This window comes from Aotus nancymaae, unplaced genomic scaffold, assembly GCF_030222135.1.
Source record: "Aotus nancymaae isolate 86718 unplaced genomic scaffold, 86718_ANA_hifiasm-v0.15.2.pri h1tg000010l, whole genome shotgun sequence".
Taxonomy (NCBI): domain Eukaryota; kingdom Metazoa; phylum Chordata; class Mammalia; order Primates; family Aotidae; genus Aotus; species Aotus nancymaae.
This window is the reverse complement of record NW_026988421.1, coordinates 48,206,741-48,783,456: the sequence shown is the minus strand read 5'-3', so window position 1 is coordinate 48,783,456 and position 576,716 is coordinate 48,206,741. Positions and strand designations below refer to the sequence as shown.

Sequence of the window (576,716 nt, the reverse complement as noted above, 5' to 3'; positions counted from 1 at the left end):
ATATTCATAATTTAACAGTAATATTTATTTCTACTTAATTAGGATGGGATATGTGATTGTTCAGACAGAAACAGAACATGGTATGTTTTGATTGTGTCTGTGAGGTCATTCACCTGTTGCTTACCTCTCACACTGATTGGCTTCTTTTTTTAAACCTACTGACCTTTCTATTTTTAAAGTGAAGAGGGATGTATACATTTGGGTTTGAAAATTTAGAAAATAAGCTTCTAATAAAGAAGTGTCAGAGGTAGTTCTGGGTGCCCATATTACATTTATAACCTTAGCTGTTTAGGTATATTTCTTTCTTAGCATTAGGATTAATAAAGTACTCTTAGGCAACAAAGACACTGAGTTAACAAGGTAAGAAAGTATTGCACAGGCAAATAGGAGATGGGCAAAGAGTACTCTATGCAGAATGAACAGGATAGATCAGGCAAGAAATTAGGAGAGACAGCTTGTTCCAGGTTTATATGGAAAACTGCAGAAAAATAATTATCAACACAATGTAATGGTTGAGATCATATTACTGAAGTTCTTGAATGTAGAGACACTATGTATTTTGGCTTGGGGAACTACACTATTAAAACTGTGCCTTATGCATATTAGCTTTGAATAAAAGTTTGCATTAAAATGAAGTGCAAGAGAAATTTGCAGCCCATTTATGAGACTAAAATTTTTAAGAGTTGTTTCCAGGAGATCTTGATAAAATATTGTCTCTGCAAATTACCCAAATACAAACTGAATTTAATTTACTTGAGACATATGTAAAAATAGTAATTTTCCTCTTCAATTAAAAAAGGAAAGAAGTCACAGCCTTTTTTTTGGAAAAAATTAGTATCATTATGTATGGATGGATGGATGTAGTAAATTTCTGTTTAGCTACTCAAATAACCAAGAAGAATAGTTAGAACCCATCTTTCTAAATAATCATATAATTACTAAGTTACAGAGAAGGCCTGCTGGACTGTAGCAAGTTCTCACAAAATCAGAAGGGAAAAAGGAATGAAATGTCAATATAAAATAAAATAATAAAATAGGAAGCAGAAAAGGGTACTAATTAAGAGATAGAAAGCCCTTTAAAAGCCAGTGTGTTACAAAGGAAGTCTTTAATTTATCTTGAGTTGAGTTCTGTATATGATGAAAGCAAGTGGTCCAGTTTCAATCTTCTGTATATGGCTAGACAGCTATCCCAGAAACATTTATTAAATAAGGAATTCTTTCCCTATTGTTTGTCATTGTTGACTTTGTTGAAGATCAGACGATTGTAGGTGTGTAGCTTTATTTCTGGCTATCTAAGTTGTTCCTCTGTGTGTCTTTTTTTGTTCCAGTACCATGTTGTTTTGGTTACTATAGCCTTGTAGTATACTTTGAAGTTTGGTAGTGACATGCCTCTGGCTTTGTCCTTTGCTTCTGATTATTTTAGTTACTTGGGCTCTTTCTTGCTCCTATATGATTTTTTTAAGTAGCTGGGATTAGAGTCACACACCACCATGCCTGGCAGTCCTATATGATTTTAAAATAGTTTTTTCCAATTCTGTGAAAAATGGTTTTGATAGTTCAATAAAAATAGCATTGAATCTGTAAATTGCCTTTAACAACATTGATTTTAACAATACTGATTCTTCCTATCCATGACCATGGAATGTTTTTCCATTTGTTTGTATCATCTCTGATTTCTTTCAGCAGTGTTTTGTAATTCTCATTGTAGAGATGTTTTGTCTCCCTGGTTAGCTATATTCCTAGGTATTTTATTCTTTATGTGACTATGGCAAATGGGATTGCATTCTTGATTTGGCTTCCAGTTTGGACGTCATTGGTGTATAGAAATGCTACTGACTTTTGTACATTGATTTAGTATCCTGAAACTTTACTGAATTTATCAGTTCTAGTAGCCTTTGGGTAGAGATTATGGCATTTTTTAAGTATGGAATCACATCATCTGGGAAGAGAAATAGTTTGACTTCCTCTCTTCCCATTTAGATGCATTGTATTTCTTTGTCTTGCCTGTTGCTCTGGCTAGGACTTCTAGTACTATGCTATACAGGAGGAGTGAGAGCTGGCATCCTTGTCTTGTTCCAGTTCTCAGTGGGAGTGCTTCCAGCTGTTGGCCATTCATTATGTATCAGCTGTGAATTTGTCATTGACAGATGTTAATATTTTGACGTATGTTCCTTTGATGCTTAATTCATTGAGGGTTTTTAACCTTTTTGAAAGCCTGTGTCTACTGAGATTATCATGTGTTTTTTTTTTTTTAGTTCTGTTTATGTCATGAATCACATTTATTGAATTACCTATGTTGTAACAACCTTGACTCCCATAAATAAAGCCTATATGATCATGGTGAACTGCTGGATTTGCTTTGCTAGTATTTGGTTGAGAAATTTTGCACCTATATTCAATAGGAATACTGACCTGTAGTTTTCTTTGTTCATTGTGTGTCTGACAGGTTTTGGTATTAGAATGATGCTGGCCTCATAGAATGACTTAGGGAGAACTCCTTTCTCTTTGATTTTTTGTAATAATTTCAGTATGATTGGTATCAGCTCTTCATGATACAGCTAGTAGAATTTGGCTTTGAATCTGCCTGGTTCAGGGCTTTTTCTGGTTAATAAGAATTTTCTCTGTGATTCAATTTCAGAACTTATTGGTCTGTTCAAGAGCTCACTTTTTCCGAGTTCAATCTTGAGAGGTGGTATATTTCCAGGAATTTACATATTTCTTCTAGGTTTTCTAGTTTGGGTGTACAGAGGTGTTTAGAATAGTCTCTTGGGATTTTTTGGGGGGAGTATTTCTGTGAGGTTAGTGATACTATTAGATTGTCAATTCTGATGGCATTTATTTTGATCTTTTTTTCTTTATTAATTCATCTGGAAGTCTATTACTCTTACTATTTCAAAGAGCAAACTTACGGTCTCATTGATCTTTTAAGTGAATTTTTACATCATAATTTTGTTTCAGCTCTGATTGTGATTATTTCTTTTCTTATGGTAGCTTTGGGTTGGTTTCCTCTTGTTTTTCTAGTTCATCTATGTGTGATGTTAGGTTTTAATTTGAAATTTTTCTAATATCTTGATGTAGTCATCCGGTGTTATAAAAATTCTGCTTAACACTGCTTTAGTTGTGGCCCAAAGATTCTGGTACATTGTATCTCTGTTTTCTTTAGTTTCAACAGTTTTTTTTTTTAAATTTCTGCTTTAATTTCATTCTTTACTAAAAGTTACTTTGGAGCAGGCTTTTAAATTTCCATGTAACTGTACGGTGTGAAGCTATCTTCTTGATATTGATTTATATTTTTATGTATATATACATATATATATAAATATTTATATTTTATTGTGCTATGGTTCAAAAGCATGACTGCTATAATTTCAGGTTTTTTGAATTTGGTGAGAATTGCTTCATGGCCAAGTATATGGCCAATCTGAGTACATGCCATGTGCAGATAAAAAGAATGTGTATTCTGTTGTTGAGTGGGGTGTTCCATAGATGTCTAATTGGTCTATTTGGCCACGTGTCAAGTTTAGGTCCCAAATATCTTTGTTAATTTTCTTCCATAGAGTCTGACACTGTCAGTTTGATGCTGAAGTCTCCCACTGTCATTGTGTGACTATATAAGTCACTGCATAGATCTGTAAGACTTTGTTTCATGAATCTGGGTGCTCCAATATTGGGTGCATATACACTCAAGATAGTGTAGTCTTCTTGTTAAATTGAACCCTTTATCATTATGTAATGTCCTTCTTTCTTCTTTTCGATCATTGTTGGTTTAAAGTCTGTTTTGTATGAAATAAAAATAGCAACCCCTGCTCTTTTTCGTTTTCCATTTTTTATAGCTTTTCTCCATAGCTTTGTTTTGAGCCTATCAGTGTCACTGCATGTGAGATGGGTCTTTTGAAGACAGCATATAGTTGGATCTTGCTTCTGCATCCAACTTACCATCTGTGTCTTTTAAGTGGGTATATCGCCTATTTCCATAAAAGGTTAATATCGATATGTGCAGATTTGATTCTGTCATCATATTTTTAGCTGGATGTTATATAGTCTTGATTTTATAGTTGCTTTATATTGTAGTGGGCTATGTACTTACATGTGTTTTTGTGGTAGCATGTGCTGTTCTTTATTTCTATGTTTAGCACTCTGTTACAGAGCTCTAGTAAGGGAGGTCTGGCGGTAACAATTTACCTTAGCATTTGCTTATCTACAAATCATTTTCCTTCTCCTTAACTTATCAAGCTTAGTTTGGTTGAATATGAAATTCTTGGTTGAATTTTTTTTCTTTAAGGATTTTGAATATAGGCCCCAGATCACCTTTAGCCTGTAAGATTTCTGCTGAAAGGTCTGCTGTTAGCCAGATGGTGTTCCCTTGTATATGACCTGCCCCTTTTCTCTAGCTGCCTTTAAGAGTTTTTTCTTTCTCACAAATTTTGGAGAACTCAATGAGTATGTTTTGGGAATGATCATCTTGTATACTAAATGTGGGTGTTCTCTGAATTTCATGAATTTGTAATCTGTGGGTATTTTCTGCTAGAGATGTCAACATTTCTGGGGATGTTGGGGAAATTTTCATGGATAATATCCACAAATATGTTTTCCAAGTTGCTGGCTTTCTCTCCACATCTTTCAGGAATGCCAATGAGCATAGGTTTGGTGTCTTCATATAATCCCATATTTCTCAGATTTTTTTTTCATTGTTTATATATATATTTTTATTTTTGACTGCCTATATTGATTTGAAGCAGTTTTGAGTTCTGAGATTCTTTCCTCAGCTTGATATAGTCTGTTATTAATGTTTCCAAATACATAATGAGCTTCCAGAAGGTCAGTTTGTTTCTTTCTTAAAATGGAAATGTCATCTTTCAACTCTTTGACCTTTTACTGTGCCCCTTGGATTGGTTTCAATCTTTTCCGGTATCTTGATAAGCTTCCTTGCCATCCAGATTCTGAATTTTATGTCAGTCATTTCAGCAATTTCAGCTTTGTTAAGAATCATTCCTGAGGAGCTAGTGTGGTCATCTGGAGGAAAAAAGACACACTGTCTTCTATAGTTGCCAGAGTTCTTGTGCTGATCCTTTCTCATCTGTGTGGATTGATGTTCTTTTAATCTTTAAAGCTGCTATTTTTTAATTGAGCTTTTTGCTTTTACATTATTTGGTGCCCTTGAGGATTTGACTGTGGTATAGGTTGGGTTTAGTTGATTGGCTTCATTTCTGGATGCCTTCAGTGGACCAATGCTCAGCTCAGCACTCCTGGGCAATGTGCTTGACCCCTAGTAAGCTGGAAACAGGCCTGCACCTTTTTATTCTGACTTTTTGAGGTTGAGCATCTGCAGCACTGGTGGGGCCATCATGTTCCCAGTCTGCTGACATTTCAGTGGGGGCTGCTAGTAAATGTGTTCTAGTGGGGTAATGGAGGTCCCAGCTTGTGTGTGCATTGCTGGGGTGCTGAGGAGTTCACATGTGCATGTACACCAGCAAGGTGGAAGGGGGAGGCTGCTGGTGATTACATGCCAGCAAGGAAAGGCTGTGGGCAAGTGTGCACCAGAAGGAGGAGACTGTGTATGGATGTCCACTGGCAGGGGTCCATTAGCAAAAGCTCTCTAATGATTAGGTGAGATTTGCTGGTGAAAGAACTATAGATGTCAGTGGCGCCTAGCAAGTGCTTCAGTTGGGCAGCTGAGTCTGCACAATAAGTGGGTGCCTCTACCTCCCAGGTAGAGGCCCTGGGAGATGCCAGCAGACATTGGGGTGCTCAGATAAGACTCACTATGTCCTACTGCTAAGGCAGCCCTTCTGTGTCCAGATTTGGCAGCCAACAAAAGCTAGAGCTGCCTAGAGAAATACTGCACACCTTCAGGTTTGGGCGCCCATGGCCATGCTCCATTGCTGCCATGACCATGCCAAACCCTCCAGGCTCCGTGCAGGCTGGAGTTCTGTCTCTGTGAACTTTCCATTCAGTTCTCCCTGCCAACTCAGACGTCTGTCAGGGTCATGGGGTCTCCAACAGCTAAGATCCTGGAGATTCATGGTAAGAGTTTGCCACTCCATGCCTACTTCCCTCACCTCTTTCCTATAAGCAACTCAGGGCCAGGAACAAATCTTGGCACTCAACAATATTGTGCAGGATTTCCAGTTTTCTCTCCTTTTAAGCCCAGGGTCTGTGTCTTCCCTATCTTCACTCTTAATGCCTTCTTTCTGAAGATCTGTTCTGTGTGTGGTGTGTTAGTCTACTTGATGGTCTAGTGATTTCAGGTGGGAGAAGCTGCTCCTGGCTACATCTAGTTGACCATATTGCTTGAGTTTTCGTATTGTTTTAGTTATGTTTCTGAAGGGTGACATTTTAATTATGAGAATATCCCATTTAACTTTTTTAAGATTAATGCATTTTTTTGTGTCATAATTGGTGTTAACTTCACAGATAGTTTTCACTCCCATTGTTAGTTACATTCTTAAGGTATTATAATAATATTTCTTGCTATCTTCTAGAATATTTCTTTTGATAAAAGGCCTAATTGCTTGACATGTATTGAGCATATCAATTTGACAAAGCTGCTCCCTGCTGACATAAACTGACAGTTTCTCCAGCCAGGTGGTCTTCGAAGAGTAGCAGAGTTACAATAAAGTATGGCTAACCAAATTCAAATTTACAAATATTTTATAACATTTGATATGATGATACAAAGCATGGGAATTTTTCATGTAAGAATAAGTAAGTCTACCTATTTTGCTTTCTTTTCACTTTATCTCTCTATTCTGTAGCCAAAGATAAATCTTTAAGAAAGGTAAACAAATGTATGTCTGCTTATGCAACCATAAAGAGATGCCTATCTGAGCACTGGAAAATCAATGAGTTGAGAGTTAACTCTGATAGCGATGCTACCTTCATACGTTCAACAACTGAATAATTACTGAGTGCCTCCATTCTATCTAGATACTAAAAATATCCAACATTTTGTGCAGAGAAATACACAGACACACAGACACACACACACACGTATGCATATAAACATATATATACATATATGTATATACATACCCCACACACACATATATACATACACAATCTGTGTTAAGTAATTTGCTTGAATTATGCATCATCTAATTCAGCCTTCTTCTATAGTTTATATTAGATTCAACCATAATTTTATAAGAGAATAAAGTGAGATACAGAGATTATAGCTTGATCACATATGTGCCAGAAATGGGATTAAAGTTCAGGCTGCTTGGCCCTAAAGTTCACTTCCTTACATGGTATGGCGGACTCAGACCAGGCTTCTCAGGAGGTGACATGCTAGCTAAGTATGAAGTGACAATCTGAAGTATAATAGAAAAAATTGTAGACAAACAGATAGGATGACACACAATACGACATACAAAAATATGGTGTGTTTTCAGAACTGAAAAATTCTTGAGAAGCTATAATAATATAGAGATAGCAAGAGAGCTTGCAGGAAGTACAGCTCTAATAGTAGCCAGGAGCTCAGCTTATGATATGGAAAAATGTTTGTCATCCAGCCTGTTTGTCTAGAATTTTTCACTCCAATCTTTTTTCTTTTTTTCAGATGGCCTTGAGCTAACGTCTATTAAGTTGAAGGAAAAAGTGGAATAGGCAACAAATAAAATAAAATGAACTTTCAGTGTCTAAACTATGTCTACAGAGATGTTTGGCTTGGGATCTTTAACATAGAAATGATCAAAGCAAAATAATCAGAAGAAGCCTACTAAGATCTGAGGGGTTTTTATGTATAAATAAAACAAATCTTCATCCCTAAATTCTGTGATTCCTTCATTTCTAAATCAACTCATAGGTCCCTATACTCATGCTAGCAGAAAATTATCTGCAGATAATTCCTTACATCCTGTATGAACACTTTAACACCTAAATAGATGTAGCTATTCTTGCATTAGACTGTGGCGGTTTCTGTTAAAACAGTCCCCAAATGAAAGTAGTTAAACAAATAAATAAATATTTATTTATTTTTTGAAGTAAAGGGTAGACTTTAATGTTTATTTACAGTATGCTGCAAGATATGAAATTTTACATAGACATAAGAAACTTAGTCAGAGGACAAGCATCATACAGTATTTAGAAGAAGTCATCTCTATTGGGTTCCTATTTTGTTGCTCTCCCATTCCAAATATGCAGTTTGTATTTTGTGGTCCATTAAGGCTCCCACCTTCAAATCTGTTTTTCAGCCAAAAGGCAGTGATTAATAAAAAGGAAGAACATACTCTTTTTCTTAAGTGGTTATAATTTGTATATTGATATATAATTTCTAAACATATTCCATTGGTTACAACATAGTCACAGAGCCACCTTACTGTAAAGAAGGCTTGAACAGCCTCTTTTTTAATTATCTGGGGTTTTTTTGGAGAAGGAGTCTAACTTTGTCATCTAGGCTAGAGTCCAGTGGCGCAATCTCAGCTCACTGCAACCTTCGCCTCCAAGGTTCAAGTGATTCTCCTGCCTCAGTCTCCCAAGTAGTGGGATTACAGGTGCCTACCACCATGCTCGGCTAATTTTTGTATTTTTAGTAGAGGCAGGCTTTCACCATGTTGGTCAGCCTGGTCTCAAACTCCTGACCTCAGGTCGTCTGTCAAGAGATCAAGACTAGCTTGGCCAACATGGTGCAATCCCGTCTCTACTAAAAATTCAAAATTAGGTGGGCATGTTGGTGCACCTTTGTAATCCCAGCTACTCAGGAGGCTAACACATGAGAATCACTTGAACCAGGAGGCAGAGATTGCAGTGAACTGAGATCTTGCCATTGTACTCCAGCCTGGGTGGCAGAGTGAGATTCTGTCTCAAAACAATTATAGTAATAATAATATTTATATTAAATTTCAAGGTATAACCTAATTTTATGCTATGTACACATATGTGTTATATACCGATGTACTTTATATATCTATATCTATATATACATGTATATATGTAATGAAAATAAGTTAATTTTAGGAGCATTCCAATACATTGGGGGAAAAATCCTACACTCAAAAGAAGAAATCAATAATTCAGGAAATAAAAGTAATACAGGAATAACAAATAAATTTAAGGACTGATTGATTCTTTGACATGGCCATGGAAATAGATATGTCATAAACTATATTAACATAAAAAGTTGAAAGTTGGAGGAAAGCCAATAAAGCAAAAAAATAAAAAATAAAGTAGTAAAAATAACCACATATATATAGAAAATTGGCATATTCTTTGCTCAACTCTATGTAGAAAATCAGAGTTCAAGTGACAATGATTTCTAAGTTATGATAATTAACAACTGATCTCAAAAGAGGTAGAAAGAGTACTGATTATTATAAAATAAATTAAAACAATAAAAATGATAATTCTGAATCTCCTGTCCAATTAGATTGCCATCCCAAGCCCTAATTTGTTGAAATGATAAACAGCAGATACAGCTTTAATAGAAATCATATGATGCATATATAAAGCTAAAGCTGTTTAATGATGAGGGAACCATACTTAAATGATCTTTTTATGTAAAATTGGAATACATATCTAGAATAGTTGTGTAATGCTATTCTTTTTATGTAAAATTGGAATACATATCTAGAATAGTTGTGTAATGCTATTCTTAATAAACATCCATTAACTTTGTTACTTGTATGCATGTTTTCCTGAGGTGATTGTTTTGGTAATTTGATTTATCTTGTACATCTATCTTTCTTTTTCCCTAATTACCCCTATAGTTACAGAAATATTATACACTGTTCAATTCTTTCTGCTTAATAGTTCTCTACTAAATCATAGCTAAAGAAGAAATTATTTCCGTATTACAAGTAGCGTTAAAAGGTCCCTTGTCAATACATTTATATAAAGTAGATATTTCATTAGAAAACATATTTATCTCACTGGCAGTTTCAGTATCATTCACATTGTTCAATAGCTAAGTATTATTTACTGAATTTTTTACTACTTGATTTTCACAGTGATTAGTATCAAATAATTTAGACCTGAGAGAGACTTCGACATCATTTAATACGAGCTTATCCCTAGGGGAAATTACCTGCAAAGTATTTCTGACCAAATTATTTCCATTTAATTTAATTCCATCAATGTAAAATACAATACCCAATGCAGCCATTTCTATCATTGAATCCCTGCAATTATTCATTCCGCATTGTTTCTGGTTCTGCTTTATAGAGGAAGAATTCATTTATGATAAATTTAATTCTGTCCAAAAACAATTGTGCACCTCCTAAGGTTCATTACCTCAGGGATTACTCCTTTTGGTTTCTTAAAATGCTCTGTTGCTCCATTCTGCTCCCTGTCAGTGGGTCCCATCTTGCTTTGCGATAGAAAGATCAGGAAAGTAATACAACTTGTAGTCTTGTTAGTAGCAACAAAGCCAACTCTTAAAAGCCCTTAAGAGAATGAGGTTCTCTATTTATAAGCAAAGCACGTTTTTATGTGATGAATCTGAGTCATAGGCTATGGACTCATAAGTACTTGGTTTATAGATGTTTGTCTTAGAAAATGCTCCTGAGCTACCTGAGAAATTATTCACATGCAAGCTATCCAGAGTTACCTTAATAGACTTGTTAGTCCTTTCCTTTTTGAGCCTTTCCTTTTTTTAATGCACAACCCATTCCTAAATTCCTGAGTTGTTATGAATTGGAGTGTACTGATTCATTCAACTGTTGGTAATTTGTAGCATTGTTCTCTGTATTTTGATGGTTTTCTCAATACTTTTTGAACCGTGAGAAATATTACTTAATCCATGATGAAACATTTTATATCAACTAAGCATATACTACATTAAGATACATATTTTCTTTACAATACAAATTATATTATTTAAAATATTGAATACAATATATACATTTTAAATACAATCAAAGAATTACCCTATTTTATTATAATAAACTTCTTCCAAAGAGCTATAACGCAAGCCAACATAACCAGTATTTGCAATTTCAGCTCCCAGGCAAAGTTCACCATCTACCAGGCAAATGGACTCCTATAGACCTCTCAGTTCACTATTAGTTTTAGATTCCAATACTAGCTTCACCACTTATTAGGGAGATGGCATGGAAAAATTAATTCCATAAAATGTTTATTAAGAATATGCATTGTGTGGATTAATGTGAATATTAAATATACCATATATTAAAATGTCTAAAACAGCACTTGATTGAAATAAGTGCACAATATATGATAGTTTTATAATAGTTCATCATTATCCTGTTTAAGTAAACCAAACATCTTCCTTCTCCTCCTCTTCCTCCTCTACAACTATCTTTATCTTCTTCTTCTCCTCCACCTCCTCCTTTTTTAAGTGTTTAACCATAAATTCATCTACTTTTTAATTATTTTAGTTTTCTTATATTTAAATATCGTTCTTAGATTTTATCTGCTTACACTTATTTTGTATTTGGTAATCCGTATTATAACAGTGATAACTTCAATTTTTTACATGATACATAATATTTATGCATACTTATAAGGTATGCATACTTATATATGATATTTGTTACATGCATAGACTATAAAATCATCAAGTCAGAGTATTCGGGGTATCTATCACCTCAAAGGTATTCATCATTTCTATGTGTTGGGAACATTTCAAATTCCCTCTTATAGCTATTTTGAAATATGCAATACATTGTTGTTAACTATAATCATCCTACTATGATATTGAACATTGGAAATTAATTATTCTAACAACATGTTTGTACCCACTAAAATAATGTCTCTTTATCACCTCCTCCACCCACGCACCTTTCGCAGCCTCTCATATTTATCATTCACCTCTTTATCTTCATGAGATTAACTTTTTTATCTCCCACATTTAAGTGGGATGTCTAAATATATTGCTAGGCTTGGGAAGCTTTCAGGAATTATTTCATTTAATAACTTTTCTGTTCCTTCCATCTTTGCTTTGCTTTTTGGGACACTAAAACCTGCAACATTTGGTCACTTTATGGTGCAACATATGTCTTGTAGGCTATGTTCATCCCTTTTCCTCCCCTTTTTTCTTTTATTTTGTGTGACTGGGTTATTTCAAACGGTCTGCCTTCAAATTCTGATATTTTCTTTTCTGCTTGATTTAGTCTATTATTAATGTCTTTGAGTATATTTTGTATTTTATTCAATGAATTCTTCAGTTCCAAAAGTTTGGTTTGATTCCTTTTTGTGCTATCTATCTCTTTGGTAATTTTTCAATAACCTGAATTGTTTTTCTCATTTGTTTGTATTGTTTGTCTTTGCTCTCTTGTATCTCACTAAGCTTTTTAAATGCAATGATTTTGAATTCTTGTTCTGAGATTTCATGAGGTTTATTTTCTCTGAACCTTATAAATTTTCCTTATGCTGAAAAATTACTGTGTTCCTTTGAAGGTATCATTTTTCCTTGCTTTTTAATTTTTTCTTGTGTCCTTATGTTGATGTATGCATATCTGTTCTAACAGTCGCTTCTTTCAATTTTCCAAATCTGCTTTCATTGTGAAGGCTTTGTTCCCTGAGGCTGTATGTATGGTGTTGGCTGGTTAGGGCCCTTTGGCTTTGAGTCCATGTGTGTGAAGTAATGTAGTCTCTGCATGATTTTTTCAGCTGTAAAGAGCATCACGGTGTCTGTGATGTATTCAATGCCTTAGGTTATGGTTATTAGTGGAGGCTATGGTGAAGTTTTCCTGGGGATGAGGATGCCAGATGGGCCAGTCATTGGGTCCCAATGATGGCAGCAGCAGGTTGAGTGTGACTTTCCGTGTGCCATATGGTGGCGTATCCTGGCACAGTTGTAATAGAGTTAAGTGGGTCAATTCTTGGAATGTAAGGAGGCTTGCTTGGGTGCCAGTAGTGACAGTTTTGGGCCAAGTAGGTGAGTGGGTCCCTGGACCCTTGGGCAGTGGGTATGGCATGAGAGTTGGCAGTAACAGTGGTGGGACAAACCTCTGGCTTCCATGCAATTCAAACTGATGTTAGTGGTGGCTGCAACAAGAGGATCAGGCCAGTATGCAGGCCCACATGTGGTACATTTGGGTTGGTTCCAGCTCTGGTGGCATTGTAAGATTGGGTGGGCCCATCCTTAGGGATCCAGGAGGATTTCTCATGTGCCAATGATGCTAGACAAGGCCGGCCATTCCCAATCCCCCAGACAGCATGTGTGGGCACCAGCATTGGGGAGCAAAGTTGGGACAGCTAGATCAGTCCTCAGGCCTCCTTGCAGATGCTAGCTGTATTAGTCATGGGCATGGTAATCCTAGGCCCCTGGTGGAATATTCAGGTTGGGAATGCAGTGGCTGTTCTTTTTTTCCTGCGCCTAGGAAGAGTGGGGTAGTTTTTAGTGACAGTAGCCATAGACATAGGCATAGGGTACTTTGGTCCCAGGTGGCAGCAAAGTAGCCTGTCCTCGGGGTGCTTGTAAATTTGTGGTGGCTATACTGCTGGGAGCAGCAGAGTCATTGCCAGTGGCTTGTTCTTTGGCCTGAGTGGCAGCAGCCAGCAGTGCTGGCAGCCATAGAAGGATGATGTCAATGGGACTCCAGGAATGTGGAGATTCAGAGGCTGCTGGGCCCCAGGGCAGGATGCAGTCTGGCGAGGGGGCTGGACATTAAAATGGAGACCTTGTCTAGTGGCTTAGTGTTAATTAATACTCAGTTTGTGAGAAATAGAATTAATTTTTCAATTGCCACTTGAAAAATTAATTACAATTAACTGGTTTGCAGTGTACAGTCTTTGATCCTCTCATTAATGGCAAGAAGTAAGAATTCTAATTAAGAATTCTAACATCCTATCTTACTTTGAGAACCCTTTAATGGCTGACTGTTCTGGATGCTATATATTTTTTCTCTAAATTGTACCTGAAATATAAATACTTTTTTATTTAGTTCATTTATTTATTCTTTCATTTTAGTATAGGAAGATAGAATAAACCAGATTGCATTTTCAACATTCTGTTCAAAATGTCTTTAGCTAAGCCAGCAACATTATTAGGTACAGGTAACCTTCCCTATTTATGGGTTCCACATCCATAGATTGAATCAAACATGCCAAAAAAATATATTGGAAAGAAAAGTGGATGGTTGTGTCTGCACTGAACATGTAAAAATATTTTCCTTATTCCCTAAACCATATAGTATAATAGTTATTTACATAGCATTTAAATTGTGTTAGGTATTATAAGCAACCTAAAAATAATTTCAAGTATACGGAGGATATGCACAGATTATGCAAAATCACTATACTGTTTTATATAAGGGACTTTAGCATCAGCAGGTTTTGGTATCCACATGGTAGGAGATACCTTGAACCAATCTCCCATGGATACCAATGAACTACTGTACTTTTTCTTATTTTCTACATCACCACAAATGAATCTCTTTCACTACTTGACAAGGCCTCCCTTTTTTCTAGAATTCCATGGTTATTTTCTACATTTTACTTCAGACCTTTACCAACAGCCTCCTTAAGGTTCATTATGCTTCCCTAAGGCTGAGTCCAGTGATCAGCACTCTATGTTTTGCATTTTGTTTTGGCAGCAAACTTCTTTCAGGTACCAAATTCTCTTCTATTTATCAGAGCAAAGCAAACCACTCCGAAGTTTTGCGTCATATATCAATAAGTATTTTATTGTGCTCAAACATTTGGGACTTAGAAGTGCAGACAGAGCACAAAGGGGATGTTCTCATCTTTGGTCCATGATGGCTGAAGACTCAGCTGAAAAGACTCAATGAGCCCACCATGAACTGGACACCTTGGGGCTAGAATCAAGTGAACATCTCTTCACACATGTGTAAGGCAACTGTGCTGAAAGAACACAAATGCTGGGCACAGTTGGGAGTTGGCCAGAGTACCTTTGAGTGTTCTTTCCTTTGTGTGACTTGGAATTCCTCACAGCATGGTAGTCTGAGGTTTAGTCCAACTTCTTACATGAAGGTTAAAGGCTCTGAGAGTTGGTGTACAGTAAACAAAGTGAAAGCTTCCTGGCATTTTATTACCTAGCCTAGAAAACACATAGCATCACTTTCATCATATTGTATTGCATCAATCACAAACCAGCACAGATGGAAGGGTAGGAATACAGATCCCTCTCAATGGGAGGAATATTGAAGAATGTACAGGCATATTTTAAAATTACTAGATTTGTAATACTGAGTTCTTAATCATCTATGAAGTAGAGCCTCTTTTTATATGTTCATTGCCATCTGTGTTTTTTCTTTTGTAAAATACCTCCTCAAGTTTTGCCTATCTTAGTGGGTTGTATGCCATTTCTTTGCTGACTTGTTTTGTTTTATGTTAAAATTTGATCTAACACACTGCTATTCATTTATCACACAGAATATATGTATATTTTAAACTATCCAGACTAGTTAGTTATTCTTATGAGAAGTTTGGTCTGTCTAAACTTAGTCAAAAATTATTCAAGGTCAAGGTTAAACTCCCTGTTTTTTCTCTCTGGAAGTGTTCAGGGGGTTCTTTTTATGCTTAGTATTCTGTAATTTCTCAAATCTTTAATTGAGTAGGAGTTTTTGTCTTGATCATTTGAGGGACACATTCATTTGGAAAACATATGCACTTTAGTTTTAGCAATTTTATGTATTTTGTTAGGATTTTTATTTATATTTTCTGTTTTCCAAACAACACTTTTAGTGTTACATTGAACTCTCTGAATTAATCTTTCATTTATATTTTTTATAATTTTCTTTTTTTCACATATTTGCTTGCTTTTATGTAACTATAACATAAACATTTGATTACTACATTATCATTCTATTCAGCCATTTTATTCTATCATTAAAAATTTTACCAAAAAACTTGTAGGCTTTTTCAAGTCTTCTTTTTTTTCAGTGTCACTCTAGCAGCTACCTTTCCTATTGGGGCTTCCATCTTCATGTTTGGAGCTCAGTTCAGTGTATATTGTACAATAATTTTGTGTGGAATGGCTCAAGATGGAAGGGCATTTCTAGGGTTTTCGTTGATTTGACTACCAGAATAAAACCAAGAAAAATGGAGATTTATTTCATAAATAAAGCATAAGGCACGGAGTTTTGGAATCTTTGTGACTTTTAATGTAGGTATGTATAGGTATTTGCTGTGTCTGTCTGTGATTCCTGAAAATTGAGTTTGAGGTACTCTTTAACAATATTGTTTTCTATTACTGTTTTTGAAATGTTTTAATGTAATTTTTATAATTTCTGGAGAGTTTTTCTGTTTGTTTTTTTTTCTTAACACCCAATTCTTGCTTTATAGATTGAATATGCATTCAGATGTTTCTGTGTATACAGTTTAGTTTAGAGACTTTCTCCACCAAGTTTTTTTCTTTTTTTGTGAAGAGAAAAAACGATAGCTGACAACTCTGTATTCACTACAAGCATTTTATTATTTCAGCTTCACTAACGATGAGGGCTACCAACTGCCAGAAATTAGAAGACTTTACACTTCTTTTTATCCAGCCAGGTATGCAGAAATTCTAGCATTTTAGTATGTATTTGTGTGTGTATATATGTGTGTGTGTGTATACATATATATATATGCCTTTATATCTTCTCTATCTAGTTATATTTACTTATTTTTATTTTTTATTTTTTCCAATTTTAATTTCAATGATACATGTGCAGGATGTGCAGGTTTTTTACATAGGTAAACGTGTGCCATGGTGGTTTGTGCAGGCTCAAATTTAAATTTTAATTCCTACTCTCCTTATTGGCTAGCTAATTGCTGAGAAGACACTCCGGGTTTTTTTTTACTTCATCCTTGTTGATTGTATTCTACTTAACATATATTCTGGGCTAAGCATTTCTCTGGACTGCTTTACTGGGTATCACTATTTCTACCAGATATTTAGTGAAATATTACTCTATTGATGTTTCCCTTCCATTCTCTTCTGAGTTGAAGATTTATACTACTTTTATATATTTACTTTCATTTTAGTGGAATCTTGGAATAGAGGCACAGTCATTTATTCAGTCTTTAATCTGTACTGAGACTCAAAGTACTTTTTGACTGAGAAGCCCAAGAGTCCCTGGGTGAGATTGGGAAAACGACATTCTCTTTTCACTGATTTATAAAATCTTGGCAACAAGAATAAAGTATATGATGGAATACAGAGTAGGGATGTAAACATTTTGAGAACAGTATGGAGTGAACATATTCTGATAGCTTCCTGTCTCACCCCTGAGATTTGAATTGCATCTCTTCATAGTGGTAGCTTTGATATAAAGTACTGTCCTCACCAAATTGGCATAGTTGACATATGATATAATATAATAGAAAAAAAAACTAAGTTTATGCTTGATATAGCTTACATGAACACTTTTGAATTCATTCTATTAATGAAATCTATCCAAGTGACAGAGATAGGTATTGAAATCTTTGAACTCTTTTAGAACTTACATAATCATGATTAAATGATGGCTAAAATGAGGATCTAAATCTATTGTATCATTACTTTACAATCAGAAATAAATGATAAAAGTAAAACATTTTATTAACTTGTTATTAAGGTAATAGAAGAGAAATATGTATGATGGAGAAGAATGAATTGATTTGGACTGGTAAGGAAATGTGATTGTAAGAGAAATTTACACACCTAATTAGTATGCAGGAAGGTGTGGAATGCAGAAAGGCCTGAGATAAAATTAATGGCTTAAAAAATTCCAAGAGCAGAAACAGCCATGCACCATTATATTCAAAAACAAAATAAGCACATGCTGAAACATTTCTTATCTTAATGTAAGGAAAAACTTGATGTGCCAGGAATAGTAAAACATAAGAAACCATATTCTCAACTGATGGAAATGAAATATTTTGATTTACCAAATCTCATAGAACTTTTCATAAGAAAAATAAACATATTTTCTTCAGAAATATGTACTTGGAGCCAAATTGGTATCACTTAATATTATTAAATATTTTAACTATGAGGTGTTTGTAGGATGTGACTTTGATCCTGAGTGTATCATTGATGATTAATTCTCACTACAGTGTGATGAGGGCAACAACATGTTTGAAAATTTAACCTTAAATTTTTGCTAATTGCAGTAGTAGAAAAATATTTATACACTCCTAAATAAATTTTGAGAAATCAAAGCAGTGATACAAAATAAGTGAGTACATATAAGATGTTGATTGCAAACAAAAGAAAGATGACTGCCTGAGAGAATATAATTTGTCAGGGTATTTTATTTGCAGGACATAAAAAACAAATACAAAAAAAGCTCAGTGGTCATAAGCTAAAATGAAAAGCATTGACTCATTTGTTTTTTTAGTTATGTTATTAACTAGCTATGTGACTTTGGACAAGTCACTTACTTTATCTTTACTTCAATTTCCTTATATGCAAAGTTGGACAATAATATCTATCTCACAGACTTCTTGTGAGTATTAGATTCATTAATCTTATAAAGTACATGAAAGAATGCTTAGCACATAGTATTTTCTATATGAGTATTATTTATTATCAATAGTATTTTTATTAATTATCTAGATTTAGAGCTACCCTCAGGCTCTACTGAATCTAGTATGTAAGAAATTTCTCATTGTAACTTTCTCTTTTCTGTTTTGCACAAATTTCTTGCAGGATTACCTGAAGAAATATTCTTGGTATTGTTCCACATCAAGATGTCCACTAGTAGCAGTGAGCTTACATCTTGCTAGCTAAGCTACTTTTTCAGGAATGAACACTATTTTACCCAATAATTTCAACAAAATGTCTAGTTAAGTTTCTCATTAGACTAGGTTGGATCGTGAGCATATTACAAAATAAACCATATGATTAATGGGGTAGCATCTTTATTTTGGACAGGTTGAGACATATTATGACCACTACCCATGATGATTATTAGGTCAATTGCTCTCACATGTTGTAAACTAGAAGTGAAAGAGAGGTATAGCTTCAGAAACATTAAAATGATGCTACAGAAGAAAAAGAAAATGCTGAGGGCTCTATAATCACAGATATTTATGTTATAAGAAATCAATACAGATTAAAAATTTGGTAAGAGAATGATTTACTAATAATCCTGATCTTTAGCCACCTTTCTCTGCAGTAAATTTCATGTGATGCTGTGGTGGGGATCATCAAGCTACATTTTCCAAGTTCCTTCAAGTGAGATCCTGCTAGGTTCTGCTATTGGGAGGTACTAGAGAAACACAGAAAAGCAAGAGAATGGAAAAATAGATCTCCTTTTCCTGTTTATTTGCTGTCCGTGCCAATATTCTCTGAAGAACTGAAGAACATCCCCTTGCCCTAGGAGCAGTAATTGTTTCAGTTTACCAGTTTTTTCGGAGCCCCAGAAAGTCTTCTTCAGAGGTAATAGCAGCAGTTGGAACATAGCTCTCACTCATAGCCTCAGCCCAGCAAGGCTTTTACTCTGAGTTTACAAATTTTGATAACTCCAGTCTCTTCCTTTTGTTCATCTAAGCTTCTCAGGAGGTCCCTAAGTGGCCTGGAGATGGTGGTGATAGCTTCATTTTGTAGTTGTTTTCTTTGGTTTCAACAGTGTTGTTATTTTTTTCCTCCATTTCCTATGTGGTCAATTTTTTTTTTCTTTTTTTTTTTTGAGATGGAGTTTCGCTCTTGTTACCCAGGCTGGAGTGCAGTGGCGCGATCTTGGCTCACTGCAACCTCCGCCTCCTGGGTTCAAGCAATTCTCCTGTGTGGTCAATTTTTTTTTTTTTTTTTTTTTTTTTTTGAGACGGAGTCTTGCTCTGTCGCCAGGCTGGAGTGCAGTGACACAATCTCGGCTCACTGCAACCTCTGCCTCCTGGGTTCAAGCGATTCTTCCGCCTCAGCCTCCTGAGTAGCTGGGACCACAGGCGCGTGTCACCACGCCCGGCTAATTTTTGCATTTTTAGTAGAGATGGGGTTTCACCATGGCCAGGATGGTCTCGATCTCTTGACCTCGTGATCCACCCACCTCGGCCTCCCAAAGTGCTGGGATTACAGGTGTGAGCCACCGCTCCTGGCCCTGCATATTTTCTTTTAGGTTTGGTAATATATATTTTGCCTCAGTGGCTTTATATCCCTTTTTGTTGCCCAAATTAGGTTTTATATCCAAAACATCCAATATTACCCATAATTTCTTCTGATATCCATTGTCCTGTGATTTCTCCTGGAAAGTGAATTATTTCTCTCTCCAATTCACTCTGTGAAGTCATACAGATCTATCTACATAGAACTCCTGTGGTCCAATTTATTCCCTATGTGAAACAAGGCAATTTTTCATCTGGGAATATGTTTCTTCATATGCAAATCAGAGAAAACACTTACCACACAACATTGTTTAGAGCATTGAAAGAAATATGATATCTGGCACACAGAATTTCCCTGGGTATGAATTGAACAATGTCAGTTTTTCTCCCATTTAATGTGGAAACTGACTCTGTAAATAAATAAAAATGGATAACAAAAATGCATAAAAGAATAAAAAATCAATAAAAATAATTATAAAATGTATACATATTAAAACATTATCAAGAGTCCTATGCAAATTGAGTGTTTCAAAAATAATAAGGATTGTAACTTTTATGTTGTGGTTAATGCAAGAGGCATCATCAAGGAGAATCACATGTATAGAGAGAAGTAGTAATAGTAGTGTTTATGTTGGAGCCAGATGAAACTGCTTATAGGAGCACATAGTGCTCATCTCTTCCCAACTTTGAACTTAATGAAATCATGTTTGTAGGCCAAAATTGGTCATAGAGGAAATATTCAACACCACTAAATTAAGCAAACTAAAAATACAGCAGCTTTTCTTAGTGAACTGGTCATTAAATACATACTAAACCACCACTAGGTAGTATGGGCCCTCACAAATGGCAAAATAAAAATGGAACAGCTCAGTTTCTATTGTTATTCTTTATTTCTGAAGAGAATGAGCTCAACTTTTAACAGCAGAGAAAAAAATAAGTTTTGAGAGAATTTGACTTTCAAATATGTGAGGCTATTTTAAGGGATGACATATGTGTTCTAAATTTATCTTAGCCAAGAAAAAAAAAGTGTTGGTTGGCTACAAATGAAAATCAATAAAATTCTCCCATGGATTACTAATCAGTCTAAACCAAGGGTCAGTTTTGTTTTTGTAAAGGGTCATATTGTAAAAATGTTGGTCTTTGTCAGGTAGTTTCTGTCTCAACTAACAAACTCTGCTTCATTAGTGTAAAAGTAGCCATAGATGAAGAATGTAAATGTAAATGAATAAATATAGCTGTGTTCTAACAAAATTTTATTTGTATACTGAAATTTAAATTTAATATAATTTTAGCATGTCATGAGAAGTTATTCTTTGTGTTTTTTTAAATAATTAAAAAAATGTATAATCTACATTTAGTTTGCTTGCTATGCTAAATAAAGTAGGGGGCCAGATTTGGCTTGAGGAGGTGGTTAGCTAAGTCTTCGTGTAAACAATTTATATTAATATTCCTTTGAAGTGATCAACTTGGTTATAAACATGGTAAGCTGGCAAGTGAGTTGTAAGATAAGGCCTGTTAGGGGACTACATTAGCTAAGGTTCTCCAGAGAAATGGAACTATAACTGACATAGATAACTTAGATGGATGTTGACATAGAAATAGATGAGATAAAGGTACAGATGATAGAGATAGATATAGATGAGACAGAGCTACAGATACAGATGAGAAAGACAGAGAAAGAGCTAGAGATAAAGAGCTAGAGCTAGAGATAGAGATAGAAACAGAGACAGAGACAGAGACGGAGACAGAGATAGAGATAGAGATAGAGGAACAGAATTCTTGTGAGGAATTGTCTCACAAGGATGTCAAGGCTGAGAAGTTCCACAATCTTCTGCCTGCAAGTTGGAGGCCCAGGAAAGTCAGTGATATAGTTTAACATAAGCCCAAAAGCCTGAGAACCAGATGTTCCGATATCAGTGGACCAGAGAAGATGGATGTCCCAGCTCAAGAAGACAGATTAAATTCACCCTTCCTCTGCCTTTTGTTTCTATCTGGGCTCTGAATAGATTGAAGGATGCCCAGAGGTATTGGTGAGGATGATCTTTTTACTCAGTCTACCTATTCAACTGCTAATTTCTCTGGAAACACAGACATACTCAGAAATAATATTTTACAAACTATGTGGGCAACCCTTAGCCCAGTAAAACTGACACATGAAATTAATCATCACAGGGAGTTATGGGAAAATTTATGTCTTTCTTAATTTAAATAGACACATGAAGGAATTATTTTCTTTCTCTATGCTTTTTCCTTCTTCTTTCTCTCCCTCCCTCTCACCCTCCCTTCTCTCCTTTCTCTTTTTAACTAAAGGACATTTTATAAGCATATGAAACCAGAGAATTGCTGTAGCCATATGGGTACAATGAGGTGAGAAAAAGGAAAGTTTTTGCATCCTGTAGATCTGCCCCATCTATGGTCTTTGTGTTAACTGAGATGACAAATCTGTTACTATCTAGTAAGATCTACCACTACTCTTATGTAAAAACATTTTAAAAGATAAAATTAAAAATATAAAATTTTGTCCTTTTAGAGGGGAATAAGTTGACTTCCATAAGCTCAGATGTGAATTTTATAGTGATTCTGGCCAAATATTTCAGATAATTTTAGAAAATTATCTAAAAATACTCAATCTAGTGTTAATTATTAGACATTTTTTTCAAATGTTATTAATATTATCGTGTTAGATGAACAAAGTATAATCACTAGGAATGAGTTTCATTTCTTTAAGAAAGAAAGATATCATGATCCTCTAATAATACATTAAATACCCACTAGAGTCATGTCTTTGGCAATGTATTTTACTATATTCTTTTGGATAAGAAGGAGCAATATGGACTAAGTAATGGAATAATTTGGTAAATTATTTAATGGTTAATAAATATGCTGAAGAGAGAGATCCAAGATGGCTGATCATTAGCAGCTTGGGCACCTAGCTCCCAGTGAAAGCGCAGAGAACGAGAGGACGCCACACTTTCAGACGAATATTTGTTGCTCACAGACCAAGAGATTCCCAGCGGAGGAGCCCTACGGGTCGCCAGGGTGACTCCTGTGGCCAGTGCGGCGGTTTAGCTGGCGCCTTAGAGCGGCAGTTCTTGGTGCAGAGTCTGGAGATTCCCAGGCAGAAAAGCACCATCAATCTTAACAACACCACTGTTTTGGCCGGCGCAGTGGATTGCTCAGATTTCGGCGCTGGGAATCAAAAAGTTGGGCGTCCGCTCAGAGACCTAGTTAGAAAGTCGGTAATTACAAAGACCACAGAGGGATAAATATATAATGAAGGGAAGAAAGCAGCCTAAAAAGGCAGAGAATACTCAAAATCACAGTGCCTCTCCCTCTACAGGGGATCGCAATTCCTCATCAGTAACGGAACAAGGCTTAATGGAGAACGAGTGTGTTCCAATAACAGAAGCAGGTTTCAAAATGTGGGTGATAAGAAACTTCCGTGAATTAAAAGAACTTTTTCTAACCCAATGCAAAGAAACTAAGAACCTTGAAAAAAAGTTTGACGAAATGCTAACGAGAATGGACAATTTAGAGAGGAACATAAGTGAACTGATGGAGCTGAAAAACACAACACGAGAACTTCGCGAAGTATGCACAAGTTTAAACAGTCGAATTGATCAAGCAGAAGAAAGGATATCAGAAGTCGAGGACCAGCTCAGTGAAATGAAACAAGAAGACAAGATTGGAGAAAAAAGGATGAAAAGGAATGAGCAAAGCCTCCAGGAAATATGGGACTATGTGAAAAGACCTAATTTACGTTTGATAGGTGTACCTGAATGTAATGAAGAGAATGAATCCAAGTTGGAAAATACTCTTCAGGATATCATTCAGGAAAACTTTCCCAACCTAGCAAGGCAGGGTAATATTCAACTCCAGGTAATACAGAGAACACCACAAAGATATTCTTCAAGAAGACCAACCCCAAGGCACATAATCGCCAGATTTATTAGGGTTGAAATGAAGGAGAAAATACTAAGGGCAGCCAGAGAGAAAGGTCAGGTTACCCATAAAAAGGGAAACCTATCAGACTTACAGCAGATCTCTCAGCAGAAACCCTACAAGCTAGAAAAGAGTGGGGACCAATATTTAACATTCTTAAAGAAAAGAACTCTCAACCCAGAATTTCCTATCCAGCCAAACCAAGCTTTATGAGCGAAGGAAAAATTAAATCTTTTGCGAACAAACAAGTACTTAGAGACTTCACCACCACCAGGCCTGCTTTACAAGAGCTTCTGAAAGAAGCACTATACATATGAAGGAACAACCAATATCAACCTTTCCAAAAATATATCAAAAAAGCAAGAACATTAACACAATGAAAAATTTACATCAACTAATGGGCAAAACAGCCAGCTAGCATCAAATACTAGTATTAAACTTATATATATTCTAATTGGATAAAAAGCCAAAACCCATCGTTATGCTGCATCCAGACTCATCTTACATGCAACAATACACAAAGACTCAAAACAAAGAGAAGGAGGAAGATTTACCAACCAAACAGAGAGTAAAAATAAACAAATAAACAAAAAGCAGGAGATGCAATTCTCGCCTCTGATAAAGTAGACTTTAAAGCAACAAAGATCAAAAGAGGCAAAGAAGGACATTACATAATGGCAAAAGGATCAATGTAACAAGAAGAGCTAACGATTCTATAGATCAACGAGACAGAAAATTAACAAGGACATTCAGGACTTGAACTCAGACCCAGAACAAGTAAACTTAATAAACATTTATAGAACTCTCCACTTCAAATACACAAAACATACATCACCACCTCACACCTAGTCCAAAAGTGACTACATAATTGGAAGTAAATCACTCCTCAGTAATCGCATAGCATTTCATAGGTTTAAATGAAATATTGGTTGGCTGTTTGTTTGTTATTTTCTTCCCTTATTTCTTCCTGACTACATTATTAAGTATAATTATCGGCATAGAAGAGGTTTTCAAAACTCATTACTAAATTGCATTCTAGCCTGTGCAAGAAAGCAATACTCCCATTCTCTCTCTCTCTTTCTCTTCCTTTTTCCTCCTCTTCTTCATTCTTTTTTTCTTTCTTTCAAAAATAAATAAATAAATAAATAAATATGCTTACCTATTACTAACAAAATGATTTTAAACTGAAAAATTCATTTTTGTTTATATTCTGGTAACATTTTCATCAGTGTCTTAGATATGTTCATCTGTCAAACACATGAAAAATGAAACAGAACTCTAAGGATTAGCTAATAAGTTGAATGATAAAATAAAAACCTATATAGATGTCTGTGCATATAATCATAAAACAGCTTTCAGTCAATAAAACTAAATAGGAAAGACCCTTTAATATTACATATTTAACAATAAACTACACACATATAATAACAATTCTAGATGAGAGAGAGATGTTTTAAAGAGCAAGGTTTGCTTGTTGTATTAAACAACAAGCAGTGTTTAGCTAGCTAGGCTATAAACTAAGGGTTAGCAAATTATGGCCCACAATCCATATCCAGTAAATACACTGGTTTTGTAAATAAAGTTTCATTGCAGTATGGATATATTCATTTGTATATTGTCTATAAATGCTTCCTCACTGCAATAGCAGAGTTGAATATTTGTATAGTGACTATACGGCCCACAAAACCTAAAATCTTAGCCTCTTGCCCTTTACAGTAAAGGTTTATTAATCCTGCCTATAACCAATTTAGCAGAATAATTTGGCTACAAGGAAAATAATGATTTTCTCTTATAAGTTTAATGTCTGGACAAGGTTAATGATAGCTATGTTTTTCTCCAGGTAGAGTATCCTGGAAGTGCAGTTTTTATGCATATTTTAACAGGAAGACATTAAAGAGTGTTCAAATATAGGATGTCCGAATGACATAGTGGTTCAAAATAATGTTGTCAAGTGTGGCTAACAAAACTAGGACCATGTTTTTCCTAAAAATACGGAGGAAAATGGCAAGGTAGGATAATTTTGGCACATAAACTGCATCACATTTTTGAGAGTCTGTCATCTGAAGATATGGTTTAGTCTAATCTTAATTTATCACAAATGTAAATTCAGAAATTATGAAAGTTACAGCAAGACATAATTTGACTCCAAATCAGCAAGTACTTTCAAATATTCAGAAATATCTGGAAGTGAAAAGGACTTCCTCTGTAGACAGCAAGTTTCTTATCCCAGAGCCCTGTAGATAGGCCATCTGTGCAGGTTATAATCAGGAGATTCACGAATGTGATAATGATGACATAGCCACATTAACAATTAGGCTTTCAGTCATACAGATTAAAGTAAACGTGTATTCTATCGTGCAAACATTTAGGTGATTGAGAATAAAATTGATCTTGGGCTACAAGTAGGTACAAAATATTCCCAGTTAGATTTTACATGTATACATTTTTAAACTATTAATTTTTAAAACATAAAGTAATGACTCTCTTTTTTTTTTTTTTGATGGAGTCTTACTTTGTCGCTAAGGCTGGTGTTCAGTGGTGTGATCTCAGCTCCAAGGTTCAAGTGATTCTCCTACCTCAGCCTCCTGAGTAGCTGGGACCACAGGCATGTGCTAGCACATTGGCTAATTTTTGTATTTTTAATACTGTCAGAGTTTCATCATGTTGGCCAGGCAGGTCTCGAACTCCTGACCTCAAGTGATCCACCTGCCTCAGCCTCCAAAAGTGCTGGGATTACAGGAGTGGGCCACCACGCCTGGCCGATGTTCCCATTTTTGATACACTAATTTTAAAGTAAACGTTCCCCTTCATTACTTGAAGATTTATGTCAGATGTTTTTCAACTCCTAATTTCAGCTCCTCAATGCAAATTTGGTTCACATTAATGATGGTTATCTGTTCTTGGCACATAGAAAATGTAAATATAGGACTTTTACTGAATTCTATTTTTTTTAAAGTTCTGAGGAAAAAGCTATTGCATCCACATGTATGTGTAAAATGAAATGTAGACCTAAGAACTACTGTGAATAAACAGCTTGACTTTTAATAAAAGAGTAAATTGAATTTATGTTTGGGCTAAGAATCTGGGAATTCTTGAGTACTGCTCGCTAGGAACACTATTATGTCAAAAATAACAAAAAGGCTTATTTGACATGATTTGCTGATCACTAAGCCCACTGAGGGAAGCCCTCCAAAGTTTATGTGAGAAGTAGTCAGTTTGTTTTTGTCTTACTGGTACAGAAGAAATGCTTTTTATTGCCCATGGTTTCCAAGGATGGCACTGAGCTCCACAAAGCAACCACTGGGGAATAGCTGGTAAATAGCATGAATCTGTTGTCATAAAACAAGCACACTGTTTTAAAAACATATTTAAAGTAATTTATGAGTTGGATGTTTCCTGATAGGTATACTTTTCAATTTAGGCATTTAAAAAGAAAAAGTCTGCTGTGTACCTTTATTTTCATTTTTGCTTTGGTTTTTTGATGTCTATAGAAATGAGAAGTTTCTCTACTTCTTTCCCAGAAATTTATCTCCAATGCTGACATGAGCACAAAGACCTTATGTACTGTGCTGGGAAATATTTTGTGTCTTAAGAATAAAAATTTTCATTAGAGTTAGTCGATGCATCACAGATATTATACTTCCTGACAAGAGGAACACTGAAGCACAGACACTGTGTTGGGCTATGGTTCTCAACGGAAAAATAAAGCTTTTCAAAATGTTAGTCACTGCCATGCTGGATGTTTTTAAAGTCATTTTTACAACCTGTTTTGATAGATTCTAAGAACCAGTATTACATTATATTTTTCTATGGTTTATTGTTAAAATCTTATTCATAAAATTAACTATCATGCATGGAAGTAGTATATAGCAACATCATAAACCAGAAAGTAATTTATATTTAACCCACATAACAATACTTCAAAGTAGAATTATCTCATATTGTAGAGGAAACACAGGCTCAGATAGGGTATAAATTGCACATATCACAAAATTAATAAGTGATTGAGCTTGAATACAAACAAGATCTGCCTATTTACAAAAATCAATAATTTTTCCTCTATGTTGTCATATGCCTTTGGTTTTTAAGTGAAATGCACTCACCTTCACATTTTAAAATATACCACAAATGTACCTATAAAGTAAGTGAACATGACTATTGAATGGGATCATAATTATTAAAAAGTTTGCCTTCGACATTTAAAACAAAGACAGTCTACTGACCTTCGGGGAATTGAATTACATGCACAAAAGGGACATGTGTCATCTACCTGGGCTCAGTGGGGGCTTTCAAATGGATTCTTTGTCAATAGGTCTTACACATATTTCTGTTTCTTTAAGCTTTCCTTTATAACTTCCAAACCTGCTTCTGATGGTGATGAATTTCTTTCAAAACCTAACCCTACATATGGTGTCAGCTTTAGGGAAAATTGCAAGTTGCTAGCTAACAAAGTAGCTAATATTTTAATGAAATGCCTTATTATTAAGCTAAATGCCAAACACTATTCATTACATGTATTAATCAGTTTAGTTATCACAATTTTATGAAGTAGATATGACCATCATTTCTATTTCTCAGTTGAAGAAACTAAGACACAGAAAAGTTAAATACTTTACCCAAAGTCATGTTGCTTGTGAAGAAGTTGCAATTCATCTTGGCTATCTTGACCTACAGTCTGTGTGCTGGATGACTATTTTAGACTGTTATGTGTGCATGCAGAGTTCAGTGCCTGTCTGATCCCACTCTCTGCTACCTTTCTGTCCCCTAGTGACGTCATCCTATTCCCTACTTCTCAAAACTACTCCTCTTCTTGGGCACTTTTTCATATTCCAGAACTAATCATTCTGTTTCTCTTTCTTCCTGCTAATCATGCCAAAGGCAAAGTTAGCAGGGTAGCTGAAATAAAGAAATTCAAACTAAAAAATGGCATGCTCAATTTATAAAATTTTCCAGAGTTAAATAGGTAAAATGAAAGCTGTAGTTTCTTCTTTGAAGAAAACAATGTTAATTTTACTTAAATGCACGATAAATATAATTTTGACATATACTTGCAATCTGTATGAGTAATATGATATCCTCTCATGCCTCACATTCTCACACTCTTATACCACTAATGATCTCTGCATCTATCCCCAGTCAGCTACCACCTCTTTTCCTCATCTGTGTTATGTTAGATCTGAAAATTAAATTTTAAAAGTAGTTCCTAAGTTTTAAACATTTTTAAATTTTTTTCCCAGAAGGACATGATGAGTTACCTGATTGTCAGCAAATGCATTAGGTATTAAGAACAACAATCCTAATGGCAATAGCTAATATTTTTTGGCAGACCCAAGTTTCAGTATCTTTTTGCAACTGTGTGACAGCAATATCATATTAATTCTTATTACAAACCTATGAAGTGGCTATTCACTCCATTATAATTTTATAAGGAAAAAAACAATGTCCTTAGAGAGTCTAAAGAACTTGGCTCTGGATTTGAACTCCAACCTAGCTATCTCTATAACTTGACCTTTAAACATTATACCACCTTATATGTCAAACTTACCTTGAAAACCAACAACCAAACCAAATAAATAAGACAATAAGAACAACCTATAATAAAAAGCCTTCTCAGCTAGATGCAGTGACTCATACCTGTAATCCCAGAGTTTTGGGAGGCCTAGAGGGGAGGATGGTGTGAGCCCAGGGGTTTGAGACCAACCTGGGCAACACAGCGAAACCCCGTGTCTACAAAAAAAATACAAAAATTATATAGGTGGACATGGTGGTGCTCACCTGTAGTCCAAGCTACTCAGGAGGCTAAGGTGGAAGAATTTCTTGAGTCCCGGAGGTGAAGGCTACAGCGAGTCAAGACAGTGCCACTGCACTCCCGCCTCAGCAACAGGGAGAAATGCTTTCTGAAAATAAAAGAAAAAGAAAATGACTTCTCATTATCTAATTAAATATATTCTATAATAATAAAAAAATACCATTGAATGAATGAGGAAGAAATTTAGATCAATATCTTTGAAGTCAACTTGTTTATTTCCAATCAAGAAATAGCAGCAGATTATACCTCTGTGGTATTCATAAAATATATCTTTGCTTTTGTTCCAAATATGTATTTTAAATGTTTGATATATGGGGACATATCACAGTGTATACTATCAAATTACTTCAAGTGAGTTATATATAGAAGAGGAAAATCAAAATAGGAAAATTATCTTGCAATAGCCTTAAATCTCTCAGTTGATATTAAAAATCCTAAATTCTGGCAGCTAGGGTAACAGTAAACTTTTTCCATACCCCCAAGTGTTTTCATTATTTATATATTTGGAAATGAATTTATCATCTATTAGTCATATTATTTGAAATGTTAAAGTATAATTTTATTTGTTTCAGATAAAAGCCTCGTCCTTTAAAAACATACGTTTGGATGAATAAACAAAGCAAGCTTGCTATGACTTTCATATAAACTACTTTATCATCCATTATTGCTCCATTGAGTTAGTGAGATCAAGGTTTTGATAGAATGAGAACATTCATACAGCAAATTGCAGACATATTTGAAGGTTTTTAAAAATGATGTTGGCTTCGTTTAGGCCTGGGGGAGATGTTGCAGGGCAAGTGTAAAGGACAGAGTCACAGAAAGACTCCTGAGAACTAGAAAGAAGTCAGTGAGTCCCAGCATCTGAAGGGCAAGGAAGGGTCAATGTACTTCTGCATAAATTTGGTAAAACATCAAGCAAGCACTCAATTGTTTTCCAACACAATACTATGCTAATTGGAGTGGCAGAATTGTATGGTAGAAAGAACATACAAATCACAAATATATTCACAACACTGTGCCAAGTACAATGAGAGTTACAGTGACATAAAGACATGCATTATCAGACATTATAGTCAGATTGAGGATTTAATATATTAATCATGTACAGAGATCTATTCTGTGTGTTGAATGCAAGGAAATGTGTGCTAAGTATTTTTGTGGATTCTCTCAGATAAAACTGACCTCAGAGCTCTGAGTTAAGTAACTTCATATTTACTAAATAAGAAAACTGAAGTACAAATGAGGAAATTGAGGTATAGGGAGATAAAGCAACTTGTCCAAAAATAAACAGCTGCCATGCAGAACACCTGGGATTCAAATATAGGACTGAGCGAAGAATTTTCTTATTAATTGCATAATTAAATACATACATCTAACCCAGGAATATATTCTTCGTTGGTTCTATAACCCAATATTACAGAAAATAATTATAAAATTTGATTTTCTGTTTGAGTATAAAACTTACTTCACAAAATTATAATTCTGTTGTTTAAAAATTGAATGTTGAATTATTATCTAATAGTAATATCTGTTTTAAAGTCACATATTGGTAAATATTGCCTTAATAATGATTATGAGTCAGGAACTCTTTTCAGAACATGCGATATCAATGAATCCTTTCAAATAGTTAATGTGGTAAGTGTAGACCAAATGAACCTATAATTAGCTAAGCATCAGATGATTTGAGTACTGTATCTATATTTGCATGGCCAGTGAGTAAAGAAGTTGAGTCTTAATCCCAGTAATATGATTACATTGATCTCATTTGTATGTGTGATTCCAGAATCACTGTGGGAAAATGTGAACGTGTATTTAGACAATGCATGGTTCCCAACAACAACTAGAGTCTTCTCTTGCTCTGGGAGTTAAGAAAATACATTACGATAACTTGGTAATATTGTTATGTGAAAAGTGTAAAGAGAATAACTCACAAGAAAAGTATTAACAAGTTTTCCGAAGCAAGTTTCTCTTGTGGCTTCCAGATTAATGTGCTTGCATATTTTAAGTAGTGCTTTTCCACAGACTTTCTGTGTAAGCAGAAATTGGCTTAATTTAAGGAGGTACGAAGGACGGTAGAGTATTTTGTGTTCGCTACAGAGGTTGGGTGCCATTTGTTAGTGCAGTAAAATTTTGTAAACCTGCTCTGACAATCTTTGAAATTCATTTATAACAACGACACTGGATACTTTGCCATCTGCTGTAAATGTTTCCTAGGAGATTTAGTTACTCAAGTTCCCTACTTTTTGTAGTTTATTTCCATTCTATGACTGTTTATCTTTTGAAATATTTTCAACAATTCAATCTGTTTAATTTGTCTGTTTCTAAGAAAACATTGGCTAGATGACAAATTTAACAGTTTAATCCAACAGGCCTTGAGTGGTATATATTTCCATGTGCTACTAAAGACATCAATAAATTAACTCCAGCTCTTAAACATTAAAAAAAAAAAGAAAAAGAAGGAAGGGAGGGGAATCTTGATAGCCACTTTGGTAATGAAGCAAAGTGAGAGAAAATATCATCCTGGAGCTCAAGGGTAGGCATTTTAGTACAGTTAATGGCAAAAGAAGTGAGAACGGACCACCTGCTCATCCACATGGTGAGATATGGACAAATACCTCTTCTTGAGAATGGATGAGTAGATAAATGAATGAATAAATCAATGAGCAAATAAAGTCCTATCTGTGGATAACCAAACTGGAAACCTACAGTCGGTTTACAAGCCTCTTGAGGGTTTGGTCATAACTTCAATATCTCACTGAGATCTAACCCTTTATGTGGACTTAGTTCATTTACTTTCCCATTTGTTGTTCAGGGTCCTTCGTACCCTGCTCAAAGGCTGAATTCTTAAAAATATACTACCACCACTAAAAAAGAACAAAAGGAAATTTTTGGAAGTGAGTAAATATGTTTAGTACCTTGGTTGTGATTATGTTACCAGTGTATGTGCACATGTCCAAGCTCATCAAGGTGAATATATTAAAGGTGTACAATTTTTATATCAATTATACTTCAATGTGATCTCTAAAAAATAATTTAAAACTAAATAGCAACAACAACATACTTTGGAAACAATAGAAGTTTTTGTCTCTGTTCTAAATGTTAATTTTAAAGGTTCGATTAGCAATTTATTTTTTAGTGTCGAAACATGATTTTTTTCAAAACACAAACATTATAATACATAGCTAGTTAAAATCTACACATTTGCCTTCATAAAGGCAGAGGCCCTCATGCAACAATCACCTTTAGAAATAGAAGTCCCTGTAAAACCACAATGCATGCCCTTTTTGACTGTTTATGCATTAACAGCATTTTGTTTTTAGCCTTGGAAATATATCATAAATAGATCTCATGACTGTGTTTGCATTGGTCCCTTAGAAATGACTTAAATATAAGCAAACCATATTACTTAAACAATGTTTAAGCTATGCTGTAGCACTGTATTACTGCTTTGAGAAATTCATGTAGTTCAACAAAATACTGTAGCAGTAATTCATGTTCATGGAAAAATCGATCAAAGGTTTTGACAAGTTCAAGGCAGAAAAGGAAATAAAAGTCAAGCATTGTATTGCAAGTTCCCTATTCTAAATTTTATTTCTTGCAAATAGGCTTCTGAGGTACCACAGCTTCAGCAGTCATCTTACATGTGCCTTCATTGTCTGTTCTTTCAATGACATTCAGACATTTCTTTCTTTCTCCCTCCCATTGTGTCTGAGTCCCTCACACTGTTGAACTAACTTGTGCCTCTCTCGCCTCATCCTTCTCTTTTTAATACCCTGATCCAGCAGCAATGGATGGTGGGATACAGTTTATTCAACCCTCAAGGCAGTTAGAGTTCCACTTGAGTTAACGTAGCATCTGTTATAACAAAGTTAAAATTACAGAAAGTACACGATGTTATTCTATTCCCTTTAGCTGAAGGACAACAGAGGTGGATTTTCATATTTCCTTGTAAAGTACTATTTCAGAGAAAGCATATTTTGGTATCCACTAATCCCAACTAAACTGACTTGGTTCCTAATGTTGGTTTTTGCCATTAGCCTTGCAGCTTTGATGGGTTGTTTATTTTCTTTAAGCCCATCAACCCTTCAGTTAGTCCTCATTCTGCCAACTTGTTGGTGAAATTTAAAAGGCCTCCTAGTAGCTCCAATAGTTACAGTATAATAGAAAGAAGCAAATACTCCTTTTAAATAAATTCTATGAGAGTAAAAACACTTGGAATCAAAAGTGAGTTTGGACAATATTTACCAAGTGGTAATTAGACATACTCAGACTTTTAAACTAAAAATATACCATAAGAGTATTGCACATTCCTACTAAGGTCCCAAGGATTATTGAAAAGTAGAAAGAAGAAAAAAAAAAAATAGTGGGAACTTCTTTTAGTTAAAATGCACATCTTATCAGAATTACCATAATAATAGTAATTGTGACCTTTAGCTTGAATTCCTTTTCTGGAAATATAAAGTCTTAGGGAATTGTGATATAAGTCCCAAGGCTAAAATATGTGTCCACTCATCATTCTGAATTTTATTTAATAATAGTCTTCCTAAATAGACTATTATTCTTATGAAAGAGAAGGAGCAAGTTGGAAAGCTTAAGAAAACTCCAAAGAGCAGACATTTCTAATTAGGAAGCTATAGAAGAAAAGGCTTATGACTATCCAAAGCACTCCAGCATATTATGTATTATATGGAATATGTTTCTCTCTTTCCCCAATTATTACAAAAGATAGAACAAGTTTAATGGTATTAAAATAAGAAAAAATACTCTTAGTTTGATTAAATAGGCCTTCAAAGGGTTCTCTGACAGATACACTCATGAAATCATGGGACAACTCTGCAAACTTAATCTATGTGAAATTAAAAAACGAAACCATGTAGAAACATAAGATGCTAAGGGAAACTCAAGGATTTTCTAGTATTTCTTTGCATAACTGCTTCTTTTTTTTTTTTCCCCAAACTTTACCTTCTCTAACAACAAACCATGATGTAACAGACTCAAGGGCTAGACAGTCCAATGGCAAGAACGTTGACAAATGTAGTTGTATAAGAAATAATGAGTCATATTTTGAATGACAAAAATGGTTAATATCTTATTTCCTTTTTTATATTGGCAATTTTTCTATGTTTTAGAGGAATTGAGGATTAGAAGGTTGATTTAAGATAGTATGATTTGTAAGAGTATAGGCAAATATAACTCAATTCATTAAATACTTACTGAATCTGCAAAACATCATGAAGGATATGGAAAATTGTTGCAATATGAATCTTATCCTGAAGGAGCTTAATCTTCTCTCAGTATGAAGTTTAAGAGATTACCAAAAAATGATCTTCTTGTTAGAACAGATTATAATTGATTTTGCTCCTAAATCCAATGTAATAATGGGACATTTAGTGAGATAAAATGTGAAATAAAACTTAGAACTTATTTGATATAAAGCTTTACTGGGAAAATCTATTGACAGCAGATATTATGCAGTATTTAAATCTACCTATCATCAATTAGAAAGTATTAAGATCTCATTATCATGTGCTTATGCTATCCAGTGCATTTTCATTTAACTCTTGAACAATACGGTGGTTAGGGTGCTGCCCCTGTGTAGTCAAAAATCACTGTATCACTATTGACTTTGCAAAAACTTAAATACTGCTAATATAATAATAGCTTACTGCTGATCAGAAGCCTTTCCAATAACATAAACAATTAATTAACATACTTTGTGTTTGTTATATTTATTATACACTGCATTCTCACAATAAAATAAGCTAGAGAAAAATGTTATTAAGAGAATTGTAAGACATTCACTATTCGCTAATTGGAAATGGATCATCTAGAATATCCTTGCAGATACACTCAATAATATTTGCTGCATATCTGGGCACTCCATGGCCTAGTCAAGTCAACACATAAAATTCACTATTATAAGTTTATTCCTTGTCAATGTGGCACCCATATGTATCTTTTAAAACCATATTTAATTTTCAAATAAAGATAATAACAAGGTCATAATTATGCCTGACAGGATGCAACTATCTTGTATACAACCAGAAATTGCACTAATCCCTTCCCAGAAAGAGGAAGCAAAGTCCTTGAGTAATGTTCACTCTTCTTGATATCCCCTAACCTAAATACTTTGATGTAAAATTAGCAGTACTTAAATACTATGAAACAAAGTCAATACATCTCATATATGATAAAGTCATGAAAACAGGAAGCAACAATCTTGCTATTGAGTCACTATAGATAAGGAATAGTGAACTCTGTCACTCTTATTTATACTCCTTGATTCCTGGAGCTACAAATTCTGCTATGGTAAATACAGCACTATATATTGAATGCTGATTCAGAACATAAACAAACTTCTGGAGAATTTGTCCCAGTTCCACAAGGTATTTCCAGTTAGCTGGTGTTGCAACAGAGTTTTTAATAGGATATTACACCATTTTATCAATCCAATTGCTTCAGGGTCATGGAGAATATGGTAAGACCATTGCTGACATCTATTGCTATGAAGTGAGTTATCCGATTACAAGCAATGTTGTGTGGTATACTCTAATAGTGTATAAGGTATTTGTAAGTCTGTCATGATAGTTTGGGAAGAAGCACTGCATGCAGGGAAGGTAATTCATATTCATAGTAAGTGCCTATTCCTATAAGAACAAAATGCTGCTACTTCCATGATGAAATTTGTCCAATGTAATCAGCCTGCCCCTAGGCAGCCAGCTGATTACCCCAGGGAATGGTACCATATTGGGGACTCAATATTGTCCTCTGCTACTGGTAGACTGAGAAAACAACTCAGCCTCTGTGAACAGAAGTTCATATTGCTGATTCCATGTGTAACCTCCATCTCTACGATTATGGCAACTTTGTTCATGGGCAATAACAGAAGCGACTAGGGAAAGAGGCTGAATGGTTTCAACCAAACAGGTTGTCCTATACTAACCACTTGATTAGCAAAATATTCCTTTGCTGATGCTACCTTTTGGTGAATATTCACATGGTACTCAATATTACATTGTTTGCTCATTCACAGAGGTCTCTCTACATACCTGTTCCCTAAATTTTCTTGTCACCAACTTTTCTATCATGATTCTTCCCAGTTGACCATCCAGTCAAACCATTGGCAAGGGTCATGAAGTAGAATATAATCACTAGTCTGGCCATTTCTCTTTCCAAGCAGAGTAACCAACCAGATGAATTTCTCAAAGTTCTTTCCAGTGAGAGAATTTCTCTTCACTACTGTCCTAAAAGGTTGTACCAGAAAAGGAGTGTAGTGTACAAGCGTCTACTTTTGAGTGGCAGATATGTAGAGTACACTACCACATAGTGCAGAATCATCTGTAAATTAAATCCAAGTTTTCTTTTCCTCTGTCAACTGATTTTAGGGTACTTCATATGAAGTCATAGGTATAAGCTTGGAGAGAGAAGGAAGAGTAGCAGGCATAGGAATTATAAGAATTTAGGCTACATTGCGTAACTTAGTGTGACTTCAGGGCCTGTTTGGGCCCAAACATTTATATATCACTTCTACTTAATAATGAGGTACACACTTAATTTTATGACTTGGTGAGTCACACAATGCCCAGTTGGTAATAGGCAGCTTAGGTCACATGGTAACTTGGTGGCCCATGATTAAGTGTTCAATCTCTACTAAGTCAAAGTAGCAGGCCAATGGCTGTTTCTCAGAATGGTAGTAAATTATCCATAGAGGATGAAAGGGCTTTGCTCCAAAATCTTAAAAGGTTGTACTGTGATTTACCTGCAGGGCCTTCCAAATGCTCCAAACATCTCTGATACTTCAAGCATCATTGTATCTGCTAAATTAAATGGCCCAAGTGGCAGAAAAGCTTGCACAACAGCCTGGACCTACTGTGGAACTTTGTCTCGTTCTGAGCCTCATCCAAAACCAGCAGTTTTTAGTGACACCTGGTAAATAAGTTGGTGTAACACACCCAAATGACAAATACATTATCTTTATCTTTAGCATCCAAAAAGGCACATTAGCCATTGTGCTTCTTTTTTGCTCGTAGGAGGGGCCAGGTGCAGTTTATCCTTCACCTTAAGAGGAATATCTTGACATAGCCCATATCACCTGTACCCTAGAAATTTCACTGAGGTAGAAGCCTCCTGAATATTTTTCACATTTATTTCCCATCCTCTGACACACAAATGTCTTACCAGTAAGTCTAGAATTGTGGCTAATTTCTGGTTTCTAAGTCCAATCAACATAATGTAATATACCAGTATAATATTTTGTGGAATAATATAATATACCAGTATGATATCTTGTGGAAGTGAAAGACAATCAAGATGCTTGAAAACTATATTATGACATAGTGATGGAGAGTTGACCTTAAGGTGTATTGCTGGTCTTGTCCCCTGAAAGCAAAATATTTCAAGTGGTTATAATTGACAAGAGTGGATAAAAATTTATTTGCAAGATCAATACCTACATACCAAGATCAGGAGATGTGTTAGTTTGCTCAAGCAATAAAACCACATTTGGTAAGCAGCAGCAATTAAACTCATTACTTGGTTAAGCTTTCAAAAATTCACTGTCATTCTCCAAATATTTTTATTTTCTGCACAGGACAAATAGATATATAATGGGGATCACAACCCCTACATCTTTCAAATCCTTGATGGTAGCACTAATCTAAACAATTCCAAATAAATTGCAGTTTTTCTTTGTATTTATGTTCATTTTTGTTTTTCTTATTTCCTAGGCAGTTCTAGTGCCTTCCACTTTGCCCTTTTTATCATAATATCGTCAGACCACAGGTAAAAAAACCAATATGGAGTTTCAGTCAACTGCTGAATATATGTATTCCAATTATGCATTTCAGAACTGGATATGTAACCAAAGGATGGGTTTGGGGAGCCACTGGATCCATTATAAAATAAACGTGAGTTAAACTTCCTTTGTTCACCTGACCTCCATAAGCCCCTACTCTGACTGTGGACCATAGTGACTGTTTGGGTCTCCTGAATTAGTGACAGTTCAGAGCCAGTGTCCAATAGTCCCTGAAAGGTCTGATTACTTTCTTTTTCTAAATGTAGTGTTACTCTGGAGGAAGGCCACAGGTTTATTGAGGAAGACCTGGAGAAAGATTAACAGTATAAATTTTTTAGCTGCATATCTGGGTTTCTTCTAAGAAGACCAACCTACCCTTCATTTATGAAATTCTGAGTCTGTAAACTGGCTCAAGGCTGAAAATTGATTGATAGATTATGACTCTCCCTCCATGTGATTCAGGTTAGATTTTTGTGCACTTGACCTACCACTTTTCTGCTTACATAGATCAAGTAGCAATTTTGTAGGAGTCCTAACTATTTCACTTGTAGGAACACCATAATCAACTAGCTGAGACCATAGGTCTGCAAAAGTCAGATTATTATGACTGTTGCTTTGACTCTGCTGTTCAAGCTCACCTTGCCTTTGTGGTTGAGCACCACAACTTGGCACCCACTGCCCTCAGGATACAGTTACTTCCACTGCATTTAGGTTTCCAATTCAGTGAGTGAAATTCCCATGATAAGGTAGGCCTACAGACAAGTGTGACTACAGAACTTTTCAAGAATGCTAGAGTTCTCCTCACAAACATATTATTTATAGTCATGGTGAAAGGTATGTCTTCTGGCCACTTCCAGAGAGGGTGAATGTATCTTAAATCACAAATCCACTCTGAACATTCCCATCTTCTTAAGCTTTTCAACCCCCTTTTCTACATTAAACCAAGTCAGATCTAGCATTTCCAAATTGCTGTATACAATTTGTGAATCCCATTTTGACCTACATTTCAGCCAACCAACCAAACCGTGAGTTCTTCCTATCTCTCCAAGCTGCCACATTAAATTCAGGATCTCTGCTTAGAGAGCCTTTATCAATAAATTCAGCCAGACCTAACATCATATTCCTTCCACCACTATCCCACACTTTCACTATCCATTCCCCACACATATTCACCACTTACTATATGTACAAATTAGAAAACTCAAGTAGTTATCTTTGAGTGTAGTGTACCTCCTGGGTCACATTTTGTACCTCCCCTGTAGGGGATTGCTGTGATGTGAGTCTAGTTATAATTCTAGAAGGAAAGAGGGTGGTGAGGGTGAGTCCTGAGGAAAATCAGCATGATCTTGTGTAACAACTGCCTCAGGAGAAGCCATTACAGTTAATCTTCTCTGACAGGAGTGGTGAGGCATCTTCCCATTTAATAGAGTAATGAGGAAAGGCCTACCTCAGTGAGAAGAGGCAGACTAAAAGGCCTAGTGAACCCTTGGTTTTAGCAAAAAGTATCTGTATTTTTTCTTCAGTGCTTTAGATAAAAACAAATTTACTTTGAGTTGACCAAGGAAAAGATCACTGAAACGCATTTTGGCTATCCTTACTTCTATGTCTTGAAAATCTATAGGTGTATGTTGTTTCCCAGTGTGTCCTTTTCAAGATCTTCTTACTGATCTTGGAGTAATATTCACAAAGTCTTTCATAGTGAGATGGACAGTGGAATTTTTAGTTCCTTATTTGACAGTATTGAATGCCAGAGCATGTTTGAATGAGAGGTCAAAAAGAGCCTGTACGGGCAGAAAACTTCCACTTCTGTCCTGTTGGGTTCCTTTTTGGGTCCAAGAATTATACTGACATAAGAAAATTTAAGGCTCAGGAACCCTCATAAAGAAATGAAGATTGGAAGAAGCAGAGTAGTTACTTATATTCTAAATTGGACAAGGAATACTAAACAGTGAAAACATGACTAAATTACATGGAAGTTTAAAAGATAAGTTATTCTAGCAAAGTCTGCACTGAATTCTCTTAGTTTCAGCTTCTTGTCCTTGAGGATAAGGATGCTACATATGTCAAGTATAGAGAAGGTTTTTTTTTTGTTTGTTTTGTTTTTAACACAGTAATTTCATCTTCTGCTTTTAAGAAATAGCACAAGGATCAAAGAGTTCTTACACCGGCTATTTTTCAAGTGCCTTTTCTTAAATAGTCAATATTCCAGAATAGCATAATATTTAATCCTCTCAATCCAAATACTTTGTTGAAATGATTATCTTTCATGCTAGGTATCAAATTTTAGGGTTAGACATTCAGAGTTATTGAATTCAGGCAAGATGGCTGGTTAGGAGGAGCTCAAGATTGCAGGTCCGAGTGAAAGCGCAGAGGGTGAGTGGACACCACATTTCCAGACGGATTTTTACTGCCCACAGACCAGGAGATTCCCAGGTGGAGGAGCCCCACAGGTCACCGGCGTGGCTGTTTTGCCTGCGCCCCGGCGCAGCGGTTCCCAGTGCAGAGTAAACGAGACCGTGTCCCCTCTTAGCCAGCAAGGGGAGCTGAAACAGGGAGCCAGGCCAGGAGATTCCCAAGCAGAAAAGCACCACGAATCTCAGAGCCACGGTTTCAGCCAGTGCAGCGGCTCCCGGTGCAGAGTAAACGAGACTGTGTCCCCTCTTAGCCAGCAAGGGGAGCTGAAACAGGGAGCCAGGCCAGGAGATTCCCAGGCAGAAAAGCGCCACAAATCTCAGAGCCACGGTTCCAGCCAGCGCAGCGGCTCCCGGTGCAGAGTAAACGAGACTGTGTCCCCTCTTAGCCAGCAAGGGGAGCTGAAACCGGGAGCCAGACCAGGAGATTCCCGGGCAAAAAAAGTGCCATGAATCTCAGAGCCACGGTTTCAGCCGGCACAGTGGGTCACCCCTTGGGAAATCACACAGATCCCGGAGCCTATTCAACAGGCGACCAGGTCACCTGGTAGAGAGCTGACAGATCAACTAAAAAACAAAAAGCTCTGAGGCAGGGAGCCAGGTGGCCCGGCTGGTCCCACCCCCACAAAAACAAAACCCAAAACAAAAAAACAGCAATTGGAAACGCTCTGGGTTGGGACTTTCACAGCAAGCACAACTGAACCTGGGACAGTCCAGCTCTCTGGGGGAGGGGCGTCTGCCATTACGGAGGCAGCCTGCAGTAGCTGAGGCAACCTGTCGTCGCCAAGGCAACCTGCCATTACAGAAAGAGTCGTCACTACAGAGGCAGGCCACCGTTCCTGAGGCAGTTCTAATTACACCCATATAAACAGGACTGCAGGGAAGTTCACACGGCAGCTGGGTGGAGCCCACAGCAGCTCAGCGAAGCCTCAGCAGGCTGAGAGTGACTAGGCTGCCTCCTTGTGGGCAGGGCAGCCCTGAAGAAGGAGAAGGAAAAAAAAAATGGCAGCAGCACAGCAGAAACTCATAAAGCCCTAACTCCCTGGGACAGAACACCTGGGGGGAAAAAAAGGGGGTTTATGAGTTCTGCTGCTACAGACTTAAACTTACCAAAATCAGAAAGTCAACAACTACAAAGCCGACAGGTGGATAAATCCACAAAGATGGGAAGAAACCAGAGCAAAAAGGATGAAAACACCTGAAACCAGAACGCCTCCCCTCCTACAAGGGATCACAACCCCTCACCAGCAAGGGACCAAGACTGGATGGAGAATGAGTGTGATGAAATGACAGAATCAGCCTTCAGAAAGTGGATAATAAGAAACTTCCGTGAGCTAAAAAAACATGTTCTAACCCAATGCAAAGAAACTAAGAACCTTGAAAAAAGATTTGACGAAATGCTAACAAGAATGGACAACTTAGAGAGGAATATCAGTGAATTGATGGAGCTGAAAAACACAACACGAGAACTTCGCAAAGCATGCACAAGTTTCAACAGCTGAATTGAGTAAGCAGAAGAAAGGACATCAGAGGTCGAAGATCAACTCAATGAAATAAAACGAGAAGGCAAGATTAGAGAAAACAGGGTAAAAAGGAATGAACAAAGTCAACAAGAAATATGGGACTATGTGAAAAGACTTAATCTACGTTTGATAGGTGTACCTGAATGTGACAAAGAGAATGAATCCAAGCTGGAAAATACTCTTCAGGATATTATCCAGGAAAACTTCCCCAATCTAGCAAGGCAGGCCAATATTCAAGTCCAGGAAATACAGAGAACACCACAAAGATATTCCTCTAGAAGAGCAACCCCAAGGCACATAATTGTTAGATTCACCAGGGTTGAAATGAAGGAGAAAATGCTAAGGGCAGCCAGAGAGAAAGGTCGGGTTACCCACAAAGGGAAGCCCATCAGACTCACAGCAGATCTCTCAGCAGAAACCCTACAAGCCAGAAGAGCGTGGGGGCCGATATTCAACATCCTTAAAGAAAAGAACTTTCAACCCAGAATTTCATATCCAGCCAAACTAAGCTTCATAAGTGAAGGAAAAATAAAATCCTTTGTGAACAAGCAAGTACTCAGAGATTTCATCACCACCAGACCTGCTTTACAAGAGCTCCTGAAAGAGGCACTACAAATAGAAAAAAACAACCAGTACCAGCCACTCCAAAAACATACCAAATGGTAAAGAGCATCAACACAATGAAGAATCTGCATCAACCAATGGGCAAAACAGCCGGCTAGTATCAAAATGGCAGTAGCAAATTCACACATAACAATATTATCCCTAAACGTAAATGGACTAAATGCCCCAATCAAAAGACACAGACTGGCAAATTGGATAAAATACCAAAACCCATCAGTGTGCTGTATCCAGGAAACCCATCTCACATGCAAGGATACACAAAGGCTCAAAATAAAAGGATGGAGGAAGATTTACCAAGCAAATGGAGAGCAAAAAAAAGCAGGAGTTGCAATTCTCATCTCTGATAAAATAGACTTTAAAGCAACAAAGATCAAAAGAGACAAAGAAGGACATTACATAATGGTAAAAGGATCAATGTATCAAGAAGAGCTAATGATCCTAAATATATATGCACCTAATACAGGAGCACCCAGATACATAAGGCAAGTTCTTAATGACTTACAAAGAGACCTAGACTCCCAGACAATAATAGTGGGAGACTTTAACACACCATTGTCAATATTAGACAGATCAACGAGACAGAAAATTAACAAGGACATCCAGGACTTGAACTCAGACCTGGACCAAGCAAACCTAATAGACATTTACAGAACTCTCCACCCCAAATTGACAGAATATACATTCTTCTCAGCACCACATCACACCTACTCTAAAATTGACCACATAATTGGAAGTAAACCACTCCTCAGCAAATGCAAAAGAACGGAAACCATAACAAACAGTCTCTCAGACCACAGTGCAATCAAGTTAGAACTCAGAATTCAGAAACCAACCCAGAACCACACAGCTTCATGGAGACTGAACAACTTTCTCTTGAATGATGACTGGATAAACACTGAAATGAAGGCAGAAATAAAGATGTTCTTCAAAACCAACGAGAACGAAGACACCACATACCAGAATCTCTGAGACACATTTAAAGCAGTCTCTAGAGGAAAATATATAGCATTAAGTGCCCACATGAGAAACAAGGAGAGATCTAAAATTGACACCCTATCATCAAAAGTGAAAGGGCTAGAGGAACAAGATCAAAAAATCTCAAAACCTAGCAGAAGACAAGAAATAACTAAGATCAGAGCAGATATGAAGGAGATAGAGACACGAAAAACCCTTCAAAAAATCAATAAATCCAGGAGCTGGTTTTTTGAAAAGATCAACAAAATAGACAGACCACTAGCCAGATGAATAAAAAAGAAAAGAGAGAATAACCAAATAGATGCAATAAAAAATGATAAAGGGAATATCACCACAGATTCCACAGAAATTCAAATCATCATCAGAGATTATTACAAACAACTCTATGCACATAAACTAGAAAACCTGGAAGAAATGGATAAATTCCTGGACACTCGTACCCTCCCAAGCCTAAACCAGGAAGAAGTCGAAACCCTGAATAGACCAATAACAAGGTCTGAAGTCGAGGCAGCAATTAAGAGCCTACCACCCAAAAAAAGCCCAGGTCCAGATGGGTTCACAGCCGAATTCTACCAGACATACAAAGAGGAACTGGTACCATTCTTTCTGAAACTATTCCAAATAATCCAAAAAGAGGGAATCCTTCCCAAATCATTTTATGAGACCCACATCATCCTGATACCAAAACCCGGCAGAGACTCGAAAAGAAAAGAAAACTATAGGCCAATATCCACGATGAACATAGATGCAAAAATCTTCAATAAAATACTGGCAAGCCGATTGCAACAACACATCAAAAAGCTTATCCACCATGATCAAGTAGGATTTATCCTGGGGATGCAAGGCTGGTTCAACATACGCAAGTCTATAAATGTAATTCACCACATAAACAGAACCAAAGACAAAAATCACATGATTATCTCAATTGATGCAGAGAAGGCCTTCGACAAAATTCAACAGCACTTTATGCTAAAAACCCTCAATAAACTAGGTATTGATGGAATGTATCTCAAAATAATAAAAGCTATTTATGACAAACCAACAGCCAATATCATACTGAATGGGCAAAAACTGGAAGCATTCCCTTTGAAATCTGGCACTAGACAAGAATGCCCTCTCTCACCACTCCTATTCAATATAGTACTGGAAGTCCTAGCCAGAGAAATCAGGCAAGAAAAAGAAATAAAGGGTATTCAATTAGGAAAGGAGGAAGTCAAACTGTCTCTATTTGCAGACTACATGATTGTATACCTAGAACACCCCATCGTCTCAGCCCAAAGTCTCCTGAAACTGATAAGCAACTTCAGCAAAGTCTCAGGATACAAAATCAATGTGCAAAAATCACAAGCATTCCTATACACCAATAACAGACTTAAAGAGAGCCAAATCAAGAACGAACTGCCATTCACAATTGCTACAAAGAGAATAAAATACCTAGGAATACAACTAACAAGGAACGTAAAGGACCTCTTCAAGGAGAACTACAAACCACTGCTCAACGAAATAAGAGAGGACACAAACAGATGGAGAAACATTCCATGTTCATGGTTAGGAAGAATCAATATCGTGAAAATGGCCATACTGCCCAAAGTAATTTACAGATTCAACACTATCCCCATCAAGCTACCAATGACCTTCCTCACAGAACTGGAAAAGACCACCTTAAACTTCATATGGAACCAAAAGAGAGCCCGCATAGCCAAGTCAATTCTAAGCAAAAAGAACAAAGCGGGAGGCATCACACTACTGGACATCAAACTATACTACAAGGCTACAGTAATCAAAACAGCATGGTACTGGTATCAAAACAGAGATATAGACCAATGGAACAGAACAGAGGCCTCGGAGGCAACACAACAAATCTACAACCATCTGATCTTTGACAAACCTCACAAAAACAAGCAATCAGGAAAGGATTCCCTGTTTAATAAGTGGTGTTGGGAAAACTGGCTAGCCATATGCAGAAAGCAGAAACTGGACCCCTTCCTGACACCTTACACTAAAATTGACTCCAGATGGATTAAAGACCTAAACATAAGACCTAACAACATAAAAACCCTAGAAGAAAACCTAGACAAAACCATTCAGGACATAGGCGTAGGCAAAGACTTCATGACCAAAACACCAAAATCATTGGCAACAAAAGTCAAAATAGACAAATGGGACCTAATCAAACTCCACAGCTTCTGCACGGCAAAAGAAACAATCATTAGAGTGAATCAGCAACCAACAGAATGGGAAAAAAATTTTGCAGCTTACCCATCTGACAAAGGGCCGATATCCAGAATTTACAACAAACTAAAACAGTTTTATAAGAAAAAAACAAACAAGCCCATTCAAAAGTGGGCAAAGGATATAAACAGATACTTTACAAAAGAAGACATACATGAGGCCAACAAACACAGGAAAAAATGCTCATCATCACTGGTCATTAGAGAAATGCAAATCAAAACCACATTGAGATACCATCTCATGCCAGTTAGAATGGCAATCATTAAAAAATCTGGAGACAGCCGGGCGTGGTGGCTCACGCCTGTAATCCCAGCACTTTGGGGGGCCGAGGTGGGTGGATCACGAGGTCAAGAGATCGAGACCATCCTGGCCAACATGGTGAAACCCTGTCTCTACTAAAAATACAAAAAATTAGCTGGGCATGGTGGTGCGTGCCTGTAATCCCAGCTACTCAGGAGGCTGAGGCAGGAGAATTGCCTGGACCCAGGAGGCGGAGGTTGCAGTGAGCTGAGATCGCGCCATTGCACTCTAGCCTGGGTAACAAGAGCGAAACTCCATCTCAAAAAAAAAAAAAAAAAAAAAAAATCTGGAGACAACAGATGCTGGAGAGGATGTGGAGAAATAGGAACACTTGTACACTGTTGGTGGGAATGTAAATTAGTCCAACCATTGTGGAAGACTGTGGCAATTCCTCAAGGACCTAGAAATAGAAATTCCATTTGACCCAGCAATCCCATTACTGGGTATATATCCAAAGGAGTATAAATCGCCCTACTATAAGGACACATGCACACGAATGTTCATTGCAGCACAGTTTACAGTAGCAAAGACCTGGAACCAACCCAAATGCCCATTGATGATAGACTGGACAGGGAAAATGTGGCAAATATACACCATGGAGTATTATGCAGTCATCAAAAACGATGAGTTCGCATCCTTTGTAGGGACATGGATGAACCTGGAAGCCGTCATTCTCAGCAAACTGACACAGGAACACAAAATCAAACACCGCATGTTTCCACTCATAGACGGGTGTTGAACAATGAGAACACGTGGACACAGGGAGGGGAGCACTATACACTGGGGCCTGTTGGGGGGAAATAGGGGAGGGACAGTCGGGGGTGGGGAGTTGGGGAGGGATGGCATGGGGAGAAATGGCACATATGGGTGAAGGGGAGGAAGGCAGCAAATCACACTGCCACATATGCACCTATGCAACAATCTTGCATGTTCTCCACATGTACCCCAAAACCTAAAATGCAATTTAAAAAAAAAATTCAGAGTTATTGATGTAAAGCTAAAATTATCAAGTAACTTTTCCACATTATTATACATAAGTAGGGTGATCATAAAATTTGTCTAGATATGAGATTCTTTAAAGGAGAAAATAGGAGGGACAGTTGCTTAGTTAGTCAGGACATTAAGACAATGTTAGTAAATGAAAACTGCACAGAACAAAGTCAATATAAGGGTACCATTTAGAGAAGCAACTGTCTTCTCTTTGTCTATCTCTTCTACTGTCCTAATACTTGTGGAATGTTGAGAACTATTTTGAGTGACATCTTAATCTGAACTCTATTTGTAACCTAGTAGCTTTTCTCCCTCTCATTATTTGTGGTTTTTTCCCTCAGGTAGGCATATCATAGCACCCTAACAACCATTCACGGATGGCACCCATCAGCACTTTCAGCGTTCTCTCTTTGTTTGATTGGAAAACAGATGCATTTTCTATCAGAGTAAGCTTGTTTGTTTATACTTGGTGAAAAGAAACATACTGAACACAGAAAGACTTGGTTGAATATTTTCTTGAGAAAAATTTGGTAGCATTTTTTTTTTATTTAGAACAGGCTAGAAATGGAATACTCTTAGGATTTCTTTAAGAAGATATTTATATTTTCAAGTATCTGAAATTCTGTCACCATCCTCCCAGAAGCAAATCTCAGGAATTTCCTTTTTGTTTGTTTAAATAGTTAATAATATATAAATTTTGATCTCAGCCTCTCTGGAGACAGAATCAGGAAATGGCTGATTCAAAAATTACATTGATCTTACATCCAAATGTATTTTCAATGATAAAATTGATTTTTCTATTCCCTGTAAATACACTAGTCAGCCAAAAGAGAGGTATTGCTATGTTAGTAGTTAATTCTTACAGTCTGGATGAATTGTTCAAATATCAGTTTATCAATAAAAAATATCATATTTATTTGTGCATTTTGTTTAATGAATACCCCACTTCTTTTGCTGCAGTTTTAAAGATAAAATAAATGAACCTTATCAGAGTCTCTATGGTGAGAGAAGAATTACACTCACATACAGTAGCTGTAGTCCAGAGTTCACTCCATTAGATTTGAAAGTAGACATTACAATATTCTAACCTCCTTTCAAATTTAGGGAATTAAATATCTAGAGGATCGGAAGTCAATTAACATTTCATTGATTGCTGGCAACAACTATACCTTGAATAACTATCTGAAACATATTTAGAGTAAATAATTCTGAATACATTCATTTCATTTTAAATAAAAAAAACCTCTCATGGAAATCTTCTGATGAAGTTTGATGAGATCAAATGGCTGGATAGAAATGGGAAAGGGTTTGATGAAAAGATGCCTTGGAAAATGCATGGTGATTGTACATGATTACCTCTGCAAAAAAGAAAGTGAAATACCTGCATTTACCCAAGTTAGAAGTGGGAAGAAACATCTCAGAGATATGTAGCCCTAACCTTGAATAAAATAACTACTGTCTCTTTTACCTGTATGGCATGTGAAATGGAAATTTGGAGTGTCTGGGTATCTGGAACAGGGGTGAGGAAACAGAATCTCCATCTGGCATATTTCCCAAATAATATGTCAAACCATCTTTGATTCAGAAAAGGTCACTTGGAGGGACAACAAATCTAGAAGTTCATTTCTTTTCTACTAGTTCATTGTATCACTAGGATGAGGGAGATGGTTGCTTATTTTGTATCCAGTCCATTTGATCACCACTGTTTTAGCTGTGCCACCTAAAGGGCTTCCTCACACCCACCTCTGCACTGTCTGCCACTCAAATCTATTTTTCACATTGCAGGTCAGAATTATTTCTCTAAAATATATGTCAGATCATGTCACTTTCCTGCTTCAAAGCATTTAGTGGCCTCTGATCACCTATGAGTTTTGAACTACCTGAATCTTGGGCTGAACTACCTCATCTACAAACCTGTCATGCCAACTCCATGTGGATTCCTGAGTCCTCAGTGGCTTTTCTTTCTCTGATTTGGTAACACTGCAGTCATCTTAAGCATGTTCCAGAAATCCACATATGTGCCATTTTACTTACTCATTTCCTCACTAAATCATTTATATGTTCCCTCAATATGCAAAGAGAAGTACTAGAATAAGGAAAGAACAGTGAACAACACACTTACAGACTCTGTCCTCAGGGAACTAAGTGATTGACCAGGACCTCTCCCTCTGACTGGATTAAATGCTTCTTTTCTGGGTTCCCACAGCATCCTTTGAATACCTCTGTCTAAACCAAGCTTTTCTAACCTGTGGCCCATGAATTTGAATGCAGCTCAACACAAATTTGTAAACCTTCTTAAAACATTGAGACTGCTTTTTTAATTTTTTTTTTTTTTTTTAGCTCATCAGCTATCGTGTTAGTGTATTTTATGTATGGCACAAGACGATTCTTCCAGTGTGACCCAGGGAAGCCAAACGATTGGACAACCCTAGTTTAAATGCTCATTAAAATACAGCAAAATATGCTGTTTATTCTCCTGTAATCCCAATGTACCATGAGCTCCCTTAGGTGGGTGTCTAAATTATTTGCATCTACATCCCCAACACATGTCATGGTTCTACAAATTCTATTGCATTTAGAAGAGAAGTGCCTATACAGTGTTTTGAAGCTATATATAATGATAATTGCCATCTACATAATAAGCATGAGTTATAAAACCACAGCTAGTAGGATTTCACATAAAAGACAGAATTAATATATAATATAAAAAAAAAAACCTTACTGAAGAATAGAAGTGTAAAATAAACTTGTGAAGAAAAAAAAAACTGTGGTAAGAAAATCTGTCATACACACAAAAAATGAAATAAAATCAGAGAGAAATAACATGAAATGTAGACAACATTAAGGAAATGGAGAGGAAATAATTGGAATGTAAACCACAAGGAGAATCTAGTTATTAAGTGAACCAACTCAAAGTATGAAGATGAAGTATTACGGGATGGATGAATGCTGATGAGAAACGGTGATGTGTCATCAGTCAGTGAGAGAAAAATGATGATAATTTACTACAGAACATTAAGAATGAGAATTGCTTAAATGAAAATATGAAGATGAGTTTGGCTGAGGAATATAAAAGAGGAAGATATTGAAAAGGAAGAGCACCTTTCATTTATATATTTAAGTAAATTCTGGGCAAAAGTTAGTCAAGAGGATCTGTGATAAAAAGAAACAGAATGGCTAGTACAACATATTGTTTGGGTTCTGAAATGATAGAAAGTTATTTAGAGTAAGATTGGAGAGGAATGACGTTCATATCAGCATAAATAAGGATTGGATTTTATGCAAGAAGAAATGTTGGAGCATCTTGTGGATCAAAGCTACTCAGGTACTACAGGAGAAGGGAAGGGTAGCACTAAGATATCAGATAGGAGGAAAAAGTGTGAAACCAGTTAGAAATGGAGAAGAAGGTGGGCACACAGGAGGCAGTTAATCCAAGGCCAAGGAGAAATGTGCAGAAATGGCTGCTGAGTCAAGTGACTTGACGAACTGGCAAATCCAGGCTTCTGGGAAGTCTCAATTTAGTACATCTCATCTGGCTGCAGGGAAAATGAAAACTGTATGATCTGCCTGCTTTTCATTGATGGTTGGCTTTTGAGTTTTATGATCACTATTGGATAAAGAGATAAAGATGAGATCTTTATAGGCAAGAAAACATTTTCTAGTGTCAAGGCAAAATACATCTGAATAGATAAGAAAGGGACTAAAAGAATAATCAATAATAGATTTTTAGAGGGAATTTTCCATAAAATAATGGATGGGAAAACTAATATCAAGGTTAGAACTTTAATTTATGGCAAACAATAACTTAACAGTTGTAGAACTGGTGTAAAGACTTGCGATCCTTAACTAGTACCAGAAACTTATTTTTTTCCTTTTAGAGACAGGTTCTCACTCTGTCATCCAGGCTGGAGTGCAATGGCATAATCATAGCTCATTACAGCCTTGATCTCCTGGGCTTAAGAGATTCTTCAACCTCAGCCTCCCAAGTAGCTGGGACTACAGGCACATGCCACCATTCCTGACTAATTTTTATATTTTTTATAGAGTTAGGGTCTTGCTATGTTGCCTAGGCTGGTCTCAAACTTCTGAGCTCAAGCTATCCTTCTGCATCAGCCTTCCAAAGTGCTAGGATTACAAACATAAGCCACCGTGCCCAGCCCAGAAACATTTAAAAAGTAATTATGGAGAAACAAGAATAGGTAATTGAATCACACTCAAAAAGTAATATCGTAAGTGTTCAAATATATAAATATATATAATTACCAACACTATAAATGTTCCTAAATGTTCCAAAAACTTTCTCACTCATTTGTGTGAGGATATTGGTTAATTCCAGTTGAAAAAAAAAGCTGTCAAACTAATAGAAAATGGCTTTGTCCATCTTCCTGCTGTCATTGATTCAGAAATCTATGAGGAAAAGGCTAGAAAAATTATCAATGAAGCTGAGAATGTCACCTGAATTAGAGAGTTAGAGATGCAGATAAGAGTGTGAAAACAACTAGCAACAATTAGGAGAGGAAGTGGAGCAAGATGACCAAACTGGAAGCCTTCACTCATCAGTCTCCCTATAGAAACAACAAACTGAACAATAGCACCTTCATAAGAACTCAAAATCCAAAAAAACAGCACCTTCATAAGAACCAAAAATCAGTTTAGCTACTAGCTTGGCCACAGTGGGCTAAGGCAACTAGTGGAAACTTGGGATCTTTGATTCCAGACCTTGGCTCTTGGACAGCATTTCTAGACCTGCCCTGAGTGAAAAGGGAGCCCACTGCCCTGAAGGGAGAATCCCAGGCCTGGTAGCATTTATTACAATCTGACTGAAGAGCCCTTGGGCTTTGAGTGAACACTGGTGGTATCTAGGCAGTACTCACCCTGGGCCTGGGGCAATGTTGGCCATGGAGAGAGACTCCTCTGCTTTTGAAAAGGGGAGGAAAGAGTGGGAAGAATTTTGTCTGTGGCTTGGATGCCAGCTGAGCTACAGGTAGAATATAGCACCAGTTAGATTCCTAGGGTTTCCAATTCCAGGCCTTGGCTATCAGACAGCATCTCTAGACTCACCTGGGGCTAGGGGGACCTGGCCACTCTGAAGGGAAGCACAGAAACTTGGCTGGTTTTGCCAAATGCTGATTGAAGAGCCCTGGTGTCTTAAGTAAACATAGGAGGTAGCCAGGCAGTGATTACTATGGGCCTTTTGTGAGACCCAGTACCATTCTGCCTTCAGGTCTTTGTACCAGAGTGTTGCTCATGTCACACCTCCCCTAGCTCCAGGCAGCTCAGCACAGAGAGAGACTCGTTTGTTTAGGAAAAAATAAGGGAAGAGAATAAGAGTCAGCCTGGTAATCCAGAGGATTCTTCTAGATCTTATCCTTGACTATCAAGGCAGTACCTCTGTGAGTCTCCAAGGGCCATCGCATTACTAGGCTTGGAGTGATCCTTAATGCTGATATGGCTGTAAAGACCAGAAACTTAGATTACAACACCCAAGTCCCTTTGAATACCTGGAAAACCTTTCCAAGAAGGATGGGTACAAACAAGCCCAGATTACAGAGACCACAATAAATACATAACTTTTCAATGTCCAGACACAAAAATCATCCACAAACATCAAGACCATCTAGGAAAACATGACCTCCCCAAATGAACTAAGGCACCAGGAACCTATCCTGGGGAGACAGAGATATGTCATCTGTCTGACAGATAACTCAAAATAGCTGTTTTGAAGCAACTCAAGAAAATTCATAACACAGAGAAAGAATTCAAAATTCTATCAGATAAATTTAACAAGGAGATTGAAATAATTTAGAAGAATCAAGTAGAAAGTAGGAAGGAGTTAACAATGCAGTTGACACACTGAGGAATGAATCAGTCACTCAGCAGCAGAATTGATCAAGCAGAAGAAAGAATTAGTGAGCTTGAAGACAGGCTATTTGAAAATACACAGTCAGTGGAAACAAAAGAATAAAGAAAAATCAAGAAGCATGCGGTAATATCTAAAAATAAGCTCAAAAGGGCAAATCCAAGCATTATTGGCCTTTAAAAGGAGATAAATAGGGGTAGAAAATTTATTCGAATAGATAAGAACAGAGAACTTCCCAAATCTACAGAAAAAATCAATATTCAAGTACAAGAAGGTTACAGAATATTAAGCAGATTTAACCCAAAGAAGACTACCTCAACATTTAATAATCAAACTCCCAAAGATCCATAATAAAGAAAAGATCCTAAAAGCAGCAAAAGAAAGAAACAAATAACATAAAATGAAGCTACAATATATCTGGCAGCAGACTTTTCAGTGGAAACCTTACTAGGAGAAAAAGGTATGGCATATTTAAAGTTTTGAAGGAAAAAAATAAACTTGTATCCTAGAATAAGATGTTCAGTGAAAATATTCTTTAAATGTGAAGGAGAAAATAAAGACTTCCGAGACAAATGAAAGATAATGTATTTCATCAACACCAGACCTGTCCTACAAGAAATGCTAAAGGATATATTTAAATCTGAAAGAAAAGGACTTTAATGACTAATACAAATCATTTGAAGGTGCAAAACTCACTGATAAGTGTAAACACACAGGAAAACACAGAATAGTATAGCCCTGTAATGGTGGTGTATAAACTATTTACATCTTGAGTACAAAGATTAAAGATGAACCTATCAAAAACATGAACTACAACAACTTTTCAAGGCGTAGACAGTACAATAAAATATAAATAGAAACAACAAAAAGTTAAAAAGTGGGGAAACAAAGTTAGAATATAAAATTTGTATTAGTTTTCTTTTTCATTTTTTGTTTATGCAGTCATTTTTGTCATCAATTTAAAATAATGGGCGGTAAGATATTTGCAAGCCTCATGGTAACCTCAAATAAAAAAATATATATAGCAGATACAGAAACAATAAAAAGCAAGAAATTAAAACACATCACCAGAGAAAAACACCTTCACTGAAAGAAAGACAGGAAAATAGTGAAATGAGCCTGGCACAGAAATACAAACTTTTCATATCGTCACTTATCTGTGGGAGGTAAAATTAATACAATTGAACTCATGGAGATAGAGAGTAGAATGTTCGTTACCAGAGACTGGGAAGGGTTTCTGAGAGGGAGAAGGGAAAGGGAATGAGTACAAAAATATAGTTAGATAGAATGAACAAATGCAGTATTTGATAGCATAACAGGGTGACTACAGTGAATAATGATTTATTGCACATTTTAAAGTAACTAAAAGAGCATAATTAGATTGTAACACAAAGGAAAGATAAATGTTTGAAGTGATTGTTACCCCATTTACCCTGATGTGACAATTACATATTGTATGCCTTTATCAAACTATCTCATGTACCCCATAAATATATACAGCTACTATGTACCCACAGAACTTAAAAGTAAAAAAAAATCTTTAAAAATTAAAAACAAGAAAAATCATTTGATTTTAATAAAATGATGCTATGTAAAAGAAGCAATGATATCATGTGACAACAATGACGTATACAATACAGCTTCAAGACAAAGTGACAACTGTAGTAAAGAATGAATGTGCCTCTGAAGGAGAACTGAACAATTCTCTCAATCAACTAACTAAAAACTAATAATACTAATTTCTGCTTTAACAAAACCTACCTTTTTAATTTGCCTATTAATCTTGAAATACCCCTGAGAACAAATACATTTGATATATCTAGAATTTAAAAACAAAAATCATAGCATCTTTTTTTGTACACAATCTGGTATAATTCTCCTTTTAAAAACAACTTCTGTTCTGACAATCAGCTTTCAGGTCTTAGTTCAGGGGAAGTCACATCATCATATTGAAAGCAAAGGTCAGACATCCGTGAAACATTATATTAAAAGCCAAGAAGCTGAGGCAGAAAAATTATTTCTGCTTCATCTCAATATAAATTGCAGATCAAACAGTGATCTGGATTGACAATGGCCATGCAATCTATAATGAACTGCATTCTATTTAACATCTAAAATGTCATACCGGGCCTTGCGTATGGCTTTAATTTTCAACTGCCCCAGCCTTGTTCTTGGTATTTGTAGCTTCCAAATGTGTTTCTTCACCTTCAGATGATAGGATTTTATACATAGAATGAACACATAAAATTTCTGTTACATTCTTTGTCGCCAATAATTGCTTATTTGCGTGTTCATCTAGTTTTAAAAATATATTTACTTTGCGAATCAACAATAAGAAATATAATATTAGCTAAATTGTTTTAGCAAATGGTAACCTATGAAAATATTGTTAACATTCTGTGCAACAGGAAATATTTGAAAATGGGAACTTGAAACTCATTTTCTGAACAACATCAAGAATTAATAGCTATAACTATAATAATTAGCATACATTTCATGTCTACTCTATTGCATATTTTACATTGAGGGCTGATAAGCCTCATAATGTGGTTGTTAATGATGTTCTCAACTTTGTTAGTTTCTGCAAAAAAGCAGGATACTATGAAGATAAACTAAAACCACCTCTACAGAAGTTCACTTTGAAAAACCAAACTTACAAAAGGAGAATGTTTTACTGTCCTTCACATCAGATTTTCCCAAACTAATTTCCAATACATGTTTGCCTAAAAGTAATGTTGAGGTTAAAAAAACAAATAAACAAACAAAAACAAATACAAAGAAACATTTTTCTTGCAGTGCCTATTCATGTAAAGGAAAGCAAACCAAAGGAAATAAAATCACCATGCACAAGCAATAAAAATGGAAGCAAAAGTGCAGGAGACTAAATCAGGCAATACATGAAAAGTGAAAGAATGGGCTTTGGAGGTACACTTGTGTTTGAAAATCAAGCTTGGCCACTTACTAGTTTTGCTTACTTGGAAAAATTTACTTTCTAAGCCCCAGTTTTCTCATCTGTAAAATAGGTGTGATAATGCTTACCCCAGAAAACTGCTAAGACATATATTATTTAATGCCTAAAGCAGATAATATGATGTAGAATCAGTAACATGTATTTTTTTTTACTATTAAAGCCATTTTTAGATGAGCTGGATTTGCTCTCATGCAATCAGCTAAATAAACATTTTTTTCCATTCACTCTATCACATAATCTTATAGTTTTTTGGGCAATTTTTTTGGTCTGGGTAATAGCCAAATATTTAATAACATGTTCAACATGGGCACTAACTAGTCAACCAACAGGACTGTAATGCCGGGGACTCCCTCCTACACCAGGCACTGAGACATTAGTTGCAAAATAGTGGTTAGGGTACAGGGTATCCAGAATATCTCAGAGAAGTTCCTGGTGTGGATAGTAGAGCACTTTTCAGCCACTACAGAAGACTGCATTTTTTTTTTTTATAGTAACCAATATTGCTATCAGTAACACAAAAGAAATGAATATCAATCTTGTTCTCAGAGGTGAACAATCATTCCCCCCTTTATTTTTTGTCGTTTTCAAAAGCCTCATTTGGTATATGAATAAAATTTTAACATCTATGTTGATTTAATGTTCAAGATTGAATGTGGCTAATAAACCTGATATGGAAAAATTGAAGATGAAGGAGCCGCTCAGTTGCATATTTCTGCCTACACTCTGCCTCCTTCCTGCATCCTCCTTCTCCACTCCCTGTCTTGCTTCTGGCACTGTTTGGGTTGAACCAAAGGAGGGAAGGGAAGGTGAGGAGTGTAAAGGGCTTATGAGAGTATAACTTTGTATTCTGGTACTAGTGCTATGTGTCCTTTAGGCCCCCTCTCGGCACTGTTCCATGTGACAGGCCAAAATGTAAACTCATAGGGACCACGTTTGATTTCCCTCTCAATTTCTATTTCAATATGTTTCACAATAGCTCTATTTTGAGGGGACATGATGCCTTGACAGTCATCCTTTTGGCTGGGGTCACTTTGAATATGTTTTAACCCTCACAGCTTTCTTCTGTCCCATCAGGAACTTTGCACTTTTACTCCTCCAACTTGGAAGTGTAAAGATTACCACTGTCCCTTCTTCTCAATCAGCCACCAAGGGGCAACTCCATCCAGCCTCATACCTTTTAATTTTTCAAGGCAAGAGTCAGGCACTAACCTGTAATTTCTACAAGCTCCAGAGGACTCATATCAGATTTACCAAATAGCTCTTCTGAAGCTGTTTTCTGTGGGGTGTGGAGGGACCTGAAAACTTCCCTTTCACTCTAATCTTGTCCAACTATTTTACTTACCTAATGATGTAATATATAGACTGTTTTGTATACCCTGTTTTGAATTCCTTTGCATGTACTATTTGCATAATCAGACACTTCTCTTTAGACTACATGAAAATTTGCTTTTAGCTTTTGGGCCCCAATTAAAATTGAAACATGTAGAAAAAATATTCCTCTGACTATGCTGTATTTTTGAATAAGAAAAAGGAATACTTAGCTTTTGAAGCCTACTTCTGTCAATTCGTCCATCTGATCCCCTGTCCATTTCTGTGCCTTTGATGGAGAGACATTGTGATCATTTGGAGGAGAAGATGCACTCTGCCATTTTTGGTTTTCAGCATTTTTTCACTGATTCTTTCTTATCTTCATGAGTTTGTCTAGTTTCGGTCTTTGAGGCTGCTGACCTTTGGATGGGGTGTTTGTGGGGGCCTTTTATGTTGGTGATGGTGGTGCTGTTGTTGTCACTTTCTACTTTCAGTAGTCAGTCAGGTCCCTCTTCTGTAGGGCTGCTACAGTTTGCTGAGGGTTCACTTCAGGCCCTATTTATCTGATTTGCTCCTGTGCCTGGAGATATTACTCAAGGAGGATGGAGAACAGCAAAGATGGGTGCCTTTTCCTTCTTCTGGGACCTCTGACCTCAAGGGGCACCAACCTGATGCCACTAGGATCACTCCTGAATAGGGTGTCTGGCAGGCCCTGTTGGAGGATCTCACCCAGTTGGGTGGCACGGGGAACAGGATCTTTGTCCCTTGGTGGAGGGGATGTGTTTTACTGGGGGGAAACCCACTCATCTGGGCTGCCTGGATTCCTCAGAACTACCAGGAGGAGAAGTTAAATCTGCTGGTCCACAGAGACTGCAGCCACCACTTCTGCTAGGGGCTCAGGCTCAGGGAGATCCAAATTCTGTCCCTGAGTCTCTGGCTGCAGTTATTGGAGATCCTGCAGGGAAGCCCCACCCAATGAAGAAGGATGGGTTAGGTTTAAACCTACAGAGGCACTCTGGCTGTAGACTGCCACAGCTGGTGTGTTGAGCTGTGGGCACAGGTCTTGGGACGAAGCCCTCCAGTCTTTCCAGCTCCAGCAGAAGAAAAATGCAGCATGGAGCAATAGAAATGGGTGCTGCCCTTCCCCCGCACAGGGAGCTTAGCTTGTTAGGCAGTTGCCAGTATGAGTGCTGGCTGCTGCCCCTCCCACAAGGAACTCAAATGGCTTAGACAGCAGACAGCTGCAACTGGTATTGGTCTCCTCTTCCACAGGGAGTTCTGTAGGCTTAAGGAGATTCCAGCTAAGGGGCTGTAAGAATCTGCACATTCCAATGTTGGGACGCTAGGTCCTGGTGGCATTATTTTTAAGTGGGATCTTCTGATCCATGGGTTGCACAGTTCTGTGGAAAAAAGTTTCCTAAACTAGGTAGCACACTCACTCACTGCCTCCCTTGGCTGGAGGGAGGGGGTTCCCCTTCCCCTTGTGGCTCTCAGGTGGGCCCCTGCAACACACTGTTCTTCCTTCTTTCCGTGAGTCACTCCAGCTTTCTAGTCAATTTTGATGAGAGAACTTGGACAGTTTGGTTGCTGATGAAGGAATCATACCCTTTTTTTCCCCATGGGAGCCTCCTAATGACACTACTTATAGTCCCCTATCTTGGCCCTGCCCCTTCCTTACACTTATCCAAAAATTAACTCAAGATGTATTAAAGACCTAAATGTAAAACCCAAAACCATAAAAACCCTAGAAGAAAATCTAGGCAATAGCATTCACAACATAGGCATGGGAAAAGACTTCATACAAAAAAGCCAAAAGCAATTGCAACAAAAGCCAAAATTGACAAATGGGATCAAATTAAACTAAAGAACTTCTGCACAGCAAAGGAAACTATCATCAGAATGAACAGGCAACCTACCAAATGGGAGAACATTTTTGCAATCTATCTATCTGAGAAAGGTCTAATATCCAGAATTTATAAGGAACTTAAAAATATTTATGAGAAAAAAATCAAACAACCCCACCAAAAAGTGGGTGAAGGATATCAACAGCCACTTCTCAAAAGAAGACATTTACATGGTTAACAAAAATATGTAAAAAGCTCAACATCACTGATCATCAGAGAAATGACAATCAAAACCACAATGAGATACCATCTCATGCCAGTCAGAGGGCAATTATTAAAGTCAGGAAACAATAGATGCTGGCAAGGCTGTGGAGAAATAGGAATGCTTTTACACTGCTGATGGGAATGTAAATTAGTTCAACCATTGTGGAAGACAGTGTGGTGATTCTTTAAGGATCTAGAATCAGAATTACCATTTGACCCAGCAGTCCTATTACTGGGTATATACCCAAAGAACTATAAATCATTCTGCTATAAAGACACATGCACATGTATGTTTATTGCAGCACCATTTGCAATAGCAAAGACATGGAACCAATCCAAATGCCCACCAATGATAGACTGGCTAAAGAAAATGTGGTGCACATGCACCATGGAATACTATGCAGCCATAAAAAGCAATGAGATCACATCCTTTCCAGGGACATGGATGAAGCCGGAAGCCATCATCCTCAGCAAACACAGGAATAGAAAACCAAACACTGCATGTTCTCACTCGTAAGTGGGAGTTGAACATTGAGAACACATGAACACAGAGAGGGGAACAACACACACCAGGGCTTGTTAGTGGATGGGGTTGAAGGGATGGAACTTAGAGGATGGGTCAATATGTGCAGCAAACAACATGACACACACATATATACCTAGGTAACAAACCTGCAGTTTCTACACATGTACCCCTTTTTTTAAGAGGAAATTAAAAAAAAAGGAATACTACTTTTTCTTTTTCGTTTAGCTATGAGAAAATCATCCTTCTCTCCTTCTCAAAATTCTACTCCTTTATTATATCTGACCTCTATGAATCATCTTTAAACATCAGGAAACAAAATAGGCTCCAACAGTCTTAACTGGATTTGCCTTTTGTGGTGATTTGAGGGAGAGTATTAGGCTGTGGTTTTCAAACTTAGGAAGCCTATTCCCTAGGAAGCAGCTAATTTGTTTTTGGTGCAACATGAAGAGTATAACCATTCAGGAGAGGCTCTGCTGCCTGTCCTTTGAAATTGTCATTGTACCTCCTGTATTCCTTTCCTTCTTTTTAACTGATGTGAACCACATTCTTGATGTAACCCCTTTATTCTATGTAGTCTATTTATCTGGATGGCTTACCTAAACTTTCACCTGTTCTTTGGCTTTCCCTCTTGTGTGATGATGATGCCCCAGATGGTCAAAAAACGACAATGTGTTCAACGTTGGTTATCTCTCTTAAATTTTTTTCAGGCAGTTTTTTTCCTTCATTTTTCTTTTTCTTTATTGTATTGTGAATTAATATTAAAGCAAGAATTCTAAAATTGCTAAACAATATAAGTAATATAAATTACTTTTATATTTATTGAATTTCTTTATGGACTGAAACAGCCCACAAAGTCGCTGCATAGTGATGGACTACAAAATTGTATGTTTAGTATACAAAAAGTTAAAGTTTATTAATAATTGAAAATATATCTTCTAGGAATTCCTAACCTTCAAAATTAGGAAAACAGAATATTACATTTAGCTGACTGTAATACAAAATTGCTGACTAGTGATGGATTACAAAATGGCATGTTTAGTATACAAAAAGTTAATTAAAAATTGAAAATATATCTTCTAAGAATTTCTAATGTAAAACATTAGGAAAAATGAATATTACATTTAACTTTAAAATAGAGGAAAAAAAAGAATTCTGAAAACAAGTAAACTCCAAAATAAAAATCCTAAAACATTCTAGATGATTTTATGTTTTTAACTTTTGTTTACAATATTTATCTTTTCACAAAGGAACATCAGTCTCTAAAGAAGACAAAATACACACACTCATACAAACAAGGTAACATACACAAACTATAGTCATCATCCATGAACCACTGCACCCCTCAGGTGTACAACCTTTCAACTAATTTTAAAGTCTAGTGGCTAAAATTCATATCTATGTAAAAACAAACTTATAAACCCATAGGCTCTATATGTACAAATAGATAGAAGGGAAAAAAGAAGAAAAAAATAAAACCTCAAAATTGGAAGTTCTTTATAGTCTTTCTAATTACCAAAATAAATAAAACAAGTATAGATAAATAGGTCTTTCTTTTATCAGAGGCATTAATGAGACTGCATGTATAAATACAAATTCTAAGTTTAGCAGAAAACTAAGAATAAACTTCCCTGGCAGAGTAAAATAATGAAATTGAGTTTTGAAGAACATAAAGAAATTAATGAAGTCAGAAAAAATAAATATCTTGGTAGATATTAAGGGATGCATGGCTAAGTGTCTAACTTGAATACAGGCACCAAGCTACGTCATATGGCATCTCCACCACATCATGGGTACATCTCCTGCTGTATTTAAATTCTTCATTAAAAGCTTCAGGTACAGAAATACCTCTGGGTCCTTCAGAGTTAAATCAAAGTGAGGGAGGAGAGGCAAAGGTTAAAAAGGAATTGCATGACTGGCAAATGGTTTGGTTGGTTTTGATTATGGGAAGGGAAAATCCAAGACAATAGGCTGAGTTCCATGTAGGGATAAAGTCTCAGCAGAGGAAACAGGATAACCATAGCAATTACAAGATAAAGTCAGTTTTCTGGATAATGAACAGAAATAACCATAAAAATGAAGCCCACAAAAAATTCATATGAAAAAATTAATATTATTAGACTTATCTCAAATCACAAAATTGAGAGATTTAGTATTTTATTAATATCAGTCTTACATTTTTAATCTAGATGAATATAGGTAACTCTCAACATAATAAATTCATAACAAGAATACCATGTTGTATCTTATTATAATTTACTTAATTCTCTACAATAAATTATTTTAATTTTCTTTTCTTTTTCCTTTCTTTCTTTTCATTTATTTATTTTTTTTTTTGAGACAAGGCATAATTCTGTCACCCAGGCTGGAGTACAGTGACACGATCATATCTCAATGCAACCTCAACCTAGGCCCAAGGATCCTCCCACTTCAGCCTCTCCAGTGCCACGATGCCTGAATAATTTTTGTATTTTTTGCAAAGACAGGATCTCACTAAATTGCCCAGGCTAGTCTCAAACTCCGGGCCTCAAGCAGTCCTCTCACTGTGGCCTCACAAAGTGCTGGAATTACAGGAATGGGCCATCACACCTGGTCTAACTTCCTCAATTTATCAATACAACATGAATAAGCTACCAGTGAGTATGCTCTAAAATATTCAAGAAAAAAAAAACTTAAAAATTTAAAAAACACATGAATATATTTTGGAGACATTTTCTTTAATAAATTCTCAGTTCCTTTCAGTTTTCTTCTAAATATATTTTCAGAAATGTTTGTGTTGAAAACACAAGAAAACACAGGGTAACAGATTACCCCCAACACCCTCCAGAAGGAACACAGCCCCGACAACCTATTTTAGATTTCTGACCTCAGAACTATAGGAAAATAAAATCTGCATTAAGTCACTGTGTCTGTGGTAATTCGTTATAATGGCAATAGGAAATGAATATAATATCCACTGAAAAATATCTAGAAACAATGAACAATTCATTTCCAATGAGTTTACTAGCCTCTTATATTCGGGAATCTGAACATAATTTTCTGTCAGAAGAAATCAAGCCGGTGTCCTTGGAGAAACAGCTGACTGAGGTATGGGTTAAAAAGTGCAAGATATTCCTAGAACATCTTATAGAACAAGATAGCAAAAGTGATATGAGATGACTAGTGTCATGTTAAAAAAAGTCCGAAAGACAATTTTGAAGAGTTTCTTCCTGGAAACAGTTGAGATAATTTGACCATCAATAGAATAGTAACTGCAATTGATTGAAACTTATCAAACATATTTAAATTTATGAGTACATAATGATATCAAAACACCAACACCAACCAACCAAACAAAGCAAACCAAAACAAAAATAATCAATGGTCACAATTAGAGAATAAAAGGTAACTAACTCATGATATTAAATACTGGATAATAAACTAAAAGAATCAAAGGTTTTACCTCTCCTTACTATAAAAACTGTACCTCAATTCAAATAAATAATTGATAAGAAAAAAAATTTTATACGATTATGCCAACTACTTCTTTATGAGAAATGATAGAGTATCGCAATAATCCAACTTCCAGCAACATACTGGCTCCTAGATATATCAATGGCTGTCAACAACCCATAAACAGAGACAACCAGATGTTATGTGTTTTCTGATGGAAATGTATACCATTTAAGTAATATTCTTGCCAAAAAACTGACCCATATCTTTAAAAATATTTCTTTCAGAAACTTAGGAGACAATCAAATGTGAAGCACTTATGTAAGATTACATGTAATACACAAATTCTGAGATCTCTATTGACAAGTTACTTGAAATTAAGTAACTTTTTTCAGATATTAGATTATTTCTATGTCTATTTAAAACATTCTTGTCTTTTAGAGATACATGGTACATACAGGTCATTATGAAATAAATGATAAAAATGGCAGAGATTTGCTTTAAAATGAATTAGTACAGAAGTACAGATGAATTAAGATTGCCCCTGAGCTGACAATTCCTAAGGTAGATGAAACAACTTTTTTATGAGTCTGAAGTTTTTAAAATTATAATTATTTTTTAAAAATATTTTTTTGGAGAGATCCAAGATGGCTGATGATTAGCAGCTTGGGCACGTACCTCCCAGTGAAAGCGCAAAGAACGAGAGGACGCCACACTTTCAGACGAATATTAGTTGCTCACGGACCAGGAGATTCCCAGTGGAGGAGCTCCACGGGTCGCCAGGGCGACTCTTGTGGCCGGCGTGGCGGTTTTGCTGGTGCCTTAGCACGCCAGTTCTTGGTGCAGAGTCCAGAGATTCCGGGCAGAAAAGCACCATCAATCTTAACACCGCTGTTTTGGCCGGCTCAGTGGATTGCTCAGATTTCGGCGCAGGGAATCAACAAGTTGGACGTCAGAGACCCAGTTAGAATGTCGGTAATTATAAAGACGACAGACGGACAAATATATAATGAAGGGAAGAAACCAGCGTAAAAAGGTAGAGAATACTCAAAATCAGAATGCCTCTCCCTCTACAGGGGATTGCAATTCCTCATCAGTAACGGAACAAGGCTTAATAGATTACACGTGTGTTCCAATAACAGCAGCAGGTTTCAAAACGTGGGTGATAAGAAACTTCTGTGAATTAAAAGAACTTGTTCTAACCCAATGCAAAGAAACTAAGAACCTTGAAAAAAGGTTTGATGAAATGTTAACGAGAATGGACAATTTAGAGAAGAATATAAGTGAATTGATGGAGCTGAAAAACACAACACGAGAACTTCGCGAAGCATGCACAAGTTTAAACAGTCGAATTGATCAAGCAGAAAAAAGAATATCAGACTTCGAAGACCAACTTAATGAAATAAAACGAGAAGTCAAGATTAGAGAAAAAAGGATAAAAAAGAATGAGCAAAGTCTCCAAGAAATACGGGACTATGTGAAAAGACCTAATCTACATTTGATAGGTGTACCTGAATGTGACGAAGAGAATGAATCCAAGTTGGAAAATACTCTTCAGGAGATTATTCAGGAAAACTTTCCCAACCTAGTAAGACAGGACAATATTCAACTCCAGGTAATACAAAGAACACCACAAAGATATTCCTCAAGAAGACCAACCCCAAGGCACATAATTGTCAGATTCACTAGGGTCGAAATAAAGGAGAAAATACTAAGAGCAGCTAGAGAGAAAGGTCAGGTTACCCACAAAGGGAAGCCTATCAGACCTACAGCAGATCTCTCAGCAGAAACCCTACAAGCCAGAAAAGAGTGGGGGCCAATATTCAACATCCTTAAAGAAAAGAACCTTCAACCCAGAATTTCATATCCAGCCAAACTGAGCTTCAAAAGCGAAGGAAAAATAAAATGTTTTGCAAACAAGTAAGTACTTAGAGATTTTACCATCACCAGGCGTGCTTTGCAGAAGCTTCTGAAAGAAGCACTACACATATAAATGAACAACCAGTATCAGCCTTTCCAAAAATATATCCAGCTAGCATCAAATGGCAGTATTAAACTCATATATATTATTAACTGGATAAAAAGCCAAAACCCATCAGTACGCTCTATCCAGACCCATCTCACATGCAACAATACACAAAGACTCAAAGGGACAGAGGAATATTTACCAACCAAACGTAGAGCAAACATAAATAAATAAATAAAAAGCAGGAGTTGCAATTCTCACTTCTGATAAAATAGACTTTAAAGCAACAAAGATCAAAAGAGGCAAAGAAGGACATTACATAATGGTAAAGGATTAATGCAACAAGAAGAGCTAACGATTCTATATATACACACACCCAATACAGGAGCACCCAGATACATAAGACAAGTTCTTAATGACTTATAAAGAGACTTAGCCTCCCACACAATAATAGTGGGAGACTGTAACATCACATTGTCAATATTAGACTGATCAACGAGATAGAAAATTAATAAGGATATCCAGGACTTGAACTCAGACCCAGAACAAGTAAACTTAATAAACATTTATAGAACTCTCCACTTCAAATACACAAAACATACATTCTTATCAGTACCATATCACACCTATTCCAAAAGTGACTACATAATTGGAAGTAAATCACTCCTCAATAATTGCATAGCATTTCATAGGTTTAAATGAAATATTGGTTTATTATTTTCTTTCCTTATTCCTTCCTGTTTCCATTGTTAAGCACAATTATTGGCAGAAAAGAGGTTTTCAATTCCCATTTTTAGACTGCATTCTAGCCTGGGCAATAAAGCAATATTCTTGTTCTCTCTTCCTCTTTCTCTTCCTTTTCCTCTTTCCCTTCCTCTTCTTTATTCTTTTTTTCTTTTCTTTCTTTTTTTCTTTCTCTTTCTTTCTTCCTTTTTCTTAAAAAAATAAATAAATAAATAAAGTTGTGTTCTTTCTGAAGCTTTAAAGAAAAATACATGTTCTTTCTTCTTCCAGCTTCTAGAGGCTGCCTGCACTCCTTGGCTCATGATTCCATATTCCATGTGCAATGCCAATATAGCATCTTCAAGTATTTGACCTCTGCTTTCATCTTTACATTTTCCCTCCTACTATGACCTTCCTGCACTTCTTTTATAAGAACCCTTACAATTACATTAGACTTACATGGATAATCCAGAATAATCTCTCATTTCAAGTTCCTTAATGTTATCACACATGAAAAATCCCTTTTGCCATGTAAGGAAATATTCACAAGCTCTGGGTTAAGACTTGAACATTTTTGGGAAGCCATTATTCTGTCTATGGTATATTTACTTTACTACAAATAATGAACTACTGTTAGTGTAATTTCAACTTCTATTGGGAAGAGAATTGGAGAATAATTATGTCAGGGTTGTTTTAAAAAAGATGTTTCACAAAGAATATTAAAGTACTCCAAGAAGCTCACTTATGCTTAAGGTTACTCTCTTAAGTAAAGACTGACCAAGCACCATTGGATTACAAAGAAAACCAAAACCTCTATGTAAAGGTAATTTAATTAATTATATGCATAAATAAATTATACATATTATATATATATATATGCTTTCATATAAAGCCATATGCCTTTACGCTCTCACTCCATTACAAGCATACATATATTAAACGGTGAGGAAAGTTGGTTAACAGATATAATTTTCTTTAAACGTATTTTCCGCTTAATGTGTTAAAAAGTCAAGTTTTTAAAAAATAGCATGTCATATCTATACAATAGTTAGAGTATAGTTCACCTGCCAATTTTATTGAACTTTAAATCCAGAAAGATAATCTCAGCCATATTAATAAATTAATTGTTTTAGACACATAAAACAAAGTGTCTTTTTATGTTTATTCCTTTAGGCAAAGTAAATGTTAGCAGCAGAAAATAAGGTGAATGGCAAATCAATATAACACAGCTTAGAGAAGAACTGCAAAGCTACAATTCAGGCAGATAATATTTTAGTGAAATGCCTTAATTCCTTCCTGCAGTTAAAACCTACCATTTCTAAAATCATACTGCTGGCCTCTAATTGATAAGAGTTCAAAGAATACTAGAGAAAAGGAACATTTATTTTGATTTATAAATCTAACACATGTAATTAATAACCTATTGGGTACTGTGCTCACTACCTTGGTGACAGGATCATTCATACACCAAGCTTCAGTGATGTGCAATTTACCCATGTAACAAAACTGTACATGTACCACCAAAACTAATAAAAGCAGGAAAAAAAAATAGCTGGCACTGAGTTTTCTTTTTTCTTTTCTTTCTTTTCTTTCTTTTTTTTTTTTTTTGAGACAGTTATACTCTCTCACCCAAGCTGGAGTACAGTGGCACGATCTCAGCTCACTGCAACCTCTACCTCCCAGTTCAGGTGATTCTCCTGTCTCAGCCTCCAGAGTAGCTGGGATTACAGGTGCTCACCACAACATCTGGATAATTTTTTTTTGTATGTTTTGCCATGTTGGCCAGTGTGGTCTCGAACTCCTGACCTCAGGTGATCCACCCACCTCGGCCTCCCAAAGTGCTGGGATTTCAGGCGTGAGCTGCAGCGCCCAGCCTGACACTGAGTTTTCTATTAGTAAATAGATAAACAAAGAAATCATTTAAATCAAACTGTTATAACCATTCTATTTTACTTTTAAGGAATATGATTAAACTTCCTGTATGCTATGTCTTCCACTTGTGATTTAACAGAATGATTTGAAGTCATGACACATAAATTGGACTCTTCCTGTCATTTATTAAACACAGGTAGTGTTAAGCAGGTTGCAACTTCTCTAAGACACAGTTCCCTCTAAGAAAGCAAATGAACTCATGGCTACCCCCATCTCTAAAAGCAAATGAACCCATGGCCACCCTCATGCTTGAAATTATAGAAAACTGGAAAAGAATAGTGTGAGGAGAAAGATTATGTTAAATCAATTAAAGAAAACCACTGGAAAGACTAAAAATTAATAGGAAAGTGATACCTATATATTAAAACTGCACTGCTACAGTTTGGATTTAATAACCTGGTAGATGAAATCATATTTGAAAAATCTCCAGTATCTATATGGAATTTAGAGGTTTAAATATACTTTTTTCATGCATTTCTAAAGTTGATAGCCACATAAGCTTGTTAAATACATACTAAAAAAAAGTACAATTTACTTTTTCTACAGGTGAGGAAACAAAACTATATTACACATTTTTCATTTAGTTCATTTTAAGCACAAATTTATTTGGCAACTTTTATATTCTCAGCAATGTGCTGGATGTTATGTATTCAGTAGTAAGCAAAAGAGTCAAGATATTTGCCTTCACTGGATTATTTTACATTCTAGAGTGAGACATGGGCAAAACAAATGTATGTAGACAAATAAATATATATAGTTATAATTTGCAAAAAGTGTTATGAATGAAAGATCTCAGCTATATTACTCAGGGTTCTCCATAGTACAATATTATATATATGTATGTATACACACATACGTGAACACACACACATTCATGGGGGAGAGCGAGAGATTATCAGGAAATGACTGATACAGTTATGCAGGCTGAGAAGTCCCAAAATCTGCCCTCTATAAGCTGTAGACCCAGGAGAGAAAGCCAGTAGCACAGCTTCTGTCCAAGTACAAGTGAGGATGATGTCTCAACTCTTAAACAATCAGGCGGAGAATAAATTCTCCCTTATCTCATCTTTTGGTCTATTCAGGCCTGCAACAGATTGGAAATAAAGCACACTCACATTGGAGAAGACAATCTGCTCCATTCAGTCTACTGATTCAAATGTTAATCTCATCCAGAATTACCCTCACAGCCATACCCAGAATGTTTAACCAAAAATCTGGGCATCATGTAGCCCATTCAGGTAGACATATAAAATTAACCAACACATAGATGCTTTAAAAATAGCTAGATAGGCCCTTTTCTGAAGGTCTTGAGACTGGAAAGATAAAAGGAACCAGTCAAGTGAGAAATGAGAAGAGTTTACCGGCAGGGGGAATATGATGTTTGAACCTCCTATTTGCTAGTACAGCTCAGCACTATTAGTGGCATTGTATGTCTGTGTTTGTGTAGGGAGAGTGTGTTGGGGAGTCTTCCAGGTCTCTTATCACAGATCTCACTTCCTCAGAGCATGACCTTCTAGGTATCTTTACTGTGAAGCTTTATGTAAGACTATAAAGTAGAAGGGATTGAGGGGGCGAAAAGAGAAACTGCCCGTGTTTAATACTTCTGAGTAAATGCAGAAGATCTCAGGTATAGGAAACTTACTGTCCAGTCTTAATGCTCTGTACATGGATTTTCTTGGCCAAATTATGGAAGGTGAAGAGACAAGGGCCACATCAGTAACATGTTCCATATACGATGGCTCAATTTTATCTTGCAATGTGACACTCAGTAAGTTACTTTATATCATGGCAAGAAGGTGGTAACTCTGTGGGGTTTCCTGGGATGCAGAATTTCCTCTCTCTCTCATTATATTTAGTTACCTATTTTATTTTTGTTTGTTTCTTAAAATTGTATTCTGTATCAAGAAAATCTATTAGACTTTTCGTAAAATCACTGAAAACATGTATGAGTGCTTTGAAGTTTCAAAGCCTGTCTCATTTACTACATAACAGTTTGCCCCCCGGAGGAAAGATTATTTTGTGTGAAAATGAGAGAAACAGAAAAATGAAGCACTGAAAAAAATGTTCCATTCTTATGCCATTCAAGTACCAATATTTCCACAAGTGTTTGATTTCAAAGGAAATTCTGTCTAAGGAAGCAAAGATAAATTTAGTAAATTGATTATATACTTCTAGTAGGCCTCATTTCCAATTGTAGCTAAATATAAGATGGTGAAATTATAAGCACAGCAACATTTTATATACTACTGAGTACAATTTTAGGATTTGAAACTCCACTGTGACAAATCTAAGATTGATTTTATGGTAATAGAAGATGGAACACATGCCCCATAATCACTGCATATGAAGTTAGTTTTGCTTACAGACTCTCAAGTCTGGTGACTGAAAAATGGATGTGAAAATTCCAGAATAAGAGCCTAGCCCACAATGTAATCAGAAGTGTTACTGTCATTAAGAAGTAGTCCTAACACAAACCTAGAAGTTAAAAGAATCCAGGCTTTCATGCTTACCCCTTTCCTGAGAAATTCTGCATTTCAGTATAGGCTTGACACTAGGAGTTTGAGACCAGCCTGGGTAACATGGCAAAACCTTGTATCTACAAAAAATACAAAACTTAGCTGGATGTGGTGGCATACACCTGTAGTCTCAGCTACTTAAGAGGCTGAGGCAGGAGGATCCCTTGACCCAGGAGGTGGAGGTTGCACTGAGCCAAGATTGCACCACTGCAAAAAAAGGAAAATAAAAAGAATCAGCTTTAGCATCACCCATGTTTTGGCTCTGAAAATATTCCATGCAATTAGTTTAAAAAAGAACCTATGATAGTTAATTTTAGATGTCCATTTGGAGGGTGCATTTGGATGGGATAAACATTTATTTATTCATTCATTTTTATATTTTTCTATTTCAACTATTTAGACACATGGGGTATGCATGCAGGCTTGCTATATAGGTATATTGCATCCAGATGGTGAATACAGTAAACTAGGTAGTTTTTCAACCTCTATCTCCCTCCTTCCTTCATCCCATCGGTAGTTAGCAGTGTCTATTATTCCCATGTTTATGCCCATGTGTGCTCATTGTTTAACTCTCACTTATAAATAAAAATAGGTACTATTTAGTTTTCTTTTCCTGTGTTAATTCTCTTAGAATTATGGCCACCAGCTCTATTCATTTAATGAAAAGGATATGATTTCATTCTTTTTATGGCTGCACAGTGTTCTATGGTATATATGTACCACATTTTCTTTATCCAATACACTATTGATGAGCACCTAGGTTAATTCCATGCCTTTGCTACTATGAATAGTGCAGTGATAAAATATGAATATATGTATCTTATTGGTATAATGATTTAGTTTTCTAGTTTTCTTTGAGTTTACAGCTATTAGTGGGATTGCTCGGTTGAATGATAGTTATGGTTTAAGTTCTATGAGAAATCTCCACCCTGTCTTCCATAGAGGCTGAACTAATTCATATTTCCAATTTTCATCAACAGTGTATAAGCATGCCATTTTCTCCCCAGCCTCACCAGCATCTATTGTCTTTTTATGCAATGGCAACAAAAGCCACATAGACAAATGAGATTTAATTAAAATTCAGAGATTCTGTACAGCAAAAGAAACAATCAATTAGAGTGAACCGGCAACCAACAGAACGGGAAAAAAATTTTACAATCTACCCATCAGATAAAAGGCTAATATCCAGAATCTACAAAGAACTAAAACAGATTTACAAGAAAAAAACAAACAAACCCATCCAAAAATGGGTGACAGATATGAACAGACACTTTTCAAAAGAAGATATATGAAGCTACAAACATATGAAAAAATGCTCATCATCACTGGTCATTACAGAAATGCAAATCAAAACCACATTGAGATACCATCTCATGCAAGTTAGAATGGTGATCATTAAAACATCTGGAGACAACAGATGCTGGAGAGGATGTGGAGAAATGGGAACACTTTTACACTGTTACTGGATGTGTAAATTAGTTCAAGCATTGTGGAACACAGTGTGGTGATTCCTCAAGGATCTAGAAATAGAAATTCCATTTGACCCAGCAATCCCATTACTGGGTATATACCCAAAGGATTACAAATCGTTCTATTATAAGGACACATGCACATGTATATTCGTTGCAGTGCTGTTGATGATAGCAAAGACCTGAAACCAACCAAAATACCCATCAATGATAGACTGGACAAAGAAAATGTGGCACATATACACCATGGAATACTATGCAGCTTTAAAAAACAATGAGTTCGTGTTCTTTGTAGGGACATGGATGTACCTGGAAACCATCATTCTCAGCAAACTGACACAAGAACAGAAAATCAAACACAGCATGTTCTCACTCATAGGCGGGTGTTGAACAATGAGAACACATGGACACAGAGAGGGGAGCATCACACACTGGGAACCTTTGGGAGAAGCAAGGGGAGGGACAGTGGGAGGGAGGGTGGGGAGGGATAACATGCAGAGAAATGTCAGGTGATGCGGGGAGGGAGGCAGCAAACCACTTTGCCATGAATGTATCTATGCAACAATCTTGCATGATCTGCACATGTACCCCAGAATCTAAAGTACAATTATATATATATATATATATAAAACTTTAAGTTCTGAAGTATATGTGCCATGTGCAGAACATCAAAATTTACTGTATAAGTACATCCATGCCATGGTGGTTTGCTCCATCTATTATCCCCTCATCTACATTAGGTATTTCTCCTAATTCTATCCCTCCCCTATGCCCCCACCCCCTGATAGGCCCCAGTGTGTGATGTTCCCCTCCCTGTGTCCATGTGTTCTTATTATTAAATACCCACTTATGAGTGAGAACATGCGGTATTTGGTTTTCTGTTCTTGTGTCAGTTAGCTGAGAATGATGGTTTCCAGATTCATCCATGTCCCTGCAAAAAACATGAACTCATCCTTTCTCATGGCTGCACAGTATTCCATGGTGTATATGCGCCACATTTTCCTTGTCCAGTCTATCATCGATGGGCATTTGGGTTGGTTCCAGGTCTTTGCTATTGTGAATAGTGCCACAATAAACATATATGTGCATGTGACTTTATAAAAGAATGATTTATAATCCTTTGGGTATGTACTGCGTAATGGGATTCCTGAGTCAAATGGTATTTCTGGTTCTAGAACCTTGAGAAATGGCCACACTGTCTTCCACAATGATTGAACTAATTTATACTCCCACTAACAGTGTAAAGCATTCCTATTTCTCTACATTCTCTCCAGCATCTGTTGTCTCCTGATTTTTTTAAATCATTCACCATTCTAACTGGCGTGAAGTGGTATCTCAATGTGGTTTTGATTTGCATTTCTCTAATGACCAGTGATAATCGGCTTTCTTTATATGTTTGCTGGCTACATAGATGTCTTCTTTTGAGAAGCGTCTGTTGATATCCTTCACCCACTTTTTGATGGGGTTGTTTTTTTCTTGTAAATTTCTTTAAGTTCTTTGTAGATTCTGGATATTAGCCTTTCGTCAGATGGGTATGTTGCAAAAATTTTTTCCCATTCTGTTGGTTGCTGATTCACTCTGATCGTTGTTTCTTCTGCTGTGCAGAAGCTCTTAAGTTTAATTAGATGCCACTTGTCTATTTTGCTTTTGTTGTCATTGCTTTTGGTAAGAGAGTGGGAGAAAAAGTAAACAACCTGGAAAACATATTTGAGAAAATAATTCAAGGAGACTTCCCTAATCTGGACAGAGAGCTAGACATCTATATGCAAGAAATCCAGAGAACCTTTGCAAGATACTATACAAAACGAACATCATCAAGGCATATGGTCACTGGAATATCCAAGGTCAATGCCATAGAAAAATTGTTAAACGAAGCTAGGGAAACAGACTAGATCACATACAAAGGGAGTCCCATGAGGCTAAAAGTGGCTAACTCAGAAACCTTACAGTCCAGGAAAAATTGAGTGCTTATTTTCAGTATTCTTAAAGAAAAGAAATTTCAACCCAAAATTTCATATCCTGCCAAACTAAGCTTCATAGAAAGTGAAATGAAAATCTTTTCTAGAAAAGCAAGTGCTAAAGATTTTCACCACCACAAGTCCAGTATTGCAAGACATCCTTAAGGAAGTTCTAAACATGGAATCAAAACAATAACCACTATCACAAAAACAAATCTAGGTATATAGTCTGAAGACCCTGTAAAAGCCACTACACAATAGAAACCGCAAAGCAGCAAACTAACACCTTTATGACAGGATCAAAATCTCACATAGCAATCTTACCTTATATGTGAACAATCTAAATGCCCTACTTAAAAGCCACAGAGTGGCAAGTTGAATAAAAAAAACAAAACCCATCTAATTGCTGTTTTCAAGACACCCATCTCACAGGTAATGACACCCATGGGCTGAAAATAAAGGGTTAGAGAAAGATTTACCATGCAAATGAAAAGCGATAAGAGCTGGAGTCACTATTTTCGTATCAGATAAAAATTTTAACCAACTACAGTTAAAAAAAACAAACAAAAAAAGGACAATAGCATTACATAATGACAATGGTTTCAACTGAATAAGAAGACTTAACTAACATAAATATTTATGCACCCAATGTTGGAATACCCAGATTCATAAAACAAGTACTTCTAGACTTATGAAAATAATTAGGTAGCCATACAATAATAATCAGGGACTTCAACACCCTGCTGACAGAATTAGATAGATTACTGAGGCAGAAACTACCAAAACTTTCTAGACTTAAACTTGAAACTTGATAAATTGGACCTAACAGACATGTACAGAATGTCCCGCCTCTCAACCACATTATACACATTCTTATCATCTGCACACAGAACCTACTCCAAGATCAACCACATGCTTGGCAATAAATCAAGTCTCAATAAATTTAAAACATAAAAATCATACCAGCTATACTCTAGAACCACAGTGGAATAAAAATAGTAATCAATACTAAGATAGCTCAAAACCACACAATAATGTGGAAATTAAACAACGTGCTTCTAAATTACTTTTAAGTCAACAACAACAATAACATCAAGGCAGAAATAAAAAAATATTTAAGATAAATGTAAACAGTGACACAACATACCAAAATCTGTGGGATGCAGAGGAGCAGTGTTAGGAGGAATGTTTATAGCACTAATGCCAACCTCAAAAAGTTAGAAAGATATCACATTAACAATCTAACATCAAACCTAGAAGAACTAGAAAAACAAGAACTCACCCCTAAGCTAGGAGAAAAAAAGCAATAATTAATATCAGAGCAAAACTGATTTTATCCATACCAAGTGTCAATGAAAATCCATACAAAGGTCAATGAAACCAAAAGCTGTATTTTTTAAAGGATAAACAAGATTGATAGACCTCTAGCTAGGTTAACAAAGAAAACAGAGAAGATCCAAATAAGCACAATCAGAAATGACAAAGGTGACATTACAGCTGATCCTACAGAAATACAAAAGCTTCTCAGAGACTATTATAAACACCTCTATTCACATAAACTAGAAAAACTAGAGAAAATGAATAGATCTTGGAAATGTGCAATCTCCCAAGATTAAATCAGGAAGAAATTGAACCAATGAACAGACCAATAACAAGCTCTGAAATTGAATTAGTAATAAAACCTCCACCAGTCAAAAAAAGCACCAGACCAGAAAGATTATAGCTGAATTCTGTTAGACATACAAAGAAGAGCTGGTACAAATTCTACTAAAACTATTACCCAAAAATCAAGATGGAGGGACTCCTCCCTAACTCATTCTACAAAGCTATCATCATCCTGATACAAAAACCAGGCAAAGACCCAAACAACAACAGAAACTATAGGCCAATATCCCTAATGAACATAGAAGTAAAAATCCTTAAAATATTAGCCAACCATATGAAACTGCACATTAAAAAGTTAATTTGCTGTAATCAAGTAGGCTTCATTCTTGGGATGCAAGGTTGGTTTAATATACAAAAATCAATAAATGTGATTCAGCACATGAACAGAATTAAAAATGAAAAACGCATGATTATATCAATAGATGAGAAAAAGTTTTTAATAAAATTCAACATGTATTCATTATATACACTTTCAAGAAACAAAGTATTGAAAAAACATATCTCAACATAATAAGAGCCATTTATGGGTTCACAGCCAGCACCATACTGAATGGGCAAAACCTGAAAACATTCCTCTGTAGAAATGGAAAAAGAGAAGGATGCTCACTCTCACTACTCCTATTCAACATAATACTTGAAGTTCCAGCCACAGCAGTCAGGCAGGAGAAAAAGAAGTCAAGCTATCGGTTTTTGAGGATGATATGATTCTATATCGAGAAAACACTAAAAACTACACCAAAAGAGCCCTGGAAGTGATAAATGACTTCAGTAAAGTTTCATTATACAAAAATAATGTAAGAAAATCAGGGCTATTTATGTATACCAATAATATTCGAATTGAGAGCCAAATCAAGAACACAATTCTATTTTAAATAGTCACAAAAAATACCTATAGATATATCTAAACAATCTGAAAAAGCTCTACAAGGAGAAGTACAAAACACTGCTGTAAGAAATCACAGATGAAACAAACAAATGGAAAAACAGTCCATGCTCAGGAATAATAAATAATATCATTAAATTGGCAATATTGTCCAAAGCATTCTACATATTCAACACTATTCCTCAACCTACCAATGTCTTTGTATCAGTTTGTTCTCACACTAATAATAAAGACATACCCAAGACTGGGTAATTTATAAAGGAAAGGAAACAGTTCAGCATGGCTGAGGAGACCTCAGGAAACTTACAGTCATGGCAGAAGTGGAAGCAAACATGTCCTTCTTCACATGGTGGCAGCAAGAAGTGCCAAGCAAAAGTGAGAAAACTCCTTAAAAAACCGTCAGATTTTGTGAGAACTCACCATTGAAAGAGCAGCATGAAGATAACTGTGCCCATGATTAAATTACCTCCCAGTAGGTCCCTCCCATGACACGTGAGGATTATGGGGGATACAAATCAAGACGAGATTTGGGTAGGAACACAGCCAAACCATATCACTCATTTTACACAGAATTAGAAAAAAAATGCCAAAATTCATATTGAACCAATCAGGAACCCAAATAGCCAAAGCAGTTCTAACAAATAAAGAACAAAGTTGGAGGCAACACATTAAGCAATTTCATGCTATACTATAAGACTAAAGTAACCAAAACAGCATAGTACTGGTACAAAAACAGAGATCAATGCAACAGAACAGAGTCCAGAAATAAAGCTACACACCTACAGCCACCTGATCTTTGAGAAACTCAACAAAAATAAGCAATGAGGAAAGAACTCCCTATTCAATAAATGATGCTTTGATAGCTGGCTAGCCATATACAGAAGAATTAAACTGGACCACTACATTCCACTATATATAAAAATTAACTCAAAATAGATTGAAGATTTAAATATTAAGACTTCAAACTGTAAGAACCCTGGGGAAAAAAACCTAGAAAACATCATTCTAGATATCAGCATTGGGAAACAATTTATGGCTAAGTCTTCAAAAGCAATTGCAACAAAAATAAAAATAGACAAACCAAAAAGCTTTTCACAGCAAAAGAAATTATCAACACAGTAAACAGACAACATACAGAATGGGCGAAAATATAATATGTTTGAAAATGTTTCTGCTTTTTCATTTTTTTGGAAGAATTTTTAAAATATTAGTAGTAATTTTTCTTTAAATGTTGACAAAATATTCCAAAATGGTGAAATCATGTTTCTATTAAAAGTACAAAAATTATCTGGGCATAGTGATGCAGGCCTGTAGCCACAGCTGCTTGGGAGACCTAAGGCAGGAGAACCACTTGAACCCTGGAGGTGGAGGTTACGGTGAGCCGTGATCACGCCCGTGAACTTCAGCCTGGGTGACAGAGCAAGACTTTGTCTAGACTAGACTTTGTCTCAAAAATAAACAAAAAACAAAAGTGGACAAAGGGCATGAACAGACGCTTCTCAAAAGAAGACATGCAAGCAGCCAATAAGCATATGAAAAACTTCTCCATATCACTAAGCATCAGAGAAATGCAAATCAAAACCACAGTGAGATACAATGACACATCAACTCATACCAGACAGAATAGCTATTATTAAACAGTCAAAAACAACAGATGTTGGGGAGGCTACAGAGAAAACGAAACACTATATACTGCTGTTAGGAATGTAAAATAGTTCAGCCACTGTGGAAAGCAGTTTCAAGATTTGTCAAATAACTTAAAGCAGAATTACTGTTTGACTCGAAAGAAAACAAATTGTTATGCCAGGAAGGCACATGTACTTGCATGTTTATTGTAGCATTATTCTCAATAGCCAACACATGGGATCAACCTAGGTACCCAGCAATGGTAGATTGGATAAAAAAATAAAAAAGAATGAAATCATGCTCTTTGCAGCAACATGGATGCAGTTGGAGGCAATTATCCTAAGTGATTTAGTGCAGAAACAGAAAACCGAACACTGCATGTTTTCACTTATAAGTGAGAGCTAAACATTGGGTATTCATGGACCTAAAGAGAGCAACAATAGATACTGACAACTACTAGATGAGGAAGGAAGGGATTGGAACAAGCATCGAAAAACTAACTCTTGGGTACTATGCTTAGTTTCTGGGTGATAGGATCATTCATATCCTCAGCTTCAAGTAAAATACTGAGGTAACAAACTTTCACACGTATCCTCTGAATCTAAAATAAAAGCTGGAAAAGAAGAAGATCTCAAATAAACAACTAACTTTACACCTTAAATAATTAGGGGAAAAAAAGGACAAATTAAGACCAAAGTTAGCCAAAGGAAGGAAATAATAAACAATAGAGTAGAAATAAATAAAATGGAGAACAGAAACCAGAAACACTTGATGAATCTGTTATTTTAAAAAGATAAACAATATCAAAAAACCCTTAGCTAGACTAGCTAAAATAAAAACAGAGAAGGGTCAAATAAATAAAATCAGAAATTGAAGAGGAGACATTACAACTAATACAGAAATGATAATTATTACAAGAGGCTACTATGAAAAATTATATGCCAACAAATTAGATAAGCTAGAAGAAATGGAAAAATATCAAGAATCATGCAACCTACCGAGATTGAATCATGAAAAATAGAAAATCTGAACACTTATAAGTAGAAAATAGTTTGAATTAGTATTCAAAACCCTTTCAACAAATAAAAGCTGAGGACTACATGACTTCTCTGGAATATTTTGTCAACATTTAAAGAAAAATTAATACTAATATTTTTAAAATTCTTCCAAAAAAAGGAAAAAGCAGAAACATTTTCAAACACATTATATGAGGCTACCACTGTCTTGATCCCAAGCCAAATACAGTATACAAAAACTACAGAACATTATCTTTGATGAACATAGATGCAGAAACCATCAGAAAATATTAGCAAATCAAGTTTAACAGCAAATAAAATGATTATACACCACAGTCAAATGGGAATTTATTCCTGTGATGCAAAGAGAGTTCAAAATAAAAAATAATAATTGCGGTATACTATAATTAACAAAATAAAAGATAAAAACCATATAATCATCAATAGATGTAAGAAAAGCACATGACAAATTTAACACCCTTTCTTAATTAAACACCCTCTTTTAATTAAAAAAAATCTTTCCACAAGCTTGGTATAGAAAAAATGTACCTCAACATAATAAAAGCCACATATGAAAATCCTACAGTAACATCATCTTCAATGGTACAAAACATACAGCTCTTCCTCTAAGAACAGGAATAAGACAAGGATGCCCTCTATCACCATTTCTATTTAACATAGTACTGGGAAGTCCTAGAAAGAGAAATGTGGCAAGAAAAATAAATTTTAAAAACCCAAATCAGAAAGTAAAAATAAAATTCTCTCTGTTCACAGATGACATAATCATATATGAAGAAATTCCTAATGATTCCATAAAAAATTGTTAGAACTAATAAACAAATTCAGCAAAGCTACAGTAAAAACATAACATACAAAAATGAGTGGTGTTTCTTTACACCAACTAAACAATTTGAAAAGAAAATTCAGAAAACAATTCCATTTATAATAGCATCAAGATTTATACAATCCTTTGGAATAAACTTAACCAAGGAGGTAAAAGACTTGTACACTGAAAACTACAAAATTGGCTAAAAGAAGTTATAGAAGACTCAAGTAAATGAAAAGACATCTCATGTTCATAGATGGGAAAACCTAATCTAGTTAATATTTTCATATAACCCAAAGTGTTCTACAGATTGAACGTTATCCCAATAAAAATCTCAACATTTTTTTCTTCAGAAATAAAGAAAACAATTCTATAATTCATATACAACCAGAAAAGTCTCTGAATAATCAAAAAATATATATTGAGAAAGAACTAAGCTGAAGTCCTCACACTTTGCAGCTTCAAAATCTATTACAAAACTAAAGTAACCAAATCAATGTGAAACTGGCATAAGGACAGAAATTTAGACCAATGGAACAGAATAGAGTTCCTAGAAGTAAACCCACGTATATACAATCAAATGATTACTGACAAAGGTGCCAAAACTACACAATGAAGAAATGATAGCCTCTTTAACAAATGGTGTTGGAAAAACTGGATATCCAAATGCAAAACAAAAGTGGACCTCTATCTTACAAAATACACAAAAGTCAAATAAATGGATTAAAGACTTAAATGGAAGACCTGGAACGTTAAAATTCCTAGAAGAAAATGTAAGGGAAAATCTTTATAACATTGGTTATTATAACACCAAAAACACAAGTAACTAAAGCAAAAATAGACAAGAGGGACTAAATTAAACTTAAAAGATTTCTGCACTGATAAGAAAACAGTCAACAGAGTGAAAAGCCAATGTATGGAATGCATATATCTGATACAGGGGTAAATACCAAAATATATGAGGTGCTCCAATAACCCAAAACAAAAACAAATGATCCAATTAAAAATGGGTAAAGAATTTCAATAGACACTTCTCCAATCAGTATATGAAAAGATGCTCATTACCACTAATCATCATGGAAATGTAAATAAAACCATAATAATTTATCTCCTCATACCTTAACAGGTAAGGTCATTACAAAAATTAAATAGGAAAGGAGAAAAAAGCATAAAATAACAAGTGTTGATGAGGATGTAGAGAAATTAGAAGTTTGTTGGTGGGAATTCATACTGGTCCAGCTGCTATAGAAAACACTATGGAATTTCTTCAAAGAAATTAAAAAGTAGAGCTGCCATGATTTAGCCTTTATATTTCCAGGTATTTATCCAAAAGAATTGAAGTCAGAATGTTTAATGGATACCTGCACTTTAATGTTCATTGCAGCATTATTTACAATAGCCAAGAGTTGAAAAGAATCTCAATGTCCATGATAGATGAATGGATTAAACAAATGATACACAGTGGTATATTACCTACTTTAAAAAAACTAAGAATCTTTTCATATGCCATCATATGAACATTGACACATTATACTAAGTGAAATAAAGTGGTTACAAAAGATAAATATTTCATGACTCCATTTATGTAAGGTAAGTAAAGTCTCAAACTCTTAGAAAGTGAAATTGTGATTGCCTAGGGTTAGGGGGAGAGGGGAAATGAGGATTTGCTGTTCAATGGCTATACAGCTTTAGTCACAAAAGATGAAAAATTTCTAGAGAACTGCTATACAACCATGTTTATATAATTAACAATTATGGACTGCCCATGTAAACATTTAAAAAGGGAGATTTCATGTTACATATTTTACCACAATTAATAACACATTTAAAAATGTTCTAAATCCATGAAAAACTAAATATGACTATCTAATATTGTTTACAACTACATAATAAGAGCCACTGTAATAGAGTATATAGAGAGTGGTATGGGAAAATAGAGAAGCAGTATTTAGCTAATGTCCAATGGCCGTCAGGATCACCAGGAAAGGACTTTCAGAAGAACTGATATCAAATTGAGGGATGAAAAATGGGTGGTAACTTTTCACATAAGCATGCAGGTTTAGATGACATGATATTTCAGTCAAAAGAAAGACCACATGAGAAATGCTAAGAGCAATCGAAAGCAAGTTTTACTTTAGGGTATGGGGATATAGGTAGAGAAAAATGGGAAAATGAGGAGGAGAAAATAAAAAGGAAAATATTTTTAAAAGTCATAAACAGTCATTATCATGTAGGGACTAATGAAATGTTTAGAGAGTTTGGTCTCTCAAGCATTCACCTAATAGACTGTAAGTTTTACATCTTTTTAAATCACACTCTGTACCATATTCTCCCCATCAGTACAGTGTGTTGTACACAATAAATATTTAATAAATATGCATGGAAATACTTAAAGCAATGGAAATATACAATCAGATTTACATTTTAGAAAGCTCTACTTAACTTTGGGAAAGGGATTACAAAAAATTCTCAAAATATAACCCTGAACAGTCTTCCAATTTGCATCTGAAGAGCAACCATGGTGTCATATATACTCATGAAGCATACTATATACCTGTTAAGGATAGTATACATAGCTATGCCTCTAGCAAAGTGTGTGTGTATAAATGTTTATGATATTAGCATGGCCAATATTTTAATGACACATTTATAAATTTTCTTTATTGACAGTTTTATTCTGAATTCCAAAATGTGTTTGTTTAACACACTTTATATAAGTTTAACACTCAGTATATCCCTAGTGATTTCTTACATAAAAAGGCTACGTGCTAATGGTACATCAACAAGGCAGAGTATATCAGTTAAATGAAATATCCTTTAGACTGAGAACAGAAGTTCCAATAAAGGCACAGACTGCATTAACAGTTGGATAAGCATTAACCATGACACATTTGTCCTTGATGTTTAACGATAATAGCCGCTGGGTAGGTTTCTCTCAACATGTGAACATATTTGGAAAACCAAGAGTGTGTGACCAGCTGCTCACAGGTAAAAGCTCTGTTGAGCCTTTCATTTTTTGGCAGTTCAACCTCTTTGACTCATGCCCTACACATGCCATTGCTTGAAAAAATGTATAGAATCTCCTATTGTTTTACACCAATTCTGTTGACTTGCTGCTGTTTCCTACTACTGCACAGCTGTGTCACAGGGATTGCATGCTGCCTCAGAAGCTACAACTATAAGCTTAATAGCAAACCACTTTTAAATAGCGCATCAGTTATGACTTTCAGAGAGACTGTTTAAGACCCAGAAGATACGTGACTGAAAGGGATAACAAATTTTCATCAGAGCCTTTTATTTTATAAATTAGAAAATACAAGTTTATAAAACTTAAATTCATTACCAAAACCAAAAATTGGTTAGCTACACAAGTGAAGCTGGTGTCTTTTCGAATATATAATATTGTTATTAGAATAGTCCATTGACAACAGAAATCTTTCTTTCCTTTCCTTTTCTTTTTTCTTCATTCACGTCTCTTTTCGTCTTCTTTCCTTCTTCTTTCATTTTATTTAGGCAATCACTTAACTTGTTAATTCATTTATTTATAATTTTACTTTCCAAGTACCTATTATGTTCTAGGATCACTGCTAGTTTCTAATGATATAAAAATGTTATAATGACAACTATAAAAACAAACTTTCAGAAAGAAGGTGGTGTTGATTCAGTGTTTTTCTGTTGCTCCTCTCTAAATATATACTCTGCAAATTATTTAATAGACAACAACAAAAGGATTCTAAAAGGCAAATATAATTTTAAAATATAATACCTGGAAGAATTTTAACAAGTAGAGGATTTTGTGATGTATCTTTGATTTAAAATATTAACAAAGGAGAATAATTATCTTTGTATATTTCAGTAAAAATTCCTACTTATTTAAAATCACCAAAAGAACTGAGAAAAATGCCAGAAAAAAGTTACTACTTTTAAATGACACAGTACATTGTGACAATGAAATAATGAAACCAATGCTGAAATCACCATTATTTTTAAAATTTTAATTACCTGAAAAAATAAAATAATTATTGGTTTTGGACATAGGGTATTAATATGATATAGAGAGACATGAATGGAGGAAAAGGGAACAAATGTCTTGTTTTTTAATGTATTTTCTTCAATGAAAATAAAAAGTTGCCTAAGGATTTATGACATTTCCTCATAAACATTTTTAAACAAAAAATTTCAAATGGATTAGTAACCTCTATGGCAACACTGCAATATTATAAAATAGATGGATTTGAGTAAAATGGGGAATAATTCCCAGATTGTCTTTGTTCTTTTAGTTACTTTTCCAAGCCACTCACTTTGTGCACCTATGAAATACTGGTATTCTTGCGCGAATCTTGATAGCTTTTGAGTGGCAAAACCAAATCAAATTTGTGTGTAATCTGAGCTATGAATAATAGGTAACTCTTCTTAATTGGAAAGTGAAGAATTTATATAGATAAGGTGAAATGATCTTCCTTGAAAATTAGACTGAGGCAATAGAAAAAACCCAAACGTGATTATAAGTGCAACAAATACATACAAATAAGTTTGCGACTTTAAAATAATCCTTTAGCTTTCAGTTACTTCTCATGGTGTTTTGGTTTATTACTGACATAAAAAGGAAGAAGGTGTAGGGCTAGATGGTGATAAGAAAAAAATCCAAAAAGTTTGATGCACATTTGCTCCAATGAGAAACCCTTTCTCATGAGGGCATTGCAATTTAGTTCTGATGGTCCATGTCCAAATTGCATGGATGCTAAGCATTGTTAGAGAAATGACAGACTAAAATAGGGAATTGAACAGTGTGTAAGTCAGAATCTATCCATCTGGAACTAGCAAGCCAAGGCAAGGATTACCTTATGATCTGCAATTCAAATGCTAAACATGAAGATCTCTCCTAAAACAAAATGCAGTATCTTAATCTGAAAATTCCAGCAAAGTAAAGCAGTAGCTAACATCATCAGTGGCTCCTAGAATCATAGTTCACAGAAGAGTAGTAACAGCTTTCTAAGCTAAATGTTAAGCTTCTGGAATGGTATTTCTTAATTATTATTTTACTGAAACTCTGAATTAGAGATTTAAGTTTATTGACAAAGTTGACATTGAAAAATAAATAGGAAACTGTGGAAGGTAAAGATTGTAAATTATAGTAAACATTAATGCAATTCAAACAGATAGTGTATTGGAAAACTAGTCTAATCCTTTTTGTACACCTTTTAGCATTTACTAACTTCTTACATGATAACATATTCCCAAATGATTCCTGCAGTTATTAATGTTCTGGCCAAAATAGGACTTCTAAAAGATAATGATGAAAACAGAAACAAAAATATTAATAACGTCCACTATGTGCCAAATATAAGTTGAGACATTTTCAAAAGTTAACTTTTATGGGTTCTCATAAGAAATATTCTGGGCTGGGTGAAGTGGCTCATGCCTGTAATCCCAGCACTTTGGGAAGCCAAGGTAGGCAGATTACCTGAGGTCAGGAGTTCAAGACCAGCCTGGCCAACATAGTGAAACCTCGTTTCAACTAAAAATACAAAAAACTGCCGGGCGTGGTGGTGGGCACCTGTAATCCCAGCTACTCAGGAGGCTGAGGCAGGAGAAATGCTTGAAACCAGGAGGCAGAGATTGCAGTGAGCCAAGATCACACCATTGCACTCCAGCCTGCGCAACAAGAATAAAACTTTGTCTCAAACAAACAAATAAATAAATAAAATATTCTCATTATTACTATCATTATGTAATAAATAAAATTGAATTACTAAGTAAATTGTCCAAGGTTACAAATGTACTAGGTACTTGAACTGATACTGAACTTCAATCTCTTATTCCAAAAACCATGCTCTTTGCTTTTTGCCATGAATTGTGGTGTAAGAAATCTGACAATAAGCATCTTTAGGGGACAACTTATTTCTTCTGACAAAAAAAAAAAAATTGCCTCTCTTAGCTAAGGTTGGCCTTTGGTCATTCTCTGTCTCAGCCAAAGTTCCTACAAAACACATTTAGAAAATATGGTTGAAGACAGAAAATACTGAATACACTGGTAATTGGAGTGCTGTGACGAAGGGTATTTCAAAAACTATTTGTACTAAAACCTTGGGTCTCACTCCAATTGGCACATGTAATAGAGCAGACTTTGGTGCAACACAGATTTGTCTCAGATTTAGATTTGCCACTTTCCAGTTCTGTTGCTTTAGTAAGTTAGCTTTTTCAAGCCTATGTTTTCTTTCTGTTGATTTGGAATAATAAAAGTCAATTCTAAGAGTTTCTTTTTGGCATTTAGTTGCCAAAAAGAAACTCTTAGAATATGCATTTTAAAAAAACCTAATATAATGCCTTTGGATTGATAAATTTTTATTTTGGCCATGCAATCCATAAGATGTTAGGTTAAAGGAGAAATTGATCCTTTTCTGAACATCAAAATATGCATCTCAGTTTTGTAATTGCTGTTGCCCTTTTTCAAAGCACTAAGATAATTAGCTCTTGAAATCTGCAAAACAGTTTTGTTTACATTTTTATGAAGAAAAAAATCACCTAATTGTTTCACAGCAAAATATCTAGCTTTGTCAATATAATCTTACTGAGAATAAAGTATTTAAACTTTGTTCCTACTTCCTTTTAAACAAGGTGAGGTTATTCTGTCAAATTATGTTATTTGAATATACATTTTTTTCTAGAAGTCTAACTGTTCCATGTGTATATGTGTATCTCAGATATTTATGTGGATAAAGAAGAGCTTGACATTCAGTCTCACCAATTCCAGACAATTCCTGGGTACACTTGGGGATGATGATGTTTCAGTATTTCATGCAGTAGGGATGTTAATTAAATCTTCTCTGAAAATTATTGGCAGCCAAGCATATAGAAATGAAAATGCAAATTAAAACTTTTAAAAAGACAGAAAAAGAATCATAATTTATATCTTCCAATCTAATTAAATATAATCTCTAAAACAAAGTTCCAGCAGGCCTTTTAGCAGAAATTGACAAGTCCTTCCTAAAAATATATATGGAAACGCAAATTATTCATAACAGCCAAGGCATTTTGTCAATGGAAAAGTTGGAAAACTCTTATTTCCCAATTTCCTAATGTACTATAAAAGTGCAATAATCAAAACAATGAACATGGTGCTGCTGAAAGAATAGGAATATTGATCAGTGAAACAGAGTTGATATGACAGATAACAAAATACATTTATGGCCAATTGATCTTTTAAAATTTATTTTTATTGATACATAATAATTGTATATATTTATGGGGTTGTAATATTCTGATACATGTGTAATAATAAAATCAGGATATTTAGGATATTTGTCACCTAAAACATTTGACATTTCTTTGTGTTGGGAACAAACGTTGTCTAGAAGAGATCTGAAATTGCAATAAATTATATGGCCCATTGATTTTTGACAAAAGAGGTCAAGGCAATTAAGTGAGGAAAAAGTAGTCTTCCCATAAGTGTGCTGCAAAAATTGAATATCCACATACAATATGATGAAGTTAGACTTTTATCTCTTACCATACACAAATATTACCTGAACCTGGCTCAAAGATATTAAATGTCAGAGCTAAAAACTAAAAAAAAAATTTTGAGAAGAAATCACAGAAAAAGCATTCCATAACTTCTATTTGGTAAAATGTTCTTAATAGCCTAAAACACATTTAAGAAAATGAAAAAACAAATCACAGACTAGGAAAAACATTTTGCAAATTATGCATCTTATTAAAACATATTTATATGTAGAGTAGAAATAACTCTTACAACTTAATATGAAGAAAACAACCTAATTTTTGCAAAATGGGCAAAGTACCTGAATGGACATTTTATTCAAGAGGATACGCAAATGATAACAAACACAGGAAAATATGGACAATATACTCATGGAGGGAAATGCACAATAAAACCTCAATGAGATACCACCTGAGACGTACTAGAATAGTTATAATCAAAATTATTGAACACACCATGTAAACATGTGGACAAATGGAAACTCATATAATGTAGTTAGGAATGTAAAATGGCAGCACCACTTTAGAAAATACCCTGGCACTTCCTTCAAAAGTCAAAACATGTATTTATCTTGTGACTCAGTTATCCCGTTTCTAGGTATCTACTCAAGGGAAATGTTAACATGTGTTCACACTTTTTTTTTCTTGTTCAGACAGGCACTTGCTCTGTCACCCAGGCTGGAAGGCAGTGCATAATCATTGCTCACTGCAGCCTTGAATTACTGAGCTCAAGCAAACCTGCATCAGCTTCCCAAGTAGCTTGGACTACAGGTGCATGCCAGCACACCCAGCTAAGTGTTGTATTTTTTGTAAAACAGGGTCTTGCTATGTTGCTCAAGCTGTTCTTGAACTCCTGACCTCAAGTGATCCTCTGGTCTCAGCCTCCCAAAGAGCTGGGATTACAGGATTACAGGCATCAGTCATTGCTCCCAGCCCACACAAAAACTTTTAAGATGTATACTACAACATAGATGATCCACAGAAACACTGTGCTAAGATAAAGAAGCAAGATGCAAAAACCTACATATTGTATACAACCTTAATATGTGGCAGAAGCTACTCTATAGAGACAAAAATTGTATCACTGTTTGTCTGGACCTGGGAGGAAGAACTGCAATTCACTGCAAAGAGACAAAATACATCTCTCCAGGGTGATGGAAATGTCTTAAGACTTATTGCATAATTCTATAAATGTAATAAATCACTGAATTTTATACTTCTAATCAATACATTTTTGGCATGTAATTTCTACTTGAATAAAACTATTTTAAAATGTAGGTAAAATAATGGGGATTCCTTATTCCCAAAGCAACACTGAAAACACACAATAAAATCAGTGGAAATATTCACTGGTTTATAAAAGCAAAAGTATTTTGCCCATCAAGAGTCTGAGTCTCTAATAAATACTTTGATTAACTGTTTTACTGTCTAGAGGTTTTGATAGAATATACAACTTGCTTTAATGCATTCAAACACCTAGACCAAAGAAATATTTATCAAGTTTGTTTTTTAATTAAAATTTTCATCATCTTTTAATGCTAGTTTTGGAACAATGTTTTTTAAAAGTTACTATTACCAAAAGTATCTTTTAAAAAAATTCAGCAGGCTAAATTATGTAAGTTTTAAGACTGCTTGGAGAATATTTAAGTAATATGGAAAAAAAATCCATCAGTTAATGGATGTGATATAAATGTAGAAATATTCCTACATTTAGGAAGGTAGAAGAAACATTTTTGACATTTATATCACGTGGTACATGGAATATTTTACTACATACATTTAAGGTGTACAACCTGATGTTTTGCTATACATACACAAAGTGAAATGATTTCTACAGGTCCATTTTTAGGCATCCTTTGAAATCATTATAGCATATGTGCTTTAAGCCATTATTGCTTAAGCCTCTAAATTAATAAATATCATAATGAAATTACATTTTAGCTACCTGTGAATAAATGAGACATTGAAAGCAAAAAATCAGAGATTCTACTGAGGAAAAAGGCTAGTGTTAGAAGTCAAGGAGAAAATTAAGTGAATTTAAAGATATTACTTTTTAAAAGATATTACTTCATATACATGTGAAGATATATGTAGAGATGGGTACACAGAGAGGGAGGAAACATGTATATATTAACATACACACATATTTATATATAATGTTTTATTCATTGGGTTTCCATGACTCATTTAGATGATCTTGCCTCAAAGAAGTGAGTATCTGGAAATACAACTTTGAATCCTAAAACAGTGCTGAGAGAGACGAACACAGCAAACAGAAGTTTCTATGCAATAGAAATAGATTCCAAAGTATATGTCGGATTTGATGTTTTATTAAGCACTGGAGGTGTTTTGCCTATAGACAATTGCAAAGATGTATCTTATATTTGCTTAATGTTCTATGAATCTTGGATGAATTTGCCTCCATCATCACTTCAGGTATTCCAATAATATAGTTGACATTCTATTTAAGTGCTAATGTAAGTACTATTTTCAGAGCCATTTCACATGTGCTAAACAATAAAAGCTGCTGTATTGGACAACACATAAAGAAGTAAGACTTTTTATTTGGTTTACAGTCATTTTCACAAGAATATTAGGCTAGATCTCTTCAAATCAGAGCCAAGTGGAGGGTGAAACAGGTTGGCAAATTTATGCAGTATGATGTTTAAAGTCCTGTTTTCCAACTTCACCTTGCATTAGATGTTAACAGTGATGTCATTGATATATTTGGAAAGTACCCTATTCAAAAGGCAGTATCTTCATAGGAATTTTTGATAAATAGATCAAAGGGATCTAACCTGTCACACACAAAATCAATCCCTGATACTTTAATCAAAATGTGAATTTTAGCAACAGTCATTTATTATCTCCACTGTATCATAAATATAGAACATATAGACAGTGTTAAAACACAGATACATCAAGCAGAAAGAACTCTTAATAGTCAAGCAAGATGATTCTTTATGGAATGCATAGGAAAAGCATTTTTCATTAAATTAGAAGTATGCATACAATACAAATTGCAATGAAAAGCATTAAAACATTGGTTTGTGAATAACTGCTGATTTGAGAATTAGTGTATTCTGCAAAAATTCTCCCAAGAATTTTCTGTATTACACATCTCCATTTATTTCCTTTAATGCTTCTACACATTCTGGCCTATATTTAATCTATATTGTGTCTTCTATGTTCTAATCCCTTTACTAAACATCTTTCACAAAGAAAACTAAAAAAACACCATGTTGCTATCAATCATTTCCATTCATCTTACTTGACGTCTCAGTATGATGTGGCATGGTGATTTATCTTTTCAGATACCCTCATGTCTACCTTCTACTGCACACTATGATTGGTTGCTTTTTTCTCTTGTCACTGTAGGTACTGCTCTGTTATTAGAAGCTCATCCTTTTTCTACAAATCCACAATATGTCAGTTACTCAACTATACTGATTCTGGCATTCTTTTCTTTTTTACTCTATAGTCAGCGTAGGGAATGCCATTGATCGCCACCGTTTCAATTGCCTATATATTTATGATGATCAAATATTTATTTCCAGTTCTCACATTTTTCCAAGCCTTAAAACCTACTTGTCCAATTCAAGACACATTCAAATGTCTTTTAAAAATATACACTTGAGGGCCGGGCGCGGTGGCTCACACCTGTAATCCCAGCACTTTGGGAGGTCGAGACGGGTGGATCACGAGGTCAAGAGATCGAGACCATCCTGGTCAACATGGTGAAACCGCGTCTCTACTAAAAATACAAAAAATTAGCTGGGCATGGTGGCGTATGCCTGTAATCCCAGCTACTCAGGAGGTTGAGGCAGGAGAATTGCCTGAACCCAGGAGGTGGAGGTTGCAGTGAGCCGAGATCGCGCCATTGCACTCCAGCCTAGGTAATAAGAGTGAAACTTCATCTCAAAAAAAAAAAATATATATATATATATATATATATATTTTTTTTTTATCTATTTTTTTTATATATATATATATATATACACTTGAATAGCTAAAACACTTCTAACAAGTAGGTCAACAAAAACAAGTTAAAGATCTTCCTCTGTCATTTGTTAATTGTCTTCCAGGAGTTACTATTTAAATAAATTGTATCACAGTTCATCCAGTTGCACCAGCAGAAAGTGAAGTAACATATTTTACACATAGTTTAGTAATTCCAACATATCCATATCCAATGAATGATAAAATCTATGAATTATTTCACCTAAATATATTGAGCTATTTGTTTATTTGTATCTCCTGTGCCAAATTATCTATTATAGAATCAAAAAATGTTTTCACCTTTTACTAAGACCACTGAATAACGTTTTCCAAACTTTTCTTTTTCTACCCGTGAGGCTTAACTTTGCCATACTATGATCTGACTTGCCATCTAATTATGAGGAAACTTTCAATAGATCTCTATTATCTTTATATAAAACCAACATCCTTAGAATGGCCTACTGCAGCCTTGCATAAATTGTCCCTAATACAATATGCATAGAACAAACTATTATTACTATCAACTATTAACAAAAAATAACTTTTATCCTCAATAAGCTTATAGGAAAAGGAGAGATATCACTCAAATAATTCTACAAGCAGATGTAAAATGCAACTGTGACTAGATAAAAAGTCTGTAGAGCTTTGTGAGCCTACAGTAAGGAGGCTTGATATAGGCATATAGGTGGTGAAGGAAGATTTGACTGTGTCTGAAAAATCTGAGCAGAAATCTAAAGATAAATTAGGAGTTAATTAGGTCAAAGAAAAAGACTGCAACACTGGCATACATCATCACATTCAATGCATGTAGGAGGTTATTTAGATCCTTTACAAACAAAAAGACTATATATTCGTATTATACTATTCATTTATAATCGTTCAGGCTTATTTTACAACCCATAATATGGAGTTGACTGTTGGGTGTACAATGGGAAAGCTTGAATATTCTGCTTTTAGGTTCAGTGTTCTATAAATCATTGTTAAGTGGCTCACTGAAATCTCAACAATGACTATGGATTTATCTATTTCCCCTTGCAGTTGTTTTCAATTCATGTATTTTGATGGTCTCATATTAGGTGTTTAAAAACATTTATGATTAGGTTCACATGATTAATTGATGCTTTATCATTATAGCACTTTCTTATTTCTGGTGATAGCCTTTTGCCTAAAAAAATATATATTTTCTTATACATATATATATATATATATATATATATGCCCTAGAATAGCCACTCCAGCATTCATCTAATTAATATTACTATGGTATATTTTTTTCCATGCTTTTACTTTATCTGTTTATTTCTTTATATTTCATGTACTTCTTAACATAATTGTTTTGCTGTTGTATCCAATCTAATAATCTCCGTCTTTTAATGGTATATTTAAGGAATTGACATTTAATGGTGATCATGCACATGCTTAGGCTTACACTTATCATTTTGCTATTTGTTTTCTATTCCCCTCATTTTTTTATTTTGTTCCTCTTCACTTTTTCTGTCTTCTTTTGGATTAGCTGATTGTTTATATTCTATTTTATCTCCTTTATTGATTTGTTAGCTACAATTATTTTAGAAGTTTATAACAGTTTTCTATTTCTGTGTAACAAATTATCACAATTTAGAATCTTAAAAACACATTTATTATCTCACAGTTTTTCTATAAGTCAAGATTTTAAGACAGTTTCACTGGGTCAAGGTTTTGTATTCTGCTCAAGGTCTCACAAGTTTTCAATCAAGATGTTAACTGGGTAGCATTATTTTTTATTGGTTTGTAGAAACTTAACCTACTCAGGGCTGTTTGATTGAGGGCCCCACCTGCTCACTGGCTATTAGCTAAGGTCTATTTACAGGTCCTAAAGGCCACTCACAGTTTCTTGCCATGCGGTACTTACCACAAGCAATTTGCAACATCCTTGTATGCTTCTTCCAGGCCAGAAGGAGAATCCCTCTTTCATGTGTGTGTGCAGTCGGCTAAGCTTCTGCTATATATGGAAATGGAGGTATGAGAGTAGCATGCTATCCCCCTCTGCCTAATAAGCAACCTAATCAATAGAATGACATCCCCATCGCCTCTATTGTATTCTATTAGTCACAATTTCTCTGTACTAGAAAGAAAAAACATCACACAAGGAAATGACTCATTGGTAGCCATTCTAAAACGTGTTGGCACCATTGCTTCAGAGTCCAATACATATACAGCTTTAACTCATCAGTTCACCTTCAAATGATACACAACTTCAGAGAAACTATACAAGCATACGATTTACTTTTATTTCTTCTCTCCCACACTTTGTGCTACATTTTACTTTTATGTATGCTATAAATCTCACATCACAATTTTTTTTGCTTTAAAGATAGGGTCTCATTCTATGACCCAGGCTGAAGTACAGTGATATGATCAACTCATCACAGCCTTGAACTGGGCTCAAGTGATCTTCCCACCTCAGCTTCCTAAGTAGACAGGACCACATTTCACTCCTTTGTATACATTCATATTTGAAGCTAATGTCATTTTTTTCTGCCTGAAAAACTTCTTTCACGTTTCTTGTAGTGTGGATCTCATGCTGAAAATTTCCTTCCACTTTTCTGTGTTTAAGAATGCTTTTAGTTAGCCTTCATTTTTGAAAGGTGTTTCCTGGAAATAGAAATCAAGGCTGACTTTTTTGATTCTTAAGTATTTGAAAGATGTTACTCTAATGTCTTGCTAGTATTGTTCCAACAAGAAATTTCCCATAATCCTTATCTTGTTTCTCTGTATGTAACATGTGCCCCAATACCTCTAATTACTTTTATAATTTTTTCTTTATCAATGTTTTTGAGTTATGCAATTATGGCATAACTTGATGTCATTTTCTTAATCTTTCTTGTGTTTGGGATTTGTGAAGCTTCTTCAATATATGAATTCATATTTTTTATCACATTTCAAATTTTTTGGTGTTTATTACTTATGTTTTCTTGTCCTCTCTCTTTGCCTCTCTCTCAGACTCCACTTTCAAGTATATTATTAGGCTGTTAGAAGTCTTACAGCTCACCATTGATTTGTTCATGTAACTTTATTTTCATTTTTTAATATTCTGTGATTCATTTTGTGTAGTTTCTCTCGAGCTATGTTTCACTTTCATTCCGCAATGTTTAATATACTATTAATACCATCTAATTCCACCTATCACATTGTAGTTTTCATCTCTACCAGTCTGGTTTAGGTCTTTATTACAAGCTTCATGTCTCTAACTTTTTTTGACAGCTTTTATGACAGCAGTTTCAATTGTACATTTAGTGGTTTTCTGTATAGAATTGTGCAAACTTCACCATAGCCTAATTGTAGAACATTTTATTTACCCCTTTAAAAGAAACACCATATCCATTTGCCATCCCTCTCAAAACTCTCTCAAGCTCTTATCCCCACCAATCCCCAGCCCTGGACAAGCACTATAGAAATTTATTTTGTTTCTATAGATTTGTCAAATCTAGACATTTCACATAAATAAAATAATATATTATGTGGTCTTTTGTAACTAGCTTCTTTCACTATGTTTTCAAGGTTCATTCATATTTTAGCATGTAGTAAACATTATTTAGTATGTAGTAACCATTATTTAGCATGTAATAAAGTTCTCTTTATTACTGATTAATACTTCATTGAAAGTATGCGTTTTCACTCACCAGCTAATGGACTTTTGGGCTGTTTCTTTCAGGTTTTGTGAATAATGCTGCCGTGGAAGTTTGTGTAATTTTGTGTGCTCATGTTTTTATTTGTCTTGTATATATAAATAGGCACGAAATTGTGACTCATATGGTAATCCTATGTTGAAAGCGTATGAACCATTTTACATTCCCACCATCAACATGAGAATTCCACTTTCTTCATATCCTTACCACCACTTATCTTTTTCATTATAGTTCTGATTATCTTTTTGAAGATAAGGGATATAGTTACAATAACTGTTTTAATGTCCTTGTCTGTTGATTCTAATATTACTTCAGTTCTGATCAGCAATTTGTTTTTCTGCTCCTTATGTATTTACTTTTTTTTTCTTTTTGCAAACTTGGTAATTTTTCATTGCATGCCATATGTAAATTATACCTTACTGGTTGGTGAACATTTTTCTACTTCTGTAGATACTGCTGAAGTTTGGTCTTGTCATCTGTCATGATTTGTTAAGTTTGATCCATTTGGGTCTCACTTTTAAGAGTTAATGGCACTAGAGCACTGATCAGCTAGGACTAATTACTGCCTACTAAATAATTACTAAATAACTACTAAATCAAAACTTTTTTGAGGGTACTCTGTCCAATGTCCTATGGATTATAACGTTTTCCAGCCTGGTTAGTGGAAATAGTGACTATTTCTGACCCTCTGTGATGTCTAGATATATATTTTTTTGAGACAGTCTCGCACTGTCGCCCTGACTGGAGTGCAGTGACGCAATCTCTGCTCACTGCAACCTCCGCCTCCCAGGTTCAAGCGATTCTCCTGCCTCAGCCTCCCGAGTAGCTGGGATTAAAGGCGCCCGCCAGGAAGCCCAGCTGATTTTTTGTATTTTTAGTAGAGACGGGGGTTTCACCATGTTGACCAGGCTGGTCTTGAACTCCTGACCTCGTGATTCACTCGCCTCGGCCTTCCAAAGTGCTGGGATTACAGGCGTGAGCCACCGCGCCCGGCCATTTCCAGATACTTAAAAAAATCTTTTGGCTAGTTTCTTGAGACACATACTGCTCAGGACTCAGCTGAATGAATACTCAAGAAAACTGCGGAACTCCGAGTTCTCTCTGAGCAGTTTTCTTTCTCCTACACTCTGCAAAGAACGTTACCTACCTTGGTCTCCCCAGAATATCAGTTTTATTTTGCCAACGCAGACAATCCGCTGGGCTCTGCTTGAGTTCGCAGTCCGGCATCGCATCTATAAAATATTAATATCCCTGAAAGCAGCATGTTTTTGAGCTCAGATCATCTCCCGGATCACTATTCTTCGTTACCGATTCCCAGCGTCTTAGAAACAGCCTCGCTGTTTGAGTTTTTTTTTCTGAAGCAGTAGATATTTTAAATAAAGTGTCAATGCTGTGTGTTTCCCCGAAAACGCAAACTCAAGGAGATGCCTTCCCTTTTCCCCGTAGAGTGACAAGAACTTTGGGAGGCCCGCGGCGGAGGTGAACGCCCACTTCTCGTCACTGGCACCGCTTACGGTCTAGCACGCAGGCGCAGAACCCAAAACTACGCCTGCGTCAAGCACCGCCCCGCGCCAGTTGGCGAATCCGCGCCTGCCGATTAGAGCGCACAATGGTCCTTGATGCACGCCCACTGACCCCCGCAACCAATCGCCTTCCCCGGCGCGAAGTCGACTGTGAATTCAAAGTAAACCTAGGGATTGTGGGAAGGTAGCTGAACGCGGCACCAGGAAAGATGGAGGCGGCAGAAACTGAGGTGAAAACTGCAGTCCTAGAGTAAGTGTCTGCGGCCAAGTGGCAGCTTGGGGCGGGCCTGGGAGGACCTTGTGGGCTCCCCTGTATAACAATTGGTGCCCTCAGTCCTGTTGGGGTTCGACCCTGTCGTGAAGTGATCTTCATTGCAGCCCGGTCTTAGGTTCCCGAGGTGACTGTTGCCTGCTCCAGGAGTACGGCGGTTAAGGGACCGTTCGCCGCTCCCCACATATGCATACTCCACAGAGTGTGCTCTAGAAGGAGACGGTTTCATTTCTGTCTTCTTGTCCCAAACAACACTTTCCCAATTGCTTCTCGTATCTCCATTCTTGCCCTCTCGTAGACTGCTCCAGTCCCTAACAATGAAAAATCCTAGAATAGACCAAGGCATCCAGCCCTCTGCCCTGAGTCCTTTCTCAGCTTTTTCAAGACCCTGCCCCAAGGCTAGTGCTCAGTGCCAGGAGGGATTCCAAGGCCCAGCATTCTTCCCCTTCCTTGCATATCTCCCTGGCTTCCTTCACATTTTAACTCAAATGGTTTCCATTCAGTGAGACACTCCCTATATAAAATATCAGCGCTTTCCTCAAACTCCTTATCCTCTAGCCCTGCTTGTTTTCTTTTTGTCACGTATTACCACCGTATGCCCTCCATGCATACCATTACTGGTTGCAGGCTGTAGGCCCTTAAGGCCTTTGCCTTAAGGTCAAGGCAAGACTCTCAATACTGATATACACATCCACATATGTTTGTGTACACACACGTAGTATAGAATTAGCACCACAGGAAAATGCGATTTCCTGTATTTCCTTGCCCCTCCAGGGTCCTGACTGAGGTGGCAGGCATCCTGGAACCTGTAGGCCTCCGGGAGGAGGCAGAACTGTCAACTAAGATCCTGGTTGAGTTTGTGGTGGTATGTACAAGATGGGAGCCAGCCTTTCAGAAGCCTGGGTCTGGTCCTGGCTCCTCTTATTGAAATACACGACAGCATTGGTAGAGAGCAGAGTTTAAGGAAACGTATAAAGAGGTAAGGATGTTCCCTGTCTCTACCCTCCCTTTGAGCAGGACTCCCAGAAGAAAGACAAGCTGCTCTGCAGCCAGCTTCAGGTGGTGGACTTCCTGCAGAACTTTTTGGCTAAGGAGGACACTGCCCCGGGTCTGGATCCCTTGGCTTCTGAAGACACGAGCCGTGAGTAGGCAGGGGATAGGAGTAGCAGCTGGCCTGAGTGGGGAAGATAGGAGGATTTCAGTTATGTCTCCCATTTGGCTGATGGGAAGAAGGAGGCCCAGTGCTGCAAGGAGGCAGTCTAGCAGACCACCCTCACTTGTGTTCTCATTCCTGGTGGCTCATTCAGGACAGAAGGCAATTGCAGCCAAAGAACAATGGAAAGAGCTGAAGGCCACCTATAGAGAGCACGTGGAGGCCATCAAAATTGCACTCACCAAGGCCCTGACTCAGATGGAGGAAGCCCAAAAGAAACGGACACAACTCCAAGAAGCATTTGAGCAGCTCCAGGCCAAGGTACACCCAAGGGCCTTGAGTAGGAGAAGGGAAGGGCAGCTAGGTAGGAAGAGGGAAAGAGTGAGCAAGCTGAGTTGTGCCAGCTTGCAATCTTTCAAAATTCCAAACAAAAATAAACTTCTTCTGTTCTCTCTCCCTTGCTTATCTGCAGAAACAAATGGCCATGGAGAAACGCAGAGCAGCCCAGAAGCAGTGGCAGCTACAACAGGTAGGTTGATCCACGTAGGAGAGTATCCCTTCCCACCATCATGCTATTGCATGGACAGTGTCCCCTACCTAGAAAACCTTCATTTTTGTTTCTCCTTTGAGGCACTGTAATATAAATACCAACATGGGCTTGAATCTCAGTATCACCACTTACCACTGGGTGACCTTGGGCAGGTCAGCTAACTTGTATTTCTTTATCTGAAATAGAGACAATAATAGCATCTACTCTATAGGGTTATTAAAGGGCTTAAAATAGTATCTGGCACATAGCAAGTTAAATAAGTGTTAGCATCACCTTCGTGCCCCTTCCCCCAAAGAATGCCTCACCCTAGAACAGCTCATTCTGATCTTTCTTTTTCTCTAGCCCCCTACTCCACCCTGAAGTGAATAGAGTCCCTCTTTTCATCAGTGAGTCTCAGCCCTGAGCTGGGTGTAGGCTGGAGGGGTTAGAGAGATGGTTCTAAAACCTCAATATCTGATATATAATGTCTGCACACTCACTCCTGGCAGGAGAAACGTCTGCAGCATCTGGCAGAGGTTTCTGCACAGGTGAGGGAGCGTAAGATAGGAACTCAGAAGGAGCTTGAGGGGGTGTTTCAGAAACTTGGAAACCTGAAGCAGCAAGCAGGACAGGAGCGGGACAAGCTACAGAGGTAAGGCTGGGGGCATTGGCTGCAGATTCAGAATGGTTCAGCTGAGATTCCTTCCCTTCACACTTACCTCCTCTTTGCAGGCACCAGACCTTCCTCCAGCTTCTGTATACCCTGCAGGGTAAGTTGCTGTTACCTGGAGCTGCCGCTGAGGCAGAGAATATTCCAGATGATAAACCCCAGCAGCTGACTCGACTCGAGGAGCAGAGTATAGGAGACACCATGGGGAGAGACCTTGATGTGTCCTCCAAGGTAAATGAGAGATGGAACAAGTGGGCGTGGGCAGGCAGGTGGAGAGAGAAGCTGGGAGATTGGCCTTATCCACTGTCTATCCTGTGTTTCTCCAAGGCTGATGGTCTGCAACCTGCTCGAGATTCAAATTTGCCATGGCTCCCTGAAGGACAACAGCATGGAGAAAGATCCTAGAACAGGTCAGACCCCAACTTGGGCCTTGGTGTATTTGGACTGCGAGTGTGGAAGGAGGGGAAAGCCTGGTTTACCTCTCTCTGCATCTGAGCTCTGCTACCCGTGGAGCAGATGGGTGGTGAGAACAGGAAAGAGCTTATGTTACAATTTTAACACCTCTTTCCCATGCTCAGCCCACCCAGAGCTAACTCCTATCTTCTTCTTCCCCAGTCCTCAGTCCTCTGACCCTCCCCCAACACACACACACAACCATCATTGCAAGAAAGACTGTAAACTCCTGAGTTCAGCCTGATTTCTGACTACAACCCAGGAGGGACAAGCTCTGGCATCTGTGGATTAAAAGCCCTGGATCTCTCTCAGTTGCATATTTGTTTCTTCATCTTCATATGCTGGCAGGCAGAACTGTTAATACAGATACTAAGAAGCCAATAACATGACAGGAGCTGGGACTGGTTTGAACAAAGGGTGTGCAGATGGGGAGGGGGTACTGACCTTGTGCCTCAGGAGTTGCTTCCTTCTATGATGCAGACATGCTGAATTTAATTCAAGGAGGAGGAGATTATTTTAGGCCGGTGGTTATATGCAGGGAAGATAATTTATTCACTAATCCAGATTGTATTCATGGATCCAAATGTTTGTTGAGTCCTTTCTTTGTGCTAAGGTTCTTTCTGTGAACCAGATCTATAACAGTGAGCTCATCTGACCCTTTTAAGATGTATAGCCTAGTGTTAACATTCTTGGTATCTTTTTGTGCCTTATCTAAAACATTTCTTGATCACTGTTTTCAGGTGTTCATTTATTAGTCTTTTCAAAGAATCAGAGATTGACTTTTGTCATCCACTGTTATATGTTTTGTTTCATTGACCTCTAGTAATACCTTGATCATTTCCTACCTTTTTCAGATGGATTAGATGTACCTTTTCTGTGAACTCTTATTTTTATCAGATGATCAACTCATGTATTTGGATCTTTATTTGGTTTCTGAAATAAATATGTAAGGCTATACATTTCTTCTGACTTTATTTTCACAATCATTCAAAACATTTTCTATTTTCTGTTATAATTATTTCATTGATTCATAAATTTCATTGAAAAATAATTTGGTCTTCTATATGTTTGTGGGAGGATAATCTAAGTTTATTTTAATTTGATCAGAGAATGTAATTTACATAACAAACTTTGAAATTTGGTGAGTGAATTATAGCCTTGATGTGGTAGTCTTTTTTAATGTTTCACATGAGTTTAGAAAGAATGCATTTTAAATTGTGTGTAGTATTTCCTATTAGATTATGTCTGTATTTTTTTTTTCAATTTATATCTTCTATATTTTGTGGTCTGAGTATCACCTGAGAGAGATGTGGGACAGTCTTCAACTAGGATAGTGGATTTGTTCATTTCTCTTTACAGTTCCATTTGCTTACTTACTTTGCTTTTTACTATTAAGTATTTAGCTTTATAATATTGAAATATTTTATATATAAATACTTTGCTTTATACTATTAAAATATTTACATATTTTTACTTATAATTTTATATTTATATCTTTCTTCTGAACTGAACTTTTACCTTTGTATGGTAGCCTACTTCATCTCTAGGCTACTGTGTTTAGCCTTGAAGTCTAATAGTTTTAATATTAAAACTATATTAATATATTAATATAACTTTGCCAATTGTTCTGGTTACTCTTTACTTGACATCTTTTCGCTTGAATTTCCATCCTTATTTAGTTTCAACCTTTCTTTATATTTACCACTTGTATACAGCATTTAAAATGTTATTTTTTAGAAATTCAGTTTCATGTTTGTCTTTATGATTTTGTAGTTGTGTCAATTTTTTATTTTCTCTCTATTGGTTTTTTACTTATCCCTTTCATGTCTTTTAAGTTTTATTTTTTATTGTTTTATTCTCATGCTTTTTTTGTTGTTGTTTGTTTGTTTAGAAGGTCTTGTCTGCTAGTTTAGCTTTCATAGTTAACAATGTCTCAAGTTAAAGAATTAATTAAAGAATCTTGATCTTTTTTTAATAAATGAAGCCTAAATAGCTGTAACCATTGATAGATTATCCTGTGCTATAGCTGGCCTGGAGCCAGAACCTGAGCAACGCCATTTTATAAGACAAAGCTGTGTCTCCAAAAATGAGTTGTAATAACTGCCCCATTCTCCTTGCAATAACTGCTGACTTGGTTTCTGTAAATAAGACTGCTAGTCTGCTCAGGATAATGTCCACCAGGTGAAGTTGTTTACCTTTCTCATCAGTAACTGATAGAATTGCTGGCCTTTGCTTATCAGAATGCACAGCCCAAGCTAATCTCATCTTGGCCCCTGTGAACTAAGATCTGTAATTTCCACCGGTACCCAAACCATATGTAAACTAATGTTTATCTTGACTTTTGTCGGTACCCAATATGTAAACTAATGTTTGTCTTGACTTTTGTGAATCATTTATGTAGCAATTAAAGTGACAATAAGCCCCCAGCCCTCGGAATGTCCAGAGGCCCCCACCCCTGTCCCTGCCCAGGAGATGATTTACAGAATCCACCAGCCCTCGGAATGTCTGGGGCCCATTGACCCCCCTCCCCGCTCCTCAACCCCACTCCCAAGGTGGTCTTTCGGGTATAAAAAGCCTTGACACTCTCCCCTCATGGCCGCGGGTTAGAGAGACCTGAGTCCTCCGCGGTCGCCGGCAATAAAGACCCTGCAATTTGGCATACTTTTGTCTTGGTGAATTAGTTTAATCTCGCATCCCAATACTACAATCCCACTCTAAACTATTAAGGTATTTTTGTCCAGTTTATTACTTCTAGCCTGTTTGTGTTCTCAAAAATTAATTTTTAAAATTATTTTATATGGTCAGTGCTTTACTTATATTTACTAAATTTACTATTTTTGCCCACATTATTTTTACCTTTCAGAGCTTTTATGTGAAATACTTTTTCCACCTGAAATAAATGTGTCAGAATTTTCCTTAGAGTTTGTAGACTGTATAATGCTTTAATTTTTCTTACTATGAAAATATTTTTATTTCGTCCTAATTCTTAAGAAATGTTTTATTATGTAGAGAATGCTTGGTAGGCAATTTGACTTAATACATTGAAGATTAACTCATTGATTTTTGGTCATCTGGTTTTGGTCCTTGTTGATGAGAAGTCAGCTGTCAGTTTAAAAGCCCTTCCTATGAACTTTTTTACCCACTGGGTGCTTATAAAACCTTCTATACTTAGTGCTCTATCATTTTACTATATTGTGAATAGTTTGGGATTCTGGTTTACTTATTTATTCATTCATTCTGCTTGCAGTTAGTTGGGCTTTGTATCTTAAACTGCCACTTTTTCAGCAATTCTGGAGTATTTTCAACTTTATCTGTTTCAAAAACACTCTTACCTCTTTTGTATTAGCTTCTTCTAAGATACCAATTAGACATCAATTAAATTTTCTTACATTTTTCTTCATGTCATATAAACTTTCTTTTGTATTTACCATTGCTCTTTCTCTTTAGAGTGCATTCTATATTTTCCTAAGTCTAGTTTAATTTTATATAGCCAAGCTATTGTTTTTTCATCAATTTCTTGAATCTTTGATTTTTGAATCTTTGATTTTTATTTCAATAAGTTGTATTAGATCCCAGTTTACTACTTTTTTTTGATATTTTCTTCTGGCTTGTATTTTAAGCTCTTTACATTTTTAAGTTTTTTGACTACATACTAGATATATATATGAGCTTATTTTTTTTTTTTTACCTTAAACATAATATATGGACACTTTATCATTTTTTTGGAAATGTTCGTAATTTGTAATTTTATTGACCTATCTTTCATACTCCCTGTTTAATATAATTCATGTAGTTTCACTTTCAGCTGCCTAATGTTTTTTATATCTGTGTGCTACCCCATTTTTCATTTCTGTTGTTTATTTTCTCTCTTTCTTATTAGTATTTCCCAGAGGCTTTTTTTCTACTTTTTATGTCTTTAAAAAGCACAAGTGTCGGCATTGTTTTCTTTAGTGTTGCTTTTCATACATTCTTTTAAATTGTTTTATCTTTATTATTCCCTTCTGCTTTATTTTTTAATATTCATATGGTTTTTAAAAATTAATATTTGATAATATGTATGTATTCTTTCACATATTCCAACAAATACATTTACATATTTAAATTTTTATTTGAACACCACTCTGAGACTATCTCATATATTTTAATACATAGGCCATTCATTATTTCTAAATAGATTGTAATTTTAGTATTGATTTTATTTTAAATCAAGGAGGTTTCCTTTGCTGCTTTTGCCTCTCAAACATACTTGGAATAGTGTTTAGTTCCTCTATGGATTTAAGATAATTTTCTTTGTTATTTTTAATGCACCAAATTTTACTGCTTACAGTAAATTTTACTGTTATTTCTTTTATTCCATTTGCTTAAAATGGTACAACATCTGTGAATATTGTTACTTAAAATGTATTAGTAACAATATACTGTTACTTCTTTTATTCCATTTGCGTCAAATGGTATGACACCTCTGAATATTGTTACTTAAAATATATTAGTAACATAGTATTTGTATATGTGTAGTCATTATGTATGTTCTTATAGGGAAGAGATTTTATTATTTTTGTTCATCACTAAACCCATAAGTTCAAGGAAAACCCTGATAGAGGGGAGATCTGCAAACATTGATGAAAATGTAAATGGTTGACAAAAATGAAAAAGGAACACAATGCATATGTAAGGTATTCCAGATTTTTTTTTTTTTTTTTTTTTTTTTGAGACGGAGTTTCGCTCTTGTTACCCAGACTGGAGTGCAATGGCGCAATCTCGGCTCACCGCAACCTCCGCCTCCTGGGTTCAGGCAATTCTCCTGCCTCAGCCTCCTGGGTAGCTGGGATTACAGGCACGCGCCACCATGCCCAGCTAATTTTTTTGTATTAGTAGAGACGGGGTTTCACGGTATTCCAGATTTTTAAGTGTGACTTGGAAGTTTGTATGAGATTTCACAGAGGTAAATCCAACAAAGCATTTTACTTATATATTATGACTTCTATTACATCTACCTCTTCTGAAATATCATTTTTTTCTGACAGGGTTCTAAACATTAAAAATAATTTAACACTTTGCATTCAGTATTTCTGACCATTTCTATCCAACCAATTGCTAGGATCAGTTTCTAAAAAACATCGTGAGAGAGAAAACTTGTTCAGAGTACCATCCTACAATTCTTTATTAAGGTCGTCTATATTTATGTGACTTGTTCCTATCAGGTAAATATTTTTATTATCCCAGATAGTGTCACCAAAGCTAGTACTGCTCATTCTGTCTGTACAGTTTTGAAATTTATTAAACTAAAGTTTCCTTTCTAATACTCTCCCCTGCCATAACAAGATGGACATTTTCTGCTGCTCATTATTTCTTGTAGTGCTAAACTTGTACTTTTTGCAGCAGTGGTGATCAGTGAGGGTTTTGAAAATCTCTAGATATAAGTGGTTTACTTCCCTATGCTACCAGTACATAGTAATACAATATTAGGTGTATATATTCTATTGATGTAATATTTTTATGAACTTGTTTTTCCAAAGGGTAATAAAATATCTACAAACTATACTAGTGATAACATCTGAGAAGTTTCTGCTAACTTTGAAAATGCTGTAACTATTTTCAGACAGTGTTAATTTTCTCCCATTGTGGAGCCTTTCTGAGGTTAATACACCTCATTCCTGCCTTACAGTTAGAACATTGGGCTCTGAGGAACTTCCTATTTGAATTTGTAATTCATTAATTAAGAAACATGCCTGACTGATACAATTTGCTCTTGAAACCCTGAATATCCTAGATTGTTTTGAGACCCTTTTAAAACTGTCATAGGTTCATTATGTCCTTAAATTTATAACTGTTAACGAAATTGTGAAAAAGCAAAAAACCTTAATCTTCATAGAGCTCTGAAATATACAAAGACTAGATTTTTGGATGCCGTATTCATATGCATTACTAAATTTTAAATTGTCAGATGGACTTTAGGAAGCACACTACCCAAAGTGTGTGTAATTCATTTCATCATGCATTATAAAGTAATTATACTCAAATGTAGAAGCTGATTGTTTAAGTGGGTAGATTACTATATACCTAAAATCGTGTTTGGTGATTGATACCGGAAGAGGAAATTCAGGATCATGCTTTCAGAAGGTGAAGGACTATTAGAAGCATAGGTTATCACTAAAATGTTTAAAATAAATAAACCATAAAAAATATAATTTAGTGCATAAATAATTTGTTCTGTTCATATGTACTATAAAAAAATAACGAAGTCAAATAATAATTTGTTTTCTGGAAAAATGATTTGTTTAAAACATTCTTTAGGTTCTCCAGGTTATCCAGTATATGAAATTGTATTGTAAAACTGGGTCTAATCCAGTTAAACAGTAAATGTCAATTTTATTAGTCTAGTTAAAAAGCAGTGATATTAAATATTCATCTTTATCGTGTAACTAATCATCGAACAATAATTTATTTTTTATATGAGCATTTGAGGAAAAACAGAAGCCTGTCCACAGTCTCCATATGTATGAGGGTTAGATAAAAGTCATTTGAAATAATTTATTTACAGAAGTATAGCATTATCTCTGGTTGTTTCATTCTGTTACTTTATAAAGATAATAGACTGTGGGGGAAGATACATGGGTTTCTAGCTTGAAAATTCTGCTGTTAATAATTGCAAAGCAAAACTTTGTTTCAGTATTTGTTTTCAAAAGAGAAATAAGAGGAAAAGGAAAGAAATGATAAATTTGGTAGAGAAATTCAATCATAAAAATATAGAACGTGTGTGTATGTGGTAGGTGTTTATACCTACATACATAACATAGTCAGGGAGAATGGAAATAAGATGGAAGAAGTAAGTGACTACTTGAAGGATATTAAGATTTTTTTCAGATTCAGACCCTGCCATTAACCAGTTGCTCTCCTAATTCCTGTGTACAGGGACATAACATCTTTGCATCCACAAATGAACATATACGAGTACCTTCAACATTAAATATAGTTACTTAGTAAATGTTCATTGAATAGTATTAGGGAATATTTTCCAAAGAGCTGCCTTTTTATCTTAGCTTCAAATAGATGAAATTATCCAGAGGCAGATTTCATCAAACATTTATTAAATGTCAGCTATGGCTGAACATAAGTTCCAAGAAGTTTTTAAAAAGAAAACTAAATAGTTCTGCCTTCTCTGAGTTTAAATTTGGAGACAGGAAAGAAAAAATTTATGAAAAATAATTCTCTTAAAACATTGTTTATTATTTCAAAGACTAAGAAACAGGATGTTTTGGCAGCACCAAGAATAATCTATAATACTAGGCAGAGGAAACATAAGTGAAATAAAAGAAGTGAGAGACTGATAGAATCAGGAATGCAAGTGGCCAGAGTTTGGAGCAGTGGATGGAATGGGGGAAATGGGAATAGTGAGTTCACAAGGGCTTTTTATCTTTACTCTGATGGCTATAGGGATTCAAAGTCTTCACCCTGAAGCCATGGAAACCTGTTGAAGTTTTCTTTCCTACTTTGTCAAATAATCTCCAAGAGCAATTTAGTATATTGAAGGAGAGCTATCAAGGAAGACACACCATCAATGAGCACATTTATGAGTTCTGGGCAGAATACACATTTAGAAAGCAGTACAAATGCTTCCATCTCCCAAAGTAAACACATTTCCCTGAGTAACCATTTCCTATTATTGGGACTTGCTATAATGACAGCAGCTGAAGAGCTGAAATCCATTAGTGCAATTAGATACACTAAAGCAACATTGGAGTGGCATGAGAATGGAGCTTCTATTTCTCAATGCCTAAATGCCTCTACTTAAAAATAAGTCACTACTTAAAAATACAGTTATCATAATTATGTACAGTTGCGGAGTCTATCCACCAAAGTAGTTAAATAACACTAGTATTCCTGGATGGTCACAGTTAGCAATCAAAATAAGAACACACCTACTGGAAAGTGATGAACCACCCATCCCACAGTTCAGTGCTTTTAGGTATTTTAGTCACTGAAGACTCATGACTTCCTGAGAACATTGGAAAACATTTTCAGCAATGTAAAATCACTTGTACCTGAGTAACAGCCTCTATCAAGGCTTCAGACACTAACAATTAAAAATAGGGAAAAAAACTCATCCATGATGAATTTGTATTAAATGTTTATATTAGCAAAGAATAATACAAAATGTTTATATTAAAGAATAGTTATCTATTTCACATCAGTTAGCAAAATCATAGTTTTTCAGCAATACTCTATGGCTACCATAATAACTTTAAAAATTATGTTCAACAGTATTCAGAGATTCCTGGAATTTAAAGAGAAGTACTGTACATTATTGCCTGTGTCATCTTTGGCACTAGCAGCAGGGTGTTCTAATTCTTTTGAGGAAGTGATAGTAAAAATTGTATTTAATTTATAAAAAGTTTTGTTGGTATTATAAGAAGAGGTTTTCTCTTTTACCCACTTCACTCCTGTGTCTACACCTATCTCAAGAATTTTCAGGAATTAATTAACTAGCTAAATCTAACTCTTGCTGTGTGGTGGTGGTGGTGGTGTGGTGGTGACATGAAAAAGTAGGAATAGTGAAAAAAAAGAATAGGTAATTCTAACAATTATTCCATACTATATATATTTTGTATAGGAGACAAACTGAACCATGAGTTTCCATGCCCCTTGAGGCATACCTTTTGTTTTATATTTAAATAATGAAATGATTTGGGTCTTTTCATTGCGTTTTTTTGTATTTCTAGAAAACTTAGTCTCCAATGAGAAAGGTGTTATTTAAGGAAAACGTCTTTATTAAAGTACTTTTCAATAAAGTAATACTTCCTGTTAAAAATATTATTTAATTTTTATCTTGTAAATGTAGGTTATAAAGCTGTTTGATGACCTGGTTTGGTTTATCTAGCTAGGTATTTTGAAGTGTCAAATATATTAAAAATATATATGCATTTACATATATTCTAAACTGTTAAGTCAGGCATCCTTCTCTTCATAATTTAATTTATTTTGCTTTTTTTTTAAGGAGTCATTTATTTCAATTATAAAGACATCTGGAAGCTACAGGAAGCTCATCTAACTTTGTTCCAATTCTGATTGCTATCAGCAGTTTGCTATTTTTTACCTGAGTTTCCTGTTTATTTGTAAAGAATCGAAATGACAGCCTGGTTCACTTTTCAATTTTGTATTAGGAGCATTCACATTTCGTGCTGTCTTTGAATTCAACAGATGTTTGTCTTTTGGTTGTTTATCTTAGTTGAATAATATTAAAGTTTTGTGAGGAGAACAGTGTACTTGTTTTATTCCATCTCAGTTGAAGTCTATATAAGATTTGTTATGTGATTATATGAAATTATATGAAGGTCACTGTAATCAAAATGTGTTATCTTGGAAGATGGTACCACTAAGCTTTCAGTTCTTAAAATTTGATATGCAATAGAGCCAATTGGAAGCGGTTCTTTAAATGCAAGTTTCAGTCATCTCTGGGAGATTGCAACTCTCAATTCCTGGTTTAGATTTTCAAAAGTTAACAAATACCTCAGGTGATTCTGATGTAGTGGATTTAGGGACCATTTTGTGAGAAACCCTATAGTATTTCTCATGAAGACTTTAGCATATTATCAACTCACTAGATGATACTTAAAATTATGCAACAACTGACATGTACATTCTTAAAAGGATTGGACATCCAGAAATGAGTTTAAAGTACTGTTATACTAGGAAGAGGTGTGTGTGATAAAGTGATGGGAGCATTGTGTTCTGGCCTAAGCAAAGTCAAAAAAGATGTGCACCCTCACATGGAAAGATGATGCTGAAAACATAGTAATGGAAGAGTGAAAACAAACCTCTGCCTTAGAGTGTTTTGGCAAAGTAATATTTTTGTTAAACTCATACATACTCACACGTACACACACACATGCCCGAAAAGCAGATGGGGTTAGATAAAGTGAGTATAAAATCTTGTTTTGTTCCCACAGTAAATAAACTCAGAAAATAGAAATCCTCATCTATAAAGATAAATTGCCCAATTTTCTGGCTATTCACCAAGCACAGAGCTCCTTTGGCCTTAGATGAAGCCATATGACTGGATTAGAGCTAAGAGAATGTGGGAAAAAATGATATACACCACTTTCAACTCCAGCTCATGAAATCCTCCCACACCCAATCTTCCATTCTTTTTCTGTCTACTGACTAAATGGAGAGGACACTGAGCAGCATCAGGAAGGTAAAGTCACAAAATGGAGAGAGAGCATGGGTCCTTGTCACTTGGAAGAAAATGGCATAAGTAAGAATAATTGTGTTGAACTAATCTGAGTGAGGCAAGGGAAACAAAGAAACAATCTTACATGATTATATGAAGTCACTGAAATATTGAGGTTGTGATATCAGAGAGCTTAAACCTTGTGAACATGATTCTGATTTCCCTAACCCAATATTTCAGGAAAATCTCTTTAACTATTGTTGATAATAATTAAACAGTTGTTGAACTAGAAAAAAGCTATTCTTGGAAGGATCTTTATCTTCATTATAAAAAAAAATTGTAGGCACACACAAGGAATTTCCACTTCAAGAGAGACTTTTGTCAAAGGCAGAGAGGCTAGTTGCATTAAATTCTCCATTTTCCACACCAAAAATGCAAAAATGTGTTACCATACAGTGCTTTACTCATTCCTTCAATCTCAAATATTCTGTACTTAAACCCTAAGACATATCTGATTTGAAAAATTTATTGCTGACCTATTTATAGTTTATATGGTTAGTCAAAATATTTTTACATTTTTAGGAAGACTGAACAGTTGGAATAATTTTGAAAGATATCCAATGTTTATCAACTCTCTTAACATTAATCTTACCATGACTGATTAATTCTTCCTCTGCTGATCCCTGACCAAATAAAGATTTTGTGTGGTAGGTTTATAATATGCTCAGCTTCAACCTGTATGTAAATCAATAAAACTTCTAATTGTCACTTCTGAGTTTGGAATATTTTGTTCTTGCACTTTATTTGGGAAACCTGTTTGCTCAGTTGCTGCATTTTTCCTGCTGTGAGTCATTTAATTATGCACATTTATATTAGTATTTGTGCTACCCCATTTTTCTTTTCATATCACTTACCTGTTTGTCAGTTTCCTACAGCCTGAAGAACCTATGAGAAGTTGAGTGAACCACCATTATAAATGGTCTAAAATTTGTTTTAAAAAAAATATTTGCCGTATTATGATTCAGTGTTGTTATTTTAGATTCTACTCTTGAAGGTTTCATGTTTGAAATGTAAAGTTTATTTTAAAGACTCAGTGATTTTCTTTTATCTGCTTTCAAATTTCTAGAAGCCACATCTCATTTTTTATATTTTAATATATACTTTGTAATTACTTCCTCTAGCCTCCTTCTGCCCTTCACCCTTACCCAGCCAAACATATACACATGGGGATAAGAACTGTCTGTATAGGATGGTGAGATTTGGGGATTATTTTTTTACATAAACTCATTGTTCTCGAAGACTCTGTTTACCTATAGACAATATTTTTTAATATTATCTTTTAGGAAAGTCGAACAAAGAAATCTCAAACAAATGTACTTTTATGTTAAAAATGTGATAAATAACAAAAGTGAAGATGTTGATTTTCAACAGTATGATGTTTCAGTGTAATCTCTGAGAGATAATTGAGTTGCCATAGCAATAACTGTTAGAAGTACAAATGCAGGAATACCTTTTGATAAGAAATACTTTGATTGCTTCTTTTTTTAACTGATACTCTGTCATATTCATTATTTTCATTAGTTATTTTTATAACAATTTAATGGTGTTGCATATATGTATTAGCAATCACAAAATGTTTTATAGATAGGGAAACTCACAACTTTATAATGTTTATCTTAAAAATACAAAATATATTTTAGCACTTTGACAAATCATTAAAAAAACACAATGTATTTAGCATATCTCAGGATATGCTGTATTCAGCATATCTCAGGATATCTGAATATCTCACCATATCTCAGGATAAAAAGTCAAGATTTCCACTACACCTGAGCATACAATCCATTTAGCACTCACCAAATTTTATTGTATTATTTACATTTCTAATTTAGTGTTAAAACTTCATCTTCTTTTTCCATTTATTATTACTACCAAATACAGCAGCTATTGCATAATAGGTATCCCAAAGTTATTTCTTTGCAATGAATGATGGTGTGTGTTCTTAAACTTTTAAACCTATATTTCAGTGGCTTGGACTGCATTCATCAGGATGCATTCAATACTGGAAACGCCTAAGGACGGATGCAGCTTTCACAGTGATCTCCAAATGAGTAAGGGTGTCTCATTCCTAACAACGACGTGTCATTCTAAAACATGCATTTTTTTTTTATTGCAGAAAGATATATATGTAAATATATTTATATATTTGAATGAAATATTACCAAAACTTACATTTTAACTATTTTTAAGTGCACAGTGCAGTGGCATTAAGTGCATTCACCTTGTTTTAGAGCCATCATCACAATCCATCCCTAGAACTATTATCTTTACAAGCTGAAACTTCATACACATTAAACATAACACATCATTCCTTTCTCCTCTAGGCACTGGTAACTACCATCTAATTTCTAGAAATTTGACTGTTCTAGGTACCTCATAAAAGTAGAATCATACAATGCTTGTTTTTTTGTGCCTAAATTATTTCATTTAGCATTATATCCTCAAGGTTCATCCATGTTGTAGCATGTCACATAATTTCCACATTTTTAAGGTTGAAAATAATATATTGTAAGTATATACCATATTTGGTTTAGCCTTTCATCAACGTTTTGGTGATGCTACACCTATGGATATACAAATATCTGTGTGCGTCTCTGTTTTGAATTATTTTGAGTATATGCTCTGAAGTGACATTGCTGGATCATATGGAAACTCCAAATTTAATACTATTTTCTACAGTGAAGGTACCATTTTTAGATTCCCACCAGAAATGTACAATAGTTTCAATAAAGCCACATTCTCATTAACACTCGTTATTTTTTGTTATTTTAATAACATTAAGCCTAATAGATGTAATGTTTCTCCATCTGTTTGTGTCCTCTCTTATTTCGTTGAGCAGTGGTTTGTAGTTCTCCTTGAACAGGTCCTTTACATTCCTTGTTAGTTGTATTCCTAGGTATTTTATTCTCTTTGTAGCAATTGTGAATGGCAGTTCGTTCTTGATTTGGCTCTCTTTAAGTCTGTTATTGGTGTATAGGAATGCTTGTGATTTTTGCACATTGATTTTGTATTCTGAGACTTTGCTGAAGTTGCTTATCAGTTTCAGGAGATTTTGGGCTGAGACGATGGGGTCTTCTAGGTATACAATCATGTTGTCTGCAAATAGAGACAATTTGACTTCCTCCTTTCCTAATTGAATACCCTTTATTTCCTTTTCTTGCCTGATTGCTCTGGCTAGAACTTCCAGTACTATATTGAATAGGAGTGGTGAGAGAGGGCATCCTTGTCTAGTGCCTGATTTCAAAGGGAATGCTTCCAGTTTTTGCCCATTCAGTATGATATTGGCTGTTGGTTTGTCGTAAATAGCTTTTATTATTTTGAGATACAGAACAGAGGCGTCGGAGGTGACACAACATATCTACAACCACCCGATCTTTGACAAACCTGAAAAAAACAAGCAATGGGGAAAGGATTCCCTGTTCAATAAGTGGTGTTGGGAAAACTGGCTAGCCATATACAGAAAGCAGAAACTTGACCCCTTCCTGACACCTTACACTAAAATTGACTCCAGATGGATTAAAGACTTAAACATAAGACCTAACACCATAAAAACCCTAGAAGAAAACCTAGGCAAAACCATTCAGGACATAGGCGTAGGCAAGGACTTTATGACCAAAACACCAAAAGCATTGGCAACAAAAGCCAAAATAGACAAATGGGACCTGATCAAACTCCACAGCTTCTGCACGGCGAAAGAAACAGTCAGTAGAGTGAATCGACAACCAACAGAATGGGAAAAAATTTTTGCAGCCTACCTGTCTGACAAAGGGCTGATATCCAGAATTTACAACGAGCTAAAAAAGATTTACAAGAAAAAAACAAACAAGCCCATTCAAAAATGGGCGAAGGATATGAACAGGTACTTTACAAAAGAAGACATACATGAGGCCAACAAACATATGAAAAAATGCTCATTATCACTAGTCATTAGGGAAATGCAAATCAAAACTATGTTGAGATACCATCTCACGCCAGTTAGAATGGCGATCATTAAAAAATCTGGAGACAACAGATGCTGGAGAGGATGTGGATAAATAGGAACACTTTTACACTGTTGGTGGGAGTGTAAATTAGTTCAACCATTGTGGAAAACAGTGTGGCGATTCCTCAAGGACCTAGAAATAGAAATTCCATTTGACCCAGCAATCCCATTACTGGGTATATATCCAAAGGATTATAAATCGTTCTACTATAAGGACACATGCACACGAATGTTCATTGCAGCACAGTTTACAATAGCAAAGACCTGGAACCAACCCAAATGCCCATCGATGATAGACTGGACAGGAAAAATGTGGCACATATACACCATGGAATATTATGCAGCCATCAAAAACGATGAGTTCGCGTCCTTTGTAGGGACGTGGATGAACCTGGAAACCATCATTCTCAGCAAACTGACACAAGAACAGAAAATCAAACACCACATGTTCTCACTCATAGGTGGGTGTTGAACAATGAGAACACATGGACACAGGGAGGGGAGCACTATACACTGGGGTCTGTTGGGGGGGGAGAGGGGAGGACAGAGGGGGGTGGGGAGTTGGGGAGGGATAGCATGGGGAGAAATGCCAGATATAGGTGAAGGGGAGGAAGGCAGCAAATCACACTGCCATGTATGCACCTATGCAACAACCTTGCATGTTTTTCACATGTACCCCAAAACCTAAAATGCAATTAAAAAAAAAAAAAAAAAAAAGCCTAGTAGATGTTATGTGATACCTCATTGTGGTTTCAATTTGCATTTCCCTTTCCATTAGTGATATTCATTTCCTTAAAAAAAAGTCTATCCAAGTCCTTTGCTAATATCTTAATTGGATTTGTTTCGGTTTTTCAGTTGTAGGATTTCTATATATATATACTGAATATTAATATTTTATTAAATATATGATAGCAAATACTTTCTCCCCTTCTATGAGTTATCTCTTGATTTCATTAATCATGTCATTAATACACAAAATTTTAAAATTTTGAAGACGTTCAATATATCTCTCTTTTTTTGTCGTTGGCTTACTTTTAATACCCAATAAGTCTTTTCAAAATCAAATGCAATAAAGTTTCCCTCTATGTATTCTTCCAAAAGTATCCTGTTTTATTTCTTAAAGTTAGGTCTTTGATCCATTTCTGAGTTAATTTTTGCATATGGTGTAAGGTAAGTGTTAATTATTTTGCATGTAAATATTCACTTCTACTACTACCAGGTGTTGGCAAATCCTTTCCTCACTGAATGGCTTTAATGCTCTTGTCAAAAATAAGACAAGAGCAGTAAATTGGCCATATATGCAAAGGTTTTTTTGTTTTTTTTTCCCCCTAGGGTATGTATTTTTTTTTTTCGCTGATTAAGATGTCTGTTTTTAGTATCACACTCTTCTGAGTGTAGCTTTTTTTTTTTTTTTTTTTGTTAATAGGGTCTTACTCTGTCACCCAGACTGGAATGCAGTTGCAAGATCTTGGCTTACTGCAACCTGAACATCCTGGGCTCAAGCAGTCCTCCTGCCTCAGCCTCCCAAGTAGTTGAACTACCGGCACATGCAACCACATCCAACTCTTTATTATTATTATTTTGTAGAGACAAGATCTCACTGTGTTGCCCAAGCTGATCTTGAACTCTTAGCCTCAAGCAATCCTCCCACCTCAACTTCCCAAAGTGCTAGGGTTACAGGCATGAGCCTGAACTTGATTACTGTACCTTTGTAGTAATTTTTAAAATAAGGAAGTTATGTGTCCTTTGATTTTTTTTTTCTTCTTTTTCAAGACTTTTGTCTATTTTGGGGTACATGGAGATTTCATACAAATTTAAGATGAATTTTTCTGCTGTTTTCTTTTAATGCAATTGTGGTATTGGTAGGGATTGTGTTGAATATGTAGATTACTTTGTGTAGTTTGATATCCTAAAAGTATTATCTTCCAGTCCATATACATGGGATGTCTTTCCACTGGTATCTTTAATTTCTTTTAGCAGGTTTTTGTAGTTTTCAGTGTACCAGTCATTTGCCTTTTTGGTTAAGCTTATTCCTAAGTATTTTATTCTTGATGCTATTGCAAATGGAATTGTTTTCTTAATTTCTTTTTTAAATTACGCATTGTTACTGTGTGGAAATACCACTGTTTGGTGAATTTGATTTTTGTATCCTGCAACTTTACTGAATCCATTTTATTAGTTCCAATGTTTTGTTTTTTTTCCTTTGTGAAATTTCTCAGGTTCTCTACTTATGAGATCATGTCACCTGTGATCAAAGATAATTATATTTCTTCTTTTTCAATTTGAAAGGCTCTTAGTTATTTTTCTTGCCTAAATTTCTCTGGCTAGGTCTTTCAATATTTTGTTTAATAGAAACAGTGGGCATACTTGCCTTTTCCGTGATATCTTAGAGGAAAAGCTGTTTGTCTTTTAACCTTGAGGATGATGTTAACTAATGCTTTTGATATATGCCATTTATTGTGTTGAGGCAGCCTTCTTCAATTTTTAGTTTGTTGAGTGTTTTTATTATGAAAGTGTGTTGTATTGAATTCTGTCAATAAGTGAAAAATAATTCTTTCTTCATCAATTGAGATAACCATGTGGGTTTCTTTCCTTCGTTCTGTTAATGTATATTTCATTGATTGATTTTGTTTTTTGAACTGTCCTGCACTTTACAAGTAAATTTCATTTAATCTTGTTAATAATCCTCTTAATATGCTCTTGAATTTGATTTGCTAGTATTTTGTTGTGGATTTTTTTCATCAATATTTATAAGGGATATTGGTCTGTAATTTTCTATTTTCTTTTAATGTCTTTGTCTGCCTTTGATATCTTGGTACTGCTAGCCTCATAAAATAAGTTAGAGAGTGTTCCCACATCTTCGATTTTTTTGGAGATGTTTGAGAACCCCTCAAATGTTAATGTTAATTCTTTTTTTTATCGTGCTTTAGTTTCTGGGGTACATGTGCAGATCATGCAGGATTGTTGCATAGGTACACACATGGCAATGTGGTTTGCTGCCTCCATCCCCTGTCACCTACATCTGGCATTTCTCCCCATGTTAATTCTTTAAATGTTTGATATAATTCACTAGTGAAGCCATTTGATCCTGGAATTTTTTTTGTTGGGAAATTTTGCTTATTGATTCAATTAACCTATAAGTTATATATCTATTCAGTTTTACTAGTTCTTTATGATTCAATCTTATAGCTTGTGTGTGTGTTACAATGTTTAAGTGAGGGAAATAAGGTCCTAGACTTTCTTAGCCAACCATCTTGTTGACATCACTCTCTCTTGAATTACTTTTACCTTTGTGTTATTAACAAAACTGCTACCTCTTCGTATTCTCTAATTAGCTTTCGTCAGGTAAATTTATTCACTTGTGTTCCCTTTCCTTAGCATCCTGTGACCACATTCTATTACAGTGTCTGATTAACCAGAGCTACTCAATTATAGAAGTGTGTCACAAGACCCAGTACTCTGCTTAACTGCATCACAGGAAGAAAGTTGTCATCCAAGAAAACATCCATTAGCAAGTAAGCATTCAGTAGCGAGTCAGATAGTCCTATTTTATTCTACTTCTTTAAGTATTCTGTCTTTTTACTTTATTTTTATCTTGCAAAGTCAGTAATTATAAAAATAATCTATACTTTTGTTTCTTAGTACGTAAGTTATTATTTGTTTAAGACCTACTACATGGTGCTGTCCTGTGTAATCTGGTGAGTACAAACAGAATTTTATACCTTTTTCCATGAATGGTGCATAACGTCACCTGTTAAAAGCCATGTACACTTTTATGTGTACAGTTTGAAAAATAATATTTGAATGTTAACATTGAGGGTAGTCTTGGCTTATGTCTTACTTAAACACTTTCCCCAACTGACCACTTTCTCCAGCTGCCACCACTGGGAGCACAAATCACACACACACACACACACACACACACACATTTTCATCAAGCCTTTTGTTTACCACTACATTTTTCTTTGGTTAAAATCTAAAGTTTATTTGTTTTTCTTACAATCAAGGACTCCTAAGGATGCAAAGGAAATTTTCAAATATATATGCCTTGCAAGCTATCCAATATAAATTCATGACAATGGAACACAACAGTTTGTGCAATAAGAACTGATTTTTCTTGTTTTCCAGCCAAGGAATCTCTTCCATGTTTTCAACATTGAGTGTGTATGATTGCACCATTAAAATTAATGATTAAAATACGCACAGCTCTCTTGCCATGAATAAAGTCAGCATTTTATGTTGAAGTCGGCATATTTTAGTGCGGAGTGTGGCAAATTGGCTTTTGAGAAACATGGACTCGTGTTCTAAGTCTGGTAATAACCGACACTAATATATTTGGGACTCAATCAGTTCAACTATGAGAGAGTTGAAATAAATTATTTCTAAAAGCCCTTATATATATAACTCTATATGATTCTATAATGAATTAGTTATTAAATTTTGAATCTATGTATCATAATATAAAGAGAACAAGAAATAACTTAGAAGCATATCTGCCTGAAGGATTTTGAATTAAGTTACCAGAAATCCTCTACAGAAATAGCAAAGGATGGCCTAGGATAAAATATTAAAACTTAAGACAACCGAATTAGACTCTTAAACAAATGTGTGTATACCCAAGTGTTTCAGAAAATGGTACAGGTTGTCTGCAAACTTGACCCCGAAGGTAAAATAGATCACATATCTGGCTATTTTCCTGGAGGGAATTGCTGGCAGGAAGGATCTTTGGAGTGTAGCATTACATGACGTAGCTCAGATATCCTTTGATTTAGTCCTAGGAGAACATGGTACAAGTTTTTAGTAAAAAGAGATATAAGAACCTTAAAAAACCCACCTTTGCTAAAATGTGTAAAACAGGAAAGGAAAAGAGCAGTGAAGAGCAACTTCAACCTCAATAGGGAAGGAGGCTCTTCTCTATTTCGGCAATCATGACATGAGAAGTAAAGCACAAAATACACCTGAAATGATTTCAAAAAGCAAACAAAATTCTATAAATACTCAGTTTACTTAAGATAAAAAGATAATACTATTGACTGCCTAAAAACTTTCTTTTTATTAATATCCTCTCTTATTGGTTTATAATTTATACATAACTGAAAATTGTAATACTTTATAAATGTCTGATGTGCTTGGCTACTTATAAGTAGCATATGACATTTCCATATGCTATTCAAATATACAATGCTATTATCTTTCATTTCTTCAAAAATTTCTCTATTTCACATTTTCATACATAGGGTAGTTAATTTATGTTACTTTCTCTGCTTATGAGTGTTAAGAAAAAAGCAGTACTGAAGAATAATGAAAACATTGAAAAGTCTATTTAAATTTGAGTAAAATAATTCAAAAATAGGTGAAAGGTTATGAATTTTGCAAAAAGTATTTTACGTAACATTACAAATGTGAATAAAAACAAGGAGTTTTTTTGCCAAGATTCTCAGTATTCAATTCAGGATATAACTTCTCATTTTTTTTCTGTGCAATATAAGAGAGGGATTCGCTGAAAAATCAATGATTAATTTGTTTTGGCACATACAAGATACAGATATATAATTGTGTGACATCAGAAGATGAAAGGGTGTGGACAGAACAGTCCACGAGCAGAAATTTTTAATGTTATTGAAGTTAAGCTACTGTAAATTCAGATTAGAGTGTTATAATTTTAAGATGTTAAATTTAATTCCTACAGTAAATAAAATACTTATAGTCTATACACAAAAGGAAGTGAGAAGGAAATTAAAGCATTTAGTACAAAAATCAACTAAAGGAAAAAAAAGGCAGTAATGCAGGAAATGAGAGACAAAAATTATGCCATGTAGAAAACAAATAGAAAGATGACAAGAATAAGTTCCTATATTAGCAATTGCTTTAAGTTAAAAGGAACTTAACATTCCAGTCAAAAATAAAGATTGAAAAGATTGATTAAACAAAAAACAAAAATCCATGCTCCAACTTCATGTTATCTACAAAAGACCTCCTTTAGATTCAAAGACACAAGTAATTGAAAGTAAAATGGTGGGGAAATATATTCCATGTAGGTAGTAACTAAAAGAGAGTAGGGTGCCTATACTAATATCAGAAAAATTGGTCTTTCAATCAAAAAAGTATACAAAAGAAAAAGGATATTATATATTATTAAGTACAAGAATAATACAGCAAGATGATATAACAATTACAAACATTTATGCACTTAATAGCAGATTATCAAAATATGTGAAACAAAAACAGGCAAAACTGAAAACAATAGACATTTCTACAATAATAGCTGGGACCTTCAATATCTTGCTTTCAGTAGTGGATAAAAGAACCAGACAAGATAAATAAGGGAATGCTGTACCGAAACAACATAATAAATTAACGAGATCTAGGAGACATTCAAAGACCTGCACCTGACAACCACAGAATATGCATTCTTGATTGTACATGGAACATTTTACAGGATAGGCCATTAATCAGCCTGCTATTAAATCTCAATAGATTTTCAAAGATATATATCATGCAGAGTATCTACTCTGAGTACAAAAATGTGAAGTTAGAAATCAATGACAGAGACAAAACTAGAAAATTCACAAATTTGTGGAAAGGAAACCACAGTTTTAACCAATGAGTCAAATAATAAATCAAAAGATAAGTCATAAAATACTTAGAGACAAAGGAAAGTTAAAACCCAACATTAAAAAAAATCATAAGGGATGAAGCAAAATCATTGCTAAGGAATAAATTTAGAGCTATAAATGCTTACATTAAAAAACAAGAAAGTTTACAAATCGACAACCTAACTTTACAATTTAGGAAACTAGAAAAAGAAGAACAAACTAAAATCAAATACTAGCAGAAGGAAGGATATAAAAATCGGAGAAGTTATAAACAAAATGAAGAATGGGGAAAACATGGAGAAAATTACAAAGTGGGTTGTTTGAAGTCACTATATGAAAAAGACACCTGCATGCATATGTTTATTGTAGCACAATTCACAATTGCAAATATATGGAGTCATCCTAAGTGATTAACCGATGAGTGGATGAAAGAAATGTGATGTTTATATACACCATGGAAGACTACTTAGCAACAAAAATTAACAAAGTAATATCTCTTGCAGCAACTTGGAAGGGACTAGAGGCCATTATTCTAAGTGAAGTAACTCAGGAATCGAAAAAACAGATATTGTATGTTCTCACTTATTAGTGGGAGCTAAGCTATGGGTAATGCAAAGGCATACAGAGGTGTATAGTGGACACTGGAGACTCAGAATGGGGGAGAATAGGAGTTAGTAGGAGATGAAAAACTGTCTATTGTGTACGATGTACACTACTCAGGTGATGAATACACAAAAATCTTAGACTTCATTCATGTAATTAATTCTTGTAATGGAAAACCACTTGTACCCCTAAAGCTATTGAGTTTTTTTAAAGTGGATTATTTGATTTTTTTTTTCTTTTTAAACAGAATCTGACCCAGGCTGGTGTGCAATAATGTGATCATGGCTAACTGTAGCCTTGACCTCCTAAGCTCAAGTCATCCTACCTCCTCAGCCCCCTAAGTAGCAGGAATACAGACATGTGCCACCATTACTGCCTAATTTTATTCTATTTTTGTGTAGAGATGGGGTCTCATTATGTTGCCCAGGCTGATCTCAAACTCTTAGTCTCAAGTGATCCTTCCACCTCAGACTCCCAAAGTGCTGAGATATCAAGCATGAGCCACTGCATCTGGCCTTTGTTATTTCGAAAGTAAACAAAACTGACAAAACTTTAGCTAAATTGACAGAAAAAGAACACTCAAATTAGCAAAATCAGAATTTAAAGTGAGAACATTATTTTTAATTCTACAATAACAAAACAATTGTAGTGTGGTTCAGTGAACAACTATATACCAATAAATTAGATTACCCTAAATGAAGTGGAAAAATTTCTAAAAACACCAAACTAAATCATGAAAATATGATTTATATAGAAAATCTGAATATGTCTGTAATTATGTCAGTAATCAAAAATCTTTCAATGAAGATAATTATTGGATGTGATGGCTTCAGTGATTAATTCTAGCAAACATTTACAAGTAAAGTAGTACAAATCCTTCTCAAACTCTTCCAAAAAAATTAAAGATCTAGGAATACTTCCTTACTCAATCTCTGAGGCCAGCATTGCTCTGATATTAAAGCCAGACACCAAGACACTTTAAGAAAACAGAATAGAACCAATCTAAATGCCCATCGATGATAGACTGGACAGGGAAAATGTGGCACATATACACCATGGAATATTATGCAGCCATCGAAAACGATGAGTTCGTGTCCTTTGTAGGGACATGGATGACACTGGAAACCATCATTCTCAGCGAACTGACACAAGAACAGAAAATCAACCACATGTTCTCACTCATAGGCGGGTGTTGAACAATGAGAACACATGGACACAGGGAGGGGAGCACTACACACTGGGGTCTGTTGGGGGGAAATAGGAGAGGGGACAGCGGGGGGTGAGGAGTGGGGGAGAGATAGCATGGGAAGAAACGCCACATACAGGTGAAGGGGAGGAAGGCAGCAAATCACACTACCACATGTGTACCTATGCAACAATCTTGCATGTTCTTCACATGTACCTCAAAACCTAAAATACAATTAAAAAAAAAACAATAGACCAATGTCCTTTATCAACATTAATGCAAAGTTTCTAAACAAAATATTAACAAATGGAATTCGGCAGCATTATTAAAAGAATTATACACCATAACCAATTGGAAATTATTTCTGGAATGCAAGGATGGTTTAACATTAAAATCAATGCAATAAACTCCTTTAGCAGAATGAGGGGTAAAATGATACCAGCATGATCACATTTATTGATGGAGAAAAAGCATTGAATAGAATCCAGCACTCTTTCATGATAAAATTACTCAACAAATGATGACTATAAAAAATTATTGCAACATAATGCAGGCCATATATGAAAACACATAATGAACATTATATTGAACATTGAATGACTGAAAGTTGTTCCTCTAAGATCAGGAATAAGGCAAGGAATCCTACTCTTAATAGGTCTACTCAACAAAGAATTAAAAGACCTAGCTAGAGCAATTAGGCAATAAAACAATAAATGTCATCCAAATTTAAAAGTAAGATATAAAATTATCTCTGTTTGCAGCTTGGATGATGTAATATGTACAAAATCCTGGAGATTATAGAAAAGTACTTAGAGCTTATAAACAAAATTGTAATATAGCAGAATACAAAATAAGCACACAAAAATTAGTTATATTTACACACACCAACATAAGAAAAAACTAATTTACAATAGCATAAGGTTAAAATACTTCAGAATTGGCTTAAAAAAATGAAGTAAAATAATCATAAAATAAAAACTAAAAAATATTGCTGAAACAATTGAAAGAAGACATCAATATATGGGAAATTATTCCATGTTCATGGATTGGAAGATCTAATATTTTCAAGACGTCAGTATTACCAAAAGGAATCATATTCGTATCATCCTTTTTAAAATCACAGTGCCTTTCTTTTTACAGAAATAGAAAAATCTATCCTAAAATTCGTATGAAATCTTAATGGACTCTCAATAGAAAAAGCAGTCTTGAAAAAGAACAGAGTCAAAGAACTCACACTTCCTTTGTTAAAAAAATTACTACAAAGCTACAGTAATCAAAAGACTTTTGCTGGCATAGAGACAGACATTTTAACCAATAGAAGAGACTAGAGACTAGAAAAATGAAGCATTGTATATATGTTTAATAATTTTCAACAAGTGTGTCAAGACCATACTATGAGGGAAAGGACAATCTTTTAAAAAAATATATTACTAGGATAATTTGATATCTATATGCTACAGAATGAAGCTGGAACTTTACCTTGCATCATATAAAAAATTAACTAAATATGAATCAAAGACCTAAATGTTGAAGCTAAGACTATAAAACTCTTAGAAGACAACATAAGGAAAAAGCTCCATGAATTGAGATTTGACATTTTTTTTTCAGAAGACACCGAAAGCAAAGACAACAAAAGAAAAATATAAACAAGTTGAAATTTATTTTAAAAAATCAATCTTAACAACTATCCATACACAAAATTACCTTCACAACAGCTAAGGAAAACAGGTAAGAGATCACAGAACCTGCTGGTAGCACAACAGTAAGAAAAGAAAAATTGTAGTTACATAGGAAAAACAGTTTTACATTATTTACATCACCCCTCTCAATCTCAGGTGGCACAGTGTGGAGAGAGATACCATTCCTTTGGAAGGAAATAGAAAAGTGAGCACAGGACTTTGCTTGGACACCAACATCAGGTCCCTTACAGTAAAAGCTAGGAATTAGTAGACTTCCAGAACCCAGGCTCCAGGTTAGTACCCATAGATTAAGCCTCTAGGTTTGCCCTGGCACCAGGCTTCAAGGCTGCACCACTGCCAGCTGACTTCAGAGGTCCTGCACTCCAGACAGCACTCAGTGGCAAATGAGACTCAGTGAACCTTGGGCTTCTTGTGTGCCCCAGTGCCAAGTTGGTCAGAGCAGGTCCTGGGCTTTAGATCTATGCTAGGTATCCTGCTTAGAATCTCTGGATGGGCTGACTGTTGTAGGGTTTTCCCAGACAGAACCAATCTGTGAAGACCAGAATAAATACCTACTCCTTCAAATGTGGAGACATTGATTCATGGCCACAGGGATCAGGAATAATCAGGGAAACATAAAATCACCAAAGGGAGAAAATAAAATATCAATGACTGACTCTAAAGAAATGGATATATATCTGACAAAAAAAATTTTAAATAGATATTTTAAGGAAGCTCAGAGAACTTCAAGAAGAGAAACAATTCAATCAAATGAAGAAAACAATAAGTAACTAGAATAATAAATTTAATGGAGAGAGCGGAAAAAATAAAAATAGATAAAATAGAAATCCTGGAGCTGAAAGATACAATGAACGAAATGAAAAATGCAATAAAAAAACATGAAGAGCAAAATAGGTTAAGCAGAAGAGTCTGTGAACCCAAAGACAAGTTATTTGAAAATACACAGAGGAGAAAGAAAAAAGAATGAAAAGTAATGAAGAAATTAAAAGATTTATGGGACAACATCAAAAGAGAATTATTTTTAGTAATAGGAGTTTGAAAAAAAAGAGAAAGACAGAGGAGTAGAAATCTTATTTTATTTGAGGAAACAGAAGCAAGAAACTTTCCAAACCTGGAGGAAGATGAAAGTATCCATGTAGACAAAAGTGAAAGGTCTCTAATCAGATCTAATCTAAATAAGACTATTTCAAGATATTATATCTAACTGTCAAAAATTACAAATAGAGGACTCTGAAAGCAGCAATAGAAAAGAAGCAAATAACAAAAAGAAGTTCCAATATAGCCAGTAGCAAAATTATCAGCAAAAACCTTACAGTCCAGGAAAGCATAGTGTGATATACTAAGTTTTGAGGGGAAAAATACTTCCAACCAAAAGCCCAAAAGTATTATTTAGAACAAAACTGTCTGTCAGAAATGAATGAGAAATAATTACTTTACCAAAGAAAAGCTGAGGACTTTATCACCACCAGACCTGTCTTACAAGAAATACTAAGGGGAATTATTAATATAGAAAATAATTACTATACCCAAAAGAGAAAACTCCTTGATAATTAAGGAGTTAGAGAGGATGGTTCTGTAAGGATAAATGTCAGAGAGTTGTGCTACTTCCAGATTTCAGAGTCTGCTGAAGTGTTACAGAAAAGCTGGGATATTTAATATGGAAGGCAAGTACATCTACCATTTATATATCTTCCTGGAAATAGGATTATTTCTTAATATGCTTTAGATCAAAATTTGCTTGTTTCATATTTCATATATTTTCCTAAAGTACTAGAGGTGAAATTAAGTAAACTCAGATGATTTCATAGCATTGATTGTCTTTGGTAAATCCCTCTGAAGAATTTTTGCACAAATAATTTATTTCGAAGGTGATTATAGGAACTTTTGGATTTGAGTTTGAAATAAGAATGGAAAGGAAGAAAGCCAATACTGTGTAACACACAGTATTTAATCAGTATGTTACAGTTGTAGGAAATCAGGTACACACCCACTGTGATTTCTGGCTGATGACATACAACACATTTCAGAGTTGTTCAGAGTAGTAAGAAAGCTGGGATGAATATTCAGCATTTTCCAGTTAGCATCATATTTTGTATATATATCTGTATCTATATCTATCTATCTATATATGTGTGTGTATGTGTGTGTGTGTGTGTATATATATATCAGAGTTAGGAACAAGATAAATTTGTGCCAAAAAAAATTGAGAGGGATACCAACAGTTTTTTCTACAGCCTATCTCTTGCATTCTTCAAATCCATCTGTATCTCACATTATGTTTCTCATGTCTTTTCACTGATTTTGCAATATCACAGCAAGTCACAATTTTACATACATATTTACATGAAGGGAGTTTGTGGTATAAGATATAGTGAGCAGAGCATTTTTTTTCTGATTACTTAAAAATTTTTTATTTTGAAATAATAATTGTAAATATATATGCAATTTCAAGAAATCCCATATAATCTTCACACAATTTTTCCCAACTGCAATTAACCTTATATATGTAATTAGTAATCATTTTCCCCCTTTAAACCACAAAGTTTAGATTTTCCTCAACTCTGTCAACATATCCGGTGATTTAGATTTCTTGCTCAGCAGAATAAAAAAGATATTAAACCCTGAGGTGTATTAACACCAAGGTACTGTGCTGTTTTCAGCTCCTTCGTATATCTATACTGTTTCTTTACTTTCAACGCTTTCTACTCTAGCTGTAGGAAGAGGAAATAAAGTTATATTGAAATGTTACCAAGTAGACCTTCTGACTTATAAAACATGCACTGAGTTAAAAGGCTTGCCTAAGCTTCTTAATTTTTTCTTTTAGGACTACTTTGATTTATACTAACCTTTGGCTTAAAATCCTATAAGCGCTAGAGATACTGTAAAAGCTAATGCAGGCTCTTTTACCATACCAGCTATGGTCTGAATGCTTAGTCCCTCAAAATTTATGTTAAAACTTAATCCTTAATGCAAAAGTATTAAGTGGTAGGGCCTTTATGAGTTAATTAGGTCATGAGGGTGCTGCCCTCATGAATGGGATTAGTACCTTATACAAGGGCTCAAGGGAGCCTGTTTGGCACTGTTGACCTTCCACTATGTGAAAGCACAACAACAAAGTTCTGTCTTGAAGTAGAGAGCAAGCTCTCAGCAAATGCCAAATCACCTAGCACCTTGATATTGGATTTCCAAGGCTCCAGAACTCTGAGAAATAAATTTCTATTATTTATAAATTGTCCAGTTAAACATATTTTATCATAGCAGCACAGACAGACTAAAACAGAAAATAGTTCTGAGAAATGGGGTGCTGCTATAATGTATCTAGAAATGTGGAAGTGGCTTTGGAACTGAGTAATGGCAGGGGATGGAAAAGTTTGGAGATGCATGCTAGATTAAGCCTATATTGCCATAAATGAAATGTTAAGGATGATTCTGGTGAAGAAGGCTCAGAAAAGGAGAGCTATAGAAACAGCCTCAATCTTCTTAGAGATTACTGAAGTGTTTGTAAAAAGAATGTTTGTAGAAATATGGATGGTAAAGGCCATTCAGATGAAGTCTCAGATCAAAATAAGGTATGTTATTAGAAACAGGAGGAAAGGTCATCCTTGCTATTAAGCAATGAAGAACTTGAAAGAATTATGTTTATGTTCTAGTGTTTCATGGAAAGAAGAACATCTGAGCCATGAAATAAAATATTTGGCAGAAGAAAGTTCTATGCAAAGTCTTGAAGGTGTGGCTTGGCTTCTCTTAAATGCTTATAGTGAAATGTGACAAGAGAAAATGAAGTAAAGGCAGACTATATAATTAAAACAGAAGTAGAATTTAAAAATTTGGAAAATTCTCAGACTAGTTATGTAATAGGGAATGGAAAAGCCTGTTCAGTCGAGAACACCAGGATGTGGTGATGCAATCATTTGGGATTAGTGGATTAATATGTATAGGCAGAATCAAAGTGCTATTCATCAAGATATTGCAAAAATGACTCCCAAGGTATTTTGGAGATTGTCAGTGCTGCTCTCTCTATCGCAGGTCCAGAGTGTTAAGATCTAGGGAACAGAACTATGTCAAAAGAGGAGCCTTGTGTACTAGAGGGATCATGGCACTGCTGTCCAGTGCTGCCTCAAGTTTCTGCTCCCCATATTCTGGTGCAGCACTCCTTTGCCCAGGTATGACTCAAGTGGACCCAGGTACCTTGATCTTGAAATTCCCAGCCACCAGATATGCGAGGAATAAATGTCTATTATTTATAAATTATTATTATGTTTACTGTTATAAATGTCTATTATATATTATATTTAATTATTTACTTTATAAATGATTATTTATAAATTACCCAGCCTAAGATATTTTATCACAGCAGCACAAATGGCCACCCTAAGACAATGCTTTTTCTCAGTTTACTGTAGATGTATCTTAGAAATTTACTGTTACAACATGTCATGAGTTAATACCTGGGGACTTATCATTGTCCAGGCAATGATAATTCTGTTAGCATGTTGTTGAAAGAGGCCAAATCCTCCACCTAAAAATCTGCTTTTTAGGACCATGTGTGACACCAACTGTCTTAGTTTAGGTCCCAACAAAAGAGACCGTGATACATAAATTTGAGTTCAAGTAGTTTATTTTGGGGGCAATCTCAAATAACACTGTAAAAAAAATGGGTATTTTGGACAGGGTATAAATACACATGAGCATGCCTCCTCCATGGGGTAACTGATTCTAAAACCTTTCTGAAACTCAGTGGAAACAGTGTATAACAGAATTCTTCTATTTGAAGCATAAGGAAACTGGATCATCTTTGGTTGCTTTCAAGGGCATCATCATTTTAGCAACTTGAAACTGCTTTGCACATATGCCAAGAAGACTTCCTTGGGCTGAAAGAGCCATCATTCTGAATCATAGAACTGCAGGTTCTTGCATTAAGAAAAAATTGATATGTATAGAAAAGGTATGAGTACATATGGGCATATGATTATTTTTGGTACTATCACACCACTTTTTAGACAAATTAATAAAAACTCAATGGGATGAAAAGTCATTTATTTTAAATAAAACTAAGAAAAGGGTTATACTTTATTTTACATCCTTTATGCATTCCAATGCATTAACCAGCACGATACTTTTGAGGTAGATTGAGATTTCTAACATCACTAAAGGAAACAATAATGTTAAGTTTACCAAGCACAAGTAGCTGAGTATAGATTTTCACCAAAATTTGTTTGAAACCAATGGCTAGAGTACCTCAGATGGGACCCAGGCTATTGTTCAGGCTATTGTTCATTATGTGGTATTAAATTATGCAATTATCAGTCTCTTTTGTGAAAACTCTAAACTTCACAAATAACTAGGTAAAAACAATTGTTTTATGTTCAATTTCGTAGATGGAAAATCTTCAGTCATTTAATCTTAGCTGGTGACTGGCAATACAAGGAAATGGATCCCGGTTAAAAAAAAAGATTTAGTCTCTACAACTCAGTGTTTAGTCTACTTTTTCTCTGAAGTTAAAGATCTTTCTAGGGGAAAAACCCACAAGAAATATCAAAGGCAAGTGAATATGAAAGGATATGTGTATTTGGTATCAACTTTCTGAGTGATAACCAAAATGCTCTTATTTGAACAATTTTCCTGCATGTGTTTTCTAATTTGGAGAGCTAAATATCTAGGGATTTTCTCCTTATAAAATAATAACATTATCATCATCACCATCATCTCAGAAAGATGCTTAATTAAGTGATGAAAAGTGGTGAAGAGAGTGGTTGGCCCATATGTAATTGAGTCTGCAGCTTAAGAACCAACCTTTTATATTACTTGAATTTCATATATATTTGTTTCACGTTAAACTTAAGAAGTACGTTTATAGTGTTTATAGTTTAGGCCAGTGATTCATATCACCAAGTTACTTTTGTTTTACTTTACTTAAATACATTAAAGATACCAGCAATAAATTAATTTGTTCTTAGAGCAAAGTTAGTACTTAATGAGTTTATGTTTTGTTCTTACCACTTGGAATACAATGATGAAACCAAATCCAGTGACTCATGAGACTGAGCAATCAGAAAATAGGGAATATAATGTCATATAATCCTATGAAGGAAACATATAAAGATAAAGCTAAAAGAAAAAAATGACAGAACTTTGATATTATATAGGTAATTAGCACTGATTAGGGGACATCTGAGCATAGACAAAAACAGATATGGCAGGCAGAAAGCCAAGGGAATAGAGTCTTGGAAAGAGGAAGTATTAATGCAATACCTTGAGACAGAAGAGTGCTTTATGTATTCGTGGGATAGTTAGAAGAGCATAATGGTTAGAGCAGAAAGTGTAAGGAAGAGGGAAAGAAGAAATGAAGTCTGAAAGGGAATTCAGGTCCAGATTGTATGGGAGCTTTACAGTCTATCGTGAGAAATTTGGATTTTATTCTGAATGAGTTAGGAAGCTAGGAAGGATTTTAAATAAGGGAGTGGCATGGTCTGACTCATTTAAAAAGAGCACATGGCTGCTATGTGGAGAATAAAATGTAGAGGGTAAGAGATCTAGTGGCATTGATTAGGGGAGTAACACTGGAGGTGGTGACAAATGGTCAGATGATGCATATATTTTGAGACAAGAGCTGGCATAATGTGTTTCTCATAGGTTTCTGTCGTATACTTAGCCATAATAATGTTTTGTGGTCAGCCAACGGTATGGTGTGTGCAGTTCACTGTGGCCAGTTTGTCTGAATTTGGAGAGATGAAACACCCACACAAAACAAGTTACATGAAGTGAGCTTATTACTTGTAAAGAGCTACTCTGGGGAGGAAGGAGTGTTGTGTGTATGTGCTTTACTTGCACCACAGCTGAGGGACTCCTGAGGTTTGTGCCCCGGGGTAACACGACACATTAGGCTAAAGTGTTGAAGGATATCTTGTTTCTAATAGGGATTGAAACAGAGTGCAGGCTATTCCAGCCAGTTCCTCCCTATCTCAGGATTTTGCATTCTTTCCACATTCTGCAGTTGCTTGGGAAATACAAGTGAGAAAGAGAGGGGAACTGGGTTGATCAAAGTCTACCCAGCCGTACTATGGCCCACTCTATTTGACAGAATTTATCTAGACTGTGTTTTGACATTTTCCCAATACTTCACATGGTACCAGGTGGCATATTGAAAGTAATAAATATGATAGAATAATACAGCTGACAGGAAGAAACAGAATAGAATCTTTTCTTAAATTAAATCCCTTGTGACTGGAGGAGGTATATCCAGTTGCTCTAGCCTAGGCAGTCTCAAACTGTGGCTGTCAAGCTTGTCTTTCATCCTTCTCTAGTGATACTGGTTGCTGACAGTGGAACTGGATGGGTCAAGTGTATCTTTCCTTAACCTTGATGTTCAAGGGTTACTAAGAGAGGCTAGTGAGAAATGCAAACAAATAGCTATTTAGAAAGGGCTCTGTTGGGAAGAGGACCTGCTGAACTTCCAGATGGAGGTCATCTCTCCACATCTGCACTCATCACTGTGGAGGCAGCTGCTCTCACTGACATATCACACTCCTAAAAGGATGTTTGTCCTTGATAGTGAATGTTTCAATTCTCAGGTTGAGAAGGTCCTGGAGTTTAAGTGCTGGAAAGTATCTTAGAGGTGTTTTATCTGATGGATAAGAAAACTAAGGCATAAATTGTCAAATATAATAACCTTCTATCACCACACAGTTGAGTAGAGACAGAGCTGACACCAGTTTATACCTTCAGTGGCATAGGTGGCCTATTCTTTCAAGAGTCATTCTGAATTTTTACATATTTAATTAAGCAAGAGTTGCAAATTGAAAGTCTTTGGGACTGAATAACACCTTTAACACCAGAACCTGTCATTATTCTTGGGGGATTGTAATTCCTAACATTGATAAGAACAGCTTCTTCCCTCTATTTTTGTCAGGTGTCTGAAAATGTAGTCCTACTGTTTGTTGTTGTTGTTTTGTTTTGTTTGGAGACAGTGTCTTGCTCTGGCTCAGGCTGGAGTGCAGTGGTGTAATTCCAGCTCACTGCAGCCTTCGCCTCCTGGGCTCAAGCGATGCTCCCACCTCAGCTTTGTGAGTAGCTGGGTCTCTAGGTGTGTGCCACCATACCCGGCTAATTTTTGTACTTTTTGTAGAGATGGTTCCTCCATGCTGCCCGGCTGGTCTGGAATTCCCTGAGCTCAAGTGATTGGCCCACCTAGGCCTCCCAAAGTCGTGGTATTACAGGTGTAAGCCACAGCACCCAGCCTTATTTTTTATTTTCATTTTTTTTTGTAAAAAATGTCTTGCAGAAAATTTTAGCAGAATTATAAGAATAGCTCAACAGAAATCACAATATTCAAAACACTTTCACAATCCTAAAGAACTGTACAAAAATTCCCCAGAAAATTATTATTAAACATTTACATGTCATTCAATTTTTTATGGAGAATTGGAATGTGAAATGTGTACACATTAGAAATCACTGGGTAAGAAATTTTTGCTAGCCAATTTCTTGTCTCAACTGTGAGAAGTAAAACACATAATTATATCAGTATAATTTTTCTGAACTCTTTAAGAACACTTTATCATACAGGCCAGAATATCTACCTACCAATAAAACTTTTTCACAGGCTACTTTTTGCAAATATACTGTTAAGACAAATATTATCTTAAGCATTTTTTTGGTTTTGTTTTTTTGTTTCAAATTTATGGTCGCTCTGAATTTTCAGGGTCATTGTATACTTTCATGATGTAACATGTTATATGAAGCTCAAATGGGACTTTCAACTGTAAGTTTTAAAATTTGTTTCTTTAACTCATATTTGCAAACTACCAATAATGCTATTTTGTCTTGCTTTTGTGCATTTGTAAATGTCTTATATTTGAAATTATGCTGTTAGATCAATTAATTTCAAAAATTACATATTCAAATAAGATCAATAACAACATTTATAAAAAAGATCAGGGAGTGGAGCGAACAGAAAGAGGAGCTGCAGGACATGGGAAAGTAAGGCCTGGAAGTATAGGATAAGAATATACAAATGTTGTTTCTTGTGGAGAACTCCCAGGCTAACTGTTGTGTTGCTTCTTATGTTCTTCTGTCTTAGTCATCCTGTAAATAATGATCCTATAAGGTAATATGCAAAATTCACCATTCATTATTTTTGTTTTAATAACATTAGAAATTATAAATGTCATTACTAACATTAATTAATGCATGCTAATAGCTACTTCTATAAAACATATGTTAAGTACATTGCATCCATTTTATTTGTTAATAATTCAAATTTTGATGCTTTATCTTAAAAATATAGAAACTGAGGCTCAAAGATATTAAGTATCCTCTTCAAAATGGCTAAATGATGAAGCAGGTTTTCAAACCCAAGACTGACTCTAGTGTCTTTGTTTTTTCTTCCTAAGCTATGGGTTCCAATCAAGTCTAAATAGAAAAGAAGCTGTTCTTTAAAAAGCTGAATATTCAGCGCTTAGTCATACAATTTAATAGAATTGCTAACAGTAGAACTATTACTTTCCTAGGCATATTCCTGAAACTTATTGTTTGGTGAGGAAAAGTGCATTTTTCCTTGTTGTTACATTAAACTCAGTTCTCACCTTTGTCTGTAGGAGAAATAACATACACCCTCAGATTTCCTCCCTTGAATTTTCTTCTTGAAAGTGGAACCATTTAATTCCTGTTGCACATTTCTAGCATAACTACAATAAAGGTCTTTAGCTCAGAAAGGCTGACTCCACTGTGAGGAATCAGACATATGGTAGAATTGCCCCCCAAGTTTAGAGAATCTGTGAAATATGATTGATATTTAAGGGCAGAAGATGGTATTTTCCTCTGACTCCATATGATCCACAAGTCATGCAATGATGCTTAAGATTTTATCTTCAGAATTTAAAATGTTTTTTCTTAAAACTTTTAAAGATAAAACACTGACTTAAGCCAAGTTTGCCCTTTTATACTTCATGAATATGGATAATCTAGGAAGCTGGATTTCATCTAAGGAGAAAGAGTGAGTACAGAGATGCCAAGCAGTAATGAAGGGGTATAAAGCACATTGAGGTACTTTTGGAAACCCCAAAGATAAATTTACCCACCAAACATTTTTCTTTCTAGCTGCTCAGCAAGGAACAGTCCTGCTGAGGAGAATCTGGCTTGTTATCATCAGCAAAAGCCAGGTGTGGAGGAATGTGGTCTCCCCACCAAATGATGATAGACCAGGTTGCGCTGCATGAATGGGGGCCTCCTCAGCTGAGCATAACATTTGGCACACTTGATTCACGTCAACTCTGTTTAAATTCTACTCTGCTCATTTACAATGCATCTAGGGATGTGCTTGCTTGCCAATCACAAACACAATAGCAAGTACTTTTCCCAGCAGCAATTTATAAAAATAATTCAGATGAAAGACTGCTCTCAGAATTGTTAATGAAGTTAGACACAGGAAATGCCAGGTTTTTTTTTGTACAAACTCACACTCTTTTTCAAATTGCCAGAAAGCTTTGCTCCAAAGATTTGCTCCGAATTTCTTGTACCTAAACTATATAAAATAAAGACTAATTATTAGTGTACCATAGTCTTGGAGTTTAGACTCCATTTTTTTCAACATTTTGTGCATGATTTACCTTTAAAAATGAATTTCAGTAGACAAATATTGAACCAAGATACAATTGTAGAACTGTGATATTTTTCTTTGATATTTTACAGGCTTATTTCATTTCTTCTATCATCTGCTAATACTAGGAGCTCATTAACCTAAACCTAATTGGTCATTATGTGTTCAGAATTTGTATTCTCTTCCAGTATTCCTTTGATTACATTCTAATGCAGATGTTGAAACAAATCAATAAATGAGATACAATGGCAAAAGTGCTGTGAATAAAAATACAGCAGAGAGGAAGAACATGGGGTACCAGTGGGAGAAAGGGGATTGTCATTGGTTGTAGTCTTGGTTAGAAAAATATTTAAATAGAGTCAGAGAATGCTGCAGTGACAAAGTGACATTAGTACAAATACCTGAAGAAAATGAGTAAGTGAGGCATTTGGATATATGGGAATAAATATTCCAGGCCAACACCAAAGCAAATACGAAGGACTATATGGAAGAGATTTTAGTGCATTTGAGAAACCATATGAAAACTAGTGGTGATGATGCAGAGTTGGAAATGTGAGAAATAGTAACATATGCAGCTTGATTGTTAGGACCTTGTTATAGGCCATTATGAGGGCTTTACCTATTAGTCTGAGAGAGATGCGTGTCACTGTAGAGTTTTGAGTAACATTATCTGATTTACATTTCAAGAGGATGATTTTGGCTTCTGTATGGAAAATAGGAGGTTATGATTTAGATCAAGGTGTTGTTGACAAAAATGGAGATAAATGGTGAGATTATGGATAGAGTTTGAAGGTAGAGCCAACATAGTTTCCTTATTGATTAGATGTAGAGTGTCGGAAAAAGTGATATGTCAAGGAGATCTCCGAAGTCTTTTGTTCTGATAACTGGGAAGTGAGAAGATAGTGTTACCTAATACTAAGTTGTAGAAAAATGATTTGGAATGGAGATCTGAGCCAGATATCGGTTGTTTAATTTTGGATGGATTAGGTTTGCAATGCCAAATAAATTCAAGGGGATAATTAGGCAGTTGCATTCACAAGTCTGGAGACCACAGGTGATGCTCAGACTGGAAATAGAAATTTTGGGTATTTCTGTAAATAGATTTCATTTGTAATCATTAGAGTAGATATAATCAGCAAGCAAATGAGCACAGATAAAGGAAAAAAATTACAAAAACTAGGAGTTACAACCATTAAAGATAGGAGAAATAAGGAAAACTCAATGAAAAATAAGTTGATAATGAAGGAGATACAGTAGAGGAGAGGCTGGTGTGGTAAGTGTTAATGGAATGCCTCTTCTGATGGCTCTTATTTTTCCAGTGAAAACAGAATGCCACCAGCTTGTCATGTATTATGTGTATTGTGCTCCACACGAAAATTTTAAAAAGTTGTTCAGGGTAATGGATGGTTTATTGGCTGAGAGTAAGAACTGAACAGATGTGATGGAAATTTGAGAAGAGAGAAAGTCTGAAGGTGTTGTCTAGGAGAGTTAAGAATTATTGGACCATCAAAATGTAGTAAGATTGTCTGTTGGCACTAAGAGCCTATCTGAGATTCATAGCAATGAAATAGGTCTAATATTAGACCTGTTTGCTCTGTTATGCTGTGTAGGTACAGGTACATTGTCAGCAAGGAACTGAATTCAGTGAGAGAATAGTTTTGACCAAGAAAAGATTATTTTAAAAGTATCTTCTTGGAGATGGTCATGACCATGTGATTTGCATGGCCAAAGAATTAAGAGCAATATGACTTCTGGGCAGAAGACTTTATAAAGCAATTCTCTATCCTCTGTTTCCTTGAGGTAGCAAAACCTGAAGTCATGTTGAAAAAAAGACGTGCTACAAGCTATAATGTCCTAGAATGATGAACTGCAACCTCCACCTCCTGGGTTCAAATGATTCTCCTGCCTCAGCCTCCTGAGTAGCTGGGATTACAGGTGTGCGCCACCAGGCCTGGCTAATTTTTGTATTTTTAGTAGTGACAGGGTTTCACCATGTTGGTCAGGCTGATCTCAAACTCCTGATCTCGTGATCTGCTCACCTCAGCCTCTCGAAGTGCTAGGATTACAGATGTGAGTCACAGCGCCCAGCCACAATTGCATACCTTTTATGTGAGACAGTTATTCATAGGCTTCTTGTGTTTCTGCATGTCTTTCAGGCAAAGGAAATAAACGTTTTTGTTCTTATTTTTCCGAAGATGCATCCATGGAGACTGTCCGTGGAAGACACAGATGATCTCTTTCTGTATAGCAAAAGGCATATTTGTGTACAGTTTTGGATGATAGAGATATAATCTCCCTTCAGGGCAAAGTTACAGCATGTTTACTATTCATTATAAAACATCCATGATCCTTGACTTTAGTGTTCCTCTCTAGTAGTATAACCCACTTTATAGGCACCTATTATTTGTCTTTTCATGTAGCCCTGTAGGAATTAGGGCCAAAAGAACCAGCACGAGAAAATGTTAATACTCTGACTATTGCTATTTCTGGGAGTAATGAAGTCTTTGTCTTTAACACAGAAGTCTCAGTCTTCTGCCAACATTCTTGATATTGCAGCAGATTAAATTCTTGTTTGAACATAGAGCAAAGTCTCAGATTCTGTACAGTACTGAAAAAATTTGTAAGTAATTTACAAACCCAGGTTGAATGCAATTATTAATTGAAATGAATTTTGATAGGTTTGAAATCATTACTCATGCATGAAAGCTATATAAAAAGAGTTGTTTCAACCACACTGTTTCACTATAAGATATTGTTTTAGCATCTCTTGAAAATGATTAAAGGAAATGGATAAAATATTTTGGTCTATTATTTTGAATTGATGGTAAATTTAACATAAATGCATTAAGAAATGTACTAAGCATGTACTGAGGAAGCTTTTGCTGCTTACTTCTCAATTCTGTCCAGGACATATCAAAACACAAGAAGGGCAGAAAGAAATAGCCTCTTGAATAGAAGATGGCGTTTCTTTTCTTCTTCAATTCTTTTCCGTAGGCCCTCAAACAAAAGATTTTTTTTGAGCAACAAAATAATGTCAACTATAGTAAGATTGTGGAACTTCTTATGTCTAGATAGTTTTGCCTGAGAAATTGTAACTACTTTAATTAAGCAACCCAGTTTCAATGTAAATCACATTTATTCTTGAGTGGTTTATGCCATATTGATCAAAGTAAAATCAGCGTAAATACAAAAGACAGACAAACAAAAGTAACTTAACTGAAAACAGTTTTGTATTTACTTGAGGAAATGATTTTACCTTCCTGCAATTCTGTTTTCTCATCTGTAAAAAGCAAATAATAGTATTTACCTCACAGGGTTGTTGTAAGAATTAAACGAATTAATGTATGTATGACGGAACACAACCTTACACTTAAAAAGATATATTATTCTACAAATAATCGTTGACTTTAGTTATAAAGGAATAGACATGATGTCAAAGTTGAAAGAAAACAATAAATTAAAAAATGAAGGAAAGAATACATAGTTTCTTATGGCTGCAGGAGCAAAGTATTATGCATTAGATGTCTTAGAACAAGGAAAAAGTTTTGTTTCATAGTTCTAAAGGCTAGAAGTGTGAAATCAAGGGATTCATGGGCCATGCTCCCTCTAACACCTGTAGAGAAGTTTACTTCTTTGCCTCTTTTTGGCAGGCCCAACTTCTGGCAATCCCAGGTGTTCCTTGGTTTGTGGCAACATAATTCCAATCTCTACCTCCATCTTCAGTGGCATTGTCTCTGTGTATCTTCATCTTCCCTCTATATGTGTCTATCTGTGTCCACATTTTCCCTTTTTTATAAGTACCCCAGTCATATTGGATTAGGGCCTGTCTTAATGAGCTCATTTTAACCTGATTACCTCTGTGATGATTCCATTTCCAAAGAAGGTCACATTCTAAGGTGCTGAGGGTTACAATTTTAGTGTATCTTTTTTACATGTCAGAATTCAACCCTTAGTAGAAAAAATTAAGGTATATATGAAAAGAGTACAGATATTTTATTTAAATATATATAATGTTAGATAAATATAGCTGTATAGATATGTCCTGAAAATTATTTAAAATTATGATATATCAAGATAATCTTGACAATGCACAGAGAATACTTTGTGTCTTAGCTATAGTGATGCCACCTATGTGACAGTGTCAACACAATTTACAATTTACTTCTGTTAGCCAAATTTTCTTGCAATTCTGGGATTTGTGATCAGGGGTATGAGGGCCAAATACATAACAATTTTGTATTGGATCATTTTTTCTTAAAAGTCCATATCATGTCCTATCCAATAAACATAACTTGATTGGCATTAATACTTCTCTGTGCAGCTGGAGCATTCTGAATGGGTTTGTACAGAGCCAGATTTGTTGTAGGTAATATCCATTTGGTCAATAGGTGTTAAAGCTGCTGTATCTTAATATTATATTTCTAAGTAATGATTTGTCATAATTCATATGATCTTGATTAATTAGTTATATAGAAGAATAATTACTTTTTAATCAAATTAATTTGATATAAAAAGTATTTATTAACTCAGCTATGAAAAGAATGAAAGGTGTACATTAGACTTTTGCTTTCATTACTTTAAATACCTCTGTATTTAAATAATATCATTGTTCCATTTTTAACTTGCAGTCACAGGCTGATAACCCAATTAGAATGTCAAAAATATTATCACAAAACTGTGCCTTCTAGGTGGAATAGAACTCTTCTCTTGTATTTGATTCCAAATTCTTCTTTGTCAGTACTACATGAATTGAGAAAAACAGCTGACATCAGATAACCAATAGTTTTGATCAAGCATTCTGGCAAACAGAAATATTAAAAGGATTAATTAAACTACTATGTTACCTCAAATTCTAGGCCTTTATAGGAAAAATGCTAAAATATTTCAGATGTTTTACAGTAAACCAAATCAGAGAACTACAGATATTTAGGGTATTACTTCTCTACATTTTCTTGGAGTAAGATTTCTCTTAGATCTCCAAGGGTTGAATTCAGTCAGCTACAAAAGAGTAGAAAAAAATACATGAAGATGAATATACTAGAAGTTGTGGGTAGAATATTCAGTCTTTTATATAATTTAAACTTAAAAGAAAATTGATTTGCAATTTAGGATCTAAGGTATCATTGACAGTTAAATTATTTTTAATAAATTCATATTCTTCCAGGGTGGGGCAAAATCTCACTGAGCTGGAGCATCTCAATTGTATCATAAAAATTATAGAACAATCTCAAATATGCAAACCATATTGCTTTACTAAGATAGATTAGAGTATAAAATATTCTAAAAGTTCTGCAAATATGTAGGAATAAGTAGGAGAAAGAGGTTAACCAAGTGGAATAAGGGACTAAGGAAAACTAAGGAAATGTGAGATTGGCTTTTTTTTTAATTGTACTTTAGGTTCTGGGGTACATGTGCAGATCATGCAGGACTGTTGCATAGGTACATATATGGCAATGTTATGATGGTAGCTACAGCATCTAAAGCTCAGGGACAAAAGGGGTGTATGTGGTATGAACTTGATTTAGAAATACTACAATATTTATGTATAATAATAAAGTAATTATAACTACCATATTTTGAATACTCAGTATGTGTCAGACACTGTGAGAAATATTTAGTGGATAGATCTTTAACTTAAAACAACTTACTGAGTTGATAGCATTATTTCTGGTGCAAAGATGAGGAATGTAGGACATCATGCATTGAATAACTTGGCATAGCTCAGAAGCTTCAGTTTAACATGATGGTAGAAGTTGTTCAGGCAGCAGAGAGCAGTCAATTCATCCGTTGTTCCTAGTGAGAAGTCCATATATAGCATGAAGTCATAAGATTGCAGGGCATAAGGGAACCAAATTCTAGCTACCTACAGAATTAGCCTGAAAAGAACTAGGAAGAAGATGAGAATTTCCACTAATTATATTGAAACTATAAGCATGAAATCTGTCCTACGATGGAGTTAGAGTGCTAGACATAAAAACAGGTGTCATTTAGTAGTTAAAAATAATAATGTCAATTATATTTTAGGAATTACTATATAAGCAGATCTATGCTACACACTGCATTCATGCTTATATACACTTGGCAGATTACTTTTCTAAGTTACACACACAGTGACTATCTCAACTGGGAAATAGACAGACCCAAGTTTACCTGATTTCAAAGACTATTTAATTTCCATTATATTTTATTAATTTACTTATAACAGTGAGATACGAAGCTACTCATGTCCCTGAATGTTTCGGTTGGTTGAAAAGAATGACATGAGTGACTCCAGTTGGCAACATGATTACTTTATGGAATTTAAGGAGTATTCTATACTTCAAGGGGTGAGGGGGAATATGTCTATTCTTTTGAGAAGTAAACTATTTTATTTTTATTTATTTTAATTTTAAATTTCAAAATTTTTGTTTTTAATTTTTAATTTTCTAACTTTTATTTTATGTTCATGGGTATGTGTACAGACATAGGTAAACTGTGTGTCACGATGACAGATTATTTTGTCATCCAGATAATAAGCATAGTACTCAATAGGTAGTTCTTGGATCCCCTCCCTCTGCCCAACTTCCACTTTCAAGTAGGTCATGGTGTATGTTGTTCCCTTCTTTGTGTCTGTGTGTACTCAATGACTAGCTCCCACTTATAAGTAAGAACATAGGATGTTTGGTTTTCTGCTCCTGCATTAGTCTGCTTAGTACTATGGCCTCCACTTCTATCCATGTTGCTGCAAAGGACAAGATCTCATTATTTTTATGGCTGCATAATATTCCATGGTGTATATGTGTCACATTTACTTTATCTACTCTACCACCGATGGGCATTTAGTTTGCTTCTGTGACCTTTCTATCATGAATAGTGTGGCACTGAAAATTTGTGTGCATTTGTCTTTGCAGTAGAATGATTTATATTCCTTTGGTTATATACCAAATAATGATTGCTGGGTCAAATGATACTCCTGTTTTAATTTCTTTGAACAACTGCCACACTACTTTCCACAATGGCTAAACTAATTTACACTTAAACCAGCAGAGTATAAGCATTCCCTTTTCTCTGCAACCTTTCCAGTGACTTTTATTTTTTGACTTTTTAATCATAGCCATTCTGACAGGTGTCAGATGGTATCTCATTGTGTTTTTGATGTGCATTTCTTTAATGACTAGTGATATTGAGCATTTTTTCATGTGCTTGTTGGACATGTGTATGTCTTCTTTTGAAAAGTGGCCGTTTGTGTCCTATGTTCACTTTTTAATGGGGTTGTTTTTTGCTTCTTAATTTGTTTAAGTTCCTTATAGATGCTGGATATTAGACGTTTGTTAAATGCATACTTTGCAAATATTTTCTTTCATTCTATAGGTTGTCGGTTTACTCTGTTTTTGGTCTGTCTTGCTGTGAAAAAGATTTTTAATTGGATCACATTTGGCATTTTTGGTTTTTGTTGCAATTGCTTTTTGTATCTTCATCATGAAATTGTTGCCAGGGTCTACATCAAGAACGGTATTTACTAGGTTACCTTCCAGGACTTTTACAGTTTTAAGTACTTTAGTTAAATCCTTAATTCATCTTGTATTGATTTTTGCATATGATATGAAGAAGTTCAGCTTCAATCTTCAGCATCAGTTATTCCAGCATCATTTATTAAAAAGTTAGAGTGATGGGTTGATCCATGTAGCAAACAACTATGGCACACGTTTACCTACATAAGATGCCTGCACATCTGCACATGTACCCCAGAACTTAAAATAAAAATTAAAAGAAAAACAAAAAAACAAACAAATAACAACAAAGTGAGTCCATTCTCGATTGCTAGTTTCTGTCAAACTTGTCAAAGATCAGATAGTCGTAGGTACGTTGGTTTATTTCTTCAGTCTCTCAATATCTGTTCTATTGGTCAAGCCAAACAGTACAATGCTGTTTTGGTTACTGTAGCCTGATAGTATAGTTTGAAGATGGGTAATGCCATGTGTCCAACTTTGTTCTTCTTGCTTAGGAATGCCTTGGCTATTTGAGCTCTTTTCTGTTTCTATATGAATTTTTAAATAGTTTTTTCTATCTTTGTGAATAATGTCATTGGTAGTTTGATAGGGATAGCATTGAATTTGTAAATTGCTTTGGGCGGTATGGCATTTTAACAATGTTGATTTTTCCTACTAATGAGCATGGAATATTTTTCCATTTTGTTTGTGTCATCTCTGGTTTCTTTCAGCAGTGTTTTGTAATTCTCATTGTAGAGTTCTTTCATCTCTCTGGCTAGCTGTATTCTTATTTATTTTCTTATTTTTGTGCTTATTATGAATGTTAATTTGCTCTCAGCTTGAATGCTGTTAGAGTATAGAAATGCTACTGATTTTTGTACATTGATTTTGTATCCTGAAATTTTGCTGAAGTTGTTTATCAGATCTAGGGGACGTTGGGCAGAGACTATCAAGACTTTCTAGAAATAGAATCATATAGTCCTTCAACAGAGATAGTTTGACTTCCTCTCTTTTTATTTGGATTCCTTATTTTTTTTTTTTTTTCTCTTGCCTAATTTCTCTGGCTAGGACTTCCAGTACTATGTTGAATAGGAGCAAGACACATAGTCTTCAGATTCTCAAAGGTGGAAATGAAAGAAAAAAATGTTAAAGGCAGCCAGAGAAAAGAGGGCAGGCCACCTACAAAGGGACCTCCCTCAGAAACCCTACAAACCAGAAGAGATTGGGGCCTATATTAAGCATTCTTAAATAAAAGAAATTCCAACAAAGAATTTCATACCCAGCCAAACTAAGCTTCATAAGTGAAGAAGAAATTAAGATACTTTTTAGACAAGCAAATGCTAGGGGAATTCATTACCACTACACCTGCCTTACAAGAGGTCTTTAAGGGAGTGCTAACTATGGAGACAAAAGACCATTGCCAGGCACCACAAAAACACCCTTAAATGCATAGACTCTGACATTTTAAAGCACCATACAATCAAATCTGCCTAATAACCAGTTAATAACATAATAACAGGATCAAACCTATATGTATCAATATTGACCTTGAACGTAAATGGTATAAATGCCCCAATTAAAAGGCACAGAATGTCAAGTAAGATAGAGTCAAGAACCAAGTGTATGCTGTGTACAAGAGATCCATATTACAAGCAATGATACCTATAGTCTCAAAGTAAAGGAATGGAGAAAAACCTACCATGCAAATAGAAACCAATAAAAAGCAAAGGTTTTTATTCTAATTTCAGGCAAAACAGACTTTAAGCCAATAACAGTCAAAAACTACAAAGAAGGACATTATATCATGGTAAAGGATTCAATTCAGCAAGATGTAACTATCTTAGATATATATGCACCCAACCTGAGAGCACTCAGATTCATAAAGCAAGTTCTTTGAGATCTGTGAATAAACTTAGACAACAGACAATAATAGTGGGAGACTTCCAACACCCCACTGACAGTATTAGACAGATCACAAAGGCAGAAAACTAATAAAAATATTCAGGACCTGAACTCAACATTTGACCAAATGGATCTAACAGACATCTATGGAACTCCCCCCACCACCCCTGCCCCCCACACAAATAGAATATACTTTTTCCTCCTTTGTACATGGCACATCTAAAATCCATCACACAATGGACCATAAAACAATTCACAGCAAACTTAAAAAACTGAAATCATACCAAACACACTCTTGGACCACACTACAATAAAAATAGTAATTAGTACTAAGAAAATTGTTTCAAACCATACAATTACATGAAAATTAACTCACTCCTGAATGACTTTTGAGTAAACAGCGAAGGTATAGGAGAAATGAAATTATTTGAAACTAATGAGAACAAAAATACAACATACCAGAATCTCTGGGACACCGCGCCCAGCCCAGTGTTAAAAGGGATATTATTAGTGCTAAATGTCCACATCAAAAAGGTACAAAGATCTCAAATTAACAACCTAACGTCACACCTAGAAAAACTAGAGAAACAAAAGCAAACCAACTGCAAAGCTAGCAGAAGAGCAGAAACAACCAGAGTCAGAACTGAGCTGTAGGAAATTGAGATAAGTAAAGAGAAATTACTTATTTAAATAGAGATAATTTAAATAGAAAAGTGAACAGTAAGTCAGTAAATAAATAAATACATTCTAATGTAGCCAGATAATTATTTTCAAATATGAATTGTTAAATTCAGAATTTATAAAGAGACATGGATATGTTACTATTTTATTTCTTCACCCTTTTTGTCTATCACAGTCATATTAAAACTCTGCTTTCAGCAAGCACTATAAGGTGGCTTTTCTGTATAAAAAGGAACAGTGGACTTTAATTAGAATTCTTAATTTATTTTTAGTTTAAGCCAGTTATGTTGGCAAGACCCCAAATCTCTGATACTTAGTTCCTTTGTCAAATGAAAATAGATATCAGTTTCCACAGCATAAATTCATTGAAATAATGCAATATGTTATAATTTCATAATTTTCATTTTTTTTTTATTAACAACCCTCTTTTCTCTCTACCTCACATATCTTTGCCTTTCTGTGTGGAATAACTTACTGTCTCTTCTAGGACATAATAATTTATTCCAAATATGTTCAATAAAATTTAAATTCTTATGTTATTTTAAGACTCTCATGCCCACACTCCAACTACTCAGTACCTCATTGAGATATCTGTTTTTAAATCAAAGGAGGATTTCAATATTTTACATAACCCCTAACTGGAGATGAACTTTGCCCTTTTCTGTTTAATGTGTTTAATGAAAACAAAACTCTAATTTTACTTTTCACCTAAAAAGAAGATTTCTTGTAATTTATTTCAATAGTAATATGTTTCATGTCAAATATGAATTCATACAGGCTTGATTAGCTTTGAGAGTGTCAAAATATTTTTAATATATTTTCTTTTTTAATTTTATATTATTCATTTATTTTTTATTGTACTTTAGGTTCTGGGGTACATGTGCAGATAATGCAGGATTGTTGCATAGGTACATACATGGCAAGGTGGTTTGCTGCCTCCATCCCCCTATCACCTATATCTAGCATTTCTCACCATGTTATCCCTCCCCAACTTCCCCATTCCCTGCTGTCCCTCCTCTAACCCCCCAACAGACCCCAGTATATGATGCTTCTCTCCCTGTGTCCATGTGTTCTCATTGTTCAACACCACCTCTATGAGTGAGAGCAGGCAGTGATTGATTTTCTGTTCTTGTGTCAGTTTGCTGAGAATGATGGTTTCCAGATTCATTCATGTCCTTACAACGGATAGGAACTCATCCATTTTTATGGCTGCATAGTTTTCCATGGTGTATATGTGCCACATTTTCCTTGTCCAGTCTATCATCAATGGGCATTTGGGTTGGTTCCAGGTCTTTGCTATTGTAAACAGTGCCACAATGAACATATGTGTGCATGTGTCTATGATAGAACAATTTATAATCCTTTGGATATATACCCAGTAATGGGATTGCTGGGTCAAATGGAATTTCTATTTCTAGATCCTTGAGGAATCATCACACTGTCTTCCACAATGGCTGAACTAATTTACACTCCCAGCAACAGTGTAAAAGTGTTCCCATTCCTCCACATCCTCTCTAGCATCTGTTGTCTCCAGATTTAATGATCGCCATTCTAACTGGCATGAGATGATATCTCAATGTGTTTTTTTTTTTTTTGAAAGAAAGAAAGAGAATAAAGAAGAGGAGGAGAAAAGAAGAGAAAGAGAGAGAGAGAATGGGAGTATTGCTTTCTTGCCCAGGCTAGAATGCATTTTAGTAATGGGTATTGAAAACCTCTTTTATACCAATAATTATACTTGATGTAAACAGGAAGGAATAAGGGAAGAAAATAACAAACGAGCAGCTAACCAGTATTTCATTTAAACCTATGAAATGCTATGCGATTACTGAGGAGTGATTTACTTCCAATTATGTAGTCACTTATGGAATAGGTGTGAGATGGTAATGTATGTTTTATGTATTTGAAGTGGAGAGTTCTATAAATGTTTATTGAGTTTACTTGTTCCGGGTCTGAGTTCAAGTCTTGGATGTCCTTGTTAATTTTCTGTCTCATTGATCTATAATATCGTTAGCTCTTCTTGTTACATTGATCCTTTTGCCATTATGTAATGTCCTTCTTTGCCTCTTTTGCTCTTTGTTGCTTTAAAGTCTACTTTATCAGAGGCGAGAATTGCATCTCCTGCTTTTTATTTATTTGTTTATTTTTACTCTCTGATTGGTTGATAAATCTACCTCCTTCTCTTTGTTTTGAGTCTTTGTGTATCGTTGCATGTGAGATGGGTCTGGATGCAGCATACCAATGGGTTTTGGCTTTTTATCCAATTAGAATTTATATAACTTTAATACTAGCATTTGATGCTAGCTGGCTGTTTTGCCCATTAGTTAGTGTAAATTTTTCATTGTGTTAATATTCTTTGCTTATTGATATATTTTTGGAAAGGCTGATACTGGTTGCTCCTTTATATGTATAGTGCTTCTTTCAGAAGCTCTTGTAAAGCAGGCCTGGTGGTGGTGAACTCTCTAAGTACTTGTTTGTTCGCAAAGGATTTAATTTTTCCTTTGATTATAAAGCTTAGTTTGGCTGGATAGGAAATTCTGGGTTGAAAGTTCTTTTCTTTAAGGATGTTAAATATTGGTCCCCACTCTTCTCTGGCTTGAAGGGTTTCTGCTGAGAGATCTGCTGTAAGTCTGATATGTTTCCCTTTATGGGTAACCTGACCTTTCTCTCTGGCTGCCCTTAGTATTTTCTCCTTCATTTCAACCCTAATAAATCTGGCGATTATGTGCCTTGGGGTTGGTCTTCTTGAAGAATATCTTTGTGGTGTTCTGTGTATTACCTGGAGTTGAATATTACCCTACCTTGCCAGGTTGGGAAAGTTTTCCTGAATGATCTCCTGAAGAGTATTTTCCAACTTGGATTCATTCTCTTCGTCACATTCAGGTACACCTATCAAATGTAAATTAGGTCTTTTCACATAGTCCCATATTTCCTGGAGGCTTTGCTCATTCCTTTTCATCCTTTTTTCTCCAATCTTGTATTCTCGTTTCATTTCACTGAGCTGGTTCTCGACTTCTGATATCCTTTCTTCTACTTGATCAATTCGACTGTTTAAACTTGTGCATGCTTCGCGAAGTTCTCGTGTTGTGTTTTTCAGCTCCATCAGTTCACTTATGTTCCTCTCTAAATTGTCCATTCTCGTTAGCATTTCGTCAAACCTTTTTTCAAGGTTCTTAGTTTCTTTGCATTGGGTTAGAACAAGTTCTTTTAATTCACAGAAGTTTCTTATCCCCCACGTTTTGAAACCTGCTTCTGTTATTGGAACACACTCGTAATCTATTAAGCCTTGTTCCGTTACTGATGAGGAATTGCGACCCCCTGTAGAGGGAGAGGCATTCTGATTTTGAGTATTCTCTGCCTTTTTACGCTGATTTCTTCCCTTCATTATATATTTATCCATCTGTTGTCTTTGTAATTACCGACTTTCTAACTAGGTCCCTGAGCAGACGTCCAACTTGTTGATTCCCAGTGCCGAAATCTGAGCAATCCACTGAGCCGGCCAAAACAGCGGTGTTAAGATGGATGGTGCTTTTCTGCCCGGGAATCTCCCGACTCTGCACCAAAAACTGGCGCGCTAAGGCACCAGCAAAACCGCCGCGCCGGCCACAAGAGTTGCCCTGGCGACCCGTGGGGCTCCTCTGCTGGGAATCTCCTAGTTCGTGAGCAAGAAATATTCGTCTGAAAGTGTGGCGTCCTCTTGTTCTCTGCGCTTTCACTGGGAACTACGAGCCCGAGCTGCTAGTGATCAGCCATCTTGGATCTCTCTCCCCTCAATGTGGTTTTGATTTGTATTTCTCTAATGACCAGTGATGATGAGCATATTTTCATATGTTTGTTGGCCTCATATATCTTCTTTTGTAAAGTGTCTGTTCATGTCCTTCGCACACTTTTGGATGAGTTTGTTTGCCTTTTTCTTGTAAATCTGTTTGAGTTCTTTGTAGATTCTGGATATTAGCCCTTTGTCAGATGGATAGATTGCAAAAATTTTTTCCCATTCTGTTGGTTGCTGGTTCACTCTAATGATTGTTTCTTTTGCTGTACAGAAGCTCTGGAGTTTAATTAGATCCCATTTGTCTATTTTGGTTTTGTTGCCAATGCTTTTGGTGTTTTAGTCATGAAGTCCTTGCCTATGCCTATGTTCTGAATGGTTTTGCCTAGGTTTTCTTCTAGGGTTTTTATGGTGTTAGGTCGTATGTTTAGTCTTTAATCCATCTGGAGTTAATTTTAGTGTAAGGTATCAGGAAGGGGTCTGGTTTCTGCTTTCTGCACATGGCTAGCCAGTTCTCCCAACACCATTTATTAAACAGGGAATCCTTTCCCCATTGCTTGTTTTTATCAGGTTTGTCAAAGATCAGATGGTTGTAGATGTGTGACGTTGCCTCCAAGGCCTCTGTTCTGTTCCATTGGTCTATATCTCTGTTTTGGTACAGTACATGCTGTTTTGATTACTGTAGCCTTGTAGCATAGTTTAAGTCAGGTAACGTTATACTTCCAGCTTTGTTTTTGTTGCTTAGGACTGACTTGGCTATGTGGGCTTTCATTTGGTTCCATATGAAGTTCAAAGTGGTTTTTTCCAGTTCTGTGAAGAAGGCCATTGGTAGCATGATGGGAATAGCATTGAATCTATAAATTATTTTGGGGAGTATGGTCATTTTCACAATGTTGATTCTTCCAAACCATGAGCATGGAATGTTTTTCCATCTGTTCATGTCCTCTCTCTTGTTTCCTTGAGCAGTGGTTTTTAGTTCTCCTTGAAGAGTTCCTTTACATCCTTGTTAGTTGTATTCCCAGGTATTTTACTCTCTTTGTAGCAATCGTGAATGGAAGTTGTCTCTTGATTTGCCTCTCTGTTTGTATGTTATTGTTGTATAGGAATGCTTTGAATTCTGCTAATTGATTTTGTATCCTGAGACTTTGCTAAAGTCGCTTATCAGTTTAAGGAGATTTTGGGCTGAGACGATGGGGTCTTGTAAATATACAATCATGTTGTCTGCAAATAGAGACAATTTGACTTCCTCCTTTCCTAATTGAATATCCTTTATTACTCTTTCTTGCGTGATTTCTCTGGCTAGAATTTTCAGTACTATATTGAATAGGAGTGGTGAGAGAGGGCATCCTTGTCAAGTGCCAGATTTCAAAGGGAATGCTCCAGTTTTTACCCATTCGCTATGATATTGGCTGTGGATTTCTCCTAAATAGCTTTTATTATTTTGAAATACATTCCATCAATACCTAGTTTATTGAGAGCTTTTAGCATAAAGGGCTGTTGAATTTTGTTGAAGGCCTTCTCTGCATCTATTGAGATGATCATGTGGTTTTTGTCTTTGGTTCTGTTTATGTGGTGAATTACGTTTATAGACTTGCATATATGTCAAACCAGCCTTGCATCCCCACGGTGAAGCCTACTTGATAGTGATGGATAAGCTTTTTGATGTGCTGTAGCAATTGGTTTGCCAGTATTTATATTGAAGATTTTTGCATCTAAGTTCATCAGGGATATTGGCCTCAAATTTGTTGAATCTCTGCCAGTTTTGGTATCAGAGTGCTGTTGGTCTCATAAAATGATTTGGGAAGGATTCCCTCTTTTCGTATTATTTGGAATAGTTTCAGAAGGAGTGGTACCAGCTCTTCTTTGTACGTTTGGTAGATTTCGGCTGTGAACCCATCTGGACCTGGACTTTTTTGGTTGGTAGGCTATTAATTGTTGCCTCAACTTCAGCCGTTATTATTGGTCTATTCATGGTTTCAACCTCTTCCTGGTTTAGGCTTCGGAGGGTGCACGTGTCTAGGAATTTATCCATTTCTTCCTGGTTTACTGGTTTATGTGCATAGAGTTGTTTGTAGTAAACTCTGATGGTAGTTTGTATTCTGTGGAATTGGTAGAGTGTCAAAATTTTATCTAGCATCACCATCTTTCAGTATTCTGTGGTTACTGATCATTTGGCAGAAACCTCTGGAGTGAAACCAAGAAAGGAAACTGGGGCTGACCTAACAAATATTGTGATTTTTCTTGTTTATTGGAGAGTATTTTTATAGATTCTGCACACCTTAAAGGCCATTTCTAAAAATGATAGCTGGTCTCTTATTCCTTTTTTTTTTTTTTTTTTTTTTTGAGACAGAGTCTTGCTCTTTCACCAAGACTGGAGAGCAGTGGCACAACCTCCGCTTCCCAGGTTCACAGGATTCTTCTGCCTCAGCACCCTGAGTAGCCGAGATTACAGGTGTGTACCACCACGCCTGGTTAAATTTTTGTATTTTTGGTAGAGATGGGATTTCACTCTGTTGGCCAGGCTGGTCTCAAACTCTTGGCCTCAAGTGATCCATCTGCCTCAGCTTTCCAAAGTGCTAGGATTACAGAAGTGAGCCATCGTGCCCCCTATTCTTTGATTAGTCAAAACACATGCTCATGTGGTACTTCTAATTCTTGGCAAGTGAGGATTGATCAAAAGTTGGTTATTATTCAAATTTTATGCAATAGGGATATCTTGCATTAATGTTCACTTTGAAAATTGATTAGCATCGCTGGCTTTTACAGGGAGTTAGGATAAAGCATTATAAACAGGAAAGATTGTAGGGAAATCATATAACCCTACTCTTTCTCATTTTTTAAGGCCTCTCTTAATATGTCTTTGGTCTGAGAAAAAAAGCTCTTAATGGTTTACAGATAGCAAACTAGTAGACCAACAAAGATGAAGATTAGGCCATTCTAGTCTTGCAGAAAGGCAGATGCTAAGTTTTTATTATTTAATTTCATATGTTTCCTAAGCCTTAATCAGACTAAGATTTACCTTCATCAGACTGTAAGATTTTACCTTTTTAAGACTGTAAGATTTTCAAGATTAGCATCCTTTTCTAGTACTTTTAAATAATTTTCTCATAAATTAGCATAATTTGGTACACATAGACAATTTTGTAACAGATTTTAGAGTGTTGAAGGTTTTGATAATGTACCAGCCACCCTTCTGAAGACTTTCAAATGTTGAAAATACAATTATATTTCCATTTTCGCATGAGGAAACAGAATCAGAAAAGTTATGTAGTATTTTCAATGTTATACAGCAAGTGAATATGGAATTCAAAATTTAAAGTTATGTCCATTTGACTCTAAAAGTCATTTTGTTAATCAATATGAAGCTTTGATAGCCCTATGTAATAAATATTTATTAATTGTTGCTTGATGCATTACCAAGCACATTTTAAACTTATTTTTGGCTTCCATGAAATACTCAAAAATATAATTTTAGATAACTATAATTTAACTAATACACATGCCTACCAGATCACCTTACACTGAATTTTTTTTCAGCATGTTGTATCCTTTAGGAATATATTTAGAATGCTATAATATTTAGCTTTGGTTTTCCACAAATGACCCACATTTTGAAAATGTTCAGTCTGCAATGTGTTTGGGGCAATAACATTTTACTCATATAGAGGTTATGTCCTTGTGACCTCAAACTTCTGAAAAATAAGAAATGATTAAAAAAGAAACTCGAATTTGCCAGAGTAATTCTTTTAGTTTTAACATTTGTGAAATTGATTAAGAGTGAGCATGACAATCAATATTATGTAACTATTTAGCATTTTGCTGAATCACAAAATGTAAAAAAAGATTAAGATGTAAAAAGGCAGAGGAAAAGAAAAATTTCAGGCACAGCTCACATCTACAACTCAGTGTTGCACTCTTTTTCTTTAATTACTATGTATAGAAAAAATGACTTAAAGTATAGCCTATTACATTATATATACTAACATTTATCACAGTGATGACAAATAATAGAAATCACAATTGTATTAAGATCACTTCCCTGAAAACATCAAGAATCTACTATAATGTGTTCTCCATTGAAAGTAACCTAAAATTGTTTAAAAAGTTGACATTAAATACTTTACCTTTATTATATAGAAAATTCACACTGCTCATTATTAATAAATGAAAGACAATCAATACCTAGACTATACTTTTAGATAGCCATTTATACATAGCAATTTCTATCCTTAAAATTTTCAGTAACTATTTTCTAGGAATAATCAAAAATTATGAATTATGGATTTATCTGAAAACAAAATTATAGGCACACACATGTGCAATTATATATATAGACATACACCAAAATACACATATAAGTACCTACATAAATAAAATAAATTCATAATAAATATTCTGAAAAAGTTTTACAACTAACACTGAGCTGATTATTCTCTTTTCTAAAGAGGATATGATAGATACCTCTAAAGACCACAAGAAGTCTGGTGTCCAGATGCATGCTTCTTATTGCTAAATGTAAAACATCCCTTTGACAGCTGGTGACTGCAAATCAGTTTAGGAAGCAGATGATGGCAGTAAGTTAACTGAGAAAAGAAATCCTCATAATAGCCAGCTACCCTAACTGCTCATATCAGATTCTGTCACTCACTGGGCTTCCAAGCATGACAGAAAAACTTCTTTCAAGAAATTTTGTTTTATGAGTTCAAAGTAAATGCCATGCAAACACTTAGTGTTTCTCATAAGGATATCATTATGGCTGCCAGATGACTATGAAATGTAGCTCAGAAAGGACATTATGAAACACAGCTCAGAAAGGAAACCTACATTCTTTCTCAAATACTCCAGGATATACATATTTGACAGTAGCCCTTACTTACATCATAGAGTGCACTTTGATTTGGTTTTCCTTGAGTTGTTTCATTTTTGAGTTAGTTACAGATGGTGTGTAGGTGAGTTTATGTGTGTGTATCTTAATATGTACTGCAAGTGTGGGCATCTGGGGATTATGGGGCTGCCAGAAGTTCACTTAATATGCTTTCCCCTGAGTTCAGAATTAGTAGGCAGTATCATATCGGAAGTTGAGCACAGATCTAGAATCTAGGCAACGAACTGAATGCCTAATAGACTGCCTTTAGTAATTAGCTACATTTCCATTTTCCTTCCGCCGCTTTCATCTATAAATGAATGTTTTATTATCTATAAAATGAGTATATTGAACTCAAAGGCACCTCATTTAAATAAGTAATGAACCACCCCAATTAGCTATTCCATTCTAGTTCAGAAGAGTAGAAAGCAGGAGTCAGATAAAGCATAGGCACCACGAGGGCAAGAATATATTCATTTACTTTTCATGTTCCCCTCAGCACTGGTTAACATGATGTGCATATCCTCTTGGGAGGTTCATTCATACCTGTTGGCCTGTTAATCCAGTGATGGAGATATAACTGAGGAATAAACATAAAAAATCTACCTATGACTTTCTTTTATGTATTATATCTACAGCAAACTAAACTGAACTATCTTAAATATATAAGCTTTAATCACAAGAAGTGTGAAAGTGGAAAAATAAAAAGATATAGAGAAACGGTGATAATTTGAAAATAATCTTACCCACAATCTAGAAAGTATATATATCTGCATATATTTTTAAACGTATTTTACCCTAGTTACTCAGGAAAGTACTTCACACAATAAAAGATGCTCAAGAAATTTTTGTTGGCTTGATTTTTTTAAAAATTTAAGCAGTTGATAATGACAATTGTATTAATGAGGTCAGTTAATGAAGAAATACTTAACTCCTGAAAGTTTATATAATCTACATGTAGATAACTATTCAAATTTTTTTTGGAATTAGCTTCACCTGAAAGTATCTTGTTATTTATAAATGATATTGGTGTCCCCCAGTCTTGCATCATTATGTATGCAACACAGCCTAGAGGACGGAGGACTGGAAAAACAGCAAGAATTATGTTAACTATAAAAGAGTGCTACCAACTTCCCTGCATAGCTTTGATGCACAAAGTTGTCATTCTTCCAGCCCACTAACAGAAACAGCAATACATATAGGTAGAACAAGTACAGAAAATACCTACAGAGATAACAGAATGCAACAATATAGTAACTCTTTTCTAAACAGCACATAGGCTGGTACACTCGATAGAAAACTCTTGGAATGGTTTAGTAGAATCATAAATGTATAAAACATCTTAAATAGATTAAATGTATAAAATAGTATGTTAAATATGAATGACAGTATTTCATAAGTATAGGTTTAACTCTGAGTTCTACCCTGAACAGAGATTTCTCACTAAGTACTAAACATATTAAGAAATGAAAAGAGGAAAAAACTCATATATGCATATTTTTAAATTATAAAGAGTGAGAGTTGGTATAATAATAATTATTCCGATATCTAAAGATTCCAGAGTAACTTCAGAAAATTTAAAAACAGAAGTAAGCTAGATTTCATTACATTTCTTAGTTAAGTGTATTTTGTTCAATGTTAATATTTTGATGACTAGCAAACCATGGGAATGTTGAATGTAGAAAATGTTTATTGATCATCTTATCTGAATAAGACAGTGTGCTAGGTGATTTGGGGAAAAAAGATAAAAGTTACATCAATTTCTTATGTATTAGTGGGGCTAACAGAAAACACAACTATTTTATATATTCCCATACTAGCAATAATTTGAAATATTCTTACTATGAAATAAAATTTCGAAGTTGAAAATTGATAAATCTCATTTTTGGGTGATGAAAGAGAATTTTAGAAAATCTTCTTAAACAGAGACTTGGGTCTCAAAAAGTCAGAAGTAATCTTCACTAACTCTCTATTGCTTTTAGAATTAATTATAGATTTTCCTACTTGTTGCTAAAAGCAATATACATCATGCCCCCAATCCATTTACTCTCTACCATATTTCTCAATATTGCTTATGTAAATGCCTATAAAATAGAACTTATATTTCTATTCCCTAACCATAATCTGTGCCTTTCTGACTCAGTATCTTGGTTTATGTCCTAGAATATCATTAACTCTACTAAAAAAAATTATCTCTCTTTCAAGGCTTAAGTCCATGTCTATCAGCTGCATTAATATTATTTTTTGTTTCTTTTCAGAGTTGTAATGATACTTTGCTTGAATCTCTGTTTCAAAGTACCAATTATGCAAAATGAAAACACTTGTCATGATACAAAGCCCTATGTAAATACTAGTTTTTCTTATTGCCTCTCTTTTTTTCCTGATTCTTCAAATATTTGATAAAGTAGACCACAGAGTATCAAACTGTTGCTTGGCAGTAGGCATCCTCAAAGAACTCAGTCAGCATCAAATGACATAGAGGGATAAGTAAACTGATGTTTACCCTATAGAAGAAAAAGCACTAAGGGAGTAGTAGGAGAAGGAGAAATATATTGAACCAAAAAAAACATAGACCTGTGAAACAAACAAACAAACAATCTTCCAAAATTTAAGTACTAAAGTATACCTGAAAAAAATGATATTTAAAGGAATGATAGAATATGAGTCTAAAAACAACGAAAGAAAATTCTGAACTGTTATGTGTGAAAAATATCCTTGAATCTTATTCTGAAAGCTATAATTAACATAGAAAGGTTATATACAGAAGATTAGATATGCATCACAGAAAGACTATTGTGGGATCATTGTGAGTCACAGTTGAATACCAGACCCTCTTCTATAGAAAGGGTCCTGTGATTAGGTTAGCCCTACTCATTTAATTTCCTCATTTTAATATTAATTGGCAAATGACCTTAATTATATCACGAAAATTCTATTTGCCAATTGTGGTAATATAATCAAGGGGGAAATGCCAGGGTGTACAAATCACCAGAGACATTTTAGAATTTTGCCTGCCACAAGAAAAGGGATATTAATTGCCATGCATAGTTTAATTTAGATGTAAAGAAAACTAAAATCAATCAACCAGTGATTTCCAAAGATACTTTTTACTGTTAAAGTATGTTCTCATTGCAGTTATAACAGGTTCCCCTATTTGCTATGGATCCATCTTTAAGTATAGCATATACATATCTAAATAAAAACACATTATAATGATTTTTATATATTTATTCTTAAAGACTACCATCATTTGGGATGACAATAAATATGTTTTTATCTTTATTATTTTTGCCGGTAAAATTGTGGAGCTTGTTTTCAACCATCAGGATAAGAGCTAATATGAAGTCTTTAAAAGTAGCATAAAAATTTCTATCTGTATAACCTATTTTATTAGTAGTTCAAATATGAATATTATGTATTCAAACCTTAAAGATAACTTGTGGCTTAATTTATGTGACAGGTAAAATATCTGGAATACATGGATCTATTTTATATGGAATATGCAATATATTTTGTTTTCTAAGTACCCTAGTGCCAGACTAGTGCTCAGAATAAATGTTACTTAGTACAAGGGTATTATTACGTTATTCAATACTGATTCTCCAATAGTTTTGCATTTTCAAAACTAACTCTATGTAAATACATATACTATAGTCATGTCACTAAGTCATTTTACTTTTTCCCAGTTTTTTTTCAAGGCATTTAGATCAGAGCTATGCAGGGATATCGTATCATGTAATTTAGACAACATATTTGCATAATAATGTCATTTTATTTGGAATTGCATGAGATTTTTTTTATGGTATTAGATGTGAGGTTTTCTTTTTTTTAATTGTACTTTAAGTTCTGGGGTACCTGTGCATACCTTGCAGGATTGCTGCATAGGTACACATATGCCATAGTGGTTTGCTGTCTCCATCCCACCGTCACCTACATCAGGCATTTCTCCCAGTGTCATCCCTCCCCAACCTCCTTACCCCTGGCTGTCCCTCCCCTAGCCCCACACTCCCCAACAGACCCCAGTGCGTGACATTCCCCTCCCTGTGCCCATGTGTTCATGGTTCAACACCCGTCTATGAGTCAGAACATGCAGTGTTTGGTTTTCTGTTCTTGTGCCTGCTTGCTGAGAAGGATGGTTTCCAGATTCATCCATATCCTTACAAAGGACACAAACTCATCCATTTTTAAGGCTGCATAGTATTCCATGGTGTATATATGCCACATTTTCTTTGTCCAGTCTATCATTGATGGGCATTTGGGTTGGTTCCAGGTCTTTGCTATTGTAAACAGTGCCACAATGAACATACATGTGCATGTGTCTTTATAATAGAACAATTTATAATCCTGTGGGTATGTACCCAGTAATGGGATTACTGGATCAAATGGAATTTCTATTTGTAGATCCTTGGGGAATCATCACACTGTCTTCCACAATGGTTGAACTAATTTACACTCCCACCAACAGTGTAAAAGTGTTCCTATTTCTCCACATCCTCTCCAGCATCTGTTGTCTCCAGATTTTTTTATTGATCACTATTCTAACTGGCATGAGATGGTATCTCAAAGTGGTTTTGATTTGCATATCTCTAATGACCAGTGATGATGAACATTTATTCATGTTTGTTGGCCTCATGTACGTCTTTTTTTGAAAAGTATCTGTTGATATCCTTTGCCCACTTTTGAATGTGTGTGTTCGTTTTTTTCTAGTAAATCTGCTTTAGTTCTTTGTAGATTCTGGATATTAGCCCTTTGTCAAATGGGTAGATTGCAAAATTTTTTTTCCCATTCTGTTTGTTGCCGGTTCACTCTAATGATTGTTTCTTTTGCTGTGCATAAACTGTGAAGTGTAATTAGATCCCATTTGTCTATTTTGGCTTTTGTTGCCATTGCTTTTGGTGTTTTAGTCATGAAGTCCTTGCCTATGCCTATGTCCTGAATGGTTTTGCCTAGGTTTTCTTCTAGGGTTTTTATGATATTAGGTCTTATGTTTAAATCTTTGATCCATCTGGAATTAATTTTATTGTAAGGTGTCAGGAAGGTTTCTAGTTTCTGCTTTCTGCATATGGCTAGCCAGTTTTCCCAACACCATTTATTAAACAGGGAATCCTTTCCCCATTGCATGTTTTTGTCAGGTTTGTCAAAGATCAGATGGTTGTAGATATGTGGTGTTGCTTCTGAGGCCTCTGTTCTGTTCCATTGGTATATATCTCTGTATTGTTACCAGTACCATGCTGTTTTGATTACTGTAGACTTGTAGTATAGTTTGAAGTCAGGTAGCCTGATGCCTCCAGGTTTGTTTTTTTGCTCAGGATTGTCTTGTCTATGCGGGCTCTCTTTTGGTTCCATATCAAGTTTAAAGTGGTTTTTTCCAGTTCTGTGAAGAAGGTCATTGGTAGCTTGATGGGGATAGCATTGAATCTATTAATTCCTTTGGGGAGTATGGCCATTTTCATGATATTGGTTCTTCCTAACCATGAGCATAGAATGTTTTTCCATCTGTTTGTGTCCTCTCTTATTTCCTTGAGCAGTGGTTTGTAGTTCTCCTTGAAGAGTTCCTTTATATACTTTGTTAGTTGTATTCCTAGGTATTTTATTCTCTTTGTAGCAATTGTGAATGGGAATTGTCTCGATTTGGCTCTCTGTTTGTCTGTTATTTGTATATAGGAATGCTTGTGATTTCTGCATGTTGAGTTTGTATCTTGAGACTTTGCTGAAGTTGCTTCTCAGCTTAAGGAAATTTTCGGCTGAGATGATGGAGTCTTCTAATACATAATCAAGCCATCTGCAGATAGAGACAGTTTGACTTTTCGGGGTTGCAAGGCTGGTTCAACATATGCAAGTCTATAAACAATCCATCACATAATCAGAACCAAAGACAAAAACTATGTGATTGTCTCAATAGATGCAGAGAAGGCCTTTGAGAAAATTCAACAGCCCTTTATGCTGAAAACCACAATAAACTAGGTATAGATGGAATGTATCTCAAAATAATAAAAGCTCTTTATGCAAACCCACAACCAGTATCATAGTGAATGGGCAAAAACTGGAGCATTCCCTTTGAAATCTGGCACTAGACAAGGCTGTTGTCTCTCACCACTCCTATTCAATATAGTATTTGAAGTTCTAGTCATAGCAATTATGCAAGGAAAAGAAATAAAGGGTATTCAATTAGGGAAAGAGATGTTTTGTGGGTAGACTACCCTTCCCTCAGTCAAGTGAATTGTTGGATTAGTAACTTGAGCTCACTCTAAATTAGAGTTGAAGATCATATTTAGAGAGTCATAAGTTTAAAACACAGTCTTTGTTTGTGTAACTAGCCACCCTTTTACAAAAGAACTAATCAAGTAAAGTTGATCTTATTAATCAATCAACAATAGCAATAGGAAAAATATGAAGCTGACTTTTTTGTCTGAAGCTCACTCAGTTGCTCTTTTGTAATCAAGATAGTTTTAATCCTATGTTTCTTTTACTTCTTTAACCCCATCTACTTTTCACAGACACACACACACACACACCTATTATATTGCTTGTAACAATTAATTTAAGAAAATGCATAGGAACCTCGAAAAACCTCAGAAGAAAAAAATACCAGTATCATTCATATAACATTCCTTAGAGTATAAAAGCTTATAGAGAGGTAGCTTGGGACAAAGAAAGAAATGTGATACAGGCAGTACAGCCTAAACTCCAACAACTAGGAGCTGTTTGAACTTTGGAAAATTACCTATCCTCTCTGAATCACAACTTACTCATCTATTTTAAAAAAAAAACTAATTTATAAAATAGTTTATGGAGTTTTGAAGATCAAAATTTATATAATGGATCCAGTGAAGTACTTATAGAAGAGGAAGTAAAATCAGAGTCTTCTTTGGTGTCAAAAATTATTTCTGTATAACTTCCCATAACTAATAGAGACTCTGTGTTCAAAAGACACAGAGAGCAAGTCCTCAATAATTTGAAGACACCTGTGATCTTCAAATCCATTGTTGTATATTCTTACCCCAACCCATACCTCTTCCATTTCTTTCACATTTGAATTGTTTTAAGATAGTCTGACTATTAACTCTCTTAATTACATTTCTTCAATCTGTCTCAGAATAAGAACTAGAAATGAACATTATACTTAAACCATGATTTGACTAGTGCAATTTGAGGAGTCTACCTTTCTGTTCTTAGGACAGAATACTTTCATTAAAGATAGAGGACAGAAGTGGTAATGATAATTTATCTTTCTTTTTTAAATTTTATTATTTATTTATTTTTATTGTACTTTACATTCTGATGTATATGTGCAGATGTTGCAGGATTGTTGCATAGGTACACACATGCCATTGTGGTTTGCTGTCTCCAACCTCCTGTCACCTACATCAGGCATTTCTCCAAGTGTTATCCCTCCCCAACTTCCCCACACCCTCTGTCCCTCCCCTAGCCCCTCTGTCCCCCATCTTTCAATATGATTCACATTGAGCTTGTCCACATCAAATCTTCACATTCTTTTCAAATGTACTGCTTTATGTGAGATGTTTCAATCTATTCACATTTTCTGTATCATTTTTAGATTTGTATAATTCACCTAGTCTTCGACACCATCGATAGAATAATTTTTACTAATGATGCTTATTACATTTCAGATACAAACAATATCAAATAAAGCAAAGAAGAAGTAACTTATGTGATTCAACATAACGATCCTATTCAAGAAGAGAATGATAGACATATTAAGATAGTGCTTTGATCCTCATATAAAAAGTACTTCAGACACATGCTTTGTTCATAGGTAACACTGATATGTATAAACAACAACAACTACAAGCCCCTGGATATTTATGGCATTATCTTGCATGCAAAACTATTACTATGGAAACAGAGTTAAAATTATTCCAATAATGTTACGCTGACTTTTAGTCAGCTCAAATAAGCTCTTGTGACCAATTGATTTAGAAACAAATTGCTAGATAGTCTTCCAGTTGAGAGTAATTTAACAGACTTCATAATTAAGGTAAATATGTCTCTCGTTTGTGAAAACATTGAACACCTAAGATTTAAATTTAATTTAAAATTTCTCCATTATTTCTAAGCAGTCAGTGGTTTTGATCTACTATTGCTATTAAAATGCATGACATTAACTCTAAAGAGGTTTGTATAAATTACTAAAAAAATAATTTTACTAAGGGGAAATATTGAGGCCCTATATCTGAGAAATGAGGTAAGATTAATGAGTTGATGATGTCTTTAAATATAGTATTTTTACCCAACATTTTATTCCTGATAATCATAAACAAATAATTTAGGGCCAGACTTACTGTCTGTGATTATCTTCAAAAATGTGAAACAGTATGTTAATGTTAAGAGCTTAAAACCTGGAGTTTGATGTTCAGATTCCAAACCTGCTTTAGCATTATTAGCCACATAAGTGATTGAATTCATCTGTGCCTTAGCTTTCTCATTGTTAAAATATGAATTATAATAATCACTATGTTATATGATTAAAGTGATAAGGAATAGATGAGATTGTGGCTTAAATATTACTCACTACAGCATTTGACACCTTAATAATGATGACTATGGGAGAAAAAATCTCTCACACTGAGAAAAAATAATTTTTACATCCTTAACCACCCACTCAATAACAAGTAGTACTACAGGACAAATAAATCACTGGGGAACACTGTTGGCATCCTGAAGGCAAAGTTAAAGAAACAGAGATGGCAGAACAGATCCCATAGTAGTTAGCCCTATATGGACCCTGAGAGTTAGGGAGCTGTGGTGCTTGCATATGCTGTAGAGTTCTAGGCTAGCCCAAGGCAGAAGCCTTATGCAAATATCAGCCTTGACACAGCAATAATGGTGATTTATTTTGAAACCTGTAGATGTATTGCACTGTGGAAGACAAGCTCCCAAGGCTAAGGATGAGAAAATCTTGTCCATTTTCTTTTGTTTTTTCAAGTAAAAAATACCTCCCTAGAAGCTCAAAAATCAATCTGTAATTGCCAACCTATAGTATCACCTAGTTATATTACCTATTGATTTGGTATTTACTGTTTACACATATCTTTGATACTGTATTTCATTTTATATTTATGATAAATAGTTATATTTTTACAAAGAAATAGTTATATCTCCATTCTTTAGAGAAAGAAATTGAAGTTCAGGGTATCTTACATATTTATTTCAGATAGTGAATCAATAATAGGGCCATGATAAGAACTTCTAGTCCCATTTTATTTAACTATTTCTCATAATGGCTGAAGCTAGTCAAGTAATGCACTGACTAGCTTTACGAGGAGCAGGAAAATAATTTAACTTATTGTATTATTACATTAAACAACACTGGTGGGGTAGTATATAAATAATACTGAGCAGTAACTTAGTGAGGTATGACTGGGGAAGAAAATTAGGAAACTAAAAGAAACTATATATCTTAATGTCTGCAAGTCCCCACTGGCCTACTGAGTTATTGATAATAGCAAGAGGAGGCTTGGCATCTAGAAGAAGTGCTAAGGATATACTAAAACAGGCATATCTCAGTTGGTATGTATTCCGAAACAAATTGTTTCTGTTATATTTTCTTCAGGTCCAATTCTTATGGCATTTTCATGTAATGTTAAATTCAGGAATTATTTTATTGAGTCCATAGCTCATAAAGGCTATTATATGGCCTTACAACATATCTGGTAGAAATGTGACTTTTTTTTCTTTTCTTTACATTTAAAGAGGAAAGGAAAGAGTTAAAATATTGTATTATTTTGTTTGTGCTGGTGCTCAGCTGAGGTTTAGCAAGGTGGACTATTTGTAGGCAATAGTAAACTTTCCACGCTGCCCAAGTGGATTCATGTTTCTCTGAATTACAAAGGGCAATTATTATTATTATTATTATTATTATTATTATTATTATTATTGTATCCCAAAGGGCAATTATAATATAAGTGTTTTGGAAACTGATGCTCCATAAATATAAAATCTCATTCTTTCCTGAGACTGAAATCTTAGTGCTGATTGAGCAAGTAACATCTGGAATGCCACTCTCATTGCATGAATCATATGGATAAGGCAAGCTATCCATTAACATAGACTGGCACAGAGGAAAGGATATTGCTTCTGATGTCAAGGCTACCACTGCATGTCAGAGTTGGGTTATGAAATTAGCCAAAGGAATAGGAGTCTACATTGAAATACAAGGAGTTTTTTCTCTATGAGACAGCACAGACTTTTTAAAATATCTGTTAAATGATGCTTACCCCAGTCTACTAAGACTCATCAATACTCTACATGACACTCATAGCTCTTAGAGGTGACCTAGTCACCTTCCTTATAAAGAGACCATGAAAGGTCAAGTGTCAGTGGGCATTTAACCACCAGAAGCCAGGAGAGGGGCATGAAGGAGATTCTCCAAACACCTTTCAGAAGGAACCAATCCTGCCAGTTCCTCAGTCAGTGTGAGAATAAATTTCTGTTGTTTGAGCTACCCAGTTTGTGGACTTCTTTACTGCAGCACTAGCAAACTACATACTGTCCAAGAAATTTGAAAAAATAAAATAATATGACAATTACCAAAAAAATATGAGCCAAAGACCACTTAAAAATTCTAGAAATTTAAGGCATGTAGCACTTCCTCATACTGTGTACTTGGGAATTTTAATTGCCTTTATTTTTCACATTTCTTCAAGGATGTTATGTTATTGTATTATCATTTTAAAAAAAAGCATAAAATATATATTTCATTTAGTATAATACCTCTAGGGTTATACACTTCTAGAGTAAAACTATAAGAACATGGATGAGCTGTATTGATACCTACCTGTGTTAAATATATGTACATTGTTTTCCAATATATCTTTACAAGTTTTTCATCTCAAAAAAATGAAATTCTATATTTGTTGAACAACAACTCACCTTAGTACTTTCATTATCTTTTTTTTTTTTTTTTTTTTTTTGAGATAGAGTTTTTCTCTTGTTGCCTAGGCTGTAATGCAAAGGCATGATCTTGGCTCACTGCAAGCTCTGCCTCCCAGGTTCAAGTGATTCTCCTGCTTTAGCCTCTTGAATAGCTGGGATTACAGGCGCGTACCACCATGCCTGGCTAATTTTGTATTTTTAGTAGAGACTGGGTTTTTCTATATTGGTCAGACTGGTCTTAAACTCCTGACCTCAGGTGTTCCATCTGCCTTGACCTCCCAAAGTGCTGGGGTTACATGCATGAGCCACACCTCCCAGCCCATACTTTTATTATCTTTTATATATTTGTGTTAAGAAAATAATCACATATTAAATATGTATTTTTTTTTACTTTTAGAAGACAAAATATATTTGTTAGTATATATGAAGGGAGCCAGGTAGGATCCCTTATAGGACAGTGGTAGTAGAAATAGTTCATGAATTGATGGTTTTAGATCTATGACTTCATATACAGTTATGAATAATAACTAGGTATTTCTTAAGAGTATGTCATGGAAATGCCCATCACTATAGGTTTTATTATTTTCCCTTTGAGTATACCAGGGTTGCACAGACTGCCAATAAGCCCCTTCTCCTTTTATGACACTGAGCTACATAGGAAACAACTGGAGGACAAATTCCATTTGTGGCTAATATAATGTCCAGTATTTCCCTTTTGAAGATAAGAATGTTATCTATGAGATCCATAAAGTAGAGCTCAAATCTGCTCATTTTTTAGGGGGATGTTAGCAGAAAGAATTAGGCAACTCATTTAGGATACATGCCTTTCTTGTCAGGTGGCTCAAGATCTAAATTCTGCATAATTGTTGTCCAAAAGGCCTGTTACTTCATAAAACAAATTCATATTTTTCCTCTTAATTCTAAAAGCAAAAGATCCTGCACAGACACAAATAATTTAAAGAAAAAGAATGCAATTATGGCTTCATAGGCCTTTGAGTATAAAGGAGATTCATTCTCTACAGTGTCAGATCAAATGCTTCCTGCTTTGCTTTAATGGTTCTGTTCCTAACACTCGCTCTAAGGCAAATACAATGATAGCCCATTTATAGGAGGTCACATTGCAAAACAATTGAATTTTCTAATAGGAATCAAAGAATAATTTATGATATAAATATACATTATCTTATTTCTGGAGATGCTCACTTTTTCATTCTTTTTTTTTTTTTTTTTTGTTTGAGACAGAGTCTACTCTGTCCCCTAGGTTGGAATGCAATGGCATGATCTTAGCTCACTGCAACTTCTGCCTCCCGGGTTCAAGCAATTCTCCTGCCTTGGCCTCCCAAGTAGCTGGGATTACAGGTTCCCACCACCCCACCTGACTATTGTACTTTTAGTAGAAAAATACAACAGGGTTTTACCATGTTGACCAAGCTGGTCTCAAATTCCTCACCTCAGGCAATACACCTGCCTTGGCCTCCCAAAGTGCTGGGATTGCAGACATGAGCCACCACGCTTGGCCAGGTGATGTTCACTTTTTAAGAAACTAGAAACAATGTGTAAGTAGAACTGTATTTATAATCATATTCATCCTTTTCAGTAACTCCAAATAATGTCTCTGTCTTCGTTATTGAAAAAGTCATTGTCGAAAAAAATACAAAGTAAATATTTTATTATTTAAAAATACTTCATTACTGATGTAATATGAGCAAAAATCTCTAAACATTTTTTCTTAAAATAGAAGTAATATTTATAGACATTAAAAACTAAAAATTATAACCTTTTACAAGAAAGTAGATGAGGTTTTGAAACATTGATAGATTTAAAGAATTTTATAAGTGATACCTGAAAACTTTATGGGAAGTATTTGCTAAGGCAAATGTAGTTCCCTGGCTGTTGAATTTTTGCAATTTTAATTTTAAATTCAGGTAATGGTATAAGAAGATATTTTATGTTAGTAACAAGAGTATTTTAGTTTACACATTTCAAATATTTAAATTTTTGTTTTATTTTTAAATTTGGTATTATAAGAAAGGCTAACTTTGAAAAACATAATTTTACCTCAGTAAGTAGCAATGTTAAAACAAAAATCTATTGGACACATCACAGTAACATCTATGAGAGCCCATAAGCCTTACAATAAGATATTTCCATTTTTAATTTCAGAAATGAGGACTCTGAGGTGGTTAGTGTTAAAAAAGAAAAGAAAACCTTAATAAATAAGGGAGATTCAGAATAGTGTGTGAAATGCCTAAAAGAATTCAAAGTAATGATTCATAAAATGCTCAGTAAGATACAGAGTAAAATATAAATACTGCAAATAAATCAGAAAAATAATTCAGGATATGAATGAGAAATTTGTCAAAGAGATATCATAGAAAACCTAAAAAAGAAATTTTGAAGCTAAAGAATTCATTGGAAGAAATTAAAAATACACTTGAAAACATCAACAATAGACTAGATAAGCCATAAGAAATAATCACAGATCTTCAGAACTGGTCTTTTGAAATTGCTCAGTCAAGAAAAAATTAAGAAAAAAAAAACAAAGCCTACATTTTACTACATTTTATATGGGACATTATAATGTAAACAAATATTCATGTATCTCAGAAGCAAAGAAAAAATGTGAGGGTTAGAAAACCTATATTAGAAAAATAATAGCATAAAACTTCACAAATATACCATGAGATTTAGACATCCAGATACAGAAAGCACAGATATCTCCAAATAGATAAAATTCCACAATGTCTACTCCACAGCACTTTATAATCAAACTGTCAAAAATCAATGACAGATAATTCTAAAAGCAGGAAAAGTGTCTAATCACTTATAAATAAACTCCTATCAAATAAACAGCAGATTTCTCAGCAAAAGCCACAGGCCAGGTAAGAATAAAGTAATATATTTCAAGTAGTAATATTTTAAAACAACTGGTTAAGAATACTATACCCAACAAAGTTATTCTTTATGAATGGAAGAAAAATAAAGTATTTCCTAGACATTTAAAAGCTGAGTAAATTTATTACTAGACTAGTAGTACAAGAAATCCTTAAAGGAATTGTAACATAGAAGGAAAAAGATGCTATCAATGCCATGGCAGCACACAAATGTATAAAACTGACTAGTGGAGAAAACATACAAATAAGGAAGAGAAAGAACTCAAATGTCCCCACTACAGAAAACCACCAAACAACAATGATGAACAGTAAAAGAGAGAAAAAGAACAAAGGCCATAAAAAACAACAACCTGAAATCAATTAATAAAATGACAGTAATAAGCTCTTATATATAATCAACAACAACCTTGAATGTAAATGAAATAAAATTTCCACTTAAAAGCTATAGACTTGCTGAATGGATGAAAAAAAAAAATGACCCAACTATGTGTTTCCTACAAGAAACCTATCTCACTTGTAAAGACACACATAGACTGAAAGTAAAGGGATGGAAAAAGATATTTCATGCAATAGAAAACAAGAACAAACAGAAAAAGCTGCACATATATCATATGAGACAGACTTTAAGTCAAAACAGTAAAAAAAGATAAAGAATGTCATTATATAATGATAAAGGGATCCACTTAGCAAGAAGATGTAACAGTTCCAAATGTATATACACCTAATACTGAGCACTTAAATATATAAGGCAAATATTATTAGATCTCAAGGGAGACTCCAATATAATAATGCTTGAATACTTCAACACTTCAGTCTCAGCATTAGACAAACCATCTAGACAGAAAATTGAGAAACAAAAACTGGATTTAAACTCCACATTAGACCAAATAGACCTAAGAGATATTTACAGAACTTTTTTTTCCAAGAGTTCAGAATATTCATTCTTCTCCTTAGCACATGGGACATTTTCCAGAATATGCCATATGTTAGAGAGTTCAATACCAAGAGAAACTTTGGAAACCAATCAAATGCATAAAAATTAAACATGTTTTTGAATGTCTATTGGGTCAAGGAAGATATTAAGAAGGAAAGCAAAATATTATTTGAAACGATGAAAATAGAAACACAAAATACAAAATATCAAAACTTATTGGACACAGCAAAGGCAATACTAATAGGGAATTTCACAGCAATAAATGTCTGTATATACAAGGAGAAAGATTTCAAAGAAACAAGCTAACAGTACATCTCAAGGAGCTATAAAAGAAAAAATAAACTCAAAATTAGTAGTAGGAAACAAATAACAAATTTCAGGGCAGTACAAAATAAAATAGAGACTAAAAGTGAATATAAATGATCAAGAAAAAAAATTTTCTAAATATAAACAAAATCAATAAACCACTAGCTCATCTAATGAAGAAAAACGAGAAAAGACCTCCAAAATAAAATGAAAAATGAAAAAGGAGACAGTACAATGGATATCACAGAAATACAAAAGTGCATTAAAGACTATTATGAACAGGTATATACTAAAAAAACTGGAAATCCAGAGGAACTGGTTAAGTTCCTGGTTACATTCAATCTATCAAGAATGAATCTGGAAGAAATAGAAAACCTGAACATACCAAAATGAGTAACAAGATTGAACAGTAGTAAAAAGTCTCCCAACAAAGAGAAGCCCAGGTCTTGATGGCCTCACTGTCTAATCCCACCAAACTTTTACAGAAGAATTTTTACCAATTCTCCTCAAACTATTCCAATAAGTAGAAGACAGAATTCTTCCCAAATCACTATGGTGCCCTCATTGCCCTGATAACAAAACCAGACAAGGACTCAACAAAAAAGGAAAACTACAGGCCAACATTTCTGATGAGTGTAGACAGAAAATTCTCAAGAAAATAGTAGCAAACCAAATACAACAGTACATCAAAAATAATTTATCATTATAAAGTAAGATTTATCCCAAGCATGTGAGATTAGTTCAACATAAACAATTTAATAAACATAATAGAATGAAAGACAATCATCAGTAGAATGAAAGATTAAAAAAATCATCTCAATAAATGCAGAACAACAATTCTGTAACATTCAACATTCATGATAAAAATGCTCAAATATCTTAAAAAATACCTCAATGTAATAAAGGCCATATATGATAAACCTACAGCTAACATTATACTCAATGTAAAAAGCTTAAAGCCTTTCGTCTAAGAACTAGAACAAGACAAGAATGGCATTACTATTGAACATAGTAATGGAAGTCCTAGGCAGAGCAATCCAGCAAGAAAAATAAATTAAAAGCATCCATGTTGGAAAATAGGAAATCAAGGTGTCCTCTGCAGATGACATAATCTTATATCTAGAAAAGCATAGAATCTACTAGAAAACTTTTAAAACTGAAAAATATATTCAGTAAAGTTACAGGATATAAAATCCACATATGAAAATCAGTAGCATTTCTATACACCAATAATAAACTAGCTGGAAAAAAAATTAAAAAAAACAAAAAGGTAGTACCATTTGCAGTAGCTACTGCAAAATAAAATACCTAGAACAATATTTTACCAAGGAGGTAAAATATCTTTACAAGGAAAACTATAAATCACTATTGAAAGAAACTGGAGAAGACACAAAATGAAAAGACATACCATGCTAATATATCAGAATAATTAATGTAGTATAAATCATCATATTTCTCAAAGAAATCTACATATTCAATGCAATTCCTATCAAAATATCAATGCCTTACTTCACAGAATTAGAACAAACAAAATAATCCTACAATGAAAAGGAAGACAAACTGACACAAGAACAGAAAACCAAACACCGTATGTTATCACTCATAGGTGGGTGTTGAACAATTAGAACACATGGACACAGGGAGGGGAGCATCACACACTGCAGTCAGTAAGTGGGGGCTAGCGGAGGGACAGTGGGGGTGGGGAGGGTAGGGAGGAATAATGAGGGGAAAAATACCAGATATAGGTGATGGGGGGATGAAGGCAGCAAACCACCTTGCCATGTATGTACCTATACAACAATCCTGCATGATCTGCACATGTACCCCAGAACTTAAATTACAATTAAAAAAAAAAAAAGAAGAGCATAAGTAGCAAAATCAATTCTGAGCAAGAAGAACAAAGCTAGAGGTATCACACTATCTGATTTCCAAATATATTGCAAGGATATAGAACCAAAATAAAATGGTATTGGTATAAAAACAGATACAAGCTAATGGAACAAAATAGAAAACCAAACCAAAGTTTTAAAAGCCAACTGATTTGCAACAAAGGCACCAAAGACATACATTGGAAAAAGGACACTGTAAGGCCGGTTGCCTCGCCAGGAGCGTGGACACACCCCTCCTCCCTCGCCGAGAGCTTGGACACACCCACCCCCCTCACACAGCACCTAGCCCTCCCTTAAAGAACCTTGCCAAAATGCAAAAGAAGTCTTGTAAATCTACCCAATAGCCTTTGAGTCTTAGCTACCCAATAGCAGTCGAGTCTTGTAAATCTACCCAATAGCATTCAAACCCTGCCTACCTGCCAATAGCAAGCTTGCCGTGCCCACGCCCTGCTCTCCCACAACGAATCAAGCACCTCCACTCCCTATAAAACCCCACGTCTGAGAGGAGTCCGTGCGACTTCTCCGGCCCCTCCTGTTGGACCGCAGAACCTCGCCCGGGAGCTGAATAAATTCGCATTGGATCTTCTTGTGCTGGTCTCAGTTTCTTCATTTTAAACTCGGCAAGAACCCAAGAACCCTTACAGACACTCTCTTCAAGAAATGTTAGTTAGATCCTAGCACCTCAGGAGGCTGAAGCAGGCAAATCACTTGAGGTCATGTGTTTGAGACCAGCCTGGCCAATAGGTGAAACCCAATATCTCTACCAAAAATGCAAAAGTTAAACTGGGCATGGTGGCAGGGGCCTGTAATCCCAGCTACTTGGGAGGCTGAGGCAGGAAAATAGCTTGAACCTGGAGCAGAGGTTGCAGTGAGCCGAGGTCATGCCACTGCACTCCAGCCTGGGTAACAGAGCAAGACTCCATCTCAAAAATGAAAATAAATGTTACTTGGAAAGCTGGATACTCATATGCATAATAATGAAACTAGACTTTTACATTTTACCCTATATAAAAATCATATTGAATTGGCTTAAAGACTGAGATATATCACCTGTTACTTTAAAACAACTAGAAGAAAACACTCCAGATCATTGGTCTAAGCAAACATTTTATAGCTAAGATGTCCCAAAACACAGGCAAACAAATAAAAATAGGCAATTAAAGCTATATTAAACTAAATTACTGCACTAGAAAGGAAATAATCAACATAGTAAAGAGACAACCTGTTGAATGGGAGAAAACATTTGCAAAATATTCATTCAACAAAAAACTCAAACAAGTTACCAGAAAAAATTCAGACAATCCCATTAAAGAGTCTGCAAGTGATCTAAATAGGAGCTTCTGAAAAGAATATATACAAATATCCAACAGGTATATGGAAGATGCTCAACATCAGGAATCATCAAAAAATGGCAAATCAAAACCACAGTTTGATACCATCTTACTCCAGTTAGCATGACCACTACTGAGCATTGCAACAGGAATTAGGCTTTCCCCTCATCATGTGGTTTATTGTCTTTATTTTTTTGAAATTATGTCCTTAATTATTGAAGAACCTTAAGCTTCACATTGTGTATTCTGAGCTATAGCAACAGCATTCAGTGGAAAAGACAAGTTTGAGGCTTAGCAGACTGATCACACCCTGAAAGTCTTTAGGTCATTTCTAATGAAGACAGGCCCTCTATCCAGAGTAAAAGCTCCTAACTTAGACTGAAGTAAAAAGGACTCACTTATGTTTCTCACTGGTTAATATTGGGCAATTTAAGCAGGGTACAAAAGTTAAGTAAAACAGGTGGACAAAGTATTAGATGACAAAAGGGAGAAATGAAGTCAGTGAATTAAATGAAAATCAAGGAAGTGAGCAAGGAACGATACAGGTGGAATTGGCAATTTGGATTACTTGATATCTAATCTTCCTGCCCAGAAGATTGTATGCTAGGATTCTACAACATTTTAGACCTCTCCTAACCAGCACTGAGCAATCATTTGAAATAGAAAATAAATTCTAAATCACCGGATAGTGTTGCTCACAAAGCATGTTAAATGAGGTTTCAAGAAATGAAATACAGTTCCAAGATATGAAATACATTGAGTGGAAATTATTTTGGCCATGTTCTCACATACACAGCCACAGTCAGAATTCTCAGTTGCATAAAAGCTCCTGGAAAAATTCTGGTTAGATTATATGTAAAAATGATTAGCTGCAGAAGACTAAATCTTAATAGTATGTTGTCTTTATGCAAGTACAGTTCCTGTGACTCTGTTACATTTTGAAGGAAAATTATTTAAATAAAAATTGGAATTTATAGTTTAGTAAACTGGGAAGTGACAGAGAAACAAAATAATTATATGTGTTTCCTTCAGCGTAAAAATGAAAATGCTGTAAATATCAACTATACTGACTTCATTTTTGATCATTAATCCCAAGAAATTTAGAAGCACTATTAGAACAAAATTTTTTTGTATCTTTTATCGTACATGAGTAGGCCCTACTTTTGTTATGTAGAGTTTATAAAATTTATACATAGTAGCTATTCACTGAATGATATAAGATGAAAAGTGTGAATAAATCCAACAAACACATTAGTTCAATACATTAGCATGAGATCAATGAGAAATGTAAATTTAAAGTATTATAGGTGGGATGTTTCTGACCATTCTTCTGTAACCTGTCAATGAAAGTAGATTGAGTATGTAAAAATTATGACTAGGATAAGGCAAAATCCACCTAAAACAAAAATGTCTCAATTCCTCAGCTTTAAATCACTATGATTTTTTAAAGCAGATTTTGAAAAAAAGTATTAGAAATTTTGAAAAAAATATATAAATATGTATATTTATATATAATTTTATATATGTCTGTATATGTAACATTGAAAAATATCAGAGAAATCAGAAAATCTTAGATGTTGAGTAAAATATTTAGGAGAAGACAGATTCTCTATCTGGAAAATGATGATTTATCTGATAAATCCACTTCTGCAATTAAATTTGGATATAGAAACAGAAATTATATATATGTATATATACAAACACACATATATATACATGTATATACATATATATACATATATGCAAATAACAAAAAATAAGCCAGGATAGGATTTGTTTTATAAATTTTAATAATGTAAAGTTAATAATTTGATAGTCCTCTTTTGTTAGTATGGAAGCTGTGAGAATTACATTGCTTCACTCTCTACTAAGATGAAAGCCATCTCTTCTCTAATGCTTTGCTCATATAAAAACATATATGTATATTTATATTTTTCCCGATATTCTTTCAAAATGGCACATAATTAAATGTTACTTCTTCTATACGAGAAAATTTGTCCAACATTTTGTCATAGGAAGTTTCCAAAATATACCCTTTTAAACGTGTATGACAATAACACCTTGCTATGTTTATTATTTATGATTCATTATTTCATACATATATAACTTTGTAACAGTAATTAATTAAGCAATACCTGAGAGTAATGTGAGCAATACTGATTTAATAACATGCTAAGCAATCTCAAATTACATAGGAATTTTGTGTTACAGTTATGTAGAACTTTCGTTTTTTGATTTGCTTTAATAAATTGCTTTATACATTTTTCAATTTCTTTGCTGTTGCATTGAACTATCTTTCTTTACTTTAGTGAAATTTGAAAAATAAAATGTTGAAGTTTAAAAACATATTATGTAAAGTAAAAGCTAGTCAGTAGCCAGTGAAACTTCTATATTTTACTTGGGGAAAAAACATTTATTTGCATTTTCCCAGCGGATATTGTCTTTTAGGGTCGAAGTCTTTTTAGTAAAATTATTTCCTAGGTTTTACAAGAATTACACATGTTTAGTGTGTTAGAGAGTGAAGATATCAGTATATACTTACAGGTAGGAATTTCAATATTATCAATTTATCCTATAAAACAATTTTTTAAAATTGCTCAGCCATATAGTATGACAATCTAAGCCTGCTGAATATTTGTGACAAGATTATAGTTATATGTTCAAATGACAACATATTCATTGAATTTATCTCATAATAGTAAAGGATGTTATCTGCATTTTTACTATGGGTGAATACAAGAATTTCTAATTAATTTAAACAATTTTATTATGTTTAATGTTAGACTGGGGTAAAAAAATAATGACAAGGTCAGAGGCGGTGGCTCATGCCTATAATCCCAGCACTTTGGGAGGCCAAGGCGGGCAGATCACGAGGTCAGGAGATAGAGACCATCCTGGCCAACATGGTGAAACCCCATATCTACTAAAAATAGAAAAATTAACCAGGCATGGTGGTGGGTGCCTGTAGTCCCAGATAGTTGGGTGGCTGAGGCAGGGGAATCGTTTGAACCCAGGAGGCAGAGGTTGCAGTAAGCCGAGATTGGGCCACTACATTCCAGCCTGGCAACAGAGGGAGTCTCTGTTGCAAAAAAAAAAGAAAATAATAATAATGATAAATTATTTAGTAAATATCATCATGTGCCAATATTTCATTCTTTCATTAATATATTTTTGAAATCGTGTTGAAATATTTTTCTCCAAAATATAGCGTATAATCCATGAAATAGGAATATATTTGTCTAATATAAAATATTTTCAGCAAATTTATTTTCAGAAAATAGTAAAAAGTAAGTCACATAACAAAGCACATAAAATATTTCCTTACAATTATTACAGATGATTTGAAAAAAACATGAAATAATTAATTCTACTTAGCAATAAGAAAGAAAAATGTACTGACATGTAACAAAATAGATGTCTCTCAAACATATTACTCTGAGTGAAGAATTTCGGTTACAAAACACCAAATACAGTTTGGTTGAATTTATATAAATTCTAGAAAGGCAAAAACAAAGTGTTAGAAAGTAGGGGCCATAGGGCAGGGTTAAAGGACTGACTGAAATGACATAAGTCTTTGGGATGTTGGAAATGTTCTACACCAATCATATAAATTAGTTAAATTCAATTGTACACCATTCAAAAGTGGGCAAAGGATATTAACAGACACTTTGCAAAAGAAGACATATATGAGGACAACAAACATATGAATAATGCTCATCATCATTGGTCATTAGAGAAATGCAAATGTAGACTTCGTAGAAATGCAAATCAAAACCACATTGAGATACCATCTTATGCCAGTTAGAATGGCGATCATTAAAAAATCCGGAGACAACAGATTCTGGAGAGGATGTGGAGAAATAGGAACACTTTTACACTGTTGGTGGGAGTGTAAATTAGTTAACCCATTGTGGAAGACAGCGTGGTGATTCCTCAAGGATCTAGAAATAGAAATTCCATTTGGCCCGAGATCCCATTACTGGGTATATATCCAAAGGATTATAAATCATTCTATTATAAAGACACATGCACACGTATGTTCATTCCAGCACTGTTTACAATAGCAAAGACCTGGAACCAATCCAAATGCCCATCGATGATAGACTGGACAAGGAAAATGTGGCACATATACACTATGGAATACTATGCAGCCATAAAAAACTAATTTGTGTCCTTTGCAAGGACATGGATGAATCTGGAAACCATCATTCTCAGCAAACTGGCACAAGAACAGAAAATCAAACACCACATGTTCTCACTCATAGGTGGGTGTTGAACAATGAGAGCACATGGACACAGGGAGGGAAGCATCACACACTGGGGTCTGTTGGGAGGGACTAGAGGAGGCACAGCAGGGGGTAGGGAGTTCGGGAGGGATAACATGGGGAGAAATGCCAGATATAGGTGATGGGGATGGAGGCAGTAAACCACATTGCCATTTATGTACCTATTCAACGATCTTGCATATTCTGCACATGTACCCCAGAACCCAAAGCGCAATAAAATATATATTTAAAAATTGCACGTTAATTCTATTTCAAAAAGTTGACAAAAAGTCTTTGAACTATATTTTCACTTCTATAATCAACACATAGTGTAGCAGTTGGAAAGCTGTGAGATCATATAAATGATAAACTTTGACATCATATACTACAACAAGCTTATGTCCAGCTTCTTTGTTGTATATATTGCTTTAAATAACTGGTATTAATAAACCATACCAGAGTGTGCATTGCACACCATACCTAAAACTAAAGGAATACTCAAAGCAAGAAAGTTCTTTTCTTTATGTCATCATTGTATGGAAATACATTTAAAGTTTTTGAATTATGTTATTTCCTGAATATGACAGGTTTTAATTTTACCTATGGCACTTTGGGGAAGACTAAAGAGCAGATAGCACTTTTTAGCAATAATACCATAAAATTTTATTTCAAAATGGATGTGATACTATGCTGTTAAAATAATTTGTTTACTCTTTTATCATGGTTATTTGATTGTGTAAGAACTGACAGATAAAGCATACTAGGGCTATTCAGTAATGTAAGCAGATCTTTAATAAACAAATCATACTGAAAAGCAAAACATTAATGTAAAATATAATTAATAAGGTAAAATAACACAAAATGTCAATTGGAGTCTAATAATCATGAAAAAGTTATCAAGCAAGTAGGTACCCAGGAAAACTTACCATATGTGCTTGCATTGGTTAATGGCAAGATAAATAAAACACATACTTTTTAGTCTAAAAAGCAAGACTCTCAACCTTCCACAGACTGAATCTCATAAAGCAGTTTTTAAATATTCTTATGTAGCTAAAACTATTGGAAAGAAAATATACTATAGAAATTCTGTTTACTAAGAAAGATAACTAGCTGGTGCATACAAATCAATGTGAATATTTCAGAAGAGAAGGAGTAAGATTTGCAACACTCTAATAAATATATCAGCCAGGTAATCAAAAACAATGAAATATTGATAAAAATGCTTCTCTAAAGTTTAACAGATTATTAAACTAAAAACAGTAAATAATTTAGGAGTGTATCATTTTTTAAAATGGACTGATCCCTGAAACTGCTTGTTGAAAAACACAAAATCTTTAAACTTGTTACATGAAGCAAAAAAGTAAAATGACTCCTAAAAATCTGTTTTTTGCATCTTAATTCTATTTCTGTTATAGTTTTTCTTAAATATGCATTCACATTATGGGTAAAGCAAATTGCAGCAAAACATGTTTTCTTTTTTTGGCGAGTAAGAAAATACAGATAAAAATTACTCCCAAACCCACATCTGGCATTTGGGTTTGGGAGGCAGCAAACCACATTGCCATGTGTGTATCTATGCAACCATCCTGCATGATCTGCACATGTACCCCAGAACCTAAGGTACAATAAAAAAAAACTCCCAAACAATAAAAGTCAGAACAAAATAATCTGTATTTATATAAGCTTTCCAAAGAAATTGAAGATGCAGAGGTCTAAGTAGTTATTTTTGGGAAAGATATATAACATAGGACTTACATTGCTCAATTGTTGAATATTTTGATAAGTAGAACATTTTGTAATTACTGACAGAGCTGATGCATGGTGCTGAGTCCTTGGAATTAAATATGCCTTTTCGTGCCCAAACTGATATTTGGTTATTGTATAATGTTGCAGTTAAAGGACATACTCTATGTCAATAACCACAAAGATTGTAATAAGATGAGAAAGAAAATCTATATAGTCAATTACTATAATATAATTTCATTGTTAATGCTAGATTGCCTGAAAAAATCATTGAACAAACAAGAGGCACAGAAAATGTTCTTTATGACATATGCTATGTCATCTCTTATCTTTTGTAATGGAGCTCTTATGCATTAATATAGTTGCTCTTCCTAGAAAACAAAGAAGACATACTTGCAGTCAACAACAAAATGACAAAAGCTCAAATCACTGATCACTAGAGAAATGCAAATCAAAACCACAGTGAGATTCTGTTTCACACCAGTCAGAATGACTATTACAGAAAATGAAAAAAAAAAGCAGATACTGGCGAGGTTGTGGAGAAAAAGGAACACTTATATTGATGGGAGCGTAAATTAGTTCAGTCATTGTGGAAGACAATGAGACAGTATAGTGATTCCTCAGAGGCCTAAAGATAGAAATACTGGCCAAGCACGGTGGCTTACACCTGTAATCCCAGCACTTTGAGAGGCTGAGGCAGGTGGATCTCTTGAGGTCAGGAGTTCAAGACCAGCCTGGCCAACATGGTGAAACCCTATCTCAATTAAAAATACAAAATAAATAAATTAATTAATAAATAGCTGGGTATGGTGGCAGATGCCTGTAATCCCAGCTACCTCAGGAGGCTGAGGCAGGAGAATCACTTGAACCTGGGAGGCAGAGGTTGGAGTGAGCCAAGATTGCATCATTGTACTCCAGCCTGGGTGACAAGAGTGAAACTCTGTCTCAAAAAAAAAAAAAAAAAAAAAAAAAGGAGAGAGAGAGAAATACTATTCAACTCAGCAATCTGATTACTAGATATTTACCCAAAGGAATATAAATCATTCCATTATAAAGACAAATGCATACATATGTTCATTATAGTACTAGTCACAACAGCAAAGACATAGAATTAACCTAAATGTCCATCAGTGATACACTGGATAACGAAAATCTGGTACATATACAAAATGGAATGCTATACATCCGTAAAAAACAAGAAGATCATGTTCTTTGCAGGGTCATGGATGGAACTGTAGGCCATTATCCTTAGCAAGCTAACACAGAAACAGAAAACCAAATGCTGCATGTTCTCACTTATAAGTGGGAGCTAAATGATGAGAACACATGGTGGGGAATAACACACTGTGTCTTATCAAAGGGCAGAGGGTGAAAGGAGGGAGAGGATAACAAAAAATAACTAATCTATACTAGGCTTAATACCTAGGTGATGAAATAATCTGTAAAACAAACCCCAATGACACAAGTATGCCTATGTAACAAACCTGCACATGTATTCTTGAACTTAAAATCTAAATTTAAAAAATCAGTAAATGAACAAAAATCTGCCAAACAAATTAGTAACTTGCCCCACAAATTGCTCTCCACCTGTTTTCTGACCAGAATGTCTATTTTTCAAAGAAAGCTAATGCTACTACTTTAGTAATATTTCATAAGCTAGCTCAAATATGTAAATTTTCTGTCATTTTTATGTGAACTTAGTGTATTAGTTTTCTAGGTATGATGTAATAAAATATTCCAAATTGAATGACAAAGTAAAACAAAAAATTAATGTTTTCTCACAGTTCTGAAAATACTTTAATCCTGAAATCAAGGTATCAGTAGGGCCATGGTTTCTCTGAAACCTATAGGGGAGAACTCTCTCTCACTTCTTTCTGGCTTGTGGTGATTTGCTAGAGATACTTTGTTTCTTAGCTTGCAGCTTTAGAACTTCAATTTGTGCCTCCTTTGTCGCATGGTGTTTTCCCTTTGTATGCTGTGTCTCTGTGTTTCTTCTTGTCTTCTATTTAGGAAACTAGGCATATTGCATCAAGTAGTTACCCTACTCCAGTTATGATCTCATTTTTACTTAGCTAATTATATCTGCAATGACCCTAATTCCAAATAAGATTACACTGTGAGGTACTTGTGTCTAGAACATCAGTATATTTTTTATTGTTTGGAGAAGGACACAATTCAAGTCTAATAGAATTCTATGGTCATTCATGGCATTCATGGCATTTTTATGGACATCTTTTACAACACATTATATATTGCTAGTTTGCATGCTCTATGAAAGTTGACATAGTACTTATTCATTTTTGCATTTCTAGTTCTTAGCATAGTAAGTTCAAAATGCATATAGCTATGTGAATGTAGAACCTGGATTGGGAAACATTCTGAAGTGTAAATCAGATTTCTTTTTATCTCATGTTTTATTAGTGTTCTCTTGTCTTTCTATATTTCATAAACATGAAATATATCATGAAATAAACATGAAAGTGTAGATAGAGTGCTTAGCAAGATGCCTAACAATCATTAAACATCTAATAAATAATCCCACTAGTATGATCATAAGTTCACTCTGATTTATTCTTCATCCCCTCACTCTAAATCCAAATCTTCCTACTACAATTACTCAGCCAAAGTTTGCTTTCTATTGATAGCAATCTCATATCAAATTATAGGAGATGCTAGCAAATGAAACTAGAATTTATAGATAATGAATATGCTTTTACAACATATTAAAAATATACCACACAATCTAGGTGTCTTTTGAAGAAACCACTTTTCCCTGAAATATGTTGTATCTACTGGCGGTATACTGCTACAGTGCACTAAGAGAGACACATGTACCTCTGTGGTACTTTATGTGATAAATATAAATATAAATTACTGGAAGAACACATTTGAAAAATCAATTACTTCAAAAGGAGAAATTAAACTAAAGGGATTGCTAAGTTGCATTTCAACTAACCCCTAAAATATGAGAATGGAAGTGAGGTAGTTGTGTTTCTGAACAAAATCACAAAGGCATGAAAGTTTATTGCGCCATTAGGGAAACATTAATGAACATAGGGCCCACATATAGGGTTGGTTAAGGGTGCAGTATGTATACATACTATTGCTAAAGATAATAGATGCATGTTGCAGTGATGTCCAATGTTAAACTGAGAATATTTGTTGAAGATTTCAAAGCCGACTTGATGAGAATTGATTTTAGAAAGATAATTTGTGGGGATAATTTATTTCAGTAGAGGAAAATGTTTGCAGAACTGTCATAATAGTGCATCAATAAGTAAAGTAAGTAGAGTAGGTACGTAGAGTGAAAACCACAGTAATAACAGTGGTAGTGAATACAGAACTATAGAATTTAGAGCTGTGCCCTAGGCAATATAAATAGAACACAGCTTAAAATGCCTTAGAACAAAAATCTCTTCTGCTATTAAGTTGGTGCAAAACTAATTGCGATTTCTGTCATTAATTTAATAGCAAAAAACGCAATAACTTTTGTGCTAACCTATAATTATTGACATTACCATCTTGGCCTTGGGAAATATTGAAATGTCTATACCTTCTTTGGGAATTTCCAATGAAATTTAACAAATCAGTGGTTCTGAGAATTGTTTTCAAGTAAAAAATGGTTAACTTATTTTTCTCTAGAATTTTCTAAAATTAATTTGGTTATGAGACCCTTTTCATGTATCACCATGATGTAAAAATATTTACTAGATGTTTATAAAATAAAATACATAAATTTTCTATGTAGTGTGTCTAGTTGTAGCATAATCATATTTTGAGTTAAAGACAAAAAACACAGGTGATGCAATCTGTCCTGTAGCTTCAGGGTATGTATAATTAAAACTAAATGCAGTTATTTATAACAATAACAGTGTAAATTAATATTTTTCATTGAAAATCTTATTTCACTTTGGGAAGTGACAAGAATATATGCAATTTTTACTGATGGGCATAGTTGTCACTTTAAAAATCAAAATTAATTGCCTAATTTCATCTATGAAGAAAACAAAAATCATATCATTAACATGTCTCAGGACTATCATATTGTTAACATTAGTGCAGTATCTTCTAGTTATCTAGATTTAATATTGTGTTACACAAATTCATTTCACCATGTGCAATATGTATAATATAGGGAATCAGTTAGTGTAACATAATATTAAATTAAATGTTAAATGATTAACAGCATTTATCACATTTTGACTATAAAGAAATCCTCCCCTAAGCAATCTTTTTGAAATTCAAACACTCATTAAAATATGTCTACTACATTATTATTTTGTAAAATTAGGAGTTGTATTACATTGCCAGCATAAAACTTAATAACCAAGTTTAGTTTGAATTTGCAAAACCAGTGGCATTTGAGAGACTTATTAGGAAAATGAGAAATAGCAATATTCATTATTTTATAAAAATTTAATGTTTGTATTTTTAAAAGTATCTTCTAGCATAGAGATTCTATTCTTGGCTAGTTATTTTCCCCTAATTCTCTACTACTTCATTGCCTCTGTTCACAGTGTTTTTTGCAAAAATGTACATGGAAAATTGCTCAAATTCTCATAGTGTTGGGAAAGTACTGCTTATAATTCAGTACACTACAAAGCAAGGAATTCTTTCATATGCATTTATTTTCCATTGGTTATACTTAAACAGGCAAATATTGTTTGTTTTCCTGCTAAAATGTATATTAAAAAGTCACATAATGTTTTATACCTTTCAGGTCTTCTATAAATTCTGCAGTTTGTAATTATTAGGGAGTGAAATCTGTATAACTTCTTGCCCTATATTCTATTGATGAGTAACCAGTAGTTATTGCATATTTTAAACATTAAAAAAAATATTGCTTTGGGCCATATTATAAATAGAATGAATTTATCAGATGAAAGATAGAATTCCTGCCTAATAGCTGTCTCTATTCATAGATAAACTCTGTTTCTAAAGCAATACCTTTGTGTTTTTTTCTCTTCCCTCTCTCTATCCCTCTATTCTCTTATCCCTATCTCTCTCCCTTCCTTCTATTTTTGCTTTTTAACACATTAGTAACTATTTTTTGTGAAGGCATAATAAAACAGAAACTTTCATGCTTTTCATTGAGAGAAAAATATGAATGTGAATTCAGCATTTCAGAGTTTCTGAGCACTGATGTGGTGACTGTATTTCTGGAAATGCACCTGTATTAGTTTCCTAGGGCTACTGTAATCAAATACCACAGAATGAGTAGTATTTAAAAATTAAATATTTATTTTCTCATGTTTCTTGAGGCTAGTACAATCTCAAAGTATCAGACATTTTGGTTTCTTCTTTAACATATGAATTTTGGAAAACAATTTTGTCCATAATAACATGAAAATAATCAGAGAAGTTGAGTACCTTTCATGTAAACCAAATATATTGCAGTATTATTATTTAAAGTGGAAACTTGAGAATGATTTAAGTGCCTAGAAATATGCAATAGTTATAGAAATTATGTAATATCCATGTAAATCTAAAATTGTCATTAAAACAATATTCAGATACTGTTTTACTGACACGTAATACAATATATCGTTAAGTGAAAACAGCAATTTACAAAAATATATATTCGATGTTTCCAGATTTATGTCATCTAAACAAATATGTCAGCAAAATCTATCATTTAAAATTATCATTTCTAGTTGAGATATTTATGAACTTTTTTTTCTGTTTATCCTTTTGTCATTTGAAAACATTATACCATTTAAAATAAAAAAAAATGCTTTAAAATGCACCTTCACTGTTATATTTCAAATTAATAAGAACATCTACAAACATTATGTATGCCCAAATATAGAAACATTATTTTAATTGACTGTGTAAATTGGACAATTCCATAAAACATTTACTCCTTCAAAATTGAACTCATGTAATCACTATGTAAAAGTTAAAAAGTCAATGTGAAAAATGTAACGAATCTGACACTTCTAGGCAAAATTAAAACTTTTAAATGCCAAGACTAGGTTTTGAAGCTACGGTCATTGTGTATGTAGCCTTCATTATCTTCACACCACACCTCTTTTAAGAGATAACCAATGTCAGCAAAAAGTTAAAGGTTCTTGTGAAAGACAATCAGAGAACAGGATGGTCAAGTTAAAAACAAGACTGTTCCTACCATTTGGCAGTTAGTAGAAAATATATTACAGTCTCAGACTGGTCATGAGAAAGTAGAACAGGAATGTGAGACAGGGCATAAGGAAGAACTTAGTCAACATTTCTTAGTTCTTGGGAATCGTGATTAAGAATAAATAAGTTCCAAAGAAATGTATTCTGTGGTTCTGGGTTTATAAAATAGGAGTGATTTAGGCCAGGAGATTATAAATCCTTTTTTACATAGGATGTCAAAAATATCTTAACAATTTAAATTATATTAAGAATGATTATTTATTGCATCAAAATTGCCTTTAACTGAAGAGAAGGGCAGAGCTTAGGGCAAGAAGCATGCCTTTAATTTCAAGACTCTTGAACTAGTGTGTATTGCTTGCTATTGATCCTAAAGCAATAATAAAAGTAATGATTTCCAGACTACACAATGCTTTATGAGTCACAAATATACAGAGTAGACATGAAGTCTGAAAACACAGATTACATTCTTTATATTTTACAGAGTGAAGTTTTTCTGGGCAATAATTTGTATATTTACCTTTTTTCCCTCTGAATTCATAGACATATAGTAGTAGTGTTATTACAAAAATAAAATGACATCATGAACAATGGGAAGAAAATCAATACATTGCATCAATGGGACAGAGACTTAAAATCAAAGCTCTCTATTGAAATATATAAAATTCTATAAGTGCTTTAGAAATTTCTCTTAGTGTTGTACTGCCTGATATTGCTATTGATTTTCAAAAAAAAAAAAAGCTTCAGAAACCCAAGTTGCTTGAAATATACTTCTTCAATTTTCCTAAGCTCATGAAAGATTTCTTCCATGTTCTTTAAACTAAAACCTAGAATTATCGCTTGTTGACCTACTACTCTATACTTATAGCCCTCTTGTGAAGGGAACCTGACCCTCTTGGCAAAAGCAAGAAGCAGTGACAACTTAAGCAATAGTCTCCAATATTTTCCGTGCTGCTTTGACAATTCACAAAGACCAAGTACTGAGTAACTTCTATATATTTTTTCAGACCATGTTATTTTTCATATAATAAGATGTACAGGAGGAATAATTGTGCTAACAAAGCGCCACAAGACTGCTTGTTTTCTTTACTACATCTAAAAATTTCTTAAGAAAACAAACTCAGAACAATATTTTATTTACAACTTATGTTCATCCTATCGGGATTACATTTTTTGCTGTTCACAATTTCCTCCCAAAGTCCTACCTAAACTTTTGATAAAAGTTGAGATTTTTATGATCAGTCAATAATCATTACTGTTTAGTTAATTTCTCTCATACTTATTTTATCCTATTATCATTTACATGGGCAAAGGACATTTTATCCAAAAGAACCCTGCTTCTGATATGTGTTTAGCTCATTTCAGTCTTGAGACCACAAGCATATAATTTAATTTGGTTTTATCTTTCAATAACCAGTGTAATATTTTTCCTTCTAATGCTAGTTTGAATCCAGCCAAATACTTAAAATATAAACAAATGCTAATATTTACCTGTATTTCTTACCCCTTCCAAAGACTTTTTAAAAAATAAAATTGTAATGAATAATAGTATATATATGAAGATTCATTTCATGATATATTCCCAATATTTTATCTCTAATAATATGACTTACCTCATTTATACATCTAATATCTCATCAGAACTGTCCCCAGGTAAAATGAGATGCAAGGAAATGTTTATCATTTGTGAACAGTTGCCAATTTGCCAATTCTGTACCTCTTTCTTTATATCTTCTTTTTACTGAGTCAACTTACAAAAATATTTTCTTCCTACAGACGTTCCACTATTAAAAGACTACATTAGTATCTCTCATTTTCTCTGAAATAACACTCCTTTATCTAAATCAATATGCATTCCTTTCTTCTTATAATAATATGTTTGCTCAGAATATTATACTCTCAGTTTTCATCTCTCTTTTCCAAAGTTTAGCTACTTTTCATTTGATTTATTCAAGTGGACTTAAAGGCTAAGGTAATAATGACTACTTTGTTAATATCTTACCCCCACCCATTATGTCCACATTTTTACTTGGGACAGATGAGGAGTCTTTTAATCCCAAAACTGAATACTTGAATGATGAGAATTAAAACCATGAACTTCCAACAACATGGCAGGCTTGATTGCCATGGACACTTTTTTCATTCCTAACAAAAAAATTCTTGATACAACATAAAACTTTTAATTATTTAAATAACATTTTTATTTTAGAATAGCTAGAGATATACAGAAAAATTACTAACCCTGGCATTTATTCACCTGTTGACCATTTTTATAGTTTTGCCTTTTCCAGTATGTCACATCATTGTAATTATACAATATATAGTCCTTTCAAACTGACTTTTTTTGTATAGAAACATGTATTTAAAATTCAAACATGTCTTTCATGGCTTCATATTTCACTTCATTTTATAACTTAATAATATCAGTTCTACAGATGCATCATAGATTTTTTTATCCATTTGCTTGTCGAAGGAAATCTGGTTGGCTTCCCCATTTGCCTGTATGAATAAAGCAGCTACAAGTATTTACATGCAGCTTTTGTTGTAAATGTAAGTTTTCAAATCAGTTGGTAAAAGTTATGGAGCATGCAGCCATAAAAAAGAATTTCTCATTGTCAGCAAATTAACATAGGATTAGAAAACCAAACACTGCATGTTCTTTACTCATAAGTGGGAGTTGAAATATGAAAACACATGGACACAAGGAGGGGAACATCACACACCGGGGCCTGTTGTGGGGTGGAGGCTAGGGAAGGGAGAACATTAAGACAAATACCTAATACATGCGGGGCTTAAAACCTAGATGATGGGTTGATAGGTGCAGCAAACCACCATGGCACATGTATACCTATGTAAAAAACCTGCAGATTCAGCACATATGTCCCAGAACTTAAAGGAAAATTTTTATTTTAAATCATGGAACATGATTGCTGGATATCTCATAAGACTACGTCTAGCTTTGTAAGACATTAACAAATGGTTTTCAAAAATGGCTGTACCATTTTGCATTGCCATCAGCAATTAATTGAAATTTCTGTTGGTCCACATTCTTGCTAGCAATTGGTATTGTCAATTTTTAAATTTTTATTCTAATAGGCATAGTGGTATCTTATTATTTTTTTGACTTGAGATTCCTTAATTATAGAAAATGTTGTACTTAATTTTTTATATCCCTCTTTGCAATACAAATATCTTCATTGCTGAGGTCAGATCTCTTGGCCATTAACATTTTTTCTTATTGTGTGTTTTAATAGTTGTATATTTTGCAATCAAGTCTTTCACCAGATACGAATATAGAAAGCACTTTTTCTCAGTCTGTGGCTTGTCTTTCAATCTCTTAACAGTGTCTTTTCAAAGTAGAAATTTTAAGAATTTTATAAAGTTCACTTTCTATTTTTTTTTCTTTCATGAATCACACTTTTGGTGCTGTATCATTAAACTCATAGTTACATAAATTTTCTCCATGTTTTCTTTTAGAACTTATAATTTTGCATCTTCCATTTAGATCTACAATACATTTTGATTTAATTTTCACAAAATGTGTAAGGCTTGTGTCTAGGTTTATTTTTCTAAACATAGAGGTTCAATTGTTCTAGTACTAATTGTTTGAAAGACTTATTTTTATTGAGTTGCCTTTACTTCATTGTCAGATATTTGTTATATATTGTGTGGGTCATGTTTGGGCTTCCTGGTAAGCCCTTAAATCAGATGAGTCCTCCATCTTTATTCTTGCTTATCAGTATTGTGTTGGCTATTCTCAGTCTTTTACTTTTCCATATAAACTTTAGAATAAGATTGTAATAACACAGGCAAGTCCCTGAGTTGATTCCTCAAAGAGCTACCAGACAGGTCAAAACACAACCAAAATTCCTTGAGACCAAGGTCTGTATTGCCCCCTGTAGCATCGGCAAGCCACACCAAGAAAAGGGTGTGGAAAGCCACCCTTTTCCCAGCCACTTCAGAGTTGTGCATTGTGAAATGTGTTGCTGTACTATTTATTGCTACATGAACATTTTATTTACCTTTTGAAAGTGTCCCTAGATCCAATACTCACAAGCAGTTTGTTTCATAGCTAACATTCCCATTCCATTCTCTTCTTAGAAATATTTCCTCAAACATCTTACTCCCCATAAAAAAAATCAGCTAGTTGATTTTTTATTACAACTTGTTCACATTTATATGGCATGTTTTTAACATACTATGTGTTTTAATTTAGTCAATAAGTAAATATTTATTGAATGAATTGGCCAAGGGATAAAGTTCGTGTGATAACTTTCTCATTTTATTTTATTTCATTTCTGCTCTCCTTAAAAAAAATCTTTCAAAAATTCTTAACAGATGACATGCGTTAAAGCATGTATTATGGTAAATAATTAGAATCACTTAAACACCAGCATACTTAGGTATCATGTTATCAGACTAAAGCCTGAAAATTATTGAAGACTTATTAAATAATCTTATGCCTAGTGTAGGTAGAGTGAAATAAAATTGTTATTTTAATTTGGAACGGTTATCTTGGAAATAGAATAAATTCAGTGACTATGTAGTACAGAAACAGACACTGACTGGGAGTGAAAGCTTTCTTTTATTGCTCCAGAATAGGAGATAAAATATGGGAGAATAAATAGTTTGCCTCTTGTCAAGCATACCAAGAGCCCTCTAAGTAATACCATGTTTATGCAGTTCTGATTTCTGGCAAACAGTGGTTATGATAAGAAAGAAGTTTTCCATGCAGGTGCAAAATTTATAAAAGAACAACCCATAGCAAAGCTTTGTGAGCTACCAAGAGGAAGGAGAAAAATTGAAAGAAAAAAGTAACACAACTTCATTGAAAGTTTGTATTGCAGCCTATGATATTTGTGGAAGCATGAACTTGGAATATGTTGAGATATACTTCCATGAAGAACAACAACAAAAATCCCTATTTTTAACTTAAGATCCTAGTCCAAGGGATTTTAACAAAACACATAATTTTTTTTATCATTCCACTGACCTTTCTGTGAGATTTTTAGATTGCATATGCCATGTTTCAGAAGGATAAAATAATACCTCATAATGCGAGTGACAGATTTATACAAAGGGGAAAATGCTGTCCAGTTAGTGAGGTGAGAAGAAAGATAGTTGTCTCCAGTATTTTTGAGAAAAAGAATATATATACACACACATATATATTTATATATAATGTAATTATAATCTATAAAGATACATATCTATATATAATCTAATTCTATAGCATTGGAAAGTATCAGAAAACTTGTGTAGAAAAACTAAAGTCCCTAATTTTACAGACTTGAGTTTCCATCCAATTATTCTTCATTGTTTTCCTTATGTTAAGATTTGGTTGGCTTTTTATTGACTAACCTATCCCTCCTCATTTAGATGTTTTGGCATTGTCTAATTATTGTCACAGAGCATCTAAAAGGAATTTGTGTGTCTTTGAGAGTTACAGCAAAAATTAGACATATTTCTCTCATAAGTATTTGATGGAATTGTTGCCTAGGTTGTTAGTGTTTATTTTTTTCCTCTCAATTGTCAAGCCATCTTTTTATGAGTTATGTTTCTCTTCCCCCAAAGAAAATGGATATGTAATGTTTTTGTGGGTTGTGATTACTGCAGTTTTCATTTTCTTCTTCCTAAATGTTATTTTACTAAGACTCATACTCTAATTCTCTAAGCCCCTATATTAACTTTCTTTCTCCAAGTGAATGCAATCGTAAACTTGGGAAAAATGAGCTTTCACTGGGCAAAGGGAGCTCCCTCCCCAAGACAAGGGAGGCAATGAGTGATTGTGCTACCCTTCCCTGAAAGCCATGCATTTCCAATGGGTCTTTGCAACCCATGGAACAGGAGGTCCCCTCAAGAGCCATGCCACCAGGGCCTTGGGTCTCAGTCACTGAGGTATGCAGACTCATGGTGGCTGCTTGAGTGGGCAGAAGCTCAAGCAGGCACTGAGAAACAGAAGTTTTTGCATACTCTGGCTCCAGGAACTCCAGTGACACAGGAGATCCATCCACTCCCTTGGGAAGGGGCTGAAGCCAGGAAGCCAAGTAGCCTCTATCAGTGGGCCCCATTCCCACCAAATTCCACAAGATAAAATCCGCTGGCTTGGAATCCCCATTGGCCAGCTCAGCAAGCTGGAGACTGCCTACGAAGACTGAGTTCTCAGGGGGAAGGCTGGCTGTGATCACTATGGCTCCAGTTGACCATTTTCCTGTGCTGTTGTGGTAGTGAGACTGGGCAGTTTGGACCAGAAGCAGTTCCACACAGTGCAGCACAGTGGCTGTGACAGTTTGTGGCAAGACTGCTTATTTAAGCGGGAATCTGACCCATTCTTCCTCACCAGGTAGGGCCTCCCTAAAGGATTTTCAGCATCCCCAGCCAGGGACTTATGGACAGATCTCTGATCTCCTGGAGAGGAGGGGTGGCAGCAATACTATGAAACACCATATCTTAGTATTTTCTGCCTGCCGGCTCTGGAGAGTCGGGGCAGCCTGGATGAGGGGGATTTCCCCCAGTGCCGCACACCTGCCCCACCAAGGAGCAGCCAGACTGCTTATTTAAGTAGGTCCATGATCCCATTCCTCCTGACTGGGTGAGACCTTCCCAACAGAGGTCTCCAGACACCTCATACAAGAGATTTTCCAGCCAGCATCAGGTTGGCACCCCTCTGGGATAGAGCTCCCAGAGGAAGAAGCAGACTGCCATATTTGTTGATCTGCAGCCTCCGCTGGTTATACCTTCAGGTTTAGGAGGGACCCACGCAAATAGAGTCTGGAGTGGACCCCCAGCAAACTGCAGCAGCCCTACAGAAGAGGGGCCTGATTGCTAAAAGAAAAAACAAACAGAAAGCAATAACAATAAAAAAACCCACAAAACCCCATCCAAATGTCAGCAGCCTTAAAGATCACAGGTAGATAAATCAATGAAGATGAAAAAGAATCAATGCAAAAAATCTGGAAACTCAATATTCCACAGTGCTTCTTTTCCTCTCGATGATTGCAACACATCTTCAGCAAGGGCACAAAACTGGGATGAGGCTGAGATGGATGAATTTACAGAAGTAGGCTCCAGAAGATGGGTAACAATGAACTTTGCTAAGTTAAAGGAGTATGTTCTAACCCATTGCAAAGAAGCTAAGAACCACGACAAAACACACTACAGGAGTTGTTAACCAGAATAACCATTTAGATAGGAACATAAATGACCTGATGGAGCTAAAAAACACATGAGAAATTCCCAGTGCAAACACAAGTATCAGATAGACCAGAAAAAAGGATATCAGAGCTTGAGGACTATCTTGGTGATAAGGCAAGCAGACAAGATTAGAGAAAAAAAGGAATGAATAGAAACTTTGAGAACTGTGGAATTATGTTTAAATATTGAACTTACAATTGATTAGGGTACCTGAAAGGGATGGGGAGAATGGAACCAACTAGAAAACACACTTTAAAGTATCATCTAGAAGAACTTCCCAAACTAGCAAGACAGGCCAACATTCAACTTCAGGAAATACTGAGAAAACTACTAAGATACTCCATGAGAAGATCAATCCCAAGACACATAATCAGATTCTCTAAGGTTGAAATGAAGGAAAAAATATTAAAGGCAGACAGAGAGAAAGGCCATGTAATCTATAAAGGGAAGCTTAGGAAACTAACAACAGACCTGTCAGTGGAAATCCTACAAGCTAGAGCAGATGGGAGGCAATATTCAACATTCTTAAAGAAAATAATTTCCAACCTAAAATTTCATATCTGGCCAAAGTAAGCATTATAAATGAAGGAGAAATAAAATCTAGACAAGCAAATGCTGAGGGAACTCGTCACCACGAGGTTTGCCTTGCAAGAGCTCCTGAAGGAAGCACTAAATATGGAAAGGAAAAGGCATTACCAGCCACTACGAAAATACACTGAAGTACATGAGCCAATGACAGTACAAAACAACTACATAAACAAGTCTGCAAAATAACTGGTTAGCATAAAAAATTATGACAGGATCAAATTCACACATGACAGTATTAACCTTAAATGTAAATTATCTAAATGGTCAAATTAAAAAACACAGAATGGCAAGTTGGATAAGGAGTCTAGATCCATCAGTGTGCTGTATTCATTCTCCATGGCAATGCAAAGGTACACATAGACTCAAAATAAAGGGATGGAGGAAAATTCATGAAGCAAATGGAAAACAGAAAATAGTAGAGGTTGCAATTCTAGTTTATGACATAACAAACTTTAAAAAAAAGATTAAAAAAAGAGAAAGAAGTTCGTTACATGACGGTAAAAGGGTCAAGTCAGCAAGTAGAGTTAACAATCTTAAATATATATGCACCCAACACAGGAGCACCCAGATTCATAAAACAAGTTCTTAGAGAACTAGAAAGAGACTAAGACTCCTACACAGTCATAGTGGGAGACTTTAAAGCCCCACTGTCAATATTAGACAGATCATCGAGACAAAAAATTAACAAAGATATTTAGGACTTGAACTGAGCTCTGGATCAAGTGGAACTGATAGATATCTATAGAACTCTCCACCCCAAAACAACAGAATATACATTCTTCTCAGCACCACATGGCACTTAATCTAAAGTTGATCATATAATTGGAAGTAAGTCACTCCTCACCAAATGCAAAATAATTAAAATCATAACAAGCAGTCTCTCAGATTGCAGCACAATCACATTAGAATTTAAGATTAAGAAAATCACTTAAAACCACACAACTACATGGATTGAACAACCTGCTCCTGAATGACTACTGGGTAAATAATGAAATTAAGGCAAAAGTAAAGAGATTCTTTGAAACTAATGAGAACAAAGAAACAATGAATCAGAATCCCTGGGATACAACTAAAGGAATGTTAAGAGGGAAATTTATAATGCTAGATGATAACCTCGTCAAAAAGCTAGACAGATCTCAAATCGACATCCTAACATCACAACTAAAGGAACTAGATAACTAAGAGCAAACAAACCCAAAAGCTAGCAGAAGACAAGAAATTACCAAGTTTAGAAGGGAACTGAAGGAGATAGAAGCATGAAAAACTCTTCAATAAATCAATGAATCCAGAAGCTGGTTTTCTGAAAGTTAATAAAATAGACCTCTAGCTAGATTAATAAAAAAAAAGAGGGAGGAATCAAATAGACACAATAAAAATGACAAAAGGTTATCTGACTCCAGCAAAATACAAACAACCATCAGAGAATACTATAAACACCTCTATGCAAATAAACTAGAATATCTAGAAGAAATGGATAAATTCCTGGACACATACATCTTCCTAAGACTGGACCAGGAAGAAGTTGAATCCCTGAGTAGACCAATAACTTTCTCAAATTGAGGGAGTAATAAATAGCCTACTAACCAAAAAAAGCCCAGCGCCAGATGGATTTACAGCTGAATTCTACCAGATGTACAAAGAGGAGCTGATAACCTTTCTTCTGAAACAATTCCAAACATTTGAAATGGAGGGACTCCTTCCTAACTCATATTTTGAGGCCGGCATCATAATAATACCAAAAGCTGGCAGAGATACAACAGCAACAACAACAAAAAACTTCAGGCCAATATCCATGATGAACACTGTTACAAAATTTCTCAATAAAATACTGGCAAACCAAATGCAGAAGCACATTGAAAAGCTTTTCCACCATGATCAATTTGGCTTCATCCCTGGCATGCAAGGCTGGTTCAACATACATAAATAAATAAACATAAGTCATCAAATAAACAGAATTAAAGACAAAACCACGTCAGTATATGCAGAAAAAGGCCTTCAATAAAATTCAACATCTCCACATGTTGAAAAGTCTCAATAAACTATGTATCAAAGAGCATACCTCAAAATAATAACAGCCTTTTATGAAAAACCCATAGCCAATATCATAATGAATGGTCAAAAGCCGGAAGCGTTCCCCTGAAAACTGGCACAAGACGAGGATGCCCTCTCTCACCACTCCTATTCAATATAGTATTGGAATTTCTGGGCAGGGCAATCAGGCAAGAGAAAGAAATAAATGGTATTCAAATAGAGAGAAAGTAAAATTGTCCTTGTTTGCAGATGACATAATCCTATATCTAGAAAACCCAATTGTCTCAGCCCAAATCTTTCTTAAGCTGATAAGTAACTTGAGGAAAGTCTCAGGATACAAAATGAATGGACAAAAGTCACAAGCATTCCTACACCAACAACAGACAAGCAGAGAGTAAAATCATGAATGAAACTCCATTCACAATTGCTGCAAAGAAAATAGAATGCCTAGGAATACAGCTAACCTTGAAAGGACCTGTTCAAAGAGAACTACACACCAGTGCTAAAGGAAATCAGAGAGGACACAAACAAATGGGAAAACATTTCATGCTCATAGATAGGATGAATCAATATCATGAAAATGACCATACTTCCCAGAGTAATTTATAGATTTAATGCTACTCCCATTATACTATCATTGACATTCTTCATAGAATTTGAAGAAACTATTTTAATATTTGTATGGAACAAAAAAGCTCATATAGCCAAGACAATCCCAAGCAAACACTGGAGACCTCACACTACTCAACTTCAAACTATACTACAAGGCTACAGTAACCAAAGCATGATACTAGTACAAAAAGTACAAAAATAGACCAATGGAAAGGTATAGAGAATTCAGAAATAAGACACACATCCACAACCATCTGATCTTTGACAAACCTGATAAAAACAAGCAATGGGGAAAGGATTCCGTATTTAATAAAGAGTAATGGGAGAACTGGCTAGCCATATGCAGAAAATTGAAACTGGACTCCTTTCTTATACCGTATACAAAAATTAACTCAAGATGGATTAAAGGCTTAAATGTAAAACCCCAAACTATAAATATCTTAGAAGAAAATATAGGCAATACTATGCAGGACATAGGCATGGGCAAATATTTCATGACAAAAACATCAAAAGCAATTGCAACAAAAGCGAAAAATGACAAATGGGACATAATTATACTAAAGAGTTTCTGCATAGCAAAAAAACTCTCACCAGAATGTACAGGGAATCTGCAGAGTGGGAAAAATTTTTCCAATCTATTCAACTGACAAAGGTCTAATATCCAGAATCTACAAGGAATTTAAACAAATTTACAAGAAAAATCAAACAACCCCATTAAAAAGTGGGCAAAGGACATTAACAGACACTTCTCAAGAGAAAATATTTATGTAGCCAACAAATATATGAAAGAAGGCTCAACATCACTGATCATTAGAGAAATGCAAATGAAAACTACAATGAGTTACCATCTCATGCCCATCAGAATGGTGATTATTAAAAGGTCAAGAAACAACAGGTGTTGGCAAGGTTGCAGAAAAATAGGAATGCTTTTACAGTGTTGAGGGGGATATAAACTAGGTCAACCATTGTGGAATACAGCATGACAATTCCTCAAAGATCTAGAACCAGAAATACCATTTGACTCAGCAATCTGATTACTGGGTGTATATACTACCCGAAGTATATATTATTTGATTACAAAGATACATGCATGTGTATGTTTATTGCAGCACTATTCACAGTAGCAAAGATATGAAATCAACCCAAATGCCCATCAATGATAGACTGGATAAAGAAAATATGGTACATATAAACTATGAAATACCAGCAGCCATAAAAAGGAATGAGATCATGTCCTTTGCAGGGACAGACTCAGCAGTCTAATGCAGGAACAGAAAACCAAACTTCCCATGTTCTCAGTTATAAGTGAGCACTGAACAGAGAGAACACATGAACACAGGGAGGGGAACAACACACACTGGGGCCTATCTGGGATCCTGAAAGGGAGAGCATCAGGAATAATAGCTAATGCATGCTGGGCTTAATACCTAGGTGATGGGTTGATAGGTGCGGCAAACTACCATGGCACACATTTACCTATGTAACAAACCTGCACCTACTGCACATGCATCCCAGAACTTAAAATAAAAATACAATTTTTTTAAAAAAGAAAATGCCTAATTTTTACTTTACATGCAATTATTATGAGAATTTGAGGAAGAATGTTTCTGTTTCAAATACAAAATATGTATCTTTTCCTCCAATTTTCTTAACATATAATTTATATGGGCCTACATTATGCATATGTTTTTATGTTTTCAGTGATACTTTTGTTAAATACATCTAAAATGAATTATTTAAGAGAAAATTTTATTTTGGAAGGTCAATCCTTTCTCTAGTCAGCACTGTCAAATAGAAATATAATGCCAAGTAGATATGTAATTTTAAATTTTCTTATAGCTATATTAGAAATTAAATGTATATCTAAGATGTTATGTTTATTTATTTATTTAGAGATGGAGTCTCACTCTGTCACCCAGGCTGGAGTGCAGTGTTGCAATCTCGGATCACTGCAACTTCTACCTCCTGGGTTCAAGCAATTTTTCCCCCGTGTCAGCCTCCTGAGTAGCAGGGATTACAGGTGCCTACAATTACGCCCAACTAATTTTTCGTACTTTTAGTAGAGATGGGGATTCACCATGATGGCCAGGCTGGTCTTGAACTCCTGACCTTGTGATTCGCCCACCTCAGCCTCCCAAAGTGCTGGGATTACAGGTATGAGCCACTACACTCAGCCAATGTTACACTTTAAATAGCAAGCAATGAAAAATATTAGTGCAATCTTATGCAGTAGTTTTTAGTACTGTCTTCAAAATATAGCATGTTTTTACCCTTTCTAGTGCATCTCAATTCAGACTACCTCCATTTTAAATCCTGAATAGCCATATTTAGAGAAATCACTGTATTGGGCAGAGCACCTACAGACTGTAAAATAAAAATGGAGTGAAATCTTATACTATTCTAAGAACTTCTGTCATCATGCCATTATATACAGCATGCCTTATACTTACATTCAGATCTAGTAGGATTATATAAGGACACATCCATCAATCCTGGACCTTTGCGTTTAATCCCTTAGGCTTTCCTTCTAAATATTTTCTCCAAAATTGATTTCTTGGTTTACATTCTTGGACTACCAATCTCTCTTTTAGTCACCAGTTTGTTGTCTTTACCTTTCATTTACGATAAATTATATACTTAAGGCAGGTGAATAGGGCCTGGATTGTATTCTACAAATCTGTTTTTCTTCTTATATAAAACACTATTATAAAATACTCATACAAATTCTAAAGAAAAAATACCCAACATATAAATAGTGATGAGTTTGGGCCAGGCGTGGAAGCTCATGCCTGTAATCCCAAAACTTTGGGAGGTCTCGGTGGGTGGATAAGTTGAGGCCAGGAGTTTGAGGCTAGCCTGGCCAACACAGCGAAATTCTGTCTCTACTAAAAATACAAAAATTAGCCAGACTTGGTGGCACGTGTGCCTCTAATCCCAGCTACTCAAAAGGCTGAGGCACGAGAATTTTTTGAACCCAGGAGGTGGAGGCTTCAGTGAGCTGAGATTGTGCTACTGCACTACAGCCTGGGCAACAGAGAGAGACTCTGTCTCAAAAAATAAATAAATGAATAAAATAAATAAGTAAATAAATAAATAATGGTAAGTTAGCATTTTATGTTTATGTAATAGCAATAATTTCAATAAAGTTTGGAGCCTTGATTTTAATTAATCAAAATATGTTCAAGTCTTTTCAAAATATAAAATTATATATATATATCTTTTTTCTTAACATATATTAGGATGTGTAGTACATTATGGTAATTGTCTACTTATTATAATTAGAAGAATATGTTACTTTTTTACTACAGATTGGTGATTGCTTATTAAATGTACATTTAACTATTTAGCACATTGACAAACAAGGTAATCTGTACAGACAAGCCTGATTATGTGAACTTAATATAAAAAATAAAATAAAGAGCATTTTACATAGAAAACATACTAATAGAAAACAAAACTTAGCAACTGCTAATTATGGCAAATCATAATTGGAGCCAGTATACTTATTTATTATGATTAAAAATTACCAAAATGACTGTCAAGAAATATAGTAGACAAGAGATAGCCAATAATTCTTTTGTTTACTCATCATTTGTTATTGCTTTGTCTTACATTGTTATATATTGAAAAATATTCTGGAAAAATTAAGCCTTTAATATTATAAATCAAATACATTAATGGAACATAATACTTTGAAGCAAGTTTGATGTCTGGTTATGTTTGTCATCAAGAAGCAAAAGCTGTTGGTAACTTTTGTTAGTGTTAAAGTCTCAGGGGGCTGTATTTAACATAAAGAATTAGTAGATTATAAGGATAATTTTAGAAAAGCATTCAATGGAAGCTGTAGGCACTTACAAAATTGAGTAAGCAACTCTGTCTGTATCATGGCATGACTAATATTATTAACTAACTATATAATTCCTCACTTCTCACATTCCCACCCCCCCAGCCACCCAGTATCAAAATCTGTTGCCTGGTGGCCTCACAGCTTCTTTCACTAAAGAAGAAAAGTATATATTTCCACTCCTTGACTTTTGGATTGGCTATGAAACTTGTTTCAGACAATAGAATGTTCAGAGAATGATATGATCAAATCCTTAAAAATTCCTTGTGTATTAGAGATTCTTGCTTTGTACCACTGTCATTTCCAGGGGATGAATATACCTGGGCAACTTGTCTGTCTTTTAAGAGTATGAGTAGCATATGAAACAGAAGTAAGTTAAGCCTATGTCAGTCAACCATTAAATAATTTGAAGACTGAGCTTACTGATGTTGCAAAATACTACTAATAATACATGATAGCTAATCTTATTAAATGCAAACTAATTTTAGTGATAGAAAGTGAGAAAACTTTTGGGGCTGAACAATATGTTCATTATCTTGATTTTACTGATGATTTCACAGGTGTGATAATATGTAAATTTTTATTAAATTGTACTATAAAAATATGCAGTTCATTTTACATAGATTATAGTTCAATAAAACTATTAAAATGCTTATTGGTGTATTTGCAGAGATTAGGGTGGTTAACCAGCATGTTGTGGCCATAGTTAGAATAATTACTTTGTTCTGTAGTCAGTAGCTGTACCATATCTTACCTTTATCATACCATGATGGTTTTAATACAAAAGAAACATAATATTTTCAGCATAATTTTGAATAATAGTATAATTTTCCTATGCCTATTGATATGCTTTGACTCCACCCAAATCTCATCTTGAATTATAGTTTCCATAATCCGCATGTGTCCTGGAAGAGGCCCAGTAGGAGGTAATTGAATCATGGAGCAATTACCCCCATGCTGCTGTTCTCACAAGATCTGATGGTTTTATAAGGAGCTTTTCTCCCTTTTGCTGGCCCTTTTTCTTCCTGCCATCATGTGAAGAATGTGTTTGTTTCCCCTTCTCCCATAATTGTAAGTTTCCTGAGGCCTCCCTATCAGTGTGGAACTGTGAGTCAATAAAACCTTTCCTCTTATAAATTACTCAGTCTTGGGAAATCCTATATAACAGTATGAGAACAGACTAATACACCTATAAAGTAATATTAGATGTCATTTGTTGGTTAAACAAATATTTATAAATTACTAGATTTATTCTATTCTTCACTCTAGGCTCTGGGGAAAAAAAGTGAATAAAAAGTCAAAACATTCTCACTGTCTACATATAACTTAAATTCTCATGAGTAGAAGAAAGACAAATAGATTAATATTTTATTTTTCTTTCCAAATTTTATTTTAGCTTCAGAGGTCACATGTGCAGATTTGTTACATGGGCAAATTGCATATCATGGAGGTATGATATACAGATTATCTTATTACCCAGATAATAGGCATAGTACCTTGTAAAAGGAAAATAAATCTTGGTGCCACCAAATCACTAAGCTAAAGAAAAAAGTCAGGCTGGGAACTGCTTAGGACCAGCCTACCTCCCAATCTATTCAAAGTCACCTCTCTACTCACTGAGATAAATGCATATCTGATTGTCTCCTTTGTAGAGATTAATCAGAAACTCAAAAGAATGCAACAATTTATCTTTTATCTACCTATGATCTGGAGGCCTACCTTTTGATTACTCTGAAAAATAAAATAAAACAGAATAAGAGGAACAGATAAAGGACTGTCTAAAAATGGGAATAATTACAATAGTGTTCAGTTGCTGTGCAGAGTAATTGTATCTTCTTCAGTAGTTGGTTAATCAAGATGTCTTCTACTGGCTGGGCGCGGTGGCTCATGCTGTAATCCCAGCACTTTGGGAGGCTGAGGCGGGCAGATCATGACATCTGGAGATTGAGACCATCCTGGCAAACATGGTGAAACCCTGTCTCTATTAAAAACACAAAAATTAGCTGGGCGTGCTGGTGCGTGCCTGTAGTCCCAGCTATTCAGGAGGCTGAGTCAGGAGAATCCCTTGAACCCTGAAGGCAGAGGTTGCAGTGAGCTGAGATTGTGCCACTGCACTCCAGCCTGGTGACAGAGCAAGACTCTGGAAAAAAAAAGTCTTCTACTTAAAGCAAAATTTGAATGAAATTCAAAATATGTTTATTATTCAAGAAATATTTATTAAGTACCTATTTATACTAAGCAATATAAAGATGAGAAATAATTCAGAGGTATTCATGTTGGAAATAATACATATGCATAAAATCAAAATAAAATAATTTCAATTTTTATAAAGGGGGTACTGGCTTCAGACATCTTCAGAAGGTATGTAATTAACTAAAACATACAAAAATACACAGACATGAGGTTCCAGGGGATAGTACTGACAGTGATCTCACTTGCACATGCCCCAATTACAGGCATTCTCATTCACTCTTAAAAAATTATCCATTGTCTTCCAAACACCATATGCAAGCAAGTACAGCCTTTAATTTCCAGTCTTTAACCTGCGGTAGTATTGTTTAAATGGTAATGTCTTTAAATTCGTTCTGAGATAATATCAAGTAGGGGGTTCAATCTCAATGACTTATAAAACAAAAGTTTATTTGTTCATCATGTAAAACCCACGGTAAGATTCTTAGATGTGTAGTTTTTGTACTTGATATCTTTTAGATAAGCATAAGGGACCTTGCTTCAATAGTCTCAAAGTCCATTCCTAAGCAAATTATTCTAGTTCCAGTTGGTACAAATTAGTCACAGCCTGCAGTTATTTGATGAATAATCTCCTTTGTCCCATGTGGGGATCGTATTACTTTCATCAGGCCCTGTCATTACCTATCAATCATAGTCTAGAACCAATGAGAAGATATAGGGGCAGGTCTTCAGGGGGATAAGAATCATCTTTTTAGATTTTTATCTTAAATGAAGCTTTTATATACTCTCCAGGCCATAGAAAGCAGCTATAGTTTAGCAAGAGATAGTAGGAATTTTAATCTCATAGTATTCATATTAATTCTGGGGTTGAAATTATTATTCATTTATATGTCTGTATTAAAATATATCATGTACCCCATAAATATATACACCTACAACGTACCCATAAAAATTGAAATTAAAAAAATTCAGGGGTTTGCAGTCTCAAACATATCTGGCTGGATATGTTTGAGACTGTAGGCCTATCTAGCCAGAATGCACCATCCTAGGCCTCAAAGGTCCTATTTCTTTATTATTATCCTGACTTTTGAGTTGGAGATCTGCAAGAGTTACTAATCATTTAGTCTCCCTTCTAATACTTGCACATTTAATATGAAATATTTTGCCTGACTTTAAGCATAACCTATCCTTCAGCTATGGAAGTTGAGCGTCCCTTAAACACTGCTTCTAGAGCTGTTGCATATGCTAGTGTGTTCCTGAAATCTATATTCCACCCTGATTGACCACAGGTCAGAGTCTTAGTAATTCTGATACTATAGCATGCCAGCATTTATCACTGTTTCATCAGGGACATGGGTCCCTCATTACTATCTGCTCAGAAAGTAGGCTAGGCCCCGTGGCTCTCATGGCTGTAAACTCAGCACTTTGGGATTTGTGATGGACAGATAACGAGGTCAGGAGTTTGAGATGAGCCTGGTCAACATTGTAAAACTCTATCTCTACTAAATATTACAAAAATGAGCCGGGTATCATGGTGGGCACCGGTAATACCAGCTATTTGGGAGACTGAGGCAGAAGAATCGCTTGAATCCAGGATGTCAAGGTTGCAGTGAGCCGAGATCGTGCCACTGCACTCTAGCCTGGGAGACAGAGTGAGACTTTGTCTCGAAAACAAAACAAAACAAAAAAAATCTGCTCAAAAAGTAATCCAATTCTGCTGAATCTATGCATGGGTGCTACTTCCTAGGAATATTGCCAGTATTGGCTGTTTTAAGATATATTTTCCCAGCAAGAGACTGAAGTAAGTTTTTATGTTCCAATCTAGTGATATTTGTAAGGTCAGAGTTGAGTGGAAAAGTGATAAGAGTTTGATGAAAGCCAATGTAGTGTGCTTTGTTTAGCAATTTACAGCTCTAATCAATTGAGATTTTTGAATTTGAATTTTCTAGTCACTTGCAGCCAAATGTAATCTTAACTAATAGAATCTGTTGTTTGCTATCCAGAGCTCTGACTGCTCAGATGCATTTATTGAGGTGTTTTTCTGTGTGTGTGTGACAAGCACTGAGCTAAGATATTTATACACACTCCTATTTGATCCCTTAATAGTTTAATGAAAGTGCTGTTATCTGCCTTTTACAGAATATAAATTTGAAGCTTAGAGGATTGCCTAAGTTTCCTAAGGTTACACATTTGTTAGGTGACACTACCACATCTTGAATTCATATCTGTCTGATTAAAAAGTTCATACCTTTAATACTATAGCACCTGGTATGTGATTCTACATCAAAAATTCATACTTTTATTGAGATGACATTTGTATGGCTCTAGCTTAGATTCTTTGCTTACATACAATGCTATTTTCTATTGTACCTCTCTCTCACCTGAAAGCTTATCAAATACTAGATTGTAGATTGTAAAAATTATATCCCCTAACTCATCACTGTTATACTACTGGCAAACTAATTATTTAGTTTTTTTTTTTATTGCGGTTGTTATCTAAATACAAGCATGCTTTAAATTGTGTCTTCTAACAACTACTATCTAGAATAAAATACAAAATTTCCTACATAGTCTTTCTACGTGATATATCATAAAATGATCACCTCATCTCTCTTGAGGAATATTTATTAGCACAAACATTATTTGAAGCTTTATCTACTTTTGAATCATGTTGAATACATTTTAGTTTTTAACCTTTTTTATACTAAATCCCATTTAACTAGCTTTCTCAATTCTAAATGTATCATGTTTTAGACTTGAGAATCTTGCAGTTAACACTATTTTACGTTATAAACATTAATTAGTAATTTTAGCTCTGTCAATATCTCTTTCAATCTTTAACCTATCAAATTTATTCTAGAAGCCATCCTAATAGACACAACCCATTATCTTTTAGTGACCTCTATTATCTTTTTACAAAATGCTTGCTATTCTTTAAAAAAAACAACAGCCACATTGGTTTGATGGCTATTTTGCATGCTGACCCTTGTCTTTCAAAACACACACACATATATTTTGGGAGGAAATACTTAATTTTGACCATTGATTTGATACAATTGAGTGGGGTAGACATATTAGTAATTTAGTATCACTTGTCCATCTAAAAGAGTGTGTTATTTTTCAAGAGGTTAAAAAAAATATTTCTAAATCTGTTTCTAAAGGTATGAAAGAGCAAGCTCAGAGCCCTAAGTTTAGACTGATTCAGGAGGCTAGCATCTAAAGACAAAGTGATTACTTTTTGGCTGGGCGCGGTGGCTCACGCCTGTAATCCTAGCACTTTGGAAGGCCGAGGCGGGTGGTTCACGAGGTCAAGAGATCGAGACCATCCTGGTCAACATCGTGAAACCCCGTCTCTACTAAAGATCCAAATATTAGCTGGGCATGGTGGCTCGTGCCTGTAATCCCAGCTACTCAGGAGGCTGAGGCAGGAGAATTTCCTGAACCCAGGAGGCGGAGGTTGTGGTGAGCTGAAATCGCGCCATTGCACTCCAGCCTGGGTAACAAGAGTGAAACTTCGTCTCAAAAAAAAAAAAAGAAAAAGACAAAGTGATTACTTTTTATTGGAATGACATAAACTGAAATAGGTAATCATTGAAAAACATCAGCTCTTTGGAGCAAACCTTTTCTTTGAATGCCCTCAATACTTAGAGACTTGATATATCCTTTTAACCTAATTTAAGAAAAATACAGAAAAATGTCTTAGACAGATGTGAAAGGGATAATGAAGAGAGGCTTTTTGGAGCCAAGAGAGGTGTAACAGCTAGATATATCTCACTGTTGTCAGACACTTTACCTATTTGTAGGATTAACAAAAAAAATTGATGTCAAGAAGCAAAGCAACTGTTCACTGTTATCCTCCAATTGTCCTTCTGCTTTGTATTTTAGGAACATATTTATTTTACCCATTCATCCCTACCCAGGCTGTTTTCCTAGATTTAAGTGATATACAGAAATTTCTTCCCAGGTCTGTATACTGCTAGTCTTTTTGCAAGTTACATTTTAATGATATGGAATCATTTACAAGGTGCTTGGGTTAAACTTAAAGACTTAAGACTTGGTTACTAGGAATTCTTCAAGTTATCACTCGTGTCTACCAAAGGCTGGCAGGCTCTTAAGTACATAAAGTCCTGAGAGACATTTTAGCAAAGGTTTGAATTTGGAACTTGATACACATTTTTAAAGTAAAGTAGACATTTGATATCACCTCAGACTAGGCAATATCTTGGAACTCTAATAATCAAATAAATTGAAAGTGGTCAAGATGCTGTGTTTAAAAAAAAAATTGTTTATTGTTACATACAGAAGTCCCAAGACACCATTACATATCATGATATAGTTCCTACCAGTCCTTGTTGAATTGCTTTTCGTCAAGATTCTGCTCCTGGAGAGACTGAAACTAGAGAGTTTTCTGCAAGACAAATGAGGAGAAAATATGTTTTTGCTTTTTGTCATTTGACACACCAACCTTGCTCTTCATTTTAGATCTTCTTTCTTGCTTTTATTGTCTCCATTCTCTGTGGTATCCTTATCTTGCATTTAAAATTCCCAGCTGCAGACCAGTTTTCAGGAGAAAGCTGAACTCTGTGTCTCTGAATTTCCAATTTCCTTTTATTTCCCTTACAGATATCATTTGTGGCGGGGAGGACCGGCAAGGTCATTTTTTAATAGTATTCATTAAAGTGGATTACTTTCTAGATGACAATTTAAATAAAATTATTTCATTTACATGAATACCTAGTTTCATTGCTGAAATATGAATATGAATAGAACAGTGCTTTATCAAAGAAGGTGAATGCCCTATAATACAGAATGGTGAAATTCTATTGTAATGCTGTCTTTCATTTAAAGTCTGGGAGTAGTGATCTTAAAAATAAAAACAGGTTGAGTGCAGCTAATCTGTCTAAGTGGCATGTTGGATAGTAGTTGAGGCTACCTAGCTGCACATTTTCTCTTCTAATGTTGATGATAAAAAGTTTTCTTTTAGTGTGATACATGCTTTTTTTTTGTAAGTGAGAGTCTGAGATCTTATTTGTGAAGATTAAGATTATTATTTTTCCCAGTACTTTGTGATTATCTTTTACTGACATTTAGCTTTTCCTATATTTATGTCATTGGTATCCAAACCAAACAATTTTGAAGTTTATAGCATCTATATATGTTTCCTTTATTTTAACCTCTCTCTACACCTGGAAAGGTGGTTTTTAAATCATAGGTATTAATAAATTTGTTTGTTGTTTGATTATACATTTTCTGTTTCTAGGAAAAATGTATCTTCTTTCCTAAATACTACTTCTGGAATAAATGTCCCTATATTCATATACTTTTGACATTGAGTCTTCTATAAAATCCTTATATTTCAGAACAAACTAGTATTTTTTCTAATAGAATAAGATCAGTTGTCTAATGTCTAGACTCTGTAATTTACCCCAAAATTGAGTAATCCTTTATTGTCCTTTGCTGTGGAAATATCCATTGAAAATAATATCAGTGATCTATAAAGTGTATGTTGAGAGGGATTTGGCTAGGATAGCAAAATTTCACACTTTTAAATAATATTATAAATATCATACACATCATTTAGCTTTAGAATCTTTTAATTGATTTAATTCTGTATCTGAGGACCGTTTTAGATTTTGTGCTGATTTTTCTAATGAACAATCATGCACTCTTAAACTTTGACTTAAAATGCAACTTAGTGTTATCCCTAAATCTAAAGTAACCTCATAGTCCTAAGTACATAATTAATTTTCAGCTTACAAGACACAATCTGTAGGATTGTCTCTTCTGAGGTTTCATCAACTTTCGTCAGATAAATAGAACACTTAATTTACAACGCAAAATAGTAAATCCATCATGTAGCTATCTAACAAGGATGATCACCACCGTATATGACAAAATAGACTCTAGATTTGGTTAAATACACAGGGCATAATGATTACCTAGAAACGTAACCTCTACTAAGAGTACTTCAAAATGATGCTTGGATAGTGTCAATGAAATCGAGTCTCTGTAAAGTAGGCTTTGTCACAAATCAGAATAGTATATTGACCCAAAAGCCTGCATATTTTTTTATTATATTTGAATAATCTGTACATACAATACAATATGATCATTCAAAGAGCAACATTTAGTTTTAGTCCACACAAGAAATTATTTTCTGCAAGTGTGTTACCCTTCCAGCCACTCTTTTTCTGAATAGTGGCTGACTTTTTCATCCCCAGCATTCATCTTAAGCACTCATTTTACCCCACTCCCTTGAATTTCTGTAAAAATAAAGCCAAATAAACTACTTGCTTTTTATTTCCATATTTGGGATCTAAGTTAAATGCTCATAAAATGAAGGTAACTGACTTGCTAGCTGTTTTAGAATATGGAAGAAAAAAAACCTCAAATCTGTTTCTATTAATATTTCCCCAGGCACAGTTAGTTTTGGGGATTTCTTACAGTGTCATGCTGCACCCAGGATATGTAGTTGTTTTATTTTTTTAATGTACTTTAAGTTCTGGGGTACATGTGCAGATCTTGCAGGATTGTTGCATAGGTAAACACATGCCATGGTGGTTTGCTGTCTCCATCCCCCCATCACCTACATCAGACATTTCTCCCAGAGTTATCCCTCCCCAACCTCCCTGCTTCCCGCTGTCCCTCCCTTAGCACCCCGCCCACCAACAGACCCCAGTGTATGATGTTCCTCTCCCTGTGCGCATGTGTTCTCATTGTTTAAAACCTGCCTCTGAGTGAGAACGTGAGGTGTTTGGTTTTCTGTTCTTGTGTCAGTTTGCTGAGAATGATGGTTTCCAGATTCATCCATGTCCCTACAAAGGACATGAACTCATCCTTTTTATGGCTTCAGAGTATTCCACAGTGTATATATGCCACATTTTCTTTGTTCAGTCTATCATTGATGGACATTTGGGTTGGTTACAGGTTTTTGCTATTGTAAACAGTGCCACATTGAACATACATGTGCATGTGTCTTTATAATAGAACTCTTTATAATCCTTTGGATATATACTTTTAAGAGCAGCATAGATGAGAGTCTGCAGGAAAGAGGAATAGTGTGAGTAAAATTGTGTTGTTACCAAAGGAATCATGAGTCACTATTTAATAATCTGTTTTCAAGATTTAAGTTTGTGTTGACTTTAATATGAGCTATAATATATAAATTGAGCAACAAAATATAATTAGTCAGGTCTGGTGGAAGCCAAACCCTTTCAAACCTAGAACTGGCTTACATATAATAGATTCCTTCTACTGAAGTTAAGATGACTCCTGCTAAAGAAACATGCTTCCAGAACAAAAACAACCACCTCTAAAAATAGAATCTACATGTATAAAGGTCAAAAGATGCACATTTCTAATTGTTTTCTTATGTTTGAAGATTGTTCTAAAGCCTTATGTGTTTCAGTAACATCTAGATTTCTCAGCATGCATAGGAATCTTCAAGATTATTAAACAGCAAGAACTTACAAAAAGGAGACAGGATCTCTCAAGACAAATAGTTAAGATTGCAACAATCTCTGCTTTTCCTAATAAAACTACTTTATACATGTTAAATCAACTTGTATGCCTTTTCTCCAATTATCAACAAAAGTATGCTCAGTCTCTCATATCTCCACTGCCTACCTCAACACACATACAGAGGACAATCCTGCTGTGTATAAGAAGGAACATATGAAGGATGACAGAATCCTTAGTTGTTATTTTAATTTTAGACCTTACAAAATCTAGTAAAATTCTCTCTAGGTCAGTCTTAGTACAGACATTACTTGATCCATAGCATACAGAACACTTTATGGTCAAATATCTTAAAATACTGATGAACAAATAGTTTCTATCTTAACTACAGAAACAGAGGAACCATTGCTTTGGAAGAGAAAGAAGATAGGATAGGAAGGGGTCATAGATCCTGCACAGTCATATTATAATTGCAAGATTTATGACTTAGGAATAGTCAATAAAATTCGCTTTGTGTCGGAGTCAACGAGATACCATACCAGGCAGTAAAGTTGTACGTAAATAAGAAAAACATCCAAAATGTTAAAGCAGAAAAAATAACAGGAAAATAAATAAGAGAGACACAAGAAAGCAGACTGAAAAACTAGAGAAAGGAAAATGGAATAAGCTTCAAACAAATAAAACATAATAAATATTCACTAATTCAATGAATATTGAATTCCAAAATCTTCAGGAGTATTTCTTACATGTATAGCATGAATTATATCTCTGGTCCCTGGGCCAGTTATTAAAGGGATGAAACCACATCGACTCATGAAATAGCAGCTTTAAGGATCAATGGGTCTTTCTCAACTTATCCAGCCAGGAGTCTCTCCCTATGATGGGATCATGAAGGCATATATGATTCCCGGCATACAAGAAATTAATGAATAAGTTATTTAACTTGAGCTATGTTATAATGACTGATAATTATAAAGTGCTTTATCCATATGTATATTAATGAAACAGTGACATTAAATATGACTATTTTCTACTTTATACACCTCTCACTCTACATTTTCGACATCTTTAAGCTATCTTCTAAAGGTTCATTTCATTCCTTTACTGTCAACATCAAAGAATTGCCCTCTTGATAGACATCATATATTAAACTTTCTGAATTTTGCTCTTCATACACAGTAATCTCATGTTCCATTCTTAAAGTTCTTCAGAGAAATCTAATTTTTAAATCAATGAGAGTATATATTCCTTACCTTACAAAGTGTGTTTTCTCTAGAAAATGTAAAATTAGGATGTGCAAATTAGATTATTTAATAAACTATTAAAATCCACTGAATATGTATGTTAAGCATTAGGGCTCTTTGAAAGCCATCAAGTCACACTGCATAAAAAGCTTCCTCTGTGAGACTTATTCTGCTTATCTCCCCTACAATAGCATTACATTCTTCTTACTAAAATCACTCCATGTGAATTATTTTTAAAGTACATCTTGAAAATAAAAATCTATTACCTAATTATCATTAATTAGAATTATTTATATACCATGAACCCATAATGTAATAAAATGCATCATGATTGTTTTCTAAATGTTTTATGCCTCGAATTTTTAATAAAATTTGTATACCCGGAATGCCAAGATTTAAAAAGTAGGCTACAAGCAGACTATTGAAACTCTGGGAAATAGTATGGCATGTAGGTAGTAACATTTCATGAGGGAACTAGGAAAAGAGAAGGAAATTTCAATAAACTAAAACACTAAATTCCTAAATGCCCTACCACACATATTCAAAAACACTATAAAAACTGTGTTTCAGCATTAAAATGTGGCTTTAATTTGTCACTTCTAACTTTTCACCCCATACTTTCTTCACTCTACTCCCTTGCAATCAGTTGACGTTATTGGATATTTTCAACTTTAAAATAGAAATGCAGTTTGGAAATAAGATAATAATGAAAGACTCTACAAGCACTGCAGAGTCAACCTAGGAACCAAAATTAAATTGAGTTTTTCTACATATTGCCACTGAAAAAATTACTATCAGAACTTTTAAAAAATTGCTGAGGATGCACAATGGAAAATGGAATCCACACTTTTGGGAAAATATATTAGCTCTCTGTAATGAGCAAGCTGAGTCCCCCAACCAAACTATATCCTGATTCTTTAGAGGACTGCCTGAATGTCTGAAATGGGGAAATATATAAATTCAGGAGAAAAAGGTATGTTCTCATTTTAGCATTTTCCCACTGTTTGAGTACAATTTATATACATATTTGTTGATTCATGGTTGTAAGTCTACATATTTTTTCTACCTAAAAATAAGTAAATAAAAATGTTATAACATCTGAATGACTGGCACAATATGCAGATACAGTCTACATACGATAAACTATTTACTCATATTTTACTAATCCATGTGTTTCTTTATTATTACTATAAGAAAGTATGTGATTTTTATATATTTCATCAGGTTGAAACTCTTTAATGTATTTTAGAGAATATCCTAACCTGCAATATTTAGAAATAAAGGGACACAGTGAAATACAATTTCCTATGTTATTGTTAAGAAAAAAAGTTATAGTAAACTAGGTAAATGTAAACAGTAATTGATGTAGATATATAGGCAAGACAAATAAAAAGTCCTTAAGAATGTTATGGGGAGAGAAAAAAGAGAACAATCCAGTCCTGGCGTCATACTTTTAGCAGGAAAAATCAAGAAGTGATCTCCGATTCATTGGTACTGATTACCTCTATTACTTGTAATGGATTCGTGCTTTAGAAGTGATTCATTGAGGGAGCATAGATCAGAGAACAAATGAAAAGGTAAACTTCATTTATTCTTTTGTCCTCTTATCTTTCAGTGCATCTACTTGTCCAACTATCCACCTTACAGGTTTTCACCTGCGAATGTTTCCCAAGTTTTTTCCTATGAGGGCAATAATGATGAACTTCTTTGTTATCATTTATTTCCCTGACATATACCTAACTCTTAACTGTGAGGCTTTCATGGTGCTAAGAGATTTAAACCTAAGTCTGAGCAAGACTGATGTCTAAGCAGGGTTTAAACAGAAGTTCAAGAGGTATTTCAACAATCCTAATGTTACAATGTCAAATGTGAATGCAAAGATAACAAGCATTAGCTATTGGACCTAGAGATGAAATCATCCTGGATTAGGATGCACACTAAAACCAATGACAAGTTTTCTCAAAGAGAAACAGGGAAGAGAAGAAACAAAGAGTAGAAGACCACATGAAGACAGAGGCAGAGATTAGTGTGATGTTGCCATAAGCCAAAGAACACTTAGAACCACCGGAGGCTAGAAGAAGCAGAATAATTATCCCTTATAGCCTTTAAAGAAAAAGAAGACCTGTCAATAATTTAATTTTATATTTCTGGGCCCCAGAACTATGGAGGAACATGTTTTTGTTATTTTAAGCAGCAATTTTATCATAATTTGTTAGAAATCTCTAGAATGCTAATATAAAGGCCCACCTGTCTTAGACAGTAACAACTAGAAAACATTTCTCACATTCTTAAATGAGAGGGTATCTGTCACTGTGGTTGGATAGCCATCAACTAAAGACTATCCTAGATGGTGTATTTCTAGTGTTTCATGAAAGAGATAATTATGGCCTAAACATAGATCCTGAGAGTGGAAATGGAGATAACTGAGCAATATTTAGGAAGCAGAAGTAATAGGATTTAGTGAGTGTTAAGATGCCAGTGGTTAAGGAAAATGAAGAGACCAAGGATGACTGTCAGATATCTGCATTCATGAAAATCAGATATACAGCATATGCAAATTATGTCTATCATTCAGTATGTCAGTAATGAATTAATGTTAAAATAAAAGATAAATTACGTGGTGATGGTAGAATTTCACACCCATAAAATATTAAATTTGGAGAATATTTAAGGAAAATAACAATAATGGCTATGCTTTGAGCCATTTGGTTGTGAACAATTGCATACTTTTCATGTCACTTTAGAGTTGTATAATAATATTTTACTTTATCTCTGCAGCAATGATCTGAGTACAGATATTTTATTTTACATTTGAAAATCCCATTGTACTTTATCATTTTTGTGGCTGAGAATTAAGAATTCATTGCTCTCCTTAATATAATAAAAGTTATTCCTCTTCACTGATTCACACCTTTGCTTCTACCTCATTCCCATGCATTAACACACAAGAGAACGCTTCTAAAGAATGTTCCATATCTAACCCTTGTTTCAGAACATTCACATATGCACACTACAGATGTAAAACACAGGTTCCTTGTTTCAGGCATTAAGGCCAGCCTTAAAAGCAAGTGAAACCAAGTTTAAAATTAGAGTCCTATTAAAAGGTCCAGATAAAATCTAACTAATAATTACAGGATAGCATTAGTGTGCTAAGCTCGTCAGGAATCCTGCTGGTGTAGAATATGAATGAAGGGTGACTCTCCAAGAAAGTACTTAATAGCTGTGATTCTCCTACCTGATGAAGTTATTAAACAAGAAAAAGATGATGTGAAGAATTACAATGCAAGCTGGGAAAAACAAAAGTCAGACACTTTCCTCAGACAATCAATATGATGGAAAGCTGTTCTACTTTATCCCATAATGATTGTTATATTCCATGAGTCTATGCTTGTCCTGCTTTCCTAATACATATTCTTCTCACATCTCATTTTTTTTTTCCTTTAGAAATTTACCAGTGCCTCCCCAAGGTAAAATTAGGTACATTTCCTACTTACTAAACTCTAAAAAAATCACTTGCCATTTTCATTTTATTATTATCAATGTTATTGTCTTTTCTTCTAAGTGGAAGTGTCTGTATGGCAGGGGATCCATTTTCACTCCTGTGTTTCAAATTCCTACCATCATACCTCATATTTATTGGCCAGTCGGTGTTTCCTAATTTGCCTTAAAGATAGACTCCAATCTACTTTTTTCAGTCATAAATCTAAATTCTTTTCCTCTTTATACCTCTGGTTCATTCTTAATCTACTCTTAGAAACTACTCAAACTCATGATTTTTTTTCTCCTTAGTATCCTAAAATCAGTTATAGAAAACGTAGGTCTTCAATTTGTCTAGACAATTTCAAGTTTATATGTTTATTACCTATACACAAAAGCAACAATCCTGCTTGTGAATCTTTGTCTGATATTGTATTACACAAAAATAGCTAGATAGATTTTATTAAATTTGAGATTGGTTGATTTAAAATATTGACTACATAGCATATATTAATAAAAGAAAAAATATTTGGAGGCTCTGGAGAGAATTAAAGGATATATATACACACATACATATATAATCACACATATAATCACATATATGTAATGATATATATACACATATGTATATACTGAAAATAACTAATATAGTAATAATAACATATACATATATACAATAATACATATATACTTATAAATGTATATATGTATAATAATATATGTATGTATTGTATTAGTTCTCAAAACAACTGTAGGTACTTATTTATGGAGAATTACAAGTAGACAACTCTGAATATAGTAGTTCCCACTTATCCACGGGAGATATGTTCTGAGATTCCCAGTGGTTATCTGAAATTATAAATAGTACTGACTCTATATATACTTTGCTTTTTCCTATACATAAGTACCTCTAATAAAGTTTCATTTAATTAAAATTAAGCTAATCTGGTTCAAAATATTGTCATCAATCACGTTTTCTATTCATGTCTTCTACCCACAAATATAATGCCTTTTTCATATTATCTCAGCACTTATAGTTTCCCCGTTTGAGACTTAGCAACAAAACTAACACAAATTTCTTTTCTTCTTTTTTCCACAATTTCACGGACAATATTTGTTCTTACTCCAGATCTTAGGAATCTCAGCATACATTTTTTTTCTTATCAAGAACTCTCACCTTTTCAGTTAAAGAAAAGTATTTTATGATTTCTTTTTGACATATATGAATTGCCAGCATCACCTCTTTTACACTGTGGGGCCAGAAGAAGGTAAAATAAGGGCTACTTACACAAGCACTGGGATACAGTGGATCCAATCACCCAGAAGGCTACTATATGACTAAGGGTCAGAGAGTATAGACAGTGTTGACACACTGAACTGAAGGAGAATTTGCATCCTGGGCAAGACAGAATGGGGTGGCATGAGATTTCATCATGCTACTCAGAACAGCATACAATTTAAAAGTTAAGATTTATTTCTGGAATTTTCTATTTAATAATTTTGGACTGTAGTTGACTAAGGTAACTGAAACCATAAAAAGCAAAAGTGTGGATAAACAGGGGACTATTGCAGTGTATTTTAGGGTAAGCTATGGCAGGATTTCCTTATTACACAAAGGAAAATGATGAAACCAGCTGGAGAAGCCAGCTTATTTTCACTAGTGAGATGGATGTTCTATATAGACTGAATTTCTCCATGGATTTTTTTAATCCTTGGCTTATCACTACCAAAAAGAGTGATAGCACAGCGCCAAGTATATTGTTGATGATTATTTGCTAATGGCTAATTTGTGACCTCTTTGCAGATGGGAATATTGAGTTCGAAAGATGATAAGCTACACTTCTACCATATACCCACAAATATATAGATTTAATTTAAATTCAAGTCTCTCTAAATTAAGATTAAGACATCACTTTGTAGTCAATATAATTTGCAGCAGATGATTTAACATGAGTTGACCCAGAAAATAAACAGAATATAACATCAGATAAAAGCATATGTAATTCAAAATTTGTTTTAAAAAAGTCAGAAACTTTTCTGATGAAGCCTTTTATTTTGTCATCTGGGTTTTTTTTTTTTTTTTGGTGGAATACATGCTACTTCTAATATTATATATTTTAACATGCCCTTCTCAATTTGTTTGATAGCTTCTTAAAAGTTTGTCTTGTCTAATTTCTATTAAAACCATCTCAGAGTTTTCTTTCCTATTAAATTTCAACATTATTTATTGACTGTATTGGTGTACAACTGCATTTAGCAATATTTTTAGAAATAAAAAAACTTGTGATTAAAGTTTTAGAAATTATATGCTTAACCATTTATATCTTATTCTTGATCTTAGGGAAAAGCATTCAATATTTCACCCTTAAGTATGATGTTGTCTGTGGATTGTACTTCTGTCCCTAATTTATTGAGTGTTCTCATAACAAACTAGAATTACTGGTTTTGTAAAACACTTTTTTCAGTGTGTATTGAGACGATCTTTTTTTGTTATTTCTTCTATTAATATGGTATACTTAATTAGTTGTTCTTAAGAGGTTAAATCAAACTTGGGATATATTATAATTTTCATGTTGTAAAATTATTTTTATATTATTGAACATATTTTCATGAATATAAATAACATATATTGGCCTGTAGTTTTTGTTTCTTTTGATGTCTTCATTTGGTTTTGTTATCAGAATAATCCAGAACTCATTACTTTTAAGTCTTTATGAAATACTCAAGCAGATCCAGGTTTAGGGTAAGGCCAATTGGGCACTTGACTTGGGTGCAAATTTTAAAGGATTGCCAAAATACTTAATAATCCAGATAAATAATATTTAAATGCAATATTCTGAAATATAAAAATTAATGAAAATGTGCATAATAAAATAGCAAGCTAAGATAAAGATAAATTCAATTTTTGTTTTCCTTTTGCCTAATTCTCTAATATGACTCACGTAGCATTGCTCTCCTCCGCCTTGTCTACATTTCCACACAAAGGGGTAAATATATGAGCTATCAGTCTTACATCTTGTTTGTTTGCTCTGAGTGGCTAAAATTGGGTGTTGCTTCAGCATAATGCCAGTTTTAAAATTCTATAATTGCTATAAATTTTTTAGTTCTAGTCTAACTTGGGCTAGCATGTTAGTATGTTCAGCACCCTTGCCATATAATACCCTATGCCATCATAGTACTCTTCAGACTCCCTGCCAGCAAGTAGGTTCTCACCAGATGAGCCCCCTCAACCTTGGACTTCCCAGCCTCCATAACCGTAAGAAATAAATTCCAAGTCTTTATTAGTACCCAATTTCATGTATCTGCTATAAGAAGCAGAAAACAAACTAAGACAAGAAGACATCAAAAATTGTAGACCAAAGATGATTGTAGAGACATGCTCATTAAAATATTAAAAGCAGCACATAAGAAATGAGAAGCTTATATCTTACATGAATTTTTATCATATTTATAATTAGTTGTACATTGAAAGAATAGATGTTTGTAAACATAAAAGAAAATGGGTATAATCATTTTCTGGACAAAGCCAAGAAAAAAATCTTAACATATTATCATATTTAAAACTTATCTCCCAATTAATCTTTCACAAAGACGAATATCAGCTTTACCATGATGTTGCCTCCTATTCTGTCAAAACAGCTGGGGAATAAAAAAGAATTTACTGTAGTAAATTCGAATAAGGGTGCTTATAGGCATAGGAAAAAATGGAGTGAGTTTTAAAGCACGTTTTAAACATGGTGAATAACCTATCTTGTGTAAAGATAGAGAGCACTCTTATTGAACATAACATGAACAAGAGGAACAGGAAGAAAAAAAATGGCTTCAGATAACCACAGGATGGTATATGTTGTTATTGCTTTACTCATTCATACTGAAGAATCACACTCCAGGCAAATTTAAGTGATATGAATGTATGGATCAATATAAGAAACATTTCTCAATTGTCAGTTAATGACAAAAGGTGTTTATTTCATACTGAGAATTGAGTATGTAGAGATTTAAACCCCTTGTCTTTCTGGAAGTCTCCATTGAAAAATTGTGTAAGCAACGTGAATCATGGATAAATAAAATTAAACATATCTCCCCTGATGTTACAAATCAAAACTAAGAGAAGAGCCAGATAATTAAAGTGTTTGTTCCCTTAACTATTATAAATTAGATTTTCAAGGATACATAATGTGTTTTCCAAAATGAAGTTAATTCATAATGACATTACCAAGCCTGCTCTCTCTTTATATTTTCATTTCTTTAGAAAATATTTTGGACTGAGTGTCATTATTAATTGAAAATGTCAAAAACAATTTCTTAGCTAGAAATGTCATTTTAGCTCCTTACCTGGAAATAAAATGTATATATGTTAGTTTGTAAAATTCACTCAGATAATTTATATAGATAATATGGATATAATAGTTTTAGTTCTTAGATGGGTTATATTGTAAAATAACACTTAAATTTTGAATAATTCAGGAATGCATAATAAAAAAAGTTACAGTTGTCAAAGACATAAATGTCATAGATCATGACTAGAATTATATTGTCCCAGAAATTAATTGGTAAAGCAATATTAACATATAAACATAACATAAAAAATATGCATGTACTCCTAACTTCCAACAGTGTGATATTGTGTTGGCATAGGTGATCAGTTTAGCATAAATGTCAAAGATGAATCTAGAATCAGCTTACATAGAAAATTAAAAGAAAATTATAATTTGAGCTCACTTTTTATTGCTCTCATTCTGTCAGATGATGGGAATCATACTTTCATATTTTTAGCCAAGTTTCTGTGATGTTGCAGAATTAATGATTTTTTTAATAAATATTTTTCCAGAAATAATATTTATGTACAACTATAACTTAACTGTGAGCAGGGGCCTCACTGTCAATCCTTATCTGAGAAAATTATATCCAGTTTGCTCTCTCAAACTCAGCATCGTGGCCTGAGGTAGACCACACAGACCTCCCAAGATATCAGCAAATTCCAGTGGGAATTGGACCACTTTAAATTTCAAACTTTCACTTTGAAGCATATTACTTCTTTCTTTCTAGTTTAGCCAAGCAAGATACGTGATTCATCTTTTCTATGACAATATATGAGAGCTTCTGTAACATGTGTACAAAAGTCATTAAAATTTATTAAATATTTACCCATTTTCAGGTAATGAAAACACTTTCAAATATAATAATATTCTTAACTTGTATCAATATTCACTTAGACCACTTTTCAGCTTACCTAGTTCAAGCTATTATCTATCTGCACTCCACACCCTTCATCTTCTCTGTTACAATCTCTGAGGAGAAGTAAGACTTCAGTCTTCACCTTATTTCAGTGCAGAATAAGTTCATCCTATTCTTTGGAAGAATCAGAATAGTGTGGGATAATCTTTGGACACCAAAGGTCTAGGCTAAGCTAAATCAGAAGATGTTTCAAACCTATATTAATATAAGTTTTCTAAATAGTAAATTTAACACAGTCTATATAAACAATTTATGCTACACTCAACAAAATGGTTTCAGGAATGGATGCTTTGGCACTATGAACAAAATATGAGTCTTACGAAAAGTGTGAATTCAACTTTTTGATGAAATGTATGGGCATGATTTTAGAACTATATATTATTTAACTGTTTTTTTTATTGTTAGTACCTGATGACTAAAATGTATGCTCCATTAAGGCAGATTTTTTTAACCTCTTTTAAAAGATTGTAAGTCTTCTTTCCTAGAACAGTGATAAGTGCATAAATACATAATAAATATTTCTTAAATGAATCTATATACAGAAGTTAAATATTTTATTGTTAGACTGAACAGTAGCCTTTAACCATTTTTGTGGCTATATCGAATAATAGTTCTTTCCTGAATGCAAAGAGGAGAATAAGAAAGGGGTATTATCAATGATAAAATAATTGTTCCAGTTTTGGACATTGGGAGGTGATGTGATTTGGATCTGTCACAGTGTTGGAATTGGGGCTTGGTAGGAAGTGATTGGATCATTGGGGTGGTTTCTCAAGGTTTAACACCATCCAACGCCCTTGGTGCTGTCATCACAATAGTGAGTTCATGAAATATGGTTGTTTTAAAGTGTGTAGCACCTCCCCTCTGTCTCTTTTCCTTCTGCTCGAGCCATGTGAAGATGCCTGCTCTGGCTTTGCTGTCCACCATGAGTAAAAGCTCTCTGAGGCATCCCCAGAAGCAGATGCTTCCATGGTTCCTGTACATCTTGTGGAATCATAAGCCAATGAAACCTCTTTTCTTTATAAATTATCAGTTTCAGGCATTTCTTTATATCATTGTGAAAACAAATACAGGACTTCTTTAAGAGCGACTTCTATGATCCTTGTTATAATTATATCCTTTTATTTATTTTTTCTGATCATTTCTTTAAGTAATCATAACATGTTCCAAGTTCATCTTGTAACTCATATTGTCTCTGCCCCAGCCTTGGAATCAACATGTCTTGGCAGAGGTCTGATTTATTTGAATGCAAATTGGTATCTATTCAATTGTTTTTATTCATTGTGTATGTTTGCTGAAAATTATGTATATTTACTATGTATAGATGCTAAGTATTGCATCTCCACATGCATCTATATTTGTTTTGTATCTTTCAGTCTGTATATATGTATATATATATATGTGTGTGTGCATGTGTGTATGTGTATATGTATATATTAACTTCAAAGTTATATTTGTAAAGTTAACTTCAAAGTCAATTACTGAGTACATTCTAGCTTTCCTTCTTTATTTGTAACTTCTTTCTCTGACACAGAGAAACTAGTTTCTCACTATGTACAATATATTTATGTACGTGATCAACCCTAGTATATATATAAATTCATTCCTAAAATACTTTAACTACTAAAGTGCAGTGCTTATGTAAAGTTCTTTTTGGTTTTAGCCTTGCAATAGCCAGTTAAATACTGTTTTGCCAAGTTACTTAGGTTAGCACCTTCCTTCCCCACATCTTTTACTGTAGTTACACAATTCATTTTTCTACAGTTAAATTTATCTGTCAAAGTCTGTATCCAATCTAAATTATCCTGATATCCTGGTTGCTGTATTTTTTAATTTTTATGTGTAATTTTATCATATAGAATAAATTTAAATACAGCTTTATTTATAAACAGTTTAAAGTTTACTCTGTGGTGTACAGTTCTGTGGGTTTTGGCAAATGCACAAAGTCATATAGTTACCATTATAGTACCATATAGATTAGTTCCATCATTGCTAAAATCTCCTGATGATTTCCCTTTATATTTAGCCTCCCTCTTACAGCTTATCTTATTGTAGAGTATCATACTAATGGAATTATACAACAAGTAGCCTTTTAGATGTGGATTATTTCACTTAAATACATTTAAGATTAATTAATGTTGTTTTGAAAATCAATATTTTCTTATTGTTTCTATTGGCAAATAGTATGCCATGATGTGGAAGCCTCTCTAGAAACTGCTTAATGGAGAACTATAGTGTTTCCATTTATTGGAGATTATGAATAAATACATTGTAAACATTTACATGCTGATATTGGCTGAACATTAGTTTTTAATGGCTCTTGAAGGGGAATCCATGGTTTACATGATAAATGTAAGTTTAACTACATAAGAAACTGCCAAACTGCTTTACAATGTGTGTTATTTTGCATTCCCAGTGGCAAAGTAGAGAGTTGAGGATTGGCTGCATTCTCTTCAAAACTTGGAATTATCAGGTGTCTTATTTGTGTGTTGAAATTCTAATAGGTGTATTGTGGTAGTACCTCATTGAGTTTTGGCATACATTCCCCTGATGGCTAATGATGCTGACCATTTTTCATATTTGTTATTCATATATATTCTTTGGTGAAGCACCTTTTCAGATCTTTTCCACCCTTTATAATTATATTGTTATTATGATGCTGAGTTTTAAAAGATGTTGATGTATTCTAGATACAAAGGATTTGTCAAACATGTTATTTACATATACAGTCTCTAAATTGGAGGCTGGTCTTTCAATTGTCTTAGTGTCTTTTACAGAGCAAATATTTTTAATTGATTAATTATAATTTTTCAGTTTTTTTTTTTCTAATTCTTCAGTGGTTTCTATGCAGCAGTCATGTCATATGGTAATAGACAAAGTTTATTTCTTTCCAGTCTGCATGCCTTCTTTTTTTTTCTAGCTTTCTTATACTGGCTAGGACTTTCTGCATCGTATGAATAGAAGCCTGGTTTTTAACTTGAAAAGGAAATAGGGACATTATTTCATCTTTCAATTATTGTATGAGTTAGCTTTAGTTTGTTTTTTTGTGTGTGTTTCTGTTTTTGTGAATACCTCTAAACAAGTTAAAGAAATTGCCTTAGATTCTTTGTTTTCTGAGGGTTACCATTTTTGAATTGATGATGAATGTCAAATACCTTTTCTGCACCTATTGAAATAAGTTTTTATTCTTTGATCTGCCAGTATGGTAGATGATAGTCATCAATTTTTAAATGTTTAATCAATTTTTTTTTCCTTGAGTTACCCCACCTTTCCTTTTATTCATGAATTTAGTTTGCTAATTATGTTGAAAATTTTTGCACACATGCTCATGAGGGATTTGGGGTTATATTTTTCTTCTCTTGAAACACCTTGTAATAATTTGGAAAATGCTGACCTCATAAAATGAGTTGAGAGTGTTTCTTCTTCTAATCTCTGAAAGATATTGTAGAAAATGAGCATAACTTTGTCTTTAACTGTTTAATAGATATTTGCCACTGGAGAAAGAAATCTAGATCCGAAGTTATTTTGGTTGGAAGTTTTCTAACTACAAATTTAATGTAATTTAATAGATATCACTATCTACCTCTCCTTGGGAGGTGTGTTTGTGTCTTCATGAAATTTTTAAAAAAGTATTCTGTGTGCTCTTGTTGTTTGTTTACTTATCTTAAGAACTCTTAAGATTAATCACTAGATAGCATCATTTCAGAAACTATAGTCCAAATTAATGTGCAAAAGTTTTTGTAAAAGCTTAAGTTTACTTAATATATAATCTGCACCGTAAACCACATTATTAAAGCACATATACAGAATAGTTTTGTTCAAATTAAGAGTTTTCCAACCTATGAGGAGTCTCCAAGAAAGCATGCTTATTTTTGCCTTTTATAGCTTCATATGTAAACTCATGAACTATGAAGCAATAAAGAAACATGCTTTAAAAAGTCAAAACAAGAAAACAAAAATTTAAGCATTTGTATTTCCTTAGAATGTAAGTTTTTGCTATGGTTTATTTAATCTTACTGCATCAAACTTCTGTGAAACCCAAAATAACTATTTGAATATAATATCTTCTAGATAAATCCCAAGACCTGTAAATCTTTTAAACAAAACAGTAAGAAGCCCTAGCAATTGAGCACATCCGTTCATTTAGCAAGGTGAGCCTAGTGTCATCCAGGGAAGACTTTGATACATAATTTTTTGATACTTTTGATACATAAACTTTAGAAATGATGAAAACTTAAATTTTTAACTAGAAATTTCCTGTTGGCAATTTTTTTTTTTTTTTAAGACAGAGTCTCACTTCGTCACCAGGCTCCAGGCTGGAGTGCAGTGGCGTGACCTCGGCTCACTGCAACCTCTGCCTCCCAGGTTCAAGCAAGTCTCCTGCCCCAGCCTCCCGAGTAGCTAGGACTACAGGTGTGCGCCACCACGCCCAGCTAATTTTTTTGTATTTTTTGGTAGAGATGGGGTTTCACCATGTTGGCCAGGATGGTCTCGATCTCTTGACCTCGTAATCCTCCCGCCTCGGCCTCCCAAAGTGCTGGGATTACAGGCGTGAGCCACGGCAATTTGTTTTAAATGTTGTTTTCCAAACTCTTCAGCAAGAACTACACTGATGGACCAGTAGTAAAATTACATGCAATGATCTATATTGGAGAAAAATTCGTTCATTTGAGAAACTGAAAGCCATGAATTTCCCCTGAACAAGAGAAAAATTGAACTGCAACATCTGAATCTTAAGTTTCTTAAAATCACTAATCCATATACTTTCTTTCTACTTAATAATTATCTTACCATATATAAAATACATACAACTAGTAAATTTTAAATATTATTAAAAAGTCAAGCTGCCAAGCCAGCTGCCATGCTGAACAGAAAGCTCTGGCTAGATGCTGAATAATGAAAGATAGCACAGGAAGGTAGAGGATAAAGAGGAGCCCTGAGAAGTCAGGAATGTGACTGAAGCTTTCCTGGAGGATAAGTTCAGCCCTACCACCAAATAAAGCTAGTCCTGTGTGTGAAGACAGCCATTACTATATGTAGCAGAGGAGCCACCCAGTTAGCTACCTCCCACACCAATTCTGAGCCTACAGAAGTATGAGAAATAATAAATTGTTGTTCCTGTAATCCATTAAACTATAAAAAGTCAGTAAGTTCCTGTGCCAGCCTCATGGTATTTTAAATATTTAATAGTTAAAGTTATTTCACAATAGTCATATTTTTCAAAATATTTTTGTTAAAGTTGTTCATTTAAATCCATGCTCTAGAAATTTATTGCATATTCTGATTGTAACAGTAATATAAACTCATTGTAAAACTTTGATAATATATTTTATTTTATTTTATTAATGTGCTAATAACTCTGTCTTGTTTCAAATGTGAATGTGCAAAGATTTAGTTAAGAGGCCTTAATTACAGAAAATAAGTTTGCAATAAGCAGATTAAAGCAATGTTATGTGGAATTGTTTAATATAGGACTTCTCTGACCTTTTTTTCTATGGTAATGCATATTGTGAATCAGTAGGAAATGTATATCAAATGCAATGGTTACATAAAATGAACTGAAGTGCATGCCCATTTGTAATAAGGAAATGGTTAACAACACAGGTATGTAGATGTATAGACACTCCTGACATATTTATCAGGTATGGACTTTCAATGGCAAGCCTCTTTGGGACATCTTTTTCCTTCAACTTTATAGACCATTTTCCTTTCTGCAAATAACCATAAGGTATGCATTATTCTAGTAAAATGGAATAATAATACATATCTGAGGATATCTTTATTCTTAATTTTTATTATGTTTCTATTTGTTATAATATTGAGCTTCCACCATACGCGTCTTTGTTCCACGTGAAAGAACATCTTTGCTCAACACAGAGCAATGATACATATAAGCAATAATGGCTGCAGTTTGCAGAGTCCAACTTGATGTTATTATATATTTTCAAGGCCTTTGAAATGGATTTTATTTTTAACGTATTATTGGGTGTATTTTCTGAACTGAGTCACACAGAATCTTTCTAATTTTCTGTGGTTAAATAGAGCAAACATCAGGATGAAAGCTAATAATGAATAACCTTTGAAAACATATTCATTTAATGTTACATATCCATATCCCATTTTAGAATGTTTGAATAAATTAAAGCAATTTAAATTTACTTTCAGCCTATGTTTGGAATGGTAGTTCTAATTTATTAAAATGAAGTACTTTAACTCCCAATGTGCTCAAACAAATTTCATACTACTCTGTGTATTACAATCTTATTCTCTCGAATCTTTTTCAAAACCACTCTTCTCACTTAGATTTCTCTAAGTATAATGTGTAATTCCATTAAGTGTCAGCCTAATGAATGATGGGTGAAGAGAAAGTTACATTTGGGTGATTTAACTTCACCAGTATAAGCACAGAGATTTATGGTTTAGAAAGGTTGTTAAATTTCAGTTTTAGAATAGAATTGTACCAAATAAATAAATAAATAAATAAACCTAGTGAATTAATATAAGTTCAGACAGAAAATCTAGTTCAATACGTAATTGCCTAAACTTATGTGGAATAAGCCCCTTACAACACAACAGAAAAATGCTCAGAAACACCAGATTTTTGTCTGCATTTCAACCCTATTCATAAGTCACTTCCTCAGTGTCTACTACACTTTCTCTCTTCACACCAAACAAATATTAAAATCTACAGCTTTTCTTAGACACCAGTTTCTCATAAAAGCTTTACGTGACTCCCAGATACTTGTTTAGTTTTCCATCTATATGTCTCTTGGCAATCTGCTTCTGAATCGTAGGTGCTTATATCACTCTTTCTTGCAGTAATTGTGTATCATTTAGTAAGGCATCTTCCTTACTAAACGGTAAACTTCTTTGTATTAGGTACTCTGACTCTAAAATTATTAGTTTTACTTTGTTATTTTTATATATCCAGTTGTTGTAACAATGCCTAAACATTGGATGTGGCCAATGGGTATATAATTAATGTAAAAATCAAAGACATATTTAGGAATTTTATCCATTTCATAGCTTTCTAACTGAAGGGGTCTTTAATATCTTGGCAATCCCAGCAAGGAGACTGTGCCATTTGTGTTTTTTAAGACTTTCAACTTTATATGGCTTCATGATCCTTTCAATTAATTGCTGTTGTATATTTGCATTGGCTTTCCATATTTGTGTCCCAAAATAAATAGTGTTCATAGTAATAGAAATTAGAGAATAGAAACTCTCAAGAAGACTAAGGAAGCCTGGCACTATTCTTGGATTTCTTACTTTATCTAATAATCTAGCATATTTCCTCTCTTTTATTTACTATTAAGAGAACTATACTCTCCTAACAAATTATACAATTTTAACAAATTTTTTCTCTCAAAATATGCTATTTCATAATATTCATTTTTATACTTAAGTTTCAGTGGTCACACTGAGATTTGCTGCAACAAAATTAAACAGATGAAATAGGAATGTACAAAATTGCCAACCCAATGCTAAATACATCTTTACAAACTATCCAAAGGGATGATCCTGAAACGCCCATTTTTTTTAATGTGGTGGTTATCCTGCTATTCTCAAATTTAGAACCACCTACTCTAATGAGGTAAGATCTACTGTTATTGAATATGAAAAAGTTGTAATTTCTGTCTGAAAAAACATGACACAGATTACATAAAGAGATATTTTGTGAAGTTGGAATATGTCATACTTATTAAACATGTGAAATATTATTTCACTTCACTTACTTAGGCTCCAAATTATTCAGATTAAATGTTTCTATTAAAATTGTCCAGACTGAAAGAGCAAATGACTTCAAAATATAATTTTAAAATATACTGCAATTTAATGTATTGAAGTACTACTGAATGCCTATTAACTGACTGTTGACTGTTGCATGTAACTGCAATGTTGTTCACTAACTGCACAGGACATTTTAAGCTGTCAATTTGAAAAACAGTTTCAAATAAAGTACAGATATATGACTGGATAGCCAATTTTTGATAGTTTTACTGCTAGATAGTAGGACAATAATTTTAATTAATTTTCTGAACTGAATCTGAAATAAATGTCTGTATTTAAGTGTGTTATTTTTAAATGCTATCTTTTGGAAATAATCTAAATGTCTAGTCAAACATGTAAAGTTAAATAAATCTTAGTACAACCCTACATGGTCATCAGGAAGTTACAAAGGTATTATAGAGACATGCTAATTATATGAAAATATTTATTGATTATGCATAAATGTAAAGCTATATAATAATTTTCATACATGCCTATGTACATGCATGCCTATGTACATGCATGCCTGGAAATATCTTAATTTTATATGTCTTCATTTTGATATTTGTCTCCATTATGCTTCAAGTGGAATTTTACTTTTTTTAAAGTTTCTGGAAAGTCTCCCAAAGTCATAAGTATGATTCTCAGGGCTGATTGACAACAAAGATAGGTTCAAACTTATCTTTTGCTATTTTGCATTTCTCTTTATTCATACAGAAATTGTATTTTCTGTCTGAATAGAGAGAATGAATATAATAAGAAAAATCTGAATTTTTAAATAATTGTAGAGTTTCTAGGAGACTTGATCACTGTAAATGAATTCCATAGTCTTTATCCGAATGTATGAACTCATAGATTAGGGGTTAAGTCATGGAAAAACATGATCATTACAGAGCTAGGGAGAACAAGAGAGGGATCAAAAAGCTAAAGATGGACAAATGATTGGTTTCCCAATAAGAACAGTGTGAATAGTATATATCATATATCAGCAATGTTAAAATAAGTCACAAGCGATTTTAGGATAAATATTTCAGATGATTTATCAGTCATATCTATAGTTATAAAATTTATTTCTTTAGAAAAAGGTATCGTTTATTGATGATTCATTACTGAGGCTTATAATCTCTAAATTTCAGTGACCTTAGTATATATTAATTATCATTGTGGTACATTTAAGTCTACCATTTGCTATTTGTTTTCTATATGTGCAATATCTTCTCTATTTTTTTGTCTTTTATCTTTCCTTTGTGTGATTTTTTTGTTTGATTTTGTTTTTAGTGGGAAAATTAATTGAAAATTTTGCTACTTAGGTTTCCATATTTTTTCACTACTGGCTTATTATCTGTAAATCTTTATTAGAAAAAAAGATTTTTACATATATCTTTAACTTATCACAATCTATAGTCAAGTAATACTACACCGCTTCAAACATAATGTAACTTACATAAGTTTATTTCCATATGTCTCTTGTTTTGTGCTATTGCTGCCATATATTATACTTCTCTGTTTATCTAAAAACCAAGAATACATTTGTATTCATTTTTAAATTTATTTTTGCTTTAATCAGTCAACTTTAAATAAACATGCAAATGATGTTATATTTCTCCACATATTTACCACTTCTGGTGTATTCAATTCCTTTGTGAAGATCCAGTTTTGTTTATGGTATGTTTTTCTTTAACAGCACTTCATTTAACATTTATTGCATGGAAATTCTTTCACTTTCATTATATATATTTGCTAGACACAGGTTATTGTTGGATTTTTTTACTTCATCACTTTAAAGACGCCATTCCATTTTCTTCTGGTTTGCATTTTCCTGATTAGAAATTTGTGATCTTTCTTTCTAATGTCTCTTTCACTCTTGTTTATTTCAAAAGTGTTTCTTATAACTGCTTGTCAGCAAGGTGTTTTGGTGTGGTTTTCTCTGTTATCTGACCTTAATTCAGTCAGCTTCTTTAATCTTTGGGATTAGAGTATTCAAAACATTTGGAAAACTCTTGGATATCATGTCTTCAGTTCTACATATTTTAAACCACTGAATATTATTTCAGCATCATTAAAGATCTTTTCCTTTATTTATTTCTTAACATAGTTTTCTCTGGGTCCTTCAATTTGGATAGTTTCAATTTCTAGATAGAAAATGTACTTATCTTGACCATCGATCATATTCTCTGGAACATAATTGATTTTAATCCCATTCTATGTATTTTAAATTTAAATGTCAATATTTTTCTTCTTTAGAATTTTGTTTCTTTGATATTTCTTCATTTTTCTATTAATTATGATTCTATTTTTCTTTAATCTTTGAGTGTATTTATAATTACTTTTTCAAAGTATTTGTCTACCAATTCTTACATTTCCATTATTACTGGATATCTCTGTTTTTTTTTTTTTTTTTTCTCCTCTCTACGGTTCACTTTTTCTTGATTTTTTTGTATGTTTACTAATTGCAATAGTGAATAATTAATGAACAACTGTATTAACTTATATGTATACTAATGTAATTGTATGCTGTTAATGTTACATTATTGAGTGTTGGGATTTAGTCATCTTCCTTTTAAGAGTGTTAAAATTCATTTGAGTGGGCAGGTAAATTACATTTAGATCAGCTTAATTCTTTTGAGACTTATTTTTAGCTTTGCTAAGATAAGTATAAAGCAGCTTTTGTCCTAGATTCTTCTACTAACCTCTTATTGCCTATTGAGTTCTTTTTTTTTTTTTTTTTAAATAGAGTCTCACTCTGTTGTCCAAGCTGGACTTCAGTGGCGTGATCTTGGCTCACTGCAACCTCTACCTCCCGGGTTCAAGCAATTCTACTGCCTCAACTTCTGGAGTAGCTGGGATTGCAGGCACGTGCTACCACACCTGGCTGAATTTGTATTTTTAATAGAGATGGGGTTTCACTGTGTTAGTCAGGCTGGTCTCAAACTCCTGACCTCAGGTGAACTGCCCATCTCAGCCTCCCAAAGTGCTGCGATTACTGACATGAGCCACTAGGCCCAGCCACATTACTGAGTTCTTTATTGAATGTCTTTGTGTTCATCAGTGTATCTCTACTCTGATTGATTGTAACTCAAATTTCTTCTAAGTTTATAATTTCTCAGGTACTTTTTGCTTTGTCTTATAAAATTTTCCTTATGTGTTTTTTATTACGAAGTAACAGACAAAAGGAAGCTTAGTAGAAATTGTTGCAGCTCTTTCTCTAACACCTTTTTACTCTGCCTTGAGAAGTGTAGTTACTTTGGTCACCTCTAACACTGACCAAAATTTTCTCAATCCAGAGAGATTGCCACATTTTATTTATAGTGTCCTTCCTTGCTACATGGAAGAAATTCTCTCTGGGAAAAAATTCTGATAAATCATAGCGATTCTGTCACTTATGTCACTTATTAGGCTCTTACATATTTTTCACAATGTCAGGAACACTGCAACATTTATATGTAGTTTTTTCCAATTATTTTTAGTTATTTATGGAAAAGTCCAGCTGAGTACTCTGTTGGTATTACAGACAGAAATCTTTTAAGTGTTCCCGTTGATTATACTATTTCTATTATGAATTAGACATGTCTATGCATTTTAGTTGGTGTCTTTTATAAGTATTATCAGAAAAGCTGCCACTAATTGTGGAAGTTATAAGTTATAAAAATAATGCTGTCTAACGAAAGCCCTTAAATTTAGTGGACTAAGTCATGTATGCATATATTTAATTTCAAGAGTATTTAATACTTTTATTATATTTAAAGTTGAAGTTAAAATATAAAGTTTTTAGGTGTAAATTAGATACTTTTCTCTGCCAACGTTCTTCTTTGTTTGAGACAGAGTCTTGCTCTGTTGCCCAGGCTGAGAGTACCTCTTCTCTTTAATGTTTTGTTATAGGTCATTATAACAGCAAAATTTGCTTACCTTGAATTTTAACAAAGCATCAGTTCTAAGGCTCTTAGAAAAATTTAGTATCAGCTATTAAGCAGAAAAGAGAATATTGGTGCCAACACTATTAATACACCAATTGCAGAGACATATTCCCAATACAAGTGAAGCCAGGTTAGACTCCCACTAAGCCATCCTAAAATAGTGTAAACTCCTTTCTTCCAGTAAAAAATTACAATAATACCTAGTAATCCCCTCAATTTTAGAAACAAAAATTAATCCAAAATAGTTTGTAGTTAATTGATTTAGATTGATCTACCTGTTGGAAAAAATGTTACACAAAATGTAATTGTATAAAAAGCTATTAAAAATTTGATTTCTTGTATCCCAATACAGGTCAATTAGAACAAAATTTCTGGAGTCAGACCCTGTGAAACTCTATTGCTTCTCAGATGACATAGATATTTATCCAGGCCTAGAAAACACTGACTTGGAATCCAGATAGGTGACAAGTCCAGAAATAAGGGTATAGAACTAGAAATACCATTTGACCCAGCAATCCCTTTACTGGGTGTATACCCAAATAATTATAAAACATTCAATTATACAGTCACATGCACACGTATGTTTATTGTGGCCCTGTTTACAATAGCAAAGACTTGGAACCGACTCAAATGCCCATCAATGATAGACTGGATAAAGAAAGTGTGGCACATATACACTATGGAATACTATGCAGTCATAAAAAAGGATGAGTTCATGTCCTTTGCATGGATGAATCTGGAAACCATCATTCTTAGCAAACTGACACAAGAACGGAAAACCAAATATCACATGTTCTCACTCATAAGTGGGTGTTGGACAATGAGAACACATGGACACAGAGAGAGGAACATCACACAATGGGGCCTGCTGGGGGCTAGGGCATCTAGCAGAGGGATAACAGGGTTTAGGGAGATTCAGGAGGGATAACATTAGGAGAAATACCTATGTAGATGATGGAGGCATGGATGCAGCAAACCACCATGGCATGTGTATACGTATGTAACAAACTCACACTATTTGCGCATGTACCTCAGAACTTAAAGCATAATTAAAAAAAAAAAAGACAAACAATTAATACATATAAATATTGGGCAAAGACTCAAACAGACTATATAAAATAAAATATATAAATGACATGAGAAAATGTCTTCAAAATGATTAATTAGCAGGAAATTTTTATTAAACCAAAATGATTACCACTTTAAACCTGTTTAAGTGGTTTAAATAAAAAAGAACAGCAACACTAAAAATTATCAAGATGTGGAGCAAATGGAACTCTCATAACTTGCTGATATGAGTGTGAAATATTACAACTACATAGCAAAACAGTTTGTGTTTTCAAATAAAATTAAACATATATCTATGCTATTATGCATAAATTTCACAGGTAGATATAGAGTGATCATTGGTTTGGAAAGCTTGCCCTTCGGACTTTGGAGGGACTTGAGTATTTGTGCTTAGGGTGATGTGGTGAACTGTATAAAGATGCTGTTTTATGTTTGTAATTGCTAGTTTTAAATTTATTTGTAATGATGTGTTAGTTAATTGAATATTTTAGGGGTAGATACAATATATGTTTGCTGTATTATCTAGCAATACTGAATTTTCCCATTATAAATGTTAAAAAACGAAGATTGATGAAATTCATATAAAAAGTTAAGCATACATAGTAGGTAATCTAACATCTTGTTAAATCAATTTGAAACTCAGAGGATATGGTAAATGTAGATAATGAGTAAGAAAGGAGTTTATAAGTTACAGGAAGCATTAATTCATAGTATGTGCTTAATATAGATTGAAATAAGTAATATGTGTGTTTTACTTATAGCTACAAAGCAATGAGAATAACAAGTCGTAAGTTTGAATTATGCTTTTCGACTGTAACCTAGATCATCCATAAATTGACTAGTTATTGGTTACAACCAGTATGGCCCCTTCTGATTAGAGTGATAATATTTCCTACAAAAAGTACCCCTTCTTGTTTTGTCCATTTCAATATTCCTCAATGTTGAATGTCTCCTTCCAAAAATTATTACTGGATTTTCAGAGGAAATATTTTAACTTCTACCTATCTTAACCTGATTTTCTTATTTTAAAATTTCTACTTTAAGTATTGTATAACGTGAATACTGTTAGGTAGAAATGTACATTTATTTATATAACTTTAAATATAGTAGTAAATATTTGATTGTTAAATTTTAAAAATTTACTGATAATGACCACTATAGAGAATGTGGAAATAAATATATTTGAAGTTTTTTTCCTCAGAGAAAGTAACTACAAGATCTTATACTACAAGTAGTGATGAGAAAATGAAAAGAATAGTTTCCAAGATATGTTCAAGTAATGATGAAAAAATGAAAAGAATATTTCCAGTATATCTTGTGTTTTAAATTTTCACGATTTCTATTCCAAATGACATGTACACACACACACACACACACACACACAAAAGACGCATACAAATATGCACATATAATTTAAAACAAAAATCTATCCCCACTGATTTCAAGATACACAACCTTTCATTATAATAATAAAAAAACTCTGAAAGGTATGGGACCACTGTACAGTCATCTCCGCAAATTTTACTGCTACTTGGCAATATCTAAGAAAAGCCAGTTATTTTAGCTGAAATCATCTCTTGGTTTCCAAGCCTATTTCACTCATCTGTTGGCCAAAAATGTCTCATACATTAAAGTGGCCAAGAAATCAATTCCAGGTCATTTACTCCCATAACTAATGGGGATTCATTTACTCCCATAACTGATATGGTTCACAAAAATGAAATGTTAACATTTAGATTTAAAAAAACAACATCATCATTGAAAGTCATATTCATTTCAGGAGAGAAAAATAATATCAGACACATAAAGAACAATTATTTAAAAAATCCATGATTTGGAAAATAGCACAGTAGTTTTACCATATGTTCCAGATTTCTAGTTATAATTTTGGTAGTTCTTCCTTGGCTTTTTAATATCCTACAAATATATTATTTCTGGACTTGTCGCCTATCTGGATTCCAAGTCAGTGTTTTCTAGGCCTGGATAAATATCTATGTCATCTGAGAAGCAATAGAGTTTCACAGGGTCTGACTCCAGAAATTTTGTTCTAATTGACCTGTATTGGGATACAAGAAATCAAATTTTTAATAGCTTTTTATACAATTACATTTTGTGTAACATTTTTTCCAACAGGTAGATCAATCTAAATCAATTGACTAAAAACTATTTTGGATTAATTTTTGTTTCTAAAATTGAGAGGATTACTAGGTATTATTGTGATTGTTTATTGGAAGAAAGGAGTTTACACTATTTTAGGATGGCTTAGTGGGAGTCTGACCTGGTTTCACTTGTATTGAGAATATGTCTCTGTAATTGGTGTATTAATAGTGTTGGCACCAATATTCTCTTTTCTGCTTAATAGCTGATACTAAATTTTTCTAAGAGCCTTAGAACTGATGCTTTGTTAAGGAAACAAAATTCAAGGTAAGCAAATTTTGCTCAGTTATAATGACCTATAACAAAACATTAAAGAGAAGAGGTACTCAGCCTGGGCAACAGAGCAAGACTGTTTCTCAAACAAACAAACAAAATGTTGACCAAGGAAAGTATCTAATTTACACCTAAAAACTTTATATTTTAACTTCAACTTTAAATATTATAAAGGTATTAAATGCTCATGAAATTAAATATATGCATACATGACTTAGTCCACTAAATTTAAGGGCTTTCATTAGGCAGCATTATTTTTATAACTTATAACTTCCACAATTAGTGGTCGCTTTTCTGATAATACTTATAAAAGACACCAGCTAAAATGCATAGACATGTCTAATTCATAACAGAAATAGTATAATCAACAGTAACACTTAGAAGATTTCTGTCTGTAATACCAACAGAGTACTCAGCTGGACTTTTCCATAAATAACTAAAAATAATTGGAAAAAACTATATATAAATGTTGCAGTGTTCCTGACATTGTGCAAAATATGTAAGAGTTCGTTGACTTAGTATAGTGGCCTACAGCTCCATCCACATTGCTGCAGAGGACATGATTTTATTCGTTTTATGACTGTGTACCATTCCATAATGTACATATACCACATTTTCTTTATCCAGTTAACTGTTGATGAACATTTATGTTGGTCTCATGACTTTGCTGTTGTAAATAGTGCTTCGATTAACATATGAGCATAGGTGTCTTTTCTTTATAATGATTTCTTCTCCTTTATGTAGATACTCAACAGTGAGGTTGCTGGATCAAATTGTAGTTCTATTTTTTGTTATTTGAGAAATCTCCATTCTGTTTTCCATATAGGTTGAACTAATTTCATTCCCACCAACAGTGTTAAGCATTCCCTTTTCTCTGTTTCTGTGCCAAAATCCATTGCTTTTTTCCTTTAGCCATTCTCACTTATGTGAAATGGTATCTCATTGTGATTTTGATTTGCATTTCACAAATGAATAGAGACATGGAGCATTTTTAAAAATATTTGCTGGTCACTTGCATGTCTTCTTTTCAGACGTGCCTATTCCTACACTTTGCCCATTTTTTTAATGGAGTTATTTGTTTTTCCTTTTTGAATTGTTCAAGCTCTTTATAGATTCTGGATATTAAGCCTTTGTTAAATAGATCATTTGCAAGTGTTTTCTGTCTTTCTGTAGGTTGTCTGTTTGCTCTATTGATAGTTTCCTTTGAAGTACAGAAGCTTTTAAATTTTAATTAAGTCTCATTTATCTATTTTTGTTGTTGTTGCATTTGTTTTTGGGGTCTTCATCATAAATTCTTTGCCTAAATGTCTAGAAAAGTTCTTCCTATGTTTTATTGCAGGATTATTATAGTTTTAGATCTTATGATTAAGTGTTTAATCCATCTTGTGTTAATTTTTGTATATGGTGACACATATGAGTCCAGTTGCATTTTTGCATATGGCTAGCCATTAATTTGCTTCTTAAAATAACTGTTAAAAAGGAAATAATCTCTCATTATTTTCTACATCTGAAGTTAAGGCTTACTCTATTATGTATATTATGGCTATAAATTCCAGGGAATCAAGGTCAATTGTGTAAATGAATTAAGGCATGAAAGATGCACTACAACAATCTGTTTATGTGATCTGTAATACCTTATATTCATATAATCATTTTTAGTTTTAAATGTATACTTTATACTTAATAATAATAGAGCTAAAGTTTATTGAATGTCAATTCATTGTTACACATTGAGCCAGGTACTTTACATGAAATATTTCACTGAATCCTTGCAATTTATGAACTTTCTTAATTCTCAAATTACAAGTAGGAAAATGAGGAATGTCAATGTTTGTAAAACATGCAGAGCTAGTATTTGAACCAAGATTGTTCTGCTTGAAGTTATCTAGTTACTAAGTACTAAATTATTGTTCTTGTATTAGTATATTCTTTTCCTTAATAAAAACCTGTCTCTCACCTTTCTTTCTCTCTCTGTCTGTCTATAAATCAATCCTATAGCTAGCTAACTGTCCAGTAATTAGGATTTTTGTTCAGCAATTCATAATTCAATTTCTAATGAAATATTTTTATATTCTAAGAAAAGCTTAAAAACAATCTCATAATATACTGAGAACTAAGACTGACAACCAATATGTAATTTTAAGGATATGGAGGGTCAAATTAAAACTATAATTTAGGACTTTCTTCACTCAAATTACATTTTAATGTTATAATTCCCTCTCTCCTCAAAAAAAAAGAGGAAAGTACTAGGATCACAAAACAAATATTAGCCTTCCATAGGTTTCAGCTTCAATACTTAAAATGCCATAACGATAATTCAAAGAGGAAAGTCTTGATTAAAATTTAAAAGTGTTTACTTAAGTGTCTTTTTTCATTCTCTTTACCATTCCATTGAGTTAGAAAACTAGAGGAGGTAGCAATAGATTGAACCTGCTTCCAGCAGAACAGTTAATCATGGTAGATTAACTTAATTACTTTTTAATTGAATTATGCCTGGTTCCTTATTTTGGCAATGTAGAAGGAGAAGAAACCCTATGAGGGAAATGCATGACATTTGTGTTAATTTGGAGTGCAAACATGGAGGATTTTCCTCAGACATTGTACATGATCCTACCCTGCCATTATGTTTTTGCTTTTACTATAGATCTTATCTCTACCTAATTTGTCACTTGTTAATTTATTTTGCACATATATAACTCCCAGCCTGAATGTATGCAGCCTAAAGAAGTGATCGTGTCTCCTGTTGTATCTTCAGCATGGTTTAAGTTCTCACACATGATAGGTTAGGTGCTCAAGAATGGTTAATGAATGAATTGTATTTACAAATGCCTTAGTGTAGTCCTTTAAACATAATGTTAAGCAAATAGTAGTACTATTTTTTTTTCAAAGAGATGATGTCTTGCTCTGTTACCCAAGTTGGAGTGCAGTGGCCTGATCATACTATCCTTAATATCAAAATACTACCTTTTGTATGTTAACTGTCACTAATCAATTCAAAATCACATTATGCTCTGGAATGGTGGGGTGAGGGGTTTCGTTGGATTGGAAATTTCAATTTAATATGCAAAAATAAGTTTATGATGAAAGAGATGAGTCAATGAGATGGTTTATTTCAACTAGCTTGTGGGAAAAAGTAAAAACTCAATTATAAACTTCTAAATGGAAGAGTCTCCTTATGTATCTGTTTCTTATCACAGAATTTAGTACCATGCCTGAAATACAAAAGTCATTAGTGAATGCTACTGAGTGAGGAATTTCAGATATGTGTGTCTGTGCACATATGATTATACTATGTAATTAAGAAAGATCAAGAGGTAATTTGAGGAAAATTATCATAAACTCTAAGTGTTTTTATTTGATGCTATTTTCCAAAAAAAGAATAAAAGTGTATTTAATAAAATACAAACATCTTTTATGATCATCCCTGAGCCCCTACCCAACCACTCCAAATTCTACATCATTAGTATTCTTATTCAGTAAATCATCCAAATGGATTTGAGGAATCTGAATCATTTTACTATAATTTTAATAGTCTAATACAAACAAGGCACCAATACCAAATGCTCAGAACATTTAGAAAATTGTCATGCCCCTCGTATTAAATTTTTCTTTATTTTAGATATTTAATCTTCAGGTTAAACCGACAGTGTGTACTTTTGCTAATTGAGACACCAGAGGTTTGCAGATCTCAGACAGTGTCATTAATAATGTCATGCTGGCAGTTCATGGCATGATCGTTAGCAGCGATGGACTTCACACTGGTAGGCTTTGACAGCATAAGTCAGGTTGCGCCAGCATTTCCCTGCGTTTCCTGTTGAATATGCAGAGCTGGATAGAATGCATGAGGAAAATGTCAGCATTCAAGTTGATACCACTGGGTAACATATCAACTGACAGCATTTTCTCTGACCACACTGAAATAGCTCCAGGGGAGAGAGAGTACACATAATACGAAAAGCAATTAAGATAACAGACAATTACTTTTTTCCTATTTTTTTCACCTTTATCAAGTTAGACGGAATAGGCATGCTAAAGAATCCACAATGGCAACCTGCTTTTGCTCTTTCCACTTGGACAGGTTGTATGAAATCTTTCCTCAGAAGAGTTGGATTTGGCTGATTTTTGCATTTTTAAGAACAAGTTATCCAGTTGAATAATTTGTAACTAGGAACAATCACAGGTCTCAGAGACACTGATCACTCATAAAACGTCTTCCTTGCTTGGTAGCTTGTGAGATACTTTTAAAAAAAAATCAACTTGGTTTTTATTTAAAATACTCATTTAGATAAAATTGTATCTCAGCTTCTCAATAGTTCAGTGATTAATATGAAAATATGTGAATCTTGACTAATACAAAATACTAATCTATTTTTATTCATTTGATTTGAATGAAGCTGTGCAAATTTTGAAAAAAAAAAAGAAACATATCAGGTAACTGTACTAATGTGGAGACAGCTGACTGCTGTGAACCTTTTTTTTGTATGATTACATTTCCTATACTTAAGTTGTTTTTATTTCTAGAAAATGTAAGCACTTTAACATTTCATTTTTCAATTCATACTGAAATTGAGTGGATAAACAAAGTGCTGCATAAATGTTCCCACTACTCCATAAGAAAGACTTAAATACATAAAATTGGGTTTTATTGTTTTCAAAACCCCCAAAAATTGTGCTTCCTTTGGGGCTATCATAAAATGTCCTATTCTGATTATTTCTTATTCTAAATTTAGTTCTCTTCATTTGAATAGTAGAAGTTCTTATTGCTATTTTTGGTTTTTTGTTTTTCCTGTCCCTATAGAGCTCTTTGGTTTTGAAATATAAACCAACTATTGCATCTAAATAGAAGAAAGCATAAATGTGAGGTTAATGTTTGTATGTCCTGGCTGGGCACAGTTTCTCATGCCTGTAATTTTGGCACTTCGGATGGATCACCTGAGGTCAGGATGGATCACCTGGCCAACATGGTGAAACCTTATCTCTACTAAAAATCCAAAAATTAGCCAGGTGTGGCAGTGGTGCCTGTAATCCCAGCTACTCCGGAGGCTGAGGCAGGAGAATCACTTGAACCTGGAGGTGAAGGTTGCAGTGAGCCGAGATCGTGCCATTGCAGTCCAGCCTGAGTGAAAAGAGCAAAACTCTGTCTCAAAAATAAATAAATAAAAGTTTGTATGGCCTATCCAGTTTGTCTTACTGAGTTCAGTGAGTCCAATTTCACAAGCCATTAACACTATGAAAGGGGAAATTAATTTCGATGTTATATTCTAGAAAGAGAAACAAATATTAGAAATTAGTGTTTAATTGCTTTGGAAAAGACAGCCTAACAGAAAATGCATTTATATTATTATAAAACAACAAGATGAATTCTTACAAAGTGGTGCAAGATTATCTTTAAATTATTTATTGATAATTTCAAAAATGTCCTAATCATCCTTGGGAAACTACCAGGACAAACTAAAGAAAACAATGTAGGTTGCACAGAGAGCTTTCTAATAAACTCAGCCATAAATAAGAATATGTAGGACAAGTGAATTAAAATGTGTGTAACCAGGGAGATCTATAGAATGTATAGAATTAGTGTCAGGGACACTAAGACAGAATGGTTGTGTCCTTGGACATTTTTCAAAAACCGCCTAGTGAACTTAAATGTTATAAATCACGTAAGAATAGCAAATGATAAGGAATTGTCTAGCTGCTTATAGTCGGTGGCAATGATTCAATAAATCATAAAGAGAAATATATATTAACTTACTCTTTCCTTAATTTTTAAAATAAGATATTCTTACATGTAAAGTAACTGTGTATGAAGAATACAGTTTGTCCCCTAACCCCCACAAGAGACCCCAGTGTGCTCCCTGTGTTCATGTGTTCTCATTGTTCAATACCCATGATCTGCACATGTACCCAGAACCTAAAGTACAATAAAAAAAATACAATTTGATTAGTTTTGACAAATATATATTTGTGTTTAAGCAGCATACAACTAATCTGTAGAACATTATTTTGACTCCAAATTTTTACAAATTATTTACTTGTTGGATGTTCTTGTATATTCTGGATCAAATTTTTTTTCAGAAGTGTATTTGTGAATGTTTTTCTTGATTTTTTTTCGTATTCTTAATAAGGTCTTTTAATAAGATTACTTTTTGTTATTGCTTTTGTATTTTAGGGCTATCCTTTATACTGGGAATGATCTATTAACGGAAGTAAACATTCTTTCAACTCTTCTTGGATTAAAAAATAATAATACAATAAAAATATTCCTCTAATACCTCAGATACTAATTATCTTAGTCAACATGCACTCTTTATTTTAGGGCTTAGTGAACTCTGTGTTACTTTTTAAATAATATACTGTATTTTTTAGAGCAATTTTAGATTCACAGGAAAATTGAGCAGAGCGCAGAGATTTCTCATATTCTCTGCCCTCAAACATGCATAGCCTTCTCTATTCTCATGGTCTCTCACTAGAGTAATGCTTTTTTTACAATTAATGAACCTGTGTTGATAAGCCATTATCACCCAAAGTCTATAGTTTACATTCCCTAATGTAAACTTGGTATTACATATTGTATGGGTTTGTGCAAATGTATACTGACATGTATTCACATGTTATTGCCGTAAATATCCTGTTCTTGGCCTATTTATCTTTCCCTTCCTACTAACCCCTGACAACTACTGATCTTTTGATTCTCTCAAGTGTCTTGCCTTTTTCAGGATGTCACATAGTTGAAATCAAACAGTATGTAGCCTTATCTGATTGGCTTCTTTTACTTGGTAAAGTGAGACAGGGTGGCTTGAAGTGGCTGGAGTTGGGCATTTTCTTTCTCCAATGTTGATGGCTAGAGGGTGCTGGAATTAGGTATTTTTTTCCTCCCCATGGAAAGCTAGATGATTAATTCCCTTCCCCAGCTCACTTAGACTCTGATAAAATCCCAGCAAGTTAAACCTTGTTAAATAGTTTGTCCCAAAGGCAGAAAACAGAAGGCTCTGGTGTATTTCATAAGGGTGTCGTTTCTCTTTCCCTTGCCATAGCATAAGAGGATTTTTCTCCAATATTTATGTTTAGATGCTGGTAGAGCTTCAGGTGGTAAAACTCACTAAAGTGTGGGGGCTTCTGATAACTGGAATTTATAACTCTCAGACTTGTCCACCTGAGTCTCCAGGAATTTTGTCAATCATATTTTAGGTTTTTCTACTTTAGCATTGGTTCCCACAGAAGTTTCATCTTACAGATGTCTGCTTTGGTAAACTGTGATTCTCTGTGTTATTTTGTCTGTCTCACTTCTATGGGGCAGCAGTTTGTTCTATAACCTCACTTTTATTAATATTACAGTACAGACTTAAAAAGAATTGTTAATTTTACAATTTGTTCAGATTTTTACTTGTTAGGAAAGAGTCACATCTTCTGAGCTCCTTACATGTTAAACTAGAAATTGAGGGTTCTCCAGATTATTTTTTCATAAAATTCGATTTAGCCATATATTTTTAAATGTTTCATTTAAATGTTCTTCAATATTTCAATAGCTGTAATTTTGCTTATATATTTATGTGTGTTATTTTTTTTGTGTGTATGAAGTAATACAAGGTTAACAGTTCCCGTTTTAAAAAATTATAAATAGGTAGTTGATACACAATCATTTGTAGAAACATTATTTTACTCCAATTTAGATTAATTAATATCTTTGTTAAATATAATTGGATGATCGAATATGGATTTTTTTTCTGTTTAATTAAACTTTTTGACTATTATTCCAATACTACACTTTCTTCCTGTAACATTATAGTAAGTTTAAATTCATGTCACACTAATGCCTTCAACTTTGCTCTATATTTATGATAGTGTCTGTCTATTTCTATATAAACTTTAGCATTAGCTTGTACATATCTGAAAAACAGTATGCTGAAATAATTCAAATTTGAAGGAATATATGTCTTTATAACATTGAGACTTCTCACCAATAAGCTAGTAATAATTTTTAAAATAATTAGTTCTTTTTTCCCTGAGCAATGTTTTGTGACCTTCAGTGTAGAATTCTTTTAGATTTTTGTTGTGTATTTTTAGATATTTTACATTTTTGATGCTACTGGAAATAGTGTATTTAATATAATTTTTGTTCCTAGGGTAAATGAATTAGTTTGTTCTAAGTGTCAAGACCTAGTGATTTTTATATATTAATATTGTATCCTGAGATGGAGAATTTACTTTTTATACCTAGCAGGTTTTTTTGTACATTCTTTTGAATTTTCTAAATGTGCAATTATGTAATCTGCAAATACATATAGTTGTGATTATTTCTTTCATAAATCTATGCCTATTATTAATTCTTCTCCCTCTTTACTCTTTGTCCTGTTGAATTGGTAAAATCCTCCAGTAAAAATATTAAATATAAGTGGTAAGAGACTATAATCTTACTTCACATATAAAGCAGATGTGTATGCAGGGATAACCTAAACATATTAAAAGACTGGGAAGTGTGTACTTGGAAAGAGGTTGTTTAATGTAAACAATTTTTACACAGATGATAAGACTGATACCTACAGAAATGAAATGGTTTCCAAAAATCTCCCAGGAATTTAATGGAAAGCAAGGACAAAATTTGTTTGTCGATTATCCATTGTATTTGAATGTGTGAGCATGCTTATGCGTATGAGACTCTCTGCCACATTATAGTATTGCTTGGATTAAGCCATTTGAGAAAACTATATATTTATATAATAATGTTGTTGCCTGAAATGTGTTCCATGTTTATTAATGAAGATGCAAAGCACATTATTCTGAATATATAGTCAAAGTAAGAAAACTGATAATACCTGATTAAAGAAGAAACATGATGTGAATATTTCAGTAGATGTTATTAGGTATGAGAAAAATTCAACAACCTTTTCTGAATTTTAAAAAATTCCTGTAGTTTAATAATAATAAGCACTAGAAAAAGAATTCAATATCATATTCTGAGAATTACTGTATTCTTATTCACTTAAACAGTATTTACCATTACTTGTTGAATGTCTTTAAAAATAGCCCTTCTAAAATATTTTTCAGATAATTCGCTTATCTGTGTCACCTTGTCATTAACTTTGTTAATTGTAATTTTTTATGCAATTTAATATTTTCCTGTTTCTACCATATGCCAAATAATTTTGGTTTATGCACTAGACATTTTCAGTATTTTGTTATGATACTGCAGATCTTGCTTAAGCCCTATGGTAAAACATAGATATCTTGTTTTACTTTTCTCCCTTAGAACTCAACCACTTCCTTGAACTCAGCCCACAAATTTCTGTAGGTTGTGGTTTCAGTGTCAGTTAAAAGTTTTCAAAGCGTCTGGAGTCTTATTCAGGTCTTTGCCTATGAATGCCACTCAGTTGCTTCTTTGAGATTTTTGTTTGATCTTTGGTTCTCAAAATCTACTTATGTTGTTTTTAGTCATATCCATAATTGGGAGCCAGTACTTTATCAACAACATTAGTGGGTTGATATAATAAGCTCCTATATCTCCATTCTTTTTTTAAAATATATATATACATATTTTATTGAGTTTTAGGTTTTGGGGTACATGTGAAGAACATGCAAGATTGTTGCATAGGTACATACGTGGCAATGTAGTTTGCTGCCTTCCTACCCGTCACCTATATCTGACATTTCTCCCCATGTTATCCCTCCCCAACTCCCCACCCCCCTCTGTCCTCCCCTAATTCCCACCCACAGACCCCAGTGTGTTATGTGCCCCTCCCTGTGTCCATGTGTTCTCATTGTTCAACATCCCCCTATAAGTGAGACCATGCGGTGTTTGATTTTCTGTTCTTGTGTCAGTTTGCTGAGAATGATGGTTTATTGAGATTTTCTGGTTTGCTGGGCTCTTCTTTCAAGTCTTTTGGCAAAAAAAAAAAAACTGTTGCTTTAGTTGATTGAATTAAATGCAGATAATGACAAGAAAGAATAATTTCTAAAATCAAACCATGTAGTCACATAAAGTATCTATTAAAGTTTTAGCATTTTCACACTTCTTAGTCTGCACAAACCTTAAATAAACATTTCCTACTCAAGAAACCTCAATGTAATTAAATAAATAAAGCACCTCTGTATTTTATTGGAAATTGCATGCTTTTAAACAGAAAATAATGAGCACTTTTATAAGAAAACTTTGTTTATTCTAACAAAAATGTAGCTCCTTTATTTAGGAGAGATGCTGCCATAAGAACCATCATCAAAACATTAATTAAACCAAAATATTCATACCCACTTGAGATGAAAGGTCACTTTTGAAATAAAAAGTTGGTTAATTGAATGATTTCCTTTGTAAAATCCAAAAAAGTTAGCATTACTCAATACTTTCCTCTATACACAGTTTAGTTGTTACAAGGTAATTAAATTAGTGTAATATTTTTGTAGTTTCCTACAAATGAAATACAAAAAATGGACTGTTATTTAAATTTTTTTTCATATTTCTCTTTCACTAGTAGAAAATAAATTGCTATAGCCCAAAGTGTAGCTATGAGCTTAACTTCTATCTTTTAAGTGCTTTGAAACTATTAGAAACCCTCAACTAATGTCTATGCAATTTATAGTGAATAATTTATGAAGAACAATTAACTGTACATTAGTATTGAAGTCACATGGAAGTTAATTTTCTTTGTGTTGTAGGAAAAACAAGTTATATACTGTGATGTAAACTACATAATTTTGATTTGGTGTTTGTTTTAAAGTGTTACAATCAATAAGAATGTGGTCATAATTTCTAGGAAATAGCCCACTTGCCACTATAGGCAAAAGTAGTCTATTCATATCCTTTGATTCTTTTAGATAGAATATTAATTAGCTCTCAGAAGTGGTCAATATCAGCTGTTTATATTAATGTTAATAGCTTGGAGAATAGTTGTTACACTATATAATGATTACCTCTTAGTAAATTGCTTTCAACCACGTTAAAAATCTATGTCTCAATGGGAAATTTGCTATTTGCAAATAGAATTTGGAATCTCCAAGTGTTTTATTTTCAGTTTATTGATATTTCAAGTGTTCTGGTTATTTTTAAAACATTTAATGGTTTATATAAAATCTTCAATATCATGAAAATGCTTTATTTCAATAGGGGATTCAGAACACTTAGAAAAAGCTTGCTTATTTAATTACTGATGTAGCTTGAGTGGACTTGCTAGATCTTGGGTTCTACAATTTAGCATTTCTTTAGCCCTCTTGGGATCCCAGTGTAGTATTTTACTTAGTTATCTCTGACTAGTGATCAACCATGAATATCTATAAAAACTAAACTTCAATTACCTAATTTAAATTTGAATATGGCAGTTTTTTGCAGTATTGTGCTGTTAGATGACTGTAACAACCAAAATGACAAAATAAAATTAAGAAGTCAAGCCCCAAGACAGAGGAACTAAAAAAACTTGCATGGTATTTTAGATTTTGAGACATATATAATCAAGGTGGAAAGACCTGCTTGGTTTCCTTAAAATATGAACAATTGATACCATGCACTTATAAATCAGACTTTAGACTAGAAACTGGACTTTTGTCCAACTGAGCTTGTATAGTCATCTTGTAAATAAGCTTAATCATCTTCTTGTCTAAGAGATTTTTGTAAATGTTATTAAAGCCACTACTACCAGTTAGTTCAAAGAAATTGTGCCATGAAGCTTACAAGTCTTTGCTTAGTTGATCCATGACCAACCTTAAAAAACTAAAACAACAAAACCCAAAAACTAAAAAGCAAATGAACACTCAAAAACCCTGTTTTAAGAGAAAACTGGATGCGTACAGTGGCTCACGCCTGTAATCCCAACGCTTTGGGAGGCCGAGGCAGGTGGATTACCTGAAGTCAGTAGTTGGAGACCAGCCTGATCAGTATGGTGAAACCCTGCTTCTACTAAAAATACAAAAAATTAGCCAGGTGTGGTGGTGGCCACTTTTTTTTTTTTTTTTTTTTTCCGAGACGGAGTTTCGCTCTTGTTACCCGGGCTGGAGTGCAATGGCGCGATCTCGGCTCACCGCAACCTCCGCCTCCTGGGTTCAGGCAATTCTCCTGCCTCAGCCTCCTGAGTAGCTGGGACTACAGGCACGCGCCACTATGCCCAGTTAATTTTTTGTAATTTTAGTAGAGATGGGGTTTCACCATGTTGACTAGGATGGTCTCGATCTCTTGACCTCGTGATCCACCCACCTCGGCCTCCCAAAGTGCTGGGATTACAGGCGTGAGCCACCGCGCCCGGCCGGTGGCCACTTTTAATCCCAGCTACTCTGGAGGCTGAGGCAGGAGAACCACTTGAACCTGGGAGGCAGAGGTTGCACTGAACGGAGATTGCACCACTGCACTCAAGCCTGGGCAACAAGTGCAAAACTCCATCTCAAAATAGTAATAATAATAATAAAGAGGAAATCTAAAAGTTATTGTAATGGAGGAAATTTGACATTACTGTTATAGCCCAGTATTGTGTAAGTAATGAAAAGGATATTAAATTCTCTTCGGAACAATAATAGAAATTACAAATCTATTATGGTGATATGGTTTGGCTCTGTGTTCCCACCCAAATTTGAATTATACTCCCCATGTGTCCAGGGAGGGACCTGTAATTCCCACATGTCAAGGGAAAGAAGTGATTGGATTATGCCGGCAGGTTCCTCCAAGCTATGTTCATGATACTGAGTTAATTCTCAGGCAATCTGGTAGTTTTATAAATGGAAGTTTTTTCCTGTGCCCTCACTCAATTCTCTCCTGCTGCATTGTGCCTGCTTCCCCTTCCCCTTCTGCCAAGATTGTAGGTTTCCTGAGGCAGAACTGTGAGTCGATTAAACCTCTTTCCTTTATAAATTACCCAGTCTCTAGTAGTATGTTTATATCAGTGTAAAAATGGACTAATACATATAGTAAGATTTTTGCTATACTTTTTCTTCCAATCAGGTGAAAAAAAATGTTGAGAATGATTTCTTTATCTCAGTTTAGTTTTGGCTTTTTAAAATTTTCACTAAGTATGAAACCATTAGATGAATATCAAAATCATATGAGATAAACCATCTGTTTTTAAAATACTGAAAGAAAATGGCCAATTACTGTGTTTTTATTTATAATATTACAAAAATAAACATGTGAACAGAAATAAGCATTGATTAAACAGTAAACAGTTTGGATTAATCATGAGGAATATTACCAATAAGACCAAAATTTTAGGTTTTTAAAGATAATCCAAATGAAACTGTCCCCATATATAATTTGAGATGACATTGGCTTCTTGTAACAGAAAAGTGAAAACCAAAGCAGAGTTCTACAAACTAAGTAATTAGACAATGCATTATTTCATATAACAAGAGGCTAGTGTTAAAGAAGACTCAAGGCAGACATGTCAAGAGTTTAGCTCTTCTTTCCTCTAAATATTTTTTGTTCCCCTTCTTCTCTGTATTGGCATCCATGGGAGTCTCGTAGAAAAATGGCATAAAATTTTGGAGTGTCCTATTCAGTCACAGAAATTTCCAGAGGAAGGAAGAGGAATCATCTCTCCATGTGGCTTTATGAGGTGTTAAAGAGCCCTTACCAGAAGCTCTCTATTATAAGAAATTACAGATCAATACCCTCCAAGAGTAAAAGTACAGAAATGTCAACAATATATTAGCAAATCAATCTTTTAACATATAAAAATGACAATTCATCAAGATGATATGAGGTTTAGGCTTGTATTACAAAGTAGATTAAACAACTTACTATAAATCAATGTAATTTTCTATATAAAAAAAGAAAAAAGATATATAATCACCTTAATAGATGCATTTGGTAAGCTAAATAAAAGCTGCCCAAAGATGTCCATGCCCTAATCTCTGTAACCTGTATGTTACCTCACATGGTAAAAGAAATTTTCCAGATGTGATTAACTTAGTGATTTTGAAATTGGAGTATTGCAAGTTAAGCCAGTGTATTCAGAATATCTTTATAAATAAGAGACAGGAAAATCAAAGTCAGAAAGAGAAGGTGAAGATGGTGACTCAAGCCATGGAATGTAGGCAGACCCTAGAAGCTGAAAAAAAGTAAACAGATTCTCTTCTAGCATACCTAGCAGAAATGCAGGACTGCTGATGTCATGATTTTAGCCCAGTGAAACCGATTTTGGATTTCTGAAATCCATAACTGTAAAATAATAAATGTGTATTGATTTAAGCCACTAAGTTTGTGGTAATTCATTATAGCATCAATGGGTAACTAATACAACGCAAAGTAAGTATTTTAAATAATTCAACATGATAACAACTGTGATTAATTGAACTGGTAATTAATGAGAACTTTATCAACTTGGCTTTGGGCATCTATTTAAAACCTATACCTAATATCACACTTTATGGTAATATGAATGTACTAATTTCATGATCTTGCAATAAGGTAAAAAAAAATCAACTTTAATCAGTGCTATTTAACATTAAAATGGAGGTCTAAGGAATTACAATTTGACAAAAAGATATCAAATCAAAAAGTCTATGGTTTGGAAAAAGAAAAATTATTTCTATATGGTGCTGGAAAAAGATTAGGCACAAATATTAGTGAAGGAGAATAGAGGATAGATTATAAGTCTACACATACATGGGATATTAGTCTATTCTCATGCTGTAATAAAAACATACCCAAGACTGAGTAATTTATAAAGGAAAGAGTTTTAATGGACTCACAATTGGCTAGGGAGGTCACACAATCATGGCAGAAGTCGAAGCAGGAGTAAACTCACGTCTTGCATGGCAGGAGGTAAGAGTGCTTGTGCAGCAGAACTCCCATTTATAAGACCATCAGATCTCATGAGACTTATTCACTACCACAACAATATGGGGGAAGCCACCCCATGATTCAGTTATCTCCAACTGACTCCGCCCTGGATACATGGGGATTATTACAATTGAAAATGAGATTTTTGTGAGAACACAGCCTAACTATATCATATGGTCAATAACTTTTAGAAAAAACTGGGAAGCCACTTCAATGGAGAAAGAATAGCCCTTTCAATATTTGTGCTGAACCACAAAAAAACTGTATACAAAAAATGAACTTCAAGTCATACCTTTTATTATATAAAAATAAAATTTTAAGTCATTCTGGACCTAAACATAAAACCCAAGACTATAACTCTTTTAGAAGAAAAAAATAAAAGAGTATATTTGAAGTTTTGAGATGGGTGAAGAATTATTACATTGGTTTGAGAAAACACAAAATGACAACAATAATAGTAATACTTTATAGTTCATTAAGATAAGAAAGTCTACTCTTTAAAAGACATTGTTAAAATATTTAAAGCAAATCACTCACTGAAGGGAAGCTTTGTAAAACAAATATCTGATAAAGGACTTCTAACCATGATAAATAAACAGCACTAACTCAATAATCAAAAAGTTGAAAATGGTCAAGAAATTTGATTGTAGACTACACTAGAGGATATATGGAGGTGACAAATAAACAAATGAGTTGATGTTTGACAATGTTAGTAATTAGAAAATAGTAAATTAAAGTTGCAATGTAGCATAGCACACCTATTAGAATGGTTAAAATACTATTTAAAATCTGACAATATCAAGTGATGACAAGAATATGGAACAACTGAAGTTTTATGAAATACTGGTGGGAATGCAAAATGGTGTAGTTATTTTGGAAAGCTAAATATTTATTTAAATAAATCTAAATATATACATAATACAGCCTAGCACTCCCATTCCTTGTTATTTACCCAAGAGAGATAAAAGTAAGCAAAAAAGGGATTTAGCCTAAGGAAACATGAGCTTTTACTCCATATCCTAGGTATTTTAAACTGGTAACTATTTAGTTTGTATAACATATATACTTCCTTTGTGGTAAAGTCTTCTCCCTCATTTTATATGCTTCTGGTTTGATATCAATTACTGCTCACTCATCAAGTAACAGGTATAGTCATGTGATACGGACTGGTCAAACTGTAGAACCCCATCTTCCTGAAAATGGCGTGAACTTGAAATGGTGGGAACAAAACATAGGCAAAGCCAATTTGATTTCTCCTTTTTGTGCAAATGGCGTGAACTTGAAATGGTGGGAACAAAACATAGGCAAAGCCAATTTGATTTCTCCTTTTTGTGCAAACTACATTTAGTTGTGCTAAAGAACTGGAAATTAAAAGTCTTAAAACAAGATGAAATTCTCACTGTTATCCGTAGGTCTTATAAAGTTTGACTCTTATTTGCTCTCTGATTGGTTTCTCCTACATTAAACTAACTTTTCTTTTTGATGTTCCTTGATTACCCCCAAGCAAAATTCTGCTACAGAGCTAGTATATTAGGATCCTAGCAGTCAGGATACAGATATTTGGATTCCTCCAGATATCTAGGATACAGATATTTGGATTTATTAAAGTCCTTGTTTCCTTTACAGGTTTAAAAATTTTTTTTCCTGTAAGAAGTATTCTGACCACTATATAAGAAATTACAAACTACCCCATCAGTATTTCAATTTCCCTTACTTTGTTCTACTTACTAATAGCACTTACCTTCTCCATTGCTGCATGTATATTATTCACCTACCTATCTGTCATCTGTCTATGCATATTTACATATTACATTTTAAAAGCCTCCATCCTGGCACCACTATTGAACTGCAAGTCCCACCAGGGTAGAGGATTCTCTCTTTTCTTTTCTACTGTTCTTTTCCTGAGGACTAGACTATTTCTTGCCACATACAAGTAAATCAATGAATATTTGTTGTAGATAAGGGCTCCCCAACCCCCTGGCCACAGACCAATACCAATCTGTGACCTGTAAGGACCTGAGCTACACAGCAAGAGGTAAGAAGAGGACACAGGAGCATGACCACCTGAACTCTGCCTCTGATCAGATCAGCAGCAGCATTAGATTCTCATTCTCATGCTGCCATAAAGAAATACCTGAGACTTGGCAATTTATAAAGAAAAGTGGTTTAATTGACTCACAGTCCCACATAGCTGGAGAGGCTTGAGGAAACTTAAAATCATGACAGAAGGCAAAGGAAAAGCAAGGCACATCTTACATGGTGACAGGCAATAAAGAGAATGCAGGGAAAATCACCACTTATAAAACCATCAGATCTCATGAGAACTCACTCACTATCACAAGAACAGCATGATTGAAACCACCTCCATGATCTAATCACTTCCTACCAGGTCCCTCCCTCGATACCTGGGGATTACAGTTTGAGATATGATTTGGGTGGGGACACAGAGCCAAACCATATTTTTATGCCCCTGGCCCCTCCCAAACTCAATTCCTTTTCAAAACCAATCATGCCTTCCCAAGTGCCCCCAAAGTCTTAACTAATTCCAGCATTAACTCAGAAGTCCAACTCCAAAGTCTCATCTGAGACAAGGCAAGCCTCTTCCACCTCTGAGCCTGTAAAATCAAAAACAAGTTAGTTACTTCCAAGATACATGGGAGGACAGGCATTGGGAAAATGTTCCCATACTAATAGAAGAACTTGGCCAAAACAAAGGGGCCATAAGCCCCATGCAAATCTGAAACCCAGTGGGACAGTCATTAGAAATCTAAAATGATTTCCTTTTACTCTATATCTCACATCCAGGGCATTCTGATGCAAGGGGTGGGCTCCTTGGGCAGCTGTACCCCTGTGGCTCTGTAGGGCACATCCCTGAAGCTGCCTTCCCAGGCTGACATTGAGTTCTTGCAGATTTTTCAGGCACATGGTGCAAGTTGTTGGCAGATCTACCTCTGGGGCTTGAAGGTCTGTGGTGCTCTCTCACAGCTACATTAAGCAGTGCTCCAGTGGGATCTCTATGTGAGGGCTCCAACCCCACATTTCCCTTCTGCACTACCCTCACAGAGGTTCTCTATCAGGGCTCCACCTCTATAGTAGACTTCTCCCTGGACATCCAGGCTTTTCCATACATCAGCTGAAATCCAGGTGGAGGTTTCCAAAGCTCAACTGTTGTCTACTGTGCACTTGCAGGCCCATCACCTTAATTGAAGCAGTGTCCTGAGCTGTACCTTGGCCCCTTTTAGCAAAAGCTGGAGCTAGAATGTCAGGGATATAGGGCATCAAGTCCTGAGGCTGCAGAGGGCAGTATGGCTTTGGCCCACAAAACCATTTTTTTTCTTCTAGGCCTATTGGCCTGTGATGGGAAGAGCTGCTGTGAAGATCTATGATATCTCCTGGAGACATATTTCCTATTGTCTGACTATTAACCATTGGCTCCTGGTTGCTTATGCAAATTTCTGAAACGGGCTTGAATTTCTCCCTAGAAAATGTTTTTTTCTTTTCTACCACATAGTCAGGCTGTACATTTTTCAAATTTTTACACTCTGCTTCCCTTTTAAACTTTCAAATTATCTCTTTGTGAATGCATGTAACTGAACACTTTCAGAATAATCCAGGTAACCTGTTGAATGCTATTGAAATTTATTCTGCAAGACACCCTAAATCGTCTCTCTCAAGTTCAAAGTTCCACAGATCTCTATGGCCAGGGCAAAATGCCACCAGTCTCTTTGCTAAAATGTAGTAAGAATGACCTTTGCTCCAGTTTCCAAGGAGTATCCTCATCTCCATCTGAGACCACCTCTGCCTGGACTTCATTATCAATGTCGCTATCAGCATTTTGGTCAAAACCATTCAACTAGTCTCTAGGAAATGCCAAACTTTCCCTCAACTTCCTGTCTTCTTCTGAGCCCTCCATACTGTTCCAACCTCTGCCAATTACTCAGTTCCAAAGTCGCTTCCACATTCTTGGATATCTCATAGCAATGCCCCACTACCTTGGTATCAATTTACTGTGTTACTCTGTTTTCACACTACTCTAAAGAACTGCCTGAAATTGGGTAATTCATAAACAAAAGAGGTTTAATTGACTTACAGTTCTGCATGGTTGGGGAGGCCTCAGGAAATTTATCATCATGATGAAACGTGAAGGGGAAGCAAAGGACTGTCTCGTGGCAGGTGGAGAGAGAGAGTATAGGGGAAACTGCTGCTTATAAAAGAAAATCAGATCTCATGAAAACTCACTCACTATCATGAGAACAGTATGGGAAAAACCACCCCCATGATCCAATCATCTCCCACCAGGTCCACCCTCAATATGAGGGAATTACAACTGGAGATGAAATTTGGGTAGGGTCACAGAGCCAAACCATATCAAGTGCAAACCCTATTGCGAACTTTGTATGAGAGGGATCTAGGTTGTATTCTCCTTATGATAATCTAATGCCTGATGATCTGGAGCATAGCAGTTTAATTCTGAAACCATTCTCCCATAACCCTGGTCCATGGAAAAATTGTCTTCCATGAAACCAGTCTTTGGTGCCAAAATGGGTTAGAGACCATTGTAGATATTTACTAAAAATGTAGTGCAGAGGCATAAGTTAGACTTGGAATGAGTCACTTTCTCTGAGCATGCCTTAGTCTTAATGTATTTAATATTCATAACATAGTAGCCACTCCCTTTCTTCCATATTTTACATTTATTGTATACATTACATGTTTTTATTTGAAAGTGCTTAGAAAGTTATGTTTGATAATATGAAGTCATATTTTCAGAGATTACTCCATATACACACACATACACACACAGAAAATACATTGTTAGCCTTTTTAAAAAATAACCTAACTCAGCTTTGTCTTATTCCTCAAGAAGCCAACTAAAGTTTAAAATAAACCAAAAGTTTTGGATAAAAGTATATTTCTGATCCTAATGTCACAAATATTTATTCTTAAAAATTATTTTAACAGTTACTTATAATTATAATGATATTAAATTTAATAATAATTGAATATACTATTTACCTTATAGAATTAAACTTTTTAATGCAATTTGATCCCATAGTCAAATTATTGACATAATAAAAGACCTAATATACAATTAATATATTAGTCATGTTACAGGGAAAGAGATACAGGTGAAACATGTTACAGGTGAAACAATCATTTTAAAATATTTTATTAAAGAGTTTAGCAATAGTGGCAAATCCTGAAATCTGGTTGCGGCTCTGTGTATAACATTGACAATAACCTTGTGCAAAATATCCCGTTTTCATACTTTCTTTTCATTTATCAATTGTGCTTAATACCCCTCATATTTTGAGGTTCTTTTAGAGTCCCAATTGTTAATGCCTATGTATAATACATGAAAAATATATATTATACATAGGTATTATATATGTTATATAATACCTATGTATAATACATATATATGTATATGTATATATTATATGTATATACATACATATATAATATATACATATAGTATATATTATATATATACATATAAATATAATATATATATTATACATATAATATATGTATAATATATACATATACACACAAATACATATGTATATATACCCATATACATATATAATATATATAATATATACATATACATATATATTATATGATATATACATATACATATATAATAAAGATATATATGTGTATATACATACATACATACATGTGTGTATATATATAAACATGTACATATACATATGTATGTGTATGTATATATGTACATCATATATACACATATACATATGTACATATATGTATATGTATATATATAACTTTCTAAAAAAGATACATATGTGTATATATACATATATCTGTGTGTGTATATATATGTTTACATATATATCCATATGCATATGTATATGTATATATACACATATATATCTTTTTTTAGAAAGGTATATATATACATATATATATATATACCTTTCTAAAAAAAAGCATTCTTAGAAGACTTTAGGCTATAGTCTGCAGTGATCATAGATGTTCTCTTTAGTGTAGTCCTCTTTGAAAAAAAGAGGTATTTTCCTTGCCCATCTTCTAATAGCTCTCTAGTCAAGCCATGATCATTTTCCTTAGGGTGTTTGAAACTGCCTGGATAACCTTCACCTCTTTCTCCAGCACTTACCCTCACTAGAGGCAGGTGTTATTCTTACCCACAACCCAAAAGCTCACAGGCCACCCTTCAAAAATTAAGCAAACATCAAAGCAGAAATCACAGAGGAAAGGACTGACAGACTAGACTTCAAATAGCTTTTAAACATCAAGGTAATAAAACTATCCTCAATATGTAAAAACTAAAAAATGGTAAATTTAATAAAATATTGTCACACATGATATACCAGAGTTTAATGTTCTTTCTAAATAAAAATTTCATATCCATCAATAAGATTGAGGTAGGGTTTCCAGTAAACAATAGCATACAGTGCTTTTTTTAAATTTTTAATGATTTTTTTTCAATTTAAGAATCCATAAAACAATTTAAAGTAGTGCTATGTTTTCTAATCCTGCTTATTTAGCAATAATTCTAAACAGAGAATGATTTGTGTGGATAAGTAGGTGAGGTAAAAGGCACACTGTATACATAAAAAACAAAACTATTTAGAAAACTAGTTATCAAAATGTGAATATTTTTGACTCACCAGTACAATCATGAAAAATACATATTTAGAAAATTGTTGTACAAGAAAGCACAAACTTATATGTTATCATATTTATACCAACTGTGCCATTTAATAGCACCTCCCCTCAAAAAAAATTAGATGACATAAAATAAAAAACTGGTACACTTTTTTTTATAAAGTAATATGGAGGATGCTATAAATCCTTGTGTAAAATAGTCCTGCCTTCATTCTTTCTTGGCATTTATCGAATTTGCTTAATAACCCTGTCTCCAAAATATTTCAAAGTTATTTTAGAATTACAAGCATTAATATGTAGGTATAATACACACACACACACACACACACACACACACGTGCACACATCATCAAAAGGATGACAAAAATTTATATTTTTAAACTGGAGAGATGGCAACGATATATTGGTTGAAGAAAGTAGTCTATAAGCATCATGAACAACTTTTTGTAAACAATTTTTACTATATATATAGTTATACATAAACAAAAAAATGTATATGGTTTTGGAAATGTTTATTAGATTAACAAGTGTTATCTGTAACTTCAGGTTATATTGATAATGTAATTTATATTTTTGTATATAGCATACATTTAAAAATGAGTATTTTATTAAATAAGAATATATTTAAAAATAAGTATAATATCAACAAACATTATCGTTTACTTCGGAACAAAAAGTAGAGTAAGATTAGTTCAAGCACAAATAAAAAACACATGAAAGTTCATACTTTTGGGGTAGATAAAAACTTTGCTCTTAAGCTTAATGATATCCTAATTATATATGCTCCCTCTTATTGTCTATTTTCTAATTGTCATTCTTTGATCTCTTAATCTCCTTGTTTTTGTCTGTCTAATCAGCACATCAAATATTACACCAGCTGGTAATAAGGAGCTAGTTCAAAAATATAATGTGGTCTTTCAAGTAAAACAGATTTGGCTTTCAAATTATAGCTCAATCCCTTTGTTAGTATATTAATGTGGGCTGAATTAACCTCTCAGTGCCTCAGTGTCCTCAGTTATATTAATGACAGTATACTCTTTGGCACATAAAACTTGCTGTTGACATAGTAGACCTATCTTCCCCTTTCCTGATCTCACTTGATTCAGAGCCAGCCCTGACTACCACTCTTTTTGATAATCTTCAATCTAGCTAGAGCCCTATAATTTATTGGTGATTTAAATCTTGTTAGATCTTCCTAATATTTATCAATTAATCTTGCAATAAAGAATTGGGAGAGGTGGAGACAACTAGAATGAACAAATACCTTCTGATTAAATGTTAACCTTCTGGACTTAAGTTATCTTTCCATCTCAGTTTTCTGCAATCCTCCTGATCTAGCTCTATGGTACTGCCAAGGCTAAAGGGTTAACATTTCTAAAACACCATTTTATTATGGTTTGTGAATGTTTTTTGATAACTGTAGTAAAAATTATGGCACATTCAAATGCAGATGAAGTGCAAAGGAAACACTGTACCAGCAGATATGCCTAACAGAATTACAAAAGTGTTCATGAATATTTACTAGAAGCACAATTGTATTATATGTCTCCTAGCTCTTTTAACATAATCTATTGAGTTTTCTACCATGGGAGTTATTTGTGCTGAGTTATTTCTTTGAACATCTTATAAAGAAATGACTAACTAACATGCATAAATTCTTTTAAAAACAAATATGTAAAAGAGTCAAATAGCCTTTCCTAAAGACTTCATGAAGTTGAAAAATAGCTTGAAGTCTGAGCTTCCTAAATTCACACAGAGTTCCATTAATAATGATGGGAAAGTTAAAAAGCTTTAAGTTTGTAGAGGTAAGAGTTACACAAACATGCACACCCAGCATACACATTCACTCACAAATTTCTATTACATTTGTAGCACAGAATCTCCACTGTAAAAGTATGCATGGAATTAAAATAATATGGGGGGACTTATGTAATAAGTTTTGAGTATTGCATTATAAAGGCAAATTCTTAGCAATTTCAAGTGCTTCACTTATTTTTATTCCTGCATCTTCAAAACACATAAGAGATTTGATTGTACTTTTCTAGCCTCCATAAATGGAGAGAACTCAAGTAATTGAAGAGCGTTCAGAGGAGAGTCTCCAAAAAAATTAAATGGCTGGAAAGTTAAATGCATTATTCAAGGGTTAAACGAAATTTCTTTAGAGTAAGAAGCGCAAAATTGACCTTTAAGCAAATATGGCATGTATGAAACATGGGACAAGAGTGAGGTGACTCTACTATCACATGCACTGGTAAACAATACCAATAGTAAGTAAAACTAAGATAAATATAAGCATAAAGACATAAAAATAACCAAATAGATTGAGAAATAATTGGTTTAATGGTATTTATGTTGATTTATGATATTTTAATTAACAAAGTTGAAACTAGCAAGGACTTTAATTACCTTGCACATTACTTAGTAGTTATTAGCACCTTATTCCCAAATAACAGAACCGAATTTTGGATGAAGGGTGTAATGAATAACTAAAAGAAAAAAAAAATAGGCCGGGCGAGGTGGCTCACGCCTGTAATCCCAGCACTTTGGGAGGCCGAGGCTGGTGGATCACGAGGTCAAGCGATCGAGACCATCCTGGTCAACATGGTGAAACCCTGTCTCTACTAAAAATACAAAAAAGTAGCTGGGCATGGTGGCACGTGCCTGTAATCCCAGCTACTCAGGAGGCTGAGGCAGGAGAATTGCCTGAACCCAGGAGGCGGAGATTGCGGTGAGCCGAGATTGCGGTGAGCCGAGATCGCGCCATTGCACTCCAGCCTGGGTAACAAGAGCGAAACTCCGTCTCGGAAAAAAAAAAAAAAAAAAAAATGCAAAACACAAAACGAGGCTAAGAAAAACATCGAAAAAACCTCTCATGTTCCTGGGTATCTTGGAAGCTAAAGATTTCCTTGTGTCACAGCTCTGTATGTAGTCAGTAAGATATTTTTGCCTTTAAGCTTTCCCTCATTCTTCTGATTGTAACATGGATGCTTGTTTGATTCTATTATCTCTAGGGTTTTGAAACTAAGAGCCTTGCCCAAGTATCCTAGCAGTAAGATAAAAATTATTGCAATAGAGTACAAATAGGATTTAAAAAATGAGAGGCACTCTTATTCCAGTTGGCAGTGGTCTTTCCTTAGGGAGCAGAGAATCATCAGGGGTTCTTAAGGTAGCATGGGATGAGAATTGGAAAAGAAGAATCCATGTGAATGCCCTGGCAAGCAACGTGCTAGGAAACACTTTGGCTAGAGAAGGGGGTTGGAACTGTCAGCTTCTGAACCAGAAGAGGTGTAACAATTTTTCCCTAAGAGAAGGGAACTGCACTCAAGATTTACATTCAAATTTTGACTCAGCCACTTGCTAACCCTATGACCCTGGAAAAGTTTCTAAAAATATTTGTCTGAATTGTTTTGTTTTTAAATAAAGAAACAAAAAACTTCACAAATATTCATATGTGAAGATTATAGGAGTGACCATATATTAATGATGGATCATGTACATATTCTATGTGCTGATGAGGGCAGATATGAAGAGAAAAACACATTTGCTCTTGATAGTGTCATAGAGTCTACGAATCTTTGGAAGAATTTGAGTCCTGTGAATGGTGACTTTTCTTTTTTCTATGTACAGATGTAGCATAAAAATATTATTTAAAATTCATCTAAATATTTTCTAATGAAATAGTAAAATAAATGTTCCTAGAGTGATGTCATAAGTAGGGTATATTTAAAGGTATTTTCCTAAAAAATAAAATTCCACAGTGTAATGGGTTGGTATATTTTAGTAATTGAGTATACAATTTTATGACATAACATATTTTATGTGAATAAATTTTATGAAATAGGATGAAAGTAAGAAAAGAAAAAGAGGATAAGAGTACAACTTATGTCATAAACTGCATCTGGGGATAAAATGATTTTAAGAAATAATTTTTTGTAAAGCCATCTACTTCTCATCCCTTCTCTATTCTGTACCTAGAACTCCCATGCTTCTGTCATACATCTAAAGAAATCTGGGAGGAAATATCTTCTCATAGAAATGAAAAGTCAAAACATTTAAGGAAAGCATAAGAAAATAATTCAAATTAGAGATTATTAGCACAAGCAAATTAATTTTGCCCCCCAAATCATGATATTTTAAATTTACAACACATACAGGTGATCAAATTTTGCATGAATTCATTATCTATGTAATTATCTGTTAAAAACAGATTATAAAAAGATAACACAAATTATAAAGTAGTCATAATATACATTTTGACACCCTAATATTTCTAATAATTTTATGAAGAAAGCAAAGAAAATTAAACTAACTAATATATTTGGAAGGGAGCAAATATTAAATTAGCACAGGAACGTTAAAATTAAATAGACATTATTACTTACTCCACGGATGGTCAATTCTTTGAATTTCTGAGAGTAATCAGAATTCAAGAATTTTCTTTATAGTAAAGAACACAGGATTTTAGAATAACTTAGAATTAGGAAACAGACTCAATTATAAAAGCAATCATTCTTTTCAAGCATAAAAATGACAGACTGTGGTACCTCTATTATTTGATGTTCAAAAATTTTTTTAAAAAAATCTTAGTTTCACTGTTCCATTTGAAGCAATTATCTCAATGTGTTTAAATCTACCCTGGTGGTAGCAGTATGAAAGATTTCAGGAAAAGCCAAGATGTTATCTTTTTATAATTTCTTAAAATACTATTTGTTTAAGTGCATATTAAAATAATTCTTATCAGATTAAACATTTATTTTAAACAAGAAAATAGTATAACTAATATAAATGGTGTTTTAGATACTTTGGCTATTTTTTAAAGATAAATGTTTTCATAGAAATATTGATTCAGTTATATTTGATAACTTGAATGCCCACTTAAAGATTTATAAAATGTTAATTATTTTGTGCTGGTTAAGAACTTATATATAATCTAAAGCCTAAAATTATTATTTTCTTTCTTGAGTTCTAATATTTTAAAATGAATGCTGTAATATTTTATTATGATATATTTTCATTAACTATATGTTAACATCAGAGAGTAACTTAAACTTTAAATATTGCTTATTAAATAATGTTATTTAACACATGGACTTAAATTTTTTTATCATAATTGCTAAAATAGACTACTTATATTTACCTCTAAATTTTCTTTACTCATATAGCAAAAAGTACAAGGGCACTCAACCACTACTATCTTCTTTTTTCTTGATCAACTTCAAACAAATTGTTGTAACTGGCTTATGTAAATACATCTCAAATGCAGAGAGAACCTGTAAGAAAAAGGAAGTCCTACAAAAAGAATGAAGAAAACTAATGGGTTCAGTTTTAACCTAAATGAATAGTCATGACATTATCATGTAACTTTACCATAAATTTTTTGCCATATATTTAAAGAAAGGAAGAGAGAGAGAAAGAATAAAAGAAAGAAACCAAAAAGGGTAGGGAGGAAGGGAGGAAAAGATCAACACAGGGAAGGGGAAGTACATATTTTTTGTATATTTATATAGATAGATATAGATATAGAGAGATACAGATTGAGAAAGAGAGAAAAGTAAAGCAAGTAGTAAAGGGAAGGATGAAGAATGGGAAAGAGGGAGATAGAATGGATGAAAGAAATTCCATCGTATAATTATTTAGAGGAAAGTTATCTAGTCCTTTTACACCCAAGTGGTTCAGTTCTACACACCTACTCCCCCCAGAAAGCATTTCAGGAATTACAGTTTAACTCCCAGCTCCCTTCTCTATTCTAGCCCTTGCCAATAAACTTTTGTTCTCTCCCCCTCATTTTCTTTTTGACTGGTTGATAGTAAAATTTATGTAGCAGTTACATATAATCTAAATAATCACCAATAATTCTACCAAAAGGAAATGCTAATACAATGTGCACAAAGGGAGGCACAGAGTTTATGCCAGGTCATCCAGATGTGGTACTTGATGCTTCATCGACCACCCAGATGTTTCTCTCATGCCTAGCCACACTTATGTTGTGTTTGTCTGGCCAAAAGCTTTACTTTCTTTGAGTAAAATGTGAGTATAACAGGACTAGAGATGAGGAATTGATGATAAGTAACAGAATTATTTGGGCTTTAGATACTTAAGGTAAAGTTTGATATATTTAATACAACATTCTCTGAATGACAAAGAGAAAAGTGCACATCTGTGTAATTTATAAAATTACAATTATAGCATTAACAAACAACAACAATAAAAAGGCCCAGCATTGTCATTAAGGAAGACTGTTTTGCCGTCTAAATAAGAGAAAAAAAATGCTTCTCATCAAAAGTAGGAATTCAGTTAGTTTTATTCTGGTTTTGGAATAGCAAGTTTTCTTTGCTCTCAGAACAGTTATCTGAGAAACATAGGATGCAAACCGCTTCATGTCAACAAATAATTACTGAAAAATGTAAAAGTATGAGGCTCCAGGGTTTATAAATGTCCATCATTTTATTTGCTGTTAGAGATCTTTTCTTTACAGGTAAACAGACATGTCAGGCAAGCAGCTGTGTTTGACATTTTATATGAGGCTAAGCTTAGAATATTTAAATTCTTCAAAAAAGGTTGATATTTCCCTGCAAACATTATTTTTGCAGGTTTAAGAAAAATGAGCCAAAATCAAACCCATAGAAAGGTTGCAAGTACAATACAGATAATTTTTTTCTGAATCATTTGAAAGTAAAGTTAGTAACCTAATGACCCATCATCCTCTAAGATAAATATGTATTTCTTATAAACAAGGATATTCTTCTACACAACTCCACTATAAACATTAGAATCCAGAAACTCACTGATACATCACTATCTCCTAATCCTTATACAATATTAGCATTTTGCCTAGTGTCAAAATAATGTCCGTTTTAGCCAATGCATCAAATTTAGGATCATATAGACTCTTTTTTTAACATTTATCATTTGACACTTAAAAACTTATAGGACAGTTATATACATTTTCCCTCAATTTGAGTTTATGTGCTGTTTCCTCACTATTAGGTTAAGGTTATACAACTTTGATGGGGATAGCAGAGAAATAATTCTATGTTCCATTCATTGATTCCTTCACTTTATTTTATTCTGTTACTGAAAATTGTACTTTTATTACCTTGAGGTTTTGCAAGGTTTCTCTGATGTAATTTTTAAATTTTTGTATTTATAATTAATAAGTTTCTCTTTGAGGAGTTTCTTCCATACTGTGTAAATACTCATTTCTTATCAAATTTTCATTTTAGTCTCTATTGGTTTATACCTATATGAACTTATATTTTTGCATGTTACACAAAGAGTGACAATCTGTGTATTTTCAGCATTTTATATTGGAATGAAAATGCGATTTCTTTACAGCATTTTCACATTGCTGTAAAGAATTGCCTGAGACTGGGTAATTGATAAAGGAAATGAATTTAATTGACTCATACTTCACCAGTCTGAGGAGGCCTCAGTAAATTTACTATCATGGCAGAATGCAAAGGGGAAGCAGGGACCTTCTTCACAAGGTGGCAGGAAGGAGGAAAGAACACAGGAGGAACCACTGAACACTTATAAAACAATCAGATCTTGTGAGCTCACTATCCTGAGAAAAGCATGAGGGAAAATGCCCTCATGATCCAATTACCTCCATCTGTCTCTCCCTTGACATGTGGGGATTATGGGGATTACAATTCAAGATGAGATTTACGTGGGGACACAAAGCCTAACCATATCAATCTGTTAATATTATTTTTAGTTTGAGAATAAGGTTCTTCCATATTTGTGCAGTAATACCTCCTTTAAAGTGATTTTATGTCTTTCTTTTGCCTTATCTCTATCATTTTTAGAACACTTTTTTATTTCTGGCAAAACAGAATATATGAGGCTCATTATATACTTTCTTTGTCCCAGGCCTGGAATTAGCTATATCTGCAAGAAGCCCTGGATCACTTTAATGTAGAATAATACTTAGAAGTCAGGACCTGGTGCTAGTTTTACATATTGCTATTGCAGTAGCACTGTCCCCAGATCTTCTAAATGAACAGAAGCAGGGAATATAAGTATGTATATACATATGTATATGTGTGTGTGTTTATGTGTGCATTAACTTACATATATTGAAGAACTATGGGTTATACACCAATATCGCCAACACTGGTACCACTGCAGTATTCTCTTTTTCCATATTTGTAAATTTCTGTACATTTGTATATCTGTTCTACACCTAAAAACCCAAATTTTATTATTCTCATTATCACCAATATATTTACTTATTCGAGCCATTTCCTGTATTGGGGCTTCCAGATTCACTCTTTTTTATCTGAAATCCAAATTTAGTACATTGTTCTGTAGAGCAGTTTTAGATTTACAGAAAAATCGAGTGGAAGGTACAGATTTCCCATCTACTCTCTGCACCCAGGAAATTGTAGCTTCTTCCATTATTAGCATCTCCTACAAGAGTGGTACATTAGTTACAATTTGTTGAACCTACATTGGCACATCCTTATCACCCAAACTCTATAGTTTACATTGCAGTTTATCTTGGTGTTACACTCCAAATTTAACTGGTTGTTCTGTTCTATCTGATAACCCTTCCTGTGTATAAACAAATCATGGGGTTTTCACTGCCCTGACACTGACACAGATACTCTCCTCCTCCACATTCAATTTCTGACATCTGTGCTGTTATACCTCTGTGGTGTCAACCTCCTGCTCACCTTGCTTAGGCTCTGATACATGCCTTAGGTTGCCCCTCCATGTGTATGTTTTACTCATCCTGTTTAGGCTACGAGACTTCATACCAGTTCTCTCCTCTGTAGAATTAAGGACTTGCCCTCTTCATTCTATGTCTAATGCTCCTGGCCTCTGTAATGCATTCCTTTCTCCTGCTGTCCAGGTTCTGACTCCTGTGCCAGGCCACCCTATTATGTAGAAGCAGATTGCATCACTCCATGTCTTCTTAACCTTCACATTTCATCTTTCTTTCTCCCTAAGAATCTAATTCCTCAAACTGGGCTACCCTTCTCTAGATGTCCTTATTTATCCTGGGCTTCAATACTTTGCATTTGGATACCATAGCTTTCCTATAATAGTTGTGATATCCACATTTCTTCTGCTCCACATGATGGCTTTATAGCTGTTTCCACGTTTTTTTCTTTCTATAGCAGGGAGAGAAGAGAAAAGGAAAGAAATGAGTGAGGATTAGTAAAATTTTGTTTATGAAGTGGTATGAAGAGAAAATACATGATATTAATGTATTACAACACTCAGTAGATGAGAACTAGGATAGAGAAAATTGGCCTGGCAGAGGCAATGATAAGAGTGGCAAGGTGTATTAGTCAGAGTTCTCTAGAGGGACATAATAGAATAGACATATGTATAAAAGGGAGTTTATTAAGGAGTATTGACCCACAAGATCACAAGGTGAAGTCCCACAATAGGCTGTCTGCAACCTGAAGAACAAGGAAGCCAGTTTGTATCCAAAGACTTCAACAGTATGGAAGCAGACAGTGCAGTCTTCAGTCTGTGGCTGAAATCCAAAGAGACCCTGGCAAACCATTGCTGTAAGTCCAAGAGTCCAAAATTTGAATAACTTAGAGTCTAATATCTCAGGGCAGGAAGCATCCAGCATGGGAGAAAGATGTAGGCTGGAAGGCTAAGCCAGTCTAGTCTTTTCAACATTCTTCTGCCTGCTTTTCATTCTGGCCATGCTACCACCTGATTAGATTGTGCCCACCCAGATTAACAGTGGGTCTGCCTTTCCTAGTCCACTGACTCAAATGTTAATCTCCTTTGGCAACACCCTCACAGACACACCTAGAGACAATACTTTGCATCCTTCAATCCAATCAAGCTGATACTCAGTATTAACCATCACACAAGGGAAACATTTTTATGGTAGAGGTAAATTATGAAGAGAGAATTCACAGAGGAAGCAGCAAAGTTTATAATGAGAGAGTGAGTATTGTATATTTAATGAGAAGAAGCTACCTCACAGGAGGATGTTCCCAATGTTGCTGGCCTTGCCTACTGCCTAGAATTCACCAAAATTGTGATCCTAGGAAGGGAGGCAGCTTGGAGACAAGAAAAAAATTCAGTGTAAGGCATGCCGCAATTGACATCCCTTAAAACATTCACAAACAAGGCAAATGAAATAGTTTTTGTTGTTATTGTTGTTTATATTTGATGCAAAAGAAGTATATTTGCATATTGTAATAATTTTTCAAACTATGCAGAAAAATAGCATAGAAAATGCATTGACTTTGGCATGGTTTAACTGGTAACATTAAAGTTAAAGTTGATTTCAGAGAAATCATTAATACGTTTTTAGTAAAAGCATATTTTAAATACTATATGGGGCATGCTTACATTAAAAATATTTGTTGCTAAATCCAAATTGAATTGGGTGTCTCTCATTTTTATTTGCTGAATCTGGCTATCTTTTTTGTTGAAGAGAAATAAAAATATATTGACATAATCTTTTATTTTATTGCTTTAGCCTAGAATAGTTTTGATCTGAGATTTTTAGTAACTCAATCATGCTAAAATCTAAGCTATATTTTCAAATTAGATTCTTGCCTTTGTTATTAAAATTCAGTAACAAAAATGCTGTGTATATGAAATGCTTGTATTTCACTATAATTTATCAATAGACAAACACACCAATTCTTACTGGGACACCCCCAGTCTTTAATAATCTCATTTTATATATTTGTACATTGAGAAACTCAAGAGAAGACAATAAAACAATTGTGTTTTTAAAATCTAAAATGAGCTCTTTAATAAGATGATGATCAAATAAAAGGACTTTGTACTAAGTCATGGACTCCTGCCAGTCAGAATAAGCCAGAAAAATATATATATAGGAGTTGGATCACTGATGTTAGCTTGAGCAGAAGACAATGGATGACATTCAAAAACTAGGTGTCTGTGATGACATAAACCACTTTATAGAGTGGTATTTATAGCTAGGTAACACAGAAAGACCAGCTCTGATGAGATCTAATCTGTCATAATCTGTCATGAGGCAATCAAAAAGCAAATCCAGAGTAAACAGGGAGTAGGTCCATTGTTGAGTAATTAGTTCCTTAAAGGATGAAGGAACAAGGAAGAAATAGACAATCATATTCACAAGGCAAATCCAGGTTATAATTAACATTCCAATGATGAAAGCTATTGCATTCTACTTTTTCAGATATGTTGGTTTTTTACCAAAATGGGATGGCAGGAATGAGATAAAACTTACCTCCCAGTAATAAACGTCAATTGTGGCAAAGGTTTGGCTATCCAAAAATAAGATGAAAACAAAAATAAAAGTACTAGAAACCTCTTTTTTCTTTTGCTTTTTGATAGGAGAGATCAGATACAATTTAAGAAAAATTACAATTTTACCTTTTATTTTATCTTAAGCAATACAAATGATAGGATTGAGAATCATACATTTGGACTAAAGTTGTTTTTTCTCAGGACTTTTTAAAATTTGCAAATTAATAAAGTATTTGAAAATAGAACAAATTATAGAACTATAAGACATATTACAAATAGTATGAATCAATAAACAGAAAGATATTTCATTATTGTCCTTACCCTGTAACTAGTAATACCAATATAAAACCTACATTGAAACACTTTATGGCAATTTTCTCCCACTTTGTGGGTTGTCTATTTATTCTGATGACTGTTAGGACTAATATCCAGAACCTACAACAAACCCAAACAAATTAGCAAGAAAAGAACAATCCCATCAAAAAGTGGGCTAAGGACATGAATAGACAATTCTCAAAAGAAGATATACAAATGGCATTGAACATATGAAAAAATGCTCAACATCACTAGTAATCAGGGAAATGCAAATCAAAACTGCAATGCAATACCACTTTACTCCTACAAGAATGGCCATAATAAAAAACTAAAAAATAATAGATGTTGGCATGGATGTGGTGAACAGGGGGACACTTCTGCACTGCCGGTGCGAATGTAAACTAATAAAACCACTATGGAAAACAGTGTGGACATTTCCTAAAGAATTAAAAGTAGGGCTGCTATTTGATCCAGTAATCTCACTACTGGGTACCTGCCCAGAGGAAAAGAAGTCATTATACAAAAAAAGATATTTGTACATGCATGTTTATAGCAGCACAATTCACATTATAGAAATGTGGCACCAACCCAAATGCCCATCAATCAATGAGTGGATAAAGAAATTGTTTTATACACTGCTGGTTAGAATGTGCATTAATCCAGCCATATGGAAAGCAGTTTGGCAATTTCTCAAAATTAAAACAGAATTACCATTTGACTGAGAAATTTCATTATTGGGCATATATTCAGAGGAATAGAAATCATACCGTAAAGACACATGCACATGTATGTTAATCACAACACTATTCACGATAGCAAAGTAATGAAATCAATCTCAATGCCCCTATACAGTAGTCTGGATAAAGAAAATGTGGTACACATATACCATGCAGTAATTTGCAGACATTAAAATGAATAAGTTCATGTCTTTTGCAGCAACATAGATGGAGGCCATAATCCTAAGCAAACAGAAAACCAAATACTGCATGCTGTCACTTGTAAGAGGAAGCGAAACATTGAGAACACATGGACACAGGAAGGGAACAACAGATATTGGGACCTACTTGATGATGGTGGGTGGGAGGAGGGTAGGGATTGAAAATGTCTATTGAGTACTATGTTTATTACCTGGGTGATGAAATCATCTGTACACCAAACTGCCATGACACCCAATTCACCTATTTTACCAATAACAAATCTGCACATGTACCCCTGAAACTAATAAAAGTTAAAGTAATTCAGCTATTATGACTCAGCTTAATATTTAAAAAGAACATCCTGATAATGAGACAAATGAATGATACTTTTAAAAAACTAAACAGAAGTTTTACAGAAAAAAATGGATAATATCTGAAATGTAAAGTTTACTGGATGAAAATATCAGCATATTAGACCCTGTGGAAGAAAAGATTAGGGTGTTTGAAAATATAGTAATAAATATTATCTTAAAGCACAGAAAGAAAAAAATTATGAATGAATATGCAGTCTGAGTAACCCGTAGGGCAATAATAAGTGATCTGATAGATGTGTACTTGAAGTTCCAGAAAGGGATCGGCTGTGGCGTTTTAAAAGTCCACAGAGACCATATAGCCAAAAAAGCTTAAAATATTTAATGTCTAGCCCTTCAGAGCAACTATTTTGAAATCTTATTTACATAAATGGGATTAACAATCTCAAATACCATTGGTATTTGAATTTCTGATGCTTTGAAGACAAAACTAATTTTAGTTTTAGTCACTGTTGTTAATTCTACTTCTTTATTCACTTTAAACTCTAACCAAGAACCTCTTTTTTGGATTTTCTTTTTTTTTTTTCATTTAGGATGCTCTTTAGTATCTGTAAAAACTTAGTAGCATTTTATATTTTCGATTATCAGATCAAGACTCTATACACTAATACTTTATTATCCTAAGGATGATAGTTCATGCTGGCCTATCTGATATCTCTTAACAGGAATAGAGAAAACTGAGATGACAAATAAGATTTTCAACTTTGGTGACAATTTTGCTTTATTTCTTAGACTTAGTTTGTAGTCTTCTTGTATCTTCTATCTCTGGATAATCCTTCATTTCAAGAGTAGGTGATAAAAAGAAACATAATGGCAAGTTAATGTAACATTTTTGATAAGGAGACTTTTTATGAAAGATAAAAGAATCCACCATCACAGCTCTACCCCAGGATACTTTGTTGTTTTATCTTTTGAATGCACATTCTAAACTAAGTGCAAAAATATAAGCTAGTGTTTAGTTTTTCAGTGTTCAAATTACAGAATAAGTGTCTGATTATGTATCTTACTGGGATTTAAAGTACTCTAAGGAAGGTTATTCTAAGAATTTAGAGTTGTATAGCAACTCATTTTCCCCTCCAAATCTCAATGCTGTTATAAGTTTCCTTCCTTTATATTTTGTCATTATAACTTGCAGAAATGGGATAGGAAATACACCTGAATATTTCCTTTGAGAGCAAGCCTGCTTTAAAAGTCCATTATATTAAGCTTTGAGAGATACAAGAAAAATAATGTGATGCCACAATCTACATAATTTCTTAATACTATCATAATAGGCTATTTTGCCAAGTTCTTATTATTTGCATGAATCTCTTATTTGTTAACACTGTTTTCCTTTTTTTTTTTTTTTTTTTTTTGAGATGGAGTCTCACTTTGTCACCGGGGCTGGAGTGCAGTGGCACGATCTCTGCTCATTGCAACCTCCACTTCCTGGTTTCTACTGATTCTCCTGCCTCGGCCTCCTGAGTAGGTGGGATTACAGGCATGCACAACCATGCCTGGCTAATTTTATTTTGCATTTTTAGTAGAAATGGAGTTTCACCATGTTGGCCAGGCTGGTCTTGATTTCCTGACTGACCCCAAGTGATCCACCCTCCTTGGCCTCCCAAGTGCTGGGATTATAGGCATGAATCAGCACACTCAGCCACATTATTTTCTTCATTTGAAAAATGAATATTCCATTTTCTATGACCATGCGCTTAATTGTTTTGACTTTTAGATTTCATAAATAAGTGAGAACATGTGAAGTTTATCTTTCTGTGCCTGGCTTATTTCACTTAACATAATGCCCTCAAGTTCCATCTGTGTTTCTGGAAATGACAGGATCTCATTCTTTTTTTATGGCTAATTATTACTCCATTCTGTATAGATACCATATTTTCTTTATTTATTTGTCTGTTGATAGACACTTAGGTTGCTTCCAAATATTGGCTATTGTGAATAGTGCTGCAATAAACATGGGAGTACACATATCTCTTTGATATACTGATTTCCTTTCTTTTGGATGTATACCTAGCAATGGAATTGCTGGAACATATGGTAGTTCTATCTTTAGTTTCTTGAGGAATCTACATACTGTTTTCCATAGTAGCTATATTAATTTACTTTTGCCAGTATTCATTATTGCCTGTCTTTTGGATAAAAGCCATTTTAACTTGGGTGAAATATCTCATTGTAGCTTTGATTTGAATTTCTCTGATGATTAATGTTGCTCAGCATCTTTTTATAAACCTGTTTGCCATGTGTATGTCTTCTTTTGAGAAATGTCTATTCAGATATTGCCCATTTACATATCAGGTTATTAGTTTTTTTCTATAGAGTTGTTTGAGCTCCTTATATATACTGCTTATTAATCCCTTGCCACATAGGTAGTCTTCAAATATTTTCTCCCATTCTGTGAGTTGTCTCTTCACTTTGTTGATTGTGATTGCCTTCTTTGCTAGGCAGAAGTTTTCTACCTTGATGTTATCCCATTTGTACATTTTAGCTTTGGTTTGCCTTTGCTTGTGGGATATTACTCAAGAAATCTTTGCTCAGACCAATGTCCTAGATAGCTTCCTTAATGTTTTACTTTAGTAGTTTCATAGTTTGAGGTTTTAGGTTTAAATATTGAACCCATTTTGACTTGATTTTTGTATATGGTGAGAAATAGGGATCTAGGTCATTCTGCATATGGATATCCAGCTTTCCTAGCATCATTTTTTGAAGACAGTATCCTTTTCCCCAGTTTATGTTCTTGGAACTTTTGTCAATATGAGTTTGGTCTTGGTGTATGGATTTATTTCTTGGCTCTCTATACTTATTCTATTGGTGTATGTGTCTGTTTTTGTTACAGGGCCATGCTGTTTTTAGTTATTATAGCTTTGTAGTATACTTTGAAGTCAGGTAATGTGATTCCTCCAGGTTTTTTCTTTTTGCTCAGAATGACTTTGGCTATTCTGGGTCTTTCGTGGTTCCATGTTAATTTTAGGATTTCTTTTCTATTTCTCCAAAAAATGGCATCGTCTTTTTGATAGAGATTTCAATGAATCTGTAAATTGCTTTGGGAATTACGGACATTTTAACACTACTGATGCTTCCAACTCATGAATATGGAATATCCTTCCATTTTCTTATATCCTCTTCAATTTCTTGTATCGATGTTTCATGGCTTTCATTATAGAGACCTTTTACTTCTTTGCTTATGGTTATTACCAGGTACTTTGTTTTATTTGTAGCTATGGTAAATGGGATTACTTTCTTGATTTTTTTCCAGATTGTTTGCTGTTAATATATAGAAATATTTCTAATTATTGTATGTTGGTTTAATAGCCTGTGGTCACCACTACCTGGCTGTCACTAATGTTCACTCAAGGCCCAAGGATTTTTTATTCAGCTTTTGGTAACTTTTAACATGCCAGGCTTTCTCCCTACAGGGCAATGGACTCCCTTTAGGCCCAGGATGGGTCTGTAATTGCCTTCCAGGAACTAAGGCCTGGAATTGGGAATCCAGGAGCCTATTTGGTGCTCTACTTCACTGTGACTGAGCTGGTACCCAAACTGCAAGTCAAATTCTCCTTCACTCTTCTCTTTTCTTTTCTCAAGCAGAAAGGGTCCTTTCCGCATGGCCACCACAGCTAGGAATACACTGAATCACACCTGGAAGCCAGCACAGCACTGGGTCACACCCAAGGCTTGCAGTGAGTACTGCCTAAGTATCATTGATATTTATTCGAGGGCCAAGGGCTCTTTAGTTAGCAAGCAATCCTGCCAGAACTGGGTATATCCTTTCAAGGCAGTGGGTTCCCTTCTGACCCAGGATATGTCTAGAAATGTTACCCAAGAGCTAGGCCTTGGAATGGAGGCCTCTGGACTCTGCTTGCTGCCCTGTTCTACAGTGGGGCAGCTGTTATCCAAGTTGCAAAGCCAATTCCTCTTTACTCATGCCTCTCTGCACCTCAAATATAAGAAGGGAATCTCTTCTGAAGCTGCAAGTTATATTGCCTGGGTTTGGGATTTGGGTGATACAAGCATAATACAATTTTCAGAATTGTTTTTCTGTTTGTGTGGAGAATGTCACTGGTATTTTGATACCAATTCCTTTGAATCTACAGATTGCTTTGGGCAGCATGGTAACTTTTTATTACATGATTCTTCCAACTTATTAGCATGGGATGTTTTCCACTTGTTTGTGTCCTCTCCCATTTTTATTTAATCCACTATATAGTTTTTCTTATAGAGATTGTTCACCCACTTCTTTAAATTTAATCCTAGATTGTTTTTGTAACTAAAGTAAATGGAATTGCTTTCTTGATTTCTTTTTCAGCTTTTTTGTTATTGGTGTAGAGAATTGCTTTTGATTTTAAAATGTTGATTTTTGAACCCTGCAAATTTATTCAATTTGTTTATCAAATAAAAGTGTATTTTCTGGAATCTTTAGGTTTCTTTAAGATCTAAAATTATGTCATCTGCAAACAGATACAATTTGGGTTTCTATTTTTCAATTTTATGTCTTTTATTCTTTTTCTTCCTTGAATGCTCTGGCAAGGACTGCCAACACTATGTTGAATAAGACTGTTGAATGTGAGTATACTTTTCTTATCCAAGTTCTTAGAGAAAGGCTTTCAGGTTTCCCCATTCAATAAAATATTAGCTATGGTTTGTCATGTAGCCTTTATTCTGTTGGAGTATGTTTCTATTATGCTTAATTTGTTGAGAGTTTTTATCATGAAGGTTTGTTGAATTTTACCAATTTTTTTCTGAATCTATTGAGATAATCATATGTTTTTATCCTTCATTCTGTGTGATGTGATGCATCACATTTATTATTTGGTTACACTGTACTATGTTTGCATGCCTGTAATAAATCTTAGGCCTTGCTACTTTGTGCAGTCTTGGGACTTGGTGCCCTGTGTCCTAGCTATGACTAAAAGGGGCCAACATAGAGCTCAGCCTGTTGCTTCAGAGGTTCCAAGATCCAAGCCTTGGCAGCTTCTGCATGATGTTAAGCCTTCAGGTGTACAGAAGTCAAGAATTGAGGTTTGGGAACCCCAGCCTAGATTTCAGAGAATATATGGAAATGTCTGGATGTTCAGGCAAAAGTTTGCTGCATGAGTGGAGCCCTCATCAAGAACTTCTGCTAGGGCAGTGCATAAGGGAAATGTGGGATCAGAGCCCCACACAGAGCCCCCACCTTGGGTACTGCGTAATGGAGCTGTGAAAAGAGGGTGACCACCCTCCAGACCCTAGAATTGTAGACCCACCAAGAGTCAAAGGAGATCATTTTGGAGCTTTAAGATTTGACTGCCCCACTGGATGTCAGGCTTGCATGGGCATATTGCCCCTTTGTTTTGACCAATTTCTACCATTTGAAATAGGTGTATTTACCCACTGCCTGTGCACCCATTGTATCTAGGAAGTAACCAACTTGCTTTTCATTTTATAGGCTCATAGGCAGGAGTGACTTGCTTTGTGTCAGATGAGACTTTGGACTGTGGACTTTGAGTTAATGCTGAAATTAGTTAAGACTTTGAGGGACTGTTGGGAAGGCATGATTGGTTTTGAAATATGAGGACATGAGATCTGGGAGGAGCCAGAGGCAGAATGATATGGTTTGGCTATGTCCTTACTCAAATCTCACCTTAAATTCTAATAATCCTCACATGTCAAGGGTGGGGCCATGTGAGAAAATTGAATCTCGGGAGCAGTTTTCCCTCATACTGTTCTCTTAGTAATGAATAACTCTCATGGGATCTGATGGTTTTATAAATGGGGGATCCCCCGCATAAGCTCTCTTGCCTGCTGCCATGTAAGATGACTTTGCTCCTCATTCACCTTCCTCTATGATTGTGAGGCCTCCCCAGCCATGTGGAACTGTGAATCAATTAAACATCTCTCCTCAGGTATGTCTTTATTTGTAGCATGAAAATGGACTAATACAATTCTGGAAGATGTTAATGTGCTGATGAGTAAAATGTGCATTCTGCAAGTGTTGAACACAATATTCTTTAAATTTCTATTAGGTCTATTTGGTCTACAGCACAGATTAAGTATGATGTCTCTTTGTTGATTTTCTGTGATTTGTCCAATGCTGAAAGTGGGTTGTTGAAATCCCCAACTTTTATCCTACTGAGGTCTATGCCTGCCTTTAGCTCTAATAATGATAACTATTTATGTCTGAATGCTTTGGTGTTGAATGCATGTATATTTATAATTATTATATCCTCTTAAAGAATCAATCTCTTTGTCAATATAATGATTTTGTCTCTTTTTATGTTTTTTAACATGAAGTCTGTGTTTTTTTGATATAACTATAGCTACTCCTGCCTTGTTTTAATTTATTTTTATGTGGAGTATATTTGCCATCTCTTCACTTTCAATCTTTAGGTGTCTTGATGGGTAAAGTGAGTTTCCTATAGGCAGCTTATAGTTGTATCTTTATTTAAAAAAATCCGTGTAGTCGGTATATTTCTTCTAATTGGGGAATTTAGACTATTTACGTTCAATGATGTTATTGATAGTAGGATATACTGCTATTTTCTAAATTGTTTTCTGATTTTTGTGTATATCATTCATTCTTTTCTTTATCTTTTATTGTTTACTCTTACAATTTCTGTAGAGATACTGTTTCTTTTTTTTTCTTTCTCATTTGTGTATTTGTTGTTTCATTGAGTTTTATATTTTAGTGAATTTCTATAATGGTCATTTTTGTATTTGAGTTTTTAGTTCATTTTCTATCCTTATATATTATGCAAAATAATTCAAACCCAACCTCTACATACCTATAAAATGGTTGATCTGTAATATTAATGTGACCATATATCTCTCTAATTTAATTTTTAAACTATAATTAGTATATGGTAAAATCATAACTAGTCTGATATAAAATATCCTTAAAAATCTCCCACATCTCTATTTCACAAACTTGATCTTCCTTAATGTTATCATATCATTTTGCACTCTATTGATAATAAAGCATAAAAGCTTCCAATCACTGTTTGATGTTCCATGCTTTTCTTATGACTACATCCTTACCTAAGTATGCCATTCATTTTCCTTCAATTACACAAATCTTACTCATTTATCAAGAACAGCCAAGGTCTCACATTGAATAAAGTATAGTGAGCATATAATATCTTCCTAACTAGGCTATGTAAAGAGGGAAAGTGCATAATTAATAATGACATTGGGACACCACTTGTAAACTGAGATTTTCCTGGGCACTTTGATCCATATGGGCACTGTAGACTAAGTTCTTCTTTTCTCAATTTGTTTCAATTTATGTAAAAACTCTATGAGGCACCATATTATACTCAAAATGTTTATGTGAACATCTCCCATGTTTAACTGTAATCTCATCAAGACACAGATCGTTCTTTCATCATCTTTGTGAATGTGTATTGCCATGACAGATACTAAAGACAAGAAGTAAAGAAATTGACTCATAATTTTCTTTATTAACATCAGTTATCCAACTCTTGAGATACTGTTGTATCCTCAGTTTCCTGAGGGATTAGATTGTTACCTAACACATTGTATGTTCACAGACAGCCATCAGTCAGGTGTAAGTGTGTGTTTTGCAGTTGCCTCCTTAAGTGTTCGTTGTTCCTTGCTTGTAATGGCATAGCTATTTCCCATTTTTTATCTAAGTTATTGTTGACAATGACTTAGAAAACATACCTCTTGGGCCGTGCACAGTGGCTCACGACTGTAATCCCAGCACTTTGGGAGGCTGAGGTGGGTAGATCATTGGAGGTCAGGAATTCGAGACCAGCCTGGCCAAAATGGTGAGACCCCATCTCTACTAAAAATACAATAATTAGCCAGGCATAATGGCAAGCATGCCTGTAATCCTAACTACTCAAGAGGCTGAGGCAGGAGAATTGCTTGAACCCAGGAGACAGAGGCTGCAGTGAGTTGAGACTGAGCCACTACACTCCAGCCTGGATGACAGTGAGACTGTGTTTCAAAAAAAGAAAGAAAAGAAAGGAAAACATACCTCTTATCTCTCTCACGCATGCATACACACATACATATGCACTGTTAAAAAAAGAAAAATTACATTTTTAGATTATGCTTGGGAATTTAGAAATCTGGAAAGAAACTAGTTCCCACATGCAATGTTAATAATAAAAAGCCATATTGTCAATATTCATATTGACAACTTTTCTAGAGATTAGAGAGCTCATGTCACAAGGCAACTAACTATTTAAACATCAAGAAATCACTTGTGCCTGCAAGAGGAGATAGAATATGAACATTTGCTGACCAAGGGTGGTTGCAGCTGGACACTAGTAAGAATTCAGCTATTTAGTTAATGATTTGACACAGGCCAAATATGGGTTAGCAAGTGAGTACAGAATTCATGGGGTCACAGTTACAAGGGAACTTCACGCACTCTTTGTTGGCTGTTTTCCATGGAGTTCACCAGGTGTTCATAAAAAGATTGTTGAGTTTTATAGTACAGGCCTAAGGGAGAACAAGAACTACTATTGGTAACAAATGAAATGCATCCAATTCACTCTCCCTTATGTCTCTAGAAAACAAAGGCCTTAAACTGTGTTTAGAACAATAAATACTGTCACCTTGATAAAAGAGAACATAAACATTAACTCTGATCCCTAAGGAGAGACAGGAATACACGCTGAGTCCAGAACTACAGCTGAGGAGAACAAAGTGAAATGTGAAGGACACCTCTCTGAGACATGGAAACAGAACTTCTGCCTAAGAATGAGGTTTAATCAGGAAAAAAACTGAAAAACAACAATGATAAATAAAAATATAATACATAAGTAACTATATCTCACCACCACTAGTAAGCATCACATAGCAAATTTTAGTGGGGTATTTCTGAGACATAGAGAATGTGGAGAAAATTCCTTTCTTAAACATAGCATAAAAACACACTAAAAGCTGAAGACAAGAGTACACAATATTAGAAATAAAAGAGAATTAATTTCTAGAAGATTAACCATGCCAAACATGTTAAAGGAAGTTATTCACTCAGAAGGAATATTTAGTAGTCATGTATTTTTCTATCACGTAACGTAGAAAATTCAAAATGTAACACATGAAGGTAACTTTTTTTTACTTTTATTATCATAAAGATAATTATCTACAGCAAAAATAGTAGTCATGTATTGCATGTTTTCAGCATATAAAAATAAATTAATGATGGCAATAGCTCAAAGAATGGTAAGTAGAAACTGGGAATGAGCTGATTAAGAACAGCGATGGTCTTATACTTATGTGATTGTTAATTTTATACCAGGTAGTGGTTAATTTTTTGTGTCATCTTGACTGTACTACAAGGAACCCAGATGTTTTAAACATTATCCTCAGTGTCTATAGTGTCTATGAGAGTGTTTTTGGATGAGATTAACACTTGAATTGGCAGAATGAGGAAGCAGATAGCTGTCTCCCATGTGAATGGGCCTCATCCAATCAGCTGAAGGCCTGCATAGAACAATGGTAGAGTAATGGAGAATTCACTCTTCTTCTGTTTGATTGTCTTTGATCTGAAATATAAATCTTTTGTCTCTGTACATAGAATTAGTGTAGATGTTACACCAATGGATCTTCTGGTTCTCGAGCCTTCAGACTCACACTAAAACTATATCCCTGGCAACCACTAATCTATTCTACATCTCTACACTTTTGACATTTCCAGAATGCTATATAAATGGAATCATACAATATGTAACCTTTGGAGATTGATGTTTTTTACTCAGCTTAATGTCCTTAAGATTCATCCAAGTTGCTGCATGTATCCATAGTTCATTCCTTTATATGGCTGAATGGTATTCCATTGTTTAGAGTTGGCTTAGCCATTTGCCCTTTGAAAGACACTCGGATTGTTTACAGGTTTTGCTATTACAAATAAAGCTATTATCAGAATTCATGTACAGATTTAAAAAATTAAAAAGACCAAAATCAAGAAGGAAATATGCCAAGAGCATGCTCCATAACAAATGCCTACTCAACTGAGGAAAGTACGTTTCCAATCTATTCCTCCTGGAAAAATAGTGTTTCTGCCTCTCCAGACCCCTATAAACTTTGTGTGCCATCTTAAGGGATGGAGAGGCTAAAAAACACTGATAAAAGTCACAGTCTATAGGGCACGAACTCACTAAAACATCGACATGAAATTGTAAGATTATAAAATTTTCCCCTCTCCCAAACCTTACTATCATAACAACAGCGCTACAGTGTAATAAGAGTAGATTACAGCTAAAAGAATTTCAAGACACAGCTTATCTTTGGACATGAGTACTTAGGGAAGCCAAAAGATAATAGGAGAGGCAAAAAGAAGGACACTAGAACAATCTGTCACCTATAGCTACAGCAAACATTAAACACAGGCCAACCCGGAGCCAAATTATCATAAAATCTCACACTAAGGGCCTATTTACCTTAGTTCCTATTACACAATACATCATGTCTAGATTTCAACAAAAACCTTTAAGACACAAGAAAAGGCAAGAAAAACATTCTTAAGTGAAAAAGCAAACATCAGAAGCAGAGTTAGATATAAGACAGATGTTGGAATTACCATAAAGGGGATTTAGTATAGCTAAGATTAACATATTAAGGGCTGCAATAGAAATGTAGCCAACATGCAGTAACAGACAGGTAATGTAAGAAAAGAGATGAAAACGTTAAGAAAGGAGCAAAGAAAATGTTAGAAATAAAAAAGAATAATAACACATGAATAATAACACATGAAGAATGCCTTTAATGTGCTCAGCAGTAGACTGGGCATAGTTGAGGAAAGAATCAGTGAGTTTAAAAATAGGTCAATAGAAACTTCACAAGTGAAAATGTGCAGAGGAAAAAAGAAGAATTAAAAGTAAACCAGAACAGCACATCCAAAAACTACAAAATTTTCAAAAGAAAAACATAGATACAACTGGTTTACAAGAGTAGAAGAAAGAGAGACTAGACATTCACTATGGTAGCTCACACTGTATGTAAATAAAAACTACTTGAAATTATTTTAAAAACCAAAGTAGTTTATGAAATCACAGTGGAATTAAAATAGAAATAAATCTCAGAATAATAGCAAGGAAAGCTCCAGATACTTGGAAATTAAACATCACACTTAAAATAACACACAGATTTTTTTAAAGGCCCAAAATATATTTTAAAAATGTTTTTAACTATATAGAAATGAAATATGAAATATAAGTTTTCAGAATTTGTGTAATGCAGCAAAAGCAGATCTTAAAAGGAAATTTATAGCATTAAAAACATTTAAAAAAAGAAACACTAAATCAATATTATTTTAAGAAATTAGAGAAAAAAGAGCAAGGTAAGCCTAAAGTAAGCATTATATATATATAAAACAGAAATCAGTGAAATTGAAAACAGAAAATCAGTAGAGAAAACTGAGAAATCTCAAGCTGTTTTTATGTAAGGATAAGTAAAGTTGATAAGCTTCTAACTAAGTTAACCAACAAAAAGCAACAACATGTAAGTTAGTAAGATCAGAAATGAGATCTGGGCCATTACTACTGATACTATGAGCATTAAAATAACAATGAAAGAATATTCTGAACAACTCTATGTGAGAATTTTGAAAATTTTGATGAAATGGACCAATTCCTCAAAATTAGTTACTATAACTCACACAAAGCGATTTAAGAAATACAAGTAAGTCTATATTTATTAATGAAATTGAATCAATAAATCATAACCTTTCTCCCAAAAAGTTAGTGGACCCAGTTGGTTTCACTACTGAATTCAACTTTAAAGTTTAAGTTAAAAAATATATATATACCAAATAATTATCCACAATAACTTCCAGAAAATAAAATCTGAGGGAAATCTTCCAAATTCATATGAATTTGAACGTAGACACCACTGAGCTTGCATCTTTCACAAAACTTAACTCAGTAGAGATCATAGACATAAACGTAGAAAGCAAAAGTATACAATGTTGAGAACTAAACATAGGAGAAACCGTATGTGACTTGTGGTTAGGTGATAAGTTTTCAGACTCAACATCGAAAGCACTGTGCAAACTAGCTTCAAAAGTCATACCCTGTTCTTTATACGGTATCCTAGTGGTTACACTGGTTAGTCTTATTCAGTGAGCAAGGTGACTACACAAAGAATGAATATCAACAAAATAAAAATATTTGAGGGACATCTTGAGGCTGGCTACCACTGTCATTCAGGTCAAAATTTCAAACTCATGAAATCTGATTCTAAAAGCTTATTAATTCTGTCACTGCAAGTCACCAGCTGGGTGACTTTAGGTAAATTACTTTAACTCTTTTCACCTCTCTGCATTTCAATTTTGCATTCATGAAATGAGGATGGTGAAAGTATCTCCCTAACAGGGTTATTTATAACATGAAATAAGAAAATGCAAGTAAAGCAGCACAGAGATTACAACTTCGTAAAATTTAATAATAGCAGCAGCAGCAACTACCACCACCATGACCACCATTTTTGAATGGGTAGAATGTATTGTTTATTGTGCTAACTGGTTAAATGCTTTCCACATATTCCCCTCATTTAATCCTCAATTTACCACATTATTCTATTTACAGTTAGAAAACTTAAAAGATATAATATTTAATGTACTAATTTTAAAGAAAACTACTTTGTAATATTCTGAAAAATAAGTCTTCAGGATTTATTTTTTCTTAAAGTTATTTCAATCTCACAGAATGAAGTTTCTTCGGGATAGTTAATGTGAGGAAAATCATGCTGTACCACCTAAGTAGCCTCCTAACCGGTAAACAGATTTCTTCTAAACCTGTATTTCAAGCTCTTTAGAGCAAGTGCTCTTTTTCTCTCTCTCTTTTCATTTATCTATAAATGTATACTTGAACTTTTGGCATTGAATATTGTAAGACTTAAATCTCAGGATCAGAAAAACTGTTAAGTAAAATAATTAACAAGAAAAATTGGCAAAGTTCACAGAAAGTTAACCTGCAGAATGTAAGCCAATCTCCACCTCATCATCCTTTGGTAAAATTCTGAATTTAAAAAGAAACCTTTAAGAAATGACTTAAATATAAGAAATAACAACATAAGGACTTTCGAAGGCATGCTTTAACTAACTGACAATCTCAAACGAATGGAAACACTGAATAATAAACAGCAACATAAAAGGGACATTGATTCTATGATTTACCAATAATGGGGGTGGACAGTTTCAGCCACTTTGATTGTTTCTTTGGTCAGTTTTGCATAGCTATTATTTTTTCAGTGTAAACTGTAGCTCCACAGATTACGTAAGAGAAATTCTAAGAGCAGCATAGTCTTAAATCTGAGGCCTTTCCTTTCCATGATTAAGAAAGATTATTTGGGTTTTCACTTGTTTCACCATGGCTTAGTAAGGAAAACCTTATTCGAATAGAGCACTTAGAATCGCAACATCATAACATTTTTGGAGAGGAGAATGGTGTCTACACATATAAATATGTATATGATATTATCCATCTTATTATTTCATAATTTAGGAAGCAAGATGCTGGAAGCAAATTCATTTTTCAAAGTTTATGGAGGGCAGAAATACTAAAGATTTTAGTACTACAAGTTGATATACTACTAGTCCTATGTAAATATGAACCTTTATTGTATAATTTTGGGTAAAATCATGCACATGTAAGAGAACATATACCAAAGATTTTATGCGCTCATTAATTAATGAACCCCTAAGATGTTCAAAATATTCCAAAAGGAAGTTTTGAGGCAAAATGTTTATGAGCAATGTTAGACTATCATTCCTGGTTGCATACGAAACTGGTTAATATTCAAAATACCATAAACCATAATCAATAGAGTTGTCTATTCCACCGAACAGAAATTATTTGCATCTCTATGGAGTGAAAATCTCAGAGTTAAACTCTGATCCTGAAGAACTGTAATATAGAATAGATAACACAAATTCTCCCAGCACCTCTCTGAAAGAACACCCAGTAATTTCTTTTTCTCTTTTTGTACATTTTGAATAATTTTTGTAATTGTTTAGGTTTTGGAAAGCACATTTCTAAAGTAAAAATTTGTCTTTTTCTTTTAAATACTTATGAGAATTACATGAAGTGGGAAATTATAAGTGAAAATACTATAAACTAAAAATGCAGATGTCAGACTGATTGTTTTTCTTCCTACTTATAAAGATTTATTTTGTGAAATAAACCACTTTTGTTAGTGTTGATGGCATATATTATACATTTTCCTATAATAAAGTTATCACTTAATTCCAATCAGTGAAGCTCGTATAGCAAACTCTACTCTCCAGAAATATAGCCGCCACCCTGGAGCCTCTGTTAAATGGCACTCCTCTTTACTATAAAATAAAAGTATGTCATCTGTTTCTCCAAATGCCTGGACACTTCAGCCTTTTTCAGTGTACATTTAGTGAACTTCACTTTGTAGTTAAGAAATTGTCACCTTTATAGATTTTATAGCTTTTTTTCCAGTAAATTATTGACTATCATGTACTGGCTAAGTGTTATTAAATGTACAGTTGAGAAAAGCCATACCATTTTTGCCAACTTCTTTAATATTGTGTACAATAAATGTCCATTTCTAATGGAAAGCCCCATAAAGCCCTGCAGTTAACCTCCTGCTTGCCTATTTGGTGAATTGAAAGGTTGGAGCCAGAAGGCAATGTCAACACTTGATCAAACTAAAAAGAATAAATAAAGTTACAGTAATAGTCTAACTCCTTGTTGACAGAACGTTTCTAAGCTCATTTGAGAGGCACAGTGTCAGCTCTCTGCAAATATCAAATCCATGTCTGATGCTTCCTGACAAATGGAGAATGATACTTACAAAACTGTTTAAAAAAAAAAAAAAGGCAAGATTTTATCTGAAAACTTTACAAATCCCCATTGCAAATCTCCCTTTATTTTTATATCTCTATTTACTGTGAACCTTTAAGATGCCAAATATAAACAATTATAAGGTGCAGAACATACAAGGATATAGTAAATAATAACTTGTGCATACATTGTCTGTGGGTGTTGTATAACTGATGGGCTTTGAGAGAAATTTCTGTGTGCATAAATGCATATGTTTTTAAAAACAAAACTTTCTTCAAATTCTTCTTCTTATGGCCATCTTTCATTGTGAGCCAAATGTTGTGAGAAATTTTAACTATTTAAGAAAAACTGAAATCTAAATTATGTGAAATGTATGAATATACTACGTGAAATAGCCTGATTTTTATAAAACATGAATAATAGTCAAACAAAACATGTCTAACCAAAATATATGTGTATCATGGCAGTAATATGGCAAAATTTAGTTACCCATTTTAACCATAACTACTTAATTATATTTTACTTTGACAAAAGTAAAAAGAAACTGATATTGCATTAGAAAAATATTAATTTTTAACTTTCTCAAAGAGTTGTAAAGTTTATTCAGTTATTAGAAACACAACTGAAAAACAAACAAAAAAAAAACCATAATCATAAAAATCCAATATTTAAACAACTAAAATAACCTATTCTATAGAGATTAAAAGAATAAATTATGCAAGACATTTTAATTAAGCTTAAGGAGTAAATTTTTTCCCACGCATAACTAAAATATGTTATTTATTCTTCTTTTATTCTTTTATTTAAAAACCTCATTCAGTAGAAAGGTGGAATAAGATATTTACGGATTTTGCCTAGTAGTATAATGTATCCAAATGCTTTGGCTGAAATTTCTAGTCAATTAAGGTAAAGACGAGATGGCCCAAAAATCTCCATTAACAAAACTTTGCCATTCAGTGAATTTGCCAATGTCTTGGCATCCAGTTAAAATGAGTAAATCATAGGAAAGCTAATACAACCATATTCTGCTAGATGCCCTACTTGTTTAGGTTAAGCCTTTTTTGAGTTGAAGTTCATAATCTTCTTCTAGCCTGGCCTAGATTTCAGTCACACCTTTTACTTCCCTCCCTACTTCTTATCACTAGCTGCTGTTGCAAGAGTCAGAACGTCTTATAATATTTAGTAGAAGAGCTTTTTCCTGTCAAGATTCCTGGGGCCATGTAAATTAACCTCTTAAGTCTCAGCATCCTCATTTATTTTTTTCAAGTTTCAGAATGCTACAATTTCTGGCTTTCATTTCTGAAAAATTATTAAATGCACATTATAGGAAGTAGTTTATTTGGTGAAAATTGTCACCTCTGGGAAAATAAATAATATATAATTACAGTAGAAATGTCATTTTGGCTAGACCTAGAAATACACTGATAGTAAAGTTTTAAAAAACACACACCAAGGAAGATCAAAGAAACTTTCCTAATATATTTAGTACCTTAATTCCCTACAAGTAAGGCTAGACTTTCTTTACTTAATTATAGTGGTCAGGTAGTGTCTTAGTCTGTTTTGTGTTGATTATATCTGAGGCTGGACAATTTATAAAGAAAAAAAACCTTTGTTTGACTCATGATTATAATGGTTGGAAAGTTCAAGATTGGGTACTTTCATCTCATGAAAGTCAGGCTGATTATTTTTATGACAAAAGGTGAGGGGGAGTTGTCTTGTGCAGAAATCACCCAATGAGAAAAGAGAAAAGAGAGGTGGCATAATGGTCTCCTTTAAACAACCAGCTCTAGAAGAAACCAATAAAGAACTCACTTACTTTTGAGGGAGGGTATTAATCTATTTAGGAGGAATTTACCCAGAACACCTCCCAGCAGACCCCACCTTCAACATTGGTGATCAAATTTCAACATGAGGTTTGGAAGAGACAAACATCCAAACTATAGTAGGTACCTAAATCATCTCATTAGAAACGAGTTGGAAAGGCTCAACTGAAAAATAATCAGTTCAAAAATAGACCAAACAAATAGCTTTAGTTTCTTCTTAAGTGTCATAATGAGCTATGCAAGATTTACTATATTGTTTAATATAAATAATTATCTATTAGAGAAAAATAAGGAAAGTATAAAGGATAAACTTTAAATCCTCATTATTCTACTACTGAATTATAAATACAACATTGTAGTAAGTTTTCAGGTTTCTATCTGTAATGTTTTCTTTTAACACTGGTGTAATCAACATTTAGAATAATTTATTTTTCACTTAGCTTTGTATTATAAACATAATATCACATAATTAAAGAAGGTTCTATTAATCATACATCATGACCACAAACTCTTACATAACCAATAGCAAATTATGGAAAAATCTTAGTGACTTAAAGCAATACAAATATATTATCCTACAGTTATGGGGGTCAAAGGATTGCAATGGGGATTACAGAATAGAATTCTTTCTGGAGGCTGTAGAGGAGTCTGTTTCCTTGCATTTCCAATTTTTAGAGAGAGCATGTGTTGCTTAGCTCATGACCTTTTAATCTTCAAAGCCAGCAGGGTTGCATTTTCAATTCCCTGTGATCTCCTGCCTCCCGCTCATAAGGATCTTTTCAATACATTAGGCCAACCAAATAGGATGTTACAATTTAATTTCCCCATTTCATGACTCTTAATTTAATATCTGCAAAATTCCTTTTCCCATGCAAGGTATCATATTAACAGATCTGAGGATTAGGACATTGACATCTTTGGGGCCATTATTTAGCTTACAACATAAACTCTATTTTTGACATGTGTTTTTACTTTTTCTTGTTATAACTAACTATACATTTCACATCTGGATGAATATACATTTTCTGCTTTTTTAGATAACTTCAAAAAGTTATTTGCTTTGGTTTGCTTTCAGGATAAATCTTTAGAAGCATAACTATTCAACATAGATTGTTAAAAATACCATGGTATTTAATGCATTTTCCAGTTGACTTAAAGAAAACGTTATCAATTTACATTTCTCCTAGCAGTTTGTGAGAGTGTTGAAAATGACATGCAAATTGTGAATAGATTAACAGACTATGTTAACTCTTAAATGAGGTGAGACTGTGTTAAAATACTGATGGCTTTTGTTGATAAACCCATCACTCACCACAGCCAGTACTTTGTCCTTTCACGGTTTTGTCTGTGACGACTCTGACTTGCACAGTACAGAGATATTTAATATTCACAGTGTATCTCCAGTTCTCTTACGCCTCTACTGTTATAGGGGCTGCCTCTACTGCCTGAAATTTTCTTTTACTCAAAGCCTATATAACAAACCCCTACTCAAACTTCAGGTCTGTGTGCCTATCAACGCCATTAATAATAATAATGAAAACATTTTCCAATTTACAAACAGCATTAACATCCTAATCCTCAACACCTAATCCTAAATGCTAAGATCCATAGATCTGCCCATTTGTAGATGATGCTCTAGATAAGCTGGCATTTGAGTTTAGAAGGAGAAAAATTCCAGAGAAATATTTAAATATTATAAGTTATTTTGAACCTTGCTTTTACTGTATGGTTATAAAACTCTTTCCATTGATTAATAAAATAGCTTTGCTGTTGTTATTGCCGTTTTTGGTTTTAAAAAAGGGTGTTTTTATTTTATTTTATTTTATTTATTTTTTAGACGGAATCTCACTCTGTTGCCCAGGCTAGAGTGTGCAGTGGCGCGGACTCGGCTCACTCCAACCTCCACCTCCTGGGTTCAAGCAATACTCTGCCTCAGCCTCCTGAGTAGCTGCAATTACAGGCACCCACCACCACACCCGGCTAATTTTTGTATTTTTGGTAGAGACTGGGTTTCACCATGTTGGCCAGGCTGGTCTTGAACTCCTGATCTTGTGACCCACCTGCCTCGGCCTCCCAAAGTGCTGGAATTACAGGTGTGCAGCACCACACCTGGCCTTCATTTTATAATAGTTAAATATTCACAAGAAGTTTCAATAATAACACAGAGATGTCCTTTGTACCCTTTAGTTTTATTTTTGCAGTGGTAATATAATATATAACTGCATTTCTTCATAACAGGTGAATTGACATTGGTACAATGAGATCATAATTAGAGAATAAGCTGGGTTGAATGCAATACAGTTCCTTCTCAGTTGGTAAGTATAATTTATGGAGACGTAGGATATGGGTACTTCTGAATTTCTATTTATTTTCAATAAGATTCTCATAGTTCAGAGACCATATTCAACAGACAATATTCATTATTGTTCTATCTTCTCTAAGATTTCTATATAAGTAATTTGCAGTTGTGAGAAGAGAAGTAAATATTGCTTTTTAAAAAAACCTCACAGATATTAAGTAAATTTCCCAGGATATAGTGAACCTTGGGTACATTATTCAATCAACCTTTATAAAAGAGCTTTTACATCATTTTAAGGGTTTAGATTGGAATCATTCTAGTGAACCTCCACATTTAGCATTCTCTGTTTCTATATACTTTCAAGACACAAAATTAAATTATGAGAAGTTTGCACATGAAATGCCTAATTTGACAGTTCTCACTGAAAACCTTGGCAACACTGCTCCACTGTCTTTCCAAGTAAAACTGATATTTCTGAATACTATGATATTTTATTTTACTTGTATATCTAATAACTTTTATTCAAAAGATAGCAATACTCTTCCAATACAATGATTTGTGTGTGCCTTTGTTAACAATAAGAAACATACTATTTGATCTTTGCTTATTTGTATAATCAGAGAAAAAGTTGTTTTTATTTAGGACTATTAGATCATTTGTGAATGCTGATGACCTTAAATCTTGATTTATATTTGAATAGCTAACAGATATATTTGCCTCTTTTTACTTTTCTAAACATACTAAAATCTTCATGGAAAAACTATAACAAAAAGATGAACTAATTAGTAGATTCTCAGATATTTTATATACAAACAAAAAAAGATAAATCATTGCCATAGGATAACTTATGGAGAAAACCTATTCTATGGTGTAATTAACTTTACAATAAAATATCTACTTACTGTTCTTTATAACGGCACTATATTTTTTCTTAAATTAATTTACTCTTCTATTTTTTAATAACAATACCTGAAAATTTCTAAAAAAGCAACAATATGAGAGGACTGTCTTTTAGAATTTTTTCAGAATGTACATTACATTGTTTTATTTAAAAATGTATTTAGAATAGTAACTATATGATAAGCACTGTTGTTTAGAACCTGAAATATTACTAATCTTGTACCTTTAGATCTCACTGTTCATATCTATTTAGTATAAAGTTTGACAAAACAACTTGAAGTTCAAACATTCATCTTGTTCCCTTGTTTCTTTCATTTTTTGCTTCTTTGGTAAGCAACTTGAGTCCAAATGGACACACACACAGACATGCAAACACACATACACACACACCCATACACATCCCTTTTTCTCTTGTAAAATTCTTACATATTAACATGTATTAATAATAAGATTTAGGAAGTACTGTTATCAGATTTATTAATCATCCAGTTTTAGATTCAATGTAATTTTTGTGACAAATCACAGCTATTTATAATTGATTATGATAAACTTAATGTTATTCTGGAGTATGTAGTTTAAGTAACCATAACAAAATAGTATTTACATAGAAGTAGTGCCTAGTCTAATTAGAGCGATGAAAGCTAACAATATGATAAATAGGGAAGAATTCACTTTTGTATGAATAAGCAAATAACTTTTAAAATTGAATAATGAACATCTCTCTACCATTCAGATGCACGCACACACACACACACACACACACACACACACACATATGAGATTCTTATAGGATAAGTTAGAAAAGAGCATGTTAATGACAAAGAATTACAAGAAGATTTATTAGTTTTTACATTTTTAGCTTGAGAGGGATTTCTGGAAGTATCACACACATACATATTAAGTGCTAAATATGTGTTTAATACTCTTCTGAAAAAATATAATTCAGAAAAGGATCACTTAATAGAGTTTGTTTACAAGGTATATTTAATCTCCTTTGAAATAAAAAGCCAAGACACATGAAATGAATAATAAAAAGTACAATTTTATTCCACCTTTAATAATACATGGAGCATCCAGATAGAAAATTAATAAGGAAACAGCCAAGTTTGAATAACACTGTAGTCCAAATAAACTTACCAGACATATACATAATTTTTTATCCAACAGCAGAAGAATACACATTCTTTTTAGGTGCATAGAAACAATCTTGAGGATAGATCATATATTAGGTCACAAAACAAGTCTTAAAAATTTAAGAAGACCAAATCATATCAAATATCTTTTCAAACTGCAATGGTTTAAAATTAGAAATCAGTAACAGCTATAAAATGTGTATAAACTAATAACATGCCCTTGAACAAGCACTGGGTGGAAGAGAAAATCTAAAGAGGATTTTTAAAATATCTAAAGATGAAAACAAAACATATCAAAACTAATGGGATGTAGAAAACATAATAATGAAAGAACATTTTGTAATGCTAATACTGTTGTAAGACCTTCTATTTACTTCAGCTAAAAACAGGATCCTTGTCACACAATAATGAAATATTAGGCTCGCAGACATTTTGAGGGATAAGAAAAATTGAATTTATTTGGCAAAAGGGAAAAAGAGGGAAACAGGGACTCTTTGCAGAGCATGAGTCTTGCTAGTATAGGCTTCCCACCTCACAGACTGAATTCCAGGTTCCACCCCAGAACGAGAGAGGCCAGGATCCTCCCCCAACAAATGATGCAAACTTCCCGAAGCTCCATCCCAGTGCTCACTCCTCCTGGTGTGCAGGATGATTGGAGTTTCTCTGGGGAACTTCTTTGCACTTGGCTGTCTTGATACCATAGTATAAAATATATATCTCAAATTAACAACCTAACTTTACAACTCAAGGAACTAGAAACAAAAATTTACATAAGGAAACAATAAAGATCAAGAAGATAAAATAGAGAATAGAGACGCTTAGAAAATATCAACAAAACTGAGTTGTTTTTTCTTTTCTTAAATTTTAAGTTCCAGGATACAAGTACAGAACATGCAGGTTTGTTGCATAGGTTTATGTGTGCCATGGTGATTTGCTGCAGCTATCATCCTGACATCTAGGTTTTAAGCCCCATGTCCATTAGCTATTTGTCTTAATGCTCTCCCTCCCCTCACCCCCAACCCCCGGATTGGCCCTGATGTGTGTTGTTTCCCTCCCTATGCCCATATGTTCTCATTGTTCAACTTCCACTCATGAGTGAAAACATACAGTGTTTGGTTTTCTGTTCCTGTGTTAGTTTGCTAAGGATGATAGCTTCCAGCTACATCCATGTCCTTGCAAAGGACATAATCTCATTTTTTTATGACTGCATAGTATTCCATGGCATATATGTACCACATTTTCTTTATACAATCTATCATCGATGGGTATTTGGATTTGTTCCATGTCTTTGCTGTTGTAAATAGTGCTGCAATAAACATACATGTGCATGTGTCTTTATAGTAGAATGATATATATTCCTTTGGGTATATACCCAGTAATGGGATTTTTGGGTCAAATGGTATATTTGGCTCTATATCCTTGAGAAATAGCCACACTGTCTTCTACATGGTTGAATTAATTGGCATTCCCACCAACAGTATAGAAGCCTTCCTATTTCTCCACAGCCTTGTCAGCATCTATTGTTTCTTGACTTGTTAATAACCACCATTCTGACTTACATGGGATGGTATCTCTTTGTGATTTTGATTTGTGTTTCTCTAATGATTGGTGATATGTTGAGCTTTTTATCATGTTCCTTGGCTGCATAAATGTCTTCTTTTGAAAAGTGTTTGTTCATATCTTTTGTCCACTATTTGATGGGGTTGTTTGTTTTTTTCTTGTAAATTTGTTTAAGTTTCTTGTAGATTCTGGACACTAGACCTTTGTCAAATGGGTAGACTGAAAAAATTTTCTCCCATTGTGTAGGTTGCCTGTTCACTCTGATGATAGTTTCTTTTGCTGTGCAGAAGCTCTTTAGTTTAATTAGATCCCATTTGTCAATTTTGGCTTTCATTGCAATTGCTTTTGGTATTTTTGTCATAAAGTCTTTGTCCATGCTAGTGACCTGAATGGTATTGCCTAGGTTTTCTTTTAGGGATTTTATAGTTTTAGGTTTTGCATTTAAGTCATTAATACATCTTGAGTTAATTTTTGTATAATGTGTAAGGAACGGGTCCAGTTTTAGTTTTCTGCATGTGGCTATCCAGTTTTCCCAACACCATTTATTAAACAGGGAATCCTTTCTCAATTGCTTCTTTTTGTCAGGTTTTTCAAAGATCAGATGATTGTAAATGTGTGGTGTTATTTCTGAGGCCTCTGTTCTGTTTCATTGGTCTAGATGTCTGTTTTGGTACCAGTACCATACCGTTTTGGTTACTGTAGCCTTGTATAGTTTGAAATTAGGTAGCGTGATACCTCCAGCTTTGTTCTTTTTGCTTAGGATTGTGTTGGCAATATAGGCTCTTTTTTGGTTCCATATGAAATTTAAAGTAGTGTTTTTTAATTCTGTGAAGAATGTCAATGGTAGTTTGATGGGAATGCCAATGAATCCATAAATTACTTTGGCCATTTTCACAATATTGAGTCTTCCTATCCTTGAGCATAGAATGTTTTTCCATTTGTTTGTGTCCTCTCTTACCTCCTTGAGCAGTGGTTTATAGTTCTCCCTGTAGATGTCCTTCACATCCCTTGTTAGCTGTATTTCTAGGTATTTTATTCTCTTTGTAGCAGTTGTGAATGAGAGTTTCTTCATGATTTGGCTTTCTTCTTGTCTATTGTTTGTGTGTAGGTATGCTTTTGATTTTTCCACATTAATTTATATCCTATAACTTTGTTGAAGTTGCTTATAAGTTTAAGGAGGTTTTGGGCTGAGGTGATGGAGTTTTCTAAATATAGAATCATGTCATCTGCAAAAAGAGACAATTTGACTTCCTCTCATCATATTTTAATACCTTTTATTTTTTTCTTCTTGCCTGATTGCTCTGGTCAGAACTTCTAATACTATGTTGAATAGGAATGGTGAGAAAGGGCATCCTTGTCTTGTGCCTATTTTCCCAGGAAATGCTTCCAGCTTTTGCCTATTCAATATGATATTTACTATGGATTTGTCAGAAATAGCTCTCATTATTTTGAGACACGTTCCATCAATACTTAGTTTATTGAGAGTCTTGAATGTGAAGGGATGTTGAATCTTATTAGAGGCCTTTTCTACGTCTATTGAGATAATCACGTGGTTTTTGTTATTGGTTCTGTTTATGTGATGAAATACATTGATTGATTTGTGTATGCTGAACCAGCCTTGCATCCCAGGGATGAAGCTGACTTGATCGTGGTGGATAAGCTTTTTGATGTGCTGCCGGATTTGGTTTGCCAGTCAGTGTTTTATTGAGGATTTTCGCATTGAAGTTCATCAGGAATGTTGGCCTAAAATTTTCTTTTTTTGTTGTGTCTCTGCCAGATTTTGGTATCAAAGTGATGCAGGCCTCATAAAATGAGTTAGGGAGAAGTCCCTCCTTTTCAGTTGTTTGGAATAGTTCCAGAAAGAATGGTATCAGCTCCTCTTTGTGCCTCTGGTAGAATTTGGCTGTGAATCTGTTTAGTCCTGGGCTTTTTTTGGTTGGTAGGCCATTGATTACTGCCTCAATTTCAGAACTTGTTATTGGTCTATTCATGGATTCAACTTCTTCCTGGCTTAGACTTGAGAGGATGTATTTTTCCAGGAATTTATCCATTTCTTCTAGTTTTGTTTTTCAAAAAGTAAAATAGACAAACCTTTAGCTCAGCTAACTGATTAAAAAAGAGAGAAGATTCAAATAAAACCAGAAATGAGGGAGAAGACATTACAACAGGTACTTCAGAAATAAAGAAAAAGATTGCAAGGGATGATTATGAACAATTATAATCCAACAAATTGGAAATCTAGAGGAAATAAATACATTTTTAGAAACATAAAACCTACCAATACTGAATTAAAAATAAATACTGTGATAGAACAATAACAAAGAGATTGAAGTAGTAATAAAAAAAAAAATCTCCAACAAAGAAAAGCCCAAGAACAGATACCTTCCTGATTAAATTATATGAAACATTCAAGGAATTAATATTAAACTTTTAAAAACTCATCCAAAAAAATAAAAAACAAAATCAGAGGAAACATTTTCAAACTCATTTTATGAATATGCAAACTCCTCAATAAAATAATACCAAACCAAATTCAACATCACATCTAAAAGATTGCACATCATGACCAAGTGGAATTTTTCCCAGGGATGTAAGACTGGTTTAACATACACAAAGCAATCAACATGATACACCATATTAACAGAATGAAAGATGATGAAAGCAGATACTTATCTTGATAGATGTAAAAAATCATTGAAAAAGTTAAACCATTGTTCATGATAAAAACTTTCAACCTGTAATAAATAATTAAGGACTGTAATTTCCACCCTACCCAGACAATGTGTAAACAAATGCTTATCTTGATTTTTGTGAACCATTTAAGTAACAATCAGAATGTCAAAAGTCCCCTGGCTCTCGGAATGTCCGGAGCCCCTCACCCTCATCTCTGCCCAGGAGGTGATTTACAGAATCCACTAGCCCTCCGAATGTCTGAAGCCCCTCACTCAGGCCCCCACCCCTCACCCTAACCCCCGAGGTGGTTTTACAGGTATAAAAGGTCTTGACACCCTCCTTTCGGGGCCACGGGTTGGAGAGACGTGAGTCCTCCGTGGCTGCCGGCAATAAAGACCCTGCAATTTGGCATTGGAAAAACAACAACAACAACAACAACTTTCATTAAATAGTTTGAAAGAAAATTTTCCTCACAAAATACTGACCATTTATGAAAATTCCACAGCTAACATCATAATCAATCAAGAAGTATAAATGCTGTTTCTCTAAGATATAAAAATAGGTGCAAAATGCCCATTCTCACTTCTATATAAATATTATTGAGACTACCACCAAGAGCAACTAGACAAGTAAAACAACAAAATTATATCTATAAAAAAGGTTGAAGTACAATTATTCCTGTTTGGAGGTGATATGACCCTATATGTAGAAAACTCTAAACATGGCATAAATATAGTGTTAAAACTTAAAGTTGCCAGATACAAAACCAACATACAAAAATTAGTAGCATTTCTTTGCACCAATAATGATCTATGTGAAAAGAAATTTTTAAAATTCCATTTATGAAAGCATCAAATTAAATCCTTAAACATGTATTTAACCAAGGAAGTAACAGATCTGTGTGATGAAAACTGTAAAACATTAGTGAAGGAAATCAAGAAAGACACAAATAAATGTAATGATATCTTGCGATCATGAATCAGAAAAATAAGCATTGATAAAATTTCTATACTACCCAAAATGACATATAGATTCAATGCAATCCCTATTAAAACCTCAATATTTATTTTTTTACAGAAATAGAAAAAGCAATCTTAAAATTTTCATGGAACTCGAAAGACCCTGAACAGCCAAAACAATCTTGATAATGAAAAAACAAATAGAGGTGTCACACTTCCAGATTTTAAATTATATTTCAAAGCTATAGTAATCAAAGAAGTGTGATAGTGACATAAAACCAGACACATAGACCAGTGGATCAGAATAGAGAGCCCAGAAATGAACCCAAACTTATACAATTAACTAATTTTCAACAAGACCGCCAAGAAGATGCAATGGGAAAAAATAATTTCTTCAAGAAATGATATTGGGAATACTATATCCACATGAAAAATAATGAAATTGGACACTTACTTATACTATACACAAAAATCATCTCGAAACTCATACAAAGAAATACTGGGAAAAGCTCCTCCATATTGAAAATTGATATCACACCAAAAGCTCAGATGACAAACACAAAAATAAACAAGTGGGACTACATCAAGCAAAAAAAGTTGCTGCACCACAAACAATAAACAAAATGAAATGCAGCCTAAATATTGGGAGAAAATATTCACACCGTGTATTTGATAAGGGATTGATGTCCAAAATACATAAGAACTTCACACAACTCAGTAATAACAACAAAACCAAAGAAGATTTAAAAATGCACAAAAAGTTTGAATAGGCATTTTTCTAAACAAGACACACAAATAGCCAACCGGTATATGAAAAGGTGTTCAACATTACATATCAATGGGAAAGTACAAATAGAAAAATATTATGAGATATCACTTCACACTCTTTAGAATAGCTATTATCAATGTGTCAAGAGGTAAATGTTGGCAAGAACGTGGTAAAAAGGAAACTCTATACAATTGGTAGACATGTAAATTGCAACAGCCATTACAAAAAATAACATAGAGGTTCCTCAAAAAAACTGAAAATGGAATTACCATATGACCCAGAAATCCTTCTTCTGGTTATGCAGCAAAAGAAAATGAATCAGTACCTTGTAGATATATCTGCCCACCCATGTAATTGCAATATTATTCACAATAATCCAGATATTAGAAAACTGTATGTCCATCTCTGTATGAATAAAGACATTTTGGTGTTCATATATCACAGCATGCTATTTAGGCTTGAAAAAGAAGATACTATCATTTGCAACAAAATGAATAAACCTGAAGAACATTCTGCTAAGAGATTTCTTTATCAGGCATCAAAGGGAAAAGATTGCCTGATAACACTTACATGTGCAGTCTGAAAAAAACAGTTGTCTACATTGGACTAGAGTAGAATGGTACTTACCAGCATCAGGGGATTGGAAGTAACTGGGTGAAGCAGGTTGCTCAATTAGATATTATGATAAATGAATAAGTCTAAAGATCTAAGGTATAGCTTAAAAATCTAATGTGTACTGTAAAGACTATAGAGTTAATATTATTGTACTGTATTTTTAAAAATCTGTTAAGAGAGTAGATTTTAGGTCCTCTTGTCACATAACAAAGGTAAGGATGGAAGGTGATGGACATATTAATTTGCATCTCTAGTCATCATTTTATTGTGTATATGTATATAAAAACATTGTGTTGTACACCTTTAATATACCCAATAAAAATAAAAATAAATAAAATACAAGTGTATATGAAGAAATAAAGAACATTCATTATAACCCACAAAGACAAATTTCCCATGTTACTCCCAACACTACTTAAACATATGATTAAGCTTGGTCATTACTGCCCTTAACAGGATAAATGAAAGAAAAAGACAACTTCGACAATAGAATCCTAAAATATTTTATTAGCTACATATAGTTCACTCTCAAATATTAGATTTATGTAAAATTCACAACCAAATATCACTCAGTATGGGGGAAACCCAAATGCCATTAAGAGGTATTAATAAATGAATAAACAAATTGTAGTATATTCATGCAAGAAAACACTCTTTAGCAATAACAAGAAACCCATGGACTATTACTAAGTACAAGAACATGGATGAAAGTCAAAATAATTTTTCTAAATGTAAGAAACCAGAACCTTTTAAGAATGTGAAAAATCAATATTTACATTTATATAAAATTTTACAAATCCTAAACTAATATATAGTCACAGAAATAAGATCTGTAAAAAAAAAATTGTGCAAGTGTGTTCTAAAATTTAAAATATCTATGTCTTCTGTTTTCACTTTGTGTTTATACTAATACTTCAGTTTTAATTAAACACTGATAGACCTACCAGATTATCTTCATTAAGTCAAAAAACTGATTTTTCTCTGCCTTTTTATGATAAAATAATGAGTCTAATAATTGCTCTCATTCAAAATAAAAGGCAGAAAATTCATTACAAAAATAAAATAATTTTGAATACTTTTACTTATCCAAAATATTTTATTCAGTAAGTAATAATGAAAATTATTTAAATTTAAGATGTAGTTTTTAAAATAGGGCAAAAATAAAATGAATGTGGACATTCAAAGGCTGTCTGTTGCCCACCCAACCCTGCACACAAGCACCTCTTTTGAATGCATTGTAAATTACTTAATTTAAATAGTATGTTTCCATAGTAAATAATTTCTTTTCCTACTATTGGCCTTGCTGTAAGGGAGAAGTTAAACATTTTAAATCACTTTAAATAACTGGTTTTAAGTTTATAACAAAGATAAATAGAACATACAGCTTAGAATGGGATAGTACAGTAATAGAAGGTATAGAAAATTGAAGCTGTCCATATAGTGAGTGAGTGGGCAAATTTCAGAAATCGCCTCTCATGATCCTTACCTGTTGGTATTTATACCTTTGTGTAATTCTCCTCACTTTGTGTTTAGACTTCACTTGGGCACTTATAGCCTCATTATATTGAGAATATAATACTTTTATGTTCAGGATACAAAAGATTGTGGTATTCCTAATACTTCAAGTCATTTTCAAATTTATTGGCATTCTACTTTGCACTCTTGTATTCATGAAGCTCTCTGTCATGTTTTAAGATAGTCCTCATATAGGACTATGTGGCAAGAAGCTGAAAGAGACCTTCAGCCGCAGCTCCTGAGGAAGTGAGGCCTTAATTCAACAGAAACTGAATTTTGCAACAATCATGTGAGTGATCTTGGAAGCAGATCTTCCCCAGTGAAGACTGCAGATGAAACTCCAGCCCTGGCCAACAGTTTTACTGCAAACTTATGAAAATCCCTAAGACATAGGTACCCGACTATGTTCAGTTCCTGACCCACAGAAACTATCAGATAATAAGTATTTACTGTTTTAAGCCGCTGATTTTGAGGATATCCTGTATTGTTGTGCAATAATAGATAACAAATACAGTAAGGAATCAGATAACACATTTAAAACATACCTTATAATGCATTCTCTCCCAATTTTATTTGAGGTTGTATAACCAAACTTAGGTTTGGCTGCTTGCTACTGGAAAAGCCAGACACAAGAAGTCATGTTTTAGTAAGTTACTCGAATCCAAATACAAATTTCTTAGGTATTTTGCCAATATCTTACTAAAACTAGTAGCTGAGTTTTTGAACCCTTGAGGTAATACCATCTAACAGCATCGGAATGCCATCTTTGTTTCTGGGTATTGCCATTAAAAGGCATATAGCATTTGGACCCTTTCTTCATTTGAAATGCAAGAGAAAGCATCGTTTAGATCTAGTATTCAAAACCATCCATAATTTCCAAGCATAGGAATTAGTAAAATGTAAAAGTTAGGCACAGATGAGTGACAGCTCCTAAATCTTATACATACTGATATTTATTTGAGCATGTTTTCTTCACAGGTGGGATGCAGTAATATATGGGATACCTGCAGGGACAAATTAGACCATTCTTCAAAATTTTTTCTAATACAGGTTGTATTTATTCTAAGGCCTTCCTTTTTAATTTTTTTTGGTATCTTGTGTCCCTCATTTATTTCTGTGTGCACAATCTGCATATTTTTGGCCTTGCCTGGGGTCTCATCTACCCAGACACTTTTACTCCCTCGTTTGTAGTTCTCCAGAGAGAAGAGTTTCCTCTTTTTTCCTTGGGATGAGTGATCAGCATGTGCAATTGCAGGACCTGTGCCAGCAGGACCTGTAGGTGAAGCATCTGCTTTTCCCAAGAGAGGGTACCCTGGGCACCTTCAACCCCAACAGAGGGTTTCAATATTCTAGCATACAAAGGAAGCTGTGTCTCTGCTCCGAATCTTCTAGCCCACATTCCAGAGGCTGGAAAAAAGACTTTTATTGCATATTACCAGTGACCTCTGTCACAGGTTCTGCTAGTTTAGTATTTTCTGTCTCTCTAATGTTTAGAACTAAGTTGCACCAGTCAGTATCAATTAGAAATTTAATCAATTTGGTCCCCACTATCAATTGTACCAGGCCCTCCGGGGGGAAGTTATGATTAGCTTTGAAAGATTTAGGGGACCCAATGGGCTTCCTCATTCATTATTGGAATTATAGTTCTGTTCCACCATCTGCTAATGTGCCTTTCCCTTTCATTATCTTTCTTTTTTTCTGATCTTTCTGTTTTTTTCTTCAGTTCGGGTCAGTCAGATTTCCAGTGACTTTCTTCCTAACAGTAAGCACATTGATCATAACCTAGAATCTTGCTCCGACTGCCATTTGCCTTTGATTTTTTTTTCTCTTTGGAGAAAATTATTTCCCACCATTTCCTTGTACATCATGACTTCTTTTAGCTTTCTAGCTCTCTAACATTGCATACTCTAAAGATAATATCCACCAATTGAGAGTTCATCCCAAATGCTCCCTCTTGTTTTGTAGTTTTGTTTTAATATTGGGAACATTCTGTTAGATGAAAGTCATGTTTATTATTCTCATATTTTCAGGAGCCTAGAGATCAGCATAGGTGTATTTTCAGTAAGCCTGGTAAATATGTTGTTCTAAAACTCCAGACAAGTCCTTATCTGCTTTCTGCACAACTGCGTGGACTTTATTTAAACTTTTCTGTTTTGGTGCTCCTTTGTTTAGTCCTGCCAAGATGCATTTTTTTAATATGATCCAGTCAGGGCATTTTCCCGTGATTAGGGCCCTAATTAGAATCCACAGGTGGAACAGCTCCATTGAGGTCAGGAGTTCTATTTGGATTTTCTTGGCAGAGGCCTCAATAAAGCCTCTTCATTGGGTTTACCTATTACCTATTACTAGCCTCTTCTTGTCTTCACTTAAAGGGTGCTCAGGAAAGCCTGTACATCTTCCCATGTAGGTTGGTGAGTAACATAAATAAAGGTGAAAAGGTCAGCCATTTTCTGTAGGTTCTCCCTAAAAGGCGGTTGGAACTTTTCCAATTTGGCAAGTCAAATATTGAGAATGGGCTTTTGGTCCAATAATATTTAGCAGGCTACCCTTGATTATTTAATCCACTGATAGGATACTATCTTAGTGGATATTTCCCTGCTTCAGTCACAGTCATATCCTGACCAAATTGGGTGCCCTGCTATGTCTTAGAAGGGGAGACCATTCTTATTCTCTTGCCATATTGAGGTGAGGCCAACATTCCTAGTACAGAGCCTCATTCATCTGTGCCTAAGGGGCTGGTGCCACTGGTGGAGAGAGATTCCAGGAATTTATAAGGCCGATATCATAATTATCATTTTTCGCTTGATTTTTACTTTCTGGAAAGGGAGAGACTTTCTTCCTGTTCCTCTGTACCATTAACCCAGATTTTTCATGGGCTACCATTATTGTGTAATGGCATAAAAGCCTAGACACCCAACAGAGAGAGACTGGAAAGCTAATAAATCTTGTCTCAAACCAGTTGATACCACGATGTCCTATGTTAGGTACAAATGGCAAGAAAAGTCTCAACAGCAGAGACAGAATTTCTAGTATACACACCTGTTCAGTCCTGAAGGCCATTAACTTTCCAATCACATTTTCTCTGCACCAACAAAACGTTGCAGGCAGCTGACACCATGGTGAGGAGAGGAGAGAGAATCCTCAAGAAAAAGAGTTCTCGGCAGCTGCTGGGACATTCTTAGAATACCAGCTTTGGAGGCAGCTAGCCATGAGCAGCTGGCACTCACAAGTGGTTGTTTCTCTGTTCAGTAGTGTGAACGGGTAAGCCCCAGTGCCCTACCATTGGCCAATGTCTCCATCTGTTGAAAGAAGCAGGGTAGATCACTTGGGGCAAATAGCCACTCATTGGGTGCTAGATAATTGTAACCAAACTCAGATTTGGCTGCTCATCACTCAAAAAGCCAGATATGAGAAGCAAGTGTTGGTGGAAGAAAAGGAGGTTTATTTAAGTGCTAGCAGCCTGAGAATATGACCTAACTCAAGTTTTAAAAAAATCTCAAATTTTAGGCTGGCTACAAAGAACTTAAATGGGAAGGTGGCATGGAAACTATGTGCAGGACTGGTGCAGGGTCCAGATCTTGTCATTTTCTGATGTCTTTCTTGAGTAATAGACCATCTGGAGGTCTAATGGACATCAATGCAGTGGAATCAGGTTATGGATTAACTGCACATTGACTTCTTGGAGGAGGGAAAATTGCAACTGTCATTGCCACTTCATGCTTGGATTGTTTCAGTATTAGCCTTTGATATTCCTAAGCAAACAGGTAGTTAGATATACTTGAAATAAGAAACATACTAAGGGAGGAGCTACTTTTTAAAACAAGAGAACAGATTGTCTGTACCAGTAACAGTTAAAATGTCTTTTATTCAATCAATGCTGTTTGTACTCTATAAATTCCGAAATTAAAGCTTTGCCACTTGCACAAATCCTGTACTAGATGTGCTTTCATTCCTTGGGCAATCAGAATTGTCTTACAAGGCACCTTCCTCAAGGGAAGCCATTATGTTTTCCTCAGGCAATGGAAGATTAATCCTCCAGGATGGCTCATGAGGAGTTTCTTCTACTGAGGAAACTAGGAAAGAAGAGTCATCAGAATTTCAGGGCTCTACATATCCAGCTTTATAATCTTCTTCTTAATGATAAAAGCATGCTTTTAACCTTTAGTTAAATAATGTTTTCATCTTAAATGACAATTAATGTACTATATTTTAACATCTAAAAATAGTCTTTTTTTCTTTCAAAATTATGGGACATATTATTGAGTGAAGTCACTGTTCATTAATATTATACTAAATTATACAAAGTTAATATAGTACAGTCTTTTATTTTAAGGTCCTATTAATTATCAGAACTCACTAATCCAAGAACCAATTCAGAAAATTTATCCTTAAGGTTCTATACCTCTAGAACACTTCTCAATACTAGAATCAATATCCATTAACCCAGGTTCTCCAGAGAAACAGAACCAATAGGAAATTGTATTTATCTATGTAAAAATATAAACCATAATATATTATTGTTATATATTAATATGTAACTTGTATATATAATTTCATATATATAATTTTGCATATATAATTTCATATATATAATTTAATTATCCAATAAATTTTTACTCTACAATTTAATATTTACTAATGAGGATTCTAAATATAAAACCAAATGATTTGCTAACAAACTGCCTACATTTTTTCAGAAACTTAAACCTTAAATCATGACCTTAAACAAACTCATCATGATACGTTTTATTGCAACAATCTGCCTTCCTGGTACTTGTAGAGATTCAATAGTAAACATTCTCTGATAACAACTGGTGATATTGTGATGCCGATATTTGAATGTTACATGCATTGGAGGATGCTCAACCACAGCTTGTATTGCTGAGCACTAAAACCAGTTGTTACTGTGTTAATTAAGCAGTCAGGGTGCCACATAGCTACACAGTAATCTAAATATTAAATATAATATCTGCTTTTAGTCCTATCTATTTCTGCATTCTAGTATTTCTTCAGGGTTTACAATTAATAATCTCTAGCTTCTCATTAAACTCATGGGATTTGTGGGGAAGTTTTTCAATCTCAAGACAAGTGTCTAAGAAATATAGCATTGCTTTTGTAATATGGAGACATATATAGATTAATACAGGTATTTCATTACTTGTTTGATTGCTAACTGATTTGGTTTAGAGACCATATTTCATTATTCTGACACTGGCAACTGTCTTTCCAATGAAGTTTTAGATTGTAAATTCCACTATTGTAATTTTGAGAAAGAAACTACAGAATTATATATATATACACATTGGTACATAAATATATTAATACAAATATAAATTTGAAATTCAGTCCTATTTTAAAACTTTTTAAAAATATTCTTTTTCTGTATTTACTGTGAAAACATTTTAGTTAGATTAAAGATGAAATTCAATTGTCAGCTTCTTATGTTTTCCATGTTAATAAGGACTTGACAATTCCTTTGGTACTTCCTGCCCTATGCACCACACCCATGTCTTTTTCTCTCCCTCTACACACACACTCGGGCGCACACACACACACACACACACACACACCTCTTCTTCCTCTTTCCTCTTTTTCGGTATTATTACCTATAGGCCAGTGGTTTCCAAATGAAAGTTTCAGAAAGTTTTAGCTCTCTATCATCACATGGGGAAAAAATTATAATTGCAATGCAACCTATATTTACTTGCCAATTGCAGGCTAACATCTGTCTTCCTTGGGACAAAGTTTGTATAACTTTAAGATTATACCCTCCCAATTTCTAAGAGTCAAAATCTGCTTTATGAAAATATGATGTTGTTTATGATATGTATTTTGTTTTAGTGTTTTGTTTTACACTGGGGAAAAAAACTAGTATCCATTTTTGGACCCCTTATTTTTCTGAAATCGAATACTCAGAAAATCACTGCATTGTATATTGAAGTTATTTTAGTCCGGGTGCAGGGGCTCACACCTGTAATCCCAGCACTTTGGGAGGCAGAGGTGGGCGGATCACCTGAGGTGGGGAGTCGAGAGCAGCCTGGCCAACATGGAGAAACCCTGTCTCTATTTTTTTAAAAAAGTTCTTTTAGCCTTTGAAATCTTAAAACTTTAGAATCTATATTTTAACTGAGAGTTTGACGACATGGCAGAGTCACAGGATCTGAGTTCCAATTTAAGCTCCATCGCTTCTTTTTTTTTTTATTTCTTTTTTATTTTTCATTGTACTTTGGGCTCTGGGGTACATGTGCACATCCAGCATCCTACAGGATTGTTACATAAGTACATACATGCCACATACCCCCTCTACGTCGCCTACATCAGGCATTTCTCCTGGTGTTATCCCTACACATCTGTCCTGTCCCCCACTGTCCCTCCCCCTCCCCCCCCTCCACCCACCCACCCAGCACAGTGAGTGTTGTTCCTTCCCCTGTGCCCAAGTGTTCTCATTGTTCATCACCCACCTGTAAGTGAAAACGTGGTGTTTGCTTTTCTGTTCTTACGTCAGTTTGCTGAGAATGATGGTTTCTAGATTTATCCATGTCTCTACAAAGGATACAGACTCGTCGTTTTTAATGGCTGCATAGTATTCCATGGTGTATATGTGCCACATTTTCTTTGTCCAGTCTATCATTGATGGGCATTTGGGTTGATTCCAGGTCTTCGCTATCATAAACAGCACCACAACGAACATATGTGTTCATGTGTCTTTATAATCCTTTGGGTATATACCCAGTAACAGGATTGCTGAGTCAAATGGAATTTCTATTTCTAGATCCTTGAGAAATCGCCACACTGTCTTCCATAATGGTTGAACTAATTTACACTCCCACCAACAGTGTAAAAGTCTTCCTTTTTCTCCACATCCTCTCCAGCATCTGTTGTCTCCAGATTTTTTAATGATCGCCATTCTAACTTGTGTGAGTTGGCTTCTAAGCTCTATGATATTGCCTAGATTATCTCTGAGTCTATTTATATGTGAAATGCAAATATTATATCTTAAGCAAATTTATCGCAAATTTGCAACATTGGTTTAATATGTGAAAATCAATCAGTGTAATACAACATATGATAATCTTAAAGTGTCAACTTGAATAGGCAATCAATAAAACACATATTTAGGAGTTGTGAGGGTATTTTTTAGATACGATTAAAGTCTATAATCAGATCACTTTAAGTAAGGGGGAGTTTTCTAGATAATCTGGGAGAAGCTGATTCAATCAGTTGAAAGGTTTTAGAAGCAGAGTTCAGACCTTCCTGAAGAAGAAGAAATTCTGTTTATGGATCATAGCTTTAGCTCTTATTCTAGAGCTTCAGACTATTATTTCTTACAGATGACCTACCGATTTTTGACATGCCTTGTCTGTCTTCACAAATTGTGTATACTTATTTCTCCTAGTAAATTTCATAGTATACATCTCTTCCTAGTTCTGCATATCTGATTGAACCCTAACTAACCAATTACCACCATCTCAATAGAATAAACACAAAAAGCATTCGATCATGTAAACAGAATTGGCAGAAGCATTTGATGAAATGCAACATATTTTCATAACAACACTTAACTAACTTGAGATAGAAGGAACTCTCTTCTATCAGATAAAGAGTATCTATGAAAAACCCACAGTTAACATTATAGTGATGAAAACTTCCTTAGGATCATGAACAAAACCAGATATCTGCTCACACCACTTCTATTCATTTTACTAGGAATTCTAGATAGAGTAAATAAGTAAGGAAAATAAATTAAAAGTATCCAGATTGAGGAAAAAAATTAAAAGGTACAACAATTGTTATTTGTAAATGGCATGTTGTTGTGCATAGAAAATCCTAGGAAATCCTCTTTAAAAATTTGTTGGAATTAAAAAATGACTTTTTATGAACTATGGGATATAAGATCAGTAGACACAAAGGGAGCTGGCAGGATAATACTCCTGATATTGAAGGATCATCCTGATCTGAAACACTGAAATTCCATTGTAGAAATGAACAATGGATAGTCCACAAGTAAAATATCAGTAATTTCCAAAGAGTAGATATACTATAAAACCAGCTTCTTATCAAGCACATTAGGGCAAACCATTAAAACCAAATTAACAAAATAAAGCATCACAAACATGGAAATTAAAAAATAAATGAATGAACAAATAAACTTTATAATTATTGACTCACTAAATAAAACTGTAGTTGCTGAATATTTATATGAATATTTCTATAAAAGATAAATATTTCTATTAAACAGAAACTTAACAATATATTCTAGAAGAAATGGAAATTATGACTAGTAGATCAATTACCACAACAGAATGAAAGAAAACATCAGATTTCTACTCATCCATAAAACATCAATCCCAGGAAGTTTCATACAGACGTTTTTCCAGCTGCACTAATAGATCATATTAATGTCATTTAAGCTAATCCATAATGTAGAAAAATGAAGAAAAACACTGGTACAATTATTTGGAGAAAATAATATTGGTGCCAAAATTTATTGATTAAAAAACTATAAAGGATAACAGATAGTTCCAAATTTTTACATATAATAACCAGTAAATTGTGGAAGACTAATAAAAGGAGTCATGGCACTATCAGATATCAAAGAATTATACTAAGCCACATTAATTAAAAGAAACATAGCTTTAGCTCATAAATACTAAGTCCAGAAATATACTAAAATGCTTAATTTAGTTATCATACAATATAATAATGGGATTGATCACTTGAAACAACTTTTCGAAAAGTGAGAAAATTATGGATATACCAATAAAAAGCATTGGGACAATTAACTGTTTATATGGAATTTTTTTATAAAAAGTAGTCATCAATCTGCACATGAGTATACACTTACAAATAAATCACAAGGCATAATTTTTTTAAAAAAAGCACAAATAATGGGATGTTAAACAGAAAAGGGATATATACATGCACACGTGTGTTCTCTAGATTTCATTTTAACTGGGAATAGTTGCACTTTTAGGTCAATTATCACCTTGATGTCAAAGGTAACTACACTTGTTCTTAAATGCTGATTAATTTTTTAAGCAAAATTTGGAGCATCAAAATTGTGCAGGCCTGTGTGTGTGTGCATGCACACACTGAGTGTTAGTGTTTTAAATTTTGTGTTTCAATTTTTGGGATGATGTCTGTAACTGGTAACAAAAATATCATCTATTTTAAAATATTTAAGATGGAGATTAAACATTGTTATTTCCACAAATAATTTAAGTTTTGGATACTCTTGCTGGTGTGGCCTTAGTGTTTATCAATTAATTCAAAATATATATTAATACAAAAGTAAGATAATTTAAGATACTAAAATTAGACATTCAATTTTATGGATTGCTATTCACCAATGACAGACCAACAGAGAGCCAAATCATGAGTGAACTCCCATTCACAATTGCTACAAAGAGATTAAAACACATAGGAATACAGCTAACAAGGGATGTGAAGGGCATCTTCAAGGAGAACTATAAACCACTGATGAAGGAAATAAGAGAGGACACATACAAGAAAAACATTCCATGCTTAGGAAGAATGGTTAGGAAGAATCAATATCATGAAAATGGCCATAATGCCCAAAGTAATTTATAGATTCAATGTTACACCCATCAAGCTAACATTGACTTTCTTCACAGAATTGGAAAAGAAAACCCTTAAATTTCATATGGAACCAAAAAAGAGCCCACATACCCAAGACAATCCTAAGCAAGAGAAACAAAGCTGGAGGCATCACACTACCTGACTTCAAACTATACTACAAAGCTACAGTTATCAAAACAACATGGTACTAGTACCAAAACAGAGCTATAGACCAATGGAACAACACAGAGGCCTCAGAAACAATACCACACCTCTACAAGCATCTGATCTTTGACAAACCTGACAAAAACAAGCAATGGGGAAAGGATTCCCTATTTAATAAATGGTGTTGGGAAAACTGGCTAGCCATATGCAGAAAGCTGGTACCTGATCCCTTCCTTGCAGGTTATACAAAAATTAACTCCATATGGATTAAAGATTTAAACATAAGACCTAACATCATAAAAACCCTAGAAGAAAACCTAGGCAATACCATTCAGGACATAGGCATAAGCAAAGACTTCATGACTAAAACACCAAAAGCAATGACAACAAAAGCCAAAATAGACAAATGAGATCCAATTAAACTTAAGAGCTTCTGCACAGCAAAGAAACTATCTTTAAGGTGAGCTGGCAACCAACAGAATGGGAAAAAAATTTTGCAATATACCCATCTGACAAAGGGCTAATGTCCAGAATCTACAAAGAACTTAAACAAATTTACAAGACAAAAACAATCCCATCAAAAAGTGGGCAAAGGATATGAACAGACACTTCTCAAAATAAGACATTTATACAGCCAACAAACATGAAAAAAAGCTCATCATCACTGATTATTAGAGAAATGAAAATCAAAACCACTTTGAGATACCATCTCACACCAGTTAGAATGGCGATCTTTAACAAATCAGGAAACAACATATGCTAGAGAGGATATGGAGAAATAGGAATATTTTTACACTGTTGGTGGGAGTGTAAATTAGTTCAACCATTGTGGGAGACAGTGTGGTGATTGCTCAAGGATCTAGAGCTAGAAATACCATTTGGCCCAGCAATCCCATTATTGGGTATATACCCAAAGGATTATAAATCATTCTATCATAAAGACACATGCACACATATGTTTATGTGGCACTGTTCACAATAGCAAAGACTTGCAACCAACCAAAATGCCCATCAGTGATAGACTGGGTAAAAAAAAAAAATGTAGCACATATACACCATGAAATACTACACAACCATAAAAAAGAATGAGTTCTTGTTCTTTTACCAACATGAATGAAGCTGGAAACCATCATTCTCAGCAAACTTACACAAGAACAGAAAACCAAATACCACATGTTCTCACTCATAAGTGGGTGTTGAACAATGAGAAAACATGGACACAGGGAGGGGAACATCACACACTGGAGCCTATTGAGGAGTGGGGGGCTAGGGAAAGGATAGCAGGGGGTGGGGGGCTATGGGAGGGATAGATTTAGGAGAAATACCTAATATAGATGACTGGGGGATGGAGGCAGCAAACCACCATGGCATGTGTACACCTGTGTAACAATCCTGAACATTCTCCACATATAATCCAGAACTTACAGTATCATAAAAAACAAATTGAAATTAAAAACAATTTCCTAACATTGGTAACAGATATAAATTCACATATTACAGAAGTAGAAAACTCTGGAAGTCAAAGATTAAAAATACAAAACAAACAATGTCTAGTGCATCAAAGTCAAACTTCTGAAATCCAATTAAAAAAATTGAAAACAATCAGAAAGTAAGTAATGTTACATACAGGAAAATAATGATTTGAGTAGCTGTTTACTTCTCATCACAAATTAGGAGCAAGAAATCAGTGAATCAGTATCTTTAGTATAGTGAACCAAAAAATTTCTAACCAAAAATATTATATTCCTTGACAATATCTTGCAAGAAGGAAGGGGAAATCTCTTTTAATATAAACTAAACAAAATGTATAACCATCTAATGGAAACTTCTTCAGTTGAGAGAAAATTATACTGGGAAAAAAAATTTATGACTCCATGAAGAAATTAGGGGCATTCAAAAAGATACTCATATGTATAAATGGAAAAAGAAATCTTGCCATCTTAATTTATTTAGTATACACATGACTACAAAGAGACACAATAGTTCCCTCTTAAGTGTATGACATGTAAATGTTATATGTATTGTAATGTATTATCTAAATAGATCATTGAAATTACCTACATTTTACATAAAGTGATACAATATTAATGGTAAGTAGCCATCATTAATATAAGAGAAAATGACATATTTTAATCCATAGAGTAGCTATTATTAAAAATAATTGAATATGTTATTAGTAAACATAAATAGCAAACAGTAATTAAATTCCAAAAATATGCATGTCAACCAAAAGAAGACAAAGAATAAAGAGGAGAATGAAAATTTGAGAAGTAAAATGGAAAAGACATAAGGAGATGGTAAACATAAATCTAACCATATGAATCTTTCAATTAAATGTTAATGCAGTATAACAATCCAAATAAATGGCAAAATGTTCCAAACTACAGATAGCTTAGATGACTCTGAATAGGATAATGGATAAATGAACTTTGGTACATCCATGTAATGCAATACTAATTGATAATATAAAGTTATAATCTACTAATATATTAGGCAATCTGAACACATGATGCTGAGAGAAAGAATGCTTAGAAAGAAAACCAATAAATTGTGTAATGACATAGTGAGGAAATCACAGAAGTTCCATTCTGGTCACCTTCAAGTCACTATCTACACAAAAATAAACATCTTTCTAACATTTAGCAGCCTTAACCTGCTTTGTTTGTGATAAAACTTCCAATGTTTAGCATCTTACAATACTTATCCCTCTGTGTCTGATTCACTTACAATTTTTCATTAATACTGTTGCTGAGAGTTACTATTCATTTGTTTTCATGGCTGTAGAGTGATTTAATTCATGAGTAAACCTAACACATTTATTATTTTTTCTGTTAATAGGCATTTGACAAGTTTACAGTTTGAACTGTTATGAACAATGCTAATATAAACATTTACAATATGAACAATGCTAATATAAACATTTACAATAAATGTAAATGTTTGTACATGTATTTTACACATATGTAATCATTATAGTGGGATGTATACCTAGGAGTGAAATTGTTGTGTCATGGGATTTGTATATGTCACTTCTTAAGTCAATGGCAGTTTTATGATGCAATTTTATCAATTAAAAATTTTGTCTGCTGCAACAATGTTTTTTGAGGTGCTGTACATTGTTGCCCAAACTTGATATTTAGTACTTTCTTTACTTTAGACACTATTTTACAGGTCATATTGTATTGTAGCTTTATTTTGCATATTCCTGTTGACTAATGAATTTGAGAATTTATTTTATGTTGATATCTAGTTAATCTAATATCATTTATTACCAAGTTCAGAGTTTTCACTGTAATTATCATTTTACCATAAGTCATGTGGATGAATATATGTGGGTCCATTTATAAGTGGCCTATTATTTTTCTATCCCTACATCAATCATATATTGTTCAATGAAACAGCTTTAAAATTGTTATTATTCACAAAGTGCTTTATCATGAAAATTTAGAAATAACTTGTATCTTTACATACATAGATATTCACACACTGATATGTTTTGGCTGTGTCCGCACCCAAATCTCATCTTGAATTATAATTCCCATAATCCCCATGTGTCATGGGAGGGATTAAATGAGAGGTAGTTTAATCATAGGGGCATTTAGTCTCATGCTGTTCTTGTGATAGTGAGTTCTCATAAGATCTGATGGTTTTAAGAGGAACTTCCCCCACCTTTTGCTCAGCACTTCTCCTTGCTGTCACCATGTGAAGGAGGACATGTTTGCTTCCCTTTCTGCCATAATTTAAATTTCCCAAGGCCTTCCTAGCCATGCAGATCTGTGAGATTTCTTCAATTTATTTCCATATATGTGATGGTTTCAATGCTAATATAAATAACATTATATATAAATATTCATTTTTCCTTAGAATATTATTGACAGGTATTCTTTTTCACTTTAATTTAATTTTCTAATATTAAACAAACTGTAATAAAACTTGCTTGATCAGGATTTGTAACATGTATATGTCAGTGGAATCAATTTTTTAAATTTCATGCAGGATAGGATTTTTCATCTGTATTTATAAAAATATTGTTTTGTAATTTATGGCTTTTACAATCTTTGTCATTTATTTCTTTTGTTATACTGAATATATTTCATTTTATAAATTAATAATTATAACACAAACACAATAGTTATATTAACAGTAGGCAAAAACTTGAGCTGACACTTTATAAAGAATAAAGTTATATAAAAATAGACATGCAAAAGCACATGAAAAACAAAAGAGCATCATTTTCATTATGGAATTGCAAATTAAACTGCAATAATATAGAACTTCATACTTATTTTGTCCAGATTGGGAAGTGACCACACAGAAAATTTTCAATTTACCCTCCCTTTTGGGCTTTAGAATCTCATTTGATATTCTCTCGTGCTCACTTCAAGTGGCTTTGAAGCATACCACTTTGTTTTTCTATGGTTTTGGCTTAATTCCTTAACTTCCAAGTCTCCTCAATTTTCATAATTCCTTAAAGGACCTAAAGGAAAAACCTTGGACTAAGCCAGTGCCAAGAATGGGGTTATGACTTCCAGGTCAAATGTAGATTCTCAGCCCTTCTTTGAAAGCTTCTTGCCTCTTTGAAATTTATTTCCTCTTAAACACTGCTGTATCAGAAATTTCATAGGGAAGTTGAAAAAATCCAAATGCTTTATTCTGTATCTAACAGTGCAGTGAGGGTGAGATAACGATTTTAAGAGATTATATTTTGACCTTCATGAAGCATTACCACTATGAAAGACAAAGATGTAACCAAGTCAACCACAAGACAAATGTTTCATAAAAATAAAAGTGCATAGTCTTCCCTGTAAAGTATTTTCCTACTTTTAATATGATTATATTTAGCCATTTTGTTAACCTCATTGAGCTTCATCCATCACATACATTTCATTTTTCTCTCAGGAAAAATTTGAGAGATAAGAATTTTAATGTCTAATAATTTTTTTTTTTTGCAATTGGAATAGAGATTCTTTAAGAATTGACTGTTAATATTAATGACAGTTCAAAAATTAACACCAGACAAGAACATTAAAACAGTTTTGTATATATGAGCATTTGTACAGGACATTTAAATATATCATGGTTAAATCCCATGTAAGAAAATTACTTCCTTTCTTTCCTCTTTAAGTAAATCTGTGAAAGAAGCAGATGGCATAGCCCAATTATTAGCAGCTGGCACAAGAGGTAAAAAAGGAGAAAAAAATTAAGGGCTATTGAATGCTAGGGAGTAATATCCATTCTGGCACACAGGGAATTAACAATGAACCTCTAGTTAATTTTAATGAGTATGCGTGGCCAATCTGGAAATTTTCACATTGAATCAGCACAAAGTTATGTAACACAGGTGTTTAATTGCCAATTGATTTAACATTTAATCTGAATGAATTAAAAAAAAAGAAATAAAAATTTTCCACTTGCAAAGATAGAAAGTTCTAGGAAACAAAATCATGTTAAATTAGACATATTTAAGAAAAGTTGGAAGCCAGGCATGGTGGCTCACACCTGTAATCCCAACACTTTGGAAGGCTGAAGCAGGAAAGTTGCTTGAGTGGAGGAGTTCAAGATCAGCCTGGGCTAAATAGTGAGGCCCCATTTAAGAAAAAAAAAAAAAAAGAAGAAGAAAAGAAAGGAGGAAAACAAAGAAAAAGAAAAAGAAAGAAAGAAAATAAATACTTAAGAAAAATTGTCCAGGCGAAGTTAACCATGCCTGCATGCCTGTAATCCCAATACTTTGGGAAACTGAAGTGGGAAGATTGCCTGAAGCCAGGAATTCGAGACCAGACCAGTCTAAGCAACATAACAAGATCCCATTTCTACCAAATAAAAGAAATAAATATTTAGGAAAATTTGAGGGGTGTCTAAGTAAAACGTAATTTCATCTAATAATTTTATATCTATATATATGCTTTTGTTTCCAAAGCAATAATACCAAATATTTAACATTTTCTAATGTCAGTATTTTGTATTGTGTATGATTCAATTTATAATATTATTAATTTTTATTCAAATATATTCTATAGAATGAAATTTATTTTCTGATAGTCACTAGAACTTTCTTTATTAATTAGTTTGCAATAGGATGGTTCCAATATACGTGGGACATGCATCATGAGTTTAAATGAATTTGTGATTTGTATTTTGTTCATTGAGGTTGCAACTTTTTATCTTGCTATATAACCCAGGGTAGAAGCAAGTAAGCACAGCACTGACCTTACGTAGGCTGTCTTTTGCCAATTAAATTTATCTAAACATTTTTGCTATTTTTGTATACAAGATACACAGGAATTCCAAGAAACTTGATATCACATCATGGCAACTCCAAAGAGTTACTTTATTCAGTTTCTGTTTTATAAGAAATTAAAGAGTTACCTCATGGTGACTTTACAGCTTCTGATTTTATTACATATACCCTTATGTGTATGAAAATTAATTTGCTTTCAGAAGCTAGACTTTATTCTATTGCTCCTTTTTCCTCATTTGTCTGAGCAGTTATAATTATACATGATTTAGTATTTTAAAAAATTCATCATTTGTTCACCCATCTTAAAAAATTACATTCATCTGGAGTTGGCAAAACCTGCATTGAGAATATGTGATTAGCTTTTTCACAGGAAAGTTAAATATTGATTATATAAAAGATGCGTTTATTCAAGATACACATTTCTGTAACTATCAATTGTGTGGTTAGATCATTTCTACAGCCATACAAACATGGATTTGGAATAATTATATGTCCTCTTCCAGTACACACCTTCATAGGCTATTTGGCCTATCTGAAACTGATTTCTGATATACAGTAGAGATATAATGTGTCTTTTTAGTATAAAAGGAAACAAAGAGGGCCGGGCATCGTGGCTCATGCCTGTAATATCAGTACTTTGGGAGGCTGAGGCGGGCAGATCTCTGGAGGCCGAGGCGGGCAGATCCCCTCAGGTCAGGAGTTTCAGACCAGCCTGGCCAACAAGGCGAAACCCCGTTTCTACTAAAAATACAAAAATTAACCGGGCGTGGTGGCGTGCACTTGTAATCCCAGCTGCTCGGGAGACTGGAGAATCGCTTGAAACCTGGGAGGTGGAAGTGGAGGTTGCGGTGAGCCCAGATCATGCCACTGCACTCCAGCTCAGGCAACAGAGCGAGACTCCATCTCAAAAAAACAAACAAAACAAACAAACAAACAAACAAAAAGAAAACAAACAAAGAAGAAAAAAAAAACCAAGGAGACAAAGAATAGACTGTGTCTGTAACTTAAGAACTAACACTGTGTCTTCCGTTTCTCATACTTTAGCAAGCAAGGGAATCACTTGAAGACAGTGTATTATTTTGGTTTCCGAATGTTATGCTTCTGATTTAATAGGTCTGTTTTACAGCTTGGCAATTTCATAGTTAATAAGCACCTCATACGACTCTGATGTATGTGGCCAATAAGCCAGAAAATATGTTAACCCAGAAAAGATGCTGTTTATTTTCAGAGAAAATAAAAGTAAAGTTAGCTTTGTAGAGATTCTAAAAAGAAAAGTGAATCTCCAATATTCTGGTTACTCAAGTTAAGAAAAAATAATAAATAAATTTAAAATCTATCTTCAGATAAAACAGTTCTTTTTGAGGACAAACCATACTCGTCTTTACTAAGAGAGTTATTCTTCTTTGCCTCTTTATTTCAAGCACTAGTGTTTTAAATTAATAAATGTAAACAGAACTTTGCATTAATGTGAGAGCCAGCAGATTTATTTGTATAGTTCTTATAAAGAGCATATATTAGAAACGAAATGTTATGTTTCTGAGATTCACATATGCAATGAACATGAATAATTTGCTCAAGAAGCAGGCATAAAATAAGCTATTATTTCTGCTCTTAAGACTTTATTTTTTAAATAAAAATATTTTTGGCTTAGCCATGTTCTGTATTAGAATTTACTAAATAAAATCTAGGAAAGCACAGGCAGCAAAAGCAAAAGTAGACAAATAGGATTGACTCCAACTAAAAACTCTGTACAACCAAGAAAACAACAAGTGAAGACAACCAATAGATTGGGAGAAAATATTTGCAAACTATACAACTGATAAGGTTAATATACAATACATATAAGAAACACAAACAGTTCAGTAACAAGAAAGTACATATCCCAATAAAAAATGGACAAAGGACCCAAATGGCCATTTCTTAAAAAGAAAACATACAAATGACCAAGAGATATATGAAAAAAAAAATGCTGAACCTAACTAATTCTCAGGAAATTGCAAATTAAAATTACAATGGTATATCACTTCACACCTGTTAGAATGCTACTATCAAAAAATGAAAGATAAACTGGCTTGGCAAGGATTTGAAGATAAGACAGGCCTTGCACACGATTGGTGGAAATGTAACTTAATACAGCCATTATGAAGAAACGTATGGCAGTCCACAAAACACTAAAAATAGCATCATTAGATGATCCATCAATGCCTCTACTGTGTATATAACCAAACAAATTGAACTCAGTTGTGAAAGATATATCTGCACTCCTATGTACTTTGCAGCATTAGTCACAATAGCCAAGATATGAAAACAACCTAAATGTTCACCAGGGAATGAATGGATAAAGAAAATGTGGTATATAATCACAATGTGACACTACTCAGCCTTAAACAGGAAGGAACTCTTGTTATTTTCAACAACATGGATGAAGCTGGAACACATGTTATGTGAAATAAGCAAGGCACAAGAAGACAAATCCAGTATGATTTCACTTATATGTAGAACGGAACAAAGTCAAACTCATACAAGTAGTTAGTATAATGGTGGTTACCGAAAGCTGGGGCAGGAGGCGGGAGGAAAATAGATGTTAATCAAAGGATTACAGTTAGAGAAGAGAAATAAATTTTAATAATCTACTGCAAAGCATGCTGAATAGAGTTAGTAATAATATAGGCTATATTTTAAAATTGATAAAAGCATATATTTTAAATGTTCTTGCCACAGGTATGAATGTGAAGTGATGGATATGTCAATTGGCTTGATTTATTCATCCCACAATATATACATATATTAAAACATCACATTGAACTCCATAAACTTTTACAGTTATTATTTATCAAAATTAATAAAAGAATGTGATCATGTGTGATCTGTAATCCAAGGTTTATATAGTCTCAGATATTATATAGTAAGCTCCAAACCCATCATACCAGGAGTCTGAAATAATTTCTAACTTCTCGTTTGCTCGACAGATTTTAAAATTCTGTTTTTACAGGCTGGGCACAGTGGGGTGGCTAACACCTGTAATCATAGCACTTTGGGAGGGCGAGGCAGGCAGATCATTTGAGGTCAGGAGTTCAAAACTAGCCTAGCCAACATAGTGAAACCCCATCTCTACTAAAAATACAAAAAAAAAAAAAAATAGCCAGGTGTAGTGGCAGGCACCTGTAATCCCAGCTACTTGGGAGGCTGAGGCAGGAAAATTGCTAGTACCTGGGAGGTGGAGGTTGCAGTGAGCTGAGATCATACCACCACACTCCAGTCTGAGTGACAGAGTGAGACTCCATCTCAAAAAAAAAAAAAAAATTCTGCTTTCACTCTTAAATTATAATGGTCATAATATTTAGCTTAATCATATAAAGTATTTAAGTTTGTCTTGTTTGTGCTTCTTCATTCCCAAGAAAACAGAGATCGTGTGTGTGTGTATGTATGTGTGTGTGTGTGTGTTTATTGTTTGTTTGGTGAAGTTCTCTAAATGTGTTTCTTAGATAATTGAACTGGTAGCATTGCTTAGCATAAATTAAAATATGTTTTCTATGAATGTAGGTAATTAAAGCATATAAAGATGTTTAAGAAAATGCTATCAAGTTCAATTTGGAAAACAGTGGTAGAACTTTATCCTTTTAATTATTTTTCTTCAGGATTGGTACTGCAGCTTCTACTGTTGAATCAGTGGGGGACTTAATGCAGATGAATTTGGGTAAGTCCAGTTTTAGGAAGTACTAAAATTATTTTAGAAATATATTGAGAATTATGTGGTAATTATATAAAAAATTATTGGTTATTTTATCCTTATAAGAAAATATGGTTAGCCTTCCTCAATGATACTGGATATACTTTATCCGATAATTTTGTCTGTTGCCTAGCATAGTGCTTACAATGTAGTGAGCACTGAATAAGTTTTTATTAAATAAATGTGAAATGATCATATTTATATACAATTTCTTAAACAACATTTTTGAATAACTCTTTTATTGCATCAATTCTTAGAAAATGATGGAAAGTACAGACTATGTAACACACACTAACTTTAATTTCTGTCTAATTTCTCAGTCTCCTATAAAGGAGTAATGTGTATAACATATCACCTAATTGATCACATTATGTTTGTGCTCTGTGGTCTTCACTGAATTTGATTTGAATTTAAATATGAATGTATGTCTTTAATCTAGCCTCAGCATCGTTTGTTGAAGAGACTGTTCTTTCCTCAGTAAATGGACTTGGAACCCTTGTCAAAAATCAGTTGACTACATATTTATAGGTTATATTTCTATATTCTAAATTCTATTACATTAGTGTCTGCATTAGTGTCTATGTCAGTGAAATGGGGCAGATTCTCTTGTTCCTCTTGCAGGGCATGCAATGGTGATGCGGTTTGCTTCTTCAGTGCCCCACTGCTCAGACCTGTAGGGGAGCATACAGATGGGCAGGCTGTGGGGCTCCAACCCCACGGCAGTGTTTAGGGGTGAATGTTTATAGCTGAAGCCCCACTGGGCATGTGTTAAAAGGTGCTCTTTTTAGTTTGCTGTCTATAGGCGACTTGTGTTAACCAGCTCAATTAAACCCTCTACTTTGTTGCAAGCTTAGAGGGCTTTCTGGATCCTGGGTTCTTGCCTTGGTGTACTAAGAGAATCAGATTACACAAGGGCTTGGAGAATGAGGGTAAAGTTTTATTGAGTGGTAGTAGCTCTCAGCCAATGAGGAAGCCAGAAGGGAGATGGTCTTCTCTTGGAGTTGGGCCACTCAACGACCCGGCTGTCCTCCCACTGCTCCTGCCAGACTCCACCTCCACGCTCTGGGTTGATGGCCTGCTGGCAAGCCGGCATCTGTCACTGTGCTCTTCTGCTGGCCAGCTCCCCTTGACGTCCTCTTACTGTCCAGTTGCTTGTGTCTTCTTCTGCCAGTTCATGCCTCTTGACATCCAGCCGCTTCTGTCTCTGCCTTGCTAGGATCTTGGTTTTCTACAGGACTTGGATGGAAGCCTGGCAAGCCAGGGTGGTCTTGGAAAATGCAACGTTTGGATGCAAAAGCCGGTGTGCCTGTCCTCACCTAGGACCCTGGTGGTGGAGCCCTAGCCAGAGACCCGCCTTTCTCTACCCAGCACTTCCCTGGCCCCTCCCATAGCATCAGCACCACATTATTTTGATTACTATGGCTTTGCAGTAAGGTTTAAAATTAGGGAGTGGTGGGGTGTGGTCACAAATGCCTGTAATCCCAGCTACTCACTACCAGGAGGCTGAGGCACAAGAATCTCTTGAACCCAGGAGGTGGAGGTTGTAGTAAGCTGAGATAGTGACCCTGCACTCCAGCCTGGGTGACAGAGTGAGACTCTGTCTTAAATAAATAAATAAATAATAAAATAAAATTAGGGAGTGTGACTCCTCCAACTCAGTTAGTTTTCAATACTGTTTATTCTGGGTCCCTTGCAGTTCCATTATGAAATTGAAGATGTTTTTTATGTATATGCAAAAAACAGTTGGAATTTTAATGGCAATTGCACTGAATCTGTTTATTACTGTAGGTAGTGTTGGCCTCAAGACATACATAGATAGATGATAGATAGATAGATAGATACTCTTATTACTTGTAGTAATGTTATGTATAGTTGCTGCAAACATTAAATTAGCAATACTGAATAATTTCTCCTTGAAGAAATAGGGTTAGGTTCCAGTGAGCATAAACCCAAAACATTTTTGTCAACCAATCAACACATAACTGGTTTTATGTGTGTTTCTATTTTAAAATACATTATTTAATATGCATTGTTAATTCAGTAATATTGAACGCATAGCCAGCAGTACTATAACTCATGCCTAAACAAAGCTTATTTAATATACATATTTTCTCTGCCTTCTTGTATGTGTGAACAGCAGACAGCACTCAGTTGTATGTTTAGAGGGCATTTTAAGCAACAAAGTCAACAAAAATAGCACAAAAAACAGGGGACTAAATGGACTACAAAAGAGTACATGTTTAGAGTATTAGAACCAAAACAAGAAGAAAGAACACCACTTTATTCTACTTCAGCTCAGAAAATGTGAGTTGGGTGATTCAAATTTTTCACTGCCTTGCATATGTCAATAATGACTGCAATAAGGCTACAAGTAGTATTGCCTTTAAGGGATAGATACATTTTAATGTGTAGGGGACTTTTGAAATATGGAATCTATGAATAGTGAGAATCAACTATATAGTGACAAATAAATACATATACACACATGTATTTTTATAGGTATTTACATAGAAATTTATAGCTTTTCCTGTGTGTGTGTATAATTACACACACATGAATGAACAGATGGAGTTTTATTAGGAGGTTTTAAACATGAGTTACTTGGGACAGAAAAGTGTGAGGGGAGAAGAAATACAATCAGAAATGAAGAAAAGAAAATAGTGTACTTCAAAAAGAGCTAGTGGCATTTATGATATTATGACATAAACAATTACTTATTAAAATTCTAATCATTAGATTATGTAAAGTTTGATAGTCTTGATTAAAGTCTTTCAAGTTTTTGTGTTTTAAAATGCTTTAATTTGTAAAGCAAACATTTACACATGTAGAGAAAAATAAATAAGCAAACATCTTCATAGTTGCACTTTTTTCTGGAGGAATAAAGAGTGACAAACATCTGTGAGTCATTGTTAATAAGAAATAAATAGTAGTCATAACAATGCATATATTAGGGCTCCATCTACAATAATAGGATATATACATTCATGTAGAGTTACAATGGATAGAAGAATATACACTATATGGATATGAAGTTTTACCTCAATGCATGAAAGGAGTGAAGTGAATTTGAAAAATTATTGCCATAGTTTACTCCCTATATTTGTGTGTTACTTGAATAATTACATTGAAATTCATATTTTTAAAATTTAATAGTTTTCTATGTTTTTGTTTATAGATAAAATGGTCATATATTTTTAAAATGAATGATGGTGGGTGGATATCAACTTTTCTTAATATGATTTTTTAAATTCTAATTGATACATAATTATACATATTTATAAAACACATATTTCAGTAAATGCACACAATATGTAGTGATCAAATTTAGGTTATTGGTATATGCGTCACCTTAAATGTTCATAATTTCTTTGTGCTGAGAACATTCAAATTCCTCTCTGCTTGCTATTTTGAAATATATAACAAATTGTTACTAGCTTTAGTCAACTGTACTATGCTATAGAACACTAGAAAGTTATTTTCTTATCTAACTGTAATTTTGTGCCCATTAAACAACATTTCCCTATCTCCCCTTGCCACCTACCCTTCCCTTCCTCTGATAACCAATATTCTAATACCTACTTTTGTGACATCAACTCTTTTAGCTGCCACATATGAGTGAGAACATGCAGTATTTATATTTCTGTACCTGGTTTATATCACTAAATACAATGTCCTCCACAAATGGCAAGATTTCATTCGATCTTTTCAATGTATTAACTTTCTTTCCTTTGGATATATATTCAGTAGTGAAACTGCTGGATCATATGATATTTCTATTTTTAGTTTTTTGAAGAACAGTCATATGTTTTTCCATAATGGCTATAATAATTTACATTTTCACCAACAATGTATAAGAGTTTTCTTTTTCTACATTCTTGCCAATACTTATCTTTTGTTCTTTAGGTAATACCATTCTAAGAGTTATGAGGTGATATCTTATTGTGGTTTTGATTTGCCTGTTCCTGATGGTTAGTAATGTTTAGCATTTTTTAATATACCTGTCATTTATATGTCTTCTTTGAAGAAATTCCTCTTCATGTCCTTTGCCCACTTTTTAATGGAATTTTTAGAAACTATTGAATTATTTTTGCTCTTCATATGTCCTGGGTATTCTTTCCTTGTTATATGGATACATTGCAATTATGTTCTCCAATTCTATAGGTTGCATCTTCACTCTGTTGGTTGTGGCCCTTGCTGTGCTCCTACATTTTCGCTTGATACAGTCTGATCTGTGTTTTTGTTTTTGATGCCTGTGCTTCCAAGGTCTTACCCAAATAATATTTGCCTAGACTAATAGCCTGAAGCATTTCCTCTATGTTTTATTCTTGTAGTTTTATTGTTTTGGGTTTTACATTTAATATTTTAATCTATTTTGAGTTGATTTTTATATGGTAAAAGATAGGAGTCCAGTTTCATTCTGTTGTATGTGAATATCCAGCTTTCCAGCCCCATTTATTCAAGATAGTTTACTTTCTCCAATGTATGTTTTTGGTGCCTTTGTTGAAAGTGAGTTCGTTATGAAAATATAAATTTACTTCTGAATTATCTATTATCTTCCATTGGTATATGTACCTATTTTTATTACAGCACCTTGCTATTTGGGATAGCTTTGTAGTATATTTTGACGTGAGGTAGTATGGAGTCTCTAGCATTGTTGTTGCTGCTTTTGTTTTTGTTTTGTTTATTTTTGCTCAGCATTGTTTTGGCTATGCCGGGTCCTTTTTGATTTATTAATAAATTTTTTGATTGTTTTTCCTATTTCTGTAAAGAATGACATTTTTATTCTGGTGGGAATTCCACTGAGTCTGAAGATCCTTTTGGGTATCAAGTTGTCTAGTTTTTAAAAAGACAAAAGGATGGAAAAATGTGATGATGCCCTGATTAGAGCTAAACAAAATACAATTTTATTGTTTATACATTTAATAAAAATTGGAGAAATGTAATGTACATTTTTTAAAAGCCGTTTAGTTTTTTAAAAATTATTGAGTGGAAAAAATATATCTGTAGATATTTTATTTGCTTTTAGTAAGCTGTTTCTCATAAAGGAAAAAGTCAATGTACAAAAGCAAGGTTTATACAAATTAACAAATACATAAAGGATAAATGGATTACTCACAAATGACTTAAACTGAAAACTACCCAGTTATTGATTAAATAAGTATACTAGATTTTCTAAATCTGAGCCCATATTAGCTTTGTTAGTCCATATCCTTATTACTTGCAGTCAATCCTTCTAGATAAACAAATGCAGTTTTACACCTTTAGGTTCTACTTACTATTCTCCTAGATTTGAATTCTCCATCTCTACCTGTTGAAATACTATCTAACCTACAAGATCTAGCTCAAACATCTCTTTCATGACTATTTCTTAATCCTCTGAGTCTGACACAATTGCTCTTGTCTTTGCATCTTAATAGTACTATTTTTTTTTTATCACAGGTAATTACATGATCTTTGATGTTACCACTATTAGGTAGCAAAATCCCTTAGAGCAGAAGCTATGTGTGACTTCTTATTGAGTTTCACTCCACAGCTAGAAAAATTCCTAACACATTACAGATGTTCCATAAAATGTTTGTTGAACTGACTGTGAAATTGTTAAGTTCTCCTTCCACCTTGATCATAGCACAGCTTGTAGAAGCATGCTGGTGATGATAAATTGATTTCTGGCAGGTTTTTAATGTTAAATTGTCACAGGTGAAAAGATGGCTAAAAAGAGCATTCATGTGATTATTCAAATCTATCAACAGAGTAAATAGACAATCTACGGAATGGGTGAATATATTTGCAAGCTATGCATTTAACAAAGGTCTGATATTTAGACTCTACAAGGAACTTAAATTAACAAGCAGAAAACAAACAACTCTGTTACAAAGTGGGCAAACTACGTGAACAAATACTTTTCAGAAGATGTATACCGGCCAACAAACATTAAAGATACTCAGCATCACTAATCATTAGAAAGACGCAAATTAAAACCACAATGAGATACTATCTCACACCAGTCAGAATGGCTATGATTAAAAAGTCAAAAAATAACAGATGTTGGCCAAGTTACAGAGAAAAGGAAACACATATTGCAGGTGAGAATGTAAATTAGTTCAGCCATGTGAAAAACAATGTGATGATTTTTCAAAGAACTTAGAACAGAACTACCATTAAACCCAGTAATCTCATCATTGAATATACCTAAAGGAGTATAAACCGTTGTACCATAAGGACACACGAATGTGTATATTCATTGCAGCACTATTCACAATAGTAAAGACAAAGAATCAACCTAAATGCCCACCAACAGTAGAGTGAGTAAAGAAAATGTGGTACATATACACCATGGAATACTATGCAACCTTAAGAAAGAATGAGCAATATGGGTGGATCTGGAGACCATTATTCTAAGGGAACTAACACAGGAACAGAAAACCAAATATGACATATTCTCACTTGTAAGTGGGAGCTTGTATTAGCTCTCACATTGCTATAAAGAAATACCCGAAGCTGGATAATTTATACAGAAAAGAGGTTCAATTGGCTCACCAATCTGCAGGTTGTTCAGGAAGCATGGCTCGGGAGGCCTCAGGAAAATCATGGGAGAAGGTGAAGGGGAAACAAGCATGTCTTTATGGCTGGAGCAGGAGGAAGAGAGAGTGGGGGAGGTCCCACACACTTTTAAATAACCAGATCTACTGGGAACTATATGCCAAGACAGTACCAAAGGCGGAAATCAGCCCCATAATCCAATCACCCCCAATCAGGCACCAGCTCAAACATAGGGGATTGCAATTCGACATGAGATTTGGATGGGGACACATATCCAGACCATATCAGAGCTAAACATTGAGTACATAGGGACACAAAGAAGGAAACAATAGACACCAGAGCAGCCTTGAGGGTGAAGGCTGGGAGAAGGGTGAGGATCATCAAACCACATGTTGGGTAATGAAATTATCTGTACACCAAACCCCCTTCACACACAATTTACCTATGTAACAACTCTGCTCGTGTATCCCCAAACCTTTTAAACTTTTATTTAAACCTTTTAAATAAAAATTTTAAAAATTTATTTTAAGATATACAATTTTCAATATTAAATCAAATTAATTAATTGAGAATATACCCAAAAATTATTTTCAAACTTTATGAATAGATTAAAAGCCTAGAAATTATATTTATCCATCTCTACTATAAATAATTCTCTTCTTCACATGTACCCCAAAACCTAAAATGCAATTAAAAAAAAAAAAGAAAATAAATAAATAATTCTCTGCTTCTTTTTCTCTGACCTTGATTTCCATGTCTTATAACACACTTTTAAATTATGCTACAATGGAAATTTTCTTAAGGATGAAATTACATGTAGTACAAAAGCTTCACGAGTTGTTTATATTAAGTGCTGAGACTCCTATCCACTTTTAAAGCAGATATAGGCTGCTTTATAGGCATGGTGGCTCACACCTGTAATCACAGCACTTTGGGAGGCAGAGGTGGGTGGATCACCTGAGGTCAGGAGATCGAGACCAGCCTGGCCAACATGGTGAAACCCCATATCTACTAAAAATCCAAAAATTAGCTGGGCGTGGTGGCGCATGCCTATAGTCATAGCCACTTGGGAGGCTGAGGCAGGAAAGTTGCTTGAACCCGGGAGGCAGGGGTTGCAGTAAGCCCAGATCTTGCCACTGTACTCCAGCCTGGCTACAGAGTGAGACTCCGTCTCAAAAAGTTAAAAAAAAAAAGGCAGATATAACTTCTGTCTTCAGATCAAGGAGGAAAGACAATCACCCTAATAATAAATGTTTAGAGATTTTATTGGATTAAGGAGAAAAGGCGGGAAAAACAATTGACTAGCATGGGAATCATTCAATATAGAAATAATTCATTGCTTAAGGTGAAGATAAGCCTTGGAACAAGGAGGACAACCCAACAGGTAGAAAGTTTGGATGGGAGAAAAGGGGAAAATCTGACATCAGAAATAAAAGAGGAAAGAACTGTTAATATTAGATGAACTAAAGCAAAATAAAACTTGAGTGGTGGTAATATTAAACAAGCATCAATATAAAATGAGATCTAAAATTCAAAATTCTTTCCATTTGCTTCTTCCAAAGTCTTCCCAAAATGTTTTATGCTTTATAATATCTCTTTAGACATGGTTATGCATGTTTCTTTTTACCATATCTTCTTAGTTAAATTTGAAAAGACCAAATTATGATTAAAATATTACCATCATTGGTCGAGTGCTGTGGCTGAGGCCTATAACCTCAGCACTTTGGAAGGTTGAGGAAGCAGGTTTGCTTGAGCTCAGGAGTTGGAGACCCATCTGCTCAACATAGAAAACTCCTTCCCTACAAAAATGCAAAAATTACCCTGGGGTGGTTGTGCATGCATGCACCTATAGTTCCAGCTACTAGGGAGGATGAGATGGGAGGATCTCCTGAGCCTGGGAAGTCTAAGTTGATGTGAACTTTGCACCAACTGCACTTCAGCCTGAGTGATAAAGGAGACCATGGCTTTAAAAAAAAAAAAAAAACAGGAAAGAAAAGAATTACCTTCATTGTCAGAGGAGGGAGTAGGTTAAGAGATGTGACTAGTAATTACAACCATGTTATCCATATAAAATAAATATTACTCAATACACATTATGCGGTATAAATGTCATTTCCATATATGACATATTATCCAGATACATATTATGCCCATATTGTGTATTATGCAAAGGCAGAAGATAACAATTCATGTATAGGTAAAATATATAATAATTTATTTTAATTGGTATACCATAAGTAGGCAGCATATGGCATACTTTAAGTGTTTTCTAAAATTCTTTTAACTTGGTTTAATTCACCATTTGATACAGTGCATAGGAAGCAATGACACCATCAGAAAGCCATCCTTTAAAATGTTTAAAATTAAGGATGTCATGTAACTACAGATTTGGGGATTACAACAAAATTTAAGCTATTCAATATGTCAGTCATGATTTCCAAGAAGAAAATACTAAGAGAGCATTAATTATTTAATGTAAAGCAATGGTTATTCATCCAGAACTTTTTCTTGGTTACAATAAAGATTAACTTTCTTAATATATCAAATTCCATCTCCTATAAAAATGAACGTTTTACATGAAGTAGAAAATATACTCAGGGAATTCAGGAACATACTGATTTCAGGGAAAACAGGCTACTTCCATTTCTGATCTACAATGAATGAGACAATTAAAAGGAGTGAGAAGATGGTAATTGGAACAATAAAAAGAGTAATTTTATTGCACCTTAACATCCTTATTTTATGTAGTGGATCTTCCCTATGAGAGAAAGTCGTAATCATCTGATCTACCAATAAAATAATGATTTGCAATTGAAATACCTACTTGGCCATAAAGTCAGTTGCCTCAAATATGAATATATGGCAGTATGGTTATGTCAATTAAAATCCCCAAGGAAATATTTCAAATGTCTCGTTAAAATATACAGCCAGGGATTTCTGTATGGTTATAGTGACAGGGGATCACAAATCATTTTGTATTACCTAAAATAACGTCTTTACTGAACTAAGTTAATTGCAGTGGTGAAAGTTATGCAAAAAAGATCAATATAGTGAAAAAGAAACTACCTCAAGCAGATATTCAACCTCTATATCAGTATCTGATATCGAGATTGTGGAATTCACACACTGATAAACTCTTGTGTGTCTGTTTTTTTTTTTTTTTTTTCATATTTTTAGCAATCATCTACCATGTAAGTAGCTTTGCTACATAAGTTTGCTTGGTTTCGATGACAAAGTCTTGACTTTAAAAAAGCAGGCTGGATGCAGTGGCTCACACCTATAACAGCAATTTGGGAGGCCAAGGAAGGCAGATCACTTGAGGTCAGGAATTCTGAGACCAGCCTGGCCAACATGGCAAAACCCTATCTCTTCTAAAAATACAAAAATTAGCCAGGATTGGTGGTGCATGACTATAATCCCAGCTACTTGGGAGGCTGAAGCAGGAGAATCATTTGAACCTGGAGGTGGAGATTTCAGTGAGCCGAGATAGTGCCACTGCACTCCAGCCTGGGTGACAGAGTGAAACTCTGTCTTAAAAAAAAATAAAAGTAAAAAAGCAACCTAAAATTTATACAATACAGATAAAAGGTATGTGTATTTGTAAGAACATTAACTTTGCTGTGATAGGTTAGATATTTTTTTCCAGATTCCACATTCACGTATAAGAAATGATGTTGAGGAGAAAGCTTTCTCTGAGCAAACTTCCATAGGAAAGGCACTTTTAATAAGCAATAGAAAACCTCACAGGATAAAACAGATTTTTCATCATGTAAAGGTAGCTGAGAATAGGATAAAAATATGACAATTACTAGGAACAGTTTACTTTAGGTACCAACCATGCCCTATTATGGGTTTAAAAACTTCTCTCTTTTATATAAATTGTTATATTTTTCTTTCTTAGGTGGCTATAACATTGGATTGTCAACATTAAGTGGAATAATGTATTTTCTATACTTATGCTGGAAGTATTTGAACAAATTTATGAATGGCAAATTGGATTTCATATATGACTAAATATATTTAGTCAATTCAAAAACTAAACTATATTCTAGGTTTACTTAAGTTTTCATCATCTCATGTGCTTGGATGACAAAGACAAGGTAGACTAAGGGCAAGGTAGCTACCTCAAGGAGAGTAAAGTTTTTAAAGACAAGGTACACTGTCCTTATAAAGCATCAAACTCACTGGCAATAAGTCGTTTATAAGATAATTGATGAAAACTTACATTGCCTCCCAAATATTGTCAAACTTGTTATAATTTTGGTATGTTTTAATTGTTTAGAAATTGAACATTTTCTATGTTTCTGCAGATTTACACATTCTGTAATATTATGGGCAATACTTGATAGAATACCAGACATAAAAAACCTTGATCATTGGTTATTTAAAAGTATCTACTACAATTTCATTGACAGTTATTTTCCTAGCCAGTAGAAATTAATAACTTCTCTGAGTAACAAATCTATTACTTATATTTTGCTCTTGTTATAATTTTTTACTAATATCTAATAAATACAAAGAGAAAATCATCATATTGAGAGTGTGAGCATAAATAGTGTTGAATTTTAAGTTTTCCTCTACTCTCCAGGAAACATTAATGTTTTTAGTGAAGTTTGCTCCTTATATGAGTTTTTCATGTGTTTTTGGTCATGAGGAAACTAATAAAAATATCACCACAAAATAGAACTTTGTAGTGGGCAAAGCTATAGAGACAAGCAAAGAAAGCCAGATGGGAGATAATTACGGGGATTTGAGATGTTCTTATGAGAAAAGCTCTTAAAAATCAGATAAATTCTGAAATAATCCTATTTTAAATATTTGCTTTAAGTAATGAATATTCTAAACAAATATACTAGTGTCAGATTAACAGTTACAAAGAACAAAATTAGGATAATGTATTAGGATTTATCTATGTATTTAGTTATATGCACATACACAAATATGTTTGTGTACCCACATAAATTTATGTGCTTAAATATTTTTCTCAAGTGGTCTACACCAGTAGAATTTTTCCATATCTACACAACTTTGTTAAGTTAACAAGGGAATATGCCATAATGAAAATATATTTTTAGAGAAGGCAGATGTTTGTCTTTCATATACTTTATAAATATTAGTGTGGGAGAGAGCTATAGAGCACAGATTGATGATTCACTTTTACACAGAAAGAGGTAGAAAGGAAGAGCTGATATAAAAATCAACTATTGCAACTTGTTGCAAAGTAAACTCACAGCGTTGATTTTTTTGTAGTTTTTAGTCTCTTCCACAAACCATTTTTCCCCTAAACCATAAATTCTTACAGTGAGGAAATTGTGGAACAAAGCTTATTTTTGTGAGCAAACTTGTATAAAAGTTTGTGCTTAGTGAAATGAAACCATATTTAAATTTTTATTTTAGCTAAAATATATCCTATTTATAATAAGCCAAATTATTTTGTTACCATAAAACTGAGTAAATATTTTAATTTGGTTTTACTTGATTCAAGTTTCTAATAACTTCCCTTCATGACAAATATATTTCTTGTGTTTTGCTCCTGTCATCATGAATTTTTTACTAATATCTAATAAATATAATAGAAACTTTATTGTATTGAGAGGCAACATAAATAGTGTTGACTTTCACTTTTTCAGATTGAAATTTAGGGTATTGTAAAATATGATAAGTAATTTTGAGTTTAGGACATTGATACAAGAGCTACTAAACAGGAATTTGCTGTAATTAATTTTTCATTTTGCCCCATTTTCATTTGCCTAAGTTCAAAGTCATGTAGGAGTATATGTCAACTAAGAAAAAATATTTTCATATGTCATGTACAAAATTATGCCTATGTATTTTGGAGGGAGAGAGGGGTCAAAACATTTCTCCAGAGAGCACATAACATTTTGAAAAAGACAGTAGAATTCCCCAGCACATACCCCAAATGATCAAATAATAATGCAAGACATGTATTAAAATATTCATACCATCAATAGTACATACTGTTACAAAAACAATGATTAGCTGAGGCAGTGATTATTCTCGATAGTCTGAAAGAAAGAGATCGATACTTGTTTCAGCCTTTAAGCCTATGTTTTCTAAGACAGCAAACATGTCATTACTGATTCTTTTCTTCTTTTTGATGAGGGTAGAGAGTGTTTATATCTAAAACGTAGGGTTGACTGAATATAATGACCCGAATTTTAATCAGGACTTTGGGAATTGAACCATCATTTCAATACGGCTAAACAGAAGTCTTGAATGTGTGACAAGGTTTTTGATGAAAACTGCTACTGAGCTGAATTCGTTCTCTGTCATATATACTTGCTTCTTTAGGTCTTAGATATTTATTCTATGCATCTTTTTTTTTTTTTTTTTTGAGATCGAGTTTCGCTCGTTACCCAGGCTGGAGTTTAATGGCGCGATCTCGGCTCACCGCAACCTCCGCCTCCTGGGTTCAGGCAATTCTCCTGCCTCAGTCTCCTGAGTAGCTGGGATTACAGGCACGCGCCACCATGCCCAGCTAATTTTTGTGTTTTTAGTAGAGACGGGTTTTCACCATGTTGACCAGGATGGTCTCGATCTCTTGACCTCGTGATCCACCTGCCTCGACCTCCCAAAGTGCTAGGATTATAGGCGTGAGCCACCGCGCCCGGTCATGAATCATTTTAAAATCTTAGCTTTTCATTGCCCCCAAGAGGTTAGCATGTTTTCTTGATTAAATCTGTCTCAAATAATCTGAGAAAAACTATTCTCTGTGTAAAAACTGAAATAGTTTAATTATTAAAATAAATGAATATTCAGAGAGTCTACATATATTGGAATTGTGAGTTTAACGTTTTTTTTTACCTTGACAAAATGTTTTTAAAACACTTTGCTCCATAATGTATTAACAATTATCTAGTTGTAAGTCTGAAGAGTTGGCATTAGTAATGCAGAGAAAATAATTTTTATTTTTAAATTTTAAAACATCAACTATTTATCTCTCACTGTTTTCATCTTTACATCTATATGTAATATATAATATATACATATACATATACATATATATATATATATATGCCTTAATGGTCCACCAAGGAATGTAAAATATGAATACAGTAGGTCTGTGTTTCATTTAAAGTAGGTGAATTGATTATATTCAATTTTGTTGAAATTACATTTCAATTGATTCAAATATAATTTTAATACATTATAGCATGTTTACAAACATCATAAACAATAGAGAGAAGTCAATGGTACAAATTGGTTTGATAATAGTCATGTTACACAGTCTTACCCCCTCAAACAAAAGTAAACAGGAAGATTATTTTGTTCTGGCATGTACCCTATCATTTATATTTCTTACACAACATTTTCCAAGGCTATCTTTAGCAACTGAACCCAGTAAGGGCCAGTAGTGCCCTCTGTTGAGGAGTGCCAGAACATGGCTAGGAAATTGCATGAAGTTCAATCTCATTTCTACCATTTGAGATGCTTTCCAACTCTCTTTTGTAAAGTTGATTGAGTTCCTTGAGGAATCCCAGAAATTATCCCTATGGGTTACTTCTAGGTCCCTATCAGAGGATGGCAGCCTGATGAGTGAATCTCTTCCTCTTAGTGATGAAGTTTGTTTTTTTTTTTTCACATAAATTAGGGAGATCGGCCTATGGAATGTTGCTGACACGTTGAATTGAGGTGAATTTCACACTGACCAGACACAAGGTGAGCAAATTAATAAATACATTCTTGAAAATAATACAAAGATTATAATAGTGTAAAATAAGCTAAACAAATTACTCAGAATAAACACTGAAAGCTTTACTGCATGAAGTATATCTTCATCAAAACTTTAGGACCTCTGGCTTTCTGTTTAGTTTGGCCCATAGAAATCACATGTAGGAGATGGGAGACAAGTGGGAGAGAGAAGTCTGGATATTTACTTCCTAGCTGTCTCTTTGTAAGAAGTTGGCTACATCCTTCAATGGATTTTTACTCTACAAAAATAATCAGCTCTACAGAAATTTCTCATTTGCTCTCTCCTGGATTCTAATTACTATTTCCACTTCTATTATTTTGGGGCTAGAGGTTGCTACTGCTATAGCTGCTAGTAACTCCAGATTCTGCATGAGCAATTGTGGTTCCCCTCTACACAACTTTGAAATTGTTTTTTATAAATTACATTTGCTTCAATTTATCACGAGTGAGCTATACAATTTTGGGTTTGACACCAGATTTCTGATATCATACTTTATGTTCTTCACAATGTAATGAAAATATGGTTATCATATTTATTGGTTTACTTTATACTGGGTCTCTGCCCACTAAAATTCAAACCTCATAAGGACTTTTTCTGCCTTTTGTTAAAGAAAAGTTGCACATTGTGGAATTAAGCAGGTAAAGAAGATATTATTCAAGACTATTGTAATAAGGGAAAGAGACTGATTAATGCTTCTGGGAAAAAAGGCCATGACATGTTTTAAACACTGGATGAAGCTAGTGAAGAAGTACTGGAGGACAATAGAGGGGATGTTGGTCAGTGTGATTAGGCTGTCTGTTAGCAAATTAGCACTTACTGATGTTAGGCTTACCCTACCACTAAATGGGAGACAGAGCCCCAATCTTAATGATCCCTCCATTGTAAAATTGGCAAAAGACTTTTAAAAATACTTATATTTTGGCCAGGCACAGTGGCTCATGCCTGTAATCCCAGCACTTTGGGAGGTACAGGTGGGTGGATCACTTGAAGTCAGTAGTTTAAGACCACCCTGGCCAACATGGTGAAACCGCATGTCTACTGAAAATACCAAAATTAGCTGGGCATGGTGGCACATGCCTGTAATCCCAGCTACTTGGAGGGCTGAGGCAAGAGAATGGTTTGAACCTGGGAGGCAGAGGTTACAGTGAGCCAAGATCGTGCCATTGCACTCCAGCCCCTGGATGACAGAGTAAGACTCTATCTCAAAAAAATAAAAATATATATATTATACATATATATAAATATTTCAAAGGGGCATAGAAAGACTACATATTTGCAAGTTTTCTAAAGTAAATACTGCAAGAACAGGAACTATATTCAGGAAAGTAATCTGTCTAAAGTTAAGTCAAGCTAAGGGTAACAATAAGGCAGGACATTTTGATCGTTCATTCTTTGTTCTTTTACTAATACTTAAGGACAGTTCCTGGTATATAGCAAGCATTGAAGGTATATTTATAGAATTAATATATAATATTTAAAAACAACAATGAGGGAGGCCAAGGCGGGTGGATCACGAGGTCAAGAGATCGAGACCATCTTGGTCAACAAGGTGAAATCACATCTCTACTAAAAATACAAAAAATTAGGTGGGCATGGTGGTGCATGCCTGTAATCCCAGTGACTCGGGAGGCTGAGGCAGGAGAATTGCTTGAACCTAGGAGGCGGAGGTTGTGGTGAGCCGAGATGTCACCATTGCACTCCAGCCTGGGTAACAACAGCGAAACTCGGTCTCAAAAAAAAAAAAAAAAACAATGACAATGTGCAAGTACGCAAGTTAACTCATTGACATACAAGATGAATTGACTTCCCATTTAAAGCTTATGTCGAGATACTTCCATGTTCTTCAAGGAACCTAAATATTAAGCAACAGCCCAGTGACTTGAACTTTATAAAATTACACAGCTGGCAGCCAGGCACAGTGGCTCATGCCTATAGTCACAACACTTATAGAGGCAGAGGTGAGAGGATTGCCTGAGGACAGGAGTTTGAGAACAGCCTGGGCAATATAACAAGGTCCTGTTTCTAAAATAAATAAATAAATAAATAAATAAATAAATAAATAAATAAATAATTAGCCAGGGCACAGTGGGTGCTTGTTGACCTAGCTGCTCAGGAGGCCGAGGCAGAAGGATTGCTTGAATCCAAAAGTGTGAGGCTACGGTGAGCTATAATCGCACCACTGCACTCCAGCCTGGGCTGACAGAGTGAGATTTTGTCTCAAAAATAAAAGAGCAAATACACAGCTAGGAGTTTTGAATGATGAGGAAAAAAATCCATATGGTTATTTCTTTTAATAATATCAAAGAGTTAAATCTTTATAAATACATTGACTTTTGATAGTTACTTTTAATGTAGGTAATACATTTGCATTTTCTAAGCAGTTAACTTGATTGGGTGACTATGTGTGACTACTTGGTGATCTTTTTTTTCTCCTAAAGTACATTGCAACTCAAACTGACTGGCTACCCACCAGTCATTTATCACTTGTGTTCAATTCATCAAATAAATTTTGTTTGGAAACACTGCTTTGCTTTATTAGAGAGAAAAGTTGCTGGAAGAAGTGTGAGAAATGATGAGATCATAGAAAATACAAATAAAATCTATTAAAATATCTACTAGGTCTTCCATAATTTGGGAATCCTTTTGTGTGCAATAACCAAAATAATTGTCTGACAAGTGGTGATACTATTTTCCCTGAACTCTGAGTGGCTGCTTAAGCTGGGATCAAGTCAGAGCATAAAGAACTTTTTCCTAATTATTCCTAGAGGGGGTGACTATTGAATCTTCTGCCCTCATTTCAATTAATACATAAACAAAGATGAATAATATCATATGCTCAGAGTCTTAGAGATCACATGATTCTAACAGGTGGCCAAACTCCTTGAAAATAAATGGTATGTACTATAAGACTTCAAATATAAATATAAGTGGGAATAATAAACTATGTGCTAAATTTCTAGTAGCTAGTTTTCCTGTGAAATGATGCAATACAATTTCAAACAACAATAACCTTATAAGTTGAATTTTTTTTTTATTCTGGCTCTATTTACTTCTTTGAAATGTAAGTCTGAAATGAAACCTTATTTTATTTTATTATTTTCCCTTTAATGTGCCTTTTCTGAAATAAAAACCATATATCTGCCATCATTTTATTTTTGTGTTCTGAAAATAACTTTAATATTTTTCAAAATTACTTCCTAACAATTTTAAGTATAGTATATATGATTTTCCCTTTTTTCTGATACATTTTTGAACGTTTCAAAGACAGGAGGAAAGGTAGCAGAGGATAAAGGTTAAATTTCAAGCAGAAAATCTATGGAGGTTCAGAGATTTTTTTTTTTAACAAGTGGCTGAGTAGATATTCTATATTGCCTGCATGAGTAGTAGGCAATGATGAGCATGTGATCCCATTCAATTCATTAGATTTTCCTGACATGGTTTGGATATTTTGTCCCCTCCAAATCTCATGTTGAAATGTGTTCTGCAATGTTGGAGTTGGGGCCTAGTGGAAGGTGTTTGGCCATAGGGTCAAATCCCTCATGAATCTTAGTGCTGTACTCAAGGTACAAGTGAGTTCTTGCTCTGTGAGTTCGCTTGTGATCTGCGTATTTACAAGAGTCTTGCACGTCCTTTCTCACTCTCTTGCTGCCTCTCGCCACGTGACATACTGGCTACCCTACACCTCCATCATGATTATAAGCTTCCTTAGGCCCTCACTAGAAGCATATGCAGGCACTATGCTTCATGCACAGCCTACAGGACTATGAGCCAAGTAAACATTTTTTCCTTATAAATTATCCAGTCTAAGGTGTTCCCTTATAGCAATGCAAATGAATGAACAAAATGATTGGTATGTAGGAGTGTGATGTTGCTATAAAGATACCTGAAAGTGGGGGGACTAAGATGACAGAATAGAAACAGCTCCAGTCTGCAGCTCCCAGTGAGACCAAGGCAGAAGGCAGGTCATTTCTGCATTTCCAACTGAGGTACCCAGTTTAATTTGTTGGGACTGGTTAGGCAGTGGGTGCAACCCATGGAGAGCAAACAGAAGCAGCATAGAGTGTCGCTTCACCCGGGAAGTGCAAGGATCCTGGGGACTTCCCTCCCCCAGCCAAGTGAAATGGTGAAGGACTGTGCTACCCACCCTGGGGAACTATGCTTTTCCCATGGACTTTTGCAATCCACAAATCAGGAGATTCCTTCATGAGCCTACACCACCTGGGACCTGAGTTTCAAGCACAAAACTGGGAGTCTGTTTGGGTAGGCACCGAGCTAGCTATAGGAGATTTTTTTTCATACCTGTGCAGTGCCTGTAATCCCAGCAAAAGAGGAGAACCATCCACTCCCCTAGAAAGGGATCTGAAGCCGGGGAGCCAAGTGGTCTTGCCCAGCAGGTCCTACTCCCACAGAGCACAGCAAGCTAAGAATTACTGGCTTAAATTCTCACTGCCAGCACAGCAGTCTGGAATCAACCTGGGATGATCAATCTTGGTGGGGTAGGTGCATCCACCATTAGTGAAGCTGTGGGGATGATATGTCAAGCCAAAGGATTTATGAAGAGAAGTCATGTTTTGCAAGATGAGGATAACACATGGTTGGAGAGAAGGTGATTCTGAATAGATAGAAGTTACCTAAAACCAGTTTCAGAAGGTAGAAGTAGAACAGTTGCTTTGAAGGGTGATTACACTTTAGGTTTGACCAGGCTCAGTGGCTCACATCTGTAATCCCAGTACTTTTGGAGGTCAAGGTGGGAGAATTGCTTGTACCCAAGAGTTCAAGACCAGTCTGGGCAACATGATAAGACCCCATCTTTAAAGATAAAAATAAAAACTTAGCTAGGCATGGTGGCCCACACCTGTAGTCCCAGTTTCTTGGGATGCTGAAATGGGAGGATCACTTAAGCCTGCAATGTAGAGGCTTCAGTGAGCCATGATTACACCACTGCACTCCAGCCTGGGCAACAGAGCAACACCTTGTCTCAAATAAGAAAAAATAAGAAGTTTGAACGCTATTACACTTGTGGTGCCTCTAGGCATCTGTGAAGGGTGTTTAGCAAGAATTTGAAACTGTGGAAATAATTCTTAAAGAATTAATCATAAAAATCTATGTTATTAATGAAAGTACCTTAATAATATAGAGAATGAATATCACAGATAGGATTACTTAGGAAGAGAATATAGTGAGATGAAAAAAATTAAAAGGCAAATATGAAAGAACACCAAATGAAGAAGAATGGGGGAGAAAAAAATATGTTATCAGAAGAACTTAAAAACAATTCTAAGGGACATAGAATGTAATCAAAATCTATTTTGTAACAAAAATTAGGATAGAACACTGTTGTTACATGTAGAGGAGTTTAATTGCTAAGTGTATTTTGATACAGAAAGCATCAAATTTTTAAGGGAAGAAAATAAACCATTGAAATGGTCTTTCGTAGATCAATATTTGTTTTAGCAGAGACCTATTTATAATCTGGTATATTGAAATTCAGATTATAGTGGATTTGTGGGTGAAATAATATGATCAAAGAAGTAAGAATTCTACTTTCAAAAAATTTGGTGTTTAAAATAACTTTTTGATCAAGGGAAGCAGGCTAGACAAAATGCTATTTTAGGATGGGACAACTTGATTCTTTTTGTGAGTAAAAAGAAGAAATCAATGAATATACGGAGATTAAAGTTATATATGGTAAACTCTCTATACATACATATATGAAGAAATAATGTACCATATACTGTCCTGAAATAATATGCTGAAGATATACTTAAATACACTAGTTTTTTTCAGTGACAAAGTCATAAATTTCAAATTAAACTACACTTAGAAAAGAAAATTGTGATTTCTAATAATGAAGTACTGGGTATTTATTCATTAAAGAAGAGGCAAGGCCTAACCTGACAGGGAAGCACAAATGGCAGTTAATAAAATGACAACAAGACAGGTATAGAATACAAATGGGAAGAGGGCCTTGGGTAGAAGCACAAGGTCAGTTCCACCCATGACTTACATTCATCCCACACATCTGAAACAACTGCACCAATTGCTAAAGTATTAAATATACCCACACTGGCTGGTAAATGATGAAATTCATGATTCTTGAAGTTACTTCATTGCTACCCAAAGTGCTCCATTTTCCCCAAGAACCCCAAAATGTCCAGCATCCAGATAATAAAGACTAATTTCTAGCCAAATCTAGGAGACTCTAAGACTCAGTTTTAGCTGTAAGGTCTGTATCATTCTGACAGGACAATGCTGTACAATTTTTATAGATTGTGAATATTATCCAAGGTTTCATCAATGCGGGAAGCAATAATTCAGGAAGAAATACAGATCTGCATACTGAAACCTTAACCAGCTCAACAGAGAATGTACAGAATAAAAGCCAAGTGTTGAAAGTCAAGAAAATGAGCCAGGTTTTGCAAAAAGCCAGGGATGAATGGTATTGAAAGGTGTCATGTCCTATACCCAGTCAATTCATTTAGAGTTGCTAAAGGGATCTGAGTCCTGGTAGGGTTACTATTCCTTACAGCATTTGGCCAAATGAAGGCTAGACTAGATACATTGCAGCTTCTTAGAAAAGTCTGACCATTTTTCCTCTTTTTCAGGTATTCTGGTAGCACATATGGCCCTTCTGTACTAGTTATAAAAAATTTGTTCCAATGGGCAGACCATTCATAAAAGTCACCCTCTCCAGGAATAATAAGTAAAAAATCTCCTATCCTCTGAGTTGTCCCCTCCACATTAAACCACTGGCTTGGTGAGAAGAGTATGGAATGGATTTCAAGCCCTATTTGTATCTTTTTTGCCACGTACAACTTTTATTAAGGCACTCTGGGCAGGGTAGCCCTAGTACACTTCCCCATATGCTCACATACCTTGATGTTTCTTTGGCTGTGGTGATAAATTGGAAGGTTATTTTGGGTCAGACTAATCTAGCTTTTCTGAAAAGGATACACCTAAGTTGCTATAAAGTAGCTGGAATGAATTTCATAGCCTTTTCATTTCTCTTTTATTTTTGAACTTGCAGAGTGAATCTTCATGCCCTCGTTTATTCTGTTCAGTTAGAATCACTTAAATATGTGGGGTTGAAACTATAGCCTTTACACTTGGGAGAAAAGGTTTCAAAGCTTATTTAAAAGTAAAAAAAAAAATATTTTCACTGTATCAGTTTTTTCCTGCAAGGCAACTCTGAGAACATTTTCCCTAAAGCTCATATAAATAGCCTCTATACCTCCTAAAGCCCATAATAACACTCACTCTTGTGGACAGTTGTTTAGTGTGTCTGCCCTTTATACCTTAAGCTTTTTCCTTAGAAGATAAGCTAACCTTTTCACATATATAGAATACAAGGAAAATACATTATTTATGAGTTTGCATTGATTGAGCTCCCAGCTATCACACACTTGCATTGCAATATTTGATATATTATGATTAAAAAAGTGAAAAAAAACTTTGATTTTATTTCTCAAATAAGTCCATGGACTGGATTTGAAAATGCATGCTTAGATCTCTAAAACCCTGTGACAGATCCATATTTCACTTTGGGGGAAGACTCTCTGGTGGCACTCTGTTCCAATGCATCACTAGTACAATGGTGCTGAGATAATATACTACCCAGTCTCATCTGTCAGTGGAGCACTAGGGAGAGGAGAGAATTCAGTTTAATTATTTACTATTGCAATGTATTATCACAGTGTCACCAGTTTGTGCTCAGGAACATGACCCCACATATGAGATGCCATACTTATTTTCATAAGCAGTATCCTTGAATCCAAGGTGAATAAACCTAGGCTCATTACAAGACTTTTCTAAGATAAAGTGTTACAATTGCACTGTGAAATCAAGGATTGCCAAAGATGTCAATGATCAAATAGAGATAATAATTTAAATTTTATTTATGATATTGCTGTCCAAAAGCTTTAATCGCAAACTGTAACTAATTTTATATCCCTTTTGATTCATTTCATTTTAAACCATGATTTTTCTTCTAAGAAAAATATATTTTAGAGTCTGCATTTATTTTTTTCTAATAAGGAATGCACTGTTTATTGGTTATATCTATATAACAGTTGATGATGGAATAGGTGAACATAGAGGAAATGAAAAAAGAATATTTCTTTCAAATGTGTATTTTTTAAAAAGTCACATTTTGTTAATTAAGATATTAATTTCACTGATATTCATTGTGACCCTATTACATGCCTGGTGCTATGGAGAGTTCCCGGGGTTATGATAATAAATAATCCTTTAATCCAAGAGTCATGTTGTCTTAGTGGGAAAAATGCATAGACCAGTGTAAGGCATAATATAAGATAAGCAGCGCCTGACATTCGGAACGTGCTCTGACATTATCGCCCAGGCTTTGGCATTACTGTGAGCCAGAATGATATTCACAACCAGGACTTGGTGTTCTTCTGTGAACATCAATATCAGACAAACTCATTCTCAAGAATAACCAAAACACGCCAGGCGTGGTAGCTTATGCCTGTAGTCCCAGGCACTTTTAGGGGCCGAGGCAGAGGGATCATGAGGTCAGCAGTTCGAGACCAGTCTGGTCAACATGGCAAAACCCTGTCTCTACTAAAAATACAAAAATTAGCCAGGTGTGGTTGTGGGCGCCTGCAATCCCAGCTACTTGGGAGGCTGAGGTAGGAGAATCACTTGAACCTGGGAGGAAGAGGTTGCAGTGAGCCGAGATCACGCCACTGCACTCTAGCCTGGGTAACAGAGCAAGAGTTCATCTCAATAAATAAATAACATTAAAAAAAAAGACTATTCTATAATTATGTCTGAACATCATCATTATCCTAGTTATAAAATACCACCATATTTTTCTTCTGACTAAAATAAGTGACTCTAACTTTATTTTACCCCCTACAACCTTAATTTGTTGCTAGTCAGCCCTCTTTATAGATATTATTTAGATATTTATATTTATAGATATTATTTCCTAACCCAATCATACAAGTACTCCACTTTCTCACAATACTCAATCAAAAGCAAAGCCCCTTTTCTTTAAATCTCTCCAAAATCACCTAACAGAAGCTGAAACCCTATGCTAAGTCTTTCTAACACCATCTTACTAAGATACCCCACAGTTTCCCAGAGTATACCTGGGTATGTATTACAGATTTGAAACCCAACTTGTTCAACTGCAAGTGTGTCCTTAGTGGTCTTTGGCCAGATGGTCTTGACAAATGCAGTGTGATCAGTGATGAATTAGGAAAAAAAAAATATTCTGGGAGGAAAAAAGGTGTTAGAAATAAACTCTTCTGTGTGTCTGTGTGTGTGTGTGAGAGAGAGAGAGAAAGATAATTGGGCAATGTTAAAGGTTTAAAAATAGCAATATGGTTTGGATCTGTGTCTCCTCCAAATCTTGAAATGTAATCCCCAATATTGAAGGTGGGGCCTAGAAGAGTTTAGGTCATGGGGGAGGGTCTGGTTTGGATCTGTGTCTCCTCCAAATCTTGAAATGTAATCCCCAATATTGGAGATGAGGCCTAGAAGAGTTTAGGTCATGGGGGAGGGTCTTTCATAAATGGCTTGGTGCCCTCCTTGCAGTAATAAGTGACTTCTCAGTGGAGTTCACACAACATTTATTTGTTTAAGGGAGTGTGGCACCTCCCCATACTCTCTCTCTTCTTTCCTCTCTCCAGGAAACATGCCTACTTCTCCTTTGCCTTCTGCCATGATTGGAAGCTTCCTGAGGCCTCACCAGCAGCAGTTGCTGGAACCATGCTTCTTGTGCAGGCTGCACAACTGTGAACCTAAATAAACCTATTTTCTTTATAAATTACCCAGCCTCAGGTATTCCCTTATAGTGTTGTAAAATGGCCTAACTTAGACATTTATCAGAAGAAAACAACACTCTGCTTACCCACTCCCATGAAATTTAGTCTAATTCAATAGACTTCACATAATTTTAGCACATGACTTATGTATTTCTTAGAGCTATAAATTGCAAGAAGAAATATTAGGTCATCTTCAAATTCCTGAAAAACACAAACTTGTCAAAAACATTAAGAAAGTATCAGGTGAAAATGCAAGTTAGCAATTGGGCACCTTGCCTGATTACGTCTGAGACAGCATGTTGTGTAACTTAAGGTCATCAAGGCTTGAAAAATCACATTCAATAGAACCACGCATCTATGTCTAGGAAATATGATGCTTACCATGGAAAATCATCCAGCCCGAGACCACCCATGACAATTACCCCAGAGTGGCCAAAGTTCCCAACCCCGGAGCTTCAGAACAAAAATTTAGTTGGTTTCAAGTCAGAAAACTTCATTTGTAGCATGCATTCTTCATGTTGATCTTAATCTTCTTCCCATTATCAATAAACCTATATTTTTTCAATCTTTTATATTCTCTCCTCAGTTCTTTCAAAAAAACTTCATCTTTTTTTTCTTTTTTTGTTGACAGCCAAGTTTTTAGACTAGTTTCCCAATGTGTCTAAAATTTAATGAAATATCTCTACAACAGGAAACCAAACAAGGCAAAACTAGAATAAAATAAAATAAAATAAAAACTAGAACCAAATCAAATCAAATATTCCAATGGTATAGAATTATACCATTCTATAAGTCTATTAATATAGTTGCCTAGGACTTTCTTAATACATAAATTAAAACCGCAAACATTAAGCACAAGAAGTACAAGCAATCTTGTCATTGAATGAACATTAAAATAAAAATAGCATTATTATTATTATTACCTTTCATAAATTTTAACTGCATGACAAAGTCTCCAATACATGTATTATGTATACTATCTTAATCTTTACAACTGTCTGAGTTAGTTTTGTATTCCCAGGTCAAGATTAAGAAATCGGGAAGTACATGCTAGAAGTATAATTATGGTCAAACAGCCAAAATAGATATAGTGTTTACGGGAAAATAATATTTTAATTCAATTTTCTGGCTGAGTTGAAAATTTTCTCAGACTGAATGGAAGAAACAACTAAAAAATACTAAAGAAAACTAAAATTGTGTCCCATGTTACTCAATGGCTACCTTGGTTAGATATATTTGACTCTCAGTTTCTTCTTGTATATAATGGACAAAATAAATATGTAAAGAAGTCCTCTTGTGTAAATATTTATAATGTTACAACCATCCTAAAGAATATAAAAGCTTAAATATTGGCATAGTTTTTTTTTGAATTGTCATTTTATTTCATTTCTCAATATTCTGCTTTAGTACCATTGATATATCATAATTTAATTCATATGTTAATCTTGTAATATCTATTTTTTTATTTTTATAGATTTACGAAATTTAAATGCAGTTTACTTATAGATCTAATCCGTAGTGGTGCAGTCTTGGCTTTTAGAGTATTCATTGCAGGAATAGTGTACATTGTACTCAATAGGTAATTTTCCTTCCCTCAACTCACTCCCACCCTCCCAGATTTTAGAGTTTCCAGTGTTTCTTATTCCACTCTGTCCATGTGTACATATTCTTTGGCTCCTACTTAGAATACACACAGTATTCAACTTTCTGTTTCTGAGTTATTTCACTTAGGATAATAGGCTCCAGTTCCATCCACGTTGTTGAAAAATACATGATTGTATTCTTTTTTATGACTGAGTAATACTCCATGGTACTGCAAAGCTATTTGGTCATTTTTTATAGTCCAAAATAAATTTTAGAATTGCTTTCTCAAACTCTGTGTACAATGGCATTGGTATCTTACTGGGAATTGCACTGAATCTATAGATTGTTCAGCAATCTCTGTTTGATCATCAGCAAACAGAGAAAAATTTACTTCCTCTTTTCCAATTTGGATATCTTTTTTTTTCTTCTTCTTTTTCTTGCCTGGTTGCTGTAACAAAGACTCCCAGTAGTTTGTTGAATAGGAATCGTGAAAGTGGCCATCTTTGTCTTGTTCCAGTTCTTAGGGAAATGTTTTCAACTTTTTCCCATTCAATATGACATTGCCTATTGGTTTGTCATATATGGCTTTTATTATTTTGAGGTGTATTCCATCTATGCATGGCTTTTTGAGTTTTTTTTTTTTCCTTTGTGAAGTGATACTGAATTTTATCAGATGTTTTTTCTGCATCTATTGAGATAATTACATAGTTTTGTTTTTAATTATGTTTATATGGAAAATCACATTCATTGATTTGCCTATGTTGGACTATCCTTGTATCCATGAAATAAAACTTGATTAAAAAAACTTGATAGTAAAACTCAGTCATGGTTTATTAACCTTTTAACATGCTCTTGTTCACTAGTATTTTGTTGAGGGTATTTGCATCTAAATTTGTTAAGGATATTGGCCTGTAGTTTGTGTGTGTGTGTGTGCACGCGCGTGCCTGACTTTAGTATCAGGGTAATACAAGCTTTATATAATGACTTAGGAGTATTATTTTCTCCTTGATATTTTGGAACAGTTTCAGTAGAATTGGTACTGTTCTTTGTATGTTGGTATCAACAGATTTCACCATGAATCTGTCTGGTACTGGGCTTTTTTTGACTGGGAATTTTTATGTTACCAATTCACTCACTGCTCATTATGGGTCTGTTCAAAATTTCTCTTTCTTTCTGGTTCTATCTTAAGAGGTTGTATGCCTCCAGAGCTTAACAATTTCTTGGGGACTCCATGTTTGGATCCCCTTCCACAAACACTCCCTTCGTGGAAGCCATCTTGCTCTATCCTGGATTTTCCCTGTGGAGTCTCCTTCCATACTCTTTCATGGAAGTCTGTCTTTCCCTCCTAAACTCCATCTCTCTCTCCATTCCTTTCCACTCAGTGTGGAAGCTGCTTCCTTTCCTGGATTCCATCTTTCTGGATTCTCTCATTCAGTGTGAGAGTTAGCTGTTTCTTTCTCTCTCCTTCTCCTGTTTCTCTGTCTCTCTCTAAATAATTCACTTTCTACAAAAAAAAAAAAAATCCTCTAAGTTTTCTAGTTTATGTGTGTAGAGATGCTCGTAATAGTCTCTGATGGTCTTTTGTGTTTACGTGGTATCAGTTGTAATGTCTCCTTTTCCATTTCTGATCAGGCTTATTTAAATCCTCTCTCTTTTTTTCTTGGTCAATCTAGGTAGTGGTCTTCAATTTTGTTTATCCTTTTAAAAAATCAGCTTTTTGATTCATTGATCCTTTTTTGTCTCCATTTAATTTTGCTCTGATCTTTGTTATTTTTTTTCTACTAGCTTTAAGCTTAATTTGTTCTTTTTTTCTAGCCCTTTGAGATGTAGTGTTTGTTAATTTGTGATCTTTCCTTCTTTTTGATTTAGGCGTTTATTACTCTAAACTTTTCTCTTAGTACTGATTTTGCTGTACTTCAGTGAATTTAGTATGCTGTATCTCTATTTTGATGCATTTCAGAAAAATTTTTTATTTTCATATTAATTTTGTTGTTGATCCAAAGAGCATTCTAAAGCAGGTAGTTTAATTTCTATGTATTTGTATAATGTTCAGTGTTTTTCTTGATGTTGACTTCTAGGTTTTATTTTTCGACTGTGGTCCAAGAAGATACTTGACATGACTTCAATTTTTTAAAATGTATTAAGACTTTTTTATGTCCTAAGCTATGGTTTACTTTGAAGAATGCTCTGCACACTGATGGGGACAATGTATATTCTCCAGTTGTTTGACAGAATGTTTTGTAAACATTGGTTAGTTCTGTTTGATCTAGAGTCCAATAAAGTCTAGTGTTTCTTTGTTGATTTTCTGCTTCAATAATCTATCTCATGCTGTAAGGTGGGTGTTGATATTCCCCACAATGAATATATGTCTAAGTTCATTCTTAGGTCTAGCAGTATTTGTTTCTAGTAGTATTTCTTTCATGAATTGGTATTAGGTGCATATTTTTGTTAGGGTTTTTATATATATTTATTGAATTGACCCCTTTATCATTATATAATGACATTCTTTGTCTTTTTTAAACTGTTGTTGATTTAAAGTCTGCTTTTTTTTCAAAATCAACATAGATATTTATGCTTGCTTTTGGTTTCTGTTTGCATGAAATATATTTTTTCACCCCTTTGAGTATATAATTACTAGCTAGGTGCATTGTTTGTAAGCAGCATATCATTAGAATATTTTTATCCATTCTGCCAATTTATGTTTTATAATTAGAGCTTATAAACTGAGCTTTTCCTGTCTGGGTACCTAAATCTCTAGGAAGACCAGGGAAGTTTTCCTCAATTGTTCCCTCAAATAGGTTTTCCAGACTTTCTACTTCCTTTCTTCTCCCTCAGAAATACTCATTACTTAAAAATTTTAATGCTTTACGTAACCCTATATTTCTCAAAGGCTTTGATCATTTTTAAAAAGTCTTTTTCTTTATCTTTTTCTCACTGGGTTAAATCAATAGACTGATCTTAAGCTCTGAAACTTTTTCTTCTGCTAGGTTAAGCCTATTTTTAGAGCTATCAGCTATATTTTGTAATTTCTTCAATGATTTTTCAATTTTGGAGGTTGTTTTTTAAAAATACATATCTCTTTAGCAAATTTTTTGTTCATAGCCTGACTTGTTTTTCTGAATTCTTTGTGTTAGTTTTCAACTTCTGCTTGAATCTCAATAAGCTTCCTTAAAATCCATATTTTGAATTCTTTCTGTGGCATTTAAGAATTTTCATTTTGATAAGGCACCATTGCTAGAGGCTAGTAAGATCCTTTACAGGTGTTGTAAACACACTGTTGTATTAGGCTGCCCAGTTGTTTCCCATGAATTTGCTTTCATTTAGATGGGAATTCTTTCTACCTATTTTAATCTGTGAGTGTCATGCATTTTTTTTTAATTGTTGTATAATTTTAATTCTTGGTATTTGCAGGAGGCCAAAGGCTCTGTATGAGTTCCTTGGTGTTAGATAGCCTTTGTTCAGTGTTTTTCTAAAATGCTGCTTGTAGTAGTGATGTACTGGGCATATTAGGAGGCTTACTTCCTTCTGTAGGACTGGGATGTGGAGATCGCAGGAATCTCATCTCATTTGAGGGTACTCTGCAGTTCTGTCAGCAGATTTTGTATTAGGTTTTGCAGTTCAGCCTCCACATCAGCAGGTGAGACTTATAGGTAAGAGCTGGCTGAGGCAGAAGCAGATGAGTATGTGCTTTACTGTTGTTACATTGTCTCAGGTGATTGGCTGGTCTGTAATATGTCCATTGATGACCTGTGTTTAATTTTCATTCCTGAAGCTGGGGCAAAACTGAGTAGAACTGGACACTCAAGCTCACTCTCAGATACCTCAATGATGAGCACAGGCACCAGCCCTAGTAGGGGTGGCAATGAGAGCTCAGTGTGCATTGTGTCAAGGTCTTTGCAGAGGAGGGGGGTTGTACCAGTTCCATATCCTTGGCAAGCAGGAATGTGATTTGCCTTCCTATCACAATCATGTCCCATGGCTCATATTTTTAGTTTAGATGAATACTGTCATCTGTCCTCAGGCTGCATTGTAGCTGATAGTCACGGAAAACACATGTTTTGCAGCTCTCCACTGAAATGGCTTTGGGGACAGAACCTCTTATCTCAGTCTAAAACAGACAGCCTTATGTCTCACCTGATCTCTGCTGTAGAAATGCTGCTGCTCCATGAAGAAATAGGGAGGGCCTCCAGTGAACCCTGGCCCAGTGAGCACACTGCTAGTGGGGATGCAGGTCCCCCATTAGCCCTAGAATGGACATCCATAGGCAGATTTATGCCACTCCCACATGCGTACAGCCATGGCTGCATCTGCAGGGCTGAGTGGGGGTGTAGAGGAGAAATCTCCCTCTCCATGTTTGTGTGCAAACACCCATGTCACCTGGCTGCTGGGGGAAGAACCATATTCCTCCACAGAGCCCAGAAAAGCACCTGTGTCTCATTGGAAGGATCACAGTCACCTTCTGCTCACAGGCAGGGACCTCTCAGGCACAGGAGAGCACACACTTTGATTTTCTTTGTCCCGAGGGTTCTCCTTTGGTGACTGCACTCTTATTCTTCCTTCCCCTAGGAGTAGCCTGTTCTAAGAGTCAGACCACCAGGAACCCCACAGCTCCCTGGGTCTTGTTGGCCCATTGTGACTTCTGCAGTTGAAGCAGGTGCTGGAGATATTCACAGAAGATCCAGTGATGAGAAGACACAGGACTGAGATTCCCTGGGCAGGACAGAGGTTTAATACGAATGAACAGTGAGTATCATGCCCACCACATCAGCTTGTCTGTAGGAGGAAGAGTGACACTGTGTAACCAGGAAGCCTGGTATACCCTAAAGACATTACCAAATTACCACCTTCACCAGTGCTTGTACTCACAAGGGCAAAGCAACTATCCAGCATTTCAGAAACCAGCAGTCTGCCACAGGAATGACAAGAGCCAAAAACACCCCCACCTACCCTTTCCATGGGACTTCAGTTTCACTGGGGTTCAATCTCTGCCAAACTCTTGCTTCTTTTTTGTGCCTCAGCTCCTTTCTGTGAGTTCTCTGACATGCTTGAGTATTATCCCCTCAATGTTCCGTTTCAGTTACAATTATTAACTGGTAAATTATTCACAGGACAAGTGACATAAAATGTCACTAGTCAACCATCTTGAAAAACACTTTTCTGTAATAACTATTTTAAAAGTACAGCACAAGTACCCATGTATGATCAATCGCCTATTCAGTTTTTCTTTATAAATACTTGTACTGGTAAATTTCATATTCAATTACTACTGTTCTTTTTTTAAAGTGTACACAAATTTTTACTAGGTTTCAAAAACAATGGCCAGACATTATTTTATTCCATAGAAAACTCATTTCATTTCATTATGTTTGCATGATATGCTTTCTGTATAAATATGTATGTTCATTTATTTCTAAATGATTGTATTTCAGGAAGCAATTCATCAAAATAAGCAACCCTCTATAAGTACCTACATTGTGAAGAAAAGGCAGAAATTTTGGTATTTTAATCTTCCACTCTGAAGGTATTTTGTAATATTTTGGTTGGCCCTTTTCAAGTGAGTATAATCATTATCATTACGATAAAAATATTTGTGGCGAATATAAAAATATTTCTGGAGAATATATAATTTGAATTAATGTATTCGAGTAGGGAAAATTGATTATGCAAAGAAAAGAAAGTTTCATCATCTGAAAGTAGAAAATTAGAAATCTCAAGAACAATATACATACCCAGAGATCAAATTAGTACATTTCAAAATAACTGTGAAGATAATAATGATAATGGTGGTGAAAACAAGAAAAGGCTAGTGATTATTTTCTTCAAAATTGTTTCATAAACCATTTCTTCTGCTATGAGACAGAATAGCAAAATTTTTCAACCTGAGGATCATCCGCATATTTGAAAATGCTCTTAGGACTCTTGATTCTCTCTAAGATTGTTGAATTTGTGTTGTTCAATTTTATAATTTAATAAACACCAAAAAACATGATCTATACCATGTTGTGCAACTGAAGATTGCTAACTTTTATGATCGATACTTCTATATTAACAATAATATGTTTGTAAAGTAAAAGCCAAATGACCTAGTGGTTTTTTGCAAAGTAAGACTTCCAGTAATTTAAATAGTACAAAGAATCAGGGGAACTGGGTTGTTACACAGTACATTCTATTGCAGCAAAATTCAAAGAAAGAGTCAGTATTATAGCCACATTTTCAATAGATATCTCCATATATTTGAATCACCCATTTGCACATTACTACCTGAAATATTCTCTTCAGAAGTTTTAACAAATATGCCAGGAGTATTTTTTCTGTTCTAACAATTACTGGATTATGTGTTTATTCAATTTGGAATTCATTAAACAGCAGAGTTAATCTTATATTTAAGGAAATAAAGTGGCATTATAAATGAAATAATACACCTTTAAAGTGGCAAATGCTTATTAGTTGAGTGTTAGATAAATATGAGGTTTGATTATAATAAAACAAAGTCTTAATATTTTCAGGTGCATATTGTATAGCATAGTTTGTAAATCAGCATACTCTACATAAGTAGTATTGAAGTAAAAGAGGAAAAAACATTAATCATAGAACAAAACCTGGCACATCATATTTCTAAATTGAAAACAAAATCAGTGATTTATTTCCAGCTCAGTAAATATAACCAATCCATTATATTCCATTCAGATTATTAATTAGATAGAATTTTACTGCTTTGGTTATTTTGTTTGCGATTAATTTGTAAATTTGCCTCTAACTTATAATTGTTTAAGCACATAAGCAAAAGGAATGTAAACACAGTCCTTTATTTGCACAAATAAAATAACAGTAAAGTAAAATGGAGGCGTAAACTTATATTTTATTTGAAACAATTTATATATGATTTATATTTGAAAATGTTTCTTAATATAAGTATTATAATGAGTATTTCAATTGTTAACGTGTCTTGCAGTTTACAAAATACCATCTATGCACTTTATTAGTCTCTCAAAATCAACTTGTAGGGGAATCTACCTTTGTATGTGTGCCTTTACTGAAATTGGTGTGACCTTGAGCTGGACCAGTTTCCCCAGTTTGCTAACTGGTAATATGAAAATTATATGTGTTTACCTACATGTACAGGTTTATTTAATGATTTAAAATGCTATTAAACAGGTACAAACACTACACTCAAGAAGAAAAATTGTGGTAAATAGGAAATACCAAGACTTACATACAGGTCCATTTTACAGACTCTATAAGTTATCAAATGGGAAACATTACAAATGAAAAGGAAAAATAAAAGGGAAAATGGCCTATCTTCACATCAGGTTATTTTGTTTTCTAGTATTACCCTTGTGAACTTAGTGAAGCAGTATTGCTTTTTATCAGCTAATTGATGGGAGAGATGTATAAGTAAGAAACACATTTCTGGAAGATTTACTCAGTTTAACTATTATTAAACTGATTCTGACTTTAGGGGGAAGGCAAGGAAAGGAAACTGCAGCACTCAGAAAAGAATGTCCTCCTCTAGTTTTCGTTGAAGGTAGTGACTTCTCTCACTATTAGGAAATAGATTTGTCTGAAATTTTGAATTCTAAATTATATGACCTTAAAGTACCTATCAAGCTACCATTGACCTTCTTCACAGAACTGAAAAAAACCACCTTAAACTTCATATGGAACCAAAAGAGAGCCCTCATAGCCAAGACAATCCTAAGCAAAAAGAACAAAGCTGGAGGCATCATGCTACCTGACTTCAAACTATACTGCAAGGCTACAGTAATCAAAACAGTATGGTACTGGTACCAAAACAGAGATGTAGACCAAAGGAACAGAACAGAGGCCTCCAAAGCAATGCCACACATCTACAATCATCTGATCTTTGACAAACTTGACAAAAACAAGCAATGGGGAAAGGATTCCCTATTTAATAAATGATGTTAGGAAAACTGGCTAGCCATATGCAGGAAGCTGACTCTGGACCCCTTGCTTACATGTTATACAAAAATTAACTCCAGATGGCCTAAAGATTTAAACATAAGACCTAACACCATAAAAACCCTAGAAGAAAACCTAGGCAACACCATTCAGGACATAGGCACAGGCAAGGACTTCATGACTAAAACACCAAAAGCAATGGCAACAAAAGTCAAAATAGACAAATGGGATCTAATTAAACTTAAGAGCTTCCACAAAGCAAAAGAAACAATCATTAGAGCGAACCAGTAACCAACAGAATGCAAAAAAATTTTTTCAATCTACCCATCTGACAAAGACCTGATTTCCAGAATCTACAAAGAACTAATGCAGGTTTACAAGAAAAAAAAAAAAAAAATCATTCAAAAGTAGGCGAAGGATATGAACAGACACTTTTCTAAAGAAGACGTATATGCGGTCAACAAACATTTGGAAAACTGCTCATTTTTACTGGTCATTAGAGAAATGCAAACCAAAGCCACATTGAGATACCATCTCCTGCCAGTTAGAAGGGCAATCATTAAAAAATCTGGAGACAACAGATGCTGGAGAGGATGTGGAGAAAAAGGAACATTTTTACACCGTTGGTGGGAGTGTAAATTAGTTCAACCATTGTGGAAGACAGTGTGGCGATTCCTCATGGATCTAGAAATAGAAATTCCATTTCACCCAGCAATCCCATTACTGGATATATATCCAAAGGATTATAAATCATTCTATACATGTACATGTATGTTCATTGCAGCACTGTTTACAATAGCAAAGACCTGGAATCAACCCAAATGCCCATCAATGATAGACTGGACAAAGAAAATGTGGCACATATACACCATGGAATACTATGCAGCTGTAAAAAATGATCAGTTTGTGTCCTTTGAAGGGACATGGATGAATCTAGAAACCATCATTCTCAGCAAACTGACACAAGAATAGAAAACCAAACACTGCATGTTTTCACTCATAGTCAGGTGACGAACAATGAGAACACATGGGCACAGGGAAGGGAACAACACCCACTGGGCTAGGTGCGGGGGTGGAGGGGAGGGAAGGGGAGTGACAGCGGGAGGCAAGGAGGATGGGGAGGGGTAACACCAGGAGAAATGCCTGATGTAGGTGCCCAGGGGAAGCGGGGTGTGGAGACAGCAAACCACTACAGCATGTATGTACCTATGCAGCAGTCCTGCAGGATGCAGAATATGCACAAGTACCCCAGAGCCCAAAGTACCAAAAGAAAAAAAGAAAAAAAAAAAAAAAAAAAAGAAATATTGTACTTAACAACATTAATTCATTTTTTTAAAGAAAACATTTATTCTTTTATATTGTGATTGAGAGTCCACATATTCCCAAAGTCTTTTTTACTACAGCTCATTTAAATCCATTGATTCATGGGTGAATATGTACTTTTTCCATGTTACTACAAATAGCCTTGAGAATTTCTCCCTTTTTTAAACCATTTATGTTGCAAACATATCCATGTCAGTAATGCTTCACTCTAAATGATCTTAACAGGCCTCAGTTATAAAATAACAAAATATATCACATATCTTTACAATCAGAGGTATACACTTTACTCTTATGAGTTGCTATAAATTAAAATATATACATACATACATATACACACACACACATGAAGATACACACACACTTTTATAGTTGCTGACTGAATGATATGATTATCTCTTATGGTTTCTGGCGTAGTTACAGTGACAAGTTAATTACTTCTCTGAAAATCTCTTTTTTTCCAAGCCTTCACTCCCATTGAATTCTGTCACAGATTAATGTGAGAATGGGTATATGTTCTTCATGAGGATAATTAATGAATGCTCTCAAATAAGCAAATTACTTTAGTTTACTATGATAAATTGTGGACAGATAGTATTGATAGCCTGTTTGTGGTAGGCATTATGACAGTTAATTTATGGATGTATTTGTTATGGATAAACAAAAAGAAAAAGTTTTAGAATGACTTCTTGAGGAGAGATTTCTATGTCCAAAAGAGAACAACAAATAAAAAGCAAAATAAGTTTAGAAAAAATTGTAAGAGAATCTGTGTATAAATATATTACTAGACTTTGACAAAAGGTACATTGGCCAGATATGTGCTGGAGATATAGATTATCTTATATGTATGCCATATTATTAAATATATACTATTCTGTAATTTCCCATAGAATCAGGAATAATTCCAAAATTTAAAAAAACAAAACAAAACTTTTTAATAGTACTCATGCAAAGTTATTATAAAGAGAATGGGAAGAAAAAAAACTTCCCACAAAAAACGTTTTTTTCACCTTAATCTTTTCTCATAAATTCTTCCACCATCTAAGGTGAAATCAATACCAATTTTACCATAAATCTTCCACATTATTAAAAACATGCCAACACTTTTCAACTGAGTTCACGAAGTTAGTATAATTTAACTAAACTATTAAGAGTGAAAAGGGAAGAAGATTAATTGCCTTGACCATAGAAGGAAAATATTATGACAAAAGTTTTAGAAAAACAAATGTAAAGATATTTTTAATACATAATGCATTGTAATCAAATTGGCTGATTCGAGCTTAGCAAATGATTTATTCTTTGAAATTCAGTCACTGCAATTCAGTACATGAACAGAAAAAAACAATATTTTTCATACAAGCTGAAAAATAGTCAATGAAATGTGACATCCTGGGACATAAGAAAGTGCTAGAATTGATGCTTTCTCATAGAGGAAGCCCCTGAATGCAATAATCATTTTGGATGAATTCATAGTTATTCATTTTCTATGCCCCCATTTCTTTAGAGATGAGTTTTTCTGCCTTTCTTATGTTTATTATGTAGTTTTCTAAGCTTATTTTTTTCTCCGTCTTTTTACTACCCCAAATAAGAAATAAGATAGTATTTTTTCAAACTCTCCTAATTTAAAGCCAAAATTCCATACCCTTGAGATGAAGGGGGTTATTGCATATAATAATGGTGATACAAGTAACTGAAAATAGGGTAATAAATGAGGATATATATTATCCCGCATGTATATATTATGCATATATATACATACAGAATATATATGTGACTATATATATATATCAGAATATATATATTTTGGATGCATTCGAAGAAAAAGCACATACAGATAGGTCGATAGGTAAGAGATGTCTTTAACCATAATAATATGCTTCAGAATTAAAATTCACTGCAATTCAAAGCAATTCCAGCTCAGCCTATCCTTGGTCTCTAGGTATTTCATCTTCAGTATCTAGGGTAAGGGCTACAGTATAATGAGCAAGTTAGACCTACAGTACTACAAAGAGATTGGATATAAAGAGGTAGTCATTGTGTAAACTTAAAATTAATAGAGAAACTGCAGAAAGAGTGGGAGGAATAGACACAGAAATGGAGTCTATCATTGCTACATTAGTATTACATCTTGTCATGCTATATGTCATAGCAATCTAAAAGTGGAAATCAGGATAATGATTCAAGTTCAGAGAGGAGTGAGCAAAAGTTGTCTTTGGAGGAAAAACCTGAATGAATCTAGAAATGTAATGATCAATAGATTTTTATAGTTTCTGAGGGTCTCAATTGAGACAAGGAATTGAGTTTAGGTAATTGGGATTTCTAAAGAACAGGAGTGAGGAAGCATGGGATGTGAAATACAATGGAGAGAAAGCCAATATCAGGGGGTTATTTTGTTTGTTTTTTGTTTGTTGTTTGTTTGTTTTGTTTTGATGGACTCTCGCTCTGTCTCCAGGCTGGAGAGCAGTGGCAGGATCTCGGCTGACTGCAACCTCTGACTCTCTGGTTCAAGTGATTCTCATGCCTCAACCTCCCGAGTAATTGGGATTACAGGCATGCACCACCATGCCCAGGTAATTTTTTGTATTTTTAGTAGAGACGGGGTTTCACCATGTTGGCCAGGATGATCTCAATCTCCTGACCTCGTGATCCGCTAGCTTTGGCCTCCCAAAGTGCTGGGATTACAGGCATGAGCCACCACGCCCGGCCTAAGGATATTGATTCAGAACTAAACAGTATTACTACAGGACCTCAGAGAATCTTACAGAAAGCCTGCCAGCAATTGTCTGTGGAAGAGGTGGGAAGCCAAGATATTAACTAAAGATTCTTACCCTTTTAATTGATAGTTGCTCTGATAGGAGTTAATACTCCCTTATTTCCATGATGTGCTTTTACATGAACTGATACTTTTTAAGACTTTGGAGAAAGTATAGGCTTCAAAAAGTGGAAAATGCAAATGCATTATGTTTAGGTAGGACTTTGTCAATGGACATAAGAACTGTCTACCACTTTTGGCCTGAAATCATAGACAGACTCAGAGAATGTTTTTTCAGTCGCCAAAAGCACCTGCCAGGATTAAACTAGAGATTCCTTCTAGATCAAATGCAAAAGAATGTGGAGGTGGGAGAAATTTCGTTCCAATAATTAGTTCATTTATTATTCAATTTAAACCACATTGTTGCTAAGAACAGGATGCAATGGTGAACAAGTTTCTGCACTTGCATGGTTCATAGTGCTTTGTTATGATAAAAGATAAAAGGGAACATACAGATAGGGGTACATAGCCATGCATTGTCAGGAATTGATGTGGGGACCCGAAAGTCTATTTGTGGCAGCAAATTCTAAGTTGAAACTTGAGGAATGAGTTGTAATCACAATGAAGGTGTTGTGAAAGAAATTGTTCTGGGCAGAGAGAAATTCTTCATATTCTTACACAGCCATTCATCTTTCTGCCTCTGTATATTTTAACTGCTCTGAATTGTATTGGGATCAATTTAAGATAGACCCTAGCATGTGTTAACTGACCAGCAAACGCTAACTTTTACTTTCAACATCATCAGTACCTTTATTACTAAAACTGGGTGTATTTTTAAGCAGAACTAATACTAAGGTTTTAGAATTCCTTTGACAATGAGATAACACAAGATAGAGATAATATTTAACATTATTTTTATAGAAAGACAGATAGTAAGTCCACCTTGAACACTGCAATGAAAAGCATTGTTGAGGTTTAGAAATTCATATGGAAATAATGAAATATTTAAAAATGCAATATCAAAGAATGCCTCTAAGTCTGGAATTCAGCAGGAGAAAGAACAGGGTTCCCTGAGTGACTCTCCCACTCTCCTGAAATGTGATTTCTAGTAATAATTACATCTCTATATATTTCAAGTTATTTTACTACAAAATGGGTATAATTATAGTTTATTAACTCAATGTTTGTTACATTATTACTCCTGAATAATAAAATGTATTGTAATTGTCTTTTTCTTGATAATGATCAGGGAGGTAGGTAATAATATAATCAAAATATAACAGTAAAAAAGATTTCTAAGGATGGCATTGTTCCCTAGGGTTAAATAGTAATAGAACTACATTCTACTGATCATTAGATTACCTCCTTTCTCCAAATTTTATTTGAAAATAAAGTTATTATTATTTGTTGTCATACATACTTTAGATATTAAGATTTAATTGAAATTAATATGTTACTAATATGTACTAATTCGCAAAATGGCAGAAGCAGAAATATTCAGTTGGACTTGACATAGACAGATGCTATGTCAATGTTTATTATTTCAGGACATTTCCAGTGGACCAGACTTAAGATTAGTCACCCATACTGAATCACACAGAATGATCCCCCAGCTTAAAGGTGACATACGTTGTGTTCCTTGGTGCTAAGCTACCTGATAGAAATCAGGCAGTAAGATCAATGGGAAAGACCGTTTGGGGCTAATTATACTGTCAGTATACACGTTTGATAACATGGCAGAGTAGGAAAGGACATAAGATAAGTAAGGCATTCCTTTTTTGATCTTGCTTTGATATAAAGCAACAAAGTTCAAGATGGCTGACTAGAAGCAGCTAGTGTGCACCACTCTCGCAGGGAGAAAACAAAGTGGAGAGTAAATCACAATTCTTCAAGTGGTTTGTCTAAGAGACTACTTTGGGATTCACCAAGGAAATGAGGGTATCCACAGAGAACAGAGAGTAGCGAAGTCAGGCATCTGCCACCTACCTGTAACCAGCGTGGAGCTCTGAGAAGCTCCCGAAAACAGGGAGAGGGTGAGTAAGTGAGAGTCTCTCATGTGGATTCCCACAGGTCCTGGATTCCTGAGCAGCCAGGTGGCCAGCTGCCATAGCTCTGATAGAGGCCACAGTTGTGGTGCTGAGGAGCAGACAGGCTGCTGTGTTTCTCCTTGCTAGGAAGCTCGGCTTGGGTGTCCAGCACAATGATCCCATTCCTGCCTGAACTCTGCCGGCAGATACAGCTCTGCATTCTGAGCCAAGCAAGGCTAGTCAGCTTGGGCTTCTAGCACCACATACACTGCCTAAACTCTGCTGGCAGAGACAGCTCTGCATTGCCCCAGGGAACACCCAGGCCTCAGACTGTGACCGCCACCCCGCCAAAGCCCCACTGCTCCTGGCCAGTCAAGGCTCCATGGCTTGCTCTTCAAGCACAATGACCCACCCCACCTGAACACTGCAGTGGGTCATGTGTCTGTGCTTCCATGGGACGAAACTCTCAGAAGTTACACAATGCTTGGTATTTTAGCATGCCCTCAACAGTAAAGCTGGGCATCATTTGAGTGAAAGAGAAGTGTGAGTGTGACCGGCACCCCACAGCCAACAATCTCTACTGCCCTGGCTCAGGGATCCCACCCTTTCCAATGAAAGGCTCATGGCGCAACCATCCTTCCCTTCCTGTACATTTCACCTGCAGCTCAAGACCCTTTTGAAAACTCAGCCCTTACAGGCCTATGATAATTCCTTTGGATCCCACTCCCTAAGTGTTCTTCCTGCCCCCGCCTGAGAGTTTGGCTAATGACCCAGGGAACACACCACCCTTCCTAACCTTATCATAGCCAACACCTGAACTCTGTGCTAACCCGACCCAGGTCCAGCCCCCTCAGGACTCATACACACTATACAGCAGGCCATTTGGAAGGCTGGGGACTGAGGAACTACCTACCCCATTCAAACTCTTCTGGTGACTGACCTGTTCCCTCAGGGCCTGAGGTTGGTCCAACCCACTCAGCTGACACCACAACAACCAACACTCAATTACATGCTCACGTGAGTGCAAAGATGGGGCCCTCCTTTCCTTTACAAGAGTTAGTGATCCTGCCACATGGAAGACCAGACAAGCTCTAAAGGTATCTATATTGGGTTGAGTGATGACGTTATGCCATGAAATCACTCCTATGGAGAGTTACAAAACAGGCATTCCCTGTTGGTTTCAATCATATTGTAGCCCAGAGGTAGACTATGGTATGCATCTGAACTAGGAGTCAAGGGACCTGAAACAGGGGTGTGGTAGGGAAACAGATTTCATTCCTACCTATCTAGGACAGGAAGCTGGGGCAGCCTCCTCAGTGCACTTCACCAGGAGCTTCACCCAGCCACCCTCATCATGGCAGGTGCCTACACTCACCATTGGTATATTCATGGCCAAGTGAGGGGCTCCAGCTCTGCCTAGCTGTGTCCTGCCACCCCAACAATACAGGAAGCCCAGGATATCAGACACCCCAGTGTTCAGAATTTCACCTGAAACTACAGAAATTTCCTCACAGTAAACAATGATCAAGTTCATACCTACTTGCTTATGCAGCAGTTGGCTCTTACTTGCAAATATCACCTATTGGCCTGTAGGTTGAATCACACAGTCCATTACAAAACCTGCTGCTAGAAGTGCACAGGACTATAGAAGCAACGTCTAGCCAATGCAATCCTTTCCAGATGAGAAAGAAACAGTATAAGATTTCTGCCACCATAAAAAATCAGAATGTGTGACAACTGAAGCCTCACTCTAACTCTCTGGCAATGGTGCAAAGTGAAAATATAGGTGCAGAGATAACAGATGGAAAATTCAAAGCATGGATAACAGAACTCAATGAGCTCCAAGAGAAGGTTGAAAATTGACACAAAGAAACTTGTAAAGCAAGCCAAGAAATAAAGGAAGAGGTAAACATTTTAAAAAGAAATCAATCAGAGCTACTGGAACTGAAAAACTTACAGAATTTCAAAACACAATTAAAAGCTTTGTCAATAGATTAGACCAAGCAGAAAATAAATTTCAGAACTTGATGACAGTCTGTTGAACTAAGCCATTCAGACAAAAATTTTAATAAAGAATTACAAAAATGAACAAAGCGTGAGAAGTATGGGATTATATAAAGCAATCAAACTTATGAATTATTAGCATTCTTTAGGTAGAAGAAAAAATGTAAACAATCTGGAAAACATATTTGAAGGAATAGTTCAAGAAAATTTTCCTAATCTTTCCAGAGAGGTAGACATTCAGATACAAGAAATTCAGAAACATCTGCAAGATACAATACAAAATGAATATTACCAAGCCATATAGTCACTAGACTGTTTAAGGTCAAGACTAAAGAAAAAATCTTAAAAGCTCAGATTGGAAACTCCCTAGGGCTAACAGTGTACTTCTCAGAATAAACTCTTCAATCCAGAAGAGACTGTGGGCCTGTGTTTAGCATTCTTAAAGAAGCTCTAACCAAGAATTTTATACCCCACCAAACTAAGCTTCATAAGGAAAGGAAAAATAAAAACATTTTTACATAAGGAATTGTGAAGGAAATTTATTACCACTAGACAAGCCATACAAGAGATCCTTAAGAGAATCCTAAACATGGAGATGAAAGAATACCACAAAACCATGCCCAAGTACATCGCCCACAGACCCTTTAAAGCAACTACACAATAGGAACTACAAAAAAACCAGCTATCAACTTCATGATAGGACAGAACCTCACACATCAATATTAACATTGAATGTAAATGTTCTTAACACCCACTTAACAGGAACAGAGTGGCAAATTGCATAAAATACAACAATAACTATATGTCTGCTGTCTTCAAGAGACCCACCTCACACGAAATGACAACCACAGACTCACAGTAAAGGATTAGAGAAAGATCTGTCATGCAAACAGAAAACAAAAAAATCAGGGATCACTATTCTTATATCAGATAAAATAGACTTAAATCATCAACATTAGAAAAAGACGAAGAAGGGCACTACATAATGGTAAATAGCTAAATCCAACAAAATGACTTAACTATCCTAAACATTTATGTGCCTAACATTGAAGCACCAAGATTCATATTGCATATACTTCTAGACCTACAAAAAGACTTAGGCAGACATAATTTTGCTATAGCCATCTTCCATTCTCATAATTTTCCCATTCCATAGCCTATGTCATGGTCACATGATTCTGTTCTTTCAACACAGCACTCGTTCTAGCTCTACAACTTTCTCATTTGCTATTTTTACTGTTAGAAAACATATGCTTTATCTCTTCTACTTGTGAATGCCTTCTTTAATTTTAGAAACCCAGGTTAAAATTATCTTATTTGTACCCTATCACAGTAAAAATATAGACACAAATATTGTTTCTTCAACAATTAATCTTCCAACATAACACATATATTTACATAACCACATTGGTTCATTTTTGTTTGAATGTCCCTCTTGATTGTAAGCCTCTTGACATTATAGATCTGCTCTGTTTCATTTTAGTAGAAACAACTTTGCAATCTAAAATGCAACTTTGCACTGAGCAGGCTTTCAAAAAATATATATTTGCTGAGAAAGTTGACCATTTATAATGATCTACTGATTCATATTATTCACTGGCTATTTTGTTAAAAAATATTTTGAATCTTTACTCAGAGATAACTTCATATATAATTGTACATTGTTCTATCATGCTTGGCTTAACTAGGTTAGCAGGTCCTCTGTATTCTAAACAGAATACTAATTATGTCCAATAAAGCTCTTACAATACATTGAGAAAGATTATGAGACTTTGAGAGTAAAAATCCACAAGAACTTTTAATCATTAACATCATAAATATTATAAACTATAAAGTTTTATATGATAAAAGCAAATGAAGTTTTAATGTTTACAAGACAATGGATCTACTTGACCTCTTGTTAATTAAATGGATTGTGAAAAATATATTTTATTTTCTTGGTTTGATTTTGCACCTCTTATATTAGCCTTACTGTCAATAGGAGCTTCTCTTATAGAAAAGAGCTCTGCTAATTATATCAGTTAAGTCAATACAGCAGAGCGCTGAAAAAAAAGGATATGTGAAAAAAAAAGCTATGTGTTCATATTTCACACTAAAATATATTATTTAAATAGAACTTTCAAATTAAGAAAAAGGAAGAATAAAATTACCAAAACTGTTTTATATGTTGCAGGGATTTTCAATTTCAATATTTCAATACTTTAAGACATTAAAATATCTATTATTTTTGAAATGTCACAAGGAATGTATGATTCACATAAATTATCAAAATTTACAGATATTTTGCCTTTTAAGAAATAAGAGCAACTACCATTACTTAAAAGCATAACTTTATTCAGTTTTCAAAAAGGATTTATATTCTTTAAAGAGAAGAATTAAACACACCCCTCAATACATAATAACAAATATAATGTGGAAAAGTACAAGGGTATTATTTTTCTTGCAACTCAATTACTTTCAAGAGATTATGCCTGCCAAAATAAATTGCAAGATAATTATTGAGCAAATACTATATAGAGAAAATACTTTGCTTTTCATATAGAGCATATTAGTCTATTTTCACACTGCTATACATAAATATGTGAGACCAGGTAATTTATAAAGGAAAGAGGCTTAATTGAATTACAGTTCCACTTGGCTGGGAAAGCCTCAGGAAACTTACAATAGTGGGGGAAGCAGAAGCAGGCACGTCTTACGTGGCAGCATGTGAGAGAGAGGGTGTGCTATCACAGGAAAAACTACCATTTATAAAACCATCATATCTTGTGAGAATACAGTCAGTATCATAAGCAGCATGGGGGAAATCACCCTCATGATCCAATTACCTCCCTCTCTTGACACGTGAGGATTACAGGTCCTTCCCTCCACATGAGAGGATTACAATTTGAGATGAGACTTGGGTGGGGACACAGAGCCAAACCATTCCAAGAGGATACTACAGAAGTAACAAATATGTTCTTTTATTTGGAATGTTGTGGAGTCTTTTGAAAAGATAGCAAAACTGAATAAGAAAAAGCATTTTAGGAAGTCATCAATAAGTAAATAATCAGCTATGTATAGTGTACAGGGTGCATTTGTATAGACTTAAAGACAGAGAAAGTATTACACCATAGCCATGTAGACTAACCCTGGTTAATGCCCACCTATTGTAAGAAATAAAAAACAGTAAGAAGAAAAGTAGGTAAAGATAACATAAACTTTGTTACTTTATGTACCCAAATTCTGATGTGCCTGTCTCTGGGTGGGTAGAAGATAATATTCCTGCCAAAATATGTGGTGAGAATTTACAACAGAGCAGTAGTTACAAGGGTAGTAGAGAATTAGAAGTATAGTTAAAATCCCTAGAACACCATATAATCTAAGTGTCATCATCCTCATTTGACCAATAGGAAACCAAATATCACAAGGTTTAAATAATAATTTCAGTTCCAGTCAATGCTTTTCCATAGTAGGTATCATATTAACCTAAGTTTTTTTGATTGTTTGCTTTTGTTTTTGATTTTTCCTCCAAAACCTATTGTTACCACTGCAGCTTATTGCTTCTTATTATACCATGAAATGAACTTTAAGGAACTGGTGGAGAGAAAGTTGTGACTTCTAGCACCAGAGATGGTTTTAGCTAGTAACTCAAGTTTGAATATAGCATTTCTAGTGTGTATCTTATTAAATATAATATCTCCAAGAGCCTCATGAAATGTCAGGCTGAATGCAGTAATATAATACATATTTTCTAGGTGAATGAATGAATGGGTAATGTAAACAGAATTATGAATATGGGAATAAAAGGAAAAAAATGTCATATACATATAAATTTCAACAGAACAATAGGTTATTGATCATAAACTATATGTACCATGTTACAAAAAAACATCTTATTTAGAAAAGATTTAAAACTTTTAGGAAAGGATGCAAAAGAAATGGCAATATGGCATCAATTTTCAAAGTGCCAATAATTTTTATGTCTGCACTTGAAATTGATTTAGCCTGAGACCATTATCTTCAAGCAACCACCAAAACATGTTGTATCATAACTAGACAGATGATTTTGGCTGTCTTAGTGATCAATTGTAGCCTTTATAAACTTTTGCTAAGGGCAAATCAATCGTGCCACAATTTATTTCAATTATTTAGAGCACTGGGATGGCTAGAATATTGGTCATTTCAAAATAGGATTAAATAGCTAGAAGCCACTGAGTTGGGCTTTGTTCTATGAGAAACATAATTTACAATGTTCAAAAACCTAAGATAATGAACTTAAAGAATAAACATGAATCACAGAAACTATAAATATTTATTGAAGCCAAAGAGTATTCAAACTTTATCAGTATCCTTCGATTATACTGAATCAGGGCTGAGTCTTAAACTTTATACCCCCAAATACATCAAAATAAGAAAGATGGGGAGAAATGCTAGAGGAAGGGGTAATAGAGGCAGCAAACCAGCTGGTTATGTATGCACCCATGCAACAACCCTGCATGACCTGCACATGTACCCCAGAATCTAAAGTAAAACCAACCAACCAAACAAACAAAAATACAAAAGCTCAAACAAGCTAGTTTCTTTCTTCCTCATGTTATAAGGAGATAAGAGAGAATACCACAGAGAATACCACAAAGTGTCTATACACTAGGGAGACAAAGATCAAACAAGTTAGTTTTTTTTCTTTCTCATGTTATAAGGAGATAAGGAGAGAAGCCTCCACATCAAGAAATCTTTCAGCGATCTCTTCTGTCTAAGCCCCTTTCTCTGAGGATATTGCTCACCTGCATATGTTCAGGAATTATGACAACTCTCTGCCCTGGCTATAGAACATATTCCTTGGATTGCATATCCGGACTTTCCTAACCATGGCCATTGTCCCTTTACAAAGCCACTGGGAATGATATCGATGAAGGGAACTCTGACACCCTTGGAAAAACACACTAATAGATATCCTATGTCCATTAAGAATGAAGTCAGGAGATTCTGCTATTGAAATGGCTTTCTGGGTGTTATGGAGATGATCGGATTCTGGAGTGGTAGCAACACTTAGCTACAAACGACAAAGTGAGTGTGGTCACCATAGTAGCAACAGCATCAGGTAAATAATCCTACAATTTGACTGGCAAAATCTTTAGAGGTATCTATTGTTCATGACATTGTTTAGAACTTAAGTAGATGGGAAGCATGTTAATATCTCATTTACTATTATTAACAGAAAAGCACCTTCAGCCTGTTCTGAACGCACACTTGGAACAGAATCCTAACATTGACAAAAGGAATCTGTGCATTTGGGACTAAAATTGAAGAAGAAGTCAAAAGGAGAGCCTTAGATTTTTCCTAAATATTAAAATTATAAACCAAAAGATATACCACATCCCTGTAGAATCACTGAGATTAGGCCTACTACCAAAGATTTGGAAAATGTAGATTAAAGGAGTCTTTATGCATGCCATTTTACTTGTTTAATTTAGGCAGAAGTTATGTGAGACCTGGAAAATGATTAAAAGTGGTGACATTAATTGCAGATGTATTTCAGAATGTGCTTCATTTATTTGAGCTAATCAAAACTTGGTTTTCAGCTATAGTTTTGGCAATTTTTTTTCTCTATTTCAAACAGAGAGTACCACAAAGTGTCTATGCACTAGGAAGACAACAGGAGTTCTAATTTGAGGACCATGTAATAATCCTTTCAGATATCTCTCATAATTTATTGCTGCAGTTTTCGAAGTAGGCTATATAAACCCTGAGGATCCCTGAAACCCTTTTTTGGTGTCCTAAAGATTAAAACTATTTTAAAAATAATATGAAGATGTTTGTCACCTTTTTACTCTGTTGACAGCTTCTCTTATGGTGTAAAACAATACTAGATAAACCACCACAGCCTTAGCAAAAATCAGGACAGTCACACCAATCTGTACTAGTAGTAATTGCTCACTAAATATACTTGTCAGACTATTAAGTTTTACTTAAGAAAGCCATTAGTCAAGTGGTAAAGCATTTTACTTTTATTAAATGATAACACTTAGATACATGTAGTTTTAATATTCTCATGACAAAATTGGAGATATTATGCAAAAAGCATTTCTGTAGCACTCTGAAGTCTGATGATTGTCTTCAGGAGACGTATGCAATTGCAGTGATTTAAACTAGTCAAGTTTTTAAAATAGGATACCTTTTTAAATGTAAAGAATGACTGAAAGACAAAATATAGCTATCTAACATTGAATATTTAGTAGATACTTTATTGAAAATGAAAAGTGAAAAAATGCAATATGCTTTTTCAATGATAAAATTTTATCTTTCAAATAAAAATATGAAATTTAAAAACTGTTATCATTATGAGCTTAATAGTTTACTAATAATGACTCTTTTGATAACATTGTGTTGATATTAACTACTGTAGTTATTGGATATTGTTGAAAGATCTATGTCAATTTTTAGAAGAATTACATAATTCAGTAAAACAATATTTTGAAGTGACCAAAGCATGATGGTGCAAAAGCATGCATGGATAAAATAATTACTCAAAATGTAAGACAAACAAATCTATTTTAATGTAACAGTGTGGAATATTTTATTGCTGTCCTATAGATTATACATTACAACTAACTTTCAATAAGATAACACTAGCCAATTTAGGTTTAACATCAAAAAGCAATTCTTAAGTATCTTCAAATGCTACTAAAATATTCCTTTTTTCCCACTAAATATCTGTGTGAGGCTGTATTTTGTTCATACACTTTAGCTAAGTAACACATCCCAGTTGGCCACAGAATGAGACTCCATCTCAAAAATGAATAAATAAATAAATAATAATAATAATAAATAAAATTTCAACTTGTGAGCTGACAAGTCTAGTCAATGGCTATTGGCTGTGTAAGGTAGTCTGTTGAAAAAAGAAAAGCAGATCTTGATTGACTGAAGTGTCTCCCAGTGTGTAGGATGAATAATCGTAGTAATAAGAGTCCACGTTTGTCATCTCACTTCTAGGGATATGATGAGAAATACAGAGAATAAATACCAATTTAAAAACTTAAGATAAAATAAACCCTGATACTTGTTCAGTGCAGACTATATGTCTATCACTATGATAAAAATTTTGCATACATTATCTCAATTAATTTTTACAACTATAAAAAAATTCTTATGTTACCAATGAGACATTTGATTCACAGAGTTAACTAATATGCCAAAACTATAAATTGGTGAGTGAGTGAAGCAAGTAAAACTTTGCATTTTCTTATTCTAAAGCCAGCATGTGATACCTCATGCAGTTTGATGTTTTCAGACTGTCATAATCCTAAGTGATGAATGTAGAAAATAAACATTTTATGATTCATATTTATTTACAAAGAAAAAAATAAAGGGTTATCATCTTTGTCTTAGGTATGTCAGTTGTTAAATTTTAATTATCGTACTTTCCTCCAGGAAGGTACTATTTCTCAGAGCCAGCCAGAAAATTCTCCCTTGTGCTACCTGCCCTCATGTCCAGGTATAAGGTCCAATAAAGTCTTGTCTAGGAAAACTCTTTTGGCCTCATGTCAATTTCTATTACATTGAGAGCCCAAGAACCTGTGATCAGCAATAGGATTACAAATATCTCTTTGACATACTGATTTCATTTTTTTATTATATAGACAGAAGTGTGATTTTTTAATGAAACAGTTGCTCTATTTTTGATATTTTAAGGAACCCACTGTTTCCTATAAAGACTGTAATAATTTCCATTCTCATCAAGAATGTACAAGTGTTCCCTTTTCTACACATCCTTGCCAACCTTTGTTATCATTTATCTATTTGATAAACATTCTAACAAGTGTGATGTGATGTGTGGTTTTAATTTGCATTTTCCTGATGATTAGTGAAATTCAGCAGTTTTTCATATACTTCTAGGTCATTTGTATGTCTTCTTTTGAGAAATGCTTATTCAAGTTCTTGGTCAATTTTTCAATTAGTTGTTTCCTTGGTATTGAGTTGCTTAAGTTCCTTATATATTTTGGATTTTAATTTCTTATCAGATGTATGGTTTGCAAATATTTTCTTTTTCCACTGGTTATCTCTTTTTCTAGCAACCTACATACAAACAGAATTATTTACTTTACTGTGTAGGATTTTGGGTTTGATATAAACCTATTTGTCTTCCTTTTCTTTGTTGCCTGTATTTTGAGGTTACTGCAGTTCAGAATTCAATACCCCCAAATTTGGTACTTTAGCATACTGCACTAAAAATACTTCAAGGTGTCTCTGACATAACCCCCATCTTTTCTCTCATACAAGTTAAAATTCCTTTATCTGTCTAAGATCCAGATGTACCAAAGAGAAAAATTGCTTTTTTCTTTGTAAGGAGGAGGGGAAGAAGACAAAGATGTGACCCTGACACCTAAACAGACTCTTTTACAAATATAACGAGTATCTCCAAGGATAATTTAAACTCTAAAGAAAAATATTTATGAGTTAATCTCTGTTTTCAGAGCCATTAGATCCATTCATTCTCAATAGTAACCATTTATTGCCCCTCAATAAAATTCTTCTACTTCCTCCCATAACATGTTTACTAGCATTCAAGCCCACATTCTTTCTGTAACCTCAAAACTGTATATAAATTTCCATAACTTGTTAAAAAGATGGTTCCTGTATATACACATTAATTAAATTTATATACCTTTTCTTCTTCTAATTAATTTTCTCATATCAATATTTTTCAATAAACCTTTAGGGGTCCAAGAGCCTTGGCCCTCACAAAGTCATATTTAAAACATTAATTTCCCAGATGAATATCATGACGTTTTTCTCCTAGTTTTCTTTTAGTAGTTTTACAGTGTTAAATCTTATGTAAGTCCTATATTATGTAACTAATAATTTTCACAGAAACTAGTAAAAGTAATTCTAAAATTTATATAGAACCACAAAAATATTTGAATAACCAAAGCAATCTGAAGCAAAAGAGATAAAGCTGAAAACATCACACTACCTAATTTCAGAGAATACTACAAAGCTATTGTCGAAAAAACATGATCTCAGTATACAACCAGACATGTGGACTAATAAAACACAACCCCAGATAAAATAGAATAAAACAGAGATAGAATAGATAGAAATAGAAATAAAAGAGCATAGAAGAGAGATCCCAGAAATTATTTTTTACATGGGGAAAGGCAGTCTCCTGTATAGGTCATGTTGATACCAATGGATATTCCCATTCAGAAGAATAACATTGGACCTTATCTCACACTATATACTATACAACTCCAATGGATTAATGACTTAACCATAACACTCATGGAATTTAATTTATCTTCTGAACCCAAACAGACCATGGTGCTCTTCTTGGTATCCCTCTCTTTTAGTTATTGTCCTGATGTACCTCCAGGAATGTACCTGGGATGGTCATAAAACTTGTACCATATGTTTCTCTTTGCTTAAGGACCATAGTACTATGCTTCCTAAAGTCTAATGTTTTATGATAATGGTTTTATGTTTTTTTCCCAGTACCTTAGCTGTTCAGTCAATAAGCAAATACCAAAGAAACAAAACTTTGAATATTGCTTTAAAAAATGTGGGATCAATAATCATAGTCATCTTTCTCCTTCACTATACATGGAATGGAGAGAATTAAAGTGACGAGCTTGTCAGCTACACACTGTCTTTACTGGGAGGATGTCTTAGGGGAAAAAAAGAGATAGGAACTGTTCCAATCCCCTTGCCAAATGGTCCTCTAGGTAAACATACTAGTGATATTTCTTAGCAGGAAGGCATTTATCTATAAAATGCCCCTGTCACTCTGTCCCTGGCTAAGGATTACTTATAGTAAATAAACCAAGAATCCATGGTCTATAAGGCATTCCTCCTGAAGAATGTCAAGTAAACTATACAAGCCTCTGGGGCTGATAAAATTGAGATGTTTCAGAGCTTAAATGTATCTCTTGGCCTGTGAGGTAATAACCCTACAGCCTCACTTACAGATTTTTCTTTTATTCTTGGCCAGCAAGCTCATGTCCAATTCAGGGAAAAAGGAACTAGGATGCTCTCTCAGTGGTTCCACTCTCTTTCTGCTTCGTCTGAGAAGAAAGTTTTCTTAAACCTTGAAATAATTACTTAGAATTTATTTCTGATTTGTGCCAATTTTATTTGAAAATATAAAATAATCCCTTTTTTAAACTCAGTTTATAACATTAAAAAAGTTTCCATTTATTTATATGAATTTTTCTTTAACTCATTCCTCTCAGACTTTTTACAATATGTTGCTGAATGGAGATCGTTACAATGCTCTAGTAAACTGGATAATGGAGATCATAGAGAATGTTGAATGATTGAATGCAGTGTTTTTACCCAAGTTAAACAACTAGATTATTTCAAAGGGTCTTATGCGAGTGTTCTCTATCCTTTTAGCAGACAAATAAACATTCTTCTCCTCTACATTTCTCTTCAGTCAAATCTCACTGAGAAAACAAAATCATTTTTAAAAGATGTTTTGACAACCAAGCATTTTTTGTGTTAAATATGTATATATACACACACTTTTAAAATGCAATTCCTTTACTCTCATGAAAAAGACAAATGTAAAGGAAAACATGTTTTAAAGGAATAAAGTAGAAGGATAGGTGATGTCAAAGTGAGATCCATAACTGAGACTTGTTGACTTAGTGAATGCTACATGTGATAGTTTATTAAAGTACTGGTTGACTTGGAGCTTTCAGATGTTTTTCAAACATTTGGAAAAATAGCACTACACTCAAGTGGTTTATATAAAAACCACTGAAGCACACCTATATGAAAACGGAGTTCAAAATACTGCTTTTGAAAGGTCACCTATGCCTGGATATTATTTATTTTACAACAACCTTCACACAAATGTATTAGAAATGTGAACTATGATTATTAAAAAGACAACAATGTATATAAGCAATTTTTAAAAACCTATTTAGTGGACTCTCTAAGAAGAATGATTCTGTAGGATTATGTAGTGAAGTAGTGATAAGCTTTGGATTTACACAAATTGTGAATCAAATTTGAGTTCCTACATTCATTAAATGTTATTCTTTTTTGCTTCTTGGTTTTTTCACTTTCAAATGAGAAAATAATCTATATGCTAAGAATCATTATCAGTTTAGTTAATACCCATTTCAAACCTGAGAAGAAGCCATTTAGAAAGAATGCTAGCAAAAAAAAACAGAATCTTTCAGCAATTGATAGATAGTAGATATTTTTACGAGATCACTAATTACAGGTAAACTTTTTCTTTCAACAAACTCTAAAACTTAGAGCAATAGTAACAGAACTCACCTAAGCGGGACTAAATTCAGACAGAGCACAGTACAGAAATCTACACTGTAACAGATCAAGTGAATGAACTGATGTTGAGTCTTAGCATATAGATTATTTTCTCATTTGAAAGTGAAAAAACCAGGATGCAAAAATCCCTTTCTATCTGAGTTAGGAAACATGAGGAAAGGAGAGATATAAAAATATTTGACTTTGATTCTATGTTAGAAGGGTTCATGCAATTTACAACAACTTCAGACTCTTCTCCATCATTTTACTATGCTTTCTTTCAAAATGGAAACAAAGCCACTAGCTGTTAAAATATCAACTAACTGCTTGTTGATTGCCTTTTTATTTACTAGAATATATAGTTGATGCTTGAACAACATGAGGGTTAGGGGCTCCGACCCCACATACAGTCAAAAATATGCATGTAACTTTTGACTTCCCAAAAGCTTAACTAATAATAACCTGCAATAGACCAGAAGCCTTGCCAATAACATAAAAAGTCAGTTAACACATATATTATGTTATATGTATTATATGCTATAGTATTATAATAAAGTAAGATAGAGAAAAAATATTACTCATTTCTGGGTTCTCTATTCTGTTTCATTGGTTTATGTGTCTGCTTTTGTACCAGTACCATGCTGTTTTGGGTGCAGTAGTCGTGCAGTATTGTTTGAAGTTAGGTAATGTGATGCTTCTGGCTTTCTTCTTTTTGTTTAGGATTGCTTTGGCTGTTTAGGCTCTTTTTTGGTTCAATGTGAATTTTAGAAAAGTTTTTTTTATTTCTAAATTTGTGGGAAATGGCATTGGTAGTTTGATAGGAATAGCACTAACTCTCTAAATTGCTTTGGGAAGTATGACTATTTGACTGATATTAATTCTTTCAGTCCCTGAGCATGGAATGTTTTTTCTTTCATTTGTGTCATCTCAGATTTCTTTCAATAGTGTTTTGCAACTCCCATTGTAGACATCTTGCACCTCTTTGATTATCAACATTCCTAGATATTTATTCTTTTGTAGCTATCATAAATGAGGTTGTTTTCTTGATGGTTCCTAGCTTGAACATTATTGGTGTGTATAAATGCTACTGACTTTTGTAGATTGATTTTTGCAGCACTATTCACAATAGCAGAGGCATGGAGTCAGCATAGGTACCCATCACCCGTGGATTGGATAAAGAAAATGTAGTATATATACACCATGAAATACTACACAGCCATAAAAATAAATAAAATCATGCTCTTTGTAGCAACATGGATATAACTGGAAAGCATTAGCGTAAGCAAACTAATGCAGAAGCAGAAAACCAAATATTGCAGCTTTTCACTTATAAGTGGGAGCTAAATACTGAGTACACATGGTCATAAAAATGGAAACAGTAGATATTGGGGAATACAAGAAGTGGAGAAAGAGAGCTAGGGTTGAAAAAAACTACCTATTGAGTATTATGCTTACTACCTGGGTGATGGATTTATTTGTATTCCAAACTTCAGCATCATGCAATATACCTTTGTAATAAACCTGCACATGTGTGACTTGATTGTAAAATAAAAGTTGAAAAAAGTTAATAATGAATTAAAAAAGGAAATGGTATTAAGAAAATCATGAGGAAGAAAAAATATATTTACTATTTATTTAGTAAAAATGGGTCATGATAAAGGTCTTTATCCTCATCATCTTCATATTGAGTCTGAGGCGGAGGGGGAAAATGAGGATTTGGTCTTAGTGTCTCAGGCCTGAAAGAGGCAAAAGAAAATCTATGTATGAGGGATAAGTGAACCCACTCTCTTCAAATCTGTGTTGTTTAAGGGTCAACTGTAAGTTCATGAGGTCAAAAACATTGTTCATTGTTGTATCCCCTAAAAACATCACTGTGGCATAAGAGACACTGAATAGATATTAATTAAATAAATGTACCCATGAAGCTATAGCTTCATTATCGCTTCCCTTCATTAGGGAAGGTTACAAGAAATTTAGGAATCAAGAATTCAAACACAAGTTACCAGACTTTCAGCCCATGCTTTCAATTATGTTTTCATATGGGACAGACGAACCTAGAAAATATTTTACTGGTAGCATGTAAATGACACTATTAACTACAGGCTAATGTAACAATAAATCATTGAAGTGTGAAAAGAAATATGGAAGGCAAAATCGAATAAATATTGGGGCTTTGGCACTATTAGTGAAGCAGTTAACAGAGATAGCAGATCAATTTTCTTTTGCATGTCAACTTTTATAGACTGCTTTAGTAAAGTTAAACTAAAACTGTCCAAGTTACGAAAAAGTATTCTGATAAAGTAGTGCTTCTATCCCAGGTAGGACAGGGTCCTGCAACATTTCCCTCCATTCAAGTTGTCAGACATTTATTACCAGAGTTGTCTTGATAGAGTTATGTGAAAGTTAGGCAGAAGCCTGGATGGGTGATGTGAGATTTATGTTTTCCCCCTACACATAGAAGGAGGTGAGAAACAAAAACATAATTTCAGTCAACTCCCTTGAGACCCTGTATGAAGGGATGATAACCTTTAAACAGCTGTTGTACTACCATTTTGTTTTATCGAAGTTTTATCTAAAAATTAATTTCTTCATATCATATTGTGTATTTTTAAATAAAATATTTGGCCTCTATGTAAGTATTATAATAGATATTTAAAAGAAATTAGTTTGGTTAGGAATAAAGTACACATTATTTAAATTAAATCCATGTATACATTTTCAGATTAAAAATATGTTTATACAGAAAGCTTGAATTTTGGGAGAGAGATCCAAGATGGTTGATCACTAGCAGCTTGGGCTCGTAATTCCCAGTGAAAGCGCAGAGAACGAGAGGACGCCACACTTTCAGACAAATATTTGTTGCTCATGGACTAGGAGATTCCCAGCAGAGGAGCCCCACGGGTCACCAGGGTGACACTTGTGGCCGGCGTGGCGGTTTTGCTGGTGCCTTAGCATGCCAATTCTTGGTGCAGAGTCTGGAGATTCCCGGGCAGAAAAGCACCATCAATCTTAACACCGCTATTTTGGCTGGCGCAGTGGATTGCTCAGATTTCAGCACTGGGAATCAACAAGTTGGACGTCCACTCAGAGACCTAGTTAGAAAGTTGGTAATTACAAAGACGACAGATGGATAAATATATAATGAAGGGAAGAAACCAGTGTAAAAAGGCAGAGAATACTCAAAATCAGAATGCCTCTCCCTCTACAGGGGATCACAATTCCTCATCAGTAATGGAACAAGGCTTAATAGATTATGAGTGTGTTCCAATAACAGAAGCAGGTTTCAAAACATGGGTGATAAGAAACTTCTGTGAATTAAAAGAACTTGTTCTAACCCAATGCAAAGAAACAAAGAACCTTGAAAAAAGGTTTGACGAAATGTTAATGAGAATGGACAATTTAGAGAAGAATATAAGTGATTTGATGGAGCTGAAAAACACAACACAAGAACTTCGCGAAGCATGCAAAAGTTTAAACAGTTGAATTGATCAAGCAGAAGAAAGGATATCAGAAGTCGAGGACCAACTCAGTGAAATGAAACGAGAAGACAAGAATGGAGAAAAAAGGATGAAAAGGAATGAGCAAACTCTCCAGGAAATATGGGACTATGTGAAAAGACCTAATTTACATTTGATAGGTATACCTGAATGTGACGAAGAGAATGAATCCAAGTTGGAAAATACTCTTCAGGATATCATTCAGGAAAACTTTCCCAACCTGGCAAGGCAGGGTAATATTCAACTCCAGGTAATACAGAGAACACCACAAAGATATTCTTCAAGAAGACCAACCCCAAGGCACATAATTGCCAGATTTATTAGGGTTGAAATGAAGGAGAAAATACTAAGGGCAGCCAGAGAGAAAGGTCAAGTTACCCATAAAGGGAAACCTATCAGACTTACAGCAGATCTCTCAGCAGAAACCCTACAAGCCAGAAAAGAGTGGGGACCAATATTTAACATCCTTAAAGAAAAGAACTTTCAACCCAGAATTTCCTATCCAGCCAAACTAAGCTTTATAATCGAAGGAAAAATTAAATCTTTTGCGAACAAACAAGTACTTAGAGACTTCACCACCACCAGGCCTGCTTTACAAGAGCTTCTGAAGGAAGCACTATACATATAAAGGAACAACCAATATCAGCCTTTCCAAAAATATATCAAAAAGCAAAGAGCATTAACACAAAGAAAAATTTACACTAACTAGTGGGCAAAACAGCCAGCTAGCATCAAATGCCAGTATTAAACCTATATATATATTCTAATCGGATTAAAAGCCAAAACCCATAGGTATGCTGCATCCAGACCCATCTCACATGCAACGATACACAAAGACTCAAAACAAAGAGAAGGAGGAAGATTTATCAACCAATCGGAGAGTAAAAATAAACAAATAAACAAAAAGCAGGAGATGCAATTCTCGCCTCTGATAAAGTAGACTTTAAAGCAACAAAGAGCAAAAGAGGCAAAGAAGGACATTATATAATGGCAGAAGGATCAATGTAACAAGAAGAGCTAACGATTTTATAGATCAACGAGACAGAAAATTAACAAGGACATTCAGGACTTGAACTCAGACCCGGAACAAGTAAACTTAATAAACATTTATAGAACTCTCCACTTCAAATACACAAAACATACATTACCACCTCACACCTATTCCAAAAGTGACTACACAATTGGAAGTAAATCACTCCTCAGTAATTGCATAGCATTTCATAGGTTTAAATGAAATATTGGTTGGCTGCTTGTTTGTTATTTTCTTCCCTTATTCCTTCCTGTCTACATCAAGTATAATTATTGGTATAAAAGAGGTTTTCAATACCCATTACTAAACTGCATTCTAGCCTGGGCAAGAAAGCAATACTCCCATTCTCTCTCTCTCTTTCTCTTCCTTTTTCTTCCTCTTCTTCATTTTTTTTTCTTTCTTTCTTTCAAAAAAAAAATATGTTTATACAATGTACTTATTTAATTAATGCTTAATTTTGGACATGCTTAATTTTGTATATAAATAATCAAATAATAATTTCACTATACCATTTATAGTTAAAATTCAACTAAACTTTAAATATTTAGAATCACAATGTTATAGAATAGAACACATTTTAGAGGTGTTATAAGTTACCGTACAAACTTTAGGTATAATAAGAAAACATTTCATAGCATTAAATTTAAATTTTAAGGACGTTTTTGTTGGACTAAGGGCTAACCATTTCCTCGCTTTTTTCTAGTACTTTTGTGACCATACTACCTAATTCAGAGTAAGATACCACTTTCACTATGAGGTATTTTAAATTGTATTTGTATATATCAGCATTATTGTTTATCAGTACATAAATTTAGTTTTTATTACTCTTAAAGTATAAGTAGTATTGTATAAGCAACTTGCCAGTTAAACTCTATCATTTATGGTTTTATTCAAATGTAGTCACAGAAGTTCAATGATTAAAATTCCAGGATATCTTTTACAATATAACCCTTAACTTACATACATGATTGAGTATATTCATGCAAACATACACAAGCACACATACATTCAATTATATAATTTATAATAATACAAATTATAATATATAATTATAATTATAAAATATATAAATAATTATATAAATTCTTATATAAAATATAATTTATACATTATTATAAAGTTATATTATTATATAAAATATATTTTATGTATTATAAAATTATATTATAGAAAATATAATTTTCCATATTATTATAAAATTATATTTTATATGTTATATTTATATAATAATTATTACATTATTTCCTGATATATAAATATTTACATGGCAATCCCCTTAATCTATAAATTAATAATCTTATTAATAATAAGGGGATTACAGATTAAGGGGATTGCCACATAAATATTGATAAATTATATCAGGAAATGTTTTCACTATTCATTATGCTAAATTTTGTGCTTGTATACACCCAGGTCCAGAACAGTGATTTTAACTTGGCCACTGTTACTTACATAACCAGAACCAGAGCTAAAAAACTTCTGGAAATTGCGTACTCTCCTAAAGATTCTTTATTTTTTCCAATTACAACGTTAATCACATTCCTAACCACAACCAAATGTAACCCTGTTCATGGAAATACATACACACACACACACACACACACACACACACACATCCCTGAAATGAAAATTTACAAAACAATATTTATTCTAATTACACAGTCTATCCTTATAACTATTTTATTTCATCTCAATTTCATTCTAGTGTATCCTTCCGTTAAAAGAAAACTCCTTACACTTATTCCAAAAGCTACCAATTTAATGCATTTTGAACTGCATGTGATAAGACCTTTAGTGAGTTTAGAATTAAATTTAGTGAGTGCTATAGTCTGATCTGAGCATGGTAGCTCACGCCTGTAATCTTAGTACTTTGGTAGGCCAAGGCCAGCAGATTATTTGAGGCCAGGAGCATGAGACTAGCATGGCCAAGGTTGTGAAACCCCATTTGTACTAAAAATATGAATATTAATTAGCAAGGCATGGTGGCACATACTTGTAATCCCAGCTACTCAGGAGGCTGAGGCATGAGAATTGCTTGAGCCAGGGAGGCTGAGATTGCAGTGAGTGGAGACAGCACCAGCATGGATGACAGAGGGAAACTCTGTTTCACAAATAAATGAATGAATGAATAAAATAATTAATTAATTAATTTAGTGAGTGCTATAGTCAGAATGTATCCCTCAAAATTTCTGTGTTGAAAACTTTATCTCCAGCACAACAGTATTGGGAGGTGAGGCAGAGCCCTCATGAATGGATTGATGATGTTATAAAAAGGGCTTGCAGATGTGAGATTGCTCTCTTTGCTCTTCTGCCATATGAGGACAAGGCATTCCCCCCCTCCAGAAGATGTAGCCTTTACCAAGCAACTGAAACTGCTGGCACCTTCATCTCAGACATCTCAGCTTTCAGAGCTATGAGAAATACATTTCTGTATTTTATAAATTACCCAGTCTGTTGTATTCTGTTATAACAGCACAAATGAGCTAAAACTGTGAGTTCAAATCATATTTATAAAAATCATGAACTATAATAAAAATAAAAAATAAAAAAACACAGCATAAAGCAAATGAGACACTTAAATATAGTATAGTGAGAGGTTTTCAATTTTGTATCATGAATCGATCTAGACAGGAATAAAATATACTTGTTCCTTTGAGTTGTGGTTCCTCCCCCCAAAAAAAGATAAAATCTACCACACTAAAAGTTAATGACAGACACATTGAGAGCTACTTCACTAAATATTTATTTAGTATTATTGTTTTTAATCATTACTTTTAAATGCAAGTTAATATGCTTTATATGTTCCAAATAACTAATGTGAATTTTTTCCAAGCATAATAGTCATTGAGCAATCACATAACACATGTGAAAACTCTCATTATTCTTTCATCTAATTTATCTCTGGTTATTAATTTGAAACTTTAGCAAAACATACTGCCACAGCAAGGTAATACCTAGCAATATTCATTTTTTTTGTTAACAATCAATACTACATATACTCTATAAATACATGTTGAATTACATAATAAAAATTTATTATAATTCAGATAAATATTACAACTGAAAAACTTGTTTCTTAAACTAATTTAATACCAATTGACACAATAATTAAATTTGGAAGCGTCATCTACACTAACCTATAAAAAGAAATAACAAGCTGTCAATGTATAAGAGGTCTAGTAAAATGTTCTTGAGCGATACACATTAATAACATTAATCACAATTCTGTCAGATGTTTACATTTTAATAAAACTAAATGTAAAAAATTCAATATGTCCAAGGTAGTAGATTAAACTGAAAAGTACATTACAAAGGCCTGTGTGATGATATAATACTGGGAGGAAAATAACCAGGGATAAGGAAAGCTGTTGCTGTAATTGACATTAATATGAAATAAAATTGTAATAAGAAAAAGCATTTGAAGTAGTCAGAGCTAAATTTATTTGATTTCATTTTATTATAACAATACAAATCCAGTTTGTATGTAAATGTTTTTACTTAACCATAACCCTTTAGATTAATTTCAAAAGATACGTAATTACCACTTGCTCATATAAATCCAAGTTGATCCATTCTGAACTAGTAAAAATAGTTTAAGAAATAATCCTGCTTTTGACATAACTAATACCCAAAGCTTAGCAGAATTCAAAATTCATGTACATTTATATCCTGAGTATGTTTTGTAATAAACATAGCAAGATATAAAGTGCTAGCCTACATATTAACCTTTAAAAACCAGGCTACATAAAATTCTCTAACATGATTTATCTGTTTGGTAACTTGTGGTGTTTGTGATATAAAACTATCTGAACATTTCAGCTGGACAGTTCAATTCAAACTGACCACTCCTCAACTTCACCATCATCATCACTCTTTATTTGTGGATATGTGGATTGCACTTAAAGTTTCACTGTTGAGATTCACTCAGGGTGGCTGGCAAAATATTAAGGGAAATATTAGAGAAAGGTTATAAGATATAGTCTATAGTCTCTAACCTTTTGGAAGGCCAAAAGGTTTTTATTAACTTATGGAACGGCTGAAGGCAGCCAGTTCATACATTAGAGTATTAAGTCATAGGGTAAAGATTAGGATAATAAAAGCTTCCCCATTTAAGTCTGTTTACCCCACATTCCTTTGTCTCTACTCCGTTTGCTCATGTAAACTTTGTGCTGGATGGTCCTCTCAGGGGGAGATGGAAGGGGAATTACCCATTAATGGTATTTACTCTGGGCCCCCAAACCAAAAACTTTTCTCATTCATAAAACCACTCTTTCAACCATCTTAATTATCTACAAGCATGTTGACTTAGAACCTCAGTTATTAATTCTATACCGAATAAATGTGAGGAAGGACAGTGAGTAGGGGTCGGTTAGTGGCAATTTCCCTCTGAAAGCAGTTGACGACCATCCCTAGCCCACTTGACGGTGTATTCTGTGTGCGTGAGTGCATTCATTCATCTGTCAGGGTCTTCAGGAAAGACCTCCGCATCTGATGAGCAATGCCTCAGGGGTGACCCGGACATGATACTCATCACAGTTGGCACCCAAACAGGGACTCGTCAACGTGATGAATGCCACATTTCAGAATATACTTTGTCTCTGTTGATGCCAACAGCAAAATGACATGCTAGGAGGACAGAAACTAAAACCTTCATTGTTACATGTGAGATAATTTTTGCTCACAAAATTTTATTGCCCTGCATGGAAGACCTAATAAATGGTAATGCTACAAGTTAAACCTAGGCTTTCCAAAATTTACGCACTCCTTTTTCTACAATTTTTCCATGTTTAGAAGCAGTGAGTTTCATAAGTTCAAAGAAATGGCAGACAATTAAGAATGTTTTCTTTGTAATCCAAGGAGGGCTTTTGAAAATAATGAAAACTAGAAAGTTTAATTTAACAATGAAAGCTTTCTAGTTTTCATTTGACTTATTTAATAATGAAATTTCAATTAAAGGTTTAGTAACAAAAAAGTAATTGCTTTGTGTGTCTTTCAAAACCAGAGACAGAGTAGCCATCTCTCCAAAGCAGAACATGCATTAGTTGGAAATAAAAAATAGTGTCTTCATATACAAATTCTTAGCATAAAATTTACTCATCATATCACAGTTATTGCTGGCTTATAAAATTTTATTATTAAAAATTTGTGTTGTCAACAGTGTGGATCTAATGACAAAACACAAACCTTCTCTTCAAAACTAGAAAGTTTTTACTGTTAAATAAATAAAATCTCACAAAAGTAATGACAAAAATGTATTTGTTAAATTGCTGTTATAATTTGAAAATATGAATTCATTTTCCCCTTCAATAAAAACAGCAAACTTTTGCATGTTAAATATACAGGACAATCTGGGAAATTATTGGGAAATATTTGGGAAATGGTTTTGTCACTGCATATTTAAATTTACTTACACCAGGAACATATTTTTCAGCTACTTCATGATGCAGTTCAGTATACCAGTACATTAAATTAGCATTGAGTAAGAAGCCTTAATTAATTTGTAGCTACGTCTAGCATCTATGTATATGTGACATGTGTTGATATGGTAAATAGATTTCTGTTCAACTCAAGAAACTCAATGTATATAAATATATTGAAACTAAATATATTTAAATACATATAAATTGTGTATGAAGATATCATTCTTTCTTTCCAACTAATGCGTTTTCTGCTTTGGAGAGACTACGTCCTAGATGAAAACAAAAATTGGTGTCTTCATATACAATTTACTAGCATACTATTCAAAATGTGTGGTGTCAACAGTGTACATCTAATTACAAAACAAAAAAAAAATTCTCTTGAAAAACCTCCACAAGTCAAGTCTAGTCAAAAATGTCCTTTTACCAACATGTTCTATTTTTATGTTCTTTTCTACCACCCCACATTCTTCCTGACAGCCTAGAGCCCCCTTGCTTTCTCCCCTTTATTATGAAGGGCAGCTATTTCTTCTGATCACAGCCTGTCTTGATGAAACCTAGGGCCATATTTCCACTCTTATGTGAATTTATCAGAGAATGGTGGTGGTTTCTTCCCAAGACATTTTTGTATTATGTAACATGATGAAATTCTTTCTCTCTCTTTCTACACACAACTGTATACTTATGTATAAATGTAGTTACAGATAAGTAAATAACATCTATATTTCTATTTACATGTAATCGATACCCTCATTTTTTGTCTCCTTTTTTCCTGTTCCCCTCATTACCCACTTCCTACTTAGCCCTTTAAAAATGAAAATAAAGACTTTTACCTTCCCTACACCCAACTCTCCCTACAGGGGGAGTTCATATAGATATCTGCTCCAAGTTACAACTTTATTGAGAAGCTGCCTCAAGAGATAACAACCTGCCTACAAAGGTGCCAGCAGTCATCACCTCGCCCCATAGACAAGGCACCAGAGTTAGTATGGACCCCTGCCCTTACTCACTTCCTCCACTGCCTTTTAAAAGTGCCAGCTTTCTGCTCCAAAAGTGAAGCAGTATGGGAGGAAAACTGTATTTCTTCCCCAAAGCTAGCTTTGGAAATAAATGACTTTTTATACCAGACCTTGCTTTTGTTAACTAGACTTTGCAAGCAGTGAGCAGCTAATCTGCTGTTTGTTTACACATATACTTGAAGGAACTGCCATAAAATTTAGTTTTTGCCTTAGAATGTTGAAATTACATTACATTTTCCTTGTTTTTCTCCAGAAGTTTTAATGTTAACATAAGTTAATAATCATAAAGATGCATGTTATTAAAATTCAATCTAGAAGGAAAACAGTAAAACATATTTTTTCTTTTTTTTTAAATTACAGTTCTAATATAATGGTATTTGATATACTTGTTCTACTTGTCCACCCTTTTCATCTTATGATTATTTATGCTTGCTTTGTAGGAGTTATGTTCACCAAAAATAAAATTTTAAGCCCCTGATCATCTGAATGGACCCCTCCTGTCCACCAGGGTATTCCAAATTTAACCTGAAAAACTAGTTCAAGCCATGATGGGAATGGGGATTTAGACATGCCTCACAATACCCTCTTTTCTTTTGGAGTTCAGGCTCAGCTGATCAGTATTAACATCAACACAGACTTAAGACTGATAGAGCAGACTCTTTGAGTCTGATAAGAAACCTTCACAATCTATTCTCTGAAGCCTGCTATGGGGAGGCTTCATCAGTGTGATAAAACCTTGGTCTTCACAACCTCTTATCTTAACCCAGATATTCATTTCTATTGATTCTAACTGTTTAGACAATAACATAACTCTTTAAACCAACTGTCAATCAGAAAACATTTTAATCTATGACCTAGAAGCCCCTACTTTTAGTTGTCCCAGCTTTCTGGCTCAAACCAATGTACATCTTACATGTATTGATTAATGTCTTACGTCTCCATAAAATGTAGAAAACCAAGTTTTAGCCTGACTTCCTTGGTCACAAGTTCTCAGGACCTCCTGAAAGCTGTGTCATGGGCCATTGGTCACTCATATTTGGCTCAGAATAAATCTCCAAACATTTTAGAGTTTGACTCTTTGTTGACAGTTATACAATAATTATTACTACAGAGAACATTAATGTTGAGTGTCTGTCTTAAATTCAATCTGTTTGCTTAGATTTGGACAGTTTAGAAGAAACTAGGAAGATTTTTTTTTTCTTCCCAAATCAAAATGTCTGAAGTAGAAAGTATTTGTATGTTTACCAATCTAATTCTAAAACTTCTTCCATTGTCCAGGAGTGTAAAGTGTTTACATCTTTCACCTGTTTAGAATAATCTTCACTAATCTCCTTTATATTCTTTCATCTCTTTCAGCTCTATTCACTGTACATCCTTCCAGATTTGCAGGCCTTTCCTACAGAGTAAATGGTGCAGGTATACAAAAGCTACAGACAGGTTACCTATTCTAGGTCAACAGGGATATTAATTAAAAAGTCAAGATTTACAACTACCAAAGCAAATTATTATGTATCTAGAGACTTAGAACCTGTATTTTAAGTATTTTAAGGTAATCAGTTCTAAAAAAAATAATACCCACATCTTAGATTATATAGAAATTAAACAGAGAGAGAGAGGAGAAATTTGCTGAAGTGTTTCTATGCTATGTTATAGGCACAAATGACTTAGAGACCATCAAAGATATTCAGTATTATTTGATTCTCCACTAAATGATATAAAGTTAACTATAATGTATTTGAAAAGGAAGCCACACAATACCTATTTGAATGCCAAAAATCCAAAATATTGACAGCATTAAAGATGTGGGGAAAAAAAACCTCTCGTTTGTGGTAGGAATACAAAATGATATAGCCATTTTGGAAGCTTTTTACAAAACTAAACTTTGTTCACATGATATAGCAGCTGTGCTTTTTCATATTTATTGAAGTGAGTTGGAAACAGGTTCATACAAAAATCTGTGCATGAATGATAACAGCAGCATTTTTTTTTATAACTGCCAACACTTAGAAGTAACCAACATGTTCAGCGGGTGAATAAACTGTGGTATATCCACATAATGGGATATCGTGCAGAACTTAAATGAGCTACTGAAAGGAGTTAGTCAGCTTGCTTTAGACAGACAGGAAGAGAATGGTCCCCAGAGAGCCTCCGACCTGCCCCACAAGTGCTTAAATCAGATATTTTGTGCTGATAAGGGGACTTGCACAGGGGCCTAAACATGCCCACAGTGGAAACTTGTGTTCCTTAACACCTGCACAGTAAGGGAAATAAATCAATATGGAGTGACTCAGACTAGCTGCCCACATGAGCACTGGAAGGTCGGGGTGGAGCCACCAGGAATTCACACCTTATACAAATAAGAAATCCAGTCTTACTGGCTTTTATATAGAAACCCTGGCACTCAACTGTGAAGGGGGAACTGGAAATCTGCTTTCTGGACCCCTCTTTTTGCGGAGAGCTTTTCTTTTCCTGAATAAATTCAACTCTACTCACTCTTTGATGTCGGTGTGCCTAATTCTTCTGCCCCTGAGACAAGAACCTGGACCTAGCTGAGCTAAGGAGCAAAAATCTTGCATCATTACTAAGCCATGTAAAGACATGGAGAAACTTGCAATGCATGAAAAAAGCCAATTTGAAATGGCTTCATGTTGTGTGATTTCATCTATATGACGTTACGGAAAAGGTAAAACAATGGAGACAGGAGAAAGATCACTGATTGCCAGAGGCTGAGGTCAGGGAATAATGAACAGGAAGAATTCAGAGGATTTTTAGGGCAGTGAAACAATTATATGATATTATAAATGGGGCATACATGCCATTATGCACTTGTCAAAACTCATGAACTATAAAACAGCAAGTTAACTCTTATGTACATGCTGAATTTTCAATGATGATGATGTTTCTTTAAGACTTCACAGATTATAACAAATGTGCTACTGTGATGCAGAATGTTGATAGTGGAGGGGGCTGTTTATGTGTGATGGAAAGGGGCTACATGGGAACTCTGTATTTGCAGTTCAAATTTACCGTGAATCTAAATATTCTCACAAAATGGAATCTTAATTGAAAAACATCACAGCATTTTAGGAAATGAACTTAAATATTTTAAACAGTATTCTTCCAAAAACAAGGTCATCAAGGCCATGGGGACATTTTGATTCAATCAGACTATTTCTATACCATGACTTAAAATCTTTAATATATTTTAAGATTATATGAAAATGCTTTTGTGGTTCTAATTATATATTGGTACCATTGTACCAAAAACTTTTTTAAAAACATATTTAAAAATATATGCATGGTCTATAAATTTGTTCATTCTCTACACTAAGTTATTATTGAAAACATTAACTTCCAATTTATTTCTATTCTTCTCATATTTAGTCATCAGAACTTAAAGTATAATCTTTGAAAATATAAGAATGCCTTAAACTTGTCTGGAACATTAAAGACATCAGTATAAAATGTATGCTAGCTATAATTACTGTGCCTGTACTTAGCATTTTAAGTTCTTTTTCTCTCTTTTCTTATATAGACTATAATTATTCTTGTCAAGTTCCTATTCATTCCATTCTTGAAAATGCAAATTTGCCACTGGACAAAGTTATATTTTAAATACTTACTTAAGATAAAGATTTAGAACATTATCTGACTACATAAAAACATTATTTCTTCAATTGTTCTACTCATTTATTTCTCTAATAAATTTATTTGATTTTTGATATTTTTGCTGAATAGAATGATAATTTATTGTATGCTCATAACAACTATGCCACTAAGCTAACAAAAGTGGTTGAATATTAAATTTGCCAAAATAATTGTACACAAAATTGGCAGGCTATAACAATAACAATATCATTTTAAACATCTGACTATTCAATATAGTGTTTAGATGTAGATATTCAGATTACTAGACAAATCTTAGTAAATAATTTTAATTAATAAATACATTAGCTAAGTATTTACATTTTATATTCCCTAGTATTTTAATCATGATAATTTAATTTTAGGTTTGCCTATAACTTTCTATTCTTCAATAGGTAGCATTGGAAACCTGAAAAAAACTGAGATTTGTGATGTTAGGATGGTAGATACAGATAATGGAAATATTACATGTATTAGCCTTTTTTCACACTGCTGATAAAGACATACCCCAGATTGGGAAGAAAAAAATAGTTTTAATTGGACTTATTGTTCCACATGGCTGAGGAGTCCTCAAAATCATGATGGGAGGCTAAAGGCACTTCATACATGAGGAGGGGGGCAAGAGAAAAATGAGAAGGAAGTAAAAGTGGAAACCCCTGATTAACCCATCAGATCTCATGAGACTTATTCACTAGCGCGAGAACAGTATGGGGAAACCAGCCCCATGATTCAAATTATCTCCCACTGACTCCCTTCTGCAACACATGGGAATTATGAGAATACAATTCAAAATGAGATTTGGGTGGGGACACAGAGCCAAACCATGTCATTCCACCCCCAACCCCTCCAAATCTCATGTCCTCACATTTCAAAACCAATCGCTCCTTCCCAACAGTCCCCCAAAATCTTAACTCATTTCAGCATTAACTTTTGGTCCACAGTCAAAAGACTTAACCTAAGACAAGGCAAGTTCCTTCTGCCTATTAGTCTGTAAAATTAAAAGCAAGATAGTTACTTCTTAGACACAGTGGGGTACAGGTATTGGGTAAATATAGCTGTTCCAAATGAGAGAAATTGTCCAAAACAAAGGGGCATTTGGGCCCATGTGGGTCCAAAATTCAGTGGGGTAGTCCAATTTTAAAACTCCAAAATTAGTTCCTTTGACTCTGGGTCTCACATCCAGGTTACATTGAGGCAAGAGGTAGGTTCCCATGGTCTTGTGCAGCTTCCCTGATGTGGCTTTGCAGGGTACAGCCTCCCTCTCAGCTGCTTTTGTGGGCTGGTGTTGAGTGTCTGTGGCTTTTTCAGGTGCATGGTGCAAGCTATAGGTGGATCTATAAGTCTGGAGAAGGGTGTCCCTCTTTTCACAGCTCCACTAGGCAGTGCTCCAGTAAGGCCTCTGCATCAGGGCTCTGACACCACATTTCCCTTCTTTTCTGCCCTGGCAAAGGTTCTCCAAGAGGTACCTGCCCCTGCAGCAAACTTTTGCCTGGGCATCCACATATTTCCATATATCTTCTGAAATTTAGGTGGAGGTTCCCAAACCTCAGTTCTTGACTTCTGAGCACCCATAGGCTCAACATCATTGGAAGCTGCCAAGGCTTGGGGCTTCCACCCTCTGAAGCCACAGCCCAAGTTGTACTTTGGCCCCTTTCAGCCATGTCTGGAGTAGCTGGGACACAGGACACCAAGTCTCTAGACTGCACACAGCACAGGAACCCTGGGTCTGGCCCACAAAACCACTTTTTCCTCCTGGGCCTCTGTGAGCTGCTGTGAAGGTCTTTGACATGCCCTGGAGACATTTTCCCCATGATCTTGGGGATTAACATTAGGCTTCCTGCTACTTATGCAAATTTCTGCAGCTGGCTTGAATTTCTCCCCATAAAATGGGTTTTCTTTTCTACTCTATTGTCAGGCTGCAAATTTTCCAAACTTTTATGCTCTGCTTTCCTTATAAAACTGAATGTCTTTAACAACACCCAAGTCACGTTTTGAATGCTTTGCTGCTTAGAAATTTCTTCTGCCAGATACCCTAAATCATATGTATCAAGTTCAAAGTTCCACAAATCTCTAGGGCAGAGGCAAAATATCACCAGTCTCTTTGTTAAAACATAACAAGGGTCACCTTTGCTTCAGTTCCCAACAAATTCTTCATCTCTATCTGATACCACCTTAGCCTGGACCTTATTGTTAATATCACTATCAGCATTTTGGGCAAAGCCATTCAACAAGTTTCTAGGAGGTTCCAAACTTTCCCACATTTTTTTTTCTTATTCTGAGCCCTCCAAACCGTTCCAACCTATGCCTGTTACATGTGGAAGTAGCTTCCACATTTTTGGGTATTTTTTCAGCAAGGCCCCACTCTACTGGTACAAATTTACTTTATTAGTCTGTTTTCATATTGCTGATAAAGACATACCTGAGATTGGGAGCAAAAGAGGTTCAATTGGACTTACAGCTCCACATGGTTGGGGAAGCCTCAGAATCATGGCAGGAGGCAAAGGGCACTTCTTACATGGTGGAGGCAGAAGAAAAATGAAGAGGAAGCAAAAGTGGAAACCCCTGATTAACCCATCATATCTCATGAGACTTATTCACTACCATGAGAACAGTATGGGGGAACCACCCCAATGATTCAAATTATATCGCTTGGGTCTCCCACAACACATGGGAATTATGGAAATACAATTCAAAATGAGATTTGGGTGGGACACAGAGCCAAACCATATCATCACTGTTCTCTGATGCAACAATAAAATGACAATATTTAGTTTTTCTTAAATTTTAATACCAATATACTACATGGATGTTACCTTTATATAGAGAGAAAGAGGATCAAAAAGGAAAACATAGTTTGTTCTTCGTATACACAGATATACCAAATTTAGAGTTCATTAAGATTCAGGTCATTATTTAAGCTCTTTGAAAATTTATAGGGATGTAGGAAGTAATTTATTTTTAACTCTGGTATGATCTATAACTGAACTTTGGTGAAAGAAAAGAGAATCCAGTTGTCTTTATAAAACAAATTTTAAACTCTTTTCTGCTCTCATGAAAGCGTAATTCATATAGCAGCCATAGCCTATTTACAGTGCTGATGCTTTTTGCCCAAAAAACCTAGAATGTAGATTTCATACATCTTGTACAAACACAATTACCACAATTCTTTAAAATTATGTTTCTTATTATAAAAAATTGATGCAAAATTGCCCCTGCTTCTCAGAAAAATAGCATACATACATATTAGTCAACCCTTAAATCTGTATAACAAACAGTTGGAACATAAAAGTTGTATATATTCAATCAATATGAATATATGTTCCTTTGAATACATGTTCAATATGTATATATTTTCAAAGTAATCCTCCCATGACATTTCCAAACATTTTAAAACATTAGCAAGTTTATAAACCACTCTTTTGTATTTTTTACAAAATTAATTTTATTTTCTTCTTTTTGTAAAGAAGAAGTAACTTACATATGAAATCACCATAGTATTTTTTAAACTTTTGTTTAGTTTTACTCTTCCCATTGTTCAACTTCTTAGTTTGACAAATTTTGAACATATGAAAAAGTAACAGAATAGTACGATAAACACCCACATATGTAGATTCATCAGTAAAAGTTTTTCACATTTACTGTCTGTCTGTATCTCTTTCTCCTTCACCCAGTTACCTAATTACCTACCTGCTTAACTATCTCTATACATTTTGAAAGTTAATTGCATTTTATAATATGGTGGCATTTGGCAGACCCTGTGAAATACTTTTATAATAAAAGTCATTTTAGAATGAAAGCATTTCACTGGAAAATACTTAATAAAATAACTCTTAAGATCTGACACATGTGGCCAATTGATTTTTTAAAGAAGTGCAAAATACAGAGCAACTGCATGGAAAAATTATAACCATTGGATAGCCATATAACACGTGTTGAGAAAAATGTGGAGAAATTGGAACTTTCTTTTACAATCCTACCTAACTTATAGTACATCGTTAGGTGGGATTGTAAAATGGTGCAACCACTATGAAAAACAGTATGGAAGTTCCTCAAAAAATTAAAAATAGAATTGCTATATGACCAGTTATACCACTTCTGGCTCTATATCCAAAAGAATGCAAATCTGGGTCTTCAAGGGTTATTTGCACATTGATGTTTATTACAACACTATTCACAATACTCAAAAGGTGGAAGCAACTCATAGGTTCGTCTAAAAATGAATTAGTAAAAAATATAAATAAGCAAACAATAAAATATTATATAGTATGAAAAATAAAGGAAATCTTTTCACAGACTACAACATGGATGACCCAATAAAACCTTTTGCTAAATGAAACAAGACAGTTGCAAAAAGACAAATACTGTAGAATTACACTCATAGGAGATATGTAAAGTAGTCAAATTAGTAGAAATAGAAAGTAGAATCATAGTTACCAGGGCCTCGGTTAGGGGAGAAAGGAAGACTTTAATGTCTACAGAATTTCAGACATGGGAGATGAAAAAATTCTGGAGATCTGTTTCACAATGTGAATACACCTAATACTGTTGAATTGTACATTTAGAAGTGGTTTAGTTGGTAAATTTTAAGTTAATTGTTTTTGTTTGTTAAAATGTAAAAGAAAAATAGACTACTGTCACCACCCAAGGAGCTTTCTCATATTCCTTCTGGACAAAATGTAACCTAAAATATAAATTAATCCTATCCTCACAACACTATGTCACTTATGATTTTTTTTCTTTTCTTTTTAAAGATGGGGTCTTGCTGTATTGCCCAGGATGAAATCCAACTCCTGGGTTCAAGCAATCATCCCACCTCAGCTTCCCAAGATGCTCTGACTACAGGAGTGCACCACCAAGACTAGTTTATTCTCCCTTTTTATAATAGAACCCTACATTATGGATTCTAAATGTAAATATAATCACATAGTATATATCATATTAATGCTTTCATTTTCAGTGCTGTATAGCATCGCTATTTAACAAACTGTTGTGCAATAACAAACATTTTTTTTTTTTATGTGGCACTGATCAATATATAAGCCACTAGTCTCGCATATCTATTGAGCCCTGGAAATGTGGCTAGTTCTACAGACTGACTTAGGTTTTATTCTATTTAATTTTAAATATTTTAAATTTAAATATATACAAGTAAGTAATGACTACAATATTTGAAAACAGACTTGTCAAATTTCATTTTTATGAATGTGTCAGAGATTTAACTATTTTACTAAGGAGAAGCTTTTAGATTGTTCCTTACTAGGGACCAGTATAAATATATTTGATATGAATATTATTGTACATATTTTAAGTAAATGTATGTGTATACCCCTTATAGAATATGTTTTTACTGGGCTTCAGTAGGTTATCCTAAATGCTTTCCATAGTGTTTGTTCAAATTTACATATCCCCTAGCAATATGAAAGCCTCAATTTCTCCACATCAATGTTTTTCTTTGACAAGCATTGCCTATTTGTTTCATTTTAGTCATTCTTCTGGGTAATGCATATTATATTATATAGTTAAATTGTTTTCTGCATGCCTTTCAGTCACACTGATATTTTAGTCATTATGTTTCAAATATGTAATATATACACCATTGTTGGTTGTTCGCTATCTTCTTAAATGGGCAATTGTTATTTTATCTTCTTTTAATAATTATTTGAGTAATTCTGCATATTTATTATGTGAATAGATTCCCCTTACTTGACTTTCTCAGAGATATTTTAAAATTCATTTTCTCATATTTTTATTTTGTATTGACTGAATTATGTGCTATTTTCATTTGATTGTTTGAGTCTTTACAGTTTAATGTCATATCTGAAAATAAAAGTTACAATATGCCTTTAAATAATTTGCATATTATGCACTGCTTTGAAGGAGACCATGGTTCTCTCTGTTACTCTAATAGTCTCAGAAAATTTCAAAAAACTGGAGATATAACACGTACAATTTGACAATATCAAGAGCAAGAACATGGATCACGGGATATTTTTTCATCACTCTGTATGCCATTTGGTGAGTTTTCTGAATCCTAAATCTGCATTAAGATTCTCTGAGTCATCACAAGACATTTTGATTTCCATATTTACGTTTTATTCTAATACTATTGGCAACTATTGAAAATATTCAAAATAAATTATAATTGGAAATAAGTCTCTAGTAGCTTAAAATCCAATTGGGTAGCAAACATATGCCCATAGCAGTAATAATATAAGGCAATCAACATCTGGAAATTCATAGGAATAAGGACATTCCATATAGTACATTGCTAAACTACTTTGTACCTCTGTTTCTATGTTGCAGATTGGACATATTAAGAATACTCATCACATAGAGCTGAAAGTACTGTAAGAATTAAATAAGGAGTGCCTACAAAGTGCTTAAAACAGTGCCTGGTACATAGTAAGCACTTACTAAGTGCTAATCTTTACCACTGATTTTACTAATTTGTATAACTAATTCGTATAACTAATTTGTTTAACAATACCATTAACAGCATTAATAGTATTTGGTTTATATTTGAGAAGATTGGAAAAGGCTTTGCAAGAATTGTGTTAGTTTGCTTCAGCTGCCATAACAAAATACAGTAGACTGTATAGCATAAACAGCAGAAATTTACTGTTTTGAAGCCTGAAAATTAGAGATCAGCAAGATCCTTTTTTGATATGTTTTCTCTTCTGGCATGGAGAATGTCACCTCTTTGCTATGTTCTCATATGGCATAGAGAGACAAAGCAAGCAAAGTGTTTGCTTTCTCTTCTTCTAAGAGCACTGATCCCATCTGAAAAGATTTCACATTGCATGTTTTCATTTACATTAGATTACCTCCCAAAGTGCCCCATCAATAAACACATCACACTGGGACCCTTTGCTTCAAATGTGAATTTTGAAAGAACACAATTTAGTATGTAGCAGTAGTTAAGCTTCATTTTTCAAGAGGCAATACATTTTAGAGCTTTGACTGATGGAAGAGACCTTCATGTAAAAGATTAGAGTGTGCAGAGGGAAACAAATCTGAAAAATCAACTTATGTTCCAGAAAAATGCCACATAAAGGCCTGGTATCATTGATACCAGTATTAATATCAGCAAACCTAGTGTTAACAGCAGTAACAATAATAACAATCTACATTTATCAGGTGCCTACTAATTACCTGTGGACAAGAAAGCTTTAACATTTCTCTTAGCTAAGAAAAATGTTAAAAATTTAGACAGGTTTCTCCTGCCCTGACCTCTTTCACCCCCAGGTTTTTAGCTGATCTAACCAATAAGGTCCCTCTCCTCCCTTTGCTTAGAGTATTTACTGTAAAAAATTTGTAAATTATTTCTCAGCTCCTTTGATATATAAATCTTTTAAAATTCCTCTTGCTAATCTTACAACTCAGACCTGTCTTTCTCAAGGTCCTGTGAATTATCCGTTTGAAATGTAATCATCAAGAAAGTTAGCACCCCGTTTCTTAGTCTCTGTGGGAGGGTAAGTGCCAAACTTCAGTGGATTCCTTCCTTCAAGCTATAAAATCTACATCCAGTTACAATGATAAAAGAAAGTATACTTTTCCTTTAGGTAAAGCCAATTAGCAAATGCAGATGATCCTTCTGATTCCGACTGTTAAATATGCTCCACTATTTGTTTCAGTAAAGTTAAGTTCAGACTCCATTCTGCCCTTTCTCTCCCATTGCAATAGCCTTTAACAAATCTTACTTGCCTATTTATTTTTACCAGTGGAATGACTGCTTTGTCATCTGTCACTGTGCTATTTACAAATAATAATAGGCTTTTATGCAGTCATTTTAGTAGTCTTAGGAGTAAATCACTTTTTAATCTCCATTTTCAAAGTGGAAGACATAGAGTTAGACTAACAGAAATTAAGGAAAGGTCTCAAGGTCACTCATATCACAAAAGATGAAGCCAGCATTTATATCTCAGCAAACTGACTCTACTGACTTAACCAACACTCTACACTGCTTCCTTTACAATGATTAGCTTGAGCTGCAAGAGGAGAAACAGCAAGGATAACAATTCATAGTCCCCTTTTTCTATCATTAAGTTCTAGCAGCTCCCACCTTTCCTCCTACTCTTCTACTCGTGTGATAATTTCTTAATTATGCCCTTTACTTGTTTATATGCCAGCTTCATAGGACAAAAACTTACTTTTGAAAATATAATTCTTATCTATTTCCTTGCTTAATGCATGTAGAAATTTTCCACAGAACTGGAGATTGCCTACACAATAATAACCAGTTTATCAAGGTTAAGATAATGACAGCTATAATCTCTTTAATATTAGGATTGAGTTGTACCATAGTTGTGTGAGTTTATGTGTATGTGTGTATATAATATGTTTATAATACCATATTTTTCATCTTAAGAAAGTAAATTGAAATAGTTACAAAGGATTAGATAAATTATCTTTTTAATATTAATTTACTTAGTGGGCCTTCCTCATGCACAGGCACTTGTATCATGTAACTGGCATTCATTTGCAAGAATATGTCTTTTGTTATTGTATTTCAGGTATATAAGAAGGGGAAGAATGCCACATTTATAGGATATAATGATTAGGTAATGAAGTATAAATGGATATCAAATGATAAATTACATGTCCAGTATCGAATTAAAATTGAATTACAGTCTATTCACTGATAAACTAACTCAGACATGTTAGCAAATGATTGGTTCAGTATTATAAGAAACACAAGCATTTTGGCTAAGTAAACATGGTAAAAAATAAATTATGTTGAGCTGATAGTCTAGCATATTACATAAAATAAGCATAATAAATAAGAAATGAAATCTAGATGTGAGAGATAAACTGTATATGTTAGATTATAAATTAAAATAAGAGCTCTGTTTTTTATAACACGCTGAATTAAATGTTTAAAATTTTAATAAATATTTGAGTTTTCAGAAATACTTAAAACTCTAAAAGATTATTATATGGATCACACTTAAATTACAGAATAATGCAGTGTTTAACTCTTAAAAGACAAAACTGAATATATAATATTTTAGAAGTCTTTATATTGCAATGTGATTCACAGTCTGTAAACAATATACTAGCATATTGCTTTATGGCAGGACTATCAAGAGTCAAATTCTGATTACTAGGTCTTATGCTTGCCCAGATTTGAGTGGGTAATTTTTATCTCAATAGCCTCATTTGTATTCAGCTCATCCATTGGTATTTACCTTGGATGTTGACTTACCCTCCAAAGGAAATTATCAATTCAGGAGAAAAATGAAGGCTCAGGCATTGTAAAGCTCCCACTGCAACACATAAAGCTTCACTACCAGCAAGATAGCTTCAGCTAAAGCACTTAATTCCTTCTCGATCATTTGACAAAGAACAAATTTAAGGCTAGGGACTTAACTTAGAATGATTTTTGCATCACTGGGACAAATTAAGAAGTTGTTCACAATGTTTAAACTGGATGGAAAAAGCAGTGAAAATGCTGAATAAAAGGACCCATGTGCTATGTATTCATTAAATATATGATAGTAAAATATTTTGGAAGGTAAAATACTTAATGGCAAAGAAATTTTTGCATTGTGATATATGGTAGTGTAAAACAAAAAAAAATTAATTTATGAGAAGAAGTCACATCATTTTTTCTGTGTTGAGTGATGGCCCACCTTAAAGTTGAACCATTTTGATCATGAAAATATAATGCCAATTCTTCCACACACATCTGTGTGAATTTAATTGTGTGGGAAAACTACAAATGTCAGATGTATGTTTTGTAACATCTCTTTTAAAAAACATATCATAATAATATATGTATTATATATATAGATACAAGCAGAATTGTGACTTTGCAAATTTAGAATTTTGTCACCCATTCTGTGCTTCCTTTCCATGGGCTTTTCCTAGAAATTCTTTGTTCTTAGAAGATTGTGTATGTGATGTGAACTTACGTGTGTGTGATTGTGTTAATATTCTCATCAAAGTGTGTCTTTACAGAAGTTCTAAAGCTGAGACTGTCCTACAATAAAAGGGAGATATGGGCCTGGCATTTTTCTACTTGTCACATTGGAATAAATATTATGAGGCACTAGCTTGGCGTATTCAGTATTGTCTGGACTAACTAAATTTACCATGTCTTGTACATCAATTTGTTGAAGACTGACTAGAAAAAATTGTTACTTCTAATCCAGGAGATAAAAGAATGCTGTTGGGAGTTGCCCCTGAAAGGAATATGTATGTGTATTGGCAAGTACTCTGGGACATATATGTATACAAATTTTTTTCCAGAACATTTTGATTGGGTGTAGATTCTGAGGTATTATACTGCCAGAAGCAATTTGTGAGGGTTGTGATAAGCACTCAGAATGGCGAAGTTCCCTAATTACAGAAGTACTCTGAAGTCCTATTGGATTTCAAGGCCTCTCAGTATGAGCAACTTTTTTGAGTTCCTTTGAGCATTTTCTTTCTCTAAGTACTACACTCTCAATTAATCTTATTAACAATCACTATTATTTTTGGTCATGCTCTCTGTAATTCTGAAGAGAGCGTGCCCCACCTGAGGATGAAGTAGGATCTTTACTGGAAAACAACTATGTCTCAAAGAAGCCATCTGAGAATTTGTAGGACAGAAGTTATCGACAGAAAAGCAAAGACTTGGAAAACAAGACAGGCTAAAGTAGACTTGCTCTGGAATGTACCTGAAATATTGGAGAATACTCAATATTAGATGGAGTGTGGTAAAGCAAAGGGATGATTCTCCACAACTAATGATGTAAAACCATAATAAAGAAAATTTTGCAGTATTTATAATCTCAGGTCAATAATTTGGTAGACTGTGAATGCATATTGATGGATATACCTGAAGTATTAAATATGTACCTATGGGCGTGTGCAAAGTACCCCCCTAAGGTGTCCATTATTATCAGAGGGCATGCATTTTTAGGGGCACCTCAGATTCTAGGATTCCCTTTCCCCAATGTTGTTTGGCGTCATGTTGACATCATTTTGAATGTCAGCCTGCTTTTCATTTTCAGTAAGATTAACATTAAAATATCACCAAGACATTCTCTTTCTTCTTTCCCTCCCTATACTTACCACTGCTTCCTCCAGATGGCGCTTAGTTCCCGATTCTTGTCCTCTCTTGTGAAGCAGAGCTTCTGCTCTGATGCGTGCCACGTGATTTTATTTTCTTGGGATTTTATTTTCTTCTTCTTATATGGATGGAGTTATTTTCAAAATACACGTACATATATGAGTTGGCAATAAGCCAATTTTAATAGTGGCTGTATCTAAATGTTAAGATTGTAGATTATTTTTATTTTTTTCCTTGTGCTTATTTTTGATTTCCAAATTTTCCATAATGGAATTATATTGTATTGCAAAAATGAATTAAGAAAATGCATTACTGATGAACTATTTATGGAATAAAATGGGGCTCACATAAGTATGAAAAAAATATGGCCGAGTTAATTGATTGGTAAATTACCATTTTTCCTCATTCATTTACACTGTGCTGTCTCTTTCTTCTCTGAAGTGATATGAATCCTGGATAAATCTGATATATGTATATTTATGCAAGAGTAGCAGTTTACATTTCACATGAAATTATGCTTCAAATTACTAAATTAAGGAGTCATCAAATACGTCTTCATCACCATAAAAAGGAAGGTAGTAATAAAAGTAAAACAGTTTTTGATATTACTTTAGGCAAATTAAAACTTCAATGAGGCACAAAATGTTATGCTGGGAAGTAACATGCAACAAAAGTCTAAAGGATAAAACTCTTTGTCTTGAAAACATTCCTCTTTTTTATTTTATTTTATTGTTTTTGGCCACAAGCCTGTTATAATCCAATTTATATAGACTAGGTTTTCTAGTGTCTAAAAGCTCAAGACCATTAAAAGTCCCAGGTCCTTTTCAAACTTGAACTGCTGTTTACCTTTAGAATTACTGAAGACACATCCATGTTGATTCTCAAAAATAATTGTTTTAGCTTCAAAATGTATATAAAAATAGATAAGAGATCATATGTAACATACTATATTTCCCCATCTATTTCTTAGAAGTAATAAATTAATAGAATGCATTTGATCATAATATGTTTATTTGTAATTAACTTTGGATCTTATTCCAGAATAATATGTTTTGAGAGCATGATCTTGGAGTATGATTAATGTTTGAAAAATCATGCTTTCAGTGGTTAAAAATATATAGCAAGCAAATAACACATTTTTAGATTTATCTACCATTTTTAGACGTAAGATTTTGAAAGAGACTTTATATATCTGATGTATAATAAAATTATTACAAATAAAAAGGTACATTGTATTATAACTTCTTAAGTCAAAATAATAAAGGGCACATTTTTGGAAGGTAGTAGCCATCTACAGCAAGGAAGAAAATTATATCAATATGTACACCTATAAATAAGAAAATTGGGTAATAACCACTGAGAGACAAACTTAAGGGCTTTTTATTTTAATTGTGTGCATGTCCCAATTTCAAATTTAAAAAAAGTTCATAGAAGCTTTATATTTGTATTTGTCATAATTTTTCTTTAATAAATAAGAGCAAGATAAATACTGAATCAAATATAAAATTTATTTTTCCTAAAATTAGTTAATTTGGTCTAAACATGATTGTTTATTTGTTATTTTGTCTTTGTGTGTTATTTGTGTGTGTGTGTGTGTGTGTGTGTGTGTGTGGCAGGGAAGAGTGCTAGGAGCTACTACTTGACTATCTTGCTGATGTCACTTTTGATGAAGAGGTCTTTCAGAAGCTCAGAAACATAGCAGGTAAAAAGAAATTTAATCTAGTATTTGAGAATTGTGAAAATTCCTATTAATAGTGTGTTACTATTGATGGAAGGCCAATTATCAAGAAAATATGTTTAATATGTTCTAATATTTTAAAACTATTGACAATATAACATATTAAGAAGTATAAGCCTATGCAAGTGTATTAAAATTGGAGTAGAATAAAGCATATATTTTAATACTCATTTAGTTTCCAAAAGGATAATAATGTATATCACTCATATGTATACAGAAAAATATTTTAAGAGAAACAATTTGAAAAAAAACACTATTACACAGCAAATTAGGGCTCTAAAATTATTTAGTATTGAGAGTCTAAAGAAAGAATTAGAATTCACAATGAATCTTTATTTAAAATAATTAAAATAGGAAAATGTATACAACACTGTCTACTACTCAAGTTCATCAAAGCTAAAATATCAATAATAATGTTTTACATAAACTTTTTAAATGATAAAAATCTACATGTGTATATAACTTTATTGTTTAATAAATTGGTTTTGCTTTTCTTATTTAATTTAAACCTCTTAACCACAGTAGAGCTTTTGGGAATACAGAGATAAAGTTTCCTCGGTCACAGTAGCCAAATTGCAAGTACTAAATAGCCACATGTGGCTTTTGCCTCTCATACTGGATAGTACAGATATAGAACTTTTCCATAATCACTGGAATATATTATATAACCCTGCTTGAGAACATGTCTAATTTATCATCTTTCATGAAGCATGCCAGACTTTTTAAACAATCTATTATTGTTTCCCCTGGGTCCTTCCAGTTGGACTCACCAACCCTAGTCCTTTCCACTGGTTTTCACATAAGATGAATTTGAATACTGACTACATCGTCATCATTCTTATCACATTGTTGTTTAAGTGTTATAATTTGTGAATACCTCTTTTAATTCTTGGGTTCTAAAATTGAATATATTTATTCATTCAGTTGGTGTCCAAGTATCGGAGAGTTGAGCAGAAATAGAATATAGCAAGATTATCATTGAATACCCTGGCTATAGAAGCTGGTTTTCTTATCTAGACCAACTTTCGTTGAGCTTTGATGGCAGTAAATTCACCCAAACTCTTAAATGCAAACATTTCTTTAACTGTATCTCTCCAACTTCTATTTATACAATTTCATGTTTAACCTAAATTTAAGACTTTATATTACTGTTAATATTCTCTGGATGTGATTACATCCATATGTTAAGTTTAACTATATATTTTCTAATTATTCAACATATTTAAAATAACCCCATTTCTGGGTTATTTCTAAATTTGATCAATATAACATAAAAGTTGTCACAAAGATAGTTTTTAAAAATTATGATAGGCCAGAATTAAGAACAGGCTGTTCACTCACCGAAAATTCACTACAAACTGTAACACACTGGGCAAGAATCTTTGGACATTTAATCAATTATAAGTCAATGTAAACTACAGTATCCTTGAGCACATATTAATCTCTTTTAGAATTTCCTCAATTATTCACATCAGAAAACTCATTGGTTTTTGTTTTTATGTATTCAGTATGTTTTGTAAGGTTAATTGAATAGTTGACCAATGCAATTGATTAAACTATATGTTACTGGATTAATACAGTGGGATTTACAATACCCTTTGAAGAAAATAAGGGGGATTTGAAAGCAATGCTGAAGAGGCTTAGAAACTATAATTGGAAAATAGCTATGATTTCAGTTTTCACAGTTGGATTATTTCCTACTTATCTCTGAAATTTGGTTTTATGTATCTGACTTATTTATTACGAGTTCTTTAAAAACACTTGTACATTTATTTACCAACATATTTGAAATCAAAATATTATAATTGTAAATATCAGTCCTTTCTAAGATTTCTTTTTTTACTGTTTTCATTAGTGTGTGTATACTAGTATATTTGTGTATGTGAATGTGTGTTTGTGAAATAATGTTTGTGTTATAATACTCCATGTTTGATATAAATAGTATGATCAGAGTACATGTAAGTATGCAAAGTTTACTCAGATTTCCCCAGTTTTACTTATACTTGTGTGTGTGTGTGTCTCTGTGTGTGTGTCTGCGTGAATTAAGCTTCATACAATTTTATTATGTGTTTAGGTTCTTGTATATACCTCCACAGCCAAGATAAAGAATAGTTCCAACATTTTTAAAAAATCTAATTTGCCATTGTGTATATTGCTCAGTTTCTAACAGCCTTCACAGTAGCTAATTAGTATAAAATAGATCAATATATTATTAGTTAAATTCACATTTACATACAGAAAATCTTAGGGATAATGTTTACAACTTGTTTAGCAAGATGATTCACTTGAACTATAATGTACACATCTGAAATATTAGAAAAAGGCACAATATATTTTATCGTAAACTTAGCATTCATTATTATATTGGCTTAACCAATAATGGTGAAGTTAAAATATCTGTAATGCATTACACAAATTTATGACAAAAATTAAGAAATCCAAGACTTAATGACCATAACTAACCTGAGAACTTTGATAAGCACTGGTAACATTGCATTTTTTTTCTAGACAATAACTGAATTCTAACTACACATTTATGTATCTAAAAAGTATAACTTTTCCAAGTATTAAATGACAGATATTTTAAAAGATATTATTGAAAAGTTATCAAAAACTCTGGTAATACAATAATTTTTTAATAAAAGTTATAAGAATTTAGTAAATATTAAAACCTGTTCTCATAGAATGGCAAATTCTTGTAGATTAGAATTATAGGATGGAATATTTTTGAGATTTTCTTTTTTATCTTCTAAATCTCAAGAAATGTGTAGAGTTCAGTGTTTCATTTTTGCTGTCTAAATTAGGAATTCATGTAATAATGAATAAACTTAAAGAGGCAAGAACAAATCTGTCCTCTTACTTTTTGTTGTCAAGTGCCTGAAATCATTAACATGTTTTAATAAACCCTTTGCATCCCTGGTAGGCATGTGTAGAGATGGAATAGCTTGTATTGATTGAGATGAAAACATTGATTTTAATGGAGGATAAGCAGAATCCACAAGACAGAAGAGACCACTTTACTGCATTCCTTGAGATTAAGGGAACTATGTCCTGATTTCTTAACATTGTTTCAGAATCAACCTTACATAGTTTATCCAGGGAAGTTGCCCCAGGACCTTTAGCCTCCCAAAAGCTACATCGCTGGTTAAATAATTCTGCATCGTAAAATTACGTTGGCATTTTACTAGTGTTGCTTTCATTCTTTTTCCAGTATACCATGAAATAAAATATTTTAGACATATGCCAAAATTCCATTTAATGTACGTTTTATGACCACTATTTATAGGATGAAAATTTAAAGCCTGATGTAAAACATCAGCAGAGTGATTTAGAGGCAAGTCACAAAGTTTTAGACATTAATTCATGAGTTTTAGCTGACCTACTGAACTTTTTATCTCATATAATAGTATCAAAAATACATGTCCCAAGGGAAGCCTGGTAAAGACTACATAGATGGATGAATATTCACTGTGTATTTGGAAGAAATAGTACAGAAACTTAGCCTATAAATTATCACATGTGGTTCATGTTATTGTTAAACATTTCAATATGTACAATATCTATATGTACTAAATGACCTAAAACATCAAAAAATATATATGTATGTATCTCTAAATCTCTAAGTATATGCATGTTTATATCTGTATGGATAACTAATATCTTTGTCTTGTCTCTCATATTCTTCTCTTCTCTGACTCCATTTTCCTTTACAAACTTTGTTAATTACTCCATTTTCATCCATTTAATGTCCTTATGTCTGCTTAGGATTTAGTATAAACTAACCATTATTCTTGTTTCCAGTCTTTTCTATAACCTATCTCTTGCTCACAAGTATAAATAATTCTAATTTCCTACAGAAACTTTTTACTTTTCCTATTGTAATTTTGATTATGTAAATGGTATTCTATTCATTATGTATCTTAGAAGTCTTAACAGTCTCTAAGTTTATTAGGTAAGAAATTGTCAGATAGATTTTCACATATTCTATATCATTTAGCTTGTTTTGAGAGGTACTCATTAAATATTGAGGGAATAAATGAGGAAGATTGCCTCTCTAAGGTAGTTAAATTATGAAATAGTCTTAATAATGGAGCTTAAAACCCTTCTTGTTAAAATGCCACATTTGAAAATCTGTTCTTCTTCATTTTGTGGTAAATCGTATAAACCTCTTCAACTAACATGTCTTTCAACAAACAGAAAAAGAAAAATACTTTAGACTCTCCATTTCTTTTTAAAATATTTTCAGAGAAAACTAATAATTTATTTTAATGAGAACACAGATAGGTGCCTTTATTCCATATTTCACCTTCATACAGGCAAAAGAATCTCACTCTAGGAGATTAAAACTTAGTTAATTATGAATTAAATAATAAGCTGACTCAAATGTATATCTCTACATACAAATGTACAACTATATACATAGATGTACACACATCTATGTATTTGGACACATACGTGGTTGCAAGTACATAGGTATATATATACACACATATATATGTTTGTGTTATATATGTACATATTAGGTTAGTGCAAAAGCCACTGTGGTTTTTGCCATTGAAAGTAATTGCAAAAACCGCAATGGCTTTTACATCGACCTATTACATATTAATCTGTAATAATTTAAAATTCTTTGGTCTCTGTCCCTCCTCATTAAGTTGCACAAATTAAACAAGCTTGATGTTCTCCTGATCCCAATTCAGAATCACCTCAAAATTAATTTGAATGTTTCATACAGGATTGAAAATATATGAGATACAGGAAATGGAACAAATATACACTGACTAAAATTTATTTATTAGAATCTTATTCTTTATATTTTTGTTAAAGAAAGTTATTTGTTTAGGCTTTGGTTAAAGAAGTTCTTCACTTAATTTTAGTTAAGGATCTTTTGATGTTCTCTATTTCCTAGAAGTAAAACATGGAAAAAAATAAAACCCAAAGTGTATTTAATAAATATTCTGATATGCAATATTATTCATTTTCTAAAGAGTAAAATTTTGTATTTAAATAACCATTTCATAAAGTGATTGTTCTCAAGGACTTTTCTACTTTGTTTTCAATTAATTAGAAAATATACTGTACACATATGTGTGGTATCTCATTTTAAAGCTTTCATAAACAAAACACTGGAAACACTATAAATAGAAAACATCATTCTTCAGCTGTGATCTTGCCACTAAACTCCAGCCTGGGCAACAGAGCAACATTATTTCTAAAACAAAACAAAACAACAACAACAAAACACCATTCTATAATGAGGTTTTGAAGATATTTTTTAAAACATAAAGAACTCTCCACCGCAAGTCTGCAGAATATACATTCTTCTCAGCACCACATTGCGCTTACTGTAAAACTGACCACAAAATTGGAAGTAAATCACCCCTCAGCAAATGCAGAACAATGAAAATCATAACAGTCTCCCAGACCACAGTGCAATCAGATGAGAACTCAGGATTAAGAAACTCACTCAAAACCACACAACTACATGGAAACTGAACAACCTGCTCCTAAATGACTACTGGGTAAATGATGAAATGAAGGCAGAAATACAAATGTTCTTTGAAACCAAAAAGAACGAAGACACAATGTACCAGAATCTCTGGGACACATTTAAAGTAGTTTCTAGAGGGAAATTTATAGCAATAAATGCCCACATGAGAAGTGAGGAAAGATCTAAAATTGACACCCTAATGTCACGATTAAAAGAACTAGAGAAGCAAGATCAAGCAAATTCAAAAGCTAGCAGAAGACAAGAAATAACTAAGATCAGAGCAGAACTGAAGGAGGTAGAGACACAAAATAACCTTCAAAGAATCAATGGATCCTGGAGTTGGTTTTTGGAAAAGATCAACAAAATAGATAGACTGCTAGACAGACTAATAAAAAAGAAAAGAGAGATCAATTGAATAAATGCAATAAAAAATTATAAAGGGACAAGAGCTTCTGAAAGAAGCACTATACATGTCAAGGAACAACCAATATTAGCCTTTCCAAAAATATATCAAAAAGAAAAGAAAAAAAAAATTATAAAGGGGATATTACCACAAATTCCACAGAAATACAAACTATCATCAGAGATTACTAAAAACACCTCTATGCACATAAACCAGTAAATCTAGAAGAAATGCATAAATTCCTGGACACTTACACCCTCCCAAGACTAAGCAAGGAAGAAGTTGAATCACTGAATAGACCAATAACAAGGTCTGAAACTGAGACAGCAATTAATAGCCTACCAACCAAAAAGAAAGTCCAAGAGCAGATGGGTTCACAGCTGAATTCTACCAGAGGTACAAAGAGAGGCTGGTACCATACCTTTTGAAAGCATTCCAAATGATACAAAAAGAGGGAATCCTCCCTAACTCATTTTTATGAGACCAAGATCATCCTCATACCAAAACCTGGTAGAGATACAACTAAAAAAGAAAATTTTAGGCCAATATCCATGATGAAGATTGATTCGAAAACCCTCAACAAAATGCTGGCAAACTGAATCCAACAGCACATCAAAAGCGTATCCATCACAATCAAGTTGGCTTCAACCCTGGGATGCAAGGCTGGTTCAACATATGCAAATCTATAAATGTAATTCATCACATAAACAGAACCAAAGAAAAAAACCACATGATTATCTCAATAGATGCAGAGAAGGCCTTTGACAAAAGTCAACAGCCCTTTATGCAAAAAACTCTCAATAAACTAGGTGTTGATGGAACATATCTCAAAATAATAAAATCTATTATTGAAGATAGAAAATTGTTAATAAATTTAGTGCAGCTTAAGTGCACAGTGTTTACAAAATCTACAATAATGCATAGTAATGCCTAGGGCTTCATATACACTCACCACTCACTCACTGAATCATCCAAACTTCTAGTTCTGCAAGCTCCATTCATGGTAAGTTTCCTATAAATGTGTATGATGCTTTATCTTTTGTATCATACTTTTTCTTGTATGTCTTCTATATTTTTAGATACACAAATACTTACTACTGTGTTACAATTGCCTATGGTATTCAGTAGAGTAGCGTGGACAGATTTGTTGCTAAGAATCAATAGAGGATACCATAGAGCCTGGGCAAGTGTTTGACTATAACATCTAGGTATGTGTAAGCACACACTATGACGTTTGCACAACAACAAAATCACCTAATAATGCATTTCTCAGCATATATGTATCCCTGCCAATAAGCAGTGCATAATTGTATTGGTCTAGTTCTGTGGTGTCTATTTTGTTTCACTGATCTATTTGCCCTTTCATCCTTATCACACTGTTGTGATTAATGAAAATTAAGGTAATCTTGATGTCCAGAATATACAGAGACCTTCTAAAATTCAACAAAACCACAAAAACAAAACAATTTAAAAAGGGCAAAGGACGTGAATAAACATTTAACCAAAGAGAATATATGAATAATAAATAAGTACAAGAAAACATGTTCAATAACATTAATCATTAAAGAAATTCAAATAAAAACCACAAGATTATGACCTCACACCAATTATGACAGCCATTATAGAAAATACTAAAAGCAGAAAATAACAAGTGTGGGATGGGATGTGGAAAAACTGGAACTCTTGAGCATTCATGGAAGGAATATAAATGATACAGTCACTGTGGAAATCAGTATGGTGGTTTCTGGGAAAACTGAAAGGAGTATTAACATAGGATCCAACAATTCCACTTCACGGTACATAACCAAAACAACTGAAAGCAAGGTCTTGAAGAGATATTTATACATTATATTTTTAGCAATATTATTCACAATCACAAAAATGTGGAAGCAACCCAGATGTAGATTTACAAATTAATGGGTAAACTAAAGGAGGTATGCACATACAATAGAACATTGTTGTTCAATGTTAAAAAGAAAGGCAATTCTGACATATGTTATAGCATGAATGAATCTCAAAGGCATTATCGTAAATGGAATAAGCTGGTAACAAAAAGACAAATACTATATGATCTGTATGATTTCACTTATATGAGGTGGGCTAAAGTAGTCAAGTTTATAGAACGTAGAATGGTGACTTTCAAGGCCTGGAGGGTGGAGCAGATGTGGAGTTTATTCAGTAGGAATGGAGTTTCAGTTTTCCAAGACAAAAAGAATTCTCGTGATATATGGTGGAGCTAGTGGCTCCAAAATATGAATGCATTTAATATTACTGAGGTGTACACTTATATATAATTAAAATTATATATTTTATATTTACAGAATAATCAAAACTAATTGATTTAGAAACCTATTATATGGCTACAGTAACCAAGATTATGTGGAATTGGTGAATTATAGATAGGCAAAGAGTTGATGAACAATAGATAGACAGATAGATACAGAGTTTTCATATAAATAATTTTCATATAGGCATTTGACTTTCATAAAGATGACAAGGTAATTCAAAGGGGAATGGAGGTGGAAACAGAATATTCGTATGCAAAAAAGAGGAAATACATTCCATATACATAACTTAATTCAAAATAGATCACAAACCTAAATGTAAGAGATAAAACTGTAAGTTCTTATTGCAGAAACATGGGAGAAAATAATTTTGACCTTAAGATGCAAAGATTCTTTAGGATACATAAAGCACTCATCACAGAGCTTCGGCAAAATGAAAGACACTTATTTTTCCTAAGAGAGAGTTAAAAAAGTGAAGAGATAAGCCATAGTCTGTGAGAAATATTTGCAAAACACATATTTAATAAAGGCCTTGTAACCTAATTAGGAAAACAACTTTTACAAATCAACAATAAAAAATAAGTAAAAAAGGTTCAAAATGTTTAAATAAACACTTCTCCAAAGCAAAGAGACAGATGTCAAAAAAACACATATTAAAAGATAGCACCATTAGTCATTTGCTGAGTTAAAATTTAAAACCTATGAAAAGCCACTTTATGCTCACTGGAAGGGCTATATTGAAAAGACTGACAATATCAATTATCAGTTGATTGACAATATCAAATGTCAATATCAAGTACAAACAAGAATTTTGAACTTATAGTACCGTAAGAAATTTCTTGAGTGAATGCAAAACATCATTTGGAAAACACCCTTGTAGTTTTACATATAATTAGATAAACTCCAAACAATATAGCTATCCCTTTCTCTAGTGTTTACCCAGAAAATGAAAACACTCAAGACTTATATGTAAATATATATGGTAGCATTGTATAGGACATTCCCAAACAGGAAACAATGTAGGTATCTATCAACTGAAGAGATGAACACATTTTTAGTAAACTCCTAACACTAATCTATATACTATAGATAAATTTCCATAAAACTACTTGTTTTTATGGGAATTATTAAATAAACTATCACATACTAGACCACTTACTAAACTGCCTACACATGTTTAAACATTATAAATGCTATTATTGTTGGTGACAATGAAGATGGTGGTGGTGATGATAGTGTTGGTGGTGGTGGTGATGATGATTTAGAAATTCAGTCACAGGGAGGAGGTGAAAAGAAATAAAACTAAAATTGAGAAAAAAATTAGTAAAAAGTTAATTTGCATAAAATTAATATCACAAATATGAGATACAGAAAATTCTAAATGGAGAATGATATAATGACTTTGGGAGAAAAAATATAATATTTATATATATATTTCTTTTTATATATATTGGAATATATATATATTTCCAAATATATCTTTTTAAATAAGCAGTTTTCTTTCCTTCAAAACAGAAATTTTAATAGTAAAAATCAAAATATTATCTTGAGTAAAATATGTTTATGCAGTTGCAAAATTAAAAAAATAGTAATAAGCATAAAATAAGACAAGGTAGAATCTGGAAGAGAAACAAAGAAATAAAACAATGTTTTAAAAAAGCATACTTTAATTAATTGATTTGCCTTTACTGTAATTACAAATCAAAAGGTAAGTTTATAGGAAATTAATTTGAAATATTCCAGTGTATGAATATGCATATTTGCATATTACATTAATATATGAATGCATTATATGTATAATTTAATGTCAAACATCTATTATTAAATGCCAACAATTAGTACTTAGTGATCCCACTTAGAAAAATACTAAATAGAATATTTTGGCTACTCTTTAGCTGTAGCAGCCTGCTGTAAGTATTTGGCTATGTTATATGTAAATAAACTCACTTATTTTATTTATTTATTTATTTTTGAGAGGGAGTCTCACTGTCACCCAGACTGGAGTGCAATGGCGTGATCTCAGCTCATTGAAACCTTCGCCTCAAGCAATTCCTTGCCTCAGCCTCCCAAGTAGCTGAGATTACAGGCATTCACCACCTTGCCCAGCTAATGTTTTTGTATTTTTAGTGGAGATGAGGTTTCACCATCTTGCCCAGGCTGGTCTTGATCCTGACCTTGTGATCCACCTGCTTCAGCCTTCCAAAGTGCTGGGATTATAGGTGTGAGCCACTGTGCCAGGCCAAACTCACTTATTTTTAAAAGCCTCTTTAAACCAATTGTCCCCGCTATTTGAATAATACTATCCTCTCATTCTTTATTCACTCTCTTCTATATAAAAAAATACCTCAACACACCATTGTCAATATTAGACAGATCAACGTGACAGAAAATTAATAAGGATATCCAGGACTTGAACTCAGACCTGGAACAAGCAAACCTAATAGACATTTACAGAACTCTCCAGCCCAAATCCACAGAATATACATTCTTCTCAGCACCACATCACACCTACTCTAAAATTGACCACATAATTGGAAGTAAATCACTCCTCAGCAAATGCAAAAGAACGGAAACCATAACAAACAGTCTCTCAGACCACAGTGCAATCAAGTTAGAACTCAGAATTCAGAAGGCAACCCAGAACCGCACAGCCTCATGGAAATTGAACAACTTTCTCCTGAATGTTGACTGGATAAACACCGAAATGAAGGCAGAAATAAAGATGTTCTTCGAAACCAACGAGAACGAAGACACCACATACCAGAATCTCTGGGACACATTTAAAGCAGTCTCTAGAGGAAAATATATAGCAATAAGTGCCCACATGAGAAGAAAGGAGAGAATTAAAACTGACACCCTATCATCAAAATTGAAAGAGCTAGAGGAACAAGATCAAAAAAACTCAAAACCTAGCAGAAGACAAGAAATAACTAAGATCAAAGCAGAATTGAAGGAGATAGAGACACGAAAAACCCTACAAAAAATCAATAAATCCAGGAGCTGGTTTTTTGAAAAGATCAACAAAATAGACAGACCACTAGCCAGACTAATAAAAAAGAAAAGAGAGAATAACCAAATAGATGCAATATAAAATGATAAAGGGGATATCACCACAGATGCCACAGAAATTCAAACCATCATCAGAGATTATTACAAACAACTCTATACACATAAATTAGAAAACCTGGAAGAAATGGATAAATTCCTGGACAGTAGCCTCCTCCCATGCCTAAACCAGGAAGAAGTCGAAACTCTGAATAGACCAATAACAAGGTCTGAAGTTGAGGCAGCAATTAAGAGCCTACCACCCAAAAAAAGCCCAGGCCCAGATGGTTTCACAGCCGAATTCTACCAGACATACAAAGAGGAACTGGTACCATTCCTACTGAAACTATTCCAAATAATCCAAAAAGAGGGAAACCTTCCCAAATCATTTTATGAGACCAACATCATCCTAATACCAAACCCGGCAGAGACTCAACAAGAAAAGAAAACTACAGGCCAATATCCATGATGAACATAGATGCAAAAATCTTCAATAAAATACTGGCAAGCCGATTACAACAGCACATCAAAAAGCTTATCCACCGTGATCAAATAGGATTCATCCCGGGAATGCAAGGCTGGTTCAATATACACAAGTCTATAAATGTAATTCACCACATAAATAGAACCAAAAACAAAAACCACATGATTATCTCAATTGATGCAGAGAAGGCCTTCGACGAAATTCAACAGCCCTTTATGCTAAAAACTCTCAATAAACTAGGTATCGATGGAACGTATCTCAAAATAATAAAAGCTATTTACGACAAACCGACAGCCAATATCATACTGAATGGGCAAAAACTGGAAGCATTCCCTTTGAAATCTGGCACTAGACAAGGATGCCCTCTCTCACCACTCCTATTCAATATAGTACTGGAAGTTCTAGCCAGAGCAATCAGGCAAGAAAAAGAAATAAAGGGTATTCGATTAGGAAAGGAGGAAGTCATGCAGACGACATGATTGTATATCTAGAAGACCCTATCACCTCAGCCCAAAAGCTCCTGAAACTGATAAGCAACTTCAGCAAAGTCTCAGGATACAAAATCAATGTGCAAAAATCACAAGCATTCCTATACACCAATAACAGACTTAAAGAGAGTCAAATCAAGAACGAACTGCCATTCACAATTGCTACAAAGAGAATAAAATACCTAGGAATACAACTAACAAGGGACGTAAAGGACCTCTTCAAGGAGAACTACAAATCACTGCTCAACAAAATAAGAGAGGACACAAACCGATGGAGAAACATTCCATGTTCATGGTTAGGAAGAATTAATATCGTGAAAATGGCCATACTGCCCAAAGTAATTTACAGATTCAACGCTATCCCCATCAAGCTACCAATGACCTTCCTCACAGAACTGGAAAAAACCACCTTAAACTTCATATGGAACCAAAAGAGAGACCGCATAGCCAAGTCAATTCTAAGCAAAAAGAACAAAGCGGGAGGCATCACACTACCGGACATCAAACTCTACTACAAGGCTACAGTAATCAAAACAGCATGGTACTGGTACCAAAACAGAGATCTAGACCAATGGAACAGAACAGAGGCATCGGAGGCGACACAACATATCTACAACCACCTGATCTTTGACAAACCTGAAAAAAACAAGCAATGGGGAAAGGATTCCCTGTTCAATAAGTGGTGTTGGGAAAACTGGCTTGCCATATGCAGAAAGCAGAAACTCGACGCCTTCCTGACACCCTACACTAAAATTGACTCCAGATAGATTAAAGACTTAAACATAAGACGTAACACCATAAAAACACTAGAAGGAAACCTAGGCAAAACCATTCAGGACATAGGCGTAGGCAAGGACTTTATGACCAAAACACCAAAAGCATTGGCAACAAAAGCCAAAATAGACAAATGGGACCTAATCAAACTCCACAGCTTTTGCACGGCAAAAGAAACAGTCAATAGAGTGAATCGGCAACCAATAGAATGGGAAAAAATTTTTGCAGCCTACCCGTCTGACAAAGGGCTGATATCCAGAATTTACAATGAGCTAAAAAAGATTTACAAGAAAAAAACAAACAAGCCCATTCAAAAATGGGCGAAGGATATGAACAGATACTTTACAAAAGAAGACATACCTGAGGCCAACAAACATATGAAAAAATGCTCATCATCACTGGTCATTAGAGAAATGCAAATCAAAACTACATTGAGATACCATCTCACGCCAGTTAGAATGGCGATTATTAAAAAATCTGGAGAAAACATGCTGGAGAGGATGTGGAGAAATAGGAACACTTTTACACTGTTGGTGAGAGTGTAAATTAGTTCAACCATTGTGGAAAACAGTGTGGCGATTCCTCAAGGACCTAGAAATAGAAATTCCATTTGACCCAGCAATCCCATTACTGGGCATATATCCGAAGGATTATAAATCGTTCTACTATAAGGACACATGCACACGAATGTTCATTGCAGCACAGTTTACAATAGCAAAGACCTGGAACCAGCCCAAATGCCCATCGATGATAGACTGGACAGGAAAAATGTGGCACATATACACCATGGAATATTATGCAGCCATTAAAAACGAGGAGTTCACATCCTTCGTAGGAACAAGGATGAACCTGGAAAAGATCATTCTCAGCAAACTGACACAAGAACACAAAATCAAACACCACATGTTCTCACTCATAGGTGGGTGTTGAACAAGGAGAACACATGGACACAGGGAGGGGAGCACTATACACGGGGGTCTGTTGGGGGAGGGGGGATAGCGGGGGTTGGGGAGTTGGGGAGGGATAGCATGGGGAGAAATGTCACATATAGGTGAAGGGGAGGAAGGCAGCAAATCACACTGCCACGTATGCACCTATGCAACAATCTTGCATGTTTTTCACATGTACCCCAAAACCTAAAATGCAATTAAAAAAAAAAAAACCTACCAAACTTATCTTTGCATTTATTTTTCCCTTCCATTTTCTTTGTTATCTACACTGTTTTGTAAGCTTCTCCATGTTATCTTTCTTTATCCACTCCTCAACTTAAGCAGATAAGTGATTTTTGAAGAGTAACCAAAAGCTACAATATAAAAGGTGTCTTCAAAAATTGGGTGTTAATAAAGATAACTAAAAATGCTCAGACATACTGAAGACTTTAGGTATATTTTGGTAAACACTATTCAGCTTTTCATCTGAGTAGTATCTATTAAGGAAAATACAAAAATGATGGTATTTTCTGATAACACCTGTCCCTCTAGTGAAAAGGTTAATGCATTTCAAGATTTAGTCTCAACGTCGTTTTCTTCAAAAGGATACCTTTTTATCAGACTAAGTAACTGTAGCTTTTTGTTTGTTTTGTTTTTTAACTATGATTGATGTGAATGCGAGTAAATTCAAAATCCACAAATGTGCAAAGGTTAATGGAGCTGTCGGAGCAATGCTGCAGAACCCAAGGGAATCTGCCATAAAGAAGAAAATATCCTTTGTTTTCAGTTAAACCCCTTACCAGTATAGTTTATCCTTTTCATCCTTTAATTTGACAATATAGTTCAAGTATGTAAATAAAATGCATGTAAGAGTATTTCTGATAGTGCTCAAATGACTAGAAACTTTGCATCAGCCTAGATTTGTCTATTAAATGTATGCCTATGGCTTATATGTTTTTTAAATACCAGTTTTTAAATACAATTGTTGTTTTTATACTAGGATTTTCTTCATTGTACTTTTCTGTGTCTTTCTATCTAATATTCTTTCTCTTTAAAAGATTTATGCCACATTCACCCTTTCTTGTAGTTGTTGATGATAAGGATGTTTTTAGGTAGGTTTAATTTCTATGTAGCAAATAGTTGAAATATCTAAAGAAAAATGAAAACACAACCAAATAACATTAAAACTCTTACTGAGTTACTTGAATGTTCAAATACTTTATTTTGTATCCTGTGACTTTGCTGAAGTTGGTTATAAGCTTAATAAGTTTTTGGGCTGAGACTAGGAGGTTTCTAGATAGGATTATGTCATCTGCAAACAGGAAGTTTGACCTCTTCTCTTCCTATTTGGATGACCTTCATTTTGTTATATTGACTAATTGCCCTGGCCAGGACTTCCAATACTGCCTTGAATAGGAGCGGTGAGAGAGGGCAACCTTATTTTATGCCAGTTTTCAAAGGGAATGCTTCCAGCTTTTGCCCATTCAGTGTGATATGTTGGCTGTAGGTTTGTCATAAAAGGCTCTTATTATTTTGAGGTACGTTCCTTCAATATTTAGCTTAATAATGCCGGGCGCAGTGGCTCACGCCTGTAATCCCAGCACTTTGGGAGGCTCAGGCTGGCGGATCACGAGGTCAAGAGATCAAGACCGTTCTGGCCAACATGGTGAAACCCTGTCTTTACTAAAAATACAAAAATTAACTGGGTGTGGTGGCGTGCACCTGTAGTCCCAGCTACTCGGGAGGCTGAGGCAGGAGAATTGCTTGAACCCGGGAGGCAGAGGTTGCAGTGAGCCGAGATCCCACCACTGCACTCCAGCCTGGCGCCTGGCAGCCGAGCAACACTCTGTTTCAAAAAAAAAAAAAAAAAAAGAGTTTTTAACATGAAGGGCATTTAATGTTATTGAAAGCCTTTTCTGCGTATATTGATATAATCATGTAGTTTTTGCTTTAGTTCTTTATGTGGTGAATCACATTTGTTGATTTGCATTTGTTAAACCAAACTTGTGTCCTGAGGATGAAGCCTACTTGATGAGGTGGTGGATAAGCTTTTTGATTGTTGCTGGGTTCAGTTTGTCAGAATTTTGTTGAGGATATTTGCACTGATGTTCATCAAGGATATTAGCCTGTAGTTTTCTTTTTTTGTTGTTGCATCTCTGTCAGGTTTGCCAGGTTTTGGTATCCCGGAAGCAGTGACCTTGCAGAACGAGTTAGGGAGGAGTCTCTCCTCAATTTTTTGGAATAGTTCCAGCAGGAATGGCACCAGTTCTTTTTTGCATCTAGTCAAATTCAGCTGTGAATCCATTTGGTCCTGGGGTTTTTTGTTTGTTTGTTTCTTTGGTTGGTAGGCTATTTATTACTTCAATTTCAGAGCTCATTATTGGTCTGCTCAGGAATTCAATTTCTTCGTAGTTTAGTCTTGAAAGGGCATGTGTCCAATAGTTCATCCATTTCTTCTAGATTTTCTAGTCTGTATACATAGAGGTGGTACACGAACACCATGGAATACTATGCAGCCATAAAATATAGGAGGAAACCATGTCTTTTGCAGGAACGTTGATGGAGCTGGAGGCCATTTATCCTTAGCAAATTAATGCAGAAACACAAAACCAAAACTACCATGTTCTCGTTTATAAGTGGAAGCTAAATGCTGAGAACATAACAGAGGGCAACAACAGATACTGGAGCCCATTGGAGGGTGGAGTGTAGGAGGAAGGAGAGGATCAGGAAAAATACCATGTGGGTACTAGGCTTAATATCTGGGTGGCAAAATAATCTCTACAACAAACTCCATGAATCAAATTTACCTATATAACAAACATGTACATGTACCCCTGAACTTAATATGAAAGTTAAAGTCATTGCACAAATGGTAGGCATAACTGAGTCATTTTTTTATTACATGTTGTCTTAAAATAAAAACCAAATACTTATAAGAAAAAAAAAAATAAGTGAGATGACTTACAGGAAACAAAGCTAAGTCATTATCTGTAAACATTTTCTTTGATGATGGCACTTTATTGTATAAAAATAAAATTCATTAAAATCAAATAAAAAGCTTTATTTTCAAGTCATTTAAAAAATAAATGAGATAAATTTGACATAAGCAAAAGATCAAAATTTCTCTCTCTGAAATGAACATTAAAAGTGAACCCAGATACATTTATCAAAAATGGCAGGCTTTAAAATATTTAGAGATCTAGAAACCTTTTCAGAATGATTTATTTTTGTACCTTCCTTTTAGGAAAAAAAATGCACATAACAACAAAACTTTGTGTAAAGTATTCATGGGTTCTCAGAAGGCCATTCATGGCTTAATTCTTCTCAGACTTCAGGCTATGAATCCCAACAAGAAGGATTATATGTTCTAAATGAGCACTTTTGCTTTTAAGAACATCAACTATCTCATACAATTACTCTTACAAACACAGAGTACCAAATACATATCTGGGCAACCAGGTAATCATAAGTAGCTTTCTTACATGGAAAACAAACAGTCTTTATGCATTTCAAAAATCTGATTTATTTTATATGTTTATATAATTTAGCTTTTACTATTATCCCTATGGTCAAAAAGCACAATTTTTTTTAAGAGTGCATCAAGTTTAACACTATTAAAATTAGAAATGGCAAGACTATATTAAATTAATATTTCCGTAAGAAATTTATATAGTTACATCAGCAGTGAATGATCAGTAGATGAGAAAGAAATTCACTGATTTTGATGTGCAAGGAAAGATTTTCAATATAACTTCTTCCTAATATACTCAACTCATCTTCCCTTTTGTTTCATATGCTAATATGACTGCAGTGCCTATAAAAAAAACTGAACTATAAATATCTCATCTTCAAGATGCTTTTGTTAATTTTATCATTCTTACTCCTAATATTAATACAGACAAATGATCAAACTTCTTATAAAGTTGGTCTCTTTGGTTGGCCTTTGGGGAAATATCAGATAAAAGTAAAATATTACAAAAAGAGCAGATTAATTTTCTTGAAGAAATATATATAACCAGAACATTGAATATTTAACTATATTAAAGATATTAGATACCACTCAAAGATCATATTTAAAAAGTATGAATCAAAAAATGTTTTATTATTACCATTAGAAAATGTTATGCATTGGTGTATTTAACAACAATAAGAAGAAGAACAAAAAGATGGGAAAAGGTAACTAAAACTAAAACTGATATAATGTCTAATAGGCCATGACTAATTTGAAGTACTAATAGATCCCTTAGAATGAAGAGACTGGTGCTTATATAAGATGAAACAGTGGTTGTTCAATTTGCCTTCTTGGATCTATTATGTTCCTACATCAGAGTCTTTCCAGCTTTGTACTCTGAAATGATATCCTCTCCTTTTTAGTTGCTTGCTCAGTTATTCTTATTACAACAGTTCTTCCAGTGTAGATGTTCCAGTCTTTTATAATATTGTATAACAAAAACTTATTTGCCCTTTAGTCTTTTCATTTGATATCTCTGGTAAAACCCAAGCCTAGATGAAATTTACCTGCTTTTCCATACCTGAGCACCTTGGTAGCTAGATAGATAAGTCAGAATTATATTACTATGAAATTATTAATGAAAAAGTTTAAAATATTTACTACCATTTTGAGCCAACTATGTTTCTCTGGTCAATGTGTGCTTTTACTCTATTTCCTGAAATCATCCATGCTCATCCCACTGCCAATTTTGGTAGTTGCTGGGCCTCCATCCTATCCCTCAGAGTAAACTGAAGCCATAATATTGAACCATCTTCAAAAGAATGACGAAACCTACATTTCTTATTCTTTCTTTAATGGAAAGAATGTCCGTCCTTTTCTTGTAAATAAAGGTAACTTCTTTCTTCTGGCTTGCTTCTCTTTTGTGTATGCAAATGTCTATGCCCAAATGGATTTTTATCTTTGATAATTAAACCTGTGCACACCAATTTTCTGCTTATTTTGCAATAAACAGAAGTCAAAAGAATAGAACAAAAACTATGTTCTCTGTTAATGTTTTGTAAAAATTTTTAAAATTCTCTGTGTATTATTTTTCTGAATTATTCAGGAGGTTGCCCTGTGAATAAGAATATATTGCTGCATAAGTCCAATACAATTTTCACACTCAAACAATTTAACACTGATGCAGTACTGTTTTTAAAAATACCAGTACACTTTCAATTTTCCAATTATTCTATTAAAATCTTACAGAGTTGTTTTATTTTCCTGATCTATAATTCAATTAAGATACATATAAACATCTCTTTGTATGTATATATTACAAATTAAAAGACACTAGAATCATAACCTAGAAATTATATGAAATATTTTTAATGATCTTATTTATTTATTTGTAAAAAAATAATAAAACTACCAGAATTAATTAAATGAATATTTATGTGAAAATACTTGAAAACAATTTTAATGAGAAAACAGGTGAAAGACAACATTTACATACACTTCAGAAATTAAAAAAAATATAGCACTATTTGTGTGGAGACCCAGTAAACTCAAGATGGTAATGATCTTCATAGACTTGGTTTTAGCTGTATAAATGATAATTCATTTCTTTAAAATAAATCTGACATAAATATTGAAAATTTTTCTACCTAAAAGTTTGAGAGTTGGTGCAAGTGAGACTTTATTTCATTACATAATGGTTGAGACACTTCAAACCCTAAAATTAAAAAGGAATTAATGATGTTACTATCCTGATCTCAGATGCTGTAATCAATATTTTACCTGCCTAGCAGCAGTGTATTTTGAATTTTTGTTTCATTTCATTAATTTATTTTACCAGCATTAGTGCATATTTTACCAAAAGAAAAACAAATACAGTACCACTTTGTAAACAGTACCTATGGCAGTCATGTCTTATCAAAATTAATTGTTCTGTCTTTATTTTTATCTCAGCATGAAACACTGTACAATAGCTATTGATTAAGGTTGGCATTTATTTCAAATATTCTTGGCATCCTCTACTAGATTAGTAACCATATAAGTGATCTTCACTGTTCCTTTCATTGGGAGGGTTCATTAGCTATTTAAACAATGGGATCATCTGACTATACTCAATGACATGTCTATAACCAGGAAATAAATTTTTTAAGCTTACTAGTTAGAATAATAAAGACTTTGTGAATATTGAAAGGAAGACAAAATCTTACAGAAAGTTCTGCACTATATAAATTCTTGAATGCAGGTAACAGTGCCATTGTATTTAAGTTATGATTTCTGTTCTAATTTGTGTATTTTTTTTTGGAAAGATCACATTATCTGCAGTATAGAAAACAGAAATTTCTGTAAATACTTTTTATCTCTCTGTGAAATAAAATGTACAAAAATGCTTTTGCCTTTAGGTTTGGCAACAGAGGCTGCTGTTATAGCATAGGACAGATTGTTTTATGCATTTAATCTATTGCTTGGTTAAATCATAAACACTATAAAATGCAGAGCAATATTAAAATAATTTTGGTACTTTTGCTATTTCTAGGCAAACAAAACTCTTATAATAATTTGTCTTATAATTCCATTCATTTTATGGGATCCAAGACCATATTTCCCATCAATCATTTCCTAGTAGGAAGTAACATAGCTCTCTACTTCTTATGAAGTTTAACTTTGTCATCTCCAGAGTCACTTAATAATAGTTTCTGCTCTACAGTACAATCATATGTAATTGTATTGCTTCAATAAGAGAAGTATCCTGGAGGTAAGGATCACTTGCCATTTTACCCTTGAGACTATAATTTGCAAATATTGTTTATTCAGTATTTGTTTATTAGTGTTATTTATGAATAAATTAGAAGTCTTTGAAATATGATTTTATAGAATTTTGTTAGTTAAACAGTAACTGAAATAATACAAATCTACTGAAATAAGTCTGGCTTTTTCTTCAGTTTCATTTGCTTGGATGTAAGCTATGTCTCTTATTGCTTGTTCCTTATAAAGTATATAAATCAAAGCCCCAGTATTTCCTTTCTCACTCTGGTTTCAGCAGTGTATCAAATGATTAGTAACATGAAAAACTCACCATTTTCATCAATAGCTTCCTGCATAATGAAAAGTATTTCTTCAGATTTTATTTCTCATGTGATTAATATATTCAGTTAAACTATGCATCAATTTAAAGTACAGATACATAAATAATACAATTTATCAGGGTCTTTTTGAACATTAAAAAGTCACAAGAGGAAACCATTGACATAAAATATTTGTGTTCTTTCAAATATTCACAACACAACAAAATGTAGTCATATAGAATAATAAAAATTCAAATCCTCTTCTTTGGTTGTGTGATAATCTGCAGACTTATTTCCTTTCTCTGACGTTTTGGACTTTCTGTTTGAGTATCCATTTTGTCCCAATGCTTAACCCAATACTTCATTAAGTTAAATTTTGTCCCAATGCTTAACCCAATACTTCACTAAATTAAATTCTCAGCTGGGATCCCTTCAGACTTCATATGTTCAAGGTAGAGATTTTTGTTTATTTATGTATTTTCCTTCTACATCCTGAGAAAAGACTGAGACATTCTTTTCTTTCTTTGTGAGCAAGATTTTTTATGGTTACTGGGGGAGAATGTTGTGATTGAGCATCATTATTTCATGTGGACATTACATGCACAGCCCATTAAAACAAAAGCTCTAGGCCACAAGGGACAGGGTGTACACTGGGATTTCACTAGCTGCATGTCTCTTGTACCCATATAGGTTACAGCTTTCCTGACATTTATGGCCTCTGCAGTTTCCTAATCATTCTTTTCATCTTAGTTTGTCAAAGACTTTAAATATTTAATCCAAACGCTTACGTGTTTTTATATCACAAAAGTTTTTCAGTATGTCATGATTTGGTAATCTTCATTGAGATTGCCTATAAAGCCCAGTTTTAGTGCTTTTCCACTTACATGTTTTCTTATAAACATAAAGTTCTCTACCTAGGATTCTTGCTACGTAGCACAATTAGAGATACATAAGATGCTTTGGACAGAATATGTTTTCTTTAATTCTTTGAAAAATCATGGCAAGCAAATACCAATTGAATAAAACAGAAATCTAAAAATACATTAGCAATATCCTGGAAGGGGATGTTATTTAATGCTGATCCACTTAATGAGGTACTGGTTTTTAAAATCAAAATTCTAATGTTGAGTGCCGCGGTTCACACCAGTATTCCCAGCGCTTTAGGAGGCCATGGCTGGCAAATCACTTGAGGTCAGGAGTTCAAGATCAGCCTGGCCAACATGGTGAAACCCTATAGCCAGGTGTGGTGGTGTGTGCCTATAGTTCTGGCTACTCAGGAGGCTGAGGCAGGAGAATCACTTGAACCTGGGAGGCAGAGGTTGCAGTGAGTCAAGATTGTGCCCCTGTACTTCAGCCTAGATGACAGAGCAAGATTGTTTCCAAAATAAATAAATAAATTTGAAATTTCAGTTTCAGGATTTTGTCTACAAATTAATTCATGTACAAGGATTCAGCACATAAAACGTGAAAAATGTTAAGCAAGGGTGTGGTACTGTCAGAACTTGCTTGGTCTCTTTATTAAATCACAATATCTTAATCATTTCAGAAACATCTTCCTAGATTCCATGTGGACAATTAATTGTATTATCCCTGGTCCACTCATTGTGTGGTTAGTGTTGCCTTAGTGAAACTTATTAAGTTTTTACTTCAAGGTAGTATATCATTAATTTAATGCTTAAGTATGCAATCGCCAATTCATTAGCCTGTGTATAATTGTATATTTAAAAAGTATGTGAAACCTATAAATATGTTAGAAAGTAGGGCACTAATAGATATCTTAAACTTATTAATTATTTGCTGTTTATATTTACCCTGACCTCCTAATTAATTAAGTAGTCTCCTAATTACTCTTTCTGATTTCAGTTTCTTTATTCTTCTGAGACATATTTTAAGTACTGTAAAATGAATTATAAATTATAACTAATAAAAAAGTTATAATTTAATAGTATTAATATAATTATATAACAACTATGATACTCGAATAGAAATGAACAAAAAGCAATATCCCTAATGAACACAATTAATATAATGGCAATTTAGTCATAGATTAATTACCATTCTGATTGTGTTCATTATATTAAACAAAATTATATATATGTATATGTATTTACACACACACATAATGAATGTATATGAAATTGTGAAAGTTATGTGTATCAGTGGAATATAAGCATTCCTATAAAGAGTATTAGATATAAATAAGTAAGATAGTTTTTTGGTCATATAAGTTAAATTTGTAAATTTTATCAGAGATGATTAAATGAAATAGGTTTGTGGCCATCTCAACAACTTTAACATAATAACAATTGAAAATTCCCTCTGGGTTTCCTAAGGATGTCTATCCATTCTCCTATAAGAAGTATCATGGAGACACAGAGTCCCCTATTATCACACTTGAAATTCTAGCAGAATGTGATATCTATAATTTAAGACTTTATTTAAGATATTGGAGCATCTATCATTACATAATAGTGAGCTTTATCAGAGATATTTAATAAAACTATTCATAAAGTCTAATACCCCTGTCATCCAAAGGACCACCAGAATGGCTAAATAGTAGAAAGGAGAGCTTTATTAGTGATATGGTTTGCAGGTCGGGAAGAGAAAGTCTTCACCTCACTCGGAAGAGGAGAAAGACAGATTAGGTTTTATGCCTCAGAGGGTTGGTATCATACATATTCAGTAGGTTTGGGATGAAAGCTATGCATATTTATGATGGGAGCTGAGTGCATGCATAATTGAGTAGACATGTATGAAACATACATTCCATCTCATTTGTGGGCAGGGTCTCAGCATTAAAATGAGGTGGAATTTGGCTCTAGGACAAAAGGTGAACTATAGGATACAAAGACTGTGTAGCCTATATAAACTGGCTGAAACTGGCTTAAGGTCTGCAGTAGCTCACCAGAAGAGAATTTTTATAAGACTAGTCTTTGGTCCCATCAGAGCTGTAGTAGCTGAGTTGTAAATCAGAGCTGATAACTCTTCTTGTTAGGGAGGGTAGCCATAAGAATTTAGAGATTTGCCAGGCCAGCCAGGCTCTGAATCCTGGACCTGTAGATAGCTTTGTTTCTTTAATCTTTGGATGTGCCTTAATTGATAAAGGTGTGTTTATTTTGATATTTCAGATATCATCCCTTTACTCCAATAAGGTCGATTGGAAATGAGCATGATGCCAATCAAAAATTGATGAGAATTAAAAAAGCTTTGGTAGACAGAAGTACACATACATTCACATGTAAATATATAAATACTTCTGTGTGTTTGTGGCTGTTTATGATTGTTATATGAATGTATCTGTGAAACTACTAGGTTTGAATACTAAATCTGCATATGCATTGGCAATCTAAACTCATTGTCTTAAATTGGGTTCCTTAGGCAACAGAAGCTGAGGAAGAGATTTGCATGGAGAAAGTTATTGCACAGTATCCTTAGGATTGAAAACTGTACAGAAGTAAAGGAAATAGCATAAGAGGGAAGGTCAGGTAAATGTGATAAAGGCACAAGGCAGATCTTCCCATATTCATAAGCCCAAGGGATATCTGGAGGAGAAACAGCAATTAAATGTTTTCTAAAATTGTGTCAAGGGAGCTGGGTCTTTGTGACCACAAATTAACTAGTCATCTGATGAACATGATAGAAATAACATTTTGAAGCAAACAAAAGCTGAGCAAATTCTTCAACAGCAATAATTCATTATTTTACAGAAAGAAAATCTGACCCATTGGAAACTTAGATCTATGAAAGAATCAAAAGGGGCCACAAAAGACAAATAGTTAAGCACAAAGTACAACTCCCTTAAGTTTTTTTCTTCATATGAAAATTAACTATTCAACTTAAACAAATGTGTAAAAGGAACTGTAGTGTTTATAACATGTAGAAATAAAATGCATTGCAACAATAGCCAAAAAACAATAATGTATGCAAAATAAAATGAAAAAACATTCAGTTTTTCCAAATGAGCAATGATATAGAGGAAATACAGGATCAAAGAAAACATAAGGCGAATGCAAAACAATCATTTAGGTGGTAAGCTAAAGTTCAAACATTTTGTTACATTGTGTTAATTCTGATAGCCCTCCAATTAAAGGTAGAAGATTTTAAGCTGGATGAAAATTCAAGATATATTAGTGGTAACTATGAGATAAGATTAAGAAAAATTTTAAAACAAGTATGTATCATACAAAAAAACCCCAATGAAATGAAAAACCACAGAGAGATTACAAATAAAAGAATGGTTAAGCAAACATCATGCAAACATTCACATAAGAAAGCTGTAGTGGCTGTTAGAATAAGACAAAGTAGACTTTTATGAAAGTTTTCTAGTGATAAAAGGGGCATCTCATAATAATAGAAAGATCAATTTACGGAAAATATATAAAAATCCTAAATGCTTTATATTAATTTAAGCAAAATTAGAGAATAAAAGAAATAGACAATTCTGTAAATATTTTTATTTATTTAAACACTCCTGTCTCCTCAGCTGACAAGTTGAGAGAAAATGAGTGAGCATGTAGAAGTTGAACAACACTTGCAACCATCTTGACATAATTGAAATCTGTAGAAAACTACTTCAAACAAAAGTAGAATTCACGTTTATTCTAAGTGCTAAGGCATACATATTAAGATAAGACTTATAAAGTGGACCAAAATATATCTCCATTAATTTAAAAGGTTTGTAATTACACATAGCATGTATTCTAACCACAACACAAGTAAATTAAAAACCAATGAGATAGATATGTTCAAGAAATCCTCAAATATAAAAAAGTTAAAACAAAAGCATATTTACAAAGTACTCAAGGATTAAACAAAAAAAATGACAGGAGATAATTTTAAATGTCTTTAAGAAAATAATGCCAAATACAAAACACATCAAAATGTGTGTCATGCAGCTGAAGCAAGACTTAGAAAAAAACTCTAAATAGTTATATGGGCAATAAAAAAGTCAAAAATGAATATTGCAAGTTCTCAACTTCACCTTTACTCCATTGTCAAATAATGTGTTCCTCACTTCCATCTGAGATCTCATCAGAATTGTCCTTAATTTTCACCAATATTCTGTACAAAATTATTTATGCATTCCTAAGAAGACAAACTTTCTTTCTAGATTTCCTCTTTCTTTCTGAGTGCTCACTGAAGTAACCTTTAAAAATCCCTTTACAGTAATGTCAGCTTTTTCTAACATGCATCTCAAAATTATTTCTGTCTCTTCCCATTATACAGTTCCAAAGTCAATTTCACATTTTCAGATATTTGGTAATAGGAGCACCCCACTTCTTCATGTCAATTTCTGTCTTAGTTAATTTGGACTGCTATAACAGAAGACCATAGGCTGAGAGCTTAAATAACAAATACTGATTTCTCACACTGATATTTGGATGAGACTTTGGACTTTAGAGTTGATGCTGGAATTAGTTCAGATTTGGGGGCTAACAGAATGGAATAAATGTATTTTGAGTGTGAGAAGAACATGAGTTTTGTGAAGAGAGAGGTGGAGTGCAATAGACTGACTGTTTATGTCCTCCCAAAATTTATGTGTTAAACTTTAATCTCCACTATGTTGGCATTTTGAATGGCCTTTTAGGCGAGCACGAACATAGCGCTCTAATGATAGAATTAGCATCCTTATAAGAAGAGTCAGGAGACCTTACTTTCTTCCTCTCCGCTTTCCACTCCGTGGGGACATAGGGAGAAGACCGCCATCTCTAAACCAGGAAGCATGGCCTCGCCAGACACCAGATTGTTGTTACCTTGATCTTGCACTTCTCAGCCCCAGGAATCACAATTCCTTAGCCAAAATTTCTTAATCACAATGTTTCTTAAGCCACTCAGTTTATGGTAATTTGTTACAACAGCCCAAATTGAGTAGGACATATGCCTAGTTTATAAACATAGAAGCATCCTTAAGTGACATCCTTTAGAAATTCCCACTGATGGTATCTTCTGAAATAGCCCTTAGCATTTGTTACAAATTATAAATGTTTCTTAACCAAATGTATATGTAATACTACTGATTAATAAACACAGACAGGTTTTCCACTTACTAAATAAAAATAGATATAAATAGTTCATCTAATTGTTTAGTCAACTTATATAATGATTTTGGATCCTTTAGAATCAAGATTTTTTCCTTCAAACATCTATTCTATATTTTATTTGTGTTTATATGTTACTTTACAAGAGAATTGGCTTAGCTTTAAGATTCACTTTGCCTTTTAGCCAGAGTCTAAGATAAATTCTCTTCATGACAGTAACCGAATACATCGCTATGAGTTGAATTTTTACAATGTTGTTTTGCTATGTTCATATGGTAAAGGCGATAACACACACACACACACACACACACACACACACACACACACTCCACATGGAACCAGGCTTCATTTTCAGTAGATATGAAAAAGAAAGCTCTATAGTCAAATACATTTGAAAAGGTTGAGTCATTCTAAATTGAAAAAGTTTCTTCACCTCAACATATTTATGGGAGCCTGGAACATGCTAATATTTACTAAAAAAATTCCAAGATAAAAATATCATTCACCATATTTTACTTGGCCTTGATTTACTTTCTACTCAAAAGTGTGACATAGTTCTAGATGTTGATAAGGAAGGCTTTGGATTATATTACCAAAGAATGAGAAGTGTCTCATAAATAAATATCAGAAGTTAGAAGGCTATATTATATTCTATTACTAAACAGAACTTCATCTACCTAAAATTTTATCTAAATCAAAATTATACATGGCTAAATGGAAATTTAGAAGTGACAATAATAAGAGAATTGAAAATTGCAATATTTATTATTATAAAGCAGTTACAACTGACACATTAAATAGGATAAAATTTACAATCCCTTTGAAGTCATAATATTTTTAAAAATGTATTCCTCAAATACTTGTTATTTTTTACTATGTGTATATGCATGAACATATATACACATATGCATGCATATACACATATATGAACAAGGTAAAAACCATTTATCAATATAAATTTAGTTAAAGCCATCATGTATTAAGTGTAAACTATGCACTACAATAATGAAAAAATACTATTTCACATCCTCAGATAATATAAAATCTAGACGATGACATCAACCATATGCACAGAATATCTGAAAAATGAGACAATATGTGATTAGTATAATCAGAGCATAGGTTGCAAAATTAAATGCCTACAGGAGTAACATTTCAGATTAGCAGAGCAGATGCTTCCTTATTATATATGCACAAATATTTTTCCTTCCACAAAGAAATATGCTTGCTCCCTTGTTTCAAAACATCTAATACTTTTTATTTTTTATTTTTGGTGATGTAGTCTCCTTCTGTCGCCTAGGCTGGAGTTCAGTGCCGGGATCTCAACTCACTGCAACCTCTGCCTCCTGGATTCAAGCAATTCTCCTGTCTCAGCCTCCCTAATATTTGGAATTACAAGCATCAGTCACCATGCCTGGCTAATTTTTGTATTTTTAGTAGAGATGGGGTTTCACCATGTGGCCAGGCTGGTCTTGAACTACTGACCTCTGGAAAACACCTAATACTTTTGATGTCCTTTTAAATTTCTCATTCCTGATAGAAACAATAAATATATTTATCTACTTCAGTGTAGAAAATGAAGAGCACAGTTTCAATGGTAAATAGCTTCTGATACAGTTGGAAATAATTGAAACTGTAGCAAACTAGAAAGCCCTGGTATTTGGGAATTCAATCCTAGTGCCTTCAGTTCTTCTAATATTTCAAAAGAAACCGTCAGTCAACATTTTAGTGTGTATGATGGTTAGTATTGAGTGTCAAATTGATTGGATTGAAAAATATAAAGTATTGTTCCTGGGTATGTCTGTGAGGGTGTTGCCAAAGGAGATTAACATTTGAGTCAGTGAACTGGGAAAGGCAGACCCATCCTCAATCTGGGTGGGCGCAATCTAATCAGTTGCCATAGTGGTCAGAATAGAAGCAGGCAGAGCGGGAAAGACTAGACTGATTTATCCTCCCAACCTAAATCTTTCTCCCTTGCTGGATGCTTTCTGTCCTTGAATATTAGACTCCAAGTTCTTCAGCTTTTGGACTTACACTGACTTCATTTCTCCTCAGCTTGCAAATGGTCTATTCTGGGACCTCACCTTGTGAGCATGTGAGTCAATACTCCTTAATAAACTCCCCTTAATATATACATCTAGCCTATTAGTTCTGTCCTTTTAGAGAATTCTAATACAGTATGATAAAATAAATTAGCAAAATTATTTTTAATATTTAATATATATTTATATATACTGAGAATAAGTAGTTATATATGTCATATTTTCATTTGATTTATATTTTCCTCTTTTCCAAGGTTGCATACATTATATTTGTATAAACCTAATGAAATATACAATGTCAGAAGAGAGGAACATTCTTTCCCTGGTGGTTATCGTGCAAGAAGCATTTCATGGAAGAATGACACTCCTAGAGGGCCTCAAAGATTGGACAGAATTTCAGCTGGGCAGTTTGAGTGGGAGATGAAAGAATGAAATTAATATAATGCAAGTGACATTTCATCCCAGGTATCAGGAAAGTTGTAGAAGCAGAAAAATAAAAATGCCATTGTTGATGAAGTTGCATTTTGTCTGAGGTTAGTATAATAATAAGTATCATAATAACTATTAAATTGAAGTCATTATAACGTGTCAGTCACCAGTACGAGTGCTCTGCATGTGCTAACTTATTGCTACAACTCTCTAAGTTGGACTAGGGACAGATTAAACAAAGACAAAATACTGATTTAATTGTATAGGCATATAATATGGCTTTGAAATAGGTGGTAATGCTGAAAAGTAAAATTAGATAACCTTAAAATGCTTCAGGGTATTAAAAACCAGCTATTCTCCAACTTATTTATACATAACATTGGTTTTACAAAAGTACTGTGTAAAGTACCCACAGGTCAATTAAAATTAACAGAAAAATTTAAGCCTCTGGTTTTACAATAAAATCAGACACGTGAAAATTATGTACTACTATGACTTTTCAGATCATTTACCCTAGTATTGAAAACATTATTTTTTTCACTATAAATTATCATTTTCTCTATCTTATAACTTAATTATAGTTGTCAGGAAACTTTTTGTTATTTTCAGGAAAACATATTAAGTTTTCGAGTTTAACTCTTTCAATTCATTTTGGTCTTCTCCAACTTCTCTCTAGATATAAGATCTAAATTCTTGGGCTAAAGAAACTTAAATACCTCCTTTGCCCTTGTACTATCTGTAAACTACTTTCTGGTGGTAAACCATTGCCCAGTGTCATCAACCTTCCCCTTTGTCATCTGATGTAGATTTGATTAACATCTTCAACTGATGCCTTTCTATTCATATTCTTTGCCATCTAACTGTACAGTTTCATCTTACGAGAGTTGATTTATAAGTACAACAGCAGCGTACTGGAAAGAAGCAGAGCCTTGGAAATATGCTTGCCCATTTAGGTTTCTTCCTTGGAATCTGCCACTAAAATAAGAACATGGCTACTTGAAGAATGTCAGAGCCAGAAGGATGAGAACAGTCATTCTATGTGAGTTATCATGGGCTAGTTGGGCCAGTCTCTAGCTAAATATCCAGCTGATTTCAGGTTCATTAACAATGCTAATTAAGGTCAGATAAATATAGACCAGACCACCATAACCCTCAGTCAACCCACAGATCTGTGGAAATTGATTCCCACCATTGCTTTAATCACTAAAGTGTAAGAATTATTTGTTACATGGCAATAGCTGAGTGATACAGCATCTACTGAGAGGTGGGTGCATTTATATTACTTTGGTCATACATACCATCCTGCATTCTGTTGCAACTTTCCCTTAGTAGTACCATAAATCTTTTTGATCATTGACTTTATCCCTTTCAAAAATTCCTATGTGCTTCAAAGCATCACAGAAAAATTTAGCTCTTCAATCACATGCATGGCCTTTAAGAGATTCATGGTCTCAGGCCCACCGTATTCTGCTGCAACATACCTTACCACAAAATCCCTGGTACATCCACATTTAGAGGGAAGTATGGAATACCTTGCTATTCCATGCCCTAACATTTCATGTGCCCAAGAAATGAGGCACATTTCTCTCTGCTCCAAGATTTCAATCTCTTGGCCTTTTCTAATTTCATTCACTTCTGAAATAGAGTCAAGAGGTTTAGAAGTTTTCTTAGTGACCCAAAGAGTATACTATATTCTCTCCTACTTTTCTCTATTACCTTTCTTTACCTATCTTGGTTACATGGACAGAACATGCCAGTTGTTGGCAATATAAAGTTTATGTCTTAATTCTTTTTGATTTTTGCTTTTATATACCAAAAGCCTCGTTCTTATAACTCATAAAACCTTTCAGTTTTTCTTTCCAGGGTATTTTCAGTGACACACAGTTTTTATGTAGGAAGGCATGGAGTGACTAGCTGGGTGGAAAATAGCTAGAATATTTTTATTTATGGTAGTTTCTATGTTGGAACTATTGGTTTTTCCTAGCAAGCACATTGTTTTCATGTAGAGTACTCGTTTCTATATGGTTGAACATAGTGAATAGAAATGGGTGATGATGGAGAACACACACAAATTATTCCTGAAAGCTATTACAGCTGTTGGCTTTGTCTTTTCTTTAAAAAGTGTTTTTGAAATTCAAAAGTTGAACTTATAAACTTATTGTTTTCGGCTGTCATTTCTTAAGTAACAAGCAGGCCCTATGGCATAAACCTACAGTGCCTAGCAATCTGCTCTTGAGAAATATCATGGATAAAATGGAGATTTTATTCATTTTTACATTTACACACGGGTTTATTAGTTTAACAATTTAGAAATTGGTGGCATCTTCCTAGCGAATTTTTCATCTTAGAAAACCAGCCAAAATACAACGAGAAACAAAACAAAATAAAGTGAATCTATATAAAAACAGGTATGGGATTCCAGTGTCTATTGGGAGTGACGTGCAGAATATTTCAGCCTCTACTTCATGCCAAAATACGTTTAAAATCAATAAATCAATTTATAACTTCTAAAGATTTCTTTTTTCTTTAACATATTCCATTGCTTCTATTTTATATCTTCTCCAAAGACATAGTTGTCAAAGTATCTAGTTGTTAGAACAAGACTAATTAATTTTAATGACCCAGAAAATCTGAGACTAACTTTCCAGCTGGGTGTGTCAAAGAAAAATCTACTTTAATTCTTCTTGAGATTATTTTCTTCCAGATGAATGTGTTTCCTTTACAAGTATGAAGTTTAGAACTATAGACAGTTTACATTTGGTTGAAAGACATCTATTAACACCAGGGCTTGTCAAATAGTCAGAAAACAGTAGAGACAAAGAAGATATTTTCCTTCTCTGAACTAGATGTAATTCATCACCACAAACCATCAGAAATGATTTGCTCACAGAAAATCAATGTGGATTCGAGCCATTGCATCCATAACCTTACATCCACCCTACCTCTTCTAGCAATCAAATAAATTCTGGTGAAGTAGAAAGACACATTAATTAAAACTTTAAAAAATTATACACTGTGGGAGACCTTGGTTCCTTTAACTCAGAAATGGGTTTCTTGATGGCAGCAGTGGACAGTTTGGGAGTGATCATGATGCTCTCTATTAATTTCTAATTAAAAAACAAACAAGAATGAGAGTTGTCATGCCAGTTGAATTGGTTTGAGTTTTATCTTTATAACAGGGGTAAAAATTTGTGTTTTGGCTTCTGCCTAGTTTCTCAAAAAATGTCTGAAACATGACTAAGTGATCAAAATTATTATAAAGTAAATGAAAAATTGAAAATTAAATTGTCATTTTTACTACAATTTTCTCCTGTTGATAAGCATACTTTCTGAGATCCTCAGCTTTAATTATGTTTAAGGACTATAAGCACAGAAAAAGTTCAACTGAAAGTGATTTCTAATATTTTGGGAACAATTTTTAAAAGAGTAGATTGTCCTTACAAATTTAACAAAGGCTGTTACTTGTGTTTAGCTCATTAATCAAATTCTTATAAAATTACCAAAAAATTGATATGTTTTTATGCAATTTGGAATACATAAATAGGATAGTACTCTGTGTGTGTGTATGTGTGTGTATATGTATGAACTAAACATACAAATGTATTAATGGGCATTTTGCCAAGGAATAAGTCTAATGGGCAATAATATAGCATATTGACCAACTTTATTAGGCATCAGGAGTAATTAAAATTAAAATATATACCCACTAGAATGAATAAAATACCAAAGATAAATTTCAAAACTAAGTATTGTGAAGAGTATTGAGAAATGGGAACTCAAACATTGCTTTTGCAATCTCTAATAGTGCCATTATCCTCTTGCATTTGGGGAACCAGCTGTACTAGAAAGACAAAGACAATGATAAGTGATAGCTATGATAGCTAGATAGATTATAGATAGATAGATAGGCAGATAGGCAGATAGATAGATAGATGAGTGACAGGCAAGCAGACAATGGCCCAGCACATCTACTTTTTTCCTAAAGGAAATGCATGTGTTTCCCAAACACATGCATTAATCTTAAAGCAGCGCCACTTGTAATAGTCAAAACTTAAACTACAGAAGTCCAATCAAGAGAAAATTCATAAATAATTGGTGATGTTATTCATGTAAGAAAATAGCATGAAGCAATAATAATGAACCAGCTACACCCATATGCTGTAATACAGATTAATTTCACAAATATAACACTGAATGAAAGAACCTAGTCACAACATTTGATGTTCAAATGATTTGAAAACTACTCTATGGTATTAAAAACCAGGGTGCCAGTTACCCATTTAGGGAAGTAAACTGGATGGCAGCACAACAGAAGCTATCGTAGGAATTGAGAAATGTGCAGTAACTTACGCAAGAGGTGGTGAAGCAGGTGATCATTTTGTATAAATTCATCAAACTGTACAATTATGATTTATTCAGTTTTCTGTATATATGTAATGCATCAATAAAAGGTTAAAAAATTCAAGTAGACATCTTGCAACCAGGAAATCCACCAAAGTCTATGTGACAAAGAATTTTATTTCCATTATCAGTATCTTCACAAGAACATAAATCAGACAGTCAATTAAATCATGTACTTTAATTAGATTTGCTGCAATAATTAAACATTGAATTAATTTGGAAATATTCAGTTCTCTGTTCTGCATTTTCTGTGCCTATGGCATAAAATGCCCAACAATATGGCAGGAACATAGGATGCAAACGACTTGCCCTGTTTTACTTTTGTTATAAAAAATCTTCCCCTGCTCAATTTTCATCCCAACTAGAAATTTTGTCTTAACTGATCCTAAACAGGTGACAACTGGTGAATTGTGGAAGGTGACATATATGCCTGACCTATTTAAGTGCTAATCAGCTATGTACTCAGTAAATTAGAGAGTAGTAAGTTGGGTAGTGTTGCTTGTGACAGTCATGGATTCATAATTTATTTGATTTTATGAAATTAATTTTCAATTCCAGAAGCTGAAAATCCTTAGCCTTTGGGCTAAATCAGATCATACGCATGCACATGCACACACGTTCACATACATGCACATATGAACATGCATGTATATACCCAGAGAGGGAGATATGTGAATCTGAGTAATGTAAGCTTTAAGAACTGAGTTTGCAATATAATGTTTTTTGAAGAGAGGTTTCTTGGTTTCCATTTCAAGGCTGTTTTTTTGACTTCTCTAGAAATCCTAGACTCTCAAGCAGTCCAGCCTTAAATTTTTAAATGACAAAGATATGTTGGATATGAATAAAGATTACTCCTTTAAAAAGGAAGATAGTAAATTTCAAATGTTCTCACAACAAAATATTGATAAATATTTGCGGTGATAAATATATTAATTAGCCTGATTTAATTGCACGACATTGTCTTCATAACGTCACTTTGTACTCCAACTATCATTTGCCAATTTACAATGAAACAGTTTTCAATAAAAGATCATGTGAATTCCAGTTCAAATACTCTTCTATATTCTTTAAGAACTCCTCAGAACTGTATCTCATATCAATTGAAATCATATTTTTATATTTTGCTATTCTTACAGTAGAAACTATTTTTCTGTCACCAAATATTAAAAGTAAAAGAAACAAAATTGAAAGATTCATGTTTTAAGGAAAATGCAGGAGTATGCTGCTTTACATCAGTTTTTATTTCAGAGATTTAACATGAAAACAAACTTGCCGTGAGCCCTCTTCACTTAGTTACAATCTGCATGGACCCCGGAGATAACTACATTTGTGATTTTTGTTCTAAACAAATTTAATATTGTTTCTTCTCCAGTGAAGCTCTTCATACCTTTATGAAGTCATTGTGTACCATGCAAGGTATGCATATGCATTGTTTTATCTCTGCATTTATCAAGAAAGTACGCATATCTAGGCAAACATTGGATGGTAAAAGGATCTCCTGTGAAAGGATAAAGAAAAGAGGGGTGCACTGAGCAGCCCACCGACCCAGGCAGTAAAACAGAAACACAGACACTTGATCAACTTTGAAGCTTTACTTACAATTGCCTTAATGAAAAAGGAGATTATTTTTTGTATGTATTGTTCAAAAGGAGTGAGGAAAAAAAAAAAAAAACTAGTGTGTGCAACAACTGTTAAGATAAAAATAAAATTCATATTTGTCCATTTAGTAGACATGTCAATCTACTTCTATTCCATTATTTTTATCTTGGTATTTATTATAAAAAACATATTTTTCCAACAGTTTAACTGACATAATTATTACTCAAACAAATTGATGATGCTTGTTTTGGAAACAGAAATAACAGTTTTCTGTCCTTTGGAGCTTTTCATCATAAACATTAATGAAAAATAATCTTAGATTTACACACACTGGGAGGGTATTGGACTCTGGTTAACTGTCTTAAGAACCGTTTTTAACCGCATGACATTTTGTGATGTATGCTATTTCAGCATGGTAAAACAATAAAGCCTAACTTAAAATTGTTTTTTCAGTGGTGTTTAACAAGGAACATAAGCAAGGAAAGCCCTTCTTTTTTTCCCTGATAGAAAATTTGAGTTAAGTGAATATAATGAAAATAGGTTAAAATACTGTGTTGTTTGGTAGTTGATTATGTCCAATCATGGAGTCTTTAAACTGTTCACGGCTACTAAGCAAACAGTGAATACGCCCAGGTCTCCTTTAGTTCTTTATATTGCCTATCAGTTGTTTCCCTGGCATTATTTTGGGTTCTTTTGCAACATCTTATAAAAGAATGGGGTCCAGCATTTCACTGAACTACAAAGAAGGGTATTTCCCTCTATGTACCCCTTTGACTAGCTTCCAGCCAGGGAAAAACACAGAATGTTACTGAGAGTACCACTTAACATTCAAAATAAATGCTGTTTCTTCAACAGAAGGAACAGGGAAAAGCCGTGGTTATGATTAGGATTTTTGCCATTCCAGAACTCAAAAACAGTAATTTTCCGGCTGTGATTGAAGTGCGGGGAAAAATATAAGACTGATATGTGCAGTGAATTCAGATTTAAACTCTATCAAAACAAAGTAACACCAGTCCCTCCAAAGGTCATTATATGTTGATTACCTTTGGAGAGATTACTCTAAATGGGATCAGAAACCCCATCTGGTACCACTGCTTATTTTGGACATGTCTCTTGGGTAATATAAGGCTCTGAGTATAAAGCATTTTATTGATCAAAGTGTTACCGAGAGAAAGCAAACTCGAGATAGACCAGTTTCTGATTGTCCTTGAGAATATACCAATTTTTTTGAAAGTATGTTTTGAGTATTTTTAAACAGACTGTATAGTGTCAAATGGACATATGCTATAGTTTATTGCCTCAAAGAGTTAAAATATTGGAAAACAATATTTAGATATAAGTGATTAGAACCAAAAAATTTGAATTATAGTCTTAACTCTGCGTTTTAATCATGTGGCCTTTAACAAATTACCATTGTTTTGTTTTCCCATTCATAAGAAATTCCTGTTAAAATAAAATAAATTATGTTGTATAGAGTTGTTAAAATACTTATGACAATGATGGAAATGTTACTTGGTTTTCAATTTAACATTCAAAAGGAAAAGTTCAGATACTTTCTAAATTCTTACACCTGTTGGAGTCGTGATATTTCTCTTCATATGATGCCATCTTCACATCACCAAAACATAATTTGCAAGTTATAATTATAAACAAATGTAAGCTGTTCTCCCCAACATTGTCTTCCTTACATTTATTCGGTAAGTCTACTCAGTCCCCAAATCCTGAGGAAACATGGTAGCATTTGGGTTTTCATCAGACTTGGGTTATAAAAGGCCCAAATGTCCAATCCTAATTTTCTAAGTTGTAAACTTCAGTGAAAGTTGAAATGACCTCACCCACATCCCACCTACCAACCCAGCCTGATGTGTTGTAAGTGGAGAAGACTTCACTCACAGATGGAGTGTAGTCAAAATCTTCCTTTCTTTTCAACTTGCACATCTACGGTTCCTCTTCCAGCTTCTTAACTATAATCCCTGAACTCTTGGGGTCTGGAAAGTAAAAGGGAAAGTGGAAAGGGACAGAAAGGGCCTCATTTGATGGACACTAATGGGACTTAGCAACAGTAGATGTTCAAAAATGACATGGTCTGAGGAGCTTAGGGGGTTAATTTTAGTCAGTCACCCTGTTGTTACAAATGTCTTCTTTACTAAAAGAAGTTCCTTTTAAGTGAACGACTTTAGCTATCTCTATCTTCTCACATGAAACAGCAATCTTTTTTCCCCATGCCTCCTGTAATACACTTCCAGATTCATTTCACCGAGGACCAATTCCTCTTCCATGTAGTCTTCTCGGATATAAAACCATCTCAAATTTTCTCTTTTGGGTATGAGATACACAGATATGCAGCAGAAGACACACCAACATTCTTTCTCTAACAGACTCTGAGATCAGTAACCTTAAATTATAGCCATTCTTTTACCCCCAAAGACAGCTTCAGCTGGATGGTTTCTTTTCAGATTTCAGGAATAATTCATCGTTCAGTCTGCCCTCCAAAATACAAGGAGTAGATTTAATGGGTTCTTAATTATGTCATTCAAGCCTCTTTAGACATGGGGTTTACAGGGTTGTCATAATTAATCTCATAGTTAATCTCAGCTTAATTCATACTGTGGACTTGATAATTCTTTGTTGTGGGAAGAGGAGCTGATCCTGTGTATGGCAATGTCCATGTCTGCCAATGTTCTACCTTCTCCTTGTTCCTTCTTCAGTTTTTCTGACTCTTGGAGAAATGAGAGTGCACTTAACCTTATTTATAAGGTGTCAGCTTCTGCAGGACACCAGAAAATCTAAGGATGAATGCAAATAGAACTGAAACAGGTTTTAGTCCATCCATATGAGCCCCAGCTCAAGTTCATGGATTCCACCCTGTAATTTTCTCTCCCAATTCATCTTCCCTTCCTTACTGTCTGTCTTATTAACTTCAAGCTTCAACATCACTCCTGGTAGCACTAACCTTACCTTACAGAGACTGTGTAACCAGTTTACACAATTGCCTAAGGTCAAATCCCTTCATACACACAGAAGCACAGCACACACAGAGACTTTTATGCATGCATACACATATACATACGTGTATGTATATATATATACATGAATATATGCATAAATACACATATGTTCATTATTTGATGATTTTCTTTTATTTGTTTTCATCTAGATATTACTTTCCTTATTTCCCATATTGTTACCGATTCTGTGGGGAACATATTTCCAAATTTAGCCAGACAATTCCCATGTTTTATTGTTTCCTCGGAAACACTGGCTAGAGTTACTTTTATTTCATATTACTTACTGTCCAATTAGTGGTTTTCCTTCCTTTGGGTCAGTTGCTCACCCAAGAGCAATCAAATGTAAGATATGGACAATGATGATTAATAACAGTTTCATTTTCAATAACAGGCTGTAAGACAGTGGCAAACGTGTTACTATGATATAAAGTGAATGAATATCATGTTTAAATAAATTACACATTGTATTTAGCTTTTAAGCACTTGGTTACTCATTATATCAATGTATGACAAGAAAAATCTAGTAATTTAGATGTTAGAGGATATAGGTATTATCATTCTTCACACACATGAGAAGACTGAGGCAGAGAAGGTAAAGGAATGCTCCAAGATCACTCAAATACTGGAAAGCATTAAACTAGAGCAAAATTTTCTTGATGTTCAGTTTAATTTCTTTCATCTCAGACCAGTTTCATGAAGGTTGAACATTACTATCTAATGTAAGCCTTAATTTTGGGTGAAGATGGATGCTTTTTAAGCTGATTATTTCTGAAATTATATTCACGATCAAGTAATGATTAAGCATGTCTCTCTCTGCACATTTGAAATCATCAATGATACACTCAAAACAGAGATTGAGATAGTTGTTTGAAGCTGAGAGATAAAGCTGTTTTCACCTTTTGCCTTCGTAGTGTTCTATTCTACTTGATGCTTGCTAGTGCATTAAGTTTGTTTTCTGCTTTCCTCTTTGAAACCTAACATGAAATACATTTTATTGTATACATTTGATAATTCTATTTCCATATTACCCGTAAGGGAAATTAGTGTTGTTATTGTTACTGTTTTAATTCAACAACCAATTGCACGGAATTATTTAGTTCTTGTTTCTTATTTGGCTAGGCTTAAGAAATTAAATTTTCTTTTGTATTAAAATTTCTACTGTTTTCATTACTATATTCAATTTCTAATCACTGTTCAATTTGTTAACAAAGTGAAGAGTCAAGAGTTTCTACGAATGGTAAAAGGGTGGCTATGGGAATAATCAGACCTATGGAAGCATGAGTCATTCGTATCGGAGTCTAAAAACTAGTTAAAATTGTTACATATGATAGTTTTAATTCTAAACATCAAGGTCAGGGAAAAGATGCACCTTCAATGTAACTTATCAAAGAACTTACTTTTTCAGATTATTTGATGATAACCATTTTGAGCTCTATTGTTTGGACCCCAGCTTAATTATACGAACTGTTTTGGTTCACTTCCTAATATAAAATTCTCTGTCAATAAGTATTACAGGAATAGAATTTGTATTAACCTGTCAGCTGTTACAATCTCACCAAATTGGATTATCTAGAGCATTTACTTAATAATAAACACCCATGCCAATCTTTTACTGTGGATTAGTTAAACGCTAGTGCAATGATTTTTATACCTAACAAAGGGCTTTTTAAATCATTTTACAAATACTAATCCTTGTAATACCTCAACAGATAAGGATTGTAAATGATACTTGACTGAAAGAGGCTAAAAGATGATACATGGGTTTTGTCAAGTTGTCAGCACATAAAACTAACACTACAACTGTCAGGCAATTATTTTTTAAACTTCTATTTAAATATAGCTAAATAAATCATCTAAATGTACAGCTTTGAGTTTTCTTTTTGATTTTAAATATTTTTTATTCATCTTGACAAAATTTATTCATCTTCACAAACCTATGAGGTCTTTCTTCCGACCTCATAGGGAGGTAAATCAAGGAGAAGTGATATTAAATATCTTCCTTATGGTCCTTGTTAGTAGATACCATATCCAAGATTCAAAGTCAGGTTTTTGGTGGGGCAGCAGCTCATGCCTGTAATCCCAGGACTTTGAGAGGCCAAAGTGGAGGACTGCTTGAGCCCAAGAGTTTGAGACCAGCCTAGACGGTATAAGGAAATCTCATCTACACAAACAATAATAATATTAATTAATATTAATTATTAGCTAGGCATGGTAGCCCATGCAATATAGTCCCAGATAATCAGGAGGCTAAGGTGGGAGGATCATTTAAGCCTAGAAGGTGGAGGCTGCAATGAGCCACCATGATGGTCATGCCACTGCACTCCAGCCTGGGTGGTAGAGTGAGAACGTGTCTCAAAACAAACAAAGCAAAAAACCCACAAAGGTCTTCTCATTTCAGCATTTTCACTTTTCACTTTATCATTATGCCATTTGGGGAGCAGTTTAGTAGATGCAATCATAAGCTCAAAACACTTAGATTTTGTAATTTTTAAATTGTATTGTCTTGTTTCTAGCTTCACATTCAAGGCATACTTCCTCTGTCCTTAATCTTGTTAGTGTAAGTAAATAAGCATGAAGATTCATAATTCCAAATTTAAAAGCCAAAACTTTCTTCTCACTCTTTTAATAGATAAACCACAATTTAAAACAAATATCAGTGCACTAACACAACATTTGTCCACGTTGTTTTACAAACTCATTTACTTCAACAGAGTGCTAGAGAGACAGTCAAAAAAACTCTGAATGACAGTGTTTATATCACAATACTGATAGTAAAAAGGTATTAATTGTATAAATTTAAAAAGCCTCAGTGGTAAAAAAGTAATAATTCTGGTATATGAGAAGCTGAGAAGAGTTAAATATAAAATTGAAAGAATACTTTGTATAAATAAATGTCTAGAAGCCCTGGAATTACTGTAGTCCAGTGTCATTCAAATAAGAAACTTATTCACATCAGTAGGATGTATAGTCTTAATTTTATTACACCACAATCTAATAATGAAAATTCTTAAGAATAATCTGCATTTAAGTGTGAAAAAACAATGTTAACAGTTTTAAAATGGTAGTTATTTAGAGTAGTTTATACCCTGAACAGTCTGGATATTCACAGGATGTTTGTTGTGTGTAAATGATATGTATGAAATTTAATAAACAGTTAATAATTAAATACATAGCTATATATTCAAACTAAACTATTTTAATTTTATGCTTAACTTAAAAACAAAATATTGATTCTATTTGAAATATATAATTTTAATAAATTTAAGATATATTTTTCTTATAGATATTTTATTTTATTTTAAAATTGATTTGTATGTTGAATACATCATTTATTCCTAAGATGTAAACATTTTAATAACTAATGTTCATTCAGTAGTCCAGGTTAATTGAATTTTCTGATTACCTTAGTTAAACAGAAAATTTTTATTTGCTTAAACATTGTTGAAAACTTAATTCAAAAGTATCATTTAATTCTACTAAGGCTAATTTAAAGTTTTATTTATTATGAAAGAGTGCAACTTCTTAAAAGTATTCATAATTATCATTGACTATTACTTCACCTGGAGAAATAGAAATAGTAGCTTGAAATTAATATTCATACTCTCAAACAGATTTTCTAGACTAAAGGTCATGAACTGAAGGCAGCAAAGATGAAAAGAAAATAGTCTCAATGTTGGAGGAATAGGGAGCGTGGGATCCAGGGAGCACAGCACATCTAAAATGGCAGCATCTCCACTTAAGTTGACTGTCATCGAGCTGAAAATGTGTTCACCAGGCCAGGTGCAGTGGCTCATGCTTGTTCTCCCAAAATTGGGAAGCCAAGGTGAGAGGATGGCTTGAGCCCAGCAGTTTGAAAACCAGCCTGGGTAACATGACAAGACTTCATCTCTACAGAAAATTAAAAAATCAAAATGAGTCTGTGTGGTGGCACATGCCTGTGGTCCCAGATACTCAGAAGGCTGAGGTGAAATGATTATTTGAGCCCAAGAGGTAGAGGCTGCAGTGAGCGTGATTGAGCCACTGCACTCTAGCCTCGGCAACACAGCAACACCCTGTCTCAAAAATAATAATAATAATAATAATTCTGGCAATAAATAGATAGATAGATAGTTTATGTGATATATCCCATTTTTAAACACACTGTGATTCTAAAACAGTGTAAGCTGAACAAAACCTGTGTCCTAGTATTGATATAATAGTAAAGGCAGGAGGCAAAGAAATCCGAGGCAGAGAAATCCAAGGCAGAAAGGGGTGGATCCCCGGCAAAACCTCACCTTCAAGGCAAAAAGCCTGAAACCTGCAGGTTAAAGTAAGAATTTCCATCCCTGTTTTCCTGCTTGAATGTTGCCTTTTCCTAAACTACCCATGGCCTACCCTGACCCATCCTGTGCTCAGTCTCTACTGAGAATAATTTCCATCACTCAATAAAATTCTCCACATTTACCATCCTTCAATTTGTCCATGTGACCTCATTCCTCTTGGGTACCAGTAAAGAATTTGGGATACACCAGGTGCAGGTAACCCAAAAATGCTGTCACACTGGCGCTTTGCCCTCACTGGTGGAAGTCAGCCACCCCATGCAACGAGGCAAAGGGACCACTGAGTTGTTGACGCCTAAGCTGTCTGCCAGTGGCAGAGCTGAAAGAGCATTGTAACATGCCCACTGGGACTTTGGGGGTTGCAGGCACCCCCATCTAGATGCTGCCATGGGGCCCATATGGAGGTTGCTCTAGCCAGTGACCAAAAGTGGCCAGCCAGATCCCATACTTCCTTACCTATTTGCTCCCTCTCACAAGGGGTTGAACATGGTGAGCCAAGTAAACAAAGTTTGTTTCTGCCAGTATCCCAAAGTGCTCACTTGGGTTCCTGCACTCATTCATTCACGTGATCTCTCCTGTGAGGGGTAGACAGGGGCAGGCTGGGTAAATGAGGCACCACTGTCACAAGTCCTGTGAAGGGTTCAAGAAAATATCCTGCTTCAGTGATATAGTTTATTACCCATTATCTTGAAAATTCTCCTCTAGAATGTTAAAACACCAGAGATATGCCTCAACTAACTATTGTGATTTTCCTTTTCTTATGATTTATTCCAAATTGTTCTATACTGAGGATTAAGTAACAAAGTTTTACTGTAAAAATTAAATAAGCTATGTTAAAATAGGACCTTCTCACACATTTGTATGGAAAATTCCCTGGATATGGCTGCAATTCTCATGATTCTTTTGGATACTATTCTATTGAAACATTTATTTCATGGTAAGATCTAAGAACATTGCTGAACTGATTCATAACCTGTATTACTTATAGTTTCAGAATTACTTAAGTCTCCCCTTATCTGCAGGGGATACATTTAAAGAGTGCCAGTGAATGCCTGAAACTATGAGTAGCAACAAACCCTATATGTACCATGTTCTTTCCTATATATATACACATATAATGAAGTTTAACTTATAAATTCAGCACAATAAAAGATAAAAAAATAAATAATAGAATAATTATAAAAATATACTGTAATTAAAATTATGTGAATGTGGTCTCTCTTTCTAAAAATAACTTATTGTACTTTACTGTGGATGACTGAAACCACGAAAAGTGAAACTGTGGATGAGAGCAAATACTTTAACATATTTTGTCAGGATCATGTGAGTCTGATTATTTTCCCACAGAGTTTCTTCCTGGTTTTGGTAATATTTTGGGAAAAAAATAAAAACAAAAACAGAGAACAGAATTTGGAAAATAACCTAATGAAGTAAGTTATGAACCTAAAAAGTTTGTACCGCTTTGTACATTCTCATAGATTATAGAGTTATTGTTACAATTCGCCATAGATTTGAGGATAAGCAAATCATAACCAAGTAAGCAAATTTGTCCAGGTCAATTATGGAGGGTTATGAGAAAAATAATGATAAGAAATGATTGTATTTTTTTTAATGTGGTACCATGGAGGTTTATACACATAGTAATGTAAAGAACAATATATTAATTTGTGGGTAAAGACCAAATATAGATGATGTAAATTTTAGACCTGAAAGCATACGTGCATTTGAGTGCTATGCTGAGTTGCTGTAGTCAGTAAGATAGAGAGGGATAGGGGGAGATTTTTATAGTTTGCAGAAATAAAATTGCCCAAAGTTTACAGAGTTTATATTACAAAATAATGTAGGGTAAAAGAAAAATAAATGGAACTACTCAAGTAGGGTTAAGGCATTAACCCATACAAGAGACTGAGAAGGAGTTGTGCAATTGATGACAGATAGGATCTTGAGTTGAGAACACATTTTACAAATAGAGATTAAATTGACTTCTACCATCAAAAATTTTTTGAGAATTACACAGGATATATTCACATTATTTATTTATTTATCAATGAGATAAATAAACTATATATTTTCATGGATTAATCTTGCCACATTGACTTGGACCTAGTAGCATCTAATTATTCAAGGCACTCAGCTGCAGGTATAATGTGGGAAAGATTGTGAATAGTGGGGATGAATAAATCCATACTCTCCTTCCTCTGCTCAGAGGAAGAAAATTGAAACAGGAATTTTCTTCAGGTGGGTTAGGGATCTGGGGAGCAGCCTCCCCTCACTGACATAAGGTATCCTCCTTGGTTCATACTCTGCCACTTTTCAGGATATTCATGAAATAGCTAATTTTAACTGTAAGTTCTTTTCTAGTTAATAAAAATGCATTTGCTAGATTTTAAAATTTTTGCTCTTGTTCACACTCTTATTCTAAGTAACCATTAAGAAAAACACTACAGGTATAGAAATACAGGCATATAACATGCAGCGGTAGATGCAAAAAGAATATATCATTGGTATTGCTTAGCACCAGCCACCATTAACTAAGTAGAATACAAGAGCAGACCAACTACAGCATTTCACTTATGTTCTGCTTTTCTTTTTCCATTTTAACTTACATTAAGTTTGAGATTTTAACAACTTTTTTATGGCTCTAGTTTATGTGAATTTAGTTTTACTAAACTTTTTGGAGAAGGCTGTCTTCAGAATAGCTTCTTTTACTTCACAAAGATTCCTCTCCTGTGTTTTTCTCCTGGCTTTGATGTCCTGTCTGCCCCCCTCTCCACCCACACTCTTGATCTTCATCTCCATTCTCCCCATTCTGCTCAATTTGTGTACTGCACTCTTTGTTTCTCCTCAGCGTGGTGTGGACTTTGTCTCATAAAGGTTGTTGAGTAGAAGGCTTTGTCAATTTTGGCTTTAATAAAATAAATAATACTAAAAATAAAAAAAAATCCCTCACAAAGATTGGTCAACCTACATTAATAACCGTAACATTAGAATAAGCCAAGGATGAGTTTGTTGAGACCCTGCACCCATACTGTCAGGCTTCTCTGACTAAGGCATTTTTAGAAAACAAAAATAGTAAGGACATCTGGAACAAATAATTTTACATATACATGAATTATCAGTCATTTGTTAAAGTAATGGGCAGCTGCTAAATTTGAAAAGTACCAACTATATCATATTACTACTTTAAATTCAGATATTTTCTTGTAGTTAAAAAGAAAAAAAAACTGTTGAATTAGAAAAAAAATGTCAGGTTGAGGTTTTTCTTTTGTAACTGAATAATTTTAATTAGATAATGCCTACAAGTAAAAACTTGAAGTATGTTTGCTGATTTGGCATTACTTTAAAAGTACAGAAGGAAAAAGGTGAGTGTATTGACAATTAAATTTAAGAATGTCATCAAAATGCTCATTCCTGGTGAGATTTGGACTTATGTTTTGGGGCTGACTATAATCAATTCTCTCTTACTACTAGAAGCTGAATGTTTGTGCCCTATGCCCTATACAAATTCATCTGTTGAAACCTTAATTTTCTTATGGTATTTGAAGTTGAGTTCTTAGACTACTTAAATAATTTAATAAACTGTTACGTGAACAAAAAATGTAATTGACCAATGATGGCTTTTTTTTCCTTAAAAATCTAAGTATAATTAATTAAATAGAATTCAAATACTAAATTGCTCCTCCCTCCCCCCCAAAAATTAAAAGTTGCTGTTAAATCTGATATAGATGAGATTACTGTAAAATATTTAGAGGAAAAAGTAAAATTTAAAAGTATTTGTCATTAAAATTTCTTTGCAAAGTTCTTTAAGTTAAAGAAAACTTAAGTAGAACCAGAAACAATAGATGATACACCATTGTAGTTAAAGCAAAGAATCATGTGGAACTTCTAAGAACTTTTACTGAAAGAAAAGTCTTCAACAATAATTGGAAAAAATGTATACATCTATAATTGGAAAAAATTTAAAGTCAATATATTTAAATGCATGATTTAAACTTTATATTGTATTTATTCATTTACTGTAGTAAAACCACATATAATAAATTTTACCATGGTTAAATCAAGCTTAGCCTAAAGGTACCTCCCTGCATATTTTAAGTTCAGTGTAAAGGTTTCCCTGTACATCAGGAACCATAAGCTAGAGTTATAAACAGACTGTAGCCTATTCTTGTGACAGTAGAGCTTTGGCCATTCAAACATGGCCAACTGCTGAAACCGTGTTTAAGCAAGGTAAACGCTTAGCTGTAACGAATCTGGCTATTGTACCTCAAGTCCATCTACGTCACTTGCCTATTATTATCCATAAATCTACCATCTAGATGTGCTAGAGTCTCTGAGTTTGCTCTGATTTGGGAGACTGCCTGATTCACCAGTTGTTCTTTGCTCAATTAAAGTCTTTTAAATTTAATTCAGTTAAAGTTTTGCTTTTAACACCATCTTAACATTTTTCAGTGTATAACTTAATGCCTCTTTCACAATTAACATTAAATCTTGATGTGGATCCAGTCACTTGACCTTGATCTAGTCACACAAGACAGCTTCTCTGGGAACTAAGGAAATGTCTTTAAAAAAAAAAAAAATATATATATATATATATATATAAAATATATAAATATATAATATATATATATTTTTTATCAACGTTTACATGGTTGGCTAAGTACTAAATCTTCACAATTCACTTGATCCTTTTGTTGATGGCAGGATATATAAATTCATACAGCAGTTGAAAGTGAACTGAATTTCTAGTAAGTTTGTAGTACTTTGATACCTTTATCACTCTGGAAGCATTAATAGAACAGCACTCTTTATATGGCTTCTTTTCCTAGGTCACCTTCAAACAAAGTTGCTGTTCCAAGCACTGAAGCAAAGCATGTCCTGGCTCAAAAGGCCTTCAGTAAAACTGTGGCTATAGTCTGGTCTGATAGAGGTGCTCGGCTGCTTGAGCTTCCTTTCTCTATATTTCATAAGTTCATCTTTGCCTCAGAGAGTAGTGAGTCTTAGTGAAGGAAAACGATGTAAGAGAAACATCTATGTATTTTTTTCTATTTTGATACTGAAACACTTAAAATATTTTCTTTTATTTTCACTTTAATGTGTTTACTACACAGCCTAATATATTCCAAGATTCCTTATACTAACAATAGCCTCATATGGTTGAGGTCACTCCCCCACTGCGTGCATTAACTTCCTGCTCTTCTCAGAAAATAAAAGCAGCTTTCTAAATTCTCATCATGCCTTGCAGCCACTTTTGTAAAACTGATCCGTCTAACAAAAGACTATAACCTTTTCACATATTTTCATTCTATTAATTAATGTTGAGCTAAAAAATATGATCACTACAGTTTTTCAAATACTTTGCCTTTCTAAGCAGATCAAGCATTATGAAAAGTTTCCTGATTTCCTTATTTACGTATTTTTCTTATTCTTTAGGGACTGTCTTTCTCATAAGATAATCCTATTGTTAACGTCATTTTCTTCCCCTTGGTCAAACTCTTACTATTACAGTTCAATTTTGCAGTCTTCTGTTTTATTGTTCTATTTTTATCATTACTAGCTAAATTCTATAAGGGTCATTAGGCCTTTAAGTGCCACACATTTGGATAAAAATTCAAGTTATCTATACAAAAAATAAATAGAGAACACTTATAAAATCTTAGAATCATAATATATTTAAATGTCTAATCTCAATGTTTGCTGTTAAATGTTGTCCTAGAATCTGAGAATTCACCAGGAAAATTTTACTGATATCCATAAATATATATCATCTCTATCATTAGTTGTACTTCCCCTGAGAATAGTAAAATAACTACCTCAGTATAAATTAATATGTAAATAAAGAGAAATTGGCAATTCATTAGAGTGTCGGGAAAGAAATGCAGCATCCCTATGCCCTATAATAAATCACTGTGATGATTCTTTCCAACATATTCTAAAAGTCCTAAGTACCAAAATTACTACAAAACTTAATGGAATTGTATCTCATTTACCCAGAAAATTTATAAGAAGATAGGCAGTTGAATCAGAAATGCTCATATATTGAAACTGAAATTGCCTGATTAGTAGTTTTCAGCAATGAATGCTTTATTTTTATGTTATATTCTGCTGGATATATAGCCAAATAAATAGTTTTAATTATATAAATTAATATATAACTATTATATTTTACAATAAAACTATCTCACATATTTGTAAAAGTGGAAATGCCTGCAATGAATAAAATGACTGAATTATTATAAGTTTTAATTTCTTGAAAGTACTCTGTAGATTGGTCCATTTCCAGTTTTATACTATTTTCCCAAGTTTCTTAAAGAAAAATATACATTTAATGCTAACATTGTATAAATAACTATAATAAATACTACAGAGTGTGTGGAAGAGTTAAAAGATTGATGAACATAACTCTGGACTTTAGATCTGCAATAGAGATCCAAGTTTACTGAAATATGTAAAATTTAGTAAATAATTTAATCCTTCAGGTTTCTCTTTGGTGAAATGAAAGCTTGAAGTGGCTCTTTTCCAACTATCTTTTTTTATCTTTTTAAAATTTTACTTCTTGGCAAATATTCTCAAGCAAATTTCTTCAGGAAAAATATCCAGCTTAAGAGATTCCTGACATTTCTAAAGCCATTTCAAAGCAGTAAGTATCAATTTCCAAACACTTCCAAGAAAAGAAATTACCATGTACCGTGTCCTACAATTAACTAACCATACATTACAAACTAAAGAAAAGGTAAGAATGATCATTTAAAAAAAAAACTTAGATATGTGAAAGTTTAGTGACATCTCTAACTAGGGAACTCAGCCACAAGTTCAAGTACTTGATGCGACACAAAGAAAAACTAAGATTTGTTGCAGCTACCATATAATATCAGGGAGATCTCATATCATATATGTTTTCTGTATTTTATTACTGCTATGAAATTAATGAGCAAAATTTTTATTTTAATTTGGATTTTAAAATTTATTGTTTTATGAAATTTCTTCAAAGTCTATACTACCAATATAGATGTACTTGTTCAAAGAGTAAATTGCTTTTAACACTGATGGTGAAACCAGTCTACCATTTTACAACATTTGTCCTTTTGAAACAATGATTTATGAGATATTAAATATATATTAATATATTTATGGAAGAATCAGAATTGCTATGTTTGTAGTTTTCATAGAATTCATAAAATTAAATGTACAATTTGTAATTATATCTAATAATTTGTTTTACATTTTAGCCAGATTTCTCCTCCATGTTGTACTTCCAGAACTAATCGGGAAATAGAAAGGCTTACTATCTGTTTGGATTATTTTAGCATGTGTGTTACCATAGAAAACCTGTATTTTTAAATACAACCTAAAATTGTATATTTTACTTGTATAATATTTTGTGGCATATTTTCGTATATATACAAATTCTACATAGTATATTTTTAAATTATGCTTTTATGTGCAATTATATTATTAATAGTATATAGTAAGATATTTTATATATTTATTAGCCATTCTCCCATTTAGTTGCATGTTTCATGTTCTACAACTATATTTTTATTGGATTTTTTTGGGGTTATTATCCTTTCTGAGGTCTCTATATGTGACATATAATTTCCCTTTGACATATAACACAAATATGGTTTCAGAACTTGAATTGTTTCAAGTACCAAAGTTAAAATAAATGGGAGTCAGACATGCCTGTCTCTTTCTTTATGGCATGGGGATAACAATTTCTTTCCATTTATCTGTGATCAGTAACAAGTTTCATGCTCTGTCTTTCACTGAAGCCCTGAATTTAAACATAAAAATTTCATAAAAATCTGAATAAATTGTGTTGGAGTTACTATTTATTTTTAATATAAATTTTGGCATATTTTAACTTAGTAATTACCTGATTTATCAAAAGTGAATGACTCAAAGAGGTCCTATACTATTTTTTTAATTCACAGTAATTATTTTTTCAGAAGCCCATTTAGTTATTTTAATTTTTATTTTATTAAAGTAATATTATTTACTTTTTAAAATTTTATTATTTAATTTTTTTAAATTTTAATAACGACATTAATTTTATTAATGTCGTCATTGGGAACTCCTTTAAAAGAAGTTGATTCAGAATCAGTTGCTTAGTCTCTTTGTTTTATGTTTACATTCACTCCAGTAATTTCTGGAAAATAATTGTCTTAGTCCATTTGCCTTGCTACAAAGAAATACCTGAGGCTGAGTAATTTATAAAGAAAAGAGGTGTGCTAGGCCTACTGTTCTTCAGGCTCTACAGGAAGAATGGCACCAGTACCTGATTCTGGTGAGGGTTTCAGGAAGCTTTCATTCACAGTCGGGGAAGGGAAATGGAAGGCAGTATCACATGGTGAAAGAGGAAGCAAGAGAGAGGGGAGGGTGGCATCACACTCTTTTTTTGTTGTTATTTTAAATTTTTTTCTTTTTCTTTTTTTTTAAATATTTTGTTGCATTTTAGGTTTTGGGGTACATGAGAATAACATGCAGGATTGTTGTATAGGTGCATACATGGCAAAGTGGTTTGCTGCCTTCCTCCCTATCACCTATGTCTGGCATTTCTCCCCATGTTATCCCTCCCCAATTCCCCACTTCCTGCTGTTCCTCCCCTAGTTCCCACCCACAGACCTCAATATGTGATGCTCGCCTCCCTGTGTCCATGTGTTCTCATTTTTCAACACCCACCTATGAATGAGAACATGTGGTGTTTGATTTTCTGTTCTTGTGTGAGTTTGCTGAGAATGATGGTTTCCAGGTTTGTCCATGTCCCTACAAAGGACATGAACGCATCATTTTTTATGGCTGCATAGTATTCCATGGTATATATATATGCCACATTTTCCCTGTCCAGTCTATCATCGATGAGCATTTGGGTTGGATCCAAGTCTTTGCTATTGTAAACAGTGCTTCAATGAACATTCCTGTGCATGTATCCTTATAATAGAACAATTTATAATCCTTTAGATATATACCCAATAATGGGATTGCTGGGTTAAGTGGAATTTCTATTACACTGTCCTTGAGGAATCACTACACTGTCTTCCACAATGGTTGAACTAATTTACACTCCCACCAACAGTGTAAAAATGTTACTATGTCTCCACATCCTCTCCAGTACCTGTTGTCTCCGGATTTTTTAATGATCGCCATTCTAACTGGCATGAGATGGTATCTCAATGTAGTTTTGATTTGCGTTTCTCTAATGACCAGTGATGATGAGCAGTTTTTTCACATATTTGTTGGCCTCATTTATGTCTTCTTTTGAAAAGTGTCTGTTCATATCCTTTGCCCACTTTTGAATGGGTTTGTTCGTTTTTTCCTTGTAAATCTGTTTTAGTTCTTTGTAGATTCTGGATATTTGCCCTTTGTGAGATGGGTAGATTGCAAAAATTTTTTCCAATTCTGTTGGTTGCGGTTAGCTCTAATGATTGTTTCTTTTGCTTTGCAGAAGCTCTGGAGTTTAGTTAGATCCCATTTGTCTATTTTGGCTTTTGTTGCCAATGCTTTTGGTGTTTTAGTCATGAAGTCCTTGCCTATGCCTATGTCCTGAATGGTTTTGTCTAGGTTTTCTTGTAGGGCTTTTATGGTGTTAGGTCTTATGTTGAAGTCTTTAATCCATCTGGAGTTAATTTCAGTGTAAGGTGTCAGGAAGGAGTCCAGTTTCTGCTTTCTGCACATGGCAAGCCAGTTTTCCCATCACCATTATTAAACAGGGAATCCTTTCCCTATTGTTTGTTTTTGTGAGGTTTGTCAAAGATCAGATGGTTGTAGATGTGTGGTGTTGCCTCTGAGGCCTCTGTTCTGTTCCATTGGTCTATATATCTGTTTTGGTACCAGTACCATGCTGTTTTGGTTGCTGTAGCCTTGTGGTATAGTTTGAAGTCAGGTAGCATGATGCCTCCAGCTTTGTTCTTTTTGCTTAGAATTGACTCAGCTATGCAGGCTCTCTTTTGGTTCCATATGAAGTTTAAGGTGTTTTTTTGCAGTTCTGTGAAGGGGGTCATAGCTAGCTTGATGGGAATAGCATTGAATCTTTAAATTACTTTGGGAAGTATGGCCATTTTCATGATATTGATTCTTCCTAACCATGAGCATGGAATGTTTTTCCATCTGTTTGTGTCCTCTCTTATTTCCTTGAGCAGTGGTTCATAATTCTCCTTGAAGAAGTCCTTTACATCCTTTGTTGGTTGTATTCCTAGGTATTTTATTCTCTTTGTAGCAATTGTGAATGGCAGTTCATTCTTGATTTGGCTCTCTTTAAGTCTGTTATTGGTGTATAGGAATGCCTGTGATTTTTGCACATTGATTTTTTATCCTGAGACTGCTGAAGTTGCTTATCAGTTTCAGGAGATTTTGGGCTGAGACGATGGGGTCTTCTAAATATACAATTATGTCATCTGCAAATAGAGACAATTTGACTTCCTCCTTTCCTAATTGAATACCCTTTATTTCTTTTTCTTGCCTGATTGCTCTAGCTAGAACTTCCAATACTATATTGAATAGGAGTGGTGAGAGAGGGCATCCATTTCTAATGCCAGTTTTCAAAGGGAATGCTTCCAGGTTTTGCCCATTCAGTATGATATTGGCTGTGGGTTTGTCATAAATAGCTTTTATTATTTTGAGATACATTCTCTCAATACTTAGTTTATTGAGAGTTTTTAGCATAAAGGGCTGTTGAATTTTGTCAAAGGCCTTCTCTGCATCTATTGAGATAATCAAGTGGTTTTTGTCTTTGGTTCTGTTTATGTAGTGAATTACGTTTATAGACTTTCGTATGTTGAACTGGCCTTGCATCCCCGTGATGAAGCTTACTTGATCATGATGGATAAGCTTTTTGATGTGCTGTTGCAATCAGTTTGCCAGTATTTTATTGAAGATTTTTGCATCTATGTTCATCATGGATATTGGCTTGAAGTTTTCTTTTTTACTTGAGTCTCTGCCTGGTTTTGGTATCAGGATGATGTTGGTCTCATAAAATGAGTTAGGGATGATTCCCTCCTTTTGTATTGTTTGATACAGTTTTAGAAGGAATGGAACCAGCTCCTCTTTGTACGTCTGGTAGAATTCGGCTGTGAACCCATCTGGACCTGGACTTTTTTTGGTTGGTAGGCTATTGATTGCTGCCTCTACTTCAGCCCTTGTTATTGGTCTATTCAGGATTTCAACTGCTTCCTGGTTTAGTCTTGGTAGAGTACAAGTGTCCAGGAATTTATCCATTTCTTCCTAGTTTACGGGATTGTGTGCATAGAGCTGTTTGTAGTAATATCTGATGGTAATTTGTATTTCTGTGGGATCAGTGGTGATGTCCCCTTTATCTTTTTTTATTGCAACTATTTGATTGTTCTCTCTTTTCTTTTTTATTAGTCTGGCTACTGTTGTATTTTGTCGATCTTTTCAAAAAGCCACCTCCTGGATTTATAGATTTTTTTTGAAGGGATTTTTGTGTCTCTATCTCCTTCAGTTCAGCTCTGATCTTAGTTATTTATTGTCTTCTGCTAGCTTTTGAATTTTAATATTCTGAAGATATATATTAGACATGGAAAAGATATAATTGTTTATAAGACCTCGGTGAAATGAAGCAAAAATTAAAATAAGCTAATTTTTCTTTCAATTAACTTATGTCAAATTTGGCCAAAATCCGACTTGAAAAGGAAACTGATTTCTACTGTCTGATACATTTGTTTCTGTGAATTTATAGAGAAACTACCTTCACCATCTCATTAGTAAAGATTATCCAGTGATTTCATTCTCCTAATTCATGTGTGATTGAAAAAGTATCTCCAGACAGTGTAGATGGTATTTGTCCCTGGAAAAAGTTTAAGTTTAAAATGTGAAATATAAATTATCATGAGTGAATTCAGAACTGATATTTGTATTGTTCTTCTTACTGAAGGTATTTTTCAGACTCTAGATATAATATTGCACATTTCCCTATTCCGCCTACCTGTGAAACCAAGTCAATTTCTTGCAATCCTGTTAAAGTGCTATCAATATACTGCAAATCCTAATGACTTAAAACAAAAATTTAATAACATTTCTCAGGGTTTTACAGGCTGTCTGGGTGATTGCTACTTGGGGTTCCTTAAATGGTTAGTCAGATGGTAGCCAGGGCCATGGACCTCTAAGAGCTTTCTTATTCATATAACTAGCACCTGGGATGGAATGGAAGGAAAATAATAGTGTTAGTTGGGTATCTCTGACTCCACATGTCCTCTCTGTGTGGCAATGTTGGATGTTTTCACTGCACGGTGATCTCAGACTACTAAAACTCCTTACAGGAAAACTGGATTTACCCAGAGTAAGTGTTTCAAAAGACCCAGTGGATACTGGACAAACAGTGTATGAAATTTTCAGTTTCTCCTTATCCTATTCAACAAATTTTATTGTCAGTCTTTTAATTTTAGCCATTCTAGAATTTGTGTGGTTTTATAAAATTGAGCTTTTAATTTATGTATTTTTTTTTTTTTTTATTGAAGAAAAGATAGGAAAACAAAGATGGTTGAGAGATCTTTAAAGAATTCAAGAAAAAGGAAGTTTCTTTTTTTTTTTTTTTAGAAAGAAAGAAAAAGAATGAAGAAGAGGAGGAAAAAGAAAGAGAAAAAGAGAGAGAGAATGGGAGTATTGCTTTCTTGCCCAGGCTAGAATGCAATTTAGTAATGAGTTTTGAAAACCTCTTTTATACCAATAATTATACTTAATGATGTAGTCAGGAAAAAATAAGGGAAGAAAATAACAAACAAGCAGCCAACCAATATTTCATTTAACCCTATGATATGCTATGCGATTACTGAGGAGTGATTTACTTCCAATTGTGTAGTCACTTTTGGAATAAGTGTGAGGTGGTAATGTATGTTTTGTGTATTTGAAGTGGAGAGTTCTATAAATGTTTATTAAGTTTACTTGTTCCGGGTCTGAGTTCAAGTCCTGAATGTCCTTGTTAATTTTCTGTCTCATTGATCTGCAGAATCGTTAGCTCTTCTTGTTACATTAATCCTTTTGCCATTATGTAATGTCCTTCTTTGCCTCTTTTGATCTTTGTTGCTTTAAAGTCTACTTTATCAGAGGCGAGAATTGCATTTCCTGCTTTTTGTTTATTTATTTTTACTCTCTGTTTGGTTGGTAAATCTTCCTCCTTCTCTTTGTTTTGAGTCTTTGTGTATTGTTGCATGTAAGATGAGTCTGGATGCAGCATACCTATGGGTTTTGGCTTTTTATCCAATTAGAATTTATATAAGTTTAATACTGGTATTTGATGCTAGCTGGCTGTTTTGCCCATTAGTTGATGTAAATTTTTCATTGTGTTAATGTTCTTGCTTTTTGATATATTTTTGGAAAGGCTAATATTGGTTGTTCCTTTATATGTATAGTGCTTCTTTCAGAAGCTCTTGTAAAGCAGGCCTGGTAGTGGTGAAGTCTCTAAGTACTTGTTGTTCGCAAAAGATTTAATTTTTCCTTCGCTCATAAAGCTTAGTTTGGCTGGATAGGAAATTCTGGGTTGAAAGTTCTTTTCTTTAAGGATGTCAAATATTGGTCCCCACTCTTTTCTGGCTTGTAGGGTTTCTGCTGAGAGATCTGCTGTAAGTCTGATAGGTTTCCCTTTATGGGTAACCTGACCTTTCTCTCTGGCTGCCCTTAGTATTTTCTCCTTCATTTCAACCCTAATAAATCTGGCGATTATGTGCCTTGGGGTTGGTCTTCTTGAAGAATATCTTTGTGGTGTTCTCTGTATTACCTGAAGTTGAATATTACCCTGCCTTGCTAGCTTGGGAAAGTTTTCCTGAATGATATCCCGAAGAGTATTTTCCAACTTGGATTCATTCTCTTCATTACATTCAGGTACACCTATCAAATGTAAATTAGGTCTTTTCACATAGTCCCATATTTCCTGGAGGCTTTGCTCATTCCTTTTTATCCTTTTTTCTCCAATCTTGTCTTCTCGTTTCATTTCACTGAGCTGGTCCTCGACTTCTGATATCCTTTCTTCTGCTTGATCAATTCGACTGTTTAAACTTGTGCATACTTCGCAAATTTCTCGTGTTGTGTTTTTCAGCTCTATCAATTCACTTATGTTCCTCTCTAAATTGTCCATTCTCATTAGCATTTCATCAAACCTTTTTTCAAAGTTCTTAGTTTCTTTGCATTGGGTTAGAACAAGTTCTTTTAATTCACGGAAGTTTCTTATCACCCACATTTTGAAACCTGCTTCTGTTATTGGAACACACTCGTTCTCCATTAAGCCTTGTTCCATTACTGATGAGGAATTGCGATCCCCTGTAGAGGCAGAGGCACTCTGATTTTGAGTATTCTCTGCCTTTTTAGGCTGCTTTCTTCCCTTCATTATATATTTATCCCTCTGTCGTCTTTGTAATTATCGACTTTCTACCTAGGTCTCTGAGCGGACGTCCAACTTTTTGATTCCCCGCGCCGAAATCTGAGCAATCCACTGCGCCGGCCAAAACAGCGGTGTTAAGATTGATGGTGCTTTTCTGCCCGGGAATCTCCGGACTCTGCACCAAGAACTGCCGCTCTAAGGCACCAGCTAAACCGCCGCACCAGCCACAAGAGTCGCCCTGGCGACCCGTGGGGCTCCTCTGCTGGGAATCTCTTAGTCCGTGAGCAACAAATATTCGTCTGAAAATGTGGTGTCCTCTCGTTCTCTGCGCTTTCACTGGGAGCTAGGTGCCCAAGCTGCTAGTGATCAGCCATCTTGGATCTCTCTCGAAAAAGGAAGTTTCTTGAACTGCGCCCCCATGTATTCTTGATGTTTACTGATGTACAACAATTTTTCCTGTGCTTCTTAACCATTCATGTATCATCTTTTGGTAAGTCTATTCAAAATTTGCCCACTTATAAAAATTCTATTTCTGTATCATTGAGTCATAAATCCTCTTTAAACATACTCTAAGAAAGTCCTTAACATATATATAAATTGTGAATTATTTCTTCCAATTTGCGGCTTTTCATATACTCATTGGTATCTTTTAAAGAGCAAAACTTTTAAATTGTGATGGTAAGTCAAATTTATAATGTCTTTCCTTTTATGTTTCCTGTATTTTGTTTGCTATCTAAGTAATCTTCATTTACATTCAAGTAGAGAAACTTTGCTCCTCTATTTTATTCTTAAATTACAATTTTTGGCGTTTACATTTTGAGCTATTACTCATTTTATTTGCGTTTTTTTAGTTTGATGACAGGTAAAGTTAAGGTAAAATAATTTTTTATTTCTAACTTGAATATACAATTTTTCTAATACTATAGATGGAAAAACTATCTTTTCCTTATTCAAATTAGTTGAAATTCATATTGAAAGGCAATTAATCATATGTATGGACATTTATGTGTAAACTCTCTGTATTGTTTTATTAATCTATATGGTATTTTTTTTTAACCAGATACACTGCCTGTAGTACAGAGACTTTATGTTAAGTATTAAAAATAATGAATAAATTTCTTCACAATCTATTATTCCTTCTCAAAGTTGTTTGGCTGAGATTTTAATTAGGATTACACTGCATTTACACATCAATTTAGGGATAACTAGTATCATAATAATATTACTTTTTGTACTCCAATAGCATTGTTTATTTTTCAATTTATATAGGTTTGCTTTAATTTCTTTCAGCAGTGTTTTGTAGTTCTCAGTGCACAGATCTTATACATACTTTGCTAAATATATCCCTAAAAATAAAATGTTTTTGAAACCACTTTAAGCAGCATTTACATTAAAACTTTAAAATTCAATTTCATATTGTTCATTGATAGCATATAGAAATGGTTAATGTTTGTTGACAGTATATCTTAAAACATCCTTACCTTATATGTGAGTTCTAGCAGCATTTTTGTAGATTTCCTAGGCTTTTCTAGCTACAGGAGTGTGTCATATCTCAATAAAGATATTTTGCTTATTTTTCCAAATTTTAATCCTTTTAGCTCCTTTTCTTGCCTTATAGCAGTAGTTAGGAACCCAGCATGATGTTGAATAGAATGGAGAAGATGGACCTTTTAAAGAATATTTTAATCATAGAGAGAAATAAGTTAGAATTTTATTATTGTATTTATCTATAGATCTTTTGTTAACTTCTGACATAAATACTACTTGATCATGGTATATAATTTCTTTTTCATAAATTTTTGGATTTCCTTTGGATAAAAAATTTTAAGGGATTTGAAATTTATGCTTATGGAAAATATCAATGTATATATTTTAGTAATGTAAAAATTTGGTTAATTTTGTTACATGAGAAATACAGGATTTATAAAATGACATGAAAAATTGTTCTTTCTCATCATGTTGTTAAAGATTTTTCCAAAATTTCTATGATTTCTTCATTTATAATTTTGAGAAGTTCACCATTGAAGTCATCTGAGTTCTGTGGAGCCTTCTTTGAGCAGGAAAGCTTTTAACCTCAATTTCATTTACTTCAGTAGATATAGGAATAGTCACATTTTTGCCTCTTTTTTGTGTCATATTGATGATATGCATCTTTCATAAAACATCAATTTTATATAATCAATTTGTAGGCATGAATTTGCACAATATTTTCTTTGCTCATTTTAATGGCTGTAAGATCTCTGCTGATGTTGCACACTAATTTATGACGTTGGTAATTTCTATATTTCTTCTTTTTCTCTTAGGAAAATTTACTATAATATTGTGAAACTTATTGTTATTGTTTTCTAAAGATAAAAGTTTTATCTTTAGATCATGTTAAGTTTCACACTGGCACAGATTTTTAAGTCCAGAATCAAATTTGCTTTAGTAGTTAACCTAAAATGACATTGTGAGGGGGAATATTATCTAAAGTTGCAAATGTACTAATATACAGCATACACTGTAATAATACTTTTGTTATGCTATTCCTATAAAAGGTAAGAATATTAGAAGACAATTATGTGTGCAAAAATACAATTTCATTTTCTTATAGTTCAAAATATTAGCTATAGTTTAGGTGCTTTGCCAAATTCCTCGAACACCATTGACCTCACAAGCCCTCAGCTTGAAATCACTAGTCAGCTTCTCCCAGGGTTGGACTTTGAGCTCTCTGGACATCCCTTGCAACCATTCTGTATCCAGGGCTATTTCTGAGAAGCAGGACACAGGTTGCTTTTACTCTCAGGTGCCACAAATATTTCTAGGGCTGCACTGCCGCCCCAGTTGCTCCATGAGGAAGCATGGTGGAGGGCTCCTCTCTCCTGGTATAATAATTGCTCATTTTTCCATATTCTCCTTATGCTATGCTGAAAATCATTCTCTCCATTCTTGGGAAGAAATACCTCTTACTTATATTTCTCATAAGTACTTTGCTTAAGCCAACAGTTCTCTGTCCCTCTCTGGATAATTTAAGATATTTAGAAAACAAATCTATGGATATTTGTTTCTATTTTCTACTTAGACAAAGCCCTCCCTTGAGAAAATATGCATTTATTAATTATCTGCTTGGAAGGGAAAAAACAAATAAGAGAAAAACTGAGGGAAAGAGGTATTAAAAACAGATTAATATTTAAAAATATATTATACTGTACTATACATATTTTGTGTTATTCATATACTCAGTACTGACATGTGTTGACTATTGATATTATTAACCTGGTTTCATAGAAGAGAAAACCAAATATCAAATGGTTAAAATAATATCTGCAATCATTGGAACATGTCAGTCTGCTCCAATAACTTGCCATATGTTTTATCCAATGATAGTATTAGATATTAATGAGGTCATAAGTCTTATTTAATTGAAACCCCAAATCCTGTTGCTTTCATATGTAGTCATTGACAAATCACCTCAATTCTGGAGTATTTCAAGTTTCAGAAAATAAATTTCTCTTTTAGTGCCAGATTTCCTGAGGAAATTGAATCAGACAATTAATTGTACCATAAATAAGGACTATAGCTGGCAACAAATGGAAACTCCAGAAATTTGTTCAGGAAGGGCTTAGGAGTAGCAATCTGATTTGAATTTGGCTTGGCATTTCCCATTATTATGATTGAGAAATTATCTATTTCCGTTCTCAAAGACTGATGGGGAAGAGATTAATGGAGATTATAGGGTGATTAAGGTTTTCATCCATGTTCTCCTTTGTCACTATCACTGATGACAACAAAGTTACTATGTGAATTTAAAAATTACTTTTTTAACTTGAATCTGCTTCCCTTCTTTTCTTAGAATACTAAAACACTATCATTCCAAATGAAAGCAAGTAAGACATGTGACTTGCTTTCAGTCAACAGAACTTGGCGAATATGAAACAAATTCCATATGCAAATAAGTTTTTAAATAAGTTTATTTTGAGGTAATCAGCTGAGAGATTATGCCAGACGGGTTGCATGTAATCAGGTGAAGGGTTTTATAAATGGAATCGCTGCTGGGAACAGTGGATCACAACTATAATCTTAGCACTTTGAAAGACTGAGGTAAGAAGATTGCTTGAGCCTAGGAGTTCGAGATCAGCTGGGGTAACAGTAAGACTCTGTCCTTACAAAAAGTAAAAAAAAAAAAAAAAAAAATAGGAGGCTGAAGTTGGAGGGTCTCTTGAACCTAGGAGGCCAAGCCTGCAGTAAGCCATGATTATACCACTGCACTCCAGGCTGAGCAACAGAATAAAACCCTGTCCCCCCAAAAAAAACAAAAAACATATATCGGGCTCTATCTGAGGTGATTTACTAAAGTCTGAAGCCATGTTGCAAAATCTCGCATAAAAGATAACTGCCAAATGGCTATAGGAATGGTGAACATCTTTAGGACCAGAAAGGGCAGTCTCTAGCTGACAGCCAACAAAAAGCTTTGGTCAAACAGACTTAAGAAAATAAATTCTTCTAACAAACAATTTGAATGAGCTTGAAAGTGAATTCTTCTCTTCTTAAGCCTCCAATTGGGATGTTTGTCCAACATCTTAATGCAACTTGTAAGACTTTGATCAGAAGAAACAGTTAAGCATGCCTAAATTTCTGACTCAGAAATACAGCTAGGAAATACATGGGTGTTGTTTTAAGCCTCCAGTTTGTGATTTTTTTTTTTTTTTTTTTTTTTTACAAAACAACATGAAACTAACAAAGCATTTGTCAACACATAAGTTTTGTATGCATGAAGTAAGAATCAGAGAAACCAGGTAGAAATATCTGTTAAGAAATCAAAACCTTGTTTCTCATTGTATTGGAATAACAAAAGAGAATTTAGAGCTTACCAGGATGAAGAAGGTGTGGACAATATCCAGACTTCCACTTGTTGAACCACAAAGAGCATTCCTTACAAGAATGGCTTATGATAAATGGATCAAATTCAAATAAATTAAGCAGGTCTCTGAATACATTATTTCCTTATAAATATTAATTCCTCTCTGATGTAGTATTATACATAAAATGTACACACAGTCTCCCCCTCAAACACACACACACACACACACACACACACACACACACAGAAACAAATAATAAAAGCATATTGAAATTCATTCAAATGAATCTGAATGTTGAAGTTACAAGACAGGTATTAAAAAATAACTCTGAAAATCATGTTAGAGAAGTACATTCTAACTGGAGTGAGATGGTATCTCAATGTGGTTTTGATTTGCATTTCTCCGATGACCAGTGGTGATGAGCTTTTTTCCATATGTTTGTTGGCCTCATATATGTCTTCTTTTGAAAGTGTCTGTTCATATCCATTGCCCACTTTTGATGGGTTTGTTTGTCTTTTTCTTGTAAATTTGTTTAAGTTCTTTGTAGATTCTGGTTATTAGCCCTTTGTCAGATGGGTAGATTGCAAAATTTTTTTCCCATTCTGTTGGTTGCCAGTTCAATCTAATGATTGTTTCTTTTGCTGTGTAGAAGCTGTGGAGTTCTTTGTAGATTCTGAATTTAGCCCTTTGTCAGAAGGGTAGATTGCAAAACTTTTTTCCCATTCTGTTGGTTGCTGGTTCACTCTAATGATAGTTTCTTTTGCTGCACAGAAGCTCTTAAGTTTAATTAGATACGATTTGTCTATTTTGGGTTTTGTTGCCATTGCTTTTTGTGTTTTCGTCATGATGTTCTTGCCTATGCTTATGTCCTGAATGGTATTGCCTAGGTTTTCTTCTGGGGTTTTTATGATGTTAGGTCTTATGTTTAAATCTTTAATCTATCTGGAGTTAATCTTTGTATAAGGTGTAAGGACGGGATCCAGTTTCAGCTTTCTGCATATGGCTAGCCAGTTTTCCCAACACCATTTATTAAATAGGGAATCCTTTCCCCATTGCATGTTTTTGTCAGGTTTGTCAAAGATCAGATGGCTGTAGATGTGTGGCATTACTTCTGAGGTCTCTGTTCTGTTCCATTGGTCTATATTTCTGTTTTGGTACTAGTACCATGCTGTTTGACCACATTGAGATATCATCTCATGCCAGTTAGAATGGCGATCATTAAAAAATCAGGAGACAGATGCTGGAGAGGATGTGGAGAAATAGAAACACTTTTACACAGTTGGTGGGAGTGTAAATTAATTCAACCATTGTGGAAGACAGTGTGGCAATTCCTCAAGGATCTAGAAATAGAAATACCATTTGACTCAGCAATTCTATTACTGGGTATATCCTCAAAGGAATATAAAACATTCAATTAAAAAGACACATGCACACGTATGTTTATTGCGGCACTGTTTACAATAGCAAAGACTTGGAACCAACCCAAATGACCATCTATGACAGACTGGATAAAGAAAATGTGGCACATATATACCATGGAATGCCACACAGCCATAAAGAAGGATGACTTCATGTCTTTTGCAGGGACATGGATAAAGCTGGAAACCATCATTCTCAGCAAATTGACACAAGAACAGAAAACCAAACACCACATGTTCTCACCTACAAGTGGGTGTTGAACAATGAGAACACATGCACACAGGGTGGGGAACATCACACACTGGGGACTGTCAGGGGGTTGAGGGACTAGGGAAGGGATAGCAGGGGGTGGGGGGATTGGGAGTGTTAACATTAATGTAGATGACAGGGATGGATACAACAAACCACCAGCACATGTATACCTATGTAACAAACCTGCATGTTCTGCACATGTACCCCAGAACTTAAAGTATAATTAAAAAAACAAGAAGTACATTCAAAGATAAAATATTTCATCTTAGAGCTTGAATTTATTTTGTTGTATCAAATGGGTATGATCAAAAGCAGACACACTACAGGACAACATTGGTGAACTGAAAAACGGAGAATAGAAAATATTTCCATTAAAGCACATAGACAAGATTGACTAGAAACTATACAAGAGAGCCTAAAAGTAACATAGGAAACAATTTATAGTTCTAAAAAACATAATTTGTGACTCAGAGGATAGGTGTAAAGATGTCTATTAATAATATTTGTAATTTGATTGAATATGACTGAGGTGGGGCCGAGGAACATGAATAATGAATATATAAACCATATAATTCTGGTGAAGTAGACACTTGATAGAGAAACTCAGCAGCCATCAAGGGCTGGCTCACAGCTACACAATGATCCCACAGCAAATGGTAAACATCATTTGACAAAATACTACCTGAAAACAAAATTAAAACTGACAAAATACATCAAACCGAAGAATCAACTTGCTTTATAAACACTAAACATACACACAGACACACAGACATACTAAGTACCTAAGCATGATAGCACAACTGTTGAAAACACAAAGAAAAACTTATAAAAGTGATATTATTACTGTATAGTTTACTTATTGTGTAATTATTTTCTGCTTCCTCCACTAGATTGTTGTGGGAAAAAATGTTGATGCTGCTTGAAGAGCAGAAATTGTTATTAGTTTTTTGTATTTATCACTACACCCTCAGTGTTTAGGACACTACTCTTTGGTAAGACCTCTATAATCTTTTTTGGATAAGTGAATTAATCAATTGAAACTTTTGTTTCTCTTCCTTATTTATTGTAATGTTTTAAAATTCAAAGTTACACAACGGGCATCAATTTTGTAAATTTTCTGAGACTTTTTATTTCTTTGAAGTTTCTGTTGTGATGACTTTTAAACCCTCTTAATTTACAAATGAATTTGATGACGATGAACTAATTAAGTATAGACACATCTATGCTTCTGAGCCACGATTCTCAAATGTCAGTATATATTAAAATAACCCGAAGGAAATATTTAAATTTGTACGTCTAACATTGGTAATTTGATTGAGTATGACTGAGGTGGGGCCAAGGAATATGAATAATGATTATATAAACCACATAATTCTGATGAAGTAGTCACTTGATAGAGAAACTCAGCTACCAAGGGCTGGCTCACAGCTGCACAAGAATCTCACAGCAAATGGTAAATATTTCTACATTTTTTTGAATTAATAAAAATGTAATCTTCACAAGGTGCTTTCAAATTTGATAAATTAAAAGAGTAAAATACTATTTGTTTTCTACAGCATTTCTTACTCTTCACATCATGACTACATTAAAATTAACCACACAATTTCTGGTTCACTGGCAGTTTTTTCCTTTGTGTTGCCTCATGTCTGTTTAAGTTGAATTCAAGCTCTGCATTTAGCTATAAACTTTGTAATTTACCCCCACATAGTGGTGCTTTGAGCTGGTAATTAAAATGCAGTCACTTTCTTTCCAGAGAATAACAATGCTTGGTTCATACAATCTAAAGATATTCTTGTCAAGACTGTTTTATCTGCATTAGCACAATTCATACTCTCATCTCATTTTAAGTAGCAGTTCCCAACGTACTTCTGCTTAATTTTGTAGGCTACATTCTTCTCCATGTGAAGCAAAGTGACTGTGATGAATCTTGACAAGTCTGAAGACTATTTTCTCAGCTGCAGTAGACAACTTGTCACAAAGACATACACAAAATATGTGACTACTGGATTTTTCTTTCAAAATTTATTCTATTTGTACTAAAATTTAAAAAAATACTAGAAAATGTGTAACTAAAAAAAGTAATAGTGGGTAAAAACGAGAAATGTGTGCCAGACAATCTTCTATTTCTGTTTTTAAAATCTCTATACTCAATTTTTTTATTATACTTATCTAGGAGACCAGGAAACTGTAAAAGTTATGACATTTATAAATAAAAAGGAAAATATTTTTATTTATCTGATGAACATTAATAGTACCTGTGAACTGACTTCATAATGACTATGAAAATGAAAATGCTTTCCACAAAGTAAGAAGGAAAAATGAAATAATTTCTTCTAGAACACACTGAGGACACACCAGAAATCATCTCATCCTGATATACTTGATTATTGGTAAAGTGGTATTTAACTTGAAAAGATTATTACTATCCGTATCTGTTTGCCTAAGTGCTTAGAGACACTTAAATCATAAGTTTGAGATGCCTTCAGCTAAATTACTCTGCAGCCATTATGAAAAGACGACCCCATAAGGTTGAAATTCATTTCAAAAAGTATCTCTTGAGGACATAAGTATACATTGTGTGAAATGCTGACAGTGAAGGGGCAGGGCAGAAAAAGCCAAGATATGGTGCTGCAATTAAAGGATTTATCAATGTAGGAGTAACAAAACTAATTTTAAAAGTGCCTTGGCCAAAATGGTTCTTAATAAGCATATATGCAAGCAAGCACTGTAATTCAAGTAAGCAACTTTTTTCATATTTTTCCTTCATTTATCTCCAACACAGAAGTAAAAGATCGAGCAAGATTAAAGAGTGCATTTTAACATTTGTGATTGAGATGTAGTTCAGATTTGGCTTGCACCAGCAGAGTTTATAAATTAAGTCAGAAAGAGAAAATGAGAGATATCGAAATAGTCACAACTCTGAAAGAAAAGAAAAAGATAGAAGCTAAAATATGGATCACTCCTTCCATGGATCACCATGGTCTCACTAACTCCTCCGTTTTCTTTTCACTCTATATTTCAATCTATAGATTAAGGGTAACTCTCCCTTAAATAATAGTAGGGGACTTCTTAATAATAGTCATTCATGGAATTGTCTGGCAAGATGACAGAATAGGAACAGCTCCAAGTGACAGTTTCCATTGTTGCCAAAACCTCAGCATCACATAATACATCCATGTAACAAGCCTGTACATGTATCCTCAAATCTAAAATAAAAGTTTTAATTATTTAACAAAAGATAGTCATTTACTTTCAATGCCTTGACTAGAGTTTTAAAAATATTACTCTATACTAAAATTGATGTAAGTCATCACCTCACTAGTCTCTAAGCCCCTTGCAGATCTAGACTCTATTTTTTTTTAATCTGTATATATCCACAGTTTAGTTCCTGGAAGCAGTTGGTTTCTCATTAATATTTTTCTGAAAAATTAATAGGAGCAACAAAAATTCCAGTGACCTTAAAAAGACCAATATTGAAGAATTTTCCATATGCTATTGAGGAGAATGTATATTATGGAGTTGTTGGTTGGAATGTTCTGTAAATGTCTCTTAGTTCCATTTAGTCTAGAAAATGGTTTAACTGATATTTCTTTGGTGATTTCTAAGTGACATCTTCATTGCTAAGAGTAGGGTGTTGAAGTCCCCTACTATTATTGTATTGCAGTATATCTCCTCCTTTAGGTTTCTTAATATTTGCTCTATACATTTAGGTGCTGCAGTGTTGGGTGTATATATATATATATATATATATATATATAAACATATATTTAGAACTGTATGTCCTCCTGCTGTATTGACTGTTATATTTTTATAAAATGTCTTTGTCTCTTTTTACAGTCTTTGGCTTAAAGTGTATTTTATCTGACATAAATATAAAAACTCCTGTTCTTATTTGGTCTCCATTTGCATGGAATATACTTGTTCATCCCTTTACTTTCAGTCTATGCATGTCCCTTAAGGTAAAGTGAATCCAAAACAGCATGGTACTGATATAAAAACAGACACATATGTACAACACAACAGCATAGAGAACCCCAAAATAAATCCACACATTTATGCCAAATGATGTTCAACAAACACACCAAAAACATACCTTGGGGAAAGTACAGTGTCTTCAATAAATGGTGCAAAGAAAACTGGATATCCACATTCAGAAGAATGAAACTAGATGCCTATCTCTGCCATATACTGTAATTGAATAAAAATTGATTATATACTTAAATGTAAGGCCTGAAACTAGGAAACTACTAGGAAAAAAATAGGGGTACTGCTTCATGACATTCGCTTGGACAAGGAATTTTTTTTTGGATAAGACCGCAAAAGCACAGGCAGCAAGAGCAAAAATAGACAAACAGAATTATGTCAAACTAAAAAGCTTCTGCACAGCAAAGGAAACAATCAAAAGAGTGACTAGATAGCCAAAAGAATACTAGAAAATATTTGCAAACTATGCATCTGACAAAGGATTATATTTAGAAAATATAAGAAACCCCCAAAAATCAATAACTGAAATAAAAATTAAAAAATTAAAAAAAAATTTTAAATGGGCAAAAGGTGTGAACAGACATTTCTCAAAACATACAAATAGACAAAAGGTGTGTGCTCTACATCACATGACCAAAAACTGCTCAACATGACAAATTCTAAGGAAAACGCAAATCAAAACTGTAATGACATGGTGCCTCCCATAAGAATTAGATTCATAGAGAGGCAGTACATCTAACCATGAAAATGCCATTCTTCGTCTGTTACTAGGTGCCACATAGATGTTTCAAATTAGAGGAATCTGTGTTTCTTTGAGTCTCTTGCCAGCAGGGTTCTTGTTTTCATTCAGGTAAGAGAGGTACTCAAGATATTTGAAAGGCATAAGAAAAACCCAAGCATTTTTTTCCTTTGATATCCCAGTGGCTAGTGGGTGGAACATTTTTTGATGCAAGATTTTGCATTGAACTCAGTTGTTGTGCTGCATGCAAATAATTTATCTTGAGAGTATAGGAATATCTAATCATTAGTAGTTTCTATTCTGAAGGTCTCAAGGGTGAATCAGAGAGAGCTAACAGTAATCTTTTCTGAGCTCGATTATTTTTTGGATAGTGTATTCATTTTTGTTTCTGTGTAGCAATTTTCCACATACTTAGCTACAAACAAAACGTATTTCTAATCTCATATTTTTTGGGTCAGCAGTTCGTGCACTACTTAGCTGTGTCCTTAGCTTCATTGATGTGTTGGCTGGACTGGATTCTCATCTGGAAGCATAACTAGTGAAGATTCTAATGGGGAAGAATTCCAAGACCAATAGGTAAATGGCATTATTTATTTCCTTTTGCTTGTATGATGGTTCCAACTATTTGCTCTTGGTTGGCTAGAGGCCACCCTCAGGTCCCAGAGAACTCATAGTTCCTAAAGGCCACCTGAAGGTTCTTGCTATTTGGACTTTCCAACATTACTTCTTAATTTATGAGCCCAAAAGAAAATTCTTTCATTTTTTTCTCTCTTTCCACTTCCCTACCTCTTTCTCCCACCCTCCTTCACTCCTCCGACCCAGTCTGCTAAAATGGAGTATTATATAATGTAACATAATGATGAGTGTGATGTCCCATTACCTTTGGAGTATTCTTTTGGTGAGAAGTAAATACCAGGTTTGGCCTGCACCTAAGTGGAAGGGATTAAAGAAGAGGTGAGCATGAGGAGGTGTCAAATCACTGGGAGTCACCTTGGTATCTCTAAGATTATGAGCACCTCTTGCCTCACATTAATTTATTTCTGCTTGGCTCCCTTTGGGGTTTCAGTTTTTCTGATAGGGTTTCAACCCTGACACTGATAGAATATAAAAAATACCTTGGCCGGTGCGGTAGCTCAAGCCTATAATTGCAGCACTTAAAAAGGCTGAGGCGGGCGGATCGCCTGAGACCAGCAGTGCGAGACCAGCCTGGACAGCATGGTGAAACCTGTCTGTACTAAAAATATAAAAATTACCTGTGCATGGTGGCCTATGCCTGTAATTCCAGCTACTCAGAAGGCTGAGGCAGTATAATTGCTTGAACCCAAAAGGTGGAGATTGCAGTGAACTGAAATTTCACCACTTGCACTCCAGCCTGGGCTGCAGAGCAAGACTCCATCTCGAAAAAAAACCAAAAAACAAAAAACACTGTACTCAGTGAATATAGAATTCAGAAACCTACAGGTCATAGATAGCCCTAATCATATTTATTTTTTTCTCTAGAAAATTTATAACAGCAGGATCATCCTCAAACACATGAGAAAATGGTAAATACATTTGTATATTCAACAGAGGAATAATACTTAATAGATGTCATTTGGTGGTTGCTACAAGTAACTGAAAATCTCCACTAACTTAACATTAAAATAGTAATCAAATCACTACCTTTAAAAAATTTTGTCTTTGGATTCATGGGGTACATGTGCAGATCTGTCACATGGGTATACTGAGTGGTGCTGAAATTTCAGCTGTGGATGATTCTGTCATTGCAGTGCTATTCATAATAGCAAAGTCATCACCTTTTTAAGGCAAAATCAAACTCTTGAATATGCTTATATTTGGTTATTTTTCCCTCAGAATATTTTTTTGCTAAAAAGCTTAAAAGGAAGAGATTTTAAGCAAATATATTTTTATTCATAGAATATGGTTAGAAAGTTATATTGCATCCATAGACAGTATTTTTTTTGTTTATTTTTACTTATTTATTTTTGTTTTTTTTTTTTGTTTTTGAGACAGAGCCTTGCTCTGTCACCTAGGCTGGAGTGCAGTGGCATGATCTTGGCTCACTGCAATCTCCACCTCCCTAGTTCAAGCAATTCCCCTGCCTCATCCTCCCATATAGCTGGGATTACAGGCACGTGCCACCATGCCCAGCTAATTTTTTTGCATTTTTAGTAGAGACGTGTTTCACCATGTTGGCTAGACTGGTCTGGAACTCCTGACCTCAGGCAATCCACCTGCCTCAACCTCCCAAAGTGCTGGAATTACAGGCGTGATACACCATGCCTGGTCCATAGATTTTATCTGTCCTTGTAATTAAACTTTATAATAAGATCAGCATAATTCCAGTAAGGTAGATAAAATGTAATCATATCAGATTGGGTTTGAAAACATTCTCAAGCACAATATAATATGTTAAGTTTAATAGATAAGTTAAACATTAATACTTTGAATGTTCTTTGGATGATTAAGTTGCTAATTGGGAAATGTTAACAGGAATGCTGATATAAAACACCTAAGATATTATATTCTAAACCTAAAGATAGCAAGTATTTGAGATGATTTTACAGTCCTTCTTTTTATTGTCTTACTGAATAATGCTCTAGGACCCACATCCTTTTATATATCTCAATGATTTAATACCTAAAACATCATTTTCTTTTCTTTTTGAGACGGAGTTTCACTCTTGTTACCCAGGCTGGAGTGCAATGGCGCGATCTCTGCTCACCGCAATCTCCGCCTCCTGGGTTCAGGCAATTCTCTGAGTAGCTGGGATTACAGGCACGCGCCACCATGCCCAGCTAATTTTTTGTATTTTTAGTAGAGACGGGGTTTCACCATGTTGACCAGGATGGTCTCGATCTCTTGACCTCATGATCCATCCACCTCGGCCTCCGAAAGTGCTGGGATTACAGGCGTGAGCCACCGTGCCCGACCTAAAACATCATTTTCTTAGAAAAACTTCTGTCTGAGAATTCTGTAGGTGTAAAGCACATGCCTAAGAAGAATTATGCTCAATGTCTACACATAATAGCCTTGGAACACGTCTTATAATCCTTATTATTTTCTCTTATTGAATAAAGCTTTTAGATTTTTATTCCTTTATATGAGTTAGTGATTAGCAAAGCAATTATTTAACAACTTGATTATAGAGCTGTAGTATTGTGAGGACCATGTCTGCACAGATGACAGAATGTAACTTTCTATCAAACTAGAAAGTACAGAATAATATGAACATATGTGGCAGACTATTCTGAGCAAATCATTTAATGATTATTTAGTAGTAAGTTGTGGTAAAGGAAATACAAACTTAATAGGTTTGCAATGTTTTTTCTTGCAAACTCTAACAACGAGGTGATTAAAGGATCATATGCTCTTTTTGGCTTTTCACTATGGCTTTTAATTCAGATTTCTGGCAATCGATTTTGTGTGTATAGAAGGACGTGTTATCTTTAAAATAATTTATTTCTTACTTGGAAAACAGACATATAATCTGAGGTTTTGTATAGTAAGTAAAAAAATACTACTTGTTATTTTAAAAGTTCCTATTTACACCAGAAATAATAGACTAAGTGTAATTAAAATTAAAATAAGTTGAACTTTTGAGTACACTCATTTATGCTATGCAATATAGCTTTTTAAAATGAAAGAACGTTTATTTAAAATAACAACACGGTTTTAAATAATTAACTGCCATTTATATGAACTAAAGCAGGAAAGTAAGTCTATAAGACATCAGCTTTAAGTTATTGTTATGTGTCATGAATGCATGTATGCCTGTGTGCATATGCATACATAACTTTGAAACTCAGAATTGAAACTTCAAAGTAAGTTTCTATGTACATATATCAAGTGATAGAAGATCAATCTTATAAGCAAAGTGAATGAGCAAGCCAGTTTCTCTTAAAGAATATGCCAAGCAGCATTCTGTGATGAAAGAGCGCAGGGTCATTAGACTATTATTAGTTAAGAATAATAGTCATGATTCTGGTTGAAGTAGGCATCACCCTGACTGTGATATCCTGAAAGTCATTTGAAGCAAATACTGTGAGCCTTTGGAGCTGGCGTAAGTCATGCGATATCTTATAGTGGAAAGAAATGGGCTTCTTGAGTTCATAGGTAGAACCGCTTCAAGGCCCATCATCTAAGGAAATATACTGCTTGGTATCGTGGACAGTTCCCAAGGGCACTGTGGCAATCCATCTGCAAGCACAGACCTATGACTTTCATCAAGACAATAAATAAAATAACGGCATGTTTACACATCAGTGATGAGCCATAGAACACTTTGCCATTTTTGTTAGTGGGTCAAAGGAGATCTATTCTTAATAGGCCCTTTCTCTGGATTTTATACACGAATTTTCTAGTAGCCATTTTCATATTCTCTGGCCTTTGAAACAATAATATATCTTTGTGTACTTTTGTTGCAGTTTGCTTAGATTTTCAGCTTACATCTTTCTCTCCAGAAACAGTTCTTTCTGCAGCACAGGTGTTCACAGAGGAGCTATGGGTTTTCTTATTAAAATAATTTATTGAATTTTTTCCACCAGAACTTAGATTTTTCTCCAGCGGAATTTTCAAACATATTTTTATTTTTATCTTCTTTATCATAAAACATATATTTATTTTAAGTATGTAGAGTATATAGGATTCTGAAATATGGAGTCTTTGTTGATGTGTATTTTTTTCTGGCTATCATTCATGTGTTTTATCTTCCCGTATCTTACCTTTTTATTGTTGTGTGGTATGGAGTGGGGTAGGGTGAACAGGTCTGTGTTTGTGTATTCCTGGATGTATTAAATGTTTTTATTTTAAAATATAGTTTTGATATCTTTAACGTTTAAAGGGATTTTCATATGTTACTTGCAGACAATTAATACATCAACAATCTGGACTCGTGAATTTAATTGCAGAATTATTCAGTTTATTACTGAATCCCAACTAAATGTACAAGCAATTTGGCAATGCCCCACATTTTGTGAGCCATGAACTTTCACATTTGCCTCTAACCACGTGAAGTTGTCAGTAGTTTCACTCTACCTCTGACAATAGTGAAATGATTCCTTGAGGCATCCAACTTTAATTACCGTATTCACCTCTCTAACTTTCCTTCTTCTGTATTTTGGCTAAGAATTTCTATGTAACCTGGTGTTTCACATTCCTATATCTTCAAGCAGGTGTGTGTGTGTGCGTGTGCGTGTGTGCATGTAAAGACACACAGTTAATATTTTGTCTTTTATAGTTTTTCTCCTTATTGAAAAGTGATCATGACTTCAAAAATATAAAAACTTAAACCCACAAAAGTAAAGTAACTTACTCATAATAATACAGGTAGTAACAATAGAGCAAATCTAGAACTTGTGTAAACCTAAAGGTTCTTGTCTTTATAAGAAGAGCCACTGCGTTCGTTAGTCATTTGCTGTGAATAAATGATAGCAGTGGCCACAGAGCCAGCAGGTGCAGCTAATATGAGGGGCAGAAGTGTTGATGGTATAAATTACACTGTTTAATGTTCAAGAGTAGAGGCAGAAGCAGCCTCACCACAATTATCCTGTGATATTATTTGAAAATTACACTTAAGGCAGAGTTTATCTGTTTCCTTCTTTTTTTTTTTTTTCTCAAAATGCTGACTTTCCAGATAACTTGGAAATTCTATGGACTATCTAATGTTCAATAACAATAAATGAATTCTAGAATAAGAGATGTCAGTTTTAGAACTTACAATTAAAACTTGAAATGATATGACATTATATGCTTAGGCCTTTTAAAGTTTAATAAGAACATTTAAAAATGCTTGAGTTAAAAAAAAGAGAGAAGGAAAGACAAACCACAAAACAATAACAACAGAAATGTGCTTCAAGTATAAGAAGAAAAATTCTAAAGACAGAATTATTGAATATTTAATTAGATGAAATAAATACTAAATCATGGTGCATTTTTCCAGTAATCAATGGCAGCTCAAATCACATGAAATACATAAATGATATTCAACATGGGCTAAGAATAGACATTAATATGTGTATCCTTCAAATTAAATAGTTTATTACCTGTGAGGTTTTCAATGCGATTCTCTTCATCTTTCTTTAAAATCACAATTGATGTTTTGCCCAATTGAAACATGAAATTGTGAATAAATAGAGAAAATCTTGGTAGATTCACCCAATGTCTACAATGGTCCATTAAACTACAAAACTATTCTTTGGACTAAGACTTTGTTTCTGAATGTTTAAATTTTTGATTAAAAGTAGTTAAAGAATAAGCAAGAGAATGGCCATTAACAGAGTAGTGGCATTCATACATTAGATTATTTGGGGATAACTTTTTTTTTTTTAACGGGAAGGTATGATGTGGAGCAGAGAAAAAAATCAAGAGAAAATAGCAGTGAGACTTCAGCTGACAGAAGTGTAGTTGGGGACTGATGATATGGGTGCCAATAAAAGATAATCATTGGAACGTTGCCATATCATAAAGCTTTTATAAGGCAAATTATTTTTACTGTCACAATGGACCATGTACTATGAGACTTGTTTTCTAAACTTAACTCACCACTGAAAGCTTTGGGGAAGTGCTTAACCCTATTGCATCTTAATGTTTTCATTAGCAAAATGATGACAGTGGACTAGTAGGAGTATAAAATATAACCAAATTTTAAAGATTATATAATTTGTATATTGAACAAGAGGGACTCATTGAATATTAATAGAAATTAACTTCATTATTTTCTTTCCTTTGCCCATTGTAAGCCACTCTGTGTGATACATTTTTTCTTCTATCTTGGTTGGTTGAAATCTGAATCTATCCTCATCAACTTTTCTGATCATTCTTATGGAATAAAATGTTTAAAGTTTATTTTAAACTCCTCAAACTATTTTATCCCAATAATACAATATAGGACCTTTTGAGTTGTACTTTTCTTCTTGCTCCTGTGCTGGGTATACTTCAGGCTGCCTGCTGCACTGAAAAAAGGGCTAAAGTTTATTGGTCAGCTTCTGTTCTCTTTTCCTGCTTAGTGTTTCTTTTGTTCCTCCAGTATTTAAAATGTAGTAACCTATTGCTTCTTTCTGATTATGAGTTAAATCTGAAATATTCTCAGTAACATTTCATTATGTGATGTGTAGCTCTCATAAGAGCTTCCCATAATTGCTGATGATTTAGTTGAAAACTATCATTACCTTAATGTTGCTGAATGCAAATCTAATGCCAAAACACCTAACACTTCTGCAAAACTTACACATACAATGTAGTACTCCCAGCATCTTTCCCTTGTGTTTTCTCTCTCATTTGCCCATGCTGAGAAGACTGTAGGTCAGATTCAACATAAACATTATTTGCCCTGATGAATGCTGACTGACAGCCTTCACCAAGCGGTGATATGCTTTTACTATGCTGTCAGAGCAGCCAGTCTGTGACAGTCTTTTGTGCTTTGGTTTTGTTGAAATGAATCAGACATCCATTTGCAGTGTCACCAAAATTCCAAGATATACATGTAAATCTTGCCTAGTGGTCCTACCAAAGGCTTTTATCTTCTATGCTTAAGCAGTGGGAGAAAATACTCTGATGTCTCCAGAGATGGATGTGATTCACTGCATACAGACATGACTTTCCAAAATTTGTCTTCTAATTTCTAGTTAACGCGGCCCTTCCAAGCTCTTCTGTAGGCCTGAGGTCATGAAAGGTTTGCAAACCAGCTCTTCGATGAGCTTTGGAACATTCTGGTGTGATTAAATCACACCTCCCTTTGGGTTGTGGCATTCTTGTGCCTATTATCTTGCAACTTCAGGCAATCAATACTAAGGTAGCAACAGTTTCAACTTGCTTTTAAAACTGCACATTATTTATTTCACTGGTGTCAATGTGTTCTTTCTAGTAACGTGCCAACAGTTGAAGTAATTTTTATTATTTCCTCCTAAAATTGCTGTTCTGATATGTATAAGCAGATCGAAAAAGCATTTTAATACTATAGTAGGTAAACTATTAGGATATCTGATTTTAAATATCTTCCTCTTGGAGACTTTTAATGTCTTGTATCTTATTAAGGTTCTGAAAAATGTTTGCAATAAAGAAAATTAGATTACTCCATTTAATTTGATTTAACTTGTATTTCCTGACAATTTTTATTATTCCTTTTTTTTGAAACTACTCCCGACATCCTGCAGAATAATGTTGCTTTCTTGGGGCAATAAGCTGAGGGTTTTCCACTCCCAATTAGTTTTCTATATAAGGGCTATCTACTCTCACAATTCTTTAATTTTAATATCTGGGCTGGCCTTGTAGTAATGGACAATATTAATTTAGGGTTTTACTTTAACTTTGGACGTCCAAATAGTATCATAGACAAATTAATTCAAGAGACGATAGTATCTCCAAAATTGCACATTCAAACCTTTCTCCACCCCATGTTGTGAAAGATTAACACATGTATTTATTTAACTCCTTCAAGAAATAATTACAGAGTTCCTACAAGTTGCTATATAATGAAGAAAATTTCTGGTTGTGAATTTTAAACTCTTTAAATATCTTATAATTATTACAGAAAGACACTTATGTTAAGAATGTCTGCAATCCAGTACTGGTCACACATTGTGTCCAATAATAATTATAATAAGCATTTACTGAGAAATTACAATGAATGAAGTACAGTGCTCAATGCATATTATGCATTGTCTTACTGAATAATAATAATTATGATAACCATAGAATGGAATGTGGTTATCATAGAAGGTATATACTAGTGTATCTTTAATTTACAATTTGGGGAATTGATATTCAAAGAGAACACAACTTTTCCAATGTCATATTATTGAAGAGTTTAGAGAGAAGCATTCAGTGGTTACTAACATAAGAAACTACTCAGAAGTTAAGAGATTGAGGAAAATACTCTGATGTAAATTTCACAACTGAATAGGTATGTATGGAACAAGATCAAGACTTTCTATGCAGAACATGCCATGCGAGTGACAGTATAGAGAAAGAAAATGCCATACTACCCTTGAAGAACTGCATATTTTGGTAGCACTATGCAAAAATTTTACCTAGGAAGAAGTAGGCGCTGGCAAGTCTTTGGAAATGAACCATAATAAAACAGAACAATCTAGTTACAAATAAAGTTAGTTTTCCAAATGAAAAACAAGTTCCAGTCAATGGTTATTTGGGGAAATATTTAACCTTTCTATGTGGAATTTCTTGGGATGTTTTGTCTCTCAGATAGCTTGTGAAGCATTATTGACATTTAGAGAGTAGGTGCCAGGGAGGTTAGACAACTTGCAAAGTGTTCAATATTCTGCACAAGGAAGAACATGTTCAAGAACTGCACACATTTTAATCTTCTTATAGAATATCCATATCATAAAAATTGTTTTTATATGAATCTCGAATCCAACTTTTTAGTAGAGTATCTTTAATGCATAATTTCCCCCCACAAGAATATGACTTCAGTATAAATCAGGAGAAAAATCACCATTTATTTTCTTGTAGTTTTTCCTAAGATTGCTTTTCTAATTTCAGAAAATCACACTAACAGCAATGCCTCTTGTAATATTTAGTGGCTGCTATAGTTTGTCTCTGTGCCCCCAGTCAAATCTCATCTCAAATTGTAATCCCCACGAGTCAAGGGAGGGACCTGGTAGGAGATAATTGGATCATGGGGAAAGTTCCCCCAGTGCTGTTCTCATGATAGTGAGTGACTTCTAAGGAGATCTGATAGGTTAAAAGTGTTTGGCAGTTTCTCGCCCCTCCCACCCCTGCCACTCTCTCTCTCACCTGCCACTGTGCAAGATGTGCCTTATTTCCTCTTCACCCTCTGCCAGAATTGTAAATTTCCTGAGGCCACCCCAGCCATGAGGAGTTATGAGTCAATGAAACCTCCTTTCTTTATAAGTTACCCAGTCTCAGGTATTCTTTACAGCAGTGTGAAAATGGACTGATAAGAAAATTGATACTAGGAATACAGCACTGCTATTAAAAATAACCTGAAAATGTGGGAGCACCTTTGGAACTGGCTAAAAGGCAGAGGTCAAACAGTTCAGAAGGCTCAGAATAATACAGGAAGATGTGGGAAAGTGTGGAACTTCCTAGAGACTTGTTGAATGATTTTGATCAAAATACTGATAGCGATATGGACAGTGAAGTCCAGGCTGACGTAGTCTCAGATGGAGACGAGAAATTTGTTGGGAACTGGAACAAAAGTCACTCATGCTATGCTTTAGCAGAGAGACTAGCTGCATTCTATCTCTGCCCTAGAGATATGTGGAACTTTGAACTTGAGAGCGATGGTTAAGAGTATCTCACAGAGGAAACTCCTATGCAGCAAAGTCTTCAAGACGTGATGTGGCTTTTTCTAAAAGCATAAAGTTACATGTGTTCACAAAGAGATGATTTGAATTCGAAAGTTATGTTTACAAGGGAAGCAGAGCATAAAAGTTTGAAGAATTTACAACATGACCATGTGGTAGAAAAGAAAAACATATTTTCTGGGGAGAAGTTCAACTCTGCTCAGAAATTTGCATACATAAAAGTGCAAAGGATGGAAGCCCCATGCCTTGGCCACTTCCACATGCTGTTGAGCCTGCAGGTGCACAGAAGTCAAGAACTGAAGTTTGGGAACCTCTGCCTAGATTTTAGAAGTATGGAAATGCCTGGATGCCCAGGCAAAAGTTTACTGACCTCATGGAGAGCCTCTGCTAGGTCAGTGCAGAAGGGAAATGTTGGGTGGGAGCCCCCACACAGAGTCTTTACTGGGGCACTGCCTAGAGGAGCTGTGAGAAGAGAGCCACCATCTCCCAGATCCCATAATAGTGGGTACACTGACAGCTTTCACCATGGACCTGGAAAAGTCAAAGACACTAAATGCCAGCCCGTGAAAGCAGCTGGAAGGAAGACTGTACCCTGCAAAATCACAGGAGTGGAGCTTCCTAAATCATGGAAACCCACCTCTTGCATCAGCATGACCTGGATGTGAGACTTGGAGTCAAAGGAGATCATTTTGGAGCTGCTGTGCCGGATTTCAGACTTGCATGTGCCCTGTAATCCCTTTGTTTTGGCCAGTCTCACCCGTTTGGAATAGTGGTATTTACCCAATACCTGTACCCCTGTTTTATGTAGAAAGTAACCACCTTGCTTTTGATTTTACAGGCTCATAAGCATAAGGAACTTGCCTTGTCTCAGATGAGAATTTGGACTGTGGACTTATGGGTTAATGCTTAAATGAATTACGACTTTGGGGGACTGTTGGGAAGGCATGATTGGTTTTGAAATGTGAGGACATGAGATTTGGAGGGCCCAGGGGTGGAATTATATGATTTGGCTGTGCCCCCAACAAATCTCATCCTGAGTTGTATCTCCCAGAATTCAGGGGATACAGGGAAAGTTACTGATGCATGGGGCCCAGTCTTTCCTGTACTATTCTCATGATAGTGAATAAGTCTCACAAGATCTGATGGGTTTATCAGGGGTTTCCTCTTTTGATTCTCCTCATTCTTTCTTGCCACCGCCATGTAAGAATTGCCTTTTGTCGCCCATCATGATTCTGAGGCCTCCCAGCCGTGGAGAACTGTAAGTCCAATTAAACCTCTCTTTCTTCCCAGTCTTGAGTATTTCTTAGCAGTGTGAAAATGGACCAATACAGGCACTAAATGGAGAACAAAGTCTCCTCTGAGTGTAGGGACTTCTCTGATTATGTAAGGGGTTTAACCCATAAATTTGATCTTGCAAATATTTTGGTCATAAAAATTTTATATATTTAAGGTATATAAAGTGATGTTTTGATATACATGTACATTGTAAGATGATATCTGCAGTCAAACTCATTAACATATCCATCTTCTCATGTAGTCAAAATTATATGGGTGTATGTGGTGAGAACGCTTTAGATCTACTCTCTTAGCAAATTCCAAATATAGAATACAGTATTATTAACTACAGTCACAGATATTTTCAAAGCACAGTGGAAGAGAGTCACATGCTAAAATTAATGGAGGTGAAAGAATCTGTGGTCCTTGAAGTAAAAGTGGAGTCACAATGCCACTCTCCACAGCTAATCCTCACATTTTAATTAGGCCATGAACAAACAAGCAAACAAAAGAAAGAAATTAAATAACTAAATGATTAAACTACTCTTTTTATTGTATTTTTTGCATTGAATATATTACTATCAGCCACAGAATGAATTAACCAGATTAATTACACTAATTAACTGTTTAACTAATTGACTATATTATGTTGTGCCAAGTAATAGATTTTAAAATATGGAATGAGTGGTGGCTAAGAGCTTGGGCTATAGGCATTTGTTAACTTTGCTATTAAAGTCTCAAGTGCCGGTAAGCTTTTTGATGCACATGTAAACTCTTGAAACATTTCAGAAAAATGTTCATATAATGACCATTGAGCCACAGACTACGTGCTGAATGAGCTACAGTCTTAGCAGTAAAAAACAAAGAAGTAAATCAGAATTGCCTTCTTATTTATTTTATTGATTTCATCCAAGTGTTGTGTGAAAGAAAAAACAACACCATGTAATGAACAATCACTTTACCAGCAGAGAAGGAAAGGAAAAGCACTTTGTTAAACACTCGAGCTATGGAGGAACACTTGAGCAGTGGCATAAATAAAAATCCAGTGTGATTTCTCTTTGTAAACTTCCATGGTTCAAAAATATTGCCTCTGTATGCCAAATAGAAGTTGTTATAAGCAGCTGTGATGAGACACCCTTTACGAGAAAAAAAAGTTGATGATCTAAAGCCTCTCTCTAGCACTTTCTATCAAGATTTCTCTGCTTAAATGGAATATTTCAGCCATAATGAAATAAAAAAATGATACTTCTCCAATTTGATGCTGTCATTCTCAATTCCCTCCAGGGAATGATTATTTACTTAAAGCCTAGTGGGGTTGAGGGAGAAGATAAACAGACATTAAGACAACATTTATATCTATGGTTACTAATCAAAGGAATTGTCCAGAAGTAAATAAGCAGGACATTTACTATGTTTCTGATGTAAGTGGATTGCTAAAGAAATCCTGAAAATTGCTAGGAAGTGTTTGTAAGGCTTCAGTTCCCTGTCAGTTGCTGGAACACTGAACTCAATGCAACAGGGAATAGAGAAAACTGCTCTGCATCCACGATAGGCATTTCCTTTAAGGTCCATCTCACATGTGGCCATGGAGAAAAATACAAAATGAGGTTTGTCCCATAGGAGAGATCCAGGAGCTGTGAAGGAGATGGGGACAAAAAAAAAAGTTATCCCACAGTCAGAACAGAAACAGACTCACCCAAGAACTTGACTCCTCTGTCAGAATGAGAAAGAAGCAAAAGCGGAAACCCCTGATGAAACCATCAGATCTCCTGAGAATTACTCATTATCACAAGAATAGCACAGGAATGACAGGCCCCCATGATTCAATTCTTCCCTCTGGGTCCCTCCCACAACACATGGGAATTCTGGGAGATACACTTAGAGTTGAGATTTGGATTGGGACACAGCCAAGCCATATCAATTAGTTTCATTTTTTTTTTCTCTGGTAGTAAAAATTCCCTACCCCAGACTGACTTGCATATAGGACAGATCATGAGACACAGTTTTGGTCAAGGAGATGTAAGGAGTTACAAGGTGGGGCTCCAAACTAAAAAAGTAAGGAATTGGTCCTGTCGACATGCTCCTCTTACCATTTTTTTTTTGCCATCAGCCTTAAATCTTCTCCTAACTTAATTAAAAGCTTGATGCCTAATGGTGCCAGAGCACTCTTGTAAGCTTGAGAGAAAGTCCTATACAATAAGGATAGCACAGTATAAAGCTGAAGGAAACTGACTCTGTGGAAGGATTGTGGGATTTCTGTTCTGAATTGGACGGCTAAACTCTAAAGTGAAAAAAAACAAACTGCTTATTCAGTAGAGCCAGAGCTTTTGAGGTTGAAGTTTTTCACAGCCAAAACGTATATCTTGATATACTAAGCAATCAACAAAAGTCAGAAAATGATCTATTGAACAGAAGTTTCATGCATTCATTCAAGTCTTGATATCAAGTATCCACCTTTTGCCAAATATTGCCCCAGAAACTGAACTTGGGTCCTTGAGAAAGACTGACAGTTTGCCTTTAAGGAATGTTCATTCTGAGAATCAGCATTCACATGTAAGTGCTGTTGTTCAAGGCAAGCTGGTAAAAGTTTCCATACAAAATAATATTATACTAAAGACATAGGAACGTTTTCATGTCCTGTAGGGAACCAGCCCTACCTCACCTGTGGGTACCCCAAGTTCAGTGGGACAAAGGAATGAGAAAAAGACAGATTAAGAGAGATAGTGGGACAAGGGGGCCATCACTTATTACTTTGGAGGAGATAGTGAAGGCCCCAAGCTCTGATCATCCACACTACTTATTGATTACAATCACTTTGATCTACAGGGTGGGTGTGGAGTGACGGTGGAGAGAGAGTGATGGTGGAGTGAATCAGTGAGCCAGAACTGAATCAGTGAGCCGGAACTGGTGTATCATTCTGAAGATTGATAACAGTGGCAGTTTTGGAGTTTTACAAAACAAGAACATGTGCTTATCTTTAACTTATTATCTATATGCAGCTGATGGAACTTGGGCCTTATAAGGAGCCTATCAGTCTGGCTACGTCATAGTGCTACAAAGGGGTTTTATGTCCTTGAGCACCATGTTTATGGTAACAGAGCCTGGGTCACCCTGCACCGGAACATGAGGCATGGAGAGGCCTTCCTCCTCAGAGCCCTCCTGCAGCCTTCCGCAGTTTGTTGTTCCTTGTTTATGTGTTACTCATAACCAATTTATGTAGGTGCTCTGTAAGTCCTTTCTCCTTTGCTGCTTTCCTCAACAGTGTCCCTAACATACATCTAGTTAAAAAGAAAACATTTGTTCAACATTCAGCCTGTGAATTGGGTAAAGCTCAGTTCATGGTGAGTTTATATGCCATATTAAAGTGGTTTAGTGACTGTTTTCCCTGATACTACTCAATGAAATTTGTTTAATTTCACCAAATTATGTATTAACTACTAAATACTATATATGTGTAAATAGTAAAGCCAAAATTAGTATTTTTGCAATGACATTTGCCATCTCTTAATTTATAAATTGTTTTTAAAAAATTATTGAATGCGTCTGTTTTCACTAAGATTCATGAATATCTTATTTAGCTGTTTGCTTTTCTTGTTTGTTCATTTATTTATTTAAATATCATATGTTTTGATGGATTGCTTTTTATGGATTTTATGTTTTACTCCAGGATCTGGTAAAAGAAACAAGCTTAATTTTGTAATACAGATGTTTTTCTACAACTTTATGTGTAAGTCACACTCCCATTTTTAGCAAATTCAACAAGTTATTAAGAACAATAGGATACCTCGCTATTGAAATAAAACCATATTTTAGTGCTTTGATGAAATAATAAAGAGCTAACATCTATAGAGATACTGTGACTCAATAACTAAGTGTTTTTACACGTTCAATTATTAACTGAACTTAGGATACATTAATTTATCATAGTTATACAAATGAAACTTAAATATAATGCACCAATATATGATGGACAGGATACAGCTAGATACTTAAAAACATGCTCAATAGTTAAGGAGACTATGTTTAAGAAGAAAGCTCTTTAGGAAGTATGGGAAAAGTGCTTGTCCACTACTTTCAGGTTTCTGAAATCTTTAAATAACTGATCTAGGAATTTTTTTTTTTGAACAAAATAAGATGAAGTATAAATTCTAAAAATCACATTTTAAAATGATTACTAGGCTATATTTCTAAAATTGATACTATTTTCACTGAACACAAATCAAATTGTTAAGAATAAAATGTGTGAATTTTACAATAAAGCAATGACTAAATGATACAAATCATGAAATAGCTGAACAGTTCTTCTTTTAGATATAAATCACATTATCTGGAAGAGTGATAATATCTGGCATTTACTGGCAAAGGTCTGGTAAACAACTTAGTCACAGAGTGTTTAGTTCTTTTTGTTGTTGTTGTTGTTGTTGTTTTTTTTTTTTTTTTTTTTTTTTTGAGACGGAGTTTCGCTCTTGTTACCCAGGCTGGAGCGCAATGGCGCGATCTCGGCTCACCGCAATCTCCGCCTCCTGGGTTCAGGCAATTCTCCTGCCTCAGCCTCCTGAGTAGCTGGGATTACAGGCACGCGCCACCGTGCCCAGCTAATTTTTTGTATTAGTAGAGACGGGGTTTCACCATGTTGACCAGGATGGTCTCGATCTCTTGACCTCGTGATCCACCCGCCTCGGCCTCCCAAAGTGCTGGGATTACAGGCTTGAGCCACCGCGCCCGGCCGCTGTTGTTGTTATTTTTAACTTTTTTAATATTCATGTAGTTTAAATAATTGTTATTGAGAATCTTTTCCTTAAACCCTAGATAAGTTACTAAATTATGTCATGTGCTGTGCTTTCAGGTTACTGTGACCTAACTGTGGGAAAGCAAGGACTATGTTTATTGACTCTTTTTTTTTTTGAGATGGAGTTTCGTTACCCAGGCTGGAGTGCAGCGGTAAGATCTCGGCTCACTGCAACCTCCACCTTCCAGGTTCAAGCAATTCTCCACCTCAGCCTCCTGAGTAGCTGGGATTACAGGTACCTGACACCATGCCCAGCTAATTTTTGTATTTCTGGTAGAGACAGGGTTTCACCATGTTATACAAGCTGGTTTTGAACTCCTGACCTCAGGTGATCCATCTGCCTCAGCTTCCCTAAATGCTGGAATTACAGACATGAGCTACCCTGCCTGGCCTATTGACTCACTTTCATTCTCTCTAAAGTAAGCAGCTTGTGTTTGCACTGTATTCCTTAACTGTCCACAGGGTATGAGGCAATGCACCAGTGTCCAAAAAGTAAGATAACTATAGAATCTCTTCGTGGAACAGACTCAACAGTGAGGTTGTTTGTAGTGTAGGTTCCTGTGTGCCAGTTCATAGTGATGCTAAAATATTGCAGAATATTATGGGATGATAAAAATTTATTTGAGAAGATTTTATTCACGTTTAATGGTATTCTCAAATAATCTGCATGAATGGGGGATAAGGACACAGACACTTATATAAAAACAGAATATATCTAACTTTTAGTAAAAGTGAGTCTGGTTACGTTGGATATTACTGTGTTATTTTGCTGAATTGGGGTTCAATTTTAAATCTGGAACTGAGTTCCTCTGGAAAAACTGATGCTACTCTGACTACAGGTGCTACTCTAGGCTTCTCTGTCTACTCTTTCTCTCAAAATAACTCAGCTTCTTCTCTAGATACATACTAAATAGTTTAAATTAAGTGCTTGCTTGAGGAGTTTAAAATTCTGACTTCAGTGATGTGTTTTGTTTTTAATCTGAGTTTTTACAATGTATTGATCTATTCTAGTCTTGGATCCTTGATGTTTCTGGGGTTCTATGCAAAATATGAATAATTTTGACATGAAGAATTGATATAAAAAGAAATTTTACACGGGAAGGAATTTGCAAAGCAGTGATAAGTTTCCTTCCTACTTCATTATTTTATAATTGCTTTTGTATGAAACTAATTCATAGAAGCCTAACATGCTGTAGGGAAAATCTGTTGAGAAAAAACTAAAGATTAAAAATAGTAACATTATACATACAGAATTCATTGCTCAATTAGAGCCACAATCTTCACATATAAATTCAGCTTTACAATGTTACTCATGAATGTGCAACCCGTGATATAATATTGATTGTCCCTGATCTCTAGCTTTTGAGGAGTTTGTTAAAACTTACAAATAGTCCCTCCTAAAAAAAAGTATTCAGTCATATGTGGAATCCTAGGGTGGGGAAATTGAAATGTCATTCAAGGGTAAGAAAGAATTGAATTTAAATACACATTGTTTTGTACTGATCTGGTCACTACTTCTAATTTTAACTTCAATCTAAGAAAAATTTTAAAAGTATTTGACTTGTCTGGCACCAGTTAATTGGGTTTTGCTTATGATAATGGAAACCATCTATACCTATGCATTTTAACTACCAGGTTAAATAATGAAGGTCACCTTCGTCTACATAACTTTGCTATTTTAACAAATAAATTCTTCTCAAGAAGATGTGACTTTCAATCAACAAATAACTTCACTTTTTGTTTCATGAAATTTCTGAAAATTAATTTATTTGAATAATAGCTTGCTCACCTGAACAACTTGCTTATCAAACAACAGTTAAATTTTCAAGATCCCTGCATTCAAAGAACCGTCTTGAATTATTAGAATCACCTTAAATCTGTATTAGTTTTTATCTTTTTTCTTTTTGAGACTGAGTCTTGCTCTAGAGTCCAGTGGTGCAATCTTAACTCACTGCAACCTCCACTTCCAGGGTTCAAGCAATTCTCCTGCCTCAGCCTCCTGCTGAGTAGCTGGGATTACAGGTATGCACCACCACACCTGGCTAATTTTATTGTATTTTTAGTAGAGACAGGGTTTCACCATGTTGGCCAGGCTGGTCTCAAACTCCTGACCTTGTGATCTGCCTGTCTCAACCACTCAAAGTGCTGGCATTACAGGCGTGAGCCACCTCACCTGGCCTCTACCTCAATTTTTAAGATTTCACTAAAATTGCTGTATGCATACAATGTGTATGTATACAACCTCATTTATAAAAGGGGCAAAGGGCTTGAAATAGATATGTCTCCAAATAATACATTGAAATGGCCAATAAGAATTTAAAATGTTCAACATTATTAATCATTTAGGGAAACTGAAGTCAAACCATTTAGATACTACTTCATATTTACTAGAATGACTATATTAAAAACAAGCAAACAAACAAAATAGAAAATAGCAAGAGTTAGTCAAGATGTGGAAAAATCGGAACCCTCATATTTCTGCTAAAACTGTTAATTTGTGCAGCCACTGTAAAATATTAATATAATTTAGAAGTTCCTCAAAATCTAAATATAAAATTGCCATATGACCCAGCAATTCTACTCCCAGGCATATACTTTACATAAAATCATTGAAAAGTGACTCCAACAAATAGTTGAATAACAGTGTTCATTGGGTATTCACAATAGTCAAAAAGTAGAAAGAATCCAAGTGTCCATCAACAGATAAATGGATTAATAAATGTGATATATACGTACAATGGCATATCCGTCACTTATAAGAAGGATGCAGCCTTTATACATGCTGAAAACATAAATAAAATTTGATACCATTGTGCTAAGTGAAATCAAGCAAAAATAATAAAAGGAGAAATATTTTGATTCAACTTATATGAAATATCTACAACAGTCAAATTCAGAAACAGATTAAAGTTTACCAGTGGCTTGTGCAAGACAAAAATGGAGAGTTATTACACAATGGCTTTAGAGTTTGTTTAGTGTGATGAAAAATTTTGGAAACTAATAATTTTGATGGTCACATAACATAGTAATATAATTAATGTCACTAATTTTATACATAAAAATGATTAAAATAGGAAATTGTATGTGACATGTTAAAAAGACTTCACAATGAAAATTTAGTGGAGATAAAGAAAAACTTTTTATAATGATAAAAAGGTCAACCAATCAGAAGAAAACAAACCAAATTTAATTAAATAAAACAATATAGGGACCCAGATTCCCCAAAAATGTATCTAGATATTTATATACAATACTAATCTATTTATTCGGCCTCTCAATACATTTTCAAAGCAAACTGTTTACTTTCAAATCACTTGTTTCTCGGCTTAAAGTCTTTTAGACAAAGTGATATGATACTGTGAATGACACACACTATGTCAAATGACGAGCCGTTTAACAATGAAGTGCTTAATGAATACAGTGCAGTGTAAGTTTGCCTCTCACTAACATGTACCTGGAAGGCAAGTGGGTGATCTAACTATCTTCACCTTACAGCTATAGTACATGAATAAAGGGAGAATAGTGCTCAGAGCTGGAGATGCATCGTGGCAGCACTGAGACAAAATATCAGAAAACTGAAAGGCTCCTGAGGCAGTCGTCTGGATTAGTCTCATGACACTGGGCAGGTGCAAATTTAAAGCGACTACAGCTGGTATCTATGGATGGCATGTATTAATAAAATCCTGTTCTCCAAAATTTTGATATTTTTGGAGTTTTTTTTATCTTTTTCAGAAATCCTAAAGCTGCATAGACAGTTCATAGAAATTTTGTTCATATCGAACCATATACAGGCTACATCCTTGCCAGATAATTGACATTAAAGGGATTGTAACTGTTGGGGCCATGCCTGTTAATTATTTCTTAGAACTGGTGTTTACTAATTACTGAATAATATTTGACAGAGGTTATAAAATTTTTCTGTTTATTAAAAAATATTGCTATAGAACTTTAGAACTTATTTCTATCTATGTAAAGCCCTGTAGGATTACTGCAGCGAATAATAATATGTTATATATTTTCAAATAGCTAGAAGTAAAGAGAATAGACCTTCCCACAACAAAGAAATGATAAATGTTTGAGATGATAGATATGCTAATTACCATGATCTGATCACTACACATTGTATCTATTGAAACATCATGACATACCCCATAAATATGTACAATTATTATGTGTCAATTAAAAAATAAAAATTAAACAAATATTACTGATGATTTCATAGATGTTTGCTGCCTGGAAAGGAATTTTTCTTATTTTTTGTGTGGCAAATTAAAATATTCTCAGTGACAAAATATTTAGTACATAAAGTGGGATAAACAAAACATCAATAGAAAATATTATTTTTCCATTAACTGATTGATGACTGTTTGTTTTTCTTCTGATGCTTATTTGTGTTTCAAGGGAAATAAGCCAAAGTCAGAAAGCACAGAATACCCTGGAAATTACAGGCCTAGGTTGCCTGCCTTTGGCAAATTATTAAATCCAAACATTATCTTTTGTTTCTTCTATCCTGTTACTGGCTTCTGAGCACAAAGCGAGAAATATCTGGATGACCATACAGAGAAATTATACAACCTAAGTAAGATAAAAATTACACAGTTTAATAGTATCTGTCAAGAAGCAAATGAAGTCATACAATTCTAAAACCTAATTCCTGTGACAAAGCCTTTGACAAACACAAAGCAGCACAACATAAATCCAGTCCTTTGCCACCGGCTGGAGTAAGAGGAAACTATATCATTCTAATCTGCTTTATTTACAAGGGTAAGAATATAATCTTGTGTCTAACAGTCCTGCAATCAGAAATTGGACTTAGCTCACCTCAAAAGAAAAACCTATAATAGAATTGTGCAGCAGAGCTTTCTCAGCTAAGCATTATAACCAGCATGTTTCCTTGTTCTGTAAAGATTTGTTTGTTTGGAGTTTAAAATAATTCAATGAGTATTAATATATTTAAATTTGGAGGAATTAAAGCTTATAATTATGAGAAAACTTTAGAGATATTTTCTGACATCTAACAGCTAATTTAAAGAGTAATTTCCTAATTTAACTCGGCATAGGTTTTTTGAATAGAAAATATTATAAGAATCAATAAATCAATTCACGTTGGCACAGATATACACTGGCTCCATAATGAAGTCAGCATTGCTTGAAGGATTTTTTTTCCGTGTGTGTGTGTGTGTGTGTCTATGTGTGTGTTTGTGAGGGGGGTGTGGAATTCTAGACTAAAATTTCTAACCAAAATATATTCTATTCTTAAATGTTGATAAAATTATACCTCAATTTTGTAATTTTGTAAGCCTCTCAGTATATAGCAAAGTGCTATGCAAAAAAAAAAAAAAAAAAAAAAAAAAAAAAATTACATAGGAGAAACTTGAGTTGCCAGGTTGCTGGTAATACTTTAGCTGGTATTGTATACCACAACCACTTAAATAAAAGTGGAGCTATTTTTGTGATGTAGAATTAAGATTATATCATAGTTAACATAAATGGAGAGGTAAAAACTTGGGAGAGGGAAGAGATGTAGCAGTAAGAAAAACACTCTTATTTTTGGAGCAATCATTTTTGACATGCCAGATTAAATAGCTATTTGATTTTGAGGCAATTCATTATTTCAATTTTTTTTAACACACATCTCAGGATGATAAAAGGGAAGAGTTTTGGGCCAGGTGTGGTGGCTCATGCCTGTAATCCCAGAACTTTGGGAGGCCGAGGCAGGTGGATTGCCTGAGTCCGGGAGCAGCCTGGTCAACATGGTGAAACCTCATTCCTACTAAAAATACAAAAAAGAAAAAAAAAAAAAGCTGGGTGTGGTGGCAGGTGCTTGTAATCCCAGCTACTTAGGAGGTAGAGGCAGAAGAATTGCTTTAACCTGGGAGGTGGAGGTTGCAGTGAGCCGAGATCACACCATTTCACTTCAGCCTGGGCAACAAGAGCAAAACTCCGTCTCACAAAAAAAAAAGAAGAAGAGGAATGTAAGTCTGAACTGCTCATCTCTGTGCCATCATTCCTCCTTATTTTCCCTTCCCTGCATTCTGTATCAGAGCTATGCTGTCCTTTTGATTTTTTCTTCCTAGTACGAGACTCTCTTCCTGGATAACATGGTTGTTCCCTCTCTGAAAATATTATTCTCTGGTTACCTTACCTCCTATTTGCTAACTCTTCCTACAAATATTTCAAGTCTCAGCATAAACTTTATTTTATCCATAATCTTTGTGACCACCCACTCCCACCAAAACTCCCATGTAAACCATATATACATTGTTCTTTCCTTTCTAAATTACTTAGAGACTCTTGCAATTGTTCGAATATTCATCTGTGTCTTACAGGGGAATTTCCTTAACTATTCTCTAGACCTAGTAGCTAACAAGGTCTCTACTATTTAGTAGGTGCTTATAAATATGCATTGAATGAACCAATGATTGTATGCATAACAGGTAATGTCATACAAAAATGCCATTGCAGTTCATTAGAAGATAAAATAATTGTAGTTTCAGCTTATAAGGAATCTCTGGTTACTTAATATCTAACATTCTGTATCATTTCCTTCTTCATGCCGTTATTTAAATTCTGCATTGTTTTGTTTCTAAAAGGACCTAGGGATTTAATTCATTCTTTCTCTTGTGTAAATGTCATCAAGTGTTTCTCTGCTTTAATTACAAGCCAACTGCAAAGCATGGCAATATTCAAATATTTTAACTCTGCTATATCGGAATAATCCTCCAGACCTTTGGAATACATATGTGTAATAGTAGTAGTAACAGAATTTTTTTAAAAAGCAGAAAACAATGAGAAGCCCCTTAAAAACTACTAAAACTTTTTAGTAAATTTTTTTAAAAACCAGATTTGACATATCACATTCAGCCCCTTTTGCATCTAGGTGTTTTGTTCTCTTGGAAAATAGATTTATTTTTAAATAATTAATCAACTCAATTCCGAAAGGAATTTAATGGACAAAAATGTAATTTGGTCTATTGTACACTAACTTGGCTTCTCTTGCTTATGATTCTTTTCTGAGGCTGAATCTGTCTATAATCAATTTGTTTGACTAAACTACTCAGACTTCAGTCCAGAGAAGATTCTGATCCCTGAGATATTTCATTACTTGTCAGAATCTAGTTGCTTAATTTTCTCTTTCAGCACAGTCTCAGGAGATACACCTTTGACTCTTGACACAAATAACCAAGGCACCAACCCTAGTCTCAAAAGTGTCTATGACCTATGCAATGTGTATTACATGAAATGAATGTAATAAGTAATAATATACAGAATATTAGAACATCTGAATGGGGTTCACAGGATAGGCACCTAACAGTTTGAGATGAGAGAGGGAGGATTCTAGAAGTGTTTTTAAGTGGAGTTGACTAAATCATGAGGCATTATCCAGGTCAGAAATAAGGGAAACAGGGCTCCAAGCTAAGAGAAATCCACAGGTGATTAAAAGTGGAATATCTAACACATTTCTGTAACTTTAGGTGCTGGAATAACCGCATTCTGAAATGGATATGAGAGCCCGTGCATGATGGTTTATGCCTGTAATCCCAGAATTGTTGGAGTCCTAGGCAGGTAGATCACTTGAGGCCAGGAGTTCGAGATCAGCCTGGCCTACATTCTGAAAACCCATGTTTACTAAAAATCCCAAAAAAAAAAAAAAAAAAAAAAAAAAAATTAACTGGGTGTGGTGGGGCACACCTGTAATCCCAGCTATTCAGGACACTGAGGTGCAAGAGTCGCTTGAGCCTGGGAGGCAGATGTTGAAGTGAGCTGAGATCCCACCACTACACCCTGGCCTGAGGTAACAGCTGTCTCAAAAACATAAAAAATAAATAAAATGGTTATGAGAGCATAGTAAGAACATCACACATTGTAGCCATATAGCAAAATATAAGTACCCCATAAATATGAACAATTTTTATGTATCAATAAAAAAGAACAGAAGAATAATATTTTTTATATCAAAAAAAAAAAAAAAGAAAAAAGAAACAATACTGAAAACATAGAGACCAAAGGCTTAAAGTTTTACTTTATCAAAATACTAAAATAAGTTTGTACTTTGAAATTGCTTGATGGATTTAAATACGACTGAATTAGAGATGCATATTTAATCTATTTCAAAATATTTGTTCTTCTAAAAATGTTTAACAGACAATCGGTACACTAAAGCAGGAAAAATGACAAAGCCATGAAGATGTGAGCAAAAGGAGATGCTGCAAGGTGTCTCAGTGTAATTCCTGTTTTTCTTCTTTTTGTTTTTTTCATTTTATTTCATATTCCTTAGTGCATAAAACACTGTGTGCTCTTCCTTGTGAGACATCAGAGCTTCAGGCCATGTAATTTTCGTGCAATGCAATAAAGTAGAGCTCCACCATGATATTTCAGATCAATACATCCTAACAGGGATTATGTTTATCAGGCTATGAAGCATACATTTTTTTTTTACCTTAAAGATCAGCATCATCAGAATCATTATATTTTAAAGCACAGAACAGGATATTTAATACCTCCAGTCACTTCAGAGTTGTGTTTAAATCAGAACCGGGCTTTAAGTGGTAAGATACAAGCATTGCAAATAGTAATGCATTCTTTGGATCCTAATAGCCTCCTGAATTGACCACCTTATTCATGAGAGAGGAAATAAGTTTCTTTATTGGTTGGGAAATATATTTGTTTCTTTGTATACTTAAGGTATTTTGGATATTGAAATATGAGATCATATTTTTGTAAGGCTTTTCCCCTCATCACAGTGATACAAGAAAATAGAACAAAAAATAAACAATAAAACAGGGAGGGAGGAATGGCTGGAACTTAATCCCAATAAATCCTTAATCATTTATTCACGTCTAAACCTATCTGTTGTCTGATCTACAAATAAACTAAAAAGTAATTGCATTGGCTGTACTGAAAATAGGCAACTAATGGGAAACAAAGAGATAACAACATTTTTGTAAAGAGGAAGTTGAACATCAATTGAATTCAGCCAAGGAGAGCAAATGAGTAAGTGATATTAAATACATGTATTTAGAACAACAAATTAGGAATGAAAGTTTTATTTTGCTTAAAAAATAAGTAATTAGTATTGAGTAGACAATATAATCAAGGCAAAACATCTTCACATATTAGGAACCCAAATAATATTTAGTATTTAGTAAGTAATTAAAATTTATAATGATATTTCAAAATAAATACTTCATAAAAATACTGTTCATAAAAATGAACTTGAATTGTGAATCAATTATAAACCTCAATTCAGATATCACATAATGTAATCTTCAATGTCTTCAATTCAGATTTTGTCTGCCATAATGAAATATGAATTTTAATATAAAAAATATGCTTTCTGACTACATATAATTATATTAGGTGTATCACTCTTTACTTGATTCAATAGTTTTGGAGTGCATGTTAACCTTTGGATTAGATTTGTTCTATCAATTATACTTAACAAGGAAATTTGTATCCTTCCCTTGTAAATTGTTTTAATTAGCTCCAATACTCATTTTTGTTTTTATAATATTAAAGATTTATATCATAGCTAATGTAACCCAAAGAATTTTCCATGATGTGCTCAATGAGAGGTAAAGGATAAGCTAAAGATTGTTTCCATACTTGATTTCATTGTTATAAAAAAGCTTTTCATAGACAAGTTAATTAAAAGGTAAACTCAAACCCCCAGACATGAAAAAAAAAAAAAAACTTTTGCATGGGCTTTCATCTCACTATATTGTTCTTCTTGGAAGTTTATAAAATTATTATTAACAAAACCATTTCTTAAAAATTACTGTAATTTATTACACAAGTGGTGAGCAGATTAGGAGGTCTTTCTTTATCTTAAAATTAATAAAACTCAATTGTATTTTTAAAAATTTAGCTATCCTTTTTGATTTTTGCCTTTTTCCTTAGACTTTATTCTAAAGTCTCAAAGGATTTATCAAGTGAATGAATTTACATGTAAGCAAAATTTTTTAAAGTATTGCCTTTTGTGAGTCATGTGTAGCAAGTATTTGTGTGCCATATATAGGAGAGTACTTACATGTTTTGCTAATTCAACTTGCCTCTAAGACAAAATTCTTCCATCTTGTGTTCTAGCCTAGGATCTCCAACTTGCCAAGTTATTAATTGGTAGCAGCATAGCGATTTGAAAGATAAACACTTATTTGAGTTGGATTCTGTATTTTGGGCCCTTTGATCTATCCTGGGCTTAAACACCCCTTCTCACATATACACATACACACACACATGCACACACACATACATGCACTACCATCAACAAATCAGATGACATTTCTGCTGTGTTCATTCACTTAAGGGAGGGATATAAAAGCAGTGGGCAGAAAAAACATAAAGAAACAGCTTAAAATTTTCATAAGGATTCGTTAACAGTGAAAACCATTTTGAAAAAAGGAGATTAACAGATAAGCAGTGTCTTATTCTTGAGACTAGAAAAATTAAAAAAATAGAAACTCTTTTCCTACAGTGAATATGGTTGGGAATAGAAAAATAAGAGGGAAAACAAATTAATATGTATTGAAGGCTTCCTGGGAACAGGGGCTTTAAACAAAACAAAGCAAGAACAAAAACAAAAATAAAAACCTGTTCTAAATCCTAAGAAAAGTTTTTGAAGTTGATAAACCCTAGAAAGAAGATAGCAACATTAAGAAATAGCCATGTACATTGAGAAATTTCAGGGCAGAGAGGTGCTATTTCATGCTTTCTAGACCAAACTACAAGAAATAGGCAAGGGAACAAACAAGTGGAAGACTCTATCTCCAAAAATGACAGACCTGCTTAAGAGTAGTTTTAATATCATCCTCCTATTATTGATATCAATGCAGGGGAGAAATAATGCAGATCTAAAGTAGATTGCAGAGGAAAACTCACTGGCAACTTCTGTGTCACTGATAGTTGAGGACAACACTAGCTAATGGGAATGAGAACTGGCTGCATAGACAGACGATACACAATACAAAATAATCTCTTCTCTCCCAAACCATGCGACATAGATAAAATAGGAGATAATAGAAAGGTATCACAAATTAATTTAATTTTTTTCTTCGGTAAAACAAAGACATAACAAAAATTAAATTGAGTTAAATAAGTACAAAAGAAGTTATGGCTATGCACATCCAAATATGTGGATTGAGTCTTAACTCAATCCACATTTTGCCGCGGCATTGCTCTTGGCGTTTCAGTAACATGCCATCCTCTCTTCATATCTTTTCCTTCTCGGAGACATTGTGACCTGCTTCTCTCATCCAGTGTTACAACTTCCCTGGCATATATCTTAATTCCTTCCGGCCACCACTGGATATAACAAATAAACTGGACATGCTCCTGACATCTCATTTGGAACAATTCTGAAAATTTAGCCAGTCTTATTAAAAAGTCAGTGGAATAAAATAATAACATGAACTCAGAACTATTATTCATGTCATTGTGTGATTGTGTCCAGAAAGACACACACATGCAGGCATACAAAAATGAAATTATATGGATATTTATGAAGATATAAAGAAATTTATTTTTTCCAGTTGGTGTATTACATAATTAGAAAGAATGAGCTATTCTTTATACATCTCTCTTACTGATGTTTATAGCCCATATCTGCTTCTCAAACACACCAGCTTCTGTGATTATTTTATTGGCTCTAAGTTCCTGGCATATGGGCCTTCTATTTAGGTTTACTTCAAATATGTCCATTTTAATCATGCTGTGGTGCCTTTGCACTATTTATTCTTCTGACTGCAAATCTTCAAATTAATGTTTTCTTTTTTGTCATTCAAATCTCAGCTTATATATTACTTATTTTGTAATTGCTTATCATAATGCTCTGTCATAATTCTTTGTGTAATACCTATCAATGCCATCTCATTCCCCTTATTCTGGACTACTGTTATATAAACTTTCAAGTAAATAACATATGATAAATTGTACTTGTTATGTAGTTATTCATAACTATGACGTCCACAATGATAGAAATTTTCTCAGCTTTATTCAATGATATAGCCTAAGCAGAATAAGTACTAAATAAATATATTTTAATGTGAATAAAATAGTTGATATTTTTCTTACAATACTATTTATTTGTTTATTATATGCCCAACACTCTTAAGTTGAGGATTAGTTCTATAAAAAATGTTTTTCTCTTCATTCTTCACTAAATTAACTGTAATGTATGAACTGTACTTGGCAAACATAAAAGTACTCAGATATATTTAATTATGTGATTCATTTCTCATGGAAGATAAATGAGTCATATAATTATTTTTAAAGTCTACTTTCAGAATTTATACTTCTCTGGCCTCACATACAGATTAAAAATCTTAAATTAATCACTATATAACTGACAGGTCTTTGTACATTGGGATAAGCCCTTCACAACTTTATCAATAGATCACAATTAAAGTAATTTGAAAAGTAATGCAAGAAGCAGGAAAACTCTGATAATACTTGAAGTTTGCAGGTGTTTATGGAAATAGGCCCTCTTATATATTGCTGTAAAAATCTAACTTGTGCCAGTATTTATAAAGTGTTTTTTGTATTTTTAAATGTGCACCTTAAAAGTTAAAATATACTAATCTAGAAAATACACTTTTAAGAATTTATCCTAGTGATGTAAGTAGACTGATATATCAAATTTCTTTTATATATCACATATTTTTATTATAGAGTTGTTTATATAGCAAAAAAGAAAAAATAGAAGCATCCTGAATGTCCAAAAATGAATCAATGATGGTATATCAATATAATGAAAATATGTGCAGGTACAAACACAGATCAATATTTTCTAATGTGGTCATATTTGGAGGTTTATAGCGCTCATATAAAAACCTGGTTTAAAAGCAATATAGCCTGGTTGATATTTTAATACATGTATTTTGCATATATCATAGATATATAAACTAAATATCTAATTCCATGTTTATTAATTATCTACTTTTACAAAATTAAAATGTTTACTAGTAACTATATTTTAACTGGCATTGCACTTATTTTCACTTTCTTCCTTTAAAATATTAATGCCTAGATTTTAATGTCATATTTATATTTGATCGATATGGTTTAGGTATCAACTTATCCCAAACTAATTTATAAATTTCATACAATTTAAGTTAGAATGCAGCATGGAATTACTGTTTTGCGGAGTTGTATAGCTTATTCTAGAATTTACTTTTAAAATAATTGCTTCACTTTTCTGTGACTCAGCTATAAAATGAGAATTATAATATTCTTCTCATAGAATAGCTGTAAATCTTTGTAAATGACTTAGTAGGGGACCTGGCATACAGTAAATGTTCAAAAATTTTTTATTTTGGGTTGTTGTTTTTATTTTAAAACTGGGACTTAAGAGAGATTCAATCAATAATTCTCCCCCCTCACCCGTATCAGGCTTCACACACCAAGAAGTGTGTGAGAAGATTGTGGCTGTGACTCAGAAACAAAGATTCAGTGAACAGAGTTTTGTTTGTGATGATTTTGTATTTAGGGCTTCCTTTTTTGGAACTCTTGTCCTGTGCTTAAGAAAATAAGTGCTAGAGCCAACTGCCTGAGTGTGTTTCCTCTGTTTATTCACACTAGTTAATTATGGCTATAACAAGGGAGTAGATAGAGTCATGTGCATTTATGAATTCTTGATCAATCATTAAAGAAAACTTCCCATTTTTATACCATAGGGTTTCCATAGCCAGAGCATCACACTATCCTAAGAGCAGAGATGCTGACAGAGTGTGCCTTTCTTTTGCAAAACTGGAGAGCTGTTGGTAACTCAGACATGTTCTTGGGTAAATCATGTTTTTAAAGAATATATATGGAGGTTTAAACGGCTGAAAATTATTTTCCTTAAATGAAGCCTTGCTTGCATATTCTTCAAATAGTCTCACATACCCACACATATGAAGCCACTGAGTTAAGTCATGGATGAAGCTGTTCTAACAGAAAGAACTCAAAATGCAGTGAATTGTAAAACTCAGAACTCCTATCTTCTTGTCTGCTATGCCCACTGTTCCTTGCTTGCAATGCTGTGGTGGATTCCTACCCACAATTTGTGCTATCTGGACTGTGCGGTAGGATAGAGAAAGTGTAGAACAATCTGGCGCTCATTAGGATGTGATCCAGAAGTTGTTCACACCCCTGCACTCCTAGTGATGGAGCAGACCTTAGGTCAGAAACCACAGCTAACTGCACAGAGGCTAGGAAAGGTGGCTTCTCACAGTTTGGCCAGTTCCTCTTCTTAAACCGGGCTCTTTACTAAAAAAGTAGAATGGTAAAATGGATTTGAGAGATAATTACCAGACTGTGACATTGATAATAACTATCTCAGGCAGTTGTTTTCAAAATGCATGTCTTTGAAATATCAACCTAACATGCCTCAGCGGTAACCAAACTATTTCTGAATCTTTGAAAAAATAAGAATAAAGGATGACTTAAAAACAAATTTTATATTTTTGTATAAGTGCATTATCTATGATAGAAAATATACCTATCAATAAACTCATTGCCTTTCCTTCCTTGAAGAACAAAATATGAGCACTAGCATGTATAATTCTCTTCTTTTCAATTTCTCCAAAGGATGATTAACTGTTATTTATTTATCTTTTAAGAGATGGAACTGATGTTCACATAACAAAGTTTGTTCTGGTATCATGAGACTTGAATTGTTAGAAAGTGCTTAAGTTTTCACGCTAATATTGTTTGTGATGGTTTTGTCTTTGGGGCTTGCTCTTTTAAACTTCTTGTCCTGTGATGAAGAGAATAAGCACTAGAGCCATTTACTGTTCATCACTTCCTGTTCATCAATATCAAGTTAGCATTTTAATATGTATTTTTTTTGGTTAAAATGTTTTGTAGTTTCTGCCCTAACAAGTAATTCAGCATTTTGTGGGCTGTTTTGAATATACTTCTTTAAGACAATTCTGAATTATTAAGTTTTTGTACATAGAAAAAAAATTGGTCCATAGTTTTACTTTATGTCTTTAGTGTTTAAAAGGCATTTACTTTCTGTAATAGTTTTCTGGTTGTTGGTATTTATATAAGGCAGTTTAAACACAAACTTTTGTTTACATGAAACATTTTTAATAAAATTAAAATTAAGTATTAATTACTGGACTGGAAGTGAGTATACAATCTTCTTCCTTAAAAAAAAAATCCACATTAAACATTTTGGGTCACTAGGGGACTATTTGGACAGTGCATATGTGCTCTAGTTTCTCTACATGATACCCTGGAGAATTAAGCACAGCTTTCAAGTCACTTAATTTTCAACCACTATGCAGTTTAACCACTCAGTAAGTTCTTATTGTATTTGAAGTTTTACATAAAACCCTTATGACGGCACAGAATTTCAAAGTTACTTAACTAATTTAAAAAAGAGCAAACTTTTTCTTTGCAGTCCATCTCTTGAAACATCATGCTCTCCTTCCCTCAATACACCAAATAATATTTTTAGCAGAAAAGAATATGCAGAGTCTATGAAATCTGTTTAATTAAACATAACTTTCTGTAACCAAAATAATTTCTGTCAATGGAGTTTGCTTTATTATTAGATTATTAATTTCACCACTAAATTCTATGATTTGTATACTATAGGACCTGCAATGATATAAAGCATCTAGAAAAAGCTTCTCAGTAATATTTTTTATTTATTTTACCTTTAGTAATATGTATAAATTTTGCAATAGTTTAGGAAAGGGAATAATATGATAAAAATCAAATAAATTATGTTAAATTTTAAAAAGGAAAGGCTTAGAAACCAATGTTATAAGGAAAGATAATTAAGAAAATATGTGTAGAGTAAAATAATTAGTAGAAGAAAAAATTTAACTAAAAGTGTTGTATTTTTCACTGTCTCACAATATAGTTAAAATGAGGGACAATATTTATTAACTTCTTTTTTAGCAAAGTAAATCAAGGTGTTTAGCATTACCAGGCACACAATAAATTCTAAAAGTTAACAAATAACAGAAAACACTATTTGGTGATGAATTTAAAAGCATGATTTGTATGAATTCACTATGTTTCAGAAAAATAAAGTTATTAGAAAGATTTAATCTAACCTTGATCTCCTGGCACTTTTGCAGTTTTTGCCCATTATAGTCTTCCTACATCAATTCTATTGCCAAAGAAGTAGAATTTTTTACCATTCAGTGAGTTATTTTTTAGATTTATGTACATATGTACCAATCAGTTCGCTTACCATTTCTATATATGTTCCCTTATTGGCAAATTCTCACATCACCAAGTATAATGAAACCATCTATAATAATAATATTATATTTCTAGGTTGGGCATTATTTTCTCTCATCCTTTTAAAAATATATTTTATTATATTTTTAAAAATTATTTCCATTTTTCTTGTTGAGAAGACTGCTGTATCCAATTTTAAAAAAACTTTCTCTCTGGCTTCTATCTAAAATGCATGTTTTTATCTTAAGTGACTTGATATTCACTATGATATTCCTAGATATCAATCCCATCATTCTTAAATAAATTTTTGTATTTCTCTTTGGATCTAAACACGATTATCAGAGATTGCCATTTCTCATATATTCTGGAATTATCTTGGCATTTATATATATACATATATATGATGTTAATATTTTATATGTGATATACAAAAATAATATATTATTTTTTTGAAATTTATGAAATTTTGAAATATATGCATATTTGAGAGTTTTTTTAAAGAATAAAATTCATAGAAACCACTGTTAGAAGATACATTTTTTTTAAAGGTATACATAATGAAATAATAGGGTTTAAAAAACTTCTCAGGCTTACAAAATAGTTGCAAATACAGAACAATGCTTTTCTTCAGTCATTTGAGGGTATGTTGTTGACCTGATACACTATCCTAAAAAATGATTTAGTACATATCTTATACAAAGGTCATATTCTTCTAGTTTACTTTAATAGCACTATCAAGTTAAAAAATAAACCTTGATTTGTCAAAAATAAACCTTGATGCTATCTGAGATTCAAACTCCATTTCAGTTTTACAATAATGTCTTTTTAGCTAATTAATTTAGTTCAGAATCATGTGTTTAATTTAGTTTTCAAGTGTTTTTAATCACCTCTAACTTCAAATAATCCTTTATTTATTCTTTATCTTTTATGATCTTTGCACATGAAATCTTACAGGACAATTTTGTTATTTTTAATTATACTTTAGGTTCTGGGATACATGTGCAGATCATGCAGCATTGTTGCCTAAGTGCATATATGGCAATGTGATTTGCTGCCTCCATCCCCCCAACACCTGTATCTGGCATTTTTCCCCATGTTATCCCTCCCTAACCTCCCCACCCCCTGCTGTCCCTCCTCTAGCCCATCCACAGATCCCAGTGTGTGAATGCTCCCCTCCCTGCGTCCATGTGTTCTCACTGTTCAATACCCAACTATGAGTGAGAACATGAGGTGTTTGATTTTCTGTTCTTGTGTCATTTTGCTGAGAATGATGGTTTCCAGATTCATCCATGTCCCTACAAAGGACACTAACTCATAGTTTTTTATAGCTGCATGGTATGCCATGGTGTATATGTGACACATTTTCTTGTCCAATCTATCATCTGTGGGCATTTGGGTTGGTTCCAGGTCTTTGCTATTGTAAACAGTGCTGCAATGAACATACATGTGCATATGTCTTTACAATAGAATGATTTATAATCCTTTGGATATATACCCAATAATGGGATTGCTGGGTCCAGTGGATTTTCTATTTCAAGGTCCTTAAGGAATCCCCACACTGTCTTCCACAATGGTTTACACTCCAACCAACAGTGTAAAAACTAATTTACACTCCAACCAACAGTGTAAAAACTAATTTACACTCCAACCAACAGTGTAAAAGTGTTCCTACTTCTCCACGTCCTCTCCAGCATCTGCTGTGTCCAGATTTTTTAATGATCACCATTGTAAATGGCATGAGATGGTATCTCAATTTGGTTTGGATTTGCATTTCTCTAATGATCAGTGATGATGAGCATTTTTTCATGTTTGTTTGCCTCATATATGTCTTCTTTTGAAAAGTGTCTGTTCATATCCATTCTCCACTTTTGAATGGCTTTTTTTTTCCTTGTAAATCTGTGTTAGTTCTTGTAGATTCTGAATTTAGCCCTTTGTCAGAAGGGTAGATTGCATAAATTTTTTCCCATTCTTTTGGTTGCCAGTTCACTCTAATGATTGTTTATTTTGCTGTACAGAAGCTCTGGAATTTAATTAAATCCCATTTGTCTATTTTGGCTTTTGTTGCCAATGCTTTTGGTGTTTTAGTCATGAAGTCATTGCCTATGCCTATGTCCTGAATAGTTTTGCCTAGATTTTCTTCTAGGGTTTTTATGGTGTTAGGTCTTATGTTTAGATCTTTAATCCATCTGGAGTTAATTTTAGTGTAAGGTGTCAGAAAAGGGTCCAGTTTCTGTTTTCTGCACAATGGCTAGCCAGTTTTCCCAACACCATTTATTAAACGTGAAATCCTTTCCCCATTGCTTGTTTTTGTGAGGTTTGTCAAAGACCAGATGGTTGTAGATGTGTGGCATTGCCTCTGAGGCCTCTATTCTGTTCCATTGGTCTAGATCTCTATTTTGGTGCCAGTACCATGCTGTTTTGATTACTGTAGTCTTGTAGTATAGTGGAAGTCAGGTAGCATGATGACTGGAGCTTTGTTCTTTTTGCTTAGAATTGACTTGGCTATGCGGGCTCTCTTTTGGTTCCATGTGAAGTTTAAGGTGGTTTTTTCCAGTTCTGTGAAGAGGGTCTTTGGTAGCTTGATGGGGATAGTGTTGAATCTATAAATTACTTTGGGCAGTATGGCCATTTTCACAATATTGATTCCACCTAACCATGAGCATGGAATGTTTTTCCATCTGTTTGTGTCCTCTCATTTCTTTGAGCAGTGGTTTGTAGTTCTCCTTGAAGAAGTCCTTTACATCCTTTGTTAATTGTATTCCTAGGTATTTTATTCTCTTTGCAGCAATTGTGAATGGCAGTTCATTCTTGATTTGGCTCTCTTTAAGTCTGTTATTGGTGTATAGGAATGCTTGTGATTTCTGCACATTGACTTTGTATCCTGAGACTTTGCTGAAGTTGCTTATCAGTTTCAGGAGATTTTGAGCTGAGATGATGGAGTCTTCTAAATATACAATCATGTCATCTGTGAATAGAGACAATTTGACTTCCTCCTTTCCCACTTGAATACCTTTTATTTCTTTTTCTTGCCTGATTGCTCTGGCTAGAATTTCCAATACTATATTAAGTACGAGTGGTGAGAGAGGGCATCCTTGTCTAGTGCCAGTTTTTAAAGGGAATTCTTCCAGTTTTTGCCCATTCAGTATGATATTGGCTGTGGGTTTGTCATAAATAGCTTTTATTATTTTAAGATACGTTCCATCAATATCTAGTTTATTGAGAGTTTTTAGCATAAAGCGTTGTTGAATTTTGTCAAAGGCCTTCTCTCCATCTATTGAGATAATCATGTGGTTTTTGTCTTTGGTTCTGCTTATGTGGTGGATTATGTTTATATACTCTTGTATGTTGAACCAGCCTTGCATCCTCAGGGTGAAGCCTATTTTGGATAGGATACAGTTTTTGATATTGCAATGGTTTGCCAGTATTTTATTGATGATTTTTGCATCTATGTTCATCATGGACATCGGCCTGAAGTTTCCTTTTTTTTGTTGAATCTCTATCAGGTTTTGGTATCAGGATGATGTTGGTCTCATAAAATGAGTTAGGGAGGATTCCCTCTTTTTGTATTGTTTGGAGTAATTTCAGAAGGATTGGTACCACCTGCTCTTTGTACGTCTGGTAGAATTTGGCTATGAATCCATCTGGACCTGGGCTTTTTTTGGTTGGTAGGCTATTAATTGCTGCTTCAACTTCAGCCCTTGTTATTGGTCTATTCAGGGTTTCAACTTCTTCCTGGTTTAGGTGTGGGAGGGTGCACATAACCAGGAATTTATCCATTTTTTTCAGGTTTACTGTTTTGTGTGCATAGAGTTGTTTGTAGTAATCTCTGATGGTAGCATGTATTTCTATGGAATCAATGGTGATATCCCCTTTATAGTTTTTTATTGCATCTATTTGATTTTTCTCTCTTTTCTTTTTTATTAATCTACCTAGCAGTCTGTTTATTTTGTTGATCTTTTCAAAAAAACAGCTCTTGGATTTATTGATTTTTCAAAGGGTTTTTTGTGTCTCTTATCTCCTTCATTTCTGCTCTGATCTTAGTTATTTCTTGTCTTCTGCTAGCTTTTGAGTATTTTTTTATCTTGCTTCTCTAGCTCTTTCAATTTTGATAATAGGGTATCACTTTTAGATATTTCCTCACTTCTCATATGGGCATTTATTGCTATAAATTTCCCTCTAGACATTGGTTTAAATGTGTCCCAGAGAATCTGGTACATTGTGTCTTCGTTCTCGTTGGTTTCAAAGATCATCTTTATTTCTGCCTTCCTTTCATTGTTTATCCAGTAGACATTCAGGAACCAGTTGTGCAGTTTCCATGAAGTTGTGTGGTTCTGAGTTAATTTCTTAATCCTGAGTTCTAATTTGATGGCACTGTGCTCTGAGAGACTGTTTTTTGTAATTCCCATTCTTTTGCATTTGCTAAGCAGTGATTTTCTTCCAATTATGTGGTCAATTTTGGAGTAAGTGTGATGTGGTGCTGATAAGAATGTATATTTTGAGGATTTGGGGTGGAGAGTTCTGTAAATGTCTATTAGGTCCACTTGGTCTAGATCTGAGTTCAAGTCCTAGATATCCTTGTTAATTTTCATTCTAGTTGATCTGTCTAATATTGATGGGGAGTGTTAAAGTCTCCCACTATTATTGTGTGGGAGTCTAAGTCTCTTTGTAGGTCGTTAAGAACTTGTATTATGTATCTAGGTGCTCCTGTATTGGGTGCATATATATTTAGGATCGTTAACTCTTTCTGTTGCTTTGATCCTTTTGCCATTATGTAATGCACTTCTTTGTGTCTTTTGAACTTTGTTGGTTTAAAGTTCATTTTATCAGACTAGGATTGCAACTACTACTTTTTTTTGCTCTGCATTTGCTTGGTAAATTTTTATCCATCCCTTTATTTTGAACCTATGTATGTCCTTGCACCTAAGATGGGTTTCCTGAATACAGCACTCTGATGGGTCTTGACTTTTTATCCAATTTGCCAGTCTGTGTCTTTTGATTGGGGGCATTTAGTCCATTTACATTTAAGGTTAATATTGTTATGTATGAATTTGATCCTGCCATTTTGATGCTAGCTGGTTGGTTTGAGTTGATCTTCAATCTCTGATATCCTTTCTTCTGCTTGGTCAATTCAGCTATTGAAATTGTGTATGCTTTGCAAAGTTCTCGTGTTGTGTTTTTCAGCTCCATCAGATCATTTATATTCTTCTCTAAGCTGTTTATTCTCATTAGCATTTCATCTCACCTTTTTTCAAGGTTCTTAGTTTCTTTGCATTGGGTTAAAAACATGTTCTTTTAGCTCAGAGACATTTGTTATTACCCACCTTCTGAAGCCTGCTTCTGTCAATTCTTCAGATTCATTCTCCATACAGCTTTGTTCCCTTGCTGGTGAGGAGTTGTGATCCCTTGAGGAGGAGAGACTTTCTGGTTTTTGGTGTTTTTATCCTTTTTGTGCTGCTTTCTTCCCATCTTCATGGATTTATCTACCTGTGGTCTTTGTAGTTGGTGATTTTCAGATGGGGTCTCTTAGTGGACATCCTTTTTGTTGATGTTGAAGGTATTTCTTTCTGTTTTTCAGTTTTCTTTCTAACAGTCAGGCCCCTCTGCTGCAGGAGTGCTGGAGGTCCAAGCACCCCAGATCCTGCTTGCCTAGGCATCAGTCTTAGGGGCTGAAGAATAGTAAGGCTTGCTGCCTGTTTCTTCTTCTGTTATCTTCATCCCAGAAGGGTACCTGCCAGGTGTCAGCCAGAACTCTCTTTTATAAGGTGTCTCTTTGGATATACGAGGGCTGGGGAGCTGCTTGAGGAGACAGTCTGTTCCTTATAGGAGCTCAAGTGCTGTGCTGGGATCTCCATTGTTCCATTCAAAGCTGCTGAGCAGGTACCTTTAAGTCTGCTGCAGCAGAACTCATAACTGCCTCTTCTCTCAGGTGCTGTGTCCGGGGAAGGTGGGGCTTTATTTATAAGTTCCTGATGTGCTGCTGCCTTTTTAAGAGATGCCCTGCCCAGCAAGGAGGTATCTAGTCACAGTCTGTCAGCAGAGGCATTGCTGAGCTGCCACGGACTCTGCCCAGCTGCTGTGTAAACTTTCTTGCAGTTTTGTTTACAGAGGTACAGTTAGAACTGCCTCAGTAATGACAGACTGCCTCAGTAATGACACACTGCCTCAATAATGGCGGACTGCCTCAGTAATGGAGGATTGCCTGGGTAATGGTGGACCGCCTTGGTAATGGCAGACTTCCTCAGTTATGGAGGACTGCCTCGGTAGTGGTGGACTGCTTCGGTAATGATGGATGCCCTTCCCCCGCAACACCAAGCTGGACCGTCCTGGGTCCAGCTGTGCTTGCTGCAATACTCTCAATCCAGAGCATTTCAGATTGCTGGTCTGTGGGGGTGGGACCCACCAAGCCAGATTGCCTGGCTCCTTGTTTCAGCCCCTCTTTTTCAGTTGAATGGATGGCTCTGTCTTCCAGGCATTCCAGGCACCAGTTGAATCAGCCACTCGGATCTGCGTAAGTTTCTTTGCAGAAACCCATGGTGCTGGCTGAAACAGCCATGCTGGAATCTTGTGGTGCTTTTCAGCCCAGGAATATCCTGGTCTGTGGGCAGTAAAAGCTCATTTGGAAATGTTGTGATCACTCATCCTCTGCTTTGCTCTCACTGGGAAGTGCAATCCGGAGCTGTTCCTATTTGGCCATCTTGGATTTCCCCATCCAGGACAGTTATTTTTATTGAATGTTTCTCAACTTAGATTTTTTCAATGTTCTTTTCATGATATGATGTAGGTTTATGCCTCTTCAGCAGCAATATTACAGAATTGATGCTGTGTTCTTCTCATTGCATCTTATTTGGTGGTGCACAATTTAGATTTGTCCCATTAGTAGCTATGGTCACTTCAATCACTATAATAAGATGTTTTCTGCCTAACAAGTGCTCAAATGTCATAAAAGTTTTTCCTTTGTAAATAATAAATGTTTTTTGAGGCATTGCTTTGAAACTATGCAAATATGTGGTTCTTTTTAAAACTTTCTATTTATGTAACTTTAGATTCATATGTCTCTATTTTACTTGATGTATTATAATCCATTACTCTAATTATTATTTTGATTCTCAAATATTCCCAGATTTGGCTGATAGAAATATCTTCATCTTCTGTATGCTTTTGACCTTATATTTTTCTTTGAGTAGTTTCTATCTGGCACAAGAAGTTGTTCCTGGATCATTGTGCATGTTTATGTGCCAATTTCTGTGTCAGCCATTTATCCAAGAAGGCTTGGTTCCTTTTAGAAGAGGATGGTACTTAGAAGCCAAAATTCAAATATTTGGTAGGCTTCTTGCTACTGGGGTGGTGCTTCTCCTAGCTCTCTTGGTGAAAGGTTTAGAAATTTATATTCGATAGCATTTATATCTGCATATATGATTATCTGTCAATCTATCTAATTTGTCTATTATCTATCTGTCATCAAAATCACAAATGCACATAGATATAACCAAATCTAATCTAGCACCACAGAGCTCATTCTAGTTTTCTTCTTTTCCCTGTTTCTAACTATCTTTTTAAGAGCTAGGAATGCTCTAAATACAGTTCATGCATTCATGCATCTATTTAATAAATATTTCTCTGTATTACCATCCCCCCATGTTGTTGCTCTCCTCACATCACTCAGGATTCTAAAGTTTGGTTTGTTTCCTCCCCACACTCCCAATGTGGACATTCTTTATGTTCCAATCAGCTGGAGATGCCTACCTTATTTGTACTTTAGTATTAGCACTTTAGTAGTTTGGTATTTCATAAGTTTAAAGAGAAGACTGAAGAAGGGACAAGGTACAAGAGAAGGGTGCAAAAAGGAAATGACACCATTGTATTTCTGAAAATTTCTCTTTCTCCATTCTCACTATTATCATGCATCTAACCTCAGTTTTTAATCTGATTTGTCTTACTCCATCAATCATGTCTCAACACATCCATGTTTACTATCTTCTTGTCTCTCTATGCTACATTCTACATAGTTCATCTATTCAAAAGGATGCCAATTCTATATTTTATAGAACATAATATACTCTTTAATTCTGGATTGAATTTCACTTTTAGATACTATGCGTATACTTACATAAATTTTTAGAAAACATTTTATTATCTTTTATAAACCTTTACTGGACATACTGACACTCTATTTCATATTTAATATTTGTATACTTTATTTCATATCTCAAATTATGTTAATAGATTTTTATTCTGAATATGGTAATTCCAATATCTACAGTACCATTTTGCAGTTTCTTTTTTCTTACAACTCTCAATCATAAAGGATGACTTTTACATATAATTTTGTGATCTTTAGTGATGAGTTTATAATATTTGCACATTATTGGTAGGAATTTGTTAAAAATTTAATCCTCATTTCCCAAGAAATTATTTGTAGTTGTTTCTGACAGGTTCCTCATAGTCTTACAAATCTAGGACAAGCTTTATTTTAAATTTTATCTGTGTATTTTTAGATGGACGCAAGTGTTGCAAACATTGGTTGCAATGCTGTGTGAAACTCAGTTTGTAGTTAGGAACTGTTAGAAAATAGACTTATTTTCTCTTCCTCTATAAAACGTTTCTTCTTTTCATGCTTAGTTTGTCCACTTAAGGCATTGTCTTTTAGGAAACACAGATTTATTTCGGTCTTTGCTTCACTCTTCCATAGTAGAAACCTTAGATTTTCCCTCATGCATACCCCCTAAAAGCTTAACCTGTTCATTATATTGTCAGAACCAGAAATAAATCATTCACTGGAAATGTTAACATACTCAAAACAACTTAGCAAATAGAATGATGTATATTTACTATGATAGAAATTAATGCATACTGTTTAAATTGATGTTACACTTCTTCTATTTTATCTCATCATCTTTCATTTTCTTCAGAATTTTTGATATAAGAAATAAAATCAGAGTTGATTGTCTTCTTCAATACTGACTTTCAAACAAATCTAAATGATAAAAAAGACACCAAAATCTCAATTTAAAGAATTCTTCCATTTTTTAGATAGTATATTATTGCTATCACTAATTTTATTTATAGAAATAATTCAGAAGTTTTATTTTTCTTTTATAAAATATTCATGAAATGTAAAATATCTTCTTTATGTTCAATTCTATATGATGGATCTCCATAAATGGAGTGAACTGTTAGAAAATTAAATTTACTTCTGTTTATCCAATTTTAAATTTTGAGAGGGTAAACAAAAAAGTTCTTTCTTTTAACTTGGAAATTTTTCAATCAGTTTTTTTTTTTTTTATTCTTTCCTTAAGAAGACTTGTGCTTTGTGCTTCAATGTGTGTGTTGATGTTTTCTAAAAATATACTATTAATAACTATTTAAAACTACATACAGCCAGGCTCAGTGGCTCACGCTTGTAATCCCAGAACTTTAGGAGGCTGAGGCTGGTGGATCATGTGGTCACGAGTTCTAGAGCATCCTAACCAACATGGTGAAACCCCATCTCCACTAAAACTACAAAAATTAGCCAGGCATGGTGGTGGGTGCCTGTAATCCCAGCTATTCGGGAGGCTGAGGCAGGAGAATCACTTGAACCCAGAAGGCAGAGTTTCAAAGATTGCAGTGAGCCAATCATGCCATTGCACTCCAGCCTAGGTGACAGCATGCGACTCTGACTTAAAAAAGAAAAAAGAAAAAAAAACTATATAAGAGAATAGTCAAGGCTACAAGACTTTGTTGTTTACTTGGTGACTTTGACAATAATCACTATAGATTTTAGTTTATGAGATAGGTAATATGGAAGTAAAATACTTTAAAACTGCTTCTTATAGAAATGATTTTCAATATGTCAGTTTATTGCTACAGTACATAGCAACTCTGTTTTTGTCAGTTTGGGTCTATGACCAGTTAATGCAGCTGTCAAGAGAATTGTGCTAATGAAGCCAGAAAATGGGTTTAAATTCCCAATTGGGTCAATTAACTTTCCTTGACTCAAGGCTACTAATGGCACCCCTAGGGCCAGTCAATTTGAATTTTCACTTATTGGCTGGAATAAAAAAATTGCAAAGTGATTGCACAATTCAAAACACTTATATTTATAATAGTTATACTTTATCCTTCTCACACCACTAAAATATTGATGACATACCATCTTACAGAAGAAATAATGAGATCTGGGCAAATTTTTTGACTTATTTTAGAGTCACAGTTCCAGAAGGAAGAATATTAATCCATAACACAGACTTTTTTTTTTTTTTAAGTGAGCAGACTTATAGGGAGTTTGCAAATATTGACTAAATTTACATAGGTGTAAATCAGTTGAGTCTGGAATTAAATCTAGTAATAAGACCTTGTGTCTTGCACTATTAAGTCTAAATGCTGTATTTTTTAATTGTAAAAGTACACTTTCTGCTGCACTTCGTAGATTTTTATGAGTTGCACTCTCTTATACTGAAGGCATACATGTAAACACAAGTTACACTATTTTATTTTTACCAAGTTCTATTGCCATGTGAAACTCATTGTTGAATTTCACAGTGTTTACATTATTTTTCTCCAAACACTAAGAATTAGGACACAAGAGAATATCCTTCATATTCATCTTAATTTGTTCCGTGTATGAACATGATCAAACACTTATTTTAACTTTTACCTACAGAGTGATCTTTGCACAACCTGCTGGAGTACGTTGACTTATCAATTATAATCTCTAACCCATGGGACCATGTTAGACTCCAATAAAGCTATCAGTGAATTCCATGCCTGGGGAATGGTGTCTAAGCTCCAAGAATTAATAATTATTTGAAAGTTCACAAAGTGTGCAACTGACAACTCCAACAACTTAACAATTGGAAAACACCAAGATTACCTAAGTGTCCCAGTGTACTATTATTTCCTCTGTATAATGTGAAAATTTCTTGATAGAACATAACAACCATGTGGGATAGAATCTGTTCATAACATAATTATATGATTATTAAGTTAAAAACTTACAAAGAATAAAGCTATACAGCATGTTTTAATTATGTAATGATGATTTAATAGGACAATATTTCAGGCAGAATTATAGAATCAAAAATTAATTTCAATGTTCCATCTGAATACCTCTATCCATGTAACCACCTAGCAAATTCTGAAAAATTAGACAATGGAAAAATAAGTAACATCTTTATGGAAGATGCTACTTGCTCAAATATTAGCTTTGGTTGTAAAGCCTTAAAAATATATTCATAAACTTAGCATATGATGTATATTTATGTAACTTAAATATTTTTTAAACATCAGATAAAATTACTTAACTATATTTTTATTTATTTGAATAGACAATAGAAATTTTCTGTCATGTGTAACCAAGGCTTAACTCTTGATTTTTGAAAAAAAAAAAAACACATAATCATGTTACATGCTCTAGCTACATTTCTAAATAATGAAGATTACAAGTTTACAACCTTTATTTCTCTGTAGGGACACATTTATTTTAAGAAAATATAAATCAAGAAGATCATTAATTTACCCAAATATAAAATAAATAAATTATCTTAGGAAAGCCTCTATACTAAGTTAAATTCATCTAAATATGACCTCTATAAAATTCAGATAATATATTAACAATTTAAGATATAGTCATATATTTATGATTATCCATGAGGTAATTTTATTAATAACAATGCATAAAATTAACTGTCATTCACAAATGTGGGTGATAAAGCACAGCTAGAAATTTGGCTATGAATATTTCAGTATCATTTTCCCTTGCTAATTTTCTCTTCCTTGTGTTTGCTATAAATGATACATTAACTGTGGAGTCCCTAGTAGATTAGAGTTTCTTATAAAGGACACTTCATCTATCTTGATGATCATACTTTCTTTTCTAATCTATTTGCCCTTGCCTAGATCCTCTCCTGACCCTCACTTTCAATGACAAACTCTATTCCCCAATGCACTTGATGTCACTGTCTTCACTATTTACAGCCCTGAGTGAGTAATCTCGCTCTTTGTACTGCTGATGCAAAGTATTACATGTAATGGATATCATAAATTACATCTTAGCATAGACAGATAGAACCAATGCTTTTTGAATTTTCCAGAATAATTACAGAAATTGACATTCCTCTGCCACTGCTACGGATGAATAGCGCTTCAGCTGTTGTCTCCATAGTCAAATGATTTCTGCCTGCACAAGATCTGACAAGAGGTCCTCAATAAATATTCACTAGGAAGAAAATTTACTGTTTTTTGCTGGTGTGTTTGTTTTATATCTTACCAAATAATCAACACTTCTTTATCATTTTTTTCTAGTTCTCAATCATATTAACAATCATTAGCTCCTTAGTCAATATGATGATTATTGCCTTTCTTCAGAATGTAACCCTGCCCTGAATGAATCCTACAATATTTTGCATGACACTATGCAAAATGACATGAAATTTTATAGCAAACAGAAAAATTCAAGAAATCATGTGATACACATGAGCATATTCTTATGTGCATGTACATATACACCAGAACATGTGAATTTCAAAAACCACTTGTTTTTCTTTTTTTTTGAGACGGAGTTTCGCTCTTGATACCCAGGCTGGAGTGCAATGGCGCGATCTCGGCTCACCGCAACCTCCGCCTCCTGGGTTCAGGCAATTCTCCTGCCTCAGCCTCCTGAGTAGCAGGGATTACAGACACGCGCCACCGTGCCCAGCTAATTTTTTGTATTAGTAGAGACGGGGTTTCACCATGTTGACCAGGATGGTCTCGATCTCTTGACCTCGTGATCCACCCACCTCGGCCTCCCAAAGTGCTGGGATTACAGGCACCACTTGTTTTTCTTCAAATTAATTTCACATATCTAAATAATCGCTGAATCTAACACTATATTTAAGAAAATCTCTCAGATAATTTAGGATATTTGCATATATATGAATAATTTTCAATTGTGAGTTAATTTTATTACTAATTGTTAAAGACCGTTTTCCAAATTTAGAACCTTAAGTTAAAATTGTATAGCATTTTAATTCATCCTTGAAGGATTTGTGGATAAAGTGACCCAAGTTATACATTCCATTTTGTCATCTCAGTAGAGTTCTAAGAGATTATTTTGCCTGATTTTATTTTTTCTAATGTAAAAAGACTATATACAATATTTCACAATTTATCTAGGAAATTACACTAAAACTTCAAATTATTTATGTAGTCTATTATTTTATAGGTCATATCCTAGAGGAGAAAATTGCGAAGGGCAGCAAGCACTTACTATGGATGTCATCTATCAGGCTAAATAGGCAAAATGTGCCTCCAAAGTGCTTAGTGCTTATTTTAGTTGGCATATATATTCAGACACAGATAGTTTAAGAGAAAGATGATAAGCATTCAGTGTAAGCTTCTATTCAGATGCTAAAAGAATAAAACCTAATTTTTACAATTGCTGCAGTAAGTAATTTTGTCACAGAGAGATTGAACAAGAGAAAGAGATTGCAGAAGTTGGGACAACTCATTTTCATTGGAAAGAAAAGGGAAAAAAATGATTACCTGGTTCAATAATTTTATTCTTTATAGTTGAAAAAGTGAGTATCAAAAAATGCTTTAGTATGATATACAAAGTAATGCAGCTAGTGGCTAACCCTGGAATATGTTTTGGTCCTTCTGAAATAATCCAATGACCCTTAAAGTAGCCAACATGGAAAAGATGACCAAGTTAATTCTTTGCATGAATTTTTAACAGTCTCAACTATTGGACATACATTCATATGTCTTCCTAATAAAAGCTACTCTTAAAAATGACATACATAATTTTCTAATTATAAAGAGGTCACAGGTATTTAATTTGGAATAATGTTGACATTTGACCCAAATTTTATCTATATACTGCTATTTAGTCTGAGTCAACTTGGAGGAGAGCAGTAAAACTGAAGACTATAGTCAATGCCCACTCCCTAAATAAATAAATAAAACTTTTGTTCTAGCCGGGCGCGGTGGCTCACACCTGTAATCCCAGCACTTTGGGAGGCCGAGGCGGGTAGATCACAAGGTCAAGAGATAGAGACCATCCTGGTCAACACGGTGAAATCCTGTCTCTACTAAAAATACAAAAAATTAGCTAGGCATGGTGGCGCGTGCCTGTAATCCCAGCTACTCGGGAGGCTGAGGCAGGAGAATTGCCTGAACCCAGAAGGCGGAAGTTGCGGTGAGCCGAGATCGCGCCATTGCACTCCAGCCTGGGTAACAAGAGCGAAACTCCGTTTCAAAAAAAAGAAAAAAAGAAAAAGAAAAAGACTTTTGTTCTAAGCCTAATACACATAACTGACACCTGTCTTAGAAGAGAGAATATATAAAATCGTGCAAGTCATTTAGCCAATGCTTGAGGTTATTGGTATGATATCCTGAGGAAATAGGCACTAGGCAGGTAGAACTTTGTGTAATTATGTCACTGACACTAATTAGCATGAAGCTTTAAGGGAGATACTTAATCTTTCTGAGAATCAGTTTTTTAATCTTCCTTTAAAACCTTCACTAGTTTATTATAAAAATTAATCGGATTATGCATATAATGCCCCCAGCTTACTACTTAAAATATGTTAAGAACACAATAAATGGTAGAGATTATTATTGTTTTTGTTATACTACAGTTTTATTATTTCTTTTTCATTGCTATACTTTTTATAAAGCCCTGATACTGAAAATTCTTAGGAGGGTTCATGGTAATTGTTAATAATATCATGAAATCTGTGGATTCTATTACAAAGTAATATTAAATGCACATACATACACAAAAACACAAATTTGACAAAATTTTAGATAGTATTTAGATCTGTGAATCTCTTATGCCATAGCTAAAGAATTATATTAACATTAGGCTGAGAGCCCCTTATCCCAGAACACATTTTGACTATAGAAAAGAATTAATTAGAATGTAAAAGCTTTAAATTAATATCCTGAGAAGAGAGTGGAGGACTGCTAATATAAGATATCAAAAGACTACTGATAATTCTGAAGAAAGAAAATCATAGAAAAAAAATCAAGTGCACACAGGCTCAATGTGAATGCTAAGATGTAATTTTAATATGAATATACATAGAAATGGCAAGTTCGTCAGTGGATCCTGGAACAACCAAATGATATACCTGATCAAGAATTTCTTCCCATATCCTGAGGGAAATATATATGCATATCAATAACAAGTGGGAATGGGAGAAGACAGTCCTCTGTAATTATTCTAAGGTTTGGCCCCAAATGTTAAAAGAGCATTCTAGTGAGCTAGGCTGCACTAGAGTCCTTCACCATCACCCCCTTCCAAGGGGAATGTGTTGCAAGCTTTTATGACTGTAGGCTATTTGCTCCTACCACAAATATTCAACACCCAGGACTATGAATCTTGCCACTGTAGTTCTAGGAAGTGCATAACCAAAGATGAGCAAGTTGTCTAGAAAATACAAGAAAGAGAAAGTAAGTGAAAGTATTTCTTTCTTAATTCCCAGAGCCTGCTGTCCCAGGAAACAGATCCAAGGACTTCTTAAGTCAGAAATGAATCTCAGATGCAAATATTTATGTATTTAGGATGCTATATTATTTTGTTTCATTTTGTTTGTTTGTTAGCATTTTCATGATGTATTAGAGATGTGGAGATAAAGTATTGGTTTGTATTTTCTTGATTTAGTTGGTAGAGAAAAACAACCACATTGGATCTATATGTGCAGATCTTTTCAACCTCTTTAAAATTCTTATCCTTAACAAATTTGATCTTATCTGGGTCCTCAAATTTGTAGAGCTTCAGTCATTCCTAGTTGTAAATCACTTTACCCTTGAATCTGACCCAATTTTGTAGCTAAATGAGGAAAGTTAGGGGATAATAAGAAAAGAGGCTTAAATCTGCCCTTAAAAGTACTCTAGTTCATCTGCTTCTTAGTGACAAGGGCTTAAACAAATATTTTAGCTTCATCCATTAAAAACTGAAAAATCTACTACATGCTCTATGCTATTAAGGAGTGACAAAATTAATAATATCTGACAGAAGGTTAAGCTGTAGTAACTATTTTAACTTTAATTTGATTTTTTTTCTTAGTGTGATCCCTTCTATATGTTTCAAATATGAGAACAGATTTTAGAGTGCTGGCTAGTAGGTATCATTCCTTACATTTTTAAAGCACAGATAAAAGACTTCATGAATAAGGAGTATTGACTGTCTATAACCATACAGATATAGGAATAAAGGTATAAATATAAAAGTAGATATAGATGTATGTGTGTTTGTGTGTGTGTGTCTGTGTGCGTGTGTGCATGTGTAGAGAGAGATTCCAGATTTGTTAATCACTTACTTGCTAAGATTTTTATGTAACTTCAAAATTAATACTTAGAGCGTTCTCAAGGTCATTTAAGGATGTGTACATTTGGTCACATTTCCAAAGGCATGTTCCTAACTGAGCTCGATTTAGGCCAACTTTTGCCTTAGTGTTTCACCTGTCATACAGAGATGATCAGAGAAGAGAAACAGTAGAAGGCAGGAGAGTATAAAGTAAGAAGCTCTGGTTCTGACACCAGTTGGATGGGATTTGAATCCCAACTCTAGTACCCAGTGGTGCAGCCCAAGGCAGGTCATTCAATAATTCTGAAACTCTTTTTCTCTCTTGCAAAATAAAGGAAACAGAATCTGCCAGATGAGTTGATTTTAGGATTTAAGATTATCATTTATGTTAGGCATACATATGTATATGTGTATATCCACACACATGTATATATATACATATGTGAACATAAATGTGTATATATACACATATATGTATATATTATCAACAATACATAAATCTTTATATATTTGGTAGAAACTTCCACTTGCGAGATCCCTATTATGCATTACTGATGCAGGATTTTTGTTCCTTTAGCTCAGGTAGATCCACGTTCCTGTCTCACATCCAGGAAAAATTGCATGAGGGGACACCAGAGAGTGAGTAGAGTAGAATTTAAAAAGCAAAAGGAAAGCTCTCAGCAAAGAGAGGGGTCCTGAAAGCATGTTTCTGCTTTCCCCTTTCAAAGTTAAATACCAGGGCTTCTATATGTAAGCTGATGGGGCTAGGTTCCCTATTCATATAAGGCACAAATTCCTGGTGGCTTCACCCTATTCCTCCAGTATGCATACAGGTCCTTAGTGCACTGCAGGCAGACTTAGGCAAGACCCCTATACAAGTTCCCTTATCTGCACAAAACACTGTTGTAAAGCACAGTGGGGTGGGTCTGAGGTTCTCCAGGGACCCTTCCCTTACTGTCTGCCTAAAGCAAACTGAATAACTCCTTTCACTACAAAATATACATAAAGCTTATATTATTCTGACAATTTGCAGGATGTAAATTATTATACCTATTTGTTAGGAGAAGACTCAGTCTTAAAGACATTGAATAGTTTGACCAAACAGTCCTCCAATTAGTAAAGGGGAAGAGTTTCTATTCACCAAATTGCAAAGCTCATAATATTTCCTATAAACTTTTGAACTTCTCCAATTCAGTATTCCTAAATTGTAAACATATAAAAGTCTCTCAGGTTGTATGTGTATGCACAAGAGTGTATATGTGCATGTATTTCATTATTGTTTTTAGTTACAATGCCCTAATGCCATATGATGTTGAGTGTCTTTTCACATGCTTCTTTGCCATCTGTACATCTTTGGTGAGGTGTCTATTCAGGTCTTTTGACTATTTTTAATAAGGTTGCTAGTTTTATATTGTTAAAATTTAAGATTTCTTTGTGTATTTTGGGTAAAAGTACTTTATCAGATATGTATTTTGCAAATATTTTCTCCCATTCTGTGGCATGCTGAAGGATGTGAGTAGTAGATAGTGTTTGAAGCCATAGATGAGAAAAGAGATATGTGATGAAATCTAGTCCAGTAGAGGTGAGTGGGGCATATCTAGCTCCAAATGTGAGTAGGGAGATGGAAAAACAAAAGCAATGTGAAAGGAGAAGCTTTGAAAATGGGTTGGAACTGGAAAAGAAAGAGAAATTGAATTTTGAAAATGCATTTCTTGAAACCTAAATGTCATTTAAGTATATAAAAAATTACAAAGTACAAAAGTAAGATATAGTCATATTAAATATCTTGCTCAACTTGTATACATTAGATATTAAAATTAAGTTTTTCTTGTACTACATTATAATGGCGCTGATAGAAGTCACTATGAATATATATATCTGTGTGAACACATATACACAAATACAAAGCATGTATATAAGCCTATTGTACGTATATTGATTCTCCAACTTTTTTTCTTTTTCTTGAGATGGAATCTTACTCTCTCTCCCAGGCTTGGGTGCAGTGCCATGATCTCGGTTCACTGCAACCTCCGCCTCCTGGGTTCAAGCAATTCGTCTGCCTCAGCTGGGACTACAGGTGTGCGCCACCACACCTGGTTAATTTTTTTATTTTTAGTAGAGACAGGGTTTCACCATATTGGCCAGGCTGGTCTCAAACTCCTGACCTTGTGATATGCCTGCGTCAGCCTCCCAAAGTCAAAGTGCTGGGATTACAGGCATAAGCCACTGCACCTGGCCCATTCTCCAACTTTTTGATACAGCATTTACATCATGTTTATTTCAACTTTATGTCTTCACTTTTTTAGTTATTAGCAAACAATAATTCAGAACCCATTTACTATCATTTGGTTATGCCCAAGCTTGGAATGCCATATGTTAAAATTATTAAATACGTTGTGTTTAAATATAAAAAGTGATTCATATATATGTATAAGTCATAGACGTCATAGTGAAAACAGATTATTTTCAATATAATATTAAGAGCAAACTGAATTACAAAATTTTGCATCCATTTTCTTGTTCTAATAATAATTTCTTTAATAACTAATAGAAATGTGTTTACTTTTGAGCTCTAGTTATCTACTTTTTATGATTATAACAAAATAATTCAAATATGCTCATTTTAGTGAAAAAACTGTTATACATTATGACATTGGACCTGCTTAACAAAATTCATGTGAAAGTGGTCAATAGGATAAAATTCTAAAAGGTAAATATTCATGATATTAAACTGTAATAAAGTTAAGAAAGTATTCTTTATTAATCATTAGACATTGACTATTATAGCCTAAGGAAAATTCACAATACATCTGCCATATTCCAAATTATTCCTCGTAGAATAGACTAATAGACTAAATAATCATTCCTCAATATAAAACAATTATCCCAAAAGTGCTGAGAAGTAATGCCTCAACTAGAAGACTATTGCTCTGATTGTCAATCAAGCGACCAGTAAGGTTCAAAATATGAAAATCAGTGAATTACAGAACAGTATCAAGGATAGGGTTGAATCCTGAAACTTGTCCGTATTTTATAAATACCTTCTTAAGGGTATAAATGAGAATGCAAGTGTCAAAAATATAAATATGGCTTAAAAGCAACCCTAGTAGAGTTGAACTTACATGTTCTAAAAATAGGGCAAATCCAGTTATGGAATAGAAATTAAACTCATATCCGAATGTAAGAGCTTCTGCACAGCAGAAGAAATTATCATCAGAATGAACTGGCAACCAACAGAATGGGAAAAAAAAATTGCAGTCTACCCATCTGACAAAGGGCTAGTATCCAGAATCTAAAAAGAACTTAAATAAATTTACAAGAAAAAACAAACAACCCCAACTAAAAGTGGGCAAAGGATATGAATAGACACTTCTCAAAAGAAGACATTTATGCATCCAACAAACATGAAAAAATGCTCATCATCACCGGTCATTAGAGAAATGCAAATCAAAACCACATTGAGATACCATCTCATGCCAATTAGAATGGTGATCATTAAAAAATCAGGAGACAACAGATGCTAGAGAGGATGTGGAGAAATAGGAATAACTTTTACACTGTTGGTGGGAGTATAAATTAGTTCAACCATTGTGGAAGACAGTGTAGTGATTCCTCAAGGATCTAGAACTAGAAATACCATTTGGCCCAGCAATCCCATTATTGGGTATATACCCAAAGGATTATAAATCTTTCTATTATAAGGACACATGCACATCTATGTTCATTGCAGCACTGTTTATGATGGCAAAGACTTGGAACCAACCTAAATGCCCATCAATTATAGACTGGATAAAGAAAATGTGGCACAGATACACCATGGAATACTATGCAGCCATAAAAAAGGATAAGTTCATGTCCTTTGTAGGGACATGGATGAAGCTGGAAACCATCATTCTGAGTAAACTTACACAAGAACGGAAAACCAAACACAGCATATTCTCACTCATGGCGGGTGTTGAACAGTGAGAACACATGGACACAGGGAGGGGAACATCACACACTGGGGCCTGTAGGTGGATGGGAGGCTGGGGCAGGGATAGCAGGGGGTGGGGGGATTGGAGAGGGCTAATATTAGGAGAAATACCTAATGTAGATGACAAGGGGATGGATGCAGCAAACCACCATGGCATGTGTATACCTATGTAACAATACTTCACAATCTGCACATGTACCCCAGATCTTAAAGTATAATTAATAATGATAATAATAAAGCTTTGAAAAGTCTATGTGTTTACTAAGATCCTCTGATGATCTGCCAGGTGATGAACTGCAACAGAACTCCAACTGTAAATTTTTCTACAATTTCTTTTTTGAAAATCCATTCCTGGATTTGCCCTTTAAATTCTCTAATTCTCTCTGATTTTGAATGACACAGCAGACACAGATTAGATCAGACCTTTTGTTTGTTGGTTTATCACAAGCTTGAGCGACATGCATGGATGGGCCTTTGTTTGGGCTTTTGCTTGTCCTTGTCCCCACTATGTGCAGCCTCCAAGGCAGTGTGTACAGGGCAGCAGGCTTCCTTCACCTGTGTGTTTCTCTACTCTGGCACCAAGGGTAGTCATCACCCCATACCCCTACACTCTGAACCATGTACTCAGGCAGTATTCCAGAATAGCCCTGATAGGGTAGCTGATCTGTCTTTTCTGAGAACTTTTCAAACCCTGAGAGGACAATTGATGTCCTCTCTTGTTGCTGATTAATGTAGAGGTGAAATAAAATCCTCACAGATTGGTCTTGAGCTATGCTGAAAATAACAAAATAGACATTCCTTGCAGAAACGGGACCCCACTACTTACTAAGGCAATGGATTTCTCACCTTTCCTGCTTGTTGGTTGTGGGTACCTGAAAAGCAGGGTATGGCCAACATTCAAAGAGATGACATTTAAGAATGCTAACAACTAAAGTGTTAAAGAAAAAACACAGTTGGAGTTGATTTCCATATTTATACAATAAAACCCAAAGGGAACATTTAACCCGACATTTTATTTTTTAAATGATATTTTACATGTTCCTGCATACTTTGGGTAATATTTGCCTTCATGGTCATCAACAATGATAGCAGAGTAACAAATTCTGAGAAAAAGTCATTGGTAGGTAGCATTCTGAAGTGCTACAATGAATGAGGCAGCAGCTTGTGTAATAGTGTAACCAGTGTTAAATAAATAGTGTTAGGGAACTTAAGGGACAAGAAAATCTATATGGCTCAAATACAAGCAGCCATATTGAAAAGACATGCCATTGTGAGTAACAGTACCACTGTCTTTTTTCTGGACTGTGACATGAAAAATTCATAGAAATCATTCTTTTCTTTCTTTTTTAAGAAAGAACAGAAAGAAATGGTTTCTAGACCTAAAAATAAAGAAATGGTACCCGAACAATATGAAGAACTTTAATGTGCACTCAGTGGACAATAAACAAATGTGTAACTATTTCTTTCTACCAAGTATTTTATAGATTCCTTGACACATCACTATTTAAAACCAAAAACCATGACTTTTATGATACATTTTTGATAAAATTGTTTCTACAGCCAAGCATGAAAATTAATATTTACACAGAAGCCCACACACGTTAAGAAATATCTGCACCCCAGTTTATATAGTTTATTTTATATAGTTTGCTACCTCTTTTTTTTTTTTTTGAGATGGAGTTTCGCTCTTATTGCCCAGGTTGGAGTGCAGTTGCATGATACCGGTTCGCTGCAACCTACACCTCCTAGGTTCAAGTGATTCTCCTGTATCAACTTCCTGAGTAGCTGGGATTGCAGGAACCTGCCACCATGCCCAGCTAATTTTTGTATTTTTAGTAGAGATGGGGTTTCACCATGTTGGTCAGGCTGATTTGGAACTTCTGACCTCAACTGATCTGCCAGCCTCAGCCTCCCAAAGTGCTGGAATTCTAGGTATGAGCCACCACACCTGGCCTAGTTTGCTACCTCTTATGTTAAATTAATATTTCTCAAACATTTGTCATCCCTATTTTTGCCTTTTTATATGCAATCTGTATTGCTATTTGCTTATATGCTTTTAATTTTAGTTTTACAATTTCATTTTTACAATGAATTAAGACTGTTTAAAACAAATGCTTTAAAATTAAAATTTGAAGGTCAGCATTACAGTAAAAAATAAACATGTTCCTGAAAATATGATGAAAACAAAATCCCATCAGTTTTGATCCAGGTAGAAACAGTTGCCTGTAAATACCTGAACCTGAGGTTGTTCTAGCTGTGCTAAAAATGATTTCATTTTAGACAGCTGCAAATAACAGATGAACCCCAAACTTCCTTTTTAAGTTTCTCATAAATTTGAAAGAGCATTTTAAAAAGTAAATTTCTCATAATGTAACTTAGAGTTAATAAATGTCATCTATGTTACACAACTGGCACACAGGAATCACCGATATTATGTAACATGCATGTATTTGATTAGAGATATTTTTATTCATTTTTTATTCCTTTTATAAAGTGTTCTATAATATGCAATTGGTATTTTTATAATTAGAAAAAAAATAGCAATACTTCTCCCTCAAAGAGCTACCCTTTAAATGTGGCCATAACTCTTACCTCTTAAATATGGGCTGTACTTAGTGACAACCTTCCAAAGGGTACTGTATGAAAAGGGAGAAAAAAATGATTCATTTCACTGGAGAAACCTGAAACACTACCTCAACCAGGTGAACAAAGATAACATCGTCAGTGACGTAGCATATGGGGCCAGGTGTGGTGACTCATGATTGTAACCCCAGCGGTTTTGGAGGCTGAAGTGAGAGGATCAATCACTTGAGGCCAGCAGTCTAAAATCAGCCTGTGAAACAGTGCAAGATCTCGTCTCTACAAAAAAAAAACAAATTGTAGTCGTGGCTTGCCCTTGTAGTCCCAGCTACTTTACTCAGGAGGCTGAGGCTTGAGGATTGTTTGAGCTCAGAAGATCAAGGCTGCAGTGAGCTATGATTGCCCCACTGCACTCTAACCTGGGCAACAATTTGAAATTGAGAAAACTTTTGAAATTAAAATAAAACAGCATATGCCCTTCATCTGATTGGATTAGAATTATACTTTCCTCTGTAGGCTTCCTACTATCAAAACTATTATTAGAGCTTAATAATAACAAAATAAAAGAGAAATATCCTAACTGAAGAACATGCTACAAAACACTAAATCAATAATTCTCAAAATGTCCAAGATCACTAAAAGTCAAGAAAATCAGAGAAAATGTCACAGCTAAGAGAAGCCTAGGGAGACACGACAACTAAATGTAATGTGGTATCCTGGATGGGCATCTGGGACAAAATGAACATTAGGTAAAAAACTAAATGACTTTGAAGAAACCATTGGCTTTAGTTTAATAGTAGTATATCAACACTGGTTCATTGATTATAACAAACATATTATACTAATGTAAGATGCTAACAGAAGGAGAAACTGCATGTGGAGTATATATGGGAGCTACCCTACTATTTTCATTCCTTTTTGTAAATTGATAACTATTCTAAAATGTAAAGATTATTTTTAAAGTGTCTAAAAATTAAAATAACTATAAGTTGAAAAAAGTTAAAATTGTGCTACTTTTTAATTGCCTCACAAGGGAATTAAATATTAGCCTTAAGAATATGAAGGGATATTTGTGAAATATCAATAACTCTTATATAAAAATATTAGGGAAATCATCAAATATCATTTATTTGTTAGATGTTATATTAGGAATCTGTTGTAGAATGGGAAAATATGATGGGTTATAGACTCAGAAACTTGAATTCAAATTTCAGCTCTCCTACATAGTCTTGGGCCAATTGTTTTTTTCTTTCGACTTCAGATCTTCAACCTAATTCCATGTTTCTCATGTATAGAACCTGAAAGAATGACAAACACAAAATAGTTGCTCAGTAAATGTTGGCCTGAACCCTTATTTGTGGTAGGCAAACAATGTATGTTATCCCAAAGTAAACTAGTATATAGAGATAACCGATATAAGAGCCATTTGTTAAGAATCCAGGTCATTTTCACAAAGTGCCTAGTATCTTTGAATATAGTAGATTTCCAGCAACTCTTGAATTAATGTATGGATATATTCATATGTTTTAGGAATGTTCAAAATAGAAATATCTGGAAGTTCTTTTTGGATATTTTTTAACACTACTCAAGTACTATAACATTTAAGAGAAATTTATACTTGGACATATATGGCTAATTTTAAATATAGATATACATTTATAATGTTACTAACAAAGCCCCCCAAAAGATCGAGTCTTTCCCTATTGGGCATCACAAAACCAATACATGCAACTGAAACTGACTGTCAAGTAGTGCACACTCTATTCAATGACAATAGAATTAAGGACAATGACTCACAAATTACCTCTTTGATTGGTGAGAGGGGAAGGGGTTAAAACAAAGGATTTCTCTAATGATAGGGTTTGACATTAAAAGTGAGAGGGGGAATAGTTTTTTAAAAATGGGTGGTGAACTTCCTGGAACCAGAGTACCATCTTCCTTTTTGTCTTTTTAAGGCTTCTTCTGGCCACTGTCATGGTGACTGTCAACAGTCATGGTGCTAGTGGGAGTGTCATTTAGCATGGAAATGAAGTTATAATGAAGCCTGTGGTCTTTCTGAAGTTGTTTGGGTGGCTATCTCAGTTCGAACCAGTCTCAGCTGGTCTGGTTGCAAGATTAACTTTTAACCACAGACATCCTCTTTCTTAAAGATATACAGAGTTAGGGTGGGTAGAAATTCAGCCATATCATGTAGGCATTATGACAGGTAACAATAACAAAGATGTGTAGGGTTCCGCTAGAAACATGCCAAAGAATACATTTTTAAAAATTATATTACCACTTTAATTACTATTGTTTTATTTTTTAATTAATAGATAAAATTATATGTATTTATCATGTAAGGCATGATGTTTTGAAGCATATACACATTATGGAATGACTGAATAAGGCTAATTAACGTACGCATTACTTCACATAGTTATCATTTTCATGGTGACTACACTTACCCACTCTCTTGGCATTTTTCAGCAGTACAGTAGTCATTGTCATATTAACTGTAGTCACCATGTTATACACTAGATGCCTTGAATTTATTTTTTCTATCTAACTGAAATTTTGTATCCTTTGACCAATGTCTTTCCAATACCCCCCAACACATACATACCCAACTGTCCCAGCCCCTGGTAACTACCCTTTATCTAAGCCAACTTGATTTTTAAAGTATTAATATTTTAGTTTTGGTTCTCATACTAATAATTTATATTGAGTAAAGTTGAATATTTTCAGATGACTATTGCCTAATACAAGCGGCTTATAATCTTTGTTAATCACTATAAATCTTTTCAACCTGCTATGTTCAGTTTTAGATTTATCAGGTCATTAAAATTTTCCCTTAGTAAATTAATTTCTTCTTCACCTCATATCAATCTTAATTAGAGTTTAACTATCCTAGCAGTACTATTCATTTACAGGCATCTTCACCCTTTCTGTTCTCCCCCATTCCTGCACCTAAAATGTGTAAAGTATCCAGTTGAACAATATTTAGATTATAAGATCAATTGAACATCTTTCCTGAAATGAGAAGCTAACTTCCCATTACAAACTGGAAGTAAACTTAAATTAGGTGATTTATTAAAACAAAACAAACAAAAACAATCTCAAGAACACTTGTAAAATTTTATTTTCTCCACCATTTATGAAATATATTTACATGGGAAACAAGCTAAATTAGGTACTGTTTCTTTCGTGGGTGAATCACTCCTTTAACAGCCATAGAGCCATTGCTGAGATTTCCACTAATAGCAAGTTAAATAACATTTTCACCTAAAGATACAGTAAATCAAAAATTGGCAAACAAAAATATCAGGAATAAGAAAGAGAAAAACAGAGCAATGAAGAAAGTATAATGTGCATGGCTGGGGCTCTGCAGTATAAGAGGAACAGTTAGGAAACCATCCATACAACGCACAGGAAATAGCATCACCCATGGTGAGAGTAGAAGTTTGATTAGGTCTCAATCAAATGAGAGTAGTAGTTTGATAGAGACTACATGATTTTTTTTTTAACATTCTAGAAGCTGCACAATACACAGAAAATTTTAAAAAATTCTTGACAAACTAAGACATAAACATTAACAAACAATTAGAGAGATTATAGAAAAATTAATATAGGGCCTTTTGAAACCCAGAGCATTGGGGCCATGTCTTTAGAGGCTGAATTTTAGGTAATCTAAGGTAGAAATGTCATTTCCCTCTAGAAGACCATAGTAGGACACATTTTTTAGATCAACTTGTGTATAGTCAAGATGAAAAGATGGTCAGGTAATATGTTTTCATAACTAGGGAGATGATGAAATACCAGCTTGGGAAATAACTCAGAATCAAATTGGAAATTAAAAGTGTTCACATCTGAAAGTACACTGAAATAAAATTGATAATGTTACCTATTTTCAAACCAAACGATATTTAGCAGAGTTAAATGAGACTATTAAGTAACTGGGAGTCAGGAAAGAAAAACCAGACAAATTAAGTGTGTGTGTGTGTGTGTGTGTGTGTGTATAAACAAGAACTAGTAGTACATTTTAGATGATATGTTACAAGATTTTCAATTGTCACTGGTTTTCAAATTAAATTTATTGTATTTTCCTAGAGTTACTAATAAGAAACTAATTGACAATAACTGCATAATTGTTTTGACAGCATTCATTTAGGGAATCTAAATTGATAACGTACAATATAAATGTTAGGATATAGTTAAGTCAATATAAAAAATACAGTCCTAACAGCATTAGAGCAGAGAGCCAAATTAAGACTGTGTTAAAAAATGTAAAGAAGTGCCTAAAAATAAGCCTAGAAAGAAACAAGCAATGCTGTCTCAGGGGTGTTCTACTGTACCAGATCATCTATGCTCGTCTATACCACTTTTCTTCATTGAGGAGATGCATGTCTTCATTTTTCTGCTGTTTTCCCCACAATCCACTGAAATCTCAGTCTTTGGGGTATCAGAAAATTCTGCAGCAAAACTGTCAACTTGCAGAGCAGTTTCCTTCTGTGGTAGTTTTATCATATGCTTCATTTTCCCATTTATATTATCAACAAGCAAATATATATTATTCTACTGATTAACACTAATATATTTTCTCACACAATAGTAATTCTTCTCTTTCTTGATACCAAAATATTTTTTCTCTTTCACATTGCAGGGTGTCTACTGGTAGCTCTTCTTTTCCATGCAACTTTCCATTCAATAGGGGCTTGAAATAAGACAGTGAAAAGAAGACAAAAGTTTCTATCCTCATGGAGATTATTGGTTAATAAAAATGTAACATTTGCTCTTACGTGCCACTAATTATTTGTTATTCCACATAAAACTTTTCAATTTTTAGTTATAACTGAAGTATATTTCAGGCTAGTAATTCATAGGTAATAGAAAATTATAACTAAATATCAATCTACCACAGACTGGGTTAAAGAACAAAAATTTATTTCTATCTGGAGGATAGAAGACCAGGATAAAGGTTTTATCAGGGTTGGTTTCTGGTGAATGCTCTCTTCCTGGTTTGTTAGACAGCCACATTTTAGCTGTGTACCAACGGCCTATTCTCTGTATGCACGCAAAGAGAGAGATACTTCTGGTGTCTCTTTCTCTTTCTCTTTCTCTTTGAGAAGGAGTCTCACTCAGTTGCCCAGGCTGGAGTGCAGTGGCGTGATCTTGGTTCACTACAACCTCTGCCTCCCAGGTTCAAGCAATTCTCCTGTCTCATCCTCCCAGGTAGCTAGGACTACAGGTGCATGCCACCATGCCTGGCTTACTTTTTATTTTCATATTTTGTATTTTTAGTAGAAATGGGGTTTCACCATATTGGTCAGGCTGGTCTATAACTCCTGACCTCATGTAATCCACCTACCTCCGCCTCCCAAAGTGCTGGGATTACAGGTGTGAGCCAATGCACCAACCTCTTTCTCTTTTTATAAAGATGCCAACCCTCTTGGATTAGTGTCCCATCTTTATGATGTAATTATTATTAGTTACTTCCCTAAAGGCCCTATCCCCAAACAGAAGTTTAAGGCTTTAACATATAAATTTTTGGGGGGACACAAATCAGTCTATAACACTAATGATATATGAAATTTATAGCATAATACATCTATGTATATAGGTACTCATGTATATTAACGTAATATATATAATACATATAATTCATTACTATATATAATATATAATGTAGCTACAAGTTAAAAGTTTACACTCAAATAATGTGTCCACTCTGATTTGTTTGCAGGAGAGTACATTTTACAATAATAAATATTTTTCCCTTCAGCCTATACTTATGGTGATGCCAAATACCTTTACTCTTAGTATGAAAGATGAAACTCTCTCTGTTATAACCAAGCAAGTTAGAAGGAAAGCACCACTCTCTGAGTTCCAAATTAAGAGTCCTTTATTTGCCAGCGACTGAGAATCAGCTCAAGCTCAAATCTCTCAGCCCCAATGAAGGGGCTTGATTTCCCTTTATACCTTGATTTAGGTAGGGGAGAGGGAGCCTAGCTGAAGTGGAATTTTACAGAAGCCGGACAAGCAAGTTAGATAAGGAAGCTGGTAACCAGGGGGAAGGAGGTTCCCAGGATTGTTGGTTGCTAAGGGTATTTCCATACAGTTATCAAGGGGGGTAGCAGGGGGATCTTTCCATAGAATCAATTACCAAGGAAGGTATTCACAATAGCAGGTAGACTTACCAAGCAGGATGCAGTTACAGTGGTTATAGGTACTGGGAACAGTGTGAACCACTCTTAAAGATTCAGAGCTTTGAGTGCAGCGTGACCCAGTAATGTACCTGAGAGGGCTGAGGCAGGGAGGGAGAAGCTAAGATGGAGCTTGTCAGGGTCACAGCTAAGATGGAGTCAGTTAGTCTAGCATAAGCTAGGTTATTACATCTCTTTCATGGTTCTTTCTATATAAACCTTTCAAGACTCAATTCCACTATAGTCAAACAATTCATTTTTTATACCGAATCTTGTTTCTTAGATAAAATAACATTTAAATTTGTTTTCAAAACCACAAGTTTTTCACCATTCAATATTTACCATATTTTTGGCCATATATGATGGGTCACAGCTGTAATTGTAGAGCTTTGGGATATTGAGGCAGGAAGATCACTTGAGTCCAGGAGTTCCAAATCAGCCTGAGCGATACAGCAAGACTCAGTATCTACACACACACACACACACACACACACACACGCACACACACACACAAATTTATAAAAGTAAAAAGAAAAGTAGCTAGGCCTGGAAGCTTGTACCTGCGGTTCTAGCTACTGGGGAGGTTGAGGTGGGAGGATGGTTTGAGCCCTGTGGTTCAAGGCTGCAGTGAGCTACGATCACACCACTGTACTACAGCCTGGGCAACAAAGCCATACTCTTGTCTCTAAAAATAAATGAATAAATAAATAATGATTTTTGCATATACCTATATAATTTTTATTCCACAGAAATCCGTATTTCTATAGCATTTCATTTGACTTCATCTACCAACATTTATTGACTTCTCAAAAATGTAACTCTATGCCTCCTCCTGCGTGTTGCTCTTTTGGTGGGATTACATGCTTTTCTTCTCATTTTTAAAAGAAGTTTATCCACTTCTATTTGTCTTCTATGTGAACTTTGTCAAACTCATTATTTGAGACAGATCTATTGTGCTTCTTGTGCCTCATTCCCTGTTTTCAACCTGGCATCAATACTCTCCCAGTACAAATTTCCCTGACATCATGATTAGAAGCCAAGATCCATGTTTCTCAAAATCCATTTTCTCATGTTTCTGTATTTGTTTTTCTCAATGATGGCTACTCTTGTGAGATTTGGAAATTTAATTAGAAGAAACCATTATTTTAATATTCATCTTAGGTGGTTGTAGTCAGGCATGTGGGTAAATATGAAAGTATTCTTAAGCAGTTGCTTATTTTATTCTTTGTATTTAATTGGACAATTATCTTTCACAACTTAGAAAACAATTTTGTAGAAGTTTTCCATAATATATTTAATTTAGTGTGCTATTTTTCTCTGGCATCATACAAAGAATATTTTCTCATATCTATTTAGGAAGAAACCCAGCTTTTTTATTTTCTTTTTATTTGAGGCAGAAGGCCTCAAATAAATTTTATTTTACCAAGATATTCTACTAACATTTCCTGAGTGTCTGCAATGTTGTCACAGATGTATAAAGATGAATTATTTTTAAAGTGGTTTTATTTCCAAATATATGACACTTAAGGGGAGGTGGTACTATTACCCAGTGCAATGCATAGGTGACATAAATGAATTTCTACTCTGCCGCAACTCTGTTTATCTTTAGGAAACAAAATACCTTCTGTAAGAATTTCCCTTTGTAATCAGACAAGCTGAGGCCAGTTAGAACCAAGCCAGCCTCAGACTTTATAATCTCATTTTCATGCTGAATGACACTCCCACCAGCACCATAACATGGCAACCACATGACAATAACTGGAGGAAACCCTAAAAGGACAAAAAGGTGCAGGGCGTGGTGGCGCAAGTCTGTAATCCTAGCACCTTGTGAGGTCAGGAGATTAAGGCAATCCTGGCCAACATAGTAAAACCTCATCTGTACTAAAAATACAAAAAGTAGCTGGGCGTGGTGGCGCACTCCTGTAGTCAGAGCTACTCGGGAGGCTGAGGCAGGAGAATCGCTAGAACCCGGGAGGCGGAGGTCACGATGAGCCGAGAGCGTGCCACTGCCCTCCAGCCTGGGCGACAGAGCAAGACTCCGTCTCAAAAACAAAAACAAAAAGGAAGGTGGCGCTACCAGTGCAGAGAATTTCCCTCTCCATTTATGGAAAAAACATATATATTCTTCCCCTTGCTTTTAGTATGCAAACTCTTCGCTGGAGAAACTTTGTATGTTAACCTCCCTGCCCCTTATAGTCCAGATGTTGATTTCTGAGTCACACTCATGCTTCTCCATTCCTTGGCCATGGAATAAAACTTGCTCTGCTTGAAGCTCACTTTCAGTTTTATGTACTGGCTCTGTGGCACCAGAGAAGCTATCTTTTGGGGCCACCAATTTTGTAGGTAACCATATAACTTGTGTTGTTCCAACCAGTAATAAGGATTGGGGGGCATGGGGAGTGGAAGGTGTCCCTGGTGTGGAAGTGATCTTCTAAGAGAAAAAAGTTTTGTATCAATGTCAGTTTTTCAGATCTTTGGTTCATGGTATTAATAAAAAGCAGACTGAACCTTAGTTTTATTTAATTTTTAAATGTTTCCAAACAGTGTTCTTCATTATCACCTGCAATCAAGGTGAACAGTTCCCACCCTACCTTGTTCGCACTGGGAAAAGTAAATAAAATTACTTTAAGACTATATGTGTCCTGATAATCTCATGAACCGATAATAAAAACATAATAGAAAAGGAGCCGGAAATACTGTGGTTAAGGCCAAAGAGGGCTTCAGAGAGAAGTGCTATTTCAAGGCTCCCTGAAGAGCAAATACTTAGCATGTTCTTTGTCCTGAAGAAAATACATTTTTCATTACAAGCCAGTCAGTCATTTTACAGATTTTCCCCAACCCCCAACTTCCATGTGCTCAATACAATGAATAGTGTATAGTCATGCCCTTCCCTCCCATTTATGCATGGCTACATGTTTGGAGCTTCAAAGGAATTTTTAACAACATAACAAACCAATGAAAAGCTGGGGATTAATTTCTGATCATTCCATAATGGAAGAATTTTTACATTTCTATATCTTAACATTTTAAGAGATAGGCAATTGAGTGTACTCAAACTAGTCTGATGCTTATTTATCTTAGGTTTCCTATAATTAAATGATGCGACTCATACTTAATATTGTTATTTGGGGGTATAATGGTCCTTGTATAGCCTTAAAGGCAAATTGTAGAAAGAAGCTGCTTTTCAAAGCAGTTTTCTAGTGTGTGAAGCTATCTCCAAGGTGGAGCGGAGTAATTTTCCATTTAATTTGGCATTTTCTGGATGAGTGGCTCCTAAATTCAAGGCTTTTCCAATTAAATTCAGTTGCATTTATATCCAGAAAATTTTCATAGAGGATTGGTTTCCTGCTGTGGAGGGGGGTTTTGAAGCTACTTGAACTAAATTACAGCCAACATACATCCTGAGCGCTCTGCAGTCCTCTTAGCTACTTTCTACATTCAGTGCCCTGATTCCCAGAGGGTTGATTAATTCACATCATGTTTTCACACCTAGAAAACAGTAGTCTGAAAAAAGTCTTAATGAATTAGAGGTAAAAAGAAAAACTTGTTAAAGGATATAATTTATTTCAGGACATAAAAAATAGACACAACTCAGAGAAGAGAAAATATTCTAATCCTATTTTTTAAATATATGTATTTTTGTGTATATTGCTCCTGTCATTATGTCCATGAGTACCCAATGTTTATCTACTTATAAGTGAGAATATGAAGTATTTGGTCTTCTGTCCCTATATTTATTTGTTTAGCATGATGGCCTTCAGCTGTACCTATGTTGATACAAAGGATGTGATTTTGTACTTTTTTATAGCTATGCAATATTTCATGGTATAGATGTACACATTTTCTTTATGCAATGCAGTATTCATGGGCATCTCAGTTTGATTTCATGTCTTTGCTGTTATGCATAGTGCTGGGATAAACATATAAGTGTATATGTCTTTTTGTTGAATGATTTCTTTTTCTTTGGATAGATACCCAGTAATGAGATTGCTGGGTTGAATGGTAGTTCTGTTTTAAGTTATTTGAGAAATCTTCAAAATGCTTTCTGTAGTGGCTGAACTAATTTTCATTCCCACCAACAGTGCATAAGTGTCTCCTTTTCCCTTCAACCTCACCAGCATCTGTTATTTTTGACATTTTATTAATAGCCATTCTGATGGTTGTGAAATGGTATCTCATTGTGGTTTGATTTATATTTCTCTGATGACCAGTGATGTTGAGCATTAGATTATGTAAACTGATAAAACTTAGGTATTGCTGGAATTCCTGAGAGTAAAGGAGAAAAAGCAAACAACTTGGAAAACATAATTGAGGGAATAATCCAAGGAAATTCCTCTAATCTTGCTAGAAAGATAGATATCCAAGTACAAGAAATCCAGAGAATACCTGTGAGATACCATAAAGATCATCAAGGCATTTTATAACCAGACTGTCCAAGGTCAACACACTTACACACAAAAAATTAAAGGTAGCTAGAGAAAAAGATCAGATCATATACAAAGGGAACCCATTAGGCTAACAGCAGACTGCTCAGCAGAAACTTTACAAGTCAGAAGAGATCAGAGCCCTATTTTCAGCATTAAAAAGAAAGAAGAATAAAAAGAAAAAGAAATTTCAACCAAGAATTTCATATCCTGCCAAACTAAGCTTGAAATATAATTATTTTCAGAGAGGCTATTACTAAGGGATTCATTACCACTATACAAGTCTTACAACAGATTATCAAGGGAATCCTAAACATGGAAACAAAAGAATAATACCTGCTACCACAAACCCACACTTAAGTACATGGTCTACAGAACCTATAAAGCAACTACACAATAGAAACTACAAAGTAACCATTTAACTTCACGATAGTATTAAAATTTCACATAACAATATTAGTCTTGAATATTTTCTCATAAAAAACATTTAGATACAAATTTGAAGTAAAAATCTATATTCTGATCAGAGATCCTCAATTTAATTAACTAATACACTGAGTGAAATTCAGTTTGTTTCCCACAGCAAAAGCCACAATCGAAATACTATTTTGAAAAAATGAAGCATAAAAAGTATATGATTTTATTTAAACTACATGATTTTTCCAGTGATTTTTAATGTGATTCCAGAATAGCAGGAATATACCTGATTAGACTAAATGTAAGTAGCATTACCTAGTATGCTAAAGATGCATTACTAGAAGTATTATCTAAACTTGTTTTAATGCTAGTATATCAGTTTTAGATCAAATTATATTAAATATCCAGTATATAAGAGGGAACACTACAATTCTGGCACTTCTTCATAGGTAAGACAATACACTGTTGACATGCTACAAGGCTTAATATAATTAAAGTGAATGTAAAGGTCAAGTAAAATACCAAACATAAAATCTACTAAATTATCAAGATTAGTTCTGTATAGCATTTATTTATAAGGTAGTTGCTCCATCCTCATTTTATCTTTTCTATGAAAACATATTCAGATATTATTTCTCCTTCCACAATGGTAAAGACCTAATATCATTCATCACAATATTTGTAAGCCATGTATACATTTATTTTTTAAATCTATCCTGGTGTTATGGGTTGTATTGTATCCCCCAAAAAGATATGTTAAAGTTCTAACGCCCAGTACCTACAAATGTGACTTTGTTTTGGATAGAATCTCACATATATAATTCATTAAGATTAGGCCATGCAGAAGGAGGATGGATCCTTAATCCAATATGACTAGTATCCTCCTAAGAACAAAAGAGACACAGAGGAAAGACTAAGTCAAAGATTGGAGTTATAATCCGATAAACCGAGGAATACCTGGGGTCACCAGAAGCTGAAGAGTCAGGGAAGCTTCCTCCCCAAGAGGCTTTGGAGGGAGCATGGCTCTACCTTTACTTCAGATTTCTAGCCTCCAGAACTGTAAAAGAATAAATGTATGTTACTTTAAAGCACTCATGTTGTGGCATGTTGTTATGCATCCCTAGGAACTAATAGATGTAGTGAAATAAAAAACAAACTGTTTCACGAAACTTCATTCTTCAATTAAAAAGATATAATTCACTTTATTGTTACTGTGGTGGTCATTGTTTTAATTTAGTATTTAGTGACCACCAAGTATGATAGATACAGAGCAGGCCAAAAAAATCTCATTTTTTTTTTTCTACCCTCCATCTGGTGAAGTGTCGGATTAAAAATGAAAAAGAGAAAGAAAAACAGTTAGATTCTATAATCAAATAGTAGCCAGAAAATACATTCACATCCCTTCGTGGAAGACATTTTAGCAATGCAGGTTATGAGACCTAGGATAACTGGTCTTTTTTTTTTTTTTTAATACAAAGTTCACAAAAGCGAAATGATCATAGTTACAATTACATGTACATGTAAAATGTGACAAGAATTAATTTACATGTTTTACATGTCTTACATATGCTTAATATTGTGGAACTAATTAATAAGATCTCAAAATCTTAAAATTATAAGATTTAGAAAGACCTCAGAAAATAGGAGAAAAAAACTCATGAACTGCTTCTTTCTATTTCTACTCTTCCTTTATTCCTTCTCCTCCTCCCTCTTTCTCCTCTTCTTATTCATTTTCCTCTTCTTCCTCATCTTCTTCAACATTAAAATATAAGGCCTACTAACTTTATCTAGATCTCCAATCTCCAGATCTATACAGAGTTCCATCCAAGTGATGGAATCTCTTTGTTATCTAATACCTGATTCAATCAAATGTGCACAGTGTTTGAAATATTTTTTATGGAAATTGATTCTAGAATATTTTACATTCATATGTAAATGAATGATTATTTCATTCTTTTGAAAATAAAAAAATATGTATCAAGTCACACTTTATAATGATTAAGGTTTCCTTTACACAGAGTTTAATTTTGGCTTCATTTTGCCTACCTTTTAATACTCTGTTAAGGAGAACATCATTAGAAACATGACAATATAGATGTTATAATTCCTCTTCACGTCTGAAAATTTAGTGGAAAACAAGTTGCTTTAATTATTTAGCTAGGTTGGGCACTGTGGCTCACATGTGTAATCCCAACACTTTTGGAGGCCAAGGTGGGGGGGATCACTTGAGGCCAGGAGATCAAGACCAGCCTGAGAAACGGAGCAAGACCCTATCTGAAAAAGAAGTTTAGCTAGCAGAAAATATATTTTAATCTAATTTGATCATAATTTATTTCATGAAGTTACAAGATGAGAATTTTTAAAGGCCTGCCCAATATTCAGCTGTATGTCTTTGTTTTATAAAATGACAACTGAGGCCAGGAGCAGTGGCTCATACCTGTGGTGCAGCACTTTTGGAGGCTGCGGTGGGGGGATCACCTGAGGTCGAGAGTTTGAGACTAGCCTGACTGGCATGGAGAAACCCCATCTCTACTAAAAATACAAAAAATTAGCCAGGTATGCTGGCACATATTTGTAATCTCAGCTACTCGGAAGGCTGAGGTAGGAGAATTGCTTGAACCTGGGAGGCTGAAGTTGCGGTGAGCTGAGATAGCACCATTGCACTCCAGCCTGGGCAACAAGAGAGAAACTCCATTTCAAAAAAAAAAGACAACTGAATTTAAACCTTAAGAAAGAAATGTATTATTCGTCATGAAAGAAGGTGCCGCTCTACAACATCAGACAGTTATTTGAGAATACTCACACCTATCTGTCGAAAAATCTATCCTACTGTGCTATCTATGTTAGAGACCTTATTTCTTTTAAACTGTGCTTTTAATTCACTTATAAGGAGCCAGGCATATATACTTCAGAACATGGTTGGTATAAACAAAATAAAATGTGTATGATGCATATTGTTATGGTTGACACATGCATTTTAAATGCATCTTGAATTGATATCTATTTATATGGTGTAGAGCTGTCTTTTGGATATCTGACTTTAGTAGTCTCAGGGGCCAACTTTTTTATTTTGAGAAAGGTACCTGAATTAAGCCTATAGGTTCTTCAGGACATTTCCACTCAACAGTCATTCACATGTATTGCTTTCCTAGAAAAACAGTACAATTTGTTCAGAATTATTTTTGTCAAAAAAACTCATTGTCAAGCATTTTATTCCAGCCATGTCTACAAGTATTTTGACAATAATTTATAAAATTGCTAAAGATAAAAAAAAAGGAGGATATCTCTCTTTTCAAGCCCCTAATTAAATTTAAGAAAGCATTTTCTCTTCTTAGGATTCTTGGGCTGACAATGAATATATAGAGCCTGCTTCAAACGATTTCGCTATCCCAGCATAAATAATCAAAATCTGAAGCACTAGAATACAGAAACCTTAGAAACTAAATTCAAAAGTTTGAAAGATAATATTATAGGCATCTTTGATGACACGTTTTTTGAGCTCATCTTTCAGAGAATTCAATTAGCTGTTTTTCTCTGTTGAGAAACTCAGCACCATTGAATCTCTTTTTCAAAATTTCGGTCGATTTATGATAGTCCAAATAGGAAAATTATACTTTCCCAACTGTCAAGTCCTCTATAAGCCTTTAAAATGTATAGAATTTCTTCTGTTTATAAGACAAGTCTATGGTGATTTCTCCAGAGACTTTTCCAAAGAAACAATGGCTTCTATTCTGGTTGTCTCAGCATGGAAGATTTAAATTCAGTTAACAACTGTGTAGTTCAAAAGATAAAACATGGTGATTTTCTGGCTGGCAAGCAATGGCAGTCCCCCAATACTCTTCCCTGCAGCAACTATGAGAGCTGTGGAAGGTTCCATTGGTGGATAATATTTATTTGAGGATATCTCAAAATTTTTTACTCTTCTATATATTTCAAAGCATAATTTCTTACAATAAAGCTATGAAAATTTTATAAATTTAAAGTATGAAAGTAAGACTATTAACATGTTTAATTTCTGGATGCACTATTTTATAGGGAACAATTATTTGCAATAAGCAGAGTTCCTATTATGTATAATGAAAGCAAATGTTCCTAAAGCTTCTAACTTGTAGCCTGGGAAGAAAGTACATTAGCACATTACAGAAGTGTTAATGGCCTTTAAAAAGTAGTTGAATAAACAACATATGTAATTATTCTGTAGGGAAATGCTGCTTAATTAAAATGTGGAGTCATTCTATTAGCATACACACCTGCTGCTCATATGGTTCATTTCTTCCTAAAATAGCTTAATTCCTGAAAAAGGATCTCTCTCCACCTCATTTCCTTGGGAAATGTCCACTTTGAACTTCTGCTTTGGATTTGTCTATGTTGCTTTAAACACTATGTGTGCATGTGTGTATGTGTGTATTATATGTGTATCTCACAGGGAGGACATGGATTTATCATAAAAATTAACTGACCCTGTGGCCTTTATAATCCTGTATTTTCTGGAAATATTCAGCATCCAGTCATGATAGATTATGGATCACAGATTTTTCTTTTCTTTTTCTGAAGAACCTATAGGCAAACTCATTGTCTCTGCGAAAGCAGGAGAATCTTATTTGTAAAGGCTTCTATCTGGCATAATCTTCTTTTAGACTTTCATTCAAAGATATTTTAAAGGCCCCTTCATTATTGAAAATTTTGTCTGTGTTAAAACTAAGTTCATTTTCTGAAAACTCATCCAGTTTTCTGCCTTATTCACCTCATATTCCAAAATCAATCAAACACTCAACTCTATTAGCAAGAACTGAAAGAGTAATAGAGAGCACTGACCATATACCAGGCACTACATGAAATAAGTGTATGTTTATCATTGATTCCAGCTTCGTTTTTGGTTAGGGTTTGTGTGTGTGTATGTGTGCTTGTGTGTGTGTGCACTTGTGTGTGTGTGCACTTTTATACAACATAATATATTTTTATACAACATAAATATATTCCTTTTCATTATTTTACAATGTATTTCAACCTTTCAATATTTTAAAAATAAAATGATATATATTTTATACTGCCCAGATAACATTTGCCACCTTAAATAATAATTATTATTGCACATTAGACACAAGTAAGTGCATGCATATGTGTGTATATATTAACATTGTATATATTCTTATTGTGTCTAATATTACAAAGTAAAAGGTGGAGGTGTCTCTTTCTAATTTCTTAACTCACCACTATTCACTAAATATTTTTGAATGATTGCATAAAGGGAAAAATGTGTATATGAGGGTGTTTCCATTTAAGACATTTTTGTTTTTCTGTATTTATAAGGTTACTTCATAGTAGAAGGATTGCTAAGTGGAAGGATATGTGCATTTTAAATGCTGACAGATTATCGATTTGTTTTCCACAGAAACTAAGCTGCTTACACCCCCATCAAAAATGAATGAAAATGGCCATTGCTCTTCACTCTTAATAACATTATGTATAAGCAAACATTTTATAATTTTAGGTAGGACTTAAAAACATTTTATGTGATAGTTGATAAATGATATATTACTGTTTTTGAACTTAGTTTTTTTCTTATATCTTACTTAAAATATCTTGAGCAGTTGCCTTTACATGTCTTTTGCTGTTTATGTTATGTTTGTAGTTCTCAATGATAATAGCTCACATTTATTGAGTGCTCATGAATTCCAGTCGTTTGTGAAAATCACTTTAAATATATTAACTCCTCATATCCTCATATATATCTTTACAGTAGAAATCATTTACATTTCTATTTTATAGATGAGAAAACTATGGCATGGAAACATTAGTCAATTCCTCAAGATCACATGATGCCAAAGTACATAGTGGAGGCCACACTTGCCTCTTTGGGAAAGCAATTTGCCTTTATTTTGTAGAATGGCACAGCTATTAGTAACCTCTACAAGATTGCCCTTTAGGCATGGTAACGTAAGGACGCACACTTGGCAGAAAGCAGGGTACACCAAGATCATTGGCTTAAATCAGGAAACATAATAGAATCTCTAATACTAAAGATAGAAAGCAATAAATGCTTTCTTCAGTGTCCCCTATGTAAGTGCTTTAGGGGAGGCAGCCTATGGGCTTTTCTGAGACTTTGGTCTAGTATCCCGGTTGAAGTCGTGTCCTGTGTAGGACAAAAGTTATTTCTAATAGCAAGGAATTGTGCCAAGGCAATGTGATCTCTGAAAAGTTCTTTGGCCAGGATGATATCATCTAGTCTATGGGACTGGAGTAGCCATAGTAGTCCATCTAGACTCTAGTCTATGGGATTGGAGTCTCCTTTCCGTGCAGACACCCAACAGGTTATAAGTTTGTTTGGCTCTATTGCAATGGTATTGCAATGGTATTGCAATGAAGATTAACTGATTGTAGAACTTGAAAATGCACATTGGCACTGGGAGCTCAACTGACAAAATATTTTAAGTCAACGACGTCTATGGGCACAGTTGGCAAAGGTGATGCTGGCATCCATGATACTTTTGTAATGGGCCAAAGTGCCAGAACCTAACTGGCACAATTAAAGTCCAATTAAGGATGCACAAATCTAAAATTGTTCAACAGTGAAACAATTTATCCAGATGGGTGATGAGAGAGACTCTTCTGGGAATAAGATTTAAGTTACATGGCCTAATTTTGGTGCATATTGTTGATAGATGTCAGGTTGTTGCCAATAAAAATATCTGAGGCTAGAAATTGGAAGCCCAGAATTAGCCACTAGGCAGAGCCTCCACTTTGGCCAATTATTATGGGCCTTTTACCTCACTTGGTGGTTCAGTTGATGACAGGCAAGCCAGCAGTACCTTTGGGCTTCAGGGTTTGTGTTAGCCAAAGTTGATGGCATATAGGCTTCAGTATTTGCTATGTTTGGTTAAAATGACATTTTCCATTGGAGAGTTTGGACATCTAGATTGCAAACCAATAAAAACACCTATAATAATAATACAGCCAACAGTCAACATGCTTGTATGCAGGTGGACTTAACTGGCTTTTGTTGTCGGATATTAATTTTATCCAGCATGTGTTATTACCAGGAGGAATTTTCTGGCTTTAATATGGCACACAATACTGATTTCATTATTATCTCTGAATGTGACATTCATTTACTAAGTATTATTTTTTTGTTTGTGTTTTTCTCTCTTCTTGGTACTCTACATGACTTGTAGGAATGGTCCTAGGGAACTAATTTTAATTTCCTGAAGGAGAGATTGATGAATGATCCAACACTTACCATCTAAATATTGAAGGCTTTTGAGTGGTAGAAGTTAAGGTTCAAATAGGTCTCATTTTAGATGATCAGGTTCCTGGCCCATTGGATATTTTATGGTTAACAGGTCTCAAGAGAATATTCACACTTACTCTGGCCTTCAGCCCTAAAGAAGAGGGTCATGATAGGAAATCTATTAAAAATAAATGAGGAGACATTATTAAAGGACCTCATACGTAATGAGTTTTCATATATGTAGAGATGAGGCATATCCAACTTTAAATATAGAAAAGGAACATTGTTAAGTGTTTTGTTTTTGCTTTATTTTTTTAAATTGGTACAAGGTGTAAATAGTCAAGGGACCTTGAATTAAGAGAAATGAAAACCTGGGGCAAGATAGAGACCTATTGACAGGTCTGTCTGCTGGACTAAGGTTAAAAACAAATTGTTTAAGGTGACTACTACAGTTTTAATTAAACCGTCTAAAAGTTGCATTGAATGTCTTTTTGTAAGGCCCAACACCGTGTATTTTGAGACTTGAAATGTGTACCATGGTTATATTAGCAATAAGGAGGGTAAGGCATCTCCTGCGAAGACTCTGCATTTGTGAACTTTGTATCTATAGAAAAAAAACGGGATCTTAATTTGTATTTTAGATCTCTATAAGGCAAGAGATCCAAGAAGTCTTTATCCTGGAAAGACAAGGATAAAAGGAGCAAGTCTTAGATAGTTGACCAAGATTTTGTAAAAAATGTGCAAATGAGACCACTTATTGGCCAGGGCATCCAGCGATAAGAAAGCTAATTGTGCTGACACTTCGGCCTGTCCTTTATCAGTGAAATCCTAGGTAAGGAATAGAGAGAGAAGCAACGTTCTACTGAGCACCATCACTGAATAATGGCAGCAATGTTAACTATGCAGTCTATGAACTTTCATTGTTATTCACTCATTTATTCAGAAGGTGCTCCTCGAATAGCCAAGGGGTCTAGCAAAGGGGTGATCTCCTCTATACTCTAATATTGTGGCATCTGTCAAGGAAATGAGAAAAGGGGAGTCATCCATCCTTGCATGTGCCAGAGGGCCAGAGGTTTGGCTCAAGCCTGTATGGAGTGGTGGGGGGGCGCCTCAGTAGCGGTGTGGAACTTGTGGGGAGCTGCTTTCATCACATGAGCATAACAGGAAGCTCAGTATGGAGAGTCACATGCTAAGAGGCTGTTAGGGGCTCTATATCCAGGATAACTTAGTATGTGCCCAGAAACTTTATTCTAATGGTGTATAATATGGGTCTGTGAAGGACATTTTTTATTATAACAGAACCTCATGGGCAACTCTTGGCCATCATAATTGGTCCAGAGCCTCCAGGAGGCATTGTAACCAAACAAAAGGTTAGTTGCTCACCACAAGCACAATCTGATTAACAAGAGCGAGGTCTGACATAAAGAAATTGGTTTATTCTGAAGCTAGCTTGGGGAAAGAGGCACAGGTGTCTTGCCTTACAGCTTCACTTTTGGAGCAGAAAACATGCAAGGGAGCACTTTGGGAAGCCAAGGCGGGCAGATCTCTTGAGGTCAGGAGTTCAAGACCAGCCTGGCCAACATGGTGAAACCACATTTTTACTAAAGATACAAAAATTAGCTGGGCGTGGTGGCACACACCTGTAGTCCCAGCTACTCGGGAGCTTGAGGCAATGTAACCGGGTGGCAGCACGACAGGCGCTCAGCTCCCTCCCCGTGCTCACCAAAGATTTAAATGGGTATGCCCAGTGTGCCCAGGTTCTTGGGCTCACTTGCCCCAGGAATGGGAAAGGGCCCTGTTGGTGCGATGAGCTTACCATTCGAATAAATACCGAACCCAAAGAGTTTAGCAGAAAATAATTTATTAGGCAAAGTGTTTGCAGAGAGCGATTTATTTGGCAGAGAGAGAGAAAGAGAGAAAGAAAGAGAGCTCCCACGCTGCCGTGGGAGAGGAATCTGAAGCGGATATCAAAGAACTTAACATTCCTGGATGAGGGGCTGTGGATGGAGGTATGGCCTGGGAAATTCTTGCCTTTGAAACACAGGCAATTTTCCTTAACAGTCCCTCAGTTGGAGAATCTCGTCTCTAAGGGCACCAACAAAAGTACCTACAGCTTTTCATTTGGACGGATTCTAGAGCTGTTTCTGGAGGGGGCTCTATTTAAGGTATACTGATTAGTAACTTAGTAGCATCAGTGAGATTAAGTAAAATTTGTAAATGAGTACTATGTTGCCTCCAGTACCCAAATAGGGCTAAAAAATGATGAGTTTGTATGTCCTTAGTAAGTGTTTCAAACAAATCTCCTCAGAGGAGGATGCCTTCAATGTAATGTCATATCTACGCTCCTGGAGAAAGCGGGATACAGTTAACATACTGTCTGCAAAGACCATGTGTGATGGCAAAGCAGTTGAGGCCCCTCCTGGATAATCTAGCAAAGGTGTGTCATGTCTCTTTGAAGTTGAAGGAAAACTGTGGATGACAGGCTGCCGAAAAAGGCACTTACACATTAGCCAAATCTAAAATAGCAAATATTTGCCAGCTGCTGATTGACTAAAATTAGTAATTTTAGTAATGTTGGGCATTGGGTAAGAGGGCTTAAGAGCTGGGACCATGGCTTTAAGGTTGCATTAATCCATGATGAGATGCAATTTATTCATTTCAGGTTTCACAACAGGAATATTGGGCTGTCAAATGAAGTACTAGTGAGAATAATCACCTGTGTATTATGTCTAATATAACACATTTTAATCCTTGAAGTAAGGCCCTGTTTTAACTTACATTTTGCCATTTTAACTATTTTAACTGGGTGCTCATGGAGTTCCATTATATCAAGCCAATTTGTAAGTACCAAAGGCAATTCAATTTTAATTTATTACTTCTTGTATCAGAGTATCCATGCCTATTATGTGATATTTTTGAGGGAAAAGATAATATTATTATGGTAAATTTAGGAAAGACTACAAGTCATGTGAGGGATAGCTGCTTTTTTTCTATCTTATATTTAGTTATTCTCCTAAGTTATAAGGGGTGACACATTTAAATTTAGGGTAAGATCCACAGCTATCACTATAATTAGAGTCCCAGTATAAAGTCTATGAAATTTGTCCATTAATGTATTTCAGCAAATTCTGAACTTAATTCAGAGCCTTCTTACAGAGGCACAAAAATCCTTTTAATCTAAAAAACCCTTTTAATCTTTTTGCTATATAAATTATTTTAATATATTTTAGATTTCATGGGGTTAAATTATGAATTTTTGCTTTAAAGTCTCACAAATAGACACACAAATACACACACACACACACAATTTATTTAGTTTGTTTATTTTTGCATTCTCCTATATATTGGTCTTGTCTTTCCTTCCTCCCTCCCTCCCTTCCTTTCTTCTTTCCTTCCTGCCTTCCCTTTTATCATTCAATATATTTGATGAGAGAAGTTCTTTATTCTACACTATGATTTTTTCCTCTAGTAAGACCCAAATCAGTATGGCCAGGAACAGAAACTTTCCTCATGACAATGGTTATATAGTTTATCAACTCCAGGCTTATATTGAGCTTGGGTTGCCACTATGCAGTGCCACAGGGGTGCCAAGGATGTTTTCCACTCTAACTCTGAGGATTAAGCTTTTGCTGCAACAGAAATTGCTTTCCCATTGGGGATTCCAGTCAACTCAAGCCATAGTTATCAGTTTCTGTCTCTTACTTATAACTCATAGTGTTGACCTTCTAGGCTGTCATAAGGAAAGGAGTCTGGGTTCTCCAGCAACCTACCTCATAAGTTCCTATTTCTCACTTCTAAGGAAGAATCCTCCCAGGATTTACACTTAGAGTTAGCAGCTCTTCTCAGAACAGCACAGGTAGCCCCATTGTCTGAAGTATTGGCTTTTTTGTATGATGATGTTATAGGAGTTATTAAGAAATTATTATAGGCAGATAGAGAGAAAAAGAGGTCCTTGGGAAGTTTTTGTTTATTTTAAAGTGGCTTCAGAAACGTTTCTTGTCTAGCAGGAAAGCCCCTGCTCTTAGAGCCAGTGGGCAAGCCTTGATATGCAAATGTACACCATCAGAAACTGAGTCCACCCAAACACAGTGATTCCCACCCTCTTCTTCTTGCCCTTGCCCCAACATGTGCCTGGCAACATGCCCCCCCCCCCCACATATCCCCATGTGTATAGAACATCATGGTGCCCTGGATTTGCATATTAAAAGGCTAGGGTGAGAGGGCCAGTTCTTTTGTGGGCTACATGAGTAACATGCCTGGTCAAACCAATCCCCTGAGCCCTATGCAAATCAGACACCACCTCTTCCAGCCTCCTCATATAAGAAGCCACATTGCCAAGCGGGGTTTTCTCTTTGTTCAAATCCCACCCCTTCCTCTGTCTCTGTATGAGAGAGCTGTTTTCTTCTTCCTTCCTTCTTGCCTACTAAACTCTCTGCTCCGTAAGACCACTCCATGTGTGTCTGTGTCATTTTGTCCAATTTGGCACAAAACTAAGGAAGGACCCTGGTGTTCCTCCACTCATCAGAGCTGTAACAATAATACGTGGTGGTATTTACTAAGGCCTAAGCACACTGGCTAGAGATCTTGAATTATCTAAGCATTTGCCTAACTTTGAAAGTTGTTGGGTGGAGGAGTGCAGGATATAGGTGCATTGGAGGATGTGATAAGACATTCATCCCTGTGCAGAAGTTTTACTGGATTAAACTGAGCTACTGGCTTATAGAGTGCAACCCAAGATATCTTCGAAGGTGTGAGGAGCACGAAGTTTTCTAGTGATTGTTGAAAGATTTGCCCTCAGAGAAGATGAGAAGTAGCACAGTCATTATATGAGCAATGCAAAATCATATGCCAGGAAGTCATTATCTCTCTCAATTTTAAAGTCATACTTGTGTCCCTTTGATGCACAGTCACCACAGCCAAACTGGAGATAAACCTTTTCCACTTCGAAACAGAACAAAGCCATATGGCAGACACAAAAACACGGAATTCTTCATCCTAGGGGATATGGCTTAGGTTCTGGCTTCTGTTTCTTAAGAGGGTGCTCATATCTGGGAGCTTCTACTCTCAGAAAATCATTCAATTAAACTATGCCACATGTATTATTATTACTGTGGGATTTATGTTACCAAAGTATTTGGGTAAGGTTAAGATAAGAAAATATCAGCAAACAGAACAACAAGCATAATGTGTTAACTACAATTTTGCCAGCAAGCAGTGGTTCTATCCTATGTTGCAGCAGAAGATGTTTGAAGCCAATTAAGTCATGAGCAATTCCTCAAAGAAGTTATTCAGTAGTCAATAGTGATGGCATAGCTCTCCTACTTTAGCACCACTTGTTTTATGTGATGTAAAGATTTTTTTGATGGTGGAACACAACACACTGATGCTCAACTCAGGTAGATGAAAGGCAAAACTCTTGGTTGCTTGCTGTCAGGCAAAACCATACAGGGACAGGACAACAGCAAACCAGCTTTAGCAGGTAGCTTATGTATGGCATGTTGGTTAGGATTAGTTAGGTTTCACAGGCTCCTTGTAGATTGGCTAATTAGAATAATTTTGGTGGACTCTGAGGCATAGGGGCTATCCCTCATTGTCTAGTCCCTGGCACGGGGGCAATGAGGATGTGCGCCTAATGACCCTTGAATATGAGATACCAATAAGAGACACTGCTGGGGTATGGATTTTACCAGCTGCTCAAAAAGGTAAACTGACAGGCTTGTAAACTGGGACAAGACAGCATCATTAGGAAAAAAAAGCAAATAATATTCTAGGTTCTATAACGTAAAGAAATGTAATATACCTGGCAATAACAGCACGATGTACATAGAAGACAGCAAAGCTATGTGGGCTGAAGAAATAACACTGAATGCTACTTCCTATCCACAAGAACAACACAGAGAAATAATAAATAAAACGTTTGACCTAACAAATTCTGTGTGTATATGTGTTTGTGTACTTGTGCACACACATGTAGTATTTGGGATGGATATGATATGTAAGCCTCATAATAAAATAACTAAAAATAGAGTGAAAATAACTAAAATGTTAAATTGAAAAAAGTTATTACACACACAAAAAAGCAGCAAGAGGCTTTAGCGAGAAGAATGCTATGATACAGAAAACAGAAGCTACAATGGCAGACATAATGCAATTACATGAGTGAAAACTAATCGTGAATGGATCAAACAATCTAATCACAAAAATTGTTGGACTAAATGCAAAACAAAAATAAAAACAAGATCAAATTATATTCTGCTGGCAGGAGAAACACTTTAGATTTAAAAATACAAATACATTGAAAATAAAGGGATAAAAAATGATACATTATGTGATTACATAAGAAAGTTGAAATGTGCGTGTGTGTGTGTGTGTGTGTATATATATATATATATATATATATATATACTAATATCAGACAAAACAGTCTTCTGTTATGGACTGAATCCTTACATCCCCCCTCAAATTAATATGTTAAAATCTTAATCCCCCCTCTGATCATTTTAGGAGGTGGAGCTTTTGGGAGATGATTAGGCCCTGAGGTTAGAGTACTTATCAATGGGATTGTAAGAGGCAAAAGAAAGCTTGTTGCCTCTCTTTCTACTTCGCAAAAAGGGTGCAAGGTATTTTCAAAGAGGTGGTAATCAGTTGAGGCTTGTTGGTTTTACCTGTGAAATTACTTTAGGTGAAATTTAAAAGCTGGAAATATTGGCAGCTTGGTATGGCTATAGTCAGGTAATAAGAGATTTTAAAAAAATGTGTTTTTTTAAAGAGCATTATGGTTTAATCAGCTTAACTAAAAGCAGATATTCGAACTCTAGCAGTCTAGGACTTGTTGGGAAAAACAGAGGAGGCACCACAGACCCTGTTTTGAGAAAAACATCTATTTTCCTCAAGAAACCCTAGAACTAGGAGGTAGATAAATCCCTCTCAAAATCCAAGGCTAAATATACTTTTAGGGATGGCAAATGGCAGTTATAGGGGATACTCAGTTCTTTGCACATTTGGACCAAAAAAGCATGCTCTTAGCCATCTGTATGTTATGGCAAGGCACCACCCCCCACTGAGCAGTGAGACTCTCCATGGCAGATGGACTAATTACAAAATAGGCTGATTGGCCTGGGTTGTCTTGAACTAAAATGCATGGTAAAAACATTGCACTGTCTTCTTCCATAGCATTTCTCTCCTTTTACAGAATCTAGGATTAGCTATTAAAATGGAACCCATAATTTTGGAGATCTGTTTTTGTCTTCTAGCTGTGCCTGCTTATTAGCCCCTAGAAACTACATGTTCTCCTACCCCTTCCCTGTTCCTCCAAGGACTCCACCCTAAAGCCAGTAATCCAATTAAGAAACTTAAAAACTGGCAAATGAAAAATCCTGCAACTACTGGATCTTCTTCTGTTTGTCTGTGTAATTATATATGTGTTGCGTGTGATGTTTATGCAAAGAGCTCTAATTAATTGGCTTTAAAAATGAGCACTTGGAGTATTTTGAATAAAAAAAGCTGTAATTTTTTTAGCTTATGTGACTTTAGTAATCTTTGGGAAACAAAGAGTTTTAAGATTATTGGCAAAATAAAGACATTGGTCTAACTTTGGCAGGTCAAATATTATGTTTGCTAAATGCTTTAAGGTCATAAACTGTTTCTTTGGCTTTTGAAAATTGTTAAGCTTGCCTGATTTGCAGCTAGGTAATGCCTGGAGCTACGTGGAGCCAGCCACAGTCTTATCTATGCTGGATATAGTTAGACCTTATCTGTCTGCATTTCTATCAGGTGCCCTAGGATCCACACCTAGGACATAATTAAAATAACTTACCAGACCCTTCTTCAGATTTTAAAATTATGAAGCATTACTATTATGACATGTATCACACTGCTGAAAAAAGAACAGTTTTACATGCAAGGTGTGTAAGGAAAGTAAAATATGTTTTTAGTAAAATACAGGAAGGTATGGGAATGTAAATTTTTGCCTAGTTCATAGGGTTAAAGGATTGTTTTAAATTAGATAAGATAAAGCTAAATGTTTAAACAAATTGTGGAAGGTGTGTTAAAAAATTAATCCTGTGAAATAAATTTTGCATGTGAAAATATTGACTAAATATTAAGGTATATTACTCAGTTTTTCCATGAATTGAACATTGAAATAAAAGCACAACAGGATTTTCTTAGAGCACTGATCTGCTTCCTAAGAAAAATTTGTAAAGGGTTATAAAAGGTTTATGAGAATCTCACCTTATGGTCAAACTGATTAAGATTTAATCAAGCTGTTTATAAAGTTATATTAGAATTTGGGTAGATATTAATAATACATTAATGCAAAGGTGAATATTGGCTTTCTCTCTTTGACAAGATTTTCATGTAATATTAAAGAGTAATAAAAGATTTTTGTTTGCTTTTTGAATGAACTACAGGAAGAAAGGGAGAAATACAAGAGAAAGATTTGTTATTGTTATGGGATCCCTGAGCGTGCTGCTCTCCTGGCTGGAAACCTCTGTGGCTTGCCTTTGCCTGAGTTTACTCAGGCCCACTGGGCCTGCTCAGCTCTCACTACCAGCCTGGATTCCAAAGAGACTGGAGTGGAGTGGTGAGGGGTGTGTGAGCCAATGAGTGTGGGTTTTAGCCACTGCACACAGTTAGGCACACCAGCTGCTGCACCAGAACAGACAGCTCCAGGTACCAGCATGTGTGGTATCTCACTGCAAGGCTTTGGCTGGATCAGACACACCACAAGCAACTTCCAAGGCTGGTATCAGGGAACACAGTCGTGCCTGGAAACTTGCAGACTCCTGGTACCGCAAGTTCCCATAGGGGGAGTCATAGCTCTGGCTTGGAGAGCTCCCAGGTCTAAGCTCCCCATAAAGCCACAGCTCTTTTTCCTTCTCACTTGTTGTCATCCGTAGCATGGTGAGCAAGGGCATGTTTCAGCCCTGTTTGTATGACAGCATTTTCATGTCTGCCATTCAGCAGGTATTGAGTTCTTGTTCTGCCTCCAGAAAGAATGAGGTATACAGACAAGTGGAGATTGAGCAAGGAGGAACTATATTGAGTGACAGAATATTTCAGAGGGGGCCCTGGAGTGGGCATCTCCTCACTGTAGCTGGGCATCCTGACATCTGCATCTCTCAGAAGACACAAGGCCTGGGAGTGAGTAGATCCTCTCTGTAGCTGGCTGTCCCAATGTCTGCTCAGTTCTGGCTGAGCCTGGGGCTTTTATGGCCTTCAGAAGGGAGGAAATGCACACTGATTAGTGCAGAAGAGGCCATGGGTGAGCCCAGAAAAGGCATCACAAGTTTATAGCTGGTCTATGAGACTGGCAGCCCAGACCCCAGCCTTCATGCCCTCCCTGGCCTGAAGGTAGGGCCTTACCAGGGATGTGCCCCCTTCTGTGCAGGAGCATGTCTACCTCCTGCTGCCATTCATGGCACCCAGGGTGTTTGTGCCAAGTGGAGCCTGCAAGCCAGTGCCAAGCTGCCCTCAGCACCTCCTCAGATTCCCTTCCATGCTCATCAGTGCCCAAAATCTGGGTAGGGTTGGGGGCAGAGGCAGCATAGTACTGGTGTGTTAGCACAGCCCCAAGCATGTGCACACCCACTGGGCTGCAACAGCACCTGGGCCTAGCCACAACCTTGCTCCAAGATCAGAGCACCTGTCAAGAGTGGGTAGGAGCCAGGCAGTGGGAACAGAAGATACCTCCAAGCCTGCAGGGATCTGGGAGTTTCTCCTAGGCCCCTAAGAGTATAGAGATGCCTGGCTCTGTGGCCGTGGCTTAGGCGGTTGTAGCTGTGCCTGGAAGGACAAGTCTCCTGCCTGCTCCATGGAGCGGGAGTCCCAGGTCTGCAGCCACTACTTGGGCTGCTGCAACTGTGCTCAGGAGCTCCAACTCCACCACCTCAAAAGGGGCATGCTTCCAACTTATCCCAGCTTCCAGCCATATTTCACTGCTGTAGCCAATGTGATGGCAGCAGCTGCTCCAGACAGGGTGCTGCTGCCATCATTGCAACAGTAGATTATTATACTATGGTGTATTTTTACTAGGTAAAGTAAGGTTTTTGTGGTTCACTAAGGACAATCAATCCCTTCACAAACTAGAACCTGAAAATGGATCTTCTGAGAATATTAAAAGGAGACTGTCACTGGCATCCACACTAAAGCAAAACTTTGGGACCTTGAACCTTGGGTTCATAATCTCACAACTGAGAAGGCTCCCTTTACACTCTTATAACTGTACACCCATTGGAAACTTTAAGGTAAAGCTAACCAGGGGAGTTTCTCCCCAGAAGAAGATGGCATCCTTGGTGTAAAACAGGTTTTCCCAAGATCATGGATCAAGACTTCTCTACTATCATGAGACTCCTATCTTTGATTATTTTTCCCTTGCTTATGCTTCTATGAACAATAGAAGTGAAAGGGGTCTCTGGTGTGCACTTATGTGGTATACTTTTATTTGTGAAGGATTTTGCAGCCAGCCTTATACACGAATAACTTTATACCTGAATAGACAAAAACGAAGGTCCAATGTAGATGAGAAACTTTAATGGTACATTCATTGCCTCATAATCAGTCAGAAACAGAACATTGATTCACTCCTCTTAACCCCCATTGTGGGTTAAGGAGAACATTGCTGGGAGTCTTTCACTTTTCTAAAAGGACATCATTTGTTAGGTTCTTTTTCCATGGTTTGGAATAAAAGAGGCAATGTATTCCTCATGATAGGCTCTATAGCAGATTCTACTATAAAAGCTATGGTTATACACAGACTTTAAATTCTCTTGTGAAAGTTATGTTAAATAATATAATTGCTCTGGATTAGTTACTGGCTAAACGGAAGTATCTGCACAGCTGCTGGCACTTATGGCTTATGTAGAAAATGTCAGGTATTATAGAGATTCAGTTGTAGGGGATTAATGAAGAGACTCCTTAGTTAAGTAGACTCTTTAGCTCATTCTTTGATCTATGTAATTTTAGGTGGCTTTGTTTATGGGGGCCATGGGTAAGGAGCATACTCCAAACTCTTGGTATTATCCTCCTAAGAGTCATAAAAAATAGTTTCCCTGGTGCACTGTATTCTCTCAAAAGTTTTAAATGTTTGCATGCAGCCATCTCTAGAATATCAAATGCTCTCTCTTTAACTGCAATGACAAGAGCTGTAAGAAATGTGCAGCCATGAGGACATCGTAACTTATGAATGCCATGGTGAGACCAGAAACCCAAAATAATGGTAACAGAATGGAGCTTAGGGCCTAAGTTTTGGTCACACTCTCCCCTAAGTGAGAACCTGACCAAAAAAGGGGATTTTTTAAAACAAAATTATGGGAGGTCATTGTTGTGGACTGATTTCATGCACTAGGCCCCAACAGACCAAAGCAAACAAAAATAGAGTCACTTGTGCTAAATGTAACATAATCAAACCGTGTTTGATTATGGAAAACATAGGAAACACATAGATTCTACAACAGACCAGGTTTTGTTTTTCTTCTGTAAACAGGATGTTTCAGCATAAGAATATACTCTCTACTCAGTCCTTGTTCCTATCTTTGCCAAACTCGCTGTTCTGCTCTCTCCCAGTGCATTTCAAGAGCAATGGTAATAGTAGCATCAATAACTAAAGTTTTGGTCAATCTCTCAAAATTGAGAAAATGACCCAGAGAGGGAAATTGTTAAATCAAATTTAGCCTAAAGCTGCCTCCTTACATATATGTTTGACTTAAAGGTTTTTCTGTACACAGTGAACTATAACAAGTGAAGGTGTAAAAACAACTGCAGCCCACACCTGTGCCAATCACTGAGTTTTGACCAAATGTAGCTAACTGTTCCAGCCAGGTTCAAATACGGCAAAGAACTAGCTGTAATCAACCCAGTTGTTTCTTTACCTCACTTGTTTTTGTTTGTTTGTTTTGTTGTTGTTGTTGCTGTCCATAAATCTTCTTACACCACGTGGCTGTGCTAGAGTCTCCCTGAATCTGCTGTAATTCTGGGGGCTGCCTGATTCTCCAATCCTTCATTGCTCAAACTACTTTGAATTTAATTCGGTTGAAATATTTCTCTTAACAACAATCACAGAATCAATGTAATGACCTGTATTCAAAAGTAGAAAAGTTTTAGTTCTTTGTAGATTCTGAATATTAGCCCTTTGTCAGATGGGTAGTTGCAAAAATTTTTTCCCATTCTGTTGGTTGCCAGTTCACTTTAATGATTGTTTCTTTTGCTGTGCAGAATCATCATTCTCAGCAAACTGACACAAGAACCGGAAACAAAACACCATATATTTTCACTCATAAGTGGGTGTTGAACAATGAGAAAACATGAAAACAGGGAGGAGAACATCACGCACTGGGGTCTGTTGGGGGGTGGGGAGGCTAGGGGAGTGATAGCAGGGGTTGGGGGTATTGAGGAGGAATAACATTAGGAGAACTACCTAATGTAGGTGATGGGGAGATGGATGCAGCAAACCACCATGGCATGTGTATACCTATGTAACAATCCTGCACTATCTGGTCATGTACCCCAGAACTTAAAAAAAAAAAAAAAAACACCCAAGAATCACTTTACAGATGCAAACTCATCAAGGTCTTTAACAGACAATATAAAAGTGATTCACAGAAAACAAAAACATTTTGGATATACCTCAAATAAAATAAAATAAAACCTAAAAGAAAAAAAAGTAGAAAAGTGTGTTACATCTGTAGGAGAAATCAAGACATCTGTAATCCTAAGCCAGAACCGTCACTACAAACAGGAAGATGTATATTTAATTTATCCTATTCTTGTCTCCTCTTTCTATATCGATCTATCTAATCTCTCTCTATATCTATATCTATATCTATATCATCTATATCTATATCTATATCTCTCTCTATATATCTATACGTATCAATATAGATATATATATCTCTTTCTCTACATATATATCTATATAGATATCTATAGATATCTATATAGATACATATATATAGAGAGAGACACTTTTCAAAAGAAGACATTTATGCAGACCTTTATACACACACACACACACACGTATATATATGAGTGTGTATGTGTGTGTGCGTGTGTGTGTATAAAGGAGGAGCAGAAAGGAAAACACATTTTAACTAGCTTCTGCACTCACTCCTTTATCACATTTTTTACTTAGCTCAGATTTAGAACAATGTGAATAGTTGATGAGATTAAATGTTCTCCCCCAAGTTTAGTTAATAACACCAGCTTGAGGTTACTGATAAATACTTAATAAAATGTGCTAATATTTCATAAAACTATATTATTAATAATTATCTCATAGGTACTCCACTCTTTCCCTTTTTCATAATAAGCAAATCTCCACTCTTTATAAGGTTCAGATTGGAGGGTTTATGCCATATTTATTTGAATACACTAACTTTATGAAGATATCCTGAGAGTTTTAGAATTTTTTATACCAACATCAGATTGATTTATCATTAATGTTATTCTCTGTCTTTTTTTTTTCATTTGTAACTGTTTATTAGGCCTTGTTTTGTACCAGACATGTTGCTAACAACTTTATAAGCAGTATTCCATTTAATCCTCAAAATACTCTATGAAGAGTTTTTGTTATTCACTCTCCTTTACAGGCAAAGGAATCTGAATCTCAGGGAAGTTCATTACTTGTTCCAATGTTACATAGGAGAAAGGTGATAGAACTGGGATTTTAGTTCCATCCAGGGGATCCAACATCAGCTCTCACATTTAATCTCTTCCCAACTTTGTCTCTATTTCTTTTCAGCTAATAATAATTTTATATGTATGATTGAATTTGCCTGACTGAGCCAAACTATATTAGCACATTATTAGATTAGAATAAGTTAATCACTTTACTTAGAGAAAAAAAAAACACACACAAAATGAATCAATTAATAGCATTGATGAGACAGAGGAACTATTTTAGGAATATTGTAGTCTAGTAGTTTTTAAAGTGTGATCAGCAGGCCAACAGTGTCCACATCATACGCCAACCTATTAGAAATGCACATTCTTGGCTGGGCAAAATGGCTCATGCCTGTAATCCCAGCATTTTGGGAGGCTGAGGAGGGTGGATCATGAGGTCAAGAGATGGAGACCATCCTGACCAACATTGTGAAACCCCATCTCTACTGAAAATACAAAAATTAGCTGGGTGTGGTGATGCCTGCCTGTAGTCCCAGCTACTTGGAAGGCTGAGGCAGGAGAATCACTTGAACCCGGGAGGTGGAGGTTGCAGTGAGCCTAGATTGTGCCACTGCACTCCAGGCTGGTGACAGAGCAAGACTGTGTCTCAAAAAAAAAAAAAATAAAAGAAAGAAAGAAAGAAAGAAAAGAAAAGAAATGTGCCATTCCAGAACGAATGAATCAGAGACTAAGGAAACAGCAATTTGTGTTTTAAATTGTCTTTAAGTGAATTTTAAATTCTAAAATATATTAACTGCTGCCATAATCAAGGGGTCAGCAAATTAGTGAACATGAGTCCAGCTTAGGCACGTCCTATTTGTTTGCTTTTTAAATTTTAATGTGATATACTTCCGTTATTTAAAAAAAAAATTTAAGTGTATAATTTTGTGGTAGTAATTACATGCAAAATGTATAACCATCAGAACTATTTCTAAAATTAGTTCATCACTCCAAACAAAAACTATACTCATAAAACAACACCTATTTAGGTCTCTCCTTACATCCTAGTAATTACTAATATATTTTTGTCTCTGAGTTTGCCCATTCTAGATATTTCATATATTTGGAATCATACGATATGTGTCCTTTTGAGTCTGGCTTATTTCACTTATAAAATGTTTTCTGGGTTCCTCGTGCTGTAGTGTGTCATCAAAACCTAATTCCTTTTTATGGCTGACTGATAATCCTTTGTATTTATGTATGACATTTTGTTCAACTATTCATCCATTAAAGATTCACTTGTTAGGGTTTTTCTACCTTTTGACTATGGTAAACAAATGCTGCAATAAACACTGGCACGTGTGTGCCTATGTAACAAATCTGCACATTCTGCACATGTACCCCAGAACTTAACGTATAATAATAAAGAAAATAAAATGAAGAAAGGAAAAAACCATCTCTGGTTTTTAGAATTTAGATTTTCCAAATTGGTACATCCATGGGAATGATATATTTTTGGAAATAAAAAGAACAGTATTTTAGGGACTTGTCAGATTAACCATTGCATAGTATAGTTCGTAAATATTTCAATGATAATTGAATTCACTCTATTAAAATTACATATATGTAATGGTTTCCATTGATGTGCTGGAACTAATATATACCACCTCAAGAAGAGCTAATTGTTACACTTTTAGAAATTTTATGAACTGATTTTAAAACCCAGTCATTAAATTTATATTATATAAATATATTTTAATAGATTATATTAAAAATAAAATATATACTTAAAATTATTTATTTTTAATTATTTTAGGTTTTGCAATTATTTATGCTTCTAAAGTTATTTATGGCCATCATGTCTGAGTAGTGAAAATACTATATATAATGGTATGCTACGCCTCCCAAATTTATGTGGAGACATAACATCAGAAGTTTGAAACTGGCAACAGTGAGAGCATTTACAGTACACAAATTGGCAAACACTATAACTGGGGGCTTAATTTTCTATTCTGTTACTTATTCAGAATTAAGCCTATGATGAGGAAAAATTATTTATAATACAGATTAAAATCAAAAGTATGTTGTGTCTGCAGCAATCATATTTTGACTAATGTACACAAAAAGTTTTCTTTCAAAATTCTAGAACTACTCTGATTCGTAAATAAGTCATTGACATCATTGGTGGACAAGAGACATTCTGACACACTTCTTTTCTTCTTTTGTTTTGTATATTTTTGGGGGCTCTGTTGTTTAGTGTATGCATATTTATACTTATTATATCTTCTTGATAAATTGATCCTTTTACTAGTGTTTAATGCAATTTTTCAATTGTAACAGTGTTTAAAGTCAATTCATGTCATATTAGTAGAGCCATACTTCGCTTTTATTACCATTTGTATGGAATTTATTTTTCTGTTTCTCACTTTCAGTTTATTTGTGACTGGGATCTAAAATGACTCTCTTATGGAAAATATGTAGCTGTATGATTTTAAAAATCGATTACAGTAACTATAGCCTTTTGATTAGAAAGTTTATTTCATTTACATTGATAGAAATTATTAATGATGATTACATCTGCCATTTTGCTTTTTTTATAGCTTATACATTTTTGTTCATTTCTTCTCTTAATATCTTTTTTGTGATTAGTTGATTTTTTACAGGGAAATATTTTAAATCCTTTGTCATTTTCTTATGTGTGCATTTAAAAAATATTGTTTTTGACTGCCATAAGGATTGTGTTTAACATCTTAAATTTATAATCATGTATGTTTTAACTAATGCCAGCCTAACTTTAATAGAATGAAACACTCTGTTTCTGTGCAGTCCTCTTACCCATTTCATGTTGTTTCACAAAATACATTCATATACATTCTGTGCTGAATTACATAAATTTATATTATTTTTACATTTTTTCAACATTTATAGAAAATAAAAATGGAGTTATAAACTAAAAATAAAATAATGCTAGGTTTTATAGTTGCCCATGTACTTACTTTTTCGAGAAAACCTTTATTTCTTCATTTACCTTTAAGTTATCGTCTAGTGTTCTTTAATTTCAACCTGAAGGAATCTCTTCAGTATTTTTCACATGACAGATCTGCAAGTTATAAACCCCTCATCTTTTGTTTTCTCTGTAAATGTCTTAATTTTTTTCTCATTTTTGATAAAATGTTTTGCTTGGTGTAGAATTCTCAGTAAGCAGTTGTTGCTGTTTTTTGTCTTTCTTTCAGGACTAAAATATGTTATTCCACTATCTTCTGACCTCTATCATTTGTAATGAGAAATCAGCTCAATCTTATTGGAAATCCCTTGTACATAATAAATTGATTTCCCCTAGCTATTCGCAAAATTGTCAGTTTGTCGTTAGCTTTCAATAATTTGAAAACTGTGTGTCTCAGTGTGGATCTCTTTATCTTACTTGATGTTTATATGGATCTGTAGACTACATAAAGAATATGTGCTACATATATACAATGGAATATTATGCAGCCATAAGAAGGAACAAGATCATGTCATTTGCAGGGACATAAATGGAGCTGGAAGCCATTATTCTCAGCAAACTAATGCAGGAACAGAAAAACAAACACTGCACGTTCTCACTTATAAGTGGGAACTGAACAATGAGAACACATGGACACATTGCGGGAAACAACACACACAGAGGCCTGTTGAGTGGTAGGTGGTGGCAGGAGTGAAAGCATCAGGAAGAATAGCTAATGGATGCTGGGCTTAATAACTAGATGATGAGCTGATCTGTGCAGCAAACTACCATGGCACACATTTACCTATGTAACAAACTTGCATATCTGCACATGTACCTCAGAACTTAAAAGTTGAAAAAATAAAAGGCTAGGGATCAGTATTAGACAAAACAAAGTTACAGAAACCTATAAAACTTAAGGACCCTTTTCTTAGGACTTTTTGAATATATACCGTATAAATGGCATGTGTGAGGCTTTTCAAATCTCTCCTGACTCATAGGTGTTTTTCATTACCCTAATTTTCCAAGTAAAATCTCTGCTCTTATTGTGTTTTCAGGCCTTGGATGTTCATTTGTATATCTTAAAGGTCTTTTGCCTCAAGCTTAGATTTCTTAAGAGTCCAACAATATTTTTAAGCAATTCTCACCACTTTTAGAGCTTGGATATGCTGTGCAATAGACAAAACAGATGAAAGTACTTTACATCATTTCTTCAGGTAGTACCCATATAGGTGAAAAAGGCTGAAAATAATTTGCAAATAAACTTGTCGCTTCCGCCTGTGAAAACAGGGACTATTTTCTCACACTGGGAATGTGGACTGCTGTCTGCAAGACTGCTCTTCAACTGGAGAGTGGTTATAGAAAGGGAATGTAAAACTGCCACAATGATTTTTTATTATTTTTACATTGAGTTTTTATTGCTTTAGCGTTCGCTGTGTTGCTATAAACCTGTCTGTTTTCCAGTGTTCTGACAATGTTGATTATGATGACTTCTGATAATTTTTCAATCTTTCTACAGAGGGACAGAAGCTTGGAGTTGTCACTCACCCCCACCTGTTTTAGTAAACTTTTGTGTGTGTATGTGAATATATAGGCATTCATACTTATTTACATATACTCTGTGGCTGCTGTTTTGCTACAATGAGTGAAATTCAACCAAGATTATATAGCCTACATAAAACTAAAGCATTTATTATCTGGCCCATTGAAAAAACGTATTCTGACATATACTCTAGACTGGTAAAGTCCAGATTTCACAAATCTCAAATAATAACTTCCTTTATAGCCACTTTGTTTTTATATTCTACCTTCACATTTAATGAGTTTACATTTATTACTTCTTTGTGTATACCAAAAATTCTTGATCTCTTTCTTGCGATTTTACATCTATTTTATGGTTAAAAAAGAGCTAGAACTCAGAGTATTTCAGAAAGGTTAAGACACAGCAAGCTAGTGAATGTTGGAACAGATTCACAGGCTTCACTGATTCCAGAGCCACAAAGATAATCAGTTTAAACATATGTTCTGGATAAAATTGATCTGCCTCCATAACAAAGGCACTGGACTTACGGTTGACCTGTAAATCAGTTGTAGATACAAAGGCATTAATATCGTATCCATTTGGTTGAGACAAGCTTTATATTCAGTCCTATTTTCCTGAGTGTCAATTAGAGCCAAGAGTTAGCCTACAATGTTATTGATGTTATCACTTCTCCTCCAGCTGAGAACACAGTTCTAGAATGGCCAATTAATTTTTCTGGTGTTTATTAACCTAGGCAACCTATGCCGGCAGTTACGTTTAATCATGATAATGAGCCTCTTTTTAAAATAGTGGCACAGAGGGGGATTAGAGTATTTGTTCATTAAATCTCTAATGAAACATTATATGCAGCATAAAAGTATTATTTTGAATTATATTACATCATATCAAAGTACAGAATTTAACAGAATATACCCAAATGCCATATTAGTTTGGTCAGACACAGAAACCATTTCCTTCCTTCCTACTGACAGTAGACTGAGTTGTGAAATTCCCAAATATAGGTTTCATTGAAATGGATGGAACTTCTAAAATCAGTAATAGCATTTATATGATGTTATTCTTCAGTTGTAAGCCATTAATTTGATTAGTTATCTGTTTTCACTTTTTATTTGTTATACCAATTTGATTGCAAACTGGAGAAAAAAATAAAGGAAAAATGAGCAAGAAGAGTTAACTTTGCAAATGTTCAATTTCCACTATTTTTGACTAATTTTAAAAAGAAATTTAAATTGAAGCACCATAACTTATGCACAAAGCATTGAATTCATATCTGGAGTCCTGGATTCTACTCACAACTCTGATAATAATTAGCTTCTCAAGCTTGGGCAAGTAATGACCATTGTGTTTCAGTTTTAAATTAATGATAAAATGAATCATTGTATCAGTGATAAAATTAATGTGTAAAAAGATATCATCTCAACTTCAGAAAAATATGTTCTGTATGCTATTGTTTTCATTGAGAAAGAATTAGAAAATTCCATAATTTAAATGAAGCTCTTCAAATTTTACATTTCTCATTGTGGGTTCATTCTGTACTTAACCTTATAAGACTTGCTATTGTGGATACCAAGGCCCTCATCCCACTGCAGTTTTACTAAAAATCAAGTTGCAAAAGGAAGATTAGGAGGAAAAAAGCCTTACACATTCATTTAATGAATACACTCCGCAGCCTTTCGAAAGCAGACCCTAAGATATAGGGGAAATTAACAAAGTGTGGACAGCTGTGTAGAAATACTATTGAAGACAGGTGTATGATCTAATAATGCTAATAGACTGGGTGGGGAAACCCAGCAAGGCCTGCCGGTCTAGATTTTTCTTGACATTTTTAAGTACGTATTTTTTTCTTCTTCTGGGTATGGGGCAGCACCATGTTTGGAATGAGGGTCTTACGATGTTCAGTCAAACAAGGTAAGTCAAATAATTTCTTTATGGCCAGTTTTTACACAGATAAGATGGAGGAAAAATTAGAATAATGTATTTAGGTTTTATGGCTGTCTTTGGGGAAAAGGGGATCTGTTTACTATGACCCAACAGTTGTGAAAGAGAGATTCTAATTTCTATGGCTTACCTCATGCGAGAATAGAACTGAGAGACAAGACGGCAGGAGAATGTCACAGAAAAACTAGCTTCTGGGGCTGCTGCTGAGGCTTTCATTTGGGGGTTTTGTTTTCTGAGCCCCAGAAATATCCTACACTGTAATTGCCTATTTACCTGTCTGAGTTCCCTAGTTAGATGCTGTGCTCCTTGAAGGCAATGAGTAGTTTTTAAATACTATTTCACTCAATTGCAATTGCTTAATATCTGGCACACAGCAGCCCTCTACAAATATCTATGCATGAACGAATATAATTTTCATGACTCATTCCATTCTGAAATGCACACACACACATACACACACCGATGAATCAATCAGTGGATAAACAGACAGGTAGGTAGATAACAGCTAATAAAAATAATGGCTGCAGGTTTAATAACACAATCAAGATGTTTGCTGTTGTTTATTTTGTTTGAAATTAACTAGCATGCTGGATCTCATTGACACGAGCATCAGCATACCTGATACTATTACCCCTGACATATGTTAACTAGTGGTTTCTGTGACTGCTTCCCATCACTACTCACCACATCAGTGATCCTTAGTGATCCATTTACTTATCAAATCAAAACTAATTTCCCCAAAGCAAGGCTTTTATGAATTTGAAAAACTTGAATATTTCCCAACAGATAACTTCAAATGTCATGGAGCCTATTTAAAGACAGTGTTATATCACAAACCTTATGTTCAAGCCTTAATGTACAACCAAAATGGACCAAATGAGGCAAATGGAATCAGGCTTCCAAATATAATCATAATTCTAGATTCACTCTCAAAATAAGATTGCAGTTCACATAGTCTGTAAAAGTATGTTTTGACATTCAATGTAATATACTGATGATCATTTTTCTGATTTATGCTTGCTTTGGTTTCTACCTTTGGGTAGATGGCTCTCACTATGAAAAAGTAGCTGTGCTCCTGCCAGGTTACATCTCCCTCCCAGCGGTGAAATCATGCCTTATCCTCCACATTGCTTTTTCCTTCAGATTCTTATTTGCATATGTATGTTTCATGATTTTTTTTCTCTTCCTTCTGAAATTAAACAGAGATATTTCCTCTACCTAGTGTTATTCATTGTGAGGAGAGGCATAGATTTTTTCTTGCAGGTGGGAGAATATAGATACGGGTAATAAAATTCACATATATATATATATACACATATATATATATAAAATTTTTTTACTGGGAATGAATTACTGGTACTTATTTTCTTTTAAATCACAAAGTATGATTGCTGTAGCACTTCTCAGTTCTATTTTCTTTAAAAGAAAAACTCCAAATTAAGGTGTACAGGCAGTTTCAAGAAATCAAAGCATAATGTGTTAATCTTGACATCTGTGGTTTCTGGATTCAAGTGCCTACAGTCTCTGGCTTGTAATGTTTATGAGGTAGTGCATGTAAAGAGTTCATAAGTCAGATTCACACTTAATTTGTACTGGTTCCATCATTCATCATAAAATATACTACTGAACAACAGTGAGTACACTGTCTATATGTAATACACAAATACACATGGACACACATATATAAAAGCAGTTTTTATGATATACCTCTCGCATTACAATACTCTTATTTAGCTATAAAACTCCTACAAGAGATAAAGTAAGTATAAAAACTATTTTCTTTAGTTGCATGTATGTAGATGTATCCTAGAGAAATGCTATTGTCCCTCAGAAATAGTATTTGTAAACAATTTTTCTTAGACAAACCCAAAGTAGTACACTACGGAATAAGTGTCTTATTTTGTTTTTAATCAGCGAATATAGATGACTAGTTCATTCACTGAGTCTTTCAGAAGACTGTTAATATCAAAATTATCGTATGGTCTGAACCTCACCTTTTTTTTTGTAGGAACTGGGTTTAAAAAAATTCAGACCATATGATAAATGTAAAAGACTAAAAGTTCGTAAATCAAATGTGTTTTATAGTCACATTTGTGAGAGAACGATTCTCTTATGACTTCTGGAAATAACAAAATTTGAAATGACTAACTGACATGCCAAGGAATTTGTATTCTCTCTTTTACACACTAGGAGAGAAAATAAAAACTAGCATAATTGTGTGGCAAAATATCCATTGAAATATTTTGAAAGTTAAAATATTGGTTTAAAATAAGACAAGTGAATGTGTTTTCTAGATGTGTATACCTCAAAGTTGAATACTGTGGATATCTAACGTCTTTCTTGATAAAGCCACAACTGGTGGACCTTACAAGTGTCAAATATGTTGTTCCAAAATGTCAGTCATTTAGACTCATTCCTCAGCTTGTTATTGATGAGTTTCATTTCACATTTGGAGGCATTCTGTGGGGGAAACTGAAGAACAGATGTTAAGTGTGAAGTGTCTCCCTCCATAGTTCACATCACATAGTTTGAGCTTCCACATGTAAACAATGTAGACACGGATCCACCTGGTCCTCTGCCTACTGCTGACATGGCAGAAAACATCTAGGAGGTTTTCTGTATAAGTCAGAGAGGCTTATGTATACCTGTTAAGTGGCCTGGTTGTTGAATAGTCATATAAGTATTGCTAAATTTGTTTCACTCCTGGGAATTCAAACTTCTATTTCAGATTCCTAACCCATGGCAGTTATCTTCTTTGAATACCCAAAGCAATTTACGTTGCTTAGCATATGATAAAGTTAAGTCTATTATTATTCCTATTTTATAATTGAGGAAGCTAGAGTCTGGATTATTTAAGCAACCAAAATCACACAGTCAGTCAATGACAGAGTCCACGATTAAAATTCTGTCTGTCCCCAGATTTATGCTCTTCAAATAATGACATTTCTGCACAGTTATTAATCTGAGTAAATAGAGTCCATAGAGAATTATTAGTGGATCTCAGGAGATTCCATGCAAATAACATGGAATGTTATTTCATGTTGTGCCAGTCTACATTAATACAAATCAACTAGGCAGTTTATATAAAAATATTAAAAGTAATAGAAGATTGACTGGAAGATGAATGAATGGATTGATGAAGAGACAAATAATAGATAAGTTGATGAGAGAGAGAAACACATAGAAAGATAAAATTAACCACACTAATAAAAGTGTGATTTGGTATATAACAGAAAAAGTTCTTTTGTTTGTTGGTGTGTGTGTATGTGCATATGTGTAGATATTCTGTCATAAAAACAATTATCTAAAACATAATGTCTCCATCTTTTAAGAAAATTATTTTTTTGAGATAGAGTCTCACTCTGTCGCCCAGGCTGTAGTACAGTGGTGTGATCTCACCTTACTGCAACCTCCATCTCCCAGGTTCAAGCGATTCTCCTGACTCAGCCTCCCAAGTAGCAGGGATCACAGGTGGCTGCCACCACACAGAGCAAATTTTTTGTATTTTTTTTTTTTTTTTTTTTTTTAGTAGAGATGGGGTTTCCCCATGTTAGCCAGGATGGTCTCTATCTCCTGACCTCATAAGCCACCCACGTCGGCTTCCTAAAGTGCTGGGATTACAGGCGTGAGCCACCACTGCTGGCCTCAATCCTTTTCTTAAGAAATATTTTTAATTTAGGCTACTTATAACTGTGAATCCAGGCTGGAGTGCGGTACTGCCATCTTGGCTCACTGAAACCTCTGCCTCCTGGGTTCAAGCGATTCTCCTATCTCAGTCTCTTGAGTAGTAATTTTTGTACTTTTACTAGAGATGGGGGTTTCACCATGTTGGTCAGGCTGGTCTTGAACTCCTGACCTCAGGTGATCCACCCACCTCAGTCTCCTAAAGTGCTAGGAAGTGTGCCTCCCAAAGTGCTAGGGGTGTGAGTCGCTGTGCCCTGCCTAACTGTAAATTAAATTTATATCTAGAAAAAGTGAGAAATATTATTAATGAAGATATTTATTATTATTATTATACTTAAGTTCTAGGATACATGTGTAGAATGTGAAGATTTGTTACATAGGTATACATGTGCCATGGTGGTTTGCTGTACCCATCAACCCATCATCTACATTAGGTATTTCTCCTAATGCTATCCCTCTTCTTGCCCTCCACCCCCCAACAGGCCCCAGTGTGTAATGTTCCCCTCCCTATGTCCATATGTTCTCATTGTTCAACTTCCATTTATGATTGAGGACATATGGTGTTTGGTTTTCTGCTCCTGTGTTCGTTTGCTGAGAGTGATGGTTTCTAGCTTCACTCATGTCCCTGCAAAGGACCTGAGCTCATTCTTTTTTGTGGATTTATTCTATGGTGTATGTGTGCCACATTTTCTTTATCTTCTTTCCTTGATGGGCATTTGGGTGGTTCCAAGTCTTTGCTATTGTGAATAGTGCTGCAATGAACATATATGTGCATGTCTTTGTAATAGATCTATTTATAATCATTTGGGTATATACCCAGTAATGGGATTGCTGGGTCAATGGTATTTCTAGTTCTAGATCCTTGAGGAATCGCCACACTGTCTTCCACAATTGTTGAACTAAATTACACTCCCACCAACAGTATAAAAGCCTTCCTATTTCTCCACATCCTCTCCAGCATCTGTTGTTTCCTGACTTTTTAATGATTGCCATTGTAACTGGTGTGAGATGGTATCTCAATGTAGTTTTGATTTGCATTTTTCTAATGACCAGTGATGAGTTTTTCTTCATATGTTTCTTGGCCCCATAAATGTTTTATTCTGAGAAGTGTCTGTTCATATCCTTTACTCACTTTTTGATGGATTGTTTTGCTCATGTAAATTTGTTTAAGTTCCTTGTAGATTCTGGATATTAGACCTTTGTCAGATGGATAGATTGCAAAATTTTTCTCCCATTCTGTAAGTTGGCTGTAGGTTGGCAGAGAATTAAATATAATTCTCTATATTTATTTTCAACTTTTCTTTTATTGTCATTTAAGTAACTTTTCTCTGGTTATTTATGCAATATAGGTGACAATCCTGTTTGGTTTTATATTTGAATGTTTTGTAAAAGCTAAATAACAACTCCAAAACACAACACAAACCTGCATACACACATATACTTACTAGATTTTATTCAATCAGTAAATGTGTTCACTTATATTTATACACCACTATACCTGTAGGCATGTCCACACATATACACATACATACACTGTTTCTCATTCCTATTTCCTTTATCTATACTTGGTTTAGTTATGGCCTTTTTTTTTTTTTGCCTCTAACCTTTTTATTTTAAGAAGAAATATAAGATAGGTTATTGGGATCAAATGTATAAGCCTTTCATTAGTTTGAATAATTTTTATAATTCAGAATATGCACTTGTTATTTCAGTTCTTAATTTTATGGTTGTTGGAAGAGTTTGTTTAATTATCCTATAAATCCCTGGAGAAAGGTAGCCTCCATATACTTTATCTCTTGGAGATATATATATATATATAAATCAGTAGACAATGTAAAAATGTTTTTGTGTGAATTTATGTGAATTATAACTCTAATTCTGTGTCGATATTAACCTCAAATTACCTTGTGAAAGCTTAGTCACCAAGTATGCCTCATACTAAAATAGTCACTTAATGAATCAGTGAACAACCAGCTCCTATCTTACATTAAAATCACCAGGATAAATAGAATGTTTTCTTGTTATCCAGATTCTCAATCCACTGCTTCTATTTCACAAACTGCTCCCCGATGATAAACATACATGCACACACAGACAGACACATACACATCTTCCGGATAAACTCTTATGGTCATACCAAGGTAATCTCACTACTTCCATGTGTTAAATAATTGAAAATATTTAAGTGAGAAAAATGGTTGTGTAAGAGTAATATTGTTAGCAATTGCTAAACTGCTATGTCTATGTACTTTGAAAATTCATATGGTGAAACCTTAATCCCTTAATGTAACAGTATTCAGAAGTGGGGCCCTTGGGAGGTATTTAGTTGGTGAATGAGATTAGTGCTCTTTAAGAAGAGACACCAAAGAGATCATCTCCTTCTCCTCTCAGTCTCTGCCATGTCAGTGTACAATGAGAAAATGGCCATGTGCAAGCAAAGAAATCAGCCTTCATCAGTCACTGGCCGTGCAGACACCTTTATCTTTATTTTTCTCAGCCTCCAGAATTGTGAGAACAAGTTTTTTTCTGTTTAAGTCACCCAGTCTATGGTAATTTGTTGTAACAGCATAAAGTAAGGAAAACAGCAATTACCTCATGAATTTGGAAACAGTTCTGTGTACACATTATTGGTCATTTATTTTGGAAAATTTACTTACTCTTTTGTAAATCTCAATTCTCACTAAAGAATAGGAATGATAACAACACCCTATCCACAGCATGTTCATGAAAATTAAATGGTAAAATAAATCTATAAAGCCCAAAGTAATAATCAGTATAAAGGTTTCAATAATGCTGATACTTACCTCTTTTCCCCTTTATAAGAACATGCAATATGCTCTGATAAGGTCTTTTAAAAATTGCTCACGATAATTGATACTTTACAAGTCATATCATGTAATACTTTTTGCCAAACCTGGTCCCTAGCTTGATCAGTTTTATTTTACCTTTCAAAGTTCTACTTACACTTACTGAACTGCTTTCTTCCATGAAAGATCTAATACCTTGCAACCAAACACTTCATTATTTGGAATTAAAAAGTGAAATTATTTTATTATATCTAAGCTTATTTAAGTATTTTAAGTATGTAATGTTTAACTGTTAAGTAGTTTACTTCAATTATTAAAATAACTGAGTTGGAGCAATTGATTATACTTCCTTGGCACACTAGGCCAGAAGTCAAGAATCAAGAACTTTATTTTCAGAACTGGCACTCACTAGTTCTGTTATTCCTTCTGAATTGTTTAGCATTGTTTTCTAGATGTGATTGAGTTTCAGTGCACTATTTGGAGGCTTATAGGTTTTATTCTTTTAGGGACAATAATTTTGAAAAAGAAAGAGAATAAAAACCTCTATGTGAAAAGGGATCTATGGCCATCTCACAGCAAGACTGAAACACTGATATGCCTACATAGTATATAAAAATTAAAATAAGGCAATCTGACTGTGAAAAACAACAGCTAAATTATGGCGATAAATGACAAAAGTCAGTAATTGCTCTACTGGGGACACTATGGAATGGTGGGGATTGAGGATAATTAGAGAAGACAACCTGCCTAAACTTGGTAGCATCTACTAAGACTTATGACTGTGCTTATGAAGAATATGAGGAGATGTCCTGATATTTAAACACATACCATAAATTAAGATGTTCATGTGAAATGTTCTGTGTTTTGTTGTATTTTGCTAAGTTGATTATTTTAAAATGTAATAATATTTTGTAGTCAAACAAATATACTGTCAGCTTAAAGACCACTAGTTTCAGTTTAAAGACCACTAGTTTCTTACCTATTAAAATTTGCTTTTCCACTTGATGCTTGAATTTTTTTCTGTGACATCACAAGTAAGTTATTGGTTATATGTGAACAAATGCATAAATGGAATTATTATTACTTTCTTTGACAAATACTTTTAGATATGTACAATTTTCATCTTGAAAAGTTATATGTTTTTACAGAACTACCCTCTCTTCCTTGACTACACTTTTGTTAGTTCCATTTCCTTAAGTAACATTGAAGATAGTTAATTATTTTTCCGTTTTCATATATTACTTCTTATCCCATTAAAATGGCCATGTTTTTCTTCAGTTATATATGATTGGATTTTTTTTTTACCATCCAGATAGAAGCCCTGTGACATAATAGAATCTTTTTATATTCTTAGAGTTAAAGAGCTACACCATAGTACAGAAAGGTTATCAAATTACTATCCTACAGCCACTATGGTGTACTATTTAAATAATATTTATGTTTATGGAAGTTTATGATTATTCAGATTAAGTCCTGTATAAGCAATGTTAAGGTTTTTTAATTTTAGTTTTCTGAGAACCTGATTTACCAAAAGGTAAATAATCACACTAGGATGATTCTAAATATATTTTTAGCATTTTAAAGGTATGCCCCACTTCTTTTACTGTTTTATAAGACCCTTCTGAAACCACAGTTCCAGACTCTTCTCCTGAGTACAAGAGACATATTTTAAAGTAGTGATAAGTACTTACTGTGTCTGCAACTCCATCTACAATAAATAGTTTGTTCAACAATTGTCAGTATGAACTGGATGTCCTTTACATCAGCTCCATATGTATTTTCAAGGCCATTGGTGTTTCATAACATTTTTTTCAGAGGTTATATTCTAGTCACTTTCTTTGTTGTCCATTCAAAAACATTTACTGAGACCTAGGGTGTCAGATTCTATTTTGCCATTTATTTGGAATTCCCTTCTCTGCCCATGCCATTTAGCTACATGTATTACCTATTGGACTATCTGCTTTGGCCTTTAGTGAAAAATATCTTAAGTCATTGAGGGGATGGGAAGAAATATTGAGACATAAATACCATTTTCTCTTAGGGAATCTTCCTCTGAAGGCTTTCAAGTGTGGTATAGTTCAGTGTAGTGCTAACAGCTTCTGTGTAAGGACACAGCTAATTGGGTTCATAATCTAAGTTAATTTAAACAAATTATTTAACATTTTTATGTTAGTGTTTCTATTTTGCAAAATGGCTATAATAAAACCATTTACCATATAAGATTGAGTAAGAGCTTCATAGATCTGAAGAAATATTGTACGAGAATGCTTAGTGAAATGTCTGACACATATTAAATATTTCATACACTTTGGCATTTGCTTCCATTGTTATTTTTACCATCAGCCCTCTATCTCACTCTTGAAACCTGGCTCAGCCCCTGTGGAACTGTAGTAAATCACCCCTGTCCCAAAACGAAGACCTAGACTATTTACCCTTACATGTTTCCTACGTCCGAAGTCCCAGAAACGTAGAATGGGGAAATGTCACAATAATATTCAAAAGATCTGAAAGCAAACTATTATTTTAGTTTGAGGATAGAGCTTGATAGAATTTGACATTGTATTTTCCTAAAATATTAAACTTGTATACTCTCAAAATTTATATTATAAATATTCAGGTATAGTCAAAATTTTCATCCTATGTTCTATTGAAATAAAAAACTTATTAATATGAATGCAATCTTATTGAATATTACTTTTTCAACTGAAAAAAAACATAAAAGGAAAAACCAATAACAAGAAAATGGATTACGAATGAACCTAAAGTGAGAAATTTTGAATAAGAGAAATCACTTGTGTTCTTGGCAGGATGCTAAATGATAGAGAATAGTTAGAACAAATATTAGTTCAATATTGAGTCATCTGACCCCTTCTAGTTCTCTGCCACTTTTTCTACCATGATTGTGTTTGCTCAAAAATACAAGTATGAGACCACATGATCTGTGGTCTTCTCTTTTATTTTTAGAGATAAAATTCTCTGGGTTTTGAGCTTTAGCATCAAATAAGCCTGCTGAAAATCATCTTTTCCTTCATTTTTTACGTTGGGGAAGCTGTCAGCCACAAATGAGGCTTCAACAGGCTACCTTTGGGCCATCTGATGTACTGTATTGTCTACTTATTATATGCACTTATGACAATTATTGTTATCATGCTCCAAATAGCAAGTGTTGAATAAAGAGACAGGCCTACAGTAGCCTTATTAATCACGCTACTCGTTTGGACAGTCTTCAGACAGAAATTTCCAAAGAGAGAACAGACATCTGTAGTGCAGTATTCTATTTCATGCCTTCAGTACCTAAAATCTTCCATGGTTGGTAGTATAAGTAATGTACTAATAAGCCAGTATTACATTAGTTATACTGAGCATAGGCTACTGGATTTTTAATTTCAAACTCTATAGCCATGTTATTTTTTTTCTCTGCATTAAGTACTGAACAGATGGTATTTTCTAATTGTTCATGTTGTTTTTCTTCCGTCATGAGGGAAAGAGCTCAGAGACATGTACAGTAGCATTTGTAGTTAAGTGATAATGGATGGATAAAGGAGTAATATGTGTTCTTTGATCTGGAGAGCATTTAATTTGGGATTCATGGCAACAGAAGTGTGTGAGTTGGGGTTGAGCCCTGCCCTCAGTAGTTTAGGTCCCAGTCAACATCACCTTGCAGTGCTTTATCTTGGCTCTTCTTGCTTGTTAAGAAATGATGAATTGGAGCATGCAGTTAGTAAGATAAATGTTCATAACACCATCTGCATTTAACAGGATTAAGTTTATCTGTAGCAATTGGTAAACCTCATTGGGGGGGCATTATTACAACTGTGAGAAAGGTGCAAAGGATGACTACAGCACCTATGATACAAGTTACAGAATCTCTGCTTGTGGTTGGAGATTTATGCACAATGACAGATACCAGCTTTCTCATCTAATTATATCAGTTAAAGGTATTTTTTATAATTCTTTCCTTCTATTTTTATTATACATAAATTAAGAAAGCAAAATACATCATATTCAATAATAATGATTCTGAGTAGAAACTCACCAGTTCTCATTAGCTATATTTTCCCTTTTGGGTTACTTTTCTTTTACTTTCTTCTCTCTCTCCTTTAAAATTTTGAAGTGTAAACATATACATTATTTCTAATTTGAGTCCTTATGTGTTGACAGTGTGCAGGAAATAATGGGAAATTCTCTGTAAGTGAAGCTCAGTAAGAGCTAACAAATTCATGAAAAACTGAGATTATTTCTGGTCTTTTTTTTTGTTGTTGTTACTTTCTGTTTTTCACACTCTCCCATACTAAATGAATTATTTAGAACTTTTTAGGTGGAGTTTGGCTGGAACAACCTGTAAGTAGAATGGTGCAGAAATCTATTCAAAGCAAGTGAGCTATATTAAAGACAGCATAATTAATAAGTTCAATACATGGTACAGAAAAGAGGAAATGATTCAAAGCTGAAACATTAGCAGTGACCTTAAGGGATTAAGTTAGTCCAGAATTAGGAAGATGACTTATGAGGCTAGACCCAATGAAGAATGGAACAGGTCACAACAAATGATACATGATGAGGTAGTTAAAGCATTTCAGGACTAGAGTCATCAAACACAAAGAAGACATGGTTTTTTAAAAAATGAATTACAGACTATTTGCTTGGAGAATGAGGCAACAGATTTAAAGATGAAAGCATAATTTAAGGATACTGAAAATGATATAGGAATAAGCTTTGTGTAGTCATTCACGGATTTATTTATTCTTCAAATGACTATGTGTGTGAATAGTTAAGAATTCTAAAACCACATGGGGTTACTTATAACTATATGAGAGCCTAACACTATAACGGAATCAGAATATACTTTGCTGAAGGGAGGAGGCTTTTAAATGAAAATCTCTCCATGTCTTTATGTCTCTAACAAGAATCCACTGAAACCTACATTTCCCCAAACGTTAACAGCCCCCTTCTCAGTTTTTCAGGTAAAGTGTTTTAATATTGGCAGAATACCTTCTGTCACACTGTATTTTCCTTATCTCAAGTAGAAAAAATTTTTGTTCTTTTGTTTGGGGCTTGGGACTGTTAACAGGCCTGGTACTGGAAAAGTAGAAGGAAATGATTCTGTGAATTTTCTGTTATATAAATTTTAGCCAATTTGTGACTTTTCAATAAGGGGCCGTGCAGCCAAGGATTTAGGAACTTCAACTCAGGAAGGAAAACTGCATAGGTGTTTAATCTTGTCCTAGCCACTTCTTAGCTGGGTAACTTTGAGCAAGTGTTGTACGTATCCTTCCCATGAGTTTTTCATTTCTAACACTGGCTTAGTATTACAATATGTTTTATAGACTTGCTGTAATGATTTATAGGGTGTATCTAATAGTGTTTATTTTACTGTAACTGGGCCACAGTCAGGGAGTATTCAATTAAGATTAGCTGTCATTATTCCTATTATTAATATGGTCATGGGCAGCTAAAAGCATTTAAATAAGTATTGTTAATATTAATAAACATGAAATGATTTGAAGAGTCAGGAATTTTATATTCTAAAGAGTATTTTAATTTATATTGACAATACAATTCTGATCAAAGACCAGTATATGTTTTATATATATTTACTCTTAAAATTTTTACATGTATAACTCTACTGATATAAGGTATACATCAAAATATACAAATATGGATTTTAAAAAATAAGTTCTGGGATACCTGTGCAGAATGTGCAGGTTTGTTACATAGGTATACAAGTGCCTTGGTGGTTTGCTATACCCATCAACCCATCATCTACATTAGATATTTCTCCTCATGTTATCCCTCCCATTGCCTCCCACTCCTCAACAGGCCCCAGTGTGGATTTTCCCCTACTTGTGTCCAGTATTGAACTCATTATTGAACTCTCACTTGTGAGTGAGAAAATGCAGTGTTTTGCTTTCTGTTCCTGTGTCAGTTTGCTCAGAATGATAGTTTCCAGCTTCATCTATGTTCCTGCAAAGGACATGAACTCATCTTTTTTTATGGCCGCATAGTATTCCATGGTGTATATGTGCCACATTTTCTTTATCCATTATGAAATAAAATAGACATAGAAGTTATAACCCACCCTAATGGATCATATTACAGGGAAATAGCATTCTATAAATCCTTCTTTGGAGGCCATAGGCAACAAGATAGGAAATATGGTTCCCCAAAGGCCAAATATTTCATTCCTATATTCCTGTGTTTTTTATAAATGATTTTAGTTGGACATTATATATTCAAGTGAGAGTAGAAGGAGATAGAATTATAAAAAGATATTGTTATGGACAAGAGTTTGCAAATAAAATCATTCACTGACGTCTTTTTTTATTCTTCAAGATAATTTCCAAGATCCTACTAATTAAACAAAGACTCTAATTCAGATTAGTTTTCATTATCTTTATATAATCTTGAAACGTTAAGAAATTTTGGCTAAAGGAAGATAAATAAATAGCAAATAAGTCTTAGCAATATATGTTGAACAATTTTTAATACAAAGTGCTGAAATTCTTGACTTTTGTATAACCCAGAACCCCTACGAAAGTAAGAAAGATACATGTACATACAAGCATTCTGAGAATTTATCTTTCTATGTCCTTTGGGATGTGCATACAGAAAGCAGCAACACTAAAGAAAGTTTAACCTTTGGATTAATATTACAATCTTGAGACAGTTTTGCTTTTCTGTTGCCTTTAGCCAAACCACATTCCTGCTGCTGTCAGTTATGATGCTCTGAGAAAATTTCAGAGACCTAAACTTTTTCCAGAGAAGAGAGGCTTTACTGGTGTTCCAATCCTAAGATGAGACCAACTTATGCCTCCTGGTTGATATTTTATTTTGTCTCTCTTATTCTCTTTCTCTTTATTTTTCTTTTATTCTTTCTTGCATTTTCTACTGTTTGGAAAAGACCATGTACAAACAGAGTAATACGTGGATTCATGCCTACCTATCTTAGTATAATCATGTATTCATTGCACTTTGTGGTATCCATTTGGTACATATTCTATATACGGACATATGCTATGTATGCCCTGCATCATAATATACATAACCATTTCCCTGTTGATGGACAGTTACACTATTTTCAATTTCTGATAACAGAAAAAAATGATCCTCCAGTTGCTATCATTAATTTTTATTTGTACATATCAATGATCATTTTGGAGGATTAAAAAAACAAAATAAGAATTTTTAGGGAAACCATATGTATTTAAAATATATATATATTTTTCACATTGTCATCAATGAAGATCATCCCTATTTTTTTTCTCCACTAACACCAACACAAGATGACTGGAGAAAAATAAATCACCAAATATCATAAAGATACTTGCATGTTTTATAAGTAATTAATAACTACTTTCTCATAACAGTAAAAACTATTTTGTTTTTCATGAGCAGATTTTTGAATTCTAACTTTAAAAAAATAATTACATACAAATATATCACATCAAACCCAAAAGCCACTGCTGACACAGTGGTTCTTGTCTTAATATTAAGTATGGTATAAAAGGTCTTTATCTTCCAGAAAGTTATTTATAGCATGCCAAATATGTGAACACCCAATAATCAACAGACATTATCACTGTGATGCGATTTTGAAAGTTAGTAAAGTGTTTTTTCATCAATTCCATCCTACAAGCATACAACTTAAACCATTCTTTTAAAGTGGATTTGAAAAGATTGGAATAAGTTTTAGAAGTCAATCCCTCCACAAAAATGGCCATTGAACTGGAAAAAATAAGAATCATCCTTTTCAGAACTCTGGATCCTAATCAGATAAATAACAACCATTAGTAGAATGCTTGCTGAAGGAGAAGCTACTGGTCTTTAGTAAGAAAGTGGCTGCATGTACACATCAGATACCATCACTCATTTTTATTCACAAGAGTCAAAAAGTGAAAACAAATCTGTATGTGTGGATAAATAAAATGTGGCATGTACATTCAAGGGAATATTATTTAACCATAAAAAGGGAAGGATGTTCTAATACATGTTTACAACATGGATAAGCCTTGAAAACATTATGCTAAATAAAATAAGCCAGACACAAAAGGACAACTAGTATATGATTCTACTTATATGAAAGATCATGAATAGTCAAATTCATGTAGAGGTAATGCAGATTGCATATTTCCAGGTCGTGGAGGCTGGGCAAGGAGAATGGAGGATTATTGCTTAATGATACAGAATTTCTGTTTGATGTGATACAAAAGTTATGAAAACAGTGTTAATTATACAACATTATGAATGTATTCAATATCACTGAGTTTTAGAATTAAAAACGATTAAATGGTACATTTTATGTTATGTATATTTACCACTGGGTCATTACATTGTATTAATGTAGGTGAGTCAATTGCAACAGTTGTACCACTCTGGTGGAGGATATTGATAATGAGGGAGGTCAGGCATATGGAGGCAGGACGTGTGTGTATATATATATATATATATATATATAATCTCTATGTCTTCCTCTTAATTTTTCCATGAAACTGAAACTGCCCTAAAAAATTCAAGTCCTACAAAAATGAAAATGTGTTACAGTACTTTATCTGGAATAAATAAACTTAGCATAAATGGTTAAAATATTAAGAGTTGTAATTAAGAGAAATTTCAGCTTAATGTGACTTCAACAGTTTTAAAATGTATTATTACATATAAGACCATGTAGATAGGAACTGCAAGCCCCAGAACTGATTGGGTCAGAAAATGAAAATGATGTTATCAGTGACCCAGGTTTGAATGTCTCTCTCCTCACATTGACTTCACTAATGGATGTGACCAGGTTTACAGCAATAGCTTGGACAACAGCCTTGTTTACTGTGAGTGGTAGAGAGAGGTAGGTTTTGGTTTCCCAGAAACTTTGAAAAAGGTCATCAAACCTAGATCCTTAGCCTTCTTCTTCCATGAGAAAATCACTAGCAGGTGATTGCTAGCAAGGTGTTACTATTGCAATGATCTCCTAAATGTCAGAGTAAGAGTAATTTTGGGGAAATGTCCTCCCTACCACAATCTTAGTCATTTAAGTCAATTTAACAATGTATTGAAATAGTTTTCTTAGAAGTTTAAAGTTGCATTAAAGAGTAACAATTACAGAAATTATAGGTAGTCTTTAGTTCTGTAAGTGACATCACAAAAGGAAGATGATTCATCAGTTTCAAACTTTCCTTGCAAGTAATACTGGATGAAAATTAACTGGGCAAACACAATTAACAATCATGGGTTATTAATTACCTCTGCAAGGCGGGTGTGCTGATTTTAAAAGGCTTGAATAAAGCATAAATTTCTTTAATTTGATACTGTAAATGGAGTAGTTTGGTAATGTAAATGTTAGTATTTAAGTGATGTTTTTGCTTCAGATCTTACAACTTAAAATATTTTTCTAAAATTAGTTTTTGTATCATCTCTCTGTCATGTTCCAGCCTATATAAATCAGTCCAGGCTTCTATAACAAAATGTCACAGACTGGATGGCTTACACAACAGACATTCATTTCTCACAATTGTAGAAACTGGAATGTGCAAGATTAAGGTGCTAGCAGATTTGTTTCTTGGTGAGGGTTCTCTTCCTGATTCGCTGTATCTTCCCATAGCAGACAGACAGAGAGAGAGTGTGCGGGGAGGGAGAGAGAGAGAGAGAGCTAGTGCACACTATGGACTCTCTTCCTGTTCTTGTAAGGACAGTAATTCCACTGATGAGGGCCCTACGCCCATGACTTTGTCTAAACCTAGTCACTTCTCAAAGGCCTCACTTCCAAATACTGTCACATTGTGGGATAGGGCTTTAACATATGAAATTTGAGGGAACAGAAATATTGAGTTTAGAACAAAGCCCCATAAATTTTACAAAGTTGGGGGACAGGAGGGAACAGGGATGGTATTCAATGGTACCACATCTAAGCAAGTCTTGTATAAAACAAAACAAAATCAATATAATAACATGAATTTTTAAGTAGAAACATATCTGATTATGAACTGTATGCTTACCATAATCAACACTGTTATACACTGTTTTAAAAATACTTAATGGTGTTCTTTGTTTAACCAAATAATAGAAGCATTAACAGTTTCCTAGTGCTGCCAAAAGAAATCGCTATAAAATTTTTGGCTTAAAATAGTAAAATTTTTCTCTCACAATTATAATGGTCAGAAGACCAAAATCAAGGTGGTGGCAGGGCCATCCTTCCTCTGAAGGCTCTAGGGAAGAATTCTTCCTTGCCTCTTCTAGCTTCTGGTGGCTCCTGACTCTCCTTGACTTGTGACAGCATAACTCTAATCTTTGTCTCTATCTTTATATGACCTTGCTTGTGTTTCTGTGTCCCAAATATCCATCACTCACTCTAAATTGAGGATGATCTCACCCTGAGATGTTTAACTTTATTATATCTGTAAAGCTCCTATTTCGAAATAAGGTAACATTTATAGGTACTGGGATGGCAGACGGTCTAGGATTCAGGCACACCTTTTTGAGGATGCTACATGACCCATTACAAGGCACAAAGTCATTACCATAGGAGAACTGCTTGTTAGAGTTCACTCCAGTTTGGAATCTATTCATGTCTCCATGTAAGAGAAAAATTCATTCCTGCTTCAGTTCATCTTGGCATCAGTACAAGGGTGGGATTCAGAGACATACAGGTGCAGGGTACCAGATCCCACCACACAAAAAGGTTGGCATACTAAGTTCGTAAATAATGTGGAGTGTGAGGTTTAGTTGCGAATGCTTGTGCCATATAGTTTATGTATCTTATAATAACCTTAATCACAATTCTAATTTTCCCTACTGTTGGCCACTAAAAAATAAAATTAGTTAAAAAATTAGATAGAATAAAAAAATACATACCTCTTTGAGTGGAAGAGTTCTGTCAGCACGTTTTGTTATTTTATTCCATTGTATAAAGTCTCAGTAGTGACCTTTTCATACATATATTCAAGGTTTGGCTAAATTATATCAAATTTGTGATTAAATGCAAATGTAAATACCATAAAATACTACAAAGGACAATCTGAATCCTTTGCTATACAAATTATACAAATATGCAGCTTACACATGCCATAAATATTTAAGGGAATAAAATAAGTCATAAAATAATATTTAAGAACACCTCAAATCCTTGACTAAGTTTAAAATGGTATTATTATTTGCAGAAAGTTACTTATGAAGTCAGCTGACTATTGAAAGCTTATTTTTCAGTAACAGAAATTTATGCATTATTTAAAACACATATTCCAATATTTTCAAGAAACAAGATACTGAATTAATCTGTCTTTAAATATTTATTTATTTTGGTTATAAACATCCATGAAAATGCTTAAAATTGGTTTATTTAATCTAAAAATTTAATATGCAGTTTTTATTTTTAATGTGTCATTTTTCCCAATTTTTCTTTCCTAAATAACACTTTCATCCAAAGTAGATGACTGAAGAAACAAAATGCTGTTTTCTTTATGAACTTGTAATACATTGCAATAATAATTAAGATACTGTTCAAAGTGTTGAATTATACAATATAACAAATTGCATTTGCAGTTGAATAGTAGCAGAGTAGAAGCTGAAAACATAAATAACATGTAAAAGTAACTTAAAACAGTTGACAGCAGAGCAGAGTTTCCTGCCAATGACCTCTAAAAGTTGGTCCTTTTAGGCTTTTGTGCTGGTATCAGATTTAAGTTATAGAAAAGACATATATATCTGACCTTTTCCTTTCCTTTCCTATACCCTGGGGTCAAAGTCTCCTGTAAAAGCACATTTGCAGCAAGTATTTTTGGTAAGGGTAGAAGGAAAAATCAGGTGTAAGTAGAAGAGTAGAGCAGTATGATTACCTCTTGCCAATGCTAATCAAGTTCACTTGATTAGCAACTAGTTTTTACTTAAGAATTTTGCTATAC

At 34.4% G+C, this 576,716-nt stretch overlaps 1 protein-coding gene across 6 annotated transcripts; it reads left to right on the top strand.

Moving 5' to 3' along the window:
* The first annotated feature begins 97,173 nt into the window (after window positions 1-97,173).
* Window positions 97,174-347,648, top strand: ZWINT (ZW10 interacting kinetochore protein). Of its 6 annotated transcripts, XR_010341792.1 has the most exons (13): window positions 97,177-97,251; window positions 98,047-98,137; window positions 98,290-98,413; window positions 98,580-98,746; window positions 98,898-98,954; window positions 99,464-99,606; window positions 99,687-99,855; window positions 99,952-100,034; window positions 112,276-112,359; window positions 315,963-316,021; window positions 330,207-330,274; window positions 346,250-346,426; window positions 347,113-347,648. XR_010341792.1 is itself a non-coding variant. In XM_012445778.3 (9 exons), exons 1-8 carry the CDS (start codon window positions 97,211-97,213, stop codon window positions 100,027-100,029), a joined length of 729 nt encoding a protein of 242 aa, XP_012301201.1. In that variant the 5' UTR covers window positions 97,174-97,210; the 3' UTR covers window positions 100,030-100,034; window positions 100,240-102,645. The 6 variants fall into 6 exon arrangements, 4 of the variants coding, with proteins under 4 accessions (XP_012301201.1, XP_064230212.1, XP_064230213.1 ...); XR_010341793.1 differs by lacking the exons at window positions 315,963-316,021; window positions 330,207-330,274; window positions 346,250-346,426; window positions 347,113-347,648 and adding an exon at window positions 165,793-170,333; XM_012445778.3 differs by lacking the exons at window positions 112,276-112,359; window positions 315,963-316,021; window positions 330,207-330,274; window positions 346,250-346,426; window positions 347,113-347,648 and adding an exon at window positions 100,240-102,645 and having other exon boundaries at window positions 97,174-97,251; window positions 99,464-99,502; window positions 99,724-99,855.
* The last annotated feature ends 229,068 nt before the right edge of the window (window positions 347,649-576,716 follow it).

Excerpts from the sequence above, each read along its gene's own strand:
- ZWINT (XM_064374142.1), top strand. The coding sequence starts at position 97,211 with ATGGAGGCGGCAGAAACTGAGGTGAAAACTGCAGTCCTAGA. Across the intron at positions 98,138-98,289 it reads TCCTGGTTGAGTTTGTGGTG|GACTCCCAGAAGAAAGACAA; the intron begins GTATGTACAAGA and ends CCCTTTGAGCAG. Across the intron at positions 98,747-98,897 it reads TTGAGCAGCTCCAGGCCAAG|AAACAAATGGCCATGGAGAA; the intron begins GTACACCCAAGG and ends GCTTATCTGCAG.